At 40.2% G+C, this 542,950-nt stretch overlaps 4 protein-coding genes, 1 long non-coding RNA gene and 1 pseudogene across 18 annotated transcripts; 3 read left to right on the forward strand and 3 right to left on the reverse strand.

The window, feature by feature from the left end:
• Window positions 1-43,544: 43,544 nt before the first annotated feature.
• On the forward strand, window positions 43,545-173,652 carry C1QTNF7 (C1q and TNF related 7). Of its 5 annotated transcripts, none has more exons than XM_079920225.1 (4): window positions 43,827-43,951; window positions 155,163-155,267; window positions 161,316-161,561; window positions 167,239-173,652. In XM_079920225.1, exons 2-4 carry the CDS (start codon window positions 155,243-155,245, stop codon window positions 167,868-167,870), a joined length of 903 nt encoding a protein of 300 aa, XP_079776351.1. In that variant the 5' UTR covers window positions 43,827-43,951; window positions 155,163-155,242; the 3' UTR covers window positions 167,871-173,652. The 5 variants fall into 5 exon arrangements, with proteins under 5 accessions (XP_079776354.1, XP_079776353.1, XP_079776351.1 ...); XM_079920226.1 differs by lacking the exon at window positions 43,827-43,951 and adding an exon at window positions 151,942-152,569; XM_079920228.1 differs by lacking the exons at window positions 43,827-43,951; window positions 155,163-155,267 and adding an exon at window positions 43,545-43,625.
• CC2D2A (coiled-coil and C2 domain containing 2A) lies at window positions 43,841-346,875 on the forward strand. 6 transcript variants are annotated; one of them, XM_079920214.1, is made up of 39 exons: window positions 43,841-43,951; window positions 179,676-179,705; window positions 187,736-187,822; window positions 212,648-212,707; window positions 215,572-215,655; window positions 217,888-218,011; window positions 241,002-241,090; window positions 241,420-241,521; window positions 246,043-246,144; window positions 246,889-247,065; window positions 249,489-249,651; window positions 253,440-253,576; window positions 254,184-254,315; window positions 261,505-261,714; window positions 262,652-262,758; window positions 267,555-267,695; window positions 270,997-271,153; window positions 272,130-272,365; window positions 282,237-282,414; window positions 294,186-294,342; window positions 296,517-296,664; window positions 301,728-301,866; window positions 304,015-304,218; window positions 305,837-305,929; window positions 306,902-306,993; window positions 310,371-310,538; window positions 313,329-313,434; window positions 313,622-313,731; window positions 314,854-314,950; window positions 315,893-315,991; window positions 318,904-319,080; window positions 324,635-324,838; window positions 329,355-329,444; window positions 331,129-331,242; window positions 334,098-334,232; window positions 338,813-338,935; window positions 340,190-340,248; window positions 341,073-341,250; window positions 342,512-346,875. In XM_079920214.1, the coding sequence occupies exons 4-39, from the start codon at window positions 212,669-212,671 to the stop codon at window positions 342,698-342,700; spliced, it is 4,860 nt and encodes a 1,619-aa protein (XP_079776340.1). In that variant the 5' UTR covers window positions 43,841-43,951; window positions 179,676-179,705; window positions 187,736-187,822; window positions 212,648-212,668; the 3' UTR covers window positions 342,701-346,875. The 6 variants fall into 6 exon arrangements, with proteins under 6 accessions (XP_079776340.1, XP_079776339.1, XP_079776343.1 ...); XM_079920213.1 differs by lacking the exon at window positions 43,841-43,951 and adding an exon at window positions 161,428-161,561; XM_079920217.1 differs by lacking the exons at window positions 43,841-43,951; window positions 179,676-179,705; window positions 187,736-187,822 and adding an exon at window positions 207,373-207,517.
• On the reverse strand, window positions 69,351-69,948 carry LOC307185940 (peroxiredoxin-1-like; annotated as a pseudogene). The gene has a single exon. The product of its transcript is annotated as a peroxiredoxin-1-like (transcript).
• LOC307185752 lies at window positions 168,466-349,106 on the reverse strand. Its single transcript, XR_013828161.1, has 4 exons — window positions 348,850-349,106; window positions 345,682-345,821; window positions 261,708-261,851; window positions 168,466-168,562 (listed from the first exon to the last, which is right to left on the reverse strand). It is a non-coding gene; the product is annotated as an uncharacterized lncRNA (long non-coding RNA).
• Window positions 349,107-361,715: 12,609 nt separating this feature from the next.
• FBXL5 (F-box and leucine rich repeat protein 5) lies at window positions 361,716-412,119 on the reverse strand. Of its 2 annotated transcripts, XM_079919213.1 has the most exons (12): window positions 411,905-412,119; window positions 402,249-402,464; window positions 399,824-399,919; window positions 398,277-398,463; window positions 396,148-396,330; window positions 393,656-393,781; window positions 390,411-390,559; window positions 389,695-389,777; window positions 388,082-388,807; window positions 371,840-371,962; window positions 369,488-369,636; window positions 361,716-362,509 (listed from the first exon to the last, which is right to left on the reverse strand). In XM_079919213.1, exons 1-12 carry the CDS (start codon window positions 411,986-411,988, stop codon window positions 362,433-362,435), a joined length of 2,199 nt encoding a protein of 732 aa, XP_079775339.1. In that variant the 5' UTR covers window positions 411,989-412,119; the 3' UTR covers window positions 361,716-362,432. The 2 variants fall into 2 exon arrangements, with proteins under 2 accessions (XP_079775339.1, XP_079775338.1); XM_079919212.1 differs by lacking the exon at window positions 371,840-371,962 and having other exon boundaries at window positions 411,905-412,114.
• Window positions 412,120-463,021: 50,902 nt separating this feature from the next.
• BST1 (bone marrow stromal cell antigen 1) lies at window positions 463,022-492,830 on the forward strand. 3 transcript variants are annotated; one of them, XR_013828095.1, is made up of 10 exons: window positions 463,022-463,297; window positions 464,861-464,987; window positions 467,136-467,271; window positions 470,231-470,313; window positions 473,363-473,439; window positions 473,786-473,878; window positions 477,873-477,959; window positions 481,268-481,327; window positions 482,009-482,066; window positions 491,339-491,452. XR_013828095.1 is itself a non-coding variant. In XM_079919860.1 (9 exons), the coding sequence occupies exons 1-9, from the start codon at window positions 463,113-463,115 to the stop codon at window positions 491,463-491,465; spliced, it is 975 nt and encodes a 324-aa protein (XP_079775986.1). In that variant the 5' UTR covers window positions 463,022-463,112; the 3' UTR covers window positions 491,466-492,830. The 3 variants fall into 3 exon arrangements, 2 of the variants coding, with proteins under 2 accessions (XP_079775986.1, XP_079775987.1); XM_079919860.1 differs by lacking the exon at window positions 482,009-482,066 and having other exon boundaries at window positions 491,339-492,830; XM_079919861.1 differs by lacking the exons at window positions 481,268-481,327; window positions 482,009-482,066 and having other exon boundaries at window positions 491,339-492,830.
• The last annotated feature ends 50,120 nt before the right edge of the window (window positions 492,831-542,950 follow it).

The raw sequence follows: 542,950 nt of genomic DNA on the forward strand, positions 1-542,950 counted from the left end.
AAAAACTTTAGGACAATCCCTTCCCTAAATAGGTGAATGAAACTACTAATTGAGTATATTTCCCTCCACCCTCTCTCCTCCCTATACAGCTCAAACCCCATCTGGCAGAGTGAGCTAAAACAAATGCATGGAGCACGAGCCAGTATCCACAGAGCAAACATAATACCCAATACATAATTTCTTATAGATTGTCTTGCAATTTTCTAAGCAGCTAAATACAATTTCTTCAGTGAATTGGATAAACAGAAGAGCAAGTTGCATTTAGCCAGAGAAATGATAGGGTGGTGGTGTTTTTTTTCCCCAATATTTGAAAAGTAGTGACATATTATTGTCTTGGCCTGCAATCTTATGGAAATTCACATAACAGGTCCCTTCCTCTCATAAGCAATTTCCTTCCTGACAGGCTTAAGTAGATGAGTGATTGCATACCTGCTGTCTTCCTGAGGATCTGAGTGAAAAGTGTCTTGGAACCAGTATCGCAATTTTAGAATGTTGTCTGCTCAGCTCAATTGTAAAGACTTACATTCAGTCTCTGATGCAAACCTTTATCAAAAAATGTAAGGCTCCTTAATCTACAATTCAGACCACCAGTAGAAGCATAATTGTAGCTGAGTGGACAAAAAGAATATCCAATTTATTACAACTAACTTTCAAGAAGTTGTGTAACCCATCAGAAAAACACTGTGACCCTTTGAGCCCCATGGCAAGTGGCTGGATCTTCCATGGTGGATAATGGTTGATGACGCTAATGGAAAAAAGCATCCGTGAGAATGATGAGTGGTGTTCCAGAGATCTTGGTTAGTACTCAACTTTTTACAGCAGGTCTCGGATGAAAATGAAGATTAAACCACACCCGCTTTCAGCCACTGGAGTGTGTCACCAGGAGCATGCACACACACGTACTGTGTGGGAGAGGGATGCTGTGACAATGGGAGAGATCACACATCCCATCACCTGAGATGCATGTGAAGATGGAGCCCTGAGACCAGTTCTCCAAAATAAGAGGATGGGACAGGAGGAGAAGGTGTGTGTCTCATATTGTCCATAGCTTTGTCATTGATGACAAGTCACAGATTAATTTCCTCATGATGCTTTTGTGCACCAGCAGCTTTCTGGCATGAACCTAACTTCACTGAAATGGAAAAATGTGCTTCAAGACATCAGCCCAGGCTGTCAGCTATGACTGATGACTTAGAAGGGATTTTATATTATCCAGGTTACTACTGTAATTGGATAAAAGCAAGAGGCAGAGATGATGTCATTTGGGGCACCGAATTCCCTCCAACAAGTGAGTGACAGACAGCAGCTTGAGCTAGACATGTTTAAAGATATCAAAATAATTTAAATAATAAAGTAACATACAAGTAATGATTCAGTACCTAGAAAAAGGTCCTTGTACCTGGTAAGTAGTTTGTGAATGTTCATTACATAAATGAGGTAATTCCAATCCCTTTTCTTTTCTATCATACACTGTACCAGAATCACAAATGTTTTCAGGTTTAAACTAATTGGTCTCTAGCAATGTCTTTATGAGGTGCCAAAAAGGGCCTATGAATTCCTTTCCTCTCAATAGCTGAGGAATCTGAGACATGAAGAAGTTAAGTGATTTGAAGATAACATTCAATAAATCCTGGATGAGGTGGACAGAAAACATATCTCAAAATTCCTGCTTCCCCTCCAGAGAATATTCCATTTCTTTCACTATTTCCATCAACTTGCTGCTTGAAGACACTCTATGGTACAATAATGTGAGTAAGAACCTTGATTTTCAAACAGTGACCTGAAGCAGATCTGTCTCTAGGTCCATTTAGGGATGATGCCAAGAGAAATGTCCTTCCTCCTTTCTCATAAAGTTGAATTGCCCCCTCTCCTTGAATTTTGGAGATTGTTGCATTCCTGCTATGAGTTCATACTAAATTGGCAACCTAGAGTGGATTCTTGCCTCAGCTGGCTACTCTGGGAAAATGCCAGAGCCCACCAACCCAGCCCAGGAACATCCACCTCCTCCTGCACTGGAGCTGGACTTGTCCCGACCTGGAGAATGGGGACAGAAACACCCTGAGAGGATGGGCAATAGGTGTGGCCTCAGCCCGCACCTCCCCTTCCCCACCTGCAGATGAGCAAAAGGGGTCTGCAGACAGGGAAAGTGAAGCAGCCTGTACTATGGCTGAAATCATGCTCTGAGCATGCCCAGTGGACCCAGGGACCCAGGCATCTCCAGAGTCACAGAGAGAAATTCTAAGGAGGGGCTAGTCATTGCATTATGCAACTGGTTTTCTTGGACTGCATGCTTTGTGAGGTTCAACAAGGTATTCTCCCTCATCTGTGTTTGAGATGGACTGGACATCCAGATTAAGTGAAGGATTCTAATCCATACTAAGCAGTCGATGTGTTTAGCTCTTGAAAGAAATACTCAGAAAAGAAAAGGAGTCAAGAGGTGAAGGAGTCTTCTTTATCATTATGGCAACACTAAATTAATTGCCTTTTGAGTAATATCCTTTATTATGGCTAGTGCAAATGTTGAGCAGTTGGTCTCAGGCCCAATAATTGTTCCACCTTTAGAAATTTAAGAACCTCTAGACAAAACAGACATTTTCAAAATCCCCTGGTTCAAATACGCACAAGCTGCATGACCCTGGGCAAATGGTTTCAAAGTCTGGGGTTCTTCATCTGAAAAGTGATCTTCCAGATTTCCTAGGTTTGTTTGAGGATTAAATGAAATCAGGTTTTTCTAGGGCCTAACACAGTGCTTGACACATACAAAGTTTCAAGACACTAATTGCATTTCTCTTTCAAGTACAACTGAACTCTTTTTCCTCCCACCTGAGATGTGCTCCTCATAACACTCCTGAGCTGCTGTGTGATAAAACCAAGTCAGACCCTCTCTGGGCCCAATTTTCCTTCTTCATAAAAAAAGGATGAAGTTGAACAATATATGGGATTTCTGTAGACTGTGCTGTTTTGATCTTCCCCAGAGAAGATGTCTTCCATTGTGAAGTCCTCAGCAGTTTCTGTTCCTTCCCAGTTCTATTCTTGTCCCTCCACATGTGAGGTATGGCAGTAGTTTTCTAATGTCTGTGGCCATGATGCTGCCTTTTTTGCCTAAAAGACACAAGAAAGGAACACGCTGGCTTCTCTTCTTTTCCACATGCCCAGGCAGGAACTTTGGCTGAAACTGTGAGAAAGGAGACGTGGATCTCAGCTTCCACTTCAGTAACTCTTTAGTCCAAGGACACCCAAGGATAAAGAAGAACATACACTGCTATCGAACCAAGCGCAGAAAGCCACCCACCCATTATTTCATTTATATTTCATGATAAGCATTTACCTTCTATAGACTGACTGGGACCATAGATCAGAACTCCAACCTTCCAGCTGTGCAACTTTGAGCAAGTTACCTGACCCCTCTGTACCTCAGGGTCTTCATCTATAAAAGAGGCATCATAAGAGAACTTGCCTCATAAGGTTGTTGTCAAGATTAAAAATGTTGTAGATATAAAGTTCTTCCAGTAGTGTCTGGCATATGGGGAAAGTGCCAAGCCCCCTGTTGGGTGCCCTGGACATGCCATGTCCCTGACTAGATGGAGTCAGGGGAGTCATGAGGAGGCCCATGTAGAGTTTGGCCGCCTTGATTTGAATCTAAGGTGCCAGTTGTTAACCATGCTTGTGACTTTGAGCATGTTCCTTAATCCCTGCAACCTTCCATTTCCTCATCCGCAAGATGCAGAGGCCAATGGCACTGACCTGGAGCTTTGGGAGAGATGTGATGCATAAAGACCTGGCCCAGGACACAGTCCATGTAGGCCCAAGCAGCTCCTTCTGGGTACTTAGAGCAAAGGGTGGGGAATGCCATGAAGGCAGTAGACCACAGGGGCTATGGAAGCACAGAGGAGGAACACCCAACTCAGACAGGGATGGGAGGAGGTGCCAGTGAGGCTTTCTGGAGGAGGGGGTCCTTGGGGTGACTGTCAAAGAACAAGCCAGGGCTGACTAGGTATGGTGTCAGAGAACACTCGAAGCAGAGAAATCATGAGATCCAGGATATTATGCAGATAGTCTTCTGCAGAGTTCTCTCACCACGGGGGTACCCTGGAGGATAAAACAGCTTTACTGCCTAGTTTAGGTCAAAGGAAGTTGAATCTTGAAGTTTAAAAACTTGATCTTGAGTTAACTGCGCATAAGCGACCAGTCTAGCTTCAACTGCAGAGCCATATCTCCCAGATTTCTTTGGGACACTGGAACTTAAAGGGAAGGATGGAAGGTATGTCTCTGGAGTGTCATCATCCCTTGCTACCTGCATTCGATGTGAAATGTGACACGGATTAGAGAGAGCTTGGCAAAACTTGTTTTGAGTGGTTCAAAGTTGAGCTAGATCATACCCCTCTGTGCTGTTCCTCAGAAGAACAAAATTATACAGCAAGGAGACACAGCGTAAGGAAGGTCAGCACATCCCCCATCTAAGAAATTAGCAAAGCTGAAAATTCTAGCAGCTTCTCCCCAGGCCCAGGAGAATCACAAGGACAGACTACAATGCCGAGCACAGTTACATTTTGAAGACATCCACTACAGGGGGAAAGGCTGATATTCAACATGCACAGGACACCTTTGAAGACAGAAAATAAATTTTCTGCAACAAATGTCCCCAGGAAACAAAGCAACCCCCAGACTCCTAGCCCCTGCCACTTTAAACTAGAAGTCACATATGGGAAGGGTACCTCGGAAAGGCCAGTGAGATACAAGCCTGTGTCCTTCAGGGGATTACTGGAAAAACTCAGGAAAACATGGAGAAAGATACAAAGAATGACCAGTGCAGGAATGTACCTCTGCTGCCCTTTTTTTCAGCTTAAGCATGCCCCATTTTGATAAAAAGATGTTGTGATTTGCATTTACATGAGAATTTTGCTTGTTTGTTTGTGGACTGGTCTGTACACCCTTTCACTGGTTCCTTGGTAAACGCAGCTTCAGGGTGTGAAGTGACCCAGAAAAACCCAAAGGTGACATCTGCTTCCCTTGGCAGTATCTCTATATTAATTAAAACCATTAGTCCTTATCATACATGAATTTACAGAAAAAATATAAGGATGTGGAGTTGTCACCCAAAGATTTATCTCTTTGTTGTTATTTTTTTTAATTTTCAGAAGCTCTTTTTTAAATTTTTTTATTTTTCTCACATCTTTATTGGAGTATAAATGCTTTACAATGTTGTGTTAGTTTCTGCTGTACAACAAAGTGAATCAGCTATATGTATACATATATCCCCATATCCCCTCCCTCTAGAGCCTCCCTCCACCCTCCCTATCCCATCCCTCTAGGTCCTCACAAAGCACCGAGCTGATCTCCCTGTGCTGTGCAGCAGCTTCCCATTAGCTATCCATTTTACATTCGGTAGTGTATATACATCAGTTCTACTCTCTCACTTCATCCCAGCTTCCCCTTCCCCACTGTGCCCTCAAGTCTGTTCTCTTCATCTGCGTCCTTATTCCTGCCCTGCCACTAGGTTCATCAGTACTGCTTTTTCAAATTCCATATACATGTGTTAGCATACAGTATTTGTTTTTCTCTTTCTGACTTACTTCATTCTGTATGACAGATTCTAGGTCCATCCACCTCACTACAAATAACTCAGTTTCATTCCTTTTTATGGCTGAGTAATGTTCCATTGTATATATGTGCCATATCTTCTATATCCAATCATCTGCTGATGGACATTTAGGTTGCTTCCTGGCTATTGTAAATAGAGCTGCAATGAACATTGTGGTACATATCTTTTTTTGAATTATGGTTTTCTCAGGGTATATGCCCAGTAGTCAGATTGCTGGGTCATATGGTAGTTCTATTTTTAGTTTTTAAGGAACGTCCATACTGTTCTCCATAGTGGCTGTATCAATTTACATTCCCACCAAAAGTGCAAGAGGGTTCCCTTAACTCCACACCCTCTCCAGCCTTTCTTGTTTCTACATTTTTTGATGATGGCCATTCTGACCGGTGTGAGGTGATACCTCATTGTGGTTTTGATTTGCATTTCTCTAATGATTAGTGATGTTGAGCATCTATTCATGCATTTGTTGGCCATCTGTATGTCTCCTTTGGAGAAATGTCTATTTAGGTCTTCCACCCATTTTTGGATTGGGTTGTTGGTTTTTGTGATATTGAGCTGCATGAGCTGGTATATTTTGGAGATTAATCCTTTGTCAGTTGCTTCATTGGCAAATATTTTCTCCCATTCTGAGGGCTGTCTTTTTGTCTTGTTTATGGTTTCCCTTTCTGTGCAACAGCTTTTAAGTTTCATTAGGTGCCATTAGTTTATTTTTGTTTTTATTTCCATTTCTCTAGGAGGTGAGTCAAAAAGGATCTTGCTGTGATTTATGTCATAGATTTTTCTGCCTATGTTTTCCTCTAAGAGTTTTATAGTGTCTGGCTTTACATTTATTAGGTCTTTAATCCATTTCGAGTTTATTTTTGTGTATGGTGTTAGGGTGTGTTCTAATTTCATTCTTTTACATGTAGCTGTCCATTTTCCCCAGCACCACTTACTGAAGAGGCTGTCTTTTCTCCATTGTATATTCTTGCCTTCTTTATCAAAGATAAGGGTCTGAAGTCAGGGAGCCTTATTCCTCCAGCTCCATTTTTCTTTCTCAAGATTGCTTTGGCTATTTGGGGTCTTTTGTGTTTTCATACTAATTGTAAAATTTCTTGTTCTAATTCTGTGAAAGATGCCATTGGTAATTTGATAGGGATTACACTGAACCTGTAGATTGTTTTGGGTAGTAGAGTCATTTTCACAAAATTGATTCTTCCAATCCAGGAACATGGTATATCTCTCCACCATGTTTATGTTATCTTTGATTTCTTTCATCAGTGTTTTATAGTTTTCTGAGTGCAGGTCTTTTGCCTCCTTAGGTATGCTTATTCCTAGGTATTTTATTCTTTTCATTGTGAAGGTAAATGGGATTGTTTCCTTAATTTATCTTTCTGATCTTTTGTTGTTAGTGTATAGGAATGCAAGAGATTTCTGTGCATTAATTTTGTATCCTGCAACCTTACCAAATTCATTGATTAGTTCTAGTAGTTTTCTGGTGGCATCTTTAGGATTTTCTATGTATAGTATCATGTCATCAGCAAACAGTGACAGTTTTACTTCTTTTACAACTGTATTCCTTTTATTTCTTTTTCTTCTCTGATTGCTGTGGCTAAGACTTCCAATACTATTTTGAATAATAGTGGGAAGAGTGGATATCCTTGTCTTATTCCTAGTATTAGAGGAAATGGTTTCAGTTTTTCACCATTGAGAATGATGTTGGCTGTGGGTTTGTCATATATGGTTTTTATTATGTTGAGTTAGGTTCCCTCTATGTCCACTTTCTGGAGAGTTTTTATCATAAACGGTATTGAATTTTGTCAAAAGCTTTTTCTGCATCTATTGAGATGATCATAAGGTTTTTATTCATTAATTAGTTAATATGGTGTATCATATTGATTGTTTCGTGTATATTGAAGAATCCTTGCATCCCTGGGATAAATCCCACTTGATCAAGGTGTATGATCCTTTTAATGTGTTGTTGGATTCCCTTTGCTAGTATTTTGTTTAGGATTTTTGCATCTATGTTCATCAGTGATATTGGTCTATAATTTTGTTTTGATATATTTGCCTAGTTTTGGTATCAGGGTGATGGCAGCCTTGTAGAATGAGTTTGGGGGTGTTCCTCCCTCTGCAATTTTTTGGAAGAGTTTGAGAAGGATAGGTGTTAACTCTTCTCTAAATGTTTGATAGAATTCACCTGTGAAGGCATCTGGTCCAGGTCTTTTGTTTGTTGGAAGATTTTTAATTAAATTTTCTACTTCATTACCTGTGACTGGTCTCTTTATATTTTCTAATTCTTCCTTGTTCAACCTTGGAAGGTTGTACTTTTCCCAGAATTTGTTTATTTCTTTCATATCGTCCATCTTAGTGACATATAGTTGCTTGTAGTAGTCTCTTATGAGCTTTTGTATTTCTGCAGGGTCAGCTGTAACCTCTCCTTTTTCATTTCTAATTTTATTGATTTGCACCCTCTCCCTTTTTTTCTTGGTGAGTCTGGCTAAAGGTTTATTAATTTTGTTTATCTTCTCAAAGAACAGCCTTTAGTTTTATTGATCTTTGCTATTGTTTTCTTTGTTTCTATTTCATTTATTTCTGCTCTGATTTTTATGATTTCTTTCCCTCTACTAATTTTAGGTTTTCTTTGTTCTTTTTCTCATTGCTTTAGGTGTAAGTTTAGATTGTTTATTTGAGATTTTTCTTGTTTCTTCATGTGAGCTTCAGTTGCTATGAACTTCTCTTTTAGAACTGTTTTTGCTGCATCCCATAGGTTTTGGATCATCATGTTTCCATTGTCATTTGTTTCTAGATATTTTTCAATTTCCTCTTTGATTTATTCAGTGATCTCTTGGTTATTTAGCAGCACATGTTTATCCTCCATGTTTTTGTGTTTTTTATTGTTTTTTTCCTGTAATTGATTTCTAATCTCATAGAGTTGTGGTCAGCAAAGATGCTTGATATGACTTCAATTTTCTTAAATTTTCCAAGGTTTGATTTGTGACCCAAAATATGATCTATTCTGGAGAACATTCCATGTGCACTTGAGAAGAAAGTGTATTTTTCTGCTTTCAGGTGGAATGTCCTAAAAATATCAAATAAATCTATCTGGTCTATTTTGTCATTTAAAGCTTGTATTTCCTTATTTATTTTCTGTCTGGATGATCTGCCTTTTGGTGTAAGTGGGCTGTTAAGGTCCCCCACTATTATTGTGTTGCTGTCAATTTCCCCTTTTATGGCTGTTAGCCTTTGCTTTATGTATTTAGGTGCTTCTATGTTGGGTGCATAAATATTTATAATTGTTATGTTTTCTTCTTGGATCAATCCCTTGATCATTATGTAGTGTCCTTCCTTATCTCTTGTAACAGTCTTTATTTTAAAGTCTATTTTATCTGATATGAGGATTGCTACTCCAGCTTCCTTGCGATTTGCATTTGCATGGAATACCTTTCTCCATCCCCTCACTTTGTTTGTATTTGTTCCTAGGTCTGAAGTGGGTCTGTGTCTTTTGGTTGGTGCATTTAATCTATTTACATTCAAGGTGATTATTGATACATATGTTCCTATTACCATTTTCTTTGTTGATTTGGGTTTGTTTTTGTGGGTCTTTTTCTTCTCTTGGTTTCCCGCTTAGGGAAGTTCCTTTAGCATTTGTTGTAAAGCTGGTTTGGTGGTGCTGAATTCTCATAGCTTTTGCTTGTCTGTAAAGCTTTTGCTTTCTCCATTGAATCTGAATGAGATCCTTGCTGAGTAATCTTGGTTGTAGGTTTTTCCCTTTCATCACTTTAAATATGTACTGCCACTCCCTTCTGGCTTGCAGAGTTTCTGCTGAAAGATCAGCTGTTAACCTTATGGGGATTCCCTTGTATGTTGTTTGTTGTTTTTCCCTTGCTGCTTTTAATGTATTTTCTTTGTATTTAGGTTTTGATAGTTTGATTAATATGTTAATGTTTCTTGGCATGTTTCTCTTTTGGGTTTACCCTGTATGGGACTCTCTGTGCTTTCTGGACTTGATTGACTATTTCCTTTCCCATATTAGGGAAGTTTTCAACTATAATCTCTTCAAATATTCTCTCAGACCCTTTCTTTTTCTCTTCTTCTTCTGGGACCCCTATAATGTGAATGTTGGTGTGTTTAATGTTGTCCCCGAGGTCTCTGAGATTGTCCTCAATTCTTTTCATTCTTTTTTTTTATTCTGCTCCCTGGCAGTTATTTCTATCATTTTATCTTCCAGCTTACTTATTTGTTCTTCTCCCTCAGTTATTCTGCTATTGATTCTTTCTGGAGTATTTTTAATTTCTGTTACTGTGTTGTTCATCACTGTTTGTTTGCTCTTTAGTTCTTCTAGATCCTTGTTGAATGTTTCTTGTATTTTCTCCATTCTGTTTCCAAGATTTTGGATCATCTTTACTATCATTACTCTGAATTCTTTTTCAGGTAGGTTTCCTACTTTGTCTTCATTTATTTGGTCATGTAGGTTTTTACCTTGCTCCTTCATCTGTAACACATTTTTTTTTGTCGTTTCTTTTTTTTTTTTTTTTTTTTTTATGGCTGAGGCTGTATTTCCGTCTTACTGGTTGTTTGGCCTGAGGTGTCCAGCACTGGAGTTTGCAGGCAGTTGGATAGAGCCAGGTCTTGTTGCTGAGATGAGGACCTCCAGGAGGCCTCACTTTGATTAATATTCCCTGGGATCTGAGGTTCTCTTTTAGTCCAGTGGTTTGGACTGGGAGCTCCCACCACAGGAGCTTGGGCCTGACCTCTGGCCTGGGAACCAAGATCTCATAAACAGTGTAGCATGGAAAAAAAAAAAAAAAGGAGGTATACAATACTAAAGAATAAAAACAAAATAAAATTAGAAAGATAAAAAAATATATTAGGAAAAATAAAAATATAATTGAAACAACTACAACAAGGTAAAATAAAACCACAACAGAGAAAAAAAAAACTTGGCTATGGCAGGTGGAGTTTAGGCGGGAGTGGAACTAGGAGTGGAACTAGGGTGGGGCAGAACCTAGGCGAGTGGGGGGTGAAGTTCAAGTATGGGACAGGGCCTCTGATTAGGACCTGTGTGTGGAAGGGGAGAGGCAGCACCTCCAAGGAGGGCTTCTGGAGTGTGGACTTCAGGAGTTTGGAGGTAAGGCCCTGGGTGAGGGTTTATGGGTGTGGTTTAGGTCCAGCACAGTTGAAGGGGGTCTCCGAGTGTAGAGGTGGGGCCCTGGGTGGGAGGGTAGGAGCGGGACTTGGGCTCTGCTCAGTAGGAGGGAAGCTCCGAGGACAGAGGTTTAGGCCTGGGAGCCCAACAGGCTCCCTGGTGCCTAAGTGGAGAGGGAAAGTGCTTGCTGCATTCCCTTCTGTTCCTCCATGCCCCCCGGCCATGGGTCTCCCCCAGGGTCACCCCCATCCCCACTGGACCCCTAACCATGGGTGGGTCCCCCTGGGTATAGGAACTCCTCCCCTCCCCCAGCCACCCCTCAGGGGTGCCTGTCCTGTAGGTCTGTACTTTACTTTTGCTCTCCCTTCCCTCCCTCCCACTCCCTCAGGACTGGCACAGCTGGAGGGGACCTCAGTGGGCAGAGGATCAAGCCCAGATCTCAGCAGGCTCCTGGGGGCCCACGTGGGCAGGGGAAAACTGGCCACACTCCCTTCTGATTCTCTGCCCTCCCAGTGGTCCCTGAATTTCCCCCTTCAGGTGTGGGATCCCTTCCCTTCCCTCAGCTGCCCCTCAGGGGCACCAGTCCCATCCCACCTCCACTTCTCCTCCCCCATCACTCCTCCCCATGCCCCATGTCCTACCCTGTCACTAAGAGTTCCTCCCATCCCCTTAGGTGTCCATTGTCCCCCACTGGTGCCTGGTAGGTGTCCTAGTTGTGTGGAGATGCGAATTCTGCATCCTCTTAGTCTGCCATCTTGACTCCATCCCCCAAAAGATTTATCTCTTTAATGGCTATTTTGCTAGCTTCTCTCTTTCTCCCTAATTTGTAAATGTGCAATTACCCCAGACTCAGTCCTGGACACACTTTCCTGCTTTCTTTGGTCATCTGTCTCTGCGGTTTTAACTAATCTATGATTTTCACTTCTATACTAGTCAGCAAGGGTTAGGATATGTTGTAATAACAAACAATCTCCAAGCCTCAAAGGCTTTAAACAACAAAAACATATTTATCTTTCACACAAAGTGCCCTGAGGGTCTGGGTGACTCATTCCATTGGCTTTCCTCCATGTGATGGTTCAACATTTTCTTCTGTCTGCTATTTCTAAGGTAGGAGAAAATTGGGTGGTTGAATCTCACACGGGCAATTAGTTGATTGGCCTGGAAGTCACATCACTTCCACTTACATTTGGCCTGCCAAATCAAAGCACATGGTCCTACTTCACGTCTGCTTTTCTACCCTCACCTCATGGCCCTCATCCCTCTCTCATTTCCATCACATCAGATTGAAGCTCTCCAAAAAGGGTTGCCTCCCCCATGAGGACTTCCCAAAGTGTGGTTGACTGTTGTTGTAATTGCTCCCGAATGATTCACATCTCCCTGTGCTCTTACCCTCAACCCCTTGTCTCATTGACTTTGAAATTTGCCATGTAATTTGCTTTGGCCACAAGACAATAGAACTTGTGATATAAACAGATAGTTGATCACTGGGGTTTTCTCTTTCTTTTGCTCTTTGGAACCTTGAGACTACCATGAGGAGAAGCCCAAACCAGCCTCCTAGAAGAAGATACCATGGAAGGAGAAATGAGGCAACCAATTGAGGACCATTGAACCAAGCATCCTACCAACCACTATACATCTGAATGGAGTCACTATAGACCCTCCATGATGCCAGCTGAACAGAGAGATCAGCCCAGCCAGCTGGCCCAAAGATTTGTGAGGAATAACACGTTTGTTATTTATGGCTGGTTTGTTATATGGCAAAAACTACCAGGCACAAAAGAACTGTCTTGTTGAGAAGGTTATTTCTCTTACTTCTTTACCACACTGCCTCCCTTCTTATCTTTCAGGACTTGGGTGAAATGGCAACACCTTTAGATCCTAATCATAATGATAGCTTGACTTACACAAAATCATCAGCAATCATTCTTGATTTATAGCTTCTGGTTGGCTGGGGCCATTACATAGATTTTGTTAAACATTTTCTATTGATCTAGGCAACAATATTTTTTATACCCACTGCACTGTTCACCTCCATTCCTTTTATGTACTAAAACGACTGTCATTCTTAGATTTTTACCTTAAAGTTTCTCATTTTGTTTCCCTACCTACCATGTCAACAACTCTTCCTAAGATACTTGATTTAGCTTAATAAATGTTTCTGGATATCTACTACATGATAGAATAAGCACTGAATATTTATAAGTAAGTAAACCACATCTCCTACACTTGACAGTTTACAGTAATGGAGCTAATGACAAGTGAATAAATGGAGTTCAGAAAGCAGGATGTTTGTAACAACAGATATGCAAGGAGGGGCAGAGCTAGTACAGAGATGGAAGGGAGGGAAGGGAGACGGAAAGCTGCATCCATTGAATAGGGCTTCTTGGAGATTATTCTTGGAGCTGAATTTTAATGTATGAGAGACAGTCAAAGCAGGGAAAGAGTGTTCCAGGATGAGAAAAAGACCATGAGTAACTTAAAGCAGTGAACAACACAGGATGTGGGTAACCAGGGTCGGGGGAGACTATAGGCAGCCATGTGTCACGGAAGGTAAAGTAAGGTGGGCTGACCAAGCAGGAAGGGGCCAGATGACTATATACATCTCCTGCCATCCCAAGGAATTTAGATGCTGCTGATGTCCTCTTCCATCTCCCTTTATTTCATGGATTATTGGGACTGGAAATGGTGACTTATCTGTATCTCACCCATCTCCACTCAATCTCCACCACCTCAACATGAAGGTTTTCCATCTGCCTTTAGGATAACAATTTCCTGCTTTCTGAATCTGTTCTTACTCTTTCTCCTCCACCCCAACACCTCCCTCTATCTTTACCTCCACCAGCATATGCCCCCATACCCTGCCCACTTTTTCTCCTGTCATTATTGGTTTCATCACTAATAACCCCCTTCCTTCTCTCATCTTCTGTCAGCCTACATCACAAGTGGAATGACTTGTTGATGAAGAAAACATTCCAGCCAGAGATCAAGGTGTGACAAAAGATTAGAACAAGGCTGACTTAATGGCAGGATGGGGGTTGGAGTGAGAAGGGATCCCAACAGGGATTTATTTGTTGGGCTGAAGTCAAAGATTCATGTTTAAGGAGCAGTGAGTAGGAAAAGAAATCTGTGGTCAAACAGTGGTAGACCTTAAATAATAGGCCTAGAAGTTTGTATTTCTAACCTGAAGGCAACAAAGAGCTTCTGAAGACTTTTCACCAGATGATCCAGTGTTTTACTGGGTGGAGGAGAAAGGAGTTGTACACTGCACTGGTATAAATTACATGACACAGGATTAAGGAAACTGTTACCAGAACAAGCAAGAGATGAAGGGACCCAGAAAGAATGGAAGAGTAATCATACAGTGTAAGGAAGTGTAGTCAGGCTCTGACTACGTGTCAACTGTCATGTGTTATATGCCCAATAACGTGATAAGCCCTTTACATATGTTCTCTCATTTAACCTCATTAATCCTCACAACAGCCATGTGAGTTAGATACCATTACCCCCATTTTCCAGTTGAGAACTGAGGCCCTGGGAGATTTAATTATTTGAACAAGGTTGCACAGATGATGAGAGATGGAATGTAGGTTCCATAATCATTTTATGACACTTGGAATACTAATTCCAGGCTCCCTAACAGGAGGCTGTGACCTGAGGGTCTCCACACAGCCCGAATTTAGACAGGCTCTTCCTTTTCTATTTGTTCAAATAGAATTATGTGCTTGGTTGGCTTCCTATCTGCAATTTCATGTCAAAATGAATTTTGTTTCTACATTCTCTTCTTTTGAGTTCCAACCTCTGTCTCTGTCATTAGTTTTCAATTTGAAAGTGACTGCAGAGACCTCCTTTGCTAATGCCTCCTCTCTCCCTTTGCACTTTTGTTACTATGATTTACTGGTTGGGGCCTCCCTGCTGAGGTTGAGAGGAGGGGTGACCTGTCTTCCTGAAGATGTCCATTAAAACCCAGTTACTGAGCCAAATGCAGTTATATCCCTCCCATGATGCTTTCTCTTTCTCACACCTGCAACCACTTTCTCATCCTGTCTCATCCTGTTTTTTGTCCTTCAGATGTGTTCTGTCCTCCCTCCATCCATCTTCAGCCAGTCCAGGCACTTGCCCTGTAGGGTGGCTCTCTCCCACCACATCACCTCACCCTGAACGTCTCTCTTACTTTGCTCTACTGCCCCAGTGTCTCACTTTCTAGCCATGATTGTCCAAACTCCCCACTTCTTCCAAGCCCAGCTGTCACTGTTTTCTCTCACACCTTGATCTTTACCATTTCCTCCCAACTGTCCCTTGTGACTTATTGATACTTCATGTGGTGTTACTCAATGAGGTTGACTGATTAATGGTCCCTCAAAAGTGTCCATGACCTAATCCCCCACTAACTGGGAATATGTTACCTCACCTGGTAAAAAGAGACTCTGAAGATGTGACTAAATTAAGGAGTTTGAGATGGGAAGATTATCCTGGGTTTTCTGAGTAGCCTAAATGTAATCACAAGTGTCCTTACAAATGGAAGAAAGGCAGGAAAGGAAGAGAGTGAGGTAATGTAAGGACTCAAGCTATCGCTGCTGACACTATAGATGGAGAACAGGGACCATAATCCAAGGAATCAGGACAGCTTTTAGAAGGTAGAAAAGGCAAGGTAATGGGTTCTCCTCTAGAGCCTCCAGAATGGAATGCACAGATGAAGGAACTGAGGCCAAAGATCATGTGGGCAATAAAGGATCAGGGCAGCTCTTCCTAGTACCAAAGCCTGAGTTCTTTCTATTAAACCTTACTTATATTGTAGGCTTGTCAGAAAATAAGTAAGTCTATTGTCTTAGAGAAGTAGAAGTACTTAGGTCTTCTGAAGACCCTTCATTAAGCACAGATGTCTCTCCTTATTGAACTTATTCTACTATCTCTAAGTTTTTGCATATCTGCCTCCCAGCTCTGGGTGTATTTCTGCATCTTCAGGGTTTAGCACAGTAATCGGCAATACTCAGTAAAAGCTGACTGAAGAAGTGAAGAAGAATAATAGCCAGTGGTTATTGCAAATTCACTATGTGCCAGACAGTATTCACTTCATCTCTTCTGGCCTCAGTCTCTTGCTTTATAAAATGAATGGATGGATGAACAGTTAGGTAGATGGGATGGATGGATGGATGGATGGACGGACAGGCTGACAGATGAAGAGATATTTGGATGGTTGGTAGGATGCTCAGATAGGGGAAAATATATCTTAATATCTAGAAAATTTTTTACCAAAGTATTGAATCTGTTTGCAATTCCTCCTCTTTTGTGTAATTAATTGTGAGCACAATCAACAGAGTACAGAGCTGGAAATGTTCTCTAGATGTTCTTGATGCAACCATTCTGGGTATTAATGAGTTATTGACCAGAAAGTGCTTTAAAAATACAATTAAGAGGAAGTTTCATGAAGAAATAGCAAGTGAATTGCTGGACTCTATCACAGTATATACATGCCTTCTTTTTAGAGCTTTTAAAAGTTCTTTTTCTTTTAAGTTCAATTTTGTGGCTTTTTTTTTAAAGTTGATTGTTTTGATAACTATTTCTCACAATAGCTCTAAGCAAGTAGATGACAAGGATAATATTTTATTCATCTCTCTATTTCTACTATGAAGCATAGAATCTGAAATATATTGTTTGTCAATAAATACCAAATAAATGAATAAATGAAAGAACTTGATTACTCTCACTACACATTTGAATATTGAGAGTTTATAAACTTGTCAGTCTTCTAACAAATGCTAATTTTAAAAATCCTGCTGTCCCCAAGGCCCTGTCCTGTTCACACTGATGGATGCACATGATACTTTAGAGGCTAACATAACTTCACATTGGCTGCATGTGGAGAAACTGAGAAATCAGGTCACGTATTGAATAGGTCCATTCACACAACAAACGTTTATTGACCACCAGCAACATGCCAGTGAGTGATGGCGACTTTGTGAAGAACCTGGTACTTTATGCAGGGACCACACGTAGTCATTAGTGGGCTCAGTGTTGAAATCAGAGCTGAGCTGCAGAAAGAAAAGGGAGAGAAACTACTGTTATCAAATTGAAAAGTAGCTAAACATTTTCTCCCATAAATGCTGAGCCATGTGTGTCTCTGTCGTCTCTATCAAGTTCTTTTTGATTTTCTAAATCTCAAAAATAAGAACTCTGCTGTATCACTGCATGATAATGGAGAACATGAAATCTGAGGTCAAAAGGACCTGATTCTGAGTCCTGGCTGGACCTTTGATTAAGAGTATGATCTTGGGCAAGTAAGAATCTCTCTGGGCCTCAGTGTCCACATCTGCAAAATGGGAGAAATAATGGTACCGCTTACACAGAATTACAGTGAAAATTCAATGAAGTAATAAATGTAAAAGGCTTAGGTCTGTGCATGGCACACAGTAACCACTCAACAAATACCTGCCAACCGGGGCACTGTAGACATTGGGTGGAAGGGGCCAGCCAGTTATTGGGCACCGAACATATGACAAGTCCTCTACTGGGTGCTTATGCATGCATTTATTCAGTGAGCTTTATTAAGCCTCTACTAGGTACCAAGAACTGTTCTAAGGACTGAGGTCACAGCAGTGAAGAAAACAGAGCGGGAGAAAAAGTCCTTACCTTCAGGGAGCTCCTATTCTAGTGACACTGCTTAATCCTCATAATGTGCCTCAATTTCCTCATCTGTGAAATATTAATAAGAGCTGAACTTTCCTCATGGGGTAGTAAGGGAAATTTGCTTATTAAATATGAAGTGCTCCAAACTGCATCTGGCACAGAGTAGGGACTACATAAGGACTTGCCATCTAAATAATATCTGCTGCTGTTCTTCTTCTTCTTATTATTATTATTATCATCATCATCATCATCATCTACCTTTGTACCTCTGGCATCAGCTACAGGAATTTTTATTTATTTTTTACAAAGAGGTTGAGTAATTTTATTAAAATGACACAATTAGTAAAAGGCAGAGCCAGAAGTTGAGCAAAACCTGTCTCCAAAATTGATATCCTTACACGCTATAAACATTCCCAGCTCCCTCTCCACCTGCCCTTGAGAAAAACTTATTTTACACCCACTGACTAGTATAAACAATTATATCATATACTTCCTTTCCCAGAGTCATTTAAGTTCTTAACAAATGGGTTTTTCTGATTATTTTCAGTGATGAATGATAGAATTAGCAGCGCCTTTGGAATTTTTACTTCCAGGTTGACCTCATTAGCCTTGTTTATAGACCAGGCAGGGCAGACAATGTTAGATCCTGTAAAACAAGGAAGGAAGGTCTGTTGGATGGGGCAGCTTGCTTTGATTACCCATTTTGGACCATGGAAGCCTATACGGTAGTGATTTTATTAAGTGTTTTAATATGAACCAGTGAGACAGCTTTGGAGTTCCAAAATGCAGACAGGGATTTTTTTTTTTTTTTTTTTTGTGAAAAGTGACTTTTAAAAGTCTGAAAATTTGTTGTTCTTTCTTCCTTCCAGTAATGAATAGTATAGACCTTTTCTCTAAAGACAATTTGTAATCCCCTTTAATCTACAGATTAACACCTTGTTGGAAATGACATTCTTTCTCCAATAAAAGGGACAAATAAGACAAAGATCAATATTGTGTGTGGTGATGCTTCTCAAAGAGCAAAGTTCAAAGTTAAAGCCGAAAACTTCATGGTGGGAAATATGGAAAGTATATGAGAGGAAAGTTGCAAGATGAAGGGGAAAAAATGGATTAATAAAATCTATGCCAGGGCAGGAAATCAACCTAGACATATTTTATTTAAACCTTTGAGTTTCTGTTTGGGTTGATTTCCAATGGCTTTGAACTTTTTCAAAAACATCTAAAGATATTTCTTCCAGAAGGAGGATGCTTGGTGTGAATACAGGAACTCAGTGAGATCCATTAATTATCTCAGCTCCTGAAGTCCTTGTTAAAGTGCCGAGATTCTTCTGGTGAATGAGACTCTCTTGCTGCTTACATTGTACCTGAGGAGCTTATTAAAACTATCAGTTCCCTGACCATATATGAATTGTACTGAATTAAAAGCCCAGATGCAGGGGTGGGGGTGGGTGAGGAGCTCGTATTTTCAACAAGATCATGCATGACTCTGAAGCAGGCAAGGACACTCTATTTCCATCTTTCCTCACTGGTCTAGTGGTCCATTTTGTGGATGGGAAAGCTGAGAACCAGAAAGGGCAAGTAACTCACACTGAATTTTTTTTTTATTATGGTAAAATATACATAAAATCTACCATTTAACCACGTGTAAGTGTGCAGTTTAATGGCATTAAGTACATTCACTCTGTTGTGCAACCATCACCACCATCAATCTCCAGAACTTTTTTCATCATCACCAACTGAAACTCCGTCACCATTCAATGATAACTCCCTGTTCCCCACTCCCTCAGCCCCTAGCAACCACACTTTCTTCTTTCTGTCTCTGTGAATTTGACTACTTTTAAGTACCACATATAAATGGAATCATACGATATGTAACCTTTTCTGTCTGGCTTCTTTCACCTAGCATAATATCTTCAAGATTCAACCATGCTGTAGCATGGATGCAAATTTTATTCACTTTTAAAGCTGAATAGTATTCCACTGCATGGATGTATATATCACGTTTTGTTTATCTAGTCATCCATTGATGGATATTGAATTTGGATTCTTGACCCTCTCGGACAAAGGACAGGACATTTCACTTAGATACCTTTATTCTCTCATCCCCTTCATAGGGTTACCAAATTTAACAAATAAAAATACAGAGTGCCCAGTTGAATTTCAGGTTTTATATATATATATATATATATATGTACATTTTGAGTATAAGTATGCCCTATACACTATTCGAGACACAGTTATACTGAAGATTATTCATTGTTTATCTGAAATTCAAATGTAACTGTGTGTCTTGTATTTTATCTGGCAGCCCTATGGTCCACAGATAGTAAAACTATAAGGAAGGAGATTCCTGTCTACTTGGAACCTTGAGTTGCCAGAGTTCTTGTTTTTGAAGCTTATCTTAATCAAGATTAATGTAAAGCAAGCAAAAGCACAGTATAAGCAAGCAACCTTTGTACACATCTTCTCAGGTTCCAAAGCTTTGTCTGATACGTTGCACCCTCTCCTTAATCCTGCAACCACTATCTCCATTTTCTACCTAAGGAAACTGGGGAGTTCCTAAACTCAAACAGGTGGTAAAAATCAGAGTTTTGGCTCAAATCCAAGGCTTCCAGATCTCAAATCCAGTCCATTTGAAATTTTATTTTTCACTTTAAGCATAGAAATACGATAGGCTTTAGAAGAACAAATACACTCATTCAATGCTGGAGGGGATGCAAAGTGCTAATACTCCAAGAGAGGGAAATTTGGTAATACCTAACAAAGTAACCTAAACATAAAACATAAACCCATCAACCCAGTAATCCCACATTTAGGAATTTACCCCAAACATACACTTTCAACAATATGAAGATACATGTGCATGTGATTACTCATTGCTTTATTTATAATTAAAAATATTAGAAACTACTTAAGTGTCCAAATATAGGATATTGGCTGAATAAACTATAATACATAGATACAATGGAGTACTATGCATCTGGAAAAATAGAATGAGGAGGCGCTCTAACAACTGATATAGAGTGATTTCCAGGAAATAATGTTAAATGGCGAAAGCAACATGCAAAAAATATATCCTTTGTGTAAAAAAGAAGAGGAATTAAGAAACATATACCTGCTTAACTTTACAAAAGGAAACCTAGGAAGAATAAAACAGAAAGTACTGATGTTGGTGGAGGTAGTACAGGGTGGAGGAAATACAGGAGTGGGTGACATTTCTCTGAGTAAACCTTCTGCATAGATTTGACTTTCAGAAGAAAGTTTATTTTCTACATATTTTAAAAGTAATCTTAAATCAACAAGGATGGAAAGGAGGAAAGAAAACCTAAAGCAGAAAATAAACTAAAATAAATAAACCCAAATGTATTTAAAATGAATACTGATGGGGTTCAGTAGGTGGATAACTAATTTGAGTAACTACGACACAGTGTGTCACTGTGTACTCTTAGTCTTAAATGGGGTTGAGGACTGGGGAACAACTGAATTCCTCTTAGTAGATTTGTTTTGCTTAGTGGTGTGGGTAAAGCAATTTTAAACCTACTTTAGATGTATAATAAGATTGAGCAAATGACTAATATGTCATTGAGGTTGTTGGTATCCAGGCTTCTCACTAAGGAGGAAGGGAAATTTAAATATGGAACAGGGATTGGTTGAAGAAGATATGGTATACATATACAATGGAGTATTACTCAGCCATAAAAAAGAATGAAATCTTAACATTTACAGCAATAAGGATGGACCTAGAGAATATTGTTTACTAAGTGAAATGTCAGACAGAGAAAGACAAACAGTATATGCTATCACTTATATGAGGAATATAAAAAATAATACAAATGAATTTATATATAAAACAGAAATAGACTCACAGGCATAGAAAACAAACTTATGATGACTAAAGGGGAGAGGAAGAGGGGAGTGACAAATTAAGAATACGGGATTAACAGATATAAACTACCATACATAAAATAGATAAGCAACAAGGAATTACTGTATAGCACAGGGAATTATAGACAATATCTGGTAATAAATTATAATGGAATGGGGCTTCCCTGGTGGCGCAGTGGTTGAGAGTCCGCCTGGCGATGCAGGGGACACGGGTTCGTGCCCCGGTCTGGGAAGATCCCACATGCCACGAAGCGGCTGGGCCCGTGAGCCATGGCTGCTGAGCCTGCGCGTCCGGAGCCTGTGCTCCGCAACAGGAGAGGCCACAACAGTGAGAGGCCCGCATACTGCAAAAAAAAAAAAAAAAAAAAAAAAAAATTATAAGGAATATAATCTGAAAAAAAGAAAAAAAAAAATCCTGAATCACTATGCTGTACATCAGAAACTAGTACAATATTGTAAATCAAATATATTTCAATTTTTTTAAATTAAATAAATAAAAAAAGATGGAATGGGAAAAAACAAGAACAACCACCCAGACTGGAGTTGGAGGTTTTAGTCAGTGCACACACGTGATTCCCAAAATATACATGTATGTGTGTATGCATGTGACTGTGCACTTGTGTGTATGTATGTGTGTCAGTGGCATGCCAGACACAGCCATACTGGCTCATGAGATCTCATTTTTAAATTTCCAGACACTCTGTGAGCCCATTGTTAACACAGCTGTTATTAAAATTAAATTATATAAACTTATAGCTAAATAATATTAAAAATAAAGGTAACAAATATAAAAAACTCATAATACCTTCAATATTTTACTACATTTTATTATTATCTATGCTCTTTACGTTACTTGCATTTATTGTACCTGTTCCCAACTCCACATTCAGTGGTGACATCACATTGGTAGCTTAAAATTGGCTGCAGTGAGAGTAATTATACCATTGAAATCAGTAATTACTACAAAGCAAAGTCTTGTTTGCTTGTTTGTTTGTGGTTGTCACAGGTACCAGGATACATTGAGTGTGTGTATATGTAAGTATGCAGACATATTTCCAGTTCTTATTATTGCAACTTTAAAAATGCACATCTAAGAACTGGTGAAATACTGTCTTTGTTCACTTGGGCTCTGTGGTCTGCCCCAATCCTTTGGGACATACATTCTGGAAGAGCAGAACTTTGTTTATTTTGCGAATTGCTTTAATTAAAGCCTAGGACACAGCCTGCCATGCAGTGGGTGGTTGATAACTGTTTGCCAAATGACTGAAAAGACAAATAAGTGACTAATATTTCTCATTTCAAAGTTCAAAGGGGTCCCTGATTCATCACAGTTATATCGAGATGAGCCTACCAAAGAATCCCAAGCTCCTAGCCAAATTTGAGTTTAAGAGACTGCTCTCTCCAGCAGTGTAAATAGAATGTCACGTGAATTCATGGGCTTCCACACACAGACTGGTGTCTCCTAACCTCCCTCTCCACCACTGCTGCTGGGAAGACGGACCTGTTGTGATCACTGCCAAATCCCCAGCTCCATGTTGTAGTCCCTTGACTAATGACAATGGGGTTTCTTCCGGCAGTTCTTCTCAAAGAATGAACTTGAGCCTTTCCCCTTTTAGATCAGCACTGTATTCCCCCTATCAGCACTTACAGGCACAGCCATTGTCCCTTAATTAGCATCTATGTGACTTCAGATAAATCCAGGGAAGTTATTCATGGAAAACAAAAAGTTGAAAACCCAAGTATTCAAATCCAGTGAACAATACTTTTAAAATCAAAGATTATTCATTGAAAACCAAAATTGGCAAAAGGATAAGTCACCTTGGAGAGTCAGCCAGGTCAGGTAGCACAGGAGGCCGACCTTATGATGTTATGGTCCACGGGCTGCTTAAGTTAGGAATTCAGAGTTCAGACTTCTTTAGACAAGGGCTCCACTGCAAACCTGTACTGTGAATCGCTAGCAATTCATGTGGGCTCACTTCCTGTTTGAAGATAGATCTGACCTCTGATTTTTTCCTGCTGCTTCCTTTGCAAATCCTTCAAAATATCATATCTTCCACTGGGATCCTGGGGACCTCATCCATTGCTTAGATCCTGAACTTCTTCCCATTTGAGAGGGGCCCCAGACACCATGCTTCCCTCGATGTCATAGGCTTGTCTCCCTTTCCCACTTGGAGGGGAGAACTGGGCTCCAACTGGTGGTTTTCCAGTTTCCCCAGGGAGTGTGAACCTGAGCTCTTGCCTTATGACCGGGAAGGATAGAACTGTTTGGTCTTAGAGATGGAGATAGGAACACCATGTCCTCAATAACGTGACCTGTAAATGTCATGTTTGGTTGGACTCCCCAGTTCTCCCGAGTAGCCTTGACTCTCTACTATCTTGTACACAGCCAGCTCATTCACTTATCTTCTGGCCCCCAAAAGCATTAGAGTTTGAGCCTCTCTGGGATGTATAAAATTAAATGTGCCTCACCACCAAGAGAATTAATTTCTTTCCAAAAATTCTTGTCTGGTCCACATTAAAAAAATTTATAATCCTACTCCCCATGTAACTGACCTCATTTCTTGAGCACTAATAAACTTAGCCATATTATGCATTTGTTGGTCCCTATCCTTCCTGCCAACTCCACCCCCTCCTTCCTGCCCTGAGTCACATTACAATGGTTCCAACATTGAAGGGCCCTTTGCCCCAAGAGTTTCTCTCTAATCATTAGGCTTCTACACTCACCATAGGAGGGAAGATCAAAGAAGAGTTTCTGATGCCAGTGATTTTTGCAACCTGCTGGATTGCACAGATAGGATAGCGAGATGGTTATTGCAGAGATAAAGGGACTGTCCTAAAACCAGACAGACCCAGGCTCTGCATTTGACTTGCTGAGAAGACCTGCACAGAGAAACCCCCAAGTCTTAGAGCCTCCATGGTTTCATATCTAAATGGAGATAGCAATGCACTACTTACAAAAGTGAGACAACATAAAGAAACAAAAATCACTTCTTACGGTGCAAAAACCATGCAGATACAGAAAATTGCTACTATTTTTCAATCCATGCACTTCCAGTTTCTCCTACATGAAGTGATCCTTCTATCATCCAAAACCACCAACCTACCCTTGACTTCTTCAGTGTGCAAACGCTGCTGACAAGTCCATTAGAAGGCAGATGTGGATAATCAGAGACACAACTTCAAAGGGGAAACAAAAGCATCATCATCATTATGGTCCTGATATGACTTCAGGAGAAGTGCTTCCTTCTTGCCCATCTACCCCCAGCAATTGCTTTCAGGTTCCCTTCACAAAATGATTATAACTTGATCCGCAATTTGGCTGCTCATGTCAATGATAATCGTCTCCATTGTCTGTAATATATTGAAACCTGCTGAATCTCTACCACCACCCACCCTTGGAATAGGAAAAAGAACTAAGAACATGGTCAACAGATGTGACCAAACAAGGGGGATGAAATATGGGAATCCATAAGAAACTCTTCCTTTGTACATACCTCCATCTACTGCAACATGGAGAGATACAAATTAAAAATAATAATAAACATTTATTAATGCCTCCAATATGCCACTATTTCTCTTAACTCCTGTGGATTCCCTAGAGAAACAGAACTCAAAGAGATAGATAGATAGATAGATGATAAATAGATATAGATGGATAGATATAGATAGACAGGTAGATATAGAGAGATCTAGTACATATATATATATATATATATATATATATATATATATATTTTAAAGGAATTGGCTCATGTGATTGGGGGCTGCTAAATCCAAAATCTGTAGGGCAAACTGGCAAGTGGAAAATTCCACCAGCATTTCTATGTTACACTCTTGAGACAGAATTCCTTCTTCTCTAGGATACCGGCTTTTACTCTCAAGGCTTTCCTTGGATTTGTTGAGGGCCACACATATTATTGAGACTAGTCTCCCTTACTTAAAAGTCATTGATTATAGATGCTAATCCTATCTACAAAACACCTTTCCAGCAACATCTAGACTGGTGTTTGACCAAACAGTTGACACCATAGCCAAGTTGAGAAAAGATTGACCACCACTCTCTGTGAGGAAGGCTGTAGTAGGCCCATTAGTGTGGGGAAACTGAAGCTCCTGGACATTAGATAATTTACGCAAGGTCACATCACTAGTGAGACGGGTAGACAGACTTTGACCCTAGATGAAGGCCATTCTCTCCACTCCAGCACATTACGATACGGAGAGACAACTGAACTTGTAGAATAAGCAAACTACAGGAAAAATCCTAGGAAAAAAGACTGCCAGGAAAAAAAGTAGAGCTAATAATAACAATTTATTTATTTCCTAAATGGTATAATACTGGTGGAAAAGAGAGTTTGATCAGTGTTACTGTAATGTTTGTGTTCTTTCGCGTCTTGCTACCCAATTTAATCTCCAGACCAGCAGCATTTGAGTCACCTGGGAGCTCATTAGAAATGCAGAACCTCAGGCTCCATGCCAGACCTACAGATTCAGAATGATCATTTTAGCAAGAGCCTCGGGTATTTGTTTTCTATTTTTACATAACAAATTACCATAAACTTTTTTTTTTAACTTTTATTGGAGTATAGTCGATTTACAAGGTTGTGTTAGTTTCAGGTGTACAACAAAGTGAATCAGTTATACATATACATATATCTTAGTGACTGAAAACAAGACCCATTTATTAGCTCCCAGTTCTGTAGGTCAGAAGTTGGGGTGGGGTGCAGTACAGGGTCAGCTGGATATCATATTCAGAGGCTTCGAAACCCAAAATCAAAGTATTGGCCCGGCCACTCGTATCTGACGGTCCTGAAGGAGAATCTGCTTCAAACCCATTCAGGTTGTTGGCAGAATTCATTTTCTTGTGGTCATAGGACTGACAGCTTAGCTTCCTTACTGTAACCTGGGGTCCACTCTCTGCATTTGCATTTCTCCTCACGGGACCACCTCCACATTCAAAACAGCAACAGCACATTGAATCCTTCTCACCCTTGGAATCTCTCTGGCATCTGGTGTTGCCACCAACCAGCCAGAAGAAGCTCTCCACTTTGGGGGGTGCCTGTGATCAGATGAGACCCACCTAGATAATCTCCTCTCTTCAGGTCAACTGTGCCACATCGTAAAATACAATCACCAGAGATATATCTCATCACATTCCCAGGTTCCAGGGATTAGCCTGTATGATAAGAGTTTTTTTCTTACACCTCAAGCAATTCTCAGCAAAAACTGACCGGGCCTCCTACAAGTTTAACTCAATTCTGACACTACCTATCTGGAGATGGTGTCAGATACCACAGATTAAGTGCTCAGCCTCACAAGACTACCCCTCCCGCAATGGTTAAGAATCCGCCTGACAATGCTGGAGGTACAGGTTCCATCCCTGGTCCAGGAAGATCCCACATGCCACAGAGCAACTAAGCCCTGGCACCACAACTACTGAGCCTGCGCTCCAGAGCCCTAGAGACACAACTACTGAGCCCGAGCACCATGACTACTAAAGCCCACGTGCCTAGAGACAGTACTCCACAACAAGAGAATCCACCGCAATGAGAAACCCATGCACCGCAATGAAGAGTAGTCCCTGCTCACCACACCTAGAGAAAGCCCACACGCAGCCATGAAGACCCAACTCAGCCAAAAATAATAAATAGATTTGCCTTTAAAAAAAAAAAAGATTGCCCCTCCACCCTTCAGACACCAATCACAAGTCCAGGTTATCACCTGTGCTTCTGAGCAACCCACTATGGATGGGAGGTTCCCATGACCTCTTTCTCCCCAGATTTAATTAATTTTCTAGAGCAGCTCACAAAACTCAGAAAAATATTTTACTTACTAGCTTACCAGTTTATTACAAAAGAGTATAACTCTGGAACAGGCAATGGAAGAAGTGCATAGGGCAAACTATGAGCAAATATAGCTCATTTTAGATTGCACTTGCATTATCTCATTTAATTCTTCAATCAGCTTATGTCCAGTAATGGCTACTTTCCTTCTGAAGATGAAGAAGCTGAGACTCAGAGAGCCTCAGTGTTCCACCAAGGTTACAGGACAAGTGCACAGACAGCTGGTATTTAAACCTAAACTCCTGCTTAAAAGTCAAGCATGCTTCCTTTCTCTCTCCTTCCTCCAAATAATACTCATATACACTTAGGGAGGCTGGTTTTCCTAAATTATTAGAAAAGCAACTCTGGTATTAAGTTCATTTTTTTCTGACATGCAAAAGACTGATAGAATAACTAATTAAATGGTTCAGTGTTTAGTGGATGACTTGCTCTAGTGAACAAAACCAACTATCATCTCTGTCCTTACTGGAATGGGATGTCAACAGTTAGCAGACAGGGCACTCCAGGAGCTAATGGCTCAGGGCAATAATGAGGGGTTCTAACCTGGTCTAGGAAGCTCAGGAAATCCTTCCAGAATGACTTGCAATTTATGGGAGTCATCTCAAAGACAAGGCACCCAAATAGCATTTTTGAGAAGATATTTTTAGATGGAGGGCCTTGCCTCTTAAATCCTTCAAATCATATCCTGGGAGTGATATAGGCATGCCATTGAATTTGTGCATAACATAAAGTACATTTGCCTTGGAGGAAGGTTTAGGATCTAGAGCTCAGGCTCTCAACCAGGCATCAGTAGTTGTCATGGGGAGTATCATGTACTACCTCTGATCCTCTGATTTTGAAAAACCTTGGTTGGTTTTTGAAAAATCTTGGTTGATAAATTAACTTTATGATCCTTCTGTTCAAGGATGCTGCCCTAGAAACAGCTGTAAGGTGAAGGAGGGGCTCATGAAAGGAGGAGACCAAATCCCTGGAAACAATTTCTTGGAAAATATTCCAACCCTGGTGGCCCCAGGCTCTGCTCTTAGTCCACATGGCTGGGTGCAGTGCTGAATCTAAGTCATAGAGCAAAAGCCAAGAAGGCTGGTAGCATCAGAGTGGGCCAAAAAGAGGTAGTCTGGAGGAATTCTGTTATTGACAATTATCTAAACATAGTAGCGTTATAATTTGGATTAAGTGTTGCTGTTGCATGTGTGATGCAATCTCCTCTATCTCCTCTCAAATCCTTTAGTAAATATACATTTCTCACCAGTATGTTTGAGGTTAAGCTTTTGTTTATAAGTCAGGTACCAAGAGTAGAAGTTACCCAGTGAGATCCCATCACATTCATGCTACAATTATTATAAACTTCGATAACATTAAAAAGTATATAACACTATATCCATTATATTACTGAACTCTTAACTTTCTTCCAGTCTAATATTTTGGTTTGAAGAAGAAAGACAGAAAGCACACGGCAAGTTTAAAGAACCTCTATCATCAATGAAAATATATTATTTCAAGTTCTGGCCAATTCTGAAATAAATCTGAAGATCTACCCTAACATTTTATTTTGACTTTTTGTGAATTGAAAGAATCACACTCCACAATCAGGTACAAGTTCATCCATGAAAGCAAAATAAAAGTTGAGTCAGGGATTTTGTCCATCCCTGAAGCCAAATCCAAGCAAAAATGTTTTCTTGACTCTCTTCCCATTTTCCTCTTTCATTCTGGCAGTGAACTACCATCAGAATGTAATAATTTCAATTTCACACAGTCTCTCTCTTCCCTCACAGGGTCCACAATATGGTAACATCCAGTCCCAAGCATTATATCTGGTAGTACTTCACATCTGTTTGGAAATGGATGAAAGCATACATGCCCACCTTAAATTTGCTTGGTAACTCTGAACATGTTTTTACAACATAACCTTCCAAATGGTTTTTCCCTTATGTGGTTTCATTTGGTAGCTTTTTTTTTAGTATGCTCATAAATACAAGGTATTATGTGAGGCACCATGGGGATAATAGAAAGTTACAATGAAGGCTAAGACATAATCCCAGCCTTTGAGAAACTTATGCTTTAATATGAAAAAGAAAAAAAAACAGTCATATAAAGAACTGACATAAAGCAGAAAGTGATAAATACCCTGTGAGTGAGATAAATGACTACAGCTTGAAAGCATTGAGTGTCCTTGTAGGCAGGGTTTTGCCGGGACAAGAGAACTATGTATGTAAAAATTAGTGGCCAAGTGAGGAATAAAATAATTCTATTAAATAGCTTTGCAAATGCCCATTCACACCACACCCTAGTCAAGGAGATGGAAAGCTGATCTTTTCTCATGCTTAGTGTTGAAGCACAAGGTTTATGCTTCAAATTCCAAATGAGCATTGCTACTTTCCATCTTCCACCCCCAGATCCACAAACCAATGCCAAACCCACTTACTTAAGCAATTGTTTGTCCAAAAGTCTAACAGAGTGAAAGAATGGTGGACCTATCTCTGGGTAGATGACTTTCCTGTTATTACATGGAAATAGGAAATTGAAAACCACACACCTCACCAGGGGAAGAGGAAGTGAAAGGGTAAACAGGATAGTTGTCTTTGCCCAGCCCTGAGAGCAGAAGTCATCCCCTGATCTATCACAGAATCAGAAGAGAGCTCAGACAACAAAGCCCCAGGCCGTCAAGGATATGTCTCCACCCAGTGAACTCTGGCCAGGAAATTTCAGTCTTGGACCAAGCAGACCAAGTCTTGGACCAACTTTTTCTCCATTAGAGGGACACTAGACAAGGAAAGGAAGATTATGGAAAGAAGAAGTAGTATTATCTCTTTCTCTCCTAAGGACTGAACATGAGATGTGAGCAGAGGGATGGAAAATTTCCTTTCTCCCAATAAGTGTAATTACCTTAGAACAGCCTCTTCCTAAATCTGCTTTGCACAATATTTGTACCATAATGTGTGCCTCAAAATAGGCATTCTTTGAATCAAGTGTTTCTTTAGGCAAAAAGATGGAATATTTTTTCCCCTTAGTGGAAGATTGATAGCACCCATGACACAAACTTTCTCACATTCTTGCATCCATGTCTGAATTGGTAGACTCTAATGCTGACCCTGGGCTTGAACATGTGACTTGCTTTGACCAATGAGTCAATAGCAAACTTGATGCAAGCAAAAACTTGAAAAATGAGTTGCGTATTTCAACTTCTTCTCTTAGACTCTTATAATTACCTAAGGACACGTCCAGACTATCTTTCTGGAGAATGAGAGCCATGAAAAGGAGTCATGTGCCATAGCCAAGGCCATCCAAGATAAGCCAACAGCCAGCAGACTACAAGACATATGAGGGAGTGCCTGCCAAGACCAGAACTGCCTAGCTAAGCACAGCCAAGATCAGTGGAACTGTCCAGTTGACCAACAGATTCATGAGGAATAATAAATGACTGCTGTTTTAAAAGCCACTAAAAAGCTGTTTTAAAAGCTGTGGGGTTTTTTTGTTTTGTTTTGTTTTGTTTTTATATAGAAATAGCTAAGTGATACACCCTTCTTAGAGAGTGCTATGGACTGAACTGTGTCAACCCAGAATTCATATGTTGAAATTTCAACTCCCAATGTGATGGTATTTGGAGATGGAGATTTTAGGAGGCAATTAGGTTTAGATGAGGTCATGAGGGTGGGCTCACGATAGGATTAATATTAGTAAACATGTGCTATCTTTCAAGAAAAGGGAAGAAGAATCTCTAACGCAATTCAGAGACCATCAGTGTTGCCACTCTCATGGCAGGCCCAGAATGCACAGGTTCATGAGGTAAAGCTGCCTCCACCTCTGCTTCACAGGGTGGGGCCACCAGCAGCAAAGCCACATGGGTTGTGTTACCCCACTAAGACATGGCAATGACAACCACCCCAGTGGGTCTGAAGGGCAGAGCATTGACCAAAGAGAATTATCCTAGAGTCTTAAGATCTAATGCAAACTGACATGCTATGTTTTGGACTTGCTTGTGTTCATCACCTCTTCCTTCTTATTTCTCCCTTTTGGAATGAGACTATCTTATGCTGTTCCACTATTGTATTTTGGAAGCACATAATGTATTTGGTTTCACAGGTTCACAGCTGGAGAGGAATTTTGCCTTAGGATGAGTCATACTTCAAGTCTCACCCACATTTGATTTGATGGTATTTAGATGAGAATTTTTACTTTAGACTTCAGTTGATCCTGGAATGAGTTAAGACTTTGGGGGCTATTGGGGAGGAATGAATGTATTCTGCATGTAAGCACAATATCAATTTTGTGGGGTCAGGGGCAGAATGTTATGGACTGAATTGTGTTCCTCCAAAATTCACATGTTGAAATCCTAACACTCAATGTGATGGTATTTGGAAATGGAGCCTTTGGGAGATAATTAAATTTCGATGTCATGAGAGGAAGGCCATCATAATGAGATAAGTGCCCTGTAAGAAAAGGAAGAGACGCCAAGGCCATCTAAGATGTGAGGGGACAACATGAAAACACTTCTACAAGATGGGAAGAGATTTCTCATGTTGGCACTCTGATCTCAGCCTTCCAACCTCCAGAACTGTGAGAAAATAAATATCTGTTATTTAAGCCACCACTTTGTTATAGCAAGCCAAGCTGACTAAGAGATTCCCACGTATAACTAGTATCACACAAACTTATTTTACCATTATGTCCCTCTCCGTGGAACATTTCAGAATATGATTCCATAGACAACAGTCCAGAGAGACACTGGGGTAAATAAATTGCAATAAATAAGTGCTCCAGGATGTCATATTTTAGAGACGTAATAAAGAAACGACAATCAGGATTTAATGATGGGATGTCTTAGGGAAGTAGAAGAGGGAGTAAAAGCAATAACATATGTTTAAAAGCTTGAGAACCTGAGAGGATTGTGGTATTTTTTTTTCACACATACACACTGTATTTTATTTTTACAAGAGATAAATAAACTGACACCAAGTATTGTAAATGGATGACCACAACAAAAGCAACAATGATTGCAATTACCAAACACGAAACACACTCATACTATGTCATAATATTGACATTCAGTCCAGTAATCCTCCACTGTAACAGCTCCTTTACTTTGCAGTGAAAATTGATTTGTATATCTTTTGTCTCTGAGTCCTTGTGGGATTTTTTTTTATTCAAACAGAAAGTCACAAAAATTATAATCACCCTCATCAGTTCACTCAGTCCCATGTAATTAATTTTTTCTTATCTTGATCTTTTGTTACCACTTTTATGAATTCTTCAGTTTTCCATTAGAGCCCTGAAAATGCTTATTCATTCAGTTCAGCAGTATAGTCAGTTACCAGAAACCTGTATTTGTCAGAGTCTTTTCCATGAATTCCTTGAAGATGAAACCCTTTTATAGGAACATTTTTACAAAAGCGTCAGAGTACACACAGAACTGTCTGTAAATGACAAAAGACTTAAAAATGACCACGCTTAATGATTTGATGAAAGTTCATAATAATGCAATTGACAAGGAAATTTAGTTATTTCTGAGATATACATTTTAAAGTAATAACTAGAATTATGACTTATAACATTACACCAGAATATATGATTTTTAGAAATTTCACGTAATGTCTGAAACATTTATTTCCATGCAAATAACCCAAAGAATATTTAGTATTAGTTGTTTTCTTGGTTTGTTTGTTTGTTTGTTTATACTGAAGGTTTTTATTAGTCATCAATTGTATACACATCAGTGTATACATGTCAATCCCAATTGCCCAATTCAACACACCACCATCCCCACCCCACCACGGTTTTCCCCCTTGGTGTCCATACATTTGTACTCTACATCTGTGTCTCAAATTCTGCCCTGCAAACAGGTTCATCTGTACCATTTCTCTAGGTTCCACACACATGCATTAATATAGGATATTTGTTTTTCTCTTTCTGACTTCCTTCACTCTGTATGACAGTCTGTAGATCCATCCATGTCTCAACAAATGACTCAATTTCATTCCTTTTTATGGCTGAGTAATATTCCATTGTATATATGTACCACAACTTCTTTATCCATTCATCTGTCAATGGACATTTAGGTTGCTTCCATGACCTGGCTATTGTAAATAGTGCTGCAATGAACATTGAGGTGCATGTGTCTTTTTGAATTATGGTTTTCTCTGGGTATATGCCCAGGAGTGGGATTGCTGAGTCATATTCTATTTTTAGTTTTTTAAGGAACCTCCATACTGTTCTCCATAGTGGCTGTATTAATTTACAGTCCCACCAACAGTGCAAGAGTGTTCCCTTTTCTCCACACCCTCTCCAGCACTTGTTGTTTGTAGATTTTCTGATGATGCCCATTCTAACTGGTATGAGGTGATACCTCATTGTAGTTTTGATTTGCATTTCTCTAATAATTAGTGATGTTGAGCAGCTTTTCATGTGCTTCTTGGCCATCTGTATGTCTTCTTTGGAGAAATGTCTCCTTAGGTCTTCTGCCCATTTTTGGATTGGGTTGTTTCTTTAATATTGAGCTGCATGAGCTGTTTATATATTTTGGAGATTAATCCTCGTCCATTGATTCGTTTGCAAATATTTTCTCCCATTCTGAGGGTTGCCTTTTCGTCTTGTTTATAGTTTCCTTTGCTGTGCAAAATCTTTGAAGTTTCATTAGGTCCCATTTGTTTATTTCTGTTTTTATTTCCATTACTCTAGGAGGTGGATCAAAAAAGATCTTGCTGTGATTAATGTCAAAGAGTGTTCTTCCTATGTTTTCCTCTAAGAGTTTTATAGGGTCCAGTCTAACATTTAGGTCTTTAATCCATTTTGAGTTTATTTTTGTGTATGGTGTTAGAGAATGTTCTAATTTCATTCTTTTACATGTAGCTATCCAGTTTTCTCAGCAACACTTATTGAAGAGACTGTCTTTTCTCCATTGTATATCCTTGCCTCCTTTGTCATAGATTAGTTGACCATAGGTGCGTGGGTTTATCTCTGGGCTTTCTATCTTGTTCCATTGATCTATATTGCTGTTTTTGTGCCAGTACCATATTGTCTTGATTACTTTAGCTTTGTAGTATAGTCTGAAGTCAGGGAGTCTGAGTCCTCCCACTCTGCTTTTTTCCCTCAAGACTGCTTTGGCTATTTGAGGTCTTTTGTGTCTTCATACAAATTTTAAGATGATTTGTTCTAGTTTCATAAAAAATGCCATTGGTAATTTGATAGGGATTGCATTGAATCTGTAGATTGCTTTGGGTAGTATAGTCATTTTCACAATGTTGATTCTTCCAGTCCAAGAACATGGCATATCTCTCCGTCTGTTGGTATCATCTTTAATTTCTTTCATCAGTGTCTTATAGATTTCTGCATACAGGTCTTTTTTCTCCCTAGGTAGGTTTATTCCTAGGTATTTTATTCTTTTTGTTGCAGTGGTAAATGGGAGTGTTTCCTTAATTTCTCTTTCAGATTTTTCATCATTAGTGTATAGGAATGCAAGAGATTTCTGTGCATTAATTTTGTATTCTGCAATTTTACCAAATTCATTGATTAGCTTTAGTAGTTTTCTGGTGGCATTTTTAGGATTCTCTATGTATAGTATCATGTCATCTGCAAACAGTGACAGTTTTACTTCTTCTTTTCCAATTTTAATCCTTTTATTTCTTTTTCTACTCTGATTGCTGTGGCTAGGACTCCCAAAATTATGTTGAATAATAGTGGTGAGAGTGGACATCCTTGTCTCATTCCTGATCTTAGAGGAAATGCTTTCAGTTTTTCACCATTGAGAATTATTTTTGCTGTGGGTTTGTCGTATATGGCCTTTATTATGTTGAGGTAGATTTCTTCTATGCCCACTTTCTGGAGATCTTTCATCATTGGTGAGTGTTGAATTTTGTCAAAAACTTTCTCTGCATCTATTGAGATGATCATATGGTTTTTATTCTTCAATTTGTTAATATGGTGTATCACATTGTTGTGATTTGCATATATTGAAGAATCCTTGCATCCCTAGGATAAATCCCACTTGATCGTGGTGTATGATCCTTTTAATGTGTTGTTGCATTCTGTTTGTTAGGATTTTGTTGAGGATTTTTGCATCTATATTCATCAGTGATATTGGCTGTAATTTTCCTTTTTTGTAGTATCTTTGTCTGGTTTTGGTATCAGGGTGATGGTGACCTCATAGAATGAGTTTGGGAGTGTTCCTTGCTCTGAAATTTTTTGGAAGAGTTTGAGAAGGATGGGTGTTAGCTCTCCTCTAAATATTCGATAAAATTCACCCGTTAAGCCATCTGGTCCTGGACTTTTGTTTGTTGGAAGGTTTTTAATCACAGTTTCAATTTCATTACTTGTGATTGGTTTGTTCATATTTTCTGTTTCTTCCTGGTTCAGTCTTGGAAGTTTATGTGTTTCTATGAATTTGTCCATTTCTTCCAGGTTGTCCATTTTATTGGTATAGAGTTGCTTGTAGTAGTCTCTTAGGATGCTTTGTATTTCTGCGGTGTCTATTGTAACTTCTCTTTTTTCATTTCTAATTTTATTGATTTGAGTCCTCTCCCTCCGTTTCTTGATGAGTCTGGCTAATGGTTTATCAACTTTGTTTATCTTCTCAAAGAACCAACTTTTAGTTTTATTGATCTTTGCTATTGTTTTCTTTGTTTCTATTTCATTTATTTCTGCTCTGATTTTTATGATTTCTTTCCTTTTGCTAACTTTGGGTTTTGTTTGTTCTTCTTTCTCTACTTCCTTTAGGTGTAAGGTTAGATCGTTTTCTTGAGATTTTTCTTGTCTCTTGAGGTAAACTTGTATAGCTATAAACTTCCCTCTTAGAACTGCTTTTTCTGCATCCAATAGGTTTTGGATCATCATGTTTTCATTGTCATTTGTCTCTAGGTATTTTTTGATTTCCTCTTTATTTCTTCAGTGATTTCTTGGTTTAGTAACATATTGTTTAGCCTCCATGTGTTTGTGTTTTTTTTTACGTTTTTTTTTTTCCTGTAATTTTTTCTAATCTCATAGCGTTGTGGTCAGAAAAGTTGCTTGATATGATTTCAATTTTCTTAAATTTACTGACGCTTGATTTGTGACCCAAGATGTGATCTATCCTGGAGAATGTTCCGTGCATTCTTGAGAAGAAAGTGTAATCTGCTGGTTTTGGATGGAATGTCCTATAAATATCAATTAAATCCATCTAGTCTATTGTGTCATTTAAAGCTTCTATTTCCTTATTTATTTTCATTTTGGATGATCTGTCCATTGGTGTAAAAGGTGTTAAAGTTGAGGTGTTAAAGTCCCCCACTATTATTGTGTTACTATCAATTTCCTCTTTTATAGCTGTTAGTAGTTGCCTTATGTATTGAGGTGCTCCTATGTTGGGTGCATATATATTTATAATTGTTATATCTTCTTCTTGGATTGATCCCTTGATCATTATGTAGTGTCCTTCTTTGTCTCTTGTAACATTCTTTATTTTAAAGTCTATTTTATCTGATATGAGTATAGCTACTCCAGCTTTCTTTTGATTTCCATTTGCATGGAATATCTTTTTCCATCCTCTCACTCTCAGTCTGTATGTGTCTCTAGGTCTGAAGTGGGTCTCTTGTAGACAGCATATAGATAGGTCTTGTTTTTGTATCCATTCAGCAAACTTGTGTCTTTTGGTTTGAGCATTAATCCATTCACGTTTAAGGCAATTTTCGATATGTATGTTCCTATTACCATTTTCTTAATTGATTTGGGTTTGTTTTTGGAGGTCCTTTTCTTCTCTTGTGTTTCCCAGTTAGAGAAGTTCCTTTAGCATTTGTTGTAGAGCTGGTTTGGTGGTGTCGAATTCTCTTAGCTTTTGCTTGTCTGTAAAGCTTTTGATTTCTCCATCGAATCTGAATGAGGTCTTTGCTGGGTAGAGTAATCTTGGTTGTAGGTTCTTCCCTTTCATCACTTTAAGTATATCATGCCACTCCCTTCTGGCTTGTAAAGTTTCTGCTGAGAAATCAGCTCTTAACCTTATGGGAGTTCCCTTGTATGTTATTTGTCATTTATCCCTTGCTGCTTTCAATAATTTTTCTTTGTCTTTAATTTTTGCCAAGTTGATTACTATGTGTCTTGGCGTGTTTCTCCTCGGGTTTATCCTGTATGGGACTCACTGCACTTCCTGCACTTGAGTGGCTATTTCCTTTCCCATTTTAGGGAAGTTTTCGACTATAATCTCTTCAAATATTATGTCTGGTCCTTTCTCTCTCTCTTCTCCTTCTGGGACCCCTATAATGCGAATGTTGTTGTGTTTAATATTGTCCCAGAGGTCTCTTAGGCTGTCTTCATTTCTTTTCATTCTTTTTTCTTTATTTTGTTCACAGCAGTGAATTCCACCATTCTGTCTTCCAGGTCACTTATCCATTCTTCTGCCTCAGTTATTCTGCTATTGATTCTTGCTGTGTAGTTTTCATTTCAGTTATTGTATTGTTCATCTCTGTTTGTTTGTTCTTTAATTCTTCTAGGTCTTTGTTTAAAATTTCTTGCATCTTCTCAATCTTTGCCTCCTTTTTTTTTCCGAGGTCCTGGATCATCTTCACTATCATTATTCTGAATTCTTTTTCTGGTAGGTTGCCTATCTCCACTTAATTTAGTTGTTTTTCTGGGGTTTTATCTTTTTCTTTCATCTGATATATAGCCCTCTGCCTTTTCATCTTGTCTATCTTTCTGTGAATGTCAAGGATTGTGGTATTAATAACAGAATTAGGCAACTCAGGAGAAGTGGGTTTGAATGAAAATAGATTTGCTTTAGAGATATTAAACCTGAAGGGAATGTACTGTCTCCTTGAAGTGAGACTTCACAGGCATCAGAAAAACAGGAGTGATGTCCAGGGAGAGAGCTGGGTTTGTTCTGCAGATTCGAAATTGTGAATGACCAACTCATGAAAGAAGACCCTGCAGAGGGAAGAAAGTCAGGAGCTGAGTGAGGCATCTCAAAATGCCATAATATAGGTGAGCCATACATACAGAGGTGAAGGATGGGAAAATGAAATTGTACCTCATTTTAAGGTACATTTTAAGGCAGATTTGAGAGACTGTACCTCAAACTGTTGATTTCTTGGTAACCTTACAACAGTGCTCATGAGTCGTTTAGCCATTAATTGGATATTGATTCACTAGAAGGCAACCAACCAAGATGGTGACCTAATTGCCATCATGTTGCATGAAGAACAGTTGAAAGCACCAGAATCAGTGAGCATGGAAAACAGAAGAGGAAGTTGTGGTGGAGGAGGGAGGCTGAGATTTGCCTTCACATATTGTAAAGGCTTTTATGGGTGGAAAATGGAGCAAGAATAGTCACTGTTACTTAGAGGATTCTTCTATGTTTTGTTGTGGTTCCTTCCCCTGGGAATCATCAAGCAGAATGGAGTAGCCAACTGCCAAGGCTATGAAGATGGATCATGAATAGTATGAGAGTGAATTAAAACACCCTAAAATCTTCTTCCAAACCTGTGATCCTGGATCTACAAGTAAGTCATCTCCTTTCCTAATTTTGACTATTTTCTATAGGCTGATCTGCTCCCCTCTATCACTAAGAAAGTAAAAAGGGAGCTCAGATTTGCTCCCCATGACCAAAATTCATGATGAGTTAGCCAGAGACTGCAAACTCAAAGAAATGTCTTCTGCTCCATCTGTGTCTCCAGTACCCAACAGTGATGAGCACAAAATACACATCTGTGTACTACCTGACAACTTGGAGAAGATCAGCACCTCCTGTGTGGTTGCACCTTGAAGTTAGGATTGAATTACAGTCAGCCCTCCATATCCACCAGTTCAACACCTGAAGATTCAACCAACCACGGATAGAAATTTTTTTTAATTCCAGAAAGTCCTAAACAGCAAAACTTGAATTTGCTGCACACCAGCAACTGTTTACATAGCATTTACACTGATTTATAACTATTCACATAGTATTTACTTTGTATTAGGTATTATAAGTATTCTGGAGATGATTTAAAATATACAGGGAGGATTTGGGTAGGTTATATGCAAATACTACATCATTTGATATAAGGGACTTGGGCATCCTCAGATTTTGGTATCTGCCAGAGTCCTGGAACCAATCCCCATGGGTACTGAGGGATGACTGTATTTCCTACAACTCTCAATAAATAATATTTCATTTGGTCTCCAATCTCCAACCTTTAATAATGTCTTCCAAGAGGAAGATGAGGTTTCCCAACAAGGTTCATTTCTTTTTTGGCCCCTTCCTCGATGTCTTCACATGTTTGATAAAACTCAGCAAAGGCTTTATTATAAAATCCAGATGAAACCACCTGGGTTTCAGGACATAATTGGAAACTTGGCTGCTTTGATGCATGCAAAGGAGAAGAAATAAAGTCAACTATAAGAACACAAAGCTTAATATATGAATAATGTTCAAACTTTGTAATTACATTCAGATAGGGAAGTACATGTTTTCCAAGAAAAACAACCTGCTGCCTCTAAGAGTTTAGAGTGTCTTTCAGAAGTAATCAGTACTCCAATGCAATGGATGCTAAGGATGTAAGCATATTTTCTTTATTTGGCATGAAGAAAGTGTTTTAACCAGCATTTAAAAGTTCAGGTACTGGAACCAGACAACTTGGTTCAAATCCCAGCTTTGCTACTTACTGGCTGTGTGAATGGAATTAGTCACCTAATCTCTCTGTGCTTTAGGTTCCCCAGCCATAAAATGATGATAATGTTAGTATCTACCTTATAGGATTATTGAAAGGATAAAGTGAGTTAATACATTTACAGAGCACATGAAACAGTGCCTAGTATGTAGTTAGTGCTCAACAAATTGTAATTATTGTTGCTGTTGCTTTAAAATAGTAGAAGAGAAAAAGGCCTGCTTCTTTTTGAGTTTGTGGAATGAAGGAAGCCACATGTCTATTGGGAATTGCTCAAAATACCTGAGGTAGAAACAAAATGTATCAACCAGGGCTTTCTATACCTCTGTTCAAAGACAGTATAAAAAAACACATGGCCTGAGTAGGGGGCAATTTTCAGAAAAATTAGCTCTCAACTAGTATTAATGAGATATTTACCCATTTCTACAGAGGAGTAAGTAGCCTGGAACAGTCAATGTCAGGATGATGGCTTTGTTCTGTATACATAGTAAAACAAATGTTTTTTGTTTTGGAGTTTCCCAGTTAAAGGTTAAGGAGATTACTTAACTTGTAACTTGGAATTTATAACTTTCTTTATCCCCTGAATTGAAGGTTGCTTGTGAAATCTGACAGTAAACCACTGGACAATTTTCTTAATAAATGCAAATATTTTGAAAGACAGGGAATAAGTTTTGTTTTCAACATCTATTTCTCTCTCTAATCTTTCCATGGTTTCCAATTTATCTTGCCAATTAGCACACAATGTAGAAAACCTAAATTTACAGAAGTACTCACAACTGGCATTTAGCTAGGCTTATTTTCCAAGAGGAAGAAAGTGAGAAATTATGGTTAATATGAAAATAACTATCATTTGTCGAGCACTTATTGTTGTGTCAGGCCCTGTTCTGCATTCTTTACCTCTATTATCTCAATCAATCTTCCAAGAATCTTTCAAGATAGCTATCTGTGTTAGAGTAACTGATGCTAGCTAACTCTGACAAATAAACCCCCAGACTCAGTGGGGGAACTCAATATAGGTTTGCATATTACTGAATAATGTCTGATGCAGGTCACACAGCTTTCCTGGGTAGCAGGCCTCTAAAAGATGTCTTGAGGTGTGGAGTTCCTTCTATTATAGGGCTTCAGCACCTCTGAGTCTTTTGCTTCTTGCCCTGTAGACAGGGAGAAAGAAAGAATATGGCATAGGTATACAAGTTTCTACCTACCTCAGCCCACAATTAACCTACATTACTTCTGCTCAAATTGCCCAGAAATCAGTCACATGGTCAACCAAACGACAAGAGAGGCTGGGAAATGGTGAGGAAAATGTAGACACCAGTAAACACTTAAAGTATCCTCTATAGTTTACCCACTGGTCACCAAATATATCGAGATTTCCTTCCCTCTTTTCAAACACAGAGCACACTTACCCCTCCCCAAAGGAACTCCCATCTGGTCAATGCAACCAGCTCAAAGTCCAGGACTTCTGGTTCTGTGAAGTTCTTGTTCTTGTCTAAGTCTCGATGTGGCATCTCTTGACCCAGTGTCCTATGAACCAAAAAGAAAGTGATCGATAAACCAAAGTAACAAGTGTGCTCTCTCTCACACACACAAACACAAATACACACAAAGTACAAATGGCATAATAGCAATAGGATAACTATAATAAAAAATCCTGTCCAGAAAAGGAAAAAATGGGAGACACACAGCAGTCATTGTTACTGCATATGGCCAGGTTGACACACCCACCCTCTGCCTTGTGGGTAGAGAAGATTCTTCATAAGGCACCAGATCTGCTCTCTTGGGGAACTCCTTGTCTGTTTTTCTCTATGGCCAGAAGTTATTCCTTCTGAGAGGGTCCCCTTGTCCACCTCTGAGGTGTGTGTTGAAGAGCTGGCCTTCCATGCAGCCAACAGTCCACCTCCTGCTAGTGGAAGAAGTGGTTTTCAGTCTATCATGACATTTTTCAGATAGGCTTATGGTTATTTTAACAACATAAGTCCCTCAAAAAAATTGGCAGTCTCTTGCAAGCCATCAAATGTATGTACTGTCTCTATTCCCTTTTATTTCTCTTTGTAATTTAGCTATTTCTTTCCTGGGCTCGTCTCATTCTTGAAACACTTGCCAGTGCAGTCAATAGTGTCCACCACACACAACTAATGATTTTCCCCACATTTTCTCCTTCTAGATCTACAAGGTTACTTGGCACACGGAGCCTTCCAAGTTGTGGTCAGTGTCAGTTTAACCAAATGTTTTGTCACTGCAAAACGTAGCATCTCACCTTTCCAGCATTCGGTATCAGTTTCCTTGACTATTGACTATTATGCCAATGCCACCAAGTTTAGGATTTTGTTAGAGCAGCATCCCGTGTCCATTACCAATTTTGGTACTGGTTAGGGGAAATAATGCTAGGTGTTGTGTTACATCAAGGTGACTGATAAATAGGTCTTGCTAAGTACCTCATACGTAGTGAGGTGCTTATTAATATTATTGGAAAATGCAGTATTAGGTGTATATATGCAAATCAGTTGTTTGAACATATTTGTATTTAATCTTTCGCAATTAAGGAAACCAACACTTAAAGAAATTAAGTAACACGTTGGAGATGTGTTACTGGAATCTGGAACAGATTGATCCAGATATATCTGGAATGGTTGATCCAGGTCTATGACACCACCTGTGCTTGTGCCTCTGGACGTCTCCTCAGTAGAAGCCAGAGCAAAAAATATGCTCCACCTTGTTCTCTGCTTTTATAGCAAAGGAAATCTGAAACCTGACCATTTCCCTGTAGTTTCTGATCCTTTTTCTCTTTACACTATTTCAGAGGTATTACCCTCTGTCCATAGCATAATAATAGTTACTTAAGATGACTCAAAAACACAGTGGAAAATAATCTGTAGTTTTTGAAACAATGAACGAGGTCTTTGTCTCAAAATTTATTTATGTAAGCTTACACAGTGAGCTTACTTAATGGATTGTGCCTGTGTGAACATTTCTATTCTCCACTGAATGGTTTATTTGTTTAATGAATGTTTTCTGTATTCATTTAGGGAATTTTATTATACCATAACCATTCATTAAATCTGGAGGAGGTAACATTGTCGTATGCTTACTCTCTGTACAACCTTTGACATATTAACCTTCCCTATGGGAACATATATGCAAACCAAAATTGTCAAAACTGTTGGTTGACCTGAGCCTACACAATACTTTATTCATCCAGTAAATATTTATTAAGCACTTACCATCTATCAGGTGCTGAGCAAGACATGCTTTAAGATAGACTATAAATATTTTTTAAATCACCATTTTCAGTTGGCCACATTTTACGTTTGCTGAAATGTCAGTTCACAAATGTGTGTGCGTGTGTGTGTGAGAGAGAGAGAGAGAGAGAGATTAATGGCAGTTTAGTAAGAGTGGTGGAAATTGTAAAAATTGCTAACATTGGTTACAGACTTAATGTCAGAAGATTTCTTCAGCTACACAGAAAGACTGCAAAGCAAATTTTCTTCCCTGAGGTTATGATTTGCATACAGAATGAAGGTTAAAATAAGACCAATGCAAATAACATCATTTTAGATATTTTCCCCTCTTAGTAAAACACAATGTACACTAACTTAAATTTTCAAACAGAAACATTAGGGAGGAATTGTATGGAAATAATTGTGTCAGCAAAAGTGATGTTTAAACACAATTTCACTAGCATTATTGTTCCATAAGTAGGAACCTAAACTTTCCTATGTGCTTTTTGCTTCCAGTGAAGTGATACCACTTGGTCTTAAGGCATCACTTTAAAAGGCAAAAGCCACTTGAAGGAACACGGTGAGAAGAGCGATGCATAAAAGAGAGAAACAGAACTGTTTAGATATCTGAAACCCTTGCTTTTCATTTGCCTCAGCCTGAGGTTTGCAGAAGGACGTCACCCACTCCCACTGATTCCTAACAAGAGTATATATTAAGCTCTTTGAAATGTGAGTATTATGGGAAGGATCACAGCTGCTTTAAATTATAGAAGTTGGCAAGTGCCGGGGAGGAGAGGGAGGTCTTTTAAACTGAGAAAGACAGTTGCAAAACTTTGCACAGCAGCATGAACTCCAAGCTTCAAAAGCATTCTCACGCGCAGACGGGCACTTTATTTTTCATCAAGTTTTTTTTGTGTTGTTTTGAAGCTGCTTTGAATGATAAACACATATTTCTGCTGTAAACTTTTTTAATGGTTTCTAAACTCATGGGACAACCAAAGCAAGAAACCCTCATGATTTGGGGCAAGGTTTGATGTCAGCAATGCCTAGAAAAGGTAAGCTTCTATTTTCACTGCAGTTTTTTTCCCTTCTATTTGGCCTTTGTCAACAATATTTACTGGAAAGACTTAAGACAGCTACTTGTAGAGAAATGGGGAACTTGTAGAAAGTATGTCAACAAATGATAAGTCAGAGGTTGGAAAACCTCAGCTGTAGTGTTTTCTCCTACCTTCTATTCCGCTTGTCGCAGGAACAGCTGTGAACTATTTTTGACTGTATGAAAAATGGCATTTCTCTCAGAAAGTATGTGTAGATCTTCAAAATCTCCAATCTGATGTGCCTAGCATTCACCAGTGTGGTGATGGGCTCATTTATTGCAAAGGTCAGATTACCTATGTTTTCTTATCCTATGATATGCAGCTCAACTTCCGGAGCTATGATCTTTCTATTAACTCAGAAATCTTTCCCATGGAAGATTTTAACATCCTTCCAGAAGGTCTCTGAAGTGTGCTTACTCTGACTTCTTATAAACTTCTTTTGCAGCCTATGTTTTTTTAAAAGTTAAATAAATCGTTTGACTTTTCCTTTGGAGTGACATGAGAGGACCGTTATAGATATTGTGTCCTGGGCAGAGTGAAAAAGTTCAACTCAAAATCTGTGACGTTTTCGTTGACTGGCAATGCTCTTATCTGAATAGGGTGGCTGTGTCTTCTTGATTGTGCCTCAGAAACAGATAGGGAGCAGAGAGCCTAAGACAGTCCTGGTTTTTCTATGCATGGGTCATAGGAGAAGCATCCTGTGGTTTTAGGTGGAGGGGCAAGTAAATGTCTGCTGTGTCATTATTATTTCCTTGAGAAAGTCTCTGTTATCAGTGTTGCCATCTTTCTTTCTGAAGCAGAATTCCAGGTGCAAAAAACTAGATATCCACAGAGATCTGCAAATCCCCCCAGCAGGGTGCGATTTTAGCAGAGCTCACATTCATTCCTCACGCACACACATGTACTCAGAAAGCCCTGTAGGTTTGCTGGAGCTTGAGTGGTTTGGGACATCTAAGCGACCTCAGTCTGTGAAACCCACTGCTGCAGAAACTCTAGCAACAAGCCAGTTAGGCCTGGGTGAGGAAGTAAGATGTTGTCCCGAAGACGTGGCTCTTGGGGTGCAAAGGGCTCTACCTGCTTTGCTGTACCAGCTGTTGATCTGTTTCTGGACTCTTTTTCCTTGTGTGTCAAATTCTGATGACATAAAGTGGATTACAGCGACGTCCCCTGCCTTCTGTAATCTCAGGGAAAGGAGAGAAATTCAGATCAGAGAGAAGGATGTGATTGTAGAAAACCGAGAATGGAGTTCCATCAACTCATGGCAAGGTCGCAGGGAGAAAGCATCCACATTTGTGAATGGAGGAAGTGAGGGACCCCACCTGTGGCTTCACTGTCTTGCTCCTTCCCAGACCCTCTCTGCTCTCCCTCTCTCCCTCCTGTTCTGTCCAAGCCAGCCATGCAACCTCAAGAAAGGGAACGGTGGGTTGGACAGACAAGATGATTAGCATCTCCTCCTTCTCGTCCTCTTGGCCATTCCCAGGCCAGTTGGGGAAGCCCCCACCCTATTTGGAGGGGGATCTCCAGGACCCCACCCTGTGACCTCATCGCAGGCAGCCGGAGAGCTGGGATGGCCAGGGGTTGCGTGGCGCCTGAGTGCACCCTGGGGATGGGTGCGGCCACGAAATGTGCAGTGTGGCGTGAGGTGACTGCCAGGGATGGAGTGTGCACTTCCCATCTTGGGCTCCCATGGCAGCTGGCAGCATTTCTAGAAGCCAGACCCTCCAGGCCCCACCTCTGGGCCCGAGGAGGCCCCAAAGAGGACAAAAACAAAAAAGGAGGGAGGGAGACGCAAGAGGGAGGAGATATGGGGACATATGTGTATGTATAACTGATTCACTTTGTTATCAAGCAGAAACTAACACACCATTGTAAAGCAATTATACTCCAATAAAGATGTTAAAAAAAAAAGGCAATTAGAGTTTCTAATGAAGCCCCAAGCCAGCTGCTGACTCATCTGAGGCGCAGTCACTTGGGGCTTTGTGATGAAACCTGGACAGAGCCCTGGAAAGGACAGGTCAGGGTTGTACTGAAAAGGACACTGATGATCAGCCCATTGTGACCTAATTGTTCCTCCTCACCTCAGAGAGGCTGAGAGAAAGGCAACATATGTGAGGGACAAGGGAGGAGAGTATTAACTAATGAGCTGCCAGGGAGTGCAGAAACCATGCTGTCTGAACCTGTAAAGAGTTTCAACCAGATTTAGCCCAGGTTGTCAGCTACAGCCTCACACCCCAAGTCTGTAGATCAGGACCTGAGAAGCCCCAGACTCCGGAATCAACCCCTAGGGCGCCTGGGAAAAAGACACCATCACAATTCAATAAACCTTATTTGTGTGTCTACTCAGTGCCAGAACCTTTATCAAGGCTCTTTGAACTTGACCCTTGACAGAGAGACCAAATGGTAACAGCCTGGAAAGTTCATGGCAAACACAAAGAGGGGCTTTGCAAATCAGGCTGCTGAAATCAAAGACAGCATCTAGTTGCATTTGAACTAGACCTTGGAGGAGGTGTAAAATATCATGGGAAAGACAAAAGGGTCAAGAGCATCCAGGCAGAAACCAGGGGACAAAGGCACAGAGATGGAAAGGTCATGGCTGCTTCCCTGTGGATGTTGAGGTGCTATTTCCCCAAGTGCATTTCAAGGAATACCAGCTTCATGGGTTATTAATAAGAGGATAACCAAAAGTATTTCCTGGGCAGGCAAACTTGTGAAAGTGAAAAACTATACACCACAGAGGACCAGAACTCAGACTCTCGGGTCACAAACATGTGACTTCAGATCCCTGCTCCACCCCTTAACTGCCATGTGAACTTGGACCCATTCAATCATCAGTTTCTTCATCTGTTAAGTGAGGATCATTATATACATTCTTATGGGGGCATTTTGAGGATTTAATTAGAGAATTCATGAAAAGGGCCTACTATCAATGTGTCTGGCATATAAGAGCTCCATGAATTTTAGTTATTCTTACTATCTATTAGATGCTTGTTTCTTTACTGCAGGAATTCTCACATGTTTTAGTTCCTTAACATGTCCTCTGTCTCTCCATGAGTGGGTCATTAGACTCTAATGTTTCCAACATGTTAGAATATGAAACGACTTCTTTTCCCTGAAGAGTATCATACAAACCATGCGACTCGGAATGCATGCTGGAAAACGATTGGGTTGGCCCAGTGAGTCGAGGCTATATGGCCTTCAAGCCAATGACGTTTCCCGAGATTTACTTGAAATTTATCAATCTCCACCAGTCACTTCACAAATTGTCTTCTATATTTCTATGAAACCAAAGCCCCCAAACTGGGATTCTCCTGTCAAAGGAAATTGACTTTTTTCTTAAAACTATTGTCAATTTTTAGAAGGAAGAGAAAAGTAACAGCAAAGCAAATTCTTGTCCTTCTTGGCTTTCACACCCAAAAGGCCAACCTCTGCCTATGGTTTGAGAGCCTGTGTATAGAGGGCAAAGCAAGGGCAAAAGGTAGGATAAAACACGATCCCACCTCAAGGAGTCATCAATTGAGTGGAGAAAATAAAATGTGTGCTCTTATGTCTAAAATGCAAAATTAGGTTTACAAGGAAGGCTATAAGAGGGGTTCAAAGTGAATGGGAATTCAGAGAAAAGGAGACCGTGTGTCCCTGGAATAATCAGAGTAATAGGTAACATTTTTTGACATATACTAAGTGTAAGGAATTGTGCTAAGTACTTTACAATATGATAACCCATGTGTCCTTTATAAGGTTACAAGGTGGGTGTTGACTTGCCCATTTCACAGATGAACAAACTGAGCCCTAGAGAAAAGCAGTAACCTGCCAGAAGTCTTCCAGGAAGTAAGGGGCAGAGTATGGTCTCAAACTCAAGTCCATGTGATGCTCTGTATCCCTTACCCAGGAAAGACATTTCAGAGGAGATAATGTGTCACTTGGCCTTGAAGAATGGATAAGGATTAATGGGAGGGGAATTTCAGGCAGTGAAAAGAATATCAACAAAAGTATGAAAGAGACCAATGTGGGGAGTAGCAGGAAAGCCTCCCTGGTAGAACAAAGGGTGTGCATAGAAAGAAGAGGGAAATGAGCTCAAAAGACTTGGTTGGATCTTAAAAGTTTTCACCACAAGAACGAAAGTTTATAAGTACAATTGGTGATGGATGTTAACTAGACTTATTGTGGTGATTATTTCACAATATATACAATTACTGAATCATTATGTTGTACACCTGAAGCTAATATAATGTTATATGTCAATTATATATTAATTTACAAATAGAAAAAAAATTAAGAAAATTCTAAAAAAGAAAATGTAAGAAAATGCATTAAGCTAGAAAATGTTGGAAAATAGTGTTATATTGTTATAGAAATGTATAATGAATAAAAAGTTATGTTATTTTCTGGAAAAATAAAAAAAAAAGACTTGGTTAAAAAAAAAGAAAAACATGGCTGGAATCAGATCCTAGAAAGCCTTGAATGCCAAACCACAAAGTTTGGATATTTTTAATGGAGGAATCATTAAAACTTTGTAAAGAAAGTAACAAGAACGTAACTCCCTGGTGGTTCATTAGAATAATAATTTAAGATGATTAATCGGTCTGTACAGCAGGGGCAGAGACTAAACCTCCAGTTAGGAAGAGATGTTTGTCCAGGTGGGAGATGGCAGTAGTTGGTGCCACAGCAGCTAAGGGATGAAGATGCTCATTGGACCCAGTCTCCTAAACCTGCTACACCAAAGCCTTGACTGTCATAGTGGTCTTTCAAAACAACAACCTTGAGGCCTCACTAAATCCAGATTTAACCCTTAAGATGACAGGGGGTGGAATGGAAGGTCCAAGAGGAGCTGGTTGACCTCTGAGAGCCTTCTCAGCTTTCAATCTCCATGGAGATAAACTCTAAGCACTTTTATGGAAATCACTAACCATACAGTTCCCTATTCCATCACCAGTTTCCAGACTTCATATCAAACAGGCATATTTCCTAAAGAACTTCAGAGTCTGCAAAATTTTTATGAGTTTACAACTATGGCAATTACATAACAGTGGTAGCGGCACACAGTGATTGGGAGAGAGTGTATTTTAATATATCCCTTCAGGGGAAATTTTTATCCATCCTCTTGGCTGTCTGCCTTTTGCAAAATTCAGCTGTCTACCTCTTGTGACTGAAAACTCTTCCTGCAGCGTGATACCACATCAGGATCTTGTGGTGCTTTGAATGACAGTGATTCATGCACGGCTCATTTGACTTCCGCCAGTTCCCACATAGGGTGAGTTTCAGAGAGTAGGAATGAATTCATCTTTAGATTTTCCAGTGCCTTACAATTATAGTAGGTGTGAATCAATCTACAGACACAGGTCTGCAAGAAATTTCATATTTCTCCATTTTATTTAATACAACTTAAATTTGATTCTAAGAGTTAATGGCAGCAGAAACTTTACTTTCAGAAATGATCAGCCTCCTACTCCCACAGATACCGGTACCGGCAAGGTCTTCCTTCACGTCAGCTGTGCCCACTTTTATAAATTGCCTGTCCTTTTGATGTCTGTGGATTGTGCTTTCCAGCCCTGCTTGGGAACTGTCAGTCACTGTCCAGCCAGGAACCTGGGGTCTGAGCAATCCTAGTCTGAGGTCTGGTCACAAAGAGTGAGCGTTTCCACTTCTCACAGATCCACAATATCTGACCCCCAGTCCCTCCAGGTCTGGGGAAATCTCCCATCAAAGGCCCTGCATTCTCCCCTTTCCCACTATATACTCTTGGGCTTGGACTTTCAGAAAAGAAAGGAAAAAGTATTATTTTCAAGAAACTTCTGCTTTCTGCTCTGCCTATACAACCTTGAAACAAGGAAGTACAAAACGCCGGGCAACATTCTTGGGATAAGTTGGGAGTGGAGAACACACACAAATAAATATTTCCCTAAGTTATTTTGTTGCATACCCAATAGGTATTCAATAATGGACAGTGGAATGCATGTCCCAATAATTGATGAAATGGCTTCTCCAAAGTTGCTCAGTTTGCCACAAGAGTTTAGTAGAGGCTTTTTATTAAGAACCTACTATGTGCCAGTACTTTACATGTACTTACTACATGTCCTCATTTTTCAGATGAGAGAGGTGAGTCACTTATCCAATGTCCTATGAGCACTAAGGGATGGAGTAGGTATTTAAAGTTGTTCCCATCTCTAAAACCCATACATTTTCCACCCTGCCACATGGAGTCCTGGAAAGGATTCCTTATTCTCTACCAGAGCTCTGTTCTTAACTAATTCTTCAGTAGACATTTCCAATTAATATTTTTTTAATTTATTTAATTGAAGTAAAGTTGATATACAATGTTGTGTTAATTTCTGCTGCAGAGCAAAGCGATTCAGTTATACATATACATATATATATATATATATACATTTTTTCATATTCTTTTCCATTATGGTTTATCACAGGATATTGAGTATAGTTCCTTGTGCTATATAACAGGACCGTGTTGTTTATCCATCTGATATATAATACGTTGCATCTGCTAATCCCAAACTTCCAACCCATCCCTCCCACTCTCCTCCCCCTTGGCAACCACAAGGCTGTTTTCTATAACATTTGTTTTAAATAGAGATTTTTCCCACCATGAACATAGCGTGATTCTGTTTGACATACTGATAATCTCATGGAATGACATTTTACCCCATCTCATCACTCATCTGCAAGGAAGCAGAGAGGGAGACTTAATCCCATTTGAAAGATTAGAGCAAGGTAATGTGACTTGTCGAAGGCCACAGAGCTAGAAGGAAGCTCAAAGTCGAACATGCATTTGTCTGTCTCTGCCTCTAAGTCAAGGGAAAGAAGTTAGTCCTAATCCATCAAAAGCTAATTACAAACCAGTATTAAATATTTACACTTTTAGTGCCTTCTTATACTACCAATAACAGAAAACCATAGCTGATGTCATTGCTTTAAAACGCATCCTGCCAGATGTACACTAATGATATTTGAGAGCTGTCATTAAAACTTTAGCTGGTGGCCTTGCCACCTCAAAGCAGCTTATTCTCTTAAACTGGTAAGTGATTGTTTCAGTTTCTTTCTTACATCATTAATTTTTTTAGAAAAGACTTCTTAGGAGTAATTTTGACCCCTGGCCACTCTAAAATCTAATTTAACATCAGTAGAATCTCAGTTTAGGGATTCTTTGAATTACCAACCCATTTTATCACAGGTGTTCATATCAGTTCCTCAGATCATTAGCATCCCCTCTTTTCTTTCACAATAAAGACCATATTCCTTGGCATTGTCATGGGGAGCTTTGAAAATCTGTCTCTTACCCACCTTCCTCATTCCCTGCACCCCTACTGCTCCCCTCCATATATCCATATACCCATTGCACCAAATACCACAGACTAGGTGGTTTAAACAACAGAAATTTATTTTCTCACAGTTCTGGAAGTTAGAAGTTTAAGACCAAGGTGTCATAGGTTTGATCCCTTCTGAGGCCTCTCTCCTTGACTTGCAGATGGCTGCCTTCTCGCTGTGTCCTCACGTGGTTTTTCCACTGTGCAGAGCATCCCTGGTATCTCTCTGTGTGTCCCAATTTCCTCTTCTTATAAGGATACCAGTCAGATTGGATTAAGAACCATCCTCAGGGCCTCATTTGAACTTCATCACCCCTTTAAAAGTTGGTATCTCCAAATAGTCACATGGTGAGGTACTTCAACATGTGACTTTTGGGGAAGCCCAATTCAGTCCAGAACAACCCAAAAGCTATGCACAGTGAAGTCTTCACAGTTTCTCATGCATCCCTTTTCTCCATATGACATAGGTCTAAAGAATTGAGTCTACTCCCTTGCCTTTGTATAAATTATGTTGAGCCATATACAACTGCTGACCTTCAACCATTCTATTACCAACAAAAAAATGGCAATTTAATATAATTCCGATATCATTTAGAGACTTAAAACTCTCATTTCTTGAAAACAGTTTATGTGTGGTGTCCTTATAATATTACAGAAATTGTTGGTCGTCCTCCTGTTTGTCCTCGAGTCTGAGATAAAATGGTCTCCAAAAAGACTTTGAGAATTTATCCACACTACAGACCCTACCTTTAGCTTCAACACCAGCCATAGCCAAAAGCTTATACTTAATAAAGCAGCCTCTTCCATTAAAATACCACTGGTCACCAGAAAGTTCTTTCTTATGCCAGAATCTAGCTCTTTTTTAGTGGTTCTCTCCTGGTCCTTGTTCTGCTTTTATCAGTAGCAAGAAGTCCACCTCTTTCCTCTGGCTTCTTAAATATTTAAAGACCACCACCACCTCCCTTCCTAACTCTCTCTAGGGTATCCCTGGACTTGCAGGAAGGAATTTCCCCAGACACTATGTGGTTCACCAAAAATATTCATGCCTCCTTTGAAATGACATCTATACCTGAACACCGGATACCAGATGAGTTTCACATCTAGTGCTAGCTCCATATCAATTTCCTGGGATGGGTAACAGCTACACAGAGCCCTGTATTGAGAAAAAATCTGAACCCAATCTAAGGTTAGCAGGAAAGAACGTAGAGTTTGATTAGTGACGCCTTAGGGAGAAGCAGATACTCTCCAGAGCTGCACTAACTACTACTCTGGATACTGTCTGACAGCCTAGGGCACAGGGGAGCTATTACTCTCTGTGATCTAAATACTCTATTTTCCTTAATGTTAAATTTGCATCAGCTTTGCTAGTCAGCCAATCTCATAAAAACAACAACAACTAAGACACTCAGATTATTCTTTAACTTAGTTACAGCAAAGCCTATTTTCATCCGTGCTGTGGTGCTGCTTTTCTTCCTAGTTTACTAAAAAAATGAAGAATCTGGAATCGTGATCTCCTTGTGTGGTAGTTTCAGTCCTAACCCTTCCTGGTTGTGTGATTGTGGGCAAGTTATTCGAATGCTCTGAGCCTCTGTTCATCACTGAAAATGAGAACAATAAGTACCTACTCCAGTGGGCCCATTGGTATCATAAATAAGATATTATGTGAGAAAAATTTGTAAGTCAGAGGGTGAAATACAAATACTAGTTAATGTTAGGAGCCTGATAGTTTTGGCTGGCCAGCTAATTTTTTACCTCAGCCTCTTTGTCTTAGGGGATTTCTTCTCACTGGACAAACTGACATCTAGTAGGGGATTAGAAACAAAAGTACAAGCAAGAGGAATGGACACACACTAGATACTCAATGAATGGACTTGCACATGAATGTAAACCGGCCAAGGGAAAGAATTTCGGCCAAGATGAAAGTGTTTCCACCATGTTGTCAAAGCAAAATGATGAGTGAAATCCAGAGTGCCTCTCCCTGGTTGTTTTGATTATTCAAAGGCCAAAGATGTTTGGTTTGGGATGATTTGTGCTTTCCATTTGCTTACACAAATCTACATTGCTGACCTCATGCTTTTGCCTGCGAAAGAAAATATACCCATTTCTCTAGCTGTTGTCAGCAACACGTTAGCGTAGCTCTGTACCATATGCTGCGTCAGGGGCGACAATCCTAAATCTACAGGACCAAGCTGTTGTGCATGAATGAATAAGCATGTGGCAGAGACCCAGGAGGCCTGAAACCACACGCTCCGCCTAACATGGGCAGTCACCACCTGCTCCAGTGGGGGGTGTCCAGGAGCAATGTGACCCTATGGTGCCAGATCTTCAGATTTTTCAAGAAAATCCACATATCTGGATTTTTATGTGACACGTTCCAATTTTAAAAACACTTGCTGTGTTTCTGACCTATAGAAATGACAATGTCATATGGTTCAACCTAATATAATCTAGAGATATAAAAACTGTTCCCATTTTCCTGCTATGTGGGAAACCACAGGAGCCCTCACCCTTCAAAAAAATTTCTTTTTTTTTGCACACACACACACACTATTAATAACAATAGCTAACAGAGAGCTCTTCCTACACAGAGGTATACATCTAGATAAACCCTCATTTAATCCTCCCAACACAGCTGTAAGGTTGGTACTATGTTTAATCCTATTTTACAAATGAGACCCAAAGGCCCACCATCAGTTTTTAGTGACACATATGTATGTGAATACATGATCCCCTTGCCAACAGAGCCAGAGTCCTTCTGCTTCTTGAATTTCAGGGAGAAAAGTAAAATGTATTTTACTGCCCATGTGCCCAGAGATGGTCAAGGTGGGGTGAACAGTGAGTCTCCTGGCTGCTTCTGCTAACTTTAAATCTCCATATGCCTTGTGTTAGTCCATTAAGGCTGCCATAACAGGATAATACCACAGGCTGGGGGCTGAAACAAAGGAATTTATTTCCTTGTGGTTCTGGAGGATGGAATTCCAAGATCAAGGTGCCAGCAGGGTTGGTTTCCAGCCAAAACTTTCTTTCTGGCTTGCAGATGGCCAGCTTCTCTCTATGTCTTCACATGTCAGACAAAGAGAGAGAGAGAGAGAGAGAGAGAGATCTGGTGTGGTATCTCTTCCTCTCCTTATTTTTTTATTTTATTTTTTCTAATATCTCTATTGGAGTATAATTGCTTTACAATGGTATGTTAGTTGCTGCTGTATAACAAAGTGAATCAGCAATATGTATACATATATCCCCATATCTCCTCCCTCTTGCATCTCCCTCCTACCCTTCCTATCCCACCCCTCTAGGTGGACACAAAGCACCGAGCTGATCTCCCTGTGCTATGTGGCTGCTTCCCACTAGCGATTGATTTTACCTTTGGTAGTGCATATATGTCCATGCCACTCTCCCAATTTGTCCCAGCTTACACTTCCCCATCCGCATGTCCTCAAGTCCATTCTCTATGTCTGCATTGTTATTCCTGTCCTGCCCCTAGGTTCTTCAGAATCATTTTTTTTTTTTACATTCCATATATATGTGTTAGCATACAGAATTTGTTTTCCTTTTTCTGACTTATTTAACTCTGTATGACAGACTCTAGGTCCATCCACACCACAAATAACTCAATTTTGGTTCTTTTTATGGCTGAGTAATATTCCACTGTATATATGTGTCACATCTTCTTTATCAATTCATCTGTCAATGGGCACTTAGGTTGCTTCCATGTACTGCTTATTGTAAATAGAGCTGCAGTAAACATTTTGGTACATGACTCTTTCTGAATTATGGTTTTCGCAGGGTATATGCCCAGTAGAGGGATTGCTGCATCATATGGTATTTCTATTTTACTTTTTTAAGAACCTCCATACTGTTCTCCGAAGTGGCTGTATCAATTTACATTCCTACCAACTGTGCAAGAGGGTTCCCTTTTCTCCACACCTCTCCAGCATTTATTGTTTGTAGATTTTTTGGTGATGGGCATTCTGACTGGTGTGAGGTGATAACTCATTATAGTTTTGATTTGCATTTCTCTAATGATTAGTGATGTTGAGCATTCTTTCATGTGTTTGTTGCCAATCTGTGTATCTTCTTTGGTGAAATGTCTGTTTAGGTCTTCTGCCCATTTTTTAATTGGGTTGTTTGTTTTTTTGATGTTGAGCAGCATGAGCTGCTTGTAAAATTTGGAGATTAATCCTTTGTCAGTTGCTTCATTTGTGAACATTTTCTCCCATTCTGAGGGTTGTCTTTTGGTCTTGTTTATGGTTTCCTTTGCTGTGCAAAAGCTTTTAAGTTGCATTAGGTCCCAATTGTTTATTTTTGTTTACATTTCTATTTCTCTAGGAGGTGGGTCAAAAAGGATCTTGTTGTGATTTATGTCATAGAGTGCTCTGCCTATGTTTTCCCCTAAGAGTTTATACTGTCTGGCCTTACATGTAGGTCTTTAATCCATATTGAGTTTACTTTTGTGTATGGTGTTACAGTGTGTTCTAAATTCATTCTTTTACTTGTAGCTGTCCAGTTTTCCCAACACCACTTATTAAAGAGGCTGTCTTTTCTCTATTGTATATTCCTGGCTCCTTTATCAAAGATAAGGTGACCATATGTGCGTGGGGTTATCTCTGGGCTTTCTATCATGTTCCATTGATCTATATTTCTGTTTTTTTGCCAGTACCATATTGTCTTGATTACTGTAGCTTTGTAGTATAGTCTGAAGTCCAGGAGCCTGATTCCTCCAGCTCCATTTTTCTTTCTCAAGATTGCTTGGGCTATTCGGGGTCTTTTGTGTTTCCATACAAATTGTGAAATTTTTTGTTCTAGTGCTGTGAAATATACCACTGGTGGCTTAATAGGGATTGAATTGAATCTGTAGATTGCATTGGGTAGTAGAGTCATTTTCACAATGTTGATTCTTCCAATCCGGGAACATGGTATATCCTTCCATCTGTTTGTATCATCTATAATTTCTTTCATCAGTGTCTTATAGTTTTCTGCATACAGGTCTTTTGTCTCCTTAGGTAGGTTTATTCCTAGGTATTTTATTCTTTTTGTTGTAGTGGTAAAAGGGAGTGTTTCCTTAATTTCTCTTTCAGATATTTCATCATTTGTGTATAGGAATGCAAGAGATTTTTGTGCATTAATTTTGTATCCTGCTACTTTACCAAATTCATTGATTAGCTCTAGTAGTTTTCTAGTAGCATCTTTAGGATTCTCTATGTATATATCATGTCATCTGCAAACAGTGACAGTTTTACTTCTTTTCCAATTTGGATTCTTTTTATTTCTTTCTCTTCTCTGATTTTTGTGGCTAAAACTGACAAAACTATGTTGAATAATAGTGGTGATAGTGGGCACCCTTGTCTTGTTCCTGATCTTAGTGGAAATGGTTTCAGTTTTTCACCACTGAGAATGATGTAGGCTGCAGATTTGTCATATATGTCCTTTATTACGTTGAGGTAAGTTCCCTCTAAGCCTACATTCTGGAGGATTTTTATCATAAATGGGTGTTGAATTTTGTCAAAAGCTTTTTCTGCATCTATTGAGATGATCATATGTTTTTTTCTCCTTCAATTTGTTAATATGGTGTATCACATTGATTGATTTGTGTATATTGAAGAATCCTTGCATTCCTGGGATAAACCCCACTTGATCATGGTGTATGATCCTTTTAATGTGCTGTTGGATTCTCTTTGCTAGTATTTTGTTGAGGATTTTTGCATCTATGTTCATCAGTGATATTGGCCTGTAGTTTTCTTTTTTTGTGACATCTTTGTCTGGTTTTGGTATCAGGGTGATGTTGGTCTCATAGAATGAATTTGGGAGTGTTCCTCCCTCTGCTATATTTTGAAAGATTTTGAGAAGGATAGGTGTTAGCTCTTCTCTAAATGTTTGAAAGACTTCACCTGTGAAGCCATCTGGTCCTGGGCTTTTGTTTGTTCGAAGATTTTTAATCACTGTCTCAATATCAGTGTGTATATTTTCTATTTCTGCCGGGTTCAGTCCCAGAAGGTTGTGCTTTTCTAAGAATTTGCCCATTTCTTCCAGGTGGTCCATTTTATTGGCATACAGTTGCCTGTAGTAATCTCTCATGATCCTTTGTAGTTCTGCAGTACTTCTCCTATTCATTTCTCATTCTATTGATTTGAGTCTACTCCCTTTTTTCTTGATGAATCTGGCTAATGGTTTATCAAGTTTGTTTATCTTCTCAAAGAACCAGCTTTTAGTTTTATTGATCTTTGCTATTGTTTCCTTCATTTTTTTTTCATTTATTTCTGATCTGAACTTTATGATTTCCTTCCGCTAATTTTGGGGTTTTTTGGTTCTTCTTTCTCAAATTGCTTTAGGTGTAAGGTTAGGTTGTTTATTTGAGATGTTTCTTGTTTCTTGAGGTAGCATTGTATTGCTATAAAATTCCCTCTTACAACTGCTTTTGCCACATCCCATAGGTTTGGGATCTTCGTGTTTTCATTGTCATTTGTTTCTAGTTATTTTTTGATTTTCTCTTTGATTTCTTCAGTGATCTCTTGGTTATTAAGTAGTGTATTGTTTAGCCTCCATGTGGTTTGTATTTTTTACAGTATTTTTTCCTGTAATTGATATCTAGTCTCAGAGCGTTGTGGTCGGAAAAGATACTTGATACGATTTCAATTTCTTAAATTTACCAAGGTTTCATTTGTGACCCAAGATAAGATCTATCCTGGAGCATGTTCCATGAGCACTTGAGAAGAAGATGTATTCTGTTGTGTTTGGATGGAATGTCCTATAAATATCAATTAAGTTCACCTTGTTTAATGTATCATTTAAAGGTTGTGTTTCCTTATTTATTTTCATTTTGGATGATCTGTCCATTGTTGTTAGTGGGGTGTTAAAGTCCCCTACTATAATTGTGTTACTGTCGATTTCCTATTTTATGGCTGTTAGCATTTGCCTTATGTTTTGAGGTGCTCCTATGTTGGGTGCATAAATATTTACAATTGTTATATCTTCCTCTTGGTTTGATCCCTTGATCATTAGATAATGTCCTTCTTTGTCTTTTAAGTCTTTATTTTAAAGTCTATTTTGTCTGATATGAGAATTGCACTCCAGCTCTCTTTTGATTTCCATTTGCATGAATATCTTTTTCCATCCCCTCACTTTCAGTCTTTATGTGTCCCTAGGTCTGAAGTGGGTCTCTTGTAGACAGCATATGTACAGGTCTTGTTTTTGTGTCCATTAAGCCAGTCTATGTCTTTTCGTTGGATCATTTCATCCATTTACATTTAAGGTAATTATCAATATGTATGTTCCTATTACCATTTTCTTAATTGTTATGGGTTTGTTTTTGTAGGTCCTTTTCTTCTCCTGTGTTTCCCATTTAGAGAAGGTCCTTTAGCATTCGTTGTAGAGCTGGTTTGGTAGTGCTGAATTCTCTTACCTTTTGTTTGTCTGTAAAGGTTTTTTTTTTTTTTTTTTCATTTTAACATCTTTATTGGAGTATAATTGCTTTACAATGGTATGTTAGTTTCAGCTTCACAACAAAATGAATCAGTTATATATATACATATGTTCCCATATCTCTTCCCACTTGCATCTCCCTCCCTCCCACTCTCCCTATCCCACCCCTCCAGGAGGTCACAAAGCACCGAGCTGATCTCCCTGTGCTATGCGGCTGCTTCCCACTAGCTATCTACCTTACGTTTGGTAGTGTATATATGTCCATGCCTCTCTCTCGCTTTGTCACAGTTTACCCTTCCCCCTCCCCATAGCCTCAAGTCCATTCTCTAGTAAGTCTGTGTCTTTATTCCTGTTTCACCTCTAGGTTTTTCATGACATTGTTTTTTCTTAAATTCCATATATATGTGTTAGCATACGGTATTTGTCTCTCTCTTTCTGACTTACTTCACTCTCTATGACAGCCTCTAGGTATATCCACCTCATTACAAATAGCTCAATTTTGTTTCTTTTTATGGCTGAGTAATATTCCATTGTATATATGTGCTACATCTTCTTTATCCATTCATCTGATGATGGACACTTAGGCCGTTTCCATCTCTGGGCTGGGTCATATGGTAGTTCTATTTGTAGTTTTTTAAGAAACCTCCATACAGTTCTCCATAGTGGCTGTATCAATTTACATTCCCACCAACAGTGTAAGAGGGTTCCCTTTTCTCCACACCCTCTCCAGCATTTATTGTTTCTAGATTTTTTGATGATGGCCATTCTGACTGGTGTGAGATGATATCTCATTGTAGTTTTGATTTGCATTTCTCTAATAATTAGTGATGTTGAGCATTCTTTCATGTGTTTGTTGGCAGTCTGTATATCTTCTTTGGAGAAATGTCTATTTAGGTCTTCTGCCCATTTTTGGATTGGGTTGTTTGTTTTTTTGTTATTAAGCTGCATGAGCTGCTTATAAATTTTGGAGATTAATCCTTTCTTAGTTGCTTCATTTGCAAATATTTTCTCCCATTCTGAGGGTTGTCTTTTGGTCTGTAAAGGTTTTAATTTCTCCGTTGAATCTGAATAGGATCCTTCCCGGGTAGAGTAATCTTGGTTGTAGGTTTTTCCCTTTCATCACTTTAAATATGTCCTGCCATTCCCTTCTGGCTTGCAGAGTTTCTGCTGAAAGATCAGCTCTTAACCTTATGGGGATTCCCTTGCGTATTATTTGTTGTTTTTCCCTTGCTGCTTTTAATATTTTTTCTTTGTATTTAATTTTGGTAGTTTGATTTATACGTGTCTTGGCATGTTTCTCCTTGGATTTATCTTGTATGGGACTCTCTGTTCTTCCTAGACTTGATTAACTATTTCCTTTCCCATATTAGGGAAGTTTTCAACTATAATCCTTCAAATATTTTCTCAGTCCCTTTCTTTTTCTCTTCTTCTTCTGAGACCCCTATAATTCGAATGTTGGTGCATTTAATGTTGTCCCAGAAGTCCCTGAAACTGTCCTCTATTCTTTTCATTCTTTTTTCTTTATTCTGTTCTGCAATAGTTATTTCCACTGTTTTATTTTCCAGGTCATTTATCCGTTCTTCTCCCTCAGTTATTCTGCTCTTGGTTCCTTCTAGAGAATTTTTAATTTCTTTTATTGTGTTGTTCATCATTGTTTGTTTGCTGTTTAGTTCTTCTAGGTCCTTGTTAAACATTTCTTGTATATTCTCCTTTTTAGTTCCAGGATTTTGGATCACCTTTACTATCATTACTCTGAATTCTTTTTCAGGTAGAGTGCCTGTTTTCTCTTCATTTGTTTTGTCTGGTGGGTTTTCACCTTGCTCCTTCATCTGCTGTGTGTTTCTCTGTCTTCTCATTCTGCTTAACTTATAGTGTTTGGGGTCTCCTTTTCACAGGCTTCAGGTTTTAGTTCCCATTGTTTTTTGTGTCTTCCCCCAGTGGGCATGGTTGATTCAGTGTGTTGTTTAGGCTTCCTGGTGGAGGGGACTGGTGCCTGTGCTCTGGTGGATGAGGCTGGATCTTGTCTTCTGGTGGGCAGGGCAGCATCTGGTGTTGTTTTTTGTGGTGTCTGTGACCTTATTATGATTTTAGACAGCCTCTCTGCTAATGGGTGGGTTTGTGTTTCTTTCTAGCAGGACAGGAACACGATCTCTTCCTCTTCTTATAAGGACACACATCCTGTTGGATCAGGGCCCCACCCTCATGACCTCATTTAACCTTAATTACCTCCTTAAAGGTCCTACCTCCAAATATAATCACATTGAGGATTGGGGCTTCGATTTCTGCATTTGGGGGATGGGGATACAATTATGTCCTTCTCACCCAACATCTTCTACAGATAATCAGCCTCTCCTGTCTTTTTCTCTTTTCCACCCTTACCCTTAGACTTCTTCCCATCCAGCCCATGTCATTCAGCCATTTCCCTCTTTCTACCCTATTCTTTGTGTCCTTCAGTTCATTATTCTACACAGCTTCTCTTTTCTCACTTTCTGTAAGCTCCTCTTCATGCATTCTCCTCCTATTTCTCTCTTCCTCTACTTTCTCAGCCTTTCTCTTTTCATCCCAACCATCACCTTCTCCAAAGTCCTCTCCCCTCTCTTCATTTTCCTCTTGTCCTCTTCTCCACAACAACCCCTGAAGTCTAAATTCTATTTTTTGTTTGTTCATCTTTACACTTCATACCCTGTAGCATGTACACTCCAATAACTGGAGTGCCCCAAGCAGTGCCTGGTACATAGTACAAACCTCATAAGTGTCAGAATGCCCCTTTTACACAGGATTTGAGGCAAGTTAAAAGAAATGTGCAAAATGAAGCAGTTTAAGTGGAAGTTAAAAAGTCAAAGCCCCGAGGCAAAAGGGAAGCAAAATATGTGAACCACAAGACCCAATTTGGTTACTGTGATTGAGTGTGAAATTTCACTTCCTGGCAACCAAATGCAGAGTCCTTTCAGATTTAAAGTGATCCATGTATTCTCTGGTGTGCTGGGGTAAAGTACTGGAGGAGAAGAAATGAATTCCTTTCCTCTTGCCCTGACCCAGGCAACTGTTTTCTCCATATCTCAGCTTTCTTTTCAACAGTTCATTAATCTCTCACTGGCTTTCCAGTGCTGTATTGTGTTAAAAGCTCACTCAAATCCTATTTAGAATATTGTTTTATGTAGTAAAGAATGCAAATCTTATAATGAAGGCAATTTGTAGTTGAAGGCATTGCTAGGAGGTTGCTAAAGGAAATCCACAGTATTGTCAGTGTCATGTCAAATCCAGAACTCACAAAGCAGAGCCAGCAATATTTTATTTGTAGACAATCAACTAGAATGTATAAATTCTTACTGGCAGATGATTATAATTCCGAATCCCTAACACAAATAAAAGGAAACCCAGAGCATCTTGATAAGAAAGTTTTTGTTTTTGTTTTGTTCCTGGAAGTCAGTAGAACAGCAGTTGTATGTGTTTATATTAGTCTCAAGATACTTAATTTGCTGACCTTAGTATTTCAGAAAAAAAATTGTATGTATTATATTTGTGGGAATAAAAAATAATGGTTTGAGATTTTTATCAAATATGGAGAGTAGTTATGTATGGAAAAAAGTTTACTGAATGTGGGTTCAAGCAACAGCTGTGAAGTTCATGGGAGAAAAATATCAGATAAAGGGAAGAAGGAAGGGAGGAAGGGAGGGGAGAAGGAAGGAGGAAGGAAATGTTTCTCTGAATCTTTTTCTACTTTCCCCTACAGATACTCAGTTTCCTCATCTTCCCTTACATTGTACTATTTCCTCTTTTCTGTCACTGTCACCTTCCCTCTGAAGCCTGCAGAGAAACCTGTATCTCCATCTCAGACTACTCCTTCTCCATGAAAACCTAGTCCTTTATTTTCAACACTTTCTCCTGAACATAGAAATGTAACCATCATCACAGATTTTCTGTATTGTTACTGACTCAGCCATTATCCCAAAATATGCTTAAGGCTATCACTGTTACACTAGACTCTGGACACCACATGCCAATAGGTCCATTGTCAAGCTGAAGTAGAGGTAGCTTGTGTGACCAGAGGATGAGAAGTATTAAAACCAAAGCACACAAACAAGGATTGCAAGGTCCTCCCCTGGAGATGGGAAAACTAATGGGAGATGCGAGTATGATTTCAGGTATTTGAATATCTCCCTCAAGTAGGACTTTGGAAGCAATTCTCCAAGATTTGGCATCAATTACTTAGGATTCTAATACAGAGAGGATTTGACCCGAGTTAAAAATCACAGTTTTGTCATTTTTCTAGGCTTGTGTCCTTGGGGAACTAACTCTGCCCACCTCCATTTCTTTGATGTAAAAAATGAGGATAATAATATCCATCTCATTGAGGTTGTTATGAGGATATACCATGGTGCTCAATCAGTCATAGCTAAGATTAATATTCCTGGTACTTCTGTTGAAATGCAATAGAGGAGAAAGCATTAGATAAACAGAGTTATTGTTTGGATCATAAAGCATAAGATTTCCTTTCCTTCCTTCCTTTCCTCATTCTTTTCCCATCGTATCCAGCCGTACCTTGAACCTGCATTCAGTAAGCTTTCTGGTTAACCACAAGTGGCAGATTTCCTTTAGCAACACTATAGCAAAAACTCTAACTATAAATTGCCTTAACTGCAACACTTGCCTCCTTTATTACAGAAAAACACACTCTAAGAACAGGATTTGAGGAAGACCCCAAAAGAAATTCAGAAGATGTGAAACAGAGCTTTACAATATTATATAAATAAAAAAGAAAGAGAGTCTTAGCTGTGGTTCTCAACCCTAGCTGCACCTTAATCATCAACAAGGGAGCTTTGAAAAAACCTAAAGCCCAGTTTGCACCCCAGACCATTACATCAGAATCCCTGATGCTGGGATCCAGGCGTAAATAATTTTTAAAGCCCCCCAGGTGATTCTAATATACAGCCAAGGTTGAGAACTGCTGTTTTAGAGAAAGTTACTAGCCAATGGTGTGGAAAGCTGCAGAGTTGAGGCTGGATGTGTACACACTGGTGTGAGCACATTGATAATGTTCTAAACTCTAGAGACACTTTTCAGGAGAGCTGTGGGAACAGAAATCAGGCTTGAAAGGAAGGAGTGAGTGGCTAGGAAGAGTCTACAGCAGGCGTAGCTTAATCCTTCAGCAAATATGGTGGACCCCAGAAGGGAAGAGTGAGGAAGACAGCGTGAGGAGTTAGCAAAAGCAAAACAAGTTATTTCTAGAATATGGGAGACCTAAGCATATTTGAACCAAAGCTGAGTCTACCACATCTTGTACACTTCCAAATTAAATTTGGGGAAATAGTGAAAAACTGTTTGCACTGATCAAATAAATTTCATCTTGATGATTTCAGATACATCACAGGCTCTTGACCAGTTATGCCGTCTGCTTTATGTCTCACCACTCCTTTCATTTTAACTGCCATTTGTTCCATTTTCTGCTGTGTGTCAAATATATCACTTGATGGCCGCTCTTAATCCTCACAAAATCCTGTAAAGTGGCTGCCTCCCATTTTACAGATGAGGAAACTTTTCAGATGAGGAAATTAGATTCAGAGAGGCCCCGTGGTTTGTCCAGAGTCAATAAGTGACAAAACCAAGATTCGAACTTGAGTCTCTATGACCCCAAAGCCCACAGTCTTTTTACCCTGCTCCCGTGCCTCCAGATAAAGCACAAATTCAATCCTTGGAGAGTTGCGTGCTTCCTTCGAAATCTGCAAAATGACAAAAACTATGCCGTGAAAGGTGGTGTCCTGGCTCCAGGACCTCTGGATGAAATGAATGAAAAAGTGAAAATATATCAGAGGCTGCAGAAGGGCTTGAGCAAGGTACAAAGCATTTCAGAGAGAGGTGGGCATGAGGCCTGTCATCATTGACACAGATGCGCAGGAAGATAGCGGAGGGGCAGCCAGAATTGAGGTTGCCCACAGCAGACAGTAACCTGAAAACGCTCCATGCGCAAGTGCAGCGGGGTTTGGACAGCAATGGTCATTCTCAACATCGTTCCTCTCTGCCATCTGCCCATGCCTTCCACCTTCCCTGGACTTATCATCCTTGCTGACTTCTGCCTGCCAAATCATCCAACTTGTGCCAGCTCATTTGGCCATCTTCTCTTGCTCAAACTGAATCTCCACGTCCCTTGATTACCCCTGAAAACTGATCAGTATCCATTTGTAAGCAATATTTTCCTCCTAGTACGTCCAGGTATATAGGGTCCAGAGGGCTGTTTGATTTCTGGGATATTAGCTTAGAGGAGAATGAAATTTAATAAAAAAGTATGAGTTCCAAATAGCTGCATCATCTGTGTCAAAGAGATGATTTCCATTTGGGCTGCCACCTGTAGATATTATTATCAGTTATCCCTTATACTCAGATGGGGGAGTGAGCAAAACATTATTTTTCCTTCCAATCAAAAGGCCTGGAAATTGCTGATGCAATGTCCACATGAAAGAGCCAGAGATATTTTGTGTTGCCTTTTTAAAACATATTTTAATATTACATTTTAAAAGAAACTGGCCAGCAAGTTCATTCCAGAACAAGTTTTAGACTCTTTGAGAATCAAGTTGGGTAAGAACATAACAGAGGCTGTTTAGTTTGAACAGAAAAATTGCCAACATGCCCATAAAAGGAAGAATAGGCTGAACATTTTCTTTTGGTTCTTATTTTCAGAATTTCTTCAAAAATTAGTCTAATAAAAATTCAAGAGAAGCCATGCAATACACCTATGAAATACAAACACTTCAGGTAGAGCTTGTATCTCAGACCAAAATCAGTCCAGGGAACATGTGGTAATTTGGACAAGATTCCTGTCTGTAATGTCCCAGATTGATTACAAGATTCATCAGAAGGAAAGCTGGGGCATTTGCTAAGTGCCAATTTTGTGTCTGGCATGTGCCTTACACATGCCAGACACCATAATGGATGAACATTATCTCATTCAGTCCTCCCAGTTACCCCTTCAGAATGGTATTAGTCCCATTTACCCAGAAAGAAAAAGAAGTAGAAAATGTGGCAAGTGTATGGATAAGATATGAGTTGAAGCATAGATTGAGACTACTATTTATCCAAACTGTGTTTGAATCAGTGAATGAATGAAACTTAGAAGGTAACAAAAAAGAAATATATTATATACTGAGTTGATAAGCCTTGTATTCATTTCAACACTTGGAAACTGGAAGCCAATGTTTTGTGTGAGTCTAAAGCTTCAGTCAAGGGACATCCCAATATTTGTGGATCTCCATGAAGAAGCACCACCATCTCCTCTTCCTCCACAGCAGTTTTTGTTGTCGGCTAGTTAAGTGAACTTAATCCTCATCATAATGCACTTTCCAACTAGAGAAAATGAGAATAAGAAGTCTTAAACATCAAAAGAGAGAAGTTGGACTGGGTCTTGAAAGGATACAGACCCACACACCCAATGGAGAACAGAAAAAAAGATATACAGATGGAGTCCTTGGTGAAGGCCAAGTATCCCTGTTTGATCAGAGAAGAATGTTCCGGAAGGAAAGCAGTGAGATGAAAGCTAGATAAGGGTTGGAGAAGTTTCAAGCCATGAAGGACACAGAATACAAGAGAGGTAATTTTGACTTTATTTTCAAGGAACTGGGAACGCATCAAAGGCTTTTGAGTGAGGGAGACAAGAAGGAAACAGAGTTTTAGAAGGATTAAGCTGGCCATGGTTTGGAAGAGGGACTGGAAGTGGGGAGACCAGCTGGGGGACTTTCCTCAGAAGAATTCCATGACACTCAAGGCCATGGCTGTCGGGAGGCTGTGCATGCCATTTTGGCTGTGCTGTGTGCTGTTTGGATGAGACAGGCATCTTTAGGTTGTTTGTGCTCTGTCCAATGGGCTCCCATGGAATGGCCTAATTCCTGTGGCCTTTGATGTGGAAATGTCATCCTGACAGTGAGCGAATTCCAGGAACTCTTCCAGCAGAGAACACCTACTAAAGAAGGGGGCCCCCACTACCAGGATGTTGACCTCAGGAAGCAAGGAGATGGTGATGAGAAGCAAGCTGCTTGGGGAAAAAAATGTGCTTGACTCTTAGAGAATTGTTTCCAATGCCCTAGAACACAAATTTAAACTACGGCCTCAAAGCAGGAATGGCAGAACATGAAGGGCTCACTTGAACTTCACACTTAAAGAACAATTTTCCATGGAGACATTGTTGCCTCACCCCACCCCTGCTCTGCACCGCTGGATCCTTGCTTTTATCAGAGCAATCTCCAGAGTCCATTGCATTAGGAACATCCTAACCAGACCTTGCTTTTCGTGGGTAGTGGGTCTGTGCATAATTCAAGAAGACGGTGTAGGAGAAGAGGCTGGAGAAATAAGATTGCATCTCAGCTCACTTAGACATCTGATCTTGGGCAAATTCCTTCAGCTGCAGAATAGTCATAAAAGCATGAGGATGAGATGAAATAATATACATGACAGCATTATATTCAAAGTAAGGGGCTGACTACAGAGGTCAGCATGATCATAAATCAATGCCTCCAGAGCCAGGCAGGAAATGCAAATGAATGCAATGGGTTGAGTGAAGACCTGAAAACCAGAGCTTCCATGCTCTGGTACCAGTTTCTCGGACACCCTCAATTTACTTCCCAATGTTTAAATAATAGCAACTAATTCAGATCACCTATAAAACCCCAAACAAAGCAGTGGATCAAATTCAGCTGTCAGTTTGCAGACATGGACTGGCTGCTTGAAAACTGTTACACTCGAACCCCAGTTCTGCCACTTTCTAGCTGTGTGTGTTAGACACGTCTCACACCTTCTCTGAAGCTTATTTTTCTCATCAAAGAAATGTGGATAAGAAGGGCAATGTAGAGAGCAGTGCTGGAGATTAACTGAGATCAGGTGCCAGCTCAGCAATCTGGAGGTTGGAGCTGGGGGATGGAAGCCCCGTGCTCTGCCAGATATTAACCCTTTAGTTACTGGTCTGCAGAGAAATCTGCTGGGTGGGAGATTGGCACGACAGCTTTCACCAAAGTTCTTCATACATTTTTCAGTCTTCTTAATGCTTAGTAAGTGTCAACAGTTATTTTTATTAACTGAAGTATAGCTGATTTACAATGTTGTGTTAGTTTCTGGTGTATAGCAGTTATACATATATTTTTTTTTCAGATTCTTTTCCAACATAGGTTATCACAAGATATTGAATATAGTTCCCTGTGCTATACAGTAGGTTCTTCTTGTTTATCTATTTTATATATAGTAGTGTGTATATGTTAATCCCAAACTCCTAATTATCCATCCCACACTTTCCTCTTTATTTTTTTTTTCGGCTAGACAAGACTTTTATTGGGTACAAGATGATCATTTTTGATAAAGAATTATAGTAGAGATCTTAAATGAAGATAACAAGGTTCAAAGAAGTTTAGTCAAAAGACCAAAGCAGATCCAGACTTGCCACCTGCCTTGGAATATGGGATTATTACCTGTTACCATTTCTCTGCAGTGCTTCAAGATGCTATTACTTGTTACAGGGCTTAAGAAGCAACTATCCCCTAAATAACGGTACCTGCCTCAGAGGGTTATTATGGAGACTGAATAAATACGAAATAGTGTCTGGCATATAATAAGTTATTATTGAAGGCCCCGGGAATCCTATACTGCCGCTCATAGTTCTTGCTTGTCTGAATACTGGAGGGGTAGGTAGGCTGGGGTAGCCGTGTCTGGAAGGTGTCTAGAAGGGCACCACATGATATACAGAAGGATTCTCAGTCCTGAATCTGCCCTAGCCTCAAGAGCCCAGGAGGAATCCACCTTTGCCCCACTGACAGCCCTCCCTCAGGACAATGATATGAGGACAAGAAAGAACTACCCTTAAATCAAGGATAGAAACCCAGGGAAGCCACGAGGTGCTCAGCACTGTGCTTTTGACACAGAAAGCCCTACCCTATGAACACCAGCGCTTGTGTTTGTCTCCCCCTCCTGCTTTTAGTTCCAAAGCTACTGAAGCCTGTATCGCCGATCTTTTACAGAACGAGTACGAGGCATTTATCAGAAGAGGTCAAGCTTCAGGTTTTCATACAGCCCTCCCAGTAGTATAAAAGTAAATGTCAGTAATCTCATTGGGCTCTTAACCTGCAACCCAGCCTATGCATAAATTGCAGTGCCTTGGCCAATACTATAGCAGGTCTTGCTCTTCTCCAGATATGGTGAAATGAAACACCTTGCTTCAGGTCCATTCCCTGTATCTACTTGCATTTCCCCTCAATATAATTTCCTGATTCTGAGGCAGCTCTCACACCTCATTTTCCCCTAAAGAGGGAAAGCAAAGAGTAAATTCCTCTTACACTCAAAGGCTAATGCCCCCCTAAAATGAAGAATCAACAAGGTCTCAGCTCAAGTTTAATAAAACTACAAAAGACCAAAAGTGATACCCTACAACTATACACATCAGTTTGCCTGCCCCATAATACAGCTCAGGCCATTCCCTCCAGAGGAAGAAAGGCTGGCCTCCCCAGCCCCTGCAGGAAAGGCCTGTCCTGTCCCACACCACATCTGGGCCGAGTGTAAGGTCTGTGTTTTAAGCATGACAACAGTACAAAAGACAATAGTTTTGTTCTCATGGCCATCTACTGCAGCCTGGCCCTAAAATGGCCCAGTGCTCACTTCTGCTTAGAGAAATATTCTTTGCTCTTCTGGACATCAGGCTTGATGGTATCACTGCCAGGCTTGCAGCCAGCTGGGCATACTTCCCCATGTTTGTCAGTAAACTAGAAGGCCTGAATTAGTCTCAGTGTCCCATCCATAGAACTGCCAACAGGAAGGTCATTTATGGTAATCTGTCAAAGGATACCTCTTATCATCAATAATAAAAGGGCATGAATGAGATGCCTTCATTGGCCTTTAAGACCCCATAGTCCTGAGCAATGATGTGCTTGGGGTCTGATATCAAGGGAATGTTCATGGGTCCCAGTCCTCCTTGTTTCTTGGGTGTGTTGATCCATGCCAGGTGACAGAAGTAAGAATCTACAGAAGCACCAGTCACTTGGCAGTTGAGTTTCTTAAATTCTTCTGACCTATCACTGAAAGCAATGATCTCCATGGGGCACACAAAGGTGGAGTCAAGAGGGTAAAGGAAGAACACAACATATTTTCCTTTGTAGTCAGATAGGCTGATATCTTTGAACTGACCATCTGGCATTACAGCAGTTGCTTTAAACGGGGAGCACGGCGCCCAATTTTGGCATTTCCTGAAGACATATTGCTATCAGCAGTTCTCACAGACAAACCACAGAGGACAGTCAGGAAGGAGACATGCCCCCTTTCCTCTCTGGTAACCATAAAGTTGTTTTCTGTGTCTGTGAGTCTGTTTCTGTTTTGTAAATAAGTTCATTTGTATCAGTTTTTTAGATTCCACATATAAGTTATATCATAAGATGTTTGTCTTTCTCTGTCGGACTTACCTCACTTAGTATGATAATCTCTAGTTCCATCCATGTTGCTGCAAATGGCATTATTTCATTCTTTTTTATGGCTGTGGTATATATATATATATATATATATATATATATATATATATATATATACCACATCTTCCTTATCCATGCATCTGTTGATGGACACTTAGGTTGCTCTCATGTCTTGGCTATTGTAAATAGTGCTGCAATGAACATTGGGGTACATGTATCTTTTCAAATTAGAGTTTTGGTCTTTTCACAACAGTTATTTTTAAGGCTCGTTAAGGTTCACTGCTACTCCCCATCCAGATTTCCATGTCACTTGAAACTGTGCTCTATGTTAAGGGAGATTAAATAGGAGGAAAACACAGGCCCTAACTATTAGAGGACAGACTATATTTAAATAACTCATCACAGAAAAAGACAATGTCACTAGACTTGGGCTGTCCCAGACCCCTGACTTGGCTGGGTTTGGCCTCCTCCATCAAGGTCTGGCAGGTGTAATATCATGGTCTGGCTCACTGAAAAACTTCAAGCACTCTACTTGGACAGCCAGCTATCCTCTGAATAATCAGGGCTTTGGGATTGGGGTGGGTGACTAGGCATTTGAGAGTTGGGTTCTGTGAGCAAAAGGACTCCATCAGTGTTTTAAGAACACATATAGTCAATTCTTGCTGTTCACAGTAGCTATGTCCTATTTAAGGTCATTCCAAAGGCTGAATTAGCAAATTCATTTCTCCTAGGGGAAATACAAAGTTAGGTTCCTGGAAGTTTCTGGTCACAGCATTTTCAGCAATTGACCTACACATACCCTGTGTTACATGTGTTTCTGTTTAAAGACACTTTAATACATATTGTTGATTCATTAGCATTGAATGCAGGCAACAGAAATGTAACTTATGGCTGAATGATGCTTATCTAACACACATATTTTCTCCATAAAGCACATCACAGCCTTCTTGTGCACTTAGGAACACTAGACAGCACTTCTCCGCTTGGGGGCCAATTTAAACAGCAAAATCACCAACAAAAACCAAAAAGTGCAAAAAACATGACAGTACATAGACTGTGAAAAGGATACTTGTTTATAGTACGAAAGCTGAAAGAAGAAAGTAAACCATAGCCTTGGTGGACCTCAGCTGGGAACATGCATGTCAGGTGACTCATATTTTTGCAGTTCTGTGCATATCCGCAAATGACCAGGAAAGCACTATGAGTATTGATTTGGGGTTTGCAAATAAATTTCAGCAAGTAGGCAAATTTGCAAAAACAGAATTCACAAATAATGAGTAGTGACTGTATCTAAAAGTTATTCACACACTTAACATTTGCATTTAAACTCAGCCTGGTAGGACTCTGGTCAGTTTCTATCAACTCAATTTATTTTTAAAATGTGTAAGTATTAACTAGCACAGAGGACATCATGGATGTTGAAAAAGATAAAATGTTGCATTGTAGAATTGTTTTTTTTTTCCTTGAAAGGACACAGACAACAACTGGAATTATCCCTGGGACATCTTACCAAGATACTACATCAGCTATTTGCATATTTTAGCAAGAAATTTATAAAAAAAAACTTCCTCCTATTAAGGCAGACTCTCTTCCTGGGACTTCTACTAATTGATCCTAGATCTGTCCTTGAGAATTACCCTGAACAGGGTCAAGCCTCCTTCCACACAGTGGTCTCTCAAATGTCTGAAGATGCTACCGGTTCCCTCTTTCAAGTTGGCAATTTTCCACATTCGAAATCCCCATTCCTCATAATTACTCTAATTTCACCATCTTTGTTGCTTTCTTGGAACATTGTTTCTAATCTATCAGAAATTAACTGCCATGTCCTGCTTAGGCTCTAGAATGAAATGAGTAGCCTCAAATTCTGCTGGTTAAGGTATCAATAAACAATTTTACTGAGGAGTACCTTGGCAATATATGTGACACTCTTTAAAATAAGCACATCCTTCCATGTCTTAAAGTTTATACTAAGGAAATTATTATGAACATGTGCTATAATTTAGTTACAGGGAATTCCCTGGCAGTCCAATGGTTAGGACTCTATGCTTTCATTGCCAACGACTCAGGTTCAATTCCTGGTCGGGGAAGTAAGATCCCGCAAGCCGCGTGGCACGGCCAAAATTAAAAACCCACACAAAAAAATAAACAAATAAAATTTAGTTTAGATGTTCATTACAGGGATCTTTATTATCCCAACATGTGGAAACACCCAAGAATAGAACAATATTAAAGAAATCATGGCACATCAATACAGCTATTAAAATGACAATGTGAACAAATCTACATTGACTTACATAGGTATTTATAAAATTGTAATAGAAAAGAAAATTATAAAAGAGTGGTTACAATCTGATTACATTTTATTAAAACATCCATCTATAAGAAAGGAAAACATTCCCAAGAGGTTAACAAAACTCTCGAAGTTTAGTTCAAAGTGTTTCCCTTCTTCTTTATCTATTTTTTTCTACAATAAGCTATTACCTTCATAATTTAAAAAACGCAATCCTGTTCACTGTTTTAAAAGATTACAATTAAAACAACCCTTTCGTAGTTCCCTATTGTTTTCAGGAAAGAGTCCAAACAGCTGGCTTGGGACACAAGACTTCTTATGATCTTACCTCTTAGGTTCCATCACCTAACTGGCCTCACAAGTAATTTCCACTTTGGTCATAATGAACCATCTGAAATATCCCCCGTTTTTATCCTTGCTTTCCACCTCACACCTTCTGCTTGAGATATCCTCTAGGTTTAGAAACTGGTTTGGGGAGATTATCCAGAAATTACACAACTGGCAAAACCAGTCTTGGCTGCCTGACTCCGAAACCCATGCTGCCTCCCCAGGATCAGAATGAAAAACTGACACAGTCAACCTGATACTTTTCTAATTTATCTTGGTGCCATATTTAATCTTAGCATGGGCAAGTGAGTCACTTGAGCATTTACAAAGTTATCTGGAAGAGAAAGAAACCCCTGAAATACAGCCTGTTCCATTGACATATATACAGAAGGCCAAAATGATTTCAAAAATGTGTTTTTTCTTTTGGAGAGGAATGGTCCCGGGTATTTGGAGCAATATTTTAGCCAGAGAGTAAAGCCAAGTTCGCCAATCTATGTCCTGTGTGTCAGATTTCGCTAATCTGGCCCACTCTGACTTCTTCTCTTTCATTATAAGAAGTTAATATTGAATTTCAAAACCCACATGGCATAAATAAATTCCAGATGTCTTCCCAAATTCCTAAATCTCACATTAGAATAAGGAGAAACTTCACTGTATATGAGTAGAGGGTTACATTTTAATTCACTGAAAAGCCAAAAGGATCTCTGGGCAATTCTTCAGCCTTTATTTCACCAAGAAAACACATGAACTCTTTGGACTTTCTTAAGGAAATGAGTCCTCAAGATTCACAGCCCAGCTGTCTGACATATGTTCTGCTTTATTTCTCCCCTTAAGAGGTAAAATAACATCGTCATGAAATGCAGGGCCCTGGAGCCAGGCTACCTCAATTCCAATCCAACTGGGTGATTTGGGGCAAGTCACTTAAACTTTCTATTCCTCAGTTTTCTCATTTGGAAAATAGAGGAATAGAGAGGGATAATCATAGTACCTACCTCACAGGGTTGTTATGGAGATAAGTAACTTAATAATTTAAAGTATTCAGCACAGTGCCAGCCACACAGCAAAATGTTTGCACTCATTATTACCTAAGAGGTGTAAGTATGGAGAGCTGATGGAGCCCATCTTAACGGTTAGAAATTATTTTCCCTTCTTCTCCTCCAGATAAAAGGGCTTAATCTAAGGTTAAGGAGGCTCTCATCCTTCCGTGAGTGATTAATAATCTAACTTCAGATCCCAGACCTTTCCCCTCAGCCTGGTCCAGACCCAGACTTAGCTACCCGAGTCATCGTTCCTCAACCTTCTGCCTTAGTCATGCCATCCCACCAACTTTGCATCCAGGATAACTCCACTTACAAAAATGTAAAAGCTCTGTCCTTGGAGGATTTGTGGACGCAGTTTCACACCTCCAATTAATTATAGGAGATCATATATGTAAGACACCAAAGTGCCGTAAGTGCTCAAAAAAATTATCATTTTCTTCCTTTTTTCCCCACCGCCATTAATGTCTGATGCCTACGTTTGCAGAAACATTTAATTATAACCATGTAAGACCTTCAGTGATCATCTTTAACAGAGAATTTATAGTCCACATATCCTTTAGCATCTCAGTTTCACACCTCTAGACCATGCATCCGTGCTAGAAAGCAACTAGACAAACAGTGCTATTTCATACATGACGTGTATTCTCACCTCTCAATAACAATGAAAGCTTGTGTAATATTTTAGTATGTACAGATCCCTTTCACATACATCACCTTACTTTGATATCAACTCTTTAAGTAGGTTGTTGTTATCGTTATCATCATAATTTTGCAGCATGGAAAACTAAAGCCTAGACCAATGAAAAGGCTTGCCCCAAATCCTGCAACTGGTAAGTGATTCAGTGGGGATTTGAAGCTGGATTCTCTGCCCTGAAAGTCTTTGCTTTTCTTCTAGCAAATTTCACTGCTGAAGTTCTAAGATTAAAGAATGCAAGCCTTAGAAGAAGCCTTATGAATTCCTTGCTTGCATCACTTTCCATTGGATGTCCTTTTTTATTTTAAGCTCTGATTTTTGTTTTCTCTTATGTTGCCATGGTTGGCAAAATCAAGCTCAGCACAGTCATTCAGCCAGCTTGGAGCTGTTTCTGTAGGCTATCATGATTGTGTATTGGATGACTGGTTTAAAAAAAAAAGACATGTTTAATTGGTGTTTTCTTTCAAGCAGCATTTTGTTATACTGCAGCCAAATAATGCCTCATTTAGAAAGAAAAATGAACTATTCCAGAAAGTTTGTTCAAAAAAGAGGCCAAATCTTTTGCAACCATGAAGTATTATACACAAATCTGAAAATAGTCCATATTGAGAACAGGGTGGGAAGGTGAAGTAGAGCTGTGCCAGTCAAGAATGTCTGACTTCATGTATTATAACAGAAACTCAACTTCAGTGTCCTGGCTAAATAGGGGCTTGTGGTTCTCACCTAAAAAGAAGTGAGTTTGGAGGTTTGCAGTTAAGGGTTGGTACAATGGCTCCACAAGGTCATCAGAGACCCAGGTTCCTTCTACCTTTCTGCTTTTCCATCTTGGTATATGACTCTTTAGCAGGATCACAAGATGTTGAGTCTACATCAGTGTCATAACTGTCTTCTGCATGAAGGCAAAATACAAAGAACAAAATCTGAACAGGTGACACCAGCTGTCTTTCCCCTTTTGGAAGTTTCCCAGCAACATCTTCCATCAACCTCTGTTTACATATTATTGTCCCTACTGGGTGGGTCACATGACCTTCAGTGACCACAGGGAGTCTGGGAAGATGGGTATTTACCAGGTGCCATTGCTGCCCCCAAACAGATGAGACCTCTGTTAGTAAGAAAGAATATCAAAATCGGCATTGAGAAGCAACTAACAGAGTCTGCCAAAAAGACTACCATTCACTGGGGTCCTGCAATGTGCTAGACACAAACTAGAACAATGCTAAAAAAGAAAGAACACTATCCTTGCATTAGAACTAAAGAAAATGATATCCGGAGAGATGTGAAATGTGAAATGCATTTTTCTCAGAAGATCTCCACGTGGATTTTTCTCATGTGACAATTCCTGGCACAGAATAGACACTCAAAAATGGTTTTAAATATTTCCCTTTTCTTTGTCTTCTCTTGCAAAGGAAATTAGAAATGCAGTACCAGCTTCCCCTTGGAGTGCCTTTATATCTGCATTGTCTAATTGATCTTGTTATGATCTAACTATAGCTACCGGTCTGGCCAGTGTGTCCATATCCCCAACCTCTGGCAAACACAGCACTGCTGACTTTGTTAGATCATGTCAAATTTTTCCTGCATGATATATTCTCTATTTTTGATTTTCTCTCCAGAGCTGTAATGATATTGTTTTCACTTGCAATGTCATCAGCTAAGACATAAGTAGCCTTTGGTTTGGTTTTTATCAGCATCTTCTTTTGCTTGGCACTTAGTAGGAGCTCAATAATATCGATTGAACAAATGAATCTCAGCTTCATCATTTACCAGGTGTGTGATCTTGGACAAGTTTCAGACCTACCATGATGAGAGAAAATAAATGCTTGTTTTAGAGATTTTTTATCATGCTGCAGCATTATAGCTGCAATAGCTGATGACTATAGCCTGCCACCAGTTAGTGAGGGAGGGAAATTCATGCAAAAGAGATGCTCAGCAGATAATGCCAAAGATATTTACTATAGAATAACATCCATGCTGTAACAAGACTCTTTTCTCTACCATTTGTTAAAATTAATAGACAATCCTGAATTATAATAGCCTCACATATAAAAAAATGCTAAAAAAATGACGCAGGAACTTCTCTAAATCCTACTCTGAGGTTTTTAGAGCATGTAGAGCACCACCATGGAAGGAAATGTTTTCCGAGCAAGCATCATTCTGTTGCATCAGTGGGCAAGTGCACGGGATGCCGATGATAAAAGAAAATACCCAGAATGCTTATCTCACTGACACAACTGCATTATAAATGTATTAAGTTTGAGTTATGGGAAACAATTAAACAAGCCCTGTACAGAGAGCAGAATGGGTAAAGAACCTCTCCTTTGTCAAAAATTGAATCTCTTGATTGTCAGTGAAAACCAAAGCTGGAGTAAATTTGGAAATCTGATATGTGATCGCCTGGAGGTTTATCCCTACCAAAATGTAAATTCACACCAGTGTTGAATGGGGTTTCCATCTTGCTTGACACACTTACGTATCAGACCTCTCTTCATAAAACATCCAGTGAAACTGGAATTTTGGAAGCAATAAGAAGGTGTTTGACACCAAGGGTTGGTACATACATACAACTTCATACATAGGGTATGATTCATAACCTAGTGTCTTTTCAAGGCATTTGTTAGATAGCAAAAGGTAGCTCTCAAGAGATTTCTTTTTGTCAGACAGCATAAACAACTGGAAATATATTTGTGTACTTAAGAATCAAACAGACCTGGATTTGATTCCAGGTCTGCTATCTAATAAATGTGCAACACTAGGCATACTACTTATCACCACTGAGTTTTTTCCTCACCTGTAAAATGGAAATAATACTTAAGTTGAACCAAGTAAAATTGCCATATTTGAAGTCAAGAGAAGTCAAATATTGGTGATTTCATATGGTTCAGCCTTTACCTGTTTCACAGGACTGAGTCCAGCTTAGAAGAATAAGTCCATGAATGCCTACGAGTCACAACTCTACTGTTGCACGTGATAGGCACCCAACTCAAAGTAGCTTTAGAAAAAGGGAATATATATCAAATCACCACAATGTACACTTCAAATATTTTTCCATTTTATTTGTCAGTTATATATTGATAAAGCTAGAATGTTTTTAAAAGGGGAGAGAATGCACTAACTCATGTAATTGGGCATCTAGGAATGGTGCCACCTTCGTTCATGGCAGGATCCAGGGGCTCAGATAATGCACTGTATCCTCTCTCTCTCTCTCTCTCTCTCTCTCTCTCTCTCTCTCTCTGCTGCTGTACCTCCTTCTGTGTCTGTTGACTTTGTCATGTATGGTGGACAGGATGACCAATGATAGTCTTCACCAGAAGCAAAAGGGACTGCTCTCTCCCAAAGGCTGTTTTTCTTGTGTTACATGTTCAGCCCTTAACTAATCACTGTTTCCATTGTGTCAGGTGCCAACTACTAGACTTGGTCCAGCCTGGTTGATTTTCTCACCTCCAGGGTGATGGCGGGAGCAAAGGGCACTATACATGAGAGCCTGATTAGAGCCACAAAAGATAGTGAAGCAGTACCCAAAGAATACTGGGGTATTAGACAGGAAGGGAAAAAATTGTCCACTACAGTATGTGCGACACTTATTACAGATCCTGGCACACAGAAGATGTGCTAAAATTAGCTGAACAGTTTCCTACACTATAGTCAAAGGACATAAGACAAAGTGAACAACTTTTCTCAGTTTGCCCAGGATTTTCTTGGTGTTAACAATCTATAAGTCTCACACCCTGGAAAATTCCTCAGTCCCATGCAAACCTTCCTGGTTTATCTAACGTATCCCTGTTTTAAAACTGAAAGTCCCACACTGGGAAATCACCTCATTTCTAGGCAAACCAGGACAGGTGGTCACCCTGATCAAAGAAAGCACTTGTAAGTGTAAATCTTAACTGCAGTTGAGGTCTTGTTAGGTCAGTTTATTAGTTTGTTGCATCAATAGAAGAATGACGTGCTATGGTACATCCAAAACCAACAAAATAGTAGGGAAATACTATTTCTATAGGTAGTCCAATGGAAAAATGCATAGACCATGTGTTTTATTTAGAGTTACATGATCTGCTCCTTTGCTTTGCATTCCCCCTCTCTTTTCTTTGTTTTTATTTCAGTGTTTTTCTTTCTCCCTTTTCCTCTTTCCTTTCATACTTTCCTTCCTTCCCATCTTCCTTCTCTCATTTTCTTCTTTTTCTTTTCCTTTCTTGTTTGGCAACATATTCACCTTTCAAATAACATGTGATTTAGATTTGTTTGTGATCTTCAAAGGAGCTGTTATGTGTTGTCTGACTAAAACACAGCAGCCTCACTAAATACATTTATAGTGGTTAATCCACCCAGTAAGTGGAAACTTCACTGTTGATTAGGACAAGAAATGTATGTGCAATTACTGCGGGCTTGCTGAGCCAGCATGGTCATGATGCTGAGCATGAAGAATGAAAAAATTGGGGGGAAAAAAAGCAAAGCAAAGAAGATGGTGATGATTGTGAAATGAGTAGACTGGAGACTGGAAGAACTTTAGATTGAATTCTTTCAAGGGACATTTTGGTTTAATTGTTTACATAGGGGTTGCATCTACTACTAATGGAAATTGCTGACATTTGGGAATTCTTTCTTCTTTTAAATCAATATTATCATTAATTAAGTAATGTAAACCAGGAAATCCTTCTTGGTTACAAACTATGCTTTGAAGCCAGGCCTGCATTTGAATGTTTTCAATCAAAATCTTAAAATAAAATTAGAAAGAAAGCAATGTCTAGTCTTTGAAGGAGAATTATCTTGAGGAAAACAGAGCCTTCTGAATTAAACTTTGGTGAGGGATGAGAATTTTGTTGCCGTTATTAAAGTGCTAAATTTCTAAAGAATTAACTCCACTTTGGAGGCAAATTCAAATGCTCCCTCATGACAGGGGTTCCATCCACAAGTCAGAGTCACATACTTGGGACTTCCACTACCTTTGGGTTTTCCAAATAACAGCATTCACATCAGTTTCACAATTTTTGTCAATACATAGTACCACTTGTACCATTTATTTACATAACATTTTCCCACAAATTTACCTTTTTAGACTAAGATGATGTAGCCAATGCAGTTCATTAGGGCTCATGCATAGCAGTGTCCTGAGGAGCCAGGCTGACTCTCAGACTCTAATGATTTTTAAACTTCTGTGGGAAGAAAAGTATTATCACCCACAAGAAAAGCAGTATACTCTGGTGGCATTGAAAATGCTTGGAGCCTCACTACCTGATTCTTATCTTGGTTTTACATTTTGGTAGCCTTGAGATTTTGGATAAGTGACTTTAATTTTCTATCCATATGAGTGTGAGGATTAATTAAGACAACGCCTAGAAATAATCAGTGAACAGTGCCAGCACTTAACAAATGTTAGTAAGGATTTCTTCTTAGTTCATTAGTAGAAAGAATGAAGGCTTGCATAGTCCTGTAGGACAGACAGTTCATTTATTCTGGGAAAGCCAATTAAATGTGGAATGTAATGCAAAGGTTAAGTTCTGAAATAAGTGGTTTCAAGTCATTTCAATGCATTATGGGAAATATTTTTTTTAAAAATTTAAGTTGAAGCCAGAGGGTATCTCTGCAGATGAGGGCACTTTGGGAGGAAATGTATCTAGCTCCTTAGGGACAAACAGTGTTATAGTGTTTGTTGCTAAACTGGTTTCACCAAGACCAGATTTGTATCACTTGCAGTTATTGAATCAGAGGTAAGAATCTGAAGGGAAAAAAATATATTTTACTAAGATTTTGTGAGTCTCTTTGCACAAGTTAAGCTGATTAAGTGCCCAAGTGAGAAAACACAGCCCAGAGTTAGGGAGAGGCTGATCTCCCCTTCCCCTGCAGAGAAGCCAGCCTCATTTTGCTATCATAAGGATTTTTGATAATTTTTTAAACATTCTATTCTATATATGATTATTTTGGGAATATAGGAAAGCTACTTTTAGTGTATTATTTTTTTACTCTGGCAGCCATATTCTAATAGTCTTTTAAAACGTGTTTGCATTGTTTAGATGCACAATTGTATTACCTGTCAATAATAATAACTTTGCTTCCTCCAATCCGATTCCTATACCTCTAGTTTTTTGTTTCCTGTGTCATCACATGTAAATTATATTACCATTATTTAGGAATGATTAAAATAGTATTGTATTTTTGATCCACTATGATAAGGATGACTTTGAGAATATAGCAATTAAAAGCCCAAGAAATAGCTAAAAATCTGTTGCAGTAATTGATGTAATGTGACAATGCCCTGGGCAAAGACAATGGGTAAAAAAAAACAGATGGAAAAAAGTATCAATGAGCAATAATTTTTTTTCATTTTTTTATTGAAGTATAGTTGATTTACAATGTTGTGTTAATTCCTGCTGTACAGCAAAGTGATTCAGTTATATATATATATATATATATATATATATATATATATATATATATTCTTTTTTAATATTCTTTTCCATTATGGTTTATCATAGGATATTGAATATAGTTCTCTGTGTTATACAACAGGACCTTGTTGTTTATCCATTCTATATATAAAAGTTTACATCTGCTAACCCCAACCTTCCATTCCATCCCTCCCCAACCCCCTCCCCCTTGACAACACCAGTCTGTTCTCTATGTCCATGACCCTGTTTCTGTTTCATAGATAGGTTCATTTGTATCATATTTTAGATTCCACATATAAATGATATCATATGGTATTTGTCTTTCTCTTTCTGACTTACTTCACTTAGTATGGTAATCTCTAGTTGGCATCTATGTGGCTGCAAATGGCATTATTTCGTTCTTTTTTATAGCTGATTAGTATTCCATTGTATATATGTACCACATCTTCTTTATCCATTCATCTGTCGATGGACATTTAAGTTGTTTCCATGTCTTCGCTATTGTGAATAGTGCTTCTATGAACATAGAGGTGCATGTATCTTTTTGAATTATAGTTTTGTCTGGATATATGCCCAGGAGTGGTATTGCTGGATCATATGGTAATTCTATTTTTAGTTTTCTGAGGAATCTCCATACTGTTTTCCACAGTGACTGCACCAACTTACATTCCCACCAACACTGTAGGAGAATTCCCTTTTCTCCACACCCTCTCCAGCATTTGTTATTTGTAGACATTTTAATGATGGCCATTCTGACCTGTATGAGGTGGTACCCCAATGAGCAACATGTTAATTGAGTAAATAAATGTAAGAAACAAAACTTAACTACAAGGCTTTAAATATGAGATAACACCAGGAAATTATCCATCATACCAATCAGGATTCAGTTAGGTAAAATCACTCTAGGTAGGGATTCAAGATGAGAATCAAAGCCTTAAACAATCATTCAGAGAACTATAGAGAATCTATACGTAGGATCAAATTTCATTGACCTATACAACACACAAAGGAATCCATGCAAAAACTGCTAAAATCTGAATAAGTCCTGTAGTCTAGTTAATCCTATTGCACTGATGCCAATTTCCAGTTTTGATCTCCTATTACAGTGATGTAAGATGTCACCCTTGAGGGAGGCTAGTTTTTGTTTTATTTGATTTTTATGCAATTTTTCAACTTCCTCTGAATTATAAATTATTATTATATATTAAGTATAATAATATTATATATTAGTATATTATATACACTAGTTGATTCATGTATAATTATTTCTAAATAAAAAGCTTTTTTTAAAAGGGGGCTGCAGAACCAACAATTGAAGAAAGAACATACTGTTTTGCTGGAAACCCAGAAGTGCAGGATTGCTAGGAAGCCACACTAATGTGTGATTACAGGATCTCACATAGAAGCTCCTGTAAACCTTGCATCAGTTGACTGTCCTCACGCTGCCTGCAACTGCCACCAAAGAATGTCCTCTTAGTCCACTCTGCCTTTCACATCCCTGTGAGTGCCCTCCTTGGCTGGCTCTGATCAGGGACCCTGACTGCAAGGGATTCTGGGAAATGTCGTTCCAGGCTCCAACTCCCTGGTCTGTAAGAGAGGGAGTAGAAAGGTCCAGGGATGGGCGATACCAAGCTGAAAACATATACCCCAGCTCACTGATATTTAACAGATACTATAAATTTATAATCTAGTCTTTGAAAAGGGAATTAGAAGAAGGAAATTAGACAAAATTTTCAGTTTATAAATAAAAGAAATTCTTAAATAATTCAGTTTCCCAGTATAATTCCTTGGTATCTCTTCCAAGCTATCTCTGTACAAAATAATTTATAATAAGCAAGTTTTCATAGGATTTTTCCAGTTTTTAAAACAATTCCACATGAACTCTCTCACTGACCCACCAAACAATGCTGAGAAATAGATAATAATGAAAACACAAAATATTTATCTAACTCTTTTATTTATAGTATCACATTTCCTTGCCAGCCACCAACAAAAGTGTGCTCCTTGTAGTTCTCTGAAGAAAAAACACCATCTTTTCATGTCTTCGTGCATGTGGTTTCTTTAGCTGAGAATGTCTATCCCTGGTAACAAATTCCTCCTGGCAGGCCCTATACCTCTTCATACCCTGTCCCACCAAGGTCTTACTTCCTTTCTTTCCTGAAAGAGACTGAGTCTGATGGGATATGAACAGGCATCCCCATCGTGCAAAGAGCCAGGCTGTGCTGCCCTTGCAGGAGTCCAGGGGTGGACAAGCAGGCCAGCAGGTGTGACACAAGATCTGTTCCTCATCTACACCTCCTTAGTCTAAGAATTCCATCCTTGATCAGTCAAATCTAGAACCCCCATGCAAAATAACAAGGAGAAGAATAAAATTGGTGGTATGCAGAAGAATTAATAAAGGTTCCAATTAGATGGAGCTCTCTCTCAGGCATATATGTGCCAGTCACATGACTGTAAAGGAATCTGTTAGCCTCTTTCTACTATTTATTTTCCTTGGTTCACCTTTTCCTACCCCTCCCTTCCTTCCCTGTAGGTCCTCCTGTTAGTGGTCTAATTGCTGCAGATACTTGGGAAAAACATCCCTGCCCTCAGGGAGTTTAAAAACCAGTAGAAAGACAAACATTATGCAAATTATCTTAGAAGTATTATAGCTATTGTAACAACTACTACAACTGTGAAGAAACATTCATGAAGTTTTACAAAAGGAAAAAAATTACGAAGGGGAAGTATAGGATAATATGTAAGAAAGAGCAAGGGAGAGCTAAGGTCGGTGAGGAGCAGGTCAAAGAAAGCTTCCCTGAGGAAGGAACACAAGTTGAGCTTGAAATGATGAGAAAAATGTATCAACATAAAGGAGGCTGAGAAGAAAGCAGGGAGAAAACATTCTGGGCAGGCTCTCCACAGCTGTCAGACTAAACTCAGTGGGGACCCCAAGGGAAAAAACAGAGCTCCCTCTACCCCCTTTGCCTTCTCAAAGTGCTGTGGGTAACAATGTCCTGCCTCAAGGCGACTGAGCTGGGAATTAGCATGAAAGAGAAATAGAGGTTCCTGGCTCAGAATCAAGGAGAGAAAAAGAGGTGGAGGCAGAATGTGTCATGGAAAGAGCAGAGCTTTGGTTACCACAGTTTACATTTGGACACGGCCCCTTATTGGCTTTGTGACCTTGGAAAGGGAAATATCGACTATCATAGTTGTTGTGAGGATTGACTGAGAACAGAAACAAGCAGGACCTTATGCCCGGTAAGGGCTCAATAAATGTTAGTTCTCTTCTCTCACTTTCTCCAGGTTCACTATGGACTGAATTTGTGTCCCCCCCAAAATTCATATGTTGAGACCCTGACCCCCAATGTGAATGAATCTAGAGATAGGATCTTTAGGAAGTAATTAAGGTTAAATGAGGTCATAAGGGTGGGGCCCTGATCCAAAAGGACTGTGGCCTTATAAAAAGAGGAAGAGAGAAAGAGATCTCTCCTTCTCTCCATTGTGAGCAGACACAGCAAGAGGCAGTCTACAAACCAGGGAAAGGGCTCTCCTCAGAACCTAACCATACTGGTTCCTTGATCTCAGGTTTCCAGCCTCCAGAACTGTGAGAAGATAAATTTCTGTTTTTGAAGCCATCAGGCTATGATATTTTGTTATGGCATCCCAAGCCGACTAAAACGAGGCTCACTTAGAAAATTGCTCTTATAGATGATCAAGTGCAAATCTTAATTGCAATGACATTTAAAGAATAGATTTATGAAAGGGCAAAGGAAGAGGTGGACTAACTAAACATGATCTGGTTTGGGGCTTGAGCAATTTAAAAAATGAGGCTGACCTTGATTCATTTGGTGTTTGGTTGTGACGACTTCCAAAACAAAGATCCAGTCTGTGTCAAGACTTCAGATCCTTTTCCATGTGATTGAGCAAAATGTTTTCTCCTTGCTTTTATTCTTACTGTTGCATGAGAAATGGAAGGGCACTTAAACTCTAAGAAAACCAGTAGTGGCCAGCATGGGGAGACAAGTGTCAAGAGCTGGGATGACAGGGAAGAAAGGTGAAATATACTCCTTAAAAGGAGAAGAACAAAAGGCCAAGGACCCAGGATCTCAGACATTAAGGGCTGTGAGCCAGTGCCACAGATGAAATGGGAAGTGCTGGTTGCACCACCCCATCAACAATGTGTTCTGTGTGAAGTGCTGTGCTGAGTGCTGGCAAACACTGCTTTCCAATTTCAAAGCCTGCACAGGCTGATAAACACCATCTCAATGAAGACCTCATTTGAATTTCACCACAGCAAAAGTAGGTGAGCACAGCAGGACAGGGATCATGTCTCCAGAGATGACTCTGTGGTTTGGAATATTTAAATGGGGCTCCCCTTCCTGGTAAGTGTTAGTGGCAGAGTGGCCAAGCCTTGATTTTCTGATTCCAGACCCAGTGTCCTTTCCATAGCAAATGTCAAGCCTTGCTCTACCTAGTCATCTGATCTTGACCTGGTTTTCCAAGGTCAAAATTTTCTCCATGCCCCATACCATTTTCCAACCAATATTTTCCTTTTCCACCAAGGTCACTTGATGGTTTCTTCTAGAACAGAATATAATATTGGTGGAACATGAGAATGGAAAGGAGAAGAGAAGTGTGTAATTTGGGCCAGGTTGATAAAAGTCCATCATATAGTGTAATTGCTTTCATCTTTGATGATGCTTATTCATAGAGATCATCATATTGTATGACCAAGCAAGGAGAGCTATTATTAGGATTCCCATTTTGCAGCTGGGTAAACTGAGACACAGAAGAATTAAGGACAGAAGTATCCAGTGACATGTGTCCTAAAGATCAAGAGCCAGACCTCAAAATTTTGTGCCTGTCTCCACCTACCTGTAGGGGACAGAGTTCTGGTTTGACTGCCAGGAGGGCTTTTGTTTCCAATCCTTCCCATCACAGCCTGTGTGATCCTGGTCAAGGCCTGTCACCACTCATCTTGATCTTCCTCTGTAAACTGAAGGGGCTGGATGGCCTGGTCTCTAAGAATATTCTCTAAAGTGGCTCATGAGAAAACAATCACAACCTGCCCTGAAGACCCATCAAAGGTGCCCCTGATTTCCCCCAGCAAGAAATATAAGATGCTGTCCAACTTGAATTTTACACTTTTAGAGCAAATATTGTCTAGACTCTTTGTGCTGTTTCTCAAGTGTGATTCGGGGAGTGAGTCAACTGATAGAGGAGGAGATTTATTTTTGCTTGTGAGGTTCACAAACTCTTCTTTCAGGCTCTATCGAAACATTGGGAGGTCTGTGTAGGCCATGACATCTCCACACAGCGTGGGCCTGGCTGGTTCCTCTCCCCCTGCCTCTGCTAGAAGCCTGGGAGGATGCTTTGGAAATGAATCAGGAAATTACTTATCACTCTGAAGCCCCAAAGAGCTATGAGTCCTCCTCACTGCCAAAGGGAGGGGGATTTCAAGTGAAAACTCCACATCTGTGTGCAGTAGAGTTCAAAGACTCAAACTGTTGGAAGGTCTTGCAAGCGATGTAAGTAAAGATCCCTCTCTCCTGATTGAAATGAACCTCTTCATTCTTTTTTTCCTCCCAGAGATGAGTCATTTGGCTCATGCTGGTGTTACTCTTTCTCTGTTCTTCGCTGAGGTTTGGGGGTGTTTACTGACCTGGAGTTTCTCAATGAAACATCTCCTCTGGGGGCAGCTCATGTGGAACAGAAGAGAGAAAGCAAAAGTCAGAATCGGCTTTGCCTGGGTTAGTTTTGAAAACAGCCCTTGACTTGGCAGATATGCTCTCTCATGGCTATAGATCTATCAACAAGAGGAGTAAGAGGCTGATGTGCACACTTGTGGGAGCAAACAGAAGGAGCTCCATCGCCTCCCCTGAAAAACAGAATGATCATTGAGTCAGTGGCTACATAATTCAAGCTGAAGGTTTTTCCTTTGTTTTGTAGGCTTTAAATAGAGGAAAAAGAAAACATTAAAGCTCTTACTGTCTTGTGGAGATTTCCTTGTAGCAGTATAAACTGTGCACTCAATTTACTTTTGGTTAAGGGTGCTGATTTATTTACTGTTTATTTTATTAAATAAATGTGCCCATAACTGCATATAGCTTTGGAAACGACAATGCATTCATTGCAATATATGTGTGTAAATATCTAGACTGCATTGGTAAAACTACGAGTTTGAATTAATAGTAATTCTATGAAAGGATTGCATAGTTTCATAAATAATGCATTGTTCTAGAACGTGTCTTTTATGACTATTTTTTTAACATCTTTATTGGAGTATAATTGCTTTACAATGGTGTGTTAGTTCTTGTTTATAACAAAGTGAATCAGCTATATAAATACATATATTCCCATATCTCCTCCCTCTTGGGCCTCCCTCCCTTTCCCACCCCTCTAGGTGATCACAAAGCACAGAGCTGATCTCCCTGTGCTATGTGGCTGCTTCCCACTAGCTATCTATTTTACATTTGGTGGTGTGTATATGTCAATGCCACTCTCTCACTTCATCCCAGCTCACACTTCCTCCTCTCTGTGTCCTCAAGGCCATTCTCTACGTCTGCATCTTTATTCCTGTGCTGCTCCTAGGTTCTTCAGAACCTTTTTTTTTAGATTCTATATATATATGTGTTAGTATACGGTATTTGTTTTTCTCTTTCTGAGTTACTTCATTCTGTATGACAGACCCTAGGTCCATCCACCTCACCACAAATAACTCAATTTTGTTTCTTTTTATGGCTGAGTAATAGTCCATTGTGTATATGTGCCACATCTTCTTTATCCATTCATCTGTCAATGGACACTTAGGTTGCTTCCAAGTCCTGGCTATTGTAAATAGAGCTGCAATGAATATTTTGGTACATGACTCTTTTTCAATTATGTTTTCTCAGGGTATATGCCCAGTAGTAGGATTTCTGGGTCGTATGGTAGTTCTATTTTTAGTTTTTTAAGGAACCTCCATACTGTTCTACAAAGTGGCTGTATCAATTTACATTCCCACCAACAGTGCAAGAGGGTTCCCTTTTCTCCACACCTCTCTAGCATTTATTGTTTGTAGATTTTTTGATGATGGGCATTCTGACTGGTGTGAGGTGATAACTCATTATAGTTTTGATTTCCATTTCTCTAATGATTAGTGATGTTGAGCATTCTTTCCTGTGTTTGTTGGCAATCTGTATATCTTTGGATAAATGTTCATTTAGGTCTTCTGCCCATTTTTGGATTGGGTTGTTTGTTTTTCTGATACTGAGTTGCATGAGCTGCTTGTAAATTTTTGAGATTAATCCTTTGTCAGTTGCTTCATTTGCAAATATTTTCTCCCATTGTGAGGGTTGTCTTTTCGTCTTGTTTATGTTTCCCTTTGCTGTGCAAAAGATTTTAAGTTTCATTTGGTCCCATTTCTTTATTTTTGTTCTTGTTTCCATTTCTCTAGGAGGTGGGTCAAAAAGGATTTTGCTGTGATTTATGTCATAGTGTGTTCTGTCTGTCTTTTCCTCCAAGAGTTTTATAGTGTCTGGCCTTACATTTATGTCTTTAATCCATTTGGGGTTTATTATTGTGTATGGTGTTAGAAAGTGTTCTAATTTCATTCTTTACATGTAGCTGTCCAATTTCCCCAACACCACTTATTGAAGAGGCTGTCTTTTCTCCATTGTATATTCTTGCCTCCTTTATCAAAAATAAGGTGACCATATGTGCGTGGGCTTATCTCTGGGCTTTCTATCCTGTTCCCTTGATCTATATTTCTGCTTTTATGCCAGTACCATACTTTCTTGATTACTGTAGCTTTGTAGTATAGTCTGAAGTCAGGGAGCCTGATTCCTCCAGCTCCGTTTTTCTTTCTCAAGATTGCTTTGGCTATATGGGGTCTTTTGTGTTTCTATACAAATTGTGAAATTTTTTGTTCTAGTTCTGTGAAAAATGACTTTGGTAGTTTGATAGGGATTGCACTGATTCTGTAGATTGCTTTGGGTAGTATAGTCATTTTCACAATATTAATTCTTCTAATCCAAGAACATGGTATATTCCTCCATCTGTTTGTATCATCTTTAATTTCTTTCATCAGTGTCTTATAGTTTTCTGCATACGGTTCTTTTCTCTCCTTAGGTAGGCTTATTCCTAGGCATTATTTTCATTTTGTTGCAGTGGTAAATGGGGATGTTTCCTTAATTTCTCTTTTAGATTTTTCATCATTAGTGTATAGGAATGCCAGAGATTTCTGTGCATTAATTTTTTATCCTGCTACTATACCAAATTCATTGATTGGCTCTACTAGTTTTCTGGTAGCCTCTTTAGGATTCTCTATATATACTATCATGTCATCTGCCAACAATGACAGTTTTAGTACTTCTTTTCCAATTTGGATTCTTTTATTTCTTTTTCTTCTCTGATTGCTGTGGCTAAAACTTCCAAAACTATGTAAAATAATGGTGGTGAGAGTGGACAACCTTGTCTTATTCCTGATCTTACAGGAAATGTTTTCAGTTTTCACCATTGAGAATGATGTTTGCTGTGGGTTTGACATATATGGCCTTTATTATGTTGACGTAAGTTCCTTCTATGCCTACTTTCTGGAGGATTTTTATTGTAAATTGGTGTTGAATTTTGTCAAAAGCTTTTTCTGCATCTATTGAGATTATCATATGGTTTTTCTCCTTCAATTTGTTAATATGGTTTATCACATTGATTTGCGTGTGTTGAAGAATCCTTGCAATTCCTGGGATAAAACCCACTTGATCATGCTGTATGATCCTTTTAATGTGCTGCTGGACTCTGTTTGCCAGTATTTTGTTGAGGATTTTTGCATCTATATTCATCAGTGATATTGGCCTGTAGTTTTCTTTTTTTGTGACATCTTTGTCTGGTTTTGGTATCAGGGTCATGGTGGCCTGATAGAATGAGTTTGGGAGTGCTCCTCCCTCTGCTATATTCTGGAAGAGTTTGAGAAAGATAGGTGTTAGCTCTTCTCTAAATGTTTGATAAAATTCGCCTGTGAAGGCATCTCGTCCTGGGCTTTTTTTTGTTGGAAGATTTTTAATCACAGTTTCAATTTCAGTGCTTGTGATTAGTCTGTTTATATTTTCTATTTCTTCCTGGTTCAGTCACAGAAGGTTCTGCTTTTCTAAGAAATTATCCATTTCTTCCAGGTGGTCTATTTTATTGGAATATAGTTTCTGGTAGTAATCTCTCATGATCCTTTGTAGTTCTGCAGGTTCAGTTGTTACTTCTCCTTTATCATTTCTAATTCTGTTGATTTGAGTCTTCTCCCTTTTTTTCTTGATGAGTCTGACTAAAGGTTTATCAGTTTTGCTTATCTTCTCAAAGAACCAGCTTTTAGTTTTATTGATCTTTGTTATTGTTGCCTTCATTTCTTTTTCATTTATTTCTGATCTTTTGTTTATGATTTCTTTCCTCTGCTAACTCTGGGGGGTTTTTTGTTCTTCTTTCTCTAATTGTTTTAGGTGTAAGTTTAGGTTTTTTATTTGAGATGCTACTTGTTTCTTGAGGTAGGATTGTATTGCTATAAAGTTCCTGCTTAGAACTGCTTTTGCTGCATCCCATAGGTTTTGGGTCATCGTGTTTTGATTGTCATTTGTTTCTAGGTATTTTTTGTTTCCCTCTTTGATTTCTTCAGTGATCTCTTGGTTATTAAATACTGTATTGTTTAGACTTCATGTGTTTGTATTTTTTACAGATTTTTTTCCTGTAATTTTTATCTAGTCTTATAACATTGTGGCCAGAACAAATACTTGATACAATTTCAATTTTCTTAAATTTCCCAAGGCTTGATTTGTGACCCAAGATAAGATCTATCCTGGAGAATGTTCCGTGAGCACTTGAACAGAAAGTATATTCTGTTGTTTCTGGATGGAATGTCCTATAAATATCAATTAAGTTCATATTAATGTATCATTTAAAGCTTGTGTTTCCTTATTTATTTTCATTTTGGATGATCTATCCATTGGTGAAAGTGGGGTGTTAAAGTCCCCTACTATGATTGTGTTACTGTCAATTTCCACATTTATGGCTGTTAACATTTGCCTTGTGTATTGAGGTGCTCCCATGTTGGGTGCATACATATGTACAATTGTTATATCTTCTTCTTGGATTGATCCCTTGATCATTATGTAGTGTCCTTCTTTGTCTCTTATAATAGTCTTTATTTTAAAGTCTATTTTTTCTGATATGAGAATTGCTACTTGAGCTTTCTTTTGTTTTCCATTTGCATGGGATATCTTTTTCCATCCCCCCACTTTCAGTCTGGATGTGTCCCTAGGTCTGAAGTGGGTCTCTTGTAGACAGCATATATACAGGTATTGTTTCTGTATCCATTCAGCCAATCTATGTCTTTTGGTTGGAGCATTTAATCCATTTAAATTTAAGGTAATTATTGATATGTATGTTCTTATTACTATTTTCTTAATTATTTTGGTTTTCTTATTGCAGGTCTTTTCCTTCTGTTGTGTTTCCTGCCTAGAGAAGTTCCTTTAGCATTTGTTGTAAAGCTGGTTTGGTGGTGCTGAATTCTCTTGGTTTTCATTTGTCTGTAAATGTTTTAATTTCTCCATCGAATCTGAATGTGATCCTTGCTGGGTAGGGTAATCTTGGTTGCAGGTTTTTCCTTTTCATCGCTTTAAATATGTCTTGCCATTCCCTTCTGGCCTGCAGAGTTTCTGCTGAAAGATCAGCTGTTAACCTTATGGGTATTCCCTTGTATGGTATTTATTGTTTTTCCCTTGCTGCTTTTAATATTTTGTGTGTGTGTTTAGTTTTTGATAGTTTGATTAATATGTGTCTTGGCATGTTTCTCCTTGTGCTTATCCCCTATGGGACTTTCTGTGCTTCCTGGACTTGATTGACTATTTCCTTTCCCATATTAGGAAATTTTCAACTATAATCTCTTCAAATATTTTCTCAGTCCCTTTCTTTTTCTCCTCTTCTTCTGGGACCCCTATAATTCAAACATTCATGTGTTCAATGTCCCAGAGGTCTTTGAGACTGTCCTCAATTCTTTTCATTCTTTTTTCTTTATTCTGCTCTGTGGTAGTTATTTCCAATATTTTAGCTTCCAGCTCACTTATCCTTTCTTCTCCCTCAGTTATTCTGCCATTGATTCCTTCTAGAGCATTTTTAATTTCATTTATTTTATTGTTCTTCATTGTTTGTTTGCTCTTTAGTTCTTCTAGGTCCTTGTTAAACGTTTCTTGTATTTTCTCCTTTCTATTTCCAAGATTTTGGATCATCTTTACTATCATTACTCTGAATTCTTTTTCAGGTAGACTGCCTATTTCCTCTTGTTCTGGTGGGTTTTTACCTTGCTCCTTCATCTGCTGTGTTTCTCATTTTGCTTAACTTACTGTGTTTTGGGGTCTCCTTTTCACAGGCTGTAGGTTTGTAGGTCCCGGTTTTTTTGGTGTCTGCTCCCAGTGTGTACATTTGGTTAAGTGGGTTGTGGAGGCTTCCTGGTAGAGGCAACTCGTGCCTGTGTCCTGGATCTTTTCTTTCTGGTGGGCAGGACCACATCCAGTGGTGTGTTTTGCTGTGTCTGTGACCTTATTTTGATTTTAGGCAGTCTCTCTGCTAATGTGTGGGATTGTGTTCCTGTCTTGCTACTTGTTTGGCACAGGGTGTCCAGCACTGTAGCTTGTTGGTCATTGAGTGGAGCTGGGTCTTAGCCTTGAGGTGGAGATCTCTAGGAGAATTTTCGCTCTGTGATATTACATGGAGGTGGGAGGTCTCTGGTTGACCGATATCCTAAACTCGGCTCTCCCACCTCAGGGGCACAGGGCTGACATCCGGCCAGAGCACCAAGACCCTGTCAGCCACACGGCTCAGAAAAAAAGGGAGAAGAAAAGAGAGAAAGAAAGAAAAAAAACATAAAATACAGTTTTTTAAAAATAAAAAATTTTAAATGTTATTAAAAATTAAAAGTAATTTTAGAAAAGAAAGAAAGTAGAGAGCAACCAAACCAAAAAATAAATCCACCAAGGATAACAAGCGCTAAAAACTAAACTAAGATAAATATAGATCAGAAACTAGTCAGCTGCATACAGAAAACCCCAAGTTTATAGTTGCTCCCAAAGTCCACCGCCTCAATTTTGGGTTGATTCTTTGTCTATTCAGTTATTCCACAGATGCAGGGTACATCAAATTGATTGTGGGGATTTAATCCACTGTTCCTGAGGCTGCATGGAGAGATTTCCCTTTCTCTTCTTTGTTCACACAGCTCCCGGGGTTCAACTTTGGATTTGGCCCCGCCTCTGGGTGTAGGTTGCCTGAGGGCTTCTGTTCCCCCGCCCAGACAGGACGGAATTAAAGGAACAGTTGATTCGGGGGCTCTGGCTTACTAAGGCCAGGGGGAGGGAGGGGTACGGAATGCGAGGTAAGCCTGCAGCAGCAGAGGCCAGAGTGACATTACAACGGCCTGAGGCACACCGTGTGTTCTCCGGGGAAGTTGTCCCTGGATCACAGGACACTGGCAGTGGTAGGCTGCACAAGCTCCCAGGAGAGGAGGTGTGGATAGTGACCTGTGCTTGAACACGGGCTTTTTGGTGGCTGTAGCAGCAGCCTTAGTGTTTCATGCCCGTCTCTGGGATCCGCGCTGATAGCCGCAGCTCGCGCCCGTCTCTGGAACTCGTTTAGGTGGTGCTCTGAATCCCATCTCCTTGTGCACCCTGAAACAATGGTCTCTGCCTCTTAGGCAGGTCCAGACTTTTCCCGGACTCCCTCCCGGCTAGCCGTGGCTCACTAGCCCCCTTCAGGCTGTCTTAATGGAGCCAACCCCAGTCCTCTCCCTGGGATCTGACCTCCGAAGCCGGAGCCTCAGCTCCCAGCCCCTGCCCGTGCTGGCAGGTGAGCAGCCCCTCTGATGCTGGTGAGTGCTGGTCGGCGCCAATCCTCTGTGCGGGAACCTCTCCACTTTGCCCTCCGCACCCCAGTTGCTGTGCTCTCCTTCATGACTCCAAAGCTCCCACCCTGCCATCCCCTGTCTCCGTCAGTGAAGGGGCTTCCTAGTGTGTGGAAAGTTTTCCTCCTTCACAGCTCCCTCCCACAGGCGCAGATTCTGTTCCAATTCTTTTGTCTCTGCTTTTTCTTTTTTCTTTTGCCCTACTCAGGTACGTGGGGGAGTTTCTTGCCTTTTGGGAAGTCTGATGTCTTCTGCCAGCATTCAGTATGTGTTCTGTAGGAGTTGTTCCACATGTAGATGTATTTCTGATGTATTTGTGGGGAGGTGATCTCCATGTCTTACTCCTCCGTCATCTTGAAAGTCCCCCTTTACGTGTATTTTAAATTAGATTGTGGTTAAGGGCTGAGAAGTAATTGCAGGAATGTAGCTCACTTAAAAGAAATAGTTCTGTTTCGATCAACCTCTGTTCTGCGAGTCCCTACAGCTTCACCAGGACCTCATGTCCTTTTCCAGGGTCCCTCATCTAGAACCCTATGGCTGCAGGGAATATGTGTGATGCAGTGAATCATAAGGTGGAGGGATGTATGTCTGGAATGTGAACGGAAATTCTTCAAATATTGGGAAACATTTACTGAGCATTTGCCATATTTTTGACTGTCTACTGGCCATGTGTCATGTGGTCTTTGGAGAAGGTGGCTCACTGGTAAAGAGTAGTGTCTCTGCAACCAGAGCACCCGGGGACACATGCTGAGTAGCCTCTGTGTGACCCAGCATTGGTTATTTAACTCCTCTGTGCCTCAGTTTCCTTTCCATGAAATAAAGGTAATAATAGTGGGGTTCGCATGAAGCTTGAGAGTTAATGTAAGTGAAGTATTGTTTTCGTCTCACATATATGAGAAACTGAGGCTAGCAGTAGCTAAGTAACATGCCCATGGCAGCACAGGTGATGGCTGGCAGGGCTGGATTTGGGAGTAAGTGATCCAGCTTTATCATAATGGAGGAAGTCCACATTTCTAACCACTGTCTCCTTCCCTTGTGTTGTTGGGTTCTTTCACATGCATCTTTTATCCATCCCTCTTTGTCTCTTGAAATAGTCTTTGTTTTAAATCTATTTTGTCTGAAATGAGAATTGCTACTCCAGCTTTCTTTTGATTTCCATTTGCATGGAATATCTTTTTCCATCCCCTCACTTTCAATCTGGATGTGTCCCTAGGTCTGAAGTGGGTCTCTTGTAGACAGCATATATACGGGTCTTGTTTTTGTATCTATTCACCAGTCTACATCTTTTGGTTGGAGCATTTAATCCATCTACATTTAAGGTAATTATTGATATGTATGATCCTATTACCATTTTCTTAATTGTTTTGGGTTTGTTATTGTAGGTCTTTTCCTTCTCTTGTGTTTCCTGCCTAGAGAAGTTCCTTTAGCATTTGTTGTAAAGCTGGTTTGGTGGTGCTGAATTCTCTTAGCTTTTGCTTGTCTGTAAAGGTTTTAATTTCTCTGTCAAATCTGAATGAGATACTTTCTGGGTAGAGTAATCTTGGTTGTAGGTTTTTCCCCTTCATCACTTTAAATATGTCCTGCCAGTCCCTTCTGGCTTGCAGAGTTTCTGCTGAAAGATCGGCTGTTAACCTTATGGGGATTCCCTTGTATGGTATTTGTTGTTTTTCCCTTGCTACTTTTAATATTTTTTCTTTGTATTTAATTTTTGATAGTTTGATTAATATGTGTCTTTGTGTGTTTCTCCTTGGATTTATCCTGTATGGGAATCTCTGTGCTCCCTGGACTTGATTGACTACTTCCTTTCCCATTTTAGGGAAGTTTTCAACTATAATCTCTCCAAATATTTTCTCAGTCCCTTTCTTTTTCTCTTCTTTTTCTGGAACCCCTATAATTCAAATGTTGGTGCATTTAATGATTTCCCAGAGATCTCTGAGACTGTCCTCAATTCTTTTCATTCTTTTTTCTTTATTCTGCTCTGCAGTAGTTATTTCCACTATTTTATCTTCCAGGTCACTTATCCGTTCATGGCCTTCTAGGTAAATGTTCTTGACCATGGGCCGTGAGGATTTCAGACTAGGAATCTGAAGCTCAAAGACGTGAAGATGTAACCCAAAATCATACACTTAGAAATTAGCAGGGCTGGGGGTGAAGCACAGAGTTTTGAAGTCCTGTGCTCTTTTCACAACCCCATCCTCTGGACCGGGTCAGGGCCATACTGCCCCCTGCAAGGGAGAGTGAGCTAGTGAAGGATGATTATGTTTGTCATTCAGGAGGCCTTTCCTCTGTGCCTCATTAACTAAATAAAGCAGGTCCCTGGGTCCCTGTGTTAATCATTCACCAGAGGATTCAGATCTGCGTCAAAGTTTGACAGTCACTCTGCTCAGCATGTTTTGTAATCTGGGAAAAATGGATTGTGGCATCCCATATGACCTTCACCTGAAGGAGGTGAAAAGTTCTGTTAAGGACAAGAGATGGAGCACTTTCCCCCATTCAAATTTTTGGATTTCCCTGTGGTCAGAATCAACATTATTTCAGAGTGATTTACTGTCTTGTTTCTATCCCAGTGTTTTCCTCATCTTTCAGTACATGTGACCTTCTAAGCCCTGTGACCATCTGAACTTCTTGTCATAAACCCCTTTGATTGCATCGGGCTTCAGTGTCAGCAGATGGGTAGATTTCTCTCCCTTTGTAGGCCTTTTATTATAAGTCAGTACAACTCAGTGGAATTCACCAATGTGTTAGAAGAGCATGAGCTGTTTCTATAATCTGAGAAAATTACTCAATGAACTTTACACAGAGAAACCAGCAACATAGAATATTCACAGTGCTGAATAAAACATAATCAGATTGATTTCTCTGGAGATTAGGGCGGCACAGAGACATACAAGACAACAGGGAGATGTCAAAACACATACCGGGAAGTCCAGATACCTCAAAGGGAGGTCACGGAAGGTGTGGTAGAGCAGGAACCATTGAACACTGGAAATAATTTCCAGTGTTGGCCAGCTTCAGGATTTGAAGTGAAATATCCCTGGCTTTGAATCCTGGCTTCACCACTTTCTAACTCCAAGGCTCCAGGTATGTCATTTACCTCTCAAGCGTGTGTAACAGACATAAACAATCAGCATAATATCCAGCATAGTAGATGCCCAATGAACAGAAGTTCCTTTCCTCCCAGTTCTGGTCCATTCAAGCAACAAATTTTTATTGGGCACCTACTATGTACTAAGTATCATTCTAGATACAGTAGTGAACAAGAGCCCAGGTCTCTGCCTTCATACCTTTAGAGGAGGAGTCAACAGAATTATAAATCAGAATGTAATTTGGAAGACTGATAAATGCTATGAAGAAAATAAAATGTGGTCATGAGACAGAGTAACTACAAGCGTGGGGAAGGGGATACTTCTTTAGCTAAGGTGGTCTGGGATTGCCTTACTGAGGAAGTGGTAGTTAGCACAGTCATGGATCATAAGAAAAACACCAAAGCCATGGTTAAGCCACTAACTCACCACATGACACTAACCAAGTCATTGAAACTTGTTAGGTCTTGGTTCCATCACCTCCAAACTGCAGAGGTGGAGGAAATCTATGGGGCTTCTGTTAGTACTGAAAGTGGGTTTTGTCGGTTCCTTTCCCTGTGTTAGGATCTTATGCCATGAGTGATTGTATAAGAACAAGAAAAACAAAATCCCTGAACCAAACTATACTACAGTTATTTCATTCTTTCATTCCATTCTCTGGGTTTTTTTCAAAAAGTTTTTCTTAACAAAGATAAATGAATAAGTCCGAAGTGAATGACAATTAATTAGTGATTCCTTTTAAAACGCTCAAATCATCACAATTCCTAGGGATTACATTGCTGGAAAAGACAAGAACCACTGTACGGCAGATTTTTAGAGATGAATTATGTGAGCTTCCCAATGACTTCATGTGTGGCTTCAAGTCTGAAATTGCACATATGTCAGTGGAGCCAAGACGCAAAGCTGCCAGAAGTTGGCTGATCCAACACTCTATTAGCCAAGAATCATGTGCATGGCTTTAAGAAACAATCCATGGTCTGAAATGTTTCCTTTCTTAAAATTGTGCAGCAGACCTCACTTGGGGCTGAGACAGCATCCATCCAATGTGAAGGTCACAGTGCAGATAACTTGTACCAGAGGAGTCTTTGTCTCCCAATCCACCAAATATTTGTGGTCAGAGTATTGTTGGCTGGAACAATCCAGATGATTGTCTAATTACTCCATTTTGCTGTTAGCACCATGGTATAAACCCCAATTATGGATTGACAACTTTTGTATGCATGGCAACCTAAAATGTATAGGTCAATGTTTTCGATTCTCAAATACTGATATTTGGTGCATAATTTATAAAAATGTGATCTCTCCAAATTGCTAACACATTTCTTTAAATTGTTTTGAAAACAAGGTCCAATGTTAGAATCCAAGCACTGAAAAATAAGAGCAAAGAGGATGAGATTAGGACTTTGAATTTAATTAACTGGTAGTAGAGAGTTATGGGCAATTCAGGGATGCTCCTTGAAGCTCTAAAGCTATTGTAAGCAGTGAGCTGCTGTCCAGTAGGGAGAGCAAGGTAGGAGAGAACTACTATTGGATACTCACTATTTTTTTTTTTTTTTGGCTGCGTTGGGTCTTCGTTGCTGCGTGCGGGCTTTTCCTAGTTGCGGAGAGCGGGGGCTACTCTTTGTTGCGGTGCACAGGCTTCTCATTCCGGCGGCTTCTCTTGTTGCAGAGCACGGGGTCTAGGTGCGCAGGCTTCAGTAGTCGTGGCTCATGGGCTTGTTGCTCCGTGGCATGTGGGATCTTGCCAGACCAGGGCTCGAACCCATGTCCCCTGCATTGGCAGGCAGATTCTTAACCACTGCACCACCAGGGAAGTCCTGTGTACTCACTTTCAATGCAAATGATATTCCAGCATTTTACATACATTAGCTCCTTGCCACAATCCAAGTATAGTGTGGCTATGTCTCTGCTTATTTTACAGATGAGAAGCTGAGGCTCAGTGTAGTTAAGTAACAAGTTCACCGGCTAGGAAGTGGAAGAACTACAACTTGAATCTAGGGCTGCCTTACTCCACAACCAACCAACTTGCCGCTCCACTACTCTGCTTTAGAAAGATAAAGGGCTTTTTATTCCCACATGCAATGCACATTCTATTTAAATAAAAAAAAAAGAACTTACTGCAAGTTTTTAATTGTTGAAATGGCCTCCTGAGGGAAAAGTCAGAGGATTTGTCATCTTTGGAGAAGAAGAACTACTATGTATGCTATTTTAATGATATTTTTCTTTATTAATACTAGAACCAGATACATCGACCAATAAGCAGTACAGATTTAAATGATATTCCTGGTAGTTATGGTGTTGCTGGCAGTTTCTTGGGCTTTATCAGATTCTATTAAAACAGGATTGGTTATCCTATATGTCTGGGATAACTCCAGAGGGGTCCTTCCCCAAGGTGAAAAAATGGACAAAATGATTCTCCAAGTTCCCTTCTAGTTTTTCCAACCAAAGACTAAGTCTGCATCCAAGCAAAGCAAATGGTGGTGATGGGCTAAGTCCAGCCACCTCACTCTGCCTCTCCTGCTCCACGCCAATTGCTTTGGGTGAAGTGATGTCCAGACTTTTTGGAAGAAACATAGTCTCTATGATCACAGGCTCTGCTGGCCATTTTCCCACAATTAGGTTGGGGACTTAACTCTGTTCCAGTTTGTGCCCAACTAAATGAACACCATTCCAATGAATCTAGTATCTAACTTGAGTCTGTACTTCCAATGCTTCAGAACTATAAATCAGGACCAAAGTCACATAAAAAATGGAACACTGTTGGAAAGCAGGAATGTCTTTCAAAATTCTGGCTATTATGTGTATCAGTTAGGATTGCACTTGTCTGTGAGTATCTGAAGGCCCAGTTCCTTTTACATGGAAGGGGTTTATTTTTCTCACATAAAAATAAGCTGAGAGGTAGGTGATCACAAGATGGCGTAGCTGTTCAGATGTCATCAAGAAACCAGGATCCTTCTATATTCCTGCTTCACCAGCATTAGCATGTGGTTTACATCCTCATGATGGCAAGACAGTTGCTGCATCTCTAGGCAGTGAGTGTGTATTCCAGGCAGGAAGGCAAAAAAACTTCCTGTCAAACCTTGGCTTTTTATTTGGGAAGGAAAGCCCTCTTCTGGGACTCTCTGTGTGCATCTTATTGACCAAACTGTGTCAATGGCCACCCCTAGCTGCAAGGGACTCTGGAAACTTGTGTCTTCTGTTTCCAGTCTTCCATATAGAGAAAGGCAGGGAAGAAGTGGATTGGGATGGTTCATTAGCCAGTCTACAGTATTTGTCAAAATATGTTATAAATTCCTATTTTTGAAAGGAATAAATTTGGAATTTGATACATAAATAGAACTACATTACATAGACATTTCTTAGCTGCATTTATTTTAATACATAATTGTGAGCATGAAAATATTTTAAAACAAGTAATAAGAAGTAGGTGGGGACAGGATTCTACCTAAAGTACTACAGAGTAATGAAAAGAAATGGGTTGGACGTCAGATGAAGGTGTGGATTCCAGCTCTGTACACAACTAGGTGTGGAATGTCTCTGGACCTCAATTTCTTTATATCCAAAATAAGAGTAATAATAGCTACCCATAGAATTGCTTTAGAAGTAGATTAGATACCATATAAAGAGTCTGACAGATAATAGACATTCAAGAAATAGTAGTTCTCTTCTCTTTTTGCTTTGCACCTTTTATTTGGCAAGTGCAAACACCTTCATAAAATCAAATTCAGCCAAGAGCTGACAGCTGAAGAATCAACCTTTGACTGCAAGAAATTAGAACAAAGCCCCTGAATTGTGTGTAGCCTTTCTTGATCAGCATACACCAAGATTCTTTCATTTTGGGCTTCACCACATTATCTTAGCAAACCAGACAAAAATGTCTAAGTAATTATGCTTTTCAAGCTGCATCATATACTTCAAAGTGCCATCTGCTTATGACATGTTACAAAACAGAGTCAATAAAGCCATTTGGTGACATTTTAAAAAGTGACTTCAGTGTTTGTTACCAAGGGATATAATTCTTAGAATTTGTGCAACTTGTTCTGTGCTGTTGAGATGTGAACTGAAACCTTCACGGAGACGTTCAACTGTTTCAATACATTATCTTCATCTTAACCCGGGCAGCCAAGTTTTAAATTGAGTTTCTTTCTATTTTAATTATCTCCTCATGTCATTCTGACCTTTCCAGTCAAAGATGGATGACTAAAGCTTATTACCTCATAATTACCATTGCAAAATTAAAAATGGGAAACAAAACAAACCAAAAAGAGTTCACAGAATCAAAATCTGGTCATCAGCCAAAACCTCATTTCTGCATTATGGTAAGGTGGGGGAAAAAATGATAGAATGTAACTCAAAGCCATGGATTCTTGTTCACGTATGAATTCTGTGACCTTTAGCAAGATATTTAAACTTATTCTCTGGATCCTTACCTGGAAAAAGGAATGAACACACGTGCCCCTCCCCTCTCACCTGGTTATTGAGATAATGCAAGACCTGCTAGTCAAAATAATGTATGATCTGCTCAAGTCTGTTTTGTATTTCCTCCCTATTATGGTACAGTTTGTACCACATTGTAGCATGTAATGAATCCCATAACCTTCTCAGACTTCCATCTGAATTCTCACCTTATTTTTACAGCCAAACTTTCTTAACAAGAGGCCATTATCTTTCTCCGCTCTCTTTTTCATACCCTTAGTCTGAACTTAGCCACTTCTTCCTGGAGTGTAGCTCGTCAGACTAAATATCCAGCTCTCTGCAGGCTGACCACATTTTTCTGTCCCCAATGCAACCAAATTCATCTCATGTTCATTGAATATATGTATATTTTTTCATTTTTATTGGAGTATAGTTGATTTATAATGTGTTAGTCTCAGGTGTACAGCAAAGTGAATCAGTTATACATATACATATAACTGCTCTTTTTTCGATTATTTTCCCATATAGGCCATTACAGAGTATTCAGTAGAGTTCCCTGTGCTATACAGTAGGTTCTTATTAGTTATCTATTTTATATATAGTAGTATGTATATGTCAATACCAATCTCCCAATTTATCCCTTCCCCCCCCCTTACCCACCAGTAACCTTAAGTTTCTTTTCTACATCTGTCTGAATATATATTTATTTATTGAATCAGGAGTGATACAAACAAAAAAAAATCTCTGCCCTTTTGGAGATCACATGTCAGTCCTCTGGCCTCCTCAGGCCAGGCATACTGATAAAGACACTGATAATATCAACAATCCAGTGTCATGCCCTCTCCTCTCTCTGAGCAACTTCCCCCAAGTATCTCTGTGCTGTGCCCACATGTGCTCCTGAATTCCTCTACGACAGTCCTTATGCAAATCAGGGTCCAAATCACAGTCCACTATGCAAGTCATGTACCTTAATGGTGTCATCTTGAGAATGGTAACTTTCATATGAAGAATGCAATCTCTTGTCTTCCCAAAACTGATCATCTCCATGCAGCCAGAGTGTTACTAAGTTCTGGGCAGAGATGGAGAGAAAGCCACCTCTCCATGTTGAGTCACCTGACCCCAAAGTAGTTGTGCTTGTACCCAAAGACTCAAGTCTTCACTGGAAATGTCTTCCTGAAAAGTTTTCCTAGAAACACTGCTTTCAGCCCCTGACATTAACAACTCTCTCTATAAAGCCTCAAAACCAGAACAGAAACAGTCTCTACTCCCCACTGTCTTTATATATCCCCCTCCCTATTCGGACACTTGTGCAGACACATCCCCCAAGACTCTCACCCTTAATGGTCAATCTCTAATGTCTCATTGGTCTTGGCTAGACCACTCCAGAAACCAAGGAAATCTGGGAAATTTATGGCAAGTTTTGAGCCTTCAAATTGGTATAGTTTGGAAATAGTCATCACCAGCTACTCCTAAGCACAGAAAGCCTGGGCACATATGGATGCTTTCAGAAAGTGGTTTCTGAAGAGTTGATATTCTTTCTTCACCCCTTTTTCGTCCTATGAGATGCCATTAACCTACAGGTTTTATTTTCCTTGGAAGAACAGAGATGCATGGTGGTTACAGGTGGGTCAAGGGAGCCAAGTCAAGGTTATTTCAAGGATGGAAAGAGACTTGAAAATTTGTACAGGCTAAGAACAAGCAGTCAGTGGTGGAAGTTGAAGACACCCGAGAATGAGAGAAGGTCATCTAAGTGAGGCAAGAGGTGGGTCGAAACAACCACCTGGGGGGAAGTCTTGGTCTTAAAAAATCATGAGTCTTGACTCACACCTGTTTCCACTGAGACAGGCAGGAAGTGAGTGAGGATGGTTGGGAATGTGAAAAAATTAAGGCTAGGAGGGAAATTGAGGGAATCATGATGATGCTTTTTTGTTTTTCTCTAGGAGGTTGGAACTGGGGTCATTGCTTAAGATAGGACAGTGAGCTGGTCAAGTGTGTGCCGCAAGCACCCAGACTAGTTCTTGTCATAAAGTAAGTAAGCACGAGAAAAAAAATTATATTCCCTTCTTTTCCCCTGACAGATTGAAATTTATAGCGAATGTTTATCTCCAAAAGGCCTCATATAAAAATAGCCAGCATGACATCACCCATATATTTTGCATTTTAAGCGAAACACGTGAGCCTTCCTGAAACTTTTATTTTAAATCCTGAACTATAATGACCTCTCTAAACTCATCTCAGCTTTGAAAATAACTTGGCCCAAGTGCAGACTGTCAGAGAGGCCCCCTGACCACACATAAGCTCTCTTTGTGACCCACAAGTCTGGAGAATGTTCTGGAACTTCTCCAGCAAAGAGGTGTGTGTAGGAGGAAAAGGGAACTCTTGGAGCTTTTGATTTTAGTGCTGTGACAATTGTTGCAGACATGACGAATGAGGGAGATAATCTAAAACACGGGCCGTTTGCATGTTTGGCCTTTGAAGATTTTAATAAGCATCAGCTTTCCTGGGCCAGATCAGGTTCTTAGCTCCCAAATGTTTCAGATTTAGACTGTCTTCCTTTGATTATTTAAAATCCTAAGGGTCAGTTCAGAGAAGTTTCATGCTCAGACTTGAGGGCAGCTGGCGGGTGAACCAGAGCAGGTAGTGACCTCTGGGGGGGAGCTCCAACTTCTCCTTCCCTGGCCCTACCTTCCCTCGCCCACATCACAGTGAGAGGAGCACAGATATGGGTGGACCGGGTCTAGATTCAGCCAGTGTTTCAGGAATCCCCAAACAAGAATTCTCCTGTGAGAACAAAGGTAAAACTTGGGGGTTTCCTGAACAGTGGTGTTCTCAATCTCTGTCTGTCTCTCTCTCTGTCTCTGTCTCTCTGTGCCCCTCTCTCTCTCTGTCTCTGTGTCTCTCTCTCCCCCCGCTCTCTCTTTCCCTCTCATCTCATCTCTTGCAAATAAGTAAGTACTGGTCACTTTGGCTTGCCTTTTACGACTTCTGGTCACTCACAAAACCAGTACAGTCACAGGGAGGCAGGATTAAGTAACCACAAAGTGCCTGGCACTATTCTAGGCACTTAAAACAGAGCCGTGATCAAAACAAATTCCCTCCTGCCAGAGTCCGGTTGAGGGATAGACAGACAAAGAAAACACAGAGATATGTGTGTGTGTGTGTGTCAGAGGTGATGAGGACCACAAAGAAGGAAGTGGGGTAAGAGAGGGCAGGTGTGCTGCCTTAGACAGGTGGGTCAGAGAAGGCTGGGGGCAAGGAAAGCCAACATTTGAGCAGAGACTTGAAGGCGGAGAGGAATGAGCCACACCAGCATCTGGGAGAAGAGGGTTCTGGGCTGGGGCGTTAACAAGCAGGAGAGAAAGCAGGATTGATGACTCTTGGCTTATTGCAGGAACAGGAGGATGCCACGTGACTGGAAAGAAGCACATGAGGTGGACACGTGAGGTCAGAAGGGAGTGGGGATCCAGAGCCTTTAAGGCCTTTGCAAGGGCCTTTGAGCTTTATCCTGAGGGATGCACAAATCTCTTCCTGGGTTTTGAGCAGGAGAGTGACTGACAGGTTCAGACTTAAATTCTGTAAGACCACTCTGACTGCTGTTCGGAAAATGGACTGTAGGGGTGGCAAGGCTGTGTGTAAATGTGTAAATCACATCATCTCCGCTCTAGCACTCAGTAGACTTTCCAGGACTATTGTAGTTTCAACACCAATAGCAGGCTCCCTTGATAAAGAATTCGCAATAAAATGGACGTACGTTAAAAGTTTGACAATCTTCACCTCATGGATTACATTTTACATTATGCTGCTCTGCCTAAGGACAGACAAAGCCCATCATAGCACAGTAATAAAATGTAATTAAGTTGACTAAGGACATTCTATTTGTGGCATTTTATTTTGCCAGCGAAAAAGCTCAAATACCAAACTGTTATTTCAAAACCAGATCTAGAAGCCAAAGGAAAAAGCTGTCTGTTTGTCTTTGTTTTCCCTGTACTTGCCTTTCCTGGCAATCAGAGTGATATCCACAGAGAACACGAACAATATCTGTGTCCCAGCTCAGCCCACCCGGGTTCTGGGATCCTTCTCAGGCATTTGTGACCAAAGCACCAGCAGTAACAAGATGTTCCTTTACCTGGTCTGTGTCCTGTGCGTGAGACCCTTCAGGTGGCCATGTGGAGGGAGGCTTACTACAGAAACTAGCTAAATGAAGACTTAGATGTGAACGGTCATGGGTCCCAATTAAATATTGTTTATCAACATTGCTAGCTTTGATTTAATTATTTCTTCAACACATACACGTCCCTAATACTCACCAGACACTATTCTAGATGCTCAACACTCGGCAACCAAAAGTACAAATGAAAATACCTGACCTCATGCACCTCACCTCATGCATCATGGGGAAAAAACGTGGTAGAAAAATAAATAAGTAAAACACACAATGTTGACAAAAAACAAACAAACAAACAAAAAACACACAACCTAAGAGTTATAAGATATGTTTTATTCGGGAAACTTACTGAGGACTATAGCCCAGGATACAGCCTCTCAGATTGCTCTGAAGAACTGTTCCAAAGAGGTAAGGGAGGAGCCAGGATAGAGAGGAGTTTTCGCTGGAAAAAAAAAATGTAATCAAACATTAAAAGAGTACTGCTAATCGGGCTTCCCTGGTGGCGCAGTGGTTGAGAGTCCGCCTGCCGATGCAGGGGACACGGGTTCGTGCCCCGGTCCGGGAAGATCCCACATGCCGCGGAGCGGCTGGGCCCGTGAGCTATGGCCGCTGAGCCTGCGCGTCCGGAGCCTGTGCTCCGCAAAGGGAGAGGCCACAACAGTGAGAGGCCCACGTAACGGGGGAAAAAAAAAAAAAAAGAGTACTGCTAATCACAGAAAAAACAGACATCTCAAGTTAATGATTTAGGTGCTTTCCTATGTATGGGAAGGTGCGAGAGTCTGGCCTCTCTGAAGTCATTCCTTAGATATGCATCTTAACTATCTAGAGCCAGTGTTCTGTTTTTCTTCATCCTGAATCCCCTCACGGTGCACTGTCTGGGGGGCTGCAGTGGCTGAGGGTTTGATGGCAGCAATGTCCTTTGTTTACTGGAATGGCAGGCAACCTTCTTTCTCTACTGAAGTGACAGTAAACATTTTTTTGGTCACAATAGTATGTTAGATAATTATACATGTATTGGAGAAAATAAAGTTTAAAAAGGTGCAGAATGGTTAGATTTGCAATTTTAAGAAGAGTGGTCAGGAGAGGCCTCACTGGCCAAGTGAAATTTGAAAGCAAACCTAAAAAAAAGTGATAGAGCAAAATGATGATACAGGTACAACTATAGATGTAGATGTCAGTGTATAGGTATTGGTGTGAGTGTAGATAGAGGTAGGTATGTATGATAGAGACGAACGAATGTAAAAAAATAATAAACAGAAACCTCAATTAAATAAAATTAGGAGGCCAGAAGGGGGAGTTCTCGTGCCCCGTGATCAAAGACTCCTGTTCCTTCCTGGCAAGGACTCGCCAGTAAAAAGCCATGAACTCTTTGTTTACCAGAGCCCCCTCAACTTTCTTTTTCCCTTTATAAAAGCATTCTCCTTCCCCTGCCATGTGGGGACTTGCACGCAGCTCATCATGGTTTTGTAGATGACAAATTGCAATTCTCTGATGATTCCGAATAAACCTTTTTTTTTTTTTGGAGAAATTACTGGAAGACTCTTTGATTTAGGTCAAAAAGAGATGATGAAGGTAGAGAGAGATAGAGGTTTAGATGTAGATGTACGTAGATGTACGTGTAGGTGTAGGTATAGGCAGGTGATATAGGTATAGGTATAGATGATTACAATTCTAACTCCAATTGCAATGTGTGAAGATTTTTCCCCGCAATAAGAAATTCTCTGTGACACCAACTATGATTCTGCTCCTGTGCCAGCTGGGCATCCTACAATTCAATTCAACTCTGACTCTCTCTACCCAGAGATAGCATCAGATCCTACACGTTAAGGGCTGTCTTACAAGGCTGCCCCACCTTAGATGCCAATCGCAAGTCCAGGTTGGGGCCTATGCTCCTCACAGACAAGCTGTAGATTAGAGGTTCCAACGACCACCTCCTTGGGTTTGATTTGTTTGCTAGAGAGGCTTACAGAACTCAGAGAAATATTTTACTTACTAGATTCTGGTTTGCTATGAAAGGATATAACTCAGGAAAGGCCAGATGGAAGAACTGCACAGGGCAAGATACGTGGGAAGGGCACCAAGCTTCCATACTCTCTGAAGGCACCACTCTCCCCAAATCACCACATGTTCCCCAACTTGAAAGATCTCTGAACCTTGTCCTTTCAGATTTCTATGGAGGCTTCATTACAAAGGTATGATTGATTAAATTATTAGCCATTGGACAGAACTCAATCTCTAGACCCTGTCCCCTCCCCTGAGGTGGGGATGAGGGATGGAGGCAGAGGGTGGGGCATGGGACCAAAAATTCCAACCCTCTAATGCAAGTGGTTTGTTCCACTGGCAACCAGCCCCCATCTTAGGAGTTTTCCAAAAAATCACCTTCTTAACATAACAAAAGATACATTTAACGTTCTCATCACTTAGGAAATTCCAAGAGTTTTAGAAGCCCTGTGCCAGAATCTAGTGGAAGACCAAGTACATACTTCTTAGTAGATATATCACAATATCACAATAACATAGACAGAGATTGAGATAGAGACACACATCTGAGGGAAAAGCTTTCCAGGCTGGAAGAAAAGTGGATGCAAATATCCTGTGTCAGGAATATGCCTCAGGAGCAGCACAGAGACAGTATGATTGGAGCCAAATGAGTGAAGAAGAGAGAAGGAGACTATGAGGTAACATGGTGGGGAAGGGCAGGCCTGTGGCTCCTTCTAAGCCTTTAAATGTCACTCTAAGAAGGGTCACATGGGCCTCTTATGAAGGATCAATCAGGGAGTCATAGCATAACATTTCTCTGTTGAGTGCCTTCTCCAAGGGCAGGAGCAAGAAGACCAGATGGACGTCGTCACAATAATTCAGGCAGGAGATACTGTTGAAAGGGACAAACGTGGCAGCAGTAGAGATTCTGAGCAATGGTGAGATTCTTGAGATAACATTTAAGATGACTGAGATAACATTTAAGGAGAGTCAGAAGGATTCGTGGGAAAGAAGAGCATCAAGGGGTTTCCAAGTTATTTGGTCTGAGCATCTGAAAGAGTTTTTTACCAATTAGTGAGCTGGGGCAGAGCAGCGGAAGCAGTTGGGGAGGGAGACAGGAGCTCCTATGTTGGACATGTTAGGGTCATGGTGTCTGGTAGACACACACATGAAGATGTCTAGTGGTGGTTGGATGTGAGTCCAGAGTTCAGGAGGAAGCTCTGAGCTGGAAATAGACATCTCAAGCCATGTGACTGGATGGGATCACCAAGGGAGAGGGTGCTGATAGAGAAGAGAAGGGGTCTGAGGACTGAGCCTGGGCTTCCAACACTTACAGGTTAGGAAGGAAAGCAGGACCCAGGAAAGGAGACAATGAAGAAACAAAGAGGCAAGCAGAAAACCAAGAGACAGTGGCTTCTCAGGGATGAATGAAGAAAAAAAGGTAGAGCCATAGGTCAAGTACGAAGAAGTCTGAGAAGCGACCACCGATTTAGACATGTGGGGTTGTTCATGACTTTGACATAGGTGATTTCAGTGGAGTGATGGGACAGAAGCCTGACGGGGTAGGTTTGAGAGAGAATGGGAGGAATGAAATTGTAGGTAGTGAGTAGAGATCATTTATTCAAGGAGTTCCCTAAAAAGGGGACCAGCGAAATGGGGCAGTGACTGGAAGGGAAGTGTCTGGAGAAGGTAACATATTAGTAATGTATCTAGTAAATATAGTAATATGTTTTACTACAAATATAATTTACTTTATATATTTCTATACATTATTGTATGATTATATATGTATATATTTTACTACATACATAATTTCTATTTCTATATAATGTATATATTGTGTCTATTACACTACCACAGGAACTCTGAAGCCAGGGTATGTGATGGGTTTTCTAAGCAGATACTGAAATCACTGAGAATTATGACAGTGATGTTGCAGAGAATGACAGGAGCCAGGAGCAGACATCTCCAAAAATGAGGGGCGTGGTATAGATTAGTAGATGACTGGTGGGTGGCATGGACTAATGACATGAGATTCAGTGCTGGAGGGATATAAGAGGCAGGAGAATGAATGATCTGGTAACATCAGAGAGGAGCTAAGAGGCGACCAACTTCACCTCCAGGCCCAGTGGAATGAGGAGTGAGGGTAGGAAAGAGCTACCACTTGAGTGGGCTGCAGGGACAGAGATGTCCCCAGGGGAGACCCAGGCTTCAGTCAGAACAAGAAAGTGAAAGAATATCCAGAAAGGAAGATGAGGATGCAGAGGACTTTGCTGATATGAGTGGAACTTCAGTTCCAAGGGACACCAGGGAGGGACTTCTGGTCCACCCCTGGAAAGGGTGGGAGCTGGGCTGGGAAAGGGGCCATCAGAGTCAGAGTCCACAGGATGAGTGATGACCTGGGGGCTTGAAGGACATGCATTGGCATTAAGGGTGTGATGAGGCTCCCCCGAGTGTTTCAAGGCAGAGTGGTGGTAAGTGAGGCTGTAAGTGGGAAGGAGAAGTAAGCTGGGGTCTTCAAGAACTGTGACAGGTCCACAGAGGCTTGGAGCTGGGAGAGCGAGAAGCCTTACCTGGAGCACCCAGCAAGCTCTGGGGTGCCTTCCTTGCTCCCAGTATAGATTTTCATTAACTATCTAGAGAGGTCCAGGAATTGGTAATCCTGGATTATAAAGCGTGAGAAAGTTGAGGAGGCAGGAAAGGAGGCTGACGGAGTCAGCAGGGGCAGGTTATGGAGAACTGTGCATCGTGCTGAAAACTTCGGCCTTTAACCCACAGACTTAGTCTTTGTGATGTGACAGGACCCTTATGAAGATTATGGTTTTACTTCCACTCCACATAACCCTACGCATCCATTCTACCTACAACTTCAGGGAGTTAGGGGTTTACCAGTTGTATATGTCAATGTTCAACCAGAGAAACAGAACCAGTAGGAGATAATACATATTGAGATGTATTGTGAGACATTGGATTATGGAGCTGTGGAGATTGTCTACAGAGTCTGAAATCTGTCGGGGAGAGCTCCAGGAAGGGCAGAGTAGAATTGTCAGGGACGAGCTGATACTGAGGTCCATATGTGGAATTTCTCCTTTATCAGGGAAACCTCTGCTCTGCGTTTAAGATCTTTTAACTGATTGAATCATGCCCACTCAGATTATCTAGGAAATCCTCCCTTACTTAAAGTTAACCAGTTACAGATTTTAATCACATCTATAAAATACCATCTCTGCAAAACCTAGATGAATGTTTGGTGAAAAAACAGGGACTGAAGTCTAACCAAGTTGATACATCAAACTGAGGATGATGACATCAATGTACTCCCTAAAGTCTATAGATCCATGGAAGGAATTCCTTCTGTGAGCAATGAGGAGTCCACAGAGCATTATAGGGAGAGGAGTAAGATGGTCCACCTTGTACTTCAGAAAAATCAAATCTTTGGGCTTAAGTGGTAAAAATTCTTAGGAAGGAATTTGAGCTAACAGTACTATAAATAAAAATGACTTTCTCCAGTGCAAATCCATGTGAATTATAGTTTATCTCAGTGGGAAATAAAGCAAGTTGGAAAGAACCCCATAGAAAAGTTATTCCAAATTTCCCTGGATATTTCAAGAAAGGAAGTATTTGTCCAGTGTGCAAGAATTTTTAAGTAATAGTTCAAAATTCCCAACAATTACCCCATCTTCCACTAAACTTATGATTAATGAACTGACAAATATTTATGGGCACCTAATCAGTACCCAGCATCCTAATGAAAATAGGAAAAAAATAATTAGCCACTGTTCCTGCCTCTTCCCCATGAGGCAGTTTCTCTGGGGAGGCTATCAGCTAGCATTCTCTCAATTGAAAGTGAGAGAACATCCAAATCAAGATGCTTCAAAGCAAAAAGAGGGGAGGAGGTATTCATTAATGCATATAACTAAAGTCTGGGGTAGATCTCCCGCTTCAGGTTCAGTTGGATCCAGGTACTCTAAGAACATAGCCTGAACTCTGTCTTTATGCATCTTTTTGTTCTGCTTTTCTCTGAGGCGGCTTCATGGTTGGTCAGGTCTCTTCTGGCAGTAGCAGAAAGGGTCCCCAAGAGCTCCAGGCCTACATCCTAGAGCAGTTTAATTCCAGAAGAAAAGTCCCAGGGTTGAGTTTCACTGGACTCCTGTAAGTCACTAGCCCTCCCATGAATGAATCATTGGGACCAGAGCAATGGAACAACCTGGAGAGGCTGAGCATGGGTGGAGAGAGAAAAAGGTCCCCAATAGAAAATCAAGAGGTTGTTCCAGAAGTAGGAACAGATATTGGGTAGACAATAAAAGGCAGGACCCTCTGTAGGAACATCACAATTCAAGATCCAGAAACCAGTGCAAGTCAGAACAGAGCTGAGAATCCATTGGACATCCTGCCCTAACCTCGAGGCTCAGTTTCCTCATCTCCAAAGTGGGGCTAATAACAAAACTTACTATGTCTCATAGCTACAAGTATTATTAAAAGTCAAATGTAATATATGCGAATATGCCTTATAAATAATAAACCATATGTAAATAAGATATGATGAGAGCTTTAGCCATGGGGTGAGGTTCAAGGTTGTGCAGCAAAGGGGAAGCAGGGAAAAAGAAAGCTAGCAGGAAAAAGTATCACTATCTGGACAAAGTTATCCCCAGGAGAAGAGAGATTTGTTCTGTTCTATTAACATAGTTAATACAGGTGATCCTTTGTATTCAGAATTTTCATCTGAGAGAATGAATTGGAATAATAGTAGTGAGAACTATAAATTTGTTCCTTAATAGCTATGTGACTTTGGGCAAGGTTTTTAATCTCTCAGTTTCCTCATCTGCAAAGTGGGATAATAGCAGTACCTGTTTCATAAGATAACTGAGGATTAAGTGTGTTAACATAGGTAAAGCGCTGGGCATATACTAAGTGTTCTATAAATATTAACTATTGCTATTGGTCCTCAAAATCATCTGAGTTAGTAGCTATTCTTATTCCCATTTGTTTCTGGATTTAAAAATTGATGCATAAAAGAATTAAGTAGATAAGGTAAGATTTGAACCCAGATCTGACACACTTCAACTCTCAACTTCAATATGGCCTCATAAACACAGGCAGGCAGGAGGGGAGACATGAGACCAGAGAGGGAAGGAGGGAGGGAAAAGGCATTTATGATATCCAGGTTATTGCCTGGACTTACTTTAAGCAGGAGTAAACCAGGTATTCTAGAATATTCCTTTAGCCTTGGATTGAGTGATAGTAATCGGAATGGCTTTGTTAGAGAAAGTTTTAGCCAGCTCCAAAAATAAAACTGAAAATTCTGGCAATGTACCATAGATACCACATTGGACTTAAGCATTCTTTTATCAAAGTTCCTAAACTCTCCACTCCAGACATGGAGAAACCTGACTCCATTTTCCGCCAGGAGACTGAGATTGCACGTTCATCCCATCGTGGTCCATACCCATGTGTATCTAGAGGCACGTACCTTGCATCACCTTGTTTTCTCCTCACCGCAATGGCCCCAGCATGGATACAAACTTCATGTCAGCTCCACTGTACAGATAAGGACAGAGGGGCAGAGCCCTTATGTGAACCAAACCTTCTCTCCCAAACCCAGTGCTTCTTCAGCTTCTTCACAGGCATCTCTCCAGGAGAGCAGCCCAGCCCAAGGGTGCTAGCCCTGCCTTCTACAATCCACAAGCCCTGAGGGACATCCCTGTTCATCTGGCCCCTGCTCAGCCTCTCCAGGAATGCTTAGAGGCAGCCTTCTTTCCAGGAGCAGGGAGTGAGGCCATGAGGCTCCCAGGGAGAGCAGATTACAGGGTATAATGGGAGAGATGTCTAAGCCAGAAATTCCTTGTGAGTCTGCTTTGTCTCCCTATGAACATATTTCCTTTCTCCATCTCTTAGCAAGAAACTGCAATAATTCTCATTTTCTAAAAAAAAGCATCAAGGATGTTTTCAAGAGGGATTTCAGTGAAAGTGTTGGGGTGAGAGGAACCAGGAAAACAAGTGAATGCCAAAGCCTGGGAGTTTGCTAACCTCCAACAAGGAAGTAATCATAACAATTGCAATAAAAGCCCGGAAATAGACTGTGAGTTTGCCTGGAGACACTGTCTCCCTAACTGGACACTCCTCCCACGGGGCCACTCTGCAGGACTCTCCCACAGTGGCTGCGAGAGGGCGGGAGGGGTCAGACCCTCTGGGAAAGCTGACACACGTTCTAGGTCAGAGGGTTCCCAACCCACGCCTTCCCCAGAATCACCTGGGAGCTTGTTAAAAGGCAGACTGCCAGGCCCTACCCCTAGAGATCCTGATTCTGAACATGTAGGGTGGGGCCCGGCCATCTGTGGTTTTAAAAGGGTCCCTTGGATATTCTGAGGACTGGGTGAGTTAGAGAACCATCACTCCAGGTAACTCCCATGCTGTGTAACCTGAGGCAAAGGAGGTACCTCTCTGAGCTTGTAGTACAGAGAGCTTGCAAGAAATCGTTGAGTTGACAAAACTAGACAGCCTGACGCAGAGCAGTAGGGGAATGCCCAGATGACTCAGAGTCCCCTCAGACCACAGAAACTCAGATGCAGGGGCAGAGACAGACACTCACTGAACACTGTGGAGTGAAATAGCATGTTGTAGAAAACAGATATGTATGGATCCCCCTTTTTAAAGAAAATTATCTCAATATGTGTACATGTTTGTGTAGAGTTTACAATAAAAGTGTGGAAGGATGTGCACACAGGTCTGTTCATGGGATCCTTGGAGGACTAGGATTCAAAGGAGGATATTTGGGGAAAGGGATTCACATTTTTCTTCACATACTTCTATATTGCTTTAATTTTTCACCACAAAGATATTTATTTTATAATTTTCAAAAAAATACCCAAAATAGGTGTCTGATCCAAATTGAATTGGAATCCACTCTTCACATTTCAGGGATCACAGGCGAGATGGTGAAGAGTCTCACTGGTCATAAACCACGAAACCTGGCTCAGGCACTTTCTTACCTAGAGCACCCTAAAGGGCCTTGGTTAAGAAACGTGTACCCAATTAATAATTAGAATCATTAATAACAATTTAAACACTCCATCTGTTTCCCAAAAGGAGGAATATCTCAAAATGGACCCATGGGATTTTAATTTATAGAGGTGCCTGATGAGGACATGGAGAGACCATGACAACCAGGGCCACCTGGGGAAGCACCTGGTTGGTCAGGAGGCAGAGGGATAGAGAGAAAACACTAGACCAGGGCCTTTATTACATTTTCCACTGGAAAGATGAGACAGGAATGGGTAAAGGGGATTGGTTAGTTTCAAAAATTTCAGCCAATTTTGGGGCATAGGGACTGTCCCCAGGTGCCTGGCACCTGTCACTGGGATGATTTAGGGCAGCGAGAATGTTGGCTTGGTGTGTGAGACCTGGGTAAAAGAGCTCTTTGGGGGTCTGGGCTCTGGATTGGACTTTGCATAGGAGAGGCACACTCCCAGTCCAGCCCTTTGCTATCTCCACAAACTGGTGAGCCCTGGGAGGGGCAGTCTCTCCCAGGGCAGTGAGGCCATATATGCTGGAGCATCAAGAATATAGAAAATAAGAAAATATGGTGAATACAATTGGCTCTGTGATGAATGAATGTCAAAGAGACAGATTCAGAATTGAAGAAAACACAATTCGAACAATGACCCAATTAAGAGGCCAGTCTCCTGGGTCATAATTCAGACCTCCTCTGCAGTAGGCATGATGGGCTGGGAGTGGAGATGGAGAAAGAAGGAGGCAGGGTCAAGACCAAGGGACCACGAGCAGGGCCAACAATCCAAATGAGACTGACGAGACAGCAGAAAATCATTGGGCCTACTATGTGCTGAACAAATATAGAGCACCCTAAATTTATTATCTCTAGCCCCTTGAAACAGGTATTACTATCACCATTTTACAGATGAGGAAACAAGGCTCAGGGAGGCTATCTTACCCAAATTCATCCTGCCAGTAAATGGTGGAGGTAGGATTTAAACCTCAGTCGGTATGACTCCAAATTTAAAGCCTGATTCCTCATAAATCTGGGCTTGAACCTGGGCAGATGCTACCCTGAGGAGATTGATTCTGGTGAGTCAGGGAGAAGGATGAGGGCTTTCAACAACAGTGGTTCCTGATCAGGGCACAGCCACATGACAATTCCAAGCAGAGCTGCCAAGCAAGTAATTTAGCGCAGCTGAGATTTTCACAAGGATCTCATCAAGGCAGATGTCACTCCAGTCCTGGTGGGCAGCAGGCATGCAGGAGGGCTGCGGCCTGAGGGCAGCCAGGTGTGGACACTTGGCCACTAGAATTGCATCCTGGGCCCCATAAGTCCAGATCTGCACCGAGGTGGGCCTGAGCCAGCCTTGGGCAAGTTTGAAGATGAGAATGGACCATCTGTGGATGGGAGGGGAGCAGTGTCTCCAAACGGGAGGCCCAGGGGCAGACAGGGACTGATCCAGAGAGGCCCCATCCAGAGGTCAGTGGATTAGCACAACTGTGCACTAACTCTTCTGCCAATGTTAATCATGGTTTGGGGGTGGGGTGAGGGGATTAAGCAAATCTCATATATTCCAGCAATATTTATTGAGCATCAACTGTATACATAACACAGGGTATCATAGTACTTGCCTGGCAGCTTGGTCTTCCCTAAAGCAAACCCTAAGACAAAGATTTGGCGACATAAAGTAGGAAGTGGGGAAAGTGAGGCAGAATAGGGATAATAAACCCCAAAACATGGTATATTACTGAGTAGATAACACCGTGAGCAGCTGAGGCTCCATCCCTCTGGGGACCCTGAGGGGCTGCGTAGAGCACACCTCAGAGTGGTCTCATCCAAGATGGGAGGCTGGGGTATTTATCCACCATCCGTGTCCCACATGAGTTGAGGTTTGCCCCTGGGGCTTCCCATTTCCAGCCCTGCTGGCAGCCCACAGTCTGGCTGAACAGGCTCCAAAGCAGGCCCCTCGGGCAGGGAAGCAGAGGTCCATGGGTAACTCTGGGGGCAGTTGTCAGTGTGGAGGGGTGTTTCCCACCACAGCGGCAAGTGGGTCTGAGGTCGGTCGAGGGCCATGGAGCAGGGCAACCCTAGTTTCTGATCCTCAGAGAGCCCTGGCAGACTCTGTGTTTCCACGCTGAACTGTCTGCAGTTACCTGGCATACCTGCTCTATAACCAGGCCCGCACTCAGGGTTCCTCCATCTGATTGGGAATCTGCTCATCACACTTCAGGGCTGATCTTGGGCATCCATTACTCCAAAAGGCCTTTGGTGACCATCAACCCTTAGGTGGTAGTCTGCTCCTAGTTCCTATGGGTATCACTAGAGACTCCATAGATAGTGGTTAAACACACGTGCTCTGAGCCACACTGCGCTTGAGGGCACTAAGTCATGGCCCTTACCTTCGAGGGGCTCACAGGCATAAGAGCAAGACGATCTCAACCCCCTCCAGGCTGTGAACACTCCCAAGAGTCCTTAAGACTTCACTCAGAAACATGTTTTCTGAGAAAACAAAACAAGCAACATTCTTTGGAATCAGCTTCCTTCTAGATCCTAAATTATCGTAGGACACCTAACAGCCCACCTCAAAAAGCCCCACCCACAGCCAGGGAGTTGCTTTAACAAACCACATGAAAATTTCCCACCTGAGGCGTGTAACTACATAGTCCTGCTCCCCAAAATCCCCAGATCATCCAAGCCGCTTTTGAAGTTGCCAGAGCACACAGTGGGATAGAGTCTCACCACTCACCCCCCATCCCCAAGCAGAGCCCATCCTCTACCACACCACCACTTGAGCATTCCAACAAATCTGGTCTGGCTGTTTTCCTCCATCTTGGCTACTATCCTTAATCTACTTAGTCATTCATTTATTCACTCAGCCAACAATTTCTCAAGTGCTAGTCATGGGTCAGATGCTATATTTGGCTCCAGCGATGCAAACATGATGAGATATGACCCTAGGTAAAAAGGAGCCTATAGACCCTAGAAACAATAGCAATTTTATTCTTCCACGCCCAGCTGGGAATTTTAAAACACTTGGAGTTACAAAGAGTTCTAATTAACCCTGGATAGAATCCATTTACCAAACACTAATGGCAAACCAGTCATATTAGACTCATGTTTAACTATCACTGGTCTCATCAGTGTCTGAACACCTTGGTTTGATGTCTTGATCAGATTCCTGCCTACTACTCAAGCCTTCTCCTCCAATATTGACCTTCAAAAACTCCATGCTTTCAACATTTCTGTTCTGTGACCATCTTTGCCCGTGCTCAGGTCTCCTCTGAGTGGGCACCGCCTACTCAAACTTCAGGGCTGAGCTCACGCAGCCATTTCTCCAGAGGACCTTTCGTGATCATCCATCCCGAGGCAGCAGTTGGCTTCCAGCATCTATGGTATCTCTGCAAGCACTCTAGATAAGCATACACACTCTGAATCACACCGCCTGCACTGCCCATCCCAACTCTGCGGCCTTGTGAGCTGCACCAATTCTTTCACATTCCTAAGCCTCAGTTTCCTCTGTCTAGAATGGGGATAATGATAGTAATACACGGAGAGTTGTATGGATTGAATGAGATGGCCCATGTAAAGCCTTAACCTGGTGCTTGAGCACAGAGTAAGCATGCAAATTTAGCTGTTGGAATCTCAGGATATGTACAACACTTGACTTTAATTGGTACCTTAATTTGACTATCACTTCTTTATGTTACTATAAATAACTCTATAGGTGTTGAGTACATGAATGAATTACGGATATGCCATTTGCAAAATTTATAAGATGCTTTCAAGAAATCTGTCCTGAGTGCCCACTTGGGACCAGGCACTGCGCCAGGGGCTTTCCCAGATATCAGCGCATCTGCTGTTCTCAATATTCCTAAGGGATGAAAAAGTCCATTTTTATTATCACATTTTTACAGATGAGAAAAATAAGCCCAGAAAGTTTATGCAATTTTTCCAGGGCTGTGCCGTTAAAGAATGGCAAGATAGGGGTTTAAGCCTAGATTGCCTGGTTCCAGGGAAGAGATATTATTGTGGTCTAACATGCATGCTGGATTTTAGGGAAACAAGACTGGAGCTAAGATCACTGTCTCTAGGCTCAATAGTACATCAAAGATGTAATGCTTTATTCTTAGAGAATGTCTAGGATTGCACACACATTTTTTAATTGTGGAGAGGAGAAATACCTTATTTAAAAAAAAATAGAAGAAAGCATTTACAGACCGTAAATTGCAGGAAGACCTGAAGACAGCAGCTCCCATGAGCTCCCATGATCACCTTACAGGGTTAGATGATCAGTACAGCCCATCAGAAATCAGCCAAGTTTGTTCAGAGACAGTAAATAAAGCTGTCAATGGCACTAAATTTGGTACACAAGAAGATATATGAAAAGAAATAGAGAGAAACAGAAAAGTTCTATTGTTTTGTTTCCTGGTGAACACAAGAAATCTGAAACTGTCTGCAACAAGAGACCTTCCTTTGGAGATTCTATGAAATTTCCCCTCCAACACTCAGGGAAACCATGAAGCTGGTCAGCGTCCAGGATGGCTGATGAATGCTCTGCTCTGATGCACACCTTCCAACCAGCCCTTCCAACCTCCTCCGTGTCTGCACTTCCTACCATTTGATACAGAAATTGTTGGCTTTTCTTTCCCTGTTTTAGTCAAAGAGGCTAGTTTATGCAGGAGTAACAAACAAACCCCAAATCTCAGTGGCTTAAGACAGCAAAGATTGTATGTTGTTTATTGCTGTTATTATTGCTACATTTTGTTGTTGCTACAATATTGCTATAGCTACATGCTCAACATGGGGCAACAGAGTAGGCACTCAGGAACATGGCCAACTGCACCATCTTCCTGTACCACCATCATAACCTGAGGCTTCATAGCTCACCATGGAAGGGAATGAAAGCATGTAGGGTAGGTGATTCGTGTCACTTCCACTCACATTTTGCTGGCCAAGCAATCCATCTGGCCATGCTTAGCTTTGAGGATGGAGGAAGGAGGTGTTACAGAAGGGGATAGAAAGGGAGATACTGGTGGGCTCCAGTGCTGTGGACCTCACATAGGAGAAGTCAGAACATCCCTGTAAAAATCTGTTTCCACATTGCAGATAGCCAGGGGGAAGGGAGTGGCAAATACATGAAGAGGAACCAGGAAGACTCGCCATGTTTGTTTTTTACAAATAGTCTCTGATTGGGAGAGCCTGGATGTGAAAAGGGGTGAGTAGGGCTTGGAGAGAGAACCCTGGAGTCATAGCTTTAAATGTTTCCTCATGAGCTACACTGACCATCTGGAGACAAAAGCCTGAAGGAGACAATTCATCAAGGCTTGTTGGGTAGGAGGGCAGAGACCACAACCAAATTTGGAGCCCCGTTAACAATGCTCCCGCCCCCCTCTGCACTACTGTTAGTCAAACAGCTGGATGCACCTACTCATATTTGAGTAATACTGAGAAAGAAACCAGGCGGCAAGGGCCCCAGCATGGGTATTGCAAGAGGAAGAAAAAAACAAATACAGAAGGCAGATTAAAAATACACATGCCACGAATGATCTATTCCAGAGAACAAAGAAATTAGTTCTCTTCAGTCTTAAATGAACTGACAGCATAGTTTTTCAGAAAAGAAAGTTCAGAGAAGCAATAGAAGTGATCAAAAAAGAAATAAGAAGAAAACCAGTTGAAAAGTGAACCGGAAGAGCTCAGGAAATAAATGGAAGAGAAAAATAAAGCAATTAGAGAGATGAAAGTCAACTTAGAAGCAGCAGAAAATAGATAAATACTGTTGAGAGCACAGGCCAAGTGTAAGAAATCACATGAAATGAAATAGAAAGGAAAAATGAGATGAAAATGATGACAGACAAGACAATATGAACTGAGGAACACAAACTGGTATTCTGAACAGAAAAAAAGAGGGAACAGGAAAAAGCGTAAAAAGCTCTTGAAGTAAAGAAAGCTAGGTATCTCTAGATTTAAAGGACACACCGTATCCTAGGGGAAAAAAAGCAGAACTGGCAACATTGGCGAATGCACTGTGAAGATACTGAAATTCAAGAGGAAATGTTCCATCTGCCTCATGCAAACAACAAGAATCACAAGATTTTTCTCATTCCAAAACAACACTCAACACGAGTAAACAGAACAACATCTATCACGTTCTAAGAGGAAAAGGGTGGTGAACCAAAGAGTTTTCTACTCAGTCATATTCTGCTGTGTCTATAAAAGAAACAGGCATTAACATGCAAGAATGTTAAGAAACATTCTTAAACATGCAGGAATTCAAGGGCTATAGTAACAAAGCGCTTCCTGAGAAATATCTGATGATGAAATCCAGCGTACAAGGCATGAATCAAAATTAAACACCCAGCCATGGAGAAAAGGACAACAGTAAGCACTGAACTCATTTAATCACAGAACCAAGACAGACAAACAGTGGGAATGAGTTGGCAGAACAGAATATAAACATGATCATTCTAGGCAATCCCAAAATAATAATGTAACTAACAAAAATCAGGAGGTTGGAGGTGGTAGGGAGCAGAAAGTGCACAGAATCCTCCTCTTTCATGGCAGAAAGTAAATATATAAGTGGAAACATACAGAGGTTTTTTAAAGCAAAATAATATCAAACAATATTTTTTCAAAATTGTCTTTTAACCTTGGAAACATCATTTAGGAACTAATATCCGTTGTTATGAACAAATATTTATCTGAAGTTCAACCATTCCTTCAGTTTGATTCTAGTTTGTTTTCCTTTGGGTAATATCAAGTAGACTTAGGTTTAGCATGGAGATCATGGGCCCTAATCCACAAAACTCAGGCTTCCCAAGTTGGGTTCAGTAATCATTTCAATTTAAACACATTGAGTTGTTCAGAATTTTAATGATTTGCATATTATTCCGGGGAATCACTAATGAAGTCAGCGCTCACTTTTCCTCAGTGATAAATGCATCACTTAGGAATGCTTTGGCTGCAGTCAACAGAATATCTGAGTAACAGCAGCTTAAACTAGGAAGGGTTTTTATTTCTCCACACAACAAAAAGTCAGGGGGTCGCTGGCATGGGTTCAGCTGCTCATTAAAGCCCCTGAGACCCAGCCTGCTTCTCTTTTCCCACCATTTCATCCTTAACATGTTATCTTGCATCCTCATGCTTGTCATCAAGATGACTCTGTGCTTGAGACATCACCTCTGTGCTCATCACAGGCAGAGGAGAAGGAGGGGGTGGGTACCAATTGTGTATGGTGCTTTCAGGAAAGCAAATCTTTCCAGAATTCTCCATTCAATGTTTTATATATATATATACCTTATTGGCTATAATCATGTCACATGCCTCCCAAGGCCACCGGCAAATGAGGCTAGGCAGTGGGCATATATTGCCAGCTGACAAAATTGGAATTGTAGTAGCAAAAGTAGATGGGGAGCAAATATTGATTTTATAACAGTATCTGCCACAAAAAGAAAGTTGGAAAGCTCAGGAAACTAAAACTCAGAAAACCCTGTTCCTTCCTCTAAGTCAGTATCTGCTGAGGAGTTATCATTCTCCCTGCTGAGTGTTTTGTCATCTGGATAATTTTGGCTTAGGATAAATTTTGAGCAGAGTGATCTTTTGAAAATGAAAACCAGATCATGTTCCTCTCCCGTTTCCTTCAAGGCCTTCCCATTGAACTTCAAATACAACTTAAACTCCTCCCCATGGCCCCCATGACCTAGCATGATGTAGCCCAGCATAACCTAGCTCATCTTCAACACACTGGCCCTTGTTCTCTCCCGGCTATCTCATCTCCTTCCTGGGAACAGGCAGGATTGTTCCTGCTGCAGGATCCTTACAGTGGCTACTCCTCTACAGGGACCACTCGTCCACCCAGATTCATTGGTCACACCTTTGTCTCATTTAGATCTCTACTCTAACATTGCCTCCTCAGGAAAACCTCCTTTGATCTCCTTCCCAAGACTTTCCATCCTCCTAAGTGCTTTCTAGTCTTTCCAGCACTTCCCGCTATTTGAGGTTAACACTGCATTTGTTCCCTTGGTTGTTGTCTGCCTACCACTCTACAGCACCACTCCCTGAGGGCAGGACCATTTTCTGTCTTATTTGCCCTGTTTCGCCAGTGTCTGGATTCCTGCTTTGCACGTCTTAGGTTCTCAACTGATCTCTACTGAATGAGTAAGGGGATGGACCAGAGTTAAGAACCCAGACATCAATATCCAAGCAGAACCAGCAATGGGGGCACAAGTTCAGGGTGGCAGACACGGTAGGAACACACGGAGAGCTCATAATGGTGCCATGTATCAGAGAGGAGAAGATGAATAACAAGTGCTCGCTGCCCTCAAAGGAGCATACCCTTCACCACACGCATAACAAACCACACAGGGGACTCTGCAAAGGGAAGCAAGAGGAAAGGAGGGTGTGGGCCGAGTATGACAGCTGCCAGCTTCAAATTTCCAAATTGGAGAATAGTGCACAAAGATTTCACTAGAGGGATGCGTATTGCAATGTTACTGGTGAAAGCAAAAGTTAAAAATAACCAAACCATCCCACAATAGAGAATTAGTTAAGACAATTTCCATACAAACTTATAATATCATTTTTAAATTACATTATAGAATTATATTTATTATACGGAAATATGAGTAAATATAAAGTAAATGACAATAGGATTCCCCAAAAAAGTAATGCATAGAATAGCATAATTTAAAAGAGAGAGAGAGAGAATATGTATCTTTCCAGATGTAGATGCCAAAATGATAACAGGATTATTTCTGGGTGGTCTGATTAACAGCTGATTTCTATTTTCCTTTTTTTTGTTGTTGTTGTTTATCCATACAGACTAATTTTTCCATGATTAATATGTATTAATTGTGTAATGTTTTTCTAGTTTCAAATAAATGAATCAGGATGCATGTTTTAAATCCCATCTCAACAGTATGAAGAAACACTGGATATCAGAGGGCCTTTCCTTGGAGCAGGAGAGCAGCCTGCTGTTAAATATTATTCCAGGCACATGCACGTGTTTAAAAGGCTCAGCTGGCATGGGGACAAGAGTGTCAGGAGGACAGCACCAATAGTATAGCCAGGTGGTGGCCTAGGCAGCCCTAAAACTGAGGGTCAGTAGCACCGTATGGATGTGGAAAACAGACCCCAGAGCCAAAATGTCACTTACAGTTGCATCTTGTGCCAAACTCACTTTATCTTCAGAATGTGCAAATTAGGTGTTACTCTCCCATTTTACAAATGAGAATCCTGAAGTTCAGAGAGGCTCAGTGAATTGTCCTATATCCTCCAAGAGCAAAAACTAGACCAGCTCTGCCTGACTCCAAAGACCTTACTCATCTCCCAACATCAGTTAATCTTCATACATGTCTGCCTTAAGCCCAAATAAGTGGAAGACACCTAGTGAGCAGTTAATCCAGTGGCTATAAAGCATTTCGTGTTGTTATTCTGGAACCATTAGTTTGAATAAAATCTAATCAAAGGCAAAATCAAATAAAACACTAACTGCAATGTGGTTTCCTGGATTGGGTCCTGGAAAAGACAAAGAGCACTAGTGGGAAAGCTGGTGAAATCTAAGCAGTCTGGAGTTTACCTAATACTAAAACAATGATAGATGATAGATAGGCAGATAGATGATAGATAGATAGATAGATAGATAATGGATAGATGATTTGATAGAGAGATAGATGATAGATGATTTGATAGATAGAGAGACAGATGATAGATGATTTGATAGAGAGATAGATGATAGATGATTTGATAGATAGATAGATAGATAGATAAATGCTCTTGCAGAATGATGAGGGTGAGGAAGCATCTGGTCTATTAAGGTGCACATCTACCTGCCCAATTACCACCTCCTTCCTCCATCTCAGCCCCAGAGAGAGCTCCAGATCCCACTAGAGATCACTTTGGAAACCCTTGAGCTGGTCCAATCAGCTTACCTTATAGATGAGGAAACTAAAGCCTGACAATCGAAGTAGCCCAAGAACTCTTGGTTGGACATTGGCAGAGTGGACTGGAGCCCGGTGTTCTGGACTGAATGTTTATGTTCCTTCAAAATTCTTATGTTGAAGCCTTAGCCCCCAGTGTGATGGTATTTGGAGGTGGGGTTTTGAGGAGGTAATTAATTTAGGTAAAGTCATGAGGGTGGGACCCCCCTTGGTCGGATCAGTGTCCCTATAAGGAAAGGAAGGGAGACCAGAGTGCCCTTTCTCCATCATGTGAGGACACAACCAGAAGATGGCATCTATATGCCAGGAAGAGAGCTCTCACCAGGAATCAAATTGCCTGGGACCTTGATCTTGGACTTCCTAGCCTTAAGAACTGTGAGAAATAAATGCCGTTGTTTAAGCCACCCAGTATGTGCTATTTTGTTACAGCAGCTTGAGCTGACTGAGACACCCAGTCTCCCCTAGATCAGTGCTTCTTCCCGGACACCAGCTGGAGTCAGGGTACATGGAATCCTGAGATCATTTTCAAATCTACCTCTGCTGAGAAACATTTCCAAATAAAATATACCACTCTCTAAAATTGTTGGATTTTGCAAATCCAAGAAAAGGTGAACTAGTTTTATCAAACACCTATATTCCTGAAAGGCTGTATGCAAGTGAAATATTGTTGACATGAGCAGTGTGAATTTGCTATTTACTATTTTTTTCTTTGGTGAGACACCACTGTATCACTGAAACAATGATCCTCAACCCCAGGACCTGCATCCAAACTATCAGGGAAGCCTGTTAAAAAATTCAGGTTCTTGGGCAAACCTAGGTTTTAAGTCATTAAAACTTGAGAATGGGTCCCTGATACCTGTATTTATTTAGTGCTCCCCTTTTGCAATGGTTTTCTCAGAAAAGGCAAACTGGAGAATGAGAGATGGTTGTGGGAAGGAGACTTATTCTCACTATATATACTTCTATTATATGAATTTTTCAAACACCATTGTGTGTTGCCTATTTGAAACTAAACTAAACTTAAAAATTCCCCTTGCACAGCCACGGCAGGGAATTACAGATCTAGCGAGACTGTGTTGCATCTCTTAAAAACAGAGTATTATACAGAATTAGCTTAAGGTCTCAGGGCAGCCTAGTTAGGTCAAGTTCCTGGTTGAAATAATGAGTTTAGGAATCCAACAGTTCAGGTCTGAACCTGCCTCTGCTCCAACGAGTGTTCACTCTTCTGAGCACCTCATCTGTAAAACCCATATAATGGTACCCACGTAACAGACCTGTGAGGATGAGTGAAGACAGTACATGTAAAACACTCAACACGGAGCCTGGCATATAGCCAGCCCTCAGTAAATAATAGCTATTCTTCCTCTTTCTTTTTTCTGTAGCCCCTGTGCTGGAATGGGGATTATTGACATGATCAGAACTGAAGTATTTTGGAAGGAAAAATTCTTCTTTGTTTCATGAAACAAAATTGGCTGACTTTAAGCTAGAAAGTGTATGTGCCAGAAGGGTCTCCACATGCCCTGATAAGTGCTAATGGCCAAGACTTCTCACCCCTGTTTTCTTGCCATCAGCACTGATCTAAGAAATTAGAACTCTTCAGGCGTTTTCATTTAGATAAAAGTGTGCATTCATAGTTTTCTTGGATATCCTCCATACTGTTCTGAAGCTTTGGCTTATTGCTTTGCTTTTTAACTAATTTTTTCCCTTAGATATGTAAATATATTGCTAAATATTTGTAAAATAGAAGGGAAAAAAAGCAATTCAAAATTCCTCCAGCTTAACACAATGGATGACAGTATTTTGGTATATTTCCTGCTAGGCTGTTAATGTGTGAGTTATAATCATAAAAAGCATTATATTTACACTGAACAGATTTCATCTTCTGGCTTTTCTTTTAACAGTGGATTGCAAATATTTTCCCTATTATAACCACACTTTCAACTAGCTTCATAATATTCAACTGGGTGACTATCCCACAATATATTTAACAATTCTCCTATTTTGTAACATTATAGTTTATTCTGATTTTTTGGTTGTTTTTAATGCTGCAATGAACATCTTTATATGTAGATATTTTTATTGAATTAAGAACCATTTCCTTAGGTTAAATTCACACAAATAATGTGTTCTGTTTTTCAAGTATAAAACCCCATTAGAGAACAGTATGACCTTAACTAGATAAACTTAGAAAAATCACAACCATTTCATGTGAACGTGCTTTCTCCCTGTTTTTCAGAATTATCAGGGGAATAACTCTGTGCAGAGCAGAAACAAAACAGCCTGTGATCTACCAGAGACAAATGGAATTGCAAAAAGTTCAAAGGGCAACATTTTATTTGGCTGTTAGAGCTTCAACATGAATTTTGAATTATAACCAAGACAAAACAGAGTTTTGAGAAGCATCTGTCATCCAATTTGCATTCCCTTTCCATATGTGAACAGGAAGGGAAAGACACTACCATTGGCCCCAGCTGAAAGAGACTCTCTAAGGAAATGAACATGTATACTAACTAAAATCATCTTTCATAACATTCAAACAACTGGTGAGTTTCAACCAGCACCTTGGCAACAGTTCATTCATCCTCCGCTATTCCAGGGAGACAGCAATTCATTTCAGTAAGAATTCATTTATGTTAATAATTTTTGTTCATTGAGCACTCAACCATGCCAATGTCCTAATATATTTTCTAAACGTATGCTTTCATCCTATTTTATAGAAGGCATACTGAGGTACAGAGAGACTGTCACATTCCCAAGATCACACAGTTAGTAGGTGGTAGAGTTGGGCTTCAAACCATGCTTTCGAGCTTCAGAAATCATGTTAAGAAGCCCAGCCCCAGAGACCCATACTCTGCCTGTTGCCTGGAAATCAGGCAGGGTCTCCCGTTGTCGCTTGTGTTCGTTTTCTGTTGCTGTTATAAGAAATTATCACTAACTTAGTGGCTTAAAACAACACGGTTATTATCCTACAGTTCTGGAGGCCAGAAGTCTGAAATGGGTTCACAGGGCTGTGTTCCTTTTGGAGGCTCTAGAGGAGAAGCTGTTTCCTTGCCTTTTCTATCTTCTCGAGGTCACCTATACTTCTCATCTCCTGGTCCCCTCCTCCACCTTCAAAACCATTATAGTATCTTCTCCCTCTGATTTTGTTTCCCTCTGCCTCCATCCTCACATCACCTTCTCTCTGTAACTCTGACCCTCCTGCCTCCCCCTTATAAGGACCCTTGCAATGACATCAGTGGCCTACATAGTTAATCCAAGATATTCCTCCCTCTCTCAAGACCCTCAACTTAATCATATCTGCAAAGCCCCTTTGCTATATTCACAGGTTAGGACATGAACATCCTCGGGTGGCCATTATTCACATTATGACCAGTAAAGAAAGCTAAACGACAACTGGAAAAGTCACAAGTGTCCTGCAGAGCTACTTTTCTAGAGATGATACAACAGGGAAAAGCTGTTCAATTTAGGATTCCAGCAATCCCAACAGAACCAGAAATAGGAGATGCAGATAGCGTAAAAAAGAGCAGGTATCACACTACTATATATACAGTAGATAACTAATAAGAGCCTACTGTATAGCATAGGGAACTCTACTCAATACTCTGTAATGACCTATAAGAGTGGATATATGAATATGTATAACTAATTAACTTTGGTGTACAGCAGAAACTAACACAATATTGTAAATCAACTATACTCCAATAAAAAAGAGCAGGTATCTCAGTTTTTGAGCACTGAATATGATCCACGTACTTCACTTACCTTAATGCATTTCATCATCACAACAACCCTGACAGAGAGTATCCTTGTCCCCAAAGCAGAGATGAGAAAAACTGAGGTTCAGAGTAGTTATGTAACTCTCTTGAGGTCACACAGCTAAGAACGCTGATGGGCACCATTCCTTTGATTTGGACCCAGGTGACTCTGACCCCAAAGTCCAGGTGTTGTCCACCCTGTCCAGACAACTGACACCAAAATTGATCTAAATGAACATCACCAGCAATGGGGATCTAACAAGAGGCAGCCTCTGCACACAACCCTTCCATCACCCACTTCCTTATTTATTTGTTTGTCTATGTGTTTATTATCTAATGCTCCATGAAGGTAAGGGTCTTGTTTTTTTCTGATCACTGTCCCCTCAGCTCTGAGAAAGGCCAGGAACATAGAAGACACTAAAGAAATATTTCTGTAATAAATTAATAACAGTCCTTTGACTCAGAGATAACCAATGTGAGCAAACTCAACCACTTACAACATGGAAGGGATGCTAAAAATTAACAAACACCACAATAAGACTTCTCAACAGCCAAAACAAACAACTCTCAATCCAAATTAATGCTCTATCTCTTTGGAAAACCCCTGGAGACATAATGCAGAACATGTGTTCTCTTTCTGAAAAGTGATTTCTAACTAATTTGTTGAGCTCTTTATCACTCTACTTCCTGCTAAAAAGGATATATTTGTTATAGTTAAAATTTTAAAAGGAGGTCATCCATCTGAAACACAAGATCCAAGGGAGCGAGGTAACTGTACATCAATGTTGTAATATTCAAGAGATACATCAGTAAAGTTATGGCCTCTGTAGATGGAGACAAGATTCAGAGAGACTAACTCATGACATTCCTCAAACTTACAAGTTGCCAAGGCTCAACCCCAGCACATGTGTGTGCCTCACTCAGCTCCCTGCAGAATGGACCACCTCAGTCTTTAGGTCCCATGCTCTCAAACACACATAACTAGACACAGTGACGCAGACCCAGACTCAAAGAGATGATATTCTTTCATACATAGAAAACTTTATCTCATGATCAAGACATGTGCATTCATTTATTTTAAAATTTTCGACTCTGCACATAAGTATAATGGCCACTGCTTTTTTTTTGTTTGTTTAGTTTAAAGCAATATTCTTCCTGAATAGCAGAAAATTATCTTCCGTTCCATACCAAGAGACTATAATATAAACATATATATGTACAACACACATATATGTATATATACACCTGTATATGTATATACACACAGATATAGCATATATGTGCAAATACACCATACATACACATAATATTTAATTAAATTTCAATATGCCAAAGTATTCCTCTGTAGACGTTATTTCATTAATTTCTGATATAGTCAGTTCTTTTTTTTCACACACACACACACTGTATTTTATTTTTACAAGAGATAAATAAACTGACACCAAGCATTGTAAATGGATGACCACAACAAAAGCAACAATGATTGCAATTACCAAACACGAAACACACTCATACTATGTCATAATATTGACATTCAGTCCAGTAATCCTCCACTGTAACAGCTCCTTTACTTTGCAGTGAAAATTGATTTGTATATTTTTTGCCTCTGACTCCTTGTGGGATTTTTTTTTTATTCAAACAGAAAGTCACAAAAATTATAATCATCCTCATCAGTTCACTCAGTCCCATGTAATTAAATTTTTTTATCTTGATCTTTTGTTAGCACTTTTATGAATTCATCAGTTTTCCATTAGAGTTCTGAAAATGCTTATTCATTCAGTTCAGCAGTATAGTCAGTTACCAGAAACATGTACTTGTCAGAGTCTTTTCCGTGAATTCCTTGAAGATGAAACCCTTTTATAGGAACATTTTTGCAAAAGCATCAGAGTACACCCAGAACTCTCTGTAAATGACAAGACTTAAAAATGACCATACTTAACGATTTGATGAAAGTTCATAATAATGCAATTTAGTTATTTCTGAGATATACATTTTAAAAGTAATAACTAGAATTATGACTTATAACATTATACCAGAACATATAAGACTTTTAGAAATTTCATGTAATGTCTGAAATATTTATATTAACATACTTCCATACAAATTACCCAAAGAAAGTTTAGTATTAGTTGTGTTTTTGTTTGTTTGTTTGTTTATACTGCAGGTTCTTATTAGTCATCCATTTTATACACATCAATGTATACATGTCAATCCCAATCGCCCAATTCAGCACACCACCATCCCCACCCCACCGTGGTTTTCCCCCTTGGTGTCCATACGTTTGTTCTCTACACCTGTGTCTCAACTTCTGCCCTGCAAACTAGTTCATCTGTACCATTTTTCTAGGTTCCACATACATGCGTTAATATAGGATATTTGCTTTTCTCTTTCTGACTTCCTTCACTCTGTATGACAGTCTCTAGATCCATCCATATCTCAACAAATGACTCAGTTTCGTTCCTTTTTATGACTGAGTAATATTCCATTCTATATACGTACCACAACTTCTTTATCCATTCGTCTGTCAATGGACATTTAGGTTGCTTCCATGACCTGGCTATTGTAAATAGTGCTGCAATGAACATTGTGGTGCATGTGTCTTTTTGAATTATGGTTTTCTCTGGGTATATGCCCAGTACTGGGATTGCTGGATCATATGGTAATTCTATTTTTAGTTTTTTAAGGCACCTCCATACTGTTCTCCATAGTGGCTGTATCAATTTACAATCCCACCAACAGTGCAAGAGGGTTCCCTTTTCTCCATGCCCTCTCCAGCATTTGTTATTTGTAGATTTTCTGATGATGCCCATTCTAACTGGTGTGAGGTGATACCTCATTGTAGTTTTGATTTGCATTTCTCTAATAATTAGTGATGTTGAGCACCTTTTCATGTGCTTCTTGTCCATCTGTATGTCTTCTTTGGAGAAATGTCTATTTAGGTCTTCTATCCATTTTTGGATTGGGTTGTTTGTTTCTTTAATATTGAGCTGCATGAGCTGTTTATATAATTTGGAAGTTAATCCTTTGTCCGTTGATTCATTTGCAAATATTTTCTCCCATTCTGAGGGTTGTCTTTTCATCTTGTTTATGGTTTCCTTTGCTGTGCAAAAGCTTTGAAGTTTTATTAGGTCCCATTTGTTTATTTTTGTTTTTATTTCCATTACTCTAGGAGGTGGATCAAAAAAGATCTTGCTGTGATTTATGTTAAAGAGTGTTCTTCCTATGTTTTCCTCTAAGAGTTTTATTGGCCACTGCTCTTTTGATTCACACTTTGACCTCAAACACATCTCCCTCATGGCAACTGTTCACTTCAAATCTATTTGTCTCTTTCCCCTGGGATGCTATAAGATTCTTCATGGCAGATATGTGGTTTAGTTATCTTTGAATCTCTAACGTTAGTGATTGGCACCTCTCTGTTGGATAAATGAACGAGTCTCTTATTATAAATATAATGCCTGACCATTAAGAATTTCAGAAATAGTGAAAGGTAGAGAGCAACAAATATAGTTCCATGATCATAAAAAAAAAAGGAAAAACAAGAAACATTTTCTTATAGTTCTCTCTGACCTTTTTTTTTTAATGTAGAGTGTTTTTTTCTTTCTTTTTATTTTCTCCTTACAAAATCCTATGCACACATTTCTGTGTTGGGACCTTCTTACTAAGTATTAACATAGCCAATGCTGCATGCCGTCTCATACTTCTGAAGCTTGATGAAGATAAAGAATGTTCTAATGATTCTTGAAGACACAAACTAATTTTATGCCATTGGGCACATTATTAACCTCAGCTCTGGTGTGAGCCAAAGAGAATTTCAGCTATGTCCCAACTATTATAAATCAGGCTTCAGTTCCTCAGCTCTGCTGGAAAATCCCTTTTTTTTTCTTCCTTTACCTTTTAGAATCCATGACCAAAATGAAGATGCCTCCATGTCTTATTGGTGTGGTAAGCAGAAACAGCCATTCAGATCTATCCCTAAACCCTCCAGTAGGAGTTTTTTAGTAAAACATGGTGTCGGGCATTTCTGGTTCATTTCTAGTGCTATTCTATTGGGGTTTTTCCTATTAAAACAAACGTTTTCATGAACTCACAAAATGTGTTAGTCATAACCATCACAAAGTTCCAGTCGATGATTAAAAAACAAACTAAGTTTGGGAAAAAATTCAAGATGCCTTCCATACTCCAAACTCGTTCCTAGTAAACAGAGAACAGGGGCCAATGCCTTGAAACCAAACATATTTTTATGAAACCAAACACCATAAAACATGAGTGAGCATACCCTTACATCACTCTGGCCACTAAGATTAATAGACATGCTGAAAGCATTTGCTTCACACTTGCTCAACTGAACAAATACATCTTTTCACAAAACAAATCCAAAATCACGGCCATTCCCAGATGTCTAAAATTCAAGACTCTTTGCTGTCAAATTCATCAATGAGAAAGTGTAGAAGAAGAGAATTTGGGACTTTAACCAAATGTTTAAATCTGGTACCAGGAAGAGAAGGAGCTAAAATTATACATTAAAGAACCAAAACACAAAAAAAAAGAGAGGAGGAAGAGAAAATACACTGAGATAAATATCCACAAATAATCTTTTATATTATCAATGTTTTATTTCTTTTAGAAAAAGGACATTCTTTTCATCCACACAGGATACTGTCCATTGCATAGGTAGAGTGGGTTAGTGTTTATTGACTTTTTAAAACCAAAAGGAATATGCTTATTGTCCCTCATGGAAAACTTAGAAAATGCACTAGAAATTAAAGTAGAAAGTACAAATCACCCATAACCTCCTCACAAGGCAATATAGCCACATTAGTATTTTAGAATTGAGGTGTCTCATCTTCTGATAATATATTATTTTGTAAACCAAAATGAATGTTCCAACTCTAGAGACAGTATTTGGTAGCCTACTTTCTTCGTTGAAGTAACATATTATAAACACTTGTCTTTGTCATTAAATGTTTTTACAGAACATAGATTTTAATGGCTACAAAGTAGTCCTTTTGTTGATGTGTCATTGACTTAATCAATCTATAACTGTAGAACAGATAAGACCAAAATAAAAAGGCATATTATGCTGTGATCATCATCATTGTACATATAGCTTTGCCTACATTTTTAAAATTTTCTCCAAATTAAATCCTAAGAATAGAACTGTTGAGACAAAGGGTTGCAAAATTTTCAGACTCTTCATATATATTTGTCAATATAAATGTGGTACCACTGAATGACTGTACCGCTTAATATTTGCACAAATAACCTATGAGCACACCTGCCCCTTAGCCGGTTTGAATTCTTTGCATCTTTACCAAACCACTAGGCTATTAAAAATTTGTCTTGTTTTGCTACCATTCACTTATTCATTGAGCAAGTGCTGATCCAACACCTTCTATGTGCCAGGGTCTGCTCTCAGGCTGGAATCACTGCAGTGAACACAGGTTACTGGCACCAGGCAGACAGGGTTGGAATCCCAGCCCTGTCTTATTCCCTTGTGATCTTGAGCATGTTCCTCATTTGAGCCTCCATTTTCTCAGCTGCAAAACAGAGATAAATGCAACCCACCCAAGAGGTGACTCTGAAAGTAGGCCATGTTGGCACTTGCACAGTGGTGGGGCCCAGGCAGTGTCCACGGACCCCTCAGTAAGTGTTGGTGCCTGAAACCCACTCCCCTACAAGCCTGAGCACTACCAGCTCTTTTCATGACATTGGATTTGGCTTCGACTAGGGAGATCCAGCCCTCCACTCTGATGTGCCCTGCTGTCTCAGAAAACTCCTCTGCCATTGGAGGGAAGAGAGACTAATTATGGGAAGCTGATCTCTGTGGTTAGGTCTCACTTTGACATTGCATTCATTCTGCTACAGGGACTGTGGCCACAACACACTGTATGAAGTCCCTCCTGTACGTTAAAGTCAGAGGCTTTGGTGGAAAGAGAATTATGCTGAAATTTGGCCAACCCTGCCTCTTGCTCGGCTATTGCACTCTGTTTCGTCTTAGCTCCATTTCTCTATATAAAAGAATTTCCAGCGACAACTCAAGTAATGGCAGATTGGAGGTTTTTTTTTGCTTCAGATCTTTTATAAAGAAATAAAAACTTTATTTATAAAGAAATAAAAAATTATAGGTTAGCTAAAGCCCCATTTTTAATCCTTTTCTTGCTCCTCAGTTAACTACTACCCTGAAGCTAGTATCAATACATTTCATTCCCATGTATTATTTTTTTATCAAGGTGAAACTTATATGACATAAAATTTACCATCTTAAACAGTTCAGTGACAACTAGTATAATAACAATGTTGTACAGCCATGACCTCTATCTAGGTATCGAAACATTTTCATCACCCCCAGAGAAATCTCTGGACCCATTAAGCAGTCACTTCCCATTCCTGAACCCCAACTCCAACCCTTGGCAATTCCCAATCTGCTTTCTGTCTCTACGGGTTTACTTATTCTGGATATATCATACAAATAGGCTCATACAATATGTGTTCTTTTGTGTCTAGCTTCTTTCAATCAGAATACTGTTCTCAAAGTTCATCCGTATTGTAATATGTATCAGTACTCCATTCCTTCTTATGGCTGAACAATATTACATTGTATGTCTATACTAAATTTGGTTGAGTTTCATTCACACCTACTTGCTGCCTCCTGCACTGGGCCAGGATGTCTAATGCAGTGACGATCCAAGCAAGAATCCTGCTCTCCTAAGAGGCACATCTGGAGGGAGGTGCAGGCAGGAAGCATAGCTAGGTGACCCACACATGGACTTTGTCACCAGCAGACCTGGATTCCAGCCTCGGCTCTATCCTTCATAGCTACATGAGTGTGAAAAAGGAAATTAACCCTTTATGACTTTGTTTCATCTGTAAAATGAGGATGAAATAGTAACCACCTCATATGGGATTGCTGAGCATAGCACACAAGATGATGTACATAAAACTTTGCTCAGAGACTGGTACACAGTAAATGACCCATTTGACAAATTTTAAAAGCATTTATCAAGCACCTACCAACTGAAAGGCACTGTTCTAGAAGTAGGGGTGCAGCAGCAAGAAAAACAATGAACAACAGATACCTCACAGTCCAGAGAGGAAGCAGAGGAGATAAGGTGGAGATCATTGCCCATGTGACAAGAGGCTGAGAAGAGGGTGAGGTCCCATGGGAACAGAGAAGATGCTGGAGCTAGCTAGTGTTGACAAGTGTGGAAGGAGATTCCCATGGAACACCATCAGGACTTAAACAAAAATATGTTCAAAATATCTCCATCTCTTTATCTCCTGCCACTATAGTGACGAACGATGATCATCTCTTGCCCGCTTGGCTGCATCAGCCTCCCAACTGGTCAGCAACCTCCCCTGCCCAGCCCTCTCTGACGCATTCCCCACAGAGTAGCCAGAGCATCACTTTCAGCATAACAAAGAGCATGGTTTCCCCTGACTGATGGCTCCCATTGCTCTTAGGATAAAAGCCAAATTTTTCAAGCTCTGACATGATGTGACCTTGCCTATTTCTCTGACCTCCTCTCTTACAGGCTGCCTTGTCCTGTGAGCTCCAGCCCACTGACCTTTCATTTCCTAAAGCTCCCAAAGCCCTCTCCTGCCACAGGACCTTTACACATGCTGTTCTTCCTTCCAGGGAGGCTCTTCTCCTATCTTTACCCAGCTATTTCACCCTCAGGAATCCTGTTAAATATCCCTTCCTTACAGTGGTCTTCCTAGACTCCTTGAACTAAAGTAGGTCCCCCCTTTTTAATATCTATCACCAGCCTCTCTTCTTTTACTTTGTAGCCCTTGCTGTCTTTAGTGTATGCAGTTACTAAAAGAGACAGTAAAATACAGTGGTTAAGAGTCTAAGACTGTGCGGCCTCAGACAGGAGACTTACCTCTTGTGCCTCAGTTTTGCCATGTATAAAATGAAAATAATGGTCACTGTAACTACCTTTTAAGGTTGTAAGAAGAGGAAGTGACTCAGTGTTGGCCAGTGCCTGGGCAGAGTTGAATATTAATGAAGATATTCTGAATGAGTGTGGGGGTGAACCAGGTAAAGAAGCAGAGAGAAAGATCTTGAAGGTTGAAAGAGAGGAACAACATACAAAGTTGTAGAGATCTAAGAGAATCAAGTGTGTGCAAGGACTAGAGCAGGCTTGTCTAACTGCCACCCTGAGCACATGGCCAGGGGCTGGTACCTAGGGGATGCTGGATAAATCTCCATGGAATGAATAAACTGCCTGGAGTTAGCAGAACCAGCTTTCAGCTGGATCTTGAAAAGTGGTGAGTTCTATAGAGCCTGAAGGGCAAGGGAAGGCCAGGTTGAAGGACATGACCAGGGCAAATGTCACAGGTAGGTGTGAGTCAGAGTAGTACCTTGAAGGGAGGGCCAGGAGGGCTTGACACCTTGGGTGCAGAAGAGATAGAAATGGATTCTACCTCCCTGGTCACATGATTCCTCCCTGGTCATGTGACTCTTTGAGCAAGGGTCTCTAGGAAGCTTTTTAAGAGCATCCCACACTTCAAAGACCCTATAGAAGAGGAGTCTTGGGGACTGAGGGTCTCTGGTGCCCTTGAGCTCTGGCCATACCAGGGACCAACTGTTCTGTCCCAACACAAAGCTGCCTCTGGTGTCCTGCCAGAGCTGTCTACCTAGGGAAACAATGAGAGGGCTTCAATCTGGGCAGTGTGTCTCATCACCTGTATCCAATCTGCCAAGCTGGACTGAGCACCCACTATGTGTCCAGCATGGGACAGGGCTGCAAAATTTCTGTGAAATTACAAATGAACAAGGCTTAGCCCCTGGCTGAGGTTGTGTAGAGAATCTGGGGCCAACCAACCCAGAGAGGGTACGATTATCAACACGACTGTGCAACAAGATTTGATGTGCTCTCCACAAAACACACCTCTGTGATCGAGCATCAGTAGGGGTCAGCTTTGCTGACCTTTAAGGTCACCTCCAAATTGGAGTTTCTTGGCTCTGTCTGTGTTCCAGGGACTAGGAGTGCCTGACTGTTAAGGGGCTTACATTCCCTTGCATTTATTTTCATAAAAGGATGGGGCAGTATAAATTCACACAGCATTTTGGAAAGTAGTTTGGCAGCAAGTACCAAGAGAGACATAAAACATACAAGTCTTTTGACCTAGTAATTCTATTTCTGGGAATCTATCCTAAGGAAATAATCCTAAATAAGGATGAAGGCTTATGCACAAAAGTTTTCAATATAATCTCATTTATAATAGGAAAAAAATGGAAACAGCTTCATTGTCCAATAAAGAGGGGGTAAAGATTAAATAAATTATGGTATAATTTCTTGACAGATATTGTTTGGCAATTGCTTCTTCCAAAGAATAACAGAAGAGAAATGTTTATGATATTATATTAGGTTAAAGAAAAAGCAAACAGATGATCCAGGATTCCCACTTCTGGGTGTATATCCAAAGGAAACGAAAACAGAGTCTCAGATATCTGCACTCCCATGTTCATTGCAGCACTACTCACAACAGCCAAAATATGGAAACAACCTAAGTGCCCAAAAACAGTTGAATGGATAAAGATGATATCATATACGTAATGAGATATTATTCAGCCATGAGAAAGAAGAAAATCCTGCAATTGGAGATAACAAGGATGGAACTTGAGGGTGTTATGCGAAGTGAAATAAGTCAGAAAAATACTGTGTGATATCACTTATATGTGGAATCCAAAAAAGCTAAACCATAAACACAGAGAGTAAAATGGTGGTTCTCAGGGTCTAGGGGTGGCAGAAGAGGAAAGAGGTTGTTTAAGTGTATAAACCTGCAACCAGTGGACAAATGTAGGTCCTGAAGATCTATTGCACAGTATAGTGAATACAGACAACAATACTGTAATATAATTATCAAAATTGCTAAGAGACTAGATCTTAATTATTCCCACCACAAAAAAAGAAATGAAAATTATGTTACATATTAGAGGGGCTAATTATCACTACAATGGCAATCATATTACAGTGTATAAATATATCAAATCAACATGCTGTACACCTTAAATTTACCCAACGTTATATGACAAATATATTTCAATTCAAGAGTGAAATTGAAAGCAAAGAGAAGAAGGCTCCTTCAAGATGGCAGAGGAGTAAGATGTGGAGGTCAACTTCCTCCCCACAAATACATCAAAACTACATCGACATGTGGAACAACTCCTACTGAACACTAGCAGAAAACCTCAGACTTCCCAAAAGATGCCCTCAGGTGACCTACAAGCAGAGGCGGGGCTGAATCAAAGCTGAACCCCAGGAGATGTGTTAACAAAGAAGAGAAAGGGAAATTTCTCCCAGCAGCCTCAGGAGCAGTGGATTAAATCTCCACAATAAACTTGATGTACCTGGCATTGGTGGAATACCTAAATAGATAACAAATCATCCCAAAATTGAGGCAGGGGACTTTGGGAGCAACGTAGACTTGAGGTTTGCTTTCTGCATCTAATTTGTTTCTGGTTTTATGTTTAACTAAGATTAGTATTTAGAGCTTATTATCATTGGTAGATTTGTTCATTGATTGGGTTGCTCTCTTCCTTTTCTTATTTATATTTATTTATTTATTTATTTATTTATTCCTTTTTCTCTTTCTGTGAGTGTGTATACATATGCTTCTTTGTGTGATATTTTCTGTATAGCATTGCTTTTGCCATTTGTCCTAGGGTTCTGACTGTCCATTTTGTTGTTGTTGCTGTTGTTGTTGTTGTTGTTTTAGTATAGGATTTAGTGCCTGTTATCATTGGAGGATTTGTTTTTCAGTTTGGTTGCTCTCTTCTTTCTTTCCCTCTTTCTTTTTCTGTATTACTTTTTTATTTTTAATACTTCTTTTCTATTTTAATTATATTATTTTATTTATTTATATTTGCCTTCCTTCTTTCTTTCTTTTTCTCCACTTTCTTCTGACCTGTGTGGCTGAAAGGGTCTTGGTGCTCCGGTCAGGTGTCAGACCTGAGCCTCTGAGGTGGGAGAGCCAAGTTCAGGACATTGGTCCACCAGAGACCTCCCGGCCCCATGTAACATCAAATGGAGAAAGCTCTCCCAGAGATCTCCATCTCAACGCTAAGACACAGGCCCACTCAACGACCAACAAGCTACACTGCTGGACACCCCATGCAAAACAACTAGCAAGAGAGGAACTCAAATCCACCCATTAGCAGAGAGGCTGCCAAAAATCATAATAAGTTCACAGAAACCTGAAAACACACCACTGGACATGGTCCTGCCCACCAGAAAGACAAGATCCAGCCTCATACACCAGAACACAGGCATCAGTCCCCTCCACCAGGAATCCTACACAATGCACTGAAAGAAAAGTACCCACTGGGAGCAGACACCAAAAACAATGGGAACTACAAACCTGCACCCTGCAAAACAGAGACCCCAAACACAGTAAGTTAAGCAAAATAAGATGACAAAGAAACACACAGCAGGTGAAGGAGCAAGGTGAAAACCCACCAGACCAAAATATTGAAGAAGAAATAGGCAGTCTACCTGAAAAAGAATTCATAATACTGATAGTAAAGATGATCCAAAATCATGGAAATAGAATGGAGAAAATAAAGGAAACTCTTAACAAGGACCTAGAAGAACTGAAGAGCAAACAAACAATGATGAACAACACAATAAATGAAATGAAAAATTCTCTAGAAAGAATCAATAGCAGAATAACTGAGGTACAAGAACAGATAAGTGACCTGGAAGATAAGATAGGGGAAATAACTACTGCACAGAAGAATAAAGAAAAAAGAATGAAAAGAATTGAGGAAAATCTCAGAGACCTCTGGTACAACATTAAATACACCAATATTTGAATTAGAGGGGTCCCAGAAGAAGAAGAGAAAAAGAAAGGGACTGAGAAAATATTTGAAGAGATTGTAGTTGAAAACTTCCCTAATATGGGTAAGGAAATAGTCAATCAAGTCCAGGAAGCACAGAGAGTCCCATACAGGATAAATCCAATGAGAAACAAGCCAAGACACATATTAATTAAACTATCAAAAATTAAATACAAAGACAAAATATTAAAAGCAGCAAGGGAAAAATAACAAATAACACACAAGGGAATCCCCATAAGGTTAACAGCTGATCTTTCAGCAGAAATGCTAGAAGCCAGAAGGGAGTGGCAGTACATATTTAAAGTGATGAAAGGGAAAAACCCACAACTAAGATAACTGTACCCAGCAAGTATCTCATTCAGATTTAATGGAGAAAGTGAAACCTTTACAGACAAACAAAAGTTAAGAGAATTCAGCACCACCAAATCAGCTTTACAACAAATGCTAAAGGAACTTCTCTAGGCAGGAAACACAAGAGAAGGAAAAGACCAACAAAAACAAAACAATTAAGAAAATGGTAAGAGGAACATACATATCAATAATTACCTTAAGTGTAAATGGATTAAACGCTCCAACCAAAAGACATAGACTGGCTGAATGGTTACAAAAACAAGACCTGTATATATGCTGTCTGGGACACATACAGACTGAAAGTGAGGGGATGGAAAAAGTATTCCATGCAAATGGAAATCAAAGGAAGCCTGGAGTAGCTATCCTCATATCAGACAAAATAGACTTTAAAATAAAGACTACTACAAGAGACAAAGAAGGACACTACATAATGATCAAGGGATCAATCCAAGAAGAAGATATAACAATCGTAAATACTTATGCACCCAACATAGGAGCACCTCAATACATAAGGCAAATGCTAACAGCCATAAAAGGGGAAATTGGCAGTAACACAATAATAGTAGGGGAGTTTAAAACCCCACTTTCACCAATGGAAGGATCATCCAAAATGAAAATAAATGAGGAAACACAAGCTTTAAATGATACATTAAACAAGACAGACTTAATTGATATTTTTAGGACATTTCAACAAAAAACAGCAGATTACACTTTCTTCTCAAGTTCTCATGGAATATTCTCCAGGATAGATAATATCTTGGGTCACAAGAGAAGCCTTGGTAAATTTAAGAAAACTGAAATCATATCAAGTATCCTTTCCAACCTCAACACTATGAGACAAGGTATCAATTAGCAGGAAAAACATCTGTAAAATATACAAACACATGGAGGCTCAACAGTGCACTACTAAATAACCAAGAGATCACTGAAGAAATCAAAGAGGAAACCAAAAAGTACCTAGAAACAAATGACAAAGAAAACACGACAACCCAAAACCTATGGGATGTGGCAAAAGCAGTTCTAAGAGGGAGGTTTATAGCAATACAATCCTACCTCAAGAAACAAGAAAATTCTCAAATAAAAAAACCTAACCTTACACCTAAAGCAGTTAGAGAAAGAAGAATTAAATAAACCCCAAAGTTAGGAGAAGGAAAGAAATCATAAAGATCAGATCAGAAATAAATGAAAAAGAAATGAAGGAAACGATAGCATAGATCAAAAAACTAAAAGCTGGTTCTTTAAGAAAGTAAAAAAATTGATAAACCATTAGCCAGACTCATCAAGGAAAAAAGGAGAAGACTCAAATCAACAGAATAAGAAATGAAACAGGAGAAGTAACAAATGACATTGCAGAAATACAAAGGATCATGAGAGATTACTACAAGCAACTATATGCCAATAAAATGGACAACCTGGAAGAAATGGACAAATTCTCAGAAAAACACAACCTTCTGAGACTGAACCAGGAAGAAATAGAAAATATAAACAGACGATCACAAAAACTGAAATTGAAACTGTGATTAAAAATCTTCCAACAAACAAAAGCCCAGGACCAGATGCCTTCACAGGTGAATTCTATCAAACATTTAGAGAAGTTTGAAAACATTATCGTTTTCAAACTCTTCCAAACTCTTTCAGTTTGAAAACATTATCGTTTTCAAACTCTTCCAAAATATAACAGAGGGAGGAATACTCCCAAACTCATACTACCAGGCCACCATCACCCTGAACCAAAACCAGACAAAGATGCCAAAAAAGAAAACTACAAGCCAATATCCCTAATGAACATAGATGCAGAAATCCTCAACAAAATACTAGCAAACAGAATCCAACAGCATATTAAAAGGATCATACACCATAATCATGTGAGGTTTATGCCAGGAATGAAAGGATTCTTCAATATATGCAAATCAATCAATGTGATAAACCATATTAAAAAACTGAACGAGAGGGCTTACCTGGTGGTGCAGTGGCTGAGAGTCCGCCTGCCGATGCAGGGGACATGGGTTCATGCCCCGGTCTTGGAAGATCCCACATGCCATGGAGTGGCTAGACCCATGAGCCATGACCACTGAGCCTGCGCATCCGGAGCCTGTGCTCTGCAATGGGAGAGGCCACAACAGTGAGAGGCCTGCGTACCACAAAACAATAAAAATAAAAATAAAAACTGAAGGAGAAAAACCATATGATGATCTTATTAGTTGCAGAAAAAGCTTTTGACAAAATTCAACACCCATTTATGATAAAAAAAAAAAAACCTCCAGAAAGTAGGCAGAGAGGATAATACTTACCTCAACATAATAAAGGCCATATATGACAAACCCACAGCCAACATCATTCTCAATGAGGAATAATTGAAACCATTTCCCATAAGATCAGGAACAAGACAAGGATGCCCACTCTCACCACTATTATTCAACATAATTTTGGAAGTTTTAGCCACAGCAATCAGAAGAAAAAGAAACAAACGAATCCAAATCAGAAAAGAAGCAGTAAAGCTATCACTGTTTGCAGATGACACGATGCTATACATAGAGAATCCTAAAGATGCTACCAGAAAACTACTAGAGCTACCAGCTCTACTACCAGCTACCTCATGTGCTCTTGGTAAAGAATAAGTAAGAAATGCATATAAAGCACTTAGGACAGTGCCCTGCCATAATAAAACTCCTGATAAATGGTAACTATTATTTATTTTCTATTATTCAATGATATGGCATCTCAGAAACAACTTTAAGTGTCCATCAATGGATTAATGGATAAAGAAAATGATATATATATATATTATATATATATTATATATATATATTATATATATATATATACATACACACACAATGAAATACTAATTAGGCGTATAAAAATGAAGGAAATCTTACCATTTGCAACAACATGTATGGACCTTGAAGGCATTATGCTAAATGAAATAAGTCAGACAAAGAAAAACAAATACAGTATGATCGCACTTCTACATAGAATCTTAAAAAAAAAATAAAAATGAACTCAGAGATACAGAGATCAGATTGATGGTTGCCAGAGGCAGGGATGGGAGGTAGGTGGAATGGGTGAAGGGGGTCAAAAGGCACAAACTTTCAGCTATAAGATAAATAAACCTGGGATGAAATATACAGCATGGAAACTATAGTTAATAATACTGTATTGTATATTTTAAAGTTGCTAAGAGAGTAGATCTTGAAAGTTCTCATCACAAGAAAAAAAATTTATAACTATGGATGGTGCTAGATGTCAACTAGACTTACTGTGGTGATCATTTTGCAATATATGCCTATATGAAACCATTATTTTGTACATCTGGAGCTAATAAAATGTTATGTGTCTGTTATATGTCAATTTTAAGAACACACACACAACACCAGAAAATAAAAATTAAAAAAAAACGGAGATACAGAATCTCTCATATGCCAAATATTTCTCAGGGAAATGTGCAAATTGAAGTCACTGCTACAAGAAGCATAGAAGTGGTAAAGCAAACACACAAAGTTTTGGTTCCTGTGGTTTGCCTTCCAGGTTAGGTTTTCCCCTGACCTCACCTTTCCGTCTGCACCATGGTGCGGATGGAGGTGGCCATGCCCAGCTGCACTGAGATCCTTCCCCAGGACTGACAGGCTTCATTCTGTGCCTGTTGACTCTTAAGTGCCCAAGACAACGCAGATCACTCTGTTAGCCTTCTCATCCCAAGATTCCAGGACTCTCTAACATTTTAAAAACGTATGGACACCAAGCGGGGGAAAGGAGGGGTGGGATGAATTGGGAGATTGGGATTGACATATATACACTAACTAATGTGTATAAGATAGATACCTAATGAGAACCTGCTGTATAGCACAGGGAACTCCACTTCCCTGTACAGTAGAAACTAATACAACATTGTAAAACAACTATACCCCAATAAAAACATAAATAAAAAATAAAGATGATGCTAGTTCTCTCGTGTTTCCTAAACAATCTTAGGATGGTATGACAGGTTATGTTAGTAAAAGCCAAAAATTGCACGTGGCAGCAGTATCACCCATCCTTGACATGTGGCAGGACTAAAGGCCAACTCTGCACTGTAGTCTTTCCTGGAACACACGGACCCACAGACAGACCTTTACTGGGCTCAAAACTTCTTGGAATTTCTTTAACAAGTCATCAGAGAGCTCCCCTGTGGACTCTGAAAACTTCACTGAGAAAGCTTGAGACTACATAAAATTACATTTCGCAACTTTTAGTGCACAGTGTAGCAGTTTGTGAGTAAAGTGCTTTTAAGACATTTTAAACTACTCTAAAGTAAGCCTATTTTTGGTTAAAAGTCTCAATGGCTGATGAAGCTGCACGGTGTCAATCACTCTGTTATTTATTATCCAAGATGATAATAATTCCTAGGTTTTCCTGAAATAGTTATGAAATAGATGATATGATGTGTGGAATTTGCTTCTAAACATACCAAATGCAGGGGTAAGGGATTAGTTGAGTAGGGGTATCAATGAAATTATATTCCTCTCAGTAACTATTGAGCTGGTGGTGGGTACACAGCAACTCATTTTCCATTTGGTCTCTACTTTTGTGTATGCTCAAAATTTTCTGTAATTTTTTAGAATGTTCTTATGATTTAAAATATAAGAAGTGATATTTGTGGTAGAAAGATGAGAATCAAGTATTATGATCTGCGATAATACTACCATGTTAACTCTCAATTATCCACAGTAATAGGTGTTTATGTGTATGAAAAATACTGCAGTGTCTTCTCTGTGTGAAGTCAGGAATCAGGTCCTGGTAACTAGCTGTGCTGTACAGAGGAGAGAATCTTACAGGGGACCTGAGTTCTAACTCTGGTCTTATCCATAAATGGGGCCTTTGGAAGAGTCACTTTTCACTGAAGGTATTTTCTTCTCTATAAAATGGGAAAATCAGGCAGATGCCCTCAGAGGGCATCTTCCTTCCCTAATGACTTGAAATTCTCACTGGAGTGAGTTCCAAGGCATTAGAATCCTGTCTTCCTCTTTCAGCTCCTCATCTCCAGGGCCTGCGGTGGCACCTGGCACAGGTAGAGGTCATGACATTTGTTCATTCAATGAGTGTGTGAATTGCCTTTTTTTAAATATGCAAACCACTTTTCTCACAAGAACTTACATCTTCTCAACAATGAAAGCAGATTCAGTTCATAAGCCAAATGAAGTCTGTATAGCTTATTGAAGTCACCTCAATGAGAGGCAGGAAAATGGCAGCGAGCATCACCTCTATTTGTATCAACTTCATTATTGTAACAGACTGGGGTTGAGGGAGAGTTGGCAGCCTGCCCCATAAAACCCTGCTCACAGCCTTTCAGGATAAAGACCAGAACCTTCCAAGCCCAGCAGGGCCCTGCTAGTTCCAGGCATACCCTCCAGGCATATGCTCTCCTTTGCTCTTTTCAATGACCTTCTTTCAAAATCATCCTATTCCACCTCAGGGCCTTTGCACATGGCATTCCCTCAGCCTGGAAGTGTTTTCTAATTTCTCTTCCTGGTTAATGACTGTTCCCCTTTTATATTTCAGGTCACATGTCATTTCTTTAGACAAGCCCTAGGTCTCAACTAGGTTGCCCTGCTTAAACACTCCCATAACACCCTTTACTTTCCCTTCAAAAAACACTTTCCAGAGTTTCCTGAATTTATTAAATGATCGTCTATGTCTTAAATATGATATAAATAAGAAACAACTTCACTTTTCTCCCATCACTTTTTCTAGTCAAATCCTGTTGGATCTTTTTCTCTGCCCTTTCATGACAACTCAGGCAAATTCCTTAGCTTTCTGGTCACTTTGAATGACATGAACAATCTTGTTGGTCAATTGTGACTCATTTTCAGACATTAAAAAGACAAATCTAAATCAACACCTCAATATCACATTCAATAGAAAGCTTGTTCTTTTCCAAGTCTTCAGCTCAGAATGTTATGCTTTTCACTCTTCCCCCATCTCCTACCTCTCCTTCTACTTTGGGCATGTCCAGAGTCAGATAAGAAGGGAGGAGAATTAGAAAAATGTGACCAAAGTATGTTTACTTAATAGGTACTGGTATGGTTCTTTTCTGGCTGCCGATACCTGCTTGGTGCTCCAGGTATTCAACTGCTGGCTCTCTCTGGTTGAAAATTTCCCGTAGCCATTAGAGGCTTTCTGAGGGAACTCCACGCTTTACAATTTCCTAATATGGGTGATAAAGTCCTTGGGTGATACCCTGCTTTGCCCCCATACCATCCTCAGCTTCTGCAGTCAGTGGTATGCTAGATGGCTTCTTACTGGCTTCCTCATCCTAGAAGGACACCCTCCTGGCTCAAGAGGTCCCACCTAAATGGCCCAATCCCAGTTGCCATCCTCAGTGTCATCTGCCTCTTGGGAAATTCATACATCCTTGCCTCATCAATAGCTGCTTTTATACTGCTCTCTCTTCTCCAGACAGCCTTCTGCCTTCAGAATTCTCTAATTTCTATGATCACATAAGACATCAAACTTTAGGGGTAGCTCAAGCTTCCCCACATTTCTCTGATCCCATGAGAATTGCAAGGCTTTCAGTTTCACAGTTCAGTTAATATACAACCGGTGAACAAAGTGGTTTCTTTCTTGCAGGCACCTCTGATACTATCAGTAATCTCTTGGAGTCCTTGCCACTAGTCTGGGAGTTGGGGAGGGGGTATTATTCCTCCATCTCCTCCCTCATAGGAAGGGAGAGGAGAGGTCCTTGGCACTCCCTTATCAGCTAATGACTCTCTACCTTGATGGCTCCCTTCAACTATTCATCCTTTTTGAATTTCTAGTTTTCTTTTATGTGGGTAAAAGTGGACTATAGCTAATATCAGATCCAGCTGGTTTTTGGCAAGTCTTAAATGGATGTATGGGAACTGATTGCCCATTATTCTCTGCCTTGAGTGCTCAACTGAAACTCCAAGATGATGGAAAGTCCGAATTAACATCTGGTAAACATAGTCTTATGCTTATTTGATGAATGTCTGTCTTCCCTACTAGACTTTTTCTCTCTAAGGGTAAGAGCTCCATGTTTGCTCCCCATTGAATACCAAGATCAAGCACTCAGTATCTGGCATATAGTAGGAGCTCAATAAGTATGTAATGAGGTGATTCATAAAAGAACAGAATAAAAGAGTGAGAAGACCAGATCAGATTTATATCACTGACACTCCCTGGCTTGGAAGGACTAACAGAGGAGGCATCATTTGAGGAAAAGTAGATAAGGTAAAGATTCCCAATTTCTGACTGCCTATCAGAATTACCCATAGAGCTTTTGAAAAATATCAGTACCTAGAACTAATCCACTGGTGTGCTGATACAGTAGATCTAGTTAAGAATCCATGAGTTAAGGTGCATAAAAGATATCCAAATAATGTTCTAGGAGGGTTCGAAGGAAGGGAAGGCTGTACCTGCTGAGAGTATCAGGGAGGCTTTCTGGAGAAAGCAATGCATAAGGAGGACAAAAGTGAGCATATGTAGAAAAGGGCATGGGAAGGACATGGCCAACAGGGACTTGTAAGCAAGAGGAGATGATATAAGCAGGGCACTGAGGTTAGAAAGACAAGGTTAGATTCCCGCCCGAACCCAGTGCTATGGGAAGGAAGAGGAGGAGTCAGGCGTGCAATCCACCCACCTGCAAGCTGTGTGGATGCAGGAACCTGGTCTTGTAAAGTTAGAAACACCCTATGGGGATACATGGTACAGTGGTTAGGTGGGCCAACTGTGGATCAGCCTGCCCAAATTCCTCATCTACGAAGGGAGGATGATAAAATTACTCACCTCAAGAGGTTATGGTGAGGATTAAAGGAGAAAATGATGTCATGTCTTAGCACATAAGCTAGAACCTTCTTTTAAAAATAATTCTAGTACCGAGAATTGGCTTATATATATTCCCAGTGCTGTGCTGATCTAGCTTAGACCGGCTAGCAAGGGCCAACTCCACACAACTTTGCATTTAGTGAATATCAGGTTGGTAGCTTGAAATTGGCCATGATGGAAGTATTTACACCAAGGAAACTGACAAAGCTATTAATCTGTACCTGTTTCTTGAGAGCTGGTTCACCAGCACACTGTGAGATGCTCTGTGAACGTTGATTGGATTGATCTAGATTGAACTGAATTCAGTTGAAAAGTGAGTTAAGGCTACAGGAAAATAAGCACAAGCTGAGAGGAGAAAAAAATGTCTGCCTAGAAAAGACAGAATAAGACCTTGGCCTCGACATGAGTGGCAGGTGTAAATGGAACCCGACTTTTTTACTTTAAGCCAATACTTCCTTCAGCATATTTTTCTACCCACTTTTTTTTTTTGCTACTGTCTCTAAAATAAGTGTGAAAATGATGAGTGAAATAGGCAATAACAAGTTTTAGTACCATCTGAGGTCTGAATGCTCTAGGAGACAATTTCAAAGGTTTTATTCTCTCTGTGAAGAAGAGTAAATCCAGGAAGATATAGACTATAATAAGTTAGCTAAGATGAAAAATAATGAAGAAAAAATCAAATATTGCAGAACAGAAAAAATACAGTGATACTTTAATAATATAAGAAACCTTGCCATTGAACACTAAAGGGAATTTAAGGAAGTTATGAATGACACAGAAAAAGCAAATATGAACACCCGTAAATTGTGTCAACACTTGGTCAAGTTAAGACAGAAAAATAAGAACACATCTACCTCTTTTGGAGGTCAAAAAATTTACCCATTTCTAAGCTCTTTGATGGAGATTGTACCAATCCAAAGAAAAATGAATGAGAAAAGCCCTTTAAGAAGTCATCACTTACATGCACCCCAATATTCATAACAGCATTATTTACAATAGCCAAGAAATGGAAACAACCTAAGTGTCCATTGACAGATGAATAGATAAAGAAGATGTGGTATATATATACAATGGAATAGTACTCAGCCATAAAAAAGAATGAAATAATGCCATTTATAGCAACATGGATGGACCTACAGATTATCATACTAAGTGAAGTAAGTCAGAGAAAGATAAACATCATACAATATCACTTATATGTGAAACCTAAAAAAAGATACAAATGAAGTTATTTACAAAACAGAAACAGACTCACAGATATAGAAAATAAACTTATGGTTACCAAAAGGGAAAGGGAGGGGAGGGATAAATTAGAAGTTTGGGATTAGCAGATGCACACTACTATACATAAAATAGATAAACAATAAGGTCCTACTATATAGCCAACTCCACACAACTTTGCATTTAGTGAATATCAGGTTGGTAGCTTGAAATTGGCCATGATGGAAGTATTTACACCAAGGAAACTGACAAAGCTATCAGGGAACTATATTCAATATCTTGTAATAAACTATAATGGAAAAATTCTGAGAAAAGAATATATGTATATATATAACTGAATCAATTTGCTGTACACCAGAAACTAACACAACATTGTAAATCAACTATACTTCAGGAAAAATAAAGTTATCCCTTGTATACAAATAAATGAACATATCCACAGGCTGACATCCCAGAAATTAAGATTATAAGGACTGCTATTCTAGTCCAGCCTTTTAGAAGACCTCAGAGGGGAGTGTGGGAAGATTACCTTCAAGTCAGATAGTCAGGGCCTTCCTACACAAGTCAGTGGGTTGTTCTGTGGTGTTAGGCTAGGAGTGAACTAATGAAAGAATTCAGCCTCTATGACCTATGTGCCAGTTCAAGTTCAAATATAGTCATGCCATTTTTCTTTCTTCCAATTAGTTCTCAGGATCCCATTTTTTTTTTATTATCAGGTAGACTAGTCAAGATCTAAATCCTCCCCTCCATGAATGATCTAAGAATTCTAGGGGCATTCTTGGTTCAAATGGGGTCATGTCTACTTCTATCCCAGGCAGAAAGTGAAAAACAAAAGTTTTGTTCACTAGTCTTGTTGCTTTAGCTGCCACCAAATTGCCACACTCTAATTGTGCAGAATCTAGTAGATGCTTGTCCATTTGTAGGAGATGCTCTCACTAACCCCGGTACTACCGCCTTACTAAGTTTTAATATAATGACCCTCTTAATTCTCCACTGTTCCCCAAAGGAGAGCTGTGATGACAGAATCACTTAGGACACACGAACTTTCAGCTTCATCCATGTACTCCACCAAAACCAGCCACCCCCAAATCCTTTAATGCTTTTGGCCCAGACTCCCAAGTACCTCCCTCTCAATTCCATTCTGTGGTCCACAGTATTCGTTCTTCACAGCAGGCTTTGGACCAAACCAACGCTGTCATCCATGACTAATTTCTTTAAGTTTACATCATGGAAAGAAGGGGCTGGGTCCTTGGTTCCTTCCTTTCCAGAAGGCCCTGGATGCTTTAAGTAAATAACCTCAACCCCTCTCCAGCCAAGGGTCCCTGAAAGGAAAACCTTCATCAAACCACTACCAAGTGCTTCCCTTTATGCAGAGAGTCACCTGAGTAACCTCTCTCAATATCAAGTATCCCCTTCCAGGTGACTTGTATCTCTACTTGTATGTAAGGTGTAGAGTGGCTGACATTACTTTTTAAGCTCTACCTCATGAGGCACAAGATGAGAGAATATTAAGAACGGTGAGAAAACTTAGAAATAATCAAGGACAACCAATTTATTTTTTTATATCTTTATTGGAGTATAATTGCTTTACAATGTTGTGTTAGTTTCTGCTGTACAACAAAGTGAATCAACTATATGTATACATATATCCCCATATCCTCTCCCTCTTGAGCCTCTCTCCCACCCTCCCTATCCCACCCCTCTAGGTCATCACAAAGCATCGAGCTGATCTCCCTGTGCTATGCAGCAGGTTCCCACTAGCCATCCATTTTACATTCGGTAGTGTATAAATGTCAGTGCTACTCTCTCATTTTGTCCTAGCTTCCTCTTCCCCCCACCCCATGTCCTCAAGTCTGTTCTCTACCTCTGCGTCTTTATTCCTGCCCTGCCACTAGGTTCCTCAGTACTGTTTTCTTAGATTCCATATATGTGTTTTAGCATACAATATTTGTTTTTCTCTTTCTGACTTACTTTACTCTCTATGACAGACTCTAGGTCCATCCACCTCTTTACAAATAACTCAATTTCATTCCTTTTTATAGCTGAGTAATATAAGGACAACCATTTTATTTTGAGGATGAGGAAACTCTCTCTGATTAAGGTCCTACTCTACTTTAGCAAAAGCTGTGCCTCACTTGTGTGCTCAAGGCATTATTTTTATGACTCTATGTTCGAACTCAGATTTTTGACAGCCAATAAATTCAAAAGACTATGTCCTCCAGATAGGAGGGTGGATAGCTAAGGCAAAATAAAGCCCACGAATATTCTTGGTCAAATTTGTGATTCGTGCCCATTTCCCCAACTGGAAGTATTTCTTTCAATTTGCATTCTTAATAGCTTGAGAAGAATGGTGGGGAAAGCAAGATAAAAACAAAATTTTTCAGTCACTCAGTTTCCATAAACACCATCATGAATTACATACTGCTCTTGTAAGGATATACATGAAGTTCGTATCAAAAGGACAAAAAGAAATTGATAGCACTGAAGATGAGTTGTCATAGGGTCTGGAGAACCATTCTGCCTTTTGAGTTGTGATCCATTCTCTATATGAACAAAGACCTATTAGTCTTCTGAAAATATCCAATCATTTATCCATTCAGAGAACAAAGAAAACAGCAGTACAGTATTCATCACCCTCTTTCATTTTGTAGCACATAGGATGAGGGACCATTTTCCTGCCGTATTTACCCAGAATAGGGACATCTTTCCTTGTTATCTCATGAGACACAATCCCACTTCCAGAATCTGAAGATTCTACATTGAAAATGCTCAAAAAGGGCATAACTTTTTTCTCTAAGTTAACAACTAATTTCCAGTCAGTGAGTAATTTTTTTCCTGAAACATCCACTCAGTGGAAAACAAATGAAGAGGGGAAAAAATTAAGTAAACAAATCTGAAAACGAGGCCACAACACACGGAGATGGAGGTGCCTCTACAGCTAACGGTCAAGAAAAGCAGGCACTTTCAGGTTTAACTCAAACAAAATCGAGGTTTTCAACTGGCCCTGATTGAGCCTCACCCAATGAATGACTTTCAGTGCCTCTGGCTCTTTGGGACTAATGGAGAGAATTATTTTTAGCACAACTATTTGGAAACCTCTGAGAACTTGGATCTGTTTTTCTGTCTGGTACCAAAGCAAGATTTTCTCTGAGCTCTCATGAAAGATCCTCAGTCTCTTGTGGATTTAGAATTCTGGAGCAACCCACCATCCCAGAGCAAGGTATGGTGTTTACTCTTTTTTTAGAATTTTGGCAGATGTGGCTGCAATGTCCTATTTCATTACGGTAGCTTTTGAGTTTATTAAACAGATGGCTCTGGAAGAAGAATCCATGAAACTGAAGACCTGGGTTCAAATCTCTGGTCTGACACTAGCTTTGTGACCATAAACAAGTTACCTGACTTCTCTGGACATTGGTACCCCTGTCCGACCTACCACAAAAGGGTCCTTGGGAAGATGATACAGGCTTAACGTTGCTCTGTAGATGACAAAATATTTGATAGATGTTAGAACAGATTACTGTTGTGCCATCGTAGCCTTTTACATACAGCAGATGGAGTTTATAAATTATGAAATGTTTATAAGAATAAATATTGATGAATATTTTCCTTCTTTCAACTTTTGTTGAGCCTCTACTGTAGATCAGTCTTTGTCCTAAATGTTTGTGATAGAGTTTGCATTTTGGTGGAGAAAAAGCAATAGTTAGTCATAACACAATGTGGTTGTGTGGCTATGCTGGGTGGAGTAGAGACAGGAGAAGGAAGGGACTTCATGGCCAACAGAAGAAGCTGTTCTGAGGAGGAAAACCAGGGCCCCAAAGGGAGAGCTGAGGAAGAACAAACAGAAGGCACTGGGGTGTGAGCAGCTCAGGTCTGATCCCGTCTTGCTCACAGTGAACTCCTAGTGAAGCCAGAGGAGGACAAACCCTGCTGTTGTGAAATCCCTTCCCCTGCAGGCCAAGGATATGTCTCCTTTTGGCCTCCATGGTTACCTATCCTCCTCCTAATGAATTCCAAGTAAAACACATTTTCAACTTGAATTAGTAATTGAGCCCTTTGCCATGAAGTAATGTTACAGTTTCCCTCACATGATGTCAGGGAAAACCCAAGTGTTTAGAGACAAAAGAGCTCAGTTCAAATCCTGCCTGGGCCATTTTTAGGGCTGTGTGGACTTGAACCCTCAGACTCTCCATTTTATTATTTGTAAAGTGAAGATAATAGCACCAACTTCATAAAAGTGGTGTGGGGATTGAGTAAATGGTGTCTTGAAAGCACAGTAATAAGAATACTAGTAGGTTCCATACATCCCAATTAATCTTTTTTTTTTTTTTTTTTTTGCGGTACGTGGGCCTCTCACTGTCGCGGCCTCTCCCGTTGCGGAGCACAGGCTCCGGACGCACAGGCCCAGCGGCCATGGCTCACGGGCCCAGCCGCTCCGCGGCATGTGGGATCTTCCCGGACCGGGGCACGAACCCGTGTCCCCTGCATCGACAGGCGGACTCTCAACCACTGTGCCACCAGGGAAGCCCCTAATCTTTTTTTACTTAGTTTTTTTGTGGTAAAATATACACAACATAAAACTTGCCAGAGTATACAGTTCTACGGCATTGGGTACATTCACAACGCTGTACAACCATCACCACCATCCATCTCCAGAACTCTTCATCTTCCCCAACTGAAACTCTGTCTTCATTAAACACTCACTCATCATTTCCCCCTCCCTCCAGCCCTTGGTAATCACCATTCTATTTTCTGTCTTTACAATTTTGATTATTCTAGACACATCATATAAGTAGAATCATACAATATTTGTCCTTTTGTGACTGGGTTATTTCACTTGGCATCAAAGTCTTCAAGATTCACCCATGTTGTAATATGTGTCAAAAATATCTTCCTTTAAAAGCTGAATAATATTCCATTGTGTGTATGTGCCACATTTTGTTTAACCATTCATCTGTTGATGGACACTTGAGTTGCTTCCACCTTTTGGCTATTGTGAATAATGCTGCTGTGAATATGGGTATACAAACATGTTTGAGCTCCTGCTTTCACTTCTTTTGGGTATATCCAGAAATGGAATTACTGGAGTATATGATAATTCTATATTAAATTTTTTGAGTAATCACCATACTGTTTTGTACAGCAGCTGGACAATTTTACATGTCTACCACCTACATTTTACATTTTTTTCCAGCTTTATTGTGATATAATTAACATATAACATTGTGTAAGTTTAGAGTATATGACATGAAGATTTGGTACTCATATGTATTGCAAAATGATTAACACAATAAGATTAGTTGACACATCCATCACCTCAGGTAATTATTATTTTTTGTGTGTAGTGAGAACATTTGAGATCAACTCTCTCAGCAACTTTCAAGTGTATGATACAGTATTGTTAATTATAGACACCACGTTATACATTAGATTCTCAAAATGTATTCATCTCATAGCTGGAAGATCCTTTGTTTGTACCCTTTGGCCAACAACTCTTTGTTTCCTCCACACTTCAGCCCCCGGTAACCACAATTCTACTTTGTTTCTGTGAGTTAAGCTTTTAAAATTTCACATATAATCAAGATAATTTGTCTTTCTCTGTCTGATTTATTTCACTTAGCATAATGCCTTCAAGGTTCAACCATGTTGTCACAAATGACAGAATTTCCTTCTTTTTTGTGGCTGAATAATATTCCATTGTATATTTTATACACACACAGACACACACACGCACACACACACATACACACACACACACACACACAAATATATATATCACATTTTCTTTATCCATTCATCCGTTGTTGGAAATTTAGGTTTCTCCCACGTCTTGGCTATTGTGAACAATGCTGCTATGAACATTGGGGTGCACGTACCTTTTTGAATTAGAGTTTTCATGGGAATACAGACATCTCTTCAAGGTAATGATTTTCATTTCCTTCAGATAAATACTACCCAAAAGTGATATTGCTGGATCACATGGTACTTCTATTTTTAATTTCTTGAGGAATCTCCATATTGTTTTCCCTAGTAGCTGTACCAGTTTATATTCTCACCAACAGTGTACAGTATTCCTTTTCTCCATGTTCCCACCAACACTTGTTATCTCTGGTCTTTTTATGATGGCCATTCTAACAGGTGTGAGGTGATAGCTTATTGGGTTTTTTTTTCATTTTCAATTTCCTGATAATAAGTGATGTTGAGCATCTTTTCATGTACCTGCTGTCCATTCATATGTCCTCTTTGGAAAAATGTCTATTCAGATTCTTTACCCATTTTTAATTGGATTATTTGGTTTTTAGTATTGAGTTATATGAGTTCTTTATGTATTTTGGATATTAACCTCTTCTCAGATACATGAGGGGCAAATTTTATCTCCCATAGGTTGCCTATTCATTTTGTTGATCGTTTTTTTTGCTGTGCAGCTTTTTAGTTTGGTGTAGTCCCACTTGTTTATTTTTGCTTTTGTTGCTTATGCTTTTGGTGTCATATTCAAAAAACTGTTGCCAAGACCAGTGTCAAGTGCTTTCTCCCTGTGTGTTCTTCCAGAGGTTTTATGATTTTAGGGCTTACATTTAAGTCCTTAACCCATTTTGAGTTATATTTTTGAGTGGTATGAGATAGGGTTCCAATTTCTTTTTTTTTTTTTTTGCATGTGAATATCTAGTTTTTTCCAACACCATTTATTTATTGAAGAGACTATATTTTGCCTGGTGAGTATTCTTGGCTCCCTTGTCAAGTATTAGTTGACCATGTATGCATGGGCTTATTTTATTTTATAATAAAGAAAAAACATGTTATTTACTGAAAGCTCTCAAACTGTGGGCACATTTTCTAGAAGTTAAATCTTTGCACTGATTTATTCAGTATTTCTCCAAGTATTTTCCATAGCTAGTTTAGCAAAAACTAAGGGTTTTATGACTTAAAATATTTACAAAACACTATATACTACATTCCTGCCTTACAGATTCAAAATATACATTAACATGAAGGCTTTGAAATCTATAGTACCACAAAGTATTATAATTTTTTAAATGGGTATTTAAAAAAATTAAAGATCTGTTACTTTGTAATCCTTACAGAAAAATAGGATAGAGAATCATTTACAACTAACATCCAGGACAGATCTGTTCAAATTAACAATATTTCCAGAGCTTTGATTTTCTAACTCCAAAGGAGCACACTAGTGGAAAAAAATAATACATTTTAGCACATATTCTGCATAAATTTACATAATTCAATGTAATATTTCAAAGTATTTTGTATGAGGAGTGACTGCTAATGTGTATGTTTCTTTTTGTAGTTTTAAAAATGTTCTAAAATTAGATTATGGTGTACATTGAATTGTATACTTAAATTGGTCAGTTTTATGGTGTGTAAACTAAATCTCAAAAAGCTGTTTAAAAGTATTGTAATGTGTATAGAGCCATGACTCACATAGTTCATTCCCAGTCAGAATAACCAAATTCATCACAAACCAGTGGGGCAGTGGTTGAAGGATGGACTTTTTAATACAAGGTGTTGAAAATATAAAGTTGGATCCCTACCTCACACATTTTAATCAGAAAGACTCCAATGGCTCAAATTTTAAAGGTGAAAAAATGAAAATAAAATTGAAAGAAAAGTGGGAGAATTCTTTTTATTATCTTGAAGTGGGGAAGACCTTCTAAAAACACAAGAAATTGAACCCCCAAAAGTGTCTTCAAGATAAAAAGATTTTTTAAAATACATGAATGAAGTGAAAAAACAAACTGGGAAAAGCTATTTGCTGCTCATGTCATAAACCACATGCAAAGAATATACATATAAATATCTATCGCACTATTGTTTGTAATATCACAAGAATAAAAATGTCCCAAGTATCCATCAATAGGTGACTTGTTAAATATAATAGATTCTTACGATGGATATTCCACAGCGACTAAAAAAAGAATGAGGCAGCTCTGTCTATATACTGATATCTCCAAGCTAAGTGGAAAAGCAAGGTGCAGGAATTTGCATACAGTATGCCTACAGGTGGAAGGACCCACAAGAAACTAGCAAAAGTGATTGCCTCTAGAGAGGGAACCTACATGTCTGGGAGACTGAGAGGAAAGAGAAGAGATTTCCTTTTCATTGCACATCTTTTTTTAATTTTATGAAGGTGCATGTTTTATCTATATAAAAATAAATATTTTAAATACTTTAGACTATACAAAGTTAAAACAACTTAAATCCTTTATCTGTATTTCTCAAACAGATACTGCAAAAGGGACCCATAGACCCCAGGAATATTTCTTTAAATTCTCTCTTTCCTCTTTCTTTTGTAATATTCTCATATTCCATAATTTCTATCTAGTCTTTTTCCCACAAAAATCACACCTTCCCCGCCCCCAAAATCTCCTTTGCCCTCAGCCTGAGTTTTTTGTGCTAAGCACTATTCTACATGGTTGGAGACGTCAATGGCTAACACAAAGATCCCTGCCCTCATGAAGCTTACATTCTATCAGCTAGAGATATTTACAAATTTAAACGCGTAATAAAATTAAGAATAATCTAGTAAATTAGAGGATGATGAGTACAATGGAGAATAGAAAAAAACAGAACAGAAAGAGGGCACGTCATGGATAGGAGAAGGTCGTTTGCAATGTTAGATGAAGAGGTGAAGGTTGGCTTTAATGAAATGGTAGCGTTTGAACAAAGGCAGAAGCAGATGAGGGAGGGAGACATATAGGCATCTTGGAGAAGAGAGCTCCAGACAGAGGGAAGAGACAGTGTGAAGGCCCTAAGGCAGAGTGTATCTGGCATCTTCGAGAAACATCAAGGAGTCCAGTGTGACAGATGATGAGGAAGTGGGAAGAGAGTAGAAGAAGATGAAGTCAGGGAGGTAAGAAAGGTGGGCAACCAATCAAGTAGGGCCTTGTAGACCATGTACCATGAGGCTTTTGACTTTTAAATGAAATGAAGAACCATTACAAGATAATGCCACTGTAGTTTTCCATTATAACCCACACCCCTTTGTCATCCTGACAATTTGAGTCCCAAGCCTCAACCCAAGCCACTCACCATCATGTCATCATCACAGGTCAGGTGCCACAACACCTCGTCCCTCAATTCTGATGAGGATTATTAATGGATAACCATTCTGAGTGCCTTTCAAAGTATTCAACTAGGAATGCTTTCAGCATTTAAACTACTGTGCAGACAATATTCTAGTGCATTTGTCAAAGAATTGCAAACCATTTGTTCAATGAATATCTTTGTTTCAGTTGTTTTAATTTATTCTTTCTTTGAGTACCTTTGCCTGGCTCTTGGAAATATTAACATCCTTCTTCCAAGCACATCTTTAAAATTTTTGCATCCTCTATCCATCATAACCTCAACTCTGACCACACGCTCCTTCATAGACTGATCCCCAACTATTGCCATGTGTGTTCTCAGCATCTCCACCAGTGTCTGAGATGCCACTGCCCAAAGCACCTTCTCACCAGATCGTTTCAAGTCCCTCTTAGGACCAGCTCCTGGCTTCAGCTACAGCATCGCATTCCATGTCTGGTTAAAAGCCTCCTTATAAGTATCTGTTCTCCTCTTTTAAATCCCTTCTCAAAGCTTCCTCTAATCAGTTTTTTGCAAGGTGGAAGATCTAGCAATTTAATCATTCTGTCTTGTTTTAACTGACAAGGGTTTGAATAAAAGATTCTTTCCATTTTCTTTCATCTGAGGCACCTTTGGAAGGGCTGGAATGTTTATCAGATCTGCTGGGTTTTCAGAACGTGCCTTAATCCCAGATGAGTAATAAGATAAATAATTTTGAGTTTGTGTTCTATAAGCAGACAGGGCATAGAAAAATGTTCCCTTTGATTTTTTTCGGTTGGGGGGTAAGGGCACTGGTAACATGGAGATGTGGTCAAGGATACAGAGCCTATATTTGGATAAGTTGCTTCAGTTTTTCACTAATTAGATTTCTAGGAATCAGACTTATTTTGAACTACATGTGCACACTATGTTTTTCTCAGTTTGTCATTCCTATGCTCTCGCAAATTTCTGGATCTAATTCCAAGATGTTACAATTTCCTCATGGGTGCTATAAAAGTGGTACAGTGTGCTGGTTAATTTTCTGATGTGGCTGTCAAAAAAAAAGAAACTCTATCCAATTGCTTTTCCCACATGTTATGATTATCTCCTTTTGGTAAGTATACACCAGGGATATACATTAAGCATTGTACAGATTTCTTTTTTTTATTTTATTGATGTATAGTTGATTTACAATGTTGTGTTAATGTCTTCTGTACAACAAAGTGACATATATATACATTCTTCTTCACATTCTTTTCCATAATGGTTTGTCAAAGGATATTGAGTATAGTTCCCTGTGCTATACAGTAGGACCTTGTTATTTATCCATCCTATATATAATAGTTTGCCTCTGTTAATCCCAAACTCCCAATCCTTCCCTCCCCTACCCCCTCTCCCTTGGCAGTCACAAGTCTGTCCTCTATATCTGTGAGTCTGTTTTCGTTCTGTAGATATGTTGATTTGTATCATATTTTAGATTCAACATATAAGTGATATCATATGGTATTTGATATGGTATCATATCTTTCTCTTTCTGACTTACTTTGCATAGTATGATAATCTCTAGGTCCATCCATGTTGCTGCAAATGGCATTATTTCATTCTTTTTTATGGCTAATATTTCACTGTGTATGTGTGTGTGTGTATGCATATATATATATATACCACATATTCTTTATCCATTCATCTGTCGATAGACTTTTAGGTTGTTTCCACAGATTTCTTATTAAAGCATAGGTCCAACCATGCAATAACTGCTCATTTAGACCACCCCAGAGTCACATGTATACTCCCACCCAAGATGCTGATAGCTCTAAGACATTAGCCTAGAAAATCAAGTGTCCCAAGCCTACACTACACACCTCTGATCCATCATCCTCAGTGGCCAGGCTTTGTGGAGGGAAAAACCAAATCCCATTAGATCAGAGCTGAAGAGATCTGTTGCCTGCTTCACTCAGACCATGTGGCAACATGTGTGATTTAATTTCACTCAGCTCTTTAATTGAGCCCCAGTGCTAACAGCTTAATGGGACAGTAGGGCATTATATCCTGCAGATTTTAAATTAAAGTTTGAGACAACTCCACTCAGGACATGCACAGTACTCCAATTAACACTAATTGGCATTACACATGATTATCAAATGAAAAACATGATTTTCCTGAAAATGTCACTTCCTTTCTCTTGCTTTAAAAAGCCTATAAATTCTAAGAAAATGACTGTGGAAGCATGCCAAGATTAGATATAAAGATGTCTATCTATCATGGTGTTTATACTAGCAGAAAACTGGAAGCAAATGTCTATAATGGGGAATGTTGTACATAAAGGATAGTAGAGGCAAATGCAACAATTTTTTAATGTTATGAATAATTTTTGACATGGAAAGATGCTCACGATATATTGTTAAGTGAAAAAAAGTTAAAGACTTGCAGGAATGTCATAACATCACTTTTCTTCATAGCATAGAAAGAAAACACCAGAAGGATGTATACGTCAAAATGTAAAGAGTAATTATCTGTGAGTGGTGAGAATAACTTTAATGTTTATCTTATTCATTTGCATCTCTAATTTTCCTTTTAAAAATGTGTACTTTTGCAAAAGCAAAACATTGTTTTTCAAAGTCCACCATTGATTCCTGCAGAAAAGAAAATGCAAATGCAACAAAGTGATTTATTCTGGAATTTTTTTAAATCTTCACTGACTTCATCTCCACCAACCCTTGTGTGGGGCACTGAGAACTCTCTATCAATAAAGTGCTAATAATTTTCAATGGAATTATTAGGGCAAACAGGGTATTTAGACACACATGGAGAGGTGAGCCCTGGGGTGAATTTTTGCAAATGTCCATTCTCATGTTCAGTTATGCCAAAAACCCCACCTAAGAGGGTGCATTTATGTCCGTGTGTTTCTCTTCCAGAGCCAAAGATGTTTGTCTTGCTCTATGTTACAAGTTTTGCCATTTGTGCGAGTGGACAACCTCGGGGTAATCAGTTCAAAGGAGACAGCTACTCCCCAAGATATATCTGTAGCATTCCTGGCTTACCTGGACCTCCAGGCCCCCCTGGAGCAAATGGTTCCCCTGGGCCCCATGGTCGGATCGGCCTTCCAGGACGAGATGGTAGAGACGGCAGGAAAGGAGAGAAAGGTGAAAAGGGGGCTGCAGGTAATGAATGAAGTTCCATAAAAAAAAACCTCTGTCACCCCCACCTGAAAATCACTCCCTTGTTTTGTTGCTTTTTCTAATGAGACTTGCCCTTTAAATCCCTTCTCAACTTCACCTTCATTAATCGTAACAATTTACTGAGTCCTCACTATGCTTCAGATACTGCTCTAAACCCTCTACCTGCATTCTCATTGCATCGTAATGACAACTCTTTCAAGGGGACGTGATCACGTTTTATACATGAGAACACAGAGCGGTAGCATGATTAAATGAATTGCTGAAGATGGAAGTGCATGTCTAGTGACTGGCAGAGCTGGAGTCGTCTAGAACATCTGATGTCCGTGACCTCTGGGCTGGTACAGCCAGCAGGCAATGGCTGCATGTGAGACAGCATGGATGGATAGACAGACAGATGGATGGGGAGGAGACAGAGAGATGAAGGAGAGGCAGGAACTAGGAGCCAAAAGCACAGGGGTCATCCTGCTCTGCACTCATATCCTTAACAAAGACACAAAAGGCTTACTTGTCACAAAGGAAATGACAATAATACTGTATAGCCTACCTTTCCTAGTTCAACACTCTCCCACCTGTCCTGTAGCAGCTGAAATATAGATGTCGTATTGCTCTTTACAGCAACACAATTGTGTCCTACTCTTTCAGTAATTTTCACTTTTTTCCTCACAAATAAGTTGGCCCATGAAGCTTGCCAGATTCTGCAATCCTTCAAAGTAAACTGAATTGAAACTCTAGTAAGGCTGTGTTAACCCTAAAAGAGGAAAATTTGGATGGAATCAATCTTTGAAAACAAGTTTCTGAGTGTAAAATGTGGAACAAAAGACAGGAAGAAAAAGTCAGTAGATCTAAGAAATACATCTCTATCTAGTCATTGCACGTGATTTACTGGTATTATATGAAACAATATCATAATATATATTCAGAAGATTAGATACCAATTCATTGCTGAATTTATCACGCAGAAAATATTTGGCAAATAAGAAGCTACTGAATCTATGACCCTTAATCAACACTAGATAAAGTATCTTTAGGTAAATTTTCAACATCAGATAAAGAACTTTTCATTTGGAGCTTACATTTCATCTTTCAAAGGCTCTATTTGGTAGCACATATGAACACCCTTACTGCTGTATCATGATCATGAATACGTTTGAAATCCTATAATAATAACACCAGGATCATAGTTAGATATTACTGGCCCTTTTAGTTTATTGTGTCTAGAAGCAATAATGTAGGAGTCACAGAAACATTCACTGGAGTCAGAAAGACATGACATCTTCAATTACTAACAGCATCCTTGAGAAGAAAACCTCTTTGAGCCTCGGTTTCCTTATTTGTAAGTTGGGGGTAGTAAGTGTCATTGTGAAATTAAGGAAGATAATACATGCAAAGTACTCAATAGAATAAGTGCCATGTAGTAAGCCTTCCGTAAATGTTTGCTGTTATTATCTATTACACTGTGATCTGCAATTAGTCTCAGCTAAGTTTGTGAATATCCAAAGCCATATAATAACCTAGAAATGAGCTATCCATTTCATGAGGTAGTTCTAGTGTTATTTAAAGATACGTATATGGATACGTATTCAGAGCAAATTGAATGTTTGTAACTGCTACAATTTTAACCATATATGAGATCAGCTATCCCCCATATTCATCAATCCATTCATTCATCCATCCATTCATGCATTTTTCATTCAACAAATATTTTTGTGCACCTCTTGCTCTCCAGTATTGTTCTAAACCAGTGTTTCTCAACCTCCACACTGATGATATTTGGGTCCAAAGAATTATTAACTGTGGGATGGCTATCTGGTGCATTGAATGACATTTAGCAGCATCCCATTTGATGTCAGTGACATCTCCCACCAATTGTGACAACCAAAATGTCTTATGGCATTGCCAACTTTCCCTTGGTGGGCAGTGTTTAATTGCCCCCAGTTGAGAACACTGTTCTAGGGAATGCAAACATGAACAAGACATTGTCCCTGACTTGATAAGCAAACATTTGGGTGGGGGAGGCCAATATGGAAACACATGATTACAATATGTCACTATCATCATCATCATCATCACCATCATCACCATTAATTAAGAACTTACTGTGTGTCAGCAATTTTACATTTAGTACTTAATTTCAGCCATAACCTTATTAGCTAAAATTATAATCAATAATAATAATAATGTTACAAATGACAAAATTGAGATTCAAAAGTAAAAAAGACTTTCCCAATCTTAGTTATTTAAATCCAATATATATTGATACATATACACAAGTAAGGATATACAACAGCTAAGAAAGGTAAGAATGCCTTTGTGGTCAATGAAGAGAAGCACACCTCATTTACAAACAATAAGAACAGAGTCCTGTGGCTTTGAGAATTAGCTTTTAATGTGGCTGGAACTGGACACAACTTGGTTGGAAGCTTCTGCTTCCTGTTTCCCCTTTAATACCATATATGTCTTCTCATTCGTCCCTACCACATCCACCTCAACCCCCTGGCAAGGTCAAGTATATGTCTTCTCCAACTTCCCTCCTCTAAATTACAAATACAGCGTTTATTATACTGAATTATCAATTCTCTGTAAAAATATCTGTCTCCCTCATGGGTCTATAGCAATTATTGTGGTGGCATATTTTTAAAATTTAATTTAATGCGAATGCACATCCATATAAATACCTTCAAATAACACTAGAACCACCTCATGAACAGATTATTCTACTTCATTATATGGCTTTGGATATTCATTAAATTAGCTATGGCCCATATTTGCAGATCACAACATAATATGTCATAACAGCTAACTTGAGGGTAGGACAGGTGTCATTCATGTCAATGGCATTCAGCCCTTGGAACAGTGCCTGGCATGTAGTGGATGACCAATCAGTATTAGATGGTTTAGATAAATGTATGCATGCACACATACATATATGATGGATGGATGGATGGATGGAAAAAAATGGCACTGAAGAAAAAAATCCTTGTAAGCTTGTTTTGTGGAGAACTAAGAAGAAATTCTTTCTCTCTAAGCTTCAGTATCTAAGCATAGACTAACACTCCATAATTCTCCTCTTTACCCAGCATATGTCTGACTGAATAGGGAGGTGGAATGATTTATCCCTTCATTCCATTCTTCATTAATTGGCTTTTATCACAAGGGTAAATCCTTCATGCAAACAGAAAGAATTACTGTAAATTATTACCACTAGTCCCTGATTATCTAACTCTCAGCAGTTCAAAATATTAAATAGCTATAGAGATCCAAGTGTTGAGATTATAAAGATCTTTTCATGGCTAGCATTGTAAAATTGCATCTTAGTATTTACGGTTTGGTCTCAAAGAATTTTCAAGAGGATGAAACCTCAAGCAATCTAGTCCAACACCTTCATTTCAAGAACTGGGAAACTAAAGTCAGAGAGGTAAAGCCCCTTCTTCACAGTCACCTAACTAATCCATGGCTGAATTAGGGCTTGTCAAGTCTACTGAGTCACTGTTTACTACTTTCCCAATGGCTTTAGAGTGAACTTAGATCCAATTTCTTCATAGTACAAATGGGGCATTTGAAACTAAGACAATAAGTGACTTGCCCAAGTGACTTTGCTTCTTATAGAGGCAAAGAAATTTCAGTGCATAATGAAATTTAATGGCAGAAATTGTTACTGATGCCAAAATGTTTTTTTATTGATACATCAGTTACTGGTGAAGACAGCAAAAGTTAGCTCCTATTGAAAATAAAATAATAATGTATAAGTTGTAGTCCTTGATTCAAAAGTTAATTTAATAGTAAAATAGTATTCATATTTCATTTCTACCAAAAAGAAACAAACACTGAAAGATTAGACTATTATGTCCTTATTTCCAGAAATAAATACCAGTTTGTTTTGGCTGGGGCTAGTGGAATTTCGACTTAATAACAAAAGTCATCTAGAGCTGGAGGATGGTCCTATGACCAGTAACAATGCTGATCCTAGTCACCAAAAACGGGTTACATTCATTATTAGCATTTTCTATGCATCATAAATTATTACACAACCTCTTTCTAAAATTACTGAAACAAAATACTTGATGTTTTAAGGGTAAATCTTTAATTCTCCTGAAACTTATATTATCCAGAACACTTCATTGCTAAATTTGCCAAATAACTGAAAAATGATCAAATTCATACATTGATGTATGTGTAATATTCAAATAAATGATATCAAAGCACTATCAAGATAAAAGGTTTAGCTTAATAAAAGTTCCTGAGAACAAATACATAGTTAAGAGTAAAAATACACAATATAACAACAATATGCTTTCCCTGACTACAAAAGTGCATTACAAATTACCAATCATTTGGATACTTTTCAAGACAATATTTATGGAATGGATTTGGCCATAAAATTGAATGACATATTTTATGCTTTTAAGTCACTGTTATTACATATAAGGTTTAAAAATTAAATAGATTTTGCTTATCACTTTCAACCCATGGTCACAATTTCTCTACATTTAGCCTATGGTTGACCTGTAGATATAAATATCTGAACAAACAGAAAATATTCCAGTATGATGATTTTGAATTTGTTGAAATCCTTTCACAGCCCTTATGTATTTTCTACAAATATGGAGACCCAGAGAAAGTAAAGGACTTGCCTAAAATAATACAACCATTTAGCTGTAGAGCCAAAAAGAATTAAAGGTTTTTTATTTCAGCCCCAAAAGTAAGAGGCATTTTGATGAAGGAGAAACATCATTAGGCTAAGACTTGGATTCCAGTCCTAGTCTTGCTACTGAAGCAAGTTTCTTCACCCTTCTGGGATTCAGTTTTCTCCTTCAAAAATGAACTCCTGCACAGTGGTGGCAGTCACTGTTGTTTGGTTATCATGACATATTGAAGAGCCCCTACTGTGGTGCACTTTACAAATGACACTCTGGCCACTGCCCCAGATGTTCAGATGCCAGAGTCAGGCAGGCATGAGTTCAGATCACAGCTCCATCACTCCCTAGCTCTGTTTCCTTGAGCAAACTAATTTCTCCATGGCTCAGTTTTCTCATCTACAGCGGAAGTAATAATAATTCTTAGTTCATAAAGTTGTACAGGGCTTAAAGAAGATAATGCATGCACCTAAAGCATTGACCCTGATACATTGTAAATGTTCAATAAATATGAGCTAATCTCACTTTAACTTTTTATTGGGTTGGCCAAAAAGTTCGTTCGGGTTTTTCCAAACCCAAACAAAACTTTCTGCCCAATATTAATAATCCTGATAGAAGTAGAATGGTGCATAAGACTAAGTAGCCCTAAGGATTCATCTTGTTCTGTCTTCCCCCATGACCTCACTCTGGGGAATAATATCATGCTCCTTGAATTCCTCCTATAGAGATAACTATCTATATGTGTCTAATTTAGCAGCAGGTAATCTGTCATCAAAATGATGGTTACTTATTTTAAATTAATCAGGTTTTAAATGATTTCTTATATATTCAGGAAAATTTTCTTGATATTTTGATGAAATTTTTCTATTTCCATTTTAGTGCATCAGTGATTTATTTAAATATTAATTATGTAGTAGTATACTGTTGAAAGTTGACTGAGAAAAACAATTTAGGGTATGTGGGCATGTTGTTTGTGACTCTATATTTACAGAAACTGTTAATTAAACTATAAACTCTTTTTGAAGGTTTGAGAGGTAAGACTGGACCACTGGGCCTTGCTGGAGAGAAAGGGGACCAAGGAGAGACTGGGAAGAAAGGACCCATGGGACCTGAGGGAGAAAAAGGAGAAGTAGGTCCTGTTGGGCCTCCTGGACCAAAGGGAGACAGAGGAGAGCAAGGGGGCCCAGGGCTGCCTGGTGTTTGTAGATGTGGAAGCATCGTGCTCAAATCTGCCTTTTCTGTTGGCATCACAACAAGCTACCCAGAAGAAAGATTACCAATTATATTTAACAAGGTCCTCTTCAATGAAGGAGAGCACTACAACCCTGCAACAGGGAAGTTCATCTGTGCTTTCCCAGGAATCTATTACTTTTCTTATGATATCACATTGGCAAATAAGCATCTGGCAATTGGGCTAGTACACAATGGGCAGTACCGGATAAAGACCTTTGACGCCAACACAGGAAACCATGACGTGGCTTCAGGGTCCACAGTCATCTATCTGCAGCCAGAAGATGAAGTCTGGCTGGAGATCTTCTTCACTGACCAGAATGGCCTCTTCTCGGACCCAGGTTGGGCAGACAGTTTGTTCTCTGGATTTCTCCTATATGTTGACACAGATTATCTAGACTCCATATCAGAAGATGATGAGCTCTGATGAGGACTGCTGGTCTGAATGTCCCAAGATCCTTGTGGCAGACACACCGATTTAATCTGGGGCCCTGGAAGGTGGGACAAGCAGAAATGAGATCCAAAAAGACACCCACTCAGATTCCAGAGAATTTACAGATAGTTCTAGCAGAATTTATTAAAACAGGTTGAACTACCAAACCATTGAAACCACACCAAAATGAATTCTATAAAACAATAACCCCAGATATGTTTTCTCAAAAGTGATGTTCATAAATATTTAAACAAATTAAAGACAATGTTACAAATTTTCTATTAAATTCCCTGAGTGCTAAAACCAGCTGGCAATGATATTATATCATTAAATCTTCATACAATTACATTTTTGCCTGTTACTTAAGAGAGTCATAACATCCCAAAGTCCTTGACAATTCTCAAAAAGTAAAAACCCAAAGGTAAGAGAAGCCAAGTAATTTCAAGCAAGCTAAAGAGAAGTGATTATTTTACTAAATTATTCATTCCTTCATGCTTGTATATATTCACTCAACAACTCTTTAATGAGCCCATATGAGCCAGACACTCTGATGCTGGGTCAGATTTAATGATTTAAAACAATATCTGTACCTTCATACAGGCTAATGTGTGATGAGCACACTCTCACAGTTCAGTGTGATGAGCACCACGGCAAATAAAGTGACTGGATGCTGGACGCATCTGTTCCTGGGGGTGGGAGGCAGAGAAGATTTTACACATGGAAGGACATTATGTGTGCTAAGTGTATATTATTAAGTAGGTGAGAGGTATGCAAATAAAACAAGGAATTCAGAAGCTGCATTCTCCCCATCTCATCCTCAAACACCATCAGGAATGGGTGAAAAATCTAGAGATACCCTGGGAGGGGTAATGGAAATGAAGAGAAACAAGTTACAGAGACCAGTCAGTAGATCATTCTCCTAAATTCTTTATTGTGATGGTTACCCGGGACATATATTTGTCCTCTTAGCTTTCTCACAGATAAGAGCACTACTTTACATTATAGTAAGACATTATTTCTCATGGATTTCCCAAGTATTAAATTCAAATAAAGCAAAGCATATGACCATTGATTTATGAATAAGTTGATGGGAGGAGTGAACAGGAGGAGAAGAGGGTGTGACCAAATATCTAAGCAAATAGCTGTCTCTTCAAAGTTTCACACATACCTTAGTTCCACTTTCTCTTAGTGTCAACATCTTGTTCACGACTGAACTGCAATTCCTCAGTTAATCTCACCCATAATACTCTCACCCACACTCCCTTGGCTGATAGTAATGGTGTTCTCTTGCTCCTCCTTTTTGGCGTCATCTGACCCTCCTTCCATGTATTCCTCTCTTTACTCTTTCATTTAATAAATATCATTTAATGCCTCTTATGTGTGAATCATCACATTGGGTTCTGTGAAGGCAGAGCAACACCAAGATGAATATAGAGCAGCCCCTGCCATCAACTTTCTAAGGACATAAGAAAGGAAATGACATGCACACAAACACAAGTACCTAGAATTCTGGAAATAAACATGCTGAAATATGCTAAGTGCTAAACTGGAGATAAAGACAAAATATTTTAGAAGGAATGCTGAGGGGAACATGTTAACTCCAAAACTGGGATGTAAGAGAAAACAACTAGGGAAATCTCTACCCCCTTGGCCTGAAGTGACAGATAAGAAGTGGAGTGGCCAAAATGGAGAAAGGGCACGTCCAACAGAGGGAACAATGGGGACAAAGCATGAAAGTGAGAGCAGAGACCAAGAAGAAGAATCCATAGGCCATATTTCAAAAATCTCAATTGTCTACCTGAGGATCGGGGAGTTTATTCATAAGAAAGTGTGAAACCCCTGTGTGTTCCAGAGCTGGGTGCTACTATTATCAAGGGTGAAATTTACAATGATCAAGCAGCTGTACATAAGGGCAATACTTCCTTCTCCCATCTTGCAGATCTATCTTGCTTTCATCATCTTCCTCTGCCTACCATGCATTAACCACTTGTTTCTCTCCTCCTGAGTCAGGACATGTATCTGGGAGACCAAGGTCAATAAAGATTAGACAAAGAAGAGAGGGAAGAGGTGTTTGAGATAGTCACCTACCTCTAAATATCATCTGAACCTGGAATTCCAAACTATAAAGTATTTTAAAAAACAGCCAATGGAAGAAGCTAATGTGGGGAACAACAAAATATGGGCCCTTTGAAAACTATGGGATTTGCTGGAGAAACTGAAAATGGCGAATTCATTGCAGACAGTCAAAACCCATAAGAATATTATGTAATTTAAATTTTCTTATGATCATGAACCTTTAATGCATTCATTTTTGGATGTTGTTTACTTACTTATCTCTTAAAAGTTTTTCATTACAAAACCTACTTTCAGATCCAAAAGGATTTAAAGCCACTTACAAAGATTGATAAAATACAGAAAGAACACATTAGTCAAAAACACATGAGCACAAAAAAAAAACCCAGTTAGCAGAAGGAAAGAAATCATAAAGATCAGACCAGAAATAAATGAAAAAGAAATGAAGGAAAAGAGCAAAGATCAATAAAACTAAAAGCTGGTTCTTTGAGGAGAAAAACAAAATTGATAAACCATTAGCCAGACTCATCAAGAAAAAAAAGGAGAAGACTCAAATCAACAGAATTAGAAATGAAAAAGGAAAAGTAACAACTGAAACTTTAGAAATAAAAAGGATCATGAGAGATTACTACAAGCAACTATATGCCAATAAAATGGACAACCTGGAAGAAATGGACAAATTCTTAAAAAAGCAAAACCTTCCGAGACTGAACCAGGAAGAAATAGAAAATATAAACAGACCAATCACAAGCACTGAAATTGAAACTGTGATTTAAAATCTTCCAACAAACAGAAGTCCAGGACGAGATGGATTCACAGGCGAATTCTATCAAACATTTAGAGAACCTGTTCTTCTCAAACGCTTCCAAAATATAGCAGAGGGAGGAACACTCACAAACTCATTCTACAAGGCCACCATCACCCTGATACCAAAACCAGACAAAGATGCCACAAAAAAAGAAAACTACAGGCCAATATCACTGATGAACAAAGATGCAAAAATCCTCAACAAAATACTAGCAAACAGAATCCAAGAACACATTAAAAGGATCATATACCATGATCAAGTGGGGTTTATCCCAGGAATGCAAGGATTCTTCAATATATGCAAATCAATCAATGTAATACACCATATTAAAAAACTGAAGGGGAAAACCCATATGATCATCTCAATAGATGCACAAAAAGCTTTTGACAAAATTCAACACCCATTTATGATAAAAAAAAAAACCTCCAGAAAGTAGGCATAGAGGGAAGTTACCTCAACATAACAAAGGCCATATATGACAAACCCACAGCCAACATCGTTCTCAATGGTGAAATACTGAAACCATTTCCTCTAAGATCCGGAACGAGACAAGCTTGCCCACTCTCACCACTATTATTCAGCATAGTTTTGGAAGTTTTAGCCACAAAAATCAGAGAAGAAAAAGAAATAAAAGGAATCCAAATCAGAAAAGAAGAAGTAAAACTGTCACTGTTTGTAGATGACATGATACTATACATAGGGAATCCTAAAGATGCTACCAGAAAACTACTAGAGCTAATCAATGAATTTGGTAAAGTAGCAGGATACAAAATTAATGCACAAAAATCTCTTGCATTCCTATACACTAATCTTGAAAAATCTGAAAGAGAAATTATGGAAACACTCCCATTTATTATTGCAACAAAAAGAATAAAATACCTAGGAATAAATCTACCTAAGGAGACAAAAGACCTGTATGCAGAAAACTATAAGACACTGATGAAAGAAATTGAACATGATACACACAGATGGAGAGATATACCATGTTCTTGGATTGGAAAATTCAACATTGTGAAAATGACTATACTACCCAAAGCAATCTACAGATTCAATGCAATCCCTATCAAACTACCAATGGCATTTTCTACAGAAATAGAACAAAAAGTTTCACAACTGGTATGGAAACACAAAAGCCAAAGCAATATTGAGAAAGAAAAATGGAGCTGGAGGAATCAGGTTCCCTGACTTCAGACTATACTACAAAGCTACAGTAATCAAGACCATACGGTACTGGCACAAAAACAGAAATATAGATCAATGGAACAGGAAAGAAAGCCCAGAGATAAACCCACACACATATGGTCACCTTATCTTTAATAAAGGAGGCAAGAATATACAATGGAGAAAAGACAGCCTCTTCAATAAGTGATGCTGGGAGAACTGGACAGCTACATGTAAAAGAATGAAATTAGAACACTCCCTAACACCATACACCAAAATAAACTCAAAATGGATTAAAGACCTATATGTAAGGCCAGACTCTATAAATCTCTTAGAGGAAAACATAGACCACTCCATGACATAGATCACAGCAAGATCCTTTTTGGCTCACCTCCTAGAGAAATGGAAAAAAATAATAATAATAAACAAATGGGACCTAATGAAACTTAAAAGCTCTTGCACAGCAAAGGAAACTATAAACAAGATGAAAAGACAACACTCAGAATGGAAGAAAATATTTGCAAATGAAGCAACTGACAAAGGGTTAATCTCCAAACTTTACAAGCAGCTCATGCAGCTCAATATCAAAAAAAAAAAAAAACCCAATTAAAAAATGGGCAGAAGACCTAAACAGACATTTCTCCAAAGAAGATATACAGATTGCCAACAAACACATGAAAGGATGCTCAATTTCACTAATCATTAGAGAAATGCAAATCAAAAGTACAATGAAGTATCACCTTACACTGGTCAGAATGGCCATCATCAAAAAATCTACAAACAGTAAGTGCTGGAGAGGATGTGGAGAAAAGGGAACCCTCTTGCACTGTTGGTAGGAATGTAAGTTGATACAGCCACTATGGAGAAAAGTATGGATGTTCCTTAAAAAACTACAAATAGAACTACCATATGACCAAGCAATCGCACTACTGGGCATATACCCTGAGAAAACCATAATTCAAAAAGGTACATGTACCACAATGTTCCTTGCAGCACTATTTACAATTGCCAGGACTTGGAAGGAACATAAGTGTCCATCGACAGATGAATGGATAAAGAAGATGTGGCACATATATACGATGGAATGTTCCTCAGCCATATAAAGAAATGAAACTGAGTTATTTGTAGTTAGGTGGATGGACCTAGAGACTGTCATACAGAGTGAAGTAAGTCAGGAAGAGAAAAACAAATACTGTATGCTAACACATATATTTGGAATCTAAAAAAAATAAATAAATGGTTCTGAAGAATCTAGGGGCAGGACAGGAATAGAGACACAGACGTAGAGAATGGACTTGAGGAAATGGGGAGTGCAAAGGGTAAGCTGGGATGAAGTGAGAGAGTGGCATGGACATATATACACTACCAAATGTAAAATAGATAGCTAGTGGGAAGCAGCTGCATAGCACAGGGAGATCAGCTCAGTGCTTTTTGCCCACCTAGAGGGGCGGGATAGTGCAGATGGGAGGGAGATGCAAGAGGGAGGACCTATGGGGATATATGTATATGTATAGCTGATTCACTTTATTATAAAGCAGAAACTAACACACCATTGTAAAGCAATTTTACTCCAATAAAGATGTTAAAAAATATATTTAAAAAAAAAGCAGTTGAGAAGAAAAGGGCAAAACTAACCAAAGTGAGGCTAAAACAAAACTGTGTGTACATGAACATGCTTGTACCTATGTTACACATTTATAGAATCTGTGTATTTCCTTGTATCTGTGTGTGCAAAATGGCATCCTCAGGTCATTCATCACTGTGAATGATGTTGTTTGTCGTGGAAAAAAAAAAGATTCCATAAACTTTAAATATACTTTTTCTCTGCCACTCAATGAAAAAGATCATGGACATAAATACATTTTACATATTAGCTATTTGTTGTTTTATACCTTCCTCTCTCTCTCCTTCTGTAGTTCCACTTTCAGTAAATGGCATCACTACTCATCATGTCACCAAAGCCTAAGAGTTAGTCTATGTCTTCCTTCCCTTCCCCAGTGAATTTTGTTCAGCGTAAATGTTTATGGTTCTAGCTCCTGTGTGTACATTTCTGAGTCATTGCAGCTTTCCATTCCCAATGCCAAAGTTTCATTCATATACTCATCACCTCTTCCCCCGACTAGTAAAAACTTTTTAACTGAGCCTTTTCCTATGGCCACAACCCTCCAATCCATCCTCCGCATTAGGTTAGATCTATCCTTCTAAATTATACATATGGCCATGTCACTCCTCAGCTTAGAAGCCAGCAATGTCCCTCCAATCTCTACAATATAAAATGTGTCTTGAACTTATTTGGGTTTTGCTACCTGACATGTATATCCTTTTTCTGGTATTCATACCCAATTTCCTCCTGAAGGACCACCATCCTTTATATGCTAAGTCTTTAAGCTTCTAAGTAGAATTGACTTATGCAGTTTGTAAATCTCAGGCTTGATCAATCAGACATAGCATTCTGCTCACCAAAATAATTCATTCAGGTGACTCAAATAGAACCGTGAGACTTTGCTTGTACATCTGTAAAAGAGAATCTCCTTCTTTCCCAGTGGACTTCAGCCTGTAAAACTCTAACACATCTTATGATAACAAAGCATAATACCATATGAGAATAGAACAACACACAGATGAAGTCGCAAAACAGAGATAAAGGGAGAAAAATAGCGCTCAGAGTCATCACTTGGATCCTGATCTAGACATATCTATAATAGCCAGCTCTTCCTTTGGACTTTTCAGTTATGGCTGCCATTAAATGCAATTTTCACTTAAGCCCTTCTGAGGTGGGTATTCAGTCACTTGCAAAAGATGTTATCCTACCTAATATTAATGCAAGCAGCCTTTAGCTAGGCACATTAGACCCTTTGGGATCTAGCCTCTGCTGACTTTTATAGTCACATTTCCAAAAGTCACCCACATGCAACCTATAATTAAAGAAAATGCAGATAAATGCAGTCCCAGGATGCCTTGCTCTTACATGCCTCAGGACCTTTGCACACAGTTTCATTTGCTCATAATGTCATTGCTGTCCTTCTCTGCCTGGCCAGGTCACCTTTCAAAGCTCAGCTCAAAAGTTACTTCCTTATCTCTTATATTCTTATTCCTATTCCCCTGTGCACAAGGGGAATCACAGGTGACCTCATGTGTCTTCCTTACCATCTGGGAACTAGTGCATAGTCACAGTAGCAATAGTGAACACTTACTGAGCACTATTTCAAGTGTTTCACGTGTATCAACTCACTCAGTCTTCACAACAATTATTCTCACCATTTTACAGATGAGAAAACGGAGAGACAGAGAGGTTAAGAAATGTATAAGTGTCACAAGAAATAGTAAGTGGCACAGTAGGCCTAGGCAGTCTGGCTCCAGAGTCTACTTTTTTAATCATCATGCTAGGTCCTTGTCCTATTTCACACTCATTTCACAGCAGTGCCATCACCATATAGCTGGTCCTATATGATGTCTATTTCTACATCTGTCTATCTGATGGAGGTTTTGCCCTATCATCTTTACATTCCAGGACTGGACACAGTGCCTGCCATAATATGTGCTCAATAGAAAATGGGATGAATTAATCAGTGACAAGTTCTTTTCAAATACAATTTTTCATGTGGAGAGAAAGAGATCGCAACAGAAAAGCCCTATGACTGTCCTGTGCATTAACCAAGACTCTTGAGATGACAACTGACAGAATCCAACTCAAACTGGCTCAAGAAGAGGGAATTCACTGAAGTCACATAAAATTCTAGAGCCATATCTGGGTTCTCATTCATTATCACCAGGATTTCATCTCTCCCCATCTCACAGATCACCTCTCCCCAGTGCAGATTTCACTTTCAGGCAGGCACCTGCCACCGTGGCAAAGACAGCCACCAACAGCTCCAGGTTTGCATTTTGCAGCCTCAGCAGGAAAAATACATATATTTCTCTTTCTCAATAGTCCTAGCAAAAGACCTGGGGATGACAGCCCTTTAGTTCTGCTTGGTCCTGCTTGAGTCATGAGTATGCCCCGTAATCAATGATCAGCTAAGTGGAATGTGATGTTCCCATTGGCCGGGCCATGTCATATGTCCATCCCCAGAGCTAAAAGCAGAATCAGTCCCACCTAACTCGTATGGAAAATAAAGGTGCCAGGTCTAGAAAAAGGGAGATTGTTGATGGTCAGTCAAAAGCACCAGGTGACCCCTGTAGGTTGATTTCATATAAAATCAAAACCACATTTATTTTGTCTGCATGATGCAAAATAAATCTGTTGCCAGAATGATTTTTCTCTGAGATAATCTAAATTTTTATAATATTTTGTCAGACTTGACTAAATATTGTATATTCTATGAACCTGGCATCTGTGATGATCTCTTGCTACAGGCTGTCTTAATGCTAGCTCCCAGTCAACACTTTTAATGAAAGAATGTATTATTCTCAATTGAAATCTTCTTCTCCCCCTCCAACCTTCAGACTTTTTACATCAATACCCTAAAATGTACAATAATCTATGCAGTTATCTTTGATAATTATAAAAAAAGGGGAGAAAGCATCCTTGGAGATTAGTCTCTTTGTAGAATTAAAAGATGGCCAGTAAATCCAATTCATTTCTTGGCCAACAAAATAACAGCACTGAAATGGGGGATTGAAATGCTATCCTAGCTTATAGACTGGCTATATCGCTGTCCTCATGTTTTCCTTCTTGTTTCTTGAAAGATCATCAATTGATGCCTAATGATACCAGCAGCTGTCATTTACTCTGTGTCTTCTTAGTAACCAGTACCATGCTGGGTCCTTTTAGCTTTGTACCTTATTTCATTCTCAGGAAAAACAGTGCCTCTCCCACCTCTCTCTCCCCCTAGAAGGAGGAGCATAGTGTGAACATGTCAGGATCCCCAATCCTGGGATGTTGCTTAAGAATGACAAGGGATGAGGTCAAAGTTGAGGCCACATACCACAGTCTCTATGGGTTCTTGTCTCCTGGGAACATGTCACTCAGGGTCCAAGAAAGGAGCAGCAGGACACACTCAAAAGGATTTCCCTATGGAGAGTTCAGTGGAATAACTGGATTCAGAAGTGCAGGCAAGGTTAAAAGAACCAAGTAGAGGTGTTGAGGTATCCAAGCACTAGCAATGGCAAGAACCATCACGACCCCGAGGTCTGAAGGGCAGAGGAGGCAAGACTCGTTGCTGAGTGCAGCAGAGAGCAGAAGACTCGGAAGACCCTCCTCCAGGAAGCACACCTGGAGAAGAGCCTGGACACTGCTAGAACCAGGCAGAAGTGGAGGAGAAGCCAAGGCAGTAGATCTCTGACCATGCTCTCCTCCACCCTCCAGTCTCCTATCTGTCCTCCCCCGACCAAACCCAACAGCTCCGGGAAGCAAGGGAGACTGGGTGATTCCATGCACAGAAAGGGGATTCTCATGTAAAGAGCAGTACAAGGAAGGATAGAAAATTGATGGGGAGTCAAGAATTAAGGTGGGAGCAAGTGGAAATTAAACAGCACAGGGATCCTCTCTTTAATACCTTCCCTCTCTAAGGTGTGGAGAAAAGGGAACCCTCCTCACTGCTGGTGGAAATGGAAATTGGTACAACCACTATGGAGAACAGTATGGAGGTTCTTTTAAAAATGAAAAATAGAGTTACCAGGTGATCCAGCAATCCCACTCCTGGGCATATATCCAGAGAAAACCATAATTCAAAAAGATACATATAGCCCAATGTTCATTGCAGCACTGTTTACAATAACCAGGACATGGAAACAACCTAAGTGTCCATCAACAGAGGGATGGGTAAAGAAGATATGGTGCATGTGTACAGTGGAATATTACTCAGCCATAAAAAAGAACAAAATAATGCCATTTGCAGCAACATGGATGGAACTAGAGACTGTCATACTGAGTGAAGTAAGTCAGACAAAGACAAATATCATATGATATAGCTTATATGTGGAATCTAAAAAAACAGTACAAATGAACTTATCTACAAAACAGAAATAGAGTTACAGATGTAGAAAACAAACATGGTTACGAGGAGGTAAGGGTGGGGAGGGATAAATTGGGAGATTGGAATTAACATACACACACACTACTATATATAAAATAGATGACTAATAATAACCTGCTGTAGAACACAAGGAGCTCTACTCAATACTCTGTAATGGCCTATATGGGAAACGAATCTAAAAAAGAGTGGATATATGTATATGTATAACGGATTCATTTTGCTGTACATCTGAAACTAACACAACATTGTAAATCAACTATACTCCAATAAAAAAATTTTTTTTAATCCCTTCCCTCTCTAGATTCTCTCCAAAACTCCATAGATGGGGTGCAATAGAACTGGTTCCCCATCTTGTTAAGGGCAGAAGGGAAACCTTCTAGTGCTGCTTAGGGCTGACTGTTAGTTCATGCACAAGGAGCCCTCCAGTCTCAGAGGGGTCCAGCTCAACTTACAAGAAAATTACACTGGAGTTTGGGGCCAAGACCTGGCAGTGCTGAAGAGATGTTGATGAAGTGTCCCCTCCGTAAATCCCTCTCCTAAACTTGCAAAGGCCACAGGCAGCTGGTTGTGCATTCAAGGGTTCAAGATTCTACCAAATAGCTTTCCAGCTCATCATGAGTTAACTGCTCCCCCTTCCCCATTAGAAATGAGAAAAGCAAGGCTCAGAGCCATTGAGCAAGGAGACCAGAGTCAAGCCTTAATACACATGGGGTTCGAAGTCCTGCCTACTCACCTCCAACCCCCATGCTCTGTCATTAGCACACACACCTCACTCCCCACCTCTAAACACCACTTCATTGAGACAGTGTTTCATAGATAGATCATTGCACTATGAGGGAAAAGCTTCCTTCCTCAATCCTCTTACTTTGATGCTGGTAAATATCCTTTCCCTCCTACTTCAGCTGGGAACTAAGCTCGTCACTATCAGGACATGCTCAAGCACAACCAAGATATTCAGTGTGGCTAGACGAGGCAACTTTTAAGAAGCCAAAACTGCACCAACTTCCCTTGCTCTGCAAAAGGGACAAAGACTGGCCCTAAGAGATTGGTGCTGGGTCCGTGGGTCTGGTTTAGTTCTGCCAAGGAGAGCCCAGGCAATCTTTTAGCATCATCATTATATCACATGCTTAGAAAAATCGGGCAGCCTGAATGCCTCAGTTTTCTTTGCAAGACAGTCTCTATAGTAAACACACACACACACACACACACACACACACACACACGTTCTTGTCAAGATTAATCCAAACAGAAGCCAGGAGCAAGCAGGACAACCCTTTTCACAGGCCTCATGTGTCCCTCAATATGGTTGTAGATCAAGTTTAAGATGTGCCAAATACACTGGGTAACTGAAGAGTCCTTTGGAGAAGATATTTAAAAAAAAAAAATTTGCCATGAGGATTGCTTAAATGCTGTGTCATGGTTTCCAAGAGACACAGTGACATTGACACGCCTTTTCTTTCTGCTCTACATCAGGGTTTCCCAACCTCAGCCATACTGACACTTGGGGACAGATGATTCTTTGTTCTGTGGGTCTGTCCTGAGCATTCTAGGATGTGTAGCAGCAGCCCTGGCCTCTACGCTGGAGGTGCCAAGAGCAACCCCCTCCAGTGATGACAATCAACAATATCTCCAGACATTGCCAAATGTCCCCTGGGGTCAAAACTCCCCAGCTGAGAACTGCTGTTCAACATGTTCATGGTGGCAGAATCTACTCAGTCCCCACAATCTATCTGTTTGCCAACAACCATTTTCCAAATGACTTTTTTTTTTTTTTTACAGACATAACCACATGGCTGTTCACCATTTCAGGTAAGATATTTGTTCCCTTCTGAGAACCCCTAGTTGAACTGTACACTGTCCTGAAAGCACACGAGAAGCAGTCAGAAACTCTACCCTCACCCAAATCCCTTTCACTATAGCCAACATATTTCTTTTTTGTTTTGTCTAGGATACAAAAATCACAAAGTCTCCAACTTCTAAGAATGTATTCCAAGAAAATAATTAATAATGTGTGCAAAGATTTAATTACAAGAAAATCCTTGCAACAAAGTTCATAATATAGAAAACTGGGAAATAGCCTAAGTGTCTGTTAAGAGAATAATGTTTAAATGAGCTGTGGTACATTCATCCAATAGAATATATACAGTGTCATTAGAAGTGATGAGGATGGAAATGCATTGGCACAATAAGATGTTTATGAAATATTAAAAAAACAAAGTAGATTACTAAAAACATTCTCAGTGATTATCTCATTTTAAAAATATCTTTGCATGTGTGTATAGAGGAAGTCTGGATAAAAATTAGTTATTGATAGAGGCTTTTAAATTTCTACATCTTGAATTTCAATTTTTATAATAAACATATTTTACATAAAACTTTTTTATATAAGCTCTTGGGTAGTCAGGGTAGTTGTATATTATTACACTCCCAAAGGGTAACAGAAAAAAAAAAGTCTAAGAGAAGAAAACAACCACAACACTGTAGGTTGAAGTATGCACCAACATCATTCTTGAAGTTTTCTGGTGGCACATTTGCAAGTATATTCCAGAGGATTCTTCAAAGCAAGAATAAAACAAAATAACCCTAGTTTCTATATATTTTAAATTATCCCACCCTAACATGAACAGGGAAGGAAATAAGACTTGAATTGACAGCACTTTATTGAGTTTTTATTGAGTCAGGAACCATAAACTCAATGGGTTAACCACAGTATGAAGTCATTTAGAACCGATGCATTTCTTGGATAGCAAAGATGTTTATGAAAAGCCCTATGAAGAAGACTGAATTGTGGCTTTGCTCCAGTGCCATCACGGAGGTTGCAGGATTTATTGAAGCAAAGCCTTGCTCAACCTGGTCAGAATTCCAAGAAATGATCTGAAAATATTGAAAGTAGAAAAATCATAAATTCTAAGAGGTTGCAGAGATGCTCTTAAATTACAGTGCTATCTTTTCCAAGATTGCTTGTGAGATGTTGCCTTGGCTGAAATAATAGGAAAAAGCTGTCTCTATAATTTCTCCCTACCACAACTTCAGATAACATTCTTTGCACTGCAGTGTGTCCCTGTTATTATTGAAATTACTCTGAAACAATGACAGGGAGTTGCGGGGATTTTCTACAGAAAACACCCAGGTCTTACTGTGCAGTCATCCCTCGGCATCCCCATTCTGCTTCCAAGAATACTGCAAGCTGACTGGAAGGGACTGGAGCATCCAGGGATTTTGGTATCCGCGGGGGACCTGGAAACAACCCCATGTGGATACTGAGAACCTACTGTATTCAGAACTAAAATTAAAGTACAGCTGCCTGAAATTTTCCAGTGGTCAGATTATTGGCTAAAAAATAATCAGATGGCTGGTAGGCAAGATCGTCAGAACTCAGGATAGATACACATCGATATATAAAGATAGGCACACACACAAAAAGTTCTTATCCACGTGACTCCTCCTAGGCACAAAATTCAGATTAAATTCAGGATGTCAAATCAAATTGAATTTCACATAGCACAACAACTAATTATTTAGTATAAGGATGTCCGAAACATTTAACCAGGTGTCTTGTATTGTTAAATCTGGTAACTCTACACCCCCCCCAGAATTCTCCTGCAAAGGCATGATATGATTCCATGTGACCTTCAGAAGAGCTATGCATTAATTTCTCCTATAAGAAGCAGCTTTTCTTATGAGAAGGGATCCTTAGCTTCCCAAAACAGTGTCAAACAGCCAGATTTAACTGAATCAGAAAGAGAGGATTGGTTCAAGATGGCAGAGTAGAAGGACGTGTGCTCACTCCCTCTTACAAGACCACTGAAATCACAACTAACTGCTGAACAATCATCAACAGGAAGACACTGGAACTCACCAAAAATTTCCCCACATCCAAAGACAAAGGAGAAGCCACAAGGAGAAGATACGAGGGGCACAATCAAGATAAAGACAAATCCAATAACTGCTGGGTGGGTGACTCACAAAGTGGAGCACAATTATACCACAGAAGTCCACCCACTGGAGTGAAGGTTCTGAGCCTCATCTCAGGCTTCCCAACCTGGAAGTCCGGCAAGAGGAGGAGGAATTCCCAGAGAATCAGACTTTGAAGGCTAGCAGGATTTGCTTACAGGACTTCAACAGGTCTGGGGGAAACAGAGATTCTACTCTTGGAGGGCACACACAAAGTAGTGTGCACATCAGGACCCAGGGGGGATGAGCAGTGACACCATAGGAGACTGAAACAGTCCTACTTGCTAGTGTTGGAGGGTCTCCTGCAGAGGCGGAGGGTGGCTGTGGCTCACCACAGGAACAAAGACACTGTCAGCAAATGTTCTGGGAAGTACTTCTTGGTGTGAGCCCTCCCAGAGTCCACCATTAGCCCCACCAAAGAGCTGGGAAGGCTCCAGTGCCGAGTCGCCTCAGGCCAACCAACCATATCCCATGTCCCCTGCATTAGCAGGCAGATTCTCAACCACTGTGCCAGCAGGGAAGCCCAGCAAGATGTTTTTTGACCCACCTCCTAGAGTAATGGAAATAAAAACAAAAATAAACAAATGGGACCTACTGAAACTTAAAAGCTTTTGCATAGCAAAGGAAACTATAAATAAGACGAAAAGACAACCCTCAGAATGGAGAAAATATTTGCAAATGAATCAACAGACAAAGGATTAATCTCCAAAATATATAGACAGCTCATGCAGCTCAATATTAAAAAAAACAAGTAACCCAATCAAAAAATGGGCAAAAGACTTAGACATTTCTCCAAAGAAGACATACAGATGGCCAAGGGGCACATGAAAAGCTGCTCAACATCACTAATTAGTAGAGAAATGCAAATCAAAGCTACAATGAGTTATCACCTCACACCTGTTAGAATGGGTGTCATCAGAAAATCTACAGACAACAAATGCTGGAGCGGGTGTGGAGAAAAGGAAACCCTCTTGCACTGTTGGTGGGAATGTAAATTGATACAGCCACTATGGAGAACAGTATGGAGGTGCCTTAAAAAACTAAAAATAGAACTACCATATGACCAGCAATCCCACTACTGGGCATATACCCAGAGAAAACCATAATTCAAAAAGACACATGCACCCCAATGTTCACTGCAGCACTATTTACAATAGCCAGGTCATGGAAGCAAACTAAATGCCCGTTGACAGATGAATGGATAAAGAAGTGGTGTACATATATACAATGGAATATTCCTCAGCCATAAAAAGGATCGTAACTGGGTCATTTGTAGAGACGTGGATGGACCTAGAGACTGTCATACAGAGTGAAATAAGTCAGAAAGCGAAAAACAAATATTGTATATTAACGCATATATGTAGAATCTAGAAAAATGGTACAGATCAACCAGTTTGCAAGGCAGAAATAGAGACACAGATGTAGAGAACCAATATATGGACACCAAGGGGGGAAAGCTGGGCAGGAGGGCAGGGGAATGAATTGGGAGATTGGGATTGACATATATACACTAATAGGTATAAAATAGATAACTAATAAGAACCTGCTGTATAAACAATTAAATTAAATTTTAAAAACTGAGAAATCAGAAAGACATAAGAAAAGCTTGATGGAAAGTCAGAAGACGGAAGATCTAGTCCTGGCAATTCCAGTAACCAGCTTTGTGTGACTTTTGGACAAGTCACCTAAATCCTGTAATTCTGTTTCCATATTACATCTGTAGTGGAAAATAAGCAGCTGCCTTCCTTTCTCTGAATTCACAGCAGACATTGCCAATCGATCACAGCATTCCTCCCCACTATGCCCAGATGCAGCCTCAAAATTCTTCTCAGCAAAGTCTCCAGGGGGCCACCATCCATTGAAAAGACTACACCCTTGAGAATAAATCTACTTATCTTCCTTGAATTAAATGAGCCAGCTCCAATGAAAGTTTGGAATACTTTGTGTTCCAAATTCAACCCTAAAAGGCAAGATCACACCTCAGTTAAAAGTTTCACACCTCAGTTAAAAGCAGAACATGACTGCCTTCTGAAGTAGATTTTTTTTTTTTTTAATTCAGAGCAGGAGAAATGGTCATGCAGTCCTGCTTTGACCAGACCTTGCAGGAACTGTCCTCAAGGACCTCAGTGGAGGACGAGGCAGGTCCTGATTCCTGCCCTCAACGTTGACCTTGATTCCACTCCTCTTCATGTCTGTTTCCTTCTGCACCCGTGGGCTTCTCATACTACCCCCTGGCTTCCTCACCTCTGTGTATCTTTTCTACTTCATGGATTCTGCTTTCTCATCATTTCCACCTCTCCTAGCCTCTCATGGTCCAGCGCAAGGTCAAGAAATCTTTTTTGCTTCAGCTCCATTTGCCCAATCTCTGCCTGATTCTCTTCCCATTTCCCAGTTCAGATGTCCCAGAGGGAGGGTCTCACGTCTTAGCTGGTCCCTGTTTGCCAAGGGGTCAGTCTAAAGACTGGCTGCATGCTGAGTCAGAGCCCTCCATTGGTCCAATCAGCTAGGACTCTAAGTACCTATATAAAACATGGTTGCCTGGGCAAAGCCCATCAGCAGAAGAAGTTAGTGGGTTGTTGTTTTGTTTGTTTGTTTTCTCTCTTTCTTTTCAAAAGGGTCTGAAGGGCAGGCACCATGATGTTCATAACTTCATAGGGTCTTTTCAAGGACCAAAGGTGACCATGTATGTCAAAAGTGACGTTTTATCTGGTTTCTTCCAAAAGCAGACCCTGAGGCAGGGACCTGAGTGTAAGTAGTTTATTTGGGAGGTGCTGGAAACACCAAAAAAGGAGTGAGGAAGTGATCGAAGGAAAGGAAGACAACTCAAACATCTGTTACTAAGCAACTACCACAGTAGCTGACTGAAGCCTATCCCAGAGGGAAGTTAAGGGAAATGGGAGAAAACATACCCCCCAGAATGAGCTAACCCCAAAAGTGAGGAAGCTGAACTATTTAAAGACCAACTCTCAATGGTCCTTGGTGGGGGACTACTCCTGGGGATGTTATTTTCCCAGCACTTTGGGCATACACTGGTGTTCCAGCACAGTGGATTTCCAAGGTTCTGGAAAAAGGCGTCAGGCACAGAGAGGAAGATAAGACAGATGGATATCTTCCAGTGCACCCTGAACTGGTTAATGTCTAAGAAGTAGAGGAGAGGCACTGACATCACCTACTGTAGCACTCTGTCAACTCTCAAATCAATGTCAGCTTTATGAGTGACGGGAAACAGTGCCTGGCACATAGTAGATGCTCAAGACATATTTAAGGGATAAATGAGCGAATGAATGAATTATAGAAAGTTCTATATAAATGAATGTAATGGTTATTATTGGGGCCATTGTTGTGGATCCTCATTTGTTTGCCTCCTTATGCCAATGAAAGAGTTAATATGATTGGAGAAGGGTAAAACGGAGCATTAAACAAGACAAAGAACCACCAGCTGGTGCCAGACAAGGCCTGGCTTTTTCTTTTTTTTTTTTTTTTGGCTGCATTGGGTCTTCGCTGCTGCTGCACGTGGGCTTTTCTCTAGCTGTGGCGAGCAGGGGTTACTCTTCGTTTTGGTGCGCAGGCTTGTCATTGCAGTGGAATGAGAGCACGGGCTCTAGGCACGTGGGCTTCAGTAGTTGTGGCTCGTGGACTCTAGAGCACAGGCTCAGTAGTTGTAGCACATGGACTTAGTTGCTCCACAGCATGTGGTATCTTCCCGGACCAGAGCTCGAACCTGTGTCCCCTGCACTGGCAGGCGGATTCTTAACCACTGCGCCTCCAGGGAAGCCCAAGGCCTGGCTTTTAATACCAACTCTTTTTGCACCACTACCATGACTTGGATGAAGCCTAAGAAATATCTTCCTCCGACATACTCTTCAAGTTGTATTTTAATAACTTCTTTTCTACAATTTGTCCTTTATATTCATTTCAGTTTGATTTCAGCTGTATACAGTGATGATCAGTGGAGGGCCATATTTGTCTTCTTTCCCCAGTCCTGTGTCCCCAAAGACAACCCTGAGCCCTACTCTTGCTTAAACCCCACCCTAATCAGGTCACAAACAAGATTGCGGTAATAAGCATGAGGGGACAATATGAACCCACCTCCATTGATAGGATTTGAGAGATGCTTCCATGTTATCCAGCTTCCCTTCTCAGACAGCACTAAAGCCAATTGAGAAATATACTCGTAAGTCAAAAATGGAACCAAACACTGGCTTTCCTACCTGTAGCACAAAATCAGAGAATGCAACTTGGATATGAGGCTGAAAAAAACTTCCCAATGGTTTGTCTCTAGGTCCAGACCTTGGGGAGCATTTACCCTGCAGATCAGAAACTTCTCTGGTCCTCAGAAAGGACCAAGGTCTGCCTCACCCTAAGTCAATTTCAAAGAACCCCAGATTGGCCAGACCTGCAAGTGGCCCTTTACACACAGCCCACTCCCAAGAGTGACATAAAGACCAGTGGTTTCTAGACTCTTGCCATCTCACCAGACAGAGAAATTACTCCTCCTCCCTCCCACCATTGGAAAGGGTCATTGAAAGATAGAGATTGGCAATTTCAAGCCAGTAAGAGACTCAAAGTTCCTATTTTTCAAGGTGGCAGGAACTCAGGGAGAGGGAGAAAAATGATGCCTTCCCCGTGCTTCTATGAGCTGAAAACCTATTTCCTATCAGACGAGCTGATCTGAAAACCTATTTCCCCTTTAATTCTCAGTGAATGGATAAGAGCAAGGCCGCCAGTGGATATGCAGAGGGAATTGATCTACAGAACAGTCATTTTCCATTTCTCTTTCGTCCTGTTACACATCACGGCATTTAGGTCTGTACAGAAACCATAAATGCTTCAATAAGTAGGGCTGTATCTTCTGCTCATTCCATCTCTCACACTAGGATTGTCAGTAAACTCTGCAGTCAGCGTTTAGCACAGGAGTTTAAGGATGTCAAGACGGAGGCTCTAATATGTGAAAAGTAAAACTGTTTCTTTGGGAATGTTTCTTCCTTCCCAAAACAAAGGGAAAAAATAGTAATTTTGCTTTTGATTCAAGGCTGACTTTGATGGCAGGAGAATGGAATGTAGCCAGCTTACTTTTAAGGGACTGACCTCCAGTGGCCAGCAATGGTAATTACTCTGCTAGAGAACAGATTTTCTGAGAAAATCCAAGAGTGAGCTTGGAGAGGCTTTAGAGTTCATCTTTCTCTGCCCGCTTCATGATACAGAAGAGGAAACAGAGATCCATAAAATACGAGGAACTTGTCAGTGGTCGCTAAGACAGGACTGGAGCCAAGATCTTCTGTCTTTCATTCTGTTCATCTCCTCCCATTGCCCAGCACGTATTTAAAAGCTACCCTTCCATATATACTACAATTAATAAGCAGAGTTCCTAAAAAACTAAAAATAGAGTTACCATATGATCCAGCAATCCCACTCCTGGGCATATATCCAGAAAGGATGAAAACTCTAGTTCAAAAAGATACATGCAGAGAAAGACAAACACCATATGATATCTCTTATATGTGGAATCTAACAACATGATACAAATGAACTTATTTACAAAACAGGAATAGACTCACTGACATAGAAAACAAACTTATGGTTACCAAAGGGAAACGGTGGGGGAGAGATAAATTAGGAATTTGGGATTAAAAGATACACACTACTATATATAAAATAGATTAACAACAAGGACCTATTGGATAGCACAGGGAACTATATTCAACATCTTGTAATAACCTGTAATGGAAAATAATCTGAAAAAGAATATATATATATATACACACATATATATAACTAAATCACTTTGCTGTACACCTGAATCATTGTAAATCAACTATACGTCAATAAAATATAAACTAAATAAAATAAACAAATAGGATAACAATGACAAATTCCAATTTCAGACAACCCTTCTGTGACTTGCCACAAACCTGATTGGATAAGTGTGGATAGAGATTTCAACCTCCCACTAGATGGTAAACAGTTAAAAGGTAAGAATTTTTTCTTAATTATCTTTGACTCTCCAGTACTTTTCACCATACTTGCCACACGGCACATATTTAATAAATGTCAGATGGATGGGTAGATAGTTGGACAGATAAATTTGAACTTGAAATTAGACATCAACTAAAACCGAAAGCCTCTTGCTTCATTTTCCAATTAGCAAATGGCAGACCTAAGATTTGAGAGCAGCAGTTCAGTCTTACACTAAAAGCTACCATCCCAACCACTTGCCCTAGGGACCCCTGCTACTGAGGGTGGCCGTCCTAAATTTCACAGAAGCAGCCTTTCTGACTCTCTGAATTAGCACAACTGATTCAAGAGGAGACTGTGTTTTTCAGATGCTCAGGCAAAAGTTTTTGCCTTCAAATAATGACCCAATAAAAACTTTCCTTCATGTGTTTATTTGTTTCTTCAATCATTCAACACATATTTATTGAGTGTTTACAATGTGCCATGAATTTCCCTTAGTAATGAGAACCCAGTGAGAAAGACAAAATGATGTCCCAATCACTATGCTAGTGATAGGTACTGGGAGGATAAAGAAAGAAGGAAGTCTTGATATTGGTGATAGATCCTTCCCCAGTGTTAGTGGAGATGTGAATTAGGACATAGCCCTGAAGGATTTCGAGCATAGACTGAAATCTTGAAGAGTTTATGAGTAAACCTCAGCATCCCTTGGTAAAGTAACCCAGTTTGGTGGTGAAGGGAGAGAACCTTCATATGGTAAGGGGCAAAACTCATGTCTCCTTTCCCCCAACTATTATTCCCAGAATTCACTTGGCTTTTGAGGATTTAGCATCTCTACTGATACCATCATACTGGCTCCAGAAATTATTCTTCTTCTCCTTACACTTCCATCCCAAGGATGGATATAAGTCCTTTCTGTAATTCCCCACAGCACAGATGAGACCATGTTGGAACAATTACAAGATTTTACTGAAGTCTCAGAGAAAAGGGGGAGGAATTATAAGTTATTAAAAGATAGCAACTAGACATGATGACACTTAAGACCTACAGGCCACCCTCATGAGGTTGGCCAGATTCCTATAGGATTTCTTCCCTGTCTAGCTCTGGATAGACAGCATATGGCAGTGTCCAAATTTCCCTACTACCCCAGGAAACTCCTCAAGTGTGTCGAAGACCCTCAGAGTCCAAGCCCAAGAGAGCAGAAAGGTGCGTGATGACAGGGTCCCTTTTCCCTCTGCTCCAAATTCCATCTCTCACATTGTAAAAACACAGGCAGCTACCAATTTACAGATGGCTTTTACTCCAGAAATGTATTTGCTAGACAGTGTTTTGGAACCTCCCATGCATTTCCAAAATATCAACAGTGATGTAAAACAGAGGCAAGTCCCAGAAAGTTCTATATATACCCTGGTCCATCTAAGGATGTAAGAAATACAGCTTCCCAATTTGGCAGAAATCAGGAAGCGAGTATAGATGCTCCTAGGCACTCTCTATACCCAAACATCATCTGACCAATATAAGGACCCAAATCCCCTACCAGATTCCTGACAATTCTGCATCAGGAGACAAAGCATAATTGCCTCTATAGAGACCTGTGGCTGCAGAGACAAGATAATTGTGACCTGGAATCAGTAGAGAGATCATTCCTAAATTGAGTCTGGCAAACTGCCTATTTCCCAAGTATCTTTAGCATTCGGTGCATCTGAAGGAAATGCAGTACAATTTGTGGCATCACAGGACATGAGAAAATAACAGGTGGATCAGTGCAGAGTGAAGCCAAATATAATATTTTTTTATCAAGAGATACTGTCAGTTGCTCCTCTATCTAGTGAGCCCAGCAAGTCTCCTTGGATAAGATCTTGTTTCAGTGAAGTGTCACTTGAGCACCTCTTCTTGATTATGCAAACGTAAGACAAGGGGACACCCACTGCCCTGGGAAAGGGAGATATCACAGGATTTTCTGTGACATGACAGATGTTGCCCTTTCCAAGTGCCCCTTGCAGTCCTTGACATCAGCAAATAAATCTACAAAATGTCCTGGGGACAAAAGAGATTTATTTTTTATTTTATTTATTTAACATCTTTATTGGAGTATAATTGCTTTACAATGTTGTGTTAGTTTCTGCTTTATAACAAAGTGAATCAGCTATACATATATCCCCATAGCTCCTCCCTCTTGTGTCTCCCTCCCTCCCTCCCTATCCCACCCCTCTAGATGGTCACAAAGCACCAAGCTGATCTCCCAGTGCTATGTGGATGCTTCCCACTAGCTATCTATTTTACATTTGTTAGTATATATAAGTCCATGCCACTCTCTCACTTCATCCCATTTTACCCTTCCCCCACCCCGTGTCCTCAAGTCCATTCTCTACATCTGCATCTTTATTCCTGTCCTGCCCCGAGGTTCTTCAGAACCTTTTTTTGTTTTTAGATTCCGTATATCTTCACTCTGTATGACAGTCTCTAGGTCCATCCACCTCACTACAAATAACTCAATTTCGTTTCTTTTTATGGCTGAGTAATATTCCATTGTACCTAAATAGATATTTCTCCAAAGAAGATCTACAGATTGCCAACAAACACATGAAAGGATGCTCAACATCACTAATCACTAGAGAAATGCAAATCAAAAGTACAATGAGGTATCACCTCACACCAGTCAGAATGGCCATCATCAAAAAATCTATAAACAATAAATGCTTGAGAAGGTGTGGAGAAAAGACAAAAGAGATTTAGATGCTGACCTCTTTCCTGCTGAATTTCAACAGCATTAAAACCTCTCTGATAAACTTGATGGTCCTAATTGAGTGGATTAGCCTGAAGGGATACTTAGCACCATGGGGCGGAATGCAACAGGAGTAGAGGGGGGTGTTGACTGGATTGGTGATGGGGGTTCCAATCAGAAATCAGAAGGCCAGGAGTGGTGGGAGGGGAGGCGGAAGGACGAGGAAGGGGTGTTTGCTGATTTAGGCATAGCTGTGATTGAGGGCTAAAACCTCTCCAGAGGCTGGATGATATTGGTGTAAATCATATTGGAGAAACCAGTGTTCCTCAGCCTTAGTACTATTAAGATTTTGTGCCAGATCATTTTTCCACTGGGGAGGTGGGGGAGAGGGCTGTCCTGTGCATTGTAGGATGTTTAGCAGCATCCCTGGCCTCTACTCACTAGATGCCAGCAACATCTTCCCCCAAGTTGTGACAACCAAAAATACCCCCAAACTTTGCCAAATGTCCCCTGGGATGGCAAAGTCAACACTGATTGAGAAGCACCGTTATGAACAGAAGAAGGTAACCTTGAAAAATCAAATGTGAGGAATCTGGGTAGGGTGTTTGGACCCTCAGACACATCAATGCAGCCAAGGGCAAAAATGCTCAGACTTCCTGGGAGCCATTTCCCACGGTAACCAGCTAGCTAGATGCCTCTGTTCTCCCTCCTCTGGCATCTGGACATAGGACTACCATTTGAATCGAGTAAGCCCCTCAAGATTTATGAACAACTCCAAGTGAAAATGGGGCTTCAAGGATGTCCTGTTAATAAAAGCAGGCATTTTCAAGCAACTAATTAGAGAATGAGAGTGTCATGAAGATAACTGTTACCCTAAGCTGCTGACGCAAGTCATACCAGTGAGATGCACTTAAGGGAAGTAGCTAGAGAGAATAGAAAGTAAAAATTCTAGGAAAGTAACTTTTCAATGAGAAAAATATGAGAATTCACTACTCATACTAGAGCAGCAGTTTTCCCTATGTAAGAGCTTCTCCAGTCATTTCAAATTATGACATGAGTCTCTAAATAAAATGAATCCTGGGCTTCCCTGGTGGCGCAGTGGTTGAGAGTCCGCCTGCCAATGCAGGGGACACGGGTTCATGCCCCAGTCCTGGAGGATCCCATATGCTGCGGAGCGGCTGGGCCCGTGAGCTATGGCCACTGAGCCTGCGCGTCCGGAGCCTGTGCTCCGCAACGGGAGAGGCCATAACAGTAAGAGGCCCACGTACCGCAAAAAAAAAAAAAAAAAAAAAAGAATCCTACATCATTTTATTCTCAGTAGCTCATACAGCTCTCTTACGAGGTGAAAATGGTGTGAACTGAAGCAAATGAGGAGAAAGTGTTTCAATTCAAAACAGGGTGAAGATCATAGCCCTGAAGGAAGAAAATTAAATGCTTTAATATCTATAAAATTAAAATAGGCTACACAACCGATACATCTGAGTCAATGTGTTTTTCTCCATTTACTATAGAAACAGGAGGTTTGAATTTACTGGAGTTCAAGTTTTATTTCAGGAGGAGATGTATATAATTTAATAAATTGGAAAATATAAATCAAATGTTGAAGAACACAGTTTTATAAAATTTATGATTCAAAGGTGATTCTTCAGCTTCCAAGTTGAGCCTTATTTTAGTGATGCGTTTTCCCTTGTGAAACATTTTTCTTTCATGGAGAATAAATCAGCTACAATCAAAAATATTGTTAAATTCCAAGAGCCGAGTAGGAATGACACATTCATCTAAAGCTGAAATTGTGTTCCACATGTCCAGGTATAAAAAGCATATTTTAGCCATTTATTGATGTAATAATGCACCAGGGCTTCCCTGGTGGCACAGTGATTGAGAGCCTGCCTGCCAATGCAGGGGACACGGGTTCGAGCCCTGGTCTGGGAGGATCCCACATGCCACGGAGCAACTAGGCCTGTGAGCCACAACTACTGAGCCTGCACTCTAGAGCCTGTGAGCCACAACTACTGAGCCCGCATGCTGCAACTGCTGAAGCCCGCATGCCTGGAGCCTGTGCTCTGCAACGGGAGAGGCCACTGCAGGAGAAGCCCGCACACCACAGCAAAGGGTGGCCCCTGCTCGCCGCAGTTGGAGAGAGCCCATGCACAGCAGCGAAGACCCAAAGCAGCCAAAAATAAATAAATAAATAATGCACCATTGCAGATTTTCTCTATTTGCTTTCTTATACAGCATAATACTTTCATCTCAGGTGCTTTAATTTTTCCATGTTTATTCTAGTGTTCTAACCTCCCAAAGAGGCTTCAAATGCATCATGTTTTAGTGACATTACCCTTGAAGTCGTTGAATACATTTGTCTATTTTTTTAGGTATACATTGTAAAAATTATGTGCCTTGGAGTCCCACGTAAAAAAATAATGACTTTATTTCATTTATCAATTCATTCATTCCTTCATCTATTTATTTACTTATTTAAAGATGTGACTGCTACCGTTATTATTGCTGTGTAAAAAATGACCCCCAAAATACAGTGACTTAAAAGAATAATTTTATTATGTGCATGGATTCTGTGAGTCAGGAATGTGAACAGAGCAGAGTTGGTCAACTAATCTCTACTCCATAAAGTCTGGGGTCTCAGCTAACCAAACTTGAACTCTGGGAAGTAACTCAGTGTTTAGGGGCTGGGATCATCCAAAGCCTTGTTCAGGTGCACATCTGGAAACTTGGCTAGGATAACTCAGTCTGAGCCTGCCAAACAGAGTGTGTACACATGACCTTTACAGGTGGCCTGGGTCTCTCACAGCATGTAGCCTCAGAGTAGTCAAATTTCTTCAAGATTCTAAGCACAAAAGTTCTAGCAAACAACATAGAAACCACATCATCTTTTATGACTCAGCCTCAGAAGTCAGCCAACAAGCCAGCAGCACTTCCACCATATTCTACTGGTCCATGCAGTTGTAAGGGGAGGGAACACAGACACCACTTCTTGATGGAAGGAATATCAATGAATTTAGAGGTTTCATTTTAAAACCACTATAGGACATATCACGATAGGTCACAGGATGTTTATTTTTAGGAATAATAAAAGGAATATAACTACTTGTATATTAGAGTTTAAAATTAATAAGGAATATTTTGAAAAACTTATGCCAATTAATTTAAGAACAAGGACAAGTTCATAAAATATATAATATACTAAGACAAGAAGAAATGTAGAACTTGAACAGGATTATAAGCATTAAAGTAATTAAATTAGTGGTCAAAAATCTAACTACAACCATACCCCCACCAATACACACACCCACCATTCTTCAAAGAAGATGTACAAATGGCCAATAAATACAATGAATTACGGTACTCAGCATCACTACTCATAGGGAAATACCAATTACACTAAGTCCCCAACGTACAAACCTTCAAGTTGTGAACTTTGAAAGATGCGAATGTGCATCTGGTTCCAGCAAGGAACCAGAACCTGTACCATCAACATCAGGCATGAATGAAATTGCAGCTTGCCCTCTGTCTCCTATTGCTGAAGGTCCTTCAGCTCTACCATCTACCACCTCCTCTCCCTCCTCCAGTCAGTAACTCTTCTTGCCTGTTTACTCAATGCCAGCCCCTGTATGCCAGCTGTTATACTGTACTACTGTACTTTTCAAGGTACTGTACTGTAAGATTAAAAATGCTTTCTTTATTTTTTGTGTTTGTTTTTTATGTATTACTTGTGTGAAAAGTATTATAAACTTATTACAGTACAGTACTATACAGCCAACTGTGTTAGTTGGGTACCTAGGCTAACTTTGTTGGACTTGTGAACAAACTGGACTTAAGAACGTACTCTCAGAATGGAAATTGTTCGTATATATGGGATTTACTGTAAAACCACATTTAGATACCACTTTACACCTACTAAGATGGCTATCATCAAAAAATGGAAAATAACAAGTGGTGGTGAGGATATCCAAAAATTAGAACCCTTGTCCATGACTAATGGGAATGTAAAATGGTTCAGCTTCTTTGGAAAAGAGTTTGGCATCTCCTCAAAAAGTTAAATATAGGATTACTATGTGACCCAACAATCCACTCCTAGGTGTGTATAGATAGATAGATAGATAGATAGATAGATAGATAGATAGATAGATATAGATATAGATATAGATATAGATATATAGATATATAGATGCTCAAAAGAATTGAAAATGGGGACTCAAACAGATACTTGTATGTGACTTTCATTGCAACATTATTCATACCAGCCAAAAGGTGGAAACAACCAAGTGTCCATCTGCAGATGAATGGATAAGAAAAATGTAGCATATGCATACAATGGATTATTATTCATCCTTAAAAAGGAATGATGTACTGATACATGCTACAACACGGATGAACCTTGAAAATGTTATGATAATGAAAAGTCAAACACAAAAGGACAAGTATTGTATGATTCCACTTAGATGAAATATTTAGAATGAGCAAATGCATAGAGACAGAAAATAGATTAGAGGCTACCAGGAGCTAGGGGAAGGGAGAAATGGAGATTTACTGTTTAAAGAGTAAAGAGTTTCTATTTGGGGTAATGAAGAAGTTTTTGAAATAGATAGTGATGATAGTTGCACAACATTGTGAATGTAACTGATGCCACTGAATTGTACACTTAAAAGTGGTTAAAATGGAAAACTTAATGTCATTTATATGTATGTGTGTGTGTGTGTGCGTGTGTATAATAAAAACATCTCACCAGACCCAAAGTTTTACGGACAAGTTCATAAAACAGACAGTGTGTGTGTGTGTGTGTGTGTGTGTGTGTGTGTGTGTGTGTGTTAAAGAGGTAGAGAGAGAGAAACAGAAACAGAGAGAAAGTGGAAGACAGGGAGAGAGAGAAAGAAAAAGATTAGTCTTCTTTTTAGATATTAGAATATCCTTTATTCTCAAGAACAATACAGGAAAGGAAAAACAATAAGTCAAACTCAGTAATGAACATTAAGACAAAAATAATCTAAATAGTAGTAACTAAATCCAACAATTAATTTCTAAAACATCTTTACCAAGTTTAGTGTATCCAAGGAATGCAAGAAAAGTTTGACATTGTCACTGAGATCCACAACATTAAGAGATGAAAAAAGAAAAGTCATATTTGATTACCTCAAAAGATGCAGGAAAAAAAACAAAGCTGTGATACAACACTCATTCATGATTAAAAACTCTTCAGCCACAAAGGAACACTTAACCTAAAAGAATGAGATTTTTGCATTTTGATTTAAAACAAGTCTGCTAGATTCATTTATTTTGCTGGCATAAGAATTTTTGTAAGAAATGCCATATTTGAATGAGGCATTTTAATAATTTTAGAACATAATGAGGAGATATATAATTCTTATGAACTGCTTTAGTTTAGTTAAATATTAAAAGACAAGGGAGAGGGGACCTTCAAGACGGCAAGGAGTAAAACGTGCAGATCACCTTCCTCCCCAAAAATACATCAAAAATACATCTAGGGCTTCCCTGGTGGCGCAGTGGTTGAGAGTCCGCCTGCCGATGCAGGGGACACGGGATCGTGCCCCGGTCCAGGAAGATCCCACATGCCGTGGAGCAGTTGGGCCTGTGAGCCATGGCCACTGAGCCTGCGCATCCGGAGCCTGTGCTCCGCAACGGGAGAGGCCACAACAGTGAGAGGCTCGCGTATCGCAAAAAAAAAAAAGAAAACATCTAAATGTGGAACAACTCCTACAGAACACCTACTGAACGCTGGCAGAAGACCTCAGACCTCCCAAAAGGCAAGAAACTCCCCACATACCTGGGTAGGGCAAAAGAAAAAAGAAAAAAACAGAGACAAAAGAATAGGGATGGGACCTGCACCAGTGGGAGGGAGCTGTGAAGGAGGAAAAGTTTCCACACACTAGGAAGCCCCTTCACTGGTAGAGACAGGGGGGTGATGGGGGGAATCTTTGGAGCCATGGAGGAGAGCACAGCAACAGGGGTGCAGAGGGCAGAGTGGAGAGATTCCCGCACAAGGATTGGTGCTGACCAGCACTCACCAGCCTGAGAGGCTTGTTTGCTCACCCGCTGGGTCGGGTGGGGGCTGGGAGCGGAGGCTCGGCTACAGAGGTCAGATCCCAGGGAGAGGACTGGGGTTGGCTGTGTGAACACAGCCTGAAGGGGGCTAGTGTACCACAGCTAGCTGGGACGGAGTCGCGAAAAAGTCTGCAACTACCTAAGAGGCAAGAGACCATTCTTTTGGGGTGTGCAGGAGAGGGGATTCAGAGCACTGCCTAAACAAGCTCCAGAAACAGGTGTGAGCCTCGGCTATCAGCAAGGACATCAGGGACTGGCATGAGATGCTAAGGCTGCTCCTGAAGTCACCAAGAAGCCTGTGGGCAAGCACAGGTCACTATCCACACCTCTCCTCCTGGGAGCCTGTGCAGCCCACCACTGCCAGGGTCACGTGATCCAGGGACAACTTCCCCAGGAGAACACACGGCACACCACAGGCTGTTGCAACATCATACTGGCCTCTGCAGCTGTAGGCTCACCCTGCATTCCATACTCCTCCCTCCCACCGGCATGAGTGACACAGAGCTTCCAAATTAGCCGCTCCTTTAACCCCCTTCTGTCTGGGCAGGCAACAGACGCCCTTAGGCAACCTACAAGCAGAGGCCAAAATTTAAATTTGAGGCCAAATGCAAACCTGAACCCCAGGAGCTGTGTGAACAAGGAAGAGAAAGGGAAATGTCTCCCAACAGCATACGAAGCAGTGGATTAAATCTCCACAGTCAACTTGATGTACCCTGCATCTCTGGAATACCTGAATATATAAAAAATCATCAAACAATTGAGGCGGTGGATTTTGGAAGTGACTGTACACTTGGGGTTTGCTTTCTGCATCTAATTTGGTTCTGGTTTTATGTTTATTTTAGTTTAGTATTTAGAGCTTATTATCTTTGGTAGATTTGTTTACTGATTTGGTTGCTCTCTTCCTTTTTTTTTTTAATAACTTTATTTATTTATTTTTGGCTGTGTTGGGTCTTCGTTTCTGTGCGAGGGATTACTCTAGCTGCGGCGAGTGCGGGCCACTCCTCATCACGGTGCACAGGCCTCTCACTATTGCAGTCTCTCTTGTTGCAGAGCACAGGCTCCAGATGCACAGGCTCAGCAGTTGAGGCTCACGGGCCCAACTGCTCCGCGGCATGTGGGATCTTCCCAAAACAGGGCTCAAACCCGTGTCCCCTGCATTGGCAGGCAGATTCTCAACCACTGCACCACCAGGGAAGCCCCTCCTTTTTTTTTAATATATATTTTTTCCTTTTTCTCTTTTTTTGAGTGTGCATGTGTATGCTTCTTTGTGTGATATTGTCTGTATAGGTTTGGTTTTACCATTTGTCCTAGGGTTCTGTCTGTATATTTTTTTGTTTTCTTGTATAGTTTTCAGCACTTCTTACATTGGTGGATTTGTTTTTTGGTTTGGTTGTTCTCTTCTTTCTTTCATTTTTTTTTTACTTAAAATATTTTTATTTTTAATAATATTTTTTAAATTTTTATTTTAAGCACTTTATTTTATTAGTTTTTTCTTTCTTTCGTTTTTTTTTTTTTTTCTCCCTTTTCTTCTGAGCCAAGTGGTGGACAGGGTCTTGGTGCTCCAGCCAGTGTCAGCCCTGAGCCTCTGAAGGGGGAGAGCCAAGATCAGGACATTGGTCCACCAGAGACCTCCCGGCCCCATGTAATATCAAATGGTGAAAGATCTCACATAAGGCAAATGCTAACAGCCATAAAAGGGGAAATCAACAGTAAAACAATAATAGTAGGGGACTTTAACACCCCACTTTCACCAATGGACAGATCATCCAAAATGAAAATAAATGAGGAAACACGAGCTTTAAATGATACATTAAACAAGGTGGACTTAATTGACATTTATAGGACATTCCATCTAAAATCAGCAGATTACACTTTCTTCTCAAGTGCTCGTGGAACATTCTCCAGGATAGATCATATCTTGGGGCACAAATCAAGCCTTTAAATTTAAGAAAATTGAAATCGTATCAAATATCTTTTCCAACCACAACATTATGAAACTAGCTATCAATTACAGGAAAAAAATCTGTAGAAAATACAAACACACGAGGCTAAACAATACACTATGAAACAACCAAGACTTCACTGAAGAAATCAAAGAGGAAATCAAAAAATACCTAGAAACAAATGACAATGAAAACACAATGACCCAAAACCTATGGGATGCTGCAAAGGTGGTTTTAAGATGGAAGTTTATAGCAATACAATCCTAACTCAAGACACAAGAAGCATCTCAAATAAAAATGTAACCTTACATTAAAGCAATTAGAAAAAGAAGAACAAAAAAACCCCAAATTTAGCAGAAAGAAAGAAATCATAAAGATCAGATCAGAGATCAGAAGTAAGTGAAAAAGAAATCAAGGAAAAGATAGCAAAGATCAATAAAACTAAAAGCTGGTTCTTTGGGAAGATAAACAAAATTGATAAACCATTAGCCAGAGTCATCAAGAAAAAAAGGGAGAAGACTCAAATCAACAGAATTAGAAATGAAAAAGGAGAAATAACAACTGACACTACAGAAATACAAAGGATCATGAGAGATTACTACAAGCAATTATATGCCAATAAAATGGACAACCTGGAAGAAATGGACAAATTCTTAGAAAAGCACAAACTTCCAAGACTGAACCAGGAAGAAATAGAAAATATAAACAGACCAATCACAAGCACTGAAATTGAAACTGTGATTTAAAATCTTCCAACAAACAAAAGCCCAGGACCAGATGACTTCACAGGCGATTTCTATCAAATATTTAGAGAAGAGCTAACACCTATCCTTCTCAAACTCTTCCAAACTATAGCAGAGGAGGAACACTCCCAAACTCATTCTACGAGGCCACCATCACCCTGATACCAAAGTCAGACAAAAATGTCACAAAGAAAAAAACTACAGGCCAACATCACTGATGAACCGAGATGCAAAAATCCTCAACAAATACTAGCAAACAGAATCCAACAGCACATTAAAAGGATCGTACACCATGATCAAGTGGGGTTTATCCCAGGAATGCAAGAATTCTTCAATATATGCAAATCAATCAATGTGACATACCATATTAACAAACGAAGGGGATAAACCACATGATCATCTCAATAGATGCACAAAAATCTTTTGACAAAATTTAACACCCATTTATGATAAAAACCCTCCAGAAAGAAGGCAAAGAGGGTAATTACCTCAACATAATAAATGCCATATATGTCAAACCCACAAACATCATCGTTCTCACCATCATTCTCAATGGTGTAAAACTGAAACCATTTCCACTAAGATCAGGAACAAGACAAGGTTGTCCACTCTCACCACTATTATTCAACATAGTTTTGGAAGTTTTAGCCACAGCAATCAGAGAAGAAAAAGAAAGAACTGGAATCCAAATCAGAAAAGAAGAAGTAAAGCTGTCACTGTTTGCAGATGACATGCTACTATACATAGAGTATACTAAGGACACTACAAGAAATGTACTAGAGCTAATCAGTGAATTTGGCAAAGTAGCAGGACACAAAATTAATGCACAGAAATCCCTTGCATGCCTATACACTAATCTTGAAAAATCTGAAAGAGAAATTATGGAAACACTCCCATTTACTATTGCAACAAAAAGAAAAAAAATACCTAGGAATAAGCCTACCTAAGGAGACAAAAGACCTGTATGCAGAAAACTATAAGACACTGATGAAAGAAATTATAGATGATACAAACAGACCAAGAGATATACCATGTTCTTGGATTGGAAGAATCAACATTGTGAAAATGACTATACTACCCAAAGCAATCTACAGATTCAATGCAATCCCTATCAAGCTACCAATGGCATTTTTCACAGCACTAGAACATAAAATTTTACAATTTGTATGGAAATACAAAAGACCCTGAATAGCCAAAGCAATCTTTGGAAAGAAAAATGCAGCTGGAGGAATCAGGCTCCTGGACTTCGGACTATACTATAAAGCTACAGTAATCAAGACAGTATGGTACTGGCCCCAAAACAGAAATATAGATCAATGGAACAGGATAGAAAGCCCAGAGATAAACCCACACACCTATGGTCAACTAATGTATGACAAAGGAGGCAAGGATATACAATGGAGAAAAGACAGTCTCTTCAATAAGTGGTGCTGGGAAAACTGGACAGCTACATGTAAAAGAATGAAATTAGAACATTCCCTAACACCATACACAAAAATAAACTCAAAATGGATTAGAGACCTAAATATAACACTGGACCCTATAAAACTCTTAGAGGAAAACATAGGAAGAACACTCTTTGACATAAATTACAGCAGGATCTTTTTTGATCCACCTCCTAGAGAAATGGAAATAAAAACAAAAATAAACAAATGGGACCTAATGAAACTTAAAAGCTTTTGCACAGCAAAGGAAACTATAAACAAGACAAAAAGACAACCCTCAAAATGGGAGAAATATTTGCAAACGAATCAATGGACAAGGGATTAATCTCCAAAATATATAGATAGCTCATGCAGCTCAATATTAAAAAAAAAAAAAAAAGAAACCCAATCAAAAAATGGGTAGAAGACTTAAATAGACATTTCTCCAAAGAAGACATGCAGATGGCCATGAGGCACATTAAAAGCTGCTCAACATCACTAATTAGTAGAGAAAAGCAAATCAAAACTCCAATGAGGTATCACCTCATAACGGTCAGAGTGGCCAGCATCAAAAAGTCTACGAACAATAAATGCTGGAGAGGGTGTGGAGAAAAGGGAACCCTCCTGCACTGTTGGTGGGAATGTAAATTGATACAGCCACTATGGAGAACAGTATGGAGGTTCCTTAAAAAACTAAAAATAGAATCCCCAGCAATCCAACTACTGGGCATATACCCCCAGAGAAAACCATAATTCAAAAAGACACATGCACCCCAGTGTTCATTGAAGCACTATTTACAATAGCCAGGTCATGGAATCAACCTAAATATCCATCGATACATGAATGGATAAAGAAGATGTAGCACATATATACAATGGAATATCACTCAGCCATAAAAATAAACGAAATTGAGTTATTTGTAGTGAGGTGGATGGACCTAGAGACTGTCTTACCGAGTGAAGTAAGTCAGAAAGAGAAAAACAAATATCATATATTAATGCATATATGTGGAACCTAGAAAAATGGTACAGATGAACCGGTTTGAAGGGCAGAAATTGAGACACAGATGTACAGAACAAACTTATGGACATCAAGGGGGGAAAGTGGCGGGGTGTTGGTGGTGCTGTGATGAATTGGGAGATTGGGATTGACATATATACACTAATATGTATAAAATTGATAACTAAAAAGAACCTGCTGTAAAAAAAAAGGAAATAAAAAAATTCAAAAAACAAGAAGAGTCATGTACCACAGTGTTCATTACAGCTTTGTTTACAATAGCCAGGTCATGGAATCAACCTAAATGTCCACTGAAAGATGAATGGATAAAGAAGATGTGGCACATATATACTCAGCCACAAAAAGAAACGAAATTGAGTTATTTGTAATGAGGTGGATGGACCTAGAGACTGTCATACAGAGTGAAGTAAGTCAGAAAGAGAAAAATGAATACCGTATGCTAACACATATATATGGAATCTAAGGGGAAAAAAATGGTTCTGAAGAACCTACGGGCAAAACAGGAATAAAGATGCAGACATAGAGAATGGACTTGAGGACACGGCAAAGGGGAAGTGTAAGCTGGGATGAAGTGAGAGAGTGGTATGGACATATATACACTACCAAATGTAAAATAGATAGCTAGTGGGAAGCAGCTGCATAGCACAGGGAGATCAGCTCAGTGCATTGTGTCCATCTAGATGGGTGGGAAAGGGAGGGTGGGAGGGAGAAGCAAGAGGGAGGAGATATGGGGATATATGTATATGTATAGCTGATTCACTTTATTATAAAGCAGAAACTAACACAGCATTGTAAAGCAATTATACTCCAATAAAGACGTTAAAAATAAAAGATTAAAAAATTAAATTAATAAAAAGAAATCTCAAGACAGGGGAGAATATTGTCACAGAATCCATTTAACTTCTCCCCAACTCTGATCCTAACTATTTTGTTTAGTCACATTTGGGTCTACTTAATAAAAGAATTTAACAAGTGCCCTCAAGAAAAAGATAAGGGAGGTCATAATCAGAAGGTTAGCACAAGCACAGTGAACAAATCCTACCTCTTATAAGAGTTGACCACTTGAAGTAGATGATCTCTCACTATAAACATCTACTACATTCCCCCAAAACTCATATGTTGACAGCTAACCCTCAATGTGATTGTGTTTGGAGATAGGGATTTTAAGAGGTAATTAAGGCTAAATGAGGTCTTAAGGGTGTGGCCCTAATTTGATAGGATTGGTGGCTTTATATGAAAAAGAAGAGGGAGTTCTCTCTCTCTAATCCGCAGACACCAAGGAAAGGCCATGTGAGGATACAGCAAGAAGGCGGCCATCTACAAGCCAGGAAAAGAGCCCTTACCAAAAACTGCATCAACTGGCAACTTGATCTTGGACTTCCATCCTCCAGACCTGTGAGAAAATAAATCTCTATGGTTTAAGCCACCCAGTCTATGGTATTTTGTTAATGCAGCCAGAGCTAAGACAACATCCACATTTTTTTTTTCCATTAAACTTTACAGCATTTACTGAGTGCCAGGACTTGACAAATATTAACTTAATAAGCCTCGTCATGACCCTCTGGAGTATGTACTATTATGAACTTGTTTTACAAATGAGGACACTGAAACCTTGAGAAGTTAAGGAAGTTGACTAAGATCCCCCAACTCTAAGATCCAGCGTCCAATGTCTCTCTCTTCTCTGCTCCTGGACTCCACTGGACATGGCAGACATGGTGGACCTTGTCAATTTCTCCTCCATGTCTTTCATCCGCACTTTCCTATTTTCCATCTCTCTGTGCCACATTTGAATTTTTTTTTTTTTTTTTTGCAGTACACAGGCCTCTCACTGTTGTGGCCTCTCCCGTTGTGGAGCACAGGCTCCAGACGCGCAGGCTCAGTGGCCATGGCTCACGGGCCTAGCCGCTCTGCGGCATGTGGGATCTTCCCGGACCGGGGCACAAACCCGTGTCCCCTGCATCGGCAGGCAGACTCTCAATCACTGCGCCACCAGGGAAGCCCCACATTTGAATTTTTTAAATCTATCTTTTACATCACTCATTCTCTTTCCAGCTCTCTCATCCGTCCTTTGCTTTAAAATAAAAAAAACTCATGGAGATATATATAGATATATAGATATATAGATATATAGATACACACACACACACACACACACACACACACACACACACACACATATATCTAATTCACTTTGCTGTACACCTGAAACTACCACAACATTGTAAATCAACTATACTCCAATAAAAACTTTTTTAAGAATTCATGACTTTATTATTCATTTCTAAAAGCTCTAGCTGATTCTTTTTAACATTTGCCTGACCTTTTTGACAGTATCTCACTCTTCTTCCATATTTTCAAAGCCTCTTTTTAAGTTCTTTTACAGTCATTATTTTTTCTGATTCTCCATATGATCACTGCATTATCAGAAGTTCTTGGGTATCTAACTATACCCTCTAATTGCAGACTTTTGACTATTTCCTCCTGTGTGTCTAATTTTGTATTGTAAATTCATCTTCAGCAACATTTATCTGTAGCAATTCTGAATGGACTACTTGAAGGTGTGTCCCTCCAGAAAAGTTTTGTATCTGCTCTTGCCCAACACCCCACAGGAATACAGTAGCCTGAGACCACTAGTTAAAATGTGTCACTTAGGGGGTTCCTAAATGATGTAGGTAGCATGAATAAGGGAATTCAGCAGCATGGTGCAAGCCAATGGTTATGAATTCTCAGGAGATACTCTTCCTGCCACATGCAGAGTTGGTGAACAGAGACAGACAAGTTTTCTCATGGTCTCCCTGCACCAGCACTAGGTAATGGCCCCTTTCAATAGAAAGACTTCTTTCAATTCTGAAAGTCTTCTTTGTATTGCTTCTTTGAAACATTCTACCTTTTCATTTTCTTGATTCTCTCTTTCTATATAACCACAAGTGTTGAATTTCTGTGATCCTCCCATTTTCTCTGTATTGCCTTTCTGTAAAGGCAATATGCTACTTCTTTCATTGGAAGAGCCAGAAATACCCATATCTGGGACCTGTTCTTTGTGACCACTCAGTTTTTCCAGAAAACAATATTCCATGTTTTCCAATTTGGTTACAGCGAAGGTGGGACAGAGGATCCAGGTATATGTGTGGGTGTCTCAGCTCTGTGAGAAAGGTACGTCCTGCCCACCTCTCCATTTCAGACCCAGTTTTCAGACCTGAGACACACACACCTTCTGCTGTACCTGAACTTGAGACCAGTGGCTCTGTTACAACCTCCCTTGAGAAGATACCCCCAGTTTCCTCAAGATGGCAGAAGAAGAGGGGCCTGGGAAAGAAGGGTATTATTCCTCAGGCTTCCAGGGGTCAGGGAGGGTCCTGAGGACCTAGCCCCTCTATACACAGATTTTCACATTTTCTTGCATTCTCAGCCCCAGAGTCTCCCCACTTTCCTTGGTACCTGACTGCATTCATTTCCTGGGGCTGTCATACAAAGATAAGAAATCAAGGTTTTGGAGGGTTGGTTTCCTCTGAGGGCTGTGAGGGAGAATCAGTTCCAGGCCTCACTCCCAGCTTCTGGTGGCCTCGCATTCCTCGGCTGATAGATGATGTTCTCCCTGTGCCTTCACAGGTCTTCCCACTGTGCATGGCTGCCTGTGCCCAAATCCCCCCTTTTTAAAAGGACACGGTCCTATTGGATCAGGGCCCACGCTAATGACCTCATCTTAAATTGACTACCTCTTTAAAGACCTTAACTCCAAATAAGCTCACATTCTGAAGTACTAGGGGTTAGGACTTGAACATATCTTTCTGGGAGACACAACTCAGCCCATCACACTGCTGAGCCAAATCCAGAGCCCTCTCTGAAGTTCTGCAGAGTGGATCAGCTCATTTCCTCGTTTCCATGCCTACCTGACCACCCCACCCCACCCCAGACACACACAGGTACACACAGAGGCACACACACACGTACACACACAGACAGAAATGCAAAGACACAGATACACACACACATGCACATACAGACAGAAATGCAAAGACACACACAGATACACACACACACACGTACACATACAGACAGAAATGCAAACACACACACACGTACACATACAGACAGAAATGCAAAGACACACAGAGACACACGTACACATACAGACAGAAATGCAAAGACACAGATACACACACACATGCACGTACAGACAGAAATGCAAAGACACACACACAGATACACACACGTACACATACAGACAGAAATGCAAACACACACACACGTACACATACAGACAGAAATGCAAAGACACACACAGATACACACACACACGTACACATACAGACAGAAATGCAAACACACACACACGTACACATACAGACAGAAATGCAAACACACACACATGTACACATACAGACAGAAATGCAAAGACACACAGAGACACACGTACACATACAGACAGAAATGCAAAGACACAGATACACACACACATGCACGTACAGACAGAAATGCAAAGACACACACACAGATACACACACACACGTACACATACAGACAGAAATGCAAACACACACACACGTACACATACAGACAGAAATGCAAAGACACACAGAGACACACGTACACATACAGACAGAAATGCAAAGACACAGATACACACACACATGCACGTACAGACAGAAATGCAAAGACACACACACAGATACACACACGTACACATACAGACAGAAATGCAAACACACACACACGTACACATACAGACAGAAATGCAAAGACACACACAGACACACGTACACATACAGACAGAAATGCAAAGACACAGACACACACAGACACACATACAGATAGAAATGCAAAGACACACACAGACACACGTACACATACAGATAGAAATGCAAAGACACACACAGACACACGTACACATACAGATAGAAATGCAAAGACACACACACAGACACACACACACATACACATACATACACACATACATACACCGACTTAGATACACACACAGACACAGATTCACAGACACACACACACACGAGACACATACCCACACACATAGACAAACACACAGACACAGATACACACATAGACACGCACACACAGGCACACATAGATCCACAAAGATGCACACACACACGCACACATGCTAGTATACTTGGAGGGTGGCTTTTTTGGTCTGTTCATTCCATTACTCTGCCATCTTCTTTGCCTCTTTTCCCATTTCCTTTGCGTTTTGGACGGGATTCAGAGAAGAAGCAGAGATTCCTCTTGCACATTCAATTTTCCATGTTTAACCAGAAAACGCTCCAGAGCAACCTCCAGGGAGCCTGTGCAGCAGGTAAGTTAGACATCCTTGCCCTGTAATGACGACCTTCGCTGACTCTAAGCCACCCACCTCTGAGCGTTGCCTGTCGTTGACCAGAAATGCCCAGCAACCAGTTGTGGTAAGGGAAGGGCCAGCTCCGAAAGCTTGACCTCATTTCTGCCCAGCTCCCCCATGCTGATTCCCTTTGTGCTTCTCCTGTAAGCTGTGCACCTCTGCTCACCCCGTGCATGTGTGTTCCTCTGCTAGAGTAACCTGTCACTTTAAAAGAAAAAAAAAGCCACCTAGTGACCTTCCTTAGGAACGGGTTGCTAAGCGGGTGTTTTTGCTGAGACGTGGCTGCAGCTTCCCAGGGAGCAGCCCAGGGGCCGCCCCAACGTTCAGCCTTTCCCTCTGGATTTTCTAGAAGATTCAACAGTGAGACACATTCCACGTTCCCTTCATCCCAGGAAGGAGAATCTGCAAAGTGCCTTGTAAAGTTCCTTAAGGTAAATTACTTCTTCCCGGGAGCTGGGCTGCAGCAGTGCAGTCCTGCTTTCAGCTACCAGGCTTGGAGTTCAGCCTCTCCCCTGGACACCCTGAGCCTAATGAATTGTAAAGGTAGGGGTCCTCATCATTATTATTTACGTTTTACTTTCTGGAATGGAAACGTACAGTATGACTTGGGCTGCTTTGATTTGAGCCACTGTCTGGTGTCTGGTTTGCAGGAAATTAAGTCTGGCTCATGACAGCCCCTGGGTGGAATTTCTCCCGAAGCTGTCTCTGCTTCCTTCCTAGGACGTCCACGCCATCCTGTTGCATTCTGGTCTCCCGGAAACACTGGCTGCCGGTTGCATTTCTGGGCCTTTTAGTTCAAATTGGTTCGAGGGGCGAAATACTAGTTATTGCAAGCTTCACTTTCCTTGGCATTAGACAGAGGAAGATCTGTTACAGACAAAGGCTGGCTGCTCTCGCCAAAAGACCACAAGGAAATCTACCGGCTGTGTTTAAACTGATTGTTTCTCTTTGTTGCAAAGAGGGGCTCTGAAAGGCTGATAAAGTCTAATGGGAAATACATGTATGTTATTGGATTTTCATATAAGCTTTCCTGCAAGTAAATTCAGGACCAGAATGAAATCTCTTTCAAATGGATCTCCTAGAGCTCTTTTAAGGAGTCATTCATTCAAACATGTATTGATCATCAACAATGCACCAGGCTTCAGTAAGGTGCTGAAGTTTCAAGTGTGCAAAAATGAACTAGAGCAGGTCGGAAGCTCAGAGTTTACTGGGAAGACAGACCTATAAACAGATTATAACAGTACAATGAGCTAAGCACCATAAGAGATTTATGAAAGGGTTTGAGTGCTTAAAGCCCAGCAGGATGACTCCCAGGGAGGATCTGGGAGCACTCAGTTCATCAGATAAATGCACTGGGTATATGTCACATCACACAGCTCAGATGTGGTATTTATACTCTTTGAAGACAATATACATTCTATGGAGCTGATGAAATGATTCTATAAAGCTATTTGTCACTCACCTTTTACTACAGGAAGCTGTGGCTGGAATAACTTGGAGAATTAGGAAATGAAATCAAACAGGGTGTGCATGGCACCTGCCCAGTGTTCCAGGATCTAACAGGATCAGACAGAAAAGGCTAAATGCCGTGCACTGGGAGAAAATGCTCATAGGTGTGAGGACAGGGGATGGTTTCAGAAACACCATAAAAGGAAACAGAAAAAAAACTGCCCTGGGCGCAGCTGCGGCATGGGAGAGAGGGCATATTGGTTATTGGTGCCACAAATTCAAAGTTGAGAACCAAAGACAGTAATGGGGAATTTGACATCACCTAAGGTCTTTCTTACCACTCTCATTCCTGTCCCCTAACTGCTGTTTCCCTCCTCATTCTTTTCTTCTACATTCCACCTCTACCGTCACCTTTTCTTAATAATAACACTTACTTCCCAGTATTGAGAGCCTGGGCCATGCTACGCATTTTACTACACATATTCTATCATTTAACCCTGATAAAATAATCACTCATTGAGGTAGGAATTATGAGCACAAGTTTACAGGTACAGAAATGTATCTCAGAGGGGTGAAGGCATTGCTCCAACATCACACAGCTGATAAACAGAGCTGGAATTTGAATCCAGGTTCACATAATTTTTTACAAAGGTCTCACTCTTTCTATAAACCCATGTATTCACTGTTCTGGGGTAGGACGCATATACTGTATTATCTTCTAAGTAGCCAAGGTTGAAAAGCATTGCATATAATGCCGCCCTTTTCATATACATTCGTTCCTTTTTCTCTGCTTCTTTAGAATTTACCACAAGACCCTCTGGACAGGACTCTGATCCTCTGATGACCCTCAGAGACAGTCCATTTGTTTGGATGAAGGCATCAGTACTTTCCTTGAAAAATATCTTTGGTTTTCTGCATTGAGTTAAACTAAATACATCGTTGACCTAAAGTAGCCAGAGCCCTTTCCCAGAGGGGCAATGCTCTGTGCTTTTCGATTGTAAATATTTCGAGAATAGTGGACTAACATAGAAGAGTTACTGACATTGCAAAACCAGAATAAACTTTGAGACAGAGAGGTAGGGGGACATGGAGGAGGACCCTGGAATCACAGATTCTCGGGGCCAAGTTCTGATTGTGACATTTAATAACCATAATGGCAAAGCACAGAACCTGTCAGAGGTTAACCTCAGAGGAAACCTCCATTTCCACATGTGCAAATTGAGGCATATGCTACTAAGCTGGAAGTGTTTTTGTGAGCCCAAGTGATAACGTATATCTAGAGAGAGAACAAAATAAGTCTGCAGTGAATCACGGCTCTTATTTTGATGTTGCCAATAGGGATATATTAACAAACACTCAATGTACATGATGATGACAAGCTGCATATTAAAGTTGCAGAGTATTGATTGGTTTTCTTAGCAACAGTGCTCATAAAAAGATAAATTTTGATGTCATTTGATTTCCTTAGAAACTCATTCAAAGGTAATGATCAGGAAAAAATGAGGAGAAAAAAATCAACCCCATTATATTTTTCATTTTCTGCTTCTGTTTCTTCCCATGTAACATTTTTTAACTTGTTGAGAATCTTTTTTTTTTTTTAGTTACTAAGATATTTCACAGTTCTTTTTTTTCCACTTCATAATTCCCACTGTTTCAGGGAGCTCCCTTGCCCTGTAGAATTTTATTTTTATTGTCTGTCCCCTGATTCTCTCTAGATTACCTCCTCACCCTTTTAATATCCTAGCTGCTTCCACCATTTCCTTTCCTCCATATCTGACAGCTTGGGAGGAGTTCTGGACTGGAGACAATAGAATTTCAGATGCTTTATTTCCCTTTAAGGTGCTAATTCTCCGTTAGGGTAAATGAAACCTTGAAGGCTTCAGATGAGCTGCTTACATGACGAAGTCCCAGTTAAGATTCAGATTCCATAGCTATTAGAAGGGCTTATGATTTGTCAGCCTTGCTGTTGCTCCTCATGTCTCTCATCTAATCTTCACAGCAGCCCAAGGAGGACAATGAAGCTTTGAAGGCCTTCAGAATGTGGCCAAGGAAGACACAGCCAATAAAGAGTAATTTAGTCATTCATTCAACAAAATGTATTGTGTCTACTGGGAGCCATAGTCCTAGGCTCTGGGGCTAAACAATGAGCAAATGTTCCTGCCCTCTTGTAGCTTATATTTTATGAGGATGGGCAGACAATAACAAATAAATATGTATGTCAACTGGTGATAAGTACTATGAAAAAAGAAATCGCTGTAAGGTGGTTATGGAGTTCCAGGAGGGTGAGGGTGGGAGATTAGCATTGTACTGTGAGTGTTCAGGGAAGATCTCTCTGATAAAATGAAATCTGAGCAGTCCTGAAGGAAATGAAAAGAGAGAGAACAGGGTAGATGTCTTGGGAAAGAGAGTTCTAGGCAGAGCAACTGCAAAGGTCCTGAGGCAAGAAGATTCAAGGGCAGATCATGGAGGGGCTTGTAGGCCATTGAAGGATTTTGGATTTAACTCTGTTAAGAGAAGGAAGTCACTGGAGAATTTTGAGCGGAGGAAGGATATGATCTCACTTATATGTTAAACAATTCACTCTGGCTTCAATACAGAGGATGGGTTGTGCGGTGGGAAGCAAAGACGTCAGGAGATTCTTACAAAAAACCCTGAGAGACAACGGTACTGGACCAGGGTGGTAACAGTGAGCTGCTTAAAGGTGGTGGGATTGTCAATGTAATGTGAAGGTGAAGACGGCAGGGTTTCTGATGGATTGGATGTGGTGTGTCATGTGAGAGCCAGAGAGGATTCAAGAATGACTCCCAGGTTTTTGGCCTGGGAAAAACATAGAGTTCTGTGTATTGCAACAAGGAAGGTTGCAGGACAAGCAGATTCAGGGGTGATGACAAGGAGCTTCATTTGGGGCATGTTAATCCAAGGGAAGGTGTCCATCAAATGCTCGGATATTTGAGTCTGGAGTTCTGGGGAGACGTTTGGGCCCTGGATGTAAATTTGGGGAGCATCAGTAGATTGACGGTATTTAAAGCCAAGAGACAGGACGATCTCACCAAGGGAATGGGGCAAGGCTGAGCCCCAGGCACTGTCACACGTGGTGCTCGGAAGATGAGAAGAAACCAGCCGAGGAATCTGAGGAGGAGAAGCAGTGGGTAGGGGGAGAACCAGGAAAGAGCATGTCTGAGAAGCCAAGTGAAGAAGATATTTCAAGAAAAAGAAAGCAACTGGTCACTTTCATTACTAAACGCCTCTGACAGGGCAACTAAGGTGAGGGCTGAGGATGGATCATAAGATGTGGTGATGCGGGGGTCCTTGGAGATGCTGGCAAGAGCGGTTCCAGGGAGCGCTAGGCTCAGAAAACTGATTTGGAAAGAGAGGGTTTGAGGATTTTTCTTTCAGAGGGTTGAACAACTGAGCGACAGAAAGAGATGTGAAGCCCAGAGAGAGTTTTTTAAGGAAGGGGCCTTTGTACATGGATAGGAATGAACCAAAAGAGCAGGAAGAAATGACTATGCAGGTGAAAGGGGGAAACTGTCCAGGTCAAGGCCCTGGAGGGGGCGGGAGCAGTGCCCAGGCAGAAACCCTGGCCCAGATGGAAGCAGGGACAGACCACAGGAGCAAGTGGAAGCAGAGGGGGTGACATGACTCAGTGGGGTGAGACAGGGGGACGGGGATGGGGGAGGGTCCATCTCTGGCTTTATCTCTTTGCTCTTGAAATGAGAACAAAGGCCAAGGGTAGAGAGTGAAGGGGGATGGGAAGGTGAAGGTTTGAGTGGAGAGGATAGGCTGTGAAATAGTCCTTCAGGAGTTGGATTCCTACCAGGGTCATCTGACACCACGGGCAGAACCTTCTCCTGGCTTCCACCTCCTACACAGGAAAGCCAAGATCTTTGACAGGCTCGTGGGGACAGAGGGTCCAGCCTCCTTCCTTCTCCTCTGGGGCTCACGTCCACCAATCCTGGGGCCTAAGAATGCATTCCTTGTGGATGCAAGGTCTACTCAGTTCAAACACTTCACTAACCATCAAGGTCAGCTTCAGCGTTATCAGTAGTAAGAAGAAAGACGTTTCACTGAGTTCAAAGGACCTGACTTCTTCTTTGGTCTTTGCCTGTCAGGGAGGAGCCATCACAGCTAAAATGAAGCCCAAGGAAGAAAAAGTGAAAATAATTACAGAGGTGAGTGATGGCTTAGATGTCTCCAGGGGATGTATCTTTGTGTGTGCATGCTCATGTCACACGTGCTGGTGAGTGAGGAAGTTAGGCCAGAAATGAGCATTTATTGCACGCCTACTGCATGCAGAAGGTGCTACCTTGGGCACACAGAGGAGAATAGGGGTGCATGCAGCCCTGCAGGTGCTCCAGGATTGAGGGCTCTGAAGCTGCTTTGTCACCATTTACCACCTAAAGGGTCCAGTTCTACTGAACCACATTGATGTCTTTTTTTTTGGGGGGGATTATAGTTGATTTACAATGTTGTGTTAGTTTCAGGTATACAGCAAAGTGATTCACTTATACATATACATAGATTCATTCTTTTTCAGTAAAGCACATTGATTTCTAAAGAAATTCAAAATGAGGATAACAACTGTAGATATAACCACTTATAAAACCCTCATGGAGTCCTGCAATTTCTAACTCATTTTGTGCAAAACATCATTAAATGCTGTCTGGACCAGAGGAGCGAAGCCTTCTCCAGTTTGGAGACCAGAGACCTCCGAACAGAAGAGGAAGTATTCCTCTCAATCCTCCTTTCTCTCTTGGCTCTAAGGCTCAGTAACTTGAGACCATAGAGGCAGAAATGGGGACAATATGCTATTTCCAACAGGAACTTCAAAAAGCCTGAAGGAACCCAGATGAAACCACACAGATTAACTTTAAGCAAGATATCAAGTACTGACAACTTACCTACATCTACCTGTGTTCATTCATTCATACAACAAATATTCATTGTGCCTCTGGTCCCTGGGAATAGAGCAGTGAAGAAAACCCTGAGCTCTCCTGGAGTTCACATTCAGTCTAATTTGAGGTCCTACTGGAGAGTTTTCCATTGACAGAGGATCAAAACATTATTGGAAAGCCAAAAAAAAAAAAAAAAGCTTGATGTATATTTCTCACAAGTCCATTCTAAGCCAATAAGAATTTAGACTTGAATTAAGAGCCACAGTTGCACACCGCTCTGAAGAAGGAGGTCTGAGTGAGGGTGGGGCTCGCACCCAGAGGATGAGTCAGAGCGATCAGGTCCCTTAGACAAAGAAAAAGCCCAAGCCATGCCCACTCCCTGGTTGGGACCTCAGTTCCCTCCTCTGCAGCTGAAGCTCAGGTCTTCTCTAAACAAATGGCCAAGGGCACTGCTGAGTGGTTGAAGCCTAGCCCAGAAACCTGCATGCCATTTCTTTGAAATCTTATATGATTAAAACCCATGCTTTGTGTTCCAAGTTTGTTTCAGTATAAAAACAAAAATTTCCCAATTTTAGAAAAAAAAGAAGTCTAATAAATCCGGTACACCAGAAGAGGTTCTGGGTTTATCTTGCAACTTCTTTTATACCCCAAGGTACTTGTGCCCTGGTTTGCAAAACTCAAACTAGAAAACTTTAAAGCTTCAAACTTAAGAGGCTTCAGCTCTAACATTTTATGACTAAAACTTTAGAAAGCATAATATGGAAAAAGAAACGAAGTTGGCACTGTTAAAGGATTTCTCCCTTTTCAGGAACACTCCCACACTGTTGGTAGGAATGTAAATTGGTACAGCCACTATGCAAAACAGTATGGAGGTTCCTTAAAAAACTAAAAATAGTAATACCATATGACCCAGCAATCCCACTCCTAGGCATATACCCAGAAAAAATCTTAATTTGAAAAGATACACGCACCCCAATGTTCATTGCAGGACTGTTTACAATAGCCAGGACATGGAAGCAAACTAAATGCCCATCAACAGAGGAATGAATAAAGAAGATGTGGTACATATATACAATGAAATATTACTCAGCCATAAAAAAGAACAAAATAATGCCATTTGCAGCAACATGGATGGACCTAAAGATAGTCATACTGAGTGAATTAAGTCAGACACAGAAAGCCAAATCATATGATACTGCTTATATGTGGAATCTAAAAAAAGGATACAAATGAACTTATTTACAAAACAGAAGTAGAGTTACAGATGTAGAAAACAAACTTATGGTTACCCGGGGATAAGGGAGGAGGAGAGGAATAAATTGGGAGATTGGGATAGACATACACACACTACTATATATAAAATAGATAACTAATAAGAACTTACTGTATAGCACAGGGAGCTCTACTGAATACTCTGTAATGACCGATATGGGAAAAGAATCTAAAAAAAGAGTGGATATATATATATATATAACGGATTCACTTTCTGTACACCTGAAACTAACAAAACATTGTAAATCAACTATACTCCAAGAAAATTTTAAAACAAAACAAAACACAAAAAGGATTTCTCCCTTTTCAAAAAGACCTGAAAAAATTTGCATTAAATACAAACTTCCACGGTGATTTAACATGTATCCTCATTATTCTCTACCTGACAGTAAGGCTGTGGGGAGCAGAGAAGCCCAACCCTGGAAGCCCCTAGTGTGATTCTGATATCATCCTGGGCCAGAGGCCTCCATCCGGGTCAGTACATCAGTCCTGGCAGATTCACTTGTTCGTGGCCTTCATTAGATTATGACTTTTGAGGGAAGTCACCTCCGATACCTCTGTGCACCCAAGGCCTGGAACACAGTCAGCTGTCCATAAATTCCCTAGGCATGAATGAGCACCTGGGTCGATGGAAGCTCCAACACTATATCATTGACCATCTTTCCATTTGGATACAACTTTTGAGAAGAGTAGATGGTGATGTCTGTCCACTGTCCCTTCGCTCACACTCAACTTTAGTGGGTGGAGGCTCCAGGACAAGACAGTCATTTTAACACCTAAAAATCCCACCCCTCTTCCTCACTTATCATTTTTTCCCAATTTACACACACACACTAAGAGATAACTCTTCCATTTGCATCTTAACAAAGGAGTTCATTGAAGACCGTGAGGATGCAGATAAGGGAAGACAGAAGAAGACCGTGAAGGTTGCAAGACAAAAAGGAAAGAAGCAGGTAGGGAGTGACAGAAGCACTTGTCTGTCTACTGGGCTGTCAGTTAACAGCTCACTGCACCCCGAGAGGCCATACAGCCTCCTGTGGGTACAAGCACTTGGCCTTCTCTGGGAGAGGCAGGGATGCTGGTGGATGGTCCAGCTGAAGGACCCTATGTGGGGTCTCACGGATGACCCTCACCATGAAGCCATGGGCAGTATTTGGAGCATGTTTCCTCCAAGGTTTTTCCCATCCCCTGAGAGAGAAGTTTAGAAATGCTGAAGTGAGCCCCTTTAGTGCTGTCATCAAAGGCCATAGACTAAGACCAGCGGTAGATGGCAGTGCAGGATTACAAATCTCAGGGAACTTCCACTTTCCCAGCTCCAAGCCCAAATTCTGCCTCAGTCTAAATCAAGGCCAGCCCCCATCTCCCGGGCCTGCTGGCGGTCCCTCGCCCGGCTCTGCCCGCAGCAGAAGTTGCCCTCCTTGGCCGTGAGCATCCCTATACAAGGTCCACCTTCTCCAGGTAAATAGACGCCCTTGGGAAGGAGGCCGGGAAGATTTTGCGGAGGGGCAATCGGCTTGGAATAATCCAGATGCGAGCAGGGGAGGGAGGGGGAAGGAGAGCCATTTTGAGCCGGCAGCCACGTGATGGGGCCGCCTGGAGAGCGGGGACGGGGTGGCGGGGAGGGCACCAGGAGAGCCGAAGTCAGGGGAGAAACCCCTTTTTAGCTCTCCCGTCGCCCAGCACAATCCCGTTGGGACAAGCTGGGCCAAGGAAACTCCTTCTCTGTAGCTGGGATGGAGTGGCCCAGGGAAGGGCCCGGAGAGGCTGGAGGTGCTACCTGGCCTTGTGGCTGGGCCCTCTGGCCACTCAGGAACTTTAACCCCTTCCTGCAGGGTCAGCGGGGGGCTCTGCAGCCGGGGCCACGGGGCCCAACGAGGCGTCAGATGAGCCAGTACAAATGGAAAGAGCTCAATTCCTTAGCTCCAAGGCCACAGGCACAGTAAGCAATGGTGACTGGGGCTAGGGGTGTGGAGCTTGGACTAAACGGGAGAAAGGAGCAGGGATGGAAAGGAGAAGGCACTTTCTGTGTCCTAGGTGTGGCGCTTTCTTGAGACATCATCTCATTCCTTGCACTGCACAAAGAGCCCTGATCAGACAAGAACGTGCAGTCTTTGGTGCTTTGTGAGAAATCTGGAGAGTGTTTCTTAACCCCAGCGGCACTTCAGAATAACTTGGGGATTTTTTTTTTTTTTTAAGTCAAATGCCTCAGGTCCACCCCAGGCCATTTATTTAAGTCAGAATGTCTGTGCTTTACAAAGTGCCTGTACATAGCAGCATCTCAGTGAATGGGCTATTTTTATTTCCCTTCTTTTACGGATGACGAAGGAAGTTAGGAAGTTCGATAACTCGCTCGAGTCCCATGGTAAATGTGAGTTTGGAGGCAAACCTTTGTCTGGCCCAAAGGCCATCACTCAACTGGGGCCTCCACTGCCACTTCTGCTCACCAGTCTGTCCTCCTCTGAGAGTTTGGGGAAGGAACCAGAGGCTGTTCTTTGCCCTGGATTAACCAGGGACACTTTGACAGCTATTTCCAAATGAGTTGGAGCTGGGATCAAATAGTTTGGCTGTGATTTTCCTGTTTCCCTTTTCCTCCAAATTTCTAAAGAGCTCTACACATTAAACCTAGAAAAAGTGAAGATATTCATTTTTTTAAAATTTCTTTTTAAATTCATTTCTTTATTTTATTTTTTGGCTGCCTTGGGTCTTCGCTGCTGCTCACGGGCTTTTTCTCGTTGTGGCGAGCGGGGGCCACTCCTCACTGCAGTGCGTGGGCTTCTCATTGCGGTGGCCTCTCTTGTGGAAGCATGGGTTCTAGGTGCGCAGGCTCAGTAGTTGTGGCACACAGGCTTAGTTGCACTGTGGCATGTGGGATCTTCCCAGACCAGGGCATGAACCTGCGTCCCCTGCACTGGCAGGCAGATTCCTAACCACTGCACCACCAGGGAAGTCACTGTGCCACCTGGGTCATCTCCCCAAGAAACCTCTTAGAGAAAATCAGGATCAGCACTGCTTCCTGTGGGGATAGGTGATCATGACCACAGTGACTCAGGTGACACAGACCACAGTTATCTAGATCTGAAGAGGATTAAGGCCTGTCCCCTTGCTAAGTGACCCACCTCATCCTGAGATAGCATCTGAGTCAACCGAAGCCCTGAGATTCACAACCTCTGACCATCTGCCCACAGCTGTCGGCTGCTGGCCCCAAGGAAATGGTGTCTGAAAAATCCCATCCAGACGACCAGCAGGAGCCCGTGCAGGAAGGTTCTGACACTCACCTCCTGGGCATGACGAGCCGACGAGGCCCACGGAGTAAGTTCTGTCAACCAGTATTAATTGCCTCCTGGGATCAGCACAGAGCATCGTGGGGATTTTGCTTGGGTATTATTTTTTGTATGCGTCCACCGCCCTCCACAGCATTTTACCCCAAATCTAGGCAATTTCTAAGTTCACCTCTGTCTGGGAGACAGGACACAACCCCAGGACATATTTACATAACCACAGAGTTTTGAAGCATTCATTGAAATAGAAATGGTGCAAATAATCAAACAGGTAGACATTCAAGGGTGGGTGAAATGGGAAGGCATATTTGTCAATGAAATAGTACTAGAATCAGATGTTGGAACACCTGAGGATGTTTCTGAGGCTCTCGGAGATCCTGCCCCTCGAGGACCCCTTCTCTTATCCATCCCTCACCCCACCCCCCAACACACACACACACACACACACACACACACACACACACACACACACACACACACACACTCCCTTCCCCCTCCAGGAACTGTGGCCTGTATTTTACAGCATTACTTTTCCCCATCACAGTGACCATCATTCATTCTCTGCTCATTGTAGGGAAAATTATTACCCCTCACTTGTTGCTTTTCTTGAACAGTGGATTAGACCAGAGAAGAAGGCGTGTTACACTTTTCAATTGTTACATAATTATTATTACTCTATTTTTCTGCAGCTGAGCTGGGGAATAGAGTAACTATTGGAAATTAGAGGGCTTTGGAAGCAAGTTCATCTGAAGTCCAACCCTAAGAAAAATGTGGTTCCCACCCAAAAGCAATAACACAGTAGAACTGTTACCAGTTAGTAAAGTAGAACCAAACTTTATCCCATATAGTTGCTTCATTTTCTAAATGGGTAAAATTATTCATTATTGAAGATTACAGTTTGTCTTAGTGTGCTCAGCCTGCTGTACCAAAATATACCATAGACTGGGTGGCTCTAACAACAGACATTTATTTTCTCACAATTCTGGAGGCTGGAAGTCTAAGATCAGGGTGCCCGTGTGGTCACTTTCCAGTGAGTCCTCTCTTCCTGGCTTGTAGGTGGCTGGCATCTCCCTGTGTGCTCACTTTGGTGTCTCTTCCTATAAGGATGCTAATCCTATTATATTAGGGCCCTACCATATAACCTCATTTAACCTTCATTACCTCCTTAGAGGCCCTATCTCCAAATATAGTCACATTGAGGGTTAGGGCTTCAACGTATGAATTTTGTGGGGACACAATTCTGTCCATAGCACAACTATTGAATATTTAAGTAGTTGTTTTAAAATCAAGAGAAAAAAAAAATGTCAGAGAGCATGGCCAGTAATAAAGGCTCTGTAGCATAATGAAAAGTGAATTCTTTCCTTCTTCCTAAAATGGGAGAAATACTCTTTTCTGTCACCATGGGGGTGATTGTAAGGATCAAATCAAGAAAAGGATGTGGAAATATTTTAAAGAGTGTGCACAGTTTTAAATATTTAAATAGTATGCACTAGTATTTTAAATAGATAAATATACATTAACTAAGGTGTGTTAGAGTGAGATAATAGGCAATCTATGCATTAGTCCAAAAGGAAAAAATAAAAAATACAATTTATGATTTGAAGAAGGAAAGAACAGTACAAGGCTAAGATGTGCCTGCCTGAGCAAGGTCATGACCAGCCGGTCTCTGGGCAGCTCAGGGCAGAGCTGGAGGCTGTTGCTGATTTGGCAGCACTGGTGGGCCAAGATGTAGAGCAAATCCCTGGGAGTGAGGTGAGGGCACCTGATGGATTAGAAGTTAGAAACGAGAGGTCAAGACCAGCAGAAAGTCAGCCATGTGGTCAAGAGAGCAGAATAGGTCTCATTCAGCATGTCAACACATGTTAGAGCGAGAGTGCAAGGAATGAGCAACACGAGGAGTCTCGACCTGAGACAGGAAAGGCAAGGCACAGAGCCGAAGCAGTAGAGGATGTGCAGGTGCCTCCGTGGTAGAGTGTTGGTGGGAGAGGACTCCAAACAGAGGGCTCTAAAACACCCGAATGTGTGCAGAAAATAGTGCGTCCAGGAGCAGCCGGGTCTTATAGGACCTCACCTGGGAAATCACCCACCCACTTAGCAGGAAACTAAGTCCAGCCCATCTTCGGGGGGGGGGGGGATTTGGCTCCACCTTTAAAGAGAGGTGTGTCAAAGAAATTTATGGGCACATATTTAAACCACCACATTCATCTTTCTTTAAAACTATACTCAGAAATCTGTAATGAGCATCACATAAAACCCACACTCTTATTTGTTCTGAGTTCTGAGACCCTGTGTGATCTGGCCCTTTCCAATTCTACTCCCACTCTTCTCCAATATGCCTCCACCCTGGTTGACTGCTACTGGCCTCTGAATGCCTTGTGGCCACCTGGGCATTCCCAGGCTTTGGTGCCCACTCAGAAAGCTCTCCACCCATCTCTTTATTAAGCTTGTGACAGAAAAGCAATACAGTTGTATCCGTTAAGGCCTCGGTCTTTGGCGTCAGACAAGTGTGTGTACCAGTCTATACCTGTTACTTTCTTACTTGCTTGGGCAAGTTTCCCCACCTCCTTAAACTTCAGTTTCTTTATCTGCAAAGTAGGGACAAGAATAAAAGGCCTTAATACCCCAACAGAGTTTATATTCCAGCTGGGAGGTTAGAGGGAAAAAGAGAAAGCAAATCAAAAAAGATATGATAAATATACAGTATGGCCAGTGGTGAGAAGTGCTACAGAGAAACATAAAGAATTGGCTGGACGAGACTACAGTGGAGATGAGAGGAAGGGTTGCTGTTTTATGAAAGGTCATCAGGGGAAGCCCTCTTCAGTGAGAAGATGTTTGTGCAGAGGCCTGAAGGAAATGTGAGACCCCTGAGGAAAGTGGCCTTAAAGCAAGAGCGTGCTTGGTGTATTTAAGGAACAAGGATGCCAGAGTGGTTGACAGACAGTGAGCAAGAGGAAGAAGAAGGAAATTAGATCAGAAGGGAACTGCAAATATTTTCTCCCATTCCACAGTTGGTCTTTGTATTCTATTGATTGTGTCCTTTGGTGCAAAGAAGTTGTTAAGTTTGAGGTGGTCCCATTTGTCTGTGTTTGCCTTTGTTGCCTGTGCTTTTGGTGTCACATCCAAGAAGTCATTAACAAACTCAATGTCATGAAGATTTCCTCTGTGTTTTCTTCTAGGGGTTTTATAACTTTACGTCTCACATTTAGGTCTTTAATCCTTTCTGAGTTTATTGTGTAAGGTAAGGGTCAACTTCATTCTTTTGCACGTGGATAGTCAGTTTCTCAACATCATTTGTTGAAGACACTGTATTTTCCCCATTGAGTGGTCTTGGCATCCTTGTTGAAGATTATTTGACCACATACACATGGTTTTGCTTCTGGGTTCTCTATTCTATCCCATTGGTCTATATGTCTGTCTTTATGCCAGTACCACACTGTTTTAATGGATGTAGCTTTATAATATGTTTTGAAATCAGGACGCCTGAGCCTCCAATTTTGTTGTTTTTCAAAACTGGTTTGGCTATTTCAGGGAACCTTAATATTCTATGTGAGTTTTAGGATGAACTTTTCTTTTCATAAGAAAAATGCCATTGAGATTGTGATAGGGATTGCATTAAATCTGTTGATTGCCTTGGGTAGTATTGACATTTTAACAATATTAAGTTTTCCAATCTATGAACATGGGGTGACTTTCCGTTTGTTTGTGTCTTCTTTAAATGTTGTCAACAGTTTTTTTTAGTTTACAGCATACAAGTCTTTTGCCTCTTTCGTTAAGTTAATTCTTCAGTGTTTTACTCTTTTCATGCTATTGTAAATGCAATTGTTTTCTTAGCTTCCTTTTTAGATGTTTCACTGTCAGTGGATAGAAACACGACTGATTTTACATATTGATTTTCTGTGCTGCAACTTTGCTGAATTTGCTTATTAGTTTCAACATTTTTTCTGTGTGGGAGGGGACTCTTTAAAGGTTTTCTCTATATAAGACAATGTCTTCTGCAAACAGAGATAATTTTACTTCTTCCTTCCCAATCTGGATGCCTTTTGTAACTTTTTCTTACTGTCTTAGTCTGTTTGCTCTGTTAATATAAAACACTATAGACTGGTTGGCTTATAAGCAGCAGAAATTTTGTTTCTCATAGTTCTGGAGCCTGAAAAGTTGAAGACAAAGGCACCAGCAGATCTGGTGTCTGGTAAGGAGGGCCTGCTTTTTGTTTCATAAATGGCTGTCTTCTTGTTGCTTTCTCACACGGTAGAAGGGGCAGAGTAGAAGCTCTCTGGGGTCTTTTTCATAAGGGAACTAGTCCCATTCATGAAAGTTCCACCCTTATGACCTAATCACCTCCCAAAGGCCCCATCTCCAAATAGCATCACACTGGGACAAAAACTTCAACATATGAATTCAGGGAGGACACAAACATTCTGTCTATAGCACTTGCTTAATTGCTCTGGTTTGGATTTCCAGTATTATGTTGAATAGAAGTAAAGTTGGGGGGGGGGGGTGTGGGGGTGGCGGGCGGGCATCCCTGCCTTGTTCCTGATCTTAGAGGAGATGATTTCAGTTTTTCACCACTGAGTATAATGTAAGTTGTGGGCTTTTCGTATATGGCCTTTACCATGTTGAAGTAATTTCCTTCTATTCCTAGTTTGTCTAATGTTTTTTATCATAAAAGAATGTTGAATTTTGTCAAATGTTTTTTCTGTATCAAGCGAGATGATCATGTGGTGTTTGTCCTTTGTTCTGGTAATGAGGTGTATTACACTGGTTGATTTTCATATGTGGAACCATCCTGGCACCTCCCCCCGCCCCAACTTGGGCTAAGACTACTAAATGGTTCAAGAGGCTGTCTCTCATGACCATTTTATAAATGCTACTTATCTACATTTTTCTAGGCAAAACCTCAGATTCGATGGTTTCCCTATCCCAAGCAAGAAAGTTTATGCTAAGAAAGCTGTGGAACTTTTTAAGCTCATATGATTTCATTATATTTTTCTTCTCTAAGCACTTATTGGTTTACCTGAGGCATCCTCCTCTCCCTCAGAAAGAGAGAGAGAGAGAGAAAAGGAAGAAAGGGAGGGAGGGAGGGAGGGAGGAAGGAAGTAAGGAAGGAAAGAAGGAAGGAAGGGAGGGAGGAAGGAAGGAAGGAAGGAAGGAAGAGAGGAAGGAAGGAAGGAAGGGAGAAAACCAGATGATAAATCTGACAGCCTTGAACCCTGAGAGCTTAATACCATGTTCTGAGGCACACAGCAAGCTTTCTGATAAGATTTCCATCAAGATTCCTCATTCTCTTTCTTACTCATATCCCAGTACATTGCCCAAGATTAAGAGAAATAAACAATATTTCAAGTCAGCAAACATTCCTTGAAACCCATAGAAACTGAAATCAGACTCACTACTACTCGTTACTACTTTTAGTCCTGGGACCTCGAGCAGCAGCCCAGTCTCCCTCAGCCACAGGAGTCTCGTTTATATTGATAAAAACGAGGATCATAAAAGCCTTGGCTTTGTGCAGCTGTTATGACAGTGAAATCAGATGATACACAGAAAGCACCACACATAGGGTCTGGCACATACCTAGTCGCCTTCTCCAGCTGCAAGAAGAACATGATGCTAAATAACTAACAAAAATAATTACCTCTTTTGAGTGTTATGATATGGCTGGCACCATGCTGAGGTCTTTACATGCATTACATTACTCAGAACAGTCCTGTCATCAGGCATTGTTTTATAATTTAGGAAATTAAAGTTCAGAGAGAACCAACAGCTAGAGGTGGTGGAGCCAGAACTCAAACTCCAGTCTACAGACCTCAGGAACCTGTGTTCTTTTTTTTTTTCTTTTTTTTAAATTTATTTCATTGAAGTACAGTTGATTTGCAATGTTGTGTTAATTTCTGCTATACAGCAAAGTGTTTGTCATATATATATATATTCTTTTTCATATTCTTTTCCACGATGGTTTGGTAAACCAGGATATTGAATATAGTTCCCTCAGATTATCATACTAAGTGAACCTGTGTTCTTAATTGCTGCACTACAGCATCATTCTATACCAGCAAATCTTAACTCTGATTGGTCTTTAAAGAGAATGGTTTACAGTTGCCCAGGGAAGGTGCAGTGCTCTCTGTATTTTACTCACGGCCATGCTCTGGTTTCTGTATGCTCACTTACTACCCCCATACCACACCCACCACATCCTTCCAACCAAGTCTGCTCACCTGGATCCAATTCTTTGACTCCCTCTTGGTGGTTCATTCCCCAAACCTGTCATGGGTTTGGCTTGTTGCTCAGCGCTACCACCCCAGCCTCTGCCCTTGAACCCATGACCCTCTCTATCCTATAGCATTCCTGCGGAGCTCCAAGTGTTGTCAAGTCCAGACTGTAGTCAGATGCTCAGATACCAGCACCCTTGAAGACATGGCCTCTGCACTGCACCAGGCACACGCCCAGAGGGGCCATCTCCCTGATGAACAGCAGTGTAAATGCATGCGCTGAAAGCTTTGGCTTCTAATATGCTATTCAAACATATACATAGTCATGACTTTCCAAATACAGAAAGCATTTCACCGAATAGGAACATAGCTCCCAATCAAATAAACATCTAGGAAAAAAGTACACACATTTCCCCCACGATTCCAACTTGCACCGTCTCTTAAGGGAGGAACTATTGAATGTTAAGCAGTTTCTTATGAACATAAGTTTCTTCATTACTGACATCTGTTTTCTATCCATTCCTGTTAGTTTCTCTGGTTAAAGCATCATTTCAGAGCCAATTTCTCAGTATTGGTTGAAAATAAAATTCAGAATCCAGTGAAATTTGATGCAAATGAAAGGAAATAGATCACTTATTTTAGGCATACTTTTTAAAAGTCACCAAGACCTGGAGAGACTGACCCAGGAAACAAATGTTATAAAGTTCAGTATAAGACAAGAGGAGAATGGCCCAAAGGAGCGGGTCTTGGGAGTTACCTTGGAGCCCAGCAGTGAAGAACATTCTAGTCAGAGGGTGCACACTGGGGAATGTAGGAAATATCAAAAGTTCACCAACACTGGAGTTTACTACCTCACGCGGTGCTGGGGGGACTAAATTACAGTACTAAGTAAAATATTTATCTAAGTAAAAATAAATTGTATGCTGTATTCAATACAATTTTTTTCTGGATATTATGATTTTTGACATCTTAAAAATAAGCACCCAAACAAACAAAACAAAAACAAAAAAACCTTTCTGGTTGGGGAGACAGTAGCCAATTGTTAGAGATAGCAAAGAGTCAGGACTGGAGCATGACTTTAATGCAAAATAACCAATCCAGAGCCCCACCTTCTCTGTCTGGCCAGTACTGAAACTGCGCGAAGGTCCTGTGGGTTGCCTGGGCATGGAGGCCTTTTTTGTCCCCCGTTTCTTGTAGGCAAGACTCCAGCCTCCATGACCTTCCCTGAGTTCCAAAGCTCGATTCGAACTGTTGCTAATCAAGGGAAGAGCAGCCAAGAAACCACCTGAGGCAAGACTAAAGGGACCAAAAAAGCTCCAGATTAGGAGACTGAGCACCTGAGACGAGATTAAGGGAGTGCAAGCCCTTCACACATCCTAATCTTGTCAGCAACATCCCCCCTGAGCTATTGCTATAAAACTTCTCATCAGATCCTCCGGGGTTGGGACACATACTTTTCTGAGGCAGGAGCCCGCTGTGGCCCACTTTGCCTGGCAAAGCAATAAAGCTATCTTCTTCTACTTCACCCAGAACTCTGTCTCTCAGATTCGTTCTGGCATCAGTGCAGAGAACCTGAGCTTTCGGCGTCAGTACAACCCCAGGAAGCAAGATTCCTCTGCCTGGATCATCCCAGGGCCAGGTACCAGGCAACTAGGGACCACCCCTATAGCTTAGAGCCCCCCAGAACCACTTGAACCCGCCAACCCTAAACTGCTTACCCTGCCCTGCCTTGTCTTTCCCTCAGAAATCCCAAGAAAGGCCATGAGCTGAGCTCTCAGCCCCTCCTGTCTTCTGCTCCTGACCACCCTGGTGTCTTTCCATGTGCCCTGCGTGGCATGTCCTGCCCCCGGGCTGCAGAACCTGAGAGTTTATGATCAACTTTGTTTCCTGAGCCTCTCCTCTGTCTCCTCTTGTGCCCCACCTGACTGACCATCTCATAAAAGAATACAAAGAATATAAAACAGACCCATCATTATTATTAGTTATAAGGAAACACATTTTCCCAAAAACTCCTTTATAGCAAAATTCCTCCAGAGTCGTCTGTTCCCATCCTGCTCCAATCTTGAACCTACTCCTCTAATTCACATCCCCCTCCCTGTCAAAATTCTCCTTGTTGAGGTCCCCACGAACCGCACATTTGCTAAATTCTATAGTCAGTCCTTCATCTTTACGGTCCTTGACTTTCAGTTGCGTTCCCTGCAGCTCACGCTCTCTCCTCTTCTGTACATGGCTCCCCGGACACCACTCTCCTGGTTTTCCTTCTCCCTCGCTGGCTGGACCTCTCCATCTCCTTGCTAGTTCTTACACCCCAGCCTCTAAATCTTGGAGCCTCCAAGCTCAGTGCTCAGCCCCCTTTTCTTTGTCAACACTCATTCTTTCAGTCATCTCAAGACTTTAAATTCTATCATATAGCTATCGTATGTATAACTGAGCAGTTCCCAACTTTTATCTCCAGTCTGGGCTTCTTTCAGACTAAGTGTGCAACTATCAACTTAACACCCACTTTTGCATATCGCATAAGACAGCTCGCATTTGTAACAGATTTATTGAAGCATAATTTGCATATCATAAAATTCACCCATTGTAAGTATACGATTCAATGATTATTAGTAAATTTGTAGACCTGTGCAGCCATCACCACCATCCAGTTTTAGAACATTTTCATCACCCCAAAAAGTTCCTTTATGCCTGTTTGCAGCCACTCCCACCCCCAGCCCTAGACAAACACTGATTTGTTTTATATTCCTATAAATAGGCCTTTTCTAGACATTTCATGTGAATAGAACCATATAATATGTGGGGTTTGTGTCTGACTTCTTTCACTTAGCATGTTTTTGAGATTTATAAGCATTGTAGCATCTATCCACATTTCCTTCCTTTTTACTGCTGAATTATATTCCATCATATGGGTATACTACATTTTATTTATTCATTCACCTGTTGATGAATATTTGGATTATTTCCAGTTTCGGGCTATTATAAATAATGCTTCTATGAACTGGGTCATATGATAAATGTATATTTAACTTTATAAGAAAGTGCTGATCTGTTTTACAAACTGGCTGTATCATTTTACTTGCCCACCAACAGTTTGTGAGAGTTCCAGTTTCTCACTTCCTTGCCAACAACTGATATTATCTGTCTTCAATTTTAGCCTTTATAATGTGCATACAGTGGTATTTCGTTGTGCTTTTAACTTGTATTTCCCTAGTGATTAATGATATGGAGTATTTTTTCATATGCTTATTAGCCTTTTATATATCATCTTAGTAAAATGTCTGTTTAAATTTTTATACATTATTAATTGGATTTTTTGTCTTACTGTGGAACTGTAAGAGTTCTTTATATATTCTGGATACAAGTACTTTATCAGGTATATAATTTGCAAATATCTTCTCCAAGTAAATGTCTAATCTTTTAATTTTCTTAATGGTGTCTTTTGAAGTACAAAAGTGTTTAATCTTGTTGGAGTCAAATTTACCACTTTTCTTCTATTATGGATTGTATCTAAAAATTCTTTGCCCAACCCAAGGTCATGAACATTTTCTCCTATATTTTTCTTCTGGAAGTTTTCTGTTTTTAGCTTTTACATTTAGTTAGGTCCATGATCTATTTTGAGACAACCCAAATTCTACTCGACTGAAACTAGGCTTCTGATCTCCTTCTTCCAACCCTAACCTGTTTCTCCCACAAAAATCTTCCAATTTCAGAAACTTTACATACCATTACTCTTCTTGGAAGTTTGCAAAGCTTGTTAAAGGATGTCATGAGGGTGGGGAAATCCTTGTCATCCCCATTTCACTAAATAGACATTTCATTTTTTCTGTTGCTTGGGTCAAAAACTTGTGGTCATCCTTAACTCCTTTCTTTCTGTCTACCCACTTCCAGTCTATCAATAAGTCCTGTTTGCTCTGCATCAGAATAGATTGAAAGTATGACCATTTCTCACTTCCTCCCCCACTACCATCCTGATCCAGGCTGCCTTCAACTCCTATCTGAAGTGTTGCAATTATTTTAAAAAGTGTTGCCATAGCCTCCTAACTGATGTCCCTGCTCCTATTCTCACCCCCCATTCTCACCCCAGCAGCCAGAGTGGCCTTATAAAAGTAAGGTCAAGTTACTCCGCTGTTCAAATCCTCCAATGGTTCTCAACTGACTCAGAGTTAAAGTCAAATTCTGCAGAATGACCTACACAGTTTGTCTCCCCCTTATCTCTATGACCTGCTATCCTATATTCCATCTCCTACCCCTCATGTTTCCCCTTTCCGCTCTGGTCTTGCATTAGGATGGCCATGTCTCAGAGTCTTTGCACCAGATATGACTTATAGCTAAAATGCTCATCCCCCCAGCTACCCACCTGGCTTGACCCCTCATTTCCTTCCCCTGATCCAATGTCACCTTGAAGGTCTTGCTTGGCCACTCCAAACTACAATACACCCCTGCCTCCTGGCCCTCCTTATCCCCAAGCCAGCTTTGTTTGTCTCCATACACCTACCACCATCTGACATACTCCACATACTACTTCACTCCAGGAAGGTGGGGATATTTGTTTTGTTCACTCTTATATCCCTACTGCCTTGTACACATAATACGTGCTCAATAAAGATTTCTTAGTGGAATGCTTGAACTAGATTCCCTAACCTAGCACTTCCAAGAGTGGGTTGGGTAGAACATGTGCTAGTATCCTGTTAGAGATTAACTCCCGCAAAAATATTCCAAGCTCAGAAGCTTTACCTATTATTTCCTCTCTTAAAAGTTTGGGAAGCTTGTTCTGAGACCACTCACAGTTACCCTGGCATCTCCCAGGCAGTACCTGGCCCTCCTGAATGCTGTTGATGTTTTTTCCATTCTGCCCAAGGCAATGTGGAAGGCTCAACCTGAGGCAAAACTGTCATGTCAAAGTATATCTATGATGTTCTTTACCACTGTTCATTGTCTCAGTTCTGTTGGAAGCCCCCTTGCCCCGTGCCATCACCATGATGATGCCGGAGCACAGGGACAAACGGCAGGGCTGGCCGGGCCCAGTCTTTTCCAGACTGATGGTCCCTGTCTCATGTGGCTCCAGCTGCTACAACAAAGTACTGTAGACTGATGGCTTGAACAGCAAACATTGAGTTCTCATGGTTCTAGAGGCTGGGAGTCCAAATCAAAGTGCAGGATGATTCAGTTCCTAGTGAGAGCCTTTTCCTGGCTGGCCGATGGCCCTTCTCACTGTGTCCTCATGTGATGGAGAGAGAGAGAGAGAGAGCTCTGGTCTCTCTTCCTCTTCTTATAGGGACACTAATCACATCATGGGGACCCCACTCTCAATGACCTCATCTAAACCTATTTACCTCCCAAAGGTCCCACCTCCAAATACCATCACACTGGGGGTTAGGGCTTCAACATGGGAAGTTGTGGAGGATGAAAACATTCAGACCATAATAATCTTCAAGCCTGGGAGGTGTGCTGAAGCACAAAGAAGCAGGAAAGGGCAGCAGGCAGAGCCAAAATCCTGAGGTCCAAGCCCCCCTGAGTCAGAAGGAAACTTATATGCCAGAATAAGACCCTGAGTTTTCAGTTAATATAAAATAAAAATGTTAATGGGACTATGAAAGAAAGAACCAGAAAAGAAGAAATTGACCAAAGAAATCGCTGCAGACCCTCAGCACAGGTGAGCTCTCAGCAGCACTAGGGCTGGAACCCAGGGCAGAGCCTGCAGTTCTCAGCCTGTTTTGACCTCCATTTTGTGTAGTAAAATTTCCACAATACTCATCCATTTAATGAAATTAGAAAATCTGGAGAAGGAAATAGGAGAAAGTAATCACTCACATTCTTATACCCTAGGGACAACCACCACTAACCTCAGGCCCTTTTCTAATGCTGAGTTTTTCCTGCCTGACCGCTGAGGAAGTCATGTGTTGACAGAGGGTTGCTAAGGCTGAAAGCTCTTACATCCAAGTGAAGTAGCTTAGAAGTTGGGGACAGTCCAACTGATTGTCTCACTCATTACGTTTTTCCTCTCAAGCCTTTAAGATTATTACCTCTGCTCCTCTCCAAGTTTTCCTACTGAAGTCAAGATCCTGTGCTCTCCCTACCCCTCAACTCCATATTTACATTCTATCCCTGGAATTTTACAACCACGGGAAATTATTCATCATGGGAGGAGAGAGGCAAGAGTGAAAAGCCAGTTCAGGCCAGTGTACTCCCAGCCCTTTTGTCCATGATCACTACAAGAATGTTGCTTATATGTAACTTGCCATCAAGAGTTTTTATCATGCTTTTAAATATTTACACAAGATTTTATTGATGTCATATTGTAAATATTAATGTTTTAAAATAAAACTCTTATGTCACTTTTAAAGCACCCAAAGGAATCTAAATGGCATAGGGATTTGAGAACCACCATTATCTGTTTCAAAATAATAAACAAACTCTCCCTGAACAGTTAGAATTTCACATCATTCCCTTTTCTTCTCTAACTCCTTCATTCCATTTCCCCCACAGAATTTTAAAAAATATATCACTATGTTAAAAAATCTTTTATTGAGATTGGTTCAAGATGGTGGAGTAGAAGGACATGCGCTCACTCCCTCTTGTGAGAGTGCCAGAATCACAACTAACTGCTGAACAGTCATCGACAGGAAGACACTAGAACTTACCAAAAAATATACCCCACATCCAAAGACAAAGGAGAAGCTGCAATGAGATGGTAGGAGGGGCGCAATCACAATAAAATCATATCCCATAACCACTGGGTGGGTGACTCACAAAGTGGAGCACAACTATACCACAGAAGTCCACCCACTGGAGTGAAGGTTCTGAGCCCCACATTAGGCTTCCCAACTTCGGGGTCCAGCAACAGGAGGAGGAATTCCCAGAGGATCAGACTTTGAAGGCTAGCGGGATTTGATTTCAGGACTTCAACAGCACCGGGAGAAACAGAGACTCCACTCTTGGAGGGCACACATAAAGTAGTGTGCACTTTGGGACCCAGGGGAAGGAGCAGTGACCCCATAGGAAACTGAACCAGACCTACCTGCTACTGTTGGAGGGTCTCCTGCAGAGGCAGAGGGTGGCTGTGGCTCACTGTGAGGACAAGGACACTGTCAGAAGAAGTTCTGGGAAGTACTCCTTGGTGTGAGCCCTCCCAGAGTCCACCATTAGCCCCACCAAAGAGCCCGGGTAGGCTCCAAGTGTTGGGTCACCTCAGGCCAAACAACCAACAGGGAGGGAATCCAGCCCCAACCATCAGCAGACAAGCAGATTAAAGTTTTACTGAGTTCTGCCCACCAGAGCAACACCCAGCTCTACCCACCACCAGTCCCTCCCATCAGGAAGTTTGCATAAGCCTCTTAGATAGCCTCATCCACCAGAGGGCAGACAGCAGAAGCAAGAAGAACTACAATCCTGCAGCCTGTGGAATGAAAACCACTTTCACAGAAAGATAGACAAAATGAAAAGGCAGAGGACTCTGTACCAGATGAAGGAACAAGATAAAACCCCAGAAAAACAACTAAATGAAGTGGAGATAGGCAACCTTCCAGAAAAAGAATTCAGAATAATCATATTGAAGATGATCCAAGACCTTGGAAAAAGAATGGAGGCAAAGATCGAGAGGATGCAAGAAATGTTTAATGCAGACCTAGAAGAATTAAAGAACAAACACCTAGAAGAATTAAAGAACAAACAAACAGATATGAACAATACAATAATTGAAATGAAAAATACACTAGAAGGAATCAATAGCAGAATAACTGAGGCAGAATAATGGATAATTGCCCTAGAAGACAGAATGGTGGAATACACTGCTGCAGAACAGAATAAAGAAAAAAGAATGAAAAGAAATGATGACAGCCTAAGAGACATCTGGGATAACATTAAATGCACCAACATTTGCATTAAAGGGGTCCCAGAAGGAGGAGAGAGAGAGAAAGGACCCAAGAAAGTATTTGAAGAGATTAAAGTCAAAAATTCCCTAACATGGGAAAGGAAATAGCCACCCAAGTCCAAGAAGCACAGAGAGTCCCAGGCAGGAGAAACATGCCGAGACACATAGTAATCAAATTGACAAAAATTAAGACGAAGAAAAATTATTAAAAGCAACAAGGGAAAAACAACAAATAACACACAAGGGAACTCCCTTATGGTTAACAGCTGATTTTTCAGCAGAAATTCTACAACCAGAAGGGAGTGGCACGATATATTTAAAGTGATGAAAGGGAGGAAACTGCAACCCAGAATGCTCTACCCGGCAAGGATCTCATTCAGATTTGACAGAGAAATCAAAAGCTTTACAGATAAGCAAAAGCTAAGAGAATTCAGCACCACCAAACCAGCTCTACAACAAATGCTAAGGGAACTTCTCTAACTGGGAAACACAAAAAGAGAAAAGGACCTACAAAAACAAACCCAAAACAATTAATAAAATGGAAATAGGAACATACATATCTATAACTATCTTGAATGTGAACAGATTAAATGCTCCAACCAAAAGACACAGGCTTGCTGAAGGGATACAAAAGCAAGACCCATATACATGCTGTCTGCAAGAGACCCACTTCAGGCCTAGGAACACATACAGACTGAAAGTGAGGGGATAGAAAAAGATACTCCATGGAATGGAAATCAGAAGAAAGCTGGAGTAGCAATACTCATGTCAGATAAAATATACTTTAAAATAAAGAATGTTATAAGAGAGAAGAAAGGACATGACATAATGATCAAGGGATCAATCCAAGAAGAAGATATAACAATTATAAATATATATGCACCCAACATAGGAGCACCTCAATACATACGGCAAATGCTAACAGCTATAAAAGAGGAAATCAATAGTAACATAGTAATAGTGAGGGACTTTAACACCTCACTTACACCAATGGACAGATCAGCCAGAAAGAAAATTAAAAAGGAATCACAGCTTTAAATGACACAGTAGACCAGATAGACTTAATTAATATTTATAGGACATTCCATCCGAAAACAGCAGATTACAATTTCTTCTCAAGTGCACATGGAACATTCTCCGGGATAGATTACATCTTGGGTTACAAATCAAGCCTCGGTAAATTTAAGAAAATTAAAATCATATCAAGCATCTTTTCTGACCACAACACTATGAGATTAGAAATAAATTACAGGGAAAAAAACATAAAAAGCACAAACACATGGAGGCTAAACAATACATTACTAAATAACCAAGAGATCACTGAAGAACTCAAAGAAGAAATCAAAAAATACCTAGAGACAAAATGACAATGAAAACACGACAATCCAAAACCTATTGGATGCAGCAAAAGCAGTTCTAAGAGGGAAGTTTATAGTAATATAATCCTACCTCAAGGAACAAGAAAAATCTCAAATAATCTAACCTTACACCTAAAAGAAGCAGAGAAAGAACAAACAAAACGCAAAGTTAGTAGAAGGAAAGAAATCATAAAGATCAGAGCAGCAATAAATGAAATAGAAACAAAGAAAACAATAGCAAAGATCAATAAAACTAAAAGCTGGTTCTTTGAGAAAATAAACAAAATTTATAAACCTTTAGCCAAACTCATCAAGAAAAAGAGGGAGAGGACTCAAATCAAAATTAGAAATGAAAAAGAAGTTACAATGGACACCGCAGAAATACAAAGTATCCTAAGAGACTACTATAAGCAACTCTATGCCAATAAAATGGACAACCTGGAAGAAATGGACAAATTCATAGAAACACATAACCTTCCAAGACTGAACCAGGAAGAAATAGAAAATATGGACAGACCAATCACAAGTAATGAAATTGAAACTGTGATTAAAAATCTTCCAATAAACAAAAGTCCAGGACCAGATGACTTCACAGGTGAATTGTATCAAACATTTAGAGAAGAGTTAACACCCATCCTTCTCAAACTCTTCCAAAAAACTGCAGAGGAAGGAACACTCCCACACTCATTCTATGAGGCCACCATCACACTCATACCAAAACCAAACAGAGACACTACAAAAAAAGAAAATTACAGACCAGTATCAATGATGAATATAGATGCAAAACTCCTCAACAAAATACTAGCAAACAGAATCCAACAACACATAAAAAAGATCATACAGCATGATTATGTAGGATTTGTCCCAGAGTTGCCAAGGATTCTTCAATATACGCAAATCAATAAATGTGATACACCATATTAACAAACTGAAGAATAAAAACCATATGATCATCTCAATTGATGCAGAAAAAGCTTTTGACAAAATTCAACACCCATTTATGATAAAAATTCTCCAGAGAGTGGGCATAGAGGGAACCTACTTCAACATATTAAAGGCCATATATGACAAACCCACAGCAAAACATCATTCTCAATGGTGAAAAACTGAAAGCACTTCCTCTAAGATCTGTAACAAGACAAGGATGTCCACTCTTGCCACTATTATTCAACATAGTTCTGGAAGTCCTAGCCACGGCAATCAGAGAAGAGAAAGAAATAAAAGGAATACAAATTGGAAAAGAAGTGAAACTGTCACTGTTTGCAGATGACCTGATACTATACATAGAGAATCCTAAAGATGCCACCAGAAAACTACTAGAGCTAAACAATGAATTTGGTAAAGTTGCAGGATACAAAATTAATGCACAGAAATCTCTTGCATTCCTATACACTAACAATGAAAGATCAGAAAGAGAAATCAGGGAAACAATCCATTCAGCACTGCAACAAAAAGAATAAAATATCTTGGAATAAACCTACTTAAGGAGGTAAAAGACCTGTACTCAGAAAACTATAAGACACTGTTGAAAGCAATCAAAGATGACACAAACAGATGGAGAAATATACCATGTTCTTGGATTGGAAGAATCAATATTGTGAAAATGACTATATTACCCAAAGTAATCTACAGATTCAATGCAATCCCTATCAAATTACCAATGGCATTTTTTACAGAACTAGAAAAAATCTTAAAATTTGTATGGAGACACAAAAGACCCCAAATAGCCAAAGCAATCTTGAGGGCAAAAAACAGCTGGAGGAATCAGACTTCCTGACTTCAGACTATACTATAAGGCTACAGTAATCAAGACAATATGGTACTGGCACAAAAACAGAAATATAGATCAATGGAGCAGGATAGAAAGCCCAGAGATAAACCCACGTACCTATGGTCAACTAATATATGACAAAGGAGGCAAGGATATACAATGGAGAAAAGACAGTCTCTTCAATAAGTGGTGTTGGGAAAACTGGACAGCTACATGTAAAAGAATGAAATTAGAACACTCCCTAACACCCTACACAAAAATAAACTCAAAATGGATTAAAGACTGAAATATAAGACTGGACCCTATAAAACTCTTAGAGGAAAACATAGGCAGAACACTCTATGACATAAATCACAGCAAGATCTTTTTTGGCCCACCTCCTAGAGTAATGGAAATAAAAACAAAAATAAACAAATGGGACCAAATGAAACTTAAAAGCTTTTGCACAGCAAAGGAAACTATAAACAAGACAAAAAGACAACCCTCAGAATGGGAGAAAATATTTGCCAACGAATCAATGGACAAGGGATTAATCTCCAAAATATATAGACAGCTCATGCAGCTCAATATTAAAAAAACAAACAACCCAATCAAAAAATGGGCAGAAGACTTAAATAGACATTTCTCCAAAGAAGACATGCAGATGGCCATGAGACACATTAAAAGCTGCTCAACATCACTAATTAGTAGAGAAATGCAAATCAAAACTGCAATGAGGTATCACCTCACACCGATTAGAATGGGCATCAGAAAATCTACAAACAACAAATGCTGGAGAGGGTGTGGAGAAAAGGGAACCCTCTTGCACTGTTGGTGGGAATGTAAATTGATACAGCCGCTTTGGAGAACAGTATGGAGGTTCCTTAAAAGACTAAAAATAGAATTACCATATGACCCAGCAATCCCACTACTGGACATATACCCCCAGAGAAAACCATAATTCAAAAATACACATGCATCCCAGTGTTCATTGAAGAAGTATTTACAATAGCCAGGTCATGGAAGCAGCATAAATTCATCTGCCCATCGACAGACGAATGGAAAAAGAAGATGTGGTACATATATACAATGGAATATTCCTCAGCCATGAAAAGGAACGTGACTGGGTCATTTGTAGAGACGTGGATGGACCTAGAGACTGTCACACAGAGTGAAGTAAGTCAGAGAGAGAAAAACAAATATTGTATATTAAACGCATATATGTGGAATCTAGATAAATGGTACAGATGAACCGGTTTGCAAGGCAGAAATAGAGACGCAGATGTAGAGAACAAACGTATGGACACCAAAGGGGGAAAGTGGTGGTGGTGGGATGAATTGGGAGATTGGGATTGACGTATATAAACAAATATGTATAAAATAGATAATTAAAAAATAGCTTTAAAAAAAAGTCTTCACTGCTCATCATCTTAACAAGTTGAATTTTTGATTGAGTTATTTATTATCAATATCAATAATGCACAACTGATGAAGACATAAAGGTACTGTAAAATTTCTTCAATATGTATTAATCATAAGAAGTAAAATAAATAAATAAAAGCTTTCAGTAGCATATTCTTTAGAAGAGAAAGGTAGAAGAGTGAGGTAACTAACCAAGAATCATAGGCACACTCTCCTATTTGACAATCTGTGAATTCAGATAGTACCAACTCAAATCCATCCAACTTAGTCATTCCTCAGTATCCACAGGGATTGGTTCCAGGACCACTCCCCACCCCACCCTGCCCTGTGGATATCAAAATCCATCGATGCTCAGGTCCCTTATATAAAATGGCATAGGATTTGCATATAACCTACATACATCATCCTGTATACTTTAAATGATGTCTTGATTATTTATAATACCTAATACAATGTCAGTGTTATGTAAATAGTTGCTGGTTCGCAGCAAATTCAAGTCTTGCTTTTTGGAACTTTCTGGAATTTTTTCTAAACATTTTCTATCCGTGCCTGGTTAAATCAGCAGATGCAGAACCCATGGACACAGAGGGCTGGCTGAACTGCATTTCAAATTTTATGTCAAGTCCTTGGAAAGTCCTCGTACACCCCAATGTATACAGAGAGCTCTGGTCTGGGCAGTGTGATTCACAGAACAAATGGTCTATAAAGACGTGTGGGAATGTCTGCAAAAGTAAGGGAAAGAGGGGAGCACTTCCAGATGGTGGAGTGAAGACTTTGTTTTCTGAGGGGTCACGTATAATGGAAGTGGTTTAAAGAAAAATGGAACACGTCCAACTTGTGATGCAGTCCGTAAGGAGAGAGAAATAGGGTACAGTGAGTATGGGTGACAGGAAAAGGTGACAGCACGGAGAAGATCTGGAAGCAACACGAGGCTAATGAAGCTTTGGGATTCACGGGTTTGCTGAGCAGCCAGTGCAGTGTTGCTGAATTTGTAATCCCTGCTGCCTCTGATGAAAAACATCACATGGCCAAGGAAATCCATATTTCATACTAATGGACATTATGTATATATTTTTAATGGAATGTCTTGAAATTCTCTCATTACCCATAAGTTCTTGCATGTCCTCAACTCAAATCTTTAATAATTTAAAAAATTATTTTCATTGCACTCTTGGATAACTGTGGAAACTTTATGCATGCCAGATTTTCTTAGCTGTGTCACAGAGCCTGTTTAGTAAATGTGGAATCACACCCTTTTTCAAGTTTGGCAAATCACTTCTTAGCCCCAGGGAAAGACAAATAGAGTCAGTCTGGGACCACTAGCTCATTAGTCATGTAGTGGAGTAACTGACAGTAAGGCGGGAAAATGTCTTATGAGGATTGTCTTCGTGTTTCTAGCTGTTTAAAGACACTCTGTTTGCCATGGACTACCAACATAAAAATGAAAGTCCCTAAGCCCTATTAGTTATTAGGTCAAAGGGAGTGAAATAGTACACTTGGTTTCCATGGTTATCATGGTAGTAATATTACCTTAAAAAGAAAAAAGTTGTCATCATCTGATTTCATCCAAATGAGGATTGCATTTATTTTGTTTGAAATCCCTCTTTAAGTATAATATCTCTCACACCCTCATGGTTCCTTCATGTGTTTTCCTTTATTGATATAGTGCTACAAGGTGCCAGGTACAAAAGTCACCAACATGGTCCTTGCCCTCAAGCAGGTCACATTTTAGCTGGGAAAATAACATCTCACCACCTAGTTGTACAGATCAGATTTGGAAATCTTTATGCCCTCCAAATGCCTTTCACTAACACAGAGTTTTGAAAAACTCAGGCAAGAACTACTTTTCACCACTTCAGAATTTTTCAAGTTTTTTAAAACTAATACGTACTAAAGAAGCCCCTTTGGTTTCTTTAGTAAGAAGAGATAGTGTTTAAATAAAATATCTTGTCTCTCTTTTAAAGAATAATTCATAAAATTATTCTAATGAGCTCCATGTACACAGTAGCTATTTTAAGTCAATTTGAAAAACTAGATCTCTTTAAAAAAATGCAGGGCGAAGGGGAGTAAATAAACAAGATTTTTTTTCACGTTCAAAAGCATGCCTTGTTAACTATGAAAGGGCAGCTCTCTAGAGACAGAAGCAAAGAGAGTGATCAGCCAGAGAACAGGATGGGCAAGCCCCAGGGGGTCCAGTCTAGATGCCCTTCTTTATCAGCCTAGGTGGTCCACACACACTTAGTGACACTTACCTGTGCCTGCCCTTTGTGGCTGAAAACCATAGAACCTGGGAGAGGAAGGAGGTACTAATCAAATAACCACACAAATATATAAATTCACAATGTGACAAACGCAATACAGGACAAGTCTTGGGACTTTGACATGGGGATATGATCTACCATGGGTAGATGATCTTTAAAATAGGAAATAATGACTTGATTTTTTACGTGAGTTGAAAAACAATGCCAAAGGCCTTTTTATCGAGCTAATGGAGATTCTTCTAAAGAACTTGAACTTCAATCCACACATGCAAGACTGTGATCTTCACTACAATTATTTCATGCTTTCCTACAGGCATTGAGGAAATGGCATGATTGGTGCCTGATAAAGTAGGATTTTACATCTATCACACAGAAGGAAGGAAGCCCAGCCTCAGCACTGAGTGGCCAAGTTGCAGAAATAGCTCCAAAGCCCAGGATCGCTTTTCTGCATAAGCGGAGGCCGAAGGGCGAGCACAGTGGCCTCTGCCCGTCATCACTTCCTCTCTCTGCCACAGTTCCTTCCACCTGCTAATAAATCATCTTGCCTTCTCTATTTCTTTCATTTTTTAGCCTTCGTCCCTTAACAGTGCCAATGGCTACAGGGTCAGAAGCCTCCTGTCTCTGCACTGTCTCCTTCGGGAAAGGTTTTCTCAAAACGTTAACATCACCACGATAGAAACGTTTCCTAAGTCTTCATCTTGGAGCCTGGACCCCTTCCCGGAGCTCAGGTGCAGGACAAGCACACATTTCCATATCCTGCCAGCACCTCAGACTCATTCCAGCTGCAAAGTGACCCCCTTCAGTATCTCCCAGACTGGCTTCCCTCCTCTTGCCTCTTTCTCAGGAACCCCAAACCCCCACTCACCTCAGTCAAAACCTCAGACACCTTCACCTTCTCTTTCTTGCTCTAAACCGGGGGTCCTCCAACTTGAGTGTGTCTTTAAATCACCCAGATGGTGGTTCCACCTCCAGGTTCTGATTCACCGAGTGTGTCTGGCCTGAGTGTTTGCCCGTCCACCAAGTGCCCAGAAGATGCTGCTACTGCTGGGAGAACTAGTGCCCTACTCGCCATCGTCACTAGGGACAACTGTATCATTTTTCTTGTGGCATCTTCGCAATTATTCCCACAGACTCCCTCTTTATTATCTCACCAGGGTATCCCAGCTGGGGTCCCTGGTGCCTCCACCCCAACCATGCTGTACCTGCAGACCCAGGGACAGCCTCAGAAAATGCTGCTTCACTTCCTCCTCTCTCCACATCCTTCAAGACATCCCCACCGCATGGAGAATATATTCCAGACTCCTTCATGTGACATCAGAGGCTCCCCATGACTTGACCCCAAACTCCTTCTGCAACCTTATCTTCTGCTTCATCCCAGTAGAGCCTCTCTGCTCCAAGCATAACATTCTGTTCCCCAAATGCTTTGTTCTAGTTCCACCTCTTTCATAATGGTGCAGAGCATTTGAGACCAAATCCCAAGCATTCCACTTCCTAGGTGTGCAATCGCCATGCCAGTCAGTTATCACAGAGGGCCTCAGAGTCTTCATCTTCAAGGTGCCAGGTGATCCCTCCTAGCAGGGATGGCATAAGATTGACGAGAAGATGCATTCAACACATTATCACAGAGCCCGACACAAAATAGCTGAACAACGTTTCATGATATTTATGTATAGGTTTAATAATATGTACAAAATATGTGCTGTCTGTATGAGATAGCCCGGGGCTATAGAACCTCTCATAGAAAAGGTTTCTCTGACTGAAGTTATCAGTGCTGTTGAAAGTTGAACTCCGAAATCAATAGCCATCCATTCATCCGACAAGCCTGTTTCTCAAATCAACAAATTCGAGAACCTCTTCCCAATGGAAATTGAATTGGTAAGTGTGTCTGTGCCTTGAATAGTCAGATGTCATTCGTTTTATTCTTAGTGAAGTCGATGTACCAGCCTTGATAGGACCGAGGTTTTCACTGTCCGTCTTAAAGAAGCCAAGACATGTCCTGATTACATCAAATGGACGGTTATCAGCATCATCTCATGATTGCTTATGTGAAGTTCTAAATTTGCAAAATAAAATTACATTCTCTTGCCATTTTTCAATCTAATCTTCCCTTTGGAAAAAAAAATGTTTTAAAGTAATTTTCTTGTATTGTTTTAGGCTTACCTCCAATTCCTTCAGCTTCCAGAACAGGCTTTGCAGAATTTTCCATGAGAGAACGCATGAGGGAGAAATTACAAGCTGCAAGGGTGAGAGAAACCACAGGAATATTTTGTTGGGTGCTGACTGCAATGCTTCTGGTCTTGTCTAGCTTGCTTTGTTTGCTCAAAACTGCATGGATTTGAATACCGTTAAATTTGTTTTTCATGTTCTAAATGTTAATGCGGTATTTAACATTGGCACAGATGAAAATTATACTTAAGAAGAATTTAACATCCTTTTTCTAAATCATTGTTCTTATCTCTTAAAGAAGTATAACGTGTATTTTTTACTGATTTATTTTCTCCTAAGATGGTGACCAAGATTTTCATAGCATCACTGACACGATGTAGCAATAATTTTCTGTTCGACTTTTTAGTCCAAAGCAGAAAGTGCGTTGCTGCAGGAAATTCCCACCCCTCGGCCCAGGCGCTTACGACGTCCCAGTGAGAAAGAATTGGAGACTGAATTTGGCACAGAGGTGAGAAATGGGCCACCCCTACTTTGTGACCAAGGACAGTGAAGCAGAATATAAATTTTCCAGCAAAAGTTCTAGAACAGAGCTATGCACAGACGAGGTGTTAAATGCTTATTATTAATAATAATAGCTACTATTTATAAAGTGCTACTCGGTGCCAGGCATTTTGCCAAGTCTGACCCATGTTATCACATGCCCTTATCCCAACACACCTATGAGGTGGGTACTATTATTTCCATTCACATTTGATATATGAGGTTCAGAGGGGCTGCAAAGCTATCCCCAGGTCACAGAGCATGTACATGGAGGAGTCAGGATTTGACCCCAGCTCTATCTCATTCCCAGTCTGTCTCAAGGGTCAGTGTTGCTGGGTCCATGGATCTTGCTGGGAAACAGAGAAAGAGATGAGAGTAGAATCTGATCGTGGGGGCCTGAGTGTTACACTAAGGAGCACTGATGGTTTTTCATAAGCAGTGGAAAGCAATTGACAATAGGATCGGGAGGTGGTTTGAACGCACTGGGTTGATTTCTGTTTGAATCTGAGATGCTGGTGAGGCATCACAGCACGTGTTCCTCTGGAGATGCACATAGAGGAAGGGACCTGGGGCTGGAGAAACAGATTTTGGAAGCGTTTCTACTGTGGTCAGTTTTGAAGTTTTGAGAGTGCCTTTGCTTCCTGAGGGAAAGAAGACTGAATGAAGACAGTCTTACACTTGGAGAAAAACTGACAGTAAAAGCCCATGAATCAGAGTAGAAGCCAGTAAAAGACAGAAAGACGTAGCAGGGATGTTGCTGAAGGACAAGCATGTAAGAGGGTAAAAGAAGGAACAGAAAGAACAGAGCAAATGGCTCAATGAAGTGTTTGCAAGTCTAATCCAATGGTTTGTTGTTGATGATGATGGTTTTGGTTGTTTTCAAAGTCTATGCTTTAGGGATATTTCTGAAACACAACCACTGATTTCTTAGATGATGCCTTTTCTTTTTCTATGATGAGATGCTACAAATTTTTACCTATATTCAACCCAAACAAGCCAGAGATTGCATGATTACAAGGAAAGTTGCAGCCATCCTCATAGGTTGTTGGAACACTCAGTCAGTCCCCTAAAAAGGCTTTATGACAATTTGCTACTCTATTCTACTGAGGACACATTTCTTGTTCTTTAATTCCAATTTATTTTCTTCCCTAAGAGCCATAATTGTAAGAGCCATAATTCTAAAATACTGGAAAATAAAGAAAAAGTCCCTGAAATCCCATCATGATGACACAAACACTTTGATTGTTTCAGCAGTTGTGTGAGTCTCGGCTTCTGGTCAAGTGGTCTAAGTGATAGGAGGGCCTGGTCTCCTATATCCGGCCTTATACGTATCTTCTGATGGATAATCATTTCATACAGTCATGGTAGTTTTCACTTGTCCATGGGCCATGAATATGATACCCAAATCAAGTTGGAAGCTTTAGAGGTAAAAATGTAGTCTCTTGGCCCATAGGGTATTTATTTCTCCTTGTGAGCAGGACCTTGACTTGTATGTCTGTCATAGTCTATCTCCCCTAAGAGCCATTCTGTGGATTTGAGGCAAACATCGACTGCCTTGCCCTTAGACCTGATCTCATGTTGCTAATGGAACATACCATTCACAAGCACATTTCTTCATGTATACACCTCAACCCAGAAGGAATATCTAAAAAGTGGTCCATTTATATCCTATGGAGCAAAGAGCAAAGCACACGAAGAACCCAGATGCTGGACCTCAGCTGCCCAGCATTCAGTGCTGGCAATCTCACACACTAGCTGGATGACCTTGGACATGTAACTTATCTACTCTCTGGACCCCACTTTCCACCTCTGTAAAATAGGGATACTACTAGAACCCAATTCTTGGTATTGTTTTGAGGATTAAATGATCTCATACATGCTACAGTGTTTCAGACAGCACCTGGCACATGGTAAGCCCTCTCTCTGTAAGTGGTAGCTAGTGTTAGAGGCTGTAGGGTCAGAGTGAAAAGGAGAAACCAGTTGGGAATATGGTAGAGAATCCAAATTATCAACACAAACCTGTGCTTAACTCTTGTTTGCATTTCTATTTACTTTATACTCAGCAGACTTGTGATAAGAGAACAAAGCCAAACACAAATCTCTAAGAACATGTCAACATCAAAGTGGAAATAACACAGAACTTTTGACTACTTGGTCTCCACTAGACACCACCATAACGTCTTTATTTTCTGGGCCTGGTTCTCTGTCCCAGGTGACCCAAGTTCTGATCCCTTGACACACTCTACCTGTGGCCCAGCCAGCATCTACAGGAGACTCCTTCCTGCCAGGTGCCCACTGGGCTCTGAATACACAGGGATGTCAGTCATAGCCTACTCTCAAGGATCCCAGTAGGGATGACAGGCAGGTTATCAGACAATGGAAGTACAGGATGATTAAGATCTGTGGTGGGTGCTATTAGGAGCTCATAGAAAGGGCACGTGGCTCCAGCCTTGGAGTCAGTTTACGTGAAATCTGAGGAGTCTTGGCTTAGACAATGGTTCCTTATCTCTGACTCCAAAACACAAGTGGCAAAAGAATAAATAGATACACTGGACTTCATCAAAATTAAACATTTCTGAGCTTCAAAGAAACCATCAAGAAAGTGAAAAGACAACACACAGAATGGGAGAAATTATTTGGAAATCATATACCTTGATTAATATCATGGCTGATATCAAGAATGTATAAAAATCTGAGGTATCTGCAAGACAATCCAGATTAGGATGTCTTTTAAGGAATTAAAAACATTGATTAGCAGTTTAGAAGAGAGATCAGGGCTAGAACTAGTATATTTTGTAGTTATGGTATGGTAAAAGTAATGAGACTTGATATTGCCTAGTTCAAGCTAGAAGAGGGCCATAGAGCCTTCTTGGAGGATACAACAAATTCAAGGGTGAGAAAGAATTCCTAGCTGGACACATGCACGTATCATGATAGGCATTCAAGTTGAAATTAAATGTCATTATTACTCTAAGCTTATATAAAGATATTATAGATAATAGTTCTTTAAAATTTAATTCTGCACACTCAATCCTTTTAAATATATTTAATAGCTTTTAATATGCTAGTATAATTTACTTTTAAATATTTTTAGATCTTAATAAAAATTAAATTACAAGCTTTTTGATCAAGCCCATAAATATCATAATAAAACCGTCAATATTACAATAAAAGACACCAATGAAATTGTATTTTCGGAACTTAATAGCCTCTATGCCAAGCAAGTATAGAAAGGGATGGGAAGAAAGAAAAAGAATAAAATACTAATCTCCGCATACACATATTTGCCACATGGAATTTAACCTACTTATCTTTTTTTTCTAAACGGCTAGTGTTTCTGCCTGGTCTTGTGTTTTAGTATCATCATCTTTACAGTTCTCTAAAACCCAAGGCTTGCCTACACACAGAGTCAAGCTTCTCTTCTCTCTTATTGGTTGAGCCCTTGGCTTGTTTTCATGCTGTCAAACATATCAGTCTCCCTCATGCGCTATCGGAGGTGGGGGATTCTGAGGCAGGCAGGAGCAGAATGGCATCCTCAGCAGTGAACGAGAAAGCTTTAGCCCTGTTTTATGAGAAGACTAAACTTGGAAAATCCTTAGAAAGTCTTCCTGATCCAGCACTGGAACCTGATCTTTAGTCTACGCTAATTTTTTTCAGTTGTTTCTCCTTACACTAAGTAATACCCATCTGCTTCTTTCCTCATCTTCAAAAGCACCATTTAAAATTCTGGAATTTACCAAGACAAATAACAATTCTTGGCATTGCACTGCGACATTTATTCATTAGCACGCCTTCAACTTCTATATAATTGAGTACTAGTACATAACTACTTAACCTTATACTGCAAAATGAGAAGATGGAGGAAAAGCGTAGAATTTTACATAAATTGGAAGTGTATGTGTTCTCTTGCTAGTATGATAGATTATACCCAATTGATGTCCTCATTTTTATTCTGGCCATTGCTGGACATCTAGCTGCATTTAGGTGAAATTTTATAGCACCTTATCTTAGCTGTTCCAAGTGTTTCTAGCTTTCATCACACAGGTGTCTCTGGATAAATGCCTGAGGAGACTCAGTCAGCCATTCTGAGATTTAAACAAAACTGAAAGGCCAGGGCTGGGGCAGCCCTTGCCCACTTGGACTTATTTATAATCATTGATACTTTTCATCATAGACTGTTTGGAAATGATGCTCTGTGAGCTGGATAATCTATTGATCTATAGGATGAAATAACACTTTTCATTTTCAGGTTTAATGACTATAAAATTTTATATTTGTTTAGTCTTGAGAGAGACAGAGCTGAGTAAGAAAATATTCAGCCACGTTAACATTCAAATATATTTGAAATTTGTAAACATTTCATTCCTTAGAAATGGTGAGATGCATCAATGGTCAGAAGATAAGACTTTTGAAGGTTAATGCTTGTGTTAGAACATCCTTAGTTTCTTGATTTAAATGGTGTCTCTATCATTTTTTTCTACTCGTATAGCCAGGTAGAGAGGTACAAAGGACTCAACAAGAAGATGACTCCCAAGGTTTTTCAAGAGTAAAATTCCATGATTCTGCGCGAAAAATCAAGTCTAAACCCCCGGTGAGAAATCCTGTGTTTTTAAATCATGTTTGTTTTAAATCATGCATTCTTTAAATCATGTATTTTGTTGATTTGTTTGTTTTTCAAAAATATTCAATGAGAAATGACTATACACACAAGCTGACTCCTATTGCATGGAGTATGCGAGAAAAAGTATGAGAAATGATTCCTACTTTTGAAATCCTAGAATCATGTGGAGAGATTAGAATACTGCCTACTTTGGGGAAGGGAAATGCATGGAAGGGCAGGAAATGTTCATGATAAGACTACTTGTTCAGCCATGAAGTTGCACCAGCTTTTACTATGGGGAAAAAAAGGGGATAATAACTCAAGAAGAGTTAAAACAAACTCCCCAAAATGATCTTTTTTTTAATAAAAAAGTTTAACAAACACTGTATTGCTCAAAATTAAAAGTATCTCAGCATTGGCCTATAAAACAATTGAATCCACTTTTTTGCATTTTAATCATCTTTTCTAAAGCATTTACTGATATAAATAATGTATTTATGTGCTTGTAGGAAGGTAAATAATTGCTGATTTATAAAAAAAGTAACTCATTAAAGTTAGTTAACTAAGGAGGCCTGTTGCATCTGTTAAAGTTCACCACCTTCAACAAAGGTAATATGCTTAGGAGGCCTAGAATGTGCCTGATGCTCTGAGCATCCAGCCAGCTGTCAGTGAACCGTGCAGAGGTCACCTCAGTTTAGATAATCCCAAATTCTATTGCTTGCTGCTTCTCTGTAGGTTCCGCCTGGCTTCCCTTCTGCTGAGGAAGCTTATAACTTTTTTACTTTCAACTTTGATCCCGAACCAGAGGAATCAGAGGAAAAACCAAAAGCAAAAAGTAGACATGGAACTAACCAAGAGGAGGAGGATGGAGAGGAAGAAGAGCCACCTATGCAAGAAGGAGTAAACAAAATGGTATTTAGTATTAGGATGGTAATGAGGAGAGGGATGATGATGCTATTGGTGATGATGCTATTGGTGATGATGGTGATGATGGTATTGGGGATGATGGGGATGATGGGGATGATGATCGTGATGATGGTGATGGGGACGATGATGGGGACGATGATGGGGACAATGATTGTGATGATATCCCAGCCAGGAAAAAAGTGGCTGGGAACAAACTCAACACCACCACACAGAACAACTCATCCATGTCCTAACTGAAAGCAATAAGAATACCAGATTCACATTGCTTTCTTAGCCCTTGATTTTACCCCATAATCTTGGGACTCAGTACCTTAATTAAATCTGTCCATCTTTCTCTTGTGGGAAAAAAAAAAGTGTAGCAACATCGTTTACAGATTTTTCTTGCTAGACTCCACACAAGGATTAGTATTCATTTCATATACAAAATGTTTACCTCTCCAAGGCAAATGAAACCTCTCTCTCTCTCTCTCCCCACAACCTTACAGGTGAGCAGGTTTTTGTGCCCCATACCACACCCAAGTTAAAACTCAGATTCTGTAATTGTGGGTGGGATGTGTGAAATCAAAGAAAACATGCTATTAAAAATGGGCAGGGGCTTCCCTGGTGGCACAGTGGTTGAGAGTCCGCCTGCTGATGCAGGGGACACGGGTTCGTGCCCCGGTCCAGGAGGATCCCACATGCCGCGGAGCGTCTGGGCCCGTGAGCCATGGCCGCTGAGCCTGCGCGTCCGGAGCCTGTGCTCCGCAATGGGGGAGGCCACAGCAGTGAGAGACCCGCGTACCACAAAAAAAAAAAAAAAAAAAAAAAAAAAAAAGGGCAGAGGACTTGAACAGCCATGTCTCCAAGGAAGATATACAAAGGGCCAGTAAGTACATAAAAAGATGCTTAACAGCACTAATCATTAGGGAAACGCAAATCAAAAGCACAATAAGATACCACTTTACACAAATTAAAGTGACTATTATAAGATAGATAGATAGATAGGTAGGTAGGTAGATAAAGGAAGGAAGGGAGGGAAGGAGGGAGGCAGGAAGGAAGGAAAAGTGCTGGCAAGTATGTGGAGAAACTTGTGCATTGTTGATGGTGATGCAACGTGGTACAGCTGCTGTGGAAAAAGCCTATTTCTGAGGTTCCTCAGAAATTGAAACATAGAACTAACTACCATACAATCCAGCAATACCCAAAAGAACTGAAAGCAGACACTCAAACAGATATTTGTACACTCGTGTTGACAGAAGCATTATTTACAATAGCCAGAAAGGAAGGAAATTCTGACATATGCTAAACATGGATGAACCTTGAAGACATTATGCTAAGTGAAATAAGCCGGTTACAAAAGGACAAATATCGTGTGATCCCACTTTCGTGAGGTACCTAGAGTTGTCAAGTTCATGGAGAAAGACAGTACACTGGTGGTTGCCAGGGACTGGAGGAGGGGGAAACGGGGAGATATTGTTTAATGGGGACAGAGTTTCAGTTGGGGAAGATGAAAAAGTTCTGGAGATGGATGGTGACGTTGGTTGTACGACAATGTAAATATACTTAATGCCACAGAACTGTACATTTAAATGGGGTTAATATGATACATTTTATGTTACTTATATTTTACCACATTAAAAAACAAAAAGGAAAACACACCGGAATGTTTCAGAATTTGCACAGTTGGCCTATTTCTGTGCTTAGCTTTTAGTCACCTCCCTTGAAAAATGACTCCCAGAAATGGAATTTCTTACCTAGGTCTATGAAAGCTTGGGAATACTTTAGTGTGCTCTATAATAATTGTTTTACAAATCTATATTCAGCTAGTTCTGGCTCAGGATGTCTCATGAGGCTGCAGACAAGGTGGCCGAGGCTGCATTCATCTGAAGGCTTGACTGAGTTGGGAGGGTTTGCTTCCAAGGTGGCTCACCCATCTGCCCAGCAAGTGCTGGTTGTTGGCGGGAGGCCTCAGTTCAGACCTTCCTGTAAAGCTGCCTGAGTGTCCTCATGACATGACAGCTGGTTTCCCCAAAGCAAGTGATCTGAGAGGAAGCAAGGAGGAAGCCAGGATGCCTTTTATGACCTAGTATCAGACTCTACATAACCAAACTCATATTCTACTCATAGAAGCAAGTCACTAAGTATGGCCCAGATAGAAAGGAGGAGTATCAGGCTCCACTTTTTTTTTGCGGTACACGAGCCTCTCACTGTTGTGGCCTCTCCCGTTGCGGAGCACAGGCTCCGGACGCGCAGGCTCAGCGGCCATGGCTCATGGGCCCAGCCGCTCCGCGGCATGTGGGATCTTCCCAGACCGGGGCACGAACCCACGTCCCCTGCATCGGCAGGCGGACTCTCAACCACTGCGCCACCAGTGGCGCCCTCTTGCTGTTTTTTTAATGAAATAATGCTGTTTTTTTAATGAAATGCAGGACGAGGAAGAGCTGCTCGATGGTGGGGATACTGAGCATCTCCTACTGGGCTTAGATCACGCGGCTGAAGATTTTGTGGCAGTCAGACCTGCGGAATATGAAAGTGTCCACATCCGTCTGCAGATGGAAAAAGAACTCCTGTTCATACCCAGCACGTTGACAGGTACTTGCTCTCTTTATCGTCCTACTCAACTTAGGCATCTTCGTTTTCCTTCAAATGAAATGTGGCTGGTGTATAAGGATGCCTGATTTCCACAACTGATCCCAATTTCTAATCTAATTTCATAATCAAGAAATATGTTCAGACAAAAAAATATAGAACATGGGAAAATATCCATTCAACAACACTTATCGATAGACTAGCAGAAGAAATACCAGGATGCTATGGGAACCCCTCCACCAAATCCATGACCAGTTCTGGGGCTGAGAGTGTGTGAGACTCTGAGATTCAGGCTGTGAAATGGAAAAACTCAGTTTCATCCTCTACTTACACTCAGCACTTCTAGAACACTTCTGTGACCAGATGTGTGGGTTTCTTCCCACAGCAACCAATTCTCCAACACCAGCTAGGTGTCCTACAACTGAATTCTGACAGCGTCTACCTGGGGTTAGCACAGAACCCACAGATTTAGGGCTCAGTCCCACAAGACTTCCCCCTACCTCCCATGCCAACCCTAGGTATTGGGTCACCAGGTTACCCACAGCTCTATTTGACTCTACTACAATGAGATGGTTCCATGACACCATCTTCAGGTTGAATAATTTGCTACAACAGCACGTAGAACTGAAGGAAACACTTACTTATATTTACTCGTCTATTATACACTAAAGAAAATGGTAGAGGATGCAGATGAAGAGATGCATAGGGCGAGGTATGAGGGAAAGCTTCCATGCCCTCTCCAGGCACACAACCTCCCAGCACCTCCATGCGTTCACCAACCAGGAAGCTCTCTAAACCCCTTCAGTGAGGATTGTTACGGAGGCTTCAATTATGTAGGCATGATTGATTACATCATGGCCACTGGTGATGGATTCTCTCTCTAGACCCTCTCCTGTCCCGGAGGTAGGGATAGAGGGAGGCAGATGCTGAAAGCCCCAGCCCTCTGCTCACATGCTTGGTTTCCCTGGACACCAGCACCCATCCTGACAGGAGCCCCAGCCACCTGTCATCTCATTAGCATACAGGAGACAGTTACCACTCCAGAGATTCCAGGGGTTTGAAGAGCTGTGTGCCAGGAACATGGCTGGCCAAGCTTCCTCCTCCATGGGGAAATGGCCAGGCTACTGAAGCCGGGACCATCTGACTGATTCCCAGGTACATCTCCTTTCTCCCTCTCTTTCCTGGGTCTCCCTTTGCTCTTTTTCCCCCCTGGAATTTCCTTTCCTCCTGAGAGTTCCTGAGGGATCCCCCTAGTTCCAGTGAGTCCTGCAGGAGTGCACCCCTCAGGCTGGGAAGGAGGCCTGAGCTTATCTTACTTGGAAGTTGGATTTCTTTTCATTTGTCCTGTTCTATTTAAGTTCCAATTAAATACTGAGCCAAAAGCAAATTATTGTTTCTTTTTGAGAGGTCATTTTGAATCAACTATGTTCAAAGTATCATAATTTGCTGGACATCCCAAGTTTCTTTTTCAAGAAGGTAGCTGGCAAAAGTACCCAAGGATTTTAACTTTACAATAATAATAATAGTAATAATAATAGTGAATGCATTCTGTGCGTTGATTCCAGCTGGTACTTTTCCAAATGCTTGATGTGTATCAACGAACGTGCCTCACCCACCCACCAGGGCTGGAGAAGTGACTTTTTGTCATGCCCATTCTACAGATGAAGAAGTAGAAGCTCAGAGGAGTTAGGGATCTGGCCCAAGACCATGAAGCTAGTAAAGCAAGGCAGGTTTCTGATCTAGGGGACCTGCCCCGGAGGCCACCCACGTGCACATGCATCCTGATGCTTCTTCGGGGAGAGAGGCGTCGCAGCAGCCTTAGCCAAGGAGGAGCTTCGTCACTTGGGTTTTTGCTCAGAGGATTCACTGTCAGGCCTCTCCCTGGAGCCTAGCTGAGTTGGGGTTGGAGGTCAGACCCCAGGGGCTGTCTCAGACCGGGCCAGAAACTGGGAGTCGGTAGAGGCAGTGGAAGAGGCTTAGGGAGTCCTGGTTGCACTGTGCTTGCTCTGAGCAGGGAATCGGGGCTTCCATTCCGTGGAGGCGACCCCACGACCAAGCACAGAGACCCAGCTCTTCCTTCCTGAGGTATGACCTTTAGCATGTTCCTCTACTCTCAGGTGCCTCACCTGAAGACAGGGGACAATGAAACTATCCTGCAAGGTGACTCTGGGCATTTATTTTTATTTTGAGCATTGAGGAAATAATATGAGTGAAGTGCCTATGTTGCGACTAGCACTTAGCAGGGGATCAAAAATAAGAACTTCTATTACTGTTGCTGTTTTCTTGCTACTGTTTAGAGAATGGTCTCCAAAGCAGAGTGAGTTCATCCCAGGGGTATAGGAAGAAAACATCAAGACTTCTACTTACATTTATTTTTAATCTCATCCTTTCCTAATTTAATTTTGTTTGATACATAATAAATAAACATACATATAATGGGCAAGTGCCCAAAAATGCTGCGATGAAAGCTTTGAAGACCATTGGACTAGTGGTGGACTGACGTTTAGACTTGTGGATAGATGAGGTGGGGGACAGAAAAAAAGGTAAAACGATAGTTTGCTCCGCATTTTCTAAGGACCCAGAGATAGGTTTTCCTAGGAATACTGGTATTAGTTGTTTTTTGTGGATGGGTTTGGGATGCAGCGTGTCCAAATGGCCACACGCTGGAAAATTAGCAGATTCAGGGATTTGGGGTGTTTTAGAGTGAGATAATTATAAAACAAAAACAAGTCTCCACCTTTTATTGTTCATTGCCAAATTGCATCCTGACCTTCATGTCAGCAGCGGCCAGCTTCTCCTCTAGCCCACTCTGCTGAAGAAGCAGGCCCAGATGTCTTTTTGGAATTGCGGATCTGCTCAGTCACTCCCTGGCACGAGGTCTTCAGTGACCCCACCCCCTTGACCAGAACTCAAGCTCCTCTGAGACGTGCAGGGCTCTCCCGGCTCTCCCTCCTGCCCTCTGCTGACATTATCTCCAGGCACTGCTCCTGCCCTCGGCACCACTGCATTCTGGGTGTTTCTGTTTCCCACTCAGCACAGGCTGTTCCCTTGGGCAGACACACTTGCTCGTCCCATCACCAGCTCTTTCCTTCTCAATCTTCAGGAGGCAGTGCAAATGGAAAAGCCTGTTTTTCACCACTCCATCTCAAGTCTATCCCCTTCCCGCCCTGCATTATTATCACAGGTGTTCTTTTCTTCACCGTGCTTACCATTCTCTGAAATCATCTTGTTCCGTCCTTTGTTGGCTGTTGCTGCCTGTCGCTCCCACTGACCCCACAGAGCCTCCTGAGCACCGGGCACAGGGAAGCTGTCAGCAAAGATCTGATCTATGAACAGATCAAAGAGTGAGGGAGTAAATGAAGTCACGTTGACTCAAGTGAACTTTTTAATTTACAAAGCACTTCCTCATACTTTACTTCATTTAATTCTCCCAAGACCCCAAAGAAATAGATATTACAATCACTTTTGTATGAAAGGAAAGGGTTCAAAGAAGCATCTGGTCCAAATTCACTCTGCTGATGAGCCCAGGAGCAGCTCCTCTGATTTGGGTACCACAGTCCTCGCAGTGTGTGAGGCCACGCGGGCGAGTTAGGTGTAGAATATCCAACATGATACTGCGGGTAAACGCATTCATCTTTCCCTTGGTCCTGCTTCCATCAATCAGTTTGGAGCATTTGCAGTTTCCAAGAACATAAGTAAAACCTCCGGTGGTGGTTTTCATTCACCAAATTGCGGTTTGAAACGTTCAGGTTGGCACTAATGAGGCTTGTATTTATTTATGAACTGTCTAGTGCCTACGTATAAAAAGCTTCCTGAGAATGTGCAGCCCAGGTACCCGGAAGACGAAGGCCTTTACATCGGGGCAAGACTGGAGGTGCCGAGAACCAACCGGAACATCATGGAGAACAGGTTGCTGGTGCAGGAGCCCGTAAGCTCTCAGCCCTGCTGCCTCATTGTAGCCCAGGAGGGATTCATGGATGCTCTTTATCCCATGGGCCATCACTGCAGCGTGGTACTCATTTCCTCCTGAGAGCGTCTGCACAGTGGTTCATTCTTCTTTTTTTTTTTTTTTTTTTCAATTTGTCCTCAATATGTTCAGTGGCCCTCAAACATCACACCCTCTCCTCTGCTCAAATCCCATCTTCTGCAAGCTGGAGTCAGGCTCCTCCTGTTAAATCCGATATTGGCAACCTTTTCCCAATTCACAGAAATTTTTAATCGTCCAAAGATAGAATGTTCTCAATTGTTTTTCTCCTTAGTGGCCTTTCTTAATTTTTGACGAATAGAAAATACATTTTTCTTAAACAATCCTTTAATTTTTTTCTTAAACTTTTTTTGAGGAGAGAAGGTTGAAAACTATATCTTAAATTAATTCTGGGGGCATTAGTGAAAACTCAATTTCTAATGGAAACAGAGACTTTAAAATATTTACCGGGCAGGGGGAAGGTGCATGAAATACGTATGTTGACAGAGAATTTCCCTGCAAACGCTGTTTATTTTGTAAACCATTTTCTGTCCCTCTGCTTGATCCCCAGGGGAGGAGATGGTTCGGAGATGATGGAAGAATCCTAGCACTGCCAAACCCCATCAAGCCATTTCCTTCAAGACCACCCATGCTGACACAGGAGCAAGACATTAAGGCAGAACTCGAAACACTGTATAAAAAGGTAAACCTCCCTCCCCATTTTTAATACATAAATTTGCTTGAAAGTGCTTTGCTTTTTGAATAGATTGGAATGATGAATTTGCAACATTCTATTTTGACTTTTTTTTTAATAATTCACTATCTTACACATGCAAAGCAAACAGCAGGCATATTATATAAGAGTGAGTCTCCTGCCCTCACCAAATCCCTTCTTAAACAAGGAATGAGTTTCCCAGGTAGGAATGGCTAGGTCAGCGTCTTTATTCACATAACCAGGTTAGCTACCCTGATTTTTTTTCTTTTCTCTCTGTCATCTCACATACACTGCAGGATTATTTCCCCCTCATTTTCTCTTTATTATATAACTGGAGATTTTCTATCCTTGCGAATCCTTTTTATGGTATGTTCCTCAGCTCTGGTACCACGCTGCCTGATTTGAGTCCTGGCCCTGTCACTCACTGGGCGAACTTGGCTCTCCCCGTCTCTGTGCTGCGATTTCTCCATCTATAAAATGGGAGTAATGATAGCATCTGCCTCCTGGGATTGTTGTGCAGATGGTTAAGATAATACATAAAAGTGCTTCAAACAGAGCTCAGTGAGGGCTGGCTGGTGTTGAATAGACAGTTGTCTGCTTTCAAATTTAATTATATTGCTCTTGCTTTCCTGAAATGTCCAGCAAGGATCACCTCCTTCAGAAACTCGTGTAATTATTTCAACACTGCTAGTGTGAAAGAGAATAAGGGGATATAAGATCATTCTATATAGCTATAGAGAGGCGTGTTGAACAGGGAAGACACAGGCCCAAGTCAGAGAATCTGAGCAGTTGGGTGTCCTACTGGGTTGTGCTTCGGGAAGCTCCCTTGACCACTCTGGAGCTGTTTCCTTAATTGAAAAATCTTCATCATCTCTACCTCATACGATTTTTGTGAGTATTGAGGTGATGTATCTGTTTGCACTTTTTTTTAATGAATTTCTATAAAATATTGCTATTACAGACAAATAGTAATGAGTGACTACTTTGTGCAGAAATGTGACCCTGGGAGTAGGTTTACAAAACAAGCATAAACCGAAGTCCTAGTCCATGCGGGATTTATCATCTACTTGCTTATATGACAAAGATACATGCTATAATTAGTGATCCAGACAATATCGTCTTATGCATGTGTAATAATCCATCACCTTATCTCTTCATCCATCCAACCATTTCAGCAAGAAACACTGATATAATGAAGCAAAAAAATATGGGTTAAAGTTAGAAAATAGAAGAGTAATTACTATGGAGAGTAGGATCTTGAGGGAGCCAATTAAGATTAATCTTATATGTCTCCTTTAGAAGTTCTGAGCTAATTGGGAAATGCACAGGAATCAGAGAGGGATGCAGGTTTCAGCTGCAACTAAGGATAAAGCTGGAGAGCAGAATGCTGCTTGGACACAAGACCAATTGGGCTTCCGGCTCCATCTCCCAAGAGTTCTGTCCCCCCATCCAGAGAAGGGCCCCAATGAGTTCACCACGTGGACTGCCATGGAGAACCCACGGGGCCAGTGAGCAGGCTCTCGGGAGAGAGCTGAGAAGGGACAGCCAGAGGCCACCGGTTACTCTGCACAGCAAAGAATTTGGACCAATGGATTTTGGGCTCCAGTTGACTCTCTAATCAAGCAGTCTTCATTCTCTTTTGGGAAGGAGCCAGTGGGGATGCGAGAGTGGGGAGAGCACAGAGAGTTTCCTCCCAATACTTTTGAGAGGGGAGACCTTCCTATCTTGTGCGCAGAAACAGGAAAGTAGAGGAAAATAATAGTTCCACTACGAGGGGCTGGTCATCCTGCATCACAGAGCAAAAGTTAGAGAAGGGAGAACTCTAACGGGGCTGAAGTCTTCCAAGGTCATTTCATAGAAAGTTAGGCTTCAAACATAGCAAAGCATAGAGACTCTGTCAGCGTGCCTAAGAAAGAAGCAAAGGTTATATTAGAGGTTATAAAGAGGTAGGAATAACCTCTTTGTTTCTCCTCCCTCTTTGTTTCCTACCTCTTTATTATTCCTACCTCTTTGTTTCTCCATAACAGGTTGCCTGTTAATTTCACTGTTGATTTGTATACCTCAGTCTTTTTTTTTAATGTGTTTATGGAACTTTCTAGTAATTCAAACAACAATGCATTTCTTTCAGAGTTAATTTTTTACAGTTCTATTGATTTACTAACTTTCACCTTTTCTTACATTTATTCAGGTCTATCTGATGCCAAAACCCATTTTTTCTCCTCTCTGTTCCATGTAATAGGCTTGCCTTTAAGAAGCAGTGTTAAATGCATATGACCTATATTTTCAGTCTAATGTCCAAACATACCTTATATCTGGGAGTTTTGACATGATGCAGGAGCAGAGAAATAGATAAACAGGCAGTGATTGTTTTATTCATAGATCATTAATCTATCTTCGCTCTCCTTCCTCCACTACCCTGAGAGTAACAAAGGGCAAATACTGTTTTATTCCTCTTCTAACCCTCGCACTTGGCAGGAAGCCTGGCATGTAGGAATGCCTTAGTAAAAGTGTGAATTGAATATCATTTAAATGACTCAGTTGAGCTGAATGAATCTAGAAGAAATTCTTTGTTTTCTACTCCTCTCCTTAACTCGGCTGTCTCTCCTGTAAAACAGTAGCCCTCTTAGAGCCTGGCTTCATCCTGGCAACTAAATGATGGAAAACCAAGTCGGTGTGCTAGATCAGGAATTGGCAATTGATGAATTTACACTTCAGAGCTCTCAGGTCTGATGCTAACCCAGCAGGACTGACCAAACCCATCCTGGATGGGAGTCAAGCCTGGCTCTTCTTTGATTAGACTGCCAATTCAAATGAGGGAGTGTATGTCCTCTTATTAGATAAATTACGAGGTTTATTTAGAAGGGAGTTGGTATTCAGCCCTCCTTCTTTGAACATTTTCCTTAATTACAGAGGGAAAAGAAGTAGTTTTTAAAAGCGAAATATTCTGCTGCTACTAAACTGAGATTCTTTTTTAGAGACCATTAAAGATAGAGAAATGCAAAAAGATTAGATATTGTGCAAAGAACAAAGTTAAACCTCAAATGAGAAAGACTGCAATTTAATACCTCGTAAGAAGTAACTAACCCAAAACTAAAAAATAAAAATTCCAAATGAGACATTGCAGGTAAAACATAAACAATATTATGCAGTTTGCTTAAGCATAATAGCAAAGTAAGTTTAGCGTTGCTGAAAGCTGTTCCACCAGCCTCCTCCCTCCCTCCCTCCCTCCCTCCCTCCCTCCCTCCCTCCCTTCCTTCCTTCCTTCCTCCTGCCTTCCATCCTACCTTTCCTCCTGCCTTTCTTCTTTTCTTTTTAATTCTTTCCGTCCTCAACTGAGTCTACTATATTCTTAGTTGTGCTAAACTCTGGAAATTCAGAGGTAGCAACATTCAAACTTGGCCTTAGAGAGACTTTGTGCCTAGTGGGGGGAGACAGAAATGTCATCAAGTGTTAAAGGCACAGTGATTAGAAGTCAACATGGCATTCCCAGGGACATATGTGTAGCTGCCTCCTCTTTTTTCAAAACTGCACACTAATCTGAGGAATTTAGCATAATTCCAACCTCCTTGTTCATCACAACATGATAAAACTATCACTTTCCCCTTCCACTATTCTCAGCCATTTTTCACAGAAGCATTGGTCCCCTACTGTGTAATGAGCACTGCAGTAGTCAGCACTCTTTGGGTTGCAAGTGACAGAAACCCACTGCAAACTAGCTTAAGCAAAGAGAGAACTTGGTGGCTTACAAAATTGGGAAGGATCTGGAGATAAATCACAAAATGAAGGAGGGGCTTTAGGAACTAGGACTCTAGGACCCGGGACTCTGTGCCAGCAGGTGTCTCTCTCTGCCTCTCTTTCTCCTGGTTCTCCTTGAATGTTGACTGGTCTCCTTCTCTCCTGTTGTAGGCAGGCCAGAATTCTCCATGTGTTAGGACCCTTGATAACCTAAGCTTAGAAACTCCAGAGGAAAGGGATCATATCTTTCCCCAAGGTTCACATTATCAACACCAAGGACAAACTAGTCAGTTTTAAGTGGAACATATGGCCCCCCACCAACCTCATGTCGTAGAGATACACCCAGAAGATGGAGAATGAGAAAGCTTCCCAGAGAAGACCAGAACAACAGCTATAGAATCTACTGCAGGCTCTGGGCTGGATTCAGGTTCTGTTGCTATTATTTTCCCAGGACAAATATAGAAACTTTTATTTTAATTCCACCAATGATTGTTCTTTTTCTGTCCAACCTTAAAAATTCTGTCTCCATCGGCAAGCAACTCTGAACACACTGAGAACATCAGCAGATAATCCATGTACATCACCTCTGATAGTTTGCGTTTTCAGTTTTCCACTGAAGAATCAAATCAATTTCAAAATTAAAATAATATACCTTATAAATATTATTTATTTTTAGGAGAAAGTTTTTGTACTGTTTTCATGATAGTTTTCAGAAAAGAAAACAGATACAACAGAAAGAAAGACAAGAGACTAGGGGTCTTTCTCCCTAATAGGAAGAGAGTTGGGGGTCTTTTGAGCAGTCTAACCCAATGCCCACCAGGAGTCCTGGAAGCTTTTTCACTTGGTTGAGCTGAGCTGAAGGCAGAGACCAGCAGCAATCATTTAAACATGGGCTAATGAAGATTTGGGGGAGGAGACACGAAGTACAGCTGACCTAGGTAACATTAGGACCATACTACCGACATTACTTACTCATACTAAGAAGAGTACAAGATGGAACCTGAGGGCCACACCCTGAGCGACTTCAGAACTCTGCAACCCATGGTAAGAGGAACAGCAAAGCAAGGACCAGCCGGAGCCAGACAATTACAGAGGAACTTTCCGTCAGGTCTGTGGATTGATGTTGAGTGGTACACATCTTTGTGAGGTGGGAATTTTTAAATTCATCCAGGTGGTCAGTGTGACAGTAAGACACAGAGTCACCACATGAAGATTAAAAGCCTCTAACACGAATGCAGGTTATAACTGGATACTTTTGCTTGAATGAAAGAAAAGAGATGGGCCTCCATTGTTGCGGTGTGACGTGTAAGGATATTAATGTCAAAATTAGGACTTTCATAAGGTACAAAATATTGGAATATGACCCCTGTCGGGATGGGCTTTCCTCCCTGTAAATCCAAATGGAAGCTCAATTCAGCATATTTTGGAAGGTACTGAGGTATAGTCAATGCACTCTTATTCAAGCATAGCATATTTGTAAACACATCCCAGTTTTACAAGAACATTTTTTAAAAATGAAAAATCTATAGGTCTTCTCATCAAAAAGACAGACTTAATGTTATTTTATAGAAAAAACTTGTTCTTTTATGAAAACGTGGGGTACACTGTACAGGTGTCCTGTAGGAAATCATAAGTTCTAAATATACATTAATTGTCTACTAATTCAGGGGAAAATAAGTATGAAATTGAATGGCTAAAAGGAAATATACTCATATATCCTTACTCGTGAATACTGGTACAAAGCAGGCAACAAGACAACCCAACAACAAATTTACTGGTAAATGAAGACTCGTGTGTATATGCTTTACTGTAAGTGCAAATACTGGTACTATTTCAATGACTAATAGTAACTGAAAAGCAGATCACATTATATAACATGAGAATACATTTTTGGACATGTATACATATACATACACACAGTGTGGCCTGTTTTCCATACTTAGTCTGATGGGGAGAATGTTAGGATCTTGTGATGCAGGATTCTAACTGGAGCCCCCTCTTCCAGTTTCCATCCCTCCCTCTGCACATCTCAGACTTCATCCTTCCTGCCCCAAGTTATAAAGATCACACCCCATTTTTCCCCTTTCAATCTATTGCTGCTCGCACACAGGCCTCACTACGTTGTAGGCAACAAAAAATCTCTATGGAATTGTTGCAGGAAGGGGGACCCCTTCCAGGGCCCAAGCATGGGCTCTTGTCTAATGGCCAGCAGTTCCCTAACAGAATGGACCAGGTGATATGTGTGAAGTGCTTTATATGATGCCTAGTGACCTACAAAATGCCAGCTGGATCTTTTTCCTCAGCCTCCCATTTGTACGATAAAGAGATAGAGGCACGGAGATGTGTAATGACTTGCCCAAGGTTCCAGAGCAAGTTAGAGGTGGAGCCACAGCTAGAATCCAAGGCTTCTGACCCCAGTTCAGCATCTTTACATAATACCATGAAGACGAATTAAATGAAGAGATTCCTGAACACGTTACCCGCAATTAACATCGGATAGATCCTTCACTTCTGACTAGAATATTTGCAGCTTCCAATTTACCTCATAACTTATAAATAATACATTTGGGCCACATAATCTTTTCTAGATAACATAAATAGCTTCCAAAAACTCCTCTCTGCAAAGGGGAGGATCGAGTGAATTGTGTCAAACCCCACATCCTGACTGTAGTCAATGTCTATGACAAGGAGAGAACATGAAGACACAAAATCAAAAAGGTGTCCTCCCCACCTTGGAGCTCTGCAACCTCCAAAACTAGTCACCTACAAGCAGCAGTGATCAACATAGAATATCTTGATGAGTTTAAGGAAGAAAAACAGAGATTTATCTGATACACTGTACACCAAGTGATCCAGGAAAGTCCCAGTGGAAACTTCCACTCCTGTTTTCTACACACTGAGCTGCCCCAACTATCTCTTCCTCTGTTATTTTGCAGACTGACTTTCTTCTTCCCAGGAAAACTAGGTGCCCGCCTGAAGCTCGGTTCAGTATGTTACTCTCTGGCTGTTGTCTACAAACTAAAAACTTCTCCACGTGGAGAGTATATCTATGATCCAAATAATGATCAGTTTGGATTAGAATCTATGCTTCTCTCATTAAAAGAATTTCAAGGTCACCAGCTGCAAAGCCCAAGATTTCCAGGAAATGGGATAGTCGCATGACAAAGATTAGGGCAATGACTCAGTAGAGATAAACCCTAAAAGACCTAGGAAAACAAGATTGAAATGATTTCTTTTCTCACTCCTTGTCCTTCATTTTACTTTTCAAGTGTTCAGAAAAGGGCAGGCCCCTAAAACCCCAAGGAACAGGGAATGGAGCAAGGTTCTCCTGGCTTGATTAGGGTAGGAAATATTTTGCATCTGACTTTTCCCATTGCACATCAGATCAGTATCTAGGAAGTGCTTTAACTGTGTTTCCCCTACACTCTGCTCTCTTTGGCAGGCAGTAAAATACATCCACAGAAGTCAGCATTTGATTGGATCTGGAGACCCTCCTGGAAATTTCCAACTGGACATTGATATTTTGGGGTTAATCTTCACACATCATCCCTGTTTTAGCAGAGAGCATGTTTTGGCAGCCAAACTGGCCCAGTTATATGACCAGTACCTTGCAAGACGCCAGAGACACAAGGCACAATTTCTTACCGACAAGGTACCCGTGATCTCTTCCATGCCAATTGTTGAGGGGGTTGGTTCTCCTGAGGAGCCCAAACAACAAAAATACCTTCTAGCAGCAAATGCTCGTGTGCTTCCTTCATGTTCCCTCTGTCTAGGATATGATGTGTTGACCTACCTAGAGGCAAAAGAAAGGATACAACCATGTACATTTAACCTGTACAAATTCAGTGGCACACACTTGGTTGAAAGAACGATTCCTGCAAACAGAGCAAGGGATCTCGCCCACTGGCAGTGGGTAGCTGTGTCTTGCTTACGTGATCTCATATGATGAGACCATTCATGGCCTGAGAATCTCTGTGTCCTTAGAGACATTCTCATTGTTATATGTAATTTACCCTAACATGGTACCTAAACAAGTCAGTTGTTTCAACGTAAGGAAATGTCTACCCATTTTGGATTTACTTCTAATGTGACACTGTCCCGTGGGATCTCCATGGGTAGTTTTGACTATAGACAACTTTTGCCCTGACTTTAAAACCTTACTACCCAAATAAGAGATAACGCCACAATATCTCCTCCTATAGGTCTATAATTTTATGCTCTCTTTATATCACAAGAATGTCGTTATATGTCCAGGCCCCAGAGAGACCCCCACCCCACCTTGAAAGAAAACTTGTTTCTGAGACAGTAGAGTAAAAGTAGCATCTGTCATGAGCAGCTGGGTCTGGGCCACAGAACAAGGATGGACACACACAGTTCTTTATTATTCCTTTTTTTTTTTTTTTTAATAGAAGCAATAGCTGTCTGTCAAAATTCACTTCAGTGAAAGCATGGAGACGGCTGGATGCTTGCACATCCCTTCACAGGTTGCTGACATCATTTTGCCCTGGAGAAGTGGGTGGGTCCAAGCCCATCACTTGTAGTAAGGAGTAGAGCTTCTAACTCAGATCTTGTATCCATATCTTTTCTAGCTCCAAGCTCTAAGAAATGCTGTTCAGATGGGCCTTAACCCAGCAAAAACTCCTAAGTCTCTTGAAACAACCCAAAAAACCATCAATGAGTATAAATCTGAAATTCGGTGAGTAAAATCTATAACTACTGCTTTTTTTCCCCTGTACACATTGAGAGTTTATTTTTTCAGAGTTTTTCTGAATGCACTGCATACATTAAGCCAAATGAAATAACGATATATGTCGATCATATTAACACCAAATTTGAAGTCCAAGAAATGAAAGAAGACGGGAGGGCGCACAGGGGGAATAGGGTAACTTGCACACTCTGCTAGTGTAAACAAATATTGCTACAGCCACCACTTCAGAGAGCAGCCTGTCCAGAGACGAGCAAGGAGTTGAAAATGCCAGCAGACTAGGACCCGGCAATTCTGCTTCAGACACATGTACTCCAAGGAGCTGTGTGCACATGTGCACTGGACATGTGTGCAAGCATTTCACAGCATCACTTACAAGAGTAAGAAGCTAGAGATAACCCCACACCAGAATGAACCCATCTGCTTCAATCTTTAAATGAACGTCCCTCCCACAGTGAGAAGGACCAAATTAGATCTGCGTATATCGTGGATAAAATAGTGTTGAATAAAAAAATCAGTTGTAAGAGGACACTTGCTGTGTGATACAGGTCACAAGCCCTAAAGAGCATCTGAAACAATACTCATGTGTTCCAAGTACGCACATGTGTGTTACATACAGACGGAAAAGACACACATGCCAGTTTCTTCCTCCAGGGAGGGAGAGAAGGGGATGGAATGGAGAGGTCTTCAAATGGAACTCTAACATTGCAAAACAAACAAACAAAAATTCTGAGTAAATGTGAAAAAATGTTAGTAAGTGTCATATTATTTATTATATGTGCTCTTCTATATCTTGAAATTTTTCATAATTAAAATTCAAAAATTAAAACCCTGATCATTGCCAAACAATAAGGAAACATACAATGTAGAATGTGAACATTTATTCTAGAGTCCTATTTCTCAGGGAAAATCATGGGTAACAGTTTTTTGCTAGTTCTTCCACATATATATACATGTGTGTATACATATATATACACAGATGTGTTTATGTGTATATATTTTACTTTTTTAAAGAATCACATTGCATTTACCACCTTGCAGCTTGCTTTTTTATGTAAAATGCATCTGAGACCTTTTCCTATCATAGTACATCTAGGTCTGTATCATTGTTTAAGAGCTGACATTATATAGATTTTACATTCCCCATTAATAGGTATTTGTATTATTCCTATTTTTTATTACTTTAAGTTGCACTCTAACACTCCTGTATGTATATATTTGCGTACCTGTATAAGTATTTCCACAGAATAAATTCTTAGAACAGGAATTAATAAATCAAGGGGTTAATCATTTTTAATTTTTATTGGAGTATAGTTGATTTACAATGTCATGTTATTTTCTGCTGTACAGCAAAGTGAATCAGTTACACATATACATATATCCACTCTTTTTCAGATTGTTTTCCCATATAGATCATTACAGAGTATTAAGTAGAGTTCCCTGTGCTATCCAGTAGGTCCTTATTAGTTATCTATTCAAGGAATTTAAATGTATACTTTTCTCTTCACAATCTGCCCTTGAGTTGGAAATTCTCCTACCAAAGTGAAAATTAGTGATGTTTGTATACTATAGTTGTAAAAGTGTGAGGAGTATGTTTAAAAATGAAAATTCTTATTTATGTTAAAAGAAAAGCACATTGCCTCCTCCTCGTGAAAGTAATTTTTGTTTTAGTATACACTGAGTAAGAAAAAGTGACAAAAAGCTACTCTGGATACAATGAAGGTTTGATATGGAATTGCATTTATTAATCAGTATTTGAGAAACAGTAGCAGAATCGTGTGTGAGTCCTACAGACCATGCCAGGTGGACCCATGGATCGCAGACCCATGGAGATGGAAACCACTGAGAGATGGAAACCACTGAGATTCAGCCACCCCTGGAGATGGAAACCACTGAGATTCAGCATTTCTGATGCAGTGAAAGAGTGGATTTTAGTCCTTTACTGACTTTTCACATGGTGGAAAAGCAAATTCTAAGCAGATGGTCTGTTCCTGGATATCTCATCAAGCGGACCTGTTCCCTGAAGCCCCCTGGGAGCTGCTGATGAGCCAGCTGCCTTGGAGCCCACTCCTGGGTATCTGATAGGTCCCAGGTTGGGGCAGCTAACCTCAGCCAGTGACGCATTTTCCATCTTATTTTCCGTAAGTGGCATCATGACCACACTGCTCGTCCTCTGCACTGGAACCAGGCTGTATTAAGAAAGGAAACATGGGTGTTCGTGCAATACAGGGGAACACTTTATTTAACCCTCTCCTGGATCTTCACCCTCACATATGCTCAATCTTGAACAAATAACAAGTCTAGGATCTCAGATCCCCATCCAGCTACCACTTTATCCCTGTATTTCCCTTCACAGCCAAACTTCTGGCAAGTATTTACTAATAAGTATTTTAAATGTAAATTTGGTAAGTACTGCTGTCTCTACTCCCTCCCCTCCCCTTCACTGTCCAGTCTAGCCTCTTTCCTGCGCCCACCTTTGCCCTGAGGCTGATCTTGCCACAGTCCTGGGGAACCTCCGTGTTGCTAAGCAGAAGGGGACCTCTCAGCCCCCCTGGTACTTGGCATTGGGCACTGTCCCCACAGGGTGCCACACACCACCCTCTCTCAGACGCCCTCACCCCTCTTCGGCCACCTGTCCTTCCCACTATCCTTTGCCTAATCTTCCTTCTTTGCCCAGCTTCTAAATGTTCAGAGTTCCTCCCAGGATTTTTTTATTTTTAATCTTTTGTTAATCTGCATTTTCTCCTGAGATGAATCAGTCCTGTGGTTTTAAATATCATCTAGATGCCAATGTGGCTCCCAAAGTTTCACCTCTGGGCTGGACTCCTTTCCACACTCCAGACCCCATCTACATCAGGCTTCAGAAAAGTGTTACCCTTGGGCGTCCCTGGTGGCACAGTGGTTGAGAATCTGCCTGCCTATGCAGGGGACACAGGTTCGAGCCTTGGTCTGGGAAGATCCCACATGCCGCGGAGCAACTGGGCCCGTGAGCCACAACTACTGAGTCTGCGCGTCTGGAGCTTGTGCTCCGCAACAAGAGAGGCCACGATGGTGAGAGGCCCGCGCACCGTGATGAAGAGTGGCCCCCGCTCGCCACAACTAGAGAAAGCCCTCGTACAGAAACTAAGACCCAACACAGCCAAGAATAAATAAATAGATTTAAAAAGAAAAAGAAAAGTGTAACCCAGCTCCCTAATCATAGTTGCCTTTTCCTCTTCCTCCATAGTCTGGCAACAATCTAATTAAATATTCTTTCGTGATTCTTTGCTTCTCTAGCTCATAGGTCAAATTTTACTTGCTAAGCGTTCTTTTTAGCATTTCTGAGAAACTATCTTGTCAGGGACTAAAAAAGGAAGTAGAAAATATATCAGAAAGGCTTAAGGTGTCATATAACTCGTAAAATAATTTTATATTGCAGTGTTTTTTAAAGGAGGCAGGAGAGATAGCTGCTAAAGGCATAAGAGAAGAACAGATCACTAGGTAATGACAGATAATATTTGTGGACCACTTACCAGATGTCAGACATGGTTCTAGTATTAATTAACTCGTTTACTCCTCCCAACAACCCTGTGAAATAAATTCTGTTATCATCTCTACTTTCAGATAAGGCATGGAGAAGTAAAATAGTTTGCCCAAGGCCGGCTAGAACCAAGATTTAAATCTGGGTATCTTGGTTCCCACATCTGTGCCCTTAACCAGAATGCTTTACTGCTCCTCAAGAAGAATGTTTCTTATTCTAGTTCATTGCCTCCTAGCTTTTCTAAGGTCTTCCGAGAGTCCCAAATCTTGGCTACCCAACCACTAACTGGCCATCAGCTTCTACCAGCTTCCTTTTCCATGACACCAACTGAATGATCAGAAACCTAGACCTCTGTGTTTCTCTGCACCATCTCCAGACTAAGTCATCACAAGTACAACCAACTTCCAGACACAGGCCTTCCTTCTGGAGTTCAGGAGGTGATGATTCATGAAACACTGTGCCTATGGTTTCCTAGGGCACTCTGTCAGTCATTTATCTATGTGTCTGTCTCCTGAGCCAAGTTATAAACTCCCTGAGAACAGAGACACCTACTATCTCCTAGGAACCACTTCTGAATCCCCTGGAATGACATCTGATACTTGCTCAAGAAAAAAAAAATCTAATTAATTAACTAACTAATGGCATAATAGAGTACATTTGGCTATTATTTGTAGAGGGGGCTTAAAGTAAGGCATTACATAATTCCCAAACACTTTAAATAATATCAATCACAATGAAAGCATTTTCAAAAGAAGCCTCTTCAAAGCAAGCCAGAAATATCGCTAATCTAGTCAGCACTGAAAACTCACCAAGGGATGTAGTAACATTACTTCATCTCCTAAAGGTAGGACTGGTGACTAGTGTTAACACAGGCAGACTTTAATATACTTGTTAACTGGGGCAGCAACATAATTTCCTGTTTATCATAGTTTAGTCCATGAGAACTACGTTTACTTGGCCCCTTATTTTTATAATTTCAAAAGTGGCTGTTTAAGATTGCACAGTATTAATGAGAATTTTAAATGGTAATTTAGTTTAATTGAAGTCAGATTCTACTAGAGAAAACAAAATCAAATAACCTATAAAAACAGACCAGCATCCTATTGACTTCAAATTTGCATTCATATTTTTGGTTTTCTAGTACTAAAGAAATATCATAGCTGTGACATTAACTATACAATCACTATAGCATTATTAGTTTCTTTTCCTAATTTGCAAACACACCTAAATAACTTTTAAATATATATCCATGTATTATATCTTGTAGGCAAACAAGAAAACTGCGTGATGCTGAACAAGAAAAAGATCGAACATTGCTTAAGACCATCATAAAAGTCTGGAAAGAGATGAAATCCCTTCGAGAGTTCCAGAGGTTTACAAATACACCCTTGAAACTTGTTTTGAGAAAGTAGGCTTTTTTCAAAAATTGTTTTATTGGGTTATATCATGCATAGGGGGAAATGTATTAAACATAGATACAATTTTTAAAATAATTTTAAAAATAATAATTACAAATGAATAACCATGTGCAACTCCCCAAGTTAAGAACTAGAACATTACTAGTATCTGAGCATCCCCCATGTTCCTAACCACAATTACATCTCCTCTGTCCCAGAAGTAACCATTTTCTGGACTTTTATGATCAGCGTTTCCTTGCTTTTAGTTAATAGCTTTGCCATCTATGTGTAATCTCTAACACTTAGTCTAATATTGCCTGAATCTGAATTTTCCATAAGTGAAAGTATATTGTGTGTATGCTTTAGTGAACACACACCTGTTTCTTTTCTTCAATACCACTGGAGATCATCTCCTTTTCGGCACACAGTTGTAGTTAATTCTCTTTGCTCTATAACACTTCATTATATGAATATAACAAAATTTGTCTATTTTACTGTTGATTGACATTTGAGTTGATTCCATTTTTCAGCTGTTATAGACAGCATTTCTTTTTTTTTTTTTACATTTTAAAAGAATGAATTTTATTTCTCAAAATTGTTATAAAAATGTTACTCAGTTTTCAAGTACAATTCATCATTTCTTAAGTGCCCACTCTGTCATGCGTTGTGCTAGACTCTTGGGCTACGCTGATGAAGGAGATAAACATCATCTCTTTCCTCCCAGAGCTTCCAGTTTGGGAGTGAAGGGGACACAGACAATGAAATCAGACGGCACTTTTATAGACGTTTTTGTATGTGTCTTTTTAGGGTACGTGTGCCTAAGTTTTCCAGAAATATACCTGGAAGTGGAATTGTCGAGTCTTAGGGGATGTGCTTCTCCAAATACTTATACGCTGGTTGCAGACACTTTTCCAGAGTGTTTGTGCTGACTTTCAGTTTGACCAGTGTTCCTATGGGTCCACGTCACCCATATCAGCCCTATCACCTGATGTTGTCAAACATTCACATTTTGCCAATCGGATGGCATGTTTTAATTTATATTTCTTATGCATGAATTGGCCATTTTGAATTCCTCTTTTTCAAAGTGTCTGTTCAAGACTTTTGCCAATTTTTGAACTGGATTGTTTGTCCTTTTATCTTTTCCATTATTTGTAGAAGTTTGGTATATATCCTGAACATGAGACCTTTGTCGATGTGTGTTGCAGAAATCTTCTGTAGTTGTCTTTTTAGTAGTTTGCTGCTTTTTGAAGAATAGTAATTCTTAATTTTAAAGTGGTAGAATATATTAGTCTTTTCTTTTCTGATCAGTGCTTTTTGTTTGAAGAAATCCTTCCCCTGAATCAAGTAGATATACTACTATATTGTCTCCTGTAATCTTCATATTAATGAAGATTAATCTTTCAAATTCCAAATTCAATTTGGAATTGATCTTTGTGTGTGGTGTGGAGAAAGTATGCTTTGATAATATTTATGCAGTTGAACTGACTAGACTTTGGTACATAATTAAGAGTACAGTTATCACAACACAACCATGTTCTGCCTATTAATTCAAGAGCATCGCTGCTGCTGGTTTTGGTCCCTTCCTGTTTGTTTCATCTGCATAAGTGATGTGCCCATACATCTACAGGAAAAGTGACACATGAGGGCAATTATCTGATACTGTGCTTTGAAAACAGTCAGTTTTTAGCCAAAGATAGCTGCAAATTGTGATGCTGGGGGGTTGTAATTATCATAAAACTGAGAAAACATTCTGCAGTTTCCAGGACAAACACAAGACTGTGCTTTATGAGGGCAGGGATCTTGTCACCACTGGGTATCTGGTCCCAGACAGCACACCTGCCATGTAGTATCTGCTCAATTAATATAAAATATATAATATAATATAAAAACAAATTCAGATAGTCTGTACCACAGAAATCGTGGATGTCTTCCAGAAATCCCAGTGTTTTGGCTTCCATATTCCATCTTCCAGGCCATCCCTTCCATCCAGAAGCAGAACATAAATAGTTACAAGATTGTTTTCTCCTTCCTTCCTTAAGTTTAGGATAAACAAAAATTTATAGGAAATTTACCGTTAAGGTCACCTCTAGGTTACAAACTTCCTTTTTGTGATACTTCACATCACTTCCACCCATAAGTAGCTGTGTCCTAAATTCTTTTGGAGTGCCCTTTCTTCACATTCTTGATTCATCTAGCTACCTTATGATATAGCATTATTTCTTCCTGCAAAAATATTTAAATTTCAACTAGTTTATTCATGCCTCTGATTAACAAGGAGAAAAGCGAATGAATATATATCAGAGATGGAACATAACTTGGGGGCCAAATTTCTCTGATGTTTATAAATTTCAGGTGTTTCCCAAGTGATTTCTTCAGTAGTAGCTTTGTAAGAGTCTGCGCCTTGGGGGCCTGTTAACTGCTAACCCACCAGGCCACACGTGTACATATGCAAACATTGGTCAGCTCTAGGCTAAGTTTCTCTAAAAAGGAGCTGGAACTTTAGGAGAGTAGAACTTGCAGGCCAGACCATACTGATCGCATTAGGAGATAAGCACAGGGGATGGGTTGAAACAACTCTGAAGTGCTGGGTGGGATGTGCTGGATACCATGCTTGCCCTCCCCCACCCTCCTGGGGAGTCACACTGCCCATCCGCATGTAAAGGGCTCTGCAAAGCCCTTTACAAAGCAACATGGAAACTTCACATTTGTTCAATCTTGTGTTGATTTGGCCACAGCACCTTTTTTTGGAGGGCACCTCATAGAACCAGAACTCTACAGAACACACTGCGGGAAGCACTGCTCTGGGTCAGGCTGAACATTAATGCACTGTCAGCAGAATCATCAAAGAAAAATTCAAATTGTCAATCCAAAGTCAAAAAAGTAGCTTCAGGGATTTGGTAGCAGCATAATGAAGTGGTTCCTCAGAGACCTGAAGAATTAACAAAATAACTACAATGAAACTGCTGCCTCTGTCAGCTGAGAATTTGCAGGCACTGTGTCAGGGTGCCATCTGGATCATCTAACTCAGCGTGGCTTTGTGGCTTAGTGTAAACAGATTGGGCTCATATTCCAGCTCTTCCATTCACCAGCTGTGTGTTCTTGGGAAAGTTACTTAACCTCTCTGTGCTGCAGTCTCCTAGTGTATAAAATGCTGAAGGTAACAGTATCTGCCTCACACGGTTGTGAGCTCACCTGTGCAAAGCTTGTAGGAGAGGAGCTGCCACACACAAGCCCAATACAGGTATTTGCTGCTATTACTACTCTATCACTTAATTTCAAGAAATAACTAAGGTGCTATAAATTATTTTAAAGGGAAAAAGTTGACCAGAAAGCTGATGAAGAAGCATATGAAGCAGAAATTCAGGCCGAGATAAGTGAATTGTTGGAAGAGCACATGGAAGAGTACGAACAGAAGATCGAGGAATACAGACGTGCACAGCAGCAGTGGAAAGCCTGGAAGAAAGCCCAGGTCTGTAAACAGCCTTGAACAGAGCTGACCTAGGGGACAGGAAGGGTCTGGGTAGAGGCACCTTGAGACAGGAGGAGGGAAACTGGGCACACAGACTGGGGTCCCCTGCCTGCTGTGCTCTGTCTCCCTCCCAGCCCCCTCGCTAGGGGACAAAAGGATGAGAGAATGAACTGATTAATGCACATGTTGAAAAAGCCACCCAGCCTGCTGATACCAGAGAAAGGTTCTTCCAAAAACAGTTCTCTGTATCATCCTGGGGCTGTTTGAATGAACCAGCAATAACCTGGTAATCGCTCATGTGCCTGTCAAGCCCTGTGATAACGTATTTTACTATTTTACATGACTTACCCTATCTAATGTAGGGTATTGGTGCTTCTGGGCTTCCCCCAGAAAATTATATAACTTTATACATATGACCTTGCAAAACTGGGACAACAAGTAATAAGTAATCCAGGGACAATAAGTAATAGATCAAGGTGACCTGCAGTGTCAGTTGTATTCACAAGCCTCACTTTAATTTCAAGATGTATCCTTGGGATTTCCCTGGTGGTCCAGTGGTTAAGACTCTGTGCTTCCACCGTAGGGGGCACAGGTTCGATTCCTGGTTGGGGAACTCCCGCATGCTGCGTGTGCAGCCAAAAAGAGATGTATCCTTGGTCTTTAAAGCCAATACTAATGAGCAGATGAATAGTTAACTTTTTTAAGCTCTCTCTAGGGACCAGGCACTGTGATAAGTTCTTTCCAGCCATTACCTCATTTCAAGAGACCTGGAAAAAGTTTCCTATAATTGTTCCCACTTTGTAGACGAGAAAACTGAGGCATGGACAGGTCAAATGGCTTAGTGAGCTGCCTGAGTGCACACAGCTGGTTGAGGTGGAGCTGGGTTTGCATCCACGTCTATCTGATTCTGAAGACTGTGCTTTTTAAAGAAATTCCAAAATTCCTGTTTGACATAAGGTTGCCTCTTACCCAACAGAGGGCCAAAAAGAAGAAAAACAAACAAGCAGTCGAAGAACATCCTGATGAGATGAAGGAGCCAGATCCCGGGGAGGAGCCTGTGAAACCTGTGCCTCCAGAGCCCACAGATCGGGCTGTGATAGAGCAACAGGTGAGGGAGAGAGCAGCCCAGAGCCGGAGGAGGCCCGGGGAGCCCACGCTGGTCCCAGAGTTGAGCCTTGCGGGGAATGTAACACCCAACGACCAGTGTCCCAGGTGAGCAGATGCTCCAAACATAACTGAGGTTGACATGTGACACACACACTGCACCATGTGGAATGTACATCTCCTGACTGACATGGAATGATCAGGAGAATCATGAAGTCTCTGTAGATATTTATTAGGTTGGACGATATGAAATTGCAGGTATTTGTCCAGATTTTGGCGATTTCATATGGTTCACCCGCCCAACGCATCGCCATTGGCCACTCAGGAGCTCATTACCAGAAGCTGCCTGTAGGGGACACTCTGCACAGTGCCTGCCTGCATGGCTTCTGGTTCGGAGCCTTTATCTGTAACCTCAGTGTATCTTTTTTGTCCACTGCTGGCACACCCCCTGTCCCTGGCACAGATACCCAGATCTCTCCTTGGCCCTTGATTTCAGCTGCTCCTAGGCCACCTGCTGTCTTTGAAGGCCTCACAGAGCCTCCCAAAGGAACTGTGGATATTCCCTATAGTTTGAGATAAAGTCAAGGCCATCTGAGGCCATCTGAGGCCCTCCAGATCTGGTAGAATTACATCTCTAGTCATTCATATGTGATCCCTAAAAGTTATATAACGTTTATAAATCTATACATATAATAAGTTCATAAACACACATATATATGTTCATCTTTTTTTTAGAAATTTGTAATTTAATAAAAATATTTTAAGTTTGCTATTTATTTCTTTCCTATACTTTACAGAGATGGGTCTCAAAGTGTAACCCCAGGACCAGCACCATCAGCATCCCTGGAGAACTTGTTGGAAATTCTCAGGTTCTACTGAGACCTGCTGAATCAGAAATTCTGGGTTAGGGCCCAGAAAACTGTGTTTTCACAAGGTTTCCAGGTGATTCTGATGCATGTTAAACCATACTGTTATCTACTAAAGGAAATATATTGAAATAATTATTACCACCAGATCCCAGGCCTAATACTCCAGTACCCAGAAGACCTATCATGAACACAGGGAATATCTCAGACTTGAATCTTCAATACTCCACCATAGAAAGTGAGAAGTCAGCATCAGAGATATTAGGATGCAGGGGTTAACCAGGATGTCTTTATAAGACCCCACAATCTTCTTAGTTTCAAACTTCTATTAATATGCTAATAACTTACTTCTACACCGTAGCTCCCTGTGCATTTTCATGTATTCTCTCAACTTCGTAGCATTCAGATGCTATACATAAGTAAACTGTTCCCCAGCACTAAATTAGCTACTTTCAGGCCACAAATACCATACCGTATAACTTTGTTATGAACATTCAAAATATGTGACTTTGAGCATGTTTTTTAAAGGGAAAATTTAGGCTTGATTTTACAATCCTTTATGGTGAGTCCCATTTTGACCAAGAATGTATACCTCAGTCTGAAGTTTCTGAGTTTTCACTAGGCTTGGGGACTATAAACCAGATTGCCCCAAGCCAACGATTATAAGCCACCCTCTTCATCAGGCCATCAGGTCAAAGAGGGCCATGCAGAAGACGGAGGTGTTTTAGGTCTGTTGGTGGCATGAGGTTGCAGTATTGGGAATAAGCCTTTAAAAAACCCTGAGTGAAGTCTTTGGGGGTCTTGGATATTTCTCAAGATTTGTTGTTAAATGTCTTTTATAGAAAAAAAAAATTCAAGTCAACTGAGCAATTTCATGCCTGGGATGGGCCTAAATTATGGAGAGGTAGAAAGTTAAAACTACCCACTCAATTTAATGAGTACAGAATTTCTATTTGGGATGATGAAAACATTCTAGAGAAGGACAGTGGTGTTGGTTGCACAACATTGTGAATGCACTTAATGCCACTGAATGGTATACTTAAAAATAGTTACAATGATAAGTGTTATGTTGTGTCTATACATCATAACATAAAAAAAAAACAACTACAACCCAAAAAACCCTGAGTGTGTTTTAGATTTTTATGTTCTAACCTTTTAATTTCCTTAACAAACTTGAGTTGCTATTGGCTTAACCAATAACTGGAATTTGTAGTGGGCATCTCTGCAAATATGTACAATAAAATTAAAGACCGCTCTTGAAGGTTTTGGTTTTTTTAACTTCGTGGCTATAAGAATGATATGCTTCGAGAGACCTTCAAGATGGCAGAGGAGTAAAACGTGGAGATCACCTTCCTCCCCACAAATACATCAGAAATACGTCTACATGTGGAACAACTCCTACAGAACACCTACTGAACGCTGGCAGAAGACCTCAGACTTCCCAAAAGGCAAGAAACTCCACACATACCTGGGTAGAGCAAAAGAAAAAAGAAAAAACAGAGACAAAAGAACAGGGACAGAACCTGCACCAGTGGGAGGGAGCTGTGAAGGAGGAAAGGTTTCCACACACTAGGAAGCCCCTTCACTGGTAGAGACAGGGGGTGGTGGGGGGGAAGCTTCGGAGCCACAGAGGAGAGTGCAGCAACGGGGTGCGGAGGGCAAAGTGGAGAGATTCCCACACAGAAGATTGGTGCCAACCAGCACTCACCAGCCTGAGAGGCTTGTCTGCTCACCCGCCGGGGCAGATGGGGGCTGGGAGCTGAGGCTCGGTCTTCAGAGGTCAGATACCAGGGACAGGACTGGGGTTGGCTGCCTGAACACAGCCTGAAGGGGGCTAGTGCACCACATCTAGCCAGAAGGGAGTCTGGGAAAAAGTCTGGAACTGCCTAAGAGGCAAGAGACCATTGTTTCAGGGTGCGCAAGGAGAGGGGATTCAGAGCACTGCCTAAACGAGCTCCAGAGATGGGTGCAAGCCGTGGCTACCAGCGCGGACACCAGAGACGGGCATGAGACGCTAAGGCTGCTGCTGCAGCCACCAAGAAGCCTGTGTGCGAGCACAGGTCACTATCCACACCCCCCCTCCCGGGAGCCTGTGCAGCCCGTCACCGCCAGTGTCCTATGATCCAGGGACAACTTCCCCAGGAGAACGCAGGGCGCGCCTCAGGCTGTTGCAACGTCACGCCGGCCTCTGCCGCCGCAGGCTCGCCCGGCATCCGTACCCCTCCCTCCCCCCCGGCCTGAGTGAGCCAAAGCTTCCAAATCAGCCACTCCTTTAACCCCCTCCTGTCTGGGTGAAGAACAGACGCCCTCAGGAGACCTACAAGCAAAGGCCAAAATTTAAATTTGGGGCCAAATGCAAAGCTGAACCCCAGGAGCTGTGTGAACAAAGAAGAGAAAGGGAAATTTCTCCCAACAGCCTCAGAAGCAGCAGATTAAATCTCCACAGTCAACCTGATGTACCCTGCATCTCTGGAATACCTGAATAGATAACGAATCATTGCAAAATTGAGACGGTGGACTTTGGGAGCAGCTGTAGACTTGGGGTTTGTGTTCTGCATCTAATTTGTTTCTGGTTTTGTATTTATTTTAGTTTAGTATTTAGAGCTTATTATCACTGGTAGATTTGTTTATTGATTTGGTTGCTCCCTTCCTTTTTTTTTAATATATATATTTTTTCCTTTTTCTCTTTTTGTGAGATGTGTACGCTTCTTTGTGTGATATTGTCTGTATAGGTTTGTTTTTACCATTTGTCCTAGGGTTCTGTCTGTCCTTTTTTATTTTTTATTTTTTTAGTATAGTTTTTAGCACTTGTTATCATTGGTGGATTTGTTTTTTGGTTTGGTTGCTCTGTTTTTTCTTTCTTTCATTTTCTTTTTTTCTCTTTTTTATTACTTTTTTATTTTTTACTTTAATAACTTTTTATTTTATTTTATTTATTTATTTCATTCCTTGTTTCCTCTTTTTTTCCATTTACTTCTAAGCCATGTGGCAGACAGGGTCTTGGTGCTCTGGCCGGGTGTCAGGCCTGTTCCTCTGAGTTGGGAGAGCCGAGTTCAGGACATTGGTCCGCCAGAGAACTCCTGGCTCCATGTAATATCAAACGGCAAAAGCTCTCCCAGAGATCACCATCTCACTGCTAAGACCCAGCTCCACTCAATGACCAGCAAGCTACAGTGCTTGACACCCTATGCCAGAAAACTAGCAAGACAGGAACACAACCCCCCCCCATTAGCAGAGAGGCTGCCTAAAAGCATAATAAGGTCACAGACACCCCAAAACACACCACCGGATACAGTCCTGCCCACGAGAAAGACAAGATCCAGCCTCATCCACCAGAACACAGGCACCAGTCCCCTCCACCAGGAAGCCTACACAACCCACTGAACCAACCTTAGCCACTGGGAGCAGACACCAAAAACAATGGGAACTATGACCTGCCCTGCAAATAGGTGACCCCAGACACAGTAAGTTAAGCAAAATGAGAAGACAGAGAAAAACCCAGTAGATGAAGAAGCAAGGTAAAAGCCCACCACACCAAAAAAATGAAGAGGAAATAAGCAGTCTACCTGAAAAAGAATTCAGAGTAATGATAGTAAAGATGAGCCAAAATCTTGGAAATAGAATGGAGAAAATACAAGAAACGTGTAACAAGGACCTAAAAGAACTAAAGATGAAGCAAACAATGGTGAACAACACAATAAATGAAATTAACAATTCTCTAGAAGGAATCAACAGAAGAATAACTGAGGCAGAAGAAAGGATGAGTGACCTGGAAGATAAAATACTGGAAATAATTACCACAGAGCCCAATAAAGAAAAAAGAATGAAAAGAATTCAGGACAATCTCAGAGACCTCTGGGACAACATTAAACACACAAACATGCACATTATAGGGGTCCCAGAAGAAGAAATGAGAATATGAGAAAGGAAATAGTCAATCAAGTCCAGGAAGCACAGAGAGTCTCATACAGGACAAATCCATGGAGGAACACACCAAGACACATATTAATTAAACTATCAAAAATTAAATACAAAGAAAAAATATTAAAAGCAGCAAGGGAAAAACAACATGCAAGGGAATCCCCATAAGGTTAACAGCTGATCTTTCAGCAGAAACTCTGCAAGGCAGAAGGGAGTGGCAGGACATATTTAAAGTGATGAAAGGGAAAAACCTACAACCAAGATTATTCTACTCTATCTCATTCAGATTCGACAGACAAATTAAAACCCTTACAGACAAGCAAAAGCTAAGAGAATTCAGCACCACCAAACCAGCTTTACAACAAATGCTAAAGGATCTTCTCTAGGAAGGAAACACAAGAGAAGGAAAAGACCTACAATAATGAAACGAAAACAATTAAGAAAATTGTAACAGGAACATACATTTCGATAACTACCTTAAATGTAAGTGGATTAAATGCTCCAACCAAAAGACATAGACTGGCTGAATGAATACAAAAACAAGACCTGTATATATGCTGTCTACAAGACACCCATTTCAGACCTAGGGACACATACAGACTGAAAGTGAGGGGATGGAAAAAGATATTCCATGCAAATGGAAATCAGACGAAAGCTGGAGTAGCAATTCTCATATAATACAAAATAGACTTTAAAATAAAGACAATTACAAGAGACAAAGAAGGACACTACATAATGATCAAGGGATCAATCCAAGAAGAAGATATAACAATTGTAAATATTTATGAACCCAACATAGGAGCAACTCAATACATAAGGCAAATGCTAACAGCCATAAAAGGGGAAACCAACAGTAACACATTCATAGTAGGGGACTATAAAACCCAACTTTCACCAATGGACAGATCATCCAAAATAAAAATAAATAAGGAAACACAAGCTTTATATGATACATTAAACAAGACGGGCTTAATTGATATTTTTAGGACATTCCATCCAAAAACAACAGAATACACTTTCTTATCAAGTGCTCATGGAACATTCTCCAGGATAGATCATATCTTGGGTCACAAATCAAGCCTTGGTAAATTTAAGAAAATTGAAATCATATCAAGTATATTTTCTGACCATAATGCTATGAGACTAGATATCAATTACAGGAAAAAATCTGTAAAAAATACAAACACATGGAGGCAAAACAATACACTACTAAATAACCAAGAGATCACTGAAGAAATCAAAGAGGAAAACAAAAAATACATAGAAACAAGTGACAATGAAAACACAATGACCCCAAACCTATGGGATGCAGCAAAAGCAGTTCTAAGAGGGAAGTTTATAGCAATACAATCCTACCTCAAGAAACAAGAAACATCTCAAATAAACAACCTAACCTTACACCTAAAGCAATTAGAGAAAGAACAATAAAAAAAATGAAAAGTTAGCAGAAGAAAAGAAATAATAAAGATCAGATCAGAAAGAAATGAAAAAGAAATGAAGGAAACAATAGTAAAGATCAATAAATCTAAAAGCTGGTTCTTTGAGAAGATAAACAAAATTGATAAACCATTATCCAGACTCATCAAGAAAAAAGGGAGAAGACTCAAATCAATAGAATTAGAAATGAAAAGAAGTGACAACTGACACTGCAGAAATACATAGGATCATGAGAGATTACTACAAGCAACTATATGCCAATAAAATGGACAACCTGGAAGAAATGGACAAATTCTTAGAAAAGCACAACTTTCTGAGACTGAACCAGGAAGAAACAGAAAATATAAACAGACCAATCACAAGCAATAGAATTGAGACTGTGATTAAAATTCTTCCAACAAACAAAAGCCCAGGACAAGATGGGTTCGCAGGTGAATTTTATCAAACATTTAGAGAAGAGCAAACACCTATCCTTCTCAAACTCTTCCAAAATATAGCAGTGGGAGGAACTCACAAACTCATTCTACGAGGTCATTATCACCCTGATACCAAAACCAGACAAAGATGCCACAAAGAAAGAAAACTACAGGCCATTATCACTGATGAACATAGATGCAAAAATCCTCAACAAAATACTAGCAAACAGAATCCAACAGCACATTAAAAGGATCATACACCATGATCAAGTGGGGTTTATCCCAGCGATGCAAGGATTCTTCAATATACACAAATCAATCAATGTGATAAACCATATTAACAAATTGAAGGAGTAAAACCATATGATCACCTCAATAGATGCAGAAAAAGCTTTTGACAAAATTCAACACCAATTTATGATGAAAACTCTCCAGAAAGTAGGCATAGAGGGAACTTACCTCAACATAATAAAGGCCATATATGACAAACCCACAGGCAACATCGTTCTCAAAGGTGACAAAATGAAACCATTTCCACTATGATCAGGAACAAGACAAGGTTGCCCACTCTCACCACTATTATTCAACATAGTTTTGGAAGTTTTAGCCACAGCAATCAGACAAGAAATAGAAATAAAAGGAATCCAAATCGGAAAAGAAGAAGTAAAGCTGTCACTGTTTGCAGAAGATGACTTGATACCATACATAGAGAATCCTAAAGAGGCTACCAGAAAACTACTAGAGCTAATCAATGAATTTGGTAAAGTTGCAGGATACAACATTAATGCACAGAAATCTCTTGCATTCCTATACACTAATGGTGAAAAATCTGAAAGAGAAATTAAGGAAACACTCCCATTTACCACTGCAACAAAAAGAATAAACTACCCAGGAATAAACCTAGCTAAGGAGACAAAAGACCAGTATGCAGAAAACTATAAGACACTGTTGAAAGAAATTAAAGATGATACAAATAGATGGAGAGATATACCACTCTCTTTCTTGGATTGGAAGAATCAACATTGTGAAGATGACTATGCACCCAAAGCAGTCTACCAATTCAATGCAATCCCTATGAAACTACCAATGGCATTTTTCACAGAACTACAACAAAAAATTTCACAATTTGTATGGAAACACAAAAGACCCCGAGCAGCCAAAGCAATCTTGAGAAAGAAAAATGGAGCTGCAGGAATCATGCTCCTGGACTTCGGACTATACTACAGAGCTACATTAATCAAGACAATATGTTACTGGCACAAAAACAGAAATATTGATCAATGGAACAGTATAGAAAGCCCAGGGATAAACCCATGCACATATGGTCACCTTATTTTTGATAAAAGAGACAAGAATGTACAATGGAGAAAAGACAGTGTCTTCAGTAAGTGGTGCTGGGAAAATTGAACAGCTACATGTAAAAGAATGAAATTAGAACACTCCCTAACACCATACACAAAAATAAACTCAAAATGGATTAAAGACCTAAATGTAAGGCCAGACACTATAACACTCTTAGAGGAAAACATAGGCAGGACACTCTATGACATAAATCACAGCAAGATCCTTTTTGACCCACCTCCTAGGGAAATGGAAATTAAAACAAAAATAAACAAATGGGACCTAATGAAACTTAAAACTTTTGCACAGCAAAGGAAACCATAAGCAAGATGAAAAGACAACCCTCAGAATGGGAGAAAATATTTGCAAATGAAGCAACTGACAAAGGAGTAATCTCCAAAATTTACAAGAAGCTCATGCAGCTCAATACCAAAAAAACAAACAACCCAATCCAAAAATGGGCAGAAGATCTAGATAGATATTTCTCCAAAGAATATATATAGATTGCCAACAAACACATGAAAGAATGCGCAACATCACTAATCTTTGGAGAAATGCAAATCAAAACTACAATGAGGTATCACTTCACACCAGTCAGAATGGCCATCATCAAAAAATCTACAAACAATAAATGCTGGAGAGATTGTGGAGAAAAGGGAACCCTCTTTCACTGTTGGTGGGAATGTAAATCAATACAGCCACTATGGATAACGGTATGGAGGTTCCTTATAAAACTACAAATAGAACTACCATATGACCCAGCAATCCCACTACTGGGCATATCCCCTGAGAAAGCCATAATTCAAAAAGAGACGTGCCGCAATGTTCATTGCAGCAATATTTACACCAGGACATGGAAGCAATGTAAGTGTCCATCGACAGATGAATGGATAAAGAAGATGTGGCACATATATACAATGTAATATTACTCAGCCATAAAAAGAAATGAAATTGACTTATTGAGGTGGATGGACCTAGAGTCTGTCATACAGAGTCAAGTAAGTCAGAAAGAGAAAAACAAATACCGTATGCTAACACATATATATGGAATCAAAAAAATGGTTCTGAAGAAACTAGAGGCAGGACAGGAATAAAGACACAGATGTAGAGAATGGACTTGAGGATACGGGGAGGGGGAAGGGTAAGCTGGGATGAAGTGAGAGAGTGGCATGGACTTATATACACTACCAAATGTAAAATAGATAGCTAGTGGGAAGGAGCTGCATTGCACAAGGAGATCAGGTCGGTGCTTTGTGACCACCTAGAGGGGTGGGATAGGGAGGGTGAGAGGGAGATGCAAGAGGGAGGAGATATGGGGGTATATGTATATGTATAGCTGATTCACTTTGTTATAAAGCAGAAACTAACACACCATTGTAAAGCAATTATACTCCAATATAGATGTTTAAAAAAAAAAAAAAGTGATATGCTTGCCTGGATACATCCTATGTTCTACTGGGATTCAAATGACCTTTAACAATAAGGAACATTTCTTAATCCCCTGCAGCCAGTGAGCAGTGACTCACCATTGGAAAATGTTAAGAATAAGCTTGGATCTTGGAAAAGCAGAGTTGACCCAACTGCTACAATATGCTATTATATTTATAGGTTAAAACATCCTCCCCAAACATAAATCACTACTAGCCTTTATGGTCTGAACTGACTCCATTTAACAAATAATATAATTCTGTTTACTTTAAACTTTGGGATACAAATGTAATGGTTGTTTGAAATAATTAAGGAGACCGTAGCACAGTGATGCTTTAGCACAGTTCTAAATCCCCTGTGGCCTTTTCAGGGCCTCTTATTTCATATCACACATACTATTTATTATATTAAGAGCTGCAAGACCTATGACTGCCTTGGTTCAATGAAGGCTAAAGGGACTGAAGCTCCAGCTCCAGTGTATCTTATTCTGGTCAGTGACCATTTGTCAAACACTCCAGTTATACTTAGTAAATGAATACTGACCCACCAGTGAATGGTCTCACTCTGCAGGGTGGAGGTCTTGCGAAGGGAGGACGTCAAGAGGCGCTCGCTGTATTTAAAGGTGACCTTCAACAACAAGGAAGTGTCCAGGACCGACAGTCGGCCACTTGGGGCCGACTTCCGTGTTCACTTTGGACAGATTTTCAACTTGAAAATATTCAACTGGCCGGAGAGTTTAACACTTCAGGTACATATTTTAATTATTGTCACTGTCCCAAGAATTTTTGGTCATCACAGGTGCGAGATGGTTTTAAATCATCCATTGGCTATGCTGGTGTCCTGATAGATTCTCAAGGGGAACAGAAGGTCAGCTCTTCCTGGGCACGTCTTAAGGTCTTGGCAGAAAAGATCTGTTACCCCACTTGGCTCCTAGAAATGCTGGCAGAGTAACTGGCCACAGTGCTCAAGTGTGTGTCTCTAGACGAGGTGGGGGGATGAGGGAGGATGGGGGACGGTAGAGAGGTCTCTGGCTCATTCATTGGAGAACTTCAACGTCACGCTGTACCAAGATCCTAGCATAATATACCAGAGAAATCAACTTCTATAATCACAGGTGGTTATAATGGGGGGTTGGGGTACAGGTGCTAGGATCCCCCAAAATAAATAAAGCTCCCCACTAGCCTAAATGCCACCATTAGCAATATATTTATTTGTGTCTGTTTTAGTTTCCTAAGGCTGCCATAATGAAGCACCACAAACCTGGTGACTTAAGACAACAGCCATTTTTTCTCTCACTGTTTTGGAGGCCCTGAAGTCTGAAATCAAGGTGTCAGTGGGGCTGTGCTCCCTCCAAAATCTCTAGAGAAGAACCTTTCCTGCCTCTTCAGCTCCTGGTGACTCCAGGTGTTCCTTGGCTTGCGGTAGCATCACTCCCATCTCTGCGTCCATCTACACATGGCCTTCTCTTGTCTGTGTGTCCTTTTTGGTCTCTTAGAAGGACACTCTCGTTGGATTTAGGACCCACCCTAATCCAGTATACGCTCATCTGGATCTTTAACTAATTACACCTGGAAACACCCTATTTCCAAATAAGGTCACATTCTGTGGTTCCAGGTGGACATGAAGTTTTAGAGGACACTATTCAATCTACTACAGTGTCTTAGGCTTGCTGTTCTTATGGCGAAACCTCTCTTATGATGCTGACAGATTCTCTTTTATGATACTAATAGGCATGTTACTTAGGCTTGCAAATATGTAGCACAGGTGCCTTTGTTTGCCATCTACCACCCATGCAGAAATCACTAATCCTCATCCACCACTTGTGCAGAAATTTCTCATTCTTATCCACCACCCTTGCCAGAAATGACAATTGATCATGCCCTATTTTCCCCCACTGAGCCTGGAAATAACTTCAGAATCCTTCTCAACACTGTACTCCAGGCTGCCACTACCCACTGATTGTAATTGACATTAAGTCTGCAGATACAATTACAGCTATGTAATTATTAAAATATTTAAATACTTCTCTACTGAATAGCAAAGAGTTTCCATCCTGGACCCCCAAAATGCCACCCTGGCCACATAGACCCCACTTCCAAGACCCTCTGGACCTTCTTACAATGGACCAGTTAAAGGGTATGTCTGAACAAGGTTAATGCCTCCAGGACCCTGTTCCCTTGTACAGTAACAGCTCTTGTGATTGGTTAGCACTTGGCTGTGAGTGCCATTCAACGTTTTGAATATCAACCCCTGTCTAGACTCAGGTAGTTGAAAACCTTCTAAAACTCGTAGAGGAAGTTTGAAACAGCTAAGATAGGGGGTTATTTTGACAGTGGGAAGGAAGCACAGTAGAAATGCTCAGAATGAAGTAGGGATGCCAAGAAATGAGATGGTGACCCTGAACCGGTCAGCACTGGGCACGCAAGGTCAACCACCTGGGTTTGGGGCTTTCCAGAGACTGTGGCAATTTTGTCCTTCTCCTTTCATCCCTGATCTCGGGGTGGTGAGGGCTGAGGGTGATCCTCATGTACAAAGCACCTGGCATCATGACTCAGGCCAAATTCCTTTGCTGTGCTGATAACAGCATTGATAGCTACAAAACGGAAAAATGTTTTTCTGGAAAGTTTAGTGCTAGGCTTAGTCCAGTCACTCATATAATTATGCAAGAACCCATCTGATTTTTAAGGAATTGTCTATGTATTTGGGAACTTAAGAAAAACAGAACGAACTTACTTTGCTGCTCAACTTAATATGGGTGAGAGGAGAAAGTAAGGAGATTTTGTTAAAGTAAAGAATGATATGAGAAAGGGGATTGAATGCGGAGGTTTGGTGAAAATGTGAGTTTTTCTTAAGCCTGAAAATTCCCTATGAATATCTGTGAGAAAATAATCTCTACATTTCTGCATGATGGGGTGATGGTGCCTGAAGGTGAGAGCAGAGAGTCACCCAGCTCTGCACTGGGAAGGGAAGCTGAGGGCACCTCCAAGTGGATGGCTGGTGGGCTTGCCTGGTACTAACAACCCTGCCCGTGGTGGCAGGTCCACGCCGACTGTGCACCCCTGCTCCCCTGGAGCCCCTGCTGAGCCTGACTGCCTACGTGGAGGGCTCCTCTTCCTCTGTCCCTTAGCAAAGTTGTATCTGAGGGGCTCTGAGATCCCGCTGACTGGATTTCATCCCATCATCTCTCCCTGTGAGAGGCACCATTATTTGAGTCACTTAACTACGAGGCACCATGGATCCAAAGACACAATCCCATTTCAGATTTGTTGAAATTAGAAAATCTGGTATTCTTTGTACCATGAGAGGCCTTTCTTAGCCAGAGATTCTCTGAAGTGCAGAGCCTGAAGGCAGTGTCTTTCTGTTTGCATGGTGAAGGGCTTTGGAACATTTAAAATCCAAATGCCTTTGGGTGGAGGGTCACACCCTGCTGGTTCTGAAGCCCCACATCTTTACTGCTTCCCACATGAACCCTCCTGCCCTGGCCCTGCACACTTGTGTGTGCTTAAGCTACAGTTTAAAGCAAGACTTAACTGCACAGGGAAAACTGTCTAAGTGAAGAATAAAACTTGATGGAGAAAGTAAATAAACACAAACTCCAAAAGCCAGCTCGATGCTTTGCTGTCACCTGCTCTTCACCGTGGGAGGTTGCTGGGGGCCCTTAAGAGTCTTACCTGTCCCACATCCACAGAATAGCAAAGATTTCAGCTACGCAGAGTTTGCCCCCTTGTTTGAGATTCATCCTTGACTCCTCCCCTTCCTCCCCTGCAGCGGAAAAACTGATGTTGAGGAAGACCGAGATTCACGTGAGAAGATCAGATAGAGAGCTAGAGGGAGGCCAGGGAGAGCAGCAGACAGAACATGGCAGGTAGGAAGGACTGCGGGCCTCTGAAAGAGACCCTCCCACACTGAAGCTAGTGCGAAGGACAGGAGGGAAGGCCCTGGCATCCGGGTGTCCAGCCTGCGTCCCTGTTGGTTGGTGAGAGCTCAGACCACCTGGCCAGTCTGTGAAGCCCTCTCCCACTCTGGGCCATTCTAAATGTTCTGAATTACCATGTAGGAAAGACATCCTCCACCTTCCACTAATGTACCAAGACTTTATTTCACATATATTCTAAAACATAAAGGAAGCCTCCTATACTATCTCCCATTGACTCTCTTGAATATTAACTTGCTATGGATATTACAATCAAAGTAATTTTATAAAGTAATGTGAAAAGGGTATTCTCTAAAATATTATGAAATGAATTTTTAAATAAAAAAACAAAACTTTATCCTACAATATTAAGAATATACTTGTAAGCTATTATCTTGGCCTTAAGAGCTGAATCATGTCATCTTCTTTAAAAAATTACAAATTAAAGGAGTCTTGGGTAAGTTCTTAAACTATCCATAAAGATTTGATAACTGATCAAATTACATATCAAAATGGCTCAGTGGCCTAATTTTTTATAATTGAGTAGTGGTTATAGATGAAATTAATTTAGAGGATATTGTATTTTGACTGTCTAGGAATAGTACTGTGTCATTTGGAAATTTTCCATATAACTGCAAGTTTTGAATTAGGGAAGGTTCAAGGATTACTGGCAACTTCAGGAGGATAAGAAAAATCATCTTAAATGCATCTGTTTATGCCAGTGCTATCAGATTTCTTTAGAGGGTAATGTGTTTCAGAAAATGTTCCCAGATTGTCAGAACTATAATGCATCAGTTGATGACTCAACAACCAAGCCCTGAATGTTGCTTAATTGTTGAGAGCCAGCTGAGGGTCTGATGCTGAGCCAGGAGTGTAGTGGAGCATTGGAAGCCATGTGTAAAGGGAGGTATACACGGCCCTGTCTCAGGGAGCTTTAAATCCAGCTAGGAGATGCGAGAGAGACAACTACAAAGAAGCAACGCTCAGTGCAGTACGATACACAGGACTACTGAAGGGAACAGTGTTGACTGTGATGTTTGACTTCTTGCATGTTTTGAACCACAAGGCTCAGTGTTTCCTAGCCAGGCTTGAGATAGGAATGTCAGGGCAGCCCTACAAAGAAGAAGAGAAGTCCACAGGCTGGCCCAGAAAGCCAGGAGTGAGGGGATGGGGTTGGGCCTCACAGCAGAAATGGGAGGAAGGAATTAATTAGAGCAACACTGCAGCCTTGAAAGAAGGACTGACAGGACTTGATGATGGTTTGACTAGAGGGAGTAAAAAGAAAAGGAATCAAAGTTGGCCCCAAGGGAAGGGTGAGATGCGACTTCACAGGATGGGAGCTGGAATGGGACCAGAGCCCTTCCAGAAAGGTCTTGAAAAGGTCTGGCTTCTGAGGTCATTCCAAGATAAATGCTTGGTGTTTTCACAAAAAAGAAGTTTGATTTAGAAAAAAAAAAGCTTTGTGATAATGACCTTCACTTCCTTATCATTCACATCTATAATATCATCCCATATTCATCTTCTTGACTCCCCAAAACTAACAGCTGTTGTGTAATACTGCTGGGTGGCTTTGAAATATCTTAGCATTATTATTTTTTCCTTATGAAGCAATCCTGTTGAGCTTTCATATTCCTGGCATGTGGATTGAGATAGGGAACTTTTCTGTTTAACCAACTTGGCAATAACTCGAGTTTCCCTTCCCAGAGCCTCTCCTGATTTCCCTGGCTTTTCTGCAGAATTGCACTCTCCAAGTGGGAAAACCAATCCTATTTGGAGAAGTGTCCTTGATAACCCTCCTGTAGCTCACTGGGACAGGGGGAGAGAAAATAAAGATACCAAAAGGGACTCCTTCCCAGAAGCTTGGCAGGGAAAGGAAGGAGGGAACTGGATCAGGGGTCTGAAAGGGGACCATGGTTTACTTTAGGGTGTAGTTGACTGGAGCACAGTTGTCAGCTATGGGAAAAGCAGCCAGTCCAGAAAACCTTGATGACTTGGAAAATAAAAAGGAAAGTTGTAGGGGGAGTGGGTGGGAGAAGGGAAGGAAAGAGGGTGGGAGTGTTGAGGGAAGGAATGCCACAGGATACTGGGAGGGGTGGGATCAAGGCAGAATAGCATGGTCCTTTGAGTCAAGAGTGATGACACAAGGGAGGGGGTGGAAGGCTGGCCGTAAGGGGGTTCACCTCCAATGCCCACAGCCTTTTCAGTGAAGGAAGGGAGTCTGTGGGCACAAGAGTAAGGAAGGGTTGATCCAACACTGAAGGGAAATGGGGACATCAACCAAGAGACAATTAACAGACTGGATGATAACATCACCGGTGGCTGAGATTACAGGGCAGCCACTCATACCAAATCCAACGCCACCATGTGCAAAATACAAAACTGCTGTGTTTTGTTTTGCTTTGTTTTGTTTAGGTTTTAAAATAAGAGAAACATGACTTAAGACCATGCAGTATAGACTACTTCACGATGGATTCTTTTTTATCTAAACTTAACGCCCCTACATTTCTAAGGTTTGTCTTATCTATACAGTTCTAAATACTGTTAGCAGATAAATTTGCACCAGAGTGTTGAGTTAAAGCAAACACCATTCCAAATGCAGGAGAAGCTAATAAGAATCACATAAATAGTTCCAATTTGGTAGCAGTTGATCTAATTGCTATTCTGAATTCAATGCTGCCTTGCTTTATACAACAGGAATTTTTGAACAGCTGAACATAAATTATATTTCCTGTCTTGTTTCTTCATTAACATTCCACCTTCAAACACACACACACAAACACTCATTTTGCTTAGAGCAGTGCTTCTCAATGGAGATTATGTTGCCCCCCCCCCGGGGGGGTGCCTTTTGGCAATGTCTGGAGACATTTTAATGATCACAAGTGGTGAGGAGCTACTGGCACCTCTAATAAGTCGAGGCCAGGGATGCCGCTAAACATCTTACAATGTACAGCACAGTATACTGCAACAAAGGATTGTTCAGCCCCAAATGTCAACAGTGCTGAGGCTGAGAACCCCTGACTTAGAAAGAAAATGAAAATTAAACTTAATTATACAAAAAGTGATTTGCAAATACCTATAAAGCCCAAAGTGCCCATTTTCTGATTTTTAAAAATAGCATTTCTGGGCTTCCCTGGTGGCACAGTGGTTGAGAGTCCGCCTGCCGATGCAGGGGACGCGGGTTCGTGCCCCGGTCTGGGAGGATCCCACGTGCCACGGAGCGGCTGGGCCCATGAGCCATGGCCGCTGAGCCTGCGCGTCCGGAGCCTGCGCTCCACAACAGTGAGAGGCCCGCGTATCACCAAAAAAAAAAAAAAAAAAAAATAGCATTTCATCCTAGCATTAAATAGAACTGCTATTTAAAAATTTAGGGTGTCTTGAAAAGACAGATCTTACATGTTAAAGTTTAATTTAAATAAAAGAAATTCTTATTTTACAAAGCTTACTAACATCAACTGGCTACCTTTAAAAGGTAGGGTAAAAAGTTTAGGAAATTTTTGGATTTTTTTGGCTTTGTGGGATGGTATCCATTTTTCCTTATTTAAAAAAAAAAAGTTGATTATTACCTTCTGAGACAGTAGACCCAATCAGCAAACCCTCCATTTCCCCAGAGTCTGTAGTTGCCTCTGTCCTACAGACTCAGCACCAAGATTCTCCAATTCATTTCCTCTCTGACACTAGACAGGAATGTGTTTCTGGAGACGGGGAAACAGACCCTTCCACTGACATCTACCAGAAATGCCCTTTATGTAGTAACTGCATGTTTTATTGGGCATCATTAACTGTGGTGACCAGCACAGCACATCCACAAGGAATTAAAAATCAAAACAGAAGCTCAGAGGCATCTCTTAAGGTCCTTCCACAATATAATACTTGATAAAATATTAAAGTCTAGCAGGGATGTGTTTGCAAAGCCACTGGAGTCAGATAATATAGAAATTCTGTCCTGTGCAGCTGAGTAAACAAACACTGAATTCTATTATGGAAGGGGATATAAGGAATCTGAAAAATATTTGGATTTGTTTTTATTTTTAGATGTGTTTCACACCCTGATTTAGTTGCCCTGGGTGTTGGGCTGTTTGGGAATTCATTAGTCATAGGAGTGGTTAAGAAAGACACAAAGTCAGGCAAGATTTAACTAAATACTAAATACTGCATTTATGTCATCTTGTGAAGCATTTTACCAGCATAAATGGTATTTTCTGACTGTTGGTATGGTTTCTATTGCCTTAACTTGAAGGGTTTTATTAGCTCCTGATTTTTTTAAAGCGTTTAAGGCTTAATGTAGTTTGTTTTTCACCTCTTTGCCTTTGGGTTCCTAGAAATACAGATGATTTAATTATAAATATGGAATATGCCATAAAATTCCTATAAGGCCTCAGAAACTTAATGTCTTCCTTGAAAAAAAAAGTGTGTCTTGAAAAGACATTCTTACAAGTTAAAATTTAAGTTAAATAAAAGAAATTCTTTTGTCATAAAGCTGAATAAAATCAATTGGCCAACAAGATTTAATGAGATATTTGGGAAATGTTATCATGTTTATGAAAGATCTTTGTAAACTTCAAAGTATTATAAAAATGCACATGCTTGTTGTCAACTGTATGCCCAAACAAAGAAGGAAGAAACATTTATTGAGCTCATACAGAGGGAAAGAGGCTTTTCATCCATCTCAGCTAAACTGCACCACTGCCTTCCTGCTGAGCTTTGGGTAACATCCTCATTTTACAATGAGAGCAAAAGTGAGGGGAATGTCATGCCCAAGGTCACACAGCACAGCTAGTAAGTTGCAATGTCAGGATTCAGTCCCAGACCAGTTGAACCACAAGGCTGCCCTGTCCTGTCCACCACACTGCCCTCTGCAGGCTGTGGGAGGAGCTGACAGTCATGTGGGGAGTAAAACAAGTCAGGTAAAAAAATCTGAGAGCCGTACTACACCCAAGTCTACCAGCTGTTCAGAGAAGAAAACAGTTCCATTCCATGGATTTATCATCTAACAACTTACTTCTATTAACTGTTCTATGTTTAACCTTTTGAGGAACTGCCAGATTGCTTTCCAAAGTGGCTGCATTATTTTACATTCCCACCAGCAATGTGTGAGTTTCCATTTTCTCCACATCCTTGCCACACTTGTTTTCATTTGCCTTTTTGATTGCAGCCCTCCTTGTGGGTGTGAAATAGTATCTCAGTGTGGTTTTGCTTTGCATTTCCTTGACCGATAATGATGCTGATCGTTCATACAAGCACTATTCATAATAGTCAAAAAGTGGAAACAACCCAAATACCCATCAAGTAAAATGTGACATAGCCATACAATGGAATATTATTTGGCAATAAAAAAAGAACAAAGTACTGATACATGGTACAACATGGCTGATGCTTTAAAGCATTAAGAATGAAAGCTAAGTGAAAGAAGTCAGTTACAAAGAATCACAAGGTGTATGAGTCCATTTACTTAAAATGTCCAGAATAGGCAGATCTATAGAGACAGAGTATATTTGTGGTTGCCTAGGGCTGTCGGGAAGGGGAGGTAAAAAGGGAAATAACTGCTAGTGGGTATGAGAGTTTTTTCAGGGTGACGAAATGTTCTAAAATGGATTGTAGTGTTATTTTTCTGGATTTTGTGAGTTTATAGCATTTCCCAGCTTTTAAAATTTATACTTCGTTGTGATTTGTTCTCATTCTAAACAGTCTCTTCTGTAAAAATAAGTAAATAAATAAATTTTGTCCAAAAAATCAGAAAAAAAAAAAAAACGGGAGTTAACCTGCTCCCATCTAAATATATTAATTCACAGATGGTAGGTACTGAGCAGTCAAAGGGAAATCAAACAAGATCCCTACTTTCAGGAATCTCACCATCCAGTAAGACAAATGATGCATAAACAACGAATTTCAATAGAGGGAATAAGCATTCCCACAGGGAAATCATAGGGAAAGGTGGTGGCACTTAAGTAAGTATGGGTAGGCATGTGGCAGGTCTCACTCAGTGTCCAGTACAGCAGGGGCACCTTCCAGGGAGGTAAAGCCCCTGCGCGAAGTGGGCAGTGCACCCTCGCCTTGCTGAGAGACCAAGCAAGCCCCTTGAGGGTCTGAGAGGAACTCAGACAGGAAGAGTTCGGTGGTCTTTTGATCATGATGGCCCATGCTAAGGTGATCCCTTAACCTTTGATTGTAGCCATTGTTTTTATAGCACTTCCATGTTTTGTGGTTCTTTCATTCAGATTTTAAATTATCTTTCAGTCATTATTTCTCACCAATCTATCTAAAGTAATTATACTTTATGGATCATGGTTATGGCTTTAAAAGGTTTCTTAATTGTTTAATCACCCTTCTGATTTTCCTTGACCAATGAGGAAGATGTAAGAAAAAGTGTACGAGTTTTGAAGTGAAACAGTTGTAGATTCAAATCGCAGCTTTGTGACTTAAGAGATGAGGGACTAGGGGAAGTTTCTCCCCTTTGTCGAGCCACACACATCCATAATCTAGAATTGCTGGGTCTGTTATCGCACTTAATCTTTACCACAAACCGTCCTTCATAGGATTGTGGTTAAGTTTAAACGAGATAACAGATGGCTTCATACAAAGGAATGTCTCAGTGAATTAAAATTTGGGGGGAAGTACAAAAAATTTTAAAGAAAAACCCACCATTTTCTCAGACTGAAACTTGATGCCAGTGAGTCCATAACTGAACAGGTCAAACCAAGGTCTCCTGTGCAATAAACAACAACCTGCTACGTGTTCTTTAAGGTCTGTGATATTATAAAACTGGCAGGCTCTTATGAGAGGTTGAGGTAAGCAAAAACAATGGCCCTCCTTTCTCCATTGGAGTTCTGAGCCAATAAAAATATAGAGAAAAAGTGTTAAAAGGGGGATCACCTATAAATTAATAGAGCCTTGAGGGACATACCAATCAATTGCAACGTATGGAATAAATTGTGATGTTAATTCAAAGTAATTTTTTGAGACTCTAAAGAGCATTTGAAACTTACTGATATTTGACATTATTAAGGAATTGCTGTGATAATAGTATTGTAATTATGCCTTTTTATATCCTTCTCTTTTAGAGATACATATTGAAACATTTACAGTAAAATGATGTCTGAGTTCAAAATACTGGTGGAGAGTCAAATGGTTGAGAGTGTAGATAAAACCAGATTGGCCATAAGTTAATGGTAATTGAAGCTAGGTAGGTGATGGGTTCATGGTATATTCTTCTTCTAAGATTACATATATTTGAAATTTTCCCTAAAAGATCTTTTTAATAAGGAAAAAAAATATCACCTATCTACTGATAAAGATGAATTTGGAGAGCGTGGCTAAAATGTGCCACTCATGGGCTTCCTGCTGAGCCCCTGAATTAGGCAGAGGTAAGCCCTGAACAATCACAGGTTTCTTGGCACATCCAGCCTGTTAGAATACCTCACAGTGGTACTGAGTCTGGGGTTTTGAGTTCAGTTCCTATGCAGTCTCTGCTTTGTCTTTGCCCCAGTAGCCCCTCAAAGCTCAATCAGCCATCTTGCAAATGTGAGCTGGTAGATACCAGGGAGATGAAGCCAGGATAGCAGCCCAGTACAAATCCATCCTCATCCTTATCCTTGGACAAGAATTCATTTCACATGCCATGATACGAGGAGGGTAGGCAGAGAGGCTCCGTAGTGTCATTTTTGTGCATGCAGGTTGTAAATGGAAAGTATTAATCAGAGGGAACTCTATTGCATAAGAAGAAAAACAGGAGTACTTAATTTGTAGAAATAAAAGAGTAAAATCTGCATTTTAGAGAAATGTGTACCAGCCAGAGAAGCCTCATGGGAAGAAAGAATAAAACATAGAAAGGAAACCAGCAGAGCTGTGGAATATTTTATCTTTTACCACAAAAGAAATGACCCAAGAATACAGGGGAAGCAGAGGGTCCGACTGAGACTGTATTGTGTATTCATAATCTGTGGTTGCCCTGGCAATGGGTCCTTCATCTCATGGTGATGGCATTACAGTAAGAAACACCACAGTAATTAGTATCAGAGCTACAGGTGGTCAAGTTAGCTCCATTTTGGGAGAAGGCCTGAGAAGAAGCTGGATAGGATTTCAGCAACTAACAAATAAAATGAGGTCTTGAAGGAAAGAACTTTGAGAGATTTACCAAATAACAGATTTGAACCTGATACCCTAGAGTACTTCTAGGTATGGTGCGTTTCCTATTGACTTTGAGGTTGGTGCAGATAATGAACCATCTAGTGGCATGTCCATATTGTCCCACCTTTCAACCTGATGGCGTTTCTCTCTGAAATAATCTGAACCAGGAGAAAGAGGAAGCCCATTCTCCAAACTACTGTGTATTAGTTTGACATAGAAACAACTGCAGTCGCCTGATAATTTGATTAACCTCTCTACCCCAGGAGATTAGGCCAGGCAAGAGCACAGGGTGCCAACAACGTGACCATAAATAGGGTATAACCTGGTCTCCATGGAGACCATAGCAACACAACTCAACTTTCCACTCTGAGATGGGTGCTCTTGACTAGAACAGTGACCAGCACAGGAAAATGTACTCATTATCTGGGAGTGAGCACCCTTTACTGCTGTTTTTATTTGGCTGTTCCCTTCCTCAATTTCAGGTATATGAAACAGTTGGACACAGTGGTACCACCTTGCTAGCAGAAGTGTTTCTGCCTATTCCTGAAACGACTGTTGTCTCTGGAAGAGCTCCCACTGAAGAAGTGGAGTTTAGCAGTAACCAGCATGTGACACTGGACCACGAGGGAGTTGGCAGTGGTATGGAAAGCCTCAATGGCTAACGGATTCATGGTCAAATTTGAACATATCTTTTTTTTCACGTATCAGACAAGCAGACAATTATAAAATTGCTATCAGAAAAATTAAAGCAATAATCATATACAATTTTTGGCAAAGTCATTTTTATATACTATGGGTGGCCAGAAAATTCATATAACTATGCAAGTGTAAAGTAGTTTTACCATGTGAATTAAGGGCCTTCAGATTGCCTTTGACACCTTAATTAAACTTCTAGGAATCTTTCCTAAGAAAACAATTTGAAATGAAGACAAAACTTTGTGCATAAAAAAAAAATGTACCTCACAGTGTTATTTGTAAGGTTGAAAAGTTTGAAATAAATAATAGGGAGATTATTAAATAATATTCTCTTATCTCCTTCTACAATTCTGATTCAATATATGATGGACCGTCTCACTCCGTCCACCATGTTTTTTAACCTCTCTTTAATATACTTGACATCTCTTTTTTTCACTTTTATATTCTGTGCAATTTCTTTAAGTCGGTCTTCCAAATCATGAATTCACTTTTTGGCTATGTCCAGTCATTGAAACTCATCACTGCGTTTCTTGTTTCAATGATTATATTCTTCACCTCTAGAAATTCTATTTAGTTTTTTACAATCAGTTCTGACAACGTTTTGTCCTTTTCTGACACTCTCGATCATTTCTTTTATTCATTAATTCATTCATTTATTCTTTAAAACACATTAAAATATTTTTCAATATTCTGTATCTGATCATTCCAACACCTATCTGCTTATTGGTCTGATTCTGATTCTGTTTCCTCATGTGCCTGGTGATTTTTTATTATGAGAGCATATCTGGAACTTTATCTTCAAGAATTCTTTGAGTCTCTAAACTGATCACCAGTCTAAAAGTCTGGAGGCTTAAGCTTTTAGTTCCAGCTCTGCTACTGACAAGCTGTGTGATCCTAGTAATCATGTAACCTCTTTGAATATCATCTCCCTCACTCATAAAATGGATCTAATAATAACACCCTTAATGTCATATAGGGTTATTCTGAAGATCAAGATGGAGTGTTCAGTATGAAGGAAAGATCTTTGAAAAACACAAAGATGCTGTTATAGGGTTAACAGTGGTATTGTTTTTGTGTTAAAAATATTAACTGGAACTCCCCAAAGCATGAAGTTGCTATATTTCATGCTTGAAAATCTTTACTTCCTTTACTTGATTAAATGTCCTGCCCCGAGACTTTTTTTTATCACTAATGTCCAATCAGTGAGGGCCAAATCAGTGAGGCTTTACCGTCGCTACAACAGCTGAGCAATAGCATCTGTGGAGCGGTCAGCGTTTCCCAGGCATGTCTGAGTCTTTGCAAGTTTTACCTCACTTAACATGCTGTTCCTCACTCCAGGCACACTGTGACCTTAGGGCCTTTGCCTTTGTTCCTTCTGCCAAGAAGGCTCTTTCGCAAGATACCTACATGCCTCACTTAGCTTTCTTCAGGCCTTTATTCAAAAGTGACTTCTCATGGGCCCTCCCTGGCCACCCCTTCTGAAAGTTCAACCCCTGCCTCTCCAAACACACATTTTCTATACACCTTCCCTAATTTGTTTCTCTTTTGCATTTATCACTCTCTAACATACTGCCCATGTCTCTTACTTATCTTCTTATATCCTGTCTCCTACTTGAATGTAAACTCCATGAGAACAGGGATTCCTATCAGTTTTGTTTCTTTACTGCTATCTTTGTGACCAGAATAGTGCCAGCATGAAGTAGGAGCTCAAAGAAGTATCTACTGAATGAATGAATAAATGAATGTCTTCACAGTAATCCATAAGAGGGGGTACTATTATGTTCCCTATTTTATACACAATGAAACCAAGGTTCAGAGAAGTTAAGTAATTTGTCCACACAGCTGTCAAGTGGCAGAACCAGAATATACATGCAGTTGGTCCCACTCCAAAGTGCATCGTTTATTATAATGCCTACACTCTGCTGTCAAGAGATAGAGCCAAGTGGCCGATGGGGAGCATCATTCCCTGAAGTTCAGTGATGTTGATTTGAATTATGTGTTCCATCCCCACCACTCCCACCCACTCTGTTCCATTTGTCTACTTTCTGCTTTCTTACTAGTACTGGGCTCACTCCCTCTTTCTAAACAACATCCTATTTAATCTGCTGTTTCCCCAGGAGTACCCTTCTCATTTGAAGCTGATGGTAGTAATCAACTGATTCTAATGACCTCGGGGAAAGTGTCCAACAGTGTGGCATGGGCCATTGGAGAAAATGGGATTCCTTTAATTCCTCCATTGTCACAGCAGAATATTGGATTTAGAAGGTAATGTATGGCTAGAATAAGCCGATGAGCAATGTCAGCATTGGCATGAACAATACCCAGTGGGAAAAATCTTGCAATATCACATTCTTTCCTTTTATTGTTATGTGCCAGTATTTTCAGTTTTTTTTATTAGTAAAGCACTTTACCTTATTTAATCTTCACCAATTAACTGTGAAGTATTCTTTTCCCAATTTCACAAATGGGGAAAGTGCATAGCACATAGCTGTATATATCAATATTTGGCCCTCAGTAAAGTTCATTGTAAATGATGATTGGTGTAGAACCTTCTGATTATATGAAAGTCCCTATTCTCAGCCCCCTTCCTTGATTGCTAGCCCTAGGTTTCTACTCAGAACAGCAGAAAGGGACTCTGGGCCTCACTAGTTCACTCCAGATGTACGGACCCTCTCTCCTTGTGGTTGATGCCTGTCCAGGCAGCCTGGACTGTGTCTTGCTTCTGTCCTTCCCCAATAGATGTGTCTTGAGTGGATCATCTTACCACTGATGTCTCAACTGCCTCCATAAAATAAAAGGACTTATCTTGATCACCAAGAAGACACTTCCCAAGTCAAAGACTGTCATTTTCAATGTGTGGAAAAACAGACTGGGGCTGGTTTTGTTCCCTTTACACCCTCTCCATCCAGTGCAAATGCTTGTACCCATGCGATAAAAACAACAAGGCCTTTCTCAGCCAGGACCCTGGCAGCATTTCCAGTGGAGGCTCGTTTAAGTCTTTGAATATAAGCCTTTTGCATTTGTCTCATTGAGTTTTATGCTGGAGAAATTTTCTGGGGGTGAAAGCTCCAGCTGCTCAGGAGAGGAGGTAAAACACTGTGAGTGATGAGAGATGCAGCCCTGTTGATAAAGCCCCAACTCATAGAGGGAACCTACCTCAACATAATAAAGGCCATATACAACAAACGCAGAGCAAACATCATTCTTTTTTTCTTTTTTTTTTTTGTGGTACACGGGCCTCTCACTGTTGTGGCCTCTCCCGTTGTGGAGCACAGGCTCCAGACGTGCAGGCTCAGTGGCCATGGCTCATGGGCCCAGCCACTCTGCGACATGTGGGATCCTCCCAGACCAGGGCACGAACCCATGTCCCCTGAATCAGCAGGTGGACTCTCAACCACTGCGCCACCAGGGAAGCCCCAAACATCATTCTTAATGGTGGAAAACCTGAAAGCATTTCCTCTAAGATCAGGAACAAGACAAGGATGTCCACGCTCACCACTATTATTCAACATAGTTTTGGAAGTCCTAGCCATGGCAATCAGAGAAGAAAAAGAAATAAAAGGAATACAAATTGGAAAAGAAGAAGTAAAACTGTCACTGTTTGAAGATGACATGATACTATACATAGAGAATCCTAAAGATGCCACCAGAAAACTACTAGAGCTAATCAAGGAATCTGGTTAAGTTGCAGGATACAAAATTAATGCACAGAAATCTCTTGCATTCCTATACACTAATGATGAAAGATCTGAAAGAGAAATTAAGGAAACACTTCCATTTACCACTGCAACAAAAAGAGTAAAATACCTAGGAATAAACCTACCTAGGGAGACAAAAGACCTGTATGCAGAAAACTATAAGACATTGATGAAAGAAATTAAAGATCATACCAACAGATGGAGAGATATACCATGTTCTTGGATTGGAAGAATCAACATTGTGAAAATGACTATACTACCCAAAGCAATCTACAGATTCAATGCAATCCCTATCAAATTACCAATGGCATTTTTTACGGAACTAGAACAAAAAAATTTTAAATTTGTATGGAGACACAAAAGACCCTGAATAGCCAAAGCAGTCTTGAGGGAAAAAAACGGAGCTAGAGGAATCAGACTCCCTGACTTCAGACTATACTACAAAGCTATAGTAATCAAGACAATATGATACTAGCACAAAAACAGAAATACAGATCAATGGAACAGGATAGAAAGCCCAGAGATAAACCCACGCACCTATGGTCAACTAATCTGACAAAGGTGGCAAGGATATACAATGGAGAAAAGACAGTCTCTTCAGTAAGTGGTGCTGGGAAAACTGGACAGCTACATGTAAAAGAATGAAATTAGAACATTCCCTAACACCATACACAAAAATAAACTCAAAATGGATTAGAGACCTAAATATAACACTGGTCCCTATAAAACTCTTAGAGGAAAACATAGGAAGAACACTCTTTGACATAAATTACAGCAAGATCTTTTTTGATCCACCTCCTAGAGAAATGGAAATAAAAACAAAAATAAACAAATGGGACCTAAAGAAACTTAAAACCTTTTGCACAGCAAAGGAAACCATAAACAAGACAAAAAGACAACGCTCAAAATGGGAGAAAATATTTGCAAACAAACCAACAGACAGGGCTTCCCTGGTGGTGCAGTGGTTGAGAGTCTGCCTGCCAGTGTGGGGGACATGGGTTCATGCCCCAGTCCGGGAAGATCCCAAATGCCGCGGAGCGGCTGGGCCCGTGAGCCATGGCTGCTGAACCTGAGCGTCCGGAGCCTGTGCTCCGCAACGGGAGAAGCCACAACAATGAGAGGCCCACGTACCGCAAAAAAAAAAAAAAAAAAAAACAGACAAAGGATTAATCTCCAAAATATATAAACAGCTCATGCAGCTCAATATTAAAGAAACAAACAACTCAATCCAAAAATGGGCAGAAGACCTAAATAGACATTTCTCCAAAGAAGACATACAGATGGCCAAGAAGCACATGAAAAGCTGCTCAACATCACTAATTATTAGAGAAATGCAAGTCAAAACTACAATGAGGTATCACCTCACACCAGTTAGAATGGGCATCATCGGAAAATCTATAGGCAACAAATGCTGGAGAGGGTGTGGAGAAAAGGGAACCCTCTTGCACTGTTGGTGGGAATGTAAATTGATACAGCCGCTATGGAGAACAGTTTGGAGGTTCCTTAAAAAACTAAAAATAGAATTACTATATGACCCAGCAATCCCACTACTGGGCATATACCCCCAGAGAAAACCATAATTCAAAAAGACACATGCACCCCAATGTTCACTGCAGCACTATTTACAATAGCCAGGACATGGAAGCAACCTAAATGCCCATCAACAGACAAATGAATAAAGAAGATGTGGTACATAGATACAATGGAATATTACTCAGCCATAAAAAGGAACAAAATTGGGTCATTTGTAGAGACGTGGATGGATCTAGAGACTGTCATACAGAGTGAAGTAAGTCAGAAAGAGAAAAACAAATATCGTACATTATCACATATATGTGGAACCTAGAAAAATGGTACAGATGACCGGGCAGGGCAGAAATAGAGACACAGATGTAGAGAACAAACGTATGGACACCAAGGGGGGAAAGCTGCAGGGGATGGGGATGGTGGTGTGATGAATTGGGAGATTGGGATTGACATGTTTACACTGATGTGTATAAAACGGATGACTAATAAGGACCTGCTGTATAAAAAAATAAATAAAATTAAACTCAAAAAAAATAAAATAAAATAAAGCCCCAACTCAACCAAGGTGACCACACTGGCCCCCTTGGAACTCAGTCATGTCCAAAGTTGGTGCTTAAGTTGGTTGCATAAGTGTTTATTTTTTCTCTTTTATTTTAGGTACAAGTGGTCCCCAGTTATCTGGGAGATGAGGCCTTCTGGGCATCCTGCACAAGATGCAGAGGCACCTGTCACTGGTCTGGATCAGGGACTCAGGACACTTTAACGCACTGGGCAGAGTTGTAGGAATGCAGGGTCACAGTTGCATTCCTTCTATTTATACTTCTTTTCTCCCCCAGTTTTACTGAGATATAACTGACATATAGCACTGTATAAGTTTAAGATGTACAACATAATGATTCGGTATTGTACATACTGCAAAATGACTATCACAATAAGTTTAGGTAACACATCCATCACCACACATAGTTATAATTTTTTCCTTGTGATGAGAAATTTTAAGATCTGCTATCTTAGCAATTTCCAAGTATACAATAGAGTATTATTAACTATAGTTACCATGCTGTACATTAGATTTCCAGAACTTATTCATCTTATAACTGGAAGTTTGTACTCTGGAGTCCCTTCATCCATTTCTCCTTCCCCCTCACCTCTGCCTCCACCAATCTATTCTCTGTTTTTATGAGTTTGTGTTTTTTAGATTCCACATAGAAGTGAGATCATCTCACTTAGTACAATGCCCTTAGTACAATGTCCAGTTGTTTCAAATGACAGGATTTCCTTCTTTTACGGCTGAATAATATTCTACATACGATATATATATTATACATATGTATCATATTTTATTTATCCATTCATCCATTGATGGACACTTAGGTTGTTTCCATGTCTTAGTTATTGTAAATAATGCTGCAGTAAACATGGGAGTGCAGATATCTCTTCGGGATACTGATTTTGTTTACTTTGGATATATCCCCAGTTGTGGGATTGCTGGATTATATGGTTGTTCTACTTTTCATTTCTTGAGGAGCCTCCGTACTCTTTTTCATAGTGGCTGCACCAATTTCCATTCCCACCAATAGTGCACAAGGGACTACCTTTTTCTTCATATCCTTGCCAACACTTGTTTTCACTTGTCTTTTTGATTATAGCCATTCTGACAGGTGTGACGTGATATTTCATTATAGTTTTGATTTGCATTTCCCTGATGATTAGCGATGTTGAGCATCTTTTCATGTGTCTGTTGGCCACTTGTACGTCTTCTTTGGAAAAATGTCAGTTCAGATCCTTTGCCCATTTTAATTAGATTATTTGTTTTCTTGCTACTGAGTTGTATGAGTTCCTTATATTTTTTGGATATTAACCCCTTATTAGATGTGTGCTTTGAAAATACTTTCTCCCACCATTCAGACTTCTTTATTATGCTTATAACATATTTAATAGTAACCATCAAGTAAAGAAAAATGTCAAAAGTCCTTCCTTATGATCAGATTTTCTCTCATAGGGAATAGCCTCCTTAAGCAGTGCTGTCCCTGGGATTTTGTGGTCTTAACGCAAACTGCTCTGTGATAAAGTCAGTCTCATGGAATCAACTTTCATTTTCAGCGCTTTGAAGAGAGCAGATGCCATCTCATCTATCGGCACATCAGGACTGACAGACATGAAAAAGTTGGCCAAGTGGGCAGCAGAGTCCAAGCTTGACCCCAATGACCCCAGCAATGCCCCTTTGATGCAGCTCATCTCGGTAATGTGGCAGGAGATCTGGACACGTACCACTTCTCCACTTGGTGTGATAATAACAGAAATGGCTGGGTCTTGACACACATTTTCTTCCCCATATGTTCTCCTGCGCAATAGTGTTTAAGAGCATGAAGCCTGGGTTGAATGACAGGTTTAAATTTTAGCTCTGTACCTACTGGCTGTGTGATGAAGGCAAGCACTCATGCCCCTAAGCCCTGTGATGCCCTCACAGTGTTGTCAGGAGGAAATGAGCTGCTGCGATCAACATCAAGCTGGGCACACAGTCAGTGTACAGTCAACATCAGCTGCTGCTGTTGTTGTTACTCTTACCTCTAACCTCTGTAAAACCCCTAAAGAAAGGTTTCAATTTGCCCCTTCTGTGGAGAGACACTGAACCCAGACACTCAGGGTTCCTTGCTCCACACCCCACAGATGGTAAGGACACAGCTCCAAGTTGATGTGATTTCAGGCCCTGTGCTCTTTCCATCATACTTTGAAGGGCTGATGGGGCATTTTCAGAAATGGTGGTTTTGTTTGCTTTCTTGTTGGATGATTAATTAGATTACCTTTTAGGTTTCATTGAAGTGTTTTTGATATAAATTGCTTGTATCTATCATAACATTCAAAATTCTTTCTTCAATGAATTTGTAAATAAAATGGAACATTAGTCAGTAAATGATTTCTCTTGGTAACAAATACAATTGCTTTTACTCCCAAGTTCATAATTCCCACAAAACCTAATAAACAAGTAGATGATCCAGAAAGTGGCCATAGCAACACATTCCGTGATCACATTTCTTAGTTCGAGTCCATCAGTAGGGTAACTATAACCAGGATGAAAACTTTCACTTCTCTCCTAGTGATTCTAAGATAAGTCCCAAAGCAAGCTTTGGTTTATTCTGACTTTTATCTTCATAAAATCTCCTTCCGACATGATACTTAGTGCATGTTGATACTTAGAGAACTATTAAAAAGAATAAATTATCTTATTTAACCAAAACATTTCTTGCATAATTGGTGAATGAGTGAAGTCCCAATATATGTCTTCATTGTTTCATTTTTGTTTTATTAATTAAAATGAAAATATCCACCTTAAAAAAAAAGAATAGGCCATATTACCTGAAGTATAGCCTATTTCATACAAAGCTTTCAAATTATTGATATGTTTCAATGACTAGCTTTAAATTGACAATAATATAGTGCATATGTCTCCTTCATTTTTTTTTTTCTTTTTAACTATTTGCTTCCCATAGAAGGACAAAACACAGAGTTTGCCCTCCTGACTGGCCTCTTTTTTATGAACCAGGATTTTCACAGCAGTATCACCTTTCCCATCGCAAAGCTCCATCAGATCTCTGCTCCCTGAAGAGAAGCAGAGATCTGCCCAGGAGGAGTTTGCAGCTGGCAAAGCACCCAGCAGAGGAACAAGCAGACACCTGGGCAGAGTGCAGCCCACACCTGCTAGTCTCTCAGTGGTGCTGAAGCCGCACTTTCTGTACCAGGGTACAGGGGCATCGGAGGCTGGTGCTTGGGTCCATCTCTGGTTCACTTTTCTCAGTGACCAAGGCCATGAGGTGCTGTGCAGGGACAGGAGAGCATGGCTGTGGAGCCAAGTGAAGCTGATCAGCCGACTCTAGGGCCTTTGTCTACATTTGTGCATAAATAAAGTCCAAAAGTTATATTTTTAAAATATTTTAAAATATATTTAAAATATTAAAGTGTAAAATACTTTAAAAATACATTTAAAATACATACACTTTATATACATTATGTATATGAATAATCTTATTTGCAGTAGGCACTTGGTAATACACTGATATAAATCTCATATTTTTCAGTCTGTATATTTTCATGACAACTGTTAGAGGAGCGTGCGTACCAAAAATGAACCTTTTAACTTTTATTTCTCTGGAAAAATGATTCATGATACTTTTTATAGCTACTAAATGAATATTAGTAGCTATAAAAGGCAGAGTAGCATCTGCCTCATTACCATTATATTTTAGTGTATTTTCTCTTTAAATGAAATGATGGATGTTTCAAGTCTCTCTGCCTAAAACTGTTAAAACGTCATTCCCAAAAGCTCAGTGCCAAGTTTCTTTGGATGAAATCTGCCTGTTATCTAGAGTTTTGTATTTCTTGGTTTTTATAGGTTGCTACCAGTGGTGAATCCTACATCCCCGATTTCTTTCGACTGGAACAGCTACAACAGGAATTTAACTTTGTTTCAGATGAGGAATTAAACAGATCCAAACGATTCAGGCTTCTTGGTCTTAGAAGCCAAGGGGTGCCAGAATTCCGAAATTATAAACAAATTCCAATGTATGACCGAGAAATTATGGAAAAGGTATTCCAGGTGAGAAATTGGCTTATTTTATTATTAATAAAATATCTGCTGTGCCATTTGGTATACTATTATGTATGTATTTTGTTGTTGTTGCTATGTTCTCAGTAGCAATATTAGTTCCTCTTTTGTAGTACTTTACATAACCTTCCCATTATTTTTGTTGAATCCAATGTTTAAATAATATCTTTGTCTCAATATAATGACATCTAAACTAGGAAAAATTAGAGGTGTAGGGTTGAAGAGTCTCTTAAGTGTTAATGTGGCAAAGGATTGTGCCTTAGTCAGGAATTCAATGCCATTTTAATCCAGTAAGTATTTACTAAGCACAAAGCACGGTGGTAAGCACTGCAGGGAAAATAGGTGGGTAGGATTTGAGCAGCCTTGGCGCGGGGGGCCAGGAAGGAAGTGGGGACAGTTCTGGGCACCCTAGACAGGCAGCAGGATGCGCAAAGGCTTGGCAGAGGAGGGAACATGGCGGGAATGGGAGCAGGGAGCCTTTGAGGAGTTATAGGTAATAGGCTTGTGTATATGGGGCAAGCCAGTGAAAGCCAGACAAATCTGTGTTTGATGAGGTAAAGGGAGAGCCATTAGAAGTTAATACCAGGACTGTATGATTTTTCTTGCAGAAATTATTCTGGGAGAATATTTTTGGTTATTTGGTTCTTTATATTAGTTTGGACTTGTGATTATGTGATAAAAACCCAATTTGAACTAGCTTATGAACGAAGGGGAGTTTATTAGATAACGAAATCACAAAATAGAGTTAAACATCTAAAACATGTGAATGACAGGAGTTCATCTGCATCTCAAAGACACCCAACTATTGCCAGGCCCCTTCACCATCCTGTCTGGGCTTTCCTTGGTATGGTGACTTCATTTTCCCCCACTGTAGACAGATTTCTCTATTTGATCACTTGGTCACCAGTATCATCCAAGTTCACATCTAGTAGCCTCAGCCAGGAGGGAGAGGTGTGTCCTCTTGTCCTAAGTTTTAAAATCTTGGGGACAACTTTTGAGCCACCCAGCCTGGGTTAGGGGCCACCCTGGGCATTCAGCTGTGACCAGGGAAGGAGTGAAGGGGAACATGGCATCTCCCTGGGGACCCCATGGAATTTTATTGATAGAAAAAAGAGAAAAGTGCAGCGGCCTAAGAAGACAAAGCCAAAGGCAGCCATTCCTCCCCTTCAAGTAGGTGCAAGTCAGCTGCAGCCAGACGCTATTTACTATTTCTGTAATTGCTTTACTTGAAATATCAAAGGCAAAATTTAAGCAGGGGCTTTGGCCCTGCTTAATTGTTTGGGTGAGCTTAGCATCTTGTTTGGGTGAGCTTAGCATCTTGAACTACAGCGACTCTACTACCTCTATTTCTTTCTGCATGAACACTGTAACTTGTAATTACAGATTTCTCTTCTACTTATAAAGCAGTTCGATCAAGTAACTCCAAATCCTGGATACTGCATCAAAGATCAATTCTGAACCAAAAGTTCAGAAGGAACCAGAAGGAACATTTAGAACCATAATTTGTGACTTAAACCACATGTGATAAATAATTCTCTGATCTCAAAAAGGGCATGAGAGAGTACTAGTATTTTAAAATCATAAAAGTATGGCTTCCTTTTAATTTTAGGACTATGAGAAACGGTTACGAGACAGAAATGTAATTGAAACCAAAGACCACATAGATACCCACAGGGCCATAGTAGCCAAGTACCTCCAGCAGGTAAGGAAAACCATTTTAAACAGTCCTCATAGGGGAAAAATAGCCAACATCCTACGGTTGGAGGAGGGAGGTCTCTATTCTTAACCCCTGTAGGCTTATTTTCTCATAATTACAGATTAGATTTGATTAACAGCTATCTTCAACTCTGGAACATGGTTACTTGGTTCTCCTTTGTATTAGTTTGGACTCATGATTATAAGTGATAAAAATCCAATTTGAACTAGCTCAGGAACCAAGGGGAGTGTATTCGATGCAGAAACGCTGAAAACACTAGGATGTGTCTCAGTTTATTATCAGTGGTTATCTTAAGAGGGGGTATGATTACAAGGGACTTAACTTTCTAAGTCATGATTTTTTTTTAATATTTGAATTTTTGCATCTTATTACCTTTGTAATAAAAAAAGAAGTTTTATAAATGACATACTAACTGCCCTTCTGCACTAGAAAGTCAAAATATCCTTTTGTCCTTCCTTCCTTTAATTTAACTTATAAGAGACGCCCTAGTGGCTAGAGTACATTTTTCTCATCCGGTTGATCTACCCTGTAGCTCATGTATGGAAAAAAAAAAAAAGAATATTTATGACATTTAAGAGGTCCTCTATTTAAAGAATAATTACGTAGCAAGTCAGTTTGAATAGGGGAAGAACTTCAGAATCAGTTCTGAAGTGTGTGTGCTTCGAGACGGGTCCTACTTTTTGTAGTTGTTCATTCATTCATTCAGCTAAATTTTATGATCTTATCTGCCAGGAATTTTCCCAGGTCCTGAGAATACAGCAGAGAACAAAATAGAATCCCTCTGCCTTAGGGAGCTTATGCTAGTGAGGAAAGCTGGATGATTTACAATACGAAGAGGTCAGAGCTGCAGAGAAAAGTAAAGGTGGTCTGGAAACCTGCACTGAGGTGACATTAGAGCAGTGAAGTGTGCGTTCATAGAACAAAAACATTTTAAATAAAACATATTTCTTTCCTCAGGTTAGAGAATCAGTGATAAATCGTTTTCTAATTGCAAAACACCATTTTCTTCTTTCGGATTTGGTAGTAGAAGAAGAAGTTCCCAATATCAGGTAAAAAAAAAGACCTTTTTTATTATTTCTTTTAAAATTATTTGTATTGTATTATATTAAAAATTTCATGTAAATATAATATTTTACCAAATGGTGTGCATTTGGGCCCCTAATAATACTGGAAACTGGTAAAGCCTGATTAATGCCTAATGTTACACTAGTTGGAGTTTTTCTGTTAGAACAAGTCACACGAGATCCTCTCCATCACATCCAGTGGACCCCATCTCACCTCCCAGCACCTCCAAGTGAACTTCACCAGTCTTGGCTATCTTCTCATTCCAGTCACATGAAGTTTTGACAGCATCCCCTCCAGCACATCATCCTCCTGCTTTCCTTGCCTCCCTATGCCGGGGTCTCCTTTATTCTCCCATCACAGGGCAGTGGGGGTGGCTGAGAACTTGCCCACTGGGATTCTGGGTGGCATGGAGAGGTCTGTTCCAGCACCACAGCTCGGAGACACAGAGCTGCCATGTGTTTGGTGAGGGGCAAAGGCAGCAGGGAACAATGGATATTTACATAGAAGTTGGGAATTGACTGTGTTTATTTGCTTGCTTGTCTCCCTATCATTTAGAATAATCCTCAGATGGTCTCAACTCAGGTGGATGCATGAAAGATGAAAGAGAACTTTCTATACTGGTGGGCTTGCACAGTCTGTTAACTTCATGACCCTCCCTGTGATTAAATCTCCTGGTCTCCTGAAAAGGTCATTTCCTATGCATGTACTTCCTCTCCACCATCAAGTTGGCAAGGAGACAAAAAACTGTGCAATCCATGGCAGCCCCTTCTTTTGGCTTTGCCTCCATCCTCGTACAGAAGGGAGGCTGTGCCCACATAAATTCATGCAAGCCCTCTCTCTTTATTCCAGGCCCAGAGTCCAGTCATTGAATGTTTGTTTGTTTGTTTTTCAGTCATGAAAATTACACTTTAGAATAGATGATGATTTTTCATGCTGTTTTTCCATTTCTTTTCTTTCTTTTTCTTTTTTCTGCTTTACTTTCTGCATTAAGTTCTGAAGGCTCGGGGTATGTTCTTCCTTCTTTTAATTCTGGTTTGTTCTTGGCTTTAAATTAAAATGTTTCTGTATATAATGGTCCCAGCCACCAAGATGCTCTCAATCTGACTGTTAGGGAGGCAGCAAAGTCTCATGATAGGAGGCACCTCTCTGAGAGGGAGCAAGTATTGAGAAAAGAAGGGATGTACCATGTCATGACCCCCCGCAAAGGTTTCTCTCTGAGGTCCCCAAGTTTGGGTTAGGTAGCTGTCCTGGCAGAGGGATTAAGAAGATGGGCTGTAATTTGTAACAACGTGGATGGACCTTGAGGGCATTATGTTAAATGAGATGAGTCAGACAGAGAAAGACAAATACTATATGATTCTCACTTATACGTGGAATCTAAAAAAGCCAAACTAATAAAAACCGAGACTAGAATGTTAGTCAGTAGGGGTTGGGGGTGGGGGAAACTGGGGAGATGTTTAAGGGTACAAACCTGTAACCAGTAGATACATCAGTCCTGGAGATCTAATGCACAGCATGGTGATTATAGTCAGCAATACTGATTATAAACTTCAGAGTTACTAAGAGACTAGATCTTAATAATTCTCACCACAAAAAAAGAAATAATAATTATGTGAAGCGATAGATAGAAGTGTTGGTTACTGCTACAGTGGTAACATATTGCCTATATAAATGTATCAAACCGAGACATTGTACACTTTAAACGTATACAGTGTTATATGTCATTATATCTCAATTAAAATAAAAAATAAATTAAAACGTATAATAAATCAAAAAAAGAGATTTGCAAAAATGTAAAACAGTGTCACTCTCCTCGCACTCTTTGTTTTGGAAAGGGATAGTTATTTTTCATAATTTTATATCATGTTAACATGTAATGGGCTTATTCTTGTCTTAAATGAGTTAATGAATAAATATATGTAAATGTTAAAAGAAGAAGAAGCTGGGCTGTGTGGTCAGGGTGATCTGATTTTGAACCCCAACTCCCTCTCCTCCTATTTGGCAAATTCTATCACCTCTTGGAGCCTCCAGTTTCTTCATATGAAAAATGGGATAAATATACTTGTAAGGATTAGAAATATTATACTAGCACTCTGCTTGAACCAGAGAAGTGCTGGTAAATGGTGGTTCCTCTGCGCTCTGTGGGACAGAAGACCCTGGGAAGCAACTGGGAACAACAGCCCCCGGAAGCCCCTTGGAGCCATCGTCTCCCCGGCTGGCACGTGTCTCTTGGAAAGAGGGCTCCAGTCCAGCAGGCCGCCTGGCCAGCTCTGATACCCACAGGGAAGTAGAGCAGCGTGAGCGCTGCCAGCCCGAGGCCAGCTCTGCACCGCTGGCTGTGTTCTGTGGCTCTCGGGCATAGTCATTAACGTCAGCTTCCTGATACGCAGTCACAGTTGTGTTTCTGTTTAGTCTCTGGGGCAGAATTAAGTTATTTTCTCCATGGCCCTTTCTCCCCCGTGATTCACTGCGTTGCTTTCATCTTCTAGGAAGTGTTAATGGAGGTCATCTCAGTGAGAGGAAGAGAGATGTGAGAGAAGGGTCCCCCTGCTCCCCCTCCCTTCCTCCTGTCTCCACCCCCTCCTTTCTCCACCATAATCACTGGCATCATAATCATTGTCATCGTCCCAACAGTCACTATGTTAGGGCCTCTAATGCTAGACCAGTGCCAGGGTGCCCTGTATACACCTCCTCACAAAGTCCTCTCAACAACCCCATTTTACAGATGATGAAACGGACTTCAAGAGGTGAAATAATTTGCCCAAGGTGAGCAGGATTCACATCTAGTTTTGCCTGACTCCAGAGAGTGAGGTATCCCTGGAAGGGCCTGAGAAGGCTGTAACCATCAGCTGCCCTGTGAGTGCAGCAAGCTAATGAGGGCTCCAGGGGCCCAGGAGAGGGAGCCCCGCTTCGGGCTGATGCGGCTGGGCCTCTGGGGAAGGGGAAATACTGGCCCTGCAAAGTGGTGAAACTGCAACCGAGTGGGTGGATGAGGAGGGAGGTGGAAGGAGGCATTCAGCAGGCAGGATTGGCATGAGTGAAAGCAGACAGTAGGAGAGCACAGACCACGTTTGAGGGGCTGGTGGATAAGCAAGGCAGACAGCAAGCGGGAAGTGCAGGGAGGGACCAGAACATGAATTTCATCCTCTGATTGGTAGCAGTTAAAATGAATGTTAATAATCTACAGAGTGGGCTCTCCCCAATCTTGGGAGAACTTCTTGACAATTTCCACCCTCCTTAAAAAGACAAGGAGTTTTTCAGGGGCTTGTGAGGGACCTTGGGGCAGCATTTGGGAAGTTGTCTCAAGACTTTCCAGATCTTTCTTTTCCCTGGCATCCTAATCTTGTTCTGTAATCATTAGCATTTTGGGCCTGAGCCTTTTCAAGCTGGCAGAACAAAAACGACCACTGAGGCCAAGGAGAAAAGGTCGGAAGAAGGTGACAGCCCAAAACCTGTCTGATGGAGACATAAAGCTGCTGGTGAACGTTATCCGGGCTTACGACATTCCAGTGAGGAAGCCAACGACAAGGTGAGAGCCCTCTGAACAGCCCTGGGATGGAATGTGCAGGACCCAACCTCTTTAGAGCACGTTCACTCTCGTTTTTAACACAGTTGTTACTCTGTGGGGCCCGAGGGCAGGGATGGCGGGGAGGAAGAGGGTCCTTGATGAAGTCAGGGCCCTATTGGTTGCAAGTAACAGAACCAAATCAGTCAGTTTAGGGTAAAGAGGGGATTTATTGGGAATATCTCATAGAACTCAAGAACAAGAGGTACAGCCAGACTACATGGTAGAAGTAAAGATTAAAATGGGCTTCTTCAGAGGCCCCATTGTTCCTCTTGCTTGCTTCCCTCTGTGGGTTTGCTTTATTCTTCTCCATGTGATGGAAGTGGTCCATCCTGTCAGGGTACCACCCACCAGGTGTCAGCTTCCCAGGAGTGAATCTGAAGATCCTAACTGGGGTCAGGTGTTGATCCATGTCTAGTCACCTACAGTCAGAGAGGCAGGTCACAAGGACCTGTCCTGAAGATGGAGGACAGTTCTCAGAGAAGTGGGTGAGAGCTGGGCAGATACCCAAAAGGTATATATTTTAGATTCTGAAACATGTGTTTGAGCACAAAACTATGACTTCTCTTTTATCTGCTCAGAGAAGTGAATTATGTCTACTGTATTTCATTACATTGGGGCAATGGGGAGCCCCTCACCATAGGTAAGGTGAGGCAAAGTTTCTTATCCCCTTAGAGAACAGAGATGGAAGGACCAAGAATTACTTCTCTTTGCTGGTGCCCTTGTCAATGTCATGAGGGAAACTATAATTTAGTGTACATTCACCGTGTTCTAGGCACTATGCTAGGCACTTTCATTTATATTATTTCACTTCTCACTACTATTACTGTCTCCATTTTACAAAAGGGAAAATGGAAATGAAGGGAGTGTAAGTGGCTTGCCCAAGGTCATCCAGCTCTCTGATCACAGAAGCACACCCTGCTAGCCTCTGGCATCTTTTGTCCCTAGGGTCTTCCCTTTAAATTATCCACCCCCTATTATTTTGCCCTACTTTATTTTTCTGCTGACTAACTCTTCCACCCATTACAGAACATCTGATCATCACCAGCTATTCTCGGTGTTTTGTTATATGTAAGTGTCCATTTAAGCTCTTGAATCTGTGCCATAGCATTGCTTCCTTAAGCCACACAGCCCAACATTCATCTTGATTGCATTAAAGTTTAACTGTGGGGTGAAAAGCTGTTTTTTTAAAAAAGATATGTAGGTGTTTCTCTTATTTTTGGTTTCCATGAAGTTTTTTAAGAGTTAAACCATTTCATTCAAATAATTACAGGGAAGCATAGTTGATCCTATATGTTATACATTTCAGTGTAAACTCATCAAGTCAGTTCAAATATCAACTCTTGCACTAAACCCATGCAAATCTTAACCTTCTGCCCTTGCAACTAAACTAAATAGGATTGTTCAACTCCTTCTCTGCACTCTTATGGCCCATGCCCACCCCTCTAGTCTAACATATATCCCACTATATTGTGATTATTTGTTTATCTAGTTTGAGCCGAAGTTTATCTTATTTGCCTTTGCAACCCCAGTGTCTAACACAGGGCCTAAAGTATAGTAGGTACTTAACAAGTGTTTGTGTAATAATGTAATTGACAGTGTTCCAAACAGGAAAAGGTTTTCTCTGGCCGCTGTTGTGTTAAATGTTCTACTTTCATTGCCTCATAGTTTGTCTGAAACGCTTTCTGTGAAAAGGTAAAACAGTCTGGTGGAAAAAGATAATTTGTACTTTGCTAAGCAAATGAATGTGAAATACTTAGCAAACCATAAAATTCAAAACAAATAGGCAGGGGCTTCCCTAGTGGCACAGTGGTTAAGAATCCACCTGCCAATGCAGGGGACACGGGTTCGAGCCCTGGTCCCAGAAGATTCCACATGCCACAGAGCAACTAAGCCCGTGTGCCACAACTACTGAGCCTGCGCTCTAGAGCCCGCGAGCCACAACTACTGAAGCCCGTGCGCCCAAAGCCCGTGCTCTGCAACAAGAGAAGCCTCTGCAATGAGAAGCCCATGCACCGCAACAAAGAGTAGCCCCCGCACCCTGCAACTAGAGAAAGCCCACACTCAGCAACAAAGACCCAATGCAGCCAAAAATAAATAAATAAAATAAATTTATAAAAAGAAAAACGAAAAACAAATATGCAAGTGGGTTGTTGGGATGAGGGGGAAGGTATCTGGGAGAGGATCTCTGGACATGACCTTCATTTCTCCCTTTAAGAATGGCAGCTCAAAAGGAAAAGAGGGCAAGACTCGTAGATCCTAACTCAAGCTAGGAATCCCTGACCGCCTTTCCCATTGATGCTTGGCAGGCCCAGAGAGAGATGTCTTACCTGGGATACATAGCTCGTGTTTACTGCAGAGTGCACGTTCAAAGAAAATACAGTGGGAAAGGACCAGAATTGGATGGAGGCAGGGCAGGCTGGTTAGGAAGCTCGGGATTCTGCTACCTGAGAGGGATTGAGGTTCTCAATTACGGGGGAAAAGGCACCCATGAGAGAGCAGAGAGAAGAGGTCCCTTTCCTCTATTCCAGCCAGACATGCAGGCCTATGGATGAAAGTTGGGAAGGCTCTCGTAATCACTAGGTGACTGAGGAGGACCAGAGCATGCAAAAAGACTTCTGAAGCATCAACAAGCTTAGAGAGTATGTCTGTCACCATAGCCACCAACACCATACATCTTTGGAGAAACCGTCTGCAAAGTATATAATTAGACTTTCCATGCCATTTATTTCTTTCATACATTTTCTCTCCTAGCAAATTCCAGCAGCCATCGAGATCTTCAAGGACTTTCAGCGAAAAGCATGCTGCTTCCCCAACCACACCAAGCGCAACCCACAGTGCTGACTACCCCCTCGGCCAGGTGAAATACCCCAGTGCTGGATCTCCACTTAGAATCTTGCCCCTTCTATTTTTAAGAATTGCCTAGAAAGTTCATAGTCTGTTTTCTGCCTTGTTTTCTTTGGAAACACACCATTTAGAAATATATTTTACCTCTGTTAGGATCAAAATAATTCTACTGTTACAGATTCTTTGCTCTTGATTTTAAGGTTTTAGTACGTCCTTTTGTAGAAGTTTCATTTCAGCGAACAATTTGCCATACAACTACAGCTGAAGGTCCAAACCCCAGCTGGAATGAAGAACTCGAACTTCCATTTAGGTAGGCATATTTTCCTCATTCTACAAGTGACTCCAATCAAGAATAAAATGGGAAAATATCCAACTTCCGAAACTTGGGTTCATTGTTGGGACACCCCACTCCTCTCCAGGCTCTGGCTTCTTACAGCCCAAGCTTCCCAGTCCCTCAATCCCACAGCCTCTACACTGTTTTTCTTTTCTTCCCCATCTCCCCAACTCTGGAAGCTGTAAGTAATTTTGAAGCTCCCTAGTTCCCATAAATTAAGCTTTCTCCCTCATCAGAAACACATAGGCATTTAAAATTTTTGATTAAATGATTTTACATATTTAAAAGACTCTTTACTTCAGATCTTGAAGCAACCCAGAAATTATCTAGTCTAGTGCTCTACTTTTATAGAAAATAAACTAAAACCTAAAGATGAAAGGTGACTTGCTTAATGCCAAATAGTAAGTTAGAGACTGAGCAAGGGTTAGAACTAGTTAAGTCAGAAGGGAGAAACAGATACCACTCTTATACACAGTACAAGCAAAAAGAATGAGAAAAGTTAAAGGCAAATGCTCAGCACAACAGATGCAGTAGCCTGGTCTTGAGCCATGCCATGGAGAGGCCTGCTTGGGCCAGGCTTGGCTGGACTCAGAGCAGGTGATGTCATAAGAGATGAACCTCACCCCTACTTTGCTTTACTTATCTGTGGGGAAAGTGAGTGGGAAGCAGGGACCATCCAACCAGCCACATAACAACAGGTTTATGACCAGGGGATGGTCTGACAGAGAAGCACCTTCCAGAGCCCAGTTGCTTAGGAAGTCCACATACCAGCACCAGTATCAGCTGGAGACCTTGTATGTAGCCAGCTGGCTCCTTGCAGAGCTCACCATGGTTGGGAGATGATGTGAGACTCACCAGGACAAGCCAGCAAAAGGGTTTGTCTCTCTGCACGGAGCCTGCTGTCTACTGCCTTGCCATTTGAGTATAGGTACTACCTTGGAGGGTCTCCGTGCTAGAGAAATCCTTTAAATGAGACAACTGCCATTAGTCCTCCTACCTATGCTCATATTCAGGTATTTTTCCAGTTTGGACGTTTGAGTACTCATTATTTCTCTTTTGTTCTTTTCATGCTCCCTGATCATGGGTGCCCATTTGCAGGGCCCCCAATGGGGATTACAGCACCACCAGTTTGCAGTCAGTGAAAGATGACGTGTTCATCAACATTTTTGATGAAGTTCTATACGATGTCTTAGAGGTAAGTTCACGTTTTTGAGAAAGATGTCTGTATTCATTTTCCTATCCTCTACCCATTGTGTTAAGTCCTGTCAGGGAGGAGAAAATTTCCCCTTACGCTTGTGTGTTCTTTTGGCTGGTCTAATAATTAAATTGACACAAGACAGATTAACAGGGGAAAAATAAACAACTTTTAATTTTATATGTACAAAGGACTCATAGATATATGATCTAGGAAGTGACCAAAACAGACAGCTTTTATACCTTTTAGACAAAGAAACAATAAATTTGTGAAGAATTGACAGGACATAGATGTTTGGTTTGGGGTAAATTAGTAAAGAAATAACAAGGTTTGTTTGTACAGCCTCCTCAGCCCTGGATTCCCTGTCTCTGGTGATAAGGATGTCTCTCTACCCCCAGGTGCAGGGAGGGCACCTTTCACACAGGAGATTTATTTCCTGCTTTCTGCAGACAAAGGAGGGTCAGAGTGTTTTTGCACCAGCTGCTTTTCAAGTAACTTGAATTCAAAGTAATCCATATGCCGCTTTGGCACATTTGGGGGCAGCCTGCCCTGAGCCCCATCAATCCCCAAATTTGGAATGTTTGAAACCTGACATGTATAAACGGGGAAAGAAAGAAGGGAGGAAGAGAACCAGTTTTTTTATTTTCAACTTGACTGTCTGCTATGATCCAGGAATTGTACTAGGGGCTTTTTATACATTGTCTTAATTTTAAAATACCCCTACAAAGTAGATTGTTAAATTCCCAATTTATTGATGAGGAAACTGAGGTTCAGAGAAGTTAAATGACTTTCCTAGGGTCACAGAACTGTTAAGTGTCTTAACCAGAATGTGACTTAGATCTGTTTAACTTAAACCTACCGGGCTTTCAGCTAAAATCCTGCTGCTTTCCTACTTCCTATCCGGAGTTGTTAAACAATTATCACTTCCCACCCCTCCTTTAGGATGACCGTGAAAGAGGAAGTGGAATCCACACCCGTATTGAGAGACACTGGTTGGGATGTGTGAAAATTCCATTTAGCACGATATATTTCCAGGCAAGGGTAAGCATCAAAAGTAAGAATTTCACAGGAATAGGGAACTGCTCTATCCATTTTTCCTGTTAAAGGTTTTTTTGTGGAAGTATACCCTTAACACTGAGAGAACCTATGTGCAAGGCCACTATTGGAAAGATAAAAATCCCTATATAAAGCCATTGATCTTCTGTCATATTTGCATGACTTATTAAAACATCTATCTTTCTTACAGTTAGTAATGTACAACTTTGCCAATCTGAGAATTTTTTAACTTTTAAATGAAAGTGAAGAAGGTAGGACAAAGTAGAAACTTGTGAAAAATGACAAAAGTGGAGTGGATAGAAGCCTGAAAATAACTGGAAGAAAACAACCAGGCCAGTTGATGGCCCATTTTAATCAAGTGCTTTAATGTTTCCAGAGTCCTCACCATTTCAAAAATGAAAAATGGTTGGTAGCGACTTGCTCAACTAAAATACCGTTCTTCAGAGTTTAACAATTTTGCTTAAGGGGATCCGTTAGGTTAACAATTCTTGAATGGCATAGTAGCTCTAATCTGAGACAGTTAAAGATTCTGAAATGGCTTTAATATCCCAGTATTAAATCCATAGCAACAGGAGGCTTTGAGCCAAAGACTGTGTTAATCTCACACAGCTACAAGAGGAAACAGTTTAAATCCACGTGTGATGACCTCATTAGAGCAAATGCTGCCTGGGTCATGGTCTCAAGCAAGGCCAAGAACAAAACTCAAGTATGAGAGGCTTGGATTGGTTGGAATTTCAAGAATCATTTGGAATTGCAATCCTCCCTAGACCAAAGGGACTGTCTACAGGTGATGCTGCAGCTATATGCGTGCCAAAAATTTTACATTTCCCTCTTCGAATAGATTTGAAATGAAAAAAATTTTAAAGAGCACATCATTTTGCAAATCAAACTGCCCATGTTATTTGACGTTACATTTGGAAGGGTACTCAGAAGTAATTACTCCAAACTCCTTCTTGATAAATGAATCTCCTTTACTATATCCTAGTAATACTCATACTCTCTAGAAGTAGGGACCTTACTGCCTCATAAGGTAGCTTGCTCTCTTTCCAATATCTCTGTCATAAATTTCTTCTTTAAACTGTGCCATAACTAAATTCCTCCCTGGGACCCCCATTCATAGGTCCTGGTTTGGAGCTATACAAAACAAGGAGACTCCTAATTTGGTAATAATAGTAGGAATAACTATATTTATCAGGTGCATATTATTGATATATACCATTTCTAGCTAGTTTATATGTCACCTTAATTAAACCTCACAACAGCTCAATAGACATTATTATCCCCATTTTATAGATGAAAAAAACAGAAGCCTAGAAAGGTAAGTAACTACTCAAATCCCAAAGTTTACAGCAGATCTGGGATTCAACTTTTACCAATTTCCAACATTTTACATTGGCTTATCCTTGAAGAAGGAGATGGGTAAAAGTAGAGAGACCTATTCAACTTCTGAGTTTATACATCTCAATATTGCTTCTGAGAATGATTTTATCACATTTGTCATTTTAAATGTTTTGCCTGATTCCAAAGCTCATGCTCTTAAATGAACCGACAGGGCACATCTGACAATATCTGGAGACATTTTTTGGTTGTTGCAACTAGTAGGGGTGCAACTGGTATCTAGTGTATTGAGGCAGGAATGCTGCAAACACCCTACAATGCACAGGACAGCTCTCCATAACAAAGAGTTCTCCGGCCCCAAACATCAACAGTGCCCAGGGTGAGAGACTCTGTCTTAAATTCTTACACTTCAACTATTTGGAGACAGTGTCCATTCCCTCCTGGCTCATCTATCTGTTCTACAGACCAGATGTGCCCAGTTATTTCAGCTGTACTTTATACGGCACTGTATTTATATTCTTCTTCTCCTTGTACCCTCTCATCTGCCTGGGTACATACAGGCTTTGGGGGAACTCCACCAATGTAAAGAGGAAAATAAATAAGAGCTTCCTTCATTCCTCTCTAGAGGACATATTCACTGAAATAAAAATTGGATTCTCTGAAAATCTGTGAATTTCAAAGTCTAGCCCTGAGTAGTTTTGTAGTACTAGACAGTCTTCCATAAACTTACTGTTGCTTTGACTACAAAGGAGTAAGAACTTCTGCCTTTTTGAACCTCTACATAATTTAGGTCATTTTATGTAAGAGGCTTGTAATTCGCTCAGCCTGCATTTATTGAGCACCTCCTGTGTATCAAAAACACTGTGGTATATTGGAGATGGATGACACAAAAAAGAGCACAATACAGATTCTATTTGCAAAGAACAATTATCTAAAAGAACATGATAAATACGCACACAACAGTAAAGTCTGGCAGAATGTGTCAATGCAATAGATGAAAGCAGCAAGTTGTATGTAAGGCTGGTGGAGAGAAAACAAATCACGAAGGAGATAATATCTGACCTGAGCCTTGAAAACTGATTAAAATTCTAAAAGGTGGAGATGGGAAGCTGAGGCATCCCAGAAAAGGGGACTGGCTGCCAGCTAACACTTACTGAGCACTTAGCACAGGACAGGCATTTTTCTTAGTGTTTTACATCTATTAATCCATTCAGCATACATAATTACCCTACAAAGTAGATACTATTATTATCTCCTTTTTACAAATGCACAAGCTGAGTCACTTTGAGTTTAGTTCAGGATTTGAACACAGGCAACCTAGTGTTGGAATCAACTTGCGTAACTAGCACATGTTCCACTGAACCAAGCAAAGAAGGCAGGGAAAGAGAGAGCCCTTGCTGTGACAGCTTAAGGAGACAAGCCTGGAGAGACGGGTTGGGCCCTGAATACAGTCTGAGCAGTTTTTACTGAATTCATCAGATGATGAGGAGTTGACACTTACCTTTGAACTTCTGTTGGAAAATCACCAGGATGTTTACAGAACGGTATTTTCTTCACAGATTGATGGGACATTTAAAATCAATATTCCCCCAGTTCTTCTGGGCTACAGTAAGGAACGAAGTGTGATTATTGAGCGGGGTTTTGACGCTGTCCGAAGCCTGAGTGAAGGCTCCTACATCACCCTGTTCATTACCTTGGAGCCTCAGCTGGTTCCTGGGGAGTCGGTTCGAGAAAAGGTAACTTAGTACTCTCTGGAATTGCATGTCTGACGCAGACGAAACCTGAGGAATGCTTGCTAGGCCATGCTTTTATAAAATTGTACTCAATGGCACAAGCAGAGGTTTCCTTACTTCAGTATCCATTTATTACTCTTTTGGTTCGGACAGAATGAAGGTTAGAGAACAGCTGTGTGGGTCTGTACTTCATTGAGTCAATAATTAGGTCAATCAGCAATTTAAACTTTTAGCAAAGCAAAACAAATATAAACAGGCTCTACTTTTAGAAGAATTTTCTCATTGGTAGAAACTGAAATATGAAAGTAGAAAAGCAGATTGCTTTATTATCTTGACACTTACTGGCAAGCGTGCTGAAATGAATTTCTAAATCTGACCTCAAGTCCCTGGTCATGTTGTATATTGAATCAATTCATAGGATCATAAAACCAGGTGACCTTCAGGGGTCACCACAGTTTATTTCAGTGCCTTCGGACAGAAACAAGTAAGTGTATGCACAAGTACTCTAATTTTGCGCAGCTCTAGAGAAAAAGAATTTCTAGAACTTCTACTTGTTAGCAACTGTTTCCCAACCTTCAGAATTGGGAGATACTTTCTTAATGTAACATACTTGTGCAGCATTGATGCATACTGCCCTTATCAGACTTGGGAGAAAGATTGATCATGACCTCTTATTATTATAAACTAATACAGTAATGACAACCACCACCAACAACAACATGTGCTGAGTTGTCACTCTGTCCAGAGCACTCTGTCAGGCATTGACATGTGTCCTCTCTCTGAATACTCACAGTTGTCTTGTATGGTGGGTTTTCAACTAGGAGATGAGGAAAATGGGGCTGAACTGTCCAAGTTCACCCCGGGGAAGTAAATGGCAGCGCTAACAATTAAACATCTGTCTGACTTTAAGTCATATATATTCAACAAATATTTACCGAGCATCTTCTGTGTGACAGGCATTTTTTAGGCACTGGGAATATAGCTGCCTAAAAAAGCAAATAAAAATTCCAGATTGTTAACTACTAAGCTACACTGCCCAAATTATTATGCTGACTCTTTATCCACTGTAATTAAGACTCAGACAGAGATGAAAAAAAATGAGCACACTCCTCTGTTTCTTTTCCACTATTACAGTTTGGGTCACAGAGAAAAATACTATTTCCTATTTGCAAGGCATTTACAGGAAAACATGAAGGATTGTTGGAAAAACAAATCTATGAAATTCAAATTAACCTTATATGCTAGCCTTTGTCACTAAAGCTGTGACAAATATGTTCTCCAAAAATCATGTTAGAATATATACATTTCAAAATATTTCTAGGAAGGGAAACATGTTTGGAATGCTTTTCTTCATGTACAAACTCAAGAGAAAGTCAAAAAGCATGTTTACACAGAAAAATGCTCCCAGAGAAAAGATGATTTTGCTAGTTCTATGTATTCTTAACAGAAGCAAAAGCGGTCAGTTGGTACTCCACCTGGAGGTGAGCTTCCAAACCACGAGAGAGCAGTCTGTGACTGGGGCTGAAAAGCTGAAAAGCTGAAAACCAGAGGGGCCTTTGTACTTGGCCTTCTTCTCAGGCACTGACCTCCTCCTGCAGAAGTTTTAAGGGTCCTATGGCCTTCCTTCCTTAAAATGAGATATCAAGGCTGTCAGTGCTGCCTTTGGTGGCTTTTCACTGCCCCACTGTGGCTGTATGTGGCATTTTTCTCAGACCTCCAAAATGAGAGCGTAAGAAAAACCCCTGTGGAAGGCAGACTCTGCTGCTCCTTGATAAGGAAGACTTGTGCACTGATAGGATCCTGGCATCCTAAACACAAAGTGGCAGAAAGGAGAGAGAAGCTCTTGCCCTAAATAGTAGGGACCACAACCTGGAATTGTTTTTCCACTTAACAGCAACTGCCAGGATTAGCCCATTAGAGCCTCCCCTCCACTATCATCCCATGCTGAACCATTCCATATGATTTTTTAAAGATATTTACTCATGGAACTGTCTAAAAAATCAGTAGCAACTCCTGAAACTCTTAACATCCCCTACTTTACTCTGTCTTGATAAAAACAAAAGTTTTTTAAAATAGATTATGTCTGTTAATGAAGTCTTCCTCTTATTCCTTCTCTTTTTTCTTTCTTGCTTCTGATAGATGAGTGACATGCTTAAAAAGGTACCAAGCATTTTGTTTTACTATTCATCAGCCAATAGTTATTAGGCTTTAATTACCTGCTTCTGTCCTCTGCCACCTTATGGAAGCTGCTGGGTCCTAATGTATGTGTGATCCCTTGGCAATGAACTACAAATGTCTGCAGTTCATGAAGAATAACTACCTTTGTCTTCTGGCTCATTTCATTTTGTCAGAAAGTTTCTTATTTAGCTCTGAATCAGGAAGTCACATGTCTGAATGTCACCTGCATACTGGGAGCTACCTCCACTGTTTCCACGTCCGTAAAATCCATGAGCTGCTTCTTACAGAAACAGTGTGGCTGGGACAATTATTTCTGGTCAGTGGAGCTGCCACAGTGTAGGTATTCAAAGGGAAAATAAACCCATTCAGTTTTCTGTAAATATTTACATTAACCTAGAAGTTAAAGAATTGAGCCAATTAAGAATCTTCCAAATTTCATGTTGAATCAAATTGTGAATTTGTCAGTTCCATCTTTATTTGTTTCATAATAAACGACCCAAATCCTTTTCGTATTTAACTTTTGCTTGGCACTTCTTAGATTACCAACATGGCATACTACCCTTAAATTACTGTTTCAATCCATTAAATGGCATCCTTGTGGTCTAAACAAGTATTAATGACCATTAATAGATACCTATTAAGTGCTTACATTATGCATGCTCAGTGCAGAGAAGAACACAAAATGATTGAAACATGGGCCCTGCTCCCAAGAAGCACTAACTACAGAGTCAAAATACACAGCAGAACATCCAGGTCCAAGTGGCAGAAAAAGTTTTATACATATTTTTTTCAATCTGGAAGCAGTCAGTACCGATTGAAGATTTTTACTGTTCTTTCTGGACACTGCCTATAGCTGCCTCTCTTTAATGCTTCCATAGCATATGGTGTCTATCCCTATAGGATCTCTGGTCAAGTGTTTCAAGCACCTGATTGCTTATTAATGTTCTCCTCCAGACTAGAAGTTTCTTGAGGGGTCTGTTTCATATACATTCATCCAGACTGCCTAGAACCCTTTAGACTTTCAGCAAACGTTTTTTAAATAATTGGATGCAGGTGTAAATTAATGAGTTTAAAGGAAACAGGGATGACTTCAAAAGAGTGCTTTTCTTCACACCACCCTTGTTTCATAATTCTCAGTCTTTCTAAAGTTACAATTATTTATACCCTAGAGTCTGTATACATCCATACCAAAGTCTTGTAAGCTCACCTTTTTCATTTATTTATGTCTTCATCATAACACCTATTCGGTAGCTACCGTGTCTTGGCACTGTGCTGAGTAGGTGGTTATGATGACGACGATGATGATAATGTTAGGATTCAGATGTCAGGGCACATCCCATGAAGAATATACAGGAGGCTTTTGGAAATGCCTCCATCCTATCTATCCGCCACAACCGCTACCTCAATTTCTTAGGATACAGCAATCAAATTAGAAACAGGAGCCACAGTCCAGCTCCAATATAAGAGAAGCCAAGAACAATTCAGTATACTAGATCCTACTAAAAGTCATAAAAAAGTAATGGGATGTTCTCTGTGCTCTCATTCATTCATTCAACAACATTCGTTAAACACTTACCATGTGCCTACTATGTACTATGTACTATGTACTATGTGTGTAGTATCCTCGACACTGAAGGTAAAAAACTAGATCAAAACAAAATCCCTGACTTCAAGAATCTTACTTTATGAGGGAGACAGAGTAAACAAATATATCAGCAGTTTTAAATGCTAAAATAAGTAAAGCAGAGTATGAAGGGGATATCTAGATGTATTTCCCTCCTCGAAAACAAACAAACAAAACTTTCAAGCACTACCTAGAATGTAAATCTTACCTAAAAATTGATTTTCTAATAAAAGTTTGAGTTTGTCTTAAAATCCTTTGAAATGTAAGCAACCATACATACATTTTTATACTAAACAACAAAAACCTTGTAAAAACATTTAAATATCTGCTTTTTTCCATGCTACGTTTCAACAATGGCTTGAAGGAAAAAATGACACCCTATGTCCAGAGACAATTGAAATCTGTTTTGTTTCAGCTGCTTTGAGTTGGACATATATACACTACCAAACGTAAAATAGATAGCTAGTGGGAAGCAGCCACACAGCACAGGGAGATCAGCTCGGTGGTTTGTGACCACCTAGAGGGGTGGGATAGGGAGGGTGGGAGGGAGGGAGACGAAAGAGGGAGGAGATATGGGAACATATGTATATGTATAGCTGATTCACTTTGTTATAAAGCAGAAACTAACATACCATTGTTAAGCAATTATACTCCAATAAAGATGTTAAAAACAGGGGCTTCCCTGGTGGCACAGTGGTTGAGAGTCCGCCTGCCAATGCAGGGGACACGGGTTCCTGCCCCGGTCCGGGAAGATCCCACATGCGGCGGAGCGGCTGGACCCGTGAGCCATGGCCGCTGAGCCTGCACATCCGGAGCCTGTGCTCTGCAACGGCAGAGGCCACAACAGTGAGAGGCCCATGTACAGCAAAAAAAAAAAAAAAAAAAAAAAAAAAAGATGTTAAAAACAAAACAAAAAAAGTCTGGGAATTGGCTCATCTTGGATCAGAGAACCACTTAAAAAAACTACTATACATTTGATGGTTCGAGTTCTGCTTCCTTTTACCTTGAGACCCATTACTATTATTTAGTATGTTGGTTATGGATTTAAAACTTTTTAATACATCCATATATACTTGTAAATTTGTGGTCCTTTTAACATGAGTTGCTTTACCTTTGCATTTGAAATGTTTGATTTCTGAGCCCTCTCCCCTCTAAAACCAACATCAAAATACACATAAAATTATTGCTTGGTCTCATCAATCAGAAGTAGTACATCATAGTTTAATTTTTATCTGTTGCTTTATTAATCCAATAATTTCCATATGGCTGCTTGCCTGTTGACTACTTTCTTTCAATGCTGGTGAATATATATTTTTTTTTTTTCTTTTCTTTTTTTTTGCGGTACGCAGGCCTCTCACTGTTGTGGCCTCTCCCGTCGCGGAGCACAGGCTCCAGACGCACAGGCTCAGCAGCCATGGCTCACGGGCCCAGCCACTCCATGGCATGTGGGATCTTCCCGGACCGGGGCACAAACCTGTGTCCCCTGCATCGGCAGGCGGACTCTCAACCACTGTGCCACCAGGAAGCCCTGGTGAATATATTTTAAGTGTTTAATGAATCCATCTAATTTTTAAATTATAAATATAATTAAATAAAGCTTCAGGAGCACTGGGGCCTGACAATTTTGTAGGGGGGGGTCACTAAATCATACTTCCTGAAGCACACATTGAGTTCATGTTGACTGTGGGATCTGAACAGGTTCTACTGTATCTCCTGTAATGATATACAAACAACATGGAGTCTTTATTTTTGAAGTTTGATTCTCAGGAAGATGAGAAATTGCTTCAAGCGACTGAGAAGTTTCAAGCTGAATGTGCCTTAAAGTTTCCAAATCGTCAGTGCCTTACAAGAGTGGTTGACATTAGTGGGAAAACCGTCTTCATTACTCGTTATCTCAAGCCTTTAAATCCTCCTCAGGAGCTCCTTAACACTCACCCCAACAATCCCCAGGCAACCGCAGTAAGTATTTCACAGCCAATCGGTGTTGACGCTAAAAAGGTTTTAAAGTTTCAATATATTGCCCTCTTAATTAACACATTTCATAGTACCTAGGATAGTAACTAGATCAAGATCATTAATGATTAAAGTAATGATTAAAACTCCTTTAGTACCATGAGGCTTACTTTCTTTAGAAAAGTCTGAAGGTACCAGTGAGGATAATAATCCTTAGTCCATTCTTTCAGGGAACAATTAATTATTGAGTGCTTACTGGGTCCCTGACATTACATCGGGTGCTGGAAAACTAAAATTTGGAAGATGCTCTACACTTTCACAATGTCTTATACAAACATGTTTTCATTATGTATTCTCTATAACTCTGCTAGAATTGGAACCTAGGCCTCTGACTTAGAACTCGTGCACCTTCTGTTATACCAAGATAACTACTCAATATTATATTTAATGCTGTAAGTATCATTAAATTCAGATTAAGCAAAAATTGTTTCCAAGCCTTAAGTATGTACAAGCATGTAGGCCATCCCCGTAAAGCACATCCATACCAGGCCATTAAATAATCATGCATCATTCTCTGCCTGCAAAGCACCGTACCCGTCGCAATCTCACACGAACAGGACTGTATGCTGAATGGGCTATTCTTAAGTGGACACAGTAACCCATAACTGTCTTTGGCGAGTGGATAGTATAGAGAGTAATTGCAGCTAATAAGTCATTAATTTAGTAATTTAGGAACAGGGTAATGATATGCCTATTTGCAGATATAGATATATATTTAAAAAACAAATAAACATTGTGTTCTACGTTACATTTACTTTTAATAATCAAATTTTTATTAAAAACCTTAACAGGGACTTCTATTCTCTCTAGCAGAGTAGATATGCAGAAAACTTCTCCCAGTAGAGAACACTTAAGAGTGATGAATAAAATACTTAAAACATGTTTTAAATCATGACTGAAATGGAAATAAGATGAGGAGGAAAACCCAGAGACAGGAAACAACAGGAAAGTAAGACTCCACAAGGGTGAGGGCTTGAAATAGTGTTTGCTCTGGGGTCACCCGTAATTCCTAATGCCAAGAGATGGGTTTCAATGGGCCTCAAGGTTGCTGGAGATGGAAGGTAATGCATGGTGCTGGAGCATTGCGTTAGAGACTCAGCCACGGAGCTGGGACCCTTGAAGTGTAAACTCACTGGTAGGTAAACTAGGAAATACTCTGCCCTGCAGAAGACAACCTGCCTGTCTCAGCCTTGACTCTGGATGGAAGAGAAAAAAAAAACGTCTCTCCTAAGAATTCCTAATCACTAAGCTGTACTTATTCACATTGGGACTGAAATTTACACTACCTGTAGGACCCCAAAAAACTTCAATCGAAATTTAATTTCAAGAATTCCCTGTTGGTAATGCCCCTAAGTCCCTGTCAAAGCAAACCCAAATTCTTCTAGGAGAACATCCTTTAAACACAGCCTCAAAAAAATTCCACAGAAAAAGTTCCAAGCAACATGAACATATAAAAGATCATCAATGAAGAAATAAGTCACTATGAAGAAGCTAAGTTAGCAGAAACAAAATTCTGCAGAATCGAGACACAAATTACCAGATTCAGAATATAAAATAGGTATGTTTAATAAGTTTAAGAAATCTAGGGAATTGAAAATATAACAAAAGGACAATAGACTATTAGAACTGACACACAGCGTGTTAAAAGTACTACATGGAACTTGTAGAAATAAAGAATAGTTAAAATTAGAAACTGAACAAACAGTTTAAACCTAACATCAAATATAGTTGAATACAGAGTTAAATTAAATACAGTTAAATACAGAGATAATTCATGAATATACAGGCAAAGAAACTACTTGGAGTATAGCACAGAAACAGAAAAAAATGGAAGACATAAAGGAATGGTTAAGAGACATGGAGGATAGAGGGAGGAGGACCAAACTGTGTTTAAAAGAAGAAAAGCAATATTCAAAGACATAGAGCTGAGAATTTTCAAGATTTGATGAAAGACAACAATGGTTCAGAAAGCCCGATGAATCCCACACAAGATAAATAAAATGAAATTAAACTCCAGGTGTATAATAGGGAACAAAAAAAACAAAGATGATCTTTAAAGCTGCTAGAGAGAAAGTGCAGATTATCTAAAAAGGAACAGTAATTAAACTAACAGGTTTTTTAGCTGCACAAATGAAAGCCAGAAATGGAATGACATCTTCAAAAGACTAAAAGAAAACAGTCATCAAACTAGTAATTTATAACCAGTGAAACTATCTTTCACACAAACATTGGGAGAATTTACAACCAAAAGATTCTCACTTAAGGAATTTCTAAAAAATATAAAGAGAAGGAAAGTTCTCAGAAAATCCTAGATGCAACACATAATGATAGGTAAAGAAAATGGGAAATTAGTGAATAAATCAACAAGCATTGTCTTCACAGTAATAATAAAATCAATGTGGTTGAAAAATCAAGATAAAACAAAAATCCTGAAAAAAAATGTGTACATGTCAGGACAGGATCTATGAGAGTATTTTAATGCCCTTGTATATTTTCCAAGATGAGGGCAAAGATATTTATTAACTTTAGAGTTTTAAGTTAAATATTCATACTGGAACTTCTAGCTTAACAACTTAAAAGAATCTTAAAAAGTGAGTTTAACTTCCAAACCAGCAGGAGATAAAATAACAAAATGGGGTAAAGAGAGTACGAAGGGGAAAAAACATAGAAAAAATTGTAGAAAAATAAATAAAAAGCACAGAATAAGGTAGTAGAAATAGTCTAAATATTTACCAATAATCACAATCAAAGTGAAGGGATTAAACTTTCCAGTTGAAAGACAAAGACTGTAAAACTAGATTTTTAAAACAGCTTGTAGTGGAACTTGGCAAGCTGATTCTAATATTTATGCAGCAGTGCAAAGGGCAAAAAAATAGCAAAGACGATCCTGAAGAGAAAGAAGAACTCAGTGGGAAGATCTGCCACGTCATATCCAGATACTTATGAGACTGTAGTAATTAAGGTAAAATGGTATTGAACACAAATAACAAAGAGAAAAATGGAAGAGAATTTAAAAATCCAGAATAGGTCTACTCAAATATTAACCCACTCAAACTTGATATATGACAAAGCTGGCATTGGAAATTAGTAAAAATTGACTATTACATAAATTGTATTGGGATCAGTGATTTTACACATGGAAAAAAAATAGATTCCTGCTGCACACCATTCAACAAATAGATTGAGGACTTAAATATGAGAGGCATTTTTATCTTTATGACCTGAGGTAGGAAGTTCCTTAAACAAGCCAGAAAAAAGCACTACAGTAAGTCCACTACATACGAATCTTTAAGTTGCAAACTTTCAAAGGTGTGAACGTGCATCTGGTTCCAGCAAGGAACCAGAACCTGTGTCATCAGCATCAGGCGTGAGTGAAATTGCAGCTTGCCCTCCATCTCCTATTGCTGACAATCCTTCAGCTCTACCATCTCCCACCTCCTCTCCCTCCTCCAGTCAGTAACTCTTCTGGCCTGTTCACTCGATGCCAGCCCCTGTATGCCAGCTGTTGGACTGCACTACTGTACTTTTCAAAGTACTGTAAGATTTTAAATGTTTTCTTTATTTTTTGTGTTTGTTTTTTTTTAAGTATTATGTGTGAAAAGTATTATAAACCTATTACAGTACAGTACTATACAGCCAATTGTGTTAGTTTGGGTCCCTAGGCTAACTTTGTCGGACTTACAAAGAAATTGGACTTACGAACTCGCTCTCGGAATGGAACTCGTTCGTATGTAGGGGACTTACTGTAACTATAACGAGAAAGAATAAATTTGACCATATTAAAACTGAGAACTTGAGTTAGCAAAAAACAGCACAAAGGAAAAGACAAGCCACAATCAGGAGAGGACATTTACAACACATGTAATAAACAAAGGAATAGTAACTAGAATATATTTTTTAAAAACTACAAATCAATTTAAAAATGTACAAAATACTTGAATACAAATTCACAGAAGTGGAAACATGAAAGGCCAATAAGCATATAAAAAGATGTTCAGCCTCCTGAGCAATTATAGAAATAGTGAGTTACAACCACAGTGATGCACCCATCTTGGTTTCTAAATACTACTGCCCTCTAAAAGGAACCAGGACTTCTTAGAGAAATGGCTGCTTTCAGGACTGGGCTAGAGAAAATACAAGATGATTTTCGAGAGTCTTGTTATAAGTGGGGCGGGGGGTGGTGGGCGGGTGCGGGAAGAAGATGAGAACATTTCAAAGAGACCCAAGAGCCACTTTCTTCATCTGTAAAAGATGGATAATAACAATAATCTTCCTCAGGATGTTTGGAGAGGATTAAATGAGATAATATTAACACAACACTTAGTAAGCTCTTGTGAGCACTCGTTTCATTTTGTTCACATAAATGTTTGTGATATATGAAACTTTCTTCCAAGAAATGAGATAGACGATCCAGCTTTCTATTTTATTAGAAAAATGATTACAGCTAATTTTGTTTAAACAGGAACTGGTGGCTCGATATGTGTCTTTGATTCCTTTCTTGCCTGACACTGTTTCATTTGCTGGTATCTGTGACCTGTGGAGCACATCTGATGTAAGTAGTTCTCCCTCATAGACTTACTAGTTTGAGCTGATTTCATGGAACATTAGTAAATGGCTTGCATAATTTTAAATTGCAACACTCATTAGTTATTATAAAAATCTACACAGCCATCTGTTTAGCAGGATGAGCTAAATTCTGAGGTACTTTTTTCTTCCTGGTTCAACTTGCCCAAAGTTCAGAAATTAAACAAAATTATTAATTAAAATTATTAATTAAACAAAAAAATTAATTATTTGCGCGCACACACTCGCACCCACACACACAAAACCACTTCAGATGTCTTAATGCTAATTTATCCTCTCAATGTTACCTTAACAACATCCCAATTTTATTCATAAAATAATCAAAATCACATTCTCTATTACATTTGGAAATTGCATATTCCTTAATGCATGGGCTTTGGAAATTGCATATTCCTTAATTTATGGGCTTCTAAAGGCATGTCAATATCCAGTATGTATTTCTTGGTCACCTATCACATGTCAGACACTGTACTTAGTTCTGGCTATGAGCAAAATAAAATGGCCTCTGACCTCATGGAACTTACAATCAACATATGCTACATGAACTTCCAAATGAGTCTTCAGTAGTATGAAACCAACATGTATTATCACTGGTATTCATTCTGCTTCTGGATCTCATGTTGTACTGTGTTTGCATAAAATTTAACTGTGGTATACAACTCCCTTTGAAGGATAGCTCTAAAAGGAAGAAGCTGAAGTACACTTAAAATTTCTTGCTCCCCAATATATTTTGGCAACAGAATGTTCACAATTTTAGAGATAAAATTTCCACAACCTCAAGATATCTGTAAGAAGATATACGAAGAATAGAATATAGTTCATGTGCTCTAGAGCCAGAATGGCTTCTCCACTTCCTAGGTATTGCCTCATCTCCCTGTGCCTCCACTTCCTCATCTGTAAAATGGGAAGATGAGTATCACCCTCAAAGGTTTCTTCCAGGATCAAATGAATTGATGCATGCAATGCGCTTAAAACAGTGTGGTGGCCAGGGTGGGAGGACAGGATGTGAACAGGCAGAGCACAGAGGACTTCTAGGGCAATGAAAACACACTGCATTATACTGTAATGACAGACTTGTCAAAACCCACAGAACGTACAACACCAGGAGTGAACCCTATATATAAACTATGGACTTTGGGTGATCATGGTGCGTCAGGGTAGGTTTGTCAGTTGTAACCCACGTGCCGCCTGGCGGGGGATGTTGATGGTGGAGGAGCCTGTACCTGTGGGGGGGCAAGAAAGTGCGGGGAATCTCTGTGCCTTCCTGTCAGCTTTGCTGTGAACCTAAAACTGCTCTAGAAAATAACGTCTTCACAAAGAAAAAGTGTTTCGTACACAGGGAGCTACCATATGTAAGTTCAAAGTAAAACGTGGAACTTTGAAATTTGTCTCCCACACCTCACCCCATAATTGATTCTAGAAATCATGTCATCGATGTCAGAGAAAATACCATGTCCGACTAAAAGTGTTGCGGTATTTTTTATTTTAATGAATTAACAACACAGTACCAACACTTGGAAAAATCTTTTTAAAATAGATCTTATCCTTGAAGGTACTAATTTTAACAATGACTTTTTAAAATCCTATACAGCCAATCTAGAATGAAGCGGTCAGTCAATGCAACGTAATTTTTTGTTTTTAATTTTGGTCAGCAATTTCTTGATCTCCTGGCAGGAGACGAAGAAGAGCATGCAGTATTACTGTGCAATTACTTCCTCTCCCTGGGTAAGAAGGCCTGGCTGGTGATGGGCAATGCTATTCCTGAGGTAAGACCACATAGGTTGGCTCTAACAAAGTGTCCCTGGCTAACATGGATGGCTGTGTTATGTTCCAAATCATGGACAGGACTTATTTTCATAACAATTCTTTGAGTTGCAAGGAAAGTAGCCCAGAGATTCCACAACAGGAAGAGAGAACCAGCGATAAAACATGAAGTGGCTTTCAGGGTACTTGGGCCCTGCACAATGCTTCAGGGTGTTTTTGGCAAATTGGAGCCCTTTACCACCCACAGTCCCCACCTAGCTCTGTCCTTTTAGCAAGAGCCCCCTCCCGCCCATGCTACTAAGAATTCTGATTCCCTTAGTGATCTAGTGTTATTCATGCCAAGGACCAAAGGGGATCTGAAGAAGTGCGGCAAGGACAGAGAGTCTTTCACGCCTGCTTCATCCACAGGCATCTGCTATTAACCTGGCAGGCAAAGGACAACAAGGCAGATAACCACAGGAACAAAGAAAAGAATGTCCACAGCTATATTTTGGTATCACCATTGTTATTTTTATTAGACTGGAGATAGTGACTACTAAAATTTGTTTCCCCAGCGCACTGCAAATATCCCGAAATTTGGGGCACGTTTTGGGGGTAATTTTGGGTACAAACTTAGAAAAGTCATATGGACTGAAACAGCTTATCCAAAGAGTGTTTCAAAAAGAAGGGCTCTAGGAATCCTTAGGAATTAGACAGCACAGGTTGCTACTAGACAGGCAGTATCATATCTGAATCCTAATTCATGCTCCATCATTATCTCCCAGATAGCCTGGTACAAGGAACAGAATAATGGGCTAGGAAGTCACAAGGCCTGCCTGGGTTCAAGGTTATGCCCACTCCTCATGAGCTGTGTGACTTTAAGCAAGTCACTTCACAACTCTGAGCCTTATAATGAAAGTGGGAGAGTAAGTTTTGCCCTGCCTTCCCCAGAAGCCTATAGTGAGCATCAAATGAAATCATACATGAGAAATAAATGAATGAATAAATGTTCATTGTAAAAAGAGAATCTAATAATACATAAGTATTCTGAATTAAAAGTTAAAGTCCTTCTTCAGGCTCTAACTCCCAATCCCACCCCCTCCTTGGGTGTACTCACTGTCAAGAGTTTAGTAAGTATCCTCTCAAATTATCTTCTATTCATTTACATAATTATAAATGTATATCAAATATTAATTACTGTATTAGAAATAGAAGTAGTATTCAGATATAATCAGCCTTCTAAATACTTAAAAGGCAATCTTAACTGACTCTAAAAAGAAAATGCAGTGACTACTTATTTCCATCAATAATCATTCTTCAGCCAATCGTAAGATATCTTGCCATTTGCAATAACATGGATAGACCTAGAGGGTATTATGCTAAGTGAAGTAAGTCAGAGAAAGGCAAATAGTGTATGTGGAATCTAAAAAACAAAACAAATGAACAAACATAATGAAACAAACAGTCATAGAGGGCTTCCCTAGTGGCGCAGTGGTTAAGAATCCACCTGCCAAAGCAGGGGACATGCGTTCAAGCCCTGGTCCAGGAAGATCCCACAAGCCACAGAGCAACTAAGCCCGTGTGCCACAACTACTGAGCCTGTGCTCTAGAGCCCGCGACCCACAACTACTGAAGCCCGCGTGCCTAGAGCCTGTGCTCCACAACAAGAGAAGCCACTGCAGTGAGTAGCCCCAGCTCGCTGCAACTAGAGAAAACCTGTGCACTGCAATGAAGACCCAATGCAGCCAAAAATAAATTAATTTTTTAAAAAAAAGAAAAAAAAAGAAACATAGATACAGCAAAAAACACAGGTGGTTACCAGAGGGGAGGAGGGGGGAATGGAGGGGGAGATGAGGGGAATGGGGGGGAAGGAGGGGGGGAATGGGGGGAGGAGGGAGAATGGGGGGAGGAGGGGGAATGGGGGGAGGGGGGAATGGGGGCAGGAATGAGGGGGGAGGAGAGAAATAGGTGAGGAAGATTAAGTACAAACTTTTAGTTACAAAATAAATGTTACAGGTATGAAATATACAGTGTGGGGAATATAGTCAGTAATTATGTAATATCCTTGTATGGTGACAGATGATAACTAGACTTTTCATGATGATCAGTTTGAAATGTATAGACATTATCAAATAACTATGTTGTGTACCAGAAACTAACATAGTGTTGTAGGTCAATTATACTTCAAAAACAAATTCATACAAAAGAGATCAGATTTGTGGCTATCAGAGGCAGGGGATAGGGGGAAGGGGAATTAGATAAGGTAGTCAAAAGGTACAAACCTCCAGTTATAAGATATATAAGTTCTAGGGATGCAATATACAACATAATAAAGATAATTAACACTGCTGTATGTTATAAATGAAAGTCGTTAAGAGAGTAATCCTAAGAATTCTCATCACAAGAAAAAAAAATTTTTTTCCTATTTCTTTTAATGTATCTGTATGAGATGATGGGTGTTCGCTAAACCTACTGTGGTCATCATTTCATGATGTATGGAAGTCAAATCATTATGTTGTACACCTTAAACTTATACAGTGTTGTACATCAATTATATTTCAGTAAAACTGAAAAAAGAAAACCCCACAACATACCCCATTTAACTTAAAAAAAAAAAAAGATATATCGGTTGAGTAACATGACCACTATTCCTATTTGGTCACTATATCACACTAGTTGCAGATGCAAGAATTTTGCAAAAATAAACTTTTGATTTTATTAATTCAGCATAATCTAGAACTGCAAAATAATTTTCACCATTAGCCATGGGGTTTAGAAATTAGGGGTCCAACTAAAATAATGAACTGTCTATACAAATTACTCTTGACCCTAATAGCATAATTAATCGGAAACTGGTTTAATGGCTATTTTCCTTCAGGGTCCAACTGCCTATGTGCTAACTCGGGAGCAAAGTCACTATTTAATATGGAATCCCTGCAGTGGACATTGTTATGGACAATTTGATACATTCTGCCCCTTAAAAAGCGTAGGCTGTTTAATAGGTCCCGATAATGTAAGTATTACCATTTCCTCTTAAATGTGGTTGACTATTGCTTTTTTTTAAATTGATCTACTGATTTTAATAATATTTTGTGTCAAAAAAATTTACATAAACATATATAACACCAATTAAAGAAACGCAGTGTCAAGCACAGTGGCAGAACTGTTCTAAATAAAAACTTCCGGTTGAATTAGTCACCTGATCTTCGAGAAGCAGAATGAGGTTAAAGAAAGAATTTAGGATTTAGATTCAGACGACCTGAGTCTGTATTCTGGCTTGTCCTGTTTTCCCTTCCAAAGTAAGAGTTTACAATGCCGAACTCATAGTGTTTTGAGAACTAAGTGAGCCAAATTTATCACCCGAAAAGACTGTCTTTCTTTTCTTCCTTTTCTTTTTCTAAGAGATTCCCAGGTACCATCAGGTGATTCTGCTTGCACCCAGTTTGGGGGGCCATTTAACTATGAAGGGTACTCTATAAGGCACTGGTTAAAAACATGAGTTATGGGATCACACTGCCTGAATTTAAATTCCAACATCATCATTTACTAGTTATGTAAGCTTAGGAAAGTTTCTTAATCTTATACAGCATCAGTTTCTTCACTGGTAGAATGAAGGTATTTGTTAGTAATTACTTTACAGAGTAGTTGTGAGAAGTAAATGAGATAATCAATGCAAAGCAGCTAACATACAGTAGCAACCCTGTGTTGGCTACTGTGACTGTGTTTATAATTATTATCTACCTGAGTGTTCTCTGAACTTTATCTGTCAGAAAAGTCATTTGAGCATATATCCCCAATATATGTATTTTTATTTATAAATTATATATGTATTTACTTATGGATCAATATATTATTTATATTACACACAGAAGAAACTCTTAAAATGAAAAGAAATAATTAGAAGATCTACTATTTCTTCTATTATGTCTGTGATGTGCACCCTACCTTGAAGACCACTGGTCTATGGGTTACTACTATAATTAGAGATAACATATGCCAAGCACTCAGCAAAGTACCTGTCTTTCGTAGGTATTCAGCAAATGGTAACTATTATTAACTACAAGTGTGAAAAGAGCAGTGTAGTGTACAATTTGCATGTTATTATTTTTAATTAAAAGCAGTATCATAATCATAAATGATCTGCTAAGCTCCATCTATTAATACATGTAGAGAACCATCTTAAGGTCATATTAGTAATCAGGCAGAGTCAACAGGCATTGAAAAAGCCTACAGAGAACTCCATTCTTTGTCAAAATTATTAGTTCTCAAAACAATTACTGTATGGTTGACTAATTCACATAAAGCCCAAGTTTTGTGAGGAAGAAAGACCCCCTTTCCTCCTCTTCTAACAAGACAGGCAGCAGTGGCTCATGATGCCTGCCATCCCACATGGCAGCTGCTCTGAACCTGCTCTAAGCCTCGGCCACCCTCAGGAGAGGACCTCAGGCTCGCTTTGCAGGCCTGGCACTCTGAAACCTCAACTGCCCCTGCTCTACCACACCACCTCTTTGGACTGTCAGCCTTTTTCCTCCTCCACTCCTTTGCCAAGAAGTAAGTCTCCCCCTTCCACCCATGTTTGTGTTTCTACTCCTGTTCCAACACTTGGCTCCACTAACTGTCCCAACTTGGCCTCTATATGTTTTCTCTCTCCTTCTCCATCAATAGGCTCAGAAGTCCAACAATTCTAAAACATGCTTCTCCCAACCCGGCTACAGCCTAAACTACCATTGCCCCTCCTTCCTTTCCTTCCAAAATTCTTTAAATATTAATTATATGCCCTGCTTCCACTTCCTCAGTACACTCAGACTTTAACCGCCTATAATCTAGTCCTCTTCCCTGACCATTCTACAGAGATACCCTCTGAGAAGTACCATTATCTTGCTAATGCATAAATAAATCCAATGGTTTACTCCATTCCTCACTCTCCTGTCCTTTTCTATGGCACGTGACACAACTAATCACCTCTTCATGGAAAAAAACACTTTCTCATCCTCGGTTTACTGATAAAGGACTGTTGATTTTCATTTCTCTGCAATAGTTCCCTAGGTTTCTTCCACTGGCTTTTCTTTCCACACCTTAAAAGTAGATTTTCCTGAAAATTCTACATTTAGATTTCTTGCAGAACCACACATTATTTATTATATCTCTATCTAGTTTATCCTGGCAAAAAAAGTCACAATTCTGTCACTAGCCCCAGAATCTTTGGGTCCTGAATTTTCAACTGTTTGCTAGACACCCAGATGCTTTACCAAAATCACAAACTCAGGCCATCCACAACTCGTATCATTTCTCCTTTATCTCTAAAAAGAGCTCCTCCTCCTGGCCTTCCTACTTCTGTGGATGTCAGTTACCCCGATTCAAACCCCAGAACTGTCCTTGATTTTCCCCCTCCCTCACTTCCTCCTACTTCAATCCTTTTGATACCAACTCATATAGATTCTACCTCTTCTGTTTCCAGGTCATATCATTATTGTTTCATCCTGCATTACTATAAGTAGCCAACTAAATAATTTGTCTCCAATTCAGTCCATTATTTGGTACACTGATACCTGTTACTGAATTTCAGCTTTCATCATTCAATGGCTCAAAAAGTACTGAGGGTACCTCACTGTATACAGATTTAAAAATAAATGTCTCACCTTGGATTTGAAAGCCCTATGTAACCTGACTTCTTTTCTTCCAGTGCTATTTCCCACTACTTTCTGCACATTCCCTACCCTACAGCCAAATTATAGTTCTCAAAGACCTTGCCTTCTTTAAATGACTTGCCCCTACCCCCTGCTGTCTAATCTCAAAAAAGCAAGGAATATTCCTGTTAAAATAGCAGGAAGTTATGTCACTCATCTGCATAAAACACTCCAGTGGCTTCCTGGCTCACTCAACAGTCAAAGCCTCAATCTTTAAAATGGCCCACAAGGCCTTCTATGATCTGACAGCTGCCCTGCCCCCATCATCTACTGCTGATCTCTTTCTTGCTCTAATTTGCTCACTCCTCTGAAGTCACTTTGTCTTCTTTGCTGTCCCTCAGACACACTGTGCATCTGCTATTTCCTCTGCATAGATGACCCTTCCCCTGACCAGGTATCTTCATTAATTTCTCCCTCACTCCTTCATGCTCTTTCCAGTGAAAACGTCTCTGCCTACCCTAAAATTTCACCTCTTCCTGCATAGTTTTCTCCATAGCCCTTGTAAGGTTAGCTTTTGCCACAACAAAATACCAAAAACCCATCCCCAAAAGAAATGGCTTCAGACAATTATTCTCATGGATCTGAGTCAGCTGGGATGGTTCTGCTGACCTAGGCTGGGAGAGCCCTGCTTCATGCCTTTTTATTCTGGGACTCAGGGCAATGACAATTGGCAGAGGCACAAGAGGGCAAGCAGGAACACACAGAGTTGCTTAAGCTTGGACACAGAAGTCACATAATGACACTGCTATCCCATTCTACTGACCAAAAGTCAAGAGGCAAGGAAATACATTTCTGCCCTTTTAGTGGGAGTAACTGCCAAGTAACAGGGCAAAGGCTGTGGATATAGGAAGGGGTGAGGAACTGGGGCCAGGGATGCAATCTACCACATCTTGTATCATCTGATATCCCATATATTTGTTTGTTTGCACTGTCTTTTCCTTAGCTACTGCATGCTGGTAGAAACTATGTTTCATTCACAACTTTATCCACAGTGATTAGAACTGAGACTAAATATAAGGTACTTGATTTTGTTGAATGGACAAATTCACCACTCATGCACACAGTTACTCAATATGCCTACCACGTGCCAACCAGGAGCTGTGCTGGATGCTAATGATACAATGGTGAATAAAGCACATGGCAAATGTCCTCAAGGCAACATCTAATAGTCTAGTGAGATAAACAACTATAAATAATGATAAATACTAACAACAGTAATAAAATAGCTAACAATTATTGAGTACTTACTATGTACCAGGCATTGTTCTAAGAGGTATAAATGTATCAACTCATTTAATGTTATCATCATCCTTATGAGGTTAAGTACGACCATCCCACTTTTATAGAGGAGGAAACTGAGGCATACGGTAATTAAACTGTCCAAAGTCACACAGTTAGTAAACGTTGGAGCCAGAATTCAAATGCAAGTGGTCTGGTTCCAGAATTAATATGCTACAGTGCCTCAATAAGACAGGTGCTATCTCAGAGGTTACAGAGTGCTGTGGAAGGAAAGAGATGGACACCTACCACAATTAGGAGGCTGGGAAGAGCAAGGTTAGGAAAGGCTAGCCCGAGAAGGGAGTAGCCTTGTCTGTCTTCTTCCAAAAGATTCTAAGTGTCTTATCACCAGGAACTACCTTATTTCATCAACCTACAATTAATCGTAAGGTACACCTCAACTGCAGGTATAAAAAATGTTAAAAAAAAAAATGGCTGGTGACAACTATATGATGCCACTGATCATAAAGTGCTTATCAGTCTTAAAAATCAAAATGACAAAAAAATGTGCAAGCTACATGTTCCCTTTCTGTCTCTCTCTGCTGTCTCTCTTTATATAACATACATACACACACGAATACACATACATCTGCTACCATATATGCTAATGTAGTCTTGTCTTTTTTAGATTTGGTTTAATATTCAACAATATGATTCCCCATTAAGGATGAATTTTGATGTCACCAAGCCCAAGCTATGGAAATCTTTCTTTTCAAGAAGGCTTCCATATCCTGGCCTTTCCAGTGTTCAGGTATAATTTTTTTATTAACAATTAAATGTAGATATAGAAAGTAAGGAATGTGATATCGTTATATTGGGTAGCCAGATATATTTTGACCCTTAGTTCCACTCCTAGATATTTAGTCTAGAATAATATTTCATTTTCAAAGTTAGTCAAGCCCAATAAGAAAGACCATCATATCATGAACCAGTACACAAATATGTGAACGAGTAAGTTTTGATACAGAGTCCCATGACCCAAAAGAATGCCACAAAATATATTTCATTTAATTTTTTCAATGCTGGTCTCAATTCACTAAATTAATTTCATCACTGCTATTGAAACCTGAAATCAAACTGCAGGGCATGATCCAGGAGGGGCTCATAACATTAATTTAGAGGGTCCTGGACAGTAATAGATTATAAATAGTAAGCATGAGAACTGTTTACTAAAACTTTAAATGTGATAGCTATAGATATATAGATACTGTGTGTATAATATAAAATGTATTTTTTACTGTGGATCAAACCTTTCCAAAAGAAGTTTTAAGAAAAATCACCCTAGAGAAACTCTCCCATGTATACAAGGTAACATAACAATTTTCATAGGAGCACTGTTTGCAAAAGCCTAAAACTGGAACAACAGAAGAGATAAATTATGGTATATAGTAGAATATTTTATAGTAGTTACACAAATGAATTAATATTCATGAATATTAGTAAGCACACTGAAAATATGTATCTGCTATTCTAAATATAATGTTAAGGGAGAAAAACTGGCATGTTTACAGTATAAAATTATTACATAAATTTCAGAAAACATGCAGTACAATATGTTGTTTAGGGATACATACATCTGTAGTTAAATCATAAACACATTTCACTAATTTGCCTATCTCCACTGACTATAATGTAAACACCATGAGAGCAGGGATTTTATTCACAGCTCTGTCCCCTTCACTTGTGTAAGTAAGTGCCTGGCACACAGTAGGTATTCAGTATATGTTGAATGAAAGAGTGCTAAAAAACAAATTCAGATCATGGTTACTTCTGTGACAGAAAAGGGTGATAAAACAGAGAAAGAACCACAAAGCATTATAATTTGTGATGCTTTATTTAAAGTAGGTCTTGGGTATATTTGCATCTGTTACATTATCCTCGATGTCTAACTAACTGAATGTCTGAGAGTTCATAATTTTTAAAAAAAATTTAGGAAAGGATGTATAGCTATTGAAATTAAGTGTAACTGATTTCTAAAATTCCTGAACTGTTTTTTCTTTTATAGCCAGAAGAGCTAATTTACCAGCGCACCGACAAAGTGGCTGCAGCTGAACTACAAGACAGGTCACTTGATATCCATAAATGCATATGCAGTCTGTCACTAGGAGTGTTAATATCCAACTAAACAATTTTCCACCTGGATCAATGTAAAATAATTTGGGCAATTAAACTTTAATTCATGTTTATAGATGCAAAGTACAAATGTGATCTCTAAATCCCAAGGCTCAAAAGAAGGCTTTAGCATCAGCATGGTGTGAGACATACAGCAGTGAAATCCAGCAATGATAGGTAGTTCTCCAAAAACTTCACCTCAGATTAGAGTTCAACGTCATGTTATTTATGGGTCTTGTTCAGACAATATCATAACCCTCAGCTTAAATATGCCTATTTTGTCCAATTAGTGCTTAAGTGAACTTCAGCTATTTTAAAAACCTAACACATGTACAAAGCTAGTAAGAGCCTATTTGAGCCCCAATAATACTTATAATGCTGTAAAATAGAACTTATTTCCCCAGTTTCACACGTGTGGAAACTGAGGCTCAGAGAGGTCCACATACTTGTCAAGTGTTAAAGGGGGCGTCTGAGCCCAGCCAGACCTTTCTAGTTTCAAAGCCTGTGTGCCCTTTCTACTGTCTCAAGCTGTGTGAAGAGCAGCATGTCAAGCTGCACAAGATTAAATGTGACCCTTTTTAAGGTATTATTACTAAAAAATACCAATTTACTCTCAACTGCAAATTTCAAATACAGCCTTATTTGGGATCCTAAGAACAACAAATTCCCCAAAAAAATCTTGTTTCTTCTAATAAGTTTCAGAATACTATTTTTTATTTTTGTTTACAAGGGAAAAGTCAAGTCACCAAAAAATGGAACTTATCTTTTATAAACAGGATTGAAAAAATACTAAAAGAAAAAATCATGGACTGGAGGCCTCGCCATCTGACTCGGTGGAATAGATACTGTACCTCTACTCTGCGTCACTTCTTGCCTCTATTAGAAAGAAATCATGGAGAAGATGTGGAAGACGACCACAGAGCAGAACTGCTGAAACAGCTAGGAGACTACAGGGTAAGTAGTTCATTTCAAATTGGAAATTGCTCAGTACTATGGGTTTTTGGAATCAAAATGCCTAAATTACTCCCCAAAGTACACAGACGAAGCAGCACAGACTAAAAACTGTGATTAGAAGTTCAGATCTCAAGAATGAACCTGCCATTAAAGAGCAAAATGCCTCTATAAAACCAAAACACCACCTTTTTTTGTAGGAGGGTCCTATGAAAAATAATATCTTTTATAAAATTGCAAGAGCATTAAATAAAATGAAAATACCTGGCTAAATCATGTTAGACTCAACTGAGCATAAAGACGAAACCAACCATTCTTGGTCAGATTTTTTTTTAAAGGATATTTTATACTAATTGCTTTTCACTGCTAAGAAAAATTCTCATTAATAGGCTTTCTCTACTGCCTGTCAGTAGTGCTGTGTGTTCACATCCTTTATCTGGATCCTAAAACCTAGAAAGTAGTCTCAAACTAAAACAGTAAGCCTCACTGGCTAAACAGTATGAAATCAAGTTGTACATTTAATTCTACTCACTGACTAAAAATTACCTTTACCTTATAAGGCTCATTTTTCAGCTGGGATGTTTTCAATTCAAGTAACAGAAAACTTACTTCAAACAAGCTTGAACATTAACAACTTATGGGCTTATTTAGGTAAAAGTTAGGGGTGAGTAGCTATCAGGGCTATACCACATGTCTGCAAGTCTTCCCACTCTGCCCTCCTCCATGTGGCGGCATCACCCACAGGATGGCTTTTCTTGTGGTAGCAAATGGCTGGAATAGTTCCCAGCAGGACTCACATCTGCACACATATTGCTCTGAGCAGGACAGAGCATCTGTGTGCCACTATCCCTTTCAAGTTTCCTAGATTATACATTCTTTTCTGTAGATCAACACTGAGGCCAAGGGGATAGAAGGTATTAACTTAATCTAGGTGCCTAGAATTGCACGGGTTTCTATGCAAACTTGGGGCTATTAGGAAGAAAGAAGGAAACAGTGGAGAGTGGCTGGGTGACTAACAGGTGTCTTAAACACCAAGTCAGTATGTTAGCAACTAAAACAAAAATCGACATTTAGCCTCTCTCCATTTTCTATATTGCTAATATATAGCTGGACAGGAAAACAAAACTAAATAAATGACTTTAAGATCCAAAAGGAAGACTTCCTATTACGAATATTAAGAACTGTACGTACTTACGTAGGGAAAAAATACAGTGAAAACTTCACGTTCACTAATGACTAAAAATTTTGTTTTGCTTTCCTTCAGTTCTCTGGATTTCCCCTTCACATGCCATACTCTGAAGTGAAGCCTTTAATTGAAGCTGTGTATAGCACTGGAGTACATAATACTGATGCGCCTAATGTTGAATTTGCTTTAGCTGTATATATCCACCCATATCCCAAAAATGTTTCGTCTGTTTGGATCTATGTTGCCTCCCTTATACGCAACAGATAATTTTTTCATTGTATGTTTTATATCATGTAAAAATGATAATTAAGATATGAGAATATTTTTTAAGTGCTCTTGATCTAAGGGAAGAAAATACAAATAATGAAATAAAATTATCATTATTTTCAAAATATGCAAAATAAGTTTTTATTTAGTAGTCTGCCTTGTCTCTGCCACTTTGACCCTAAATTCAACTGTGACAACTCAAGAGTTCCCGCTTACCCTATGAGCTTTATTCCTCTATGCTTTTGTACCTGCTCACCTCCTATCTAAAATGCTCTTCTTCTTTGCCAGTAAGACATCCCATGCTCTTAGACTGGAAGAATATTGTTAAAATGGCCATACTACCCAAAGCAATCTATGGATTTAATGTGATCCCTATCAAATTACCCATGACATTTTTCATAGAACTAGAACAAATAATCCTAAAATTTATATGGAACCACAGAAGATCCAGAATTGCCAAAGCAATCCTGAGGAAACTGAACAAAGCAGGAGGTGTAATCCTCCCAGACTTCAGAAAATACTACAAAGCTACAGTAATCAAAACAGCATGGTAGGGGCTTCCCTGGTGGCGCAGTGGTTGAGAGTCCGCCTGCTGATGCAGGGGATATGGGTTCGTGCCCCGGTCCGGGAAGATCCCACATGCCGCGAAGAGGCTAGTCCTGTGAGCCATGGCCGCTGAGCCTGCGCGTCCAGAGCCTGTGCTCCTCCACGGAAGAGGACACAACAGTGAGAGGCCCGCGTAACACGCAAAAAAATTAAAAAATAGCTATTAAAAAAAAACAGCATGGTATTGGCACAAAAACAAGACACATAGATAGAATAGAGAGACCAGAAATAAACCCATACACCTATGGTCAATTGATCTTTGAAAAAGGAGACAAAAATATACAATGGAGAAAAGACAGTCTTTTCTGTCTGGGTGGATGCTGGGAAAGCTGGACAGCCACATGTAAATCAATGAAGTTAGAACCCTCCCTCACACCATACACAAAAATAAACTCAAAATGGCTTAAAGACTTAAATGTAAGTCGTAATACCACAAAACTCCTGGAAGAGAACATAGGCAAAACATTCTCTGATAGGAATCACAGCAATTTTTTCTTAGATCAGTCGCCCAAGGCAAAAGAAATAAAATAATAAACAAATGGGGCGTAATCAAACTTATAAAATTCTGCACAGCAAAGGAAACCATAAACAAAACAAAATGACTACCTATGGACTGTAAGAAAACATCTGCAAATGGCGCAACCAACAAGGGCTTAATTTCCAAAATATACAAACAGCTCATACAACTCAATATCAAAAAAACAACACAATCAAAAAATGCGAAGACCTAAATAGACATTTCTCCAAAGACATGCAGATGGCCAACAGGCACACGAGATGCTCAATATCACTAATTATTAGAGAAATGCAAATCGAAACTACAATGAGATATCACCTCGCACCGGTCAGAATGGCCATCATCAAAAAGTCTACCAATAAATGCTGGAGAGGGTGTGGAGAAAATGGAACCCTCCTACACTGTTGGTGGGACTGTAAATTGGTACAGCCACTATGGAAAACAGTCGGGAGGTTCCTTAAAAAACTAAAAATAGAGTTACAATATGATCCAGCAATCCCACTCAATCCCCTGGGCATATACCCAGAAGAGACGAAAACTCTTAATTCAAAAAGATACATGCACACCAATGTTCACAGCAGCATTATTTACAATAGCCAAGACATGGAAGCAACCTAAGTGCCCACCAACAGAGGAATGGATAAAGAAGATGTGGTGTATATACATATACAATGGAATAATTACTCAGCCATAAAGGAGAATGAAATATTGCCATTTGCAACAACACAGATTGACCTAGAGATTATCATACTAAGTAAAAGACAAATATTATATATCACCTATATGTGGAATCTTAAAATTAATACAAATGAATTTATTTACAAAACAGAAACAGGCTCACAGACACAGAAACCAAACTTATGGTTACCGAAGGGTAAGGTGGGGGAGGGATAAATTAGGAGTATGGGATTAACAGATATACACTACTATATATAAAACTGATGAAGAACAAAGACCTACTGTATAGCACAAGGAACTATATTCAGTATCTTGTAATAACCTATAATGTACTGTATTGTAATGTACCTGAAACTAACATAATATTGTAAATCAACTATATTTCAATTAAAAAAAGAGAGACGGACTTCTCTGGTGGCACAGTGGTTAAGAATATGCCTTTTAATGCAGGGGACGTGGGGTTCGATCCCTAGTCAGGGAACTAGATCCCACATGCATGCCGCTACTAAGAGTTTGCATGCCACAACTAAGGAGCCCACGAGCTGCAACTAAGGAGCCCACTGGCCTCAACTAAGAAGCCCACTGGCTGCAACCAAGAAGCACATGTGCTGCAACTAAAGGAGCTGGTGAGCCGCGACTAAGGAGCCCAAAAGCCACAACTAGGGAGTTTGCCTGCGGCAACTAAGACCTGGTGCAACCAAAAATAAAATTAAAAAAAAAGAGATAGGTAATTAGGGAGTTAATTAGATCATAAGGATACAGCCCTCAAGATGGGATTTAGTGCCCTTTAAGAAAAGACAGGAGAGAGCTTACTTCCCCTCTATGCCATGCATGGATACAATGAGAAGATGGCTGTCTACAAGCCAAAAAGAGTCTTCATTAGACAGTGGATCTGCCGAAACCTTGATTCTAGACTTACCAGGCTCTACAACTGTGAGCACCGACACAGCTGTTGTTTAAGCCATCCAGCTTATGGTACTCTGTTACAACAGCCCAAACTGATGAAGCCAAAGTCAGATAATACTAAAAGGAATTAAAGGTACGTACTGACACGGAAAGATGTACACAAAATAGAAATATGTAAAACAGGATTTCTCAGTAGCGGCTCTATTGACATTCTGGGCCAAGTAATTACTTGTTGCGAAGGTCTTTGTAGGATGTTTAACAGCATCCTTGGCACCTACCCACTAGCTGCCAGTTGCATTCTTCCCCTCTGCCAAGTTGTGACAACCAAGAATGTTTCCAGTCATTGCCAAATGTCTTCTATGGGATAAACTGCCTCCAGCTGAGAACCACTGATGTAGCTGGAATACAGTCTCACTTAAAAGCAAAACAAAACAAAAAACATAAAGACAGAAGAACCAAGTTAAGGAAATTTTACCTTTATTCCCTTATGCCTTTCCCTATCAAATTACGATTATGTGTTTACATGCCTCTGATATTTATACTATGAACCCTTCAAAGGAGAATTCAAGGTCTGACCCATAATAGTCATTACCAATATAGCAATATAGAGACAGGATAGTTGAGTGGTTAAGAGCATGAGCTTTGGAGAAATACTAGTTCTGCCACTTACTAGCTGGGTAATCCATGGGCAAGTTACTTAACCTGTTACTTAACTTTCCCCATATATAAGACTGGGATGATCACATTACCAACTTCATCACATTGTTGTACTGATTTTAAAAGTCAGTGTATTTAAAGTACTTAAAACACTATCCAGTACGTGGCACTTGATGTATGTCAGGTAACACAAGGCGTTTTACTTGTTGCCTCTTATTCTAAAAACAGTTTCAATATTTCATAAAATCCATCACAAAGCTCAATATAAATTTAAACCAAGTGTATATATTGTTTCATTAACCATTAACTATCCACAGAGGTGTGGCCAAGATGGTGGAATAGGAAGACACTGAGCTCACCTCCTGTCACAGGCTCAGGAAAATTACAACTATTTACAGAGCAACCATCTATGAGAACAACTGGCAGAAAGATTTTCCACAACTAAAGATATAACGAAGGACCACAATGAGATGGCTAAGGGGGTTGGAGACACAGTAGGGTCAAGACCCACACCCCTGGGTAGATGACCCACAAACGGAAAGATAATCTCAATTACAGAGGTTCTCCCCAAGGAGCAAGGGGTCCAAGCCCCACATTGGGCTCCCCAGCCCAGGGGTCCTGCACCTGTAAGACGAGCCCCTAGAATGTCTGGGTTTGAAGGTCAGTGGGGTTTGCATATGTGAGAGACAAGTGGGCTCCACTCTTAAAGGGTACACACAAAATCTCCATCACTCCAAGTCCCAATGAAGAAGCAGTAATCTGAAAGACATCTCGGTCAGACAAACTTGCTGATCCTGGAGAGATTCCCTGAGAGGTAGGAGGGAACTGGGACTCCCCACACAGACATAAACACTGGGGGCGCCATTTTGGGGAGCTCATTCTACCATTAGGACACTAATGGTGCTGGTAAGCACCATTCTGGAGTACTCTCTCTAGTCTATTAGTGCAGGGGGCTTAACAGCACACCTGGTATTGGACCACCACCACCACCAGGTACCCCCAGCCCCTGAAGCCAGCACCAGCGCCAGGACCCCCTGGAACATGCAGCTTGCCATCGTAGACTCAGCCACAACAACCAGTGAGCCAGCAGCCACCACACAAGGCAAGGCCCAGCAGCCAACTGAGCCAGGGGCCAGCCCCACCTACCACACACCCAAAGTAGTCAGCCCCACCACAACAGAAGGGCCCACACAGCCCACAAAGAGGACACCCCCAAACATATAGCACTAGTGAGCAGAGGGGAGGGTGCTGCTGGGCCCCATTAAATGTCTCTGACAGAAGGCCACTTCTCCAAGATCATAAAAGCTAAGTGACCTACTAGTTACATAGAAATAAACAGAGAATTAGGCAAAATGAAGAGACAGAGGAATATGTTCCAAATGAAGAAAAAAGACAAAACCCCAGAAGAACAAACCAAAGTGGAAATAAGCAATCTAACCCATAAAGAATTCAAGATAATGATCATAAGATGCTCAGCAAACTCAGGAGAATAGATGAACACAGTGAGAAGTTTAACAGTTAGAAACTGTAGGGAAAAATAAACAGAGGTGAAGAATACAATAAAAATAAAAAATACACTAGAAGGAATCATCAGATTAAATACAGAGGAACAGTCAGTGAACTGGAAGACAGAGTAGTGGAAATACCAAACCTGAAAAGAAAAAGAATTTTAAAAAATGAGAAAGCTTAAGAACCTCTGAGACAACGTCAAGTGCACTAACATTCACATTATAGGGGTTCCAGAAGGAGAAGAGAAAGGGGCAGAGAACTTATTTGAAGAAATAATAGCTAAAAGCTTCACTAACCTGGGAAAAGAAACAGACATTCAGTTCCAGCGAGTCTCAAAGCGAGTCTCAAAGAATATGAACTCAAAGAGGTCCACACCAAGACACATTATAATTAAAACGGCAAAAATTAAAGATAGAGAGAATATTAAAAGCAGCAAGAGAAAAACAGCTAGATACATACAAGGGACCTCCCATAAGACTATGAGCTGACTTTTCAGCAGAAACCCTGTAGGTCAGAAGGGAGAGAACTGATGGAAAAAAAAAAACTTTAAACCAAGAATATTCTATCTGGCAAGACTATCCTTCAGATTTGAGGGAGAGATAAGGAGCTTTACAGATAAGCAAAAACTAGAAGACTTCAGTACCACTAAAACAACTTTACAAGAAATGTTAGGAGGCTTCCGGGAAGATGGCGGAGGAGTAGGACGCGGAGATCGCCTTCCTCCCCACAGATACACCAGAAATACATCTACACGTGGAGCAACTCCTGCAGAGCACCTACTGAACGCTGGCAGAAGACCTCAGACCTCCCTAAAGGCAAGAAAACCCCCAGGTACCTGGGTAGGGCAACAGAAAAAAGAATAAACAGAGACAAAAGGATACGGACGGGACCTGCACCAGTGGGAGGGAGCCATGAAGGAGGAAAAGTTTCCACACACTAGGGAGCCCCTTCGTGGGCGGAGACTGCGGGTAGCTTAGGGGGAAAGCTTCAAAGCCGCGGAGGAGAGCACAGCAACGGGTGCGGAGGGCAAAGCGGAGAGATTCCCGCACAGAGGATTGGTGCTGACCGGCACTCACCAGCCTGAGAGGCTTATCTGCTCACCCGCTCGGGCGGGCGGGGCTGCGAGCTGAGGCTCGGGCTTCGGTCGGAGCGCCAGGAGAGAACTGGGGTTGGCGGCGTAAACACAGCCTGCAGGGCGTTAGTGCACCGCTGCTAGGCGGGAGGGAGTCCGGGGAAAAGTCTGGACCTGTCGAAGAGGCAAGAGACTTTTTCTTACCTCTTTGTTTCCTGGTGCGTGAGGAAAGGGGATTAAGAACGCTGCTTAAAGGAGCTCCAGAAACGGGCGCGAGCCGCGGCTAACAGCGCGGACCCCAGAGACGGGCATGAGACGGTAAGACTGCTGCTGCCGCCACCAAGAAGCCTGTGTGCGAGCACAGGTCACTATCCACACACCCCCTTCCGGGGAGCCTGTGCAGCCCGCCACTCCCAGGGTCCCGTGATCCAGGAACAACTTCCCTGGGAGAACGCACGTTGCGCCTCAGGCTGGTGCAGCGTCACGCCGGCCTCTGCCGCCGCAGACACGCCCCGCACTCCGTGCCCCGCCCTCCCCGCCGGCCTGAGTGCGCCAGAGCCCCCGAATCAGCGGCTCCTTTAACCCCGTCCTGTCTGAGCTGAAAAACAGACGCCCTCCGGCGACCTACACGCAGAGGCAGGCCAAATCCAAAGCTGAGCCCCTGGGAGCTGTGAGAACAAAGAAGAGAAAGGGAAATCTCTCCCAACAGGCTCAGAAGCAGCGGATTAAAGCTCCACAATCAACTTGATGTACCCTGCATCTGTGGAATACATGAATAGACAACCAGTCATCCCAAATTGAGGAGGTGGACTTTGAGAGCAAGATTTATGATTTTTTCCCCTTTTCCTCTTTTTGTGTGTATGTATATGCTTCTGTGTGGGATTTTGTCTGTATAGCTTTGTTTCCACCATTTGTCCTAGGGTTCTATCCGTCCGTTTTTTTTTGTTGTTGTTGCTTTAAAATTTTTTTTCTTAATACTTTTTAATCACTTTATTTTACTTTATCTTCGTTCTTTCTTTCCTTCCTTCCCCCCTTTAGACAACGAATCATCCCAAATTGAGGTAGTGGACTTTGAGAGCAAGATTTATGATTTTTTCCCCTTTTCCTCTGAGTGTATGTGTATGCTTCTGTGTGAGATTTTGTCTGTATAGTTTTGCTTCCACCATTTGTCCTAGGGTTCTATCCATTCGTTTTTTTTCCTCTTAATAATCACTTTTTTATTTTAATAACTTTATTATATTTTATCTTATTTTATTTTACTTTATCTTCTTTCTTTTTTTCCTTCCTTCCCTCCTTCCTTCCTCCCTCCCTCCGTCCTTTCTTTCTTTCTACTTCTACTAATTCTTTCTACTTTTTCTCCCTCTTATTCTGAGCCGAGTGGATGAAAGGCTCTTGGTGCTGCAGCCAGGAGTCAGTGCTGTGCCTCTGAGGTGAGAGAGCCAACTTCAGGACACTGGTCCACAAGAGACCGCCCAGCTCCACATAATATCAAACAGCGAAAATCTCCCAGAGATCTCCATCTCAACACCAGCACCCAGCTTCACTCAACGACCAGCAAGCTACAGTGCTGGACATCCTATGCCAAACAACTAGCAAGACAGGAACACAACCCCACCCATTAGCAGAGAGGCTGCCTAAAATTATAATAGGTCCACAGACACCCCAAAACACACCACCAGACGTGGACCTGCCCACCAGAAAGACAAGATCCAGCCTCATCCACCTGAACACAGGCACTAGTCCCCTCCACCAGGAAGCCTACAGAACCCACTGAAACCAACCTTAGCCACTGGGGAGAGACACCAAAAACAATGGGAAGAACCTGCAGCCTGCAAAAAGGAGACCCCAAACACAGTAAGATAAGCAAAATGAGAAGACAGAAAAACACACAGCAGATGAAGGAACAAGATAAAAACCCACCAGACCTAACAAATGAAGAGGAAATAGGCAGTCTACCTGAAAAAGAATTCAGAATAATGACAGTAAAGATGATCCAAAATCTTGGAAATAGAATAGACAAAATGCAAGAAACATTTAACAAGGACCTAGAAGAACTAAAGATGAAACAAACAATGATGAACAACACAATAAATAAAATGAAAAATACTCTAGATGGGATCAATAGCAGAATAACTGAGGCAGAAGAACGGATAAGTGACCTGGAAGATAAAATAGTGGAAATAACTACTGCAGAGCAGAATAAAGAAAAAAGAATGAAAAGAACTGAGGACAGTCTCAGAGACCTCTGGGACAACATTAAACACACCAACATTCGAATTATAGGGGTTCCAGAAGAAGAAGAGAAAAAGAAAGGGACTGAGAAAATATTTGAAGAGATTATAGTTGAAAACTTCCCTAATATGGGAAAAGAAATAGTTAATCAAGTCCAGGAAGCACAGAGAGTCCCATACAGGATAAATCAAAGGAGAAATACGCCAAGACACATATTAATCAAACTGTCAAAAATTAAATACAAAGAAAACATATTAAAAGCAGCAAGGGAAAAAAAACAAATAACACACAACGGAATCCCCGTAAGGTTAACAGCTGATCTTTCAGCAGAAACTCTGCAAGCCAGAAGGGAGTGGCAGGACATATTTAAAGTGATGAAGGAGAAAAACCTGAAACCAAGATTACTCTATCCAGCAAGGATGTCATTCAGATTTGATGGAGAAATTAAAACCGTTACAGACAAGCAAAAGCTGAGAGAGTTCAGCACCACCAAACCAGCTCTACAACAACTGCTAAAGGAATTTCTCTAGGCAAGAAACACAAGAGAAGGAAAAGACCTACAATAACGAACCCCAAACAATTAAGAAAATGGGAATAGGAATACACATATCAATAATTACCTTAAATGTAAATGGACTAAATGCTCCCACCAAAAGACACAGATTGGCTGAATGGATACAAAAACAAGACCCATATATTTGCTGTCTACAAGAGACCCACTTAAGACCTAGAGATACATACAGACTGAAAGTAAGGGGACGAAAAAGATATTTCATGCAAATGGAAACCAAAAGAAAGCTGGAGTAGCAATGCTCATATCAGACAAAATAGACTTTAAAATAAAGACTATTAGAAGAGACAAAGAAGGACACTACATATTGATCAAGGGATCAATCCAAGAAGAAGATATAAAAATTGCAAATACTTATGCACCCAACATAGGAGTACCGCAATACATAAGGCAAATGCTAACAGCCATAAAAGGGGAAATCGACAGTAACACATTCATAAGAGGAGACTTTAACACCCCACTTTCACCAATCGACAGATCATCCAAAATGAAAATAAATAAGGAAACACAAGCTTTAAATGATACATTCAACAAGATGGACTTAATAATTGATATTTATAGGACATTCCATGAAAAACAACAGAATACACATTTTTCTCATGTGCTCATGGAAAATTCTCCAGGATAGATCTTATCTTGGGTCACAAATCAAGCCTTGGTAAATTTAAGAAAATTGAAATTGTATCAAGTATCTTTTCCGACCACAACACTATGAGACTAGATATCAATTACAGGAAAAGATCTGTAAAAAATACAAACACATGGAGGCTAATCAATACACTACTTAATAACGAAGTGATCACTGAAGAAATCAAAGAGGAAATTAAAAAATACCTAGAAACAAATGACAATGGAGACACGACGACCCAAAATCTATGGGATGCAGCAAAAGCAGTTCTAAGAGGGAAGTTTATAGCAATACAATCCTACCTTAAGAAACAGGAAACATCTCGAATAAACAACCTAACCTTGCACCTAAAGCAATTAGAGAAAGAAGAACAAAAAAACCCCAAAGTTAGCAGAAGGAAAGAAATCATAAAAATCAGATCAGAAATAAATGAAAAAGAAATGAAGGAAACGATAGCAAAGATCTATAAAACTAAAAGCTGGTTCTTTGAGAAGATAAACAAAATTGGTAAACCATTAGCCAGACTCATCAAGAAAAAAAGGGAGAAGACCCAAACCGATAGAATTAGAAATGAAAAAGGAGAAGTAACAACTGACACTGCAGAAATACAAAAGATCATGAGAGATTACTACAAGCAACTCTATGCCAATAAAATGGACAACCTGGAAAAAATGGACAAATTCTTAGAAATGCACAACCTGCCAAGACTGAATCAGGAAGAAATAGAAAATATGAACAGACGAATCACAAGCACTGAAATTGAAACTGTGATTAAAAATCTTCCAACAAACAAAAGTCCAGGACCAGATGGCTTCACAGGCGAGTTCTATCAAACATTTAGAGACAAGCAAACACCTATCCTTCTCAAACTCTTCCAAAATATAGCAGAGGGAGGAACACTCCCAAACTCATTCTACGAGGCCACCATCACCCTGATACCAAAACCAGACAAGGATGTCACAAAGAAAGAAAACTACAGGCCAATATCACTGATGAATATAGATGCAAAATCCTCAACAAAATACTAGCAAACAGAATCCAACAGCACATTAAACGGATCATACACCATGATCAAGTGGGGTTTAATCCCGGAATGCAAGGATTCTTCAATATACGCAAATCAATCAACGTGAAACACCATATTAACAAATTGAAGGAGAAAAACCATATGATCATCTCAATAGATGCAAAGGAAGCTTTCGACAAAAGTCAACACCCATTTATGATAAAAACCCTGCAGAAAGTACGCATAGAGGGAACTTTCCTCAAAATAATAAAGGCCATATATGACAAACCCACAGCCAACATCGTCCTCAATGGTGAAAAACTGAAACCATTTCCACTAAGATCAGGAACAAGACAAGGTTGCCCACTCTCACCACTCTTATTCAACATAGTTTTGGAAGTTTTAGCCACAGCAATCAGAGAAGAAAAGGAAATAAAAGGAATCCAAATCGGAAAAGAAGAAGGAAAGCTGTCACTGTCTGCAGATGACATGATACTATACATAGAGAATCCTAAAGATGCTACCAGAAAACTACTAGAGCTAATCAATGAATTTGGTAAAGTAGCAGGATACAAAATTAATGCACAGAAATCTCTGGCATTACTATACACTAATAATGAAAAATCTGAAAGTGAAATCAAGAAAACACTCCCATTTACCACTGCAACAAAAAGAATAAATATCTAGGAATAAACCTACCTAAGGAGACAAAAGACCTATATGCAGAAAATTATAAGACACTGATGAAAGAAATTAATGATACAAATAGATGGAGAGATATACCATGTTCTTGGATTGAAAGAATCAACATTGTGAAAATGACTCTACTACCCAAAGCAATCTACAGATTCAATGCAATCCCTATCAAACTACCACTGGCATTTTTCACAGAACTAGAACAAAAAATTTCACAATTTGTATGGAAACACAAAAGACCCTGAATAGCCAAAGCAATCTTGAGAACAAAAAAAGGAGCTGGAGGAATCAGGCTCCCTGACTTCAGACTATACTACAAAGCTACAGTAATCAAGACATTATGGTACTGGCACAAAAACAGAAAGATCAATGGAACAGGATAGAAAGCCCAGAGATAAACCCATGCACATATGGTCACCTTATCTTTGATAAAGGAGGCAGGAATGTACAGTGGAGAAAGGACAGCCTCTTCAGTAAATGGTGCTGGGAAAACTGGACAGGTACATGTAAAAGGAAGAGATTAGACCACTCCCTAGCACCATACACAAAAATAAGCTCAAAATGGATTAAAGACCTAAATGTAAGGCCAGAAACTATCAAACGCTTAGAGGAAAACACAGGCAGGATACTCTATGACATAAATCACAGCAAGATCCTTTTTGACCCACCTCCTAGAAAAATGGAAATAAAAACAAAAATAAACAAATGGGACCTAATGAAACTTCAAAGCTTTTGCACAGCAAAGGAAACCCTAAACAAGACAAAAAGACAACCCTCAGAATGGGAGAAAATATTTGCAAATGAAGCAACTGACAAAGGATTAATCTCCAAAATTTATAAGCAGCTCATGCAGCTTAATAACAAAAAAACAAACAACCCAATCCAAAAATGGGCAGAAGACCTAAATAGACATTTCTCCAAAGAAGACATACAGACTGCCAACAAACATATGAAAGAATGCTCAACATCACTAATCATTAGAGAAATGCAAATCAAACTACAATGGTATCATCTCACACCAGTCAGAATGGCCATCATCAAAACATTTAGAAACAATAAATGCTGGAGAGGGTGTGTAGAAAAGGGAACCCTCTTGCACTGTTGGTGGGAATGTAAATTGATACAGCCACTGTGGAGAACAGTATGGAGGTTCCTTAAAAATCTAAAAATAGAACTACCATATGACCCAGCAATCCCACTACTGGGCATATACCCTGAGAAAACCGTAATTCAAAAAGAGTCATGTACCAAAATGTTCATTGCAGCTCTATTTACAATAGCCAGGAGATGGAAACAACCTAAGTGTCCATCATCAAATGAATGGATAAAGAAGATGTGGCACATATATACAATGGATTACTCAGCCATAAAAAGAAACAAAATTGAGCTATTTGTAATGAGGTGGATAGACCCAGAGTCTGTCATACAGAGTGAAGTAAGTCAGAAGGAGAGAGACAAATACCATATGCTAACACATATATATGGAATTTAAGAAAAAAAAACTGTCATGAAGAACCTAGGGGTAAGACAGGAATAAATACTGTGTCCTACTAGACCTACTAGAGAATGGACTTGAGGATATGGGGAGGGGGAAGGGTAAGGTGTGACAAAGCGAGAGAGAGGCATGGATATATATATACTACCAAACGTAAGGTAGATAGCTAGTGGGAAGCAGCCGCATAGCACAGGGAGATCAGCTCGGTGCTTTGTGACCACCTGGAGGGGTGGGATAGGGAGGTTGGGAGGGAGGGAGACACAAGAGGGACGAGATATGGGAACATATGTATAAGTGATTCACTTTGTTATAAAGCAGAAACTAACACACCATTGTAAAGCAATTATACTCCAATAAAGATGTTAAAAAAAAAAAAAATGTTAAAAGGACTTCCCTGGGCTTCCCTGGTGGCGCAGTGGTTGGGATTCTGCCTGCCAATGCAGGGGACACGGGTTCGTGCCCTGGTCTGGGAGGATCCCACATGCCGTGGAGCGGCTGGGCCCGTGAGCCATGGCCACTGAGCCTGCACGTCCGGAGCCTGTGCTCCGCAATGGGAGAGGCCACAACAGTGAGAGGCCCGCATACAGCAAAAAAAAAAAAAAAAAAAAAGGACTTCCCTAAGTGGGAAGAAAAAAGGCCACAACTAGAAATATGAAAATTTAAAAAGCAAAAGCCTCATCAATAAAAGCAAACAAACCGTAAGGTAGTATATCAACCACTTATAAAGCTAGTAGTAAAATTAAAAAACAAAAGTAGTAAAATTATCTATATCCAAAATAAGTAGTCAAAAAACACACAAAACAAAAAGATGTAAAATATGATATCAAAACATTAAATGTGGAGAGGGAGGTAAAAATGCAGGGTTGTGAGAATGAACTCAAACTAAAAAAGATCAACATTAAACAATCACATATACCTATCTATGTATCTTCCTACCTACCTCATGGTAACCTAAAACCAAAAACCTATAATCAATACACACAATAAGAGAAAGGAATTCAAACATAACACTAAAGATAGTCATGAAGTCACAAGGGAAGAAGACAAAAGAAAAAAAGGAACAAAACTACCAAAACAACCAGAAAACAATTCACAAAATGGCAAAAAGTACATTACCTATCAACAATTACTTTAAATGTAAATAAACCAAATACTCCAGTCAAAAGACTTAGAGTGGCTGAACAGATTTTTTAAAATAAACAAAAAAGTAACCATATATATGCTGCCTGTAAGAGACTTATTTCAGACCTAAATACACACACAGACTGAAAGTGAGTGGACATAAAAAGGTACTCCATGTGAATGGAAATGAAAAGACAGGGTAGCAACACTTATATCAGACAAAACAGACTTTAAAACAAAGACTATAACAAGAAACAAAGAAGGATATTACCCAATGATAAAAGGGGTCAATCCAACAAGAAGACATAACAGCTATAAATATATATGCACCCAACAAAGGAGCACCTAACAAGGTGAAGCAAATATTAACAAACATAAAGGGAGAAACTGACAGTAACACAGTAATAGAAGGAACCTTTAACACCCCACTCACATCAATGAACAGATTATCCAGACAGAAAAGCAATAAGGAAACACTGGCCTTAAATGATATATTACACTAGATGTATTTTAAATATATAGAGAACATACTATCCGAATGCAGCACAACACACCTTCTTTTCAAGTGCACATGGAACATTCTCCAGGATAGATCACGTGCTAGGCCACAAAACAAGTTTCAGTAAATTTAAGAAGACTGAAACCATATCAAGAATCTTTTCCAACTACAATGCTGTAAGACTAAAAATCAACTACCTAAAAAAAAACAAAAACCAAAACAACCCACACACAAGCACATGGAGGCTAAACAATATGCTACTAAACATCCAATGGATCACTGAAGAAATCAAAAAAGAAATTAAAAAAATACCTGGAGACAAATGAAAATGGAAATACAATGATCCAGTGTCTATGGAACTCAGCAAAAGCAGTTCTAAGAGGCAAGTTTATAGCAATACAAGCCCACACCTCAGGAAACAAGAAAAATCTCAAATAAAAATTTAATCTTATATCCAAAGGAACTAGAAAAAGAACAAACAAAACCCAAAGTTAGCAGAAAGGAAGAAATAATAAAGATCAGAGGAAAATAATGAGAGACTAAAAAACAAAAGAAAAGATCAATGAAACTGAGTTGGTTCTCTGAAAGATAAACAAAATTGATAAACCTTTAGCCAGACTCATCAACATAAAAAGAGAGTCCAAATAAAATAAAAAATGAAAGAAGAGAAATTATAGCTAACACCACAGGAACACAAAGAATTGTAAAAGATTATACTGAGAACAATTATATGCCAATAAAATTGACAACCTAGAAGAAACAGAATAAATTCCTAGAAATGTACAATCTCCCATGACTAAATTAGGAAGAAACAGAAAATATGAACAGACCAATTACCAGTAATGAAATTGAATCAGTAATCAAAAAAACTCCCAGCAAACAGAAGTCCAGGACCAGATGGCTTCACTGGTGAATTCCACCAAAAATTTAAAGAGGAGTTAACATCCATCCTTCTCAAACTATTCCAAAACACTGCAGAGGAGAAAAATGTTTCCAAACTCATTCTACAAGGACAGCATCACCCTGATATCCAAACCAAAGACAACACATGCAAAAGAAAATGACAAGCCAATGTCACTTATGAACATAGATGCAAAAATCCTCAAGAAAGTATCAGCAAACCAAATACAACAATATGTTAAAAGAATCATACACCATGATCAAGTGGAATTCATCCTAGGGATGCAAGGATGATTCAATATGTGCAAATCAATGAATGTGATAACCTTAAGAAACTCAATAATAAAAATCATATGATCACCTCAAGAGATGCAGAAAATGTTTTTGACAAAATTCAACATCCATTTAAGGTTATAGCTTGGAAAACTGTAAGACACTGATGAAAGAAATTAAAGAAAACACAAATAAAAAGATATACCACACTCATGAATTGGAGGAATTAATATTGTTAAAATGACCATACTACATTCAATGCTATCTCTCTCTGTCAAAATACCAATAGCATTTGTCACAAAATTAAACAAATAATCCTAAATTTGAATGGAAACACAAAAGACCTTGAACAGCCAAAACAATCATGAGAAAGAACAACAAAGCTGGATGTATCAGGCTTCCTGACTTCAAACCATACTACAAAGCTACAGTAATCAAAACAGTATGGTGCTGGCATAAAAAACACACAGAGATCAATGGAACAGAATAGAATCCAGAAGTAAATCCACACTTATATGATCAATTAATCTATGACAAAGGACGCAAGAATATAAATGGGAAAAAGACATCCTCTTCAATAAACAGTATTGGGAAAACTGGAGAGCTACATTAAAAAAGAATCAAACTGGACTTTCTCACAACAAATACAAAAATAAACTTAAAATGGATTAAAGACTTAAATGTAAGGACCCGAAACCATAAAACTCCCAGAAGAAAACACAGGCAGTATGCTCTTTGACACTGGTCTTACCAATAGCTTGGATATGTCTCCTCAGGGCAAGGGCAATAAAAGCAAAAATAAGCAAATGGGGCTACATCAAACTAAAGAGCTTTTGCATGCAAAAAAACAAAAAGAACTCTCAACAAAACAAAAAGGCAGCCTACTGAATGGGAGAAGATACTTGCAAATGATATATCTGACAAAGGGTTAATATCCAAAATATACAAAGAACTCATACAACTTGACATCAAAAAAAAACAAACCACCAGGTTAAAAAATGGGCAGCAGACCTGAATAGACATTTTTCCAAAGAAGACATACCGATGGCCAACAGACACATAAAAATATGCTCAACATCATTAAGTACCAGGGAAATGCAAATCAAAACCACAATGAGATACCACCTCACACCTGTCAGAATGGCTGCCAACAAAAAGACAACAAATAACAAGTGTTGGTAAAGATGTGGAGAAAAGTGAACCCTCATGCACTACTGGTGGGACTGCAAATTGGTGCAGCCCCTATGGAGAACAGTATGGAGAATTCTCAAAAAATTAAAAATAGAAATGTCAGCAATTTCACTTCTGAGTATTTATCCAAAGAAAACAAAAACACTAATTCAAAAAGTTATGTGCACTCCAGTATTCACTGCTGCATTATTTATATTATTATAAATAAAATTTTAATATAAATATAATTACTATTAATTTTATAATTATAAAATTAGCATACTTGTTTATATTTATAATCTATTAATTATATAATTGTTATTATATCGATTGTATAATATAATTATACATAATTTAATAATGTTATAATTTTTTGCATTATTTATAATAGCCACAAGGTGGAAGCAACCTGAGAGTCCATGGAAAGATAAATGGATAAAGACGATACATACATACATATATATATACACACACACACACACACACACACACACACACGTATATATATTACTCAGCCATTAAAAAAGAATCTTGCCACTTGAGACAACATGGATGGATCTAGAGGATACTAAGTGAAATAAGTCAGACAGAGAAAGACAAATATGACATGATTTTACTTATATGTGGAATCTAAAAAACAAAACAAAAACAGTCTCAGATACAGAAAACAAACCAGTGGTTGCAAGAAGGGAGAAGGGTAGAGGAAATAGGTGAAGGAGATTAAGAGGTCCTGTATGGGGATGTAATATACAGCATAAGGAATATGGTCAATAATACAGTAATAACTTTATGTAAGTTGAGATGGTTACCAGACTTACCACAGTGATCATTTCATAATGTATGCAACTGTCAGGTCATTACGCAGTACACTTAAAACTAACATAATATTGTACATCAACTATATTTCAATGAAAAATAAATTTAGAAGAAATTTTAAAGCATTAACTATCCTTAATAATGGAACAGCAGTAATATTTAAAAATTAAATGCAGATTATGCCATCTCCCCATGAAATGGGTGGGGGTGGTGGGGGTGGTAGAAAAACAGTTTCCACATGCAATGTGCTCACATGTTGAAGTCAGTTTGGTTCAAGACTGCCAAGTCCTATTTAATGGTTTTCTAACATCAAGTGGCACAGGACAAGGCAAAAGGGGGGCACCTCCATTACCTGGAACCCCTGGGAAATTAGCTGCTCAAATTAATTAATTTATGAAGAATAACATTTAAGCCAAGTCCCAAAATATCATTTAATCATGATTTTTTCCATTAAGTATTATCAAAAATTTTACTCCCCAAATATTACACTGTTTTCTGATTACATGGGTATAAACTTGAGTACTCCCTTGATGACTTGGGACCTGGTTATAGATAACTAATTTTACCGTGCAGTTGGATGGGAGTCACTCCAGAAGACTTATTTTAGTTTGTTTTCTTGAAATAGTCCCTGATGTCAACTTTTCAAATGAACTTTATTAATCATTTAAGGAAATGAAAGTACAGTAACGACAAAACAGTCAACCTACAAAATAAAACTTCTGACCCTGTAACGGTTCACTAAACTCAGATTTCCTCTCAAGTTCTCTAAGGGAATCCAGAACGTTTTTTCCTTTGTGCTTAGGCCAGACTTTTAAAGGAGGCAGCTAGGCGCAGTAGTGCCACAAGAGGCATGAGGACTTAAGCTAAGAGACACAAACTTAAAGGGTAAGATGGTCTGCTTCCAGAGCTGCCCTATCCTCCATACAAGAAACTTGAGGGGTTCCATCTTATATTTCACAAATGTTAATAGCAATGGAATCAAAATGAGGAAACTCTTAGAGAAAAGTGAAATTTCAGAGCCATTAGATGTCCTTCCTTAGAGGTGATCTTCCCTCACAGTATTTAGTTCAAATGTTAGTTAAATTTAAAAGCAGAGTGACTTCTTATTTATTTTCTCGTCAAATGTTTCTTCCTTCATCTTTAGACAACTCTGTGTAAAATAGTTTTCTCTTAGCCTGAACTGAAATCTGTCTATCTATAGTTTGTATCTTTCCTGCTCTTCCTCTTCCTCAATAAAACAAACAAAAAATACCTGGGACCACAAAGAACATAATTGCAAGATTACCTCCTCTTCCACAGCCTTACAGATATTTATAAAAATAGGTGGCATGCTGCTGACTGTTCTCTTCTTTGTGACATAAATTATACATAGCATGACATAAAATTGACTCAATATGTGCCTTTCTGAATAACAGGTCTCCATTCCAATTATTATTTCAAACAGCAATGAAGATAAGCTTACAAATTCAAATTCTGACGACTGCACAATAAATTTCAAAAAGACAATTCAGCTCAATAAAATCAGGTATCTGTCTAAAACTATTCATTTGTCAGAGTCATGATTTCATGGGAGTTCAAAAGACCTATTTAGTCCCATTTCACAGTAAAGTAACCCTGGATTGAGATTTACAACAAAATCAAAACACAAAAGAAATTACTTGGTAAAGTCCTCAAAGTAGATTTTATTTATACATTTCTTCAAATGACTGTGGAACTTTTAAAAACCCCTCCCCCAAATGTGACAATTTACGGACAGTGGTGGGAACCAGGGGTCTTTGAAGAAAGCGAATACAAAGACACTGGTGCTGTGCCAGCTCCCTGAGCTAACACCAAGAAGCCAATTTATTTTATAATCTTAAAGAATCTTATATGTGGATATGTTTGAATTGGCCCTCTGAGAATTGTTCAAATAAAGGAAACATTATGGAAAGGAGACTGGTTTCCAAACTGTACAGTCTCTGAAAATAAAACTTCAAAAATGTATGTCTGAAAAGATCTGCAAGACTTGGTACAGTGTTTATCTATGAAGAGAACCAATAACCCATTGACTTCAAAACTCAAAATAATCTAAAAAATACTTTAAATGGCATGGCATTAGTGACATTTTTTTCAAAATATTTAGTTTAAAAGAAATCTGATAAAATTGTTCTCACCCTATGAAAAAGACCTAATCCCTTTCTAAAACAAAAATAGGATTTGCAAGAGAAACAACACTGTACAATTCACTGGTAAATTAAGATTTCCGAGGCTGTAAGAAATGGGGCCAAAACAAGTCACACTCAAAAAGGGATGATTAACACAAGAAATGTGCTATAAGTAAAGTGCATGAAAGGAAGCCTGCTCAGCTAAATGAAGTAGACAAAGGTCAGAAGTCAAGGGTCATTCGCCAGAGCGGCAGCAGGCTCGAAAACCACACTGCAAATTCTGGCATCCACTGGCGGTGTCAGCATGAGGACCTGTATGAAAACAGAGAAGTGTGAAAGGAGGAATTTCTTATCACACAAAAATAATCTTGCTAATGAAAGAAGTAAAACACATTTTTTTTTAACTAGTAATACATTTGTAACATAGAAGTAAAATCCCACAATGAGTGTATAAAAAATTATTCAGCACAAAAATCGCCAACAGCAGTTTGACTTTAACTAATATAGGTAAATGAAAAAGAAGAATGAAAAGAAGTAATTTTTTGGCAACAATCTTACAAAATAAAAAATCCAAGAAGAAAAGAGATAACCCACAGAAATAAGACTGCCAGGATAACTTCACAATGGATTTCTTGTATCATGAACATCTTTCCTAGAAATATAATTAAGGCAAAAACAACCTTATCTATAATAGATAAGCTAAAGAATCCAGTATTGAGCAATTATAATAAATATTACATTCAAAATTTTTGTTAAAAATAAACTACGTAGATATAGCCTTAACATATAGTTATTTAATATCTGTACCCAAAATAAGTCATGTGATAGGGTTAGGTGAAATTATCTTCCAGAATCAAATATGTAATGAATGAATAATTAAAAACATATCTAAGACATAATAAAAGTTATGATCCAATTACAAAGAAAAGTAATAATACATTTGTGGAATAACTGACATTTTATTCCAATCACATTATGCTACCCAGACACTAGATTAAAAGATCCATTAGGGAACAAAGCTGAGAATTAGAAAGTATCAAAGAGATATCATGGCGCATATTCAAATGTCAAGTACTCTGAATGAATCACAGTTTTCATAAAGGCGAGCAAATGCGGAAAAAGACATTTTAACTATATTGAAGCCTTTCAGTATGTCTGCACCATGAACAAAGTTAATTAGTTCTTTCATCAATTAGAACCAAAATACTTGCATTTTTGATACGTAAGGACCATAAAAGTACATGAAATATATTTTTATTATAGAAAATAATATTTATTTTATCAAATGGATTATAATTGAAAAATCACTGGAATGATATCAAGACTTTAACTTAGAAAAATATATTATATTAGCTTTCTTTGTCTTTTGAAGTAGCGATCCATTGCAAAAGAAGGCAATTATGCTAATACCAACATAAGAAAATAACTACTTGCAAATAAACACATAGAACACACTTATTTACCAGAATTTAACTTTTTTTTGTATTCCTGTAATGGCAATATACAAAATACAAAGGACTAATTTCTTAGGATATACAATCAATGAAGTATAGCATTCATATATTTCACTAATGGAAATAATAATGTATCTTTAAGTAAGAAAAGAAACTAATGAACTTTACAAGCATAGTGGAACTGCAATAGCTTATGATTTCATTTATTTTCAAATACTTATGCTTAACTTTTAAAGTAATATAATGCCTGGGATACGGGGAGCAGGTATGGGAATGGGCAATAGTATATGAAAAAAGATTGACCACAGGTTTATAACTGCTGAAGCCAATGATCCATAAAGCTTCTTTATATTATTATGTTTATATATTTAAAAGGTTCTATAATAAAAGTTTAAAGTCATTTCAAATATAAAACTGAATTACCACAAGCTTATTTTTTATTTAATCAAAATTAAAATCTATTCTATTTTGAAAATGAAAAGTTAAATGTGTCAAATACTTAAAATTCATAAAGTAGCATTTTTGTTAAGACTATTTTCTCTTAAGACACAATGCTAGTCATCTTAATCAAAGAGTCAAAATGAAATTTCTTAGTACATTAGAGCCTTTCTCCAAGAGCCAATCTCCTACCTCACTATCAGTGCCCTGCCCTGACACAGTCCCTGTGATGAAATGCTTAAACTGGTGGTTTTTGCAAAAACACATCTATCATTTTCTCAGTATATAATTCTAACTTTTTTGAAAGGGAGAAATATGAGGAAAGAGACATGGAGACTTTGGTACAATATTCCAAACTGAAACTCCCAACAATACTTCAAAATGTCTATACTCCTATTTTTAAAAGCACAGAAAGGTAAGGAAGAAATTTTATACTGCAATCACACGCCTAGGGAAAAATCATAAGCGATGGCTGAAAGCAATCAAAGTAAAGTATGCTACTGGTTTTCAAGAGAGAAAATTAAATGGGAGTCTCAAAGGAGCCAACTGGATCAAGGAATCTAATCAAAAGATTCATATTTTTCCAAACACAGGCATACTTCATTTAATTGTGCTTCACTTTATTGCACTTTGCAGATACTGCATTTTTTACAAACTAAAGGTGTGTGGCAACCTTGCACTGAGCAAGTCTATTGGCACCATTTTTCCAACAACATTTGCTCACTTCCTGTCTCTCTGGCACATTTTGGTAATTCTCACAATATTTCAAGCTTTTTCATTATTATTATATTTTTTATGGTCATCTGTGATCAGTGATCTTTGATGTTACTACTATGACTCACTGAAGGCTCAGATGATGGTTAAAATTTTTTAGCAAAAAAGTATTTTTAAATTAAAGTATGGACGTTGCTTTTTTTAGACAATGCTTTTGCACTTAATAGACTACAGTACAGTGCAAACATAACTTTTATATACACTGGGAAACCAAAATATTCACGTGGCTCACTTTATTGCAATATTCACTTTATTATGGTGGTCTGGAACCAAACTCACAATATCTCCAAGGTATGCCTGTACCACACAGTTTTTCACCAACCTCCCCCAAAAAAGAGGCTCAGGATCCTCAGTCTCCACTCCGGTGACCTGAGTCACTTTTTGCTCTCAAAGTCTAAGGGATGGAAGTAGGGATAATATGGGAAGAAAAATGTAGGAATAAAAATATGTGTCCTATATTAGGTAGAAAGTAACCCTCTCCTGATATCTGTCAGCATCTCCTTATTCATCACAAAACAAAGTTCACGCTCATATTGCTATAAAATGTGCTCCCTTTCTCAGATACACACCAGAATATCTTATTTTCAATGGAAATCTAAGGGCATAAATTGTGCTTAACCAACAACTGTAATACTAACTACCTCAAAACTACAATCCCATCATAAGGTGAATGACATTCCAGGTGACTGATCCTAAAAATCCATAAAAGTGGTATCATCCATGAATGGGTTTTATTTTGTTGAAGGCCTAGGGCAAAGCAAAAGTGAAGACAACCGCTGTTTGTAAGTTAGTTTCATACTGTAGAAAACAGGGGAGAAAGCAATTTCCAAAGCATGGAAATCATAAGCAATGTTAACAGTTAAGACCCTTAAGCATCACAGAAGGACTATTTAGAAAAGGGAATAAATGGACAACAGAATAAACAGGCAACAGAAAAAGTGAGGTAGAATTGGAAAGAAACATGACTAAGATATGTTGGGTTGCCAAATATCTCAAGTAGACAGCTGTGCTTCCACAGACATGGAATTTCAAAGGTAAACATTTGACTTATCACCAGTAAATGTCAATCTTGATATGAGATAATAAACCCAATGGTTATAACAGATGCGGGCTAAATTACGGTAAAGGATAATAAAACAGAAAAATAACATTTGCATAATCATTAAATAAAATCTTTAAATGCATGGTAAAAATAAATTTTGTAAGAGAGCATTTTTTAAAATATTAGTTAAGAAGAGCTATAATGGTAGCTATTGTTATTTTCCCAAATTTTTATTACTGAATTGTTTGTTTTTCCTAGATTTTAAGCATATTACTTATGCTGTATATCTGCACTTACCTTCACTTACCTTTAATTCCTCTTTAACTTAAATTAGAAACATAAGAGAGCAAATCATCTGAAACTGTGTCACCTACTATGATCTAATCTATCTTAATTCACAAATTAAACATACATTGAAATGCAAATCAGTACAACAAGTTTATTTGCTATCATTGTTCAAATGTTCTTCAGAGCTCTAAAACTAGGCAATTCCATCTAACACTTCTTAAATGACAAGGAATTTTTTAAATGTTATGGCTAAGAAGCCTTTTTTTATACTTAAATCTTAACTTTTTTATCAATCAAATAACAAATTTAAATGTCATGAAAGAATCATTAAGAATAAAAATGGCATTTTATGCTTAGTATAGTGCCTTGCTGGCAGCAGACACTGTTTGAATATCTGATTACTAATTTATCTTCTCCAAAATCTCTGCTAATGCTTAGGAAATAGAAAATTTTGTTTTACTTAGCACTTTTTAGTTAATGAGTATTATTTATCAGCATTTACTTCTTTTAGTTAGTAACCTGGTAGTTAACTATGTAAACTCTCTTTTGACAAAATACATTTTTAGTTAAGTGTTACTCTCAAATATTAAAATATAATGTGTCACCTAAATATGCTCCCTATTAGTTTAAGAACATGTATAAAAATATTGACTACTTTCAGAAATAATAAAAATAATAATGAAAAGGGAGCTAAATATTTATAGTCACTAAGTATTTGTACAAGTTGAATTATAATAAAAGATACTGGATGAATCCTGTGTCATCTTGCAAAACTGGATACAATGCAACTTTATTCTAACACTTTCTAGTGTCCATATGGCCTTTTAAGGAAAAGATTGTATCAGGGCATTGCTTTATGAGCAACTGGCTGGAACTCTGGAACATAAGTTCACATGACAAGTCACCCTGTAAACTTTAAAGGATTTCCATTTCCCCCAAATCATGCTTTAAGAAGCTGTAAAAGGAGACTTGGTATTGGATTATACAAGCACGGTCAATTTCCTTTCAAACATTTTAAAGTCAGATATGTTCATTAAAATTCATTTATTGAAAACTACCACTCATTTATCAAAAAAAAATCTTAACATACAACAAAAAGAATGTAGCAGCTCCTTTGGAACACTTTAATATTTATATATTCAAAACCAGTCAAGATGAAAGGAATTCTAACATACTAACAAAGTGCAAAAGTTTTTAAGTATTTAACTTTATCCCAACACCTAAATTATTTCAAGAAGTTTTTTTTAAAAAGACACACACACACAAAAGTAGTAGGCAGATCATAAAAATGAAGTGAAACCCAATCCCCCTACCAATCCAATAACATCTATATACCCCAAAATAAGTATAACAAATTAGGTTCTGAGATTTATTCCCACCAGCATAACCTATGCTGAAATCAGTGTAGACAATTCAAATGCAACCTACCAATAAGGTGTTTTTCTTACAAAAAATAATTGCTTACTGATTACTTTTCATAATATATCCTATAAGCCTTAGTAAGTACAACAGTGAACCCACAATGACATAACCATGTATTAAAAATATATATATATATTTTTATTGCATCCCCAAAAGCAGCAAGTGCTGCACTGTAGCACTCACACCTTCTTTTGTACACTTAGCAGGTTGCAACTAAAATGACATTAATTTTCCCCATTCCTTCTTATACACTAAAGGCAACAGAGAGCAAAGAAATGCTTGAAGTTAGTGTTGCTATTTCAAGAACATGGGAGGTCATCTCCTGCATCACCAATGATTCAAGAAACAAAAGAGCTGCTATCTCCTGTCTCTTCATATACATTTTAAGAAAAATCTAATCTCTGAGAAACAGCAGATTTGCTAACTTCTCTGCCTACTGGTATGTCATTAAAGAAGATACTATTCCTCTAGTCTTGCTGGCGTCTGTCAATTTTTCTGCCTGAGAGACTCCGTTTATCTTCCCATGATCTTAAGATGAACTGGACTCTCAAAAATAACAATACATGGGCTTCCCTGGTGGCGCAGTGGTTGGGAGTCCGCCTGCTAATGCAGGGGACATGGGTTCGTGCCCCGGTCCGGGAAGATCCCACATGCCACAGAGTAGTTGGGCCCATGAGCCATGGCTGCTGAGCCTGTGCACCGGAGCCTGTGCTCCGCAACAGGAGAGGCCACAACAGTGAGAGGCCCACATACCGCAAAAAAAAAAAAAAAAAAAAAAACATGATGTAAAAAGACAGTAGAATCTGAACCATGTAAATTTTTTCCAATTATAAATACAGGAGGTTGACTTCCTTACTAATAGTTGAGGAGCAGCTTTTTATGCTTCAGGACTTCAGTCTCTACCAGTGATTATCAAATGCCCAACAGGGCACTGAACGTACTTTGAAAAAGCACATTAAACAGTCCCACTGCAGGGCAGGAATAGGCTTAAAAAATAAAACAAGGGGCTTCCCTGGTGGCACAGTGGTTGAGAGTCCGGCTGCCGATGCAGCGGACACGGTTCGTGTCCCGGTCTGGGAAGATCCCACATGCCGCCGAGTGGCTGGGCCCGTGAGCCATGGCCGCCGAGCCTGCGCGTCCGGAGCCTGTGCTCCGCAAGGGGAGAGGCCACAACAGTGAGAGGCCCACGTACCACAAAAAAAATAAAAAAAATAAAACAAAACAAAAAAAATCAAGAAATGTTTACCTGATGATTGTTAAAAGTAGGTTCAGGGTTCAATCTCCATAATACTATAGGAATTTTAATCACATTTAAAGCACCTCAGCCTCTTCCCAATACCACACTCACCATCCTCCTCAATCTTCCAAGAGATTTATTTGGAACCAGATTCAGGGTCCCTGAGGAGTTCACATTACCAAAGTCCTCCTTTTTCTACTACATTATGAAGTTTTCTTGTCCTACAAGAAAACTAACTCTAACATCCCTAAGAATTAGGTGTATCTAGAACAGCAATACGCTGTATTGTTAATGAGTGCTCTTTCACTCTAGAGGAATTTCCCAAAATTTTATAAGAATTGTAGTAATTCTATAAAAACTTGTCACTTTGGATTGATTAAACTATTACATATTTCTAAAATCTGGCAGAATGGATAGTTGAGATATCTCTCCAAAAGAAAACTTATCTTTAGAAAGATAAGAAAACTTATCTTTAGAAAGATAAGAAAACTTATCTTTCAGACTAAACCTGAAAGTAAAAAATGTTTGGTAATCAGAAATCTAGAAAACAAAATAGAAACCCTAAGAATTTTCAGAACTGTTAAAAATTTTTAAATCAACTCCTCCAAAATTATCCCATTGTTAAAAGGCATTACCGTTAATGTTGTCACAGTAGTAAAAGTATTCATCATTTAGAGAAGGACATGCTGAAACCAAATCCTGCAGGCCTGCACCAGTTACAGTAAGACAACCAGAGAGATTAAGGTGCTCCAAATAAGGTAGCCCTCCTCCCAGAGTCAAAACCCTGTAAGAGAAGCAATTCAACAATTAGAATATATTAACAATTAAAATGTATTGTAAAATCTATGAAAACTTATGTATTCCTATGGCCCAATGGACTATTAACAGACCTTTCAATCTGGTAATGAAAAATTAAAGTATCTCTATAAAACATGACAACTAACTTCATCCTTAGGCAGGATACATTTAACAGAGACATTTCTGAAGACATTCAATAAACAAGTCTATGAAATGTTCTTTATAAGAACATTACAGTAACTCAATTCTTACAGGAAGGAAGTAATGAATCCTGGAATTGTAATCTTCACTCTCCTACTAAACTAAGTAAAAATTATCAAGAAAATTACTAAACAGTTTGGCAGTTCCTCAAAGAGTTAAAGAATCAGCATATACCCAAGAGAAGTGAAAACATATGTTCACAGAAAAACTTGCAAACAAATGTTCACAGCAGCATTATTCATAATATCCAAAAAGTGGAAACAATCCAAATGTCCACTAATCAATGAGTGGATAAACAAAATTTAGTATAAGTATCATGTAGCCATAAAGAACTGATACATGCCACAGCATGCATGAACCTTGAAAATACTGTGCTAAGTGAAAAAAATCATACACAAAAGACCACATACTATGTAATTCCACTTATATGAAATATCCAAAATAAGCAGAATAGACAGACAAAGTAAATTAGTGGCTACCAGGGGCTGGGGGCAAAGAGGAATGAAGAATGACTGCTAATGAGTAAATGGTTTCTTTTTGGTTTAATGAAAATGTTTCTAATTTGATAGTGGTAATGGTTGCCAACCTTATAAGTATACTAAAACCACTGATTTGTACCCTTTAAAAGAATGAATTTAATGTGAATTTCATTTCAGTAAAAATGAAAACATTGCTTTTCATGGCATACCCTAGAAGAATTTTAAAAAAACAATTTACATAAAAAGAATAAAATGAGAAATTGACTGAAATGACAATGGCAGAGCTGAAAAATATCAAGAGCAAAACTGAGAACATCAATTCCCTCTATAGAACAGCAAAAACTGGGAAAACTAGAGACAGTCTATCTTGACAGCACTATCCAAAAACTAATAATACAATAAATTTAGTAAAAAAACAAATAGCATGATTATGCAGATACATGGAAATTAGGAAGTAAAGGTAAGTAAAAGTATGTAAACTACTGAGATTAGAATAAACTATGGAAATATTTATATATTCAGTGACAGGCACTGATGGACAAAGATCAGTACATACATTTTAATGTTTTGTCATTGCATGTTTACAAGAAAAACCTGGCCTATCAAAAAGAGCTTATCAAGACCCCAATACACGTGAGAGATTTAAATGCATACTTCTCCTTATATTTTGACTGAAAAAGACTGACTTTTTCTTAAATCATAGATTCCCTGATCCATTCCTACAGTTTAAATTAGTAACAGTGGCAGTTCAGAACTTCAGTGGCTTGACTGGGCCACAGTAATTACAAATAGACATCTTTAAAGGAAGACTATTGTTTAAAGTTTATTGATTCTTTTTTTCCTATAAAGTTGAATAGCTCAGAATAAAAAATAAAACAGCTTCTAAAAAGTGGTCTAAAAGATCTCAGAAGGTATCTCAATGCAGAAACTGCTTCATGTTCTAACACTTACAAATTTTCAGTACACTGAGGACAGACTGCATGGAATGTAAAACTTTGTATCACAAATACACTTGAGTAAACTGTATATGCATTCACTGAGTCTAGTGGGATATCAAACAAGACAAAAGTAAACAAGCAGTTATAATATCATATGATGAATGCTCTCCTGGGAACGTATTTAAGGGCCTTGGTGGAGGGAGGGGGACAGGGGTCACAAACGGTTTCCCTTAAAAAGTGACGTTTAAACTGGAATGGAGATAGAAATGAACAGAAGTTAGCCAATGAACGTTTGTTAGAGAGAGAGCAAATGCAAATGTATGAAGACAGAGAAATACAGTACAGGCATACCTCAGAGATATTGCAGGTTGAGTTCCAGACCACCACAATAAAGCGAATATCACAATAAAGCAAGCCACACAATTTTTTTGGTTTTCTGGTGCATATAAAAAAGTTAGGTTTACATTATACTGTAGTCTATTAAGTATGCAATAGCAGTATGTCTAAAAAACTATATGCATACCTTAATTAAAAATACTTTATTTTATTGCTAATTGCTAAAAATACTTATTGTATCATCTGAGCCTTCAGCAGCAAGTCATAATCTTTTTGCTGGTGGAGGGTCTTGCCTCCATGTTGACGGCTGCTGACTGATCGAGGTGGTGATTGAAGGCTGGGGTGGCCGTGGCGGTTTCTTAAGATAAGACAACAATGAAGTTTTTTTTGCTGCATTGGCTGACTCTTCCTTCCACGAATGATTGCTCTGTAGCATTTTGCCCTACTTCTTTCAAAATTGGAGTCAATTACTTTCAAACCCTGCCACTGCTTTAACAATTAAGTTTATGTAATATTCTAAATCTTTTGTTGCCACTTCAACAGTCTTCACAGCATTTTCACCAGGAGTAGATTCCATCGGAAGAAACCACTTTCTTTGTTCATCCATAAGAAACAACTCCTTATCCATTAAAGTTTTATTACGGATATAATTCAGTCACATTTTCATACTCTACTTTTAATTCTAGTTCTCTTGCTATTTCTAACCTGCAGTTACTTCCTCCAGTGAAGTCTTGAACCCCTCAAAGTCATTCATGAGGGTTGTAATCAATTTCTTCTAAAATCCTGTTAATGTTGATATTCTGATATGTTCCCAAGAATCACAAATGTTCTTCATCGCATCTAGAATAGTGAATCCTTTCAAGAAGATTTTCAATTTACTTTGCCTAGCTCAGAGGAATCACTACCTAAGGCAGCTACATAGCCTTACAAAATATATTTCTTAAATAGTAAGACTTGAAAGTTGAAATGCCTCCTGGATCAATGGGCTGCAAAATGGATGTTGTGTTAGCAGGCATGAAAACAACATTAATCTCAGCGACTTCCCTGGTGGCACAGTAGTTAAGAATCGCCTGCCAATGCAGGGGACACGGGTTCGATCCCTGGTCCGGGAAGATCCCACATGTCATGAAGCAAGTAAGCCCGTGCACCACAACTACTGAGCCTGCGCTCTAGAGCCCACGAGCCAGCTACTGAGCCCACGTGCCCCAACTACTGAAGCCCGCACACCTAGAGCCTATGCTCTGAGACAAGAGAAGCCACTGAAACAAAAAGCCCGCGCACTGCAACAAAGAGTAGCCCCTGCTCACCACAACTACAGAAAGCCCGTGCACAGCAACGAAGACCCAACACAGCAAAAAATAAATAAATTTATAAAACAAACAACAACAAAAAACATTAATCTCATGGTACATCTCCATCAGAGCTCTTGGGTGAGCAGGTACATTATCTCTGAGCAGTATTTTGAAAGGAACCTTTTTCTTCCTAAGCAGTAGGTCTCAACAGTGGGCTTAAAAAGTCAGTAAATCATGTTGTAAACAGATGTGCTGTCATCCAGGCTTTGTGGTTTCATTTACAGAGCACAAGCAGAGTAGATTTAGCATCATTCTTAAGGGCCCTAGGATTTTCAGAATGGTAAATAAGCACTGGCTTCAACGAAGCCACCAGCTGCATTAACCCCTAATAGAAGAGTCAGCCTGTCCTTTGAAGCCAGGCACTGACTTCTCCTCTGTACTCACCTTGCACTTTTATGTTATGGCTTCTTTCCTTAAATCTCATGAACCAACCTCTGCTCGCTTCCAACTTTTCTTCTGCAGCTTCCTCACCTCAGCCTTCACAGAACTGAAGAGAGTTAGGGTCTTGCTGTGAATTAGGCTTTGGCTTAAAAGAATACTGTGGCTAGTTTGATCTTCTATCCAGACCACTAAAACTTTCTCCTTATCAGCAAAAAGGCTGTTTCACTTTCTTACCATTCATGTGTTCAATAGAGTAGCACTTTTAATTTCCTTCAAGAACTTCTCCTTTGCTTGTATAGCCTGGCTAACTGTTTGGTGCAAAAGACCTAGCTTTCAGCCTATCTTGCTTGGCTTTTGACGTGCCTTCCTCACTAAGTGTAATCATTTCTAGATTTTGATTTAAAGTGAGAGATGTGTGACTCATTTTACTTGAATACTTAGAGGCCACTGTAGGGTTATTGATTGGCCTAATTTCAATACTGTTGTGTCTCAGGAAATAGGGTGGCAGAAGAAGATGGAGAGAGATGGGGGAATAGCCAGTTGAAGCAGTCAGAACACACACAGTATTTATCGATTAAGTTTGCCATCTTATATGGTTTGTGGCACTCCAAAACAATTACAGTAGTATCATCAGAGATCACTGATCACAGATCACCATAACAAATATAATAATAATGGAAGTTTGAAATACTGAAGAATTAAAGTGTGACACAAAAACGTGAAGCAAGCAAATATCGTTAGAAAAATGGGACTGACAGACCTGCTCGATACAAGGTTGCCACAAACCTTCAATTTGTATAAGACGCAATTATCTGCAAAGCACAATAAAGCAAAGTACAATGAAACAAGGTATGCCTGTATACCTGGAGGAAACGAAAATAGCTGAGTATGGTTAAAGAAAGGATGGTTTTGTGTGTTTGTGTGTTATGTTTATGTTTACCTACTTGCTGTCTTTTTTTTGGCAGAGGTGAAGATGTGAGGAAGTAAAAGGAAGAGATTTAAAGAAGGTAACAAGATATAAACTACAGAGGCAAGCAAGGGCCAAGAATCTGAACTTTAACCAAAGGGCAATAAGACTCACTGAAACGCTTAAAGGAGTAATAACAAGTAATAAGAAATGCATGCTAGAAAGATCACTCTAGTCTACTTTTTATCACCAATACCCAAGTATGTCAGGCACAGGCCTACACAGTAAAATGCAAAATACATTCTTTGCTCTCAAACAAAGAAAGAAACATTTAAACAAAGTATTAATAATGCATGCAATAAGAAAAAAAGTTTTAGAAATATATACAAATTACAGAAATAATACAGACCAGGGAGTGATTCAAAGTAGTAATCTTTAAAAGATGAGAACAAAATCCAGAATTCAACAATGTATAATTCACATTATCTGGTATCCAATCAAAAACTACTCAACACTCAAAGAATCAGAAAAAAAGAATCAATAGAAACAGACCAATAAATGATAAAGATGATGAAATTAGGAGATAATGACTTTAAAACAGATTTCATATTTTAAATATGCTCAAGGATTTAAAAGAAAATATGAACATAATGAAACAAAAAACATGTCTATATATTAGTTTTTTTAATGTTTTAATATATTTACATACATTATTGATGTGCTTATATGTGTGTGTATATGTATATATCAGGGAGGATCACGAGTGTACCAAATGAAACTTCTAGAGATGAAAAATACAATATCTGAAATAAAAAATACACTGAACGAGATTAGCAGTAATTAGACATTGCAAAAATTAGTGGACTTGAAGAACAACCAGATTAACCAAAATGAAGCACCAAGAGAAAAAAGAACAAAAACAGTAAGGAAAAGAAAAAGCCCTGGTGTTATGGGTTGAATTGTGTCCCCTCCCACCCCCATCAAAAAAAGATATGTTGAAGTCTTAACCCTCAGTATCATAAATGTGACTTTAGTTGGAAATACGGTCTTTGCAGATTTAAGATCAGGTCATTAGGGTGGGCCTTAATCCAATATGACTGATGTCCTCCTAAGAAGAGGGATATTTAGACACACACACACACACACACGGATAATGCCATGTGAAGACGCATAGATATACAGACACAAAAAGGAGATGGCCGTGTGAAGACTGAGGCAGAGATTGGGGTTATAGTGCCACAAGCCAAGCAACACCTGGGTCTATGAAAAGTTTCAAGAGTTAAGAAAGGATGCTCCCTTAAAGGTTTCAGGGGGAACATGGTTTGGCCAACACCCTGATTATTGAACTCTAATCTCCAGAACTCTAAGAGAATAAATTTCTATCATTCTAACCACCTAGCTTGTGGTACTTTGTCATGACAGTCCAGGGAACTATTACACTAAAGTGACCTATAGTACAGTATCAAGAAGTCTGACATACATGAAGTCCCAGCAAGAAGCAGGGGTAAGAGAATAGGGAGGAGAGAAAAAGTACTTGAGGAAATAATAGCTGAATTTTGTTTTTCAATTTTATGAAAGCTAGGAATAACATATCCAAGAATCTCAATTAACCCCAAGCAAGATAACAATGAAGATAACCACACCAAGGCATACCATATGCAAACTGCATTAAAAGCAGAAATAAAATTTTAAAGCAGCTAAAGAAAAAACATACATAATATACGGAAGAACAAAGATAAAAATTTAATACAATTCTCATAAATGACGCAAGCTGAAAGACAATGTAACATCTTAAAAGTGCTAAAACAAAACTACCAACTTAGAATTCTATACACAGTGAAAATCCTTCTAAAATGAAGGTGAAATAAAGAGTTTTTCAGACAAGAACTGAGAGTTTACTGACAAAAGACTTAACAGTACAAAAAACTACAGAGAACTCTGCAGGCAAAAGAAAAACAATACCAAATGGAAACATGAAACTGTACAAAAGCATGAAGAATGGCAAAAAAGGTGAAATAAGACTTCTTTGTTAATTTTTTCTAAAAGACAATTGTTTGGGACTTCCCTGGTAGTCCAGTGGTTAAGACTTCACCTTCTAATGCAGGGGGTACGGGTTCGATCCCTGGTCGGGGAGTTAAGATCCCACATGCCTCATGGCCAAAAAAAAAAAAAAGGCAATTGTTTAAAGAAAAAATATTAACAATGTATTATGGGGTTTAAAACATATATAGAAATAAAATATATAACAAAAACAGCACAAAGAATGGGGAGGGGAACAGGCGATTACTGTTTTAAGATTCTTACATTCTATGTGAAATGGTATAATACTGTTTGAAGGTAGAAAGCAATTAGTTAAAAATGCATACACAAAAGCATAAAACAGTAATTATAAATCTACGTTAAAGGGCACACAATGTATAAAGCTGTAACCTGTACCAATAACAATATAAAGGAGATGAGACAGAGATGTCAAGAGTGGAGTATTTGTACATGATTGAAACTAAGCTGGTTGTCAAACTAGGTTGTTTTAAGATCAAGATGTTAATTGTATCCCTAAGGTAACAACTAAAAAAATAACTTTAAAAAACAAAGAAAATGGAGAAAAAGGGAATCAAATGGTATATTACAACAAAACAAAACATAAAAAGAGGAAGTCACTGAGAAAATGAGGAACAAAAGCATGTAAAACATAAGGAAAAGAAATAGATAAATGGCATAAGTAAAGTCTCCTTTATCAGTAATTACTTTAAAAATGAATCCATCAAATTCTCCTCCTGAAAGGCAGAGATTAACAGACTATATTAAAAATTTTTAAACTTCAGAATTTTAAAAACATGATCCATCTATATACTCTTTATTAGAGACCTCACTTTAGATGCAAAAACACTAAGAGGTTAAAAGTAAAAGCATGAGAAAAGATACTCCAAGCAAAAAGTAACCAAAAGGGGGGAGTTCCCTGGCAGTCAAGTGGTTAAGACTCCAGGCTTCCACTGCAGGGGGCACGGGTTCAATCCCTGGTCAGGGAACTAAGATTCTGCATGCCACATAGTGAGGCCAAAAAAACAAGGTAACAAAAACAGAGCAAGAGTGACTATAATACTGTGAAACAAAAAAGACTTTAAATTTTTAAATGTTTACAAAAGGCAAAGGGTATTAGGATATTATATATTGGTAAAAGGTGTACTCCACCAAGATTAGAAAAAACTGAGAACATATACACACTTAACAACAGAGCCCCAAAATATATGATACAAAATTGATAGAACTAAAGGGAAAAATGAAAAGTCCTACAAAAATAGTCAGAAATACAATACCCCAATTTCAATAATGGATAGAACAAGTGGACAGAAGATCAAGAGGGAAATAGAGAACTTGAACTACACTATTAACAGATTAGTCCTACCAAACATAAAGAGAACATTCCGGTTAAAAACAGCAGAATACACATTCTTCTCAAGTGCACATGGAATACTCAGATCACGTTTGGCCACAAAAAAAGGCTTAATAAATTTTAAAAGGTTGAACTCATAGAAAGTATAACTTCGCTTCTTTGAAAAGATCATCAAAACTTGACATTTAGTTAGTATAACTTAAGAAAAAAAGAGGACTCAAATTACCAATGTAAGAAATGAACATTAGGGGACTTCCCTGGTGGCACAGTGATTAAGAATCCGCCTGCCAATGCAGGGGACATGGGTTCAAGCCCTGGTCCGGGAAGATCCCATATGCCACGGAGCAACTAAGCCCGTGTGCCACGACTACTGAGCCTGCACCCTAAAGCCCGCAAGCCACAACTACTGAAGCCCACATGCCTAGAGCCCATGCTCTGCAACAAGAGAAGCCACTGCAATGAGAAGCCCGCACACTGCAACAAAGAGTAGCCCCCGCTACTCTTCTCTACTCTAGAGAAAGCCCATGCGCAGCAAGGAATACCCAACACAGCCAAAAATAAATAAATAAATATTAGAAATGAAAGTTAGGACATTACTACCGATTTTACAGAAATAGAAAGGATTATAAAATAGTACCATGAACAACTGTATATCAACAAATTGTATAACCTAGATGAAGTAGACAACTCCCCTAGAAACACAAAAAGTAACAAAACTGACTCAAGGAAAAAAACAAACAAACAAACAGAAAATCAGAATACACCTACAACAAGTAAGGAGACTGAATTAGTAATCAAAGCTTCCCAACTAAGAAATCAAAATCAGATGCCTCACTGGTGAATTCCACTAAACATTTAGAGAAGTAACAATCCTTCTCAAACTCTTAAAAAACACTGAAGAGGAGGAAGACTTCCTACTCATTCTATGAGGCCAGTATTATTACCCTGATACCAAAGCTAGACAAAGGCACAAGAAAAGAAAACTACAGGCCAAATGTCCCTTACAAATATAGATGCAAAAATCCACAGCAAACACGAGCAAACTGAATCCAGGAGCATATTAAACAGATTACACACCATGACCAAGTGAGTTTTATCCCAGGGATGCAAGGGCGGTTCTCAATCAAATTAACATATCACACTAATAGAATGAAGGAGAAAAAAATACATGATCATCTCAACTGATGCAGAAAGAGCATGTGACAAAATCAAATACACTTTTATGATAAAAATACTCAGTAAACTAGGACTAGAAGAGAACTTCCTCAACATAAGAAAAGCCATATATGGAAAACACACAGCTAACACAGTCAATGATGAAAGACTGAAAGCTCTTCCCCTAAGATTAGAAACAAGATAAGGATGCCCACTATGGATGCTTCCACTTAATACAGTACTGGAAATTCTAGCCAGAGCAATTAAACCAGAAAAAAAAATTATTTTAAGGCATCTAAGTTGGAAAGGGAGAAGTAAAATAATCTCTGTTTGTAGATGACATGATCTTATACATAGAAAACTCTCAAGAATTCACACCAAAAAAAAACTGTATTAAGAGCTAAAAAACAAATGTGGAAGAGTAGCAGGATACAAAATCCACATTCAAAAATCAGTTAGGGGCTTCCCTGGTTGTGCAGTGGTTAAGAATCCGCCTGCCAAAGCAGGGGACACAGGATCAAACCCTGGTCTGGGAAGATCCCACATGCTGCAGAGCAACTAAGCCTGTGCACTGCAACTACTGAAGCCCGTGCTCTGCAACAAGAAATCCACTACAGTGAGAAGTCCGTGCAATGCAAGAAAGAGTAGCCTCTGCTCTCCACAACTAGACAAAGCCCACGTGCAGCAACGAAGACCCAACACAGCCAAAAATACATAAATTAATTTTTTAAAAATCAGTTATATTTCTATACGCTAGCAATGAACAATCTGAAAAAGAAATTAAGAAAATTCCACTTAAAATAGCATCAAAAAATTAAAATACTTAAGAATTAACTTAACTAAGGCAAAAGACTTGTACACTGAAAACTGCAAAACACTGCTAAAATAAATTAAAGACCAAATGACAACAAGGACTCAAATACTTGTATGCCAATATTCACAGCGGCATTATTCACAACAGCTAACAGGGCGAACAATCCAAGTGCCCATCGATGATGACATCAATGACAAACAGATAAACAAAATGTGGTATATAAATACAGAATATTATTCAGCTATAATAAGGAATGAAGTTCTGATACATTCACAACGTGAATGAACCTTGAATACATTATGCTAAGTGAAATAAGCCAGACAGAGAGGACAAGTATTGTATGTTTCCACTTACATGATGTATCTATGTTGTATAAATGATGCAAATACATAGAGACAGAAAGTAAAACAGTAGGGAGCCTGGGAGGGTTGGAAGAGTAAGCAGTTACTGCTTGATAGTTACACTTTCTGTTGTGAGTGCTGAAAAAGTTTTGGAAATATTTGCAATGTTATACAACATTGTGAACTCAGAGGGCCACTGAGTTGTACACTTAAAAATCATTAAAATGGAAGGACTGGTTCAAGATGTCGGAGTAGAAGGACGTGCTCTCACTCCCCCTCGCGAGAGCACCGGAATCACAACTAACTGCTGAAAAATCACTGACAGAAAGACACTAGAACTCAGCAAAAAAGATACCCCACATCCAAAGACAAAGAAGCCACAATGAGATGGTAGGAGGGGTGCAATCACAATAAAATCAAATCCTGTAACTACTGGGTGGGTGACTCACAAACTGGAGAACACTTATACCACAGAAGTCCACCCACTGGAGTGAAGGTTCTGAGCCCCACGTCAGGCTTCCCAACCTCGGGGTCCACCAACAGGAGGAGGAATTCCCAGAGAACCAGACTTAGAAGGCTACTGGGATTTGATTGCAGGACTTCAACAGCACCGGGGGAAAGAGACCCCACTCTTGAAGGCCACACACAAAATAGTGTGCGTATCGGGACCCAGGGGAAGGAGCAGTGACCCCATAGGAGACTGAACTAGACCTACCTGCTAGTGTTGGAGGGTCTCCTGCAGAGGCGGGGGGTGGCTGTGTCTCACCATGAGGACAAGGACACTAGCAGCAGAAGTTCTGGGAAGTACTCCTTGGCATGAGCCCTCCCAGAGTCCGCCTTCAGACCCACCAAAGAGCCTGGGTAGGCTCCAGTGTTGGGTCGCCTCAGGCCAAACAACCAACAGGGAGGGAACCCAGCCCCACCCATCAGCAGACAACCAGATTAAAGTTTTACTGAGATCTCCCCACCACAGCAACAGCCAGCTCTACCCACCACCAGTCCCTCCCATCAGGAAACTTGCAAAACCCTCTTAGATAGCCTCATCCACCAGAGGGCAGACAGCAGAAGCAAGAAGAACTACAATCCTGCAGCCTGTGGAACAAAAACCACATTCACTTCAGAAAGACAGACAAGATGAAAAGGGAGAGAGCTACGTACCAGATGAAGGAACAAGATAAACCCCCAGAAAAACAACTAAATGAAGTGGAGATAGGTAACCTTCCTGAAAAGAATTCAGAATAATTATAGTGAAGATGATCCAGGACCTTGGAAAAAGAATGGAGGCAAAGATCCAGAGGATGAAAGAAATGTTTAACAAAGACCTATAAGAATTAAAGAACAAACAAACAGATATGAACAATACAATAACTGAAATGAAAAATAAAGGAGAAAGAACCAATACCAGAATAACTGAGGCAGAAGAACGGATATGTGACCTGGAAGACAGAATGGTGGAATTAACTGCCATGAAACAGAAGAAAGAAAAAAGAATGAAAAGAAATGAAGACAGACTAAGAGACCACTGGGACAACATTAATAAATGCAACAACATTCACATTATAGGGGTCCCAGAAGAAGAGAGAGAGAAAGGACCCGAGAAAATATATGAAGAGATTATAGTTGAAAACTTCCCTAACATGGGAAAGGAACTAGCCACCCAAGCCCAGGAAGCACAGAGACTCCCAGGCAGGACAAACCCAAGGAGAAACATGACAAGACACACAGAAAACAAATTGGAAAAAATTAAAGACAAAGAAAAATTACTGAAAGCAGCAAGGGAAAAACTACAAATAACGTACAAGGGAACTCCCATAAGGTTAACAGCTGATTTCTCAGCAGAAACTCTACAAGCCAGAAGGGAGTGGCATGATATACTTAAAGTGATGAAAGGGAAGAACCTACAACCAAGATTACTCTACCCGGCAAAAAAACAAAATTACGGAAATATATCACAGATGAATATAGATGCAAAAATCCTCAACAAAATACTAGCAAACAGAATCCAACAGCACATTAAAAGGATCATACACCATGATCAAGTGGGACTTATCCCAGGGATGCAAGGATTCTTCAATATACGCAAGTCAATCCATGTGATACACCGTATTAACAAACTGAAGAAGAAAAAGCATATGATCACCTCAATAGATGCAGAAAAAGCTTTTAACAAAATTCAACACCCATTTATGATAAAAACTCTCCAGAAAGTGGGCACAGAGGGAACTTACCTCAACATAATAAAGGCCATATACAACAAACTCATAGCAAACATTGTTCTCAGTGGTGAAAAACTGAAAGCACTTCCTCTAAGATCAGGAACAAGACAAGGATGTCCACTCTCACCAGTATTATTCAACATACCTTTGGAAGTCCTAGCCAGGGCAATCAGAGAAGAAAAAGAAATAAAAGGAAGACAAATTGGAAAAGAAGAAGTAAAACTGTCACTGTTTGCAGATGACATGATACTATACATAGAGAATCCTAAAGATACCACCAGAAAACTACTAGAGCTAATCAATGAATCCGGTAAAGTTGCAGGATACAAAATTAATGCACAGAAATCTCTTGCATTCCTATACACTAATGATGAAAGATCTGAAAGAGAAATTAAAGAAACACTCCCATTTACCACTGCAACAAAAAGAATAAAATACCTAGGAATAAACCTACTTAGGGAGACAAAAAACCTATATGCAGAAAACTATAAGACACTGATGAAAGAAATTAAAGATGATACCAACAGATGGAGAGATATACCATGTTCTTGGACTGGAAGAATCAATATTGTGAAAATGACTATACTACCCAAAGCAATCTACAGATTCAATGCAATCCCTATCAAACTACCAATGGCGTTTTTTATGGAACTAGAACAAAAAATTTTAAAATTTGTATGGAGACACAAAAGACCCTGAATAGCCAAAGCAGTCTTGAGGGAAAAAAATGGAGCTAGAGGAATCAGATTCCCTGACTTCAGACTATACTACAAAGCTACAGTAATCAAGACAATATGATACTGGCACAAAAACAGAAATACAGATCAATGGAACAAGATAGAAAGCCCAGAGATAAACCCACGCACCTATGGTCAACTAATCTATGACAAAGGTGGCAAGGATATACAATGGAGAAAAGACAGTCTCTTCAATAAGTGGTGCTGGAAAAACTGGACAGCTACATGTAAAAGAATGAAATTAGAACACTCCCTAACACCATACACAAAAATAAACTCAAAATGGATTAAAGACCGAAATATAAGACTGGACCCTATAAAACTCTTAGAGGAAAACATAGGAAGAACACACTTTGACATAAATCACAGCAAGATCTTTTTTTGATCCACCTCCTAGAGTAATGGAAATAAAAACAAAAATAAACAAATGGGATCTAATGAAACTTAAAACCTTTTGCAAAGCAAAGGAAACTACAAACAAGACGAAAAGGCAACCCTCAGAATGGGAGAAAATATTGGCAAACAAATCAACAAAGGATTAATCTCCAAAATATATAAACAGCTCATGCAGCTCAATATTAAACAAACAACCCAATCCAAAAATGGGCAGAAGACCTAAATAGACATTTCTCCAAAGAAGACATACAAATGGCCAAGAAGCACACGAAAAGCTGCTCAACATCACTAATTATTAGAGAAATGCAAATCAAAACTACAATGAGGTATCACCTCACACCAGTTAGAATGGGAATCACTGGAAAATCTACAAACAACAAATGCTGGAGAGGGTGTGGAGAAAAGGGAACCCTCTTGCCCTGTTGGTGGGAATGTAAATTGATACAGCCACTACGGAGAACAGTATGGAGGTTCCTTAAGAAACTAAAAATAGAATTACCAAACGACCCAGCAATCCCACTACTGGGCATATACCCTGAGAAAACCGTAATTCAGAAAGAGTCATGTACCACAATGTTCATTGCAGCACTATTTAAAATAGCCAGGACATGGAAGCAACCTAAATGCCCATCGACAGACCAATGGATAAAGAAGGTGTGGTATATACATACAATGGAATATTACTCAGCCATAAAAAGGAATGAAACCGAGTCATTTGTAGAGATGTGGATGGATCCAGAGACTGTCATACAGAGTAAAGTAAGTCAGAACGAGAAAAACAAATATCACATATTAACGCAAATATGTGGAACCTAGAAAAATGGTACAGATGAACCAGTTTGCAGGGCAGAAATAGACACACATGTACAGAACAAACATGGACACCAAGGGGGGAAAGTGGCAAGGGGGGTGGTGGTGGTGTGATGAACTGGGAGATTGGTACTGACACATATACATTAATATGTATAAAATGGATAACTAGTAAGAACGTGCTGTTTAGAAAAATAAATAAAATAAAATTTAAGAAAAAATCGTTAATACGGTAACCTTTGTGGTTTGTATATTTTACCACAATTTTATTTACAAGGTACATACAAACCCTAAAGCAAACACTAAATAAATGATATACTAACCAAGAGTAGAGATAAAACTGATACTAAAAGTACTGGGTTGGCCAAAAAGTTCGTTCGTATTTTCCGTAAGATGGCTTTAGTAGGGCTTAGTTATATTTAAGGTCATTTGAAACAATTTTGTTAGATTGTCTTGTGACAGCTGTCATATCAGTGTGCATTTAAAAAAAAACTTATCAAAAGTAGTGAATTTTTGTGTAGCCACTTAAAAATTGAAGATGGAAGAAAAAGCAACATTTTCGACATATTATGCTTTCTTATTTCAAGAAAGGTGAAATGCAACTGAAACACGAAAAAAGATTTGTGCAGTGTATGGAGATGATGCTATGACTGATCGAAAGTGTGAGTGGTTTGCGAAGTTTCATGCTGGAATTTCTTGCTGGATGATGCTCCACAGTCAGGTAGACCAGCTGAGGTTGACAGCTACCAAATGAAGACATTCACTGAGAACAATCAACGTTATACCATGCAGGAGATAGCCGACATACTCAAAATATCCAAATCAAGCACTGAAAATCATTTGCACCAGCTTGGTTATGTTAATCGCTCTGATGTTTGGGTTCCACAAAAGTTAAGTGAAAAAAACCTTCCTGACTGTATTTCCGCATGCAATTCTCTACTGAAACGTAACAAAAACATTCCATTTTGAAACAAGTTGTGACAGGCGATGAAAAGTGGATACTGTACAATAATGTGGAACGGAAGAGGTCGTGGGCAAGCAAAATGAACTGCCACCAACCACAACAAAGGCCAGTCTTCACCCAAAGAAGGTGATGTGTATATGGTGGGACTGGAACAGAGTCCTCTACTATGAGCTCCTTCCAGAAACCAAAAGGTTAATTCTAACAAGTACTGCTCCCAATTAGACCAACTCAAAAGCAGCACTCAACGAAAAGCATCCGGAATTAGTCAACAGAAAACGCACAATCTTCCATCAGGGTAACACAAGACCGCATGTTTCTTTGATGACCAAGCAAAAACTGTTACAGCTTGGCTGGGAAGTTCTGATTCATCTGCTGTATTCACCAGACATTGCACCTTCAGATTTCCATTATTTTGTTCGGTCTTTACAAAATTCTCTCAATGGAAAAAATTTCAATTCCCTGGAACACTAAAAGGCACCTGGAACAGTTCTTTGCTCAAAAAGATAAAAAGTTTTGGGAAGATGGAATTATGAAGTTGCCTCAAAAATGGCAGAAGGTGGTGGAACAAAACAGTGAATATGTTGTTCCATAACGTTCTTGGTGAAAATGAAAAATGTCTTTTATTTTTACTTAAAAACCAAAGGAAATTTTTGGCCAACCCATACTTAATAAATCCAAAGCAAGTCAGGAAAAGACAAAACAAGAATAAAGAAAAGAGAAACAGGGGGAAAACAAACAGTAAGATGGTAGGCATAAATTTAACCATATCAGTAATTACATTAAATGCATATTGTGAAACCGAAAGATTAAATGACAGAATGTTTAACTGTAACACCCAACTATACATGCTATCTGCAAAAGATTCAAGAGCAGTTGCCTTGGATTCAAGGAGAAAAGGAATAGTTTGTACCGAAACAATAATGGCAATGTGAGGGGGCCAAAGAAGGCTGAAAATTTAAACAGCCTACTTCTACTCAATGACAGCCAAAATTTATTTTATGTCATTCCTATGAAAACCAGATAATGCTGCATGAAGACTACACACTACACTATATGTTCCCTACGGCTTCAATCTAGTTTAAAACTTTGATTTTCAACCTACATTTTTACAGTGAATGCTCTTTTAACAAGCCCCATAACCAACTTGCCAAAATTCATGCTACCCATCCCTGAATAAAACATAATGACTATTACAGAAGGATACACAGAATACTCCCAACTAGCAACTCTGTTCCCCCAAGTTGAGGTGAATGCTTGCACAAGTTGTATTTGTTCTCAAACCTGAACACCAGCTGAACTTATTAAGTTAACTGAAATACTTTTTAAACCAACAGAATAAATGCAAGAAGAAAGCTGTTTCTAAAAATCAAATTTGTAGTTTCGATTTCCTTAGCTTCTCTCCCAGGAAATGCACAGAAAATTCACTCTCTAACTTCATCCCAATCTCTACTTAAAAAAATGCTTCTTTTCAAGGCCTTTCCTGTCCATCAAATGTGAAGGAGCATTCTCTGTATTCTCTACCCCATAGACATATTTCACTTTTCTTCAGAACATTCAGTCTGATATTACATCTTTATTGTCTTATTTCTACCATTAGATTATAAACTCTATGAAAGCAGGAAATTTGAGTCATTTATTCTGGATCCCGAGCAGTTAGAAGAGGGCAAGTCACACAACAGATGCTCAATAAATATTTAAATGATTAAGAAAGACTCCTTCAAGATAATCTGATTAAAAGGAGCTGCACTTTTTAAAATCTGAGCTGCACTCAGATTGCAGCTTCTTTGATAAGCTACCAGTCCAAATAATATCAAGTAAGATAGTTCCTGTGCTCCCCATTCCCCAAATGAATTCTTCCCTGAATTCAAACTCTGTCATAGCCTTATTCCCCACTATTCCCCAATACACATCCTTCTCTACAACCAAACGGGAATACTCCTTTGAACATCCCCCACTGAGTTCAATTTAATCTGCTAAAGATCATACTTAAAAGACAAGAGGGGGTAATAGGCTTTATGTTGGATGAATTTTCATTGTTTAACATGCCTGACACCCCATTATTAAGGAGCCCTAGTAAAATTCAAGTCTATTACAGGGTAAAAGAGAAAACATAAAGTCAATTTCTGAAGGCTCATGCCACAGATAATCAAACAATTATTAACGCTGAGAACAACCATAACAGCAAAATACCCTAACAACAGTTAAACAGTGCTTTACCGTGGGCTCAAATGATCCCTACTGCTTGGAATGGTCTCTTCTCCCTCTGCCACCTATCAAAATCCTTCATCCATCTTCAAGGTTCAATTAAGGGCCACCTCTTCATTACATTTTATCTTTTTTTTTTTTAAAGATTAAAAAAATTTTTTTTGATGTGGACCATTTTTAAAGTCTTTATTGAATTTGTTATAATATTGCTTCTGTTTTACGTTTAGGTTTTTTGGCCACGAGGCATGTGGGATCTTAGCTCCCCGACCAGAGATCGAACCCACACCCCCTGCATCAGAAGGCAAAGTCTTAACCACTGGACTGCCAGGGAAGTTCCTCTTCATAACATTTTCTGATCATTTGCTGCAACTGGATGAGAAGTCTCTCTCTCTCTCCTTTGATCCCCATAGAATCTTTAATTCAACATCCCTTAAAGGATGTACACAAATAATACACAGAATATAGTGTACATATTTTCTTCTCTGTTACAAGTCCTAGAGGGTAAAAACTGTCATCTTTACATCCACTAAAGCACCTTAGAAAATGTGTTGCATGTATTTATTGTGTTGTAAGTATTTATTAAACTTTTAAATTTATGTTCTTCCACATTACAAAGCAATTGAACTGACTGAAACTTCATGCTGAAGTTTTATCGTTCCAAAATTTTGCAGTAGGACAACTCTTTGAAGTGGTTAACTCTTTCGGTTAAATAAATCAGCTGAAAGGAATGACTTAGATTCAAAATTTTCCACTCCATTTGAGAATGAGAACATGCTCATTTCCTAATACTCTGCAACGGATTACTTACCTGAGACCATGGTCTGTGATCTGATAACATCCGGACAGACTGAGAAACAGAAGTACACGCCCAGTCTCTTGATCAGTTTTTTCACTCCCGGAGTAAATTAAGTCTGTTCCCCTAAGCAATCTAGTCCTTGATGCTTTTCTACACAATGCAGAAGACTCCGGGAGTGCTGACATAGTTCTTAAAGCTGTTCCTGTACAACAAAATGAATGACCACAATACGCAAAGGCTGGAGAAGCACAATGCTGCTGCCAACAGACACTAGTCCTTAGTCCAACAATATCCTTACTGTAACAACCGGAGGAGGAACAACTAAAATTGGATGCTGTTTCCATTACACAAAGACTTTCAACATTTCTATGTCTCCATTCTACAGCATCTTCAATATCAGCCAAATCTTCAGCATCTAACATCCACACATAAGGAGAAGTGAAATTTTCAGAAGAAATAGGTTTAGTCCAGGGGTGTTCATTATCTATTTCTTCTCCGATGCCCTTGTTAGTTATATCGGGCAAACAAGCATACTGCTTGGTGGACTGCATGGTAATGTCTTTATTTTTCCAGGTAGTCGAAGCAATTTTGCTTGTTGAAGTTTTCAAAAGGCCACTCTGATGAGATGTCAAAATTCCAAGAGCTCTAGAAATCTTCTCTAGAGCCACATCTGTGATTTTTTCACATCCAGATAGATCAAGATGCCGAAGACTCTGGCAGCAACCAAGCCAAGACCAACTATAATTAAGAGGTAACAAAACTATTAGTGGATATTGTTAAATTCTTCAAAAGATTTGATTATACGTAAGTAAATGGAAACTACAAGAAAGATTTTAAATCTAATATAATCAATCATTTACTGAATATCTGTTGTTAGGCACTACTTTAAATGCTAGGAATATGAAAAGACAATAAGAGTAATGAGGAACTAAGAGTATTGCTAACCCAAAAGAAGAGTAGGAAAGGAGAAGGGTATGGAAGGGAGAGACTGTTTTTCATCCTGAAAAATAACCAATAGAGGAAAGGCTCTACAGACATGAAAGAAAGAAAATAATAATTAGAGGAGAAAGATTCAGTAGAACAAGCTCTAGGAATTAGTAGAGAATTAGCCTTAGCCAGAGAAGAATACATTTCTCCCTCTGAAATTGGAAAAGAGGTGCTGATATAAATGCTAGGGTGGGAAACAGCAGGGCGAGGTAGAATAAGAAGGAAAGTAGCAGCATCCAAAGAAATAAAATCTGAGGGTTGCTTGAAGAAAGTGTTAAAATTTTAGAATAACTATGAAGAGGGAGCTTTGCCAAATGGTACTGGGAGCCCAACTAAAAATGAAAACTTCTTTAAAACACAGTACCAAGCTACATGGTTACACAGCAAGGCTCAAAAGCCTAGACACAGTACAAGATTATAAAGGTGATAGGATGATACATATATAAGTTTTGAATCAGCTGGGACCTAAGGACAAAAGCAAAGAATTGGAGGGTGCTACTACCATAACATGACCAAAATCTGATAGTAGAAAGTAATAGTATGATTAAACTGTAATTATGTAAATGAAAAACTACAGAACAATTCTACTGATTCATAGTTAAGAAATCATTAAATTTATATATTCAAAATTAACTAACCTGTCAAATGCAGAATCTGAAATGTCAGTTTGGGTAAGATCCAAATGTTCCAAGTTAGGACAAAGCTCTAAAATCTGCCTAACCTAAGAGGGAAAAAAAAGTCACTGTGAAGATCTGCAGAATTTAGTTAGGTTAGAGACATAACTTTTAGTAAGTAATATATAATTTTTAGTACGTAATATAACCAGTGGTTCTCACACTTTTCTGCATGTAAAAATCACTTCAATTCTGCCTTACAAATATATATTGTGATGAAATCCCAGAAAATCTGTTTCAGTAATTCTAAGATTAGACCCAGGAAATTTACATTCTTAAGGAATACCCAAGAAGATTCTAATGTAGGATATCACAAGATAGTCTTTTATAAAACCATGATTTAATTTCACCTGCCCATCTTACCATGCCTTACACATTATAAACAATCATATAAAACTGGGCTTTATCACTTAACATCTGTGAAACTAAATAAACTGTTTAACCTCTCAGTCTATGTTTCCTTTTCTATAATATGAAGACAATGATATCTATGTACAAAGATTACTATGAGAACTGAAATGAAAAAAGATGAAAATTAGCAGTGTATGCCTACCCATGGGAAGGTACACTCATGGGTAAACTGTTATTTTTTTTTAAAATTAAACTCAGGAATAAGCAAACAAAATGTAGATCGTTGCTACTTTTTCTTAATACCTAAACTAGTGCTAATTTATACATACCATTTTGCTGGAAACTGCACAGCTGTACGCTAATACTAAAGTTTTTACAGAAGTACCAACATACGGTAGAACATTATGAATTAAGCCATGGAGTAAACGTTTTTCCATTTGTGCAATGCTGATGGCAATCGATTCCTCTGCAGACTCTTCTGTAAAATGAATTCAAAAGTCTAAGAACTTGATACACTAATTATGATTAGGCTACTCAAGGAATCACCAAATCATTAAATATGAAATACATTTTGCTCTCCTTTTAAACTCCCCTATATATGCAAAGCAAATTAAATGGACAAGTCCTCATTCGCCAGGACTTAATATTTATATTAACAGGTCTGACATCAACTAAAAAGAGACAAAAGAAAAAGAAAAAAGGTTTAAATGGGAATGAAAGGAAGAATTTTTTAACATGCTTCAAGGCTGAAGGTAATTTTCTTCTCAAGCTAATTATCAGAGAAAAGATAAAAATAACTCCAGTTTCAGGCACCGAAAAAATTTTGGAAAAAACTTTGACTACTTGAAGAATAGTGTAAGTTCTTCAAGAGAATATAGGATATCAAGAGGAAAATGAACCATAATAAAAATAATAAAAAGTATCATTCATTATTTTACATAAATATCAATAAAAGGGACACAGAGCTAGAAGAGATTTGAAACAATTTAGTTAGGCTGGTCATAATGAATCAAGCAACGAAAAGTACCTTAGAACTTTAAAGAAATTAAAAATGAGCATGGCTTTTGTTTTCTGCTTAATAACTTCTGTAGAGTTTAGATGTGTGTAACAGGATGCACTACTGTAACAAGTAAAAAAAAAAAAACCCTACAAACTCCAATTTGATATAAGGAAAAAAACACACTACACGAAAAAGAATGAACTAATAATTTTATCACCTTTCTCAGGATCCTATTGCTTTTTTGCTTACCCGAAGATCTAACTCAAATGTCTCCAAACATAAAACAGTTTAACAGGATAAGCTGAGGAAGTCTCATTTAAAAGAAAACTGAGTGTAGCTGACAAAAGGAATATAAATAGAAACAATAATTCTGAATTTTTGATTGTTTCCATGTTTACAGATATTATTCTAAATTCCTCCTTTAGTTAGACATATATGTGAAATACAGGGATAAAAGTGACTTTTAGTGAACCCTATTTATTCTACTAAAATTTTATTTCCAAATGATTCTTTTGTTTCTGCGGCTCTCTCTATCTAAATGTGTACTGTTTACTGTGAAATCCTAAAAAAAAGAAAACTAAACATCCTATGAAGAATAATAACTTCTCTACAAGACTAGTAAAGACAGCTAAGCTGAAAAAGCACTAACATAGATGACAGATCCAAAGTTTACTCTTAGATACACTAAACAGCTAAACACATATATTACCTTAGAAAGGCTCCATCATTATAACCTTAACCTTTCCCTCTCAATATGAAAGAAAACAACAGCAGTCTCTTTGTCTATCTTTAAGTGCTGAGATAAACACATTAAGTTTGATAAAGCCTTTAAAACTCAACACAGGTATTATGAACTGATTTTTTAGAATGGATAAATCAAGTCTTCCCTAAGGTGACATCTGAGTAAAGACCTTAACTCCTTGAGGTCTTTGCTCAAATTTCTCAAGGAACCTTAACTACTCAATCTATTGAAAATGGTAACTTCTTTCCTCTCTTCCTGGCACGCTTTTCCTTTATTTTTCTCCACAGCACTTAACATTATCTAATACAGTATATATTTTGCCTGTCTTTACTGTCTGCCTCCCCCTCCAAATTTTAAGCTACACAAAGCCAAGGATTTTTTTTCCCCATTTTGTTCACTGTTAACCTCATGCCCAGAAAGTGCCTGCCACAGGATAAGCAAATCACCAAATGTAACTGGAATAGACCTCCTCCTTACATGACACCTTCCAAACATTTAAAACATTAAAAAAGGTGTTTTGCACCTTCATTTCATAAAAATAAACTTGCTGCTAAAACAATAATCTTTGTATTTATATTCCTTACTTTCCACAAGTTTAGTTCTTTTGCCAGACCAGCTTACTATAAGTGGGCAACTTATAAATAAAAAATTCCTACAGGTTCAGTTTTACGAAGTAGAAGAATATCTTATTAGTTTTTTCTTTTTTTTTACTATTTTCATCATCTTTTAATAATTAATCATTATCTAAAGTAACATCTAAGATAGAATTTGTGTCTTTCTCCTCCATATTCCCAAAGAGCATCTTTCTGCACCTTCATTACAGCATTTTCCAATACATACCTTGATTAAGAATCATGTATTCTAAATTCTCCCATTTGTGAGTTCTTTGAGGGTAGGGATAAAGTCTTTGTCACCCTTGAATTCTCCCACGGTGCTTAATGAATGGCTACACCAGTTTATATAATCCCTTACCATTTACAAAGAATCTTCATATATATTACTTAATTCTATAACCACCATGTGAGGCAAGTGGCATGACTGTTTACAAATTAATAAACAGGTTCAACAGCATTATGCTCCTTCCTCTGGGCCACAGACGACTCAATATATACTACTGAGCTGATCAAATAAAGTGGCCCTAAAAACACACTGCAAACTGCATAGCACTATAATGAATGTATATTATTTCAATAAGGAAAACAGTCATCATTTTCTGATTTTTTTAAAGCGTTTAAATAAATATAAAAGCATATGGGAGGGTTTCCCTGATAACACAGTGGTTAAGAATCCACCTGCCAATGCAGGGGACACAGGTTCGAGCCCTGGTCCGGGAAGATCCCACATGCTGCGGAGCAACTAAGCCCGTGTGCCACAACTACTTAGCCTGCGCTCTAGAGCCCATGAGCCACAACTACTGAGCCCACGCGCCACAACTATTGAAGCCCGTGCACCTAGAGCCCGTGCTCCACAACAAGAGAGGCCACCACAATGAGAAGCCCATGCACCGCAACGAAGAGCAGCCCCCACTCGCTGCAACTAGAGAAAGCCTGCGGGCAGCAACGAAGACCCAACGCAGCCAAAAATAAATAAAAATAAATAAATCTGTTAAAAAAAAAACATATGGGAAACAAGCCTATACACATTTAAAAATTACTTTAAACAGAATTTTAAATACGCTTACTATTCCATGAAAGTTTAGAAAGCAGTAGGCTTAAAAACACCAGGTTTTTTAGAAAACACAAAATACATAAATCCTAGCACCTAAGTACTTGTTAATGTAACAGTAATTATTAAAGCACCATGTAACAGTTTTAATTCCAGACACAGCTTACCAGATTCATCTATATCGGCATCTTCATCCCACTCCTGAAAAGCACGACTTTCATCTTTTCTATTTTTCACCCATTCCTCATCAGGTTCAGTATCAAGTTCAGTTGCAGGACCACTATACCAGTCACCTACTCAACAAAAAAACAGAAGGAACAAAATAAGATTAGATCGGCTACCATTACAAAAAAATAACCTATTTATAACAAAAATGTCTGCACACAAAAAATATGTGAGCCATACACAATGAGCCACCTATTGTTAGAAACAATTGTGGTTTAAAAAATTACATTTAAATAAGCACAGAATTCAATTTCAGACATACCAAAAAACTATGAAAAATAATTATCAACAGTCTTAACAAGAAATTTCAGAAATCACTGAAAACAACCTTTTTCCCTACTGTGGCTTCACACTGGCTCCAGCAATACCCGCATTAACACAATTGCTAATAAACAAAAGGAAGCAAGACTTTCTGCTCAGTAGTGAATTAGCAATTCAGAAGTAGGTGGGAACAGAAAAAGGGAAAGATTAAGGTAAAGCTAAACCATAAATTTAAAGATCCTGGAGAATACGCTGAGATTAAATTACATGATTGTGAAGTGCAAGACAATGCAGAATTAATTTATTGAATTCCTAACGTTACATCTAAGTGAGGGCTCCTCAACCTTAACACCATTGATATTCTGGGCTGGGTAATTCTTTGTTGTGGAGTGCTTCCCTGTGCATTGCAGGGTGTTTAGCAGTAACCCTGGCCTCTACCCACTGGATGCCAGTGTAATACTCCAAGATGGGACAAAAATGCCTCCACAGGCATTTCAAAACATCCCCTGCAGGGGGTCAAATCAATTGTGATCAAGAATCACAGGAAACAAATACCATAAATAAATTAAATTACAACCATTTTTATTGGAACTTTTTGTTTAAGCATATTAAAAACAGAAAAAAAAAGCAGCATATTTAATATCTGGTTAACTTCACAGAAATCTAGCATAGCATTATCATATTTGATCTTTATATCAAACAGTACCTAATTATGTATTACTACCTAATAAGTAATTCTTCATAATCAAAAATACATCTAATAAAAAAGTATGTGATATATCCATACTTGCCTTATCTGACTTTTCACTTAATATATTATCCTACAATAAGAAAAATTATTCCACATAAAAATTCTAATTCTAATCATTTGGATCATATAAGTCTACCCAATACTCCAAATAGCTTCATGCAAAAAATATTATATATCTAACAAAAGCTTATTTAAAAGTGATACATATTGATAGAAAAAATAAAACTATTTTTAAATCAGACTCACACTTTAATTATGTAAAAAATATATATTTCCATGTCCAAGTGACAAATTATAAAAAACTAAAAACAATTAATGTGAAATTTGAGGTACTCACCTAGAAAAACTGTTTTAATTCAGTGACAGAAGAATATATGCCATATTAGTTGTATTTATCCCATGACTGCATTATATGCTCATGAAAGCAAAACTTTCTTTAATTGTTCACATGTAAAACTAACTTACCACAATGAAATTAACTAATATGAAATTGTAATTTATAGAATGAGGCATTATTAATCACAAAAAAATATGCTAAAGACAAAAATACATTTAGTTATCTTGAGCTACTATCAAAAGGGAAACATAACAGTGACTCAACTTTAAATTTTATAGAATTAATTTATTTTGTATTTTTAAAATACTCATCTAATTATTTAAAGCTGTTCTGACAACCTATTAATTTTATTTTTAACGTTTTGTTATGGAAAATTACAAATATAGTCAAAAGTAGGAATAAGCAGCATTAAACAAGTAGCATAATGAACACCTATGTACTCATCACCTATCTTCACAATTATCGGGGCTTCCCTGGTGGCACAGTGGTTAAGAATCTGCCTGCCAATGCAGGGGACACGGGTTCGAGTCCTGGTCCGGGAAGATCCCACATGCCACGGAGCAACTAAGCCCGTGCACCACAACTACTGAGCCTGCACTCTAGAGCCCACAAGCCACAACTACTGAAGTCCGTGCACCTAGAGCCCATGCTCCACAACAACAGAAGCCACTGCAATGAGAAGCCCATGCACCACAATGAAGAGTAGCCCATTTGCCACAACTAGAGAAAGCCCGCAAGCAGCAACGAAGACCCAACGCAGCCAAAAATAAATAAAATAAATTTATTAAGAAAAAACAATTATCAACATTTTGCCAATTATTTTTCGTTCCATCCCCAACTATTTCTTCCTAATTATTTGAAAGGAAATTGCACACATCACATAATTCACTCATGAATACTTCAGAATTGTTAGCTTTTAAAAAATGTATACAAAGACATATAATCTAACTAATGAAACCTATTTTTAGTCAACCTTTCAGAGTTTCCCTCTCTGGCCTTGCTTATTAATGTCTATGAGTATATACTTAAAAAAAAAAAACAGATTGAAATATTTTTAAAACAAACTAAGCATCCCATTTACCTACCTCTGGCCCAATGAACAGGGTAAAGATGTTTCCAAAGTGATCCAGTTTTTGCCAGCTGAGACCATTTAGTGCTTACTTGACTGCATCGACATAATTCTTGAGGATTAAGATAACTGAAAATTGACAGCATTACCTCAGGAGGAAGATGAGTTATACCTGTGGATTGTTCTGACACTTCCGCTTCTGAAATAAAAAAGAAAACCGTTAACATAAAAGGCTCTAAGAGCAAATGCAGTAAGAAATTACAATCACATTTCTATAAATAAAATCCAGTGCCTAAAGTCCACTCCTTCCTGCTTGCAAGATGTGAAAAGGAAATAACATGGATTAGAGGTAACATGGAGATGTTAAACTTGCTAAGAACCTGTAGGGTTAAACTATCGTGGTCCAAATCATACTTCATCAGTGGGAGCTACAATAATGAACACAGGATTTACTTCCTCTTACAAAGGCGTCGCAGAAAATACAATACTCACTTTGTAGCATAAGAAGCATCATTTGAAAAAGGAACCCAACAGGTTATACAGCTTTAAGTCAGCAAGTGTAGAGTCAGTCAAATAATGAGAAATCCAGGGCATTTTTAATGATGCACACAAATCTCACAACGTTTTCCATTCATGCATTACAACTCCTGTCAGCATGTTCCTTGTGTTCCCTCTTTGATTTTCACGTTTCATGTAAGAACTCTGAAATCTGACCTCTATAACATTTAGGTGCCTCAACCTTATCCTATTTATGAGCCAGTTGAGACAATATAATGTAAATATTTCTAATGCTGGTATACATTTATCAGGAATCTTTTGTCAGCAGCTAATATAGAAAACAGTTATTGGATATCCAATTTCCTATAATGGGTTATTTCAGTAGCAACTTTCCAAAGGAAAACTGCAAATGAGGTATACAATAAAGAATATAAAATATAAAAGTTTCATCATTAATGTACTAAAAAGAATCTGAGTACCTTATATATTTGATTTGTTTTCACAAAGCAACTTAAATATAGAAATGCTATGATGAATTACTTTAACCTAACCCTTTACAAATGGCAAATATTTTAAACATAATACAGCTATAATTTACTTTGAAGGAGTGGGAAAATTCAATATAGTAAGTGTGATGCTTTTAAGTCCCATGTTATAATTAAAATTAAACCAGATACAACAGGTCCTGACTTGATGTCTAAAGCACAAGCTGCATTTCAGAGTGAAGCACACAAGCTTTATGGGTTTAATTATACCTTAACCTATAAAAACAATTTTGTTCCAACATGCATCTCACCTACTTTATTAAATAAAAATAAGAAAAAAGGACCAATTTCAAACAGTTTCAAGCAATTTTAACAGGAATGCCATTGCTATTTCTCATCTAGCAAAAGCAAAGGAATTTTTACTAGCCTCAGGATGCCAATAATTTTATTTAATGATGTTTTAAAAGGCAAAGCTATCAAACAAAAGAAAGAATAAAAATGAGGAAGTAGTCTATCAATAAAAAAAGCAGAGATATTTTATTTACATTTGTCATTTGTTTTCTCAAAGTGACTATACATAGAAAAACTATGCCTCTCATACTCACTCCCCTGTGTATTCCTGGATATAAGCTAAGAGAATGAGAAAGGGTAGAGATAAAACTATAAGCATTAAATGATTTTGAAAACTGATTTTTAAAAAAAAGAAAAAACAAAGAAGGATAAAAACAGCCACTATGGTCAGTGGAGCTCAGAAAATTGGATGACACTGCAAAAGTGCTCTCTATATGGTAGTTTTCAATAATTTTGATTGGCCAAAATAATAATAAGTATTAATAATAAAATATTATTAAATTATCATTATATATTTATATATAAATAATATTGATAGTTATTCTTACTAATCAAAATTATTATTATTATATATATAAACTCCTTCAAGAAACACTATACTGCACATGGCCCAAGTATATGAGCTGTTAAATTATCATAGACAATACTAAATTCTAAGATAGAAACTACTGTCCTCAATTAAATTTACTATACTTGAAAACAAATGGCCTAAATTATTCTTCAAACAAAATATAAAGGTCATATCAACAAGAAGTAAATGGCCTTGGAACGAATAAATCGCTAGCTAGCTATCTAAACATATGACTCTCACCTTTATCTGACTTTTCATCCACAGAATATTTAAAAAACTTCTGCCGCTCCTCAGCTTGATTCCATAGGCTAAGACCTCTAAGGAGTTCTGCAGTATCCTTCTGAGAGCAGTGTTGTGCAATCACTTTCTTTTTAATATCCTTAAGCTCTTCATAGGTAAAATATTCCATTAACATGGGCTGAAAAACCTAAATTAAACAAAATACTCATAAGGAAATATGCTTAATTAGTTTTGTTTTACTCTACATCTTTTAAAGTATTAATGGCTCAAGTGTAGTATTATGACCACATATTTGGAAAACATAAAAATTTAGTTGTTACCACCAAGTTAGTTTACCCAAAAATTGCAAAGAAGAATACCACCACCAAGATCCTTCTTTCTATGGCTTCTCCACTCATTCTCGAAACAATTTAAAAGCATGCAAACCAGAAGGTCCTCCTGTACAGAGCTTATCATACACTCTAAATCACTCTCCTATGGTAAGACATTTAGGTCAGGTAACTGCTTTCTGCTACTACAACAACTGACCTCTACCCAAACAGGGCCTCTAAATCATATGAGAACCGTACCCAGTGTACTGCCAACCATAAAAGTCAAAGCTCTACTGATACCTTCAACTATTCAATATTATCTAGGAGATTTCTTCCTTGAAACAGATGCTTAGTCCCAACCTCCAACTGACAGAATTAGAATCTTTAGAGGTGGAGCCAAGGGCTTTTTTTTTTTTTCTTTGCTCCATAGATAATTTTGATGTGCATCACAGGTTAAGAAACACTGCTCTGGTAACTCAGTGGTTTCAAAGCTGGTTGCATATTTGCATATTACAATGACTTGGGGAACCTTTAAAATATATCCATGTCCATTTCTATCTCCCACCTGATTTAATTGGTCTGGAAAGGGCTTAAAAGTAGATTTTTTTTAAATGGCCATCTGATTATAAGGTAAAGCTTTTTTATAGTGAGAATCACTATAATAACTGATTTACAGCTGAACAAGAATCCAGTTCCTCATAAATATTTTCTCTATTCCTTACCCTGATACTCATCCCACTTTAGAGAAAGAAGAGAATGAGAAAATGTTTTGCTCATCCACTTCAGGGATATCCTAATACATGTGCACTAGTTATAAGACTGATAAGTTTAACACCACCATTTAATTACTAAAATCCACTACTAAAAAAAGAACACTAAAAATTCTTTAAACTTAGAATGCAAATACAGAAAACATTAAAAAGTTTAAAGGATCTTCTAAAGGTTCAGAAGAGACATTAGGGTAGCATAAAAAGTTAACAATCAATACAGTGCCATCCACATAATAAGAGAATAAATATTTTTTGAGTAAATGAATTAAATCAATCACTCAGTCAATGAAAAGCAACAAACTCTCTAAGGAAACAAAATTAATGCTTTTTTTCCTTGGGTTTTTCTTCATTTTCTAAAAAGATCTGGAGGTTCATCTTCCTATGTATTATTTTGAAGATTCAAAGGAAAAATAACATTTCTCCAATTTTATAAAGCAAAATCACAAAGAGGAAAAATTATGCTTACCTCCTCTTCCTCTTTCATGTGAGGAAGAAAATCTCTTGTAAAAGCCTCCAGTCTCTCTTTCAACTGTTTTGCATAATTTAACTGCTCATATTCATTCTAGAAACAAACAAAAAAACTGTATTCTATAAAAATTTCGCTTCATAATTTATACTGTATCTGATCCTAGAAAGTCAGTGTGAAATGTAACTTGAAACGTCAGGGTAAAAAATTAGACTAACAAATAGCAAAATGGTCTCTGTACTTTTCTAAGTATAAAAGATGGCCTCAAAACATCTCTTAAAAGAACCTTGAATTCCTTTAGTAATGTGATCTCATACTTCTTTTTAAAAATGTCATAAAAAGTCTAAAAATAGCAAGTATTTGCTCAAAACTTCTACTGATTTCTAATGCATATTTATACAATTTCAATGTGTCCGTTTTCCGATTAATATACCTCTGAGCAGTTCACAAGCGCCTATTGGACTATATCATTACAGAATCCCTTTAAGGTCATCTAGTGTATCCTCTACTAAACAATTCAGAATACCTGTTACATTATCCTGAAGAAGACCATCTACATTTCTAAAGGCAAGGAGCTCACTGTACCTTGAGGTAAATCATTCTAACTCTGCACAACAGCTAAAGAGTTCTTCCCCATATGAACTATGGTCATATCTCCCTGTAACTTATCCATCACTTCTGTATCAGCCCTCTCAACTTAGTACATGTGGAAAATTCAAAAAATAATGAAACTTTTAAAATGTGGGAATATCTTAACCCTGCTGAGTCCTCTCTAGTCTCCTCCTTTTCTAACTAATTTATTAAACTGCTTCCCAATAGTCTACCCAATGTCCTATTCTCTTAGGATTTTACACATTTTCCTTAAGCATGCCCAAGTGGCTTCCATTTCTACTTACATGCTGATAATTATCAAATTTGCTTTTCCAAACCAAATTACCCTTCCAACCTTGAAGCGCAACTAATGCCACCTCCTACCTATAAATGCCCACCTGGACTGCACGAGCAGTTCAAACTCAACCTGCCCATAATGGATCTTTTTAGCCTCTTCTATATTCCCTAGAAAGTCAAGCTCAATTCTCACTCTTATTTCCTTTCTCTTTCTCCTTTCCTCCTTCCTGTATATACAAGCACTACCTTCTATCAATTTTATGTCCTACATTACTTTCAAGTCTGTCCCTTCCCTTCTGTCTCCACCTGTTACTACTTCAGTTCTGATCTTAATCATTTTATTGAATAGGTAATACATGAACATGATATAAAATTCAAACAGTACAAAGGAGTATTCAATAAATCTTCCTATACCATCTTCCCTCCCAGTACCCTATCCCTACCCAATCTCCTACCTCCCCACCAAATAGCTACTGTATATTCTTCTGGAGACTATTACAATAATTTTTTTATAAAAATCTTCCTGCTTGAGTCTTTTTTTCCCTTCAATCCATCATCTTCCCTACTTAAGAACAGTCTTTCTAGAACACAAATCTATCAATGAAAGGTGCATGGTGGTTTGACAGAGTTACAACTTAAGTCTATGTTTCACCAAGCCAAAAGGGGGACAAATGAAGACCAAATATCCTATAATACGTAAATATAATTAATAGGGAAATTTCTCTACACCATTATCCTAAACTACACCCAAAAATATCTTTAATTTTACATCATACAACTAAAAATTATTCTTTGTAACCACCCCTACAGCCCTGTTCATTCTAAGTAACAATTCTACCTTTAGTCACCAATAACTGCATTTACTACAGATTTCTTTTAAGAGTTCAGCAAATGTTATCAGAAAGTAAAATTTGTACAGTAATTGAAATTTCAACTTACAAAAACACCTTTAAGATTTGGAGAGCAGCATTCATGATAGAATTTTACATATAGTAACAAAGAGGTAACTGATAAAGATTCTCATCAAACCTGAGCCAGGATCCACTGAGTCTTCTGAGCCAGGCCCTGACCTTGAGCTCTGTCCTTGGCCCACTTAGTCCAGTTTTACCAAAATCATCCTGAATCAGTCTATCAACCCCACCATTACCACCCTTGGCATTTGATAACCCTCAATATCTAACCACCCTCAATATCTTGTCACCTTGGTATGCCTTCAGCAAAAGGAAGCAAGAGTCAGTCTAGCAAGAATCTCCCAGCTTGATGTTTCCTCTTAGTAATTTTCCTGACCCTCACCTCTGCTCCCTGGCTATAAGAATTCAACCCCATCTCTCTCTCCTACTGCAAAACCCCATTGCAGTAATCCCTTGAATAAAGTCTTCCTTACCGTCTTTAACAAGTGTCAGAATAATTTTTTTTTCTTTAACACACATTTACTATACTATAGTAACATCATTTACTATAAAATGCTAACAAGTTTTGCCAATGACATATCAGAAGATGGCACAAGCTGTGATAAATATCCATTTTTGCAACTCACCTTAACATTCTTCAGACCCTTTTCAAAGAGGCTAAGCATCTCAGAGAGTTTATTGTCAGAATGCACATTATAAATGGTCTGGCTGCGTTGTTGAAGCAAACCAATAATGTATTCGTTTTCAATCTGCTCATGCATTTTGAACTCCTTAAAAGTAGCATACAGAGACTGCAGAAGAGCACGGAAATCATTGTTGTTGGAAAAGTTGGTTTTAGAAAGCTGAATAAAAATTTAAAAAGAAAGGCATAATAAATACATGCAAATATGCACCTATAGGAAATACTCAAATGCATTCCTATCTAGTTTTGTACATATCAAAATACCTCCCTTATACTTTGTTAAAGTAGGAAAGGAAATCATAAAAAACAAGTTATAATGGTATAATAAAAGTACCCCAGCCCAGGAAGATGTTGGTTTGAATTCTGAAGGAAAGGATGTACGCACCAACAAAACAGTTTCTTTAAATAAAAGAGATTAAACCAGACTCCCTCGAAACCTAAAATTCCATTACTCTGTGCACATACTAAATACAGATACTCCATAAAGTTACATATAAACATTAAAAGAGCTGTGTTAGGATAATGTGATGCACTTTTTTCTTTTTTCAAATGTTCTTTATGCTATTATACTACTTTTACAATGTAAAAAATTCAAAAACTTTCTATTATAATTTGTTTAAACTTTAATATCAAGATGAGTCTGATCTGTTCAGAAAACACTGACTAAGCTACTAGAACATTATTAGATAATTTTATAAGAATTTTCTTTTTTTGGAAAACACTTAGCAGTTCATACAAGGATCACGTACTTCCTAGAGTGGAAGCACTGCAATAGTACAATGTGAAAAACTTGTACATCGGGGCATGAGAAAGTAAAGGCACTTGAAGGAAAGATAAAAATCAATGAAAATATAAAGAAATATATACACTGTCATTTTCTTTAATTCTACTATTCAACAAGAGAAAATGACTATTCTGATATAATTTTATTTTTTTACATTTAATGTCAAGTTAAATTCTCATGTTCAAAGCATATATATTATCGGGAAACTCGATTCAAGATGAAGTTCAAAGTAATATTCAAACCTTCTATTACTTCCACTGTCATATTAAATCTGTCTTCTATTATGTCAATTCCAGTTTCAAAATTCATTTTAAGAGGAAAAATCTGATTAGGTTAAAAACAACAGACAGTAAATGGAGAAAAAGAAGCTACAAACACCATACTTCCTAGACTTGTTCTGTAAAGTCTGATCTAGTATTCCTAAAATGGAGAAGAGTCTAAGGTGTCTTAATTGCCTGTTCTGGGCAGGAACAGTCAGCTCATGACAAAGCATCAGAAAAGACAACAAACTCCTAAAGCAAGACTATTCCACTATATAATTTAACCAATGATCTACTGTAAAAGGCAGATGGATTGGGTATGAGTCATTTACAGAAAACCAGACCTAGACCCAGATTCTCTAGGATTAGGCTCCAGTCCTACCATTTATTTAGCTGTGTAACCCTAGGTAAGCTACTTTTCTCCTTCAATGTCTTAGTTTCTTCCTGGCGTTAAATGGGAATAATAAAACCGCCTGTACTTCATATGGTTGCTGTGAGATTTAAATGAACTGGTGCTAAATAAATATTAGCTAGCATTACTTTGAAAATTAATCATTCATTTGTATAAATTCATGGGTTTTTTTTACCCTATTCAAATATTTAATGAGCAGTTATTATAAGCCAGGCACTGTTTCTGGTACTTGGGATACCTCAGTGAAAAAAACAGACATCTCTGCCTTTACAGAGTTTACAATCTAGTGAAATAAGACAACGAACTGTAACCACAATAAATAAATTATCTATGGGTTGGCCAAAAAGTTTGTTCCGGTTCTTCCATAAGATGTTATGGAAAAACCCAAACAAATTTTTTGGCCAACCCAATACAACAGGGGTTAGCAACTTTTCCTGTAAAGGGTCAGATATAGTAAGTTTTTTGTGTGTGAGGTATACTGTCTGTAGCAACTATTTAATTCAGTTGTTGTAGCACAAAAGTAGTCATATGAATGACTGTGGCCGTATTCCAATAAATTTTATTTACAGACACTAAAATTTAAATTTTATGTAACTTTCACATGTCATAAAATATTATTCTTTTTACTTTTTCCAACTACTTAAAAATGTAAAAACCATTCTTAGCTCCTGAGCCATACAAAAATAACAGACAGGATGGATTTGGTTAAACCAAGGTTGTAGATTTTATCCTAAGAAATGCCACACAAAATCACAACAAAATCCACTAGTGGCTAATCTCAGCAAATACTATCATGTGGCATTATATTAAAAAAAAAGTTAAAAATAAGTCAGTAGAAATAAGAGGTAAATTAAGCATTAATAATGGCTATAAAATTTTTTAAAAACAAAAAGGATGGCAAAAAACTAAATAATGTCCTCACGTGAGTTATGGAAAATAACATCGTAAAACACATCCAGGAAGTTTTGCATACAGTCTCACTGGACTATTAGAAAATCCTTCGGATTTAATAACAAGCTAAGGTAAAGACCAGGTTCATGCTACAGACTGAGAACCAAATTAGACAAAAGGACTCTCCATTATGCATAGAGTTAATCCCGCAGAGTGGTTAAAAGTGCTGACTCTGGAGCCAGACTGCTTAGGTGTGAATCCATCTCTGCCATCAAGTCACTAAGTTGCTATGTACCTCACTCAATTTCTTCATCTGTAAAATAAGGCTAATAATATTAACTACCTAATAGGGTTCTTGTGATGATTTAATAAGTTAATATATTTAAAGAACACGGAATATAACGTATATAAGCCTACTTAGGTTTTTCTGTTATTCCTATATTTAACCCAAACAAAACTATCATTAGAAGTCCTTATCCTACCCAAGTCAGTTTTTCTCCACTTGAAAAGAGCAACTGTTTTTAACCTGGTACCTAAAGTCAGTAAATTTAGCAGTGAAAAGAATAACCTGAGCATATACAGTTTAACTTTTAAAAAATTTGTGTATATGAATCATTTTTTTAAATTGTTTACCTCTAGAAAGGTATTCAATCATAGAGACTTGATTGAGAAAAAAAATAAACCTAGACCCTAATAATATCTGGGACATACTGAGACCTAGAGCGTGCTAGGTACTATACTAAATATTTTTAGATATTATTTAATTCTTAACAACAATCCTAGGAAGTAGATGTTATAATTCCCATTTTATAGGTGAAAACCCTGAAGCTCAGAGAAAATAACTTACCCAAAATCATACAACTGGTAGACAACAAAACAGAGGTCAACTCTCTATGACTATAAAACCTACTTACCTTCCACAAGATGCAATGTTAGTCCTAATCATAAAGCTATCTCTTCAGAGCCAACAGAGTAAATTGTCAAAAAGAATGCTTGCTCTAAAATATTAGTTCTATCCAGGGGTTCGATTTTGCCCCCCAGGAACTAATGGACAAGGTTTAGAGACTGCAGAAGCACTACTGCCATCTTAGCGGGTAAATGGCAGGGCCGGACTAAACATTCTACAATGCCCGGGATAGCAGCCCCTATAACAAAGAACCATCTGGCCCAAAATGTCAACAGTGCTGCAGTTGAGAAATGCTGCCCCAAAGAAGTGTTTTTTCAAACATGTTTAACCATGACCTTTAGTATGAAATATAGCACAATCCAGACACACACACCACAAACACTTCAAACAAATTTCAGGAAACAATATTTCCCTCCCTAATCTGTGATGTACTCTATCATTTACTTTTCCATTTCTTTTTTTTTTGCTGCATCACACGGCTTGTGGGATCTTAGTTCCCCGACCAGGGATCGAACCCAGGTCCACGGCAGTGAAAGCCCGTGTCTTAACCACTGGACCACCAGGGAAGTCCCCTCATTTTTTCAATGTTATTTCTGACCCACAAAATCGATTCCATGACCCACTAATGGGTCACAGAACACACTTGGAAAAACACTGTTCTACAGTAAGATTATAAAAGTTCCCAAGTGACCTATAAGCGTGTATCGTCTGATGCCTAGCAGATTCAACAAGGAACCTACATAGAACAGGATACACATAATCAACAAATAGTAACAATCAGTAACATGGTATCTCCCATATTTTAAAAGAATTTATAACTGACTTTCTGGGACTTCCCTGGTGGCGCAGTGATTAGGAACCCGCCTGCCAATGCAGGGGACACCGGTTCGAGCTCTGGTCCGGGAAGATCCCACATGCGGTGGAGCAACTGAGCCTGTGCACCACAACTACTGAGCCTGCGCTCTAGAGCCCTTGCTCCGCAACAAGAGAAGCCACCACTTGCCGCAACTAGAGAAAGCCCGCGCGCAGCAATGAAGACCCAACACAGCCAAAAATAAATAAATAAATTTATAAAAAAAGAGTATCATGTAAACAATTTTAAAAAAACTGATTTTCTGCCTCAGACATTCTACAACTTAAAATCATACTTACAGCCTGGCTTCAAACTGATTTGAAGCTGTGTGCCACTTAAAGACTAGATATTAAGTTCAGAAGCAGATATGAAAAACTGCATAACAAAAACTCAAATACTATTACCCCAAATAAGTTTTTACTTTTTCTCTCCTCTGCCAGACAATGCTTTCATTTAAGTGAGGGAGATTTACACTCAGTGAAGAAACCTTAATAACTATCTGCTCAAACTAACTTACAGATAGAAAAACCTATGATCCACAGGTGAAATGTTCTGCGTAAAATCGTATAGCTAGTAGTAAATAGCAGAACCAGTAAGGTAATGCAAAAAACATGGGCTTCAGAAAGGAAACAAATTCTAAACGTTAAAAATTCGGGCTCCCCTAATTACTAGTTGAGTGAGTTGGGTAAGTTACTTAACCACTAAGTCTGTTTCCTCATCTTTAAATAAGGGATAATACTTGTCTCACAGGGCTCTTGTGAGGATTAAAAGTAAGTAAGCATGTAGTAAGAACTCATTAAATTCCCTTTTCCTTCCTCTCCTTAGCTCTCAATTCAAAACATATTCTCTCCAATAACCCAATGCCAGTCAATAACAGTTTTTACAGGTATGCAAAGGAACAGAAAATCGAGGAAAACTAAATGAATTCTTCATAAAGCTATACTCATTCAATTTTTTAAAAATAATCTATTCGAATTATTCTGAGTTTATTTTCTGCCTATGGCTTTGCTCATTAAATGTCCTATCTTTATAAAATGATAAAGTAGATGGCACTTCAGGTAATATCCTTACCTGAAAAACCTGGGCACTCCATAAAGCCTCCACCACTTGAATTTTTTATAGCTGGTTTACTGTACAGTCTGGAAAGCTCTGTACTATGTACATCTTTACAACCATCACCTACCTTGTTCTCAGAAATCAGTTCAAAGAGACTGTAAGCCCACTCCTGACACTTTAATGTAGAGCTGACCAAATACCTCCCCCCTTTGCTCCCACTAACGGGCATTTGGATTTCCATCCTAGCACAAATGTGTGACTGTAATCTCCTAAAGAATAGGAACTACATCTCGCATGGCCAATACAAGCTACTACAGGGCCAAGTGTCAGTAGAAACTCCATGCCCACTGGCAGTATTAATGTTGTCAAGTTTTGAGGATTAGAGGAAAAACTGAGGAATTGGAATAAACTGGAAAAAAGGATGTGATCCAATGTAAATATTGCCTAAAATCATCCTAATTTGGAAGGTCAGTGAATTAACGAAAGATTTCATAATAGACTGTTACCAGAAAATTTTTTCAGAAACTACTCTGGTTTTATACGAAGAAAATTAAACTAGGAATCATGATCCTGACTTGGGTTTCCATCTGGATCTATCACTAACTGCTTATGTAAACTCGGTCTAACTAATCTAGCCCTACAAATCCCCAGCTATAAAACAGAAATATCTCTGCCTTTACGTACCTAAAAGGACTGCTGTCTGGATAACAACAGTGAAAAAATCTTTCTATAAAACCTTTTATAAATGTAAAAGGAAACCCATGAGCGAAGTATTAAATTAGATATAATACAGCAATATTTAAAATGGCCCACAACTTCATGGGCTTCCCTGGTGGCGCAGTGGTTGAGAACGTGCCTGCTAATGCAGGGGACACGGGTTCAAGCCCTGGTCTGGGAGGATCCCACATGCCGCGGAGCAACTAAGTCCGTGAGCCACAACTACTGAGCCTGCACGTCTGGAGCCTGTGCTCCGCAACAAGATAGGCCGCGATAGTGAGAGGCCCACGCACTGCGATGAAGACTGGCCCCTGCTTGCCACAACTAGAGAAAGCCCTCGCACAGAAACGAAGACCCAACACAGCAAAAATAAATTAATTAATTAATAAACTCCTACTCCCAACATCTTCTTAAAAAAAAAATGGCCCACAACTTCAGAATTATTCTAAATAAACTAGTCTAAGCACGTAAATAATTGTTGTTGCTAATAAATAAATGGATGCTTCTAAAATACATTGTACTTGAAAAGTCAATATTCAAAATAAAACTGACTTCTTTATAATTACTGGGCATTCAGAGTCAACATATAGTATACGATGAAATAACATATTTTGTATCTTTTTTGTTTAAGTACAAAAGCTAGTTCTCATTTTGTAAAGTTTTACTATATGCTGTTTGGGCTGGATACCCGTGGTCTGTACAGGCAAAACATGGTAAAGGCAAAAGTTGAGGGCTTCCCTGGTGGTGCAGTGGTTAAGAATCCGCCTGCCAATGCAGGGGACACGGGTTCAAGCCCTGGTCCAGGAAGATCCCACATGCAGTGGAGCAACTAAGCCCATACACCACAACTACTGAGCCTGCGCTCTAGAGCCTGCAAGCCATAACTACTGAGCCCGCATGCCACAACTGTTGAAGCCCACATGCCTAGAGCCCATGGTCCACAACGAGAGAAGCCACTGCAATGAGAAGCCTGCGCACCACAACGAAGAGTAGCCCCCGCTCGCAGCAACTAGAGAAAGCCCGCGTGCAGCAATGAAGACCCAACGCAGCCAAAAATAAATAAATTTTTAAAAAAAGTTGAGATGCCAAATGAATAAAAACATATACTCCTTTAAGACAATTTAGCCATTATAAAATACATTTTTCCCCTTTAGCTCCCAAAGGGCATCCTAGGAGAGATTCCAATTAACTATCAGTATCAAGAAGGAATCCGGATGTTTAATTCCTACGCAGTTTTTTTTTCCCCTAAATCACCTTGGTCTCTGATCCACAGTTCAGAAAATTGGAATTTTTAATCTTCCTGATGAATTTATACAACAATCTCATTAACTACATCTAATTAACTCAAAATTAGTGATAATTTTAACTTCTGCTATGTCAAATTGAAAATGCTTTCCTAGTTATTTCAAAAGGGGACATTTAACTACCAAAAAGAATCTTATTTGACTCAAATATTGTTTTTAAAAAGGGCACTGTATTTTCAAAATTTGTTCTAACGTTCTCAATCACCAGGTAGTGACACACAACATTAGTGACTGACTTCTTCAATTTTTTAAATACGCTGGTTAGTCTAGCACGTAGCTAGATAAAGTTGTGATTCTTAACCATTTTGGGAGGGTCACAATCATTTGGAAACCTGATGAAAGCCACAAACCTCCTAGAAAAATGTACACATGCACCAAAATTTCCATAACAATTTCAGGTGGTCCTGGACCACCTCTCCCCAGTCTAGAGAGAAGACCTCAAATTCTATTACTCCTCATTAACTTTCCCTTTTTGGTTTTGAGAAAGTAAAAAAACCTCCCCATTTTTTTCTTTCCTGCAATTAAAGGATACCATCAGAATAACTAAGTTCAAAAGCCAGGGCAGGTAAAAACACTACAGTAAACTAACTCAAAAATCTAGGGCTTCCCTGGTGGCACAGTGGTTAGGAATCTGCCCACCAATGCAGGGTACACAGGTTCGAGCCCTTTTCAGGGAGGATCCCACATGTCGCGGAGCAGCTGGGTCCATGCGCCACAACTACTGAGCCTGCACTCTAGAGTCCACGAGCCACAACTACTGAGCCCGCGTGCTACAACTACTGAAGCCCGCGTGCCTAGAGCCCATGCTCCGCGACAAGAAGCCACCGCAATGAGAAGCCCGGCCGCTGCAACAAAGTAGCCCCCGCTTGTGGCAACCAGAGAAAGCCCGCGTGCAGCAAAAAGACCCAGTGCAGCCAAAACTAAATAAATTAAACAAATATATATATTTTTTAATTCCAGAGTTACACAGCTTAACTAACGGCTTACCCATTCATTATGTTTTTCCTGGATAAGTGTTCTCACCCTTGGCTTCACACTGGACTCACCTGGAGAGCTTTAAATTATACTTGATGCCTGGGTCCCAGCCTCAGAGATGCTGATTTTAGTGACTTGAGCATCAGCATTTTTAACAGCTTTAGGGTGATTCTACTGAGCAAACAAGGTTGAGAACCACTGTCCTAGACTGCCGTGGTATTTAAACCTGTATCTGAATCGGGTATTGTTAATTTTCAAAATGGAGGGAGGGAAAAGATGGTTGTGGATGCTTTTTAAGTGTGGCCTGGCACTGAACACGGGGCATCCTCCAACCACCTCATGGGCTATAAGAACACCTCTTTTCTCGTAACAGCGGTTCTGCTTAGTGCTATGTAATTTCTGAAAGTTCATCAAAGTTGATATCCATGCTTAAGCAATAGGTCTTTAAATGCTTTTTGTTTGGTTCATTTCTACATGAAGCAGGATTGCCTGAAGTTCTCAGAATATCCGTATGTGGACTCTACCCAACATAAATTTTTGACAAAAATGTGGACTCAAAAAGCATTAGCAAACAGCCCTGAACTATCTCCACAAAAGTGCTTTTTCAGCTTATGCTGCACCAATTAAGAGTGCAAAAAGGTTCTCGCAGTTAAATCAACTTGTTCCGAAGCCCTTTTATTCGAGCCCACGTAAAGAATTCCAACAGAGAATAGCTGTCTTGTAACAAAATCGACATCTAGTAAACGCTCCGGACAATAAAAGTTGCAAGGAAAAAGATGACCACAAAAGAAGAGAGAAGGTTCTCTGGTTCGTAAGCCACGAAACCTGAGTTTTCTCCCAAATCAAACCAGAGAAAAGCTGGGGCGTAAAATGAGCAGGGAGGAGTTGGGAGAAGGTGCTCGTTGGGCCAGAAAGCGGGCCAGAGGTTCAGAAGAATGGATGGGTGTTCGTAAGGAGAATCGGGGAGGCCCAACACAGGCCGGGGGTAGGGCGGGGGGGCAGTATTGATGGGGGAGGTGGCGGACAACTACAGAAACAGCCTGCGCCAGGGGGAGAGGAAGCCACCGCAGGTAGCCGGCCCGGGGTCCCCAGAGATCGGTAGGGGCGCAGGGGCCCCTCTCCCTCAGGCGGCAGGGGCGGGAGGCCCGGAGCGGCCGCAGGGAGCCCGCCCCGAGGGCGGCGGGTGGCCAGGCCCTCGGCCGGGAAGGGGCCGCGCCGCGAGCTCCGAGGGCACGTCCGAGGCCGCCAGCAGGGCGGGGCGTGGGCTCCCCGCGGAAGGTGCGGGGCAGCGAGCACGGCGCTGACAGCTGCGCAGGCTACAATTCGCCCGGCGCGGCCCCCGGGGGCTGAAGGCGCCGCGCAGGCCCGGCCGCCCAGGGATCCGGCCCGCTCCTCCCCTCCGCCCGCGCCGCCCAGAGCCAGAGGCCCCGCACACCGTTACCTTGTCGCAGTAGAGCCCCACCAGCTGCTTCATCCGCCAGTGTGGGGCGGTGAAGACGTCCACTTCTTCGGGGAAGGGCGCCATCGCCACCACCTCAGCCTCCGCCTCAGCAGGCGCGGCCGCCGCCTCTCCATAGACACCCTCGCCGCGGGGCAGAGGCGGCGCCCCCCCCTGCGCATGCGCCCGCCCCGTCGGAGCGCGCGCCCGGGCTGCCGGGCCGGCCGGGACGCGGGGGCGCGCGGGTCGCCGCCATGCGGTCCCTACGGCACCACGTGACCGGGCGCGCGGCGGAGGCTCGCGCTTTCACCTCCCCGCTCAACTCACGTTGCTCGTCCTCCTTCTGCGCCAGAAAAAGAAACCAAGTCGTTTCCCTGTTTGTCTGTTATGTTTTGCAACACAAAACACATGATCTGAGACGAGGGGGTGTCGTTTTAGGGTGCTGTCAGCGCCTTTTGCCGCTATGCCTACCAGGTCTTGAGGCCGAGGCAACCGAGTACAATGGCCGCGGTCGGCCCGACCGCCCGGTCCGCCTGGGCGACTGCGCTGTGCGCGCCCCGGCCCTCCTGAGCCGCCCTTCGCCTCCCTGCCCATGCGGATGCCGGCCCGGCCGCCGGCCCGAGCACCCACCTCCCTGCCCGCTGGTCAGAGGTCCCAGCGATTGGGGGAACCAGGACTGGGGGCTCCCAAAACTTGCGCCCCATGAGGAAAACGGGGACGTGGGACAGGACCGGACAATGGCGGCCCGTGGGCTCGCGGCGGGCTTGGAGCCTGGGTCTGGAGGCTGGGCGGGGACCACGCATCTCCTCCGGGGCGGGCGAAAGGGACGGGCCGCGTGGAATTCTGGAGACTCCAAGGAGGGAAAATGTCTCCTGGGGATCAAGGAGGTAGGAATTCACCTCAAGCACAGGGACGCAAGGTCAGGGATGTCAGAAAGGCCTTGGGTGCTGGGCAGCAGGGTAAATAATGAGAGAAAGTTAGTGTGGAAAGGAAGTTCGAGACACATCCCTCCATTTTAACCCGAGGCTCAGAGAGAAAGGAGACAAACCAGGTCACTGCCAAGAAAAAGGTCAGTGTGGCTCTTCCCGACAGGTCACCTCATCCTGGCCCCAGCCCTCCAGGAGACCTAGGAAGACCCTATTACGGGCTTCTCTCATCCAGATCAACCCTGGACTGGCTGGCTGGAGGATTAATAGACACAGAGAAATGGGAGAAAACAGGGAAGGCTGAGAACCTGGGAAGGGTTATTTGCTTAATGACAATAAACTCCAGGAGAGCAAGAACCGGATGTTCTCTTCACCCCTTGTATCTGTATTGTCTGTCACAGTTCCAGGACAATATAAGGGCTTGATAAATATTCAATAAATGATGGAGTAGAAGGTTGTAAGAAAGAACTTTTTTAGAAGAATGCATTTGTTTGTCTCTAATCTTACTATGTGCCATTTATTGAGAGGCAATATGAGCAGTGTTTAAAAGCACAGATTGGAGATGAAGTTGGATTCCTCGTTTGCCATATACTACATGTATGACCTTGAGCAAGCTACCGTGACTTCTCTGTGCCTCAGTTTCCTCGTATATAAAATGGGGTTAATACAGCCATGAACTCAGTGCTTGTGCCTGCCTCAAATTCAAATGTTGAAACCCTACCCCTCATGTGTTATTAGGAGGTGGACCTTTGGGAGATAATAGGATTAGATGACGTCATGAAGGTAAAACCCTAATAATGAGTCCCCTAGAGAGCTTGCTTCCCTTCTCTGCTCTTCCCCAGGTGAGAACACAAGGAGAAATCAGCAGTCTGGCCCTCACCATGCTGACACCCTGATCTTGGACTTCCAACCTCTAGGACCAGGACAAACAAATTTCAGCTGTTTATAAGCCACCCAATCTATGTATTTTTTTTTTAATTTATTTTCGGCTGCGTTGGGTCCTCGCCGCTGTGCGTGGGCTCTCTCTAGTTGTGGCGAGCAGGGGCTACTCTTCGTTGTGGTGCGCGGGCTTCTCATTGCGGTGGCTTCTCTCTTTGTGGAGCACGGGCTCTAGGCGCGCGGGCCCCAGCAGCTGCGGCACGCAGGCTCAGCAGCTGTGGCTCACGGGCTCCAGAGCACAGGCTCAACAGTTGTGGCGCACGGGCCCAGTTACTCCGCGGCATGTGGGATCTTCCCGGACCAGGGATCGAACCCATGTCCCCTGCATTGGCAGGCAGATTCTCAACCACTGCGCCACGTGGGAAGGCCTATGGTATTTTTTTATAACAGTCTGAGCTGACACCCTGATCTTGAACTTCCAACTTCTAGGACCAGGACAAATTTCAGCTGTTTATAAGCCACCCAATCTGTGGTATTTTTTTATAACAGTCTGAGCTGACTAAGACAAATACCTACCTCATAGGATTGTTATGAGAATTAAGAGAGTTCATACATCTGAATTGTTTATAATAGTACCTAGCACATAGTAAGGACTGTCTGTAAGCTATCATTATTAAATAAAACAAATCTGTGAGGTAGTACTGTAGGAAACTAAGTATTGAAGGCATTCTGGTAATTACCTAGCATCCCACAAATTAGCGAGTAATCCGGACATATAAATCTAAGTCCAATAACACCGTCCCAAGGCACCCTGTTAGTTGTGTGGGATACAGAGATGACGGTTTATACAGAGTCTGTCCTAGAAACAGGAATAGCACCTAAGTAATAGAATATAGATAAGGTCCTTGATATCTCTCTCATTTTCTCCCATCCTCTCCCCTTCTCCTTTCTTTTAAAACTCTACTCATTCACTATGGTTTTGCTTTTATATTTTTTAATACCCCCCAGAAGACATTTTCTTATTTTCCATCTATTTCTTTATTTCATTCTGATCTGTCACTCTAGCTATCTTGGAATGTAGACCCAGACCTCAGGTCAACCAGTTATATAGAGCAATGAGTTCCATGAGAATATGCACATAGTTTTATCCTCAGCACTTAGAACAATGCCTATCTTACATACACTTAGTACTCAATAGTTGAATAAAGAAAGAAGGAATGAAGGAAGTTCATGGCATTCTGTAATTTCCTCATTTTAACTAGCTTTTAATACACCATGTTTTATTTCCCAATACCTGTTTGTGTCTGTTGTTCACCAGTGTACCCCTAGAACCAAGCACATTAAATATGTGTTTAACAACAAAAAAGTCCATCCACCCACAGTTTCACTGTAACCTAGAATTTGAAGCTGTGTAGTTAGCTAAACTACAGCCACGTTGGACTGGCCATTTCAGGGAATTTAAGATGACAAAATGAAAGAAAGAAAGTAATATAAAAAAATAAGTCCTGTGGGTCATTCTTCCCTTCAGAAGAAGTTATTAACATTTGCTCCATATGCTGAGTAAGATAATAATTAATCACCTGATATATCCAGAATAAATGGTTGATTTACATTAAACTTTTGCCCCAAAAAAGAAGACATTGATCAGTGTAGTATCGTTCTTATGGATTCCTACAACTACATCAGATCAGGAACTGTTATTAAGGCTAAGGTTGTCGGTTTAACATGCCTTTATGATTTCTTCTGGTAAATGAAAGCAAAGGAATTCTAATAAACCATCTAGCTGTGGGTAACAAGGAAACTAGAGAAGGCATATGAACAGAGCAGTGAAATTCCAAAGTGTATAGTGCCTGGTGGATTGGTAATTCGTTCTTTCCTTCTCTCATTCTCTCTGAAAACAGCATGCTACAGGGGAAGAAAATGCCAAATCATTCCCTGGTGACCTAAATGTATGATGACATGAGGCCTCTTCACTGGTATTTTCCAACCCTGGTTTTGAGGGCCCTGGAGAGGGTTACTGGTCAGGGAAAGTCAGTTCTAAGGCATTTATATTTAACTCCATTTAGCTGAGTATGTGACACAGCACTTTACCCTGCAGCGGGTTACTTGTGAAAGCAAGCAATGAAAAGTTGTTGCTATCCCCAACAGCTGGAATCCCAGTCCTAACTCAGTACCAGAGCTGATGCTTACTGTCAGTCAAATTAGCCAATCAACAATTGCTGCAGGTTGATTTAGGAGTAAAGCTCTTAGCAGGGATGATGGCATTATTAAAAGAAAAGATAGCCACTGAGTTGGAATGTGAGGCCAGATGCTACGGTTTGTTTTGGTTTTTTGGGTTTTTTCTTTCATTTTCCTTTCAGATACTTTATATGCACATGGACCTCAGAAAATGAAATATACATAAGCCTGCATTTTGCCCCAAACTTTTACTTTCTTTCTTTAAACTTAAGTAGTGAATTCTATTTCCCCATTGGTTTTCACTATATACAGATGAATGCCTGTGTGTATTCGTTTGCTGGGGCTGTCATAACAAAATATCACAGACTTAAACAACAGAAATTTCTCCTCTTGCAGTTCTGGAAGTCCAACACTGAGGTGTTAGCAGGTTTGATTTCTTCTAAGTCCTCTCTCCTTGGCTTGCAAATGGCCACCTTCTCACAGTGTCCTCACGTGGCCTTTGCTCTGTGCTTGTGTATGTCTGGTGTCTATGTCCTAATCTCCTTCTCAAATAAGGACACCAGGAAGATTGCATTAGGGCCCACCCTAACCACTTCATTTTAACTTAATCACATCTTTAAAGGCCCTGTCTCCAAGTACAGTCACATTCCGACATACTGAGGATTAGGGCTTCAACATATGAATTTGGGAGGAACACAATTCAGCCCATAATACTATGGAAGGAAAAGCTTGTCACAAAAGGTATAATAAAATCTTTTGCACAATGACAAAAATAATTGGAAACAACTAGCTGTCTATCAACTGGATATTAGATAAATAAATTATAGTACATTCATTCAATGGACAAATAGGCATCTGTTAAAAAGTGTAAGGTAGATCTATGTTTGCTGATATGGAATGAAACCAAGATGTTCTAAGTTAAGAAGAAAAACAATGTAGAGAACACTTTGTTAAATATGTTCTCTTTTGTGTTTAAAAAAAAAAAGTATACAATGTGTTTCTAGGATAAGACAGCAGAAACTTGTGAGCAGGGCTTCTAGGATGGGAAACAGTTAAATGCCTTTTAAATACATACCCTTTGATACAGTTTTAATATTTTACTGTGTTCACCTATTATTCTTACAGTTATAAAAATTTGTTAATAGTAATGCATTTTAAAAGAATTTTAAGTCTTTAAAAATACTAAAATGTTCGATTATATATAATCAGCAGCAGCCGGGCTAATTGCAGGTAGAGCCATTTTATGTTTATCCCAAAATTGTATCTAATCTGCTCTGCCTCTGGTTACTCTGCTTATGACACCCTTGGGTCCACGTCAATTTTCCTGGTAGGACTGGAAGCATCTTTGAGGGTAAGGATGGTGTTTTTAATGACCTTGGGGAAACAGGTATGATATAAGGTTAACTGAAAAAAGCAGAATCAAAATTGCACATAATCCATAACAAGCTTACAAAAATGCATAAAAAGGGTGGCATAAATGACACAAAGCCTTAATGTCTCCTCTGATTGACAAAAGTTATAGATGAGTCCCTCCCTCCCTTATATTTTTCTATTCTTTCCAATGTTTTAAATGAGCATGTTTACTTTTAATGTCAGAATACAGAAATGAATATAATAGAAACAACCTTATGGCAACTGTATTTTATAAATGCATTTGAAAGGGGATAAAAGGAAATACATCAAAATGTTGACAGTGGCTATCTTTTGGTGTTGGACTGTGGCTGATTTAGGGGAGAGGGGAGCTACTTTTTTCTCAAAATTTTAACAAAACTTTTTTCCAAATTTTGTATTTGAAAAACAAAATTACATTTTTTTAAAGATTTCAGTTTAATTAATATCAATCACCATTAGATCCATCATTTCAGAGCTATATCCAGTCTCTCGGAAGCCCCAGCCTACTGCACAGACATATAGAGTCCTGGAATGCTTCCTGTACCTGTGCCTAGAGACTTGCACCTTCATCTCCTGCCACACGGTCCCTTCCTTCTGACATGGGCCTTTCCCAGCTTGTCGGTAGGAAGCCATTCCAGTGAGTTCTAGCTGACTTCTCTTCTTTAGACCACCAAGCCCCTGTTGCACTTTCTATAGGACATACACACAGGACCATCTTCACTTTGGCTAGGCTGCCCTAGCTGCCAGATCTTTTTAATGTCCAAATAGTTGCTAGAAAGTTGGGGTGGGGGGGATCTACCACATTGGGCATTTTCCTGTTCCGTGGCCCTTTGTGCTCACAGTGAGTCTGTGTCCATTCCCAGAACTTTAAGTTTGCATTTTTGGAGCACATTCTTGACTAAAAGAATAAGGCATCAGGGACTTCCCTGGTGGTCCAGTGGTAAAGAATCCGCTTTACAATGCAGGGGACGCAGGCTCGATCCCTGGTCAGGGAACTAAGATCCCACATGCCATGGGGCAACTGGGCCCGCGTGCCACAACTAGAGAAGAGAAAACCCGCACTCCACAACTAGAGAGAAGCCCGCACGCCACAATAAAGAGCCTGCGCACCACAACAAAAGATCCTGCGTGCCTCAACAAAGATCCTGCATGCCACAACTGAGACCCAACGCAGCCAAAAATCAATTAAATAAATAAGAATAAGTCATCAGATTGGAATACGGGTGCTACTTACTGTGCCCTTTTATTCAAGGTGTGGAGCTCTCTCCCCTAGAGGTGATTCACTGATGCCTCATACATGAAAAAAAGACATGCTTGGACATATACAAAGGCATAGGATAACAGAAGAGCTGAGAAGAGGAAGAGGCATAAAAGAAAAAGGGACAGATAGGACAGAAGTTAAAAGATGAGGAAAAACAGAGTGGGGGAAGGATTAAAGGAAAGAGAAAAGATACAGGTGGAGGTAAACAGGAGAAAACAATAATTAAGATGTATTGATGTCTTAACATGTATTATAAGTGCTTTACATGAATTGTCATGTGTAATCCTCACAACTACCATATGTGGAAGTTTCTACTGTTTTTCCCACTTGACGGGAAAAGGAAAATAATGTTTAGAGTTATTGACTTGTCCAAGGTCATAGAGCTAGTGAGTGGAAAATCAGGGATATAAATCTATGTCTTCCTCATTCTACAATCTGTACTTAACCTTACACTGAAAAACAGCTCTCTGTCATCAGTTTATGTCAACAAACTAAATGCCTAATATGTGCTATTCACCTCTGAACAGGAGCGCAAGGTGACAAAGAAGAATGTAGGCCACTCCACAAACTATATGTGTCCAAATATAGAGTACTTCAGTTCCTTAGATTATCTTTGGAAAAGAAATAGTTTAGATAATGGAAAGACCATAGTTTACTTCAGTAGAAATGTGGAGATAAGATGTACACAGTGGTCCATAATGTTTCTTTGCAAAAGTTCCAGACAGGTAAGAGCCTTCCATTCCCTAGACATACCCGTGTATCGCTTACCTGTTCTTAATAAATATTGCCAAGTCAACACCAACTCCAATCAAAGGCTCTATTATGAGCTAACATGCTGAACGGTGCAGTGAATACGGCCCAAGGGAAAGGTGTCGACTACTATCACAGACAACTTGACTTAGCTGTTTGCAACATGTAGTGAGGGAAAGTATCACAAGTTTCTGGAATGGAAAGGAACAATAAGTTTCCTGTAAATTGTCAGGCTTACATTCATTGTAATGATGAAATCAGGTCAGTGATTGCTTAATCTCTGCCTACAGAGAAGGGAAAAAAGTATTTAGGGAAGTATCAGTTCTGTTTCCTTCCTTCCTTATAAGCCCAGAACACAGTACAAAAAATATCCCCAGGTACATAAGGCAACTCCCAGGAATTTTTAAAATGCTAAGAGCTATGTAGGCAGAAAGAAACAAGAGTGTCTGATTTCCATTAATTGACTGATAGCTGGGTTTGGGGGGAACAACTTGTTTAGTACATAAAACATTGGCCTGAGTTCTAATTCCATCTCTGCCACTAACTACCTTTCCATGGGACCTTAGGCAAATCAATGGCCCACTCTGGGGCTTCAGTTTTCTCATCTGTACAGACACTTCTGAGAGTGATAAGGGGTGATAATTAATACATATTGATTAATCTATGACACATGTAAAAAGGACTCTGCCAGGCAAGTGCTTCTCTATTATGGGAAATCAGTCACCAACAACCCAGATCAAGAGTTAATTGACCTTTAACCAATCATTATTTTCTTTATAACTAGTTTGTGATTCGTTCCAGTCACTTTTCCTAAAATGTCTCTACCAGGATGATTCTTTGCATGACTACAGATTTTTTCCCTTATGTGCAAGATTGTAATAAAACATTGGCATATGCTTGTGATAGAACTGTTTGAAAGTATTCTTTAACAACAGAGAGACAGTAAGGCAAAGTGGGTAGGAGTGCGGACCCAGTTTCCTCACCTGTAAAATAGGACAGTGAGTCTCTACCTCACAGGATATCCTGAGAATTACATGTTATATAGAACTTAGCAAAGAGCCTGGCACAGAAAACACTAAATATTAGCTGTTACTTTCACCTATAAAATGAAGAGATTGGACAAGATGCTTTCTTTGGTCTCTTCCAATTCTCAGTCTCTGGGACTCCAGAAATAGCACCTTGAAAGACTTTTTTTCTTTCTTTTTTTTTTTTTTTTTTTGCAGTACGCGGGCCTCTCACTATTGTGGCCTCTCCCGTTGCGGAGCACAGGCTCTGGACGCGCAGGCTCAGCGGCCATGGCTCACAGGCCCAGCCGCTCCGCAGCATGTGGGATCTTCCCGGACTGGGGCACGAACCCGTGTCCCCTTCATCGGCAGGCGGATTCTCAACCACTGAGCCACCAGGGAAGCCCAAAAGACTTTTTTTAGGTTAATTCTACAAATAAATTTAACTGGAGAAAGGAGGGACTCGGATTTGGCTGTTAAGTGACAGAATATACAAAACGACAGTGGCTGAAACAAGATAGAGGTTTTCTCTTTGTCTCATGCTATTAGTTATCTATTGCTGTATAACAGAGTATCCCAAAACTTAGTGGCTTAAAACATTTGTTTCACAGTTTCTGGGGATCAAGCATCCCAGAGTGGCTTAGCAGGTCATTCTAGCTTAGGTTCTTTCATGAGGATACAGTGAAGCTGACAGTCTAGCCACATAAAATAAAATAGTAAGTCATATTGACCGAGTCTGCAGGGAAATAATAAGTAAGAGATGGTTGTGAAATACTTACCAAATGTAAATGTCCAATTTGAGTCAGCTTTAGGATGGGTCGAAATAAAAGGAATGCTATTATTCATGAAGAATCATAGCCTTACACGTTTAATCTTGCCTGTCTCTAACTGAACATTCCTGAAAAATGATATCCCTTTTTTTTTTTACACACAACTTAATACTTCTATGATCTTCCTCTCCAAACGTAGGGGTAAATTACGCATTGATGATAGCCATCAGTCACTGAAAGACTAACTGTATACCAGGCACCACATTATCTGACAACATTGTGAATTAGGTTCTGCCAACCCAGTTTTACCGATGAGGGAATCAACGCTCAGAGGTACAAGTTGAATTTGAAGCCAGATCTCTCATTTTCACTGTACTGCGATGCTCTTTCCCTCTTGTACAGCATCACACTTCACTTTCTGTTAAACACAAGTCCTACCATATAGCGTGCCTAGAGCTTCATCAGTGAAAAGGGGTGCAGACAGTGGGAAATAATATGTGGCAGAACAGGAGACAGAATACGTACTGCTTCAAGGTTCTTAGCTAAATGCTTGCTCTCAGCTAAATTAATGAGAGAAGCTCTGAAATAATAATTAAGAGTTAATAAACTGTATGGTGCTGACAATGCAAGTACAATAAGACTTCAACCAGAGAGCTCAGATGCCAAGGGTACGTGAACTAGCCCCATCCCTTACAGTGTTATTCGGAATATAGTCCTCTGGGAACCTGATTAAGAACACATCCCATCCTTTTAAATATCTGATTTCTGAGACTCACCCTTGGAAATTTGATTCAATACATGTGGGGCAAGGTCTCAGACCCTATACACAATTCCTATGTAACTAAAGTTTGAAAAATACTATCCCAGTTTTTAACTACACATCCATAATTAAAACTGGTTCTCAAACTTCATAAGGTGGTTGTAGAATTCATGGAACTCATGCTATCATTTGGAAAACACAATGACATGATACACTAAATGTAATATAGCTAAATTTCCATGATAGATTACTACATGAATGATACAGAAATGAAACAGACTTCAGGAATAAACAGAGAGGAGCTCAAATCTCTCCATAATTATGCAACTATGGGCAAGCTCCTGAACATTTCTGAGCCTTAGTCTCCACTGCAGTAAAATATCGATTATAATATCTTGACAGGTTATTGTGGAGATTGAAGATTATACATATAATGCTTGGCATATAGTAGCCATTCACTTAATGTCAGGCATTTTTATTATTAAACATTTAACACTATGTAAAATAGGACACTGTATCTTAATAGACTCTAGTGTTAAGAGATATTAGAAGCCAGAGGTTCAAAATGGTTTGAGCCATTATAGTGGTTCAGCATACCAGCGTGGAAATCAGATTGTCTGGGTCCAATTCCAGCTGATCTACTTTCTCACTTACTACTAGCAGAGTAAATCACAACTTCCTTTGCCTTCTGGGAATGAGGTTTTTGGGGGTTTTTATATAAATTTATTTATTTTTGGCTGTGTTGGGTCTTTGTTGCTGTGCACGGGCTTTCTCTAGTTGCGGTGAGCGGGGGCTACTCTTTGTTGCAGTGTGAGGGCTTCTCATTGCGGTGGCTTCTCTTGTTGCAGATCACGGGCTCTAAGCGCACGAGCTTCAGTAGTTGTGGCACGCAGGCTCAGTAGTTGTGGCGCACAGGCTTAGTTGTTCTGCGGCATGTGGGATCTTCCCAGACCAGGACTTGAACCCATGTCCCCTGCACTGGCAGGGGGATTCTTAACCACTGTGCCACCAGGGAAGCCCCGAGGTTTTTGTTAATATTGTTAAGCCACAAGCCTGTTTACTCTTTTGCTAAATAAACTGTAAAATGGAAATAATATAAATTATCTGACAGCATTGTGGAGAATTAAATGGGATTATACAGGTAAAGAGCTTATAACAGTGCCTGGCACATAACCACAGTTCTTTAAAAAACAAAAACCCACTCATTTCTATTGTTATTCAACAAACACTGTGTGTCAGAAATTCCAGACTCAGTATATCCAAAAGTGAACTCACCGTTTTCTCTGTCCTCTGAGCCTGCCAAGTCTTTGTATTCTCATCCTGACTTTTATCACTGTTCATCTAGTCACCCCAGCTAGGATAACAATAGCAAACAAACTTGAGTACAAGGCCCTCTGCTAAGGACTTATGGTATTAAATTATATCTTTTCACAGAATGGCTGTATGGAGTGTAGGTACTATTATCCTCCCTACTTTATAGATGAAAAGATTGAGATGGAAGAGATACATAATTTGCCCAAGGCTATCCCGTTAATAGCAGAGCCAAGATTCTAATGTAGGCAGTCTAGCACCAGAATCTGTATCTTTTAATGTATGATACAGTCTCTAGAGATTTTAGAGTTATTTTAAAAGCTCTCTCTATCACTTGAATATCTAATAAAATACACAGTCCTCTTAAAGATCTCTAATCCAACCCCTTCTCTACTCACATTGATATGGACCTAGTTTAGGCCCTACTTACCTTTTGCTTGAACTACCAGTCTCCCTGATTGTAGCTTCTTCTCATTCAATCCTTCTGCCAAACCAGCTAGTCAGAAACGTTTCTAACGTAGATCTGATAACTCTCCCTTAATTAAAAACATTTAATGGTGCCCCAATTTCTACAGAATAGGATGCAAATACTCATATGTGTCATTCAATAAGGTACCTGGTGTAGTACATCACTTACAATATTGAATATATTGCATTTTACTTTTATCCAAATGACCATGTCTTTTTCCCCACTAAAGTGAGCCCTTTTTGAAGGCAGGGACGTTTTTTCATCTTTATATAACCCATATTTCCCCAGGCCCCAGCAGCCCACAGATACAGATGAGGTCACAATACCATTAATATGTGAATCTAAATGATTCACCGCCTCACCAGCAAGTGCAGAATTTGCAGCTTCAGGAGAACCTCCCCATCATTACTAAGAAGTGCTCTGAATCCCCAGGGATGTTTCTCACAGGCTCAGTAACAAATTCACTCCCTTTATAGCGATGTGGCTACCCCAGATGACAAGTGAGTCACTGTGTCTCTTCCTTTCTTCCCCTGAGCCCTCTATTCTCATATCATCATGAGCTTAGGTGCCAAGGTAGTAAAGAATGGCTTTCTTCTTTGTGACACACTGTTAAAAGAGGTCCCAAAGGAAGGTTACTTGAGCATCACGTATTTAGTGAAGTAGCTTTCAACTGTATTCACTTAGAGCCCTCTAGCTCCCTGGGCATCAGATATGCTCTTGGGAGTTTGAACCAGGGCAAATTTGAGGTACAGCCATACCATCACATTCAAAATCCCTCCTTCACTCCAACAATGGTTTTAGTATTGGTCCAGCTCGTTTCTTTTTCCCTTAAGATGATCTGCCTTGCATAAGTTACCTCAGCAAATTTTGTAAAACGTTTCTGGGGCCACCCTACGAGTATGCCAGATGTACCTAGTTATCTGAATCCGGGTGCCCACAGGGAATGCCCAAAGTATGCACTCCAAGCTACATTTGTCTCACCCCTTCCCATGCCCCTCACCAACTCCATTGCCTAGATTGGAGCTTTGTGCATACCAGAGCCTCAATCAATGTATTAAAACATGTAATAACAACTGAAATTTTATACCACTTGAGCAGAGCTAAAGTTTATCTGAGGAAAGGAACACAAACTTAGAATGAGACTACCTGACCTTCAGTCAAAACTACACAGAAATCCTGACATTAAGGAAAAAACCAAAACTAAACAAAACAAACAAAAACCAAAACCATGGGCTCTCAGCTGAGATGGATTTAGCTGTTGCTAAGACTCTGATGATTACAGCATACGACTACAGTATACATGCACTTATGTTCTCTAGAGGAGTCCTTCAAAGAAATCTGGGTCGCAAGTTAGTTGTTCAAGACCACATGCCACACCCTTGGGCTGAAGCAAGAGGAAGTTGATTCACTTTCCTTGTGGCCGATTGCAAACAGAATTGCATCAAGTTCCTATTGACACACTTTTTTAAAAAGACCATAACTATATCTTGTTCCTGTAATGCAAATCATTTAGGCTGATTTAACTTTTCAGATTTTAGATATATGAGATTTGTTGTTGTTGTTGCTCTGAAGACAATGCAGCCTGTTAGGCCATGCGGTATTAATGGAGAAAATTCACCTAATTGCTAACTAGATTAGGGTTTTACACACTGGTAGTGTTTTCAGCTTATTAAATAAGCTTCATTTTAAAAGAAATTACTAGATGTTGAATACTTTCTGGTTTAATGTGAAAATTTAAACCATAATAGTACTGTTAAAAATTGCAACTATTAATTGTGAAAATCTCATTCCACTCTTAATGATTAGAATCATGGTATAGTGCAAAGGACACTTGAATGCATGTCATAGTTCTTTGGCTCTTTCACTAAACAACCACATGATCATGGGCAAGCTCTATAACCTTTATGGCAATCTATGAGAAAGCAAATGTAAAAGTGCCTAGCACCACACTTGGCATACTGTATAGGCGTTCAATATTTGTTAAAGTGAAAGTTTCAACACATATTAAACAACTTATACTACTCATGAATTACATACTAAGTATGTATTTGACCCTCCTATTTGACATGTAGATATGGAAAGACTCAGCATAACATTCAAATGAGACTAAGCAAAGTCTCATATTGCCTCTAAATGCAAATCAAATGGCGTAATATAGTGCTTTGAAAAACAACAGGTCACAAGCTAATTATGGACTGAAATCAGCAAATCTTTTTCATAGAAAATGCCAGAGCAACTTACTCAAGGTGTGAGCAAGGACTGTACCTACTGCCACAAATACCATGCTCAGCAGTGGCAACTGTTACAAGGAACAATTAATGGAGAGAATGTGATAAATAAAACATGAAGTGGTTGCTGTCTTCTCATTTGATTTGAAAGATGGTCAGGAAACATCTAGTGTGATATTTTTGAACTTGTGAATTGTAACATTTTAATAAAACTAATACAAACTGCACTTAAACCATATTTTTTAAGCAAAAAGAATAAAGAATGATGAATTGAAAACTGTTCAAGTTCAACTGCTGGATCTGGGGTGTAAAATAGTGGCAATAAGGAGAAAAATATTTATTTTAAACAGCAAATTTTGATTTCATGCAAGCCACATTCTACAGCGGAAAAAAAGAAAGTACACGAGATTATAATGAAGATAATTTAATATGTGGGTTTATTAAACTGCCAATGGTATTTTTAAATAAAAGCTTAAAATCTTCAAAATTAAATCTCCTTGGAAACAACCTGCTGAATTTATTGATAAAGAAAGGGGAAAAAAATGCATTCAAGTTTCCAGTCTAATTTCTTAGTCTTTCCACAATTGTTAATGATAAAATCTTACTATCATCATTAAAGCATATTGAGAGACAGAAAATGCTTCACATATTTTCTTACAGCATGTTTGGATATGATGTGTATAACTTTGTATCTAATTAATAAAAAAAAACATGCAGAGTGCCAGCACAGTAGCTCATTTGTTTACTACTGCAGAACATTTAGAAGCAATACTCATCACAAGTCTACAAAGATTTCAAAATCCAATTTGATGATAATAAGCTGCATAGCTTTTAGTTTCTTGGATATATGTAGCAAGATCAGTTCGCACAGGATATGTTATGTTGTTTATACGTAACTTCACACAAAACTGAATTAGATATATTTAGAGTAGATAATATATTGCTGGGTAATATATGTTTTAAAATGTCTTATGATGAAAAATTTCAAACTAAAATAAGAATAGAGACAACGGTGTAATGAACATCACCATGCACCCAATACCAGCTTCAGTCATTATCAACTAACGTACAATATAAGAAAATTCTGTTATCCAAAGACATTCTGGTGATTTCACTGAGGTATTGAAAAACACAGTGAAAGTTTATTTTTATTAAATATTTAGTACTACTTGGTCAACTATTTTTTTCCTAGTTGAAAAGCAATTGCTATTTGTCAAATAGTTCCAAAGACGATATCTAAGTAATAACATGACATACTTAACTGATATTTTCAGCATTCTTGATGAACTACCTTAACAACTACAGGGATTTATTTCAACATTCAAACACATCTGAAAGTTCTAAAAGTCATTGCTGTCATAGCAGTAATCACCCCAGCTATTACATGCTCCCCAAGTTTTCACAACATATGGAAAAAATTAAGATATTCTGAAAGAAATAAAGATATTGTACATTTAACTTTTCCGGCACAAACTTTTGTAAAAGCTTTATGGAGGTATAACTGACATACAGTGAACCACACATATTTAAAATGTACAATTTGATCTTTTATAAACACAAGAAGCTTTCACCTGAATCAGAATAATGAATATCCCCACCATCCCCAAGTTTCATGGTACCCTGGGTAAGCCCTCCTTCCTGCTCTCCCCCACCCCTGCCTTTCTGCGGCAATTACTGATCTTCTGTCTCCATATAGTTTGCATTTTCTAGAATTTTAGATAAATGGAATCATTTGTCTTCTTTCACTCAGCATAATTATTTTTTAAACTCATCAATGTTGTGGTATGTATCAATAGTTCATTCCTTTTTAATTGCTGTATAGTATTCCATTGTATGTTTTCTATCATATACCAGTTTATTCACTTGTTGATGGACACTTTGGTTATTTCTAATATTGGCTATTACAAAATGATAGAGCTACTATGAACATTTATGTAAAAGTCTGTGCATGGATAAATATTTCCTTTTCTCTTGGGTAAATATCTAAGAGTAGAATGGCTAGATCATATGGATGCATGTTTAACTTTACAGGAAACTGACAAAGTGTTTTCCAAAGTGGTTGTATCATTTTACATTCTTTACACCTGGCAGTATTCTTTGTTCTGAAATCTATTTTATCTAATAACAATAGTCACTCTAGCTTTCTTTTGATTGGTGTTACCATCACATTTCTTTTTGCATTTTTTTGTTTTTAACGTATTTGTGTCTTATAAGCAGCATATAATTGGGTCTTGCTCTCTTATCCAATCCAACAATCTCTGCATTTTAACTGGGGTATATAGAGCCAGTAGTTCTCAACTGGAGGCGGTTTTGCACCCCAAGAAGCATTTGACAATCTCTGGAGATATTTTTAAATGACATTTAAAAAATGTAAACACTATTCTTACATTGCAGGCAGTAAACTAACAAGGTTGCAGACTATAGTTTGCCAGTCTCTAGTGTATTTCTTTCTGCCTGAAAGACTGGACTTGCTTTAACATTTCTTGCATTACAGATCTGCTAGTGATGAATTCTTTCAGCTTTGGTCTGAAAAATATTTCACCTGTTTTTGAAATATTTTCCTGGGCATAAAATTTTAGATTGACAGGGTTCTTTCTAATACATTACTTAAGTTTGTCTATTGATGTCTCAATTGAATATTTTCTAAAAGAAATCTGATGTCATTCTCATCTTGGAAACAATGCCTTTTTTCCTTTGGTGTTTTTAAAGATTTTATCTTTATCACTGGTTTTAAGCAATTTGATTATGATGTGCTTTGGTGTAGTTGTTTTCATGCTTCTTGTGCTTGGGGTTCATTGATCTCCTTAGATCCGTGGGTTTACAGTTTCTGTAATTTAAAAAAACTTTTAAGCTATTTCCTTCAATAAATTCTTCAGATTTCTTTCCCCATCTCTTAGTCTCCTATTACAGGCGTATTAGAAAGTTGTGCACAGCTTACTCATTGTCTTGTTTCTGTGCTTGATTTTGGATAGTTTCTATTGACATGTCTTCAAACTCATAAATCTTTTCTTCTGAAATGTCAAATCTGCCATTAATCCCACCCAGTGTTTTATATTCCGCACATTGCAGTTTTCATCTCTAGAAGTTTGGTCTATCTTCCATGTCTCTACTTAACTTTTTGAATATATGGAATAGTTACAATATAATGTCTGCAAATTTTAACATCTGGATCAGTTTCAATTGATTTGTCTCCTTAGTATGGGTCCTATTTTCCCACTTATTTGCATCTTTGGTAATTTTTGATTGGATGCCAGACAATGAAAGATTTACCTTTCTAGGTACTGGATATTTTTGTATTCCTGGAAGTCTTTGTTCTGGCACACTTACTGAGGAACAATTTGATGTTTTCAGATCTTGCTTTAAATACAAGACACAACAGTGCTCAGCCTAGGGCTAATTATTCCCCACAATTGAGGCAAGACCCTTCTATGTACTCTATCCACTGCTCTGTGAATGATGCTTTTCCAGTATGTCTTGTGGGAACAGCCATTATTTCCAGCCCTCTTTGAGCTGGGGTCTATTACCTCTAATACTTTCAGGTGGTCCTTTTCTTGGCCTCAGGTAATTTCCTCACTTGCATGCACTGATCAGAACTCACCTGAAAACTCAAGGGAGATTCTTTCCAGATTTCCAGAGTTCTCTTTCTGTGCAGCGCTCTCCTCTCTAGTACTCTGTGCTGCAAACTCTAGCCACTTTGGTTTCACCGGCTCTCAGCTCTATCTTATCAAACGAGGGACCCCACCAGGCTCTTCCTGTGGTCCCCATGGCTGTGCTGAGGCCTGGAAATTCTCTCAAGGCAGTAAGCTGGAGTCATCACAGAATTCACCTTGTTTGTTTCCTCTCACTCAGAATTCATGTCCTTTATTGCCTGTTCTTCACTGACAGATGTCCAGTGTCTTTAAAAACATTGTTTCATATATTTTGTCTATTTTTTACTGTTTCCAGCCTGTCTCAAACTTTTAACCATTATATCCCAGAAAAAAAAAAATTGATGCATTCAAGAAAAAAAATCTGGTAGATTCACTGGCTTTCTAAGACTCAATCAAAAATTGAGTTATACACACTTGGTAATTAAAGAATACGAAATATTACAGCTTACTTTTCATAAACACTAAAGAATGATTATGAGACATTAAATTTATCATCCTCTTGGATGAAATAAGACTGTCCACTGAAAAGCAGAATTAGTGTAGTACTACTCACTAGTGCTTTAATAGTTTATCCAATTAAAAACAAAGGAAAGAAACAGGGTTAATCGGATATGTGAGAACTGACCTTGTGTATCTCAGACTGGAATGAACAGACAGCATACTAATCACATTAAATAAAATGGTCCCGATTTTTACTTGTATTGTGTTTATTTGGGATTATTTCTCTATGTTGCATTTAAACATTAGTGAAATTGTATGTAATAATGTTTTTCCCTTACAAAGTAAAGGTATTATTTCATGAAACTTTTATTTTAGTCATAAACCTTCCTTTCTCCATATCAGCTCATTTCTATTGTATTAAAAAATGATCAAGGCAATGGCTTTAAATGATAAATTTATTTGTCATATACCTACAATCACTGTTTTTGCAAATTCCCGTCAGTTCACTAAAAAGAAAGCAGTGAGCCTGCCACTACAGTCCACTTTTACACATCAAAAGATGAAGCAACTCAAGATATTTCTGTGAAGATTTCTAGAAGATTTTTCACATCACTGATTTCACAGCATCTGTTCAGTTAGGTAAGCTGTAGAGGAATGTAACTTCCCTCTAGTTTTCATTTCCTATATTTTGTTACATTAATTCATTTTCTTCAAATTAGTATGAATTTACAGCTAATATTTATAAGACAAGTAAAAACTAAAATGGGAAACAAAGCATAACAATATAAAAAGAAATGAAGGGACTTCCCTGGTGGCGCACTGGTTAAGAATCTGCCTGCCAATGCAGGGGACACAGGTTCAAGACCTGGTCTGGGAAGATCCCACATGCTGCAGAGCAACTAAGCCCGTGCACCACAACTACTGAGGCCCGCATGCCTAGAGCCCGTGCTCTGCGACAAGAGAAGCCACAGCAGTGAGAAGGCCACACACCACAAGGAAGAGTAGCCCCCGCTTGCCGCAAGGGGAGAAAGCCCACACACAGCAATAAAGACCCAATACAGACAAAAATAAATAAGTAAATTTAATTAAATTTAAAAATAATAATAAAAAAAAGAAATGAGGGCTTCCCTGGTGGTGCAGTGGTTAAGAATCCGCCTGTCAATGCAGGGCACAAGGGTTCGAGCCCTGGTCCAAGAAGATCCCAGATGCCGCGGAGCAACTAAGCCTGTGTGCCACAACTACTGAGCCCATGCACCACAACTACTGAAGCCCACATGCCTAGAGCCCGTGCTCCACAACAAGAGAAGCCACTGCAATGAGAAGCCTGCGCAACGCAATGAAGAGTAGCCCCCGCTCTCCGTAACTAGAGAAAGCCTGCACATAGCAACGGAGACCCAACGCAGCCAAAAATAAATAAATAAAACAAATAAATTTATTTTAAAAAAAAGATATGAGGTGAACAATTCTACACACACAAAAACAATTATTTAGGACCAAATAACTAAATACTATTGTAGCCTATAAAGATTTTCTTGCATTCTTCCTATCCTGGATTTACCAAGCTTCAGGCTTAGGTCCTGTCTAAGGCCCCTCTGACTATTACTTTCAAACTCAAGTCTTAGCTATCACACTGGCAATGCAAAAACAGAACCACTCAAGGGAGTGGTTTACTAGTGTGTAAACTTTACACAGTTACACATGTACTGTGTCTTACCTTCTCAGTCACAAAATCTCTAGTTGGAACAGGCAGAAATGCCATCCTGACCACCTCTGACATTATTCTGATGCATGAAAACCTTCAGACGAAGGCATATACAACTGAAGCAAAATTCTGAAAGGAGTATTAGGTGGAAAAAAGCCCTACTTCTATTAAGTTAGCTGGTTGTCTTTGGCAAATATTTAACTCTCTAGGCCTTAGTTTTCCCATCTGTAAAAACAGGAAGATTAGAGATGAAAAGACTACAGAACACATTTATAATCCTTAATCATGTATATTAGGACACTTTGAAAAATATTATTGAAGACTTTCACCTCCTGATATGAATGCAATAAAATGTTTATAGGCTACCACATAAGTATTTTGCCCCACTTTCTGGAAAAAAAAGTCAAGCTATAATCTAGTCAATCATCTACCATTAAATAGCAGTTTATGGGAAATACACATGATAGAACAGATTGAGTGATAGTACGAAGATGAAATTAGCCAAATCCAGAATATGGGAAATTCAACTAGACAAATGACCCAATCTCTATAACAAATATATGTCAAGGAAAGAGAGGGGAAGAGAGCTAGTTGAATATTAAAAGAGACATAAGAAATATCAAATGAAATGTATAGATATAGTTTAGATCCCAATTCAAAGAAACAAGCATGAAAATAATTTTTTTGAGAAAATTAGAAAAATCTGAACACTGGATATTAGATGAAGTGACAGCTAAGATTTGCTTTAAAATAATTCTGGCTGAGAGTGGGATGGGGTGTGTGAAGTATATTCTCCACATTTGAAAGGTTCAAGATCATACACATATCAATTGTTAAATAAATAAATATACATATATATATATATATATATATATATAAAATTTAAAACAAAAGAATCCACTTACTACCAGATATTAAGATTTATTATAAAACCATAGGAATTAAGACAATGTGATGCTGGTCTAGAGGTAGACAAAAATCATAATTAGAGACAAGAAAGAGAACCACATCATAGGCAGACGTGATGTATAACAGAGCTGCCAAAGACTATTCAATAAATAGGACTAGGACAACTGTTATTAGCATGGGAAAAAAATGAAACTATATATCTACCTCAAACCAAACTTAAAAAAAAATCAATTCCAGGTACATTAAGGATTCAAATGTAAAACATTCAGAAAAAAAATGAGAGAATATATTCTTTTACTCTGGAGGTTGGGAAGAATTTCTTAAATAAGACATAAAAGAAGACAGGTTATTAAAGGATAAATCTTAACTTTCATTAAAATTAACTCCTACCCATCAGTAATAAAAAAACAAATAACATAACAGAACAGTGGACGAAGATATAACAGGCATTTTATTGATATAGAAACAAGAAACGCATGAAGATATTCAACTTTCCTTAATTATCAGGAAAATGCAATTAATATGACAATAACATTCCATTCCTTTCCAACAGACTGGAGAAAGTAAAGTCTGACAATATCAGGTTTGGGTGAGGATGTAGAACAAGAATTCTCATACATGCCAGTAGGATTGTAAATCAGTCCAAGTACTTTAAAAAAATATTGGCGTTACTAACTGAACTTGTGCATAATCCTACCATCTAGCAATTCTAACTGTATTTGTTTGCTAGGGTTGCCATAACAAAAATACTAGAGACTGGGTGGCTTAGACACCAATTTATTTTCTGAGTTTTGGAGGCTAGAAGTCCAAGAATAAAGTTTGGTTTCTTCCCAGGCATTGCAGATGTCTTCCTGCAGTGTCTTCACTGGCCTTTCTTCCCTGCATGCACATGTCCAGCATTTCTCTGTATGTCCTAATCTCCTCTTCTTATAAGGACAACAATCAGACCAGACTAGGGCACCCTCGCCACTCCACCATCATCAAAGGTCTCATTTTAACTTAATTACCTCTTTATTAATAAAGACCCTATCTCCAAATGCAGTCACATTCTGAGATATTGGGAGGTATTAGGAGTAAGGGCTTCAACATTTGAATTTTGAGGAAACCCAATTCAGTCCATAACACCACCTCTAGGCATATTAGCCAGAGAAACATTTGCACATGTTTGAGAATGCTGATAAGTTTAGTTCATAATAGTAAGCAATATAGCAGATAACTCAAGTGTGTTGTATTTCTAATACAAAATATTATATGGTAGTGAAAAGGAATGAACTATAGCTACATGCATAAATTTGGATTACTCTTAGAAACAGTGTTAAATGGAAAAAAAAACTTAGTTACAAAAGAATACATGCAAAATAACTACATTCATAATAAGGTTAAAAAAAAGCAAAGACACAGTGCATATTTTGGGGATACACCTAGGTAGCCTTATAATTAACTAAACTCTAAAGAAAAGCAAGGTAACGAATAATATAAAATTCATGATAGTGGTTTCCTCTGGGAAAGAAGAAGGGGGAATACATTAAGAAAGAGACATAAGAGACTTAAAAAGGTACCTTGGTATTCTATTTCTTAATTAGGCGTTGGGTATTATGTTTTCACTTTTTTATTCTCTTGTGGTATAATAAAAAAATTATTTGATCTTTGTCCCTGGTCCCTGGTAGAGTTCCTGAAACCTCCTGAGTTTGCTGAGTGATAGAAATGTCTTTTGTCATTCCTGAGCCCCTTTCAACCACACTTGAGTTTATGCTAATGAGGTGACTCTTGGTGGGTTGGGAGATGCTAGGTAGCATCAAGATAGAAGCTGGTCACCAGAAAAACCAGCCAAGGTGATTATAGAGTTGGAACTTTCAGGGCCTATCCCCCAATTTCCAGGGAGGGGAGAGGGACTAAAGATTTTCAATTAAATAGCCAATGATTTAATCAATCATGCCTACTCAATGAAATCCCATAAAAAATCTTGAAACAACCAGGCTCAAGAAGCTTCCAGGTTGGTGAACACACCAATGTGCTGAGAGGGTGGCACACCCAGGCAGGCCATGGAAGCTCTGCACTCCCTGCGTCCCATACTTTGCCCCTTTATAATAAAGCTTGAGTAGGTAGCATAGCGCTTTCCTGAGTCCAGTCAGTCATGCTAGAGAATTATCACACCTGGGGGTGGTGGTGAGCAGTCATGGGAATCCCTGAATTTGGAGTCAGCGGGGTAGAAGTGTAGGTAGCTTTGGGATACTTTAAACTCCTGGCTGGCATCTGTTGTGGAGGCAGTCTTGTGGGGCTAAGCCCTTGACCTATGTGTCTGCTCTAACTCTAGGTGTCAAATTATAGGACATCCAATTGCTGTCACAGAATTGCTGTTGGAATTACATATCTTTAAATGGTGTGTGTGTGTGTGTGTGTGTGTGTGTGTGTGCGCAGACAGAAGTGCACATGCATCATACACACTCTTTTCTCTTACTGTATATTGTATATTTAATAAGGAAAAATTCAACTACTGTGTATTTAAAGTTAAAGAAAAAAAATATGAAGTAAAAAAATAGGCATGTCATATATACCTTTAACCATAGGGAACAGTCTTAAGTACTGAAAGAGCCAGAATTGCCTGTATTTGGAAATTTATCTTTCAGTCTAATAAGAATGTCTTAATTAATTTTATACACAAAACATTATCAATCTGGGCATTTTCTGGCATATTTCCCAAGAACTTATTTAGAATCTGGCACCCTCAAAATTGAACTTCATTGCTATTTGCCTCAGTCCTGAAAGAAAACACTGATCAAACTTATTCACAGGTGGCATTATAATGACAACCATTTGATTTCCTCAAGTTCAGAATTCAAGACTTTAATAATAACTCATACAGAAGGTACAATTCATGCAAAAAAACCCCACAGAAGCTATAATGCTAATTTCATACATACGTGAACAAAATGTACATTTAATATAGTCTCAAAATAATCCTTGTCTGAAATATTTACTAAATAATAAGAATGAAATAATTTTTGAACCAAAAAAAATGGTCTTTTAACTTCCTTGCTAAGTAGAGCACTCATTTAAATACATTTACCTGAAACTGTTCTTAAATATTTTAAATTAAAGCTAGCATTATCTATTAAATCAGCTTTTAATCATGATCATAGTTTATCCTACAGAAAAAGGTATTATTTATAAGGTCACTTTAATATGACATAAATATATGTGTATGTATGTATGTGTGTGTGTATACTATAAATTAATTTATTTATATCATATATATATTTAGAATCCTAGCTGTTTTTCCTCTAAATTATACAAGTCCTTAAAGTTTTCAATCTGGTAAATTTTTAAATGATATACTCACTCCCTGTGAATGTTAATAAAAACTGGCAAAACTTCTGGAATACTTTCAAGAAGAAAGTAAAATAATTAAAATAACGTGAAATGTCGCTGTCTTCATCTTCCTTCTGTTTGGTTAAAGAAATAATAAACTGCTGCAAATTCTATTTCTCACTCCGCTGCAGGTTCATATTTACACACCATCATAGCATATTTAAGGCATAAACAAATGCCTCTTGAAAAAATGTTTTATTGACAACCAGAAATACAAAACAAATCCTTCACAAGCTACATTGATAAAAGACTTTACTTCTAGCACTAACCTAAGATTCTCGGTAACATGAATAATTGTTCATTAAACTAAAATCTTCACTCTTTAATGACTCTTAATCATCTATCCAGAAGAATAAATTGTTGAGAATAGACTTGAGTAATCATTCACCCATGTCTCCTGTTTTTGAGTTACTGCTGTCATGGAGCAAGGCAGCATAGATTTTAAAATATCACATAAGATTCTTTTGATTCTTCTCTACATCCTTGAATCTACCGAGAAACATGTATCAAAGGCACAGTTCAGTTAAAAACAACAACAGCACTGGTCTGAATTCAACACTGCCTTTTACAATTGACCCTTCCCATTACACAGCAATTTCTTTTTGACATATATGTTATCATTCTAACTCCTATTCTCAAACTGTTCAGGATTTTGCTTAGAAATTTTCTGGTCTATCAAAAAACATCCCCCCAATCACTTTCTAGTTCCTCCTAATCCACCTAAAAATAAGCAATACCTCTCATACGCTGCTGATGGGAGTGCAGAATGGACCACTCTTTAAAGGCCAACTGTCAATATTTATCACACTTACAAAAACATTTCCTCTTTAAACCGGCAATTCTCTTCAGAGAATCTAAGAGTTACCCCTGCAAATGTAAGAAATGACATTTATTCATTAAAGCATTGTTCCTAATATCCAAAGGCTGGAAACAACACAAGTGTCCATCTATAGGAGACTGGCTACAAATCTGAGTATATCCACAAAACGGAATATATGACAGCTGAAAGAAAAAAAATAAAGAATGCGTTAAGTTTAATTAAATAGTGATAAGAAGGAATATCCAGAATATACTGTTAAGTGAAGAAAAAAAGTGCAGAACAATGCAGAGCATATGGAAGAATCTTTTTGAAATCCTGCAGGTAAAAAAGGTAGTAGCTTGGGACTTCCCCGGTGGCGCAGTGGTTAAGAATCTGTCTGCCAATGCAGGGGACACGGGTTCAATCTCTGATCTGGGAAGATCCCACATGCCACGGAGCAATGAAGCCCGTGCACTACAACTACTGAGCCTGCGCTCTAGAGCCTGTGAGCCACAACTACTGAGCCCTCATGCCACAACTACTGAAGCCCAGATGCCTAGAGCCCATGCTCTGAAACAAGAGAAGCCACCACAATGAGAAGCACGTCCACTGCAACGAAGAGTAGCCCCTGCTTGCCGCAACTAGAGAAAGCCCGTGTGCAGCAAAAAAGACCCAGTGCAGCCATAAATAAATAAATAAATAAATAAATAAATAATTTTAAACAAAAAGGTAGTAGCTTGAGGCAAAGAAATGCTTTTTGATTTTGTCAAAGTCATGTAAAGTCTTAGAGTTGAAATTAAAACTATTGTATTTAACTCTTTTTCTATTTCTGAAACTAAATTATAATAAAAGGCTAGAAATACAGGTTTTCCCCCATATCTGAAAGTAGAATGTTTCTATGAAACCTTTCGTAAGCCAAAATGGTATAAAGTGAAGAAGCAATTACCATGAATTTATATGGGGAAAGTTTGAGCATTTCCAGACTCAAAAAATAACCTACCAAATCATACCAAATAACACATAAAACCTAAAATAACACTAGCATATAGTAAAAGCAGGTATGATATGATAAACACACTGCCTGGATAAAGTAGAAATAATGTCTGTTCAGTATAGTTTCACTTACCAGAATCGAGAGGACAGCCAGCAACACACTGGAAGGCTGAGAGGTGGTGATGATGGTGTGTTAGGCTGAGATGTGGGAGGCTGTGGTGGGGGCGTGTGGAGATGGGGATGTAGGAGACAGAGGAAGGGGGTCACCCATTAACATCTCACCGTTGTTTGAATCTGTCAGGGCAAGCAGGTCACTAATGTCTTCACCTTCTTCTATAACTGCCTGCCTCAGCGTCAAATGTTGAGGTTCATCGTCGGCTGTGGCTGATGTGGAAGGCTTGAAACATGACAGTATGCTTGACTGCTTATCCTCATGCATTTTTCTATCATGCAGTTGTTTGTAGGCACTCAGAACATCCTGCAAACTTGCCCTAAACCTACATGCCCTTTCAAAATTAAAGTCATACCTTCTCTGCTATCATTGCAGCACTGTCAATTACAGTGAAAATCTCATGCAAGTGCTTCATGTTGAGTTCCTGGAGGGCTTTACTTTTAGGCTGTTCACTACTGTGTTCCGTTTCAATTAGTATTCGAATAGTATCCTTTCCTCTTGCAATGGCATCAGCTCTTCATCTGTCAGTTCTTAGTCATGGGATGCCAAAACCTCTTCAACATCATCTTCAGGGTCAAACACTTACATGAATAACCACTTCCTGTAATTATTTTCTTCAGTTCCGGGAACTTTTTGGCAGCTTCAGTAACAGCGGAAGCACTCTCTCCAGTAACTTTTAAGGTAAGAACCTGCCCTCACCAATCAAACCATCCATGACTACCTTCAAATTCTACTGTTGCAACACTTTCATCACCGTGGTCCAAGTGCTTTCTGTTTCAGCTTATTAGAAAGACTGACCGATTTCTCCTTAAGTATAAGATAACTTAAACACCTCGCTTTGTACACCCATCAGTCCGCTCAAGCAATAGACTTTCCAGTTTACCCACTGCTGGATGCCAACTGAGACCACTTTGCTACTAACAGAAGCAATAGTAACTTTGGCAGCTTTCAAGATTCTTTCTCTCTGCCTGGAAATAGTGGACCCAAGCAAGTTCAACTCACACACAATGCCCAGTTCGTTCACCCCAATCAAAACACTTAAAATTACATCTGGTTTTATGTTAACCTTTTCTGATACTTTAGGACACTTGCTGACGAATGCACAAAATAAACCGAGATGCAGCACAGATGCTCACAGGCACAGTTCCAAGCTATGGGGGCTAGATGCTGAGATGCTGAGTGTATTTCCAGGGAAGGAGCCTGGCTGTGCCACTCAGGCTGCTGCGTCTGCGCGCTGCCTCGGTAAAGGCTCCCTGCAAAAAAAAAAAAACGCTGAAGGCTAAGCATACCAAGTACTATCGCTTTTCGCCGTTTTTTTGTAAAAGTGAAAACCCTCCAGATTTCCTTCAGTTATGAAAACACGTACTAATACAATACAGGTCTTTTCTAAAAGCGAAGTGGCCTAAATTGAATTTTTGAAAAGTGGGGGACACCTGGATATTAACCTGAAAAATAGTTTGGAACAAAAATGAACTTCTTTGCACTGACTTACTTTGTTCCTAAGAAACGTGTTTTGTTAAAATCATTACAGGGCAGAAATACAAATATATATATATTTAATATACATTTTATATCTATTAAATGAAATGCACATTTATGTTAAAAATCGGTGAACTTCTAACTTAGAGACACAAATCTACTATGATTATAAAGAACAATATGGTTCTCTAAATAAGTAAACAAGGTAAATGATAGCAGAATTGAAAAAAATCTCTGTAATTCCCTTACAAAGACTGACAAATTAACGTGCTAACTGGTGTACCAGCGGGGCGGCAAGGGGTGGCGGGGATCGCCGAGCCGTAGGTGCGGCTCAGCGCCACCACCAGCTTCGCCCGGTTCTGATGCGGCTCCTGCGCCAGCTGGAAGGCCTCCTTAATCGGCAGCAGAACCCGGCAGCAGAACCCCATGGCGCCAGAACCCGGCCGGTAAGAATCTGTCGGCTCTCAGCCGTATCTGGCTCGACTGACCACGGCCAGATTTTCTGCAGACAAAATTCAGACTTCGGTCAGCCGGCCGCGGACAGCCGAGGGCGTGGTTACCGCCAGAAAGCTCAAATAACTCCCGCGGGAAAAGGCAATACCGCGAGACGAACGCGAGGGCAGGGGCGACTCTTAGCTCCGCGCATGCGCAGAGGGCCGAGCCATCCTTTTTCCGGCTGGAAGTGTGATTTCTGTTGAGTGTTGAGGTTAGATGGGAAGTGGTGTTGTGTAGAGAATGGGGGGCGAGGCGCACCGCGAGTCGGCAGGCGAGGCGCGAGGCTCGCGGCGCTCGGCTGGAGGTGAGAAGGAAGAAAGGCAACCTCTGGTGGGAGTGGTCCGGAGTCTGCTAAAGGGAGACATTCTGGGGTTCGTTGGCGGGAGGCACGTTTTGCTTTTGCTCAAGGGGCGAATGGACATCTACCGGGGGAAGGGGTCAGCGATCCGGGATCCGAGGGAAGATGTTCTCGGGCCACATGAAGGGGTCAGGCTGAGGTTCTTAGGCCTAGTTAGGTCCCTAGAGAACTGGAGCAAACGGGAGTCTCCTGGGAAGAGGGTTACATTCTAATCTACTTAAAGCTCGTACCTGCAAGTTCCTACTCTTGAGGCCTAAGTATTACTGATGTGTGCACAATGGCAATACAGGAAACAAAGGATAATATCAGAGACGGAAAGAAGGTAATTTTAAGTTACTGGTTATGGGACAGGTTTGCAATGCCTTCAGGAAGGAATCAAGCTTTAAACATCCCTTTTAAAAATAGAATATCTTTAGACAGACAAAAAGTTGAAATAAAACTATAACTAATACATATGTACTTGACACCCAACTGGAGAAATAGTTATTATATAACTGGAGTCCTTTGTCTGCTCCACCCAGTCCCGTTATGTTCCCTCTTGACCAAGGTAACCACGCTTTTAATTTTGGATTACATATAGTGCTGTTTTGCATAGTTTTAACAAGCAGAAATGTGTATATCCTTTGGCAGCTTTCTTTAACTTAATATAAGATTTGTCCGTGTTATGTAACTCTAGTTCATTCCTTGTAACAGCTGAACAGGTGTTCCCTTATATGCATATATCACTATCCATTTTCTTGCTTTGTATCCCCAGGACCTGGCACATCGTAAATACTTACATCTTAGTTGATTGGATGAATGCTGTAGCATTTGAGCTAAATCATGAAGAATGAATAGGATTTCAAATGACTTAAGGCAAGGGGAATACCAGCCAGAGCGAAAGCAGAAGCATGAAAGTGCATGAGGTATTTCAAGAACTCCCATAGTCTTAGAGCTTCAAGTGTAGAATAGTATGGAGATATGGGATGAAGGAGAAACCTAGAGAGATAGGATGAGGCTTTAAGAGGTAAAAATTCATGGCAGGGAATTAAAGACCACACCTGTCAAGCATCATAGCAACAATGATCATTGCATTAAGCATGTAAGGCAATCATGCAGACCTGCTTAAAATCCTAACACATTTTCCTAGTCCATTCGTAGCACCACTTTTGTAAACAACTATTTCATACCTTATTCTGTCAAACTTGCAACATTTTCTGCTTCTGACTCCCATTTAGCTGTTACCTTGCATCCTCTTTCAGTTAGAAAAGGACTTCCCCATGCTTTCATCCCCACATCTAGCAGGTCTATACCCTAATATATTATGTCTGCTATTATTGTAGGTGTATTGTCTGCTTGAGGAGAGAGAGTAAGCCCTTTAAGAATACTTTTTGGATATAACAGTCTGAAGCATAGCTGATTATGAACTCCCACAGAGAACTGGATTGAAATGAGAATAGTAAAAATATAAAAGAACAGAATGATTTAAAGACAACTGTTTTTGTCTAAAAGAATAATTACTTATTGTAATATAAATGAGATATTAGGGTTTTTTTTAATGTGTTTCTTATTTTCAGGTAGATTTAAGTGTTAGGCTTTATAAGATAAATCTGAATATAGTTTACATTTATGTTTTTATAAGACCATTGTTTCTAGTATCTAACATTATAAGCAGTTTATTTTGAAATAGAATATCGTTGATCCAATTTTAAAGAATAGGTCATACTAACCTTTGTCTTACATATTACCAAATTGTTCAAATATAGTTTGGTAACTTATTTTTCATTGATTAATAAAAACAATGTACATGGTACAGTTTGCTACAGGTGTCATTCTCTCATTTAATCTTTCAAATACATTTACTGAGTACCTACCATTACAACAAACACTGTTCTAGGAACAGGTCATTATTATTGCACCTTGGTATATAAGAAACTTTCAGCTACAAGTATTTGGTCACCTTAATTGAAATTCTCTCCTAAAGAATGGCTAAGATAGATGCACACCCAATTAAAGAGCATTATTGCTCTGAAATGTGGTTATATATCCACAACAGTCAGCCTCAACACACACATCTTAAGCATCAGTGCACACATCTATAGATTTTTGAAGTTTTGGCCAGAAAGGACCTGTCCCAGCAGAACCCATCTGGCTTATGGAATCACACATGTAGTTATTCATGCTAATGTATGTATATGCTCTGATTTACATTGAGTTCTAATTGAGAATATCTCTGTTTAAAGTTCCAAAACTTACGGTTAGACCAAAACCCTCAGGTTTGAACCTGTCCCTCCAAATTCCTATGACTTGCCATTAAGGCACCTTTCAGAGACATAGATAAAGAAAAGAGAGGGCAAACAAAAGACTTTGGAGAACGTTTTAACACTGTTTTTCTTTATAAGGTAAATGTCTATAAAATATCTGGGGAGAGGTGGCATACAGGATAAAATTGTAGTGGTTTGAAATTCATGTGGAGAGAAGGAACATTAAAAACAAGTGAGCATCCTTCAGTATGACAGGAAGAATCAATAAATGTTCTATTTCAGCTGTTAAGGGCAGTTATATATCTGAGTCAGATTGCTTCAAGGCTGTTGTGAATTGCTCTCCAGCTCTTTTTATTCATCAAAGAGATTTAGATGCAGTTGCTTTTTCAGCAGTTTAGTTCTGATTTAATATATTGATGCTGTCCACCATGCTGTGACATCCAATAGGCGTCTGCCATAAACTCTTTAGTCCTACTAACTACCTTGGCAGACAGGACATAAGACCTCCAAAGAAAAGCTTTGCCTGTTTCTCACACCAGGCCCTGAATTCCCCCATATGTACTCTTTTTAAAGTGTAATCAGGTACCATATACATTAGATCTCTAGCAACTTGTCCTAGTTAAAGCATTCATAATATAATAACTAATCAAGTTGATATTTCCAAGCCCCTCCTAAGGCAACCAACACCTAAAAATGCCACCATCCTAATAAACCCTGACCTTTGCCCCTATTTGTAGGTCTTCCTGTTGACACTAATGCTTTATATCACTAAACACAGAAAACTATGCCAAGAGACTGCTAGCCTAGAGACAAGGTTATACATTTTGATCTCTTGCATATTACAACTTAACCCTACTCCCTATAGCAAAGTTTTCTCAGATGACTCCTGCTGCCACCTTCCTGAAGCTGCATTCCAACAACGTTGTTCTAGAATGCCATTTAAAGCTTTTAGTCTCATATAAAATATGTGCTCCTAAATTCAAGATTTAGTATTTGTCCAATGCCAAACTGACCAAATAGTCTTATCTTGACAGCTCCCCACGTCACTTTTCTCACTGAATTATACTAAATTGTGTAACCCATCTCACCAGCCACCTTTACCCCTCAGTTCTGACTTGGTTCTATTTATTGGCAGTTCATATCAGAGACATCAACAGAATAACTCAGTACCAGAGTAGGCCATCACAGCTCAGGAAATCCTAGAGCAGTCCCTTTGGCATTATTTGAAGTCTGTCAGCATGTGTGAATTACGTTAACAAAAGCTGGCACCATTGCAAAAAAAAAAAAAGTTGAGCAACATCTATGCTTTATCTATAAAGCATAATCTGTGCCCACAATATTGACAAGCTCCAGCAACAAAAGGATACACAACCTTTGCCGGGATCCTCTTTAAAAATGTACTTGTACATACGATGCAGCAGTCAGGTTCCTTAGTATCTACCCAAAGGAGTTGAAAACTTTTGTCCACACAAAAACCTACAACCAATGTTTATAGCAGCTTTATTCATAGTTGCCAAAATTTGGAAGCAACTAAGATGTTTTTCAGTAGGTGAATGGATAAATAAACTGTTATAGCCAGACAATGAAGTATTTTTCAGTGCTAAAAAGAAATAAGCTATCAAGTCATGAAAATACATGGAGGAACCTTAAATGCATATTACTAAGTGAAAGAAGCCAATCTGAAAAGTCTATATACATATAATTCCAACGGTATGGCACTCTGGAAAAGGCAAGACTGTGGAGCTGAGCTGGTAAAAAAAAAAAAAAAAAAAAATTTGGTGACTATTAGAGATTGGTGGCAGTGGGAGTGGGGATAGGAAAGAAGGGAGGCAGAGGCATGGGATTTTTAGGGCAGTGAAAATACTCTGTATGAAACCATAACGATGGATACATGTCATACATTTGTCAAAATTCATAGAGCGTACAACACGAAGAGTGAACCTTATGTAAAGGGTGGACTTCGGGTGATTATGATGTGACACTGTAGGTCTATCAGCTGTAACAAGTACCACTCCGGTGGGGGATGTTGGTGATGGCGAAGACTGTGCATAGGTGGGGGCAGGAAATATATGGGAAATCCCTACCTTTTGCTCAGTTTTGCTGTGAACCTAAAGTTGCTCTTAAAAAAAATAAAGCTTATTAAAATTTTAAAAAGTGCAGTATACATGACATACTGTAAGTCCCCTTCAAGTTTACTGTTAAAAATAAGTAATGAAGTCTCAGGGAAGAATCTCACTAAGGCCTTCTCCATCTGGCAACGTCTTTCTTGTTTCAAGGTCACCATCCACTCTGATGCCTCTTTCAAAGCTGGCTTTATTAAAAGATTAGGCCACCACATAAATACAGTGGTGACAGGCTGATGAAAATCGATGGCATTCAGATAATTTGTAGCACATTTTGCGTGCTGCCTGGTATTCCTGAAACCTATACTTTACTTGTATACTGTATGATACCGTTTCACTCACAGGTGAAGGATGGGTGATAGCTAGAATGACAAATATTTAGTGTGTCCCCAAAACTGAAGGATTCCAATCTTCCTCTCAAGTGATTGGGGGAATCCATTCACCAGGCAAGTAATAAAAGTTATCTCGAGATACGGGTGTTTCAGCTTTAACACTATGACTTAGAAGAACTCGTGGAATGCAAAATTTATGCTAAAATATAACAGACATTATGTGGAAAATAGATTAGGGCCAAACTATGCAACTTTATAACCAGAACCAAGATGAAGTAAAAATGATCTACCTATGATTTGTTTTAATCAGGTATGATAAGGCAAACAGACACAGAAATGGCTGTCATGAAGTAGGTAGTTTTTATACAGATCCCTAGAAACAGGAGGTAGGGCATGCCGAGCCATGCCATACAGGGCGGCCACATGGGAAGCACCAGGATTGGGCAGGAGGGAGAGGGGGTGGAAGGGGAAATGTGGAAAAGCCTGTACTGTGGTTTTCTCAGGAAGGAATTGGTCAAGCAGGGTAAGCAGGTTTCAGATTGGCTTTCTTAACAGTTTCACCAGGATTCAGGGCATGGGGGCTGTCCGTAGTTCATGGTTACCTGGCCCTGGGGTAGTTAGGGCAGGGGAGTATCTGGAGAATAAGAACCTGATTTGGGAGGGTGGGAAAGTGTGGGTAGGGCTGGCTCTGGACTGGTTAGTTTGCATATGAAAGTTGTGTTCCTGGGTTGAGCTATCAGTCAAGTTGTTTGCTATCTCTAGGAATTACCCAACCCTGGGAGGATTAGTTCCCTCTATGATTAGTGAGACCCCACATGCCAGAGCATCAAGAATTACAGAAAATAAGAAAATCTAGTTAATGCAAACAATCCTGATAAAACTATTAACACTTAAAATGTTTAATTTCTAATAAACACTACAGTAAATGTAAGACTTTACCCTTCCTCCCCCCCCCCCCCCAAAGTGGCATTACTTGATGGAGAGCTTTGTAAGGAAGTGCTGTATTATGCTGATAAGACCCAAATATCCTAAGTTCAAAGAGAGCAGTGCGGGAAGTACTTACAAGATGGGCATGGCCAAACTGAGCTAAGAGGAAATATATATAGTGAATGAGCTGTGCTCCTCCATGGTTTCCTGTGTTTAGCTTTGTCAATGTACTTTGCATCTCCTGATGCGACTCCCAGGTCTTACATCATTTTTTCTATCTCCCAATCTTGGTTGAGGTGGTTTGCCTTACAGAAAAAGGCCTAAGCCTATATAACATTGTGTTGAGAGCTACCAGCTTTTTGCTTCAGCACCCATGACCTTGGATTCTGTAAAGGTCCCTATAGCTGGCAACACTATTTCTCTGTATTGTAATGCTTAATGTCATATCTCTGGTCTTATTGCCAGGTCAAGGATGCATTCCAAGACAGTTCTAAAAATATGTCACCAACTCCAACCTTACAGTTGACCTAGCCATGGAAAACCTCATTGGAACCTCATGAGATCAGACAATACTGGCACTCTTAAAAACCCTTCCCATCCAAAAGTATCAGGAATGAAAATCAGGAATGATATATACCTACCACTTCAAGAAAGTCTCTGTATCAGCCAGCAGTTTAGCAGATCAGCTAGTTTCTTTGGTCATCAAGCAGACATAGTCAAGCCACTAACACAAAAGAGGAAAACGTCTCTATGTCAGTGTTTTTCACATTATGCATGTGACCCATTTAGTAGGTCATGAAATCAATTTTGTGAGTCATGACGAACATTTTTAAAAACAAAATAAAATATAAAATATCAGAGTGGTTTGCATGAATCCTTTGCCAGAATTATACACCTTGCAAGGAATACTAAGGTCATAAGTTTCAATATGTGGAAAGATATTTGATGGAGGGGATATGATGAATAGAATGTACATTGATTGCCTAAGAAATGGTTTTTCAATCATTTTCCAATGATGTCTTATTTGGTTTTCATAATAACAAGGTTGATCTGCAGTCTAGTTGTATATTACCATGACTTGCAATTGTATATAAAGTCTGAGATGTTCCACTGAGATTCATTTGCAAACTGCAATTTTGGAAAGATGTTATCTAGGCTGTAAAAAAAAAAAAAAATATATATATATATATATATATATACACATATACATATTAGTGGCAATTATAGTTAGTGGCAATTATATTTTATTCAAAATTGCTTTTAAAATGGATCATTTCTTTTTTAAAAGAAAGAGGAATAATGAAGCAAAATATGCAGAAGCATGTTCAAGTTCTACTGCTGGATCTGGAAGTATGAATAGTGACAATATTGATAAAACTATTGACTCTAATCTGCAAACACCAACTTCATTTGAGCCATGTTTCAAAAAGAAAAAAGTAACTGCAAGGCGTTATAATGAAGATTATTTAAAATATGGTTTTATCAAATGTGAAAAACCCTTTGAAAATGACAGACCTCAGTGTCTTATTTGTAATAATATTCTTGCAAATGAAAGCTTAAAACCTTCAAAATTAAAAAGGCACTTAGAAACACAGCATGCTGAACTTATTGATAAGCCTCTTGAATATTTTCAAAGAAAGAAAATAGATGTAAAGTCATCAACACAATTTCTTAGCTGCTCTACTACTGTTAGTGAGAAAACCTTATTATCATCATATTTAGTTGCATATCGTGTGGCAAAAGAGAAAATGGCTCACACAGCTGCTGAAAAAATTATTCTTCCAGCATGTTTGGATACGGTGCGTACAATTTTTGATGATAAATCTGCTGATAAATTAAAAACGATTCCTAGTAATAACACAATATCTCTTCGAATTTGTACAATTGCTGAACATTTAGAGGCAATGCTTATTACTGGGTTACAGTCGGGAATGGATTTTGCAATCCAGCTTGATGAAAGCACAGATACTGGAAGCTGCACAGCACTTTTAGTCTATGTCAGATATGCGTGGCAAGGCGATTTTAGGGAGGATTTTTTGTGTTGTTTAAACTTAACCTCACACCTAAGTGGATTAGATATTTTCACAGAATTATAAAAGTGCATTGTTGGTCAGTATAAATTAAACTGGAAAAACTGCAAAGGAATTACAAGTGACGGAACAGCAAACATCACTGGAAAACAGAGCAGAGTAATTAAAAAATTGCTAGAAGTTACTAGTGGTGCGTGGAATCATTGTTTTATACATCATGAAGCATTAGCATCCAGAAAGATTCCACAGAAGCTCATGGAAGTATTGAAAAAGGCAGTGAAAGTTGTTAACTTTATTAAAGGAAGCTCATTAAACAGCCGACTTCTTGAAATGTTTTGTTCGGAGATTGGAGCTAATTATACCCACTTACTGTTTCACACCAAAGTTCGTTGGTTGTCTCTAGGGAAAATACTGAGCAGGGTTTACGAACTTAGGAATGAGATCCACGTTTTTCTTACTGAAAAGAAGTCTCATTTGGCAACTATTTTTGAGGATGATATTTGGGTAACGAAACTGGCATATTTAACTGATATTTTTGGCATCCTTAATGAACTACGTTTAAAACTACAGGGGAAAAACAGTGACATATTCCAACAGGCCGAATGTATCCAAGGATTCCAGAAGGCGTTACTGTTGTGGCAAGCGAAGCTTAAAAGCAATCGTCCTAGCTACTACATGTTTCCAAGGTTTTTGCAGCACATTGAAGAGAATGTTATCAATGAAAACATTTTGGAAGAAATAAAACTAGAGATATTGTTGCACCTCACTTCTCTCTGTCAAACCTTTAACCATTTATTCCCAGAAGAGAAATTTGAAACATTAAGACAGAATTGTTGGGTAAAAGATCCGTTTGCTTTTCGAAACCCAGAATCAATAATTGAGTTAAACTTGGTGCCTGAAGAAGAAAATGAATTATTGCAGCTCAGTTCTTCATATACATCGAAGAATGATTATGAAACACTAAGTTTATCAGCATTTTGGATTAAGATAAAGGAAGACTTTCCTTTGATAAGTCAAAAGAGTATCCTGCTAGTATTACCATTCACAGCAACTAGTTTGTGTGAAATAGGATTTTCGGTCTTAACCCAGTTAAAAGCAAAGGAAAGGACCGGATTAAATGGCGCAGCAGATATGCGACTAGCATTATCCTCCTGTGTTCCAGACTGGAATGAACTTATGAATGGGCAAGCACACCTACCACGTTAAATAAATCTTTTTTTTTTAATTGGAGTATAGTCACTTTACAATGTTGTGTAAACAAATCTTACCTGGTTTTTGTTTCTGCAGTTCTCATTTTGTGATTTTTTTATCTGTTGTATTTAAATGTTAATATAGCAGTGTATGTGATAACTTTGTTTTTATTTTTGTTATATTTTAATACTAATAAAATCAGTGTAATTTTATGTTCATTGAACAAAAATTTAATGAACTTCTATTAGAGGTCAGGTACCATTCTAGGCACATTTGGGATACGAAATGAAGAAAACAGAGACCATTCTCTAGTGGAGCTTATGTTCTGGCAAGGAGAGAGAGAGACAATAAACATAATAAATAACCTTTATAATATTTAGACTTTAATAAGTGCTATAGAAAGTAATAAGAAAGGAAGTCAGGGAACTATTTGGGCACCAAATCATGAAGGGCTCTAGACCACTTTAGGGGCTCTGGATTTTTGTCAGTGAAATGGAGAGCAGTTGGGTTCTGTGGAGGAAAGACATGATGTGAATTAGGTTTTAAAAAACTCACTAAGTAGGCTTCCCTGGTGGCGCAGTGGTTGGGAGTCCGCGTGCCGATGCAGGGGACGCGGGTTCGTGCCCCGGTCCGGGAAGATCCCACATGCCGCGGAGTGGCTGGGCCCGTGAGCCATGGCCGCTGAGCCTGCGCGTCCGGAGCCTGTGCTCCGCAACGGGAGAGGCCACAACAGTGAGAGGCCCGCGTACCGCAAAAAAAAAAAAAAAAAAAAAAAGAGGTAAAAAACTCACTCTGACTTCTATTTTGAGAATAGATTGAATTATATGTTACCTCTTTAAAGAGGTCTTTCCTAACCACTTTAGTTTGGGTACATCCTTCTTTATTCTTCCTTTTATTTCTTTGTTTTCTTGGTAGTATGTAATTTGTAATAGTTGTATTTATTTATGTGATTACTAGTTCTGTCAACCTCACCTTGAAATGCATGCTCTATAGGAGCAGAGATCGTGTCATCTTGCATGATACATAGTAAATGGACATTCCATTTACATTTGTTGGAGAAAAAAATCAATAACATCTAATACCTGTAACATGAGGTCATAGTCCCAGGAATAATAATTAAATGTATGGCAAATTTCTTTGCCATTTTTACGTTAAAAAATCTGATTTTGTCAGATAATCTCTATAAGCATCCCCAAACGGCATTGATTGATGTTGCTTCCTCACATCATTGCTGGAAATTAAGCAATTTAATTGCTTAATATGTCTTCCTCAAACTAATTTCAACTTCTGCCTCTCTTTACATATTTCCTGACCCCACTGGGTGATGTTTCTTTGGGCGTGGTCTTTCTCTAAAATCATATAGGTTAGCAGCTCCTTTCCATCAGCCACTCTTGGCATTATTGAAACATTTGATTTTTCAGATTTTCTATTCTATTAAAGGTAATAGATTTTCCCCCCTTATTCATGCTTAAAATACAGTTGGAAGACAGTTTTCCATGAATAGCTCACATTTCTGCACAATCTGGATCCTCTGAATGAAAGTATTTCTGTTTAAGTTAAGAACACTTGTGTAAGGAGACATTCCAGAATGGTGAAACTAGAGACATCTTCCCAAGAAACATCCCAGGGAAGTAAATATAAAGCCTTTTCCTACCTCCCTGGAGACATTTGCGTGCATTCCAGAAGTAATGAGTGATCTCCCTGTAGGGAAGGGTGAGAGGATATACCAGCAGCCCCCACTGTGTGCAGAGCTAACACCTGTGGGAATTGAGGCATGGGAAACCAACCCACGATGCTGATCTGGCTCCTTTTTTTTTTTTTTTTTTTTTTGCTATGAGTGACAAATTGTATCTCTGACCCAAAGGTCTTGTGTCTTTATGTCAGTATATGTCACTTCTACAAAATCCCTTTTACTATGTACAACATATTCACAGGTTCCAGGGATTAAGACTTGGCTATCTTTACGGGGGACCATTATTCAGCTTATCACAGTCCACTGCCAGTCTGCGAAGACTCATACATCCCACATGAGAAATACCTTCACCCATTCCAAGGCCCCCCAGAGTCTCAGCCCATTACAGTATCAACTCAAGTCTAAAATCTCATATCTAATCATCTAAATTATGGGTGCAGTTCTGATATAATGTGTCCTGGGGCAAAATCCTCTACCTGTGGAGCTGTGAAACTAGAAAGCATGTTTGTGCTCTAGAAATACAGTGGTGGGACAGGCATAGAGTAACAGATCCATTCTCATTCAAGAAGGGAGAAAATGAAGAAAAAGAGTCAGTTAATTACTTTTGAAGTCCACCTAGGCAAACTCCATTAAGTTTCAAAGCCTGGAAATAAACTTACACGGCTCATGCCTCTGCCCTCTGGACCCCTGACTCCACTCTTTGGAGCTTTCCACCCTTGGAATCATCCTTTTTCATGAAGAGTAACACATGTCTGCCACTGGGTGGTTTTTCTCAGCATGTTTTCTGCCTGTAGAATTTTGAGAGTCTTTTCATTTTTGCCCTCTGTCCCTCTTAGTCCAACTTGACAATGTTTCTGTTGGTATAGCCTTCTCAGAAACTTTGTGGGTCACGGAGATTCACTTTACTAAAAAACAGGCTACTCCACAGATCTTTCCTGAATAATTTCATCTGTTTTTGGCTTCTGAGTCTTACACCTCTTCAGAGAGCCCTCTATGTACTTGAATGTACTAACCTTTTGTACTTTCCAAGTACTAGCAAAAGTCTATCCACACTTAAAAATGGTTAAGATGATAACTTTTATGCATATTTTACTACAATTTAAAACATTTTTAATCAAAAAAGAAAAAGCTGTGCAACTACATCATTGGCTTACTCTGCAGAGCATGCTTTCTTGGCAGTGGATCTCTTAACTTCAGCATTGTTTGCAATCTGTGTAGGCTGAGAATTTCCCAAATCAAATTCTGCTTCCTTTTTGTAACAGTTCTCTTCGCTCCTCTCTCACATTTTACTAAAAGCAACCAAGAAGAAACCAGGTCACACCTTCAATATTTTCCTTGGAAATCTCAACCGAATACCCAAATTCATTGCTTAAAAGTTCTGTTTTCTGTATAATTATAGGACACAATCTAAGCTTTCTACCATTATATAATAGATCCCCTTCCCTCCAGTTTCCCAAATCACATTCCTCATTTCCTCTGAGACCTCACCAGCAGTCTTTAACACCCATATTTCTACTAACAGTCTGTTCAAGGCAATCTAGGACTTTTCCATCATGTTCCTCAAAATTCTTCCAACTTCTACCCATTACCCACTTCCAAACCACTTTCATATTTTTAGTATTTGTCACAGTAGAGTTGCCATAGTTTGGAGCTAGAAAAACATCTTTTTTCTGATGACTGAACTCACCTCACCCCTTCGCCAATCTCTCTTCTTCTTTGGGGCAGCCTCCTTGCAGACTCTGGCCAAGACTAGCCAAGAGTAATAATCCTGTGCTAATGATGTCCCAAGCTCAGTCTTGGAGCTGAGGACAAAGGGAGGCAGAAAGAGGGATACTTTCAGATACCAAAATCTGTACTCATTTCCTACGGCTGCTGTAACAAATTACCACAATATTAATGGCTTAAAACAACACGAATTTATTCTCTTTTGGAGGTCAGAAGTACAATGATAGTCTCATTAGACTAAAGTCAAGGTGTCAGCAGGGTTTGTTCCTTCTGGAGACTCTGGGGAAGAATCTGTTTCCGTACTTTTTCAAGCTTCTAGAGTCTGCCTGCATTCCCTGCCTCACATCTTCAAAGCCAGCAGCAAATCACCTTCAAATATCTCTCTGCTTCCATCATCACATTGCCTTCTCTGTACGATCACCTCTCTGGGTGATTGCCCTTCTCTTATGATTACATTGGACCCATCCAGACAATCTACTGTAATCTCTCCATCTCAAGATCCTTAAATTAATCGCATTTGCAAAGTCCCTTTTACTATGTAAGGTAATGTATTCAGAGGTTCTGGGGACTAGGACACGGACATCTTTGTGGGGCCATTACTCAGCTTACCACAACCCAAAATAAACAAGGAACAAATAAGCTGTTAATAAGTATTTGAAACATTCCTTGAGGGGACACTATGAAACACTGTTCTAAAAACTTCAAATTCATGATATCTCTTGCTTCATCCTCAAGCAACCAAAAATGCCAACTAATAAACAAGACAAAATTTTAAATAAGGAAGTTCAGAAAGTATTGAAAGCTCTTGATGTTCAAGAGCACAAATTTCAGAGAGCACTGAAATCACAACTAACTGCTGAACAATCATTGACAGAAAGACACCGGAACTCACCAAAAAAGATACCCCACATCCAAAGACAAAGGAGAGGTGACAAAGAGATGGTAGGAGGGGTGCAATCACAATAAAATCAAATCCCATAGCTGCTGGATGGGTGACTCACAAATTGGAGAACACTTATACCACAGAAGTCCACCCACTGGAATGAAGGTTCTGAGCCCCACGTCAGGCTTCCCAACCTGCGGGTCTAGTTACAGGAGGAGGAATTCCTAGAGAATCAGACTTTGAAGGCTAGCAGGATTTGATTGCAGGACTTTGACAGGACTGGGAGAAACAGAAACTGCACTCTTGGAGGGCACACACAAAGTAGTGTGCGCATCGGGACCCAGGGGAAGGAGCAGTGACCCCGTAGGAGACTGAATTAGACCTACCTGCTAGTATTAGAGGGTCTCCTGCAGAGACGGGCGGTGGCTGTGGTTCACTGTGGGGACAAGGACGCTGGCAGTGGAAGTTCTGGGAAGTACTCTTTGGCGTGAGCACTCCCAGAGTCCGCCATTAGCCCCACCAAAGAGCCAGGTAGGCCCCAGTGTTGGGTCGCCTCAGGCCAAAAAACCAACAGGGAGGGAACCCAGCCTCACCCATCAGCAGACAAGCAGATTAAAGTTTTACTGAGCACTGCTCACCACAGCAACAGCCAGCTCTACCCACCAACAGTCCCTCCCATCAGGAAACTTGCACAAGCCTCTTAGATAGACAGAGGGCAGACAGCAGAAGCAAGAAGAACTACAATCCTGCAGCCTGTGGAAGGAAACCACATTCACAGAAATATACACAAAATGAAAAGGCAGAGGACTTTGTACCAGATGAAGGAACAAGATAAAACCCCAGAAAAACAACTAAATGAAGTGGAGATAGGCAAACTTCCAGAAAAAGAATTAGAATAATCATAGTGAAGATGATCCAGGACCTTGGAAAAAGATTGGAGGCAAAGCTCGAGAAGATGCAAGAATGTTTAACAAAGACATTAGAAGAATTAAGAACAAACACCTAGAAGAATTAAATAACAAACAAACAGAAATGAACAATAAAATAATTGAAATGAAAAATACACTAGAAGGAATCAATAGCAGAATAACTGAGGCAGAAGAACACATAAATGACCTGGAAGACAGAATGGTGGAATTCACTCCCATGGAACAGAATAAAGAAAAAGAATGAAAAGAAATGAAAACAGCCTAAGAGACAACTGGGACAACATGAAACACAACAACATTCACATTATAGGGGTCTCAGAAGGAGAAGGGAGAGAGAAAGGACCCGAGAAAATATTTGAAGAGATTATAATCAAAAACTTGCCTAACATGGAAAAGGAACTAGCCACCCAAGTCCAGGAAGCGCAGAGACTCCCAGGCAGGATAAACCCAAGGAGAAACATGACGAGACACATAGTAAACAAATTGGGAAAAATTAAAGACAAAGAAAATTGCTCAATGCAGCAAGGGAAAAACTACAAATAACATACAAGGGAACTCCCATAAGGTTAACAGCTGATTTCTCAGCAAAAACTCTACAAGCCTGAAGGGAGTGGCATGATATACTTAAAGTGATGAAAGAGAAGAACCTACAACCAAGATTACTCTACCTGGCAAGGATCTCATTCAGATTTGACAGAGAAATCAAAAGCTTTACAGACAAGCAAAAGCTAAGAGAATTCAGCACAACCAAACCAGCTCTACAGCAAATGCTAAAGGAACTTCTTTACATGGGAAACACAAGAGAAGAAAAGGACCTAAAAAAACAAACCGAAAACTATTAAGAAAATGGTAATAGGAACATACATATTGATAATTACCTTAAACGTGAATGGATTAAATGCTACAACCAAAAGACACAGTCTCGCTGAATGGATACAAAAACAAGACCCATATATGTGCTGTCTACAAGAGACCCACTTCAGACCTAGGGACACATACTGACTGAAAGTGAGGGGATGGAAAAAGATTTTCCATGCAAATGGAAATCAAAAGAAAGCTGGAGTAGCAATTTCTTATCAGATAAAGGAGACTTTAAAATAAAGAATGTTACAAGAGACAAGGAAGGACACTACATAATGATCAAGGGATCGATCCAAGAAGAAGATATAACAATTATAAATATATATGCACTCAAAATAGGAGCACCTCAATACATAAGACAAATGTTAACAGCTATAACAGAGGAAATCAACAGTAACACAATAATAGTGAGGGACTTTAACACCTCACTTACACCAATGGACAGATCATCCAGACAGAAAATTAATAAGGAAACACAAGCTTTAAGTGACACAATAGACCAGATAGATTTAATTGATATTTATATGACATTCCAGTCAAAAACAGCAGATTACACTTTCTTTTCAAGTGCACATGGAACATTCTCCAGGATAGATCACATCTTGGGTCACAAATCAGGCCTCAGTAAATTTAAGAAAATTGAAATCATATCAAGCATTGTTTCTGACCACAGTGCTATGAGATTAGAAATCAATTACAGGGAAATAAATGTAAAAAACACAAACACATGGAGGCTAAACAATACGTTACTAAGTAACCAAGAGATCACTGAAGAAATCAAAGAGGAAATCAAAAAATGCCTAGAGACAAATTACAATGAAAACACGATGATCCAAAACTTATTGGATGCAGTAAAAACAGTTCTAAGAGGGAATTTTATAGCAATACAAGCCTACCTCAAGGAACAAGAAAAATCTCAAATAAACAATCTAACCTTACACCTAAAGGAACTAGAGAAAGAAGAACAAACAAAACCCAAAGTTAGTAGAAGGAAAGAAATCATAGAGATCAGAGCAGAACTAAATGAAATAGAAACAAAGAAAATAATAGCAAAGATCAATAAAACTAATAGCTGGTTCTTTCAGAAGGTAAACAAAATTGACAAACCATTAGCCAGACTCATCAAGAAAAAGAGGGAGAGGACTCAAATCAATAAAATTAGAAATGAAATAGGAAAAGTTACAACAGACACCACAGAAATACAAAGGATTCTAAGAGACTACTATAAGCAAATCTATGCCAATAAAATGGACAATCTGGAAGAAATGGACAAATTCTTAGGAAGGTATAGCCTTCCAAGACTGAAACAGGAAGAAATAGAAAATATGAACAGACAAATCACAAGTAATGAAATTGAAACTGTGATTAAAAATCTTCCAAGAGGAACTTCCCTGGTGGCACAGTGGTTGAGAATCTGCCTGCTAATGCAGGGGACACGGGTTCGAGCCCTGGTCTGGGAGGATCCCACATGCCACGGAGCAACTAGGCCTGTGAGCCACAACTACTGAGCCTGTGTGTCTGGAGCCTGTGCTCCGCAACAAGAGAGGCGGAGATAGTGAGAGGCCCGCGCACCACGATGTAAAGTGGCCCCCGCTTGCCACAACTAGAGAAAGCCCTCACACAGAAACGAAGACCCAACACAGCCAAAAATAAATAAATAAATTAATTAATTAAAAAAAAATCTTCTAGCAAACAAAAGTCCAGGACCAGATGGCTTCACAGGTGAATTCTATCAAACATTTAGAGAAGAGCTAACACCCATCCTTCTCAAACTCTTTCAAAAAGTTACAGAGGAAGGACCACTCCCAAAGTCATTCTACGAAGCCACCATTACCCTGATATCAAAACCAGACAAAGATATAACAAAAAAAGAAAATTAGAGAAAAATATCACTGATGAATATTAATGCAAAAATCCTCAACAAAATACTAGCGAACAGAATCCAACAACATATTAAAAAGATCATACACCATGATCAAGTGGGATTTATCCCAGGGATGCAAGGATTCTTCAATATACACAAATCAGTCCATGTGATACACCATATTAACAAATTGAAGAAGAAAAAGCATATGATCATCTCAATAGATGCAGAAAAAGGTTTTGACAAAATTCAACACCCATTTATGGTAAAAACTCTCCAGAAAGTTGGCATAGAGGGAACCTACCTCAACATAATAAAGGCCATATATGACAAGCCCACAGCAAAATGGTGAAAAACTGAAAGCATTTCCTCTAACACCAGGAACAAGACAAGGATGTCCACTCTCACCACTGTTATTCAGCATCGTTTTGGAAGTCCTAGCCATGGCAATCAGAGAAGAAAAGAGAAGTAAAAGGAATCCAAATTGGAAAAGAAGCAGTAAAAATGTCACTGTTTGCAGATGACATGATACCATACATAGAGAATCCTAAAGATGCCACCAGAAAACTACTAGAGCTAATCAATGAATTTGGTAAATTTGAAGGATACAAAATTAATGCACAGAAATCTCTTGCATTCACATACACTAATGATGAAAAATCTGAAAGAGAAATTAAGGAAACACTTCCATTGACCACTGCAACAACAACAACAAAAATACCTAGGAATAAACCTACCTAACGAGACAAATGACCTGTATGCAGAAAACTGTAAGACACTGATGAAAGAAATTAAAGATGATACAAACAGATGGAGAGATATACCATGTTCTTGGATTGGAAGAATCAATATTGTGAAAATGACTATACTACCCAAAGCAATCTACAGATTCAAAGCAATCCCTATCAAATTACCAATGGCATTTTTTATAGGACTAGAACAAAAAATCTTAAAATTATTATGGAGACACAAAAGACCCTGAATAACCAAAGTAGTCTTGAGGGAAAAAAACAGAGCTGGACTAATCAGACTCCCTGACTTCAGACTATACTACAAAGCTACAGTAAAAAAGACAATATGGTACTGGCACAAAAACAGAAATATAAATCGATGGAACAGGATAGAAAGCCCAGAAATAAACCCACACATCTATGGTCAACTTAGCTATGACAAGGGAGGCAAGGATATACAATGGACAAAAGCCAGCCTCTTCAATAAATGGTGCTGAGAAAACTGGACAGCTACATGTAAAAGAATGAAATTAGAACACTCCCTAACACCGTACACAAAAATAAACTCAAAATGGATTAGAGACCTAAATGTAAGACTGTACACTATAAAACTCCTAGAGGAAAACATAGGAAGAACACACTCTGACATAAATCACAGCAAGATGGTTTTTTGATCCACCTCCTAGAGTAATGGAAATAAAATAAAAAATAAACAAATGGGACCTAATGAAACTTAAAAGCTTTTGCAAAGCAAAAGAAACTACAAACAAGGTGAAAATGCAACCCTCAGAATGGGAGAAAATATTGGCAAACGAATCAACGGACAAAGGATTAATATCCAAAATATATAAACAGCTCATGCAGCTCAATATTAAACAAACAACCCAATCAAAAAAATGTGCAGAAGACCTAAATAGACATTTCTCCAAAGAAGACATACAGATGGCCAAAAGGCACATGAAAAGCTGCTCAACATCACTAATTATTAGAGAAATGCAAATCAAAACTACAATGAGGTATCACCTCACACCAGTTAGATTGGCCATCATCAGAAAATCTAGAAACAACAAATGCTGGAGTGGGTGTGAAGAAAAGGGAACCCTCTTGCACTGTTAGTGGGAATGTGAATTGATACAGCCACTATGGAGCAGTATGGAGATTCCTTAAAGAACTAAAAATAGAATTACCATATGACCCAGCAATCCCACTACTGGGCACATACCCAGAGAAAACCATAATTCAAAAAGACATGTGCACCCCAATATTCATTGTAGCACTATTTACAGTAGCCAGGTCATGGAAGCAACCAAAATGCCCATCGACAGACAAATGGATAAAGGAGATGTGATACACAGATACAATGGAATATTACTCAGCCATAAAAAGGAACGAAACTGGGTCATTTGTAGAGACGTGGATGTTTCCAGAGACTGTCATAGAGAGTGAAGTAAGTCAGAAAGAGAAAAACAAATATTGAATATTAACACATATATGTGGAACCTAGAAAAATGGTACAGATGAACCGGTTTTCAGGGCAGAAATAGTGACACAGATGTAGAGAACCAATGTATGGACACCAAGGGGAGAAAGTGGCAGGGGGAGGGGGTGGTGGTATGATGAATTGCAAGATTGGGATTGACATGTATACACTAATATGTATAAAATGGATAACTAATAAGAACTTGCTGTATAAAAAATATATAAAATAAAATTCAAAAAAAAAGAAAAAGAGCACAAAGTTCAAACTATTATTGTGTCCAAGGTCTTTAAGATATAATATATGGGAGTGGGATAGAGAAGGTGGGAGGGAGACGGAAGAGGGAGGAGATGTGGTGATATATGTATATATATAGCTGATTCACTTTGTTATAAAGCAGAAACTAACGCACCATTGTAAAGCAATTATACTCCGATAAAGATGATAAAAAAAAAGAAAAAGAAAAAATGATATAGGACCCTAGGAATTCCCTGGAGGTCCACTGGTTAGGACTTCGTGCTTTCACTGCCGATGGTATGGGTTCAATCCTGTGTCAGGGGACTCAGATCCTGCAAGCTGCTAGGCGTGGGAAAAAAAAAAAAGGTATGACCTTAACTTATTTTGTCAAGTCTCAACCTGTACCCTATTTATCAGTCAAAATAAAACTTTACCTTTTTCAGGAGAAGCCCCATGCTTTCCCGTTATTCTGTATTTGCTCAGGCAGTTGGGTCCATCTGAAATCTCTTTTCCCCCAATTCTGTATATCAGCATCCTATTCCTTCTAGAACTTCATGTATGGAGAATAAAAAAGTGTGTATTATTTTATATCTAGCTTCTTTCATTTAGCATATACATTTTTTTACATTCTTCAGTGTATCAGTAGTTCATTCCTTTGCACTGCTTAGTAGTATTTTATTGTAGCCTATATCACAATTTGTTTATTCTTCTCTTGTTGGGTATTTGCGTTGTTTAGGGGTTACTATGAATTAAGCTGCTGTGAACATTTCATGTATAAATCTTTGGGCAGGCATATTTTCATTTTCTCTTTGGTACATACCTAGTAGTGGAATGTCTTTTGGTGAGGTATCTGCTCAACTATTTTAAAAGCAGATACCATTTAAAAATTTGGGTTGTTTTTCTTATTTTTGAGTTGTCAAATTCTTTCTATTTTCTGGATATAAATGTTAAAGCATTAATTGAAACCGTGCACCTCAGATTGCGACTTGAACCCATGCGGCCGGGACTTGAATATGGCCAAAACCCTGCTTGGGACTCGAACTCACGGTGTTTTAATTAGAATCACTCACCTGGTGTCTGGACTTACTGAGGCTCATGTTCTTTGTGTCTCAGCGTGGAAAGAATTCAGTGAGAGACAGAGTGATAGGTAAGAAGCAGATTTATTTAGAGTGAAACACACTCCACAGACAGAGTGTGGGCCATCTCAGAAGGTGAGAAAGGCACCAAGGTATGAGGTTGTCAGTTTTTATAGGGGTGGGTAATTTCATAGCCTAATGAGTGGGAGGAGTATTCCAACTGGTTCAGGAAGGGATGGTGGTTTCCAGGAATTGGGCCACCGCCCACTTTTTGATCCTTATGGTTGGCCTTGGAACTGTCATGGCACCTGTAGGTGTGTCATTTAGCTTGCTGATGTGTTACAGTGAGCATATACTGAGGCTCAGGGTCTAGTGGAATTTGACTTATCTGCCATCTTGGACTCATTTGGTTCTAATCAGTTTATGTCTCATCCTCTGGCTATGTCATTGTTTCAAAGGTTGTGCCCTGCCGCCTTCCCTCCTGTTTCATAATCAGCATTTACTTTATTATGACTTGTGAATATTATTCATGGCTGAGCTTAGAGAATTATATGACTATATATTTTTTTCTTATAAACTTGCTTAACTAGAGGTAGTAATCGTCTCCCTCCCCCTCCCCACCAGCTTATTTGTTTGATTGGTATTCTACATACATTTATGATTATGGTTAAATTCTCTGCAAGACATATAAATCTCACAATGCATTCAAAAGCATCAGTCAATACTTCAGGTGGTGTGTGTGTGATTTCTTTCCCTCTGTCTCTCTCTCTCTCTTTTTTTTTTTTGTTTCTTGGAAACATCCTTCCTAGAGCTGTCAGCACAATGAATGGAAATTACTTGCTCTCAAGTTCATCTCTGAAATTTCATACTCTTGAGATTTATCTTAAAAACTTCCAGAGAGAAGGTCAAATAAACAGGATTAGGAAAAGGGCTCTAGATTTTTCAGTAGTAACATAGAAATCAGAGAACAGTGGAGCGCTGCCTTCAAAATTTTGAGGGAAAATGATTTGCAACTTAAAATTCTCTCTAACCAAACTCTCAATCAAGCATGAGGGTAGAATAATGACATTTTACATTATTATGCAAAAGTCAAAAAATTTAGCCCCTATGGCATCTTCTCAAGAAGCTATTGGAAGGTGTGCTTTAGACAAGGGATCTAGGAAACAGGGCATCAATCCAGGAGGGACAAGAACAGGCATCTTCCTGGGCCACTGCAAGACAACTATGCAGCAAGTTGAGAGCAGTAAGCTCAGACTGGGACAGTAAACTGGACAAAAAAGGGTGTTTCCAAGAAACAAAAAGAAAAGAGAGAGAGAGAAAGAAATCACACACACCACCTGAAATATTGACTGATGCTTTTAAATGCATTGAAAGATTTACATGCCTTGTAGAGAATTTGACCATAATCATAAGTGTACATATAATATCACAAACAAACAAATAAGCCAGTGGTTGGGGATGGTGGGAGGGAGACTATTATTACCTCTAGGGTAAGCACGAAGTTCACAAGAAAGGAAACAGAATCATAGAATACTACAACTCAGCCATGAATAATATTCACAAGTCATAATAACATAAATGCTGATTACTGAGTTAAAGCTTTGGATAAAAAGACTTGGACAATGAAGGGTGCAGAAGGATGCCTTTTGAGGATGTGTGGGGTTAAAGATAGAATTTCCTTTGACGTGGTGGGATGTCATAGAATACCATCCAAAATGGAAACATCAAGAAACAGCATACAGGCATATTATTTGGAAATGTGGAAGTAAATGCCAGGAAAACAAAAACAAAATACCTGTTGAAATAATTTAAAATGCTTATATCTGGAAAGTGGACTCGAGTTAGGGAGGGGCTGGACAGGACAATGAGAGTTTGGGTAATAAACTTTAAAAATAGAAAAGAGAGATTAAAATAAAATATTCCAGAACCCTCCACCCTACCTCTCACGGGTCTCCCACATTTATCACGTCTGCCAGGCACATAGCTATCATTACCGTAGGAATTGAGGACTTGGCCCTCCAGTGAGTTCTGTTAATCTCAAATCTCTACACTGATTGTCTCTGGAATTTTGCATCTATCTGGAAGGGAGATTGCGACCTCCGACAAGCTACTTAACTTCCCTGAATTCACTCACCTGTAAATGGGAGTGATGAACCTAGCTTGGAGGGATATTGTGAAAAGGCAATGAAAATTATGCTTGCAAAGTGGTTGGCACATAGTAACAGCTCAATAAATATTAGCTTTTGTGGTTATTATTTCCTGAAAACAAACACCGACCACTCATCATTAGTCAGTGAGAAAGAGGGTGTCTGTGAAAGTTGTCATTGTTTGAAGCCAGAAAAATCTTCCTTCGGGAGGCCGAACTCGCCTCACCCCTTCTCCAACCTTGCTTCTTCTTTGGGCCTCCCACCTCGTGGACTCTGGCCGAGATTAGGCAAGGGCAATACTCCTGCCCCCGGAAATATCCCAACTCAGTTCCGGAGCTGAAGCAGAAAGAGAGACAACAAGTGAGCGCCGGTTCCGTTAGGGCTCGGGGAGCCACCTCAGCGCGACGGGAGGAGGCGAGTCTGGGAGGCACCCCCAAAGTGACTGCGATGGAAGCCCGGGGGTGCGCGCGGTCCCGGCGGCCGCTGCCGGCGCTGCTGCTGATCCTGCTGCTGCCGCCGGCCGCGGGCGCTGTGGCCGCGCGCTGGAGCGGGCAGGGCACCACCCTGTACCTGCAGAGCATCTTCCTGGGCCGCTGCGCGGAGTACATTGCGGTGCTGAGCCCCGAGCTGCGGTGAGCGCGGCGGCTGGCGAGGGAGCCGGAGAGGGAGAGGAAGGGAGAGGGAGAGGAAGGGGAGGAGGAGGGGGGAGAGGGAAGGAGGATGGGGAATCTACTGGGGAGGGTGCACTGGGTGGGGTCTGGAGGGTGTGTGTGTGTGTGTGTGTGTGTGTGTGTGTGTGTGTGTGTGCGTGCGTGTGTGTGTGTGTGTGTGTGTGTGTGTAAAAATGAAGCGGGTGTTGGGGAGCCGGAGAGGGAGAGGAAGGGAGGGGGAGAGGAAGGGGAGGAGGAGGGGGGAGAGGGAAGGAGGATGGGGAATCTACTGGGGAGGGTGCACTGGGTGGGGTCTGGAGGGGGTGTGTGTGTGTGTGTGTGTGTGTGTGTGTGTGTGTGCGTGTGTGTGTGTGTGTGTGTGTGTGTAAAAATGAAGCGGGTGTTGGGGAGCCGGAGAGGGAGAGGAAGGGAGGGGGAGAAGAAGGGGAGGAGGAGGGGGGAGAGGGAAGGAGGATGGGGAATCTACTGGGGAGGGTGCACTGGGTGGGGTCTGGAGGGTGTGTGTGTGTGTGTGTGTGTGTGTGTGTGTGTGTGTGTGTGTGTGTGTGTGTGTGTGTGTGTGGTGTGTGTGTGTGTGAGAAAATGAAGCGGGTGTTGGGGAGTGGATGAGGATTAGGTAGTGGTGAGTTTGGACGACAGCCAGCGTAAGGTTAACCAGAACCCATGACCCAGGAATATGGTCTCCAGCTGGAATTCCCCGAGTCCAGGTACTTTGGGAATTCAAATTTCAGGTCTTCTAATTTAGAGGACTTTTAAAGTTTGAGTCTCTCTTGCCAGCACTGTGCTTCTTACTAATTTTTGCTCCTTCCTTGGACACATGTTTTCTGTTTTCATGAAGTCCCTCTCTTGTGCCAGTTGTTTTTATTGTGACAGATTTTAGGCCAATAAAAAAGAATGGAAAAAAATGGGAACACCCATGGAACACCATGTTACCACCCAGCATAAGAAATAAGTTACAAATGCGGTGGGAAATGGTTTTGGAAAGCTAGGTTGGACTTGAGGAGTTGCAGCGGACACTGGAAGTCATACTTTCTGCCTTAGCAGGAGGTGGAACAGTCTTTTTCCACACTCTGTGCTCACTCCTGATTTTACAAGGTCGCATGTCCGCCTGATCTCACCTGGCCCCCAACCCCAGGATGGACCTGTGTCTAAATGAAGGGGCACCTGAAGCTGGCAGCCCATGTGGTTTATTGGAATCGTCACCTTCTGGCTCTGTGCATTTTCTGCTGTCTCTGTGAGCCTGTTCTAAGTTCTAAGAAATGTGTGTTGAACCTCTGAAAGACACTTCCACTGTCAGATTGCTAAATCCATCACCAAAGTTATTTTTCTTCCTCTTCTGAATTGGGGTTAATGCAAGAGTTATGACAATTTCCTGTCTTTTTTGTATGCCCAGTTCTGCAGAGTTGATATTTGACAAAATCACTAGTAAAAAACTTGGAGAGAGAAACGGAAATATATCACACTGGAATGTGGTCTTTTGTTTTGTTTCTTCTTTTTCTTTTTTAAACTTGTACTTTTCTGCAGGGACAAGAACTGCACAGCGATCTGGGAAGCCTTTAAACTGGTGCTGGATAAGGATCCCTGTTCTGTGCTTCCCTCAGATTACGACCTTTTTATTAACCTCTCCAGGCACTCCATTCCCAGAGACAAGGTAACTCTACTTTCGCCTCGGTAAAGCGTTGCTCTGTCTCTATAGAGACAGTGTCCAGGCCAAGCAGCCAACTCACAATGTGCGCCAGGCTCTCTGGTGGGAAAGTGGCTCTGTCTTCAACGGTGCTCCTGGGTCTCCTGCCTGTCCTGGGCAGAAGGAACTTTCCTAAGTCAAGAAGTCAGTGCAAAAACCACAAGAACATCAGGGCGTCACCACACCTTTCCCACGGGGCCTCTGCACCTGGCTAGTTCTGAACAATCTCCATCCTAACTGGCTCGAAAGACCTGAACCTTGAGTACTTCAGAAAACCCTCTATGTCAGTATCCTCCCGGGAGACCAATCCCTCCTCTTAACGGGTCTTAAGATTATATCCATTCAGGACCAGTTTCTTGAAGAAACTGGTTAACATATAATCATGTGGTTTACATGTCTGTATTCTGTCTGCACTCTAAGCACTAATACAGTGAAAGTAAATGAGAACATCTATGTAAATTGCTTATTTAGAACAGTATCTTGAGTTTAAAGAAAGTTAGATATCATTTTTATTTCTCTGACATAAATTTTTTTTTTCTTAATGAAGGACATATTTTTGACATAAATTTTTTTTAAACGTCTTTATTGGAGTATAATTGCTTTACAATGGTGTGTTAGTTTCTGCTTTATAACAAAGTGAATCAGCTATACATATACATACATCACCATATCCCCTCCCTCTTGCGTCTCCCTCCCACCCTCCCTATCCCACCCCTCTAGGTGGTCACAAAGCACTGAGCTGATCTCTCTGTGCTATGTGGCTGCTTCCCACTAGCCATCTATTTTACATTTGGTAGTGTATATATGTTCATGCCACTCTCTCACTTCATCCCAGCTTACCGTTCCCCCTCCCCGTGTCCTCAAGTCCATTCACTACGTCTGCGTCTTTATTCCTGTCCTGCCCCTAGGTTCTTCAGAACCATTTTTTTTTTAGATTCCATATATATGTGTTAGTGTACGGTATTTGTTTTTCTCTTTCTCACTTACTTCACTCTGTATGACAGACTCTAGGTTGATTCACCTCACTACAAATAACTCAATTCCGATTCTTTTTATGGCTGAGTAATATTCCATTGTATATATGTGTCACATCTTCTTTATCCATTCATCTGTTGATGGACACTTAGGTTGCTTCCGTGTCCTGGCTATTGTAAATAGGTTGACACAAATTCTTAACTTGATTTTTTTCATTGTAAAGCCATGTAACATTGATGTTTACAAATGAAAACATCTTAACATTGATTTTTTTCATTTGTAAAGGCAGGTAAATGGAGTTGGGAGGTTCAAACACATAATAGGCTGAAAACATGATTTTTGAGTATATGTTGCCTTTGAACCTTGCAGCCTCTTGGTCAGTAAAAAGGGGAGCTGTTATTTTTGTTCTCCTTCCTCATGGACTTTGGTTGATAAACTCAGTAAATACTGAGCTAATTCCACGTACCAGGTGTTGTTCTCAGAGTTTCAGATGCAACAGGGAACAAAACAGCCTCTGCCCTCGGGAAGCATCCAGTCTAGACAGAGATTGCTGGTTGGAATACTGAGGATCTGATGGCATGATGAGGGGGATATTGTTATTTGTATTATTATTATGTGAAAACATTGTAACTTCATAGTAATGTATTTTTGAGGCACTTTACCCTTTAGGAATTCAATTTGTGATTGCATATCATCCTAACCACAGCTCTGGGAGAAGAGAAAGGGTTCATACTCCCCATTTTCCACATGTGGAAACTGAGGCACAGGGAGATTACATGGCTTGTTCAAGAGCGCACATTTAGTATGTGACAGACCCAAAATTTGAACACAGGTCCCTTGATTTAAAAAAAAATCGATCTATAATTTTTTAACTACTAGGAAAAATATATATGTATGTATGTATCTATATTTTTTCTCTGCTGGGAAAATATTTCATTAACATTTGCATGATACCCTTGGAATAAAGAAAAGAGGGCTGGTAGCACCCTCTGAATGGGTAACTAAAGACAAAAACAAAGAAGGTTCAGTTGTTGTGAGGCAAGTCCCAGGTGAATGAGAAATGGTTGGCCTGACTTGTCTTGATGATACTGTGCCTGAAGAAATCTGTTTTGATTTCATTTTGTGTTGGTTTTTCCTTAGTCCCTATTCTGGGAAAACAACCACCTCCTTGTCACCAGCTATGCGGAGAACGGCCGCCGCTTTATGCCACTGTGCAATGTTCTGTATGGCATGGTTGGGGATTTCTTGAGCTGGTGTCGACAGAAAAATGCCTCTGGTAAGACTTCTGCACAAATCACAAGAAAAGTCAGGGTTCCTATTTACTATGCATATGCCATTTGTGCTAAGTGCTTTCATATGCATTTTTATCTCTTTGGATTCCGCCCCCCTCAAATCCTCTCAGGTAAAGTCATAATAATAATTAAATAATAACAATGATAATAGAGGAAGAGAATCTATCTTTTGCTAGGTACTGTTCTAAGCACTTTATGGGTATTAACTCATTTAATCCCTGCAACAGCCCCATGGGATAGGTCCTATCCTGATTCCTATTTTGACAAACGAGAAAAGTGAGGCACAACAAGATTGAGAAACTTGCTTAGGATTGCATAGTGCGTAAACAGCAAAGTCAGAGTCTGACTCAGAGTCCTGCATGACTCTGCCTCACTATCCCCATTTTCCAGAGGCGGAAACTGAGGCTTTGGGAGGTTAAATGACTTGAAGTACTAGGGCCAGGATTCTCCCCTCTTCTCACTGATTCTGAAGCTGCTCCAGGCCACCAGCAGATATTTTGAGATTCAAATTATTGACTTAAAAAAAAAAAAAAAGCACAACGTGAAAGCTGAGAGTTAAGCTTTATTTAGGGCAAAATGAGGACTATAGCCCATTAGACAGCACTTCAGATAGCTCTGAGAAACTGCTCCAAAGATGTAGGGGGGAAGATGTTATGTACGATTTTAATGAAGGGGGTGGGTGTGTGACGTCAGGCACACATTTTGGCAAAGACCTGCTGCTAGTCACAAGGAACAGATGTCACCGTTAATAATTTTAGTACTTTCCTAGATATGAGGAGATGCAAGACTTGGGCTCATAAAATCTTCTCCTGAAACTATTTAACTATCTAAAGACCTGTTTTGCAAGCTTTTCCCACAGCACAGAGTGCCTCATTCCTGATCTCCACCCTGAACTCCTCTCAGGGGGTGTTGAAGGTCAGCGGCTGCAGCGGCTCATGATTTAATACTTGGTAGAGGTAGATGGCAAGTGGCAATTTTGTAGTTGGCAAAATCACAGTGAAAGTTAAAGTCACAGGGGCTGGCCTGATGGTAAGGAAAACGCTCTTCATTCATCAACTCCCACGCTAGGAGCTGGTGATGCAGCGGTCTCTGCCCTCAGGAAACATGTAGTTTTGTGAGTGCAGAGAGGTGTGCTCTGAGGCGGGAATGACCCAGAGCTAGGGAGTAGCAGAGGGAGACATAGACCAGAGCCTCGGGAAGCTTCCTGGCAGCTCCATTCATTCATCCATCTGTAAAGTTTGTAGAGTGCCTCCTCCGTGCCAGTCCTTGCTCTTCTAGGCACTGGGAACACAGCAGAGAATAAACCAGGAAAGTAATACCTCATCCTTACTTTATAGGGGCAGGGGTGGAGGTAAGATCATCAACAGGCAAGTAAAAACATGTACGTATAGTTCGCCTTAAGATTATAAAGGTTCCAGAGAAAAACAAAACAGGGAAAAGTGGGTAGGGAGTGCTGGCTGGTAAGGAGGGGAGAGGGAAGCATTGCAGTTTTACACAGGCCCGGTGAAGGCCTCACTGAGAAGCTGATGTTTGAGCAAAGACCTAAAGGACTTGAGGAAGAGCATTTCCTGATAGAGGGAACAGCACGTGCAAAGGCCTTGAGGTGGGAGTGTGTATGGCATATTTAAGGAACAGAAAGGTAGGCAGTAAGTGAAGAGACAGGTAGTAGACTGTGAGGCTAGAGGAATAAGGGAGGGCCAGACAGCACAGGACATCGTGAGGCTGCGGACTTTCACTTTGCGTGAGGCGGGAAGCATGGCAGGGTGCAGATCAAATGGACATGGCCATTCTTCCAGTGGACTGTGACCAGGAAGCCTCAGTTTGATGATCCTACAGAGGGTGAGGGAGCATGGAGGAGGGGTGGGATGGAACGATCATGAAGGGAGGGAGACGGTGGTATACTACAAATTAATAGCTGGTCTTGGACCCCCTGGTTCCTGGCGCACAGCTCCTGAAACCCTTGGGCTCTGAGGAGTGATGAGTGTCTTTTGTATGGTAATGGGATGACTGGTGGTTGGGAGTCCCTAGATAGCTTCAGATGCGGGCTGGTCACCAAAAAGATAGAGGCATCATTAGAGAGTTGGGACTTTCAGCCCCATCCTCTGTCCTCTGGGAAGGGGCGGGGGACTGGAGATTGAGTTAATCACCAATGGTTTAATCAATCTACTAATGGTTAATCAGTCTACTTAATGAAATCTCCATAAAAACCCCTCTCTGATGGGGTTTGGGGAGCCTCCAAGTTGGTGAGCACATCGAGATGCTGGTGCTCCCAGAGGGAGCAAGGACGCTCCGTGTGTTTCCCTTCAAGAAGTTCACATTTTGCCCTGCTTTGTTCTCCCTGGAACGAATTGTCAGTTAGCACTTTCTCCTTTTGTTATAGAGTAAATGGGGAACAAATCCCATTATATATCTGCTGAATTTTGTCTTTAAAATTTTTTTTAATGTAATACATTTTAACATTTTCTATATTTTAAATGTTATAAAATTTCTATTTTCTGATTAAGGACTGTTACTTTCTTGGTCTGTTTTTCTTGTATTTACTTCTAAGACCTGGGTTAATTGGAGAAGGCATTTCTCCCAACAATGCAAAAAAAAAGTTATATATGTAATAAATATACTTTTTAATATGGACATAATATTATTATATATATTTCTTGGATATATGTGTGTGTGTGTATATATATATATATATATATATATATATATATATATCACTTGCTAGAGCTCCAGTAGAGAATTAACCCAGCTGTTTAGTTCTCTGCTTTCCTCACATTTGTGCCGAGCACAAAGACAAATGTCTGCGGGCAGAGCTATGAATGTTAAGCCCATACACATTATGTAGAATGAGTTTCAGTATATTTTGCGGAGCCAGCAAATATTTTCAATTAATTCTTCCTTGATATAATCTTTGAAATAAAATGTGTTTGTCTGTTTTCCCTGTAGGACTCGACTACCAATCCTGCCCTACATCTGAAGATTGTGAAAACAATCCTGTGGATTCTTACTGGAAAAGTGCCTCCATCCAGGTAATCCTGGGATGGCTGGCTGGGTGACTGAGCAGGTGCGGGATCTGTGAACAGGGGACAGAAGGGTTCAGAGGCTGGGCCATTGGGTCATTACTAAACTTCTCTGAGTCTCGGTTTCTACCTTTGCAACATTCTGATTCACGCTCTCTGCTCCATAAAGGGGTGAGGATTTAAGAAGCTAAAATGCTTAATGCAATGCCTGGTACAGAGAAAAAATTCTGAATGTTAGCTCCAGAAGAAGGTGTTAAACAGTCATTATTACTCTGGTGTTGTGGTGGTTGTTAGTAGTTCAAATCAATGTGATTTTGATTGAGGTGTGAAGTGGGGTAACCCCTGCTTTATAGGAGAGCCTGGGACCCCTAAGATCTAGATGTGGGCGTCAGAGATGTGCACAAGGTTGATATTAATTGAAGAGGAGGCAATAGGAGACCAGGGATAAGCTGGAGACAAAGAAATGGTCCCCTAAATGTGGGTCTGTTTCTCAGAGGATATTGTCACCAGAGTTGATGATAGCTATCGGTAGCTATAACATGCCAGTGACTTACATTTTCTGTCACCAGTGTTAGACCAAACATTCCAAATAAAGAGGGTGCAGTCCTTAGCTCAAGTACTGAGCAAAGCAGTCAGCTGTATTGACTAGGAGGCTGGTGGATGTGAAGTCCTTCTACCCACTGCCACCAAGCTCCTTTCAGGGCTCTCTGTGTCTCTTCTGGTCCTACTTCCTGCTCTGGACCACCAGGTGTCCGCTGGGTCCACTGTTAATCAGGGTGAGCGAGACTTTGGTCAAATCCTCCACCACAGCTGCAGTTTGGAACTAAGCAGAGGGCCTGCTCCAGACAGAAGCATTCTTATTCCTGTGCTCTCCTGCCAGCTCCGGTCGGAGCCCTCCATCCATGCCCACTCCCCACAGGTTCTGCTTGGACTGCAGGCTCCAGGCAGCTGGCAGTGAATTGCCCGAGCCCCTCAGTGAGGAGTGGGAGGTGGTGGATGCATCATCACTTGAACGTGGGATCATAACGACAACTTGGGGGTGATGTCAACATTATATGTTAAAAAAAACAAACCATATTCTCCCCAGCAGATCTGCCCAACTTCAAAGTGTGCCGGAAGCCACCATCTTATACTTCCTTCAACTCTAGAATGGGAATCTAATAATCATGCCCACATTTTATGAGCCCTTAGAATACGCTGGATGGTCTGAACATGAGGAGAGGTAGTCTAGTATAGTGATGAGGAGAGGGTCTGAACTATAGCAAATAAGTATTCCATAAATGTTAAGTATTATTTTAAGTGATTTGATCTTTACAATCCTATGGGGTAGGGACTCTTATTACCCTTGTTTTACAGATAGGAAAAATGAGGCACAGAGAGGCCAAGAAACTTGATCAGACTTATTACCCAGCTACTAAGTGCAGCAGCCAGAAACCACATTTTCGACCATGACTTCATAGAGCCTCACTGTATCTGCACTCATGTTTTTAATGAAAAACAATTTTTATCATCAATGTAATAACTGCTCAGGATAGAGAATGACAAATTATAGAAAGTATAAATAAGAAAACTAATCATCCATATTCATGCTACCTAAGGGCAAATAGTGGTCATCAGACCTTGACATTTGCAGATTGAACTGAGACTGTTAGCCTACTTGGAAGCAATCTGAGACAGGCGTGGCACGGAGTACATTGTTGCTTTGTTGCGGCTGGCATTCGGCGTGGCTCTGCCGGGCATGTGTCACAGAGCTGCGTGATACCCCCTGCCATCGCCCCCACCCGGCTTCACACTAGAATAAACGTTTTATCAGGGAAATTATATGCTCCAGTAGTGTTCTCAGCTGGAGATTTGGGAACTTCTCTGGACCTGTCTGTCCCTTGGGAATCTCAGGGACAGACAGGTCCAGAGAATATTGACTAGTATTCCCAGACTTCTGCCTATTTATTTATTTATTTATTTATTTATTTATTTATTTTTGCTGTACTCGGGCCTCTCACTGTTGTGGCCTCTCCCATTGCGGAGCACAGGCTCCGGACGCGCAGGCTCAGCGGCCATGGCTCATGGGCCCAGCCGCTCCGCGGCATGTGGGATCTTCCCGGACTGGGGCACGAACCCGCGTCCCCCGCATCGGCAGGCAGACTCTCAACCACTGCGCCACCAGGGAAGCCATGCCTATTTATTTTTAACAGAGTGGAGCACATGCTCTGTCCACCTAGTCTTGCTTTTTGCTTTGAATGTAAGCACTTTCTATGTCATTGCATATCTTTTGTAGACTTTTATTAATGGCTGGGTAATATTTCAGACATGAAAGGGCCATAATTGACTTATCCTTCCCTGTTGTTGACTGTTTTAGACTGGTTACAAACCATGCTGCAATATACATCTTTGTGCACATCTCTGTGCACCAGGTGATCCTTTGTGCTGTTTACCAAGTATTTCTGGCTCATCTTCTGAGCATGTGGTTTGCACTCATTCTGTCTCTTGAAGTTACTTACGTGTGACTTACACTGGCCAATAGGATGTGAGTAGGAATGACTGTGTGACATCTGGGTGGAAACCTTTAAGAACTGGTCTGTGATTTGCCACTTTCTTCTCCCTTTCCTGATAACCAGTGACTCTGCATTTGTGGAAACTGCATCAGCTTGGGTCCCAGAGCAAGGACATATGGAGCAAAACCCAAACCCCAAATCCAAACACTTGTGATAAACATGTAGTGTGTGCATGAAATAAATCTTTCTTGTTTAAAGCCACTGTGATTTTGAGGTTGCTTGTAATGCCAGCATAAGTTAGTGTACACCAGCTGAAACAATGCTGGAATCTGATACTGGTTTGCATTATTTTATAATGGTAGATTCCCGGGCATGGAATTACTGCGTTTTTGACATTTCAAAGCAATTTGCTTTCCAAGATATGCCAGTTTGCATCCCTCTGGCTCTATGAAATACCAAATTTATCCCATCCTTGCCAGTATTGAAAATTGTCAATTTAAAAAACAATTGACCATTTCATAGCTTAAAAATGACAGCTTACTCAAAATGCTTGTTTCTTTTTGCAGTATGCAAAGGATAGTTCTGGGGTGATCCATGTCATGCTGAATGGTTCAGAGCCAACAGGAGCCTATCCTGTAAAAGGGTAAGAATGCAGCACCAACATGTAAGACAAAGATGCCAAAATGTGTTTTTAGTTGTTTTCAGCGGAGGCTTAAGAGAATCATTCACATCCCCAGTCTAATGCTTGCTTCTGTAAGATCAGGTAGAGAAAAACAATTGAATGACCTGGAGATCAGAACTATGTCCATACATTTATAAAACTAACAGCTGATGAATGCCTGAATGAAATAAGTAACCTAAAAATTAAAGCTAAAAAGTGCCTCCTGCAAAGCTTTAAAACAAAAGTAATGTGTAAGTCAACTAACATTGATATGGGAACAGTATCATATTGCTTTAGGACTTTAAGAAATGTCTTTCCTGTTTCTCAGGTTTTTTGCAGATTTTGAAATTCCCCACTTACAGAAGGATAAAATCACACGCATTGAGATCTGGGTTATGCATGAAATCGGGGGAACCAATGTGTAAGTTATGATGCTACTGATCTTTGTGCAAACCTGCTTTTCTTGGATGTAATATGATCCAGTCTGATTTACATTTACATTTCTGGGGAATCAATGGTCTTCTCTGTTTCTAATGTGGTGGGCAGAGAAAGGCAAAGGCTTGACTTTCTGGAAATGCCATGAGTCAGTCCTGAGCCCAGAGAGAAAACCTCCTTTATCCAGATACTCTTCTCAGCCTTTCTGAGTAGGTCATTTGTGTAGGTCAAAGCCAGTTTTTCTCCCTGGTCATTTAAAGCTCAAAAGCTTCACTGGGAGTTCACAGAATGGACTCATGGATCATGTAATGAAGACGTTCTTCTCAGAGAACAACCAGTTTCGCAGCTGGGTCTCAGGTAACTGGCCAAGGAAATACTTATGATCCATATTTTTCTCGGAAGCCGCTAACTCAAGTGGTTATATCAACTCAGATATCAAACAAACTTGAACTCATCCTTCTCATCAACAAAGGGCAGTGCTGGCAAAACTAAAGATAAAAAACGTAAAGCCAGTTGGCTCAGAGACAAGCCAATAAGGCCAAGCCTGGTAAAAGCTGTGCAGCCGTGATGGTGCTTCAGAAGCAGCTGGGGCCCTGTCCTTCAGAGCATTGAATCTACATTGGGGAAAGCGTTGAGTGGATGTGTTATTGAAAGAATGTTCTGGAAGAATCTTAGCAAATTCCCCATTTCAGGCCGCCAGGACCCCCTAAGACTCACCATATAATGAGTGATATTTTTTTTTCTCTTGGGCAGAAGATTAAATTTGCAAATGACTTATTACATAGTCATACCAGAATCTGCTCCTCTCTTCCCAGAAGACAACTTATACCTATTGTTGCATGAAAAACAATGTGTATTGTTTTTCTTGTTGCTGTGAGAAGTTGCTTTTTGTCTAGATATTATGCTTGCTTGTTGTTTTAAGGTATCTATCAGAGAAAGATTGTCCTTTGAATCTTTTTTTTTTAAAAAACATCTTTATTGGAGTATAATTGCTTTACATTGCTGTGTTAGTTTCTGCTGTATAACAAAGTGAATCAGCTATAGGTATACATATATCCCCATATCCCTTCCCTCTTGCGTCTCCCTCCCACCCTCCCTATTCCACCCCCTTAGGAGGTCACAAAGCATGGAGCTGATCTCCCTGTGCTATGTGGCTGCTTCCCACTAGCTATCTATTTGACATTTGGTAGTGTATATATGTCAATACCACTCTCTCACTTCTTCCCAGCTCATCCTTCCCTCTCCCCATGTCCTCAAGTCCATTCTCTACATCTGCATCTTTATTCCTGTCCTGCCCCTAGGTTCTTCAGAACTATTTTTTTTTAGGTTCTATATATACATGTTTGCATACGGTACTTGTTTTTCTCTTTCTGACTTACTTCACTCTGTATGACAGACTCTAGGTCCATCCACCTCACTACAAATAACTCAATTTCGTTTCTTTTTATGGCTGAGTAATATTCCATTGTATATATTTGCCACATCTTCTTTATCCATTCATCTGTTGATGGACACTTAGGTTGCTTCTATGTCCTGGCTATTGTAAATAGTGCTGCAATGAACATTGTGGTACATGACTCTTTTTGAATTATGGTTTTCTCAGGGTATATGCCCAGTGGTGGAATTGCTGGGTCATGTGATAGTTCTATTTTTAGCTTTTTTTTTTTTTTGCGGTATGCGGGCCTCTCACTGTTGTGGCCTCTCCTGTTGCGGAGCACAGGCTCCGGACGCGCAGGCTCAGCGGCCATGGCTAACGGGCCTAGCCACTCCACGGCACGTGGGATCTTCCCGGACCAGGGTACAAACCCGTGTCCCCTGCATCAGCAGGTGGACTCTCAACCACTGCGCCACCAGGAAAGCCCTATTTTTAGCTTTTTAAGGAACCTCCATACTGGTCTCCATAGTGGCTGTATCAATTTACATTCCCACCAAAGTGCAAGAGGGTTCCCTCTTCTCAACACCCACTCCAGCATTTATTGTTTCTAGATATTTTGATGATGGCCATTCTGACCAGTGTGAGATGATATCTCATTGTAGTTTTGATTTGCATTTCTCTAATGATTAGTGATGTTGAGCATCCTTTCATGTGTTTGTTGGCAATCTGTATATCTTCTTTGGAGAAATGTCTATTTAGATCTTCTGCCCATTTTTGGACTGGGTTTTTTGTTTTTTTGATATTGAGCTGCATGAGCTGCTTGTATATTTTGGAGATTAATCCTTTGTAGTTGCTTTGTTTGCAAATATTTTCTCCCATTCTGAGGGTTGTCTTTTTGTCTTGCTTATGGTTTCCTTTGCTGTGCAAAAGCTTTTAAGTTTCATTAGGTCACATTTGTTTATTTTGGTTTTCTTTGAATCTGTTTTTAATGAGATAAGGAAATTGCAATTCATTGTCATCTCAGCACATTATTCCTGTGTCAGGAGAGATAATAAAGGGGTAAGAACACCTGGTTGTCCACATCTGTGCCACAGGATCGAGGTGCAGGTCATGAGCTAAGAAAATGGGGGTCCCAAACTGCTCAGATTTTAGGGGAAAAAATCATAGAGAGTGAAAAATCACATGGCTGATAGCTAGTTGTGTTTAGCACTGCTTTGATTTCTTTTATTAAAAAAAAAAAAAAAAGGTTAAATAACCCATTGACTGAGCTCTGTGTCTAGGTGTCCTGAAACCTCCATGTCATTGCTTACCAAAAAGTTCTAAGTAGTGAACTTGGCCCAGAGAAGGACATAGTCCCAGATTTTGGCAAGGTTCTAAAACATGATGTCACTCAACACCTTACCCTCTTCACTCCCGTAATGCCTAGAATTCCACTTCTGTGAAAACTTCCTCCAATAGCTCATTTCCTCCCTGTACACTCCCTCTCTGTTAATTTTATAGTGGGGAGGCTGTTCACCTTCCCACTCCAGGTAAACTGAGGCCGGATCCTGTCTGCAACGTGAATAACATACCTACTCATCACAGCTGGCCGTGTTGTACCCACCTCTCTTTGCCTTTATCAATCCGCCTGCTTAACTCTGACCGTCGAGAGGGCAAGAATCCTTGTTGATGAGAACGTGGGGAGATAGACATCTTATACTCTGTTGGGGTGGTCAACGTGGGGTTCAGTGTGGCAGTGCTACCAAGAGCCTGAAAATGCATTCAAAACCTCGGTGACAGAAAACCTACTTCCAGGAATGTATGCTAAGGAAACAAATAATTAAGCATGTGTATGAAAATGAAACTTCAACAAGGTTTTTTTGTAGTGTCAATGACATTGCAATATAGGAATGAACCTTGGTCTTTAACAAGAGGCGACTGCTTTTTTGAACTGTGTTCTGATTATGTAAGGTAGACCAGGCAGGAATTAAGAATAATGGCAGAGAGGTATATATGTATAGACACAGACATGGGCAAATGCATATTACAAAATGCGCTGGGCAACAGAATCACATTGAAATATTTTAAAAGTCTTGTGGGAATAAATATACTGTAAAAGTCTAGAATGATGTACACCAAAGTGTTAGCAGCAGTTATCTCTAGTGATGTGAGATTTGGGTTTTTTTCCCTTTTGTTGAGTTGAGTTTTCTAGTATTTTTTGACACGTATGTTTTTGTTTCCATTTGAAGCTTAACTTAATACACTCTGGGTTGAACAGGCTGGCACTCGCCTTTGGTCAGGCTCGGCGCACAAGCACAGTGCTGCGTTGACGGGTGGGGCTACGATGAGCCCTGTGGAGCACCGCGCATGCGCCGGCAGAAACCCTCCGAAGGCGTGTGACTCGCAAAACTTCGGGCAGGTTTGAAGGCTCAGAGCACCCCGTCCTGGGCACCCGCGGCTTGACTGCCGGCAGCCTTTTTGGGTCCAGAGAATTTGCCACGTATTTCTCCAGAGAGGAGAACATCTAGGGAGCACACGGTCAAAATATTTTTTGATTAACACAGAAACAGCTCCCCCCATCCTCTTCTCCTTCTATTTTGATAGTTTTTATGTTTTTGTGTTTCAGGGAATCCTGTGGAGAAGGCAGTGTGAAAATCCTGGAAGAGAGACTGGAGAAAATGGGTTTCCAGTATAGCTGTATCAATGGCTACAAGTAGGTGGCATATTATAGTCAGTGTATATATTCAAAGGAGGAGCAGAGGGTTGCCGAAAAGGTTTTTCAGAGATCAGCTCCAAAGGCCGTGGAACTGTGCCTTCTGGGTTGTCACTGGGTGTGGGGACTGGGAGGGCCTTCTGGCCAGGGTTCCACCTGGCCCCCGCCCACTTCTGTCCAGAGTCCTTTTTAATGACGCTAAAGGACAGACAGCAGCCCTTTGTCATTTGTGTATGTCTAGTTTTCTCTTCACTCGCTTACTGCATGTGCGTCATCTGAGAACAGGGACTATGGTCCCTGCATCTCTGGATGCCACACTGCGCATGACATGTGCTAAGGTGGAGTTTGAGATACTTACAGAGAGATGCATGGTGACTGTGGACCAACAGGAAAAGCATCATAGCTACCATTTATTGAGCACGTTATGGGCCAGGCGCTTTATATACGTATAATCAGAGATCGTTTCAGGGCATTCCTGATACTTGGAAATGTAGGTAAATTTGGCTCAAACCCTGCAACGGTTGAAAGCCCTCCCCTGGACTGGGAATTACTCACCTTGCTGCTTCCTTCTTCTCTCTGTGTCGGCACCTGAGTCTGCAGGCCTGTTTGTCTCCTTAGGGGCTAGAGTCCAACACCGCAAGGACTTAGTGGCTTTCCCGAACGTTTGTGGGTATGGCAGGGTGCACATTACATCTGCAGTCTTTGCCAGTGTCCGTGACCGTCCAGGCGGCCCTGTTGCCCTCTGCTGTCTCAAAAGTTCCATGGACCTGGTAACTGTCCCACCTGAGCAAAGCCCCTGGAAGTATGGGTCTCCCCCTACTCTGGACTCCCCAGGAGAACAAGCCCCTCAAAGCTGTTCTTCCACAGCTTAAGGCTGTACCATTTTCCTCATCTATTATTGCTAATGCTCTCAGGAATCTCTCAGGTTAGGTGTTGTTATCACCCTCTTTTGAAAACAAAGTGAAGCACATACTCTTTTTTGGAAATATAATCTGTGTACAGAAAAAATGCAGAAACCGTAAGTATACAGGTGGATGAATTTTCACCAGTTCAACATACACATGTACCCAGCATGTAGATCAAGAAACAGGGCACAACCAGCACCCCTAGTCTCCCTTTGGCTTCCCTTTCAGGATCCCCACCTGCCTACAATAGTAACCACTCTCTAGACTTGTAAGAGCATAGGTTAGTTTTGTCTGTTTTTTCAATATTTTATTTTTATTTACTTTTGGCTGTGTTGAGTCTTCATTGCTATGCGCGGGCTTCCTCTAGTTGAGGCAAGCGAGAGCTATTCTTTGTTGTGGTGGGCAGGCTTCTCACCGCGGTGGCTTCTCTTGTTGTGGAGCACGGGCCATAGGCGTGCGGGCTTCAGTAGTTGTGACACGTGGGCTCAGTAGTTGTGGCTCGCGGGCTCTAGAGTGCAGGCTCAGTAGTTGTGGCTCACGGGCTTAGTTGCTCCGCAGCATGTGGGATCCTCCCAGACCAGGGCTTGAACCCATGTCCCCTGCATTGGCAGGTGGATTCTTAACCACTGTGCCACCAGGGAAGCCCTAGTTTTGTCTATTTTTAAGGTTTATATAAATATCCGCTTTTCATGGATGGGTAAATTAAGTGTTAAGAGAGGTTGAGCAAGTTCCCAAAGGTCTCCACTCAGTGACAGAGCTGAATTTTGAATCCAGCATTGTGTGGCCCTGAAGATTCCTCTTTTCTTTCTACTATAGAACTCTAATTCTTAATCAAGGCATCAGATTTTAGTAAATTAAATAAAAGGTAATTCTTATTCTAAAACAGCTCAATGATAGAGAAAAATATGGCTAAAAATTCCACAGTTATGACCCCTTTGCTTTGGTCCAGGACCTCCCCCAAGGAGGCTGTCTTTTTATAAGTCATCAGGTCAAGTGTGGGAGCCCAGCCAGGGTCTCATTCCTGACTCACGGCTGTGAGCCTCAGGGTCTCAGCCTGCTTTTACTGGCTCGAGTTTACCCTACCAAAGCTGGTTTCAGGGCTCCTCCCTTGCCTGGCTCAGCCTCCCAACTCCCATTTTTGTACTGCTCGTGGGCTCTTTCTGTGTTAAGGTAGGGTTTTTATTGCTCCTGGGAGCCCAGAGGCGATAACAACAGGCTTAACATGGGAGAGCGAACAAGGTTAAAAAATCAGACTCAAGCTAGATGCCTCTCAAAATTCAGGTGACATTGACCTCTGTCCTGTGGCAGTTGAAAGTTCTCCCCAGAATTCCTGCAAATTTTGGCGATGTCTTTCTTCATAGCCTCTCTTGTCTCTTGATTGTTTTCTGCTTAGTGCTGTATTGATCCAGACTCAGTGAAACTCAATGCATCTTTTTGGGGGGACATAACACAGCAATAACAAACTACTCTTATAAAAAATATCTGAATAGGGCTTCCCTGGTGGCGCAGTGGTTGAGAGTCCACCTGCCAATGCAGGGGACACGGGTTCGTGCCCCGGTCCAGGAAGATCCCACATGCCGCGGAGCGGCTGCGCCCATGAGCCATAGCTGCTGAGCCTGCGCGTCCGCAGCCTGTGCTCCGCAGTGGAAGAGGCCACAACAGTGAGAGGCCCGGTAACACACACACACACACACACAAAATCTGAATAGTGTAGACTGAGAAGTAGGGAGTCCTACGGAGGGGTCACATAGCGTGCCATAGACCGAACCTGTTTCCTGTTCTTCCAGAGTCCCCTCTGGTCCCCCTACCCAGAGATCCTTCCTTGGCCTTCCTCCCACTGTTACCTGGATCCTGTCTTCACTGCTGCTTTCCCTTCCCTCCTGGCTGCCTGGACCCCACATCTTCTACCTCTACTGTACAAGCAATTTAACTTTCTTCACTGAAGCCTGCGCACCAGCCATCACCTGTGTGCTTCGAGTCCAACCTGCCCAAAATTCTTATCAAGAGGTTTTTCCAAGGAAAATCATACATCCTTAACAGAAGTGGTTCCATGCTCGGGCTCTGGAGTGGAGGTTCAAGTTCAGCTCCACAGCTTGCTACTGTGAGAACTTGGGCAAGTTCCTCTGGGCAGCTTTCTCAACTGTAGATTGGAGATGATAATAGTACCTGCTTTGTTTGGCTGTTGTGAGGATTAAATGACATAATCTATGTAAAATATGTAATCAGATTTCTTGGTACATAGTAAGTGCTCAATAAATGCTGGCTAATATTTTTAAAAAGAAACTATGCTCTTCGAGGTCAAAGACTTTGTATCTCCAGTACCTTGCAGGCCCCCCCATAAATGTTTGATGAATGAAAGTCGTTAAAATAATCCCTTAAATATTACTTCTTTTCATTTTATAGACCAGTGAAGCTCTTACAGTGTGTGCAACACAGCAGTCATCCTGACTGTGCCTTAAATTCGTAAGTGAATGTCTTAACCCAACTTCCGTGCTTCCCCAAAATAATCAGTCCGTACTATTTACAGAATGCTGGTGGATTGCAATATCATTTTACACCCACCCCCTAAAACGTCTGGCTGCAGTGTAAGACTGGTACTTCTACACTGCACTTCTCTTCATATCTGAGCTGCTGGGTTGGTGCAGGTTTGCTGAACATCTGTGCAGCTGAGCGGAATGAACCCCTGCCATGTACCACAGAGCAGAGTCTGCCCTGATGCCTCAGCTTCAGCACAAAGGCTGGGAATGGGGTGGCAGGAGGACCTATTAAAACTTATTTCTGTTGCCCTTAGAGATGACAGTTATTTTACCAGCAAAATGGGTTTATTTGGGAATAGCAGAGGAACTGCAGTTCGGGACAAGCAGGCTAGAGCAAAAGCCATAGACAAGTCCAATAAATGAAGGAGAGGAACTTTATTTTATAGAGAAAAAGGAGGAAGTAGGGAGAGGGTGTTTTGAATGAAAGTCCGTCAGAGAAAAGTGAGAATTCAAGGTGATGACAGTTTCTCATTGGCTGAGTTGCTGGGGTGGTCGATTTCTTACGGAAGATGCAGTGTACATCTCTCCTGCTGTGGCCTGTTGATGATTGATGATTGTTCCTGTGGATGATTCTGTTGGGGTCTGTAATCAACAATTCTTCCTATAGTTGATGAGTGGCACTGCATGAGAACTCCCCCTTCTGACCTCCTGACTCCATTTAAGTGGTAAGGTTTACATTTCTCAATCCTAATGTATCTATTTTTAAAAATTAATTAATTTATTTGCTTTTATTTTTGGCTGTGTTGGGTCTTCATTGCTGTGCATGGGCTTTTTCTCGTTGAGGCAAGCGGGGGCTACTCTTTGTTGTGGTGCACGGGCTTCTCATTGTCGTGGCTTCTCTTGTTGCAGAGCATGGGCTCTAGAGTACGGGCTCTAGAGCGCAGGCTCAGTAGTTGTGGCGCATGGGCTTAGTTGCTCCGCAGCATGTGGGATCTTCCCGGGCCAGGGATCGAACTCGTGTCCCCTGCATTGGCAGGCGGATTCTTAACCACTGTGCCACCAGGGAAGCCCTATACTATTAGTATAAATGATAGTATACATAGGATTCTGCAATGTGCTTTTTTCGCATAATAGTGTCTTGGTGTTGTTTTCCTATCTGTGGTGTTCTGTTGTGTGCGCACGTCATGATTTATTTAACCCATTGCCCATAGGTGGACATTTAGATTGTTTCCAGTATTTAGCTATCATCAACAGTGAATAAGATGAAGCCTTTTCCCTCTACTTCCATTTCCTCAGAGTAATTTCTTTCAACATTTTGGTCCATCTCTCCCATACATCCCAGTACACACACATACACATATGTTACCAGGCAGAGATGTTCATCTATTTGTTTTTGGTTTGGTCTTACTTTCATTTATTTACTTGCCTCTGTTTTTGTACAAAGAGCAGTCATGCTGGACAGACTGTTCTGCTGTGGCCCCTTTTCACTTAACGATATAAGGACGTCATCCTTTTCTGTCTGTGCGTACTTTCTGACTCCGTCTTTTAGTGGCTGCGGAGTGTTCTGTAGGATGGCCACTCGCCATTTATGTAACCATTTTTCAGTCATAGGCTGACTTCATTGTAGGTTGTGGTTGTAGTTGTTTATTATTATAAACAATGCTGAAATATAATCCTTGATTGCATGCCTTGAGCTCTTGTTCAAGTGTCTGCGTAGGAAAGATTACCAGAAAGGGAGTTGCTGGGTCAAAGGATGTATTTTTAGTTTGAATTTTGATATGTTTCAACAAAGCTGCCCCAGTGTGCGCTCCCACCAACAGTACATGGCAGGTGCCCCTTTCTCCCCTTCTTCACTAACCCTGGGTATTATCTGTACTTGTACCTGTATCTATACCTAATTTTAGTCAGTCTTCTGGATAAAACATGATGCTTTATTGTTGTTCTTTTGGTTTTTTTTTTTTTTTTTTTTTTTTGTGGTACGCGGGCCTCTCACTGTTGTGGCCTCTCCCGTTGCAGAGCACAGGCTCCGGACTTGCAGGCCCAGCGGCCATGGCTCACGGGCATAGCCGCTCCGCGGCATGTGGGATCTTCCCGGACTGGGTCACGAACCCGTATCCCCTGCATCAGCAGGCGGACTCTCAACCACTGCGCCACCAGGGAAGCCCTGTATTGTTGTTTTGATTTGTGTTGGCAGGAAGATTTCATATGCCAACACCTGAGTTCTCTTCCCTTCCTTTCCTATCTGCTAAAATTGTATGTACCTTTAAGGACCCAACTCCAAATGTCCCTTTGTCTGTAAGGCTTTCCTAATTCTGTAGGTGGATGTAAGAACTCCCTTCTCTGTGCTCCATTGACTTTGTGCACAACCCAACTACAGCACTTCCCTCTCTCCAGTCATGTTGTAATTCATTCCTCACCATCTGTCTCCAACACTTGACGTAGAGATTGCATGAACTTCCTCTTTGCGTGTCTCATCACAATTGCACAGAGTAGGTCCTCCATAAATGTCTGTAGGGTCCATTTTTCCATCTAGAAGGAGAAGAGAACTAATCTGGGCTGGACATCGACTGTATGCCAGGGGCTGTGCTGTGTGCATTGCATAGAACATTCTGTTCATCCTTCTAACTAGTTCATTAGATAGACACAGAGCGGGGAGAGAAAGACAGACAGACAGACAGACAGGCAGGCAGAGAGACTGCTCATCATCCCCATATAGCTCTTCTTCCCATCTTCATTTAGTAATAGAACCCTTGAATGTTAGTTGGCCTCATGGTGGCCAAGAATAACAATTGTACTTCCCAGCCTCTCTTTCCTCTGGGGCCGAGTGATGTGGGTGACTTGAAAGGAAAGAACATTTATTCCCTCCCCCTTTGTTGGCTGGTGTATGGACCCAGAAGGTGTGGTGATGGGCCATCTTCGCTGGGCATGGCAGAGCAAGCCATAGACGGAGGCTGGGTGCCCCCTGCCATGGAAACACAGATCAGCCTGCACAGTTACAGAGAGAGAGACAAACATCTGTCTTGTCTAAGCCCCTGGGATTTGGGGTCCTTTCAACAGTAACCAAACCTATATCTGAACCGATACAGATAGGTTCTGTTACCCTCATTTCAGGGGTGTAGAAACTCTGGCTTAGGGAAGATAATGAAGGATTTGCCCAAGAAAAGACTACCCAGCCAGTGAGTGGGTCTGAAGCGAGTCTATGAGGTTTCCAGAATTCACCCTGGCGACTGTTAGGCTCTTTTGACTAGAAATTGGGATAAGAGAGCCACCAACACCAGCATGTGTTCCAGGGTGGCTGGCGAGGTTAAGTCCTCTCCCACTCTCTGCTGTTCACTGTCTGTGAATTAGGCACGCATGTTTTTGAGTCCTCTCACAGGAAGTAAAGAACAGTCTGTGTACCTGGGTCTTCACTTTCCTCACCTGAGAATGAAATCCACTCTCCTGTCCCTTCTGCTCAGAAACATTCAACGTTCCCTGCTACCGAGTCTGAACTTCTGGCTTGGCCTTCCTGGTTATAAGAACCTCCTTCTAAACACACCACCCACTGCTCCCCACTAGAAACTTTCACTGCAAGCTTGGATCCACTTCCCTGAAGACACCCTGTGCTTTCCTGCCCACAGTCCTGTGGACACTGACCCTTCTGGCCATGGTGAGAGCAATGCAGTTGGAGTCAGATGACCTGAATTTGACATTTTTCTCATCTACAAAACTGAAATAATGGGAACTGCCACATGGGTTTGTTGTGAAGACGGCGCCCAACCTCCCTTCTAGACAGGATACTAGAAAGACTCCCCGGAGCCTGGACCCAGGCGCAGGCTTCAGGTTCCTAAAGTTCAAGTAAGGAGCACATTGGTCGAAACTCATAATCACAAAGCATCGCACACCAGATCCAGGTAGCTCAGCAGAAATGGGATGTGTTGAAGGATATTGGGTCACTCAGAGTCTTCCTGGGAGAGCCAGAGGAGCAGGGCTGGAGGCTATGCCAAAGTCCCACCCAGAACTGCCCTGGGGGAGATCCCCCTGCAGCCTGTTGGGCACAGACACCGTAGAGAGTTCCTATGATGCGCGTGCCTGGATGCTCCTTCTAGAATGTCTGCCACGGCTGCCTCGGAGAGCTGGTGCCAGGGCACCCCCGGCGACAATGAACCCTCGGTGGCATCCGCTGTTTCAATCTACTCTGCCCACAGCTATACCCAGATGTGGGTACATCTGGTTGGCAGAGTTTTGGGCACGTGTTTGTGCTCTAACTCCAGGGAGGTTGGGAAATTGCATCTCTGCTTTAAATCCAGTCTCACGGCTTTAAATCTCATCTGTATGCTGGTGACTCCAAAATGAGTATTTCTATAGTCCAGGCCCTGTACTGAGCGCCACACTTGTATATTCAGCAGTTTACTCTGATGTCTAATAGATATTTCAGATGCAACACATCCCAAACCGGACTGAATTGACCCAGGGTGGTAGGCTGAGTCATGGCCTCCAAAGATAGGCAGGTCCTAATTCCTGGAATGAGTGGATTTTACTTTATATTACAAGGGGCTTTGCAGATACGATGAAGTTAACGATCTTGAGGTGGGGAGATTATTCTGGACTATCCTGGTGGGCTCTGCATGTAATGTAAGTGTCCTCATAAGAACAAGGCAGAGGGAGATTTGGTTCAAGAGGAGGGGAAGGCAGTGTGGTGATGGAAGCAGAGATTAGAATGATATACTTTAAAGGTAGATAAAGGTCAAGGACACAGAGTCTCCCCTCAGGAGATTTTCCAAAAGGAAGCAGCCCCACTGACACCTCGACTAACCCTGGAAACTGGTTTCAGACTCTTGACCCCCAGAACTGTAAGAGAATAAATAAAACTGTGGTGTTTTGAGCCACTGAGTTTATTACAGTAGCAATGGGAAACTAATACACCCCTCAGTTGGTCTACCCATACATCCCTGTCTCAATTGATGGTAACGACCCACCTTTCCAAAAATCTCCAAGCGCCTGTTCCTAAAATCTTAGCGCCATTCTTGATGCCTTCCCTTCTTTCACCCTTCGGCAAAAAATCCTGTTGATTCAACTTACAAATTTAATGGAAAATCCCATCATCTACTGTGACCAGCCTGGTCTGAGCCACTGGGCCTCTTTGAAACCCAGCTACTAAGAAGTTAGCCTTTTATTTTTATTGTTCATTAGGGAAATTTCAAACATGCACATAGTATAAGGAATAGTCCTTTAAAAATTCGGTCATGTCACTCATCTGCTCACAACCCTGCAGTCAGTCCCACATCACTCAGAGTTAATGCCAAACAGCCTTCCCAGGAACCCCAGCCCCACTTGTCTCCAACTTTTTTCTTCCTCCCCTTCCCTCACTGGGCTTCAGCCACAGTGACCTCCTGGGACTTGACAGCACATTCCCACTACAGGGTCTTGGTCGCTGTTTTCTCTGCCCGGAAGTCCTTCCCCATGTGGCCAACTCACTCACTCACTGTGTTTGCTCACATCTCAGCTCCCTGAGGCAACCTTGACCTCTGTGTTTAAAGCTGCAGCCTGCACCGTCAGCTCTGGCTCTGCAAACCCCCTCATGTTGCTCTACTTTTCTTTTCTATAGTGTTTGTTTATCATCTTCTGACTTATTTGCTTGTTAAGTTTGTTTTTTATTACCTGTTTCCCATCTGTTAGAACATCAACTCGTCTTTTCCTTGTTCTGTTCGCTGATGAATGTGACTCAAGAACCTAGGAGGGAGCCTGCAGCCTGGTAGGCACTGAGGAACGAATGAATGAGTGAACAAATGATTGATTTTTCTACCCTGGGGAGGCATAGGTTTGAGACAAAGGATGTTGAAAGGGGCTGGGCAACTGAAGGGAAATGACACGGGTCCTGTGAGAGTTTGTCCTATAAGAAGTGAGCAGGGGCAGCATGTGTAGAAGTAACAGATTTTGATTGTAAGAAACAGAATCCAGCTGTGGCTCATGTAGGTGGAAAAAAGGGGAATAAAGTTGTTGGGGGGATTTAATAGAAGAGACTCTCCAGTGAGCAGGGGGCCTCATAAGGTCTGGAGAGGTAAATGTCCTTATTGTTACTGTGTAACTTAGGTCTTTCTGGTTTTACTCTGTCTCCTTAAACACACTTTAAACTTTATGCAGATACAGATGGTGTAAAGTTCCTTCCTGTAAAACCTGTTGCACCCTACACTGCCATTCCCAAAATAGGCAAGTGGGGCCACCCTGGCACTGGTGCCTGCTTTTCCCTCCCCTGCTGCAGACTCTGTACGGTGAATGAGGGCAGCTCTCCTCACCAGTCTTCAGGTCTTTCTGAGCACTTTGCCCATGTCAGCCTGTCAACCTGGTTTTCGGAGTCATCATCTCATTACATCCAACCACATTCTTGGAAGGTGGGCAGTTTGATCACCATTAGTGATGCTGAGGTTCAGAGAGGTTAAGTGACCCCTTAAAGTCACTCAGGACTGGCTAGAGGCAGAAGTGGCACCCAGGTCTGTCGGTGTGTAAAGTCCTTGCTCTTCCCACTGAACCACACTGCCTCCAGATGTTTCTGGGGTTCACACCACAGCAGAGAAGTAAGAGGTTTATAGTTCCTGACCTGTTCTTTCTTTCTTTGGGCATTCTTTCAGTGACTGTTGAACAGATTTATTTATGACAGTTCTTTCCCAAGTCCATTGAACGTCAAGAATAAAACCCTCTTTCACGCTTTGCTGAGGTTTTCTCCACTTTCATTACTTTGGAAGGAATTTTACTAATCTCCTTTAAAAATGATTTAGCAAAGAATACTGGTAGATAATTTACAGAAGAGGAACCATCAGTGGCAAATATGAAACATTATTTTATTGATCTAATAATAATGAACTACACATTCAATAAGGGGCAATTTCCACCTCAATTTCTTTAGCATACCGTGACAAAAAATAGCAGAAAAAAATATATATATATATTTTTTGCGGTACGCGGGCCTCTCACTGTTGTGGACTCTCCTGTTGCGGAGCACAGGCTCCGGACCGCAGGCTCAGCGGCCATGGCTCACGGGCCCAGCCGCTCCGCGGCACGTGGGATCTTCCCGAACCGGGGCACGAACCCGCGTCCCCTGCATCAGCAGGCGGACTCTCAACTACTGCGCCACCAGGGAAGCCCAGCAGAAAAATATTTTAAAGATGTTATTCAATGCTTGATGGCATTGTAAGTTGCTAAAATGCTTTGGGAGAACAACTTGATAATATGTATCAAGAATTATAAAAATATTCATAATCTTTGACCTAAGTCAGACTTTAGGTACCCTATTCTAAAGACATGATTCAAAATATAGATTCAATCTACATGCTCACAGATGTTCACAAACAATTCTCTATAATGCAGTATCAGAAGTGCAAACATTGAGAGCTGGAGCTAAATATTCAAGGGTACGAGAATGGTTACATCAGAGGGTTATACTTACTACATGGAATAGAATGTAGCCATTAAAAACAATCGTAGGTGGTTTATGTCAGTTATATCTCCATAAAGCTGGGGGTGAAGGTGAAACAACCGTAATCACGATAATCATGCAGCAATATGGAAAAATTCTCACAAACAATTAAAGTGAAAAACACGTAGAAAACAACTTTATATGCTTATAGGTTATAATATTGGCCAAAAATTCAGTAGATGGATAATCTACAGGATTGGTGAGGATATGAGAAAACAGACGTACTCATGTTACTGACATAGTGTTCGCTGTGTCAGTCAGGGTCAAGGGAAAACATCAGATTTCCCATCTTGCCCTGAATTCTCTCTCCAAAATGTGTTCCCCCGCTGTGCCCTGGCCCTAGGCCACAGAAGTGGGATGGCAAATTTCACTTGCTTAGGAATAATGGGGTAAAAGACTTTGAACCTGCAAAAGTTTAGAATCCAAATCCCATTATTTTTGTGGTAAGTTTAGGAACAATCTGTATTTTTTGATATTTAATTTATTTACATCATTTTAATTTATGTACAACATTTTAGAGAGTTTATCATTTAAGAATAGCTCTTGGAATAACCCTGTGATTCCAATATAAGTGTAACTATTAAATAACTGATTTAAAAAAAACTTATTTCAGACTTAGGATTTTTAGTTGAAAGTTATAAGAGAATTTTACTAAGTTTTCAATCAGTACTGGAATGTTTAAGAGAATTAAGATTAAATTTTATACATTTATTAGATTTACTAGAATTAAGTATTCGAGAAGGTTTTGCTCACTTAAAGTCATTTAAAATATTTTATAAAGAAAATGTAATGTGTTAAAATGTAAGTTTAAAATAATTTAACCTAAAATAACTTGAGTTTAAAATATTCAGAAAATTGGAATAATTGTGAAGCCCCCTTAAAAGTTATTATCAGAGTTGACTAGGCTTTTAAATTAGAAGAATACTATTCATAAATTAACTAGAAAAGTGTATGGGAAAGTCAAGCTTTTGAATTTATAAATTTAATAGTTAGAATTAATTTTTAAAACCAAAGTAACTGCAAATAATGTGCTTTTTCTCTGCATAAACACCACCCTCAAGCAAAGCCTCACAGTGACATGAAAAGCTTAAGCTAAAATGTGACAAGTGGACCCATGCATCTAAAGTGAAAGAAAACAAAACTATATTCTGTTTGTGCATGATAATAGATGTAAATGATAGAAATAGATCTAAGATAAACTCCCAATGGCTAGGGAAGGGAGTGAGAACTGGAAAAAGACGAAGGGAGACTCATTATTACTGTTTAGTTCTGTATTATTTTATTTTCTTAAAAAGTAAAAGTAAATTTTTCTTTGTCTTAATTGGTTAATTATTTAACAGCAAAAACACTAATCAATTTTGAATGAACTGTCTGGAACATTAACTGAATTAGAAGTGCAATTATAGAAAATGTCCAGCAGGAGGAGCCCTAGTACAAATTTGTGGGCTGCTCGAGATTCCTTTAGCAAAAAAGGGGCGAATAGCACTCATATGGAGTAAGCAGCTTTCAAGGACCCCAGCCACTAGTCAGGATCCAGGGAATAAAAACCTCAGATTGTTTCATAATTTTAAAAGTTTGTTTTTTAATTGTTTTCAAAGAATTCAGTAATTTCTGTTTTTAAAAATCTGGTGGTCAGACCCTATTTGCTATGACCAGAGTCCCTATTTTGGCCAGATCCTTTCTCAATGTCTTTATGTCATGGCTGGTTTTTCCTCACCAGTTAAACTGTGATGATGTAATGTCCATCAGTAGGGAAATTGGGGAACTTTATGGTACATCCATACAATCAGAATTCACCCATGAGGAAGAATGAATAAACTCCACGTGTACCGATATGGAAGTATGTGCAAGATGTGCTGTTGGGTGAAAAAACAAGTTGTAGATTCCACCTGTACTTAGATAAAAGGATATGTGAGTCTGTGTGTGTGTGTGTGCGTGGGAGTGTGTGTGCACATGTGTGTGTGTGGGGGGAGTGTGTATCGCATTCCTGGAAGGACAAATCAAAACTACCAAGGATGATTCTCTATGGAAAGTGGGAATAGGGAAGCTAAGGAGCTTTTACTTTTCACTTTGTAACTTTCTGTACTAGTTATTTTATTTATCTATTTATTTATTTATTTTTGGCTGCATTGGATCTTCATTGCTGCGCGTGGGCTTTTCTCTAGCTGTGGCGAGCCGGGGTCACTCTTTGTTGCAGTGCGCGGGCTTCTCACTGCAGTGGCTTCTCTTGTTGCAGAGCATGGGCTCTAGGCGTGTGGGCTTCAGTAGTTGTGGCATGCGGGCTCAGTAGTTGTGGCTCGCGGGCTCTAGAGTGCAGGCTCAGTAGTTGTGGTGCACGGGCTTAGTTGCTCCGCAGCATGTGGGATCTTCCGGGACCAGAGATCAAACCGGTGTTCCCTGCACTGGCAGGCAGATTCTTAACCACTGCGCTGCCAGGGAAGTCCCATGTACTATTTAAATTTTCTGCAGTGTGCATATATGTTTTTGAAAGTAGGTGTCATCCACCAATACTGACATGTTTTCTATTTCCTTTTTAATTTGCAGGGCAGCAACCTCTACTCAAAGAGAAGCCCTGTCCCTTTATGCAGAACGAAGTGCCAGCTTTGTCTTTCCTCTCTTAGTGGCTTTGGCTTCAGATGTAATAACTAGAAACTCAGCTATGTTGCGCTAAGCAGCCTGCAGTCCTGAAACCTGCCCTTGCCCAGTCATCCTTCTTGTTCTGTGTACGCCAGGTGACTCCATTGTCTAAAGAAGCTTCCTGCTGGGAAAACAATGTCCTGAAATGGGTTTTGAATGATATACACGGTCAGGATTTCAGAAATTAAGCTAGTTCTATTTCACCGGTTAAAACTACTGCATTAACAATTTGATTGACATATATACACTACTATGTATAAAATAGATAACTAATGAGAACCGATTGTACAGCACAGAGAAAAAGAACTACTGCATTAGAATTAAAGCTAGTTATTATTTTCTTATTTTCATAATGATACAACATATTGAGGCTCAGACTGTTTGTTATATAAGCAAACATTTTAAGAAAATTTTGGTAGAATTGTATGTATATATATTTATATTTTCTTATACAACCAGCAGGGCACACTGCATGTTTGTTGATAGCTTCAAATATATGTATACTATATAAGTGTATTCATACATGCTTGGTAGGCAAAGAGTTATGTATAATGACATCCATTTAAGGCTTATTTATAATGAGGGGGAACTAAACATTCTACTAATAGGGAACTCTTTGCATATGTTTGGTATATCTGTAGGATGGAATATTATTCAAATAGGAAAAGTTATGTTTACCAGCCCAAATGTCCTTCACCTGGTGAATGGATAAACTAACCTTGGTATATCTATACAGTGGAATACTACTCAGCAATAAAAAGTAACTAACTATGGATAAATGCAGCAGTGTGGGCGAGGCTCAGTTGCAGCATGCCAAGTGAAAGAAGCCAGACCAGAAGGCTACATACCGTATAATTCTGTTTACAGGACATTCTGGAAAAGGTGAAACTATAGGAATGGAGAACTTTTTGGTTTCAGGGTTAAGACTAGGGGGAGGGGCTAACTGAAAAGGAGCATCCTGAGGGAATTTGAGGGGAGTGACAAGACTGTTCTGGATCACTGGCTATGGTGGTGGCGACAGGAATCTATATTTGCCAACACTCAGAACTGTATGCCATAAAGTCATTTCACTGTTTGTAAATTAAAAATTTTCAAAGAACATTTCGTGACATAGAAAAATGCCAGCGATCGGTGTAAGACATAGGACATAAAACTGTTTATATGATCTAATTGTCTAAAATATAATACAAATGTAACATTGTGGATGTATGTTTGTATTATACGCATGTTGTAAATGAATGAAAGGAAAAGAAATAAGCCCAAAAGCGGAGCAATGATCTCTGGAGAATGTTCTTATTAGTGATCCCTATTCTTGACTTTTGACTTTTTGTGTTTTCCAAATTTTCTCTAATGAGCATGCATTACTTTTCTAATCAGAAAAAGAGAAATAAACACATACATCATCTACGTGTGGTAATTTGACACAACACAAAACATTTCCAGAAGAGGAAAAGAAAACCAAAACTCCTCACAGACACTTCCTGTTCTTACTCCCTTTTTCACCTAAAGTGAGCATGGGAGCTTTAGATGTGAGAACTCGCAGATTCTCGTGCCCCAGCGGCCAGCAACTGGGAGTGAGAGCTCTCACATTCTGTCATTTCCTGTAAACCTCTGGAGAGAAAAAGAATTGCCCATTGCGGGCAGAGCCATTCCTCAAACCTGCTGCCCTGACTGCAGAGCTCTTTCTTCCTCCTGACAGAGCCTCTACTCCGTTTTATGTAACCACTTGCCCAAGTGTTCACTGTGAAGCTGGGAATCCTCACAGCTTGATTGTTTTATATAACACACATTTACAATTCAATCTCGTGCGTTTTTAGAGATCACTTCAGACACTGCGCTGGGCAGGGAATCTCACTGGGAATGATAGCACAGGTCTCCCAACTAGCTCCCTGTGCCTCCAATCTCTTTTTCTCTTGGTTCCTTCTTATCTCCCATCACTACCCCTCTCTTGTGGGGTCTACACACTCAGCCGCCCCACACCATGGTGCTCATTCCAGGGTTCGGGAGAGGGCAGGTCCCTTGACCATCACCATCAGTCACCTTCATCATCTTCATCATCTTAACAGTCATCATCACCACCATCATTATCACCATCATCATCACCATGCCTAGTATTTATTGAGTTCTTACCATGAACCGGTCACTGTTTCAATTTTTAATCATTCTTTGAATTCTCATTACTATCCTTATTTTGCAGATGAGAAAACTGAGGCTTGACAAGGTTAAATCACTTCTGCAAGGTCACCCAGTTAGTAATGGAGGAGAAGTGTTACAACCAGGTGGACTGACTCCATCATTGAGGTGCTTTTCTCCATCTGCTGCACTAAATAAGGCCCCAGGAATGTTAACAACACTTGGATTCTGCTCCAGAACCCTCCGAACTCACTTCCCCCTTCCTCTTTCTATTTCCTCAGTCTTCTTAGATCTCCAACCCCACACTCCACCTACCATTTATGTCTTTGCTTTTCTTTTGCACTTTGACGCCAGTCTCTCTTGTCCCAAACTGAACTCCCATCTTTTCTACACCTGCATCTCTCCTCCTCACCTCAGCACATTTAAGGACACTTGTCAGGGTGACATGCCTTCTACCTCACCTTCCCAGAGCTGACATTGTCAGATCCCTATTCAGACCGCCTGAGCATTGTAGGTGGGCATTAGACTTAGAGCTAGAATCCTTCCAGGTGTGCAGATGAGCATGAGGTATTACCAGTGTCAAGATTTTTTTTTTTTGTAGCTGAGGCCCATGGGTTTTGGAGAAGCCTGGTATGGATGGTTGAAACTTGGGATTTTTTTTTTCTTTTTATATAAATGCTGAACACGTGTCTCCTTTGTCATGAAATACCAGGTTATGGATGTCTTACCTTAGCTTCAGAGAATACATGTGACCAAGGTTTCTAGAAGAAAGAAGGAAAGAAAGAAAGGAAAGAAAGAAAGAAAGAAAAAAGAAAACCTTCTCTGTAATGTTTCACAACGCTGTCCCAGTTCACTCACCATAACAACCCATGTGCCATGACAAGAAGTAGAGCATTATAAAGAGAGGCAGGATGAACAAGCTTGCCAAAGCAACTTTTGTTCTCAATTCAGCCTTGGAATTCATCATTTCTTCTTCTTTGTGTAGGTTCCAGAATTTTATGATACCTCTCCCCCTACCCAATGAGCTCTAATAGGTTTCCAGAGGGATCCAGACCTTACCATGTATCTTATTATTGAGGATATCACTTGAGTTAGCGCCTCTTCCCACCATGTCTAGCAACAGTAGATTAGACAAGTGTCCAAACGACATAAATCCTACTGGCCAACCGGAAGAAAAAGGAGGTAGAGCCAGCTTCAAGGGTTGTGATCTGTGCAGTTACACAGGGACCCATGCTCAGAGGGGCCCATGCTTGGTTTACTGTTCTTCTGTCTCTGTCTTTAAATTTTTAATTTTTGAACAAGGAGCACAGCATTTTCGTTTTTCACTGGGACCTGTAAATTATGTAGCTGGTCCTGAGTGGAAGTAAAGCATTCCAAAGCAAAGGGAGCCTTATTCTGTCGAAGGTGGCCCTGTTATATATATAAGAAATAGGTGATGGAGGCCCTGACTGTGCCCAATCTTGATCACACGCTTTCAGCGCTTAATGGGACCTGAAAACACCCCTGTTGGCTCCTCTTCAGCGTATTTCATATACCTGGGGAATTTTTTATCTTCTAAGTCCCGCTTCCCCAAGAAGGAAGCTAGCAGCATGCTTTCCCAGTCTTCTTTGAAGCTAGGGTGCAGACATGTGACCTGTACTTCGCTGGTCAGGTGCTCATGCAGGAGACTTCCCTTCAGGGGAAAGAGAGGTGAACATGGAGATGCCTCCAGGATTTGGCCTGATCAGAGGGGAAAGGCATGAAGAGTGGGGTGTTATTGGTGCCTTGACTGGTGCAGGCTGAGGCGACCGTGCCCAGCGGTCACTGGGCTCAGAATCTCTGCTGGGTGGATGGACGTTGTTAATTTGGGTGTGGTTTCAGGTTTCATAGTCTGGAAGTTTCATTCCCTGACTCTCCTGGAGATTCTATGAGTGCTTTCTGCTTACACTGGCTGGAGTGGATTCTGTTGTTTGCAACTGATAAGCTTCTGACTCTAACTGAAGCCCTCTCCAGCTCAAGGTGAAGGTTAGAGATGACTTGCTCAGCCATGTCTCCATATTTTGGGAGCTTATGAGGTTTTTCACTGATGAAGAGGAGCATCCCTATGTGAAATGGCAGTAGTTGCCAGTGTGCGTGTCTGGGCTTGCCAATTTCCTGTGGTTTCTGGTGCCCTTGTGGTATACTTTCTTTCTAACTTGCAGTGGTGGACAGAAGTGCTGAGTGTCCATCACTTTACACTTCTGCTGCTGAGGTCTGAGCCACCATCTCTTCTTGTATGAATCTCAACAACTCCCCTGCTGCCCCTCCCCAAAAAAGGATACTGTCTTAGTCCACTTCGGCTGCTGCTATAATAAAATACTACAGACTGGGTAGCTTAAAAACAGTAGAAATGTATTTCTCACAGTTCTGGAGGCTGAGAAGTCCAAGATCAAGTTACCAGCAAGGTCATGTTCTGGTGAGGACCCTCCTCTTGATACGTAAGCAGGGGCATTCTTGCTGTGTCCTTACATGGAAGAATGAACTAGGGGTCTCTCTGGAGCCTCTTTGTAAAGGCACTCATCTCGTTCATGAGGGCTCCACCTTCAAGGCTTAAGCACCTCCCCAAACCATCACTTCAGCCATTAGGATTTCAACATTTTGGGGATGAGTTTTGGGAGGACCACAAACATTTAGACCATAACAAGCACTGATGCCCAAGCCAACTCAGAACTCTTCATAGCTCATCCATCTTGCACTCCACCCCTTCACCTTAGAGGGTTCAACCAAACTCTATCCACAAAGCCATCTGGCTCTCCCTGTGTGCTCAGAATGCTCTAACCTTCTGCTCCACCCACTACATCTCTGCCAGTTATCTCCTGCTCATCATTTAGATCTCAGCTCAAGGGTCTCTTCCTCCATGAAGCTTTCCCTGACCACCATTCCCACTCTAGGTCAGATTCAAAGTTCTTTTCCTTATTTCGGTTTGTAATTGTACGTTTGTTAATATGAATATTGATTAACATCTGTACCTGCCCACTTACAACAAGGCCAGGGACCAGAGGCAGCATTAAAAATAACCATCACTAAAAAAAAAAAATAAAAAAATAACCATCACTGTGGCACAGGCCTGACCAATCAGAGCAGACACTAAATGTCCTAATCAGGAAGGCCACTAGCTTTAACAACTGGTCAGCCATGGTGAGGGTACCAGTAGCAGCCACAGCAGGGATGGGATTAACTCTCCTCATTGTATCTTCAGCCCCTGGCCCAGTGCATGGCACATAAAAAAATGCTCAATAAATATCCCTGTGAATAAATGATTGTTCTCTGTTGTTGATCCTAGATTTGCTCCAAAGCAATTCTCGGACCTAATGTGTTGGACCTCTTGTGACTGCCTAGCCTGCCCTTACTCAGGACGTGGACACCAGTTAGCCCTGCTCCCTGAAGCTACTGGTCATGCTTTCCAGCTTCCATATAGAGCAGACACTCAGGTACCTGGTAGAAGAGTGGATTCCTCCCTCCAAGCCAGGACACTCGGGGGACCACGGTGTGGTAGGACACTGGCTACGCAGGGAGTGGATGGGGCTGGGAACCAGGTCAAGCTCAGAATGGGCTAAGTAAACAGGGTATGGGAAGAAAGACGGTAGAGGAACGAAATCCAAGAAGAGCTGGCATGATGTAGAATGTTCATTGGTGTGGCTACTGCTGTGAACTGTGAGTGGTGTCAGCATCTTAGAGAGGCTGTACCCAGCTGGGCACTGTCAAACCAAGTAGCTTGCCATAACCCAGATGTGTCCTGCTTTCCCACTCCTTGGGGTCTTGAATGCGATGGTCTCTCTGCACTGATTTCCCTTCCTGCTCTGCCATCCATTTGTCAGATTTTGAGGCCCATCTTAAGCATCACCTTGTAAGGGAGTAAAATTTTCCACCCCAGAATATCTCTTTGGCATGTGGATTACCTTGAGCTGAAAATAACCAAGGCCCAAAAGACTCAGGAAGAAACTTTGAAATTCCCCCTAACTGCCTAAAAGAATTAAGAAAGAGGGCCAGTTCCCTAGAATAGAGCTATCACCAGAGATACCTGCAAAGATATGGGCTCAGTGTGGAGGGGGAAACTCAGCAGGGCTTAGAGAAAAGACAATGGGTCCACTCTGTGACCCGTTGTCTCTGCATGACCCAGCAAACATTTATTTACCAGACATTTGCTTTACTATCTTCATGTGAATTGCATTTTTACCCTTTGAAGTCCCCAACCACTACCCTCAATGTCCTCTTTCATCTTTAGCTGAAGATAGTATTTAAGGTGAAGACTTCAGTCATTTTGGTGAGTTGCTCCGTTTATCTGGGTCTCTCCCATGTATACGTTATTAAACTCCTTTTTGATTTCTCCTGCTAATCCATCTCATGTCAATTCAATTCTTAGGCCAGAAGCACCTAGAAGGGTAGAGGAAAATTTCTTCCTCCCCGACAGCCTCCTGCGTCCTCTGGTACCTCTACCACCAGAGCCTTGGCTGTTCTTTGCTCCTTTGCTGCCTCAGCCCCTGTGCATTCCCCTAAGGTGGTCCATCTTCACTGTCTTGTCATCGTTGGGACTGTGGTTTTTTGAAGACTTACTCATCATTTCCTCCCTGGCCTGACCTTGCCTGGATAAAGTGGACATTCCACATGTGGCTTTAACGAGAGAATGGATATGTGAATGAACTGGGTTTCAGAGAAGAAAACATAGGGTGGGTGATTCTTTAATTTTCTTTTAATGTAAGTTTTGTTGAAGGAGGTCAGGGATGGTACAAGGGAAGATTAAAAGCATCACATGTCAGGCTTCCCTGGTGGCACATTCGTTGAGAGTCCGCCTGCCAATGCAAGGGACACGGATTCGTGCCCCGGTCTGGGAAGATCCCACATGCCGCGGAGCGGCTGTGCCCGTGAGCCACGGTCGCTGAGCCTGCGCATTCGGAGCTTGTGCTCCGCAACGGGAGAGGCCACAACAGTGAGAGGCCCATGTACTGTAAAAAAAAAAAAAAGCATCACATGTCATACTTTTCTCTATTTATGCTATACTTCAATAAAACATGTGAAATATATGATATATTCTAGTGTGGGTGAGGGGAGTAGAAAGGAGGATGACAAGTGGCATAAGAACTTGGGATTCCTAGAAAGGAAGAGAAAGGTCCCTACTGACTTCCAGTTCAGCTTGTCTCAGGGTCAGCTGGCTCCTCAGGCTAATCCCATGGAAGCCCCAGCCAAGGGCATCTCTCAGGCCAGGCTTGGAGAACACAGTGTCCACTGCCTTTGGGTTGCCTGGGTTACCAGTGGATTTACACAGTCATTCACAGCACACCGGCCTGTGACTTAATTAGATGCTGTCATTTTGAGCTCCGCGGAAAAGAAAGTGTTTTATTTTTTAAAAAATAAAAATAACTTTACATTTTTAATGACATCTGATCACTTGGAAAACTTTAAACAATACAGAAAAATTAAGGAAGAAGGCGATAAATATCCTCTATCATCCTATATGCAACGTAGCAGATTTTTCTCTATATACATTCAAACACATACTCGTGTTTTTTGAACACATGAAGCTATGTTTGATATCAGGAATACAACTGAGAGCAGAATCGTTCAACTGCAAGTTCTAGGCTTTTTACACATTAACAGGCTGATTTCAAACATTTCCTGATCTGTTTCCTCTCCAGCCTAACTTCTACAGTGCTCCCAGAGCAAGCACCCTAAGTGAGGGTCCTGACCGAATGATCTGATCCCCTACTTAAGATGTCGTAGGAAAATGGGGTGCGAGAGGATGGTCACATCCCAGGTCTCCAGTGAGTCCCTGGGACTGGCCGCCAAATGAGGGTCCTTGGCTTCATGCAGGAAAGAATTGCAGAGCGAGCTGAAGTAGAGTGAAAGCAGATTTAAAGCAGAAATACACCCTCTACAGACAGAGTGTGGGCCATCTCAGAAGATGAGAGGCCCTGAAATATGGGGTTGTTAGTGTTTATGGGCTGGGTATTTTCATAGCCTAACCAGTGGGAGGATTACTCCAACTATTTTGGAGAAGGGACAGGGATTTCAAGGAATTGGGCCACTGCTCACTTTTGGCCTTTTATGGTCAGCCTCAGAACTGTCGTGGCACCTGTGGGTGTGTCATTTACATGCTAATGCATTACCATGAGCATATGATGAGGCTCAAGGTCCCCTGGAAGTTGAATCTCCTGCCACCTGGGCCTAGTTGGTTCTAACCAGTTTATGTCATGTCCTCAGCGGCTGTGTCCTTCTTTTAAAGGTTGTGCCGTGCCCCCTTCCCTCCTGTCTCACAAACTCACCAGTGCAAAATAAAATCCATAGTTTTAAATCTAAGATTCAAGGTCTTTCCACTTGCCCCCAAACTGCCTTCCTCACCTTGTGTCCCCAGAGACCCTCCATGCTCTGCAGCCGCCTATTCTCAGTTCCCCATTCTCAACAAAACCCTCATATCCGGTCCCTTCACTCACCTCCTCCTTGAAGCCTCACTTTGTTCCAGTTTCAGATACATTTGTTTTTAATGTCTCTCTGAAGGACAGTGACTTCATCCATTGTCTTTGTGTCTGTCAGAAGGCTTCACCCTGAACTATGATGACCCAGTGAGCATTTGATATGTGAAGGAATCAATACTGAATTTGCATTTAAGATTGAGCAAGATGATCAGGTTTGGGGAATATGAAGAAAAATCCTACACTACTCATGGGGCTTCCCTGGTGGCGCAGTGGTTGAGAATCTGCCTGCTAATTCAGGGGACACGGGTTTGAGCCCTGGTCTGGGAGGATCCCACATGCCGCGGAGCAACTAGGCCCGTGAGCCACAACTACTGAGCCTGCGCATCTGGAGCCTGTGCTCCGCAACGAGAGGCCACGATAGTGAGAGGCCCGCGCACCGCGATGAAGAGTGGCCCCCGCTTGCCACCACTAGAGAAAGCCCTCGCACAGAAACGAAGACCCAACACAGCAAAAATAAATAAATTAATTAATAAACTCCAACCCCCAACATCTTAAAAAAAAAAAAAAATCCTACACTACTCTTGTTGACCGCAAGTTCACGTGTCCGAAGCACAGTGAGGCCAAATGAAAGGAAACATCGGAGTTTGGAGCAGGGAAAGGTTTATTGCAGGACCGAGCAAGGAGAATGGGTGACTCATGCTCAAATACCCCAGACTCCTCAATGGGTTTGGGGGAATAGGTTTTATAGGCAAAATTTGGGGTGAGGGATGCAGGGTGTGTGACTTTCCTCTGATTGGTTGGTGATGAGATAACAGGATGGTGTTCCAAGAATCTCAATCATCAGCCTTCTGGTTCCAACCAGTCTGCGGTCTCAGTGTGTAGTTACCACCCAAGTGGAGGGTTCCTGTAGAAGAGCTCAAAGATGTATTGTCATGCATGGGGAGGAACTAGGTCTCTGTTTTATTGCCAAACTATTGTTTCTTAACGGATTTTCCTTTGTTTCTATAACACATTCTCTCACTTCCCAGATTAGCAACTGTTGAAATCTGCCCTTTGGTTCAGGGAAGGTCTAGGGGGCTGAAGACTTTTTCCTGCAAATAAGAAATGGGGACACAGAAAGGATTTTGTACCCAGGAGGGCCCCACAGTGTCCTGCTCCATTTCACTACTCCTCCTGGGTTTCCCCTTTACTAGCCACACAGAACACCTCACTTCTGACACTTCTGGTTGCCAGATATGTGGGGGTTTTCCCACATCAAGGAACTCTCTGACACCAGCCGCGTGTCCTACATTTCAGCTTGATTCAGATGCTATCTACCTGGAGACAGCGTTAGATTCCACAGGTTAAGGGCTCAGTCCCACAAGACTGCCCCTCCCCTCCTCCACCAAGCCAGTTGTCAGCCCATGTTTGTTACTGAACCAAACTTGGGTCTGGTGGTCCATGCACACTAAAGCCAATCTACTGACACTGGGTCGTGGTAAAGCAAAGTGCAGCGTGTATTGTAAGATGCCATACAAGGAGTCCAGAACAGCTAGTGCTCAAAAAAGCCCGAACTCCCTGATGCGGTTCAGTAAAGCAGTGTTAAAGGCCAGGTAAGGGAGGGGAGTTGCAGGGTATATGGTCAGCTCGTGCACAATTCTCTGATTGGTTGAAGGTGAGGTAACAGGGCAGTGTCATAATGATAACTAACATGATCAATCCTCAGGCTCCAGGAAGTCTGGGGGCTACGTGCTCATGGTCATCAAGTAGTCAACATCTTCCATTTGCTGGGGGTTTTAGCATCTGAAAAAACAACTCAAGAAATGTGCATCAGATACTGTTAACTAGGTACTTCAGAGAGGAGCTGCAGCAGAGGATATGGGGGTGGGGTCTGTCCTGGGAAAGCCCCATAGTGTCCTGCTCCTTTACAGGTTGTCACCTGTGCTTCTGACTGACCAGCTATAGACCAGCGGTTCCTATGACCTCCTCTTTGTGTTTGATTCATGTGCTGAAGTGGGTCACATGACTCAGGTCACATAACTCTAGTGTTTACTCACTAGATTACCATTTAATACAAAGTATGTAACTTAGGAACAGACAGATGGAAGAGATGCAGAGGACAAGGTACAGGGAAAGGGCACAGAGCTTCCACGCCCTCTGCAAGCCCCACTTCTGCCACCTCTCTGTGGATTCACAAACCTGGAAGCTCTCCTATGGAGCCTTCCTTACACAGGCATGATTGATTAAATCATTGGCCATTGGTGATTGGACTCAAACTCCAGCCCTTCTTCCCTCCCCTGAGGTCAAGGGGGTGAAATTGAAAGTTCCAATCCTCTAGTCATGTGGTTGGTTCCCCTGACAAGCAGCCTCCATTCTTACCTGTTGGCTTTCCAAAATTTCACTCATTAAGATAACAAAGACACATTTACTGCCCTCCTCAGGAAATTCCAAGGTTTTTAGGAGCTCTGTGCCAGGAGCAGGGATGAAGACCAAACCTGTATTTCTTATTATAAATCACAATATTACAGGGAACCAAATGGGGTTGCAGCCCAACATTGTGGCTAAGAGCAGATTCTGTTAGGTGTGAATGAAAAATATTGCCCCGCCATATCAGTAAACAAAGGATGTTGCAGCCTTCAAGCCATCAGCCACTGCAGTCACCTTCCAACGATGCGCCTTGAGGAGACTCAGGTCGAGACAGCACAAGATACTGGCCGCAGACGGCTGAGGTGCATAGCAAAAGAAGATTTCAGTGAACCCAGACTCTTGCATCTTCCCATATATAGAAAAGCGCTAAATTCCTTAACTCAAGATATCTGGATTTTTTAAATTAACAGTAATCTTTTGATGTTCCACTACCTGGTCTTTGCTGCAGAAACTCCTCTGTATCCTGGCTCCTCCCTTACCTCTTTGGAGCAGTCCCTCAGAGCTATTTGAGATGCTGCATTCTGGGCTTAAGTCCTCAGTTTTGTCTGCCGAATGAAACATAATTCTCAACTTTTACGTCGTGCATTTTTTTCAGTCGACATAGGTCTGGCCAGTCCTGCCTCTATCACTTGCTAGCTGTGTGGCCCCGGGCAGATCATGTATGTCTCCAAGTTGCATCACCTTGTTGTAAATAGGGATTACAAGTACTCAGAATGAAATTGGTCCATGTGCATAAAGAACCCAGGACAGTGCCAGGCCTGTGATAAGTGAGCACTGTGTCAGTGTTAGTTGCTAATATTGTTATTGAGACAGGAGGGAAGGGGGTAGGGCACAACCTTTTAAAAGAATGACATAGCCATTGAGGCTATGACATAAACTGGTTAGAACCAATTATGCCCACGACGGTGGGAGATTTGACTTCCAGTAGAACGTGAGCCTCATTATACGCTCACTGTAATGCGGTAGCATGCTATATGACACACCCACAAGCGCCATGACAGTTTCGAGGCCAACCATGAAAGGCCAAAAAGGGGGCTGTGGCCCAATTCCTGGAAATCTCTGCCCCTTCCCCAAATAGTTGGAATAAGCCTCCCACTTAGCTTATAGAATTGCCCAGCCCATAGAAACTAACCACCCCGTATTTCAGGGCTTCTCGCCTTCTAAGATGGCCAACACTCTGTCTATGGAGTGTGTATCTCCCTAAATAAACCGGCTTTCCCACTTAATTCTTGGGGCAGAGTCCCCTGCCTGCCCTCTTGTATCTCTCACAAGGGTCCTGTATTAATAAATCTACTTCTTGCCTATCCCTCTGCCTCTCGCTGAATTCCTTCTGCGTTGAGACATAAAGAACATGAGCTTCAGTAAGTCCTGATACCAGGTGAGTGATTTTAATTAAAAGACAGAGGGTTTGACCCCCGGCCCGTGGGTTCAAGTTCTAATCTGAGTTTTGGCTGGTTTCAAGTGCCAGTCTGAGGTGTGCGCTTTCATTATTACTACTAGAGATGTTTGATACTTATCTAAACACTATCTACCAATACAGTACTTTCTAGTGCAGTCCAGAGATTACTGTGCAGCAGGCACTGTGCCAAGTACCTTCATAGGTGCCCTTTTTAGTCCTCACCGCCCCATGAGATCAGTTCTATTATATCCTGTTTTACGAGGAGAAACTGTAGAAGGAGAGAGTTTCATTACATGGCTAAGATCACACAACTCCAGCATCTCTGAGAGTTCCTCCTGCCCTGGGCAGGGATGGTGGCAGCCAGCCTTAGCAGAAGTAGTGATATACCAGCTCTGCTTCTTCATGAACTGACATCCAGTGCTAGCACCAAGCCTGGCACTTAGTAGGTACTTAATGCATATCTTCTGAGTGACTGAATAATGATTGGCATTTGACCACAAACGAAATGCTTACGAAAGGCCCCAGAGCACAAGAGAGAGAGCTGGGCAGGCAGGTTGAGGAACTGAGTACTAGTCTATTCTATTCTGTTCTGGGTGTCCTTGGTAGCCACCCTAAAAATTGGTCATTTTCCCTCTAGCACGACATACTTGATAACAAGTGACTTTCGGAACCTGAAGAGGAATGGTAGAAACTATGATGGTGAAGATGGTTAACTTAAAATGATAAAATTTGCAGTTACTTTACCAGCAAAATGGGTTTATCTGGGAGCAGCAAAGAATTGCAATTCAGGACAGGCAAGTATGGCAACCATATGCAAGTCCAGTAGAGCAAAAGAGAAGGAACTATTTTATAGAGGAATAGGGGAAGTTAAGACGGGCTGTTATAAACAAAAAGTCCACTGGAGGAAACTGGGAGTTCGAAGTATGGTGGCTTTTCATTGGCTGAGTTGTGACAGTCTCTCATTGGCTGAGTTGTTGCCAGGCGAGGAGAAAAATTTTCTCCCTTCTGCTGGCAGTAGTAAAGTAGTGTCATTTCCTGTAGGAGATGCAAGATACATCTCTTCCTTTTGGGATCTGTATTGACTTAGAGTGGTACCTGCATGAGAATTCCCCTTCAGCCCTCCTGACTCCGTTTTAGTGAGGTTTCCCTTTATTAATTTTGACATGATACTGACAGCTCAGCAAGTCTCAAATGCCTTTGACTCCCACAGAAAGGAAGCCAAAATCTCCAGCGACCCTGGCTGAGGTCGGTCCGTGTCAACGTCCCTCAAAAACTTCAGAAGCAACAGGACAAAATAGAAACCCAATTTGAAAAGGAATTTCAGACCTTTGAGATAAAGTGTAATGTTTATGAGCCTTTCCTTGCTAAGATATTCGCTCTGTATGGTGCACGTATTAATGTAGTGGAGGGACGTGCACAAAGATGCGAAAATGTGATGTTAAAGAGGGAGGACCTGGATTCTGAGGCATCTGAGGTAAATTAAAAAGAAAAAGAATGGTAAAAAATCCTAAAAACATTCCTGCATATTGATTGATTTAACAAATATTTTGGAAGGCACAGGACTTTGATCAAAAAATGAGGTGACCCTCTCCTGGTGATCTTCAGAGACGTGTAGTGGGAGTGAGCACATCTTGGCCGGCTGATCAGTTACATGTCTGAAATTCCCCTTGAACACAAATGTTGCGGACTAAATTAGGTTCCTCCCCGGTTCATGTTTTGTTATGGCAGCCCCAACAAACTAATACAACAATGAATATTTCAAAAGTAAGATGTAGAGGCAGACCTGTGCTGAAGTGAAAACCAGCTTTCTCAACTCCTTCTTCTGTGAGATAATGAAAATTGAGGTTTGCAAGAGTGCTAAATAGATACGGTGAATAAAGAGTGTCACTTAGAGAAGAATTCGTGGCCTCACTCCATGTGGGACAGTCCAAAGCAGAGCTGAACCAGCCCTGAATGGTATTCTTCCATTTATTTAGTCTTTCCAAAATTCCTCAGTGCCCGAAAGTGGAACTCATGAAAACGAAACTTCACTGAAGACTTTGCAATTGCTAGAACTTCATTTATAGGCTTTTGAAACACAGAGCACAGTTTTACACTTTACACAAGGAGACTTGTGGCACCAAAGAAAAGGGTAAACTCAAACACTTTACTGGCCAGCAGGGCTCAACTATTGTTGAGACTGGGAAGCTGTCTTTTTAAGACCTGGCCAGGGTTCTGAACATCCACATTAATAACCAATGAAGCAGGTGGCAGGATCTGCACTATGCTAATTTCAACACAACTATTCATTACTTATAGCCTTATGTTTCTGTGTTTTCTTGGTAGAGTCTATCCCCAAATTCGTCCCAATAATAAGAAATGTGTATGTATGAAATCGCTTTACTTAGAATTTTAGGAATATAGTTTTTTTTTCCCCAAAAGATGTGGATTGAAGCAGATTCCCCAAATCATATTTTCATTGTTATGTTATTTTCGTCCTTTCAAATTCCCATTGTCATGTAGCTGTTAAAGGGTTGCTGTCAAAACTACCCAAAGTCTTCACTCAAATGATTTATTTACTTGAGAAAAATGCATGTCAAAAAGCCATTCCAAGTGTGTGTGTTTCTGACCTGTGCGGAAATAGAAAGGGTTTAATTTGACTTGTATCAGCTGCACCTGCATGATTTTGTGATAGAAATGTGACGTGATAATTCTAAGATGCGGCTTGTAAAATTTTGCTATTTGGGAATAGCTGGCACATAGTTAAAATCTCTTGGAAGAACACATTAAGCTTGTTTGGACTGGATTCTGTGTGACACAGTGATCTGCACAGAATTATAATCAGAATGGAGTTCTTGTTTACCACTGCTGCTGTTAGTAGAATTTAGGAGGGTTAGAGAGAGGTGGGGAGGGAGAGAGACTCTCCTGACCTTGATAATTAAACTAGGAATTGCTCTCTATTTTTATGTGTGTGATGGAGACACAGGGTGCTTTGGGATGGCAGAGTGGGGACCTAACTCGATGTAACATCAGGGAAGGAAGGCTTCCTAGAGGAAGTGACCTCTAAGTGGAGATGGGAAAGATAAGGGCTATTCAGCCAGATGAGAGGTGGGGGCATGAGGAGGTGCGTTGAAAGTATTTCCAGGCATAGAGACTAATATGTACAAAGGTTTATGTCCTCAACTTCTTGAGCCTGTCTTAAATGTTTGCACTTTGTTTATTTAACACCTTTATACTACTCAGCCGATAGTTGCTGGTTATCTTGATTAGGAGTCCTGGGAGAGGTAGTGACTGTTGGAGGTGTCATATCCAAGAACCCAGGACTGTTTGAATCTCTCCCCTCTCCTCCAGTGGAGTTGCCAAACAAGCTACAGGCAAGCCCAAGCACAGATTGGAAACTGACAATTATTATTTAACCACTCAATTGTCAGGCTGCTGATTAGGGACAACCCTGGCTAAGCTGAGTGAATGTGCCCCAGAGCACATCACTCTCATGATGTGGTCACCTCGCCCACGAGTAAAAGTGGCTCAAAAATTCCTTGCTCCCAGAAATCATATCAGGATCTGCTCCTTCCTGAAAGGGGGTGACAGGGCATTGGGGTGTGGAAGGAGGTGAGGCTAGGCAGATTAAGTAGGGAGAAGTGCTGAAACGTTCTGTCTGTACCCTCGATAATCTTCATGAAAAGTCACAGTGATAGACATGGAAGCAACCTAAATGTTCATTGACAGATCAATGTGTAAAGAAGATGTGGTGCATATATACAATGGACTATTACTTAGCCATAAAAAAAATGAAATTATGCCTTTTGCAGCAAGATGGATGGACCTGGAGATTATTATACTAAGTGAAGAAAGCCAGACAGAGAAAGATGAATATCATATGACATCACTTATATGTGGGATCTAAAAAAATGATACAAATGAACTTATTTATAAAATAGAAACAGACTCTCAGTCTTCAAAAAAAAACTTATGGTTACCAAAAGGGAAAGGTAGGTGGGGGAGGGATAAACTGAGAGTTTGGGAATAACATATACACACTACTATATATAAAATAGATAATCAACAAGGACCCACTGTATGGCACAAGGAACTCTACTCAGTATTCTGTAATAAACTATATGGGAAAAAAATCTGAAAAAGAATGGATATATGTATATGAATAAGTGAATCATTTTGCTGTACATCTGAAACTAACACAACATTGTCAATCAACTATACTCTAATATAAAATAAAAACTAAAAAAAAAAAAGGTCACAGTGATAGATGCCCAGAAGCTCTCAGACTTCAAAGGGGCTCACAAGGTAGTTGAGGAGGGGTACAACTGACAGCATTATTGAGAGTATGTTTGTCAATGGTCCACAGGGGCCACATTTGACCCATCACTTGCTTTTGTACAACCCAAAAGCCATGAGGGGGTTTTACATTTTTAAATAGTTGAAAAAAGCAAAAGAAGAACAATATTTCATGACGTGGAAATGACATGAAGTTCAAATTTCAGTGTCCGGAAGTAAAGTTTTATTGGAACCCAGCCACGTTCACTTGTTTACATATTGTCTGTGGCTGCTTCTGAGATACAGTAGCAGAATTGAGTAGTTGCAACAGAGATTGTATGACCAGCAAAGTTGAAAGTACTTATTATTGGGCCCTTTAAAGAAAATGCGAACTGACCTACGACCTAAAAGTCTGAGGCGGGCTTCCCTGGTGGCGCAGTGGTTGAGAGTCCGCCTAACGATGCAGGGGACACGGGTTCGTGCCCCGGTCCGGGAAGATCTCACATGCCGCGGAGCGGCTGGGCCCGTGAGCCATGGCCGCTGAGCCTGTGCGTCCAGAGCCTGTGCTCCACAATGGGAGAGGCCACAACAGTGAGAGGCCTGCGTACTGCAAAAAAATAAAAAATAAAAAAGTCTGAGGAAGTCAGTAGCCCCCAGCCCAGTTGCTACACTGGGAGAAGCATGGACAGTCTGGTTGGTGCCTCATGGCTCCACTCTCTCCTTCCTTCAGACACGTGATGCAAACCAATAATATTACCTTTCCTCCTAACATTCTCAGCTCTGCTGTCACAGCTGTGACAAGCCCGTGACAAGCAATTTCTCAGCGAGAAGGAGGAGAAGGTCTTTTTTCCCCAGGCTTTTGTTGAGCTGTTTTCCCTGGAGAGCTTGAGAATAAAGGAATCTCTTTTATTAATTGTGCCAGATTAAGATGTTGACTGACTTAACGACTTAGTCAGAAGTTATACTGACTTTCTTCAAAAGCAGACCCGGTGACAGAAAATAAGTCCAAGTAAATTCCAAGTCAGTTTGGGAAGTGCTCCCAAGAAACGCTGGTGAGGGAGTGGAAAGTGAGTCAGGGAGGGCAGCAAGGCAATCCAGGTTATCAGGGGAGCAACAGTAGACAGTGTAGAACATACTTCAGAGTTTCTGCACCTGAGAATGGGAGGAGGTTGAGATATTTTTCTACCCATCAGTCATGGATGGAGGACGGCTCCCACGAGGACCTCTGGTCTACACCATAGTGGCAACCGCCAGCAGGAGCAGAGATGGGACACCAATGGTGGCAGTGTGATGCCATTTGCTCTTTTGTCCCCGAGCCTGTGCCTGTGGCAGTTGCACAAATCTCTGGCCTGAGATCTGTGACAGAAATTGCCAGTCATAAAGGATATCGGTAAATTATTACAAAACAAAAGTATACGCATGGGCATCGCAACAAAGCACTTCAGGGGATTATTGGAATTTTTCTAAGAATTTAGAGTCTCTGGTTTTGAAAACTGCTGCAACATTCCAAAGCAAATATCCACAGGCTTAGGGATAAAGCTAAATGTAAAGATCGATGCAATGGACAGAAAATAAACGGTATGTTCACATGAAGCTCTAGATGAACTAATGATTAATGAGAAACCGTTTTAAAGAGGGTTTTTCCCTGTAATTTAAGGTACAGTGAAAGAATGAATAAAGAAGCACTTAGAATTATGTACAAATCATGAAGCCACTTCTGGTTTGTTACACAAGTTACAGAAACCATCAGAGGAAGCATCAAAATGCTATTGTATAGCTTAACACTTGAAACCGAATTCAGACTTACACAGAAGTTCCTTGAGAAACAGCCAGTACAAGAGGAACACTCTGACCGTCCTCTGTCCTCCTGCAAGCAGGAGTTAAATCTCCCACATGAAAGGTACCCTCCCTGTCCCAAGAGGTTAGAAGGCATCCTTATCACCAGAAATAGAAAATTTGGACTAAGGAGGCTGTATAAACAAAGCCTGTTACTTCTTCACTAATTTACTACTCTAAACCCAAAACCCTTTTTCTTGTTAGTTCTTTACAAATTACTGTGTCTACAAGGTATAAAAGCTTTCTGCTTTGGTCACTTCTTTGTGTCTCATAATTTAATGGGGCTCCTGTATGTATGAAATTAAATTTGTTTTTCTCCTGTTAATCTATCTTATGTTCATTTAATTATTAGACCAGCCAAAGAATCTAGAACGGAGGAAGGGCAAAATTTCCACCCTTACAGTGCCCTCTTGTTATTAGAGACATTAAAAGTCAAAAGCGTTCCAAGTTATACAGTTAATGGATCCAAGCCATATACCCAAGGGTGGTTTGTGCTGTTTTCAACATCCACTGAAGTCTTCCAAGGGGCATACTTCTTTCATAGCCATAGGAGGTGCAAGATGTAAGATGTTCTTTATTTTGTAGGGCACATCTTGACATGCCCCAGACCACTGGCTCACTCTAACTTTACTGCTGAATCTTTATAGGGTTGTTTTATCTCCCACATTCTAGCTTGCATGTGTTTTACCAGGGCATCTAGGAGACTTTCTACTTCATACTACTAGTTTTAGCCAGCATGATATCAATATAAGGGGCCAGACTGTTGTTAGACAGAATGTTTAGACAATCAAGGTCTTTTTAGACTGTCCAGGGATCTAGAGCAGTAGAGCTACCATAGCCCTTGGGCAAGATGGTGAGCCCCTGCATGTTCCAGGTGAGCGTGAACTGCTTCTGGTCCTTCTTACCAAAGGAGATTGAAAATAAGGCATTCGAAGCATACCAAGTGCCCAAATCTGCGATAATTTACTCTAATAAAGATACTACCGGGCTTCCCTGGTGGCGCAGTGGTTGAGGGTCCGCCTGCCGATGCAGGGGACACAGGTTCGTGCCCCGGTCCGGGAGGATCCCACATGCCGCGGAGCGGCTGGGCCCGTGAGCCATGGCCGCTGAGCCTGCGCGTCCGGAGCCTGTGCTCTGCAACGGGAGAGGCCACAGCAGTGAGAGGCCCGCGTACAGCAAAAAAAAAAAAAAAAAAAAAGATACTACCTTCTGGCATTGCAGTTACGAATTGGGATTATCACTTGATTAAATATATAATAGCCTGCTGCCTTCTGACATAATCCATCTAGTGTTTGGTTTTTGCAGGGTCTAGACTGAATTAAATGAGGATATGGTGGAATAATCCACCCTACTTTATTTTTTTGAGACTTTGAGGGTGGTCTTAAGCTCTTGCATTGCACCTGGGATGTGGTCCTGCTTCTGGAATGGAGGTCAGTTTCAGAGGCTTCCATTTGGTCTTTCCTACTGTAATAGCTATTACAGGTCAAGGAACCAATGTGAGAAGGGCTAGGGAAATGACCACTGGATGGGTCCCTGGACAATGGGACCCACTGTGGTAAACTTTGGCCAGGAGTCCATTAGTTACCTGGCCTCAGTAAGCCCTTATTTAACTAAGGGGGGGCCATGACTGTGTTTTGGGTCTTGTAGCTGTGACAGTTCAAATTTTATAGTCAGTGGTCATAAGAAGGTCAGAATATTTCCATTCTTCTAATGTGCAGTAACTCAGATAAATGGCCATAGGTCATTTTGAAGGAAAGGTTGAGAGAATCACTATTTTATATACTTGCTGTGGCATTGCAGGACACTTCCTCCCCCTTAAATAATTGGATCTGGGTCTGAGGTTCCAGATACAGGTCTGGGGATTGGGTGAATAATTGCGATCCCCCACTGTAATAGCGGACATCAGCCTTTGGCTCATTTGCTCTATATCACTCTTTTTTTTTTTTTTTTTGCAGTACGCGGGCCTCTCACTTCTGTGGCCTCTCCCGTTGTGGAGCACAGGCTCCGGTTGCGCAGGCTCAGTGGCCATGGCCCACGGGCCCAGCCTCTCGGCAGCATGTGGAATCTTCCCAGACCGGGGCACGAACCCATGTCCCCTGCATTGGCAGGCGAACTCTCAACCACTGCGCCACCAGGGAAGCCCTATATCACTCTTGATTGTAAAGGTCAAGCAACATTCTCATTGATTGCCCACAGCTATATCTTGCTCTAAGGAGCTATAGGATCTATTAGCCTCTGTGGCAGATTCCTTCCTGCCAGGCCCCCATTTGCCATGTCAACTCATTGCCACATGGCAGTCATATCTGCCTTGCCTATGCCAGTTAAGTGTTGCCTCCCAGTCTCTGCAATTCTGGACTCCTGTTTTTCCTCCTGGCGCTAGGAAGCACAATCCCATGGCAACATCACTACCACCATCCCTGGCCTTCAGAACACAGGCACTTATGAGCTTCTCCATGAGGACAGTACCCCCATCACTAGCACATTCTTTATTGTTTTAACAAAGAGCATCTCTGGGCGCTCTGAGGGAACATAGTCAGCTGGATGTGTTATATATTCTTTCCAGCATGCCCATCTCTCTGAGCCTTTAACCCCTTTCTTACTACTCTGCCAAAGTAAAATAATAAATAAATCTTATCTCATTTACTTCAGGGCATCTTTTATTCCAGATTTCAATGAACCATTCCAACAATGTTATTAGGACTAGGTCCTAGGTGTCCTTGTCAGATTGTTAAATTTTGAATTATGGGAGAGTGTCCCGTTATCAATACATTTTTTTCTTTTTTAATTAATTAATTAATTAATTTTATTTGTTTTCAGGGGTGTTGGGTCTTCGTTGCTGCGCATGGGCTTTCTCTAGTTGCATTGAGCAGGGGCTACTCTGTGTTGTGGTGCACAGGCATCTCACTGCAGTGGCTTCCCTTGTTGCAGAGCACGGGCTCTAGGGAGCATGGGCTTCAGCAGTTGTGGCACACGGGCTCAGCAGTTGTGGCTCACAGTCTCTAGAGTGTAGGCTCAGTAGTTGTGGCGCACGGGCTTATTTGCTCCGCGGCATGTGGGATCTTCCCGGACCAGGGCTCCAACCCGTGTCCCCTGCATTGGCAGGTGTATTCTTAACCCCTGTGCCACCAGGGAAGCCCCGAACCTAGTTATGATCTAAAAGCAACGAAGGGAGTCAGGTCCTGAAGAGGGCAAGAATCACCCTGCCATGTGAAGCCTGTGCACATCTTCAGGCAAAGGGAGCTGCTGTCCTCCAGAAAGGAAGAGAAAGCCAGTCCTACCAACTCTGGGGGTTCAAGGTTTTCAATCACATATACAAAGATGTGCCCATCCTGAGTCTCAGGGTCTCACTCCTTGCCTGGAAGGGATGTAGACCTACCAGGGCTATGAATTCAGATTTCTTGTCACTCTGCTCTGCTCACGGTGAACATACTGGGCTCACATGATGTTCAGCACAGTCTGCCCTGCAGCTGCAGGAGATGAGTGTCTCCTTAAATGCACCATAGAGGTCTTCTAGCCTCCCACCATACCTTAGTTGATAGCTGGCTGACCTGATTCTATCATTTTCTTCCCTTAGCACTTTGGGGGTAGCAGAAAGCAACCTCCACATTCCTTATAATACTATTTTCCTTACATCTCTCAGTGGCTCAGATAGTATATAAATGGATGCATCCATTTCACTGAGCCCATGAGCTTCCCTCCTGTGATGGTCCTAGTGATTGTAATGCCACTGCATGTCAGGGGAGGGGTACATTGAGACCAGGGAGGGAAGAAGCCAATAAAGGATGGATTTCCAGGCAAATTGTCACTGAGGGCAACTGGAACTTGATCCTGCAGGCAGCTTTGGGCTGACAGGGTAGAACACTGCAGAGACACATGTGAGCTGAGGTCTTTATTCTTCATTCCAGTCAGTCATTGGTTGAGGGCTGCTCCCAGGGAGGGTGTGAATTCCTGGGCACTTTCAAGCTACCCTGTGTGTGGATAGAGCAGGTATTGGAAGTCAGAGAAAGCTCCCAGACAAAGAGTTACAGGTGCCTCCCCTGGGCAGTTGGACAAGTGCCCAGAAAATGCCCAAGTGGGTAAGCATCACACACCAGCATTATCTGCTATGGTTGGTTTCTTTCTCACTTGATTTAAATACTTCCCAGTGGAGATAAGGGAGTTTATTTAGGGATTCTCTCTGGGATCCTTTCAATTTTGCCTCTGCCTCAAAATCCCTTCTTGCTGCAGTACTGCCTAATTCATGGCAGACTTCCTACTCTATCACTTTCCTGGTCACTTTCTTATTTTTCAAAGCAAAGGATACCTTTGAAAATAAAGGTATTTATTTCATTAAAATGATGGAGCTTCCTTGTTTAAAATTATAACAAACCCAAAATGTAGCAGATGTGGCTTTCTCTAGCAAATGACAGTGAGGAATAGTTAGGAATCCATTCCTACCCCTTCAGGTGGAAGAATTTTAATATGTATCTCTGCTCAAAACTAGAGAAAGGTTCATTAATTATTTGTAAAAGACAGCAGGATGAAGAAGATACAGATCTTAAACCTCAAGGAACTACTATTCAGAACTGTGCTGTCCACTATGGTAGCCACTAGCCCCTTGTGTCTACTGAGCATCCCAACTGAGATGTCTTATAAATATAAAATAAACACCATATGTCAGAAACTTAGTACAAAGAAAAAAGAATGTAAGCAATCACATTAATAATTCTTATATTCACTGTATGTTGAAATGATGTTTTGGATTGGTTGGGTTAAATAAAATATATTATTAAAATTAATTATGCCTGTTTCTTTTTGCTTTTTAAAAAAAATATGGCTACTGGAAAAATTAAAATTACATCTATGGCTCACATTATATTTCTACTGGACAGTGCTGATCTAGAAAGAATTATCACATGGCCCGCCATGAACTACAATGTGAGTCAAAAGTCCACAAATTTGAGCCCTCAGGACAGTTAAGCTATTTCTGAATTCTTGAAGAGGGAACAATTAATTAAAAAATGAAACCATTGTGCACTTCTCACCAATTTACCTGTCACAGCAAATTATTTCATTCACCAATTAGAGCAAGTCATGTAATCTCACCAAATCTGTGTCCTAACTGAAAGGGAACAAAATCCAGTATTAAAGATTGGTGACATGTTGATAACTGTTTAAGTCAGATGAAAGGTGTAGCGGGGTTCATTTCTGGTCTCTCTACTTTTGTGTGTTTGAAAAGCTATGTAAAATCTAAAAAGAAGCAAACAAACAAAACAAAACACTAAAACAAAATGGAACAACAACATAAAACCCCAGCAGAGTATTAATTACCATCCTAAGAGCTCCAGTTATATTGCTATAAAAATCCCAGCCCTATATCCTAAAGGTTTTGTGAATAAGCTAGAAGACCAGAAATGACTGGACAATATTAGCTAACAATGATGACATATTTGCTGTGTGTCTGGAGCAGTTCTAAGTGTTTTCCATGCAGTACCTCTTTTGAGCCTCGCACTGCAATTTATAGTTAATAATATCCCCCCTCCCCCTTTTTAAGGTGAGAAAACGCAGGAGCGTAGAGCAGGAAAATAAGTCAGCGAGATACCACATCTAGGAAATTACAGAGCCAGGACTCAAACCCAGTGAAGTAATTCTAGAACTTGTACTCTTAACAACTATGTTGGATCATCCATGTAGTTACTATTTGCCAGAATCAACCTCATCATTATCAACTTCTATCTGCAGGCTCTAATTAATGTATTTCTTTAATTGCCAAAAAATTAAGAAATGTATTAAGTGAAAGTACCTTTGCCGCATTTCATTCACTAGAGATAACTGATCTGAGTGTAGTGGATACTTTTCCAAATTTTTCCTATTTACACACAGCTTATATTCGAGTGCTTGCTTCGTGCCAGGCAGAGTTCTAACTGCTTTACATGTATTAACTCATTAATCCCCACATACATGTTGATTTCAGGGGCGAAGGTCTGAGACTTTCGTTACTGACCAGTTAGTATGAACCCTGGCTGCAAGATTCCAGAAACCTGTACTGGAGCTCAAGTGCTGCCCTGCAGCCCTGGTCTGCTCCCTCTTGGTGTGGACTCTCAGGGATGGGCTGAGGTCCAGGGAGAACAGTCCCAGCATCCCCCACAGCCCCTCCCAGGGCTCCAGGAGACCAAGCAGTCCCATGTCCTCAGCTTTAGGTCCCCGATTTCAGGAGCTTCCTTCCAAGCAGTGAGACTGAGTTCACATGGTGAATAACTTGCCTGTGAAACCACATGGCTTATTTCCTCCTGCTGACCCTGCCCAGAGACTCTGGGAGAAGTATCTGACCAGTGACAAAGATTCTCCTTGACCTCACTCTAGTCAGGCTCCTCTAAACTCTCAAGACCCTGACCTGGGGCTCTGATCTTGAACTCTGTTCAGTCCAGTTTTAGCAAAGACTCTTGCTAAAGCAGAATGCCGCTGGGTCAGTTTAGCCAAAGTCCCCCACCTTTGATGGATGGTCAAGTTCATCGCCTCCCACCCTCAAAATCTTATCACCCTACCCTGTGAAGGGGAGTAGAATATGTCACCCCAAAATGTGCCTCTTGGGCCAAAGGATTACTTTGAGCTGATTAAGAAACAGCAGACACTTGAGAAGCTCAAAAACTGAGGATTAATTACCCTTTTGTAAGGGAAATTTACATTTATAAAGGAAATCTCCATTTGTAAGGGTGTCTCCCACTCTGTACCAGGAAGAGAAAAGCTATATCTTTGGTTTAAGAGAAAAAGGATTAAAAAAAAGAAGAGTTGAATACCACCAGGAATATTTGCTATTTGTTCCAGCTGAAATCTGATAATAAGATATTTGAAAGAATTTTTTAAAATAGCTCTATGGTCAGAAGTTAGCCACATTGGCAGTTGATATTCAGAGGCTGATCGGAGCTATTTTTAAAAGGTCTCTGTTCTGTCTGTTTTATTTGATGCTGCTCCTCCCATGGGAACTTCTCAGTCGGAACCCCCTTCTCAAACTCCTGCTGACTCTATGCTCTGTCAACTCTGCCCATCTCATTGTTAGCGTGATTTTGCTGAGGATAATTTGGAACTTCCTTGGCCTCTTTGGGAAACGGAAGTGCTCCCCAGAGTGGCTCCTCTAAACATCCTTCCTCCTCATGTCACCTTCTGTCTTCCATCCAGCTCCCTTGAGTCCTTTGATACAGGTCTGTTCAAGTGAGGCAGGAGATAGATGGGCCTCTGGCTGAGCAGCTGGAGTCTGTCCCCTGCGGACAGATACTCCAAGATAAAGATAATGGCCGGAGCAAGGAGGAGCTGAGTCCTCCCCAGATAAGAGATAAAGAGTCCAAATATTTCTCACTCTTGAGGTCAAGGAGACCTCCCAAACTACGCAGGCACAGAAAGGTTCCTCAGAGATCAGAGAAGGGATGTGTGTGTGTGCCAGACCATAATATGTTCTGTCAACTTCCCAGAAACCCTTGCACTGAATCCATCTTGGCTAAGCGATGTGCGTGCCCACGGGGGAGGACCCTGAGTCAGACCAAAAATGGACTCAGAGTCAGACAAAGCAAGATGATTGGCCAGAGGAAACCCAGAAGAGCTGCCCCCGTATAAGTGATTTAAACAACTCTCTCTCTGAGACTGATCGTGTGTGTCTCTCCACACATACTTTTTTCCCCCTAATGAACATTTTACTTGTTTCACTACTTTCCGTCTCTTTGTTGAAACTCCTTTCTCCAAAGTCGACGAGCCAGGGCCTTGTTGCTGGCCACCGGCCCTTTTGTCTAGTGGTTAGGATTAGGTGCCCTCACTGCTTCAGACTGGCTTCAACCTCAGGTCAGGGAACTGAGATACTGCTTCAAGCCGCTACAGGCCAAGGCCACCAAAAATCACAGCCTCTTCCATCCTTCTGTCCATGCCTCCCAGACTTTTCCTTCTCCCGCCCCTCAATTCCTACAGTCACTTGAACTTTGGCCCCCCTTCTCCACTGGGGGCTCTCCAGGGACTCAAGCAACCCCAAAAGCAACTACCTGAGCTATTTGGAAAAAAGCAAATGAAACATCTTAAAAATTGAACCCACCAGCTTGGCTTAGCTAGGTCACATTGTCCGAGAAAATGGGACCTGGAGTTGTTTAAGGAAATCCCTGACCTCCTAGCCAATCATGCCCCGTTTCCTTGTTACCTCTTCTAATATTGTATAAAACTTCCTCTTGCCCAAGATTTTTGGAGAAGATTGCTCCACAGCTTGTGAGGCACAGCAGTCTCCCAATCCATGGATTGTCTTCCCTTGATAAAAAAACATCAAACTCCTTACTAAAGTGTATTATTTTTGTTATTTGACAAGGTCTTCGCCACAAATATTAGTTAAAAGTTTTGGCCATCTGAGTGGGTAAACTTAACATAGTCCATCTGCCAGAATCACAGTTTGGATCTAACTGTTCTTTTATAAATCGGTGACTTTTGTATCATTGTACCTGTCTCATGACCAAAATTTTAGAACGAAAGCTGTAATATCTCTGTGTCTGCCTTTACATGAATGTTATAGACGCGTGGTGTTTTTCTACCTCTAGGTGATGTTGCTGGTTCTTTAATGGTTTGTTTTACAGATTTAAGGAAACATTTTTCTCTTTTCTCTTAAGCTATCTATAACTTACATTAACTTGGTAAATCGTACCTCTGTAAAAAGAAACAGAAAGCAGAAAAGTGGTTGCCAGGGGCTGGGGGGAGGGGAAAACAGGAAGAGGTTTGTAAAGGGGTACAAATTTTCAGTTTTAGGATGACTATGATCTGAGGTGACTATAGCTGATAACACTGTATTGAATAATTAAAATTTGCTAAAAGAATGGATCTTAAATGTTCTCACTGGAAAAAAAAAGTTAAATTTGTGAGGAAATTGTGTGTTTAACTTGATGGGGGGAATCCCAAGTATATCAAATTTTCAGGTTGTACACTTTAAATATCTTACAATCTGTCAATTATGCCTCAATATAGCTGAAAACAAAATCACAAGAGAATCTTATCAGTGGAGAAGGCACTCACTTAAATCTGCATAACAAACGTTGCCCTTGTTTACCATGTTTTTCCTGATAACCTCCCAGAACTGTCTTCCCCCGACTCCCCTTTCCCTATTAAGGTGGAATTTAATTCTGAATGCTAAGCCACCTCAGGGAGTTACTCATTTTTTTCCCTGGGTATCTCCCATGTATGCATGAGGTATACATGTGAATACATCTGTTTGTTTTTCTCTGTCTTTTATTACAGGGCCCTTGGCCAAAAACGTAAAGGGGTAGAGGCAAAAGTATTCTTTCCTCCTCTGTACCTGCCTTTAGCAAAACCCCTAAAGTCAGTTTAGCCATAACCTTCCCTATTCTTGATGTCTTTTGTTGGTAATTTTCCACCCACTGACCTCCCCCTATGCCTTAGCTATAAGTCTCTACTTGTCCATGTTCTATTCAGATTGGAGCCAGCTCTATACCAAGCTCTCTTTTTCCCATATTATAATAGTTCCTGAATAAAATTTGCCATTGCTGTTTTAACTTCTGTCTGATTCTGTTTTTCTTTGAACCCAGTAACATCTGAAAGTACTCTCTTTCCTTCTCCCCAAGATCCACTGACAGTCTTTTTTTCTCCTGAATTTACTCATTTAACTTTTTCTATTTCCAACTGTGCTGTTTCCCCTCACTCATTCAGCAAATATTTTCTTTTTAATTTTTATTGGAGTATAGTTGATTTACAATGTTGTGTTAGTTTCAGGTATACAGCAAAGTGAATCAGTTATACATATATCCACTCTTTTTTAGATTCTTTTCCCATATAGGTCATTATAGAGTATTAAGTAGAGTTCCCTGTGCTATACAGTAGGTCCTTATTAGTTATCTATTTTATATATGGTAGTGTGTATATGTCAATCCCTAGCTCCCAATTTATCCCTCCCTCCCTTTCCCCCCGGTAACCATAAGTTTATTTTTTCTACATCTGTGACTCTATTTCTGTTTTGCAAACAAGTTAATTTGTACCATTATTTTAGATTCCACATGTAATATTTTTAGATTCCACATATAATATTTCCTATTCAGAAGAGAAAAAACAATGCTTTAGAAGAAAGGTCGTGCTGGTCCAGGAAGGGAGGAGTACTGAGTAGGCTAAATAATACATGGACCATTTCCGTGTATTATTATGTATATAATGGTGAGTATTATAAATAATACTCACCATTTCCTTAGTCATGTTATGTTTACATCCTTGCTTCTCTTTTCTCAACACAACACTGAAAACCCAGAATTTCTCATTTTTCACAGATCATCCTAGCTCTTCTCTTACAACAACTCATGGCAATAGGGGAGGGAGGCTTGTATAAGACCAGAAGGTGAATTGCTGCCAGTTTACAAGTATGCTAAAAAGCCTTAGTTTTTTTTTTTTTTTTTTTTTTTTGCGGTACGCGGGCCTCTCACTGTTGTGGCCTCTCCCGTTGCGGAGCACAGGCTCCAGACGCGCAGGCTCAGCGGCCATGACTCACAGGCCCAGCCGCTCCGCGGCATGTGGGATCTTCCCGGACCGGGGCACGAACCCATGTCCCCTGCATCGGCAGGTGGACTCTCAACCACTGCGCCACCAAGGAAGCCCTAAAAAGCTTTACTTTTGTCCTTAGAGAAATGTGGAACTATTGAAGACTAAAAAACTTGGACAAGGGAGACGGATGATCAGATCTGTGCTCTAATCATTAACTCATCCAACAAATATTGTGTGTCTATAGGTTCCAAGCACTAACTGCTAGGATTACTTCAGTGAGCAGACAAAAATCCGTGCCTTCTTGGAGTGCGTATTCTAGTATGTGGGGGAGATGAACAATAAGTAGTCTTTATAAAGAAGTAAATTGTATTTTAGAAGGTGATGCATGCTATCAAGAAAAACATAGCAGAGAAGGATGATAGAAAGTGTTGGGCTGGGGGTTACTGTTTTATATAAGGAGGTCTGGAAAAACATCCCTGAGAAGATGATGTTTGAACAAAGATTTGAAGGAGTGGAGGGATTAAGCCAAGCTGATCTCTGTGGAAAGAACATTTCAGGCAAGAGCCTCAGGAGCAAAGGCCCTGGGGGGCTGTGTGTCTGAATTATTCGAGGAAATGCAAGGAGACCAGGATAGTGGGATCAGTGTGACAGAGGGAAAGAGGACAAATCGGGTTGGATCTTGCAGGCCATTTTGCAGACTTTTCTCTGAATATGATGGAAAGCCATTGGAGGCCTGTTGGAAGGAGCCTTCTGGCCACAGCATACTGATGCCCCCAAATACTGGTTGAGGATATCAATCAAATACCAATCCCTAAGGAGGTGAAGTACTATTCTGGTAGAGTTTCATCTGACAATGGATTACTCTCTACCTCTATGTCTTTGAAATAATGTCATATCTAAAATATAAGACACTCTACTCTTCTTCTAAAATGTCAGATTACATGTTTTTGAGCTTTTGTCAAAGCTGTGTCTATCCCTGGGGTTCAGAAAGGTCTGGGCTGATGGCATGGGGCTTTTGGAAATCCATTGTGGGAGGGGTTATCAGATAACAAAGGAATTCTGGAAAGTGGAGAAGAATTAGAAGGTTATCATTATATCTGTAGTAGAGATTTGTTGTGTGTGTGTGTGTGTGTGTGTGGACATCATACATCCTGTTTGGCCCATAGTGCCAATTGGTTTCCTTTGTCCCCGTGTAATTATTTAACAGCATCTCTCTCTGGGAGGGAGAGCCTTAGGGACAGGACACAGAGCCACGAAAAGCATCGTGGGGGGACCGAGCTACCAAAGAGTGACCCAACTATGGCATAGATGCAGGTTCCCAGTGAGAGAGGTCATCAAAAGCAATGATGGGGCAAAATCAAACTGCTTTGCAGGCAGGGCCAGTCTACTCCCTCAGGGTCCTAGCAGGACCCAGATGACACACTCAAATTTGGATAATTTGAAGAACATTTAACAAAGGACCATTTACAAAGATATTGAGAGTGTGCAGAAACACTGCCTAAAGGGACCAGCGGATGAGGTGGCCACAAGAATCTGGAAGGAAAGAGTCCCATGGAGAGGTCACCTTGAGAGCAGCAGTGACCTTCTGTCAATGAATCCGGCAGGTGGGAGGCCACCCTGCAAGGAGGGAGCCAGCCGGGGCAATGGCTGTGGTCTGAATGTTTGTGTGCCCCCAATTCATATGTGGAAATCCTAACCCCCAAAGTTGGTAGTAATAGGAGGTGGGGCTGGTGGGAGGTGCTTAACCATGAAGGTGGAGCCTGATGAATGGGATCAGTGCCTTATGAAAAGGAACCCACAGAGGTCTCTCTCCCCTTCTGCCATGTAAGGACACAGCAAGAAGGTGCCATCTGTGAACCAGGAGGAGGGACCTCACCTGAACACGGCCATGCGGGTGCCTTGATCTTGGACTTCCCAGCCTCCAGAACTGAGAAAGAAATTTCTGTTGTTTAGAAGCTACCTGGTCTTTGTGTTTTGTTATAGTAGCCAAATGAACTAAGACAGGAAATACATAGCTTTCTCCTTCCTCCCTCTGGGAGAGCCTGCTGGGGTAGGATGGGGGCAGAGAGCCAAATGGAAGTGGGTGGAGAAACTGGAGGATCAAGTGGGAGGTGTCCAGCCCTCAGCCTTTTCAGTACATGTCACCAGTGGGGGCTGAGCAAGAAAGGAAAATCCTGACAGAAGCCACCGGCCATAGGCAGACATTGTGACCGGAGATGCAATACTCCCCATGAGGACCCATAGAGAGAGTGAGGTGGAGACTCTTGGAAAGGAGGTGATATTCTACAAAATACATGGAGGCTTCAAAAGGCACTGAGATAGAGGTTCTTAGGGTTACAGTGACCCCAGTGTGAACTCTGGCCTCAAGAGACCCAGGGAAACAGTCATGTGTAGCTTGGAAAGATTTCTGAATTTCCAAATAGTCTTTTAGTCATGCACACATCTACCAGGGCTGCTCTCTCAGAGCATTTCCGGTCTGCTGGCTCTGTTCTCAGGGTCCCTGGGGTGGGTGTGGAGGGGCCAATGCCTAGAGGAAGGATGTTGTCATTTACTCTGTGTGGTTCTGAATCATATGAAGAAACAACAAAGGATGCAGCTGCCTACACAATTTTGTTGATTTCTCCACTGGAGGGTGATTTGATAAGCATGCTTGATGAGAAACACATGCTGCCTCAAGGGTCCATTTTTCTAATATATTACAAGTTGTTTTAGATTACATTGGGTGATTTTTATGTTATCCCTGAAAAGGCAATACTTACTCATAGTTCAAAAGTAAAAACAACGTAAAAGACCTCACTCCCACCCTTGTCACCTGTTTTGGCCCCTTCCTTTCACTCTGATAACCACTTGTTACTTTGTGAAAATACAAGAACATATGAATGAATATTATTACTCTCTACCTTTTCTTACACAGAAGGGAGTGTTCCATAAATAATACCTTGTATCTTGTGTTTTTCTGCTTACTAATGTATCCTAGAGATTACTTTGTATCAGCACATACAGCAATTCCTCACTATTTTTTTTTACAGCTACATAATATTCCATGGGAGAGATGTTTCATAATTTATTTAACCCATCCCCTGTTGGGGACATCATTTGGTTTGTTTGCAGTCATTTCTCTTATTAACAGTGTTTCAATGAGTAATTTGGTATACCCATCATTTTTTATGTGGGCAGGGATATTAGCAAGATAAATTCCTAGATATGGAGTCAGTGGGTCAAGGAGTAAATGCATTTGTAAGACTGATGTATTGGTATATTAATTCTTTGCTGGCTATGGTGTAGCAGTGAATTGAACAACCACATATTATTTCCAAATGAAAAGCTCCAAAGATGAAACTAAATGCTGAGTCCAGATAGAAACTTCAGTCAGTGTAGAGTGCTGCTTCTTAAGAAGGATGAACATCTTGGAGTGTTTATGTATCCCTGAATGCAAACTTGATGTGTACTCCGAGAATCCAATTTGAAGAAAATCTAGACATTTGGTTATTACTGCAGATAAACACTACACCCCACCTCCAAAGAAACAAATTTCTTAATTATTTAAAAGACTCCAGGGCTTCCCTGGTGGCGCAGTGGTTGAGAGTCCGCCTGCCGATGCAGGGGACACGGGTTCGTGCCCCAGTCGGGGAGGATCCCACATGCCGCGGAGTGGCTGGGCCCGTGAGCCATGGCCGCTGAGTCTGCGCGTCTGGAGCCTGTGCTCCGCAACGGGAGAGGCCACAACAGCTAGAGGCCCGCGTACCGCAAAAAAAAAAAAAAAAAAAAAAAAAAAAAAGACTCCAGCTTTTAATTTCAATGGTCTAGAGGTTTCAGGGGACAAAGGTAAGGTAATCTGAGAGCTGGGAATTCCTCCACCAGGGCAAGTATTATGTTGATTGATAGATGCTCTAGGGTTCCAAAGATGGTTTGAAAACTCCTCTCATTCCTTGAAACAGAGGCATACACTTCAAAATTACACAGTAAAATAAATCTTTATTTTGCAAGTAACCATGGACTTTGGAAAAAAAAGGAAATCGAAACAAAACACACCATTAACAATAACAACCAAATGTGAAAAAAATCACTTTCCAGTGTTTTTGCTAATACACAGCAAGGTGGTTTTTTTTTTTTTTTCTTTTCTTTTTTGCGGTACGCGGGCCTCCAGCTGTTGTGGCCTCTCCCGTTGCGGAGCACAGGCTCCAGACGCGCAGGCTCAGCGGCCATGGCTCACAGGCCCAGCCGCTCCATCGCATGTGGGATCTTCCCAGACCAGGGCACAAACCCGTGTCCCCTGCATCGGCAGGCGGACTCTCAACCACTGCGCCACCAGGGAAGCCCACAAGGTGGGTTTCTAAATGACCATAGGGCCTTCTCAGGACAGACACCCCACTCCCACCCACCACCATGCTCTCTGCCTGCCTCTTGTTTGTAGAAAACCTTTAGCTTCCTAGGCCTTCCTCAAGTTCCAGAGAATAAGTTTAATCAGGGAAGTGAGAAAATGCAGAAACATAGGAGAACACTCAAGCGAGACAAAATAAAAACAGTTTAGCCATTAAACAAAGTCGAGCATATTTAGTTCCTCCCCAGGGGCTCTAGATATTATTCTGAGTCATGTCCTTTGAGTTGTCTTGCAGAGACTGAAACCCCCACCAGGTGGAAGAAGTTAACTGTATGCTGCCCACAAGCCCATTGACCCCAGACAAGTTGGAACCAGAAGTTAGATGATATTGACTCCCAATTACCTCACCTCAAACCAATCAGAAGAATGTCCATGAGCTGATCACATACCCTGCAACCTCCTCCCTCACTCTGTCCTTAAAAGCCTTTCCCTGACAACCATCAGGGTGTGTGGTTCTTTTGAATACTAGCCATCCAGATTCCTTGTTTGGTGCCTACAATAAATACTGAACTTTCCTTCACCACAACCCAGAGTGAGTAAATTGGTTTTGCTGCACAAAGGTGAGCAGACCCAAGTTTTGTTCATAACAAGTCGAGGGAAGTTGTTCTCATAAAAGAAAAACACAAGAAGTCCTGGACTTTTAAAGGTTGTGAAAATAGACTGTGCTGTAAAACTTAACTATTAAAGACCCTCAGGAGAAGAATGGGTTTAGCCCCATGAAACACCCAGTTAACTGAGAACTTTTCTTACCAATCTCCAATATTTTGGTTTTAGCTATTTTTGTTTGTGGCTAAAGGTTTGAACTGCAGGGCAGGGCTGGGGTTGGGATGTATTTGAAAAAAACATATTGAAGTTATATTTTGAGTACAAGCTACACCCAGGAAGTGACACTCAACCATTTCCTGCAGCTGAGTGGAGATGTGATGAGAATGTGGTGGATAGTTTAAGAAAGACTGAAAACCATTCTGACTTAGAGTGTGTTATGTACTTCCTGGCCTTGTGAAGTTGGTACCCTGAATAGAATGTGAATCCTTTCTAGATGAGTCAGGCCATCACCACGAACTTGGGTTATTATAGCATCCTGCAGGTGTGTCAGGTTGTTATTCCTGTTGGTGGCCTCAGAGGATGAGGTTTGGAGTGACTTTCACAGTTTTTCTGTGTGACATACAGTTGTGCAGTGGCTGATCAGTTCTCTTTCCGTGATGGTCAGTCTTCACAGTGCCTTTCTGGGCCCCAAGATGCACCCCAGTTCCACTATGTCTCTGTCTTGTAACCTTAGTTAAGGAGATGGAGCTTCTCCTGTCTGTCAGAGGACAAAGCATACAGCTCCAGGACTGTTGTAAACAGTGGTCCTCCTGTTAAAACATCTGTGCAATCTCACCCTCTTTTCAACACTTCTTCCTGTTAATATTAATATTACAGAGAATCATTTTCATTTTCAGGTAATTCATTAGAGAGTAAATGTTCAATTTTTAAAAATATAATAGCACAAGCATTTTGATTAATTATATTCAATATCAATTAATGGTTTTAATATGTATAAGGTATTTGGTGTCATTCCTATAATGAAACAGAACAGAGTGTTTCCCACCTGAGTCATGTGTTGTCCATCACAAGTGGTATGCTGGTCTTCACTGTGGGTGGCACCGTGGAGTTACAGTCTTCACAGTTCAAAGCCTTTTGTACAGTATTGTCTATAGGAGTCAATGCCTTGAACTGGATGGGTCTTAAGTTACTTGGTCTCTGCCATAGTCAGGGTTCTTAGATATGTAAAACAGAACTATCTCCCCATAGTGCATTATAAGAAATTAAGTTCCAGAATTTCTAGGAGGGTGAAGGAATTAAGAAAGAACCAGGAATAATACCTAGATTACACCACTGGTCCAGTAGAGAGTTTACTGCCCAGATTTCTGCACAAAGGAACTGAAACCTGGACCATGAGGTATGAAATGGGCTGACTTCATATCAGATCCAGGAGAAATGGGAGGAAGCTGCACTAGAGAATGTAAATGCCATGGGGGGCAGGGTCTTTCTTTTAACATTTTTATTGAGATATAATTCACATATCATAAAATTAATCCTTTTAAAGTATGCAATTCAATGTATATTTTAAGTATATTCACAGTTTTGCAGCAACCTCACAATCTAAGTTTAGAACATTTTTATCAGCCCCAAAAGAAACCTCATACCCATTGGCAGTCACTCCCCATTGCCTCTACAATCCAGCCCCAAGCAACTGAAATGGAGCACGACCCTGCGGGGCCTCCCCTGGTACAAATCCTTTCCATGTCCCCTGTCTCTTGTTTGTAGGAAATAGGCTTCATTCAGCCTCCTTGACCTTCCCTGAGTTCCAAAGGGCAGATTCAAATAGTTGCTAATCAGGGAAGGGAAGGAATGCAGAAACAAGGGAGGAACAGTCAAGAAAAAGTAGTACAGCCTTGGGTCAGGGTCCTGGTTCCTCCTCAAGGAATGTGTCTAACAATACCTTTGAGTTCTTCTGCTGGAAACGAGGCCCCCACCCAGGTGGAGGATGGTGACTTGAGGCTGAACACAAGATTCCTGGACCACCACCCTGTTACCTCCCCACCAACCAATCAGAAGAAAGTCACTACCCTGTAGCCCTCACCCCAAATTTTGTCTATTAAAAACTTCTCCCTGAAAACCATCAGAGAGTTCAGGTTATCTGAGCATGAGCCACCTGTTCACCTTGCTTGGCCCAGCAATGAACCTTTTTCTGTTCCAAACTCTGATGTTTCGGTTTGCTTGGCCTCACTGTGCGTGGGGCACACAAACTGGCGTTTGGAAACACAACCACTAATCTACTTTCTGTTTCTATAGATTTGCCTGTTCTGGACGTTTCATATAAATGGAATTATACAATATATGGTCCTCTGTGACTGGCTTTTTTCACTTAGCATAACGTTTTCAGGGTTCAACATGTGTTAGTACTTCATTCCTTTTTATGCCTGAACATTATACCATTGCATGGGTATGAAACCGAACAGGACACTGTGGGACTCCTGGGCATGGAAGCCTTTCTGTGTCTCCCATTTCTTGTTTGTAGGGAACAGCCTTCAGCCTCCATGACCTTCCCTGAGTTCTTAGGGCAGGTCCAAACAGTTGCTAACCAGGGAAGGGAGGGGATGCAGAGATAAGGGAGGAGCAGTCAAGAAACAATAGTGCAGCCTTGGGGCAGGGTCCTGGTTCCGCCTCAAGGGATACACATAACACTATCTTTAAGCTCTTTACAGAACTAAAACCCTCAACAAATGGAAGATGTTAGCATTCTTCATTCCAGAGAAGACCACCTGAGGCCAGATTAAAGGAGTGCACACCCTGCACACACCCTAGTCCTTACCGCAACCCCACCCTTGAACAACTGCTATAAAACTCCTCACCAAATCCTCCCGGGTTGGGACACACAATTTTGAGGGGCACGAGTCTTCGGTGTCTCCCTTTGCCTGACAAAGCAATAAAGGTATTCTTTTCTACTTCACCCAAACTTTGTCTCCAAGATTCGATTTGGCACCAGTGCACAGAGACCAAGTTTTCAGCATCAGGTACATCACATTTTGTTTATACATTCATTAGTTGATGGACATTTGGGTTGTTTCTACTTTTTGGTTATTATGATAACGCTGCTATGAACATTGGCCGGGCAGGGAGTTTCATCTGGTTTGTTCACTGCTGATATAGTAGTGCTGGCGTATGGTAAACTCAACACAGGTATGAATTAAGCAAATTGAAAAAATGAATTAATAGTTGTCTGATGAAGACATAAGTTTTCCTTATATAGTAAGCATGAATAAAATATCTTTGTTTGAACATTAAATATGGCATACAGTTTCTTTCTTCTTTCCCTTCCTTCCTTCCCTCCTCTCTTTCTGTCTCTCTGTCTCACTCTCTTTCTTTCTTACTGAAAAAAAAGACCCCTATCTTACACTACTCACAAAAATTAACTCAAAATAGATTAAAAACTTAAATGTAAGACCTGAAACCATGAAGCGCCTAGAAGAAAATGTAGGAAAAGGGCTCCTTGACATGTGTCTTGGCAACGATATTTTGGATATAGTACCTAAAGCACAAGCAAACAACAACAAAAATGAGCAAAAGCAGCTACATCAAACTAAAAAGCTTCTGCACAGAAAAGGAATCAATCAACAAAGTGAAAAAAGCCCTGTGGAATGGGAAAAATATTGGCAAACCATATATCTGATAAGGGGTTAATATCTAAAATGTATAAATAAGTCATACAACTCAACAGCCAAAAAAATATCAAATAATCCAATTTAAAATGATTTCACTTGTATGTGGAATCTAAAAACAAAAATAATAAACTCATAGAAAAAGAGATTAGATTTATGGTTACTAGAGGCAGGGTTTGCGGGGAGAGGGAATTGGAGAAAGGTGGTCAAAATTCCAGTTACAAGGTAAACAAGTACAGTTGACCCTTGAACAGCATGGGTTTTGAACTGTGAGGGTCCACTTATATGCAGATTTTTTCAATAAATATAGTACCTATATTTTCATTTTACAGATCTTTAAATTAACTACGTATGGGGAAAATTTGTGTTCAGAGACCACAATACGGAGAATAGAAAGAACCAGGGTTTGAGTGCTGATTCCATCCAAACTATTTCAGCTTCTTGCCCTTGGGTGAGTCTTTTATCAGTTCATTTGTTTTACTTCAGAGATAGCAGTATGTGGTTTTTTGACTACATGGCAGTTGATCCCTAACCTCCACATTGTTCAAGGGTCAACTATACTAGGGATGTAATGTACAGCATGATGACAAGAGTTAGCACTGCCGTATGATATACATGAAACTCCTAAGAGTTCTCATCACGAGGAAATTTTTTTTTCTCTTTTTTCTTTCTCTCTCTTCTTTTTGTATCTATATGAGATGATGGAAGCTAACTAAACTTATTGTGGCAGTCATTCTGTAATATATGTAAGTCAAACCATTACGCTGTACACCTTAAATTTATACAGTGATGTATGTCAATTATATCTCAATAAAACTGGGAAAAATGAAGACAAACACACTGAAAAAAAAAATGGGATTTTGAAATTCCACTCTGGCTGTGTAATTCTGAGCAACAGCGTTTTTTTCGGTGTCCAGTGTGCCACCCTATCATTCTAAAAGGAAAAACGGTTAGTGTGAAATTTAAATGAGATAATACTGCATATAATAATGCATGTATGGGATAATATAGGCACACGTTAAAGTGCTAAAAAAAAAAAGGAGGTAGTTTCTTTACTCTTACCTTTAGGCTGTTCATAGCTGGTAGCTGGAAAACCAAGCTCTAGGACTCTATGTAAAATATGATAAAATAATTTATGAATGAGGACCTAGTGAAATTCTAATTTTAGTTTATTCACTATTCACTCACTCCTGCTACTACTCTTCTGTCAATGAGCTTGTATCATGATGTGCATAACAATCAATTATCCTTAGTTAATAAGAATTCTTTCTCCAGAATAGAATATAGACCTGTACAGGGCAGACACCTTGGCTTTAAAGTCTTTATATTCTTAGAATATAGTCCACAGCCAGGTGCATAGAGTAGGTTCAATGTATAGTTTTGAAGTGTGAACATGAGTGAACAAGTAAATTTTTGTGACATTAACTTTAGTGTTTATGACCATTTTCTTTTTTGTGAATCGTTTTCAGACTTAATTATAAACTATGCATTTATATATATGTGTGTGTATGTATACAACTGTATATATTTTGTCTGCATCATATATACGAAAGCATATGTACAATCTGCTCAATATACTTATGATTGTACCTGTACTTTTAGCAGAAGACTTAAAGCAAGCAGTGATGTCATAAGTAGTTTAATAGCTAGAAAAAGATAGTAATACATACTATGATAAAGACAATCATCTATAAAGCAAAGCAGAAAAAATTGTCTATTCCTGAGGGGAGATAACTGAACAGATCATTTAAAGGGTCAGTTTGTCTTACATCTTGTAACCATTTTACCTTTTGGGAAATTTTTTCTAGGTGAATTTCAACTTCTCCAGAGGTATTGATACAAATGCAACAAGTAGTATGAGCAATAGCACAAACAACTCCTTGTTTAGCCAGCATAGGATCTAAGGCAACCCCGTTATCTAATATCACTTGGGCTAAGGAGTTTAGGCATGTCTGTTGTGCTGCAATGCTTTAGGTATCTTGGTATCCTGCTAACATGGATCTCTTGACTCTGTAATGAAGAGAAAAAGGAGGTTAATCTGTTTCCTTATATACAGACAATGCGTAATATAAACCCAATACAAATAAACCTTCTATTTTCCAGCTATGAAGACATTTATGCGCCCATCCTTGGGAAGGCGTGTCAATTTCAGTATCACACGTGAAGACAAAACCTGGGGAAGTGCAGTGACCCCTCCCGGAGTGCTCTTACTGGAAGTTTTGTCAACACAACATCAAACCATGGGTCATTTCTCTTGCAAGCTTTCCGAAAGTCATTTGTGTGGTATTTAACATGTGGGAGTTGCTGGCATAATTTACTCACCTTTTACTCTTCAAGACTTTATTCAGTTTAAGTAAGGGGAAGAACAAAGCAGTCTGGGGTTATTGTGCTTGATCTCTAAGGATTGAGGATGGTATCAGACAAGGACTGGACATGTTAATCTGTTGAAAAATTTGAACTTGTAAAGTTAGGGAGGTCGGTCTAGGTGGATGGTAACATTAGGAAGACCTGAAAATTTGGTGACAGGTATTATGAGAGGCTTATATCAGTCTTGTATTGACCTGGGAATTTGATGACAGATCCAACAATTGGTTAGACTGCCCTCAGTAGCTATACTTTGTGACAACGTTGCTAAAGAATTTTCTTTCTGTCCTGTAAATTGGGGCAAGAGTTAGCTAGAAGTAAAACAATAGCTTTCAATTTTGATAGGGAGACAAACATTTGGTAAACAATTCAACTGAGCTAGTAGGATGGATCATACAGGCCTGGCCCAGATTCTTGGGTTACAGCTGTCTACTACTGCTGTCGCCTTCTTCTCATCTTGTGATCCTTAAAAAAATTAGGCTACTTCATGTTACGTTTAGAAATATTTAATTTGTAAGCACTTGTTTTTAATTCAATCAAATACACCTCTTTTACCATCCAGAGGTAGAAACATATATTTGTAACCTACATACAGACATCTAGATAGACATAGAGATCACATAGTTTTCATTTTAAAACTTAGTCATGAATCATGCTTTTCAATATAAAACTCATTGGCTCATAAATAATAGTAAGAATAAGTTTACTTGCTTGAGTTTTCAAAGGCCTCCCCACCCCCGCCTTTTTTTTCTTTTAGTTTTAGGTTCTACTAATTGAGTCAAAGCCATAGTCTCAGGCAGTGTGGGATGTGTCTACATTTCAAGGACATGATAAAAGAGTTACAGCTTTAATCTTTCTCCTAGGAATAGTTTTGTTTTCTCAGGGTGAGAAGTTTGAAAAACTGTTTTATCATGCTAACTTTCTCTAACTGCACACACAAAAACCAGTTTGGGAATGTCAAAAGAGCCCCATCTTGGCCATTTCAGGGTGAGAGAATTATTGTACTTACAAGTATTGGGTCCATCTCAATTGTACATGAATTCAGCTGGAGTTCCAGTGGGTGGCTGAGAGATGGTAGGCTTTAGAAGCACAATTTTCCATTTTCTTTCAGTTTCATTTTACTGTAAAGTACAAATCCTTCCAATTTTAAGCCACATTAAAAAAGATTAGCCAACTCAGTTCACTCCAAAGTTCCCTCTAGGTCTTTCCTTCCTAGAAATGCCCTCTAGGTTCCTTGCTTAGAAATTCCCCTTACGTCCTCTGCCTAAGAACTTCCTACGAGGTCCCCTGCTAGGAACTCCCCTCTAGCTCCTCTGCTTAGGAAATTCCCCTTAGGTCCCTTTCACCTAGGAAATATACTGGTACCCCCTTAAGACTCCAAGTCTTAAGATAATAGCTCAAATAAAAGTTTTGGAACATTACCCAATACAGGGAGATCCAGATATCAGGAAAACTCACTGAAGCACCTGAAGAGTGATGTGAAGCTGGGGGTAGGAAGGGCAGGGGTGCTCACAAGGGGCCCATGCTTGGTACCAAAGTAGACTACAGGTGAGTTTTTCTGATAACCAGCAGACTATATCAAACAATGTCGATGGAAATAATCAATAAACAATTTATAATAGGAATAGAAAAGTGTTTTATTTGAGCCAAACTGAGGACTATAGCCCAGGAGACTCAGGCTTAAGAAGTAGTTGAATTGTGTTCCATTAGACTACAAAATGGGGGAGTCTTATAAAGGCAAACCCCCCCAAATTACACGTCATTTGTCAAGAATCATAATTGGAGCTGGCAAGAAGTAAGGATGCTTGATAAGTAATGATTGGTTGGGGTCTGAAATGGTTGCATAGTTACAAGGGAAGAACTTGAGATCATAAATTTGCAATTGGCAGCTGGCAGCAGATGTAGTTTTGAGAATAGTTGGTGGTGTCCTTGAGTCTGATTCAGTTCAGAAAATTCAGTTCTCAGTGTTGCAGGACTGTGTCTGAAACCACAGTGGCCACCAGGCTTCATTTTGGATGCCTGGACCACAGTTATTCCATTTTGATTTTTAAATGCATTCTTTTCTTTAATGGTTAAAGCAAATGCACAATGTATGTTTTAACAGGCCACAAAACAGGCTGTTCTAGTTAGCATAAAGTTTAAGTTAAATCGTGTATAAGCCAGAATGACTTCCTCATACCTTGATATGGGAAAATTTCTTCCAATTTTTTTTTTTTTTTTTTTTTTTTTTTGCGGTACGCGGGCCTCTCACTGTTGTGGCCTCTCCCGTTGCGGAGCACAGGCTCCGGATGCGCAGGCTCAGCGGCCATGGCTCACGGGCCCAGCCGCTCCGCGGCATTTGGGACACTCCCGGACCGGGGCACGAATCCGTGTCTCCTGCATCGACAGGCGGACTCTCAACCACTGCGCCACCAGGGAAGCCCCTCTTCCAATTTTTTAATGATTACATATAATGATTACATACAAAATATTTTGTAATTCCCAGTTCTTCAGATTTTTGTCCTTTATCTTCTAACATCAAGAATAATATTTTATTCAAATTCCAGAAGTTATTGTAAGAAAATCTTAAGGGATGTGCCCAGAGGACTTTTTTTTTACCATAGCATAGCGAAAGATTGGAAATAGTTGAAATTGAGATAATGATCAAATAAACTATGGTAGCACAATACTGTGGAAGACTATGCATTATTAGAAATACTACTTATGAAGAATTTTTGGTTTTATTTTTATTATTTTTAATTTTGTGGCCGCACTGCGCAGCTTGAGGGGATCTTAGTTCCCTGACAAGGGATCGAACCCACGCCCTTGGCAGTGAGAGTGCGGAGTCCTCACCACTGGACCTCCAGGGAATTCCCTGAAGAATTTTTAAAGAGGATAAAGTATCTGTGTTAAAATTCTAGGGTATAAATGTTAGGAAAATCGTATATATATATATGTATACATATACATAACAACAAATTGTTAATATTAATGATATTTATTTCTGAATGAAGTTATGAGTAATTTTATTTTTGTCTTTGTAGTCTTCTTAATTTAGAAAATTACATATGAGCACAAAGCTGATATTATAAAAAAAAAATTATTTGTAGAGCTGTTATTTTTCAAGAAGGGATATCTTTCTAAAAGATAAATTTGAACTTTGCTTAGACTACTAATTATTAAGTAAAATAATCAGAATTTTACAATTTATTAGGTTGAAATAAATTTAGGTTCGGAAAACAAAACAACCAAGATGTTCTTCAGTAGTGGAATGGAAAAATAAACTGTGGTACATCCGGACAATGGAATATTATTCAGGGCTAAAAACAAATGAGCTATCAAGCCATGAAAAGACATGGAGGAATCTTAAATGGAGGTTATTAAGTGGAAGGAAAAAAAAAACAATCTGAAAAGGCTATATGCTGTATGATTCCAACTATATGGCATTATGGAGAAGAGAAAACTATGGAGACCGGAAAAAGATCAGTGGTTGCCAGAGGTTAGGGGGAAAGGAATGATGAATAGGGAGAGCACAGAGGATTTTTGGAGCAGTGAAATTATTCTGTATGATACTATGATGGTGGCTACATGTCATCATGTATTTGTCAAAACCTGTTCAGTATGCAACACCAAGGATCAATCTTAATGTAATCTATGGCCTTTGGGTGATTATAATGTGTCAATGTAGGTTTCTGGATTGTAACAAATGTGCCCCGCTGGCGGTGGAGGTTGAGGGTGGGCAACGCAGCAACACAGTGGACGCGTGGGAGAAGGGGGTATATGGGAACTCATTCTTTTCTGCTCAGTTTTGCTGTGAATCTAAAACGGCTCTAAAGACTTGTTTATTTAAAAAAAACAAAACAAAATTAGCAAACCAGTGAATGATTTTCAGTACCCTTACTTTCAATGAATTCTATTTGGTGCTTTCTTTTGAGTGTTCTGTTTATTTTGTTTTTAGCCTGCTCTGAAAAACGCTAGGTTGAGAAAACATCATTTCACAGTTGCCTCTTAGATATTCAAGAATGTGTTCCTCCTCCCAGCTGAGATATTTGACCTTTAGCCTCTCTGTGTTGGAATATAAGAATGGAAAGCACAAGTGTCCCAGGGAATCAAGTAAACATCTTATAAGAAAATCCGTTGAGAAAATTTTGGCATGACTTTTGGGGTGTTCTGGGTGGTTTGAAATGCATATGTGGAATGACTAATGTATAAACTTTGCCCAAGTTGCTATGAGTGGGCTAAATTTGACACCAATGAGTGTGCTTTTCTGTTGTCTTTGAAATTCAGCATCTATTCACCCTTCTGGGGATGATATCCTGATTGTCCTGTGGAGAACTTCCCCTCATGTGGGGCTCTACCCCCACCCAGTTCAGGCAGCAGGAGATTCAGACCTAGTCCAATAAGAGCATGCCAGGCCCTGGCCACAGTGATCAGCTCAGAGCTAATGGCAAGGATTTTCTTAAGTGATTGGAATGAGAGGTGTGTGTGTGTGTGTGTGTGTGTGTGTGTGTGTGTGTGTGTGTGTGTGTGTGTTTTCTCAGCTAAGAGGCAGTATGGTGTAGAAGAGCATGCATTCTGCACCCCATGGCTTGGGTTTGAATCCCAGTTGTCCAGTTCCACTACCCACTGGCTTGGTGACCTTGGGTAAGTCACTCATTCTTTCTGAGTCTCAGTCTTCCCCTGTAAAATGGGGCCAAGAATGCTCCCTATCTCATGGATTGTTATGGGGATTGAATGGGTTAATATTTGTAAAGCCTGGCATGATGTTTGTCTCCTTGGTGTTTTCACTTGGGCATGTGATGGGCATCTCAAATTTAACACTCTCCAAATGAATTCTTCTTTCATTGTCTTCTGCAGCTCAGTGAATGACATCTCCAGCCTTCCTGCTGCTCAAGCCAAGAATCCTTGGAGTTGTCTTTGATCTCTCTCTTTTTCTCTCTCTGTCTTTTTTTTTCCCCACTGTGCTGCACAGCACATGGAATCTTAGTTCCCTGACCAGGGATCAAACCTGTGACCCCTGCAGTGGAAGTGCGGAGTCTTAACCACTGGACTGCCAAGGAAGTCCCTCTCTTTGTCTCTTTACTCCATAAACAACTCTCAGTTCTGCCTTCAAAATATACCCACAATTCAGCCAACATCCCCTGAAGTCAACGTGCTTCAAGCCACCATCATCTCCTGTCTGGATTACGGCACCATAGCCTCCTAAACGTTCTCCCTGCTTCTGCTCTCACCCACTTTAGTTTATTCTCAACAAGCTGCCAGAGTAAGCCTGATAAAACTAAGTCAGATAATGTCACTCTTCTGCACCGTGAGTGTCCATCTACCCTCCGTACCCCCCACACATGCCATCACATCTCCTGCCTCTTCTCCCACTTCCTCCCATCTTGCTCTCTCTGCACCTAGCACCTCTTACCTGCCCTTGCTCTTTTCTTCCCTCTGCTGGGACCCTGTTTCCCCCCATATCATGTGGCTACCCCACCTTCCTCAGATCCTTACTCAAATGGCATCTTCTCAGTGAGACTTTCCTTCGCCCTCATTCCAATGTTGCAATCCTCCCTCCCACCTCCCTTGTCCTTATCTCATTCCCTGATTATTTTGTTTCTTAGCTCTCATCGTTACCTCACATGCCCTATGGTTTACTTACATATTTTGTCCATTATATGTCTGCCCCCTCCCATTAGAATATACGTTCCATAAGGATGGAATTTTTTAAACTGCTGTATACCCAGTACCTCAAACAGTTCATGGAAATGCCTTCAACGTATACAGTGATGTATGTCAATTATTTCTCAATAAAACTGGGGAAAAGAGGTTAAAAAAATGAAACAGTTCATGGAACATAGTAGGTGCTCGGTGAATATTTAATGCATGAATGGATGAATATATGAATGAACGAAGAAAGATTTGCATTGAAGTGTGATATTCATCAACACGCAGTTTTGTAGTGTCTACTAGGTGTCAGAGACTTGCTAGTCATTGGGATCGTACCTGAGAAAAAGACTGCTTCGAATTAAAGTCTAGTGAAGGGCAAGAGGAATGAGGAAACTGATCAAAAACAAATGAACAGAAAAAACAACCAGGAAGTATAGGGTGCATGTGGAAACTCATGACAGGAAGGAGAGAGCTTGTAAAAGATTCTAGACATGGGGTGTGTAAGCTGTCATCTGAAAGTTCAGGAAAGAGCAAGGAACTAGATGAAGGAGGTGGAATGTGGGGAGAGCTGAGAAGTTGCTAAATCTGTTAGGCTAAGGTTAGCCCTAACTGAGGAAGTGGCTCTGTTGATAGATCATAACAAGCAAGCCAGGGCACTGCAAGAAGAGCAGACAGCTCAAGTGAATTGAAAGCAATCCAAGGCATTCTGCCAAGTCCTATTAAATCTGTTTCATTGAAAATACAGAATAAAGAGTGAATGACGTGGCTTTGTTATGTTTCAAGATATGGGAGGAGAAAACGTGCAGCTTTCCTTTTCACAAGACTACGACGAGAAAACAAAAACCCAGATGACAGGCTGTGCTGTGTTTGACATCAATGAGTGGGCGTTTCTGTTGTTTTCGATATTCAGCATCTATTCACCCTTCTTTTGATTTGAAAACGCATTAGGGAGACAAACGCCTTCCTAGGGAAAGAAGTCCACCCTGAGCTTCCAGGTGATGCTCAGAGCCTCATGGCTGCCATGGATGCATGCCCAAGAATGTGTTTCCAGAAGTTCTCACGCTGGACCACAAATCCTCTGTGAGAACAAGTTGAGTCTGTCAACTCTGGGCCAGCACAGAGTGGGAACCCATTAACTATCTGCTGCCTAAGGACGTAGAGGTAGGGTTGGTAGGACAGGCTTGAAATGAGATTGTCTGGGTTCAAAACCCTTGTTGATTAACTAACTTTGGCCAAATTACTTACCTTTCTTTTCTTTTCTTTTCTTTTTTTTTGCGGTACGCGGGTCTCTCACTGCCGCGGCCTCTCCCGCAGCAGAGCACAGGCTCCGGACGCGCAGGCCCAGTGGTCACGGCTCACAGGCCCAACCGCTCCGCGGCATGTGGGATCTTCCCGGACCGGGGCGCGAACCCGCATCCCCTGCATCGGCAGGCGGACTCTCAACCACTGCGCCACCAGGGAAGCCCCAAATTGCTTACCTTTCTAAGCCTCCGATTCCTCATCTGCAATATGGGAATAATAAAATATTTACATGATGACAATATTGTAGGCTATTGTACACAAAGTATTCGACACTAATTGATGTTAGTAATTATTACTGGAGGAAAAAGAATTATGTAATTAATCATAGCCTCTCCGCTCCCCTCCCTTCAACACTGCACTTTACTTCTCAGATGAACAACAAATGCCCACTGATGGGTGGGTTTTAGCTGGTGACTCTGATGGAGAGGGAGTTGTTCATTCTGCAGGCATTGCTTGAGTGCCAACTGCCTACTAGGCATTGTCCTGGTGCTAGGACAAAACATAAGCTCTTGTGGAGCTGGGCTTCTGGTGAGAGGCATGGGGAGAGGAGGAAGCCCCTTTTCTAGAGGCTGTACCACGCGGAAGTTGGTTGCTCTTTGCTTTATGCGTACACTCCCAGGTTCTTACAGCCAGCCTGAACACTGGGAGAGTACCGGATAAAATGCTCAGCTCAAAGAGCTACCTAGGGATGGGGAGCTGGGATTTGAGCCTGGGCTTAGTGTTTTGGGGAAGGATATATGGCCTGGCAGAGACCACATTTGCACAGTGAGGAGGAAAGAGCAGAAATTTAAATATATATATATATATATAATATTATATATTATAACTACTTTTAAAGCTGTCAGAGATTAGAAAAAAAGGCTGGAAGGAGAAATACCAAAATGCTAATGGTAGTTGGGTTAGGGTTTTGGAATGGGAGTAGAGGCAATGTTCTTCTTTTCTCTATTTCCAATTTTTTAAATGTGATTGTATTAGTTGAATGATTTAAAAATGACTAGTGAAGCTGACCAAGGAAAAAAAGAGCTTGAAACCCACATTCTAGGACCAGCACTTCCACTAACCAGGTGTGTGGCCTGGGGGTGGTCACTCCTCTGGTGCCCCAGACATCCCATCGTCTGCCCCCAGTTCGCCCTACAGGTCTGTTTCCATGTCTCTCTCTCTCTTTTGCAAACCTTCCTTGCCCTTCCACAGCCTCATCTAGTGTTACTGTCTCTCCAAAGCCTTCCGAAAATCTACTCTGACTCACCGCCATCCTTCCTGTCCTCACGCAGATCCCCCATTATTAGTGCTTCTTTGTTGAACACTTGCTAAGGGGTCACTCAGCTATTCTCTCTATATGTTACCTGATTCAATGCTCAAAATAATTCAGTGATGCACGCAGATTTTTTTGTTTGTTTGTTTTTCAGTACGCGGGCCTCTCACTGTTGTGGCCTCTCCCGTTGTGGAGCACAGGCTCGGGACGCGCAGGCTCAGCGGCCATGGCTCACGGGCCCAGCCGCTCCGCGGCACATGGGATCCTCCCGGACTGGGGCACGAACCCGTGTCCCCTGCATTGGCAGGCGGAGTCTCAACCACTGCGCCACGAAGGAAGCCCGAGGCTTTTTTTTTTTTTATTGAAATACAGTTGATTTACAATTCTGTGTTAGTTTCAGGTGTATAGCAAACTGATTCAGTTATATATATGTGTTTTTTTCAGATTATTTTCCATTACAGGTTATTACCAGGTATTGAATATTGTTCCCTGTGTCAATGGTTAATCATCATTGCTTATCTATTTTATATATATGTAAGTATGTATCTGTTAATCTGTAACAGTATGTATCTGTTAATCCCATACTCCTAATTCATCTCTCCCCCCTCCCTTTCCCCTTTGGTAACCATAAGTTTTGTTTTCTATGACTTAATTCCTGCAGACCTAGTCTCAAGCAAACCCTGGTCTAGTTGGAGAGGACACCTTGAAGAAATTCTCTGGTCTGGGTGATCCACACCAGAGCTTTTGGGTTCTGTATTGTCCCAGGAGATCCACTGGCATCTGTGTTCTTCTGCTAGGAAAGTGTACAACTTGGAGACCTAACTCAGTTTGGGAGCTCAGTGGGGTCAGGAAACGCTTTCTGAGGAAGTCACATTGAAGGAGCTCAGCAGGGGTTGGGTAGGGGTGGGGAGGTAATGGCATCTGTGAAGGCCCAGCATCAGGAAAGAGCTTCGGTTGGTTGGAGACAGAGAGAAGGGCCCCAGGACTGGAGTGCCATAGGGGCTGGAGGGCGAGGTGCCCCTGGAGGCTGGAGGCTTCCATGCCTGCTTTCTGTGTCTAGAGCAAGCAGGAGGTTGGAGTGGGTAAAGTAATCAGAGTTAGGTTTCAAAAGCTACATCATCACAAAGCATGGCTTAAAAGAAGGAAACCCTCGCTGACTGACTTCTCTTTAGCTTCCTGACCCCTTAACAACACGCTGGGAACCTCTGATGTCCCCACCCCATCCTCCCTCCTGGTCTCCTGAGCTGCACTGGCCCCACCCACTCTCAGCAGGTGACTTTCTCTATTCACTGAGAAGCAGTCAGAAGCAACTGGCCATCATCAACAATCTAGAAACAATAAATGCTGGAGAGGGTGTGGAGAAAAGGAAACACTCTTGCACCGCTGGTGGGAATGTGAATTGGTACAGCCACTATGGAGAACAGTATGGAGGTTCCTTAAAAAACTACAAATAGAACTACCATATGACCCAGCAATCCCACTACTGGGCATATACCCTGAGAAAACCATAATTCAAAAAGAGTCATGCACCAAAATGTTCATTGCAGCTCTATTTACAATAGCCCAGAGATGGAAACAACCTAAGTGTCCATCATTGGATGAATGGATAAAGAAGTTGTGGCACATGTATACAATGGAATATTACTCAGCCATAAAAAGAAACGAAATTGAGCTATTTGTAATGAGGTGGATGGACCTAGAGTCTATCATACAGAGTGAAGTAAGTCAGAAAGAGAAAGACAAATACCGTATGCTAACACATATATATGGAATTTAAGGAAAAAAAATGTCATGAAGAAGCTAGGGGTAAGACAGGAATAAAGACACAGACCTACTAGAGAATGGACTTGAGGATATAGGGAGCAGGAAGGGGAAGCTGTGACAAAGAGAGAGAGGCATGGACATATATACACTACCAAACATAAAATAGATAGCTAGGGGGAAGCAGCCGCATAGCACAGGGAGATCAGCGTGGTGCTTTGTGACCACCTAGAGGGGTGGGATAGGGAGGGTGGGAGGGAGGGAGACGCAAGAGGGAAGAGATATGGGATCATATGTGTATGTATAACTGATTCACTTTGTTATAAAGCAGAAACTAACACACCATTGTAAAGCAATTATACTCCAATAAAGATGTAAAAAAAAAAAAAAAGCGGCCATCCACACGTAGTCGCTGTCAGCAAATCCACCAGCCCTCCTCCCCTAAAGCTATGTCCTCCACCTTCCTTCCGTGAAGGCTGCAGCACCTGCCACACCAGCTCCTGCCTGCGATTCCTCTCACCTACATGCGAGCTCTTCTGCTCCAGCAATTTCCCCTCTCCTGCATTATCAGTTGTTGCCTGTCCACTGGGTTACCCTGTCATCCTACAAACATATTATACAGGTCTCTGCTCAATATCATGTCCTCAGTTCCTTTTGACAAAAAAGGCTCTTCCAAAAAAAGTCAACCAACTTACTGAAGCCACCTTCTCTTCTCACATATTCTCATCAACCTACTCACATCCAGCTTTGTCCTGGACATTCCTCTAAAACTGCTCTTGCCAACTGCACCAGTAACTCCCAAGTGGCCCTCCCTCTGGTGTCAGGGGTCTCTCTGCCCAGTTCTCTCTGCAGGAGCTCTCCTCATCTTTCTGATCTCTCTACACACATGCCCCATGGTGGAACCCTTTCCTTCTGTGTCCGCAGACACTCTCTACATGCACCCCAGCTCCAATGGCATCCTTGCTGCTCCTGGAACAGGCCAAGGGCTTTTCTGCCTTAGGGTATTTGCACCTGCTCTCCCCTCTGTCTGGAAATTGTTTGCCCCAGGAAGTCTCTTGGCTTGATCTTCCACTTGCCTTAGGTCTCTGCTGAAACGTCACAGATGCTCCTAGTGCTAGGAAACCTTGAGAGAGGTGATGCAGGGGGCATCTGGGAAAAGCTACTGGATTATTTGTTGAACCACTACTTTGAGTACTTACTGCATGACAGACACTTCCAAGCAACACCTCATGGATTACAAAACTGCATCCCCTCCACAGCCTCAGGGAGCAGGTAGGAATAGCTAACACTTAGTGAGTGCTTACCATGTGCCAGGCTAAACACTTCGTAAATATGAGCTCATTTAATCCTCATAACAGTCCCATGAAGTGAGTACTGCTATGGTGTCCACTTTACATCTGAAGCACAGAGAGGTCAAGTAACTTACCCCACATCACCCAGCCAGAGCTCAGTTTGAACCCATAGCTTAATCTGATGCCGATGGAGAGAAGGCATAAGGCTTAAGTAGATCCTTTACAGGGGGCTGAGCAGGTATTCCTCAACGTTATAAGTAGAGGTAGAGCCTTCCTTTGCGGGCCGAAGGCATTGCATGTACACAGGTACGGAGGCAGACAGTCGCCTTGACACTGTCCAGGGAGCAGGTGTGGGTAAAGTGTAAAGTGCGGCTTGATAAAGGGAGCAGACTG

The sequence above is a fragment of the Stenella coeruleoalba genome, assembly GCF_951394435.1.
Source record: "Stenella coeruleoalba genome assembly, chromosome: 4".
NCBI classification, from domain to species: Eukaryota; Metazoa; Chordata; class Mammalia; order Artiodactyla; family Delphinidae; genus Stenella; species Stenella coeruleoalba.

Coding starts and splice junctions, on each gene's coding strand:
- C1QTNF7 (XM_079920225.1), top strand. CDS start 155,243: ATGGGAATACAGACATCTCTTCAAG. Junction 155,268..161,315: donor AATACAGACATCTCTTCAAG/GTAATGATTTTC, acceptor TTTCTCTTCCAG/AGCCAAAGATGTTTGTCTTG. Junction 161,562..167,238: donor AGGTGAAAAGGGGGCTGCAG/GTAATGAATGAA, acceptor CTCTTTTTGAAG/GTTTGAGAGGTAAGACTGGA.
- BST1 (XM_079919860.1), top strand. CDS start 463,113: ATGGAAGCCCGGGGGTGCGCGCGGTCCCGGCGGCCGCTGCCGGCGCTG. Junction 473,440..473,785: donor GGAGCCTATCCTGTAAAAGG/GTAAGAATGCAG, acceptor CCTGTTTCTCAG/GTTTTTTGCAGATTTTGAAA. Junction 473,879..477,872: donor GAAATCGGGGGAACCAATGT/GTAAGTTATGAT, acceptor TTTGTGTTTCAG/GGAATCCTGTGGAGAAGGCA.
- FBXL5 (XM_079919213.1), bottom strand. CDS start 411,988: ATGGCGCCCTTCCCCGAAGAAGTGGACGTCTTCACCGCCCCACACTGG. Junction 389,778..390,410: donor GTGCAGTTTCCAGCAAAATG/GTATGTATAAAT, acceptor TTTCCCTCTTAG/GTTAGGCAGATTTTAGAGCT. Junction 371,963..388,081: donor ATCACAGACCATGGTCTCAG/GTAAGTAATCCG, acceptor TCTTATCTTAAG/AAACCGCCACGGCCACCCCA.
- CC2D2A (XM_079920214.1), top strand. CDS start 212,669: ATGAAGCCCAAGGAAGAAAAAGTGAAAATAATTACAGAG. Junction 241,091..241,419: donor AGAAATTACAAGCTGCAAGG/GTGAGAGAAACC, acceptor TCGACTTTTTAG/TCCAAAGCAGAAAGTGCGTT. Junction 315,992..318,903: donor CGATATATTTCCAGGCAAGG/GTAAGCATCAAA, acceptor TTTTCTTCACAG/ATTGATGGGACATTTAAAAT.